Source organism: Pantherophis guttatus, chromosome 1 (genome assembly GCF_059756535.1).
Source record: "Pantherophis guttatus breed Tessera chromosome 1, ASM5975653v1, whole genome shotgun sequence".
NCBI lineage: Eukaryota > Metazoa > Chordata > Lepidosauria > Squamata > Colubridae > Pantherophis > Pantherophis guttatus.
The window spans coordinates 308,050,557-308,582,431 of record NC_142063.1 but is presented as its reverse complement, the minus strand read 5'-3'; the positions used below and the strand labels follow the sequence as shown (position 1 = coordinate 308,582,431).

The 531,875-nt window shown below is 36.7% G+C and overlaps 6 protein-coding genes across 25 annotated transcripts; 2 read left to right on the top strand and 4 right to left on the bottom strand.

Annotated features, from left to right (window-relative positions):
- The first annotated feature begins 2,927 nt into the window (after positions 1-2,927).
- On the top strand, positions 2,928-31,958 carry ARHGEF33 (Rho guanine nucleotide exchange factor 33). Of its 2 annotated transcripts, none has more exons than XM_034427482.2 (15): positions 2,928-3,032; positions 7,108-7,157; positions 13,823-13,987; positions 15,154-15,275; positions 15,916-16,055; positions 18,909-18,953; positions 20,592-20,816; positions 21,190-21,316; positions 23,587-23,719; positions 24,649-24,732; positions 25,544-25,627; positions 26,839-26,987; positions 29,126-29,290; positions 29,698-30,445; positions 31,804-31,958. In XM_034427482.2, exons 1-15 carry the CDS (start codon positions 3,011-3,013, stop codon positions 31,936-31,938), a joined length of 2,394 nt encoding a protein of 797 aa, XP_034283373.1. In that variant the 5' UTR covers positions 2,928-3,010; the 3' UTR covers positions 31,939-31,958. The 2 variants fall into 2 exon arrangements, with proteins under 2 accessions (XP_034283373.1, XP_087744271.1); XM_087888145.1 differs by having other exon boundaries at positions 29,698-30,501.
- A 2,354-nt stretch (positions 31,959-34,312) lies between these two features.
- SOS1 (SOS Ras/Rac guanine nucleotide exchange factor 1) lies at positions 34,313-85,005 on the bottom strand. Its single transcript, XM_034427491.3, has 22 exons — positions 84,149-85,005; positions 79,862-79,987; positions 78,384-78,515; positions 76,358-76,522; positions 74,504-74,713; positions 73,546-73,689; positions 69,279-69,389; positions 69,091-69,189; positions 66,165-66,292; positions 64,846-65,501; positions 57,904-57,985; positions 56,517-56,639; positions 53,746-53,849; positions 49,842-50,064; positions 49,273-49,392; positions 48,147-48,309; positions 47,556-47,673; positions 46,580-46,752; positions 44,962-45,078; positions 43,651-43,915; positions 41,656-41,774; positions 34,313-39,010 (listed from the first exon to the last, which is right to left on the bottom strand). The coding sequence occupies exons 1-22, from the start codon at positions 84,233-84,235 to the stop codon at positions 38,516-38,518; spliced, it is 3,960 nt and encodes a 1,319-aa protein (XP_034283382.1). The 5' UTR covers positions 84,236-85,005; the 3' UTR covers positions 34,313-38,515.
- A 3,430-nt stretch (positions 85,006-88,435) lies between these two features.
- Positions 88,436-149,424, bottom strand: MAP4K3 (mitogen-activated protein kinase kinase kinase kinase 3). Of its 4 annotated transcripts, XM_034427492.3 has the most exons (34): positions 149,067-149,415; positions 139,360-139,417; positions 137,067-137,157; positions 134,840-134,904; positions 132,473-132,528; positions 131,651-131,698; positions 128,750-128,792; positions 128,235-128,307; positions 126,963-127,094; positions 124,920-124,982; positions 124,753-124,834; positions 123,302-123,412; positions 121,543-121,615; positions 120,478-120,536; positions 116,697-116,759; positions 112,455-112,513; positions 111,426-111,464; positions 111,130-111,186; positions 109,628-109,670; positions 108,498-108,660; positions 107,493-107,602; positions 106,052-106,093; positions 104,935-105,019; positions 102,403-102,482; positions 101,006-101,066; positions 100,810-100,927; positions 99,599-99,657; positions 98,620-98,723; positions 97,733-97,904; positions 95,653-95,721; positions 95,472-95,564; positions 94,236-94,306; positions 90,964-91,019; positions 88,436-90,469 (listed from the first exon to the last, which is right to left on the bottom strand). In XM_034427492.3, exons 1-34 carry the CDS (start codon positions 149,172-149,174, stop codon positions 90,382-90,384), a joined length of 2,694 nt encoding a protein of 897 aa, XP_034283383.2. In that variant the 5' UTR covers positions 149,175-149,415; the 3' UTR covers positions 88,436-90,381. The 4 variants fall into 4 exon arrangements, with proteins under 4 accessions (XP_034283383.2, XP_034283385.2, XP_034283384.2 ...); XM_034427494.3 differs by lacking the exon at positions 116,697-116,759 and having other exon boundaries at positions 149,067-149,424; XM_034427493.3 differs by lacking the exon at positions 111,426-111,464.
- Positions 149,425-149,673: 249 nt separating this feature from the next.
- TMEM178A (transmembrane protein 178A) lies at positions 149,674-166,420 on the top strand. 5 transcript variants are annotated; one of them, XM_087883279.1, is made up of 5 exons: positions 149,712-149,812; positions 159,711-159,800; positions 161,601-161,717; positions 162,813-162,950; positions 165,362-166,420. In XM_087883279.1, exons 4-5 carry the CDS (start codon positions 162,845-162,847, stop codon positions 165,601-165,603), a joined length of 348 nt encoding a protein of 115 aa, XP_087739405.1. In that variant the 5' UTR covers positions 149,712-149,812; positions 159,711-159,800; positions 161,601-161,717; positions 162,813-162,844; the 3' UTR covers positions 165,604-166,420. The 5 variants fall into 5 exon arrangements, with proteins under 5 accessions (XP_034283397.1, XP_087739405.1, XP_060548537.1 ...); XM_034427506.3 differs by lacking the exon at positions 159,711-159,800 and having other exon boundaries at positions 149,674-149,812; XM_060692554.2 differs by lacking the exons at positions 149,712-149,812; positions 159,711-159,800 and adding an exon at positions 149,839-149,860.
- Positions 166,421-166,462: 42 nt separating this feature from the next.
- Positions 166,463-183,264, bottom strand: THUMPD2 (THUMP domain 2 tRNA and snRNA guanosine methyltransferase). 7 transcript variants are annotated; one of them, XM_034427500.2, is made up of 11 exons: positions 182,801-183,121; positions 180,377-180,517; positions 180,135-180,267; positions 179,057-179,466; positions 177,688-177,765; positions 176,761-176,813; positions 173,545-173,632; positions 173,047-173,118; positions 171,680-171,794; positions 170,688-170,805; positions 166,463-168,407 (listed from the first exon to the last, which is right to left on the bottom strand). In XM_034427500.2, the coding sequence occupies exons 3-11, from the start codon at positions 180,214-180,216 to the stop codon at positions 168,074-168,076; spliced, it is 1,350 nt and encodes a 449-aa protein (XP_034283391.2). In that variant the 5' UTR covers positions 180,217-180,267; positions 180,377-180,517; positions 182,801-183,121; the 3' UTR covers positions 166,463-168,073. The 7 variants fall into 7 exon arrangements, with proteins under 7 accessions (XP_034283391.2, XP_034283392.2, XP_087739404.1 ...); XM_034427501.2 differs by having other exon boundaries at positions 180,135-180,263; positions 182,801-183,020; XM_087883278.1 differs by having other exon boundaries at positions 182,514-182,997.
- A 14,073-nt stretch (positions 183,265-197,337) lies between these two features.
- On the bottom strand, positions 197,338-484,969 carry SLC8A1 (solute carrier family 8 member A1). 6 transcript variants are annotated; one of them, XM_034427508.3, is made up of 11 exons: positions 484,667-484,969; positions 427,555-429,382; positions 261,421-261,527; positions 257,640-257,660; positions 255,540-255,557; positions 253,642-253,656; positions 251,364-251,432; positions 248,649-248,779; positions 245,204-245,303; positions 229,622-229,897; positions 197,338-220,905 (listed from the first exon to the last, which is right to left on the bottom strand). In XM_034427508.3, exons 2-11 carry the CDS (start codon positions 429,342-429,344, stop codon positions 220,529-220,531), a joined length of 2,904 nt encoding a protein of 967 aa, XP_034283399.1. In that variant the 5' UTR covers positions 429,345-429,382; positions 484,667-484,969; the 3' UTR covers positions 197,338-220,528. The 6 variants fall into 6 exon arrangements, with proteins under 6 accessions (XP_034283399.1, XP_034283398.1, XP_034283401.1 ...); XM_034427507.3 differs by lacking the exon at positions 484,667-484,969 and adding an exon at positions 451,451-452,216; XM_034427510.3 differs by lacking the exons at positions 257,640-257,660; positions 261,421-261,527; positions 484,667-484,969 and adding exons at positions 260,296-260,399; positions 451,451-452,216.
- Positions 484,970-531,875: the final 46,906 nt, after the last annotated feature.

Below are 531,875 nucleotides of genomic sequence, written 5' to 3'. Positions count from 1 at the left end.
ATTTTAATATTACAGGATCACTCAATAAAAATAAACTCTAAATTAAGTGCCCCTTTCATTACCATATGATGTATCTGATGGTCCAATGATGGTAAGGCCTCCTAGCTTTACCATGTTTGCCTAGCCATACAGACTTCCCAAAATAGTATTTTCTAGCTATATTACAGGAAAGCTTTCATTATGTCAAGTCAACATGAACAGGTGATCATCATCATCTTCTTTTAATGACACCATGATCCCTTATTGGGTGGAGCCTGGGCAACTGGAGAAACTAGCAGAGTGTTTTAATGGCTGGATGCCCTTCCTGTTGCCAATGCAGAGTTTTGTTCAGCAGATATATTCTCAGTGTGCCCAGAGAGAGAAATATCTGCCTCTATCTAGGATCGAACTTGCAGCCTCCTGATTGCGAGACGAGAGCACCACCTCTAGGCCACCGCACCACTCCTCAACGTGGACAGGTGATAGAGTCCATTAAATAGACAGAGCCCAAACAGATTGGGAGAAGATTAGTAAATTGAACTGATTTATGGTCATATTTGCTGGATAAAAAATACTGGAGAAGTGCACATTCTGCTTCCTTCTAGCGAGATCCTTTACTTTCCTATTTAAGAATCATTAGCAGCATTGCTTTGAAGTACAATTAATTCATACATTTTTGTTGCTACTAAAAAGTAAAAAAAGAATCAAGTAGAATTTATGATTCAACTAATTTATCTGAACTGGAATCTTGCATTACCATAAAGTTCCATGAGAGATTGTTAGGAATTTTCACAAGAGATTGTGACTGAAAAATACCAAACTTCATTTCTTAATTTTCACACTGCAAGTGCTAATATTTAAAGCTGTGTAGGTTAAAGGTGAATTGTATTATAAAGATTTTGCTTCTTTTTTTTTTTGCAATTTTTATAGAGCTTCCTTGAGACCCATACTTTATTGATTGATTGATTGATTGGTTCAATTTATATGCCGCCCTTTTCCGGAGACTCAGGGTGGCTTACAATGCATTAAGCAATAGCCTTCATACTTTTTGTATATACCTGCTTAGTAGGGCTTTCGCCCCCCCCCAAGCGGTGTTCTTTTTTATACAAAGTCAGCTTATTGCCCCCACAAACCGGGTCCTCATTTTACCTACCTCAAAAGGATGGAAGGCTGAGTCAACCTTGAGCCTGGTGAGATTTGAACTTGCAGTAATTGCAGGCAGCTGGTGTTACTTAACAGTGCTTTAGTCTGCTGCACTACCAAGGCTCTTTCAAGGTTCCTCTAGAGTTAAATAGTGAAAACACTGGTTTAAGAAATGTAGCTGATGTTTTTAACCAGCAGGGAGAATGTGACCTGAGGATTGCATAATTAGAAAGTTTAGATTAGACATGCCTGGATTTTAAATGAATAATTACTGTGTGATAGACCTACTTCAGAAATCATCACCTTTTCCCTTTCATTTGAGACAGTCAATGTTTCAAAATCATAAAGAACCTGATACCGTGAGAGAGAGAAAGAGCACAGCCAAGGGTAAGTTTAAAATTGAATGTATTTCCACTTTTAAATAATTAATAATTAAATATTATAATGAGAATCAAGCTGTTCCTTATGTGACACACACAAACAGCAAGAGATTGTAAGAGATCTGGTCTGATATATTAGGTAAATGTTCAGCATAGTTTTAAAACTGAAATTCTGTATATATTTCATTGACTGGAAATAATTCTATGATCAATTAACAGATCATTGTTGAGCTTTGTTCATTTATCTTTCTTAATGTATGGAAAAGTGCTGGGAACTAGTAATCACAGGCACCTGAAACCTGGAACTACAGGAGTGTTAACCTGCCAACTGATGCTTCTCCTCTGGTCTCCTAAAAATGCTGTTGAGGACTAAAATGGGCAAATAATAAAACATGAAAAAATAGTATCTCCTTTCTTTTAGCATTGATATAACTAGAGATCTAATATCTTTCTATGGCAAAGTATCCTAGCTATGCTTGCTCTGAATGTGGATTGAAGTTCCAATCTTAATGATACCCTTCCATTTGGATTACTGCAATGTGTTACATATAGAGCTGCTATTAAACTCTGGATGTTTGAATACAAAAACAAGAATTTAAACTGGGTTTTTGTACTATGTATGTATTATACAGATATCACCTTCCTTGGCTCTTAATTGCTTCCAGGCTCAGATCAATATATTGCCTTCATTCATCAGATCAAAATATTCATGTCTACCTACCTACTGATATGTACCTATTTTCTCCATAACATGAACCTTTTCTGAGAGATTCTGGAAGTAATGTAATGATAATAGGATTCTTATCCTTGCACTTGCATCTAGAGAATTTAAGTTGTACAGTAAAGAATATAAAGATAAACAGACCCAAGAAACCATGTCCTTCCAGACATCTAGATAGCCTCAGCCTCGTTAGCCTTTCATAAAGCTCTGAAGATCAGGCATTCTTCCAGGTGTTTGGGCTAGGAGGCTAAGCAACCTCTGCTGGTAAAGCCATTTTTATGATTTGGATCTATTGTTTTAATTTTGGGTGTCATGTAGAATGGTGAGATGTTGTTTTAATTGTGTATGCCACCCAGTTACTCTTGTGAGATGAGTATCCATAGAAGTCATGTATATAAATAACTAATCAAACAGGTAGCACAAATATTATACTATGGCCAGTACAGAGTCTTGTTGAGCTATAACTAAAAACAATGAGGATTTAAGAATGGAAGCAGGTTGGTTCTTGGTTTGAAGAGCTTCATTGAGACCAGAAGTGTCTTGGCTTTCTCTTCTCAGTAAAAGTTTTCATAGAAACTTGTTTTAGAGATGAGCCAAATATCATATACTCCACTGGTAATCAATAACTTCATTATATTTTTTCTTCTGCTAAAATTAGGAACTCTATCGTCTAATTTATATGCAAAAGTTCTTTAAAACAATGGGATGGATTTTTCCCCTCAGTAAAATTTCAAAGTGGGAAATATATTGACTGAACTTGAAGCAATATCCAACATATTTAAGAAGCATGGACTCAAATAGAAGAGAAGGTAACTAATATATTTAAACTGTTTAAATTCTTCTTTATTCTTACATAATACTGCATTTAGCAAATTTTAGAAAAACATTCATAAATATAAGACATAGAGGTTAAAAACAATGATGCTTAAGGAATCTGTGATGGAAGATGCTAGAAAAAAAATAATGGCTTTGGCATATGGAAGCAAAATGCTGTGCATGTAGAAGCCAATTGATTCCTGAGCAAAGCTCATTTGAAGAGGTTGCTAACATGAATCCCATAAATTCTGCCCAACATCCAATTGGAGATAAATGTTATTAGAGCTATGCTGTAGCCCTTGTTATTGAGAGGAGAAACAATAAGCCTAAATTGCAAAGTAAAATTGAAGATAGCGATAGAAATTTATATTGCTGTATCAGTTGTCCAAACCTTGGGAGATTGAATAAACAAATAACAATGAATCATGCATTGGCGATCCAATTTCTGTTGCAGTTCTAAGAGTTAAATGAGGACCTGTTCTTCTAGAAATAGGACTTCTGTGTATCTTTATTGGACAGGCTTTTTTCCCCTGTTCCAAGGCCTCTTTAGTAGGTATGGGATGAGGGAGCTAATTAACAGGAGAAACAAGTCATCACATTAATCACAAGCATTGATCCTTGGAAGAGAAGGAACCTTTAAAAGGGTCAACAAGAAACGTACAAAATAGTAAAAGTTATGGGTTGAACGTTATGGTAAAGACACATAAAAAAAGATAAAGGCATGAGTGTTGGAGAGCATGGTAGAGATAGAATCAAAGATAGAATCAAAGATAGAATCAAAGATAGAATCAAAGATAGGCAATTATGTCATTCTACAAATGTAAAATTCAGAATTAAAGCAAAAACATTTCATGATGAATAAGACTAAAGTGTGATATCTGTGAAAAAGGTTAGTATGTATTACATATTTTTACTGCTAACCTATCCCAAGTAATTTTGAATCTGCTTATAGTCTTCATTTTAAGTGAGAGAAAGCTGTCACAGTTCATACTTTTAAAAAATTTATTCTCCAGGTAGTTTCTTATCATTGTGGTAATTCCCCAAACAATCAGAAGAGCTGAAGCAGATTAAGTGCCTTGTGTTTATTAATTTGGCTGGAGTCCTAGATTTCAAAGATGCCATCAAAACCTGGCTTTTTCTACAGGCTTTGAAGATGAAAACGTTGTGAGCATCTTTCTCCTGTAATTTGGAGATTAATGGTTCCCTGGTTTTTATTTTAGTCCTAGGGATATGCTTTGTATTGTACCTATACACGTTTTAGGTTTTGTGTGTTATTTTAATTAAGATATTTTGGAAGATATTTTATATTAGTGGGTGGGTGGATATTATATAAAAACTGTGCCTGCAAATCCCATTTGCGAGTATTGGTTGAAGTGGAAATTAATTTTAGGATCTTTTCAATTAACTGAGGTCCCAATGGGAAGTAAGACACAGGATTTAGATTAAAATGATAACCATCTCTGTATATCTTGATGTGTTTATTTTTTTTGAAGTCAGATGCTTTCTGGGATGCTGCACATATTTAGGATGTTGTAACCATGTATAACTAAATTGGGAGATTGGCACATTAATAAAATGGCTGCCATGGTGGTTATGGCTTTCCTTTCCTATCCTATCCTGTCCCGTCTTGCCCTGCCCTGCCTCCAGATGTTCCTGTTAAACCTTTTAATCTCTCTTTTTTTCTGGTTAGTTGGGCATATTTCTAAAGCAATCCTACTATGACCCTACTATTTTTGAAAAATAATAAGTAATAATAATGTTACAACTTCATTAAATTTATTTATTTAGATTTCTAAAAATAATTCTGAGATCAATGACCAATTGTATTCTTGAATATATATATGTGGTTTATTTTATGATCCCCACAGGAACCATGCATAACCAATACACAGTATAACAAAAGATGTAGATTTTCAAAAGTATAATTCATGCAGACTTTCTCATTCATTGATTTGCTTTCTAATTCATTGTAAAAATGATACTGTGTGTTTGTTTTAAGCAGAGCAGACCAAATGGATAGAAATTCTAGGACAGTAGTGAAGTAAAAAGTAGAAGTGCCTTCTCTGTGGGGGCACCTACTATCTGGAACGAGCTCCCCCCGGAGATACGGAGGATCCCGGATCTGCACACTTTCCGCCGTGCTCTTAAGACCCTCTTATTCCAGCAAGCCGGCCTGGCCTAATTTTTCTTCCCTTTCTTTTAAATCTTTTAAATTTTTAAACTGAAATTTTAATTTGTTTTAAATTATTGGGATTTTAATTGTCGTGGGCTAAATTATTTAATTTGGTTTTAAATTGTTTCTAGCTTTTGTATTTCTGTATTTTATCCTGTGCCTGTTCACCGCCCTGAGTCCTTCGGGAGTAGGGCGGTATACAAATTTAATAAAACAAACAAACAAACAAAACAATTTAACATTTGACCTCTGGTAAATCTGGATTAAACCAGGCAATGAAATATATTTAGATCAGATTCACCACATTAAACAATTATGTTTAGCTGTGGTTTATTAGATAATTTAAAATTGATTAGCTAAAATTGATTAACATTGTCCTTAGCTATAAACTATAGCTTACAAATGTCTCTGGAGATTTTTAGTCATCCAGGTCATGGTTGTTGCAAAAGTGCTCTTTTCAAGAGGCAACTGGACTTTCTGGTTTTTCTTTGAAGACGTTTCGTTCCTCATCCAAGAAGCTTCGCTAATAAGACTAGATGGTGGAATTACCCCTCTAAGAAGCTAAACGTCTTCAAAGAAAAACCAGAAAGTCAGTTGCCTCTTGGAAAAAAAGCACCTATAGTTTACAAACCACATTGGTTAAGTTCACACAATGCTAAGCTACAAATATGTTAACCTATTCCCAGACAGCAAATTGACTTTTTCTAATGATAAACTAAGAGTATCTAAAGTATACTGGAAGATTCTGGAAGATTCTCGTAAGAAGGTGATGGAACAGCAAGAAACTATTTTAGAAGAGCCAAATTAGGCTGAAAGACACACCTCAATCTTTGAGAAGAGAGGTGCTGAAAAGTTTTCAATCCTTGCAGTTTGAGAAATTTGATTTGATTTTCACTAATGAGAGACTAATCCCAATTTTAAGAGACATGCCTTTGAGTTCTTCGTTCAACAATTAAGAGGTTTTTTTTTCCATCTAATCTAGTATACTTCTGATTAACACAACTATAATTCTCATCATTCCAATAGATTGGAGGGGAGTCTGATTGGGAGAAAATAGTCATTTCCAGTTTTATAAGGTTTGTTATGCAGCACAATATTTAGATTTATTTTATATACAGTGTTTCTTGTAACACTATTGCACAAATGTCTAATGACAATTGTGCAATAATTTTTGTCTTCTACATGGATAGAAAAATGGTATTTTTAAATATATATTAAACCAGTAGGCTTGCCAGTCCATATCTTAGCAGGAAGGTTTTGGAAGGTGAAAAATATGGGAAAGGTATTTTAGGAGCATGTTTAGGCATCTGGGAATAAATAATCCCAGAAAGGAATTAGGACTAAATTTAAATTTTGAAAATCTAGTAAATCGTAACTTTTCTGGGGCAATTTCTCGATTATCTTAATATGGAAACATCTCATATGGAATATCATTACTTATAGATATCTGCAAAAAATTGGGTTCATTTAAATATCTAACCTTTAGTAGCAAAAACATGGAATTGTTTTTTTTGCCACAGAGACACTACTTGGTGCTAACCCTACACTATAACTGAGATAAAAAAAAGTAAATTGGAATAAATGAGGGGAAAAAAACGGAGGCCCACAAATGAAATTGTGGAACTTTAAAAAAATAGTTGGTCTTAACATGGGGTAGGACGGGGATGGATGGACAGGTCTTGCACCTCCACTGCCATTTTTTCCCCGTTAACTGGAAAATTAACTGGAATAAATGAGCACTGGAGTCAATTACGTATTCCATTGCATATTCACAGCATAAGGCTTCCATCACAGTACTGGCTACTTCTGCACAGTTGCAGGGATATCCACAGGGTGTTTATATATAGTAAGTCTAATAAGTCAGGTTAATTGACTGAAGTTCTTTATTCCCACAGGAGAAACTGAAAGTGGGCCAGTGATTAACCCTGCAACACAGATTGCCCAGGTAAAAAAAAAAAAAGAGCAAAATGCTTTAAAGAATCCCAGATATATAAAGAATTAGCGAGGCTTTTGAAATCTCAAAGTGTAATTCAAACTAAATTTTAAAAATCAATACAAAACAAACTAATCAGAATTATTTGATATATTAATTATACTAATAAGAAATATTTTTTTATATTTAAAACATTCTGTTTTATGGAGTTTACCTAGACTATAACAACTTTTTAGGGCATGTGTAGATTATATATTTCCCTGCCCTTTTCCTATAATACACTGAAATAGAAAGGGATTCTGATGCACATATGCAAAGCTACCCCATTGGATATCTACCAGACCAAGACAGACCACAAAGTACAGAAATCTCAAGAAATACTAATGTTTAAAATCCATTATTTTCAATTGGATTTAAGGCTATTCACACGATGAGATTTCTGAAGTGGAGACAGTAAAAGGGAAGAGTGGAATAAGAAGAGCCTAAATGCTTGTGAATATACACAAGCCATATCATTCTACAGAGAGTGTCTATCCACCCTGTTCTTGAATACATTTAACGAATAGAACCCAATACCTATATGATGGCCTTAATGCATGTGGTCTCAAAATAATCTTCAGCGCCAAGCATCATATTACAAGGTTGTTGTTGCAGTACTTTGTGCAGGGTGGTTTAAGATACTAGGTGCCAGCGTTCCAGAAAACCCCCAACTCTCAGTAAAGACACGGAAGCAGGCATTTTCCAAAGTTCTCTTTATTCAAATAGGTAAACTAGCACATCTGGGAAATCCCGAATCTGAAAAGCCCAGGCTTTCCTTCAGTATTTATTTATTTATTGGTTCGATTTATATGCTGCCCTTCTCCAGAGACTCAGGGCGGCTTACAATGCATTAAGCAATAGCCTTCATACTTTTGTATATACCTGCTTAGTAGGGCTTTCGCCCCCCCCCAAGCGGTGTTCTTTTTTATACAAAGTCAGCTTATTGTCCCCACAAACCGGGTCCTCATTTTACCTACCTCAAAAGGATGGAAGGCTGAGTCAACCTTGTGCCTGGTGAGATTTGAACTTGCAGTAATTGCAGGCAGCTGGTGTTACTTAACAGCACTTTAGTCTGCTGCGCCAACAAGGCTCTTATTCGTAATTCAAAGCTCCCAAAACCATCCCCTTTCTCCCCAATCAATCACATGTTCCAATCAACGTCCATTCCACCTCGACCTAGCCCCTGACCACTCCTCCTCCAGATGCTGGATCGCCCTGATCTTGACCGATAGGAAGAATGCTATTATGTCTACTAATTCCCCTCTCCTAAATCCCCCCTCCTACTTCCCCCCCCCTACTTTCCCACACATGAGCAGCATTGAAGCTTCCGGCCTAATATGGCTTCCAAAGCTGACACTAGGTTTCTCTGGCACATTTTTGAGGGGCTTGTAATTAAAAAGAAACAGAGGAATCGATGAAGAAACAAGTAGAATGCACAGGGAGAGAGTATTTATTGTAATTCTTTGTTTTTGTGATATATCACAGTAGGCTTGTTCTGGGAAAATGATGGATGACATGTAATACCCAGGTACCTGTACTTATTATTGGATTTCCCCATTAACTATGCGGTCCTGAAGGGAGTTCAGCAAAAATTAGTGAAGTACAGTATATGTTGATTATTCCTTGCATTGGGAATGGTTCCAAATTATTTTCAAGAAAGTTATAAGAAATAAGGGAGAATTTCTCTTTAGGAGGGTGCATTTTTAGCTGAGTTTATGTGGCAGAGAGAAAAGGGTGGGTTTTTGGTTTTTTTTGAGGATTTGCATTGTATTGCATTGCATTTGCATCCCATTGCAGAAAAAGCAATTGATTTTAAATAAGAAATAATTAAAATTGTCATTTTTTTCAAAATTTCAGATTTCCAATTTTTTTTTAAAAAAAAAATGCAGTAAAACCAACCACCACCACCTTTGGCTTATTCACCTACTTGTCTTTTAAGCTGCTATCTAAGGGTCAAAGTCAAACCACTTTAAAACCTAATCAACTTTCTTCCCAAAAGAACGGGATGAGGGAAACCTGCTAAATGTACTGTAGTAGTTTTGAAGTATTAGTGGCTTGTGATGAATGGCAAGCTTCAGTGTATGAGGTAGACTAGAGGATTGCTTTTTGATACAGGAGAACAGTAGATTTCAATTGTTTCATTCTGCTCATGCTTGGTCAATTCTTTTAGCTTCCTGATTGGAGGACTGAAGACACCTGGGGTGTGTGGCAGTTTACACGCATTGTTTTCTACATTAACACAGAGAGTTCTGGATTCTAGAGAAAGGATTGTACTATAGGATGGATGTTTACTAATTTCTGAAGAGTGATTTATTTAAGGTGAGGAACTTTGCTAGAACTTGGAGTCATCAAATCCGTGTGAAGCTGAGATTGCAATAACTAGTAGAAAAACAATAATATTCTAGAGCGAATGCAGCACTTCAATGCAATCCCAAGAAAGGCTGCTTCTTCTAGAATAGAAGCAGTTTCTAGTGTGATTTTTTTTTTATTTATTTTTTTAATTTGATTTATATGCCGCCCTTCTCCGGAGACTCAGGGCGGCTTACAATGTGCTCAGCAATAGCCTTCATCCTTTTGTATATTTATACAAAGTCAGCTTATTGCCCCCACAACTGGGTCCTCAATTTATCTACCTTAGAAAGGATGGAAGGCTGAGTCAACCTTGAGCCTTGGCGAGATTCGAACCTGCAGTAATTGCAGGCAGCTGGTCTTAATAACCAGCTTAATAACAGGGTGCCTTAGACCACTGTACTACCAAGGCTCTTGGTAATTTTAACTGAATAGGTAAAACTGATGTTAACCCTTCCATTTAAGAGCGTTGTGGTGTGGTTAAAAGAGTCAAAATTGAAGCTCCACCACTTTTTAATTTATGTATGTGTCTGTGATGCATGCAACACACCTAAAAAGAGTTCTTGTGATTTTAACAGCCACAGATTTTTTTTCAGCCTCTTGTAGATATCCCAGTTTATCATGTCTCATCCTTTTAATTTATTCACTGTGTTTATAGATTTTATAGGAAATTTTATAAGGAAGAGTCTTTGTGGTATAAATCTGACAAATTGATAATCAAATATGTAAAATCAATTTTTGCATTGATTGTAGCCATACTAATTCTTGGTGCTCAAAATCTAATTGCTAATCTATGTTCTGATATATTAAAACATATAATTCTATATGTATATGTCTGTCAGATAGGTGCACATTTCATTCAGGTAGAAGGAAAGCATCAGGTGGCTCTTATGAAAATTCACAAATGTTGCCTATTCAGTCTTTATTCCCAGTATAGCCACCAGTAGGCTAATAAAAACTGTGAATAAAGGTTATATTGCAATAGATAGTTGTGTCATCCTGTCTGTAATTCAAGACCATCACCTTGTTTTGAATCGACTAGCTTGGACTATGCATTACTTATTGTAGATCTGGCCTGTACAGTTTATTGCCTGTAAATTTAACATAGCTGAACAAGTTTTAACTCCCCAAGGACATGATGAAAGCCAGTTTAATGTGATAGTTAAAGCATCAGGCTAGACACTGGGAGACCATAAATTCTAGTTTCCTTGGGCATGAAACCAGCTGGGTGTCCTTGAACCAGTCACTTTCTCTCAGCCCTAGGAAGGAGGCAATGGCAAACTATTTCTGGAAAACCTGCCAAGAATACTGCAGTGTTCAGGCAGTCTCCAAGGACTGGGCATGATTGAATGGAAGATAAGAAAGGCACATGATAATCTACTACCTGCTTAGACTTTCACACCATTTTTGTCACATGATTAGCAATCCACTATGCATGGCTGATGAGCTGCTATGCTGCCTGGTTTGGTATGAAACTGGCCAGTGTAGTGTAGTAGTTAAGATGTTGGACCAGCAATGGGAAGATCTCAGTTCAGGTCTGTTCTTGGCCACAGAAGTTCACTTGATGGCTTTTTGCCAGTCATGCACTTTTAGTTTAACCTACTTTGCAGGGTTAATATGGGGGAAATATTGGAAGAAGGATTGCTATGTATATTGCCTTAAGTTCCTGAAGGAAAGGTGGAATAGAAATTTAACAAATATGTTTTTTACTGGGAACACCTGAAGAATATAGATACTGATCAGGCAAACAGGTTATCTTGCACAGCATTCTGCTTCCTACATCTGTTCCTAGTATTGCTACTTCCTAAAAGCTGTGGAATAGTTTTTGTTTTTTTTTAAATTTGATTTATATGCTGCCCTTCTCCGGAGACTCAGGGCGGCTTACAATGCGCTAAGCAATAGCCTTCATCCTTTTGTATATTTATACAAAGTCAGCTTATTGCCCCCACAAACTGGGTCCTCATTTAACCTACCTTAGAAAGGATGGAAGGCTGAGTCAACCTTGAGCCTGGCGAGATTCGAACCTGCAGTAATTGCAGGCAGCTGGTCTTAATAACAGAGTGCTTTAGACCACTGTACTAACAAGGCTCTTTGTAGTTTGAAAGATGGTGACAATGCATACTACATCCTAGTATGCATCCTAGCAATCCTAGAGGGCAATAAATCCAGCCCCTTGTATTATTATTTATTACTATTTATTAAATTGTTATGCCATCCAGCTACCCTATAAGATGACTCTTTTCTTCCACATTACTTTCATTTAGAATAGAATAGCATAAAAAGTTATTGTCACTTTAAATGTATACTAATCAGCATGAATTAAAATTAAATTTCATTGCATTCAGATCTCAAAAGATAACCATTATGCATATACCCACCCACACACACATACATTTATGACACAGAGAAACATCACAGTCTAGTTCGAATGTATACATATACATGGTGAAAAAAAATCAATCCTGCGAATTTACAAGACGGATGGCATAAGGAACAAAGATTCTGTTACAGAATCTAGTAGTCCTGCCACATTTGGTACAGTTTGTAATTTGTGGGTTGGAAATTTTTGAGACAAGGTGGAAAATCAGCTTTTCCATCTGGAGAACAAAGAGTGGAAGGCATATATATGCATACTTCCTGAAATAGAAGCATAGCTATGGGAAGCTCAAGGTTGACTTAGCCTTCCATCCTTTCAAAGGTAGGTGAAATGAGGACCCAGATTGTGGGGGCAATAAGTTGACTTTGTATAAATATACAAAAGTATGAAGGCTATTGCTTAATGCATTGTAAGCCGCCCTGAGTCTCTGGAGAAGGGCGGCATATAAATTAAAGCAAAAAAAAAAAGATACCTTTTTTCTGTGATTTGTTAGGAGCTTAACTTTTTTGGTTACAACTGAGGCATCATCATTGAATTGCAGGTGGTGGCAATGAGAGTGGAAAGAGTGTGTTTAGAGGCAGGTCTGGAAATTTCTCCATTTTGATCGGACTTTGCAAACCTCCCTCTCCAGAGTGAAAACTATTTCTAATATATTTAAATGACTGGTCAGTGAGACCAGTGAGACTTCAGTAAGATTAGTACCATTTGTAAGAAATGTCTAATTCTGTGGGAGAGACATGCTGTAGATATTGGATTCACTTCTTGATATGTCAAATAGAAAGGTTGAGAGCAGATAATGAGTAAAATCTTTGTAGAGATTTCATAGAACAGCCTCTGCCTGAAAATTTGTTTTGGTTGCAACATCCATAAACCACAAGGGGCCTGCTAGTGTGCTTGTTGGAGTTAATGAAATTGTAAGCCAATTCTTGCAGAAGAAGAATGGTGGAAATAATTATAGACTTGATCAAGAGTATCAGTCATCAACTCCTGGGTGATAGCTCTCCATCCACATTTCTATAACCTCCAAAGCTACTCCTATTATTAATTAAACTGAACATTAAATGTTGTTATTTGAGGTAGGAAACAAAATCCTAATCCTAAACAAAAAAATCAAAATAAGTTTAAGATAATATTTTTTAAAAAGAGCCTCGGTGGTGCAGCCGACTAAAGTGCTGCTAAGTGCTAGCACTTAGCTGCCAGCTGCCTGCAATTAGTGCAAGTTCGAATCTCACCAGGCTCAAGGTTGACTCAGCCTTTCATCCTTTCGAGGTAGGTAAATTGAGGACCCGGATTGTGGGGCAATATGTCAACTTTGTATAGAACAACACCGCTTTGGGGGGGGGGGGGGGCGAAAACCCTAATAAGCAGGTATATACAAAAAAGTATGCAGGCTATTGCTATAATGCATTGTAAGCCACCCTGAGTCTACAGAGAAGGGCAGTATATAAATTGGACTAATAAATAATAAATAAAAAAATAAAAAAAGAACAAAATAACAGCCATGCCACCTTAACACTTTTTTATGGTAGCCTTCACCCACTCCATGTATTATATCTACGGCCTCCTTTCCTTCTGTCGTGAGTTGAAGACGTGTGGCTCTTTTGTCAACTTAACTGATCCACTATGGGTGTACATTGTTATAATTTTAAACTATTTTAATTGGGTTGTTGATTTTAATTTTATTGTGATTTGTATTGGATATTGTTTTTATAAGCCGCCCTGAGTCCCTCGGGAGAATGGCGGCATATAAATCGCAATAATAAATAAATAAATAAATAAAATCTAGCCCCTAGTCACTAGTCGCACATTAGGGAGGAAATGTCATAATTAAGAGAAGACTGTATGGCTTAAATTATAGAATCCATCTTGTTTTCCAAGTCACTGAGAATTCATGTGGGTTTTGGCTCATCAGTTGCAGGCTCTGGCTTCTGAACTTAAAAGTAGCTTCACGGAAGCAATGCAGGAACTTTCAAGAATTCAACATGGAGAGTATGCTCTTGAGGAGAAAGTTCAAAGGTGCCGGTGTGCAATGGAGGAAAAAGTGGCCGAGATGAAAAATTCTCTAAATGATTTCAAGGTAGGCATGCAAGTATTCTGGGGCACTAGTTTTGGAAGGACAAAAACAGATGGCCTGCTACATGATACAGCATGGCAAAAGTTGAAAAGCTACAGTACAAAAGGACTATTTATTGACAAGAAGATGGCCTGGTGTGCGTTGAACAGGCTCATTCTTTTTCACAGGGTTATTAACAATTAGTGTAGCAAACAATAGTCTAACGTACCTTTGTGTTTAATTATAGCAGTATTCTATGCTACCCATAGGTAAATTAGCCTCTCTCAGCCTTCTTCAATTTGGCACATAACACGAGCCATTTGAAAAAGGGGTGGACAGATTTATTGCAAAGTGGGCTATGTTTTCCTTCTCTTTCTTTCTCCTACAATGCACAGTTCTGAGTTTTCTTAGTTATCTATGACTCAGGCAATCTCTTCCTTTGTTTTTTAAAAGAGTTTTTATCATCTCAATTAGTTGCATCTAGGAAAATGTTTCAATATACAACTTAATATTTGGGCAATTCAAGTTCCCAATGATTGCATAATACTTGCTCCTGATGAGAGAAACTAAATTTTTCCTGTCTCTTTCATAAAAAAAATAAAATCCAAAAATAATAGAGGGGAAAGAGGTGGTACATGGCTGCTTCATTTACTGTATTTTATTTTCTTCTTCTATAATATAACATGCACAAAAGTGAAAGAAGGAAAGGAAATTGACCCACTAATCATAGAGAAAAGAAAGTGGTCTCTGCTCTGTCAACCCTTCAGTTTCCATTGTAAATTCTGCCATCTTCTATCTCACGCTGACTTTGCCTTCCTTTCACAAATGGGACAAATGCAAAGCAAATTAAATATTGGGGATACCCCTATTTTTAAAATCCTGTTAGGATATGCTGGGATAGATGACGTTATCATTTATACCACAAGTAGATGGACTGTGCAACCCAGACCATTATTAAAAATCAATAGTACAGCTTTTCAACACAATTCCAAAATGGGAACTGGGCTGTATAGGTGTTTCTATTGTAGTAAGTAGATCTACTATTGAAATGATGTACATTTATAAATACTTCTTTCTGACTTGATGTAAATAATTACAAATCTGGGTTGCATTTCCTGTAAGAGTGAGTTTAAATGCAAAGCTGCAAACGTTTTCATGTCACCTGTCAAAAGTTACCATTTTTTAAATAGGAGGAGCTTAATGATGCCAAATCTATGATTGAGGAAATTAGCACCAAACAAGAAGAGATGCAGCAAAAAATTGAGCAGCTGCAACAAGAGAAACGGAAGGAATCTCGCAAACTCAAAGTGAAGTAAGTGACCAATATTTTTCAAAGCCCTTTATAATTTCAGAACAGCTTTGGGTTTACAGCTCTTCTTTTCTCTTATGTAATGTATTAGAATCAGACTTTCCAGGAGCTTGGGAGGAGGGGTGGAATATAAGAAAAAGTAAGTATGTAATGTAATATTTACTTGTTTTTATTCCACTGAACCCCAGCTCCTAAAAAGTCTGATTCCAATATATTATATAAGAAAAAAGAAGGGAGGGTCCATCTAGGTGGCTGAAAATAAGGGGTGTAGTTTAATAGGGTGGGTACCATATTGGGGAAGTTATATTTTTTAATTTAGCACATTTATTCAGCTATGGGCCAGAGGGCAAGAGAGCGGCTGAGGGATCATTGTGGCTCCTGGTCCCCTATTAGATACTGTGCTGACATGAAGAAAGCAGTGCAATACCAAGTTAGCCATAATCAATGGTTTTAATTTGCTGATGTCATATGGAGCATTACTATTAATACACTATAGAATACAAGGAGACAAAAGTGTGTGTATTGATGTTGCTACATTTAGAGTTCTACAGTGCCATTGATGTGAGCCCCAAAGCAGCCATTGTATCTTCCCAGAGATATCGCTTGGCTGTCTTGCTTTTTAATATTTTTCTTTCCTCAGAAGGATTCAAAAAGAGGAGCATGGTTCCCAGACTGTGCCTACTCCTCTGCAAGGAAGCCCCTTTCGAGCCCTGAAACTTCCAGAGCCAGTTTTAATTAATGAAGATTTTGTCAAGCTTTTGCACAATGCAACGTATGAGAAAGGTACTGGTTTTATTGGCTTACATATCTTGTTCTATTATGTGTACCAGAGAGCGACTTACAGCGTACGAAAGGGCTTTCCTCCCTTATTTCTGTTTTCCTGTTCCTGAGCCTTTGCTTATCTGGAGGAACTGTGCACTGGGCATGGTAATCCTGAGACAGCAAATTGCCCAGTATTTTTGTTTTTTATTATTGGAGCTTAACCTTTGGGGAAACGAAGGGCCATTTAACGCTTTGCTATGTGTAATAAAGAAAAATATTTTATATCACCGCTGCTTCAAAAAGATGCCTATCTGTCTCTCCTCTTCCATATATGAGCAGTGTATAGTATGAAGTATGGTATGTTGCAATAAAGGAGAATATTTGTAGGACAGAGTTGTAATGTTTGCTTAGGATGCATGTTTCTATATCCATCTGCAAATGACTGTGTTCATGGTTACAATTCTTTTCAGACTCGTTTGCTTCTTTTTGGGAACTCTTTTCCTTAGCAATTTTGGCTAATATTTGCTGGAGGACAGGCTGTTGTCAAACTGATACAGCTGTCCCAGAAACATATTTTAATATGGTACAATGTGTACTTTCCAACACAGGGAGCATTTAATTCAGACTACAGCGGTTCCCTGCATGTGCAGGAGGCTGGTGGGGTGAGGGGGGAAACAAACAATGAAAAATATAGCCTTTTCTGACAGAGACTTTTTGCTGGGTAAATATAACAAAGCAAAAGGCTAGATAGTTAGACTACCGAGGGAGGAGGGAAGAATGAATACTAAGAAATGTACAACTGAGAAATGATTGCTTTAGCTTTGGAGAGTGGATATGGAAGAGGAATTATAATAAATTTGGGAAATTTGATAGGAAACAAGAATAAAGAGACCATAATTAACAAAGGACTCCTCAAAAGAAGAAGAATGTAGTTTCTAGCTCTATGTTGGTGAATACCTGGGTTGAACCAAGATTCACAAAAGAGAGGTAGTGTTGTTAAAAAGGTAATTTCCAAGTGTGCCAAAATATTAAAAAAGAAAATAGTAATAGCTCTTAGCAATAGCACTTAGACTTATATACTGCTTCACAGTGCTTTTCAGCCCTCTCTAAGTGGTTTACAGTCAATATATTTTCCCCAACCATCTGGGTCCTCATTTTACTGCCAGGGAGGACGGAAGGCTAAGTCAACCTTGAGCCAGTGAGAATCAAACTGTTGAACTGCTGGCAATTGACAGTCAGCGAATTTGCCTGCAATCCTGCATTTTAACCACTGCACCACCATGGCTCTCTTTACTGAAAAGGAATAACCAAGCTTATTCCTTTTTAGTAAAAATGGAGAAATTTAAGTACAGTTTAAAGTTCTCTTGCAGGAAATCACTCAACATTGCCAAAATATTAGTTACCATCTATGTATGACGTGGTGGCTCAGTGGCTAAGATGTTGAGCTTGTTGATCAAAAGGTTGGTAGTTCAACGGTTCGAATCCCTAATGCTGCGTAACGGGATGAGCTCCCATTACTTGTCCCAGCTTCTGCCAACCTAGCAGTTCAAAAGCACGTAAAAAATGCAAGTAGAAAAACAGGGACCACCTTTGGTGGGAAGGTAACAGCGTTCCATGCACCTTTGGTGTTTAGTCATGCCGCCACATGACCACGGAGACGTCTTTGGACAGTGCTGGCTCTTCGGCTTTGAAACAGAGAAGAGCACTGCCCCCTAGAGTTGGGAACGACTAGCACCAGGGGTGGGTTCTAAATTTTTTTACTACCAGTTCTGTGGGTGTGGCTTATTTTGTGGGTGTGGCTTGGAGGTCATGTGACTAGGTGGGCGTGGCTAGCTGGTCAGAGTCATTTCTGGAAGGTCCTCGCACTTACGACCCAACTCATTTGTTTGCTTTTAACACTGATCAGCTGTAGGACAGCCCTTTGAAGCCCCGTGGCAAGAGTTTAAACAGTTTTTTTCCCTCTAGTCATCAGCTGGGACTCGGGAGGCAGCAATAGATTGGGGGTGGGACCAAATAAAAGGTAAGAATAACGTGGGGGGTGGGGGGGTGGGAGGGCAGGGGGGGAGAACCGGTTCGGTGACGTCATATCGTCACTGCTACCGGCTCGGCCAAACCGGACCGAACCGGGAGGAACCCACCACTGACTAGCACATATGTGCGAGGGGATCCTTTACCTTTACTTTTTATGTATTGTTACTATTCCCAGGACAGAAGTTATTGATGGTTATTGATGCTTTGAAAAAGCCCTGCATTATTGCATAACAGGACAGTCATGACCTTGTCCCTTATCTCTTTATTAATTAACTTTCTAATTATCTTCCCAAGCAGATTTATACAATATTAACTTTTTCATTAGACAATATCTGAATTGCCCAGCAAAAAGGGTGACAGTAATGTAGCCATGTATCATTCCTTGAAATGAAGGACCATATAAGTGCGTTTAATGGTGTCAATAGCAGCTTGGATACAACCATATGCCATACAAGTCTTTTTATGAAGGAGGGGCCATTCTAGGAAGTAGAATTTTCCATTCATTCAGAATTTCTCAACCTTAGCAACTTTACAATGTGTAGACTTCAACTGTGAGAATTCCCCAGTCAGCACTAAAGTTGAGAAACACTGTACTAGATACATATAGGTATTAATTAATTAATGAATTCTTAATTTGCCACATTATTTCCAAATTGGTCTTTCACACAAGCAATCAGTAATGATAAATATCAAGACTGAAATTCACAGAAACAAATTTTAGAAACCAAAATTTTGGAAAGATTTTTCTCAGTTTTAATCTAAAAATTAAATCTAATTTTTGTATAAAAAGTTTGTTTTATTGATCTTTCCTTGCCTGTAACCTAATCTCTTGTTTTTGCTCAGTCTCTGATTGCATGCCTAGAACACTAGGAGAAAGCAATATGAGAGGTGAGTGGATCTGTCTTTTTTTATAGATAATGTTTTCTGATAAGTATTTTCAAGACACCTGTAAAACACCAACACTGTTAATGAATAATGTTGTATAATTCTGTATGTTCTGCCTATTAAACAAAGGCAGTGAACTTCATAAGATGCAGACCAAGGAATCAGGGTTTAAAAGTTTTCCTGTTGAGATAGAGAAGCAAGTTTTCTTAGCATCTGTAGAACTATTTCCAAAGACCATAATCTAGGTAAGCCCTACCAGTCTATGATGTACTTTGGCTTGTTAATAATTAGTAGGTATTTCTCAGTGGGTTTGCTTATGAAATTATTTTTCTTTAGGAAGCTTCTTAGACTATTGCTGATTCTCCAAGTCTGAGTTTCAGTCATTTGGATTCAAGGGATTTATGATGAATTCTGCTGCCAGATCAGTCATCTACCTACTTTCCTTGAAGACTTCCTTATAAGGAAAAATTACAATTGTTGAAATTTTGCAGTTTAGAGTGAAGAAAAGACAAGATACAAGTATATAAAATATAAAATGTATCTACAGTAATATGTTTTTCTCCATCTCATGGTCTAAAACTTGGGATCATTCATTGAATTTAATGCAGACATATTCAGGACTAAGGGAAGTATATTATGGTATTTCCTTAAACATCACATAGTTAAATTTGGAAATAATTGCCTTCAGATATGGTGATAGCCACTAGTTTAGATATTTTTAAAAGAGAATTGGGCAAATGTATGGGAAAGATGTTGAAACTATGGTTGAGTCTGTCCGTGTGTTGTGAAATTAGGGAGTTTTCATTGTATCTTCTGACTGCTAGTTAGTGTTCATCGATGTACTTTGCTAGTCTCCTGTCAGTCTTACGTAGTGGCTGTTATAGTCTTTACATTGTATGTTGTCATTGACTCTTTTTTCCTCTTCTTGGGCTACTGGGTCTTTTGGTTTACCAAAGATGTTTTGGAAGGCTTTATGTGCTATGTTGATGCCTTGTAATAGTCTGTTAGTTGTTTCTGAGATATTTTGATGTATGGTAGTGTTATCCTTTCCATAGCTTGTATTGGTTGTGATTTACTGGGTTGAGTAGTCAGGCACTTTTTGATAAAGTTGTCTGGCTATCCATTTTTTAGATAATATTGTATAGACAGTCTGTTTCCTTTTTCTGGTGTTCTAGGTTGTTTTAGTGCATTTGTGCTTCTATAAATTCAGGTTTCTTTTAATCTGCATGCAGATTTTTATGTAGATACTAACATTAAAATAATTCTGATAAAAAACAGGAGTTGTTCAAAGATAAAATAGGAAAGTCTGTGTGAAAATCATAAACTGAAGCTTGACTGTAAGTTACAATTGTTCTACATGAACTCCTTTGAGAACTTTTGCAAAAAAACAAGAAATACTATGAAAATGGCACAACTTTCACAAGGCCTTCCAAATGTCATAATAAAAGATCTGTTCAACTTTCTCTTTTCCTGGAGAAATTTAGATAGATTGAGAGATGTGAAATAGGTAAGTATTTAAAGTTCTTGCATCCCAAAGGTTGACATGGCTTCAAGGATTTGCACAATAGAGTAGTTTAGAGTAGTTTAACAGGCCAAATGGCCACTAAAACTATTCCCACTAACACCATGTTCTAATTTTAGGTGTAACCAGTACAAATCTGGACAGAGAAGAGAACTTCACAGTTTCCTCTTCAGGCGATGCTCCATCAAAAGGCCAGACATCGTCAACAATATGGAAACAGGCCAAAGACAGTAAAGAGAGGAATGATGAATATATTTCAAAGAACCTCAGCGATCGGCAGAGGGATGTGGCTCCAAGTAGATATAGCTCAGTAGAGAATTTGATGTGGGACTCTCCTGTTGCAGGTGAGAAAAACAGAAATGGCCAGGAGACCCCCTTATTTATTTATTATTTAATAATAATAATAATAGTTGCCAAGCATCCAAATTTTGATCACATGACCATGGGGATGCTGCAGTGATAGTAAGTGTGAAAAATGGTCCTCAAGCACTTTTTTCAGTGCCGTTGTATGTAACTTTGAGTGGTCACTAAATGAACTGTTGAGGACAACCTGTAATGCAGACCTCGGTATTCTGAAAGAAGTTGCCATGGCAACTGGTTAAGTCTTTGACTTTCCTGTTTGCTAATATTCTCTTATATTGAAAGTTTGTTTAAAAACAAGTGGCATGATAATGTGTCTTAATCTAGCAAACTAAAATTATCTTTGTTCTGTCATAGCTAAAAGGCAAAATATTGCTTTGGATTTATTAGAGTCTGAAAGAAAGTATGTTGTCAGCCTGTCTCATATTCTGAAAGTTAAATCCACATTGCAAGGAACAGAAGTGAAAAGAAATACAAAGGAAAGGTATAGTATTCCTTGTACTTTCTTATATACTATGATTTTCTTTGGGCACCTGAATCAAATTTTCTTTTAAAATATCAGTATTTCATTCTCTCTAGACTTCCCTTCATTGGCCATCTGTCACCTGCCTGTTGGGACCCATCTTTTATTATAGAGATGGGCCCAAATGGCTTTTCAGAGTTCTCTACTACATTTATGAGCAGTAGAATTGGGTGGATGATTTCTCAGTATTTCTTCACAGAAAGGATAAATTATCAACAGTGATAATTTCATGGACAGAATTCCCCTTTGTGGCAACAGCAATACCACAATTTAAAAAGTAATTCCATGAAGAAGAGCTTTCCCCCATGACTGTATTTAATGCTGCTGTTTCCCCACTTTTCTTTAATGAAAACTCAGAACAGCTCTGGGATCTGGATCTTACCATATACCTGCCACTTCCTTATAGAATCTTCAGTTGTACCACTATGAAATGAGTGTTGTCTCTTCTTATCCTGATACAGTCTTGCCAAAAATGCAATCTGATGCACTTCATCAAACATTCCAACTGTAATACAGTCAGATGACACCTAAAGGATCAAACCACATGATACCCTGAGGGTAGAACCTATTGGTCATTCTAGACTAATGTGGGCATTAGTCTTCCTTCTCTAGTTTCTCTACCTTCTAGAGCTCCAGTTTCTCTATCTTCTAATCTAGGCTCTACGTTCTAGGGCAACATTCCCCAACCTTTCTGGGTTGGCCCAGCACGTGTGTGTGTGTGTGTGTGTGTGTGTGTGTGTGTAAGGGAGAGGGAATGGTTTTGTGTGAGAGGCAGGTTTGAATAAGGGGGGCTGCCAGCTCTGACACCCACCACTCACACTAGTGGGGCTTCTAGCACCAGCATCTGCTAATCAGACAAGTGGGGCTGCCAGTGCTGGCGCCTGCTGCTTGCACTAGTGGGGTTGTGCATGCACGTTGGCTCACCACTCACATGGCCCAGTTACGAATAGGCCACGGTCCAGTAGTGGGCCATGGCCCACAGGTTGGAGTCCCCTTTTGTAGGGCTATTCTGTTTTGGAGAACCTGATAGTTCTGCTCCTTCAAACCAGGTTATGTTCCTGTATCTACTAAATCTCTGAGCTGATACTTACTGGACTTTGAGAGAGTGATCAGCCTAAATAGCAACTGACTGATGATGTTGATGGTGGTTGGAGTTGAGAAATGCTTTCAAAATAGTATTAGATCTGTGTTTCAAAGGTCCTGACAAAAAGTGGGAAAGAGAGGGAGGGAGATTTCTGTTATTGGCCAGCTATTACCTCAAAGGGAGCACAGTTATCAGCTACAAAGAGCACCAAACACATGTTTGAAGAAGGTGGAGAATAACAGGAAACAAAGATACTCTCAGCCAATCTGATGATATGAAATGCTGTATAGTAAATCACTACTGAGGAAATGGCCTTAGATTAAAAAAAAAACTTAGATTTTTGGAATGGGGAGAAAGATTAACAACAGATTAGTTTGTTCTTAATCTTTGCCATTTTAATCTTTTATATTTATAATTTTTTATATATGGATTGTTACATTGTAAGCCTCCCAGAGACTGCTCAAACCACGAGAAAGGCAGCATATAAATTTAATAAATAAATAAATAAATAAATAAATAAATAAATAAATAAATAAATAATAAACATGCTCACTTCGTGCAATTGCCTCAGGTTAAATATTCCTTCAACTGCTTAACATTAAAACAAAATCAGCCAAAAATTACCATGGAATATCAGGGTCAGGCATGTTTCATCTTGGTGTTAAAATCTGCATTGCAAATTGTTCCTGGAATATTTTGTGCAGGTAGTTCTCGATTTACGACCAACATTGAGCCATTTCTGTTGCTAAGTGAGACATTTGTGAACTGAATTTTGCTCCATTTTATGACCTTTCTTGCCACAGATTGTTAAATGAATCACTGCAGTTAAATTAATCTGGGTTCCCCATTGACTTTGCTTGTCAGAAGGTCGCAAAAGGCGATAACATGACCCCGGGACACTGCAACCATCATAAATATGAGTTAGTTGTCAAGTGTCTGAATTTTGGTCACATGATCATGGGGACGCTCAATGGTTGCATGTGTGAAAAATGGTCGTAAGTCACTTTTTTCAGAGCCGTTGTAAATTGAGAACTATCTGCACTGTATATGTACTGTTCATATACGATATTATTTTAGCTACGTTATTCTGTATTTTTGCTAGTATATCTGTGAAAAAAACCCTCTTGTTCCTGTTTTCTGGTTGCAGTTTCTTCCCCAATTCTTTGCGCTACTTGGTCCAGCAACATGTAGAGTTACTTCATGCCTTGCAGGAAAGAGTGTTGAGCTGGCCTCAACAAGGAATCCTAGGAGACATATTTCTCAGATTGACCAACGATGAGGTATTTTTGAAGGAAAATAAATAATACCTGTTCAAGGAATTATTGTACTATGAATGACTCAAATCAATGTGTTTGCATAGGTGTATAGATACCTTTTTGGAATCTCTTATTGAAATACACTTGAATATTTCTCAAACTCTGACATATATTTTATATTTCCTAAGAGGGTTAATTAATTTGCATAATGAAACTTGCTTGTATAGTCTTGTAGTGCAGATGTAATTCCTATTTGTAGCAGAAAAGCACACAGGTAGTCCTCAATTTACAACCATTTCTTTACTGACTGAAATTACAACAGCACTGAAAAAAGTGACATGACCATTTTTCACACTTTTTTTTAAAATTTGATTTATATGCCGCCCTTCTCCGGAGACTCAGGGTGGTTTACAATGCGTTAAACCTATGACTGTTGCAGCAACCCCATAGTCACATGATCAAAATTTGGATGCTTGGCAACTGGCATGTATTAATCATGTTTGCAATATCCTTCTGATAAGCAAAGTCAATGGGGAAGGCAGATTAATTTAACAGCTGCAATGATTCACTTAACAACCATGGCAAGAAAGGTGGTAAAAATCAGGCAAAACTCACATCTTGCTTAGCAATGGAAATTTGGGACCCAACTGTGGTTGTAAGTCAAGTCAAATACAAGGACAGAGAGAGAGAGAGAGAGGAGAGAGGAGAGAGGAGAGGGAGAGGGAGAGGGAGAGAGAGAGGGGGCGGGAGAATGCCCCATTTGGCTGGTTTTGAATACTAAATACTTTGATGTGTGGTAGGATATCATATGTGGCATTGCTTCCTGTACCTAAAAATCCAAAGAAACAGAATCCTATCCTTGACCTGTATTTGTAGATTTAAGGATAATTAGGAAATTGGTATCAGGCACATCTCTAAGAATTCTGAGGAACCTTTTTAATTTCTCTTCTCAGAACAGTTTTTTGGATTATTATATTGCTTACTTGAGGGACTTGCCAGAATATATCTCTTTGATCCATGTGGTGATTTTGAAAAAGGTGAGTTTTGGTTTGTTAAATAATTTGTTTCCTGCAATTCTATCATTTGAAGAGAAAACACTGCAATTGTTTCTGATTCAGACCCCTTTCTGCATGAATGATGTGGAAATTTTGCATGAATTGCAGGGAAAGAGCAGTCCTAGAGACACATAGGAACATAGGGGCATGTATCTGCCATTGAAAGAGATCCCACCAAGAGGATGAGCAACATACTGTATGTCCATCAGAGTTTTGCTGGTTTGGGAAAAATAGCTTAAATTTGTGAATGATCTCATTCCTATGGCAATTTTAAGAAAATGGGCTGTGGATGGATCTTTATCATCGCTTTGCAAGGGTTATAACCTTTACATTGCTTTTGTTTGGTTCTAAAATACACTATTAATATATTTTTTGTTTTTCTATTTCCACACTCCTAGTTACAAATTACAGGTTCACAGACATTCAGAACAGTCAGCCTTATCTGAATGAAAGTACAGAATCACATATGTAATGTCCAATATCTAATAAAATCCTTATAGTTTCATTTTTGAATAATGTACAGTTTACGAACTGTCTTTGAAGACTGATCCATGTTAGGAGTACAATGCGGTACTCCTATTTCCAGCTTTAACAGTTCTTTTAAGCATAGAGATTTAGAAATAAGTAAACAGTGATTAATTTGCTAATTGTTACAGATACTAAATCCACATGCTTTCATGCATTAATTTAATAACTGTTGTTTAGAAAAAATATGCATCTATTTCTGCAATTAACAGAACTCATCTCTAATTTGTAAATGATTTACATTTGTTTTATATTCTCTCGTCAACAGATTGAGGAAGAAACCAAGTCTGATCTCTACCTATTTTTCTTCCATATTGTCCAACGCATTCCAGAATATCTTCTTCATTTGCAAGTAAGTTCTAATAACTTTCTTTGACCTTCCTTTAATTAACATGTGAGAAAGCTTTAGCCCTTCCAAATACAGTTGTATTATAGATCCTATCATGGTCAGTAGCTAGAAATAATGGAAGAGTTGTCCCATTATTTGGAGAGTCACAAGTTCCCCATCCCTGTGTTAATGGTTATACATTAGGAAATATCTCAATTCTTCTTAGATAATGTGGATTTTAGGAATACAGGAAGCTACAGTATGTTGTGTTGTCTTGCTACAGTGTTTTGGAAGAGGGTCTGTTTCACCATACAGCTCTCCATTCAGCTTTGGCCCTTTCAGAAGACTGTAGAATGCTGCCTTATATTGAGTCAGAACATGGATTCATCTAGCTTGGGACTGTTTGAAGGCTGCCACCCAACCCCATTCTTGTTGTTCCTAGCATTACAAGGCTTCAGTTGCAAAACTGCTGCTTTTTGATAATAAAGTTCTTGTGGGCTTTTTGTAAAAACAAAACAGCAAATTATACATATTTTGCTCCCTCAACCATACATGTGCAAAACAATATCACTGGACAATCAGTGTCCATTTCTCCTATAACTTCCAGACATTGAAAGAATGGAAATTCTTTAAGAGCCTTGGTGGCGCAGCAGACTAAAGCACTGTTAAGTAACACCAGCTGCCTGCAATTACTGCAAGTTCAAATCTCACCAGGCTCAAGGTTGACTCAGCCTTCCATCCTTTCGAGGTAGGTAAAATGAGGACCCGGATTGTGGGGGCAATAAACTGACTTTGTATAAAAAGAACACCGCTTAGGGCCCCCCCGAAAGCCCTACTAAGGTATATACAAAAGTATGAAGGCTATTGCTTAACGCATTGTAAGCCGCCCTGAGTCTCCAGAGAAGGGCGGCATATAAATCGAACCAATAAATAAATAAATAAACAAACAATAAATTATGACTTCCATCCAGCTCTGATGTACAATATAGCAATTGGCATTATATGCCCAAGGTTTAATTCAAGATATTTTCCCAGGTTATGAAGAGACCCTATAAGAGCTCAAAACTGAAAACCTTTTCCTTCAAAGCAAATGGTTTACTGGTGTGTTACAGTCCAAACTCAGGGAGAAAAAGGGGGCTTTGACCTGGTAATTAATGTAAGGTGAATGTCATGATTTATCTCAATGAACTGAGAAGACGTTGAAATTTAATTCTGATTTCCTCCTTTTGTACTAGAACATCCTGAAGTATACTGAGCAAGAGCACCCAGATTATTATCTTCTTCTTGTCTGTGTTCAGCGCCTGCGAGTATTCATTTCTCATTACAGTCTTCTCTTCCAGTGCAATGAAGATCTGCTAATACAGAAACGAAAGAAACTGAGAAAGTGAGTTTGATGCCGAAGTGTAGCCTTTTTGTCCATTTTTATAAAGCTTTCTTTCCAAGAGCAAAAGATATTTATATAACATTTCTCTTCTCCTTTGAGCTTCTCAAGTAATCTGAGACTGAGTTTGACTGAATGACTGGACCAGGATCATCCTGAGACTTAAGAGTGAATTTTAACCTGATCTTCCCAGCTCCTAATTAATTGCTACAGAATCTGAGAGTAGCAGTACTGTGCTGTGTTGGCTGTGCCCAATAGAGTACACAAAATACTGAGGAAAGCATTAGCACTGCTGTGGGTAATCACAGTTCCCTTTAAAAAGGCAGAAACATATTTCATAACCTGGCTATGTAAAGACATGTGAACTTGGCTATCTCTGTCTTTGTTATTTTCAATCCTTCTCTATGTGCTTGCTCTCAATACATAAGGAGTGGAAGCCCAGGATAATGGGACTAATGAAGACACAGCTCTTCTGTAGTATCAGGCATATGGAGCAGTTTCACTTTCAGTATCATTGCTGTGCCTGCTGCTGCTACCTTCATTTACCTGTCTAGAGGGAACTGGTAGAGGCTCCTCAAATACAGTAAGTCATCAGACTTACCTCAGATATGATGTTAGCTCCAAATGAATTATGTGAGGTTGTGCTGGCTGGCATTGCCTTTCCATGGAGGATTTCTTCCTGTTTCTTTCTGCTCCTGCTTTGAACATTGTCCTATTTAAGAATGGAACACTACCATGAACCGTTGAGTTGGAGTTGCATGCAGTGTGGTGTGGATTGGGTCCTTTTAACCATAACCCTGAAAGTGTTTTTAGTTCTGTCATCCTACAGTCCCAGGCATCGACAGTCTTTGGGAGGGGGCGGTCTGCTTTTCAAGGTCAGGTCTGCAGATTATGCATCCTGGTGATAGAGTGGATCTTTTAGGAACCATGGGGGCACAGTGGTTAGAATGCTGTATCACATGTTAACTCTGCTCACAGACTGGAGTTCGAGCCAACTCAAGGTTGACTCAGCCTTCCATCCTTCTGAAGTCATTAAATGAGGATCCAGATTGTTGGGGGCAATATACTAACATTTGTAAACCGTTCAGAGTGCTATAAAGGACTGTGAAGTGGTATATAAGTCTATGTGCTATTGCTATTTCTCCATGATGGCACCTGACTTGTGGAATTACTTCCTCTTCAATGCCATTATGATCTTTTAAGTTTCTTTGTTGTTACATTTTCCACAGCCATTATTTTTTTTCCTTTTAATTGTTTTATTCCTTTGGAATCTTTGCAAAAAAGAGTAATACTGTAAATTATTTGGAATTATTTTTAATAGGTACAGAAATATATGAAGGAATAATAGAAATTTGATATTGTTCTATTCTAATAAAAGCCTGGTGCATAAATGAAAAATCAGGTGGATCTGCTCACTACTTTGCAAACTGAATCCTTGTTTAGCTTTTTTTCCTCACACAATGTTAAATTCCACTTGGGAGATTCATCATATTGTTTCAGTTATACTTTAATGGCATTTCTTGAAAAAGCAGCATCAGTTCTTGAACTTCTAAAAGAGCTTGTTAGATATCAGACCGAGTTTCATTTCTGTTTGTTTTGCTGTTATAATATAGATACTACTGGTATTTACATAGTTTTGTTAATGAACATGAAGTATTTTAGTGGGAGATTGATATGGGATTTGGGGATATAAAGTAGGTTGTAGATTTCTTAGAAGAATATGGTAATTTGCAGAGAAGGAAGTTCTAAATACATTCATAATTCTTTAAGTGTTTCTTTTGCACCAGGATCTGGATGGTGAAACTTGATATTCTAGTACCAAACATCACTCCTATAAGCCTGTTTCCTCTCTAAGATATATGCAGTATATTTTCCTTAGTTGTTTGGCCTACACAAGGGCTAAAAACTTATTTCTGTTAATGAAAGTAGAAGTTCTAAAAAATTGCTTGTGATCTAGATATTTATCATACTTCTAATCCTTGCATGGGACTTTAGATCAGTGATAATGGTATTCAAGCACTATAGATATGAAATTATCTGTTGCTGAAATCAATGCAAGGCTAGTTCCCCATTAACTAGAAAAGCTGGTGCGGTTGCGTTCTTGTTGAACTCATAGTACTATTACATTTCTGTTTTACTAGATCTTCCTTCATAAAGTTATATAAAGGTCTAGCCACTCAGTGTCCCAGCAGCGGACAAGCAGCATCTCCAACACCAAGTGCAACTTCCTTTCACAATAGTGGAATCCATTCTGAAGAGACAGTACATCTATTCCCATCAACCTCTGTTTCTGGAACAACTGCTATGTGAGTACAAAGATAGCATCAGAAGATACTAATTCAGGAATATACATTATAGCATAATGTATATTCAGCGTCTTTGTTCTTATTCTTGTCTATTCTTATGTTTTGCAAACTTTTTGGTGCAATATATTTCACAAATCTTTCAGATTTTGTTCACATAGATAACTCAAACTAAGATAGTAAAAAGAAATGTACATGATTCTCCAAATCCTTGTGAATTATTCATATTAGAAAATAAATATTAGCAAGTTACTTGAGGGGAAGCACTTAATTTACTTGAATGGCAAGGGACTCCCAAAAAATTGGTAACCCAATCATCCAAAGAGGAGTTTTCATCTCTGTTGGGGGAAAGGGGGAAGGCTGTGTTTGCTTAATCTTGTTTACCTGTATTCTCTTACTACTCCTTTAAGGCATTTGATGTCACACATAAAAAAAGGTCAACAAGAAATGGCAAACATCCCAGGGAAACCATGTGAGTGGGAAGCTGATGGAAGAAAGCATGGCAGACCAGAGAGTGCTTTAATTCCATCTCAATTCAATGAAGAGGACTTGAAGGCTCTGGCGGCTTCTCTGCAGCCTGTCCCAGATAAGGAGTTCAATGCTGCTTCATCGGATATGAAAGAAAACCTGGAGAAGTCTCACAAAGCTACTGTGGAGCTTCTGCAAGACAGCAGAAGCTTTACTCCTGATTTTGAAGATTTTGAATACCAAGGGAATACATATTCCATTCCTGGACTCTATGAGAAAGAGCCTCTGGCTATCCTTCAGACTAGCTCACCAGCCTCTTCTGAATCTAGCATTGACATCTGCTTCTTGCGACCTGTGAACTTCACAAAGGAACCAGAGAAGGCACAGCGCACTTTGCAACCGCTTCCCAAGAGCAGCGATCTAGAGCACATTGGTAGCAGCACCTCCAAGCGTGAGGCTTTTCGGAGCAAGGGCAAACAACTGAGTCAGTCCTTGAAGGAGTTTCCCCGGAGTGGGTCTGAAGGCATCAGCACAAGGCTATATAGCACAAGGAGCAGCAGTGGGAGTCGGCTGTCCAACTTGCAGGAGAGAGGCTTCCAGCCCCATGAGGCCTCTGCCCCCTCCAGGAGCTCCCATTGGAACTACTTTCCTCCACAGCGAGGAGTGGGTGAAAAACAAAGCTTTGTAGAAGTAAGGAGAGCAAAAGGCCAGGGCAAACCCACTTCCCACCAGGGTCTGAGAAACACGTAAGCGGGCTACTGACTCAAAGGCAAAGACGGGAGGGGTCAGGGCTGTATCCCACAGGGATATCATTCAGTTAGTCCCTTTGGCTAGTAGTTGCATGAACCCTGTGTTTGGAGTACTAGTTGAAAGCACTCTCCAGAGTATCTTCCTGCCTCTGTCTAGATCAGAAGCGTCCAACCATAACAACTTTAAGATTTAAGGACTTCAACCCCCAGAACAACCCATCTCCCTCATGCTGGTTGGGGAATTCTAGGAATTGAAGTCCACAAGACTTAAGGTTGGACACCCATTTGCTAGAAGATAATGCTGTTATGTTTCTAATTCCTTGAATAGTATAGACAGTAATGGAGAGAGTACTTCACACAACACCTTATATGTGATAAACTGTGGTTTAGTGATTTAATCTAATAGTTTGCATCTTCATGACAAAGTTAACCATGATTGAATGCACATAGTACAAGATGAGAAAATATGATTGGCTAATTTATATCTCTATGTGTCTTGAATACAGACTGGGACACCATGACAACCCAAAATTAGCATTAATAAGAATTGAGAAAGAATTAAGAAAGAGATGACTACAAATTAGTTGTACTGTTCTATTTTACGTAGGCTCTTCTAAGGATTTGCTGCTTTAAGATTGATCTTAGTCTGCTACAAACATCAGCCATGCCTTGACAAATCATTTGCCTTAGCTTAGATGCTCCTTGCTACTGAGCCAGGTGTTTACTGTGACATTGAGGTGAGCCTTTCTAAATCAGATGATTAGATTATAAAGATGAAAAGTTAATAATAGTAGTAACTATTATTAACTATCAAGGAACTATTAATAATAATAATTCCAGGGTTGTGCATGCTTTAGAATATATATGCAGACAGATACACCTGATTCCTGCCTGCTTTCCTGCTAGAAATGCAGGAAGCAATCTTGTAAGGAGAGGATAAACTTTGCTGCTCTTGATGAAACAGGCTTTTAAGAAGCAATTCCTAGTCTTTCAACTGGATTTGGTTCCTATGACCCTTTTTTAGGAACATTGACAATTGCAGTTGCACTAGTCTATAACGGACTGTTCTTCAGCCCATCTTATCCAAATCCTCAAATATTGGTTTCTTGTGATGTGTAGCAGTCTTCATTGTGCCATGTGGGCTCCTGGGAACTGTGATTTGCCAGCATATATAGAGTAAAAGGTTTCCTACTCTTACTTCATAAGTTTCAAAACAAACATTAAAGGTTTCCTACAGAGGTTTACTTTCTCAATTACTTTTGTTCCATTGAATGAGAATATTTTTTTTTCCTTTTTCAGGATATGCATTTAGAAGATATCCGATTCTCTTGCAGAGATGACAATGAACAAACATCTTTCAGCAGTCATCCACCACGGCAAGAACAAAAAAGAGGCTTCCGCAGTTCCTTTCGCAAACTTTTCAAAAAGAAATGAGTTATTCAAAGAAAAATAAATTTGCCAACATTTATTTACTCCTGTAATGCAGAAGTAAGGGCTACCTAGTATTGCATTAACATTCGTGCTAGTTTATTGGTTCTGAATTGTTAATGCAAAATCTTAGAGAATTGTGGGCTGTCACAACTTTTGGCAACTAAACTTCAGGCAGGATTTACCTTGCATGCTATAGAAGAGCTACAGTGTGTAAAAGTGCATGTTATACAGATTTGGTTCTATATCATCTTTAAATCAATCATTCAAGATGGTTATTCAGTGCTCCTATATGAACTGGTTCCATAGGAAACTTTCTGTGTCTCCAAATATTCATCAGCTCATCAATGGACATCTCCTTCCATTATCCATTTTTAATAGTGTGAAAAATGTAGCATAATTCTTGATTGATCTATCTCTAACAGATCAGTTCGCCTCTTAAGAGTATCTTAAGATACCATTTAACCCAGAATATTGTATAATAGGAATGTTTATAATTTAAGTGATCTAGAAATAAAAAGTATCTAGATCACAAGATTCTAAACCAAATGATTAGTTTTTTCCCCATAAACAGGAAAATGGTGCTAGACATATATATATATATATATATATATATACATTTTAAATTGGTATAGATTATATTTTACTTCAAATTATGTTTTAGGTGATTATTGCTTGCATCTTGCTTCAAATGAAATTGAATTCAACTGAGTATTGTTTGTGTGATTGTCTCATTATTAGTCTTTTATAACTTAAAGACTAATAATGAGACAAAAATCCAAACCACCTAATCATGATTGAATGCTTATACAATGGATAGTGAAAGCTGGAGTAGTTTTAAAAAAGTGGGAAATATGGAAAAAACAGTTCAATATCTTTCTGGAACTAATAACCAATAATATATTCACCAGAAACATTTAATCAGGAAGAAGTAATTTGCTGCTCATCTAGAAAACGGGGGTAACAATCAGGATTATCCTTTCAGAATATAATATTAAAACTCCAAATCATAGATAGAAGTAATTCTCTACAGGAATGAAAATATTTTATTTACTTAATTTATTAAATGTATGTGCTGCCTAGAGACAACATTATTTAATATTTAAATACCAGGATTGTGGTAGTAAGTGCAAAGCAAACAAAAGTACAACAGATTGAATCATTTAACTGCATTTTTACATTGAGTAGTGAGTGGCCTTTAGTTCTGCAGACTTAACATGTTTGCTTTTCATATAATTAAAATCTAGCACAGGGGTGTCAAACTCGCTTTAGGCCACGCCTACCCCCGGTTTAGCAAAGGGGAAAAAACTCACGATACGTTACGTGACAAAAACGTGACACTGTGAGTTTGACACCCCAATGTAGCACATTTTCCTATAGCCAATTTAATTTCACTGCTTGAATTGGATTTGACATCAACAAAAGCTCTCTTCAAATTAAGACCAAATAGGAATGAATGAATGGAAGAATTGGACTATGTATTAGGTCTGGGGCAATAGGCTATATTCAACTACAGAATTCACATCTAATAGATTCTGTATTAGATAGATCAGAGTTCCCTAACCTTTCGGGCTTTACGGACTGGGGGAGGGAGAGGGAATTATTCTGCAGAACTGATGGGCAAGTGTGCATGCGCGCAGCTGCATTTGTCCGAGTAACAGGCATGTGTGCTTGCCCGCTGCACACGCAAGTTAGGATGCGCGTGTGCATGTCCACCCCTCCCATGGCCCGGTTCTGAATAGTTCAAGACCCATTGGGCTGTGGCCTGGGGACCCCTATATAGTTCACCTATATAACGTATGCATTCTCACATGATGCTAAAACAGAGTGATTGTTTGCTTTTGGTTTAGCCAATTGTGATGTGTGAATGTACTAATAAGTTGTAACATTCTATACCCATTCTAATATTATACTCTTTATTAAACAACACTATGAATTGAATAAAAAAATACAGGTAGTCCTTGATTTACAACAGTTCATTTAAAGTTACACCACCATTGAAATAAGTGATTTATGACCATTTTTCACATGACCTTTGCAGCATCCCTGGGGTCATGTGATCAAAATTCAGACATTTGGCAACTGACACATATTTACACCGGTTGCAGTGTTCCAGGGTCATGTGATCACCTTTTGCAACCTCCTGACAAGCCAAGTCAATGAGGAAGTCAAATTCACTTAACAACTGTGTTACTAACTTTACAACTGCAGTGATTCACTTAACAACTGTGGCAAGAAAGGTCATAAAATGGGGCAAAATTAACTTAATAAATGTCTCACTTAGCAATGGAAATCTTGGGCTCAATTGTGGTCATAAGTCGAGGACCACCTGTATGGTAGCTTGAAAATCTAAATGATCATATATAGAGAAATATAGCACTTATGGAATATGTAAGGCCTTTTTATTTAAGAACAGATCTCGAGTGCCAAAAAATAACAGCCACTATTAATTTTTAGTTTAAATGCAATCTGAATACCATTGCAGACATAGCATACAAAGCACCTATAGACATGAAAAGGTACACACAGACTCATAAAATTTGCCAGTTTAGCTATTACCATTTCAAACTTACAGAGCTAAATTGGACTGCCATTGTATTTTAACAATTTAGCAATGCATCCACAGCATTTAAAAAAGGCAATACATTTTCAAATATATTAAGTTATCAGAATTAATCAAAAACAAACCTGTACATAGGGAACAAGAACTGGCCAAATTAAAAATGTAACCTGAAAAATAAGATCCTGTCCAATGAGAGAATCTACTTTTAGAAAGAAAAAACTTTTTAAAAGGCACATTTGGCAGCTACTGAAAGTTGCATACATCTGGCACAAGATTCATTTTTCATTTCAGCTGTCTAGATGATGGAATTTACAAAGATTGTTCAATGTTACAGCACCCAATTCCTTAACTAATTTTGCATTCAAAGACAAAGGGAATGGACTTCAACTTTAAAACCGTACCTATCACTTATTTTAAAAAACACCCTGTGTTTTTGATTTTGAATCATAATCAGCAGTGATCCTACAATTTGCTTTATTTTCAAAAATATGGGAGTGATTATTAGTAATTTGAAAAGCAATTTATAACAATTGTGTGAAAGTTAATTCTTATGACAGGCCAGCATCTGAACTAGATCTTACACTGTGTTGAGAGAAGATCCCTGGAGTCAGTTAATTGAGCTTTCCTCGCTATTAAAAATAAAACTTCAGAAAAAATGTTCCCTAATTAAAATTTTAGAACAAGGATTTCATGCATGTGTTTCTGTCCCCATTAGTGTGGTGTAATTTATGAGGGAACAATGATAGGCTACTTCCCTAAGCCATACTAAATGTAACAGGAACAGCTAACTCACTAACCCCTTTAGCAGAATTCCCACAGGTACCAATTCTATCTTCTCCTATTGATGGCATTTTCAAGGAACTAGCGGGGAAAGTAGGCTACAGAATCCATGTGTGTATGCACTGGATACTGGGTGTTGTGAAGTATTACAGAACAGAAGCTGCTGGATTATAAAAATGAAGTTTTCAATCAAAAACCCAATTCCAGGAAAAGCAGCCTGACTTAAAGATGGCAAAAGTATACAAAAGCAAACAATACCATGCATAAAAATAACACACATTTATAGAACGCTTGATGAAACATGGCAATAGATTACTTAGATTTGCAGGATTTCTTTCTTTTTGTACTGATCATAGTAAAAGATTTCCCTTTTGACAACAAATTTGGTGAAACAGCTTTCTCTGATCAGAAAAGTACTTGCTTATGTACATTTTCCTAACCCTTTAACAATTTCATGGAAAAGATTCTCTTTCTCTCTCACACAATTTTTAAAAAAGCTCTTCTACACTATCAAACCCTCACGACCGCAATTATACACACACACATACAAGGGACAATAAGAGGGGCCTAAGGTAAAAGTGCTGCAAATGGAGCACATTTTACCATTACGGTGATACTACTAAACAATACAATTGGGTTTGAGGGAATTATGATTTTGCATTTTTAAAGTATTGAATTACCTTTATACAGAAATATAAATATCTTCCGTCATTGTGGTAAAGAATCTAAAACCTTCACAATATCAACATCTCTTGTTAAATCAATTCATTTAATATTTCAACAGCTGACCGCGATTAAGCGAAGTAATCTTAAAGGCAGCTGTAATAAAATTTTGCTGGGGGTCTCTTTTCATTTAAGGCAAAGTTAGATTTGCTTATGAAATTACTATTTAAAAATGTTAAATTAGCAAATGTGTACTCTAGTCTCTTCCTGAATTTCAGACTGCTTGATCAGGAAAATTGTTTCTCAGAGTGGCAGGCAGAAGCAGGAAAATTTGCAGCTATCCTCTACTTTGCTCAAGTTCGAGTGAGTAAGTATCATACAATATTTAAAGTTCTTAAGGGATGGCACTGTTACCATTATACAAATGAAAATGGGTTTAACTGGGGCCCTGTTTATGAGTTTTTTCATTATGAATTGGAATTATTTCTGAAATATTTTCAACTGCATCCCCACTCAACCGTTCTTATAGTCTTAATATTACTTTTCCCCAGAATACTCTTTTGATTCTCATATTATGAGCATAAAGTTCAAAAGGATTCTTTTAAGATAAATTTAATTATTTCCTGAAATGCAAAGACCATAGTCTGCAACTGGGAAAATTTATTATAGCAGTAGACTCCCACAATGACACAGACTTTAAACATTATTCCAATGGCATGGAAATAGAGAAAACATTCAACTAAGCATATATACTGCACCATTCACAACTCCTAAGGTAGCAAGAAGATTGAAATCTTCAGTAAATGGCCTATATCACAATCACAGTATGGGGATCAGAAGCTTATAGGTTCATAGGTCTAATGTTTATCCAAAACCAGATATTGTACTGTATTCACATAAATTTCCCGACATAGTAAATGCCAACTTCAAACTTTGAAAAGTTAAGAGATTACAATATTATATGCATGAATCAATTAATCATGCCAACTCACCTGGATTTGTAATTCAATATCTTGGGATTTCTTCTGGGATTATCCTTTGTAAACTAAAACAATGATCTAGAAACAGAGATGTGTGTACCACAGCATGTCTCACCTCCTCAGGGCTAAAAACTGAAATGTATATTTAGCAATGCAATAATTTAATATATGTCAGCCAGACAAAATATCTGTGTCTTTATTTCAATTAAATTAAAAACAATTTGCAATTATATTTATGCAACATTCACTATATACATATGATTTATTTATGCAACTACAAGGCATAAATTGATACTGATTATTCATCTACCTACCACTAGTTAAAACAAGGGGATAACTAGGGATTGGGTGGGAGAGATGGCCAGAGGATCATTTTTTTGCATTTCCATGGCATAATCAGAGGCTGCAGCACTACCTGGAAAGTTGATCATTGGTAAATCTTAATTGAAGACCTAGTCAATGTTTACCCATGTAGATATGGATTTAAGTGACAGTAGTAGTGCCATTTCAAAGTATTTAAGAAATTTAAGCCTGCCCACTTTCAAAGCGACTCTGGGCAGCTTACATTAAAAAATAAGAAACTATAAAAAGATCCCATGTGTCTGGATTAGCACACTCCCTTAAACAGAAAACAACCACAGATTTCCACAAACAAACTACCCCCCGACCTGGGAGAACAGCCATGTTTTTAAAAACTTCCAGATCATCCTCAGGGTGGGAGCTACACAGAACTCTGGGGAATATCATCTAGAGGGTAGGTGCTGTGACAAATAAGGCAGACTTCCTGGGTCCTGAAAGATGGCATTATTTGACTGAAGCAACCCAAAGCACACCAACTGTGCCCAATCTTACAGGTCAGGGAGTCCTGGGAGCAGGCAGTCCCTCAGACAGCTTTTGCTATTCATGTGAGACTTAAATCTCTCGTTTAAAGGTGGCACAAATTAGGCATTCTACTTCCTGCATCTCTCTTTAGTACTGGCCTCAACACATTTATACAGAAGGAAAGTACCTCTTTGGTGAAGCCTAGGTACCCATGTATTTACTAATTATTTTAATAGTTTGTAAACAGGACCGCAGTATAATGTGATGTTTTAGCTGTATCCTAGTTCAATGCTACAAATCAACCTCACAGTCCAGTATGATTTGAAAGCAGGGAATGATACAATTAAATTAAAAAGGCTAACAAATTCCCTGTTTGAGTTTTTTTTTTTAAAAAGTGCATATTATTACTCCAAGAATTTATGTCATGGTGGACAGATTATAGAATTATGCTTCACATCCTTCACTGGACAATACACAAAGCACAGGAAATGCTTATTGGCCCAAAGAGATCTGCAAACCTAATTTCTGGTACATTCAGATGTCCAGTGAGTTTAGAACAGTGCCTTGTATACTTTACTAACAAACAGCATTTTTTTTCCACAATAAAGGGGCCTGGTATTAAGTTTTATTATTTTCCACATTATATATATCAAATGTAGAGTCATTAGTGTTAGGAGCAATACCACGCAGCTCCTTGTTGCCAAAAGACGTGGTGCATCTATTGCCAGCAATAGACGTAGCACCGCAGAAAGCATGCTCTAGCACAAAGGAGAATTCAGGTGGAGTGGGCATTCTCCAGCAAAGGGGGTCCGTCACGATGCATTGATGGATGGGTGGGCTCCCTTTTGTAAGTTTTTGGAGGAAGCTTTGGGATATGTTGAGAAGTGCTTTGCCGTGGAGGAACAGGTGGTCCAGCGACAGAATGGATGTCCATTTCTTGGGGTATCAAAGGAGGTGATGGCAAATGCCTGCGTGCAACATGGGGAGAAGGGGTCTGAGGAGGAGGGGGAGTAAATGGAGAGGGGCTATTGGGAAAGAAAGTGTTGCCAAGTTCACTTTTCCTGCCTAAAGGCGGTGGCTGCAGATGCAAAGGCGAACTAGAGAAAACATCAGGAGTTCGCACAGGTTCTCGTGGTGGCAATACAGGTGGGCTTTCAGGAGCATCTGAGACAGAGGTCCTGTCGGGCACCGAATACCTCGGTGAATAAATTTTTGTTGTTGGCTGCCGAGGGGGAATTGCTGGTGGACTATCCAGATGTACAGAAGAAATCTAAAACAAACAAAAAATGATTCTGTTATAAAGTGATTCAGGGATCTCAGTGTTACATTATTAACCCTTCCAATAAAAGCTAAATTAAACCTTGATACATCTTTCATCCAAAGATGGATGAAACAAATTTATTGTTCAATTTCTGTTTTTCTTTCTTTGGTTAAAATAACATCCTTACGTTACATCCATGTTTATTTTAAACATACCACACCCTGATGATGAAAACTAGGAGTATGCAGAAAATGGGAATATGTTTTGTTTTAAACCAAAAAGCCCTGTACTCTTGATATTCTGCTTGATTCTTTCAGATCATGATTTGTTTCTTCCATTTTCTTCAGCAGTCACTTTGTTTCTAACTGAATCAGAGAATCATAGAGTTAGAAGCATTTATGCCTTCAAATCCAGTTTACAGCTCAGTACAGGTAGTCCTCAAGAAATGACAGATGACTTAACAACCGCTCACAATTATGACCGACACTGCAAAACTTCATACGAACCTGTTTCAAAGTTATGACAATATAGTGTGAGCCATGGTGGTGCAGTGGTTAGAATGCAGTACTACAGACTACTGCTGATTGCCGTTGCCAGCAGTTCAGCAATTTGAGTCTCACCGGCTCAAGGTTGACTCAGCCTTCCATCCTTCTGAGGTGGGTAAAATGAGGACCCAGATTGTTGGGGGCAATATGCTGACTCTATAAACCGCTTAAAGAGGGCTATAAAGCACTGTGAAGCAGTATATAAGTCTAAATGCTATTGCTATAGTACCTCTGAGGTCATTTGCACTTATGGCAGGCCACGAGGATGCTGCAGCTCCCCCTGTCTATCTCCCCCCCCCCCCGTCCTGCCCAGACGGGACCCCTGCAGCACATAGGCCTGCTCCCCATGCCCCTTGGAAGTGACCTCTGCCACCAATTGGGTACTAAAACTAAACTGTCTGCCTCTGCTGTCCATTAATTGCCTGTAGGGGGCAGTCTAGCCTTTAAGTCCTAGCTGGGCTCTACAGGCAATCAAAGGACAGCTAAAGCTTGCAAAAACCCAGCATCCTCAATTTTTTAACAGTAGTTTCTAGTCCAGTTAAATTTTGGAGATGAATATTTAGTTTTAGCACTTAACTGGGGCAGAAGGTAGAAGAGCTACAAGTCTGTCCTTCCCAGTTTTTGCTTTTTATTGAAGAAATGTGGCTGGGGGGGGGGGGAAGGGTGTTTTAAGCAAGGGAGAAATTTTTGGAAGCACATCCTGAAGCTCCTTTTTATGCAAGGACCAGCTTCCCAAAGCTGAATCCAAAATCCAAATCTATCTGCCTTTAGCTTAATTTCATTTTTCTATGGTTTGTACTTTAGAATGACAGAAAATAGGCCCTGAATTTCTGAGTTACACTTTTTAGGAATTTGAAAAGTGCCATTATGGCCTCTTCAATCACATTTTCACAGGGTTCATTCCGTCTATTTTTGTAAGACTTAACCATTTCCTATCCTCTTAATCATTCTTGTTGACTTTGTTGGACTCTTTAATTTCAAATTGTGGTTGCCCATTATTAAGCCAAGTACTTAAGGTGACAAATATTAAGCTAAATGTTTTGAATTCAAAATGACAAATGCACAATATTGTGACTATTACTTCTTAATATTTAGAACAATCTACTTTTACTGATGAACTTGCCTCTTTAGTAATCACATCAAACTACCAAGTCAGGTATCCCCTATTGTTCATTCATATCACACATGCATACGCATACAATTCTGTTATTTATACCCCTTTTCTATAAGTCTTCCTTTTAAAATTCTGTTCATATTTTTAGAATATTAGTTATTCCGCCTTCTGCAAATTTGATAAGCATTCCCTCTATCTTTTCATTCAAAAGTCCATTTGATTTTTCATTACACTTTGATGAAGAATCATACCTGAACATACTCTAAATATAATTTTCATCCTATCTACGTGAGTTTATTGCCCATTCTACCCTTAATTAACCTGCTGTTTGGAAAGTCATGTGCAATCATTCTTGGCCTTCTAGAAACCGTTACAGAGAGAGCTGTTTTGGAGAGCCTACATGGAGTTGTCATTATTGTACATATTTTATAATGGTAGATTTGTACTTTTATTGGTTTTTAGGTTTTCATTATGTTTTTATGTTTTTTAATGATGCAAACACTAAGAATCTTTTTGAAGTCTGGCAATATGTAAACAAAATAAAACAACAAACAAACAAACAAACAAACAAACAAATGGCACAGTTACCTTTGTATCATGCTTGGGGCCCAAATAGGGGAACAGCAGAGTGGAGGTGGTTTATTGAGTAAAAACAGATCCCACTCCCCCCACGCCCTACTCATGTGTCCTTAAATTTTAATGATTGGTTTAAATTTATTTAGGTTTTAATGTATATGTATACATATATTTTGATGACTGCAAACCACTCAGAGTTACTCTATGGTAACATGGGTGGCCAATAAATTTTATAAATAAATAAATAATAAATGCATAGTTTGTGTCAGCTTTTGGTCACTTAGGAATTCACTAAAACAAAAATTCTGACTGGGGTGCACCAAACTTTTGCATGTCATATCACCTTATATCTTTTAAAAATAATTTTAGCTTACTTCTAAAATCTATTATTTCTGCTATTGGAAATAGAGAAAAATTACCTTTGATGGAGAAGATTCGGCAGGGGCAGATTCTGGACGTCTTCGGGGTGGAATAGGAGGAGGAACAGTAATTTCATCAGAATTTTTGGGAAAACTGATGGAGGATACAGAGGCAGACCCTGAGGATATATGAAAATTTTGAATGGCCTATTTTAAACAGAGTAAAATATACCATATTTTTCGTTGTATAAGACGCACTTCCCCCACCCCCAAAAGTGGGTAGAAATGTCTGTGTGACTTATACAGTGAATGTTGCTGAAGCCTCGCCCACCTGCTGGCCCCCACCCTTCGGCCTCTGCCTCTCAGCAATTTGCCTCTTTGCAGCAAATACCAAACAGCCTGGTCAGCTTCAGCACAGCCTGATTTACCACGAGCAGCTGATTGGCGATTGGATCTGCCTCCTGGAATACCGTCTATCAGCTGTTCCAGGCTGCGGGGATCACCACCACCCATTGCTGCTGCTGCCTATTGCTGCCTCCGCGCACCCCATTTTTGGCCTCTGCGCGCTGCATTTTTGGCCGTCTATCCCCACTGCCTGGAATGGGTCGAAAATGGGGCATGCAGAGGCGGAGGGCGGTGATGGGTGGTGGCAATCCCCACAGCCTGGAACAGCTGATAGGTGGTATTCCAGGAGGCAGATTCAATCACCAATCAGCTGCTCATGCTAAATCAGGCTGTGCTGAAGTTGACCGGACTGTTTGCTGCAAAGAGGCAAATTGCTGGGAGACAGAGGCAGATTTTTTTTCTTTTGTTTTCCTCCCAAAAAGCTAGGTGCGTCTTATAGTCAGGAGCGTCTTATATCTGAAAAATCCGGTAGCTTATCTGTTTTCATTTAAGTATTGCATTTCTGTGATATGTTTATTTCATAAGAATCAGACTCTTAAGGCCACTCATTTGTTAGATTAGTGTAACTGCCCATCTCATATATGTGGGGTTCACAACATTTAAAAACATCAATAAAACAGAATAAAAATTAAACTCAACTAACACACAACCATAATAAAAACCACCATTAAAATCTAAGTTAAATTAAACCAAAGAAGGCTGGTAAACTTTGCAGTTTGCTCAAATTAGTGAAGAAAAACTACAGGAGACATCCAAGCGTGGGACATTTAATTGGATAGAAGTCCTCATGAGAACAGGTAAATTACCTGATTTATATACTCCTTTTATTGCTCAATACATCTTGGGAAATTCATTTTGGAAAATAAAATATGAAGGAAACAGTTATCTTTGTTACTTTTTATATCCATCATCATTAGAAAATAGCACTACTTTTCTTGAATATTAAATCTCACTGTAATTTTCTAAATTATGATAAATTATAAAAGCATCAATTCAATCAAATGTCCCAGTAGAGTCTATTCTGTATACCGTATTTTTCAGAGTATAAGACGCACCGGAGTATAAGATGCAGCTTAGTTTTTGGGGAGGAAACAGGAAAAAAAAAATCTGCCTACCAGGTATTCATCTGGCTAGCGTCCTTAGTCTGGTCAGCTTCAGCAGATTAGTTTGCTGGTTTTTATCCCCTGCTTGGGGATAAAAAACAGCTTCTAAGGCACAGCTGAGAGGAAGCAGCAATGAGAAAAGCAGGCAAAGCACGGGGAGATCACTTCACTCGGCTAGCGCCTAGTTAGGGCTGAAAAAAAGCTTCTAAAGAACAGCTGAGAGTCGGAGCAAAGCATGGAGATTGCTTCACTCACTAGTGGCTCGAGAGTCGAGGGAGCAGGCAAAGCTGGGAAGACCGCTTCACTCACTAGCGCCTCGTTAGGGCTGAAAAAAAGCTTCGAAAAAGCTACATTCGGAGTATAAGACGCACTCAAATTTTCAGCCTCTTTTAGGGGGGAAAAAGGTGCATCTTATACTCCGAAAAATATGGTAAATACCATCTCATTTATTCTTATGCTACGTAAGACTTTCACAACACAAATAGAAATGAAAGGAGCCAAAAACATTAAAGTGGGAGAGAGCATCATTGCCTATAGTTGCACCTACTTGAATGAAAAGGTGTAGAGGGGTCAGAATCAAACACACTGCAGACATCTGTAGTGCTGGAAGTGGAGGACGGCAAGGGTGGGGTGAGTGGTGTTCTTGGAGAGTTTGGTGCAGAGGCTGCATTCTCCGATTCACTCTCAGGGACACGACTGTAACTAATCTTTCTGGGCTCTTGTTGCAGAGGTGTTGGGTGCCTCATGGTTCCAGGTCTTGGATTTGATGGACGAATACCCGGAGATTTGAGAGAATAGTTGTATTTTTTAGGCTGAAAGAATCCAAAGCAGATATTATAAAAACATAGTGTTAATCTGAACCTTTTAAAACCATTATCATTTCCAAATATCATATTTGTGTTGTTCTACAAGTAATTGATTATGTGTTATAAAGTTGATGTCAGGTCTGAGTGACAACATTAGTAGATCTGTCCCAAACCTGGCTTTTCAGATCTCCCAATGGCATACATTGATTGAGTTAATCCACCTTGCTGCTGGTCATCTATCTCTCTTTCATTACACCATTCCTAGAATTATCAACTTCTGAAGGAAGTGAAGTCTTTGCATAATGTGTCCCAATGAAATATGATAATTTCAGCCTGATCATGTGCCTCAGGTGAGACTATGGACTGATTGGTTCTATGATCAATTTGTTTTGGTCTTTTCTGGTTGTCAGTGATATTCTCAGAGGTCTTCTCTAACTCCAAAGTTCAGAAGTGTCAATATTATTTCTATCCTACTTTTACAAAGTCCAACTGTACTACAAATAGTCATCGACATACAACAGTCATTTAGTGATTGTTCAAAATTACAATGGCATTAAGAAAAGTGATTTATGACCAGTTTTTACATTTATGGCCATTGCAGCATCCCATGGTCATGTGATCAAAATTCAGATGCTTGCCAACTGACATGTATTTATGATATGTCCTAGAGTCATGTGATCCTCTTTTGTAACCTTTTAACAAGCAAAGTCAATGGGGAAGCTAGATTCACTTAACAACCGTGGCAAGAAAGGTCATAAAATGGGGCAAAATTAACTCACAACTATCTCATTTAGCAACAGAAATTTTGGATTCCATTGTGGTTGTAACTCAAGGACTATCTGTATAGGGAAAACCTCTGCTTACATAAATCTGATCTTTGTAGGTATAGACACGTCATGGAATCTGAATATTGTTTTCAAGATCTTCATTACTATCCTACCAAATGTTAATATGTAACATATTTCTTGACTCCTGGTTTACTGTAAAACTGTTCTTAAAAAAGAAAAGAAAAAGTGATATATAGCAAATAAATAATAAATGATAATACTCACAAATCTTGGAGGGGGCTTCATATTACGTGGCTCTATTTCTAGGGATTTGTTGTAAAGAGAATCTGCAAATTCTTTTTCCATGCTACTTCCCATTGGATTCAAATTTTCAAAAAATCTCTAAAACCAAAACACTCAGGATGATTAGTATAATGTAATATTGTGATTTTAAGGCAAAGGATGCAAATACTTTAACAACAGGGCACAAGCCTACCTTGCTTTTTGTTACTGGATGGATTCATGGAAATGCATTTCCTTCTATCTGCTTCTAAAGCAACACTTATGCAAACTAATCAGACCTGAAGAACCCATTGAAATACCTGAAACAATTCTTCTGATGTTTAATTTGTATTAACAGCTATCAAGGAGGCAGGTCCTCTCACAGAACAGGCCATGAACTGGGTGGAACTGGCTATCATTATACCTCAGAATCATAGTTGGGAAGAGCCACTTAGGTTATTATTTCCAATCATTTGCTCAGTGCACAAATCCAAATTAGGGCATTAGCTGATTCAACTAATTTTATATCATCTATACAATTATAAACCTTACACTCACTGTTTACCTAGACCGTTACTATCAATAAAAAGAACAGAGGTTCCAAGACTGCCCTTAAGAGTACTTCTTCACTCAGTACCTCATTCAAGTTCAATGAGGTAGCAATGATTAGCACTATTTCTGTATGATTTTAGGCAACTGCATTTAAATGTTAAGTATTTATGATTAATGTCACTATGGTTTGACAAATATATTTTTACAACTTTTACAATTTTTGTAAGATTTACACTCTGAAAGAAATTGTGTAAGAGAAGACTTGAGGATCATTTTAAGCAAATATTTTTCCTTCCATACTTGGAAGATGACGTAGTCCTGAGTTACAGAAGAGTTTTTCTCCAACAATTCTTGTGAAAGTAAATTTTCATGCATGCTTGTATATATTTGCAAACATAGCAGTTGCTGGATGCAAAAATCACAGTGTTTTTTCATCCACAGAATGTTTATTTATTTATTAAAAATTTATGTAGCCACCATTTCTTGTGCCTCTTTCCAGAAAGTTAAAGTTACATACGGTAAATCAAAGGTTACTTAATCTGGGTACTGCAAAATATAGCAAAGGAAAAATTCAGTTTGCAGTTCCCTGGGAACCGTAAGATAGCTCCCGAAGGAAAACTTCTTTCAAGACCAAGGAGGACGAGTAGGTAAGTAAAGATTAACCCCAGACAATCAAGCAATAAATAGTACCAAAGGAAGAGAATATATGTAGCTCAGGGTTGAACTGTGAGATCATTGGTGATCTCTGAGCTTTATGGTTTTTCTGCAGACATTTCTTTAGCAAACCAGGTAACTAGCCTAGCATTGATGATGATACCTAGTTTGGTATTGAAATGTCTGCAAGAAAACCACCAAGCTCACAGAGCACCAAGAACTCCACCAAGAATAGTAAATTACACCCTAATCAAGGAATTATCAACTCAGACAAACAAGTAGAAACAACACAATAACCAATGAACTTCCAGGGAGAAAATAATATCCCCACCAAACTATTGTATATAAATAGAAAGCAAACCTCACTCCACAAGCTAACGACCAAGCTCAGAGAACACCAAAACTTCCTACTTACCCTGATGTCAGGTTCTACCTTTAAGCAATATGGCTGATTTTGATACTGTTGTATTTCTCCTGTTATCTCAGCTACTTTCCTCCGTTTGCTAAAGTTAATGAGCTCTCTTCCATGTCTTCTTAGAAATTCAGGATTGCCTTCTTCTGTTTTCAAAATGTTTGTTAAATAAATTCCTATAATAGCAAATATACAAAAATGCACAATGTAGTAAAATGTCTATGGAGATTCTCAGTCATTCAGGTCATGGTTGTCCCAAAGGTGCTTTTTCAAACAGCTTCTAAGAAAAACCAGAAAGTCCAGGAGTCTCTTGAAAAAACACTTCTGGGTGTGACTCACTTAATAATCATCTTTCTTAACAACAGAAATTCTAATCTCAATTGTCATAAGTTGAGAACTACCTATATAAAAAACATCTATGGTATATGGCACTGTGACAATTGCAGCTAAAGAGTTCTTTCTCAAAATATAGAGTAAAATATATTATACTGGGCCAAATAAACAGAACAATCTGGTATATTTTCATCTCGACTACCCTCAAAGTATTTCCAGTTCAGTTACATAGCATAATTATCACACATATGTTTATGGAAATTCTCAATCATCCAGGACATGTTTATCCCAAAGCAGCTTTTCAAAAGAACTGAAGAAGCTTCTTGGATGAGAAGTGAAATGTTTTCAAGGAAAAAACCCAAGAAAGTGCAGTTGCCTTTTTAAAAGCACCTTTGATATCACACACATATTTTAAACAATTTAGAAAACAATTTGCTTTTACACTAAAACTTACAAATACTTGAAAAGTCATACCAATTGTTTTCAATGTATTCAACTATATGCTTTTGATTCTTAGTCTAATTAACAGCAAATTCAGGTAGTATATTTAAACAAAAAACTTTCCCATATACTCATTCTACAATTCATTTTCTTTATCCATTAATGTTTGTGGTTTTATCTTTATCACAAATAAAATCCTACTTACCAAAGAAAGGCACACATGGAGGATTAATGGACCTGAGTTTTGCCAAATATTTCTTATGATGATCTTCACTTAGTTCATGTGCTTCTTCAAATATCTTCTTTTGCCGGCTTGGGATTTGCTGAAGATAAAGAAAGGTGAGGATACTATTTGCCCACAGAAAAATTGCTGACTATACCACTGTAGCTGACTGCCCAGGCTGGCCAAAATGTGTGAACCGTCTACATGACTCATCCCCTTCCTTTACACAATGCTTTCCATATAGAAAAATCTATAAATGTTTAAAGTAACAATAAGATCTGCCTATACTGTTTTATTTTCCTTTATTTTCCAAAAATATTGATGCAGAGCTAAGATTTGATATAAAACATGAAGTAGAGGCTTTTTGTTTGTATACCTGGGATTAAATAAACATTTGGGTTACTCTTTTGTTTTAATCTAGGTTTGAGATAATTTCTTATATACAGAAAAAAGATTTTAAATCATTTTTCTAATGTTCAAACTCAACATATATTTTTAAAAAGTTTCTTTAATGAAAAATATCTGCTACCTCACTTCCAAGTAGTTTTCATTTTAGATCTGCATTTCACTTACTTCAAAGGTGTGATCCAGTCTGTAAATAGGTGCAGAGTTCATAGCACTGACGACTTCAAGAACGCCATTAAAATTGTTTAGCTCTTGAAAAACTTGCAAGATTTCAATTATCCGGCATACTACCATTACTCTTTCTTCTAGATTTTCTGTTTCTACAATGCATCTAGATATTCAGAAAGCATATTTAAATTTCTTTTTGGATTATCAATAATGTAAAAGCATTACTACATTTTTTTTTTCAAGGAAGTGTGGCCTATATTTTCCAAACACCTAATTGAACCTGAATCCCATTTATTTTCGAATTAAAAGAAAACGATCATACACTGCAAATGTAATGTACATTTTAATAGTACAGAGGGATTGGAGGTACCCGGTTTCAAAAGATTCTATCCTGGGTCAATCGATCTGTATACATTTCTCAACTGAAAAGAAAGCATCTAAACTCACTGAGAACAGGTGATGTGTTTGCTAGCTGAAGCAAGAAACCGAATGTAATGATATTCAATGCAATGATGGCTGACTTATACCACTACAAAACTGGTCTAGTACCAATATATAACCTAATATTATCTGTTGCTGTTTGAATACAGACCACAGAAAATATAAATAACAATGTTTTTAAATATAATTACAGATAATCCTTGATTTATTACCACAGTTGAGCCCAAAGTTTTGGTTGCTAAGCGAGACAGTTTTTAAGAGAATTTTGTTCCATTTTATGACCTATCTTGCCACAGTTGTTAAGTGAATCACTGCAACTCCTAAGTTAGTACCGGTAACAGAGTTGTTAAAGTGAATCTGGTTTCCCCAATGACTTTGCTTGTCAGAAGTCTGCAAAAGGTGATTGTATGACCCCGGGACACTGCAGTCGTCATAAACTTGAGTCAATTGCCAAGCATCTGAATTTTGATCATGTGACAATGGGGATGCTGCAAACAATCGTAATTATGAAAAACGGTGATTAAGTCACTTTTTTCAGTGCTGTTGTAACTTTGAATGGTTACTAAATGAACTATTGTAAGTTGAGGACTACCCGTATTTCCTGTTTAGAATTCAATCTCTGCTAAATTACATAATAGGAACCAGGCAAATACTAACACTGGTCAATGAATCAAATTAATCTTACTTTTCAAACCATAAGGTAAGATTAGTGGTATGTCTTATCATTTTGAGCAGGTTAGGAGAATTAATTTCTTTATCTTCCTTTGTCCATACACTTCCAACGAGCTCTGATGGCTGCACAGCCCTGCCAAACATAAAATCAAAATGAGGCAAGATTAGCTGGCTTTTCATCAAAAATATTTCCAATTAAATCAGTAATTTTGAATTAGACTAATCAATGAACTGATCTGTGTTTCTTTTGAACAGCTTCTTGCTCACGGAAAGAAAAGCATTTGGTTTTAATAGTCAGCTTTCTCTATAACTACTAACGATATAATATTATATTATGCAAATTAAAACCATTGTTTTAATTTTATTAAATAAGTCCCAACATATGAAGAGAAATTCTCACTTTTAATTACTGCTGATATTAACTGTTCATTAAAAGTAGGCAAGTATACTTCAGAAAATATAATCCCAATAATTCTGCTAGTAAAAATAAATGGCAGAAAGACTCATGACATTAAAAAAGAACACTTAACAAGTCTATATTTTAACCAAGAATCATACATCTTAAAGGAAAAAAGGCACTACCTGTAAAGTTCTGATTCAAGTAGAGTAAGCTGTCGGGCAATTTCTATTGGATGCAAAGTGAGCAGGTCAAATGTTTCAGTTTGTCCTTGCCTGCTGATATGCCACTCAATTGGAGGTGGTGAGCTTTCAAAAGTGATATTGTGAGTTGGCCCAATGGCTTGTGCTTGCTTTTTCCTATGAATTATCTTCGTGATTGACTCAACCCATTTCTTCATAGCTTTACCTGAGAATGAACACAGGAACTGGTTTATAGCACCGTGGAGCAAGTTCTAAAAATATTAAGTGCTTATTTTACCCACAGGCCCATTGGTAAAAGAATGCAAAAATTTCAGCTAGCCCAGCATTGTAAGTGTCCCAAATTACAACTGCTTTTTGTTGAAAAAAGGAAGCAATAGTTTCCAACCCTCTTTTTTGAAATGTGAAAACATTACATGCAGAAGCATGTAAGAACTGGCCATACAAAGAAAAAAGTTGGTATCCTATTTTATTTTAATAATCTCCGAATTAAATTACAAAAAAAAATCTCCATAACAATAAAAAACGCCATGTCACACAGCAGTTCCAATTGTAATGAGAGAATGAAAGCTTTTTACGCTGTCAGTTTCAAGCTTAAAACATGGAAGTCTCTATAATATGAGATTTAAGATATGCAAGGCTTATAACGACATATAGATGCCGTCAGGTTTTCCTGTGGTGAGTACAGATAATCAACTGTTTTTGGAGGGTAGGTCTTCTATTCACTTCCACTCCTCCATGGCTGTGATCTCCGCTCATATTTTCCTGCTCCAAGTTGAGTGTTTTCCAACTCTTGCCATCTCAAATGTTGCCTGGTTTGCCCTGTTGGTCTTAACTTTTCTGGCAACCCCAAGTACTTGGATTGGCTATTGAGCAGAGTAGCTTTGTACTAAGGTTTGGTACAGCTAATATGGAGAAACAAGAGTCTCAGTAGAAGAGTGATTGTATGATTTGTCAACTTTCCTTTTTTCATTACTGTTTTTCTTTTCTTGCGCTTTCTACATTTCCCATGGATTTCTTTTAAAATATTTTTTAAAAATAATGTTTCCAAGGGGTGGAGGTGGTTGTAAAAAGGGTGTTAGTTAAGCCTTCTATTTCAAATGACTGATGCAGTAAATGATGAAATGGTGCAACGGTAGAAAAGTACAGTAGCAAGCTCAGGGAAGATAGATAGTAATTTTAGAAAGCTGGATTTCATACCAGTGATAGTCTACATGTCAGGCAAGTGATTCTACTATGCTACTGAAACTCCTGTTTCTCAACTATAGCTGCAGCACTTTTTTGAACCAAACTGGAAAGATGTAAAAAAAATTATATTAAGTTGTTTGCTTTGCCTTCATATACGTGTATTTTGATGTTTTAATTTTGTATATATAAATATAATTTTTCCTCTATAATATTTTTTTATTTGTATATATAAACACAGACACATAAAAGAGTATCTATGTCAAGTAATACCTATTCGCAGAAAGGAAAGCAACTGATAATGCTTTTCTAGAATGGAAAGTTGCTAAGGCAGAGCAGCAAGGAAAATGTCAAATGGGAAACTACTAGCTTCATTCAAACAGGCTTTTCATAAACAAGCTTTTAGTTAAACTGGCATCGGAATAAGAAAAGAGCAGCCTAAGATTGGCACATGGATATGTTCCTGGCATGTTCCTACATAAATTAAAATATAATGAATCTTGGATCTTTGTTATTTTATCAGGGAGTTTCCTTTTAAAAACACAATCCTCCTCTCTAGTCAGTCAGTCAGTCAGTGAATCAATAAATCAAATCTAAGTCAATTTCTAGAGGGTTTTTCTGGTTTATTCTAACTATATATGCTTATCTTGAATTATGAAGCGCTGAAGGGTTATTTTTTCTAATTATGACTGATTATCTGGGGTTGGGCTGATATTTTATGTTAAGATTCCATTATCTAAAATAATTTTAGGTTGATTTTTGTCAAATAAAACTGTTTAATGGATGACCAACAAACCAGGCATAGCTTATTAAAAGGCCCATAAAGAAAAAAAGATGGACTATTGGAATAATAATATCAATGTAATGCTATGTCAAACAATGAATACATGCTGACATTTTGCTAGCTTCTTCAGAGCAGAAACTCTTACTCTATTAAATTAACAACATGGCTAGTCAAATATTAGAACATACAGTTGCAAGAAAAAGTATGTGAACCCCTTGGGATTAAGTGGAGTTTTGCATGAATTGGTCATAAAATGTGCTCTGAACTTCATCTAAGTCACAATAATAGAAAAACAGTCTGCTTAAAATAATACTACACAAACATTAGATGTTGCCATGGTTTAATTGAACATAACATGTAAACATTCATAGTGCAGGGAGGAAAAAGTATGTGAGCCCTTAGCCTAATGACTTCTCCAAGAGCTAATTGGAGCCTGGAGTGAGCCAACTTGACTCCAATCAGTGTGATGATATTGTATGTGTTGCTGACAGCTGTCCTGCCCTTTAAAAACACACACCTGTTTTGGGTTTACTGATTTCAAGAAGCACTGTCTGATGTGAACCATGCCTCACAGAAAAGAGCTCTCAGAAGACCTATGATCAAGAATTGTTGACTTGCATGAAGCTGGAAAGGGTTACAAAAGTATCTCCAAAAGCCTTGATGTTCATGTGTCCACGGTAAGACAGACTGTCTACAAATGGAGAAAGTTTAGCACTGTTGCTACTCTCCCTAGGCGTGGTCGTCCTGTAAAAATGACTGCAAGAACACAGCGCAGAATGCTTCCATGAGCTAAAGAAGAATCCTAGAGTGTCAGCTAAAGACCTACAGAAATCTCTGGCACATGCTAACATTTTTGTTGACACATCTACAATAAGGAAAACATTAAACAAGAATGGAGTACATGGGAGGACACCACGGAGGAAGCCATTGCTGTCCAAAAAAAATATTGCAGCACGTTTGAAGTTTGCAAAAGAGCACCTGGATGTTCCACAGCACTACTGGCAAAATATACTGTGGACAGATGAAAACAAAATTGAGTTGTTTGGGAAGAACACACAACACTATGCGTGGAGGAAAAAAGGCACAGCACACCAACATCAAAACCTCATCCCCACTGTAAAACATGGCGGAGAGAGCATCATGGTTTGGGGTTGCTTTGCTGCCTCAGGGCCTGGACAGATTGTTGTCATTGATGGGAAAATGAATTCCAGAGTTTATCAAGACATTTTGCAGGAAAACGTACAACCATCTGTCTGCCAACTGAAGCTCTGCAGAGGATGGGTGATGCAAGAGGACAATGAACCAAAGCATACAAGTAATTCAACAAAAAAAAATGGCTTCAACAGGACAGAATACACCTTCTGGAGTGGCCCAGTCAGAGTCCTGACCTCAACCCGATTGAAATGCTGTGGCATGCCCTTAAGAGAGCAATTCACACCAGACATCCCAATAATATTGCTACACTGAAACAGTTTTGCGAAGAGGAGTGGTCCAAAATTACTCCAGATTGTTGTGCAGGTCTGATCTGCAACTACAGGAAACGTTTGGTTGAGGTTATTGCTGCCAAAGGAGGGTCAACCAGTTATTAAGTCCAAAGGTTCACATACTTTTTCCTTCCTGCACTGTGAATGTTTACATGTTATGTTCAATTAGACCATGGCAACATCTAATGTTTGTGTAGTATTATTTTAAGCAGACTATGTTTTTCTATTGTTGTGACTTAGATGAAGTTCAGAGCACATTTTATGACCAATTCATGCAAACCTCCACGTAATCCCAAGGGGTTCACATACTTTTTCTTGCAACTGTAGTTACTATCCCACATAGCATTAAATGGAATCCATTTGATTAATAAGGAACAGGTATGAAAAGTACACTCAATGAAAATGTAAGTACTAGATATTTGTGGTCATCAATTACCTCTGACTGTGCCAATGAATTCTTCCAATCGTTGCAAAAGATCTACATCTCTCTCAAAATCATAGAAATGATGTTCTACCCAGTGTCGACATACATTTAATACTCTGCAACATAAATGGTTAGATATTTGAGATCAATATTTATTAAACATATTTTAAATAACAATTAGTAGGGCTGCAATTTGAGTGTTTACACTAAGCAACTCATAGATAGGAGCAGCACAGATTTATAAGCACTCTTATTTAACTCTGAGCCTGACTGGGCATTCTTTGAAAAGGATGAGAACAGTGGTCCTTCTAGCATAAGCAATCTCCCATTCAAGTTCTAACATTTGGACTAAAAGGCAAATTTGTGCAACAAGCTGATCACTACCTAAAACTAAGGCTGTCTATTGTGCACAAAAAAAGGTTGAACTCCCACAGAAAAATTCTGTTTCAAGATTGTAATGGAGCCTATATTTCCTAATGAAATGAAATGAAATGCAACTATAACTAAGAAGATTCAATTTCTGGACTTTCATGAAAAGTCTTTCTTTAGAACCACAAAATCATAAACTTAATTTTTGTAAGATTCAACAATATCAATCATATATAAACTGAAAGCAGCAAGGTTAAAGTTTGTGAAGACTATGAAGGATCTGTTATAATGCCCCAAAGTGATTATCTTTTTGCTCATTGCTTTAGCCCCTCATCACAAGGAATCATATACTAATCATAATTTTGCAAAACCAAGAAATATTCTTCTGTTCACAAAAAACATGCATATTATGAAATTATCTGATATCTAGGTTAGTCTGAAAAATCATGGAATGTATATCAGTAAAACAAAGTTACAAGAAACCAGTATGTATGAACAGCACAAATGCAGACGGAGAAATGGCAACTAACTCTTAACAGTATTTTTTGTCAGATGAAGTATTTTGATATGAGTAGGGAAGGATTACCTAGGTTTTAATTCTAAACTTGCAAGAAGTACCGTATTTTTTGGAGTAGAAGATGCACTCCCCCTCCCCTAAAAGAGAGTGAAAATTTGGGGGCATCTTATACACCGAATGTAGCCCTGCCCACCCACCGGCCCCCATCCTTTGGCCTCTGCTTCCCAGCAGTTTACCTCCTTGCAGCAAACAGCCCGTTTCAGCTTCAGCACAGCCTGATTAACACAAGCAGCTGATTGTTGGTTGGATTGGCCTCCTGACCCTCAGCTGTTTCAGGATGCAGGGATTGCCATTGCCTATTGCCGCGCAGACCTCCGCTGTTTGCTGCGGAGGCAGATTTCATTTTCTTGTGCTAATCAGGCTGTGCTGAAAATGAAACTAAAGCAGGCTGTTTGCTGCAAGGAGGAAAATTGCTGGGAGGCAGAGGCAGATTTTTCTTCTTGTTTTCCTCCCCAAAAAAGGTAGGTGCATCTTATAGTCTGGAGCGTCTTATACTCTGAAAAATACGATACTATTTTATGAGAGTTTCTAATCTGTGAAAAAATATTAACTGAAAATATAACTTTTAATATTCTCAGACTGAGTGATCAAGTTTAAGCACTCTTGTATTTAACAGTCCAACAACGGAACAAGTATCTAATTGTTTTGTAAGTGATGCTGCCAATATATTTTTTTCCTAGACTGAATTATTACATACAAATCTTGTAAGATTACTGAGTAAATTGAACTCCTAGAGTGGAAACTAAACTATTAACTCTTTATACATTATGTTATCTGTCTCCTAATCAATATAGATATTTGGTCTATATTAAGTTAAATATGAACTTAAAACTCATCACTGGATACTAAGATTTTAGGTAATATCTGCCCCTCAGAAGCTCCATTTTGGCCGGCAATGTGCAGGACAAATATTTCAGAGCCTCTGCGGTTGTTTGTAAGTGTGAACAACTGCCATGGTGCTGCGAAATTCATATTTGTTTGCACTAGGGGGCGCTTATTGCATAACTTCGAACGTTCACTAAGGGAACACTCGTAACCAGGGGATTACCTATATTGCTGTTTAATATTTGAATTAAGAAAAGACCAAAAAAGACAAAAAAAGGTTTGTCTAGGAAGGAAATTCTAAAATAAACACCTCTGGTGCATGAATGGACACATCAATAATCCTTTGGACCCTAACCAATATTTTAAAGGCGAGAAACAATTAAGATGCAATTTTACACGTTTAATGCACAAAAGGGTGCTCCATTTCAGGCCTTATGGGCATATTTTTGGAAGTTATTTCCTAGAAATGATTTCATCTATTTATGGTGCAAGATGGCCCTCAAATCATTCTCCACTTCAAAACAAAATAAAATAAAATTGTCAAAAGCCTTGACAAAAGCTTCTATGAACTCTCATATTATTGAGTTAGTTTTTTGCACATAAAAAACCCCTGCCAGCTCCTGAATTATTATATGATTTTCACTGTCAACTAAAGACCCTTGAGCTGTCCAGAATAGTTAGGAGTTAGTCTGCATAAAAATGTAGTAAATAATATGCACTATAAGACGTACTTTCCTTCCCCCAAAAATGGGTGGAAATGTCTGTGCATGTTATAGAGCGAATATTGCGGCAGGGGGGAAGGGGGTTGGTGTGGCGGTGGTATTGGCCACCGCCTGTTGCCACTTCCGCCTGTCACAGCTGCTCGCCGCTGGGGAACGCTAGCCATACCGGATGGATGCTGGGAGGCAGAGACAGGCTTTTTTTCCCTTGTTTTCCTCCTCTAAAGCTAATGTGCGTCTTATGGTCTGGTGCATCTTATAGAAAAATATGGTAAATACATTTCAATACTTACCGTAGCTGTACAGGTTGTATATATTCTTTTCTAAATCTTTTTAATTCTGCACTAAGAGGTTGATCTCCATTCTCCATAGCTATACGATCTGCTTCTGTTGGTTCAGGTTCTGGAATTTCAAATCTAATATGGGATGATGAAGAGAAACTTAAATAATTAAGTGTAACATTTATACATTAATTTAGCAAGATGGAAAATACTAATTGCAACAATAAATGCAGGGAAGCATTTTTTTATCATTCAGGAAGTTACAGGGAGTCAGGAAACAGGACGACAACCCAATAGAATTATAATTCTGAGAGTTACCGCAGTGTGAAGTTTCCGCAGATGCAATAATCCCAAGTACCGTGTTTTCCTGAAAACAAGACCTAGCATTTTTCTGCATGCTCGTAATATAAGCCCTACCCCCAAAATAAACCCCAGTTAAGATCATCAGCCAGACGGATGCATTTTAGTATCCTATTTCCCTGAAAATAAGACCTAACCGGAAAATAAGCCCAAATGCGTCTTTTGGAGCAAAAACTAATATAAGGCCCAGTCTTATTTTCAGGGAAACACAAATATGTATTTACCAAAGGAATAGCAATACCAATAGCAATAGCATATAGACAAATATACCACTTCACAGTGCTTTACAGTCCTCTCTAAGCGGTTTACAGCATCAGCATATTGCCCCCAACAATCTGGGTCCTCATTTTACTGACCTTGGAAGGATGGAAGGCTAAGTCAACCTTAAGCCTGGTGAGATTTGAACTGCCAAATTACAGGCAGCTGGCAGTCAGAAGTAGCCTGCAGTACTGCATTCTAACCATTACGCCACCACAGCTCTTGCCAATGGCATTTTAATTGCAAACATAAGTGTTTACATTTGTAAATAAGTGTGATACAAATGTGTATTTTATTGATTATTAAAATTATTTTATTATTTTACTGATTAAGCCCTATATACAAATAGGAAATGTGAAGAATGCTAATGATTTATTTAAAACATGGAGAAATTCAAGTGTACCAAGTCCATTTTTGTTAAAAAAAACACACACCCCATGACTTAGCATAATGTACTAATTGGACAATATAATTTGTCTTATATTGTGATACTGCCTGCAATCTTGCCAATTCTGATCCATACTGTAGACACTGCTGTATGGGATTGTTGATTTATCTTACTTCATTTTTTATTAAATTAATCTGGAATGGAAGTGAGCTTAAGACAAATCATAAACTTTGCTCAAATAATCTTTGATTTACTTGGAGAAATAATTCATTCTGAGGCTATATGTCACATTAAGTTGGGGAAATAACAACCTTCTTCTCAAGAATAAGCACTTTAAAAAATCTCAAGAAGGAAAAAAAGTCATAAGGCAGTATTTCAGAAAGATTCACTCACCTTTCTATCAGGAGACTCAGTAATTCCTGAGGCTTACAAAAAGATCTGTATGTGGTAAGAAATGTTCGAACAAAATTGGGATCTAGAATAGAAAAAGAATGACTTAGGCAGCTTATGAAGGAAGACCTGTGATGATAGCTAAAAGCCTCCGCTATTACAATGTAATGCAGACCATTTAATAGCAACTATGCTTTAATGATGACTGAGGAAACAGGAAAAGGATATTAATTCCTGACAGATTTCAGGAAACAATCCAAGATAAGCAGAAGGATACTCAGTTCAGGACATTCTCACTTAAGGGACTTGTTAAGCCAAACTAATGACAAGTAATGGCATTTTCAGAAGACTGATCTTTCCTTAGATTCCCAGGGAACTCAATACAGGAGGCTGAATGTAAAAGAGTAAAAATAAAAAGCATGCTTAAACAGGAAAGCACACTTCTTGGTGCAAAAGTAGACAACTAGAAGTCCTTCTGATGTATTGAACTCTCATCAAGCCTATCTAACATGTCCAGTATGAGTTGAACTGTAAAGGGGCGCAACTGAAAACAAGCAAGGATTGTCTTTAGCCTTCATCTCAGAAGTGGAGCAACGGTAGAGAACATTTCAGAATAAACAACCCTTTCAGGGAACATTAAACAATCTGTTTCAAGCTGGAGGAAAAAGGTTGAAGGTACTCTACCCATTTCCACTATCTTTGCAATGATTGGCAACCCTTGCAGGACTGAATTTAACTTCACCTATTTTAATATACTACATACCAAGAAATCAACTTACTGTTGCTGCCTTTCTTTGCTTCCCCAACTAGTCTGGAGAGAAAATGATTTGGGGAAAAAAAAAAGAACCCTTCATCTTATAGTTTATGCAGATAACCTGTTTTCATTTAGTTATTTATATTTCTCATCACTTTGGAGAGCATTGGAAGCATTTTTCCTACCCATGAAAGAAAGATGAACCAAATAGATAGAAACAGCGTTTGTCAATTGACTCCAGTCATGAAGAGGAGGACGTCTCTCAGTTCACTGATTAATGGAAAAGGGGCATATTGTTTTCTAGTTCTGCCCACTAATATAAGAATTAATTTCATCTTACTATCTCTTAACACTACTTTATTATGTCTGCATTATAATCAGCCAGTTAGCTTTTACTCTTCAGCATGAGAAGGAAAGGGATGATCAGAAAGAGTCATTCAAAGACCTATTAATGCCCATGGATGGCTAAGAAACATGTGTTAATGCTGCAGTAGAACCAAGAGAAAGATTGGCCATTTGCACATATTACAAATGATAACAAAACCTTACAGTCAATTTAGATGTAAATATTTATGTTTTAAAATCTTAGTTTCAAAGTAGCTACATAGCAAGTGCATTTTTCCTACTGGATAGTGTTGCTACAAGACTTCAAACAGCCATTTATTTGAGTCAAATATACACACAATTAACCAGGATGCCCATCTGTGATAAATGTCTCTTCAACACAGGCATTTTAAAAGCTATAAAAGACCTTCTAAAAATAATAATAATTCCTGAATGCCTTAACAAAGGAAATTGATGCTATGCTGACGCACATGCATTCAATGTACCAAAACTTATAAATAGACTATCACAACCTTATCAAAAAAAAAAACTTGCAAGATTTTTTTTTAAACTGGAAGTATTCACTCATGAAACAGAGGAGCTTATAAAAACAGAGAAGCAGCTTATATTATACATGCCAGAATGTGAAGAAAGTTGAAACAAGTTTCTGAGTATGAATAAAAAAACTCTATTACTGTCTACATAGAGTTCATAAGTCAATTCCCCCTGACCTTTTTGTCCCATTATCCATCAATTTTCATATTTTAATTATAAACAAAAACATGAATGGAAAGAAATTATTTCACATCTGTTCTCCAGGGAACTAAGCTACTGGCTCTCCTCTACCTACCAAATGCTAGATTCAGACCCATTAACATTTAAGAGCAGGATAATGAAGTTCTGGAAATCAAATCCTGTTAACCCAAAATACAACACATATTGCCATCCTTACATGTAACTAGACACTGTGATTAACTGCTTCCTGATTCTGGCTTCTTTGGAAGCTTATAACCATAGTTTTTGCTTGACCATAATGAAGTATTGTGCTAAACAATAGTTTATTTTAATGATAGATTCCTGAAATAGCTACAGTAGCTGGATCACATGTAATCTAAGCATATCCCAAACAGACCATGTTTAATGCAATGTGAGGTGATGTTTTATGGGGTTTTATGTTGTGGATTTTTAAAGTTTGTAATCCATCTAGAGACACCTAGGTGTGAATTTGGCAGCCATATACAATGGATGGATGATGGACGGACAGACAGACAGACAGACAGATAGATAAATAGTGTGGAACCAGTCCTGTCTGATTAGGTAAGGAGCAGAACAGCAGCAAAAGGGTTAGGTACACAAGGAACAGCACGATTCTACAATAATATATGCTTCAGACAGTAGTAAGCACTAGGACATGTATCTTTATAAACATTTGAGTGAAACAAGGGTTGTGATTTCTTAAAAGTAATCCAATTGTTATACTCTATCTGTAGCAGAGAGGTATACTGGAGTTTAGCCAGACTCTCTTTTCAGATTCTTAGTCCAGATTTTAGTAAGTGAAAGGCAATACAGTGAAATTCATAAAGCTATATACGTGAAAGATTGTAATATTAATATTTGTACTATTAATGATTTGGACCAAAACAGTGTTTGTATAATTTCTGTTATCCCAAGCCAGACCAGATGGCCAATGAACAATCAAAAATACTTTTAAAAGGAAGTTCTTCTAGAGAATGGTAATTTCCGGCTCCCACCCATTTGTGTGCAAGTGCTGTTCAAACACAATGACGAAATAAATGTTAAAAAACAAGAAGAAAATGTAGGCCATTTGGGGGAAAACTGCTTTGAAAGACTTTAAAATATAAAATAAAATAAGAGTTTATTTTTCATTAGTGGTAGACCTTTTTGCAATACTTCTTTCCCCCACTCCCATTGTCATTTCAAGGATGAATGTACCATTCTGAGGGTTTCTCAGAACAATACTTATGTCTCCTAGTTGATGGGAAGCAGAAAGTTGTATTTCGGCCTGCAAGTAGTTCCCACATTAGAGGTATGTAGTGTGGGTATGATTAGGATAAAACTGGGCTTTGGTCATTTTTAGGCCATAGGGGCCGAATCAGGGGTGAAATGTAAAATTTGTTACTACCGGTTCTGTGGGCGTGGCTTGGTGGTGGTGGGGTAATGTGACTGGGTGGGCGTGGCCAACTTTTTTTTTTTAAAAAAAAACCTTTTCAAAGCATTTTTTCTAATGCTTTGAAAAGCCTCTGCCGATCAGAGAAACTCAACTGGGATCGTCAGAGAGGCATTTTAAAAAATATCTCTCTGCCGATCAGGAAACTCAGCTGGGATTGTCAGAGACTTTTCAAAGCATTTTTTTTACCACCTCTTCGGCCAAGAAATTGCAGAAAAAATGCTTTGAAAAGCCTCTGACTATCCCAGCTGAGCCGCGCGATCATCAGAGGCTTTTTTTTTTCATTTTTAAAAGCATTTTTTCGTTGGAAGAGATGAAAAAGCATTTTGTAGAAAATATGCTTTTAAAAGTAAAAAAAAAAAAAAGCCTCTGATGATCCTGTGGCTCAGCTGGGCATGGGGGAGGAGGGGGGGCAGGGATTTTTGCTACCGGTTCTCCGAACCACCCGCCGCCATCGCTACCTATCAGAAAACAGAGCAGAATTGTTTCGGAAGACAAGTCGTCATCAGTTTAAATTACAAGAAAGCAGACATCATTTGGACATCAAGAAAAAATTATAAAATATAAGAACTGTTCCACAATAAAACAGACTTGACAGAGGATGTTGTGATTTTTGCTAGGGGTATTTCAACAAAGGCATGTTTGATCATCTGTTGAAGATGCTACAATAGTAGATTCTTACACTGAACAGGAGGTTGGACTAGATGATTTCCAAGGTCCAGTCCAACACTTATATTCTGTGAATGTATGGTGATTATCTGAGAAAAATATAAATTTGAAATAAGAGAGTCTATTTATATGTAGATGTATGCCAATAGAATGAACCGAAACATAAAAACATAATTGGTTTATGATGAACTACTATGATAACTAATGAAAGATACAGGAGTGATAAGTTCTGAATGTGGGACAGATCATTTTTGGCAATCTCCAGAAAATACATGTTTGAATTAAGAAGGCACTCACAGCTCACCCACTTGCTCCAAAATACTTTGTTACATTTGACTGTAGCATTAGAGAAACAAAATTATAAAAAAGGATTGAATTACAAAATGTTTTACATGAATGTGAAATTTAAACTTGATTTCTGAATGTAGCAAGAGTGCAACAGATGATACAAGTAAAGCATACAAATGAATAAATGGAATGCTTAGGTATGCCATTGAGCAAGGAACAAGAGTATATGCATGATGTTCCCTTCATCGCTTATTTAAAGATAATTTTGCAATGAATGCTTTTGGTGATTACAGATGTGATGGCTGGGGAGCTTTTATGCAGGTGATGCTTTGCTGTTAATTTATAGCAAATGTTAGGGTGAATCAGAGGTAAAAAAGAAGAAGAAAGTTTTTGCCCTCCCCGGTCCCCAGGAGCACTCTGCAGGCCTCCCCCTACATGGGGGGTTTGAGAGACCAAAAATGGGCCCGTTTTTCACAAAAATGGGATGTGCAGAGGGTTTGGGAGGCCTGCAGAGTGCTCCTGTAGGCTCTGGAGGGCAAAAATGTGATGCATGGGGGGTTTGGGAGGCCAAAAAATGGGCCCGTTTTTTGCAAAAACGGGGTGCACAGATGGTTTGGGAGGCCACAGAGTGCTCCTGGGGGCTGGGGAGGGCAAAAGCGCCCCTGTTTTTGCGAAAAACGGGCCCGTTTTTGACCTCCAAAACTCCTATGTCACGTTTTTGCGCTTCCCAGCCCCCAGGAGCACTCTGCAGGCCTCCCAAACCCTCTACACATCCCGTTTTTGTGAAAAACGGGCGTGTTTTTCATGAAAACAGGATGTGCGGAGCAGGGTTTCAGGAGGCCAAAAATGGCTGTATTCGGCGTATAAGATGCACCAACATTTCCACCCTCTTTTAGGTGGGGAAAAGTGTGTCTTATACTCCGAAAAGTACGGTAAATATAAAAAAATTTTTTAGGATATGCAAATGTTGGTAAAAAGATACTGGAATGGGCAGTATGTTGTCTCTTGCAAGAAATAAATAGTTATCAAGTGAGAGCTGGGTAAAAGAATGTATGATCACTATGAAAAAAGTATGCTAGATGTTTGGTATTCAGAGACAATGAATGAAAATTAGACCACAAAACAAATACACAACAGAAAAATGAACAGGTTGAAAAGAAAGAGAAGCCCAAAAAAGTTGAAGTGATGGAATTGCAATTGAAGTGCAGAAAAACGAAGAGCTAAAAAGCCAGAGAAAAGCAATGTATAAAGCAGCATACAGACAGATCAGAAACAAAGACAGAAAGGCACAGAGATATATGGTGAAGAATATTATTGTAAACTAATTTTACTATGGTTCCTTTTCCTTTCTTTTTTAATTTCATGTTTTAATTTCTTTGGCTTACTATTTCTTATTCCTTTTTGTATTTGATAGCTTAAATTGCCCCTTCCAATTCTGTATTTCTTTTTCTTTAATGGGAAATACTTTTAGCCTTCAATTTTCAGAATATAAACAAACATGTTAACAGAAGGGCTAACTTAACATGCTATCTACAGTTTGAGGATATCTTTCTTTAAAAATTGGCACTCAATTCTATCAATCAATGTGGCTCTGTTACTGCCAGCCTCCCAGTTCCTTATTTTTATATCTCACTTTATTCATATATAAACATGCCAAAACTCCTGGGAATTTTAAACAGCATTTGGACAGACATGTGCAAAGGGAACATGGTAGAAGAGGCAAAGAGGGGCATAAGGATTTATGGCTAGTGGAGAAAGATAGGAGGTTGCAGCCAGGATTGGAAACATGAGAGGATGACAGGACAAGACAAAAAAATGATTTAGAAAGGAGAATGGCAAGAAAAATGATACTGGAGTTTGTTCTGATGAGAAGGACAGGAGGCAACAACTGTTGAGGCAGAGAGACACAAGTTTCTGGTAAGCAACAGAATTAAGGAAAGGAGCAGAGCAGCTTTGACACAAGCAATTGTGATCTTATGCTCAAAAGTTTTTAGATGATCTGAGTCAAGTGACCCAGGAAATACAGCTTTACTGCAGTCATTTATTGCAGTGTTACAGTATCACCTTTACAAAATTATCTATTTAACATAATGGGTTGTAGCATATTATTTCAAAATCATTTTACTGAAATATAAGATTCCTTTTTTGAAAATATCTTCTTGCTTAAGCTGCACTGCAGGTTGCAGTCTTGAAGACAACAAACATAATGAATCTTTAATGCCTGTTTGTCTCTGATAGTTTTACAAACACATCTTACAACTGAACAAACAGTGGTAGTACTTTATTATTTTTCATTGATACTCAGTGCTTCTTTATATTTTAATGCAAAATTAAATGATCCGTCATCTAAGGCATAGTAACTGAGCAATTTTACTTTGGTAATATGTTCTTAAAATTAAGAAGATGACCAATGAAGCAAACAAACCTATTCAAGGTACAAGGTAAAGCAGAGATTGATTTTTTTTGTACCTGTATCTTTGACACTGCTGGTATTTTTTTATTATTTTTTTTAATGGGATGGCCTCAACCTGTTGTTGCCTTTACTGCTATTGAAGGGATTCTTTTTATGTTTTGACTTGCTATCCCCTTAGAGCTTTTGAACAAATGGCAGACAAATCTAGCAAACAAAATTAAACCAAATCCAACCTTTCTGGTTCTACTGGTATACAGAGATATTTAAAAAATAACTCAGATATTTTAAAGATTTGAAAAGATTCCTTACCTGCATACATGTGGAATGTAAGTCTCTCAATCAGTTTGACAACAGTTCCTGCCTTAATAATTGGGATTCCAGATTTTGGCTGCATGTTTTCTTCAAAAACAATATTTTCTGTAGAATCAGGTTCTGCAAATCTATATAGCTCAGGACTTGGAAATCTCATCTGGTCCTCTTTCTCTTCTTGCAACATTGTTACATCTAACATGCGTTCCAGGGTACTTCTGTACTGTAAAGAGATCAAGGCTGCCATCCAGTTGTTCTTCTCTTCAGCCGATTTAGCAGCAAAAATAACACTGTTCTCATCTTTCAAAATGATTTCAAAAGCATGCTTGTACTCGTTAGTGTTATCTTTATCATTGATCTGTACCTTTCGCATAAGAAATTTCTCTTTCAGACGATATTCTGCATTGCTAGCACCAGGCAGTCTTGGTTGCCCGTGATTTGACTTACAACAAATCATCAGACCATCAAAGAGAAATATATGTCTTTCATGTTTGGCACCCACACGCGTGAGAGTTCCCTCCATAATAAATTCATTGCAGCACTGTCCAATGTCTTTTCCTTCCCAGCCATCAATATTCTTCTGGATCTCGTTCATTTTCTTGATTGCTAGCTGCTTCCCCTTCATTTGTTGACTGTAGAATCGGCATGCGGATTCACTTTGAAAGAGGAGCAAGATATTTATTTATACAGTAACAATACAGTAACATATTGAGCAGAAAAATAACATGTTTGTTGACAACTAATGTGGAAAAGAGTTTAATAGGATCTAGAAGATGATAGAAAAGAAATCAGCAAGTTAGCTTCAACTATATGCAGATAATTTCAGATCTGAAAGTGCTGTCATGCTTAAAAATGTAATTGCAAATCAACAGATTCCAGTCATCAGACTTATTTAAACTGTCAAGTAGTAATTAATACTTTATTAAGAAATAATAAAAATATATGAATATTACTTTCCATTCTTATGTATTACATTCACCACATGCCCTAAACTATTACCAAATGAATTAGTACAAAAACTGTTAAATGTTCTAAATTAATCTGCAAGATATTTTTGTTTGGATAATTGTTAATAAAAACTATTTTTTCTTTCTGCTTACCAGTAGAGTCTCAAGATGCATTTACTAGAAGCATGAAGGCAAACACACATACAACTTTAAAACAATAGCTATCCGGACTTTGATGTCACTTCCTCTGAAAAATCATATTGTTGCAAACTACTTTGTTCGTTGTTTACTAAGAAAGGAAACTGAGAAATCCAGATCGACTGCACAGTGCTCCAGGACTAAAAAGTAGGGAGAATACAGAAGTGCATTTACCTAAGCCTTCTCTTTGCAAGACTTTTGGAGCAAATTCTTTCCATACTACTCTGAAGATTAAGCAGGGCTGTAATTGCTTGCTTCAAGCACTCTTTATCTTCTTCATCTTCACTCTTCTCTTCTAATTGCTATGAACAGGAGAGGAACAATTTATATAAATATAAAATCTTACAGATCAGTTTTTAGCTTTCAGAGGAAAGCATTTCTTTTTGATGTAGTTATGTTTGTAATAATCTAACAAATAATAATGCTATGAAAGGAAAGGGATAATTTATCTACGTAAAATTTCCTGGTGTTTATATGGAAAAATCAATATTCTTCACACAGCACTGCCAGATACAGCCTTGAGAATGGATGAAAAATGAGCACATCTTTCACTACACCAGTTCCTTGTTGGCTCTCTGTCTCAAAAGAATATATAATCAGATCAGGCCCCTTTTAATAGGCCAGTTTGAGGTGGTGGGGTTTACAGGAAGTGAGAAATAACATTGACAAGGGAAAGGAATCGAAGTGGTGGTAGGAAGGTGGGTAGGAAGGAGGAGAAAACAGCATTGAAATCCTCTCAATTCATTTTGCTTTGGATTTTTTTTCAAAATAATAATTATTAAAATTATAATTATATTGATAAAAAATTATACCAACCGAAAAAGAAAAAGGAAAAAGAAAAAATAGAAGTTGCAGAAAGAAAAACAAATAATATAAAAGATAAAAAAGAATCTTTATTCATGACTCAGAAGATTCATAACAAATATAAACAATTTTACTAACTTATCATCTTTTCTTAAAGTACAAGAAATAATCTTTTTCTTCCCATGAAAAGATTATCTGTAAGCAAATTCCTAAAATCTTGAACTTTCAGTCCTGATCACGAAAAGACTATTAAAAATTATCAGAGACAACAACATATGTATCTTAATCTTGATCCAAAAAGTAACTCCATTTTACTTTTAATAATCTTGATCTTTAGTCCTTTCAAATCATGTCCTAGAACTTGATTTATTTTCATTTTTGTCCTTCTCACAAAATTCTTTAAAGGTTTAACTCTTCTGTAAATCCAATATAGGAAAATTATCCAGGTCAGTCTCCTGATTTGTTATTTATATATCCCTTTTCATTATTAAGACATCAGCTAGATTCTGTTATATGTTGATCCTTTTCCACATCATTTTTGCAGATTGTCATTTTTAAATCCACTTTCAGATCGGTCTCAGTTTTTGTCCAGTAAAACATGTTCCTCTTCCATAATATCTTTTATGGAGATAGTCTATCTAAAGAGGCAGACAAGTTTTAAAATTAACTTCTGGATCCATTGCTCAAAAAAATCCGTCAATATGTCTAATGTTGAAATATTTTGTCTCATTTTGTATTAGTAAGTCTAATAAGTGTAAGTCTAGTAAGTGTGATTCTCCTTTAATTGTAATTGTAAGTTCCTTCTAATTCCCTCTAGTATCCAAACCTTCATAGTCCCATACTATTATGTTTTTTTCTTAGAAGAATTCAAAACAAAAACATTTTCCAACAGGATTATTATAATTAATTCCAAATCTTATTGCAATCATCTGGATATAACTTTCCAAAAAGTTTGCTTATTCAGAAGAAGTTCTTAAAAACTTTTGCTGAGACTTGAAGGAAACTCACCAGTGTTTTCAGAATTTGTGATCCAAAGATTCTTAATAGCTAAAAACCAATTCATAAGCAATTTCCAAAAGTGATTAGAAAAGAAAGTATGTAAATTCTGAAGGTGCCAATTATGGTTTGAACAAGGTGGCTATTTGTTGTCTGCCAGAATTCTAAATCCACGGGAGGCAGCTATCTTGGAGTCTCCTTACAAGAAGCAATGGAATACTTGCAGGCGATTTCAAGTCCTCTCCTTGTCCAGAAAGGAATTATGAAGACCATAATTTGCTGGCTCTTCATTCTACTTGCTGGCTCTTCATTCTGCCGATCCTTGGTTCCGCTTTTGCAGAGCGGTCTTTAATGAACCAATTCTTCACTGCAAATTCACTTTATTTTGGATCTTCACAAATCTAGTAGTTTTTTCTGCTAATGCTTATGTGTCTAAAAGGATTACTGCACGTATTATTTTTATTGACTGCAACAGAAGAAATTCAGAGCAGTGGTAATTTGTCTTATGAGGAATTAGAAGGAGAAGTTCTGAGGCAGACAGGAGAATTTTGAAGGCTACACATAGTCTGCCTAGCAGACATCTCCTTAATAAATCATGACGTTTTTAAAAAAACACCTTTGTTTCTGCAATCAACTCTCTAATCAACAGTACAAAGTACTGTACAGCAACACTAACTGGTACCTAAATAAGAAAACTGCAAAAGTACAAAACAACTTTTAAAATAGAGTATAGTTAGATTTATAGTATACTATTTATTTTTCTTACATGTGGATTTTTTAGAGTTTCAACATAGAAAAGAAAGTGTTGTAAAACTGCTAGAGTAAAAGCAGGGAGATTTAGTGCTGAGGATGACTTTGGGGCAGTTATCTTTTCTCAGCACAATCTATTTCTCAGAGTGGATGTTTCTGAGAAAAAAATGGGGAAGGGTCTCATGTATTCCTGGATGAAATGTGGAATGTAAGTCTAAATAAATAAGAAACAAACTCTGAATTTATAACACTGATAAAAGTAACATTTAGCAAATTTTGAAGTCTTTAAGCAACAATAAAAAAAGAGAGTTGTCTTTAAATTTTAGTTAATATGATACAAATCATAATGAGAAACAGCCTGGTTACACATGAAGAGAACACTTAAATTCTTCTTCCTCATTCCCTAGTTTATGAATTCTGCTATTGAACTAGCAGTATCGAGCTCAACATACATATTGAAATTCCTGAAAATGGAGAACTCCTTTAGGAATATACCACTGACGGTTTATTGAAAACTTCATAAATATTAGATGGAATTATATTTTCTTACCTTTAAAAGTTCAAAATAGTGAAGACAATGGTAAACAGGTACTAGAAGTAGCCTAGGTAAAACATACTGAACAGCTTCTTTAAAACCATATCCAATTGACTGGAAATTAAAAAAAAAGTATTTCAGTGTTACAAGTAAGCCTTATGATACCTACAATATCCATTATACAAATGCATTACTTAACATACCTGCAAATAGAAGGCTGCTCCAGGCTTTGATAACTGGCTAAGAAAATGATCATGAAAGCCAGTCCGTAAAATATCTTGAGTGTATGATTCATAAGGATCAAATGCTAGCTCCTAAAGAAAGATTTGAAGAATATTTCAACTATCTCATTGCTTCAAATTATCATGTCAACATACATTCAAACATTCATGAATCTATATATCATTGCTTTAAGTTAATGAAAAGTTATCCCTGTTCTGACAAAGATATATATATAGGTAGGAAGTATTCAATATACTGTATATATTCTTATTTTTACACAGAAAGTTATTGGTGTTTTTGTCTTTCAGTGTTCACAGGTTGTTTAAAGTGTTCATGATTATAATCTTTTAAATTAAAAAATTCTGAAATTACAGTACGTAGACCAATAGTAAACATAAAGCTAAACATTAAAGATTTCAGATATTTACTAGGCATTTTCCAATTCCAACAATAATCAATTAAAGAAATTATATTTAACTAAATTTAGGTGGAGGGTCCAGTAGCACAGCAGAATGTGGGGATTCCCTTGATTTTTCAGACTTTATAGAGAGGGTATAAAAGAAGAAAGAGAATTACTGAATTCTGAAGTGATGACTTCCTCCAAAAAATGTGCATTTGAAGAGGAATGATTCTTATCACGCTTGTGTGTCTAACCTGTAATTTCATTGGAACTAGAACGTTGCAGTTACTCTTGAGTAAACATTGATGTCTGGGCCCTATACGAGTATGTCCATGCATTCTCCTTAGTGACAATATGAATCACTTATGTCATTTCTTGGATTATTTTATTTCACTTCCTGCTAGCAATAGCAATAGTATTTAGACTTATACACCGCTTCACAACCCTTTCTAGGTGGTTTACAGAGTCAGCATATTGCCCCCAACAATCTGGGCCCTCGTTTTACCAACCTCGGAAGGATGGAAGGCTGAGTCAACCTTGAGCATGGTGAGATTCGAACTGCCAAATTGCAGGCAGGCAGCCAGCAGTCAGAAGTAGCCTGTAGTACTGCATTCTAACCACTGCGCCACTGCGGCTCTGCTGTAGTTTTATAGAACTTTTACTGGTAGTCCTCACTTAATGACAATGGGAATTAGTCTTGGATGTTAAATGAAGCGGTCATTAAATGAGATGCCCATGTGACCACTTTGCTCAACAACCACAATCCCAGGACTCTCCGTTGCAACTCTTAAGCAATCTCATGGGTCATTAAGTGAACGGAGTCACTCTCCATGCCTACTGCAGGTTCAGAGGGATTTTGAGCTCTGTGCTTGTCCAAATTTCACAGCCAAGGTCCAGGCATGGATCTTGGAGTCCTTCTATCGCCACCTCTGGAGAGACACAAGCAAGCACAGATCAGCAGGGAGCTGATCCCCAGAGCCCCAGAGAGGAAAGGGAGTCTTCTTGACAGACTGTGGCCACTTGCAACCTTCCCTGCCAGCTTCCCCATAGACTTTCTGGGGAGAATGGCAGAGAACTGCAAAGGGCAACGATGTGATCATGGGGAACTTAGCAACTAGTCGTAAATGTGAACAGATTGCCAGGTACCCAGATCACTATCATGTGATTGCATGGTGGTATTTTGTGACAGTCAGAAGTGCTTCACAGGTTGTCAAGCATTCAAGACCATAGAAACTTTGAACAATCATTAAGTGATTGACCGTTAAAGTGAGGACTACCTGAATTGTTGATGGATTCCCATTAAAATATCAAGCAGATCTTACCTTGCTTAACTTTTTGGGCATCCAGTAAGGTGTGCTTAGTCTGCTAATATAGGACCCAGGATCTTAAACATATTTAACAAAAGTCTCCATTTGACTTAATTCTGGTTATGAAGGATATCCAAGTGTTTATTGAAATAATTTAAGAATGATATACAATTTTTTAAGAAAATAAAATAAAATATTTCCTTTGAAAAATATAACTTGTTTATATGTTTATAGAATAGTCTGCCCAAAGTTAATTTGGGATTAAGTGGCTAAAATAAATTTTAAAAAAGAATATTTGACGTTCCTTGTTCTCTCCTACTTTAGAAGATACTATGATGAGGTGGAGAATTTATGTTTTTAGAAGTTGTTAAGAGGTTCAGTAAAAGAAAATTGCAATGAATTACAATAGTAGGTAGTTAAAACAGCAGAAATTAAAATTAGGATAGAATGAAAAATTACAAAGATCTTTTTCCTGTCGCTGGAATGGTGTATGTGCCAATTAGATCTCTATAGGATCTGGAAATGGGTCTTCTGAGAAAGATGGGTGGTTTCTAAATCTGACAGATAGATAAATACAGGTAGTCCTTGCTTAACAATTATTTGTTCAGCAACTGCTCAAAGTTACGGTGGCACTGAATGAATTGTACTAATGCCTAGTTTCTGAAGTTATGCTAGTTGAAGCATCCCTGTGGTCACATAATCAACATTCGACCACTTGGCAGCTTACCCAAACTAATGACCACAGAGACACTTCAAATCCCCTCACCTGCTTATCTTCTCCCCATTTCTAAAGTAAAGGCCTGGGAATTTCATCCGTCTCACCTAGCTGCCACTTGCCCCTAGGCCCCTCAAGCCCCAGTGCCAAAACCCAGCCACCCTAAGGCCTGCACATGATTTGAAGATCAGCAGGTACAATCTTCTCTTGACTGTTGGAAGGTCTTATAAGTTATCTGAAAACTTTACAAAGCATTGTGAGAATGGTGTGAGTGGCCTTGGGTAGAAGTCCTAGCATAGCCAGCAGGTACCTTGCATAGGGTCAGGTATGACTTGTCAGCACCAGCAATAAGATGGTGAAGGTCAGGTGGGTGTGGTAGGGCCTATGGAGTGCAAGGAAGCGGGGGCAGCTGGGGCCTTCTGCTGTGGTGCCTGAGCCTCGCATGGGGCTTGAGGTGGCACTCAATTGTCGGTTCTGGAGGCTCTGGGGCTGAAGTAGAGGCCCAGTGGTAGTGGTGGTGCTTAACTGAGACTTAACAAGTTATGCTACTGTGCAGAGAAGCCAAAAAGACAGAGATGGGAATGGGAGATAGGTGAGTGGGAGGAGAGAAAGAAGAGGCAGTCCCTTACCTCAGTGAGGCTCAGGCTGAAAAGGATCAAGCCAGGAATGGCTTGGATCAAGATGGGTCTTTGCCTAATGACCAGTGGACATGATAATAACAGCAACAAAGACTGCCAGTATTGCTGTCACTAAGTGATGCAGGTATGTGATATCATGCTTTATAATCACATCGCTTAGTAACAGAAATTCTGGTCCCAATTACCGTCATAACTTGAGGACTAATTGTCCTCAACAAGCCGATCTTCAAGCCAACATAAATATAGCTCCTCTTTAGGATCTATACATTCAAGAGGCCATTCTGGAGAAAGGGGCTTCAACTATGTTCCCTTTCTCTTGAATTCTCCATCAATTTGGACAAAGGCCAGGAAAGGGCTTTAGGTCTAGAAAGCAATGAGATACTAGAAAGCAATGGATACTATTGTATTATTGTACAATATTATTGTATGATTACATTATTCAGTTCCCCTCAGTAGCCTAGTCATGTGTTTGTATTAACTGAAGTTTAGTTATACACCATAGTAAACTAAATAGGATGGCTATTGTAAGACTTAACTGCAGAACTCTAGCTTCGCAAATGACTGAATGACTCAACACCTAACTTCATCAAACTGACGGCTTCAAGAAGTCCAGGAAAAACAAATTATCACACCTCCTCTGTCTTTCATACAACAAAAATTATTCTAGAGGGCAACCAAGATTGAATGTCTAAAACAAACACAAGATCAAAAACAAAATTTAACAAAAGTTGATTATCTGAAAGTAATCAGCCACTGTTTGACTGAAGCATCTTCAGCTTCTGTTAATAGTGTTGGGGAAAAGTTTGATTTGGAGATTCAATTTAAAGGTGATTTTATTAATCTCCAAATCAGGTTAATCATCAAACTAAATCAGCTACCTTCAAATCTATTTAATAGCTTTTGCATGCCAAAGTTTTTTTTTCTCTAAATAGAATCGATGTTTTGTATAAGACTGAAACAGATTCATAAATCCCTGATAACTAACTTTTTTTGTGAAAATACAACCGTAGGCAGCACAATCTGCTAAATACAGTTAAAAAGTATAGCAATGACATACTTCAACCTTGGGGCCAAAAGAAACTGCTGACAACATGGCATTTTAAAAAAATGTATGATATACCCAAGTCAGAAAAACAGGAAAATAGAGCATAGTAGCCCATTCATAAATAGTAGTATAATATTACCTACCTCCGCTAAATCTTCAAAACAGCTTCCTACTAATGGATGGGGACTGCCTTCATCAGTCATTTCTACTGTATCTTCAATATGGCCTAGCAACTTCACACTAAGTTCATGAATGTCTGATACTCGGCTGAATATATTTTCTACATCCTGCAAAACAAATATATTGATATATACAGAAGTAGGAATTGAGATATTTAAATACCAAATTTGTTGATTGTGGGACATCCTACATAGGAAATAATGAAATAGTATTCCACACAATGGGCCTTCATATTCAGTTTTCACTACATCTCATTTCTCAGTACATAGCTAAACAGACACTCTTCCCATCTTAGGCACAAGGCTCTTCAGATTCTCTTCTTTAATTAGATTTGTACTTAAAACTCAGAACAGCAAGAAGAAGCAAAATAGAAAAGTTTTTTTTTATTTGTGGTTAATAATTTAACTTTTTTAAAGCCAAGAATTAATCATATATATATTCTGTTATAACCACCTAATGAAATTTTAGTACTCCTAATTTATAATTGGTATCACATACTTTTAACAATTACAGGTAGCCCTCGACTTATGACCATTTAACAATTGTTCAAAGTTATGCCTGAGCTGAAGAAAGTGACTTATGACAAGTTCTTATACTTAGGACCATCGTAATGTCCCTGCAATCTAGAAGCTTTATCAGACTTTAAGAAGGTTCAACTGGTGACTGTATCTTAGCTATATCTTAGAACAAAGCTGGCATACATATACAATAAGGTATATTACAGATATGTAGCTAGCCAACAGAATTTGGGGCTCAAGTGGCTATATTATACTCTTAAAGCATATATATATATTTAGAGCAAGCATGCACTTGATTTTAAAATGCTATGCTGATTATGTTTTTTCCTAATCTAGCACTCTAATAAAATACTTTTCCTGAATAATGCTAACAATATATAAAAAATAAATTCAAGGTACTTACATGACCTGAAAACAGTTTTGGATTGGTAATAAAAGGTTCTCTGAAAACTTTTATTATGAGATTCAGTTCCCTTATATATTGTCGAACTTCTGCCATGAATGACTTTACAAGATCATAATAGGTTTGTTCTCCTGATGTGGAAGGTTCCTCATCAGATAACGTCAGGGTACTAATATCTTCTACATCTTGATGGAACATATCCATCAACACCTGTTTGAAAAAGAGGAAGATCTTAATACCAGATATCAAAAAAGGCAATATATTGTATTGTACAATTGAATAATAAACTGTCAGTGTGAAAATTAACACAATATATAAGCAAGTACTTGTCTGAGAATTATATTGGCAGAAGGAAAATTTTACAATCAGCAATGATACTTTACTTTAAATAAGCATAACAACTCAAGTGGATATTTCATCACAATCTCATTTGACACTTAAGAAACCTGTTAATTATACAGAATTGGAAGCTTTGATACACCCAAATGTCTTTAATTCTGGAAATATTGTCAGATATAATGAGTTATTAACAGATAAGGGGGAACTGAAAGAGAAATTGGAACAACAGGGAATTGAGATAGATTGGTACATGTACATGCAAATAAGAGCAAGATATGAAAAAGATGCTAAACTATATGGTTTTTATATGGAGAAGACTGAATTGGACAAGATACTCATGGGAACAGAGGAAAACTTAATAAATTTTTTTAATAATTTTTTGTTGTATATTGAATTGGAGGAGGAGCAAGTAAAAGAAATGATGATAGCCTAGGGTAGAAATTTTGGTTATTCAATTGCATTTGAAAAATGGCAACAACTATGGGAAAGGAACTATAAATTAACAATGTCCACAGCATATAAGGAAAATCAATATAAGATGTTTTATAGATGGCATATGCCACCGGAGAAGTTAGCAAAAATGTTTAAAGATAAATCGGCTAAATGCTGGAAATGTCATCAAACATCAGGATCTTATTACCATATGTGATGGACTTGTCCCGAAGCAAAAAATTATTGGTACAAGATCAAAATCTGGCTGGAAGAAATGATACAACAACGTATTGAATTTAAACCAGAGTTGTTCCTACTGGGTATCTTTCCAGAAAAAATTAGTAAGGAAAATGCATATTTGATTATACATGTAATAACAGCTGCAAGAATTGTGTATGCCCAAAATTCAGAGAAAATACCTTTGGAAGAAGAAGTAATAAAAAAATTTTTAGACTGTGCAGAAATGAATAGATTAACTTTGATGATTAAAGATAAGGAGGAATCAGAATATTTTAAAACATGGAACTATTTTTATAGTTGCTTGGAAAAGAGATACAAATGATTGATACTATAATTATGTACAAATGATAATTATAATATTGAATTTAGAAATGAACTGTTAAAACAATTTGGATGAATATGAAGATAGAAGAAACTTTTGGAAGATGGAAAAGAAGCTTAGAAGATAAGACGTCACAGGGAAGGGAGGATTGATGTATTAAATGTTTGTCTGTCTTAAAAAATAAAAATAAAATTATTTAAGAAACCTGTTAATTATACAGAATTGTGCAACAGTCAGAATCTCAAGATTCTGTTAAAGAATTTCATTCAGAAATACTGATCAATACTGACCAATATCATGAACCATCAACTGAGGAATGGAAGGTGCAAAGGAGATGTTCATTATTTCCTCTTTAAGCTGCAGCCTTTTTGAAAAATTGTTGGAGGATCAAGATATTAGCATGAAAGATGGCGCTAAGAGAAACAAATAAGAATCCAATTTCCTACTTCTCAAAATCCCATGTCCATGTCTAAATTAGGCTAGTACCAAGATGACATAGTTATAAATATGACTGTATATACCTTATCAGCACACATTGCCACTTTGATGTCCTGTTTAGTAATTTCATCATGTCTTATATTTCGTACATAGTTTCCAACCAATTTTAAAATATCTGCAGAAATGTATTCCAATACAGCTACAATGTAAACAGATACTTGATGGTCAACTTTATATCCCAGGACTTCCTGAAAGAGACAAACTTATTTTAGTATTTCATTATACCCAGACATACTTAATAAATGTATACATTTAAATATGGAAAATTATTCAACCAAAGCACAAAGAAACATTGACAGGTGCACAAATTTATTCAGCCTCCTGTAGATACTAGAGGAATTATAATGGAAGCACACCATTGGGGGGTCAAAGGAGCAAAGGTTTATTTTTTGTTTCTGAATGTCTGTTTTAAAGTTTTCATAAAATGCCATAATACCAGCCACAATTTTTGGATTTTCCTTCTTTGGTTTCTATACCACTTCACTTATGAAGAATTTGAAGGATTCTAAAGCTTGCACATCTGTTATTTTGCTGACGCTAATAAGAGTATCTATTTATTTGAAACATTTACATGGCTACCCAACTCAGACCATGTGACACAATACTTACCAACTGGGAGTTGTGCTCATCCTGAATCAAGCACCCAGAGACAGATCAGCTCTTAACTAACTTACTACAAAGTCAGGCCCAACCATTTGTCAATGGAGGTAGGGGTGGGGAAATCATTCCAAAGAGCAGGGGCCAGCACTGAGAAGGCACACCTGGGTCCTACAAGCTGATGCCCAGAGTAAACTTGTAGCATATGGGGTGAGCAGATACTCTAGGGAGCAGGCAGTCCCCAATATAACCCTGAATTTGACTGTTCAGTATTGGATGCTGAACTATTTAATCAAATGTTTGGTATTAGTGTTTTATTGGAAGTATAATAACTCAGATGAAACTTTGGTGATGATGGCATATGCATTTTTAGAATTACATTATATTTTTAGTTCAATGCTAAAACCCAGCTTAATTCTTTTTTTATATATAATTCATGCATTTATAATGAAACATGTAACAAATAATTAACATTTCAGAATCCAGAGTGTCTAAATCTTGCATTTAGACTGGCTAAGAATACATATTACTTTTCATCTGTATTGGTTATGAAAATAGGTTTAATTTAAATTGTTTAATATTGCCACCCACTCCAGGAAGATTCTGAGCAGCTTACAAATTCAATAAAAAGAACAGAATAAAACAGTTAAAACAAAACCTATATAATAAGCAACCCAGACTAAGGCAGTTGCAGAAACAATGCTGGCAATATGGGATAAGGCTATTATGGGGAATTGACCAATAGATCACTTCTACATTAACACCATGCCTTGGAACAGAGACAAGGTAATAATTTCACTTCTTTCAGAGAAGTATCACAGAACTGTCAACCAGTATATCAGGTTGCATCATGAAGGCTGCATCATTTCCCCTTCACTGGAAGTATTTAAACAAAGGATAGATAGCCATCTATCCAAAATGTTTTAATAGATCCTCCATGAAACAGATGATTAGACTATATGATCTCTGAGATCACTTCCAATTCTATGATGATATGAAAACTATAATCCACAGCCTTTCTCCAGAGCTACGGCAAGTTTAAGTGTTCCAAGTCTCCAAGTATCATGTGTCACAGACACATATAACAAGGAAGAAATCTTTCTCATAACCTACAGAAGGGTAGGGATAATGCCTGATCTTTGCTTTGCTGAAGCACCTCCGAGTTCTCCACCATCTAATCCTCATCAGAGTAATGGGAGAAGTAGCATATTGACAGTCAAACTTTCTGACTGGCTACTAATGCCAGTTAAAATAAGCAGATATCTAATTACGATCTTTATTAATTAAGAATAAGAGATTGTTTAAAGAAGTTCTAGATGGATTGGAAAATAAATTCTATTTATAAGTTTTAGGAAATTGGCTTCTCTTTCAAAATATTACTGGTTATTTGAAAAAAAAAAAACTAATCTATTGAATTTGTAACATCTTATATATTGTGTTCATATTACTTACCTTTAAGAGTGGATGAATTTTTTCTACTGGAAGAAATAATGGATTTCTTCGCTTCCTCTTTTCAATGGCAGATTGAGCATCAGCTATTGCCCATTTATCAATCGGATGAGGAAAACTTTTTTGGACACGATCCTTGTAACACACAGAGGTAGTACAGTTAAATATATATACAGTAGATAGTTTTTTGCATTACCATGTCCTAAGTAACTAAAGCTACTTTTGGGGTGTGAGGGTTTTTTTTTTTTACTCTGTATTTCATTTCACCTTCAAAGCACAATGTATAACATGTACAGCAAATTATTTAATACAAAAATATAATGGGATAGGCTCAAATAAACTATGTACAATTGATAAGACGTGTAGTGGTGCAATGGTTAGAAAGCAATATTGCAGGCTAACTCTGCTCACAGCCAGGTGTTCAATCCTGACTGGCTCAAGGTTTACTCAGTTTTCCATCCTTCCGAAGTTAGTAAAATGAGGACCGAGATTGTTGGGGGCAATATGCTGACATTTGTAAACCGCTCAGAAAGCACTGTAAAGCACTATGGACCAGTATATTACTCTATTGCTATTGATAGGCATTTAAAACAATTAAGCAAATAACAGTTTTATTTGACATCTTTAAAAAAATAGTTATAATGGCATTAGAAAAATATCCCTTCAGGGGGATATTTGAGAACTGCAATGTCACCAAAGAATGTCTTCATTCTACACTTCTCTTACAAAGAGAAGATCCTCGTCCAATTATTTTAATGCACAGGTAATCTAATGGGGGGAATACTCTTAAGATCTTTAGGATTTAAGATATTTTGAATATAAAGATATGAACCATTAATTAAGAGTCATGCTCAGAGATGATTAGGCAACTGCTAAAATTTTATTTAGAATATGATCCCACATATTCAAATCAGCTAACATTCTAACTGCAAAATTCTGCAGTAGCAAAAATGGCTGGTGGTTAGTATATTCTGCAGTCGCAGATACCGACATACTCTATGGGGTCAAACTCATAGGGTCAAACCCAATTTGCTGCTTCATTACATATTTCCTTACTTACTTATTTTTCCTATTTTTAAACCTCCCATATTCACTCCTTTGTGCCAAAGGAGTTTTCAATGTAGCAGTAGAAACAAACAATACAACATAGCAAAATTATGTCAAAATTCCATAACAATTAAATACATATTTTATACTCAAGCATCCATAAATTAAAAATAAATTATGGGTATTTCTTAATGCAGGTAGGTCTCTTTAGGTCTCTTGTGGCTTATGATCACTATTGAGACCAGAATTATCATTAGAAGTCATAGCAGTCATAAATCAAATCAGACCTGGTTTTATGAACATTTTTATAACAGTTGTTATAATGCAGCCACTTTGAGCTGTCATTAAACAAACAATTTTAAGTTGATGACCACCTCTATATCAACAAGATAATCAATAATGTATAGAATTGGACAATGAACTATAAGTGGTACCTCTACATCTGAGAAACTTCTTGGCTGAGCTTGACACAGCATATTTAGTAACTGCAGAATTAACTCCTCAACATACTGCAAAGCATCTTCTGTAGAAGATAGTTTAGGGTGGACTTGCATCTGGACCTATATTCAACAAATAATTGAACTTATAAGAAAATTCATTACAAAAATATGGACAGATAAGAGCCTGGTGGCCCACAAAAGCATATTAAAAACCTTAGATTCAGACCGTAGACATCAAAAGTATTTAAACTGTAGAAAGGAAAAAGAGGCACAAAGAACGAAAGCAGCATTATGGTTAAGACAAAGAACTGTGCATTGAAAATTACTGATTCAGATTTATGAACCACTCTGAACTCACTGGATGAAATTGAATACAAAGGAAAAAAAGTGTTCAGAGAAGTATAAAAACTTTGACTTGGTCATCTTCAACCAGCAGACAAGGTGATTAACACATTTCCTTTACAGAGTACCATTTCTGATTGCAATTCAAATGACTGAAATTGCATATTAAAAACTGCCAAAAAATCTTATTTCTTGGAATATTGAAGCAACAAGGGAAAAGGAAATTCGTAATTAACAGATATATCTTTTATTATTTTTAAAATATGAAATAAGCTATATATAAAACTTGAAGATATATTATAAAATCTAAGGTTAAACAGTTATGCATTTTATAGTATATTTTAGTTTTTGTTGAGAAAATGGGCAAGAGATAGTGCAACAACCTTTTTAAAGAATGAAATGGTGGAAATCCTAAACTTCACCCTAAGTAATATAGAAATATTGAAAATTCAACAAGTTGACCAACTTTTAACTACCACCGGGCACAAAAATATTATAAAGGATATCAGTAATATGTTAATGTTGAGTGAGATGGGAGGTTTCTAAATTTGATGTATAAAGTAAGCTTAATTTTATTTATCTGCAGAAAACTTGATTATAACATGAAGAAACTGAAGTAATTCTTACTTTAGTGACAAGACTAAGAATATAAACTATTTACCATAGAAACAGCAGTAAATCTGAATATTCATTTATACTTTCCAAACCATATAAACACTACTGCACTAATTTATTTTCCTGTAACTTTTACCTTGATTGAAATATGTATTTTTAAAAATACCACCATATTCACTTACTCAGAAAATGACATTGCTTTCAATTGTCAAGTTTCATAAATATTTAGAGATGTAAAAATCATATGCCTTTAGTTGTAAAGCAGACAACAAAAAGGCTCAACTCATATTAGTACCATTCTTTAGGTGCACCCATTTGAATTAGATACTGATCTGAGAACAATTTCTGATGCAGAATACCCTCCTCTTTATTTTAAAACAAAGGAGATTCAACGGCTATTATTTGATTGTAGAACATGCTAAAGCCAGAATGTGGCTTGTTTGGTTTTGATGCTTATTAAATAGGCCATCATTAATCAACGCAAAGCTTAGTTATCACATTTGAGTAAAAGATCCACTAAGCACTCTGCCCTTAACAGTGGCCAGATATTAAAGAACCTTATAAGCAGGAAATAAAAGTCATGATTACCTGCTTGCTTGCCTCAAATAGCTTCTCGCAGCTTTATTGCCTCGGTATATGAAGTCCTATTTAATTAACATACAATCAGTTTCCCATATGTGTATCTAATGGCTAGGTATCTTGTACATACATACATACATGTCTTATGAGTTGTCAGTATGAGAACTCCAGAAATCCCTAGACTTCACAAATTTCAATCATTTAATGTGTCCTGGAAAAATATTGTGCAATATCAGTCATCACCTGAAAATGTTATTCTTCTCTACAGTGATCCTTTTAAAAGCTATCTAAGAGTGCAGCCCTAAATTTCTGTTGCCTGGTGAACATGAGTAGGATATTGCAGAGATGCTAGTCTGAGTGGAAGATGGAGGCTCCAATAATACAGCATATTTCATTTGCCAAGAATTTGGAAAGATGGAAAGTTCTGTCAGCAATGGCTGGCTGAAGGGTACTTTGGTATTTGGGCAGCTTAGCTGAATTCAAACTGTTGGACTCACCAGTTATGCCAATGTCAGTTAATCTACAACCCTTGCATTCAATGGGAGGATGCTTAAAATACAACAATGCACAGAGCTGAAAAGTTCGAAGTTGTTCTTCACTTACTGCCTAGGTCAGCAACTACCAGCAAAGCTGGGAATAAAGGAGACTTACTTTCCAAACCTATTAGTTCCTTTCTTTCCCCTTCCTTTCATTATTGTCTTCCCTCATGTTTTGTATACATCATTTTTCTATACAGTTCAACAAATATCACCTAGAAAACTAGAATACAACATAGAAATCAACACAAAGATAATTCCAATATTGTATGAGCTTAAAACAGACATAGACCACAGCTTGTGGTTTCATTTCCTCCTCTCTTGCCTACGTTGATCTCTGTTTGGGTCTTTTGTCTAAATTAGATACGAAGGCTTAATTTCTGCAATCCAAAAATATCAATTACACATTTGTTTATGAGTAGGATTTACACTAAGATTTCTAAATAAGCATAGTAATTACATTCAGTGATTTGGCTAGCAAATAAAAGGAGATAACAATATTAGCTAAATGTGAAAAGAGCAAATAGTTTAAATATATATACAAGTATTTGTGTGTGTGTATGTACAGACACACACACATTTTTGAATTACAACTAATTACTATTCCAGAATTAGATTAAAAAGCTATTTCAATAGGGTCAACATTCAATGCAACATTACCATATAGCTACCACTGTGTAAATTTAAGATGTTAGATAATGATTATGAATTCAACATTCAGTCATAGAGGTTTTATTTGGTGACTTGGGATGATCATTATCTCATTTCATCTTATTCTATGTCGTAAGAATAGTATGGGGAAAACATTGGAGGAGGGACTACAGTGTACCCTACACTGTACTCTTTAAGGCAGTAAAGCTAACACATAAACGAAATACAGATCCTATTGATAGTAACACTTCATTTAATTAAACTATAGCTGGCAGTAGTATTCAACTCACACATTTCTAGTAAACAAAGTGAAGTAGGGAAGCAGCTGCAAAACCTTATCATACAACTGGAGCATAAAAGTTTAAGCACAATCATTGATGTAACATAGACATATTTAAATCTCAATTGCTCTGAAATGCTTAATCTTAGATCACTGCTCCAATCAAGAAAATGCAATGCATGCAGCAATATACATATAATATATAGAAAACAGTCATTCTCATAAACAAAATAACAGCAAAAACCTATAACTTTTTCATCTTCACTTAAGCTATATATAAGAAATCTGCAATCAATGCTAATTTTAATTCAGAGTAACTTGGTTTAAAACTAGGCTAGCACATGCTAGTTAAGAGAATTATAATTATAACATGATGCGGGTTTGAAAGAAAAACATGCATATAGAATAGAATAAAATATATGACTAGGCTAAGACACATATATTCACTATACAGCATTATCCATTTAATAGATTTATATAATGCCTTTCATCATAGCATCCAAAACACCAAATAAGATTTCCAGGTGGTCTCCTATCCAAGCACTAAATCCTGAATCATTTATTTTCAGCAAAATTCTTGATTCACGTCCATTCAAATTAAAATAAGAGAATACATAAGAATGGCTTTAGGAAAAGCAAAGCAGAACAGCAGTTTCTTATAAACAGTTGAAGTAGTCTTTCTTCTAATATCTCAAGGCTATTTAACTTTCCCAATACTCTCTCCTCTAATATGCTGAATTACTTGCGCATGTTATTATGATCAATCAGAATTTTTTTGGGAAAATACTCTTTGTCTTCTTTTAGTTCCTTCAATTTTTTCCCCTCCCTTTCCACTATTTGTCTCTCAGCAGATACAAGAGACTAATGGCCAGCAACTGCTGGGGGTTATTTTCAACACAGTGCATGGATTTCTACTGCAGTCTAGCATGCATTTTGCAGAATGTGCACGCTGATTTTTCCAAAGGCAAATTATGCAGGTACTGACATTCGATTATCACAATTCCCTGGTGTATATCCAAGCACAGTAATTAGGGAATAAGGTATATAGGTTCTCCCACGGAAAGTTACCAAATACCTCAACTACTTGCCAACAGTCAACAACCCCAGGCGCTAACTATATAACTGTATATCTAAATCTTCACGCCTTATCTGTCTGTCTGTCTGTCTAACCGATCTCTAATCTGCACGAATTATCTAACCTTCACGGGCTCATCTGCAGCCTTCTTCTCGAGGTATTTGTAAATCCAACGTGCGCTGGAAGGATAAAGCCTCTCTCACCTTTTTTAGGGCGGCCACAAGCAGACCCCGCCACTTGGGTGCATTCTCTTCACTGAAGAACTCGTACTGCAGCGGAGCCGCTTGCATCTTGCCTACCCCGTCCCGCCCCCTAAGGGGTGGCGGGGAAACGACGGGAATCACTGCCGAGGCCGAGCCCGACGTTGCTCCCGGGCTTGGAGTGAAGGTCGCAGGCAGCGACCAGAACCACCGGAGGAGGACAGAGGCAGCGGGAGCCGCCAAAGGCGGCAGCGGCAAAACCCAACGTCGGGGGACGGAGGCGACATCCCTTTCCCGGTCACCCGCCGCCCGGCCTGGCCTTGTCTCACTCAGCGCCGGGACCGGCCTGGGACAAGACACCACCGGACATCCTATCTCTCGTCTTGACAGGTCCGAGACTGAAAAAGGTCCGAGGGGAAACCGTCCACGAGAGGAAAATGACGGTTACTCTGGAGAAGAAGGGGCAGGGTCTCGACTGCAGCTTTGAACTCTCGGGATTCTTCCCTTGCCCTGATGGTTATAACCGCCGACGCATGCGCAGTTAGCGCGAAGGCTGATTGGGCATGCGCACCTCAGGTTCAGTTACTCCTCTCTCTCTCTTTTTTTTCTTCTTCTTCCCGAAGCGTCTTCTTTGGAAGTTGTTCGCTTTGCTTTCCCTTTTCCTCTTCCTCCGAAGTGCGGAAGTGAGACTGTGAGCTAATCATAACCTCTGCTCGGTCTAGGATCGAGAATCGAAAGCCGAATGTTTGAGCGAAGCTGTTTTGAGCTTTGGAAAGGGGGTGGGGAGGCGTGATCTGTCCAAGCGCCGCCTGTGGCTTGGAGGACTCATGACTTCGTCGTCGGTCTCTACTTGAACATTCAAAACAAAACAAAGCGGGATAATACTGGATTCCTTCGTATAATTGGTTTGACAGTAAACGAACGTTGCGGATTCTGTGGAATTACAGGAAGCTTGAAGGCGTGTTTTCCCGTGCAGTTACGAAGATGTGTGGCGTTATGTTGGCGGCACAAGAATAACTTTGATTACTCTTAAGAAAATTAATTCAGATTCTCCAATTTGTGCTGTTAACATTTTCCTTGGGGGGGGGGAACAATTTTCCTTAGCTTTGCAGTTCAGGAATCAAGTTTAAAATATGTCTAATCTTGTTTTCCTAAACTGTCTGGAAACTGCCTGTACCATGAACTGCAATCATGTAAAATAGTTTCCTTGGCTTCCATAACCTAAAATAAAAAATGTACAGAAAGGAAAGTCCGGGATGAGCCTCTGAAGCAGTGTTTCACAACCTTGGAAGCTTGAAGATGGGTGGACTTCAACTCCCAGAATCCAGATTCTGGGAGTTGAAGTCCACCCATCTTCAAGCTTCCAAGGTTGAGAAACTGCTGAAGGATGTCTCATAAAACAGTTTCCCTTCACCTGTTTGAAATTCCAGAAAAATGTCATAAACAAAAGCGCCATGCCCATTCCAGGGCTTACAAATGGGCGACAAAGCTTTCTCCTGTCTTTGTTCCCATGCAAGCAATGTTTGGAGATAACATTGAGTCTTCAAGGGTAGCAACCCCTGATAGCAATAGCACTTAGACTTATATATCGCTTCACAGCCCTTTCTAAGTGGTTTACTAGTGTCAGCCCCCAACAATCTGGGTCCTCATTTTACCGACTTCCTCCATAAATTTCTCATTCCAAGGTAGTTATTCAGAGGTAGATATTCTTCACAATATCTTGTGGCTATTCATGGATTATGTGCTATTTTAAAGTTCCAGTTAGTGTAATTGAATGCCCCCGTTCCTAGTATTTTGAGGAGAAAAAAAATTATGGAGAATGGCAGAACAGCCTTTTTCCAGTGCTCCAGAACAGCTGTTGCCAACTGGTGGTCCATGGACCACTGGTGGTCTGCGAGAAAATTTTGATGGTCCGCAGAAAAATTATTTGCATTTTTTATATTGCACTAAATACTATTTATCTTTTTAAACAAATCAAATTAGTGGTCTGCGGGATTTAAAATTATGAATTTAGTGGTCCCTGAGGTCCGAAAGGTTGGTGACCAGTGGTGGGTTTCACTTATCTTTGCTACCGTTCGCTCGTGCCACTTCTGCACATGCGCAGGTACCTTCGAGACCGTCTTCTGCCACCAATAGCCTCCAACCGACCAGTCCGCTCCCACAGAGGGTCTCCTCAGGGTGCCATCAGCCAAGTTATGTCGGCTGGCGACACCCAGGGGGAGGGCCTTCTCTGTGGGAGCCCCAGCCCTGTGGAATGAACTGCCCCCGGAAATACGTAAGATCTCCTACCTCCGGGTGTTTCGCTGCGCACTGAAGACCCTGTTGTTCCGCCAGGCTGGGCTATCAACATAATAATTTTAAATTGGGGTATTTTAAATTTTTGGGGTTTTAAACCGGCCAAATCTATTTATTTTAATTTTTAATCATTGTTGTGTCTTGTGTTTTTAAATTGGCTGTACACCGCCCTGAGTCCTTCGGGAGAAGGGCGGTATAGAAATAAAATTATTATTATTATTATTATTATTATTATTATTATTATTATTATTATTATTATTATTATTGTGTGCAGATTGTATTTGATGACATCCAGGCAGGTAGGCGGAGCCTCCCACTGCTGCTGCTACAGGTTCATCTGAACCGAGGCAAACCGGTAACAACCCACCACAAGGTGACTCTTGCTCCAGAAGACCTCAGATTAGGAAAATTCTACTCACCCAGTTTAAAGAGATCTTTTAGGAATTCATCATTTTAACTTTCTACCACCCTATGTGGAGTAGCTGTAGACAGCCAGCTTACTGCTTATTTCTAAATTACGACAATGTGAGCAAATTACAGGAAAAGGGGATCACATGACCTTGGGACACAGCAACGGTCATAAATATGAACCAGTTGCCAAGCATCTGAATTTTGGTCATGTGACTTTAGACCACAATTGAACTCAAAATTTAAGCGAGAAATTTTTGCCTCATTTTATGACCTTTCCTGCCACACTTGAGTCACTGCAGTTGATAAGTTAGTTAACGCAGGTGGCCAATGGCCATTAAACAAACGTAAGTCAAGGACTATCTGTAGTTAAGTTATTGTAGATTTTAATTGTGGTTGGAACCAATTTGGTGTAATTATGGCACCAGGCTAGAAACTGGAAGACCATGAATACTAGTCCTGCCTTAGGCACAAAGGCAATGGGTGACCTTGGGCCAATCACTGTCTCTCAGCCCTAGGAAGGAGGCAAAGGCAAACTACTTTTGCAATCTTGCCAAGAAAACTGCAGGGTTGTCCAGGTGTTCAGAAGGACTCAACACTAACTTGAAGGAACCAATAAAAAATGTAGTAATATGTGTAGTTTACTTATATCTACTTTACTGTGCCGTTATGGCTGTTCTGGTATTCTGTAAACTGATATCAGTCTGCTTAGATTTGATAGGAAATAAAAGCTTTCTCAAAGTGCAGCTGGTCAATAATTATTAGCTTGGCTTTTCAATAAGACTTCTCAACAGGTATGTCTTTCTTCAGAATGTTCATTGTAACGATCGCTCATCCCATTACAACACATGTATAAAAGAAGGAGTTTGCATTGTAAAATTTTGACATATTACATCATTTCTCCTTGTCACCTGGTGGATGTCCATGTATACAAGTGTTGCTGTGTGTGGCTCTGTGCTGGAGAACTTTAAAAAAAGTGTTCATTTAAAAAGAAAAGAGTAAGGTTTCAGCTCAAATAGAGGGGAATGTGCTCTGTGGCTGGAAAGTGAACAAGCATGAAAGGTTAGACTAGAATCGGGCCTGTCAAATTGATGGCCTGTGGGCCAAATACGGCCCGCACAGGCCACACTCACCCTGGCTCTGCAAAGGCAAAAAAGTGATATGTCACAATCCATCCCGCAACGCGATCAAGTTTGACACCTGTGGACTAGATGATCTTTATGATCACTTCTATCCCCACAATTCTTTGATCCTTTGAATGAGCGCACACAAGCCTTGGAGCTACTTCCACCACCATCGCTGCAATGGAGCAGAATACAATTAACCAGGGCATGTCATGGGGGGAAAATCAAAAGCCAAAAGATTCTGTAAGAGTAAGAGGATTTCTTTAGACGCTAATAATATTAGACGTACTTATGCCGCAATGGTTACTTTGTATTATGCAGTATAATTTAAAGGAAGTTAATTTATTTATCAGGGTGTCTGAATTTTTTTTTTGGCAATCAAAGCTGATTTCAGTAAAAATATTCTTCCTCAATTAGCAAGTGCTAAATTTCATTGGACAATTACTGCAGATGCTAATCCATATGAACAACAAACATGTTAAAAACTTTATTTTACATTATATACATAAGGAAATATTCATTACCAACAACAATACAGACCATAAATCAGTTTTAATGTACTTTGTTCTTACTTTATATCACAGTATAAAGAACATATACAAAAAAGTATGTATTATCCCTAAAACATGGCATCTACATATCGCACTGAAAAGAATCAGAATAGTTTTGCTCAAAACTAAAATTCCTGTGAATGTGTTATAACCATTTAATTTTGTGAGGTAGTAACTAAATAATTCTGGCTAGGTGTTAAGACATTAAGAGAAAAAAATGTGACAACAGTAGTAAGGCAAAACATTTTTTAAACAAAAGCAAGATTCCTTAAAACAGTTGCCCCACCTAGTATCACTTTTTCTCCAAAACAGGTAGTCAATATATGGTGTCCTTGATGGCAGTGGGTTGGAAGCATCCTTCTTTTCAGAAAAACATATGTGCATGTTGCATGTTATATATTAGTGCCAAGAAGCTGTTATCCTCTACTAATTATTAATATACTCTAGTTTCCCTCACAATTGGCATTTAGAAGTTGTAGCTCAGCATCACAAGGAAGATCATAATTTCACCACTCATGTTGTTAGGGTGCATATGAGTTGCTGGCTTTCCAGCTCCTGAACGGAGGCCAGTCTACATTTGTTCTGAAGTTAGGGTTAGGGTTAGGGTGAGGGTTAGGGTTGGGAAAACCAGTTGCAATAAGCATTTCCTTTTTTAAAGAAATGCTTTCCTCTGTTACTGATTTTTTGTTTGAAAACTTTGTTGCTATGTCTGAGGAAGAGCAAAGATCCTTGAATGCAATTTTAAAACCATTGATTCATATTCCTCGCTATAAGAAAAGCTTCTGTCTACACATGGAATCCAGCAGGAGCCCTATGGCCCTATCATCCTATAAGAATCAGAGAGGAGCTCTGCAGATCCAATAGGGTACAATGGCAATTCATTAGTGATAGTCAATCTCTTCTTAATGAAGGAAAATGTATACGTTGTTTTAATGCAAGTGCTAATGAATATCTGCAAAGTACTGCATACAGTACTAAGGCCTTTTGCACATGGCTATCTGGATCTAACTCCAAATATTTAAACACTTCCACAGTGTGGAGTGCTGTAAATTTTTGCATGATATAGAAGCTAGTAAGACTCATCATAATAAAGCTTATATTATCATTGTACACACTTATAATTACACCAAGGTACCACTATTGGATTTATTCCCATTTCAAAATAGGTATTTTTTTTCTCCAAGCATAGAAAATAATTAAAGAGAATTTTCCTTAAATATAAAAATATAGGTGTTCAATTGGCTGGTTTCACAAAGAGAACTACCTAAATAAGCTAAAATTATAACGCCTAAATTATTTCCACAAATGTACTTTTGTGACTGAATACATTACATATTAACACTTTGTGCAACCAAAACACCAGTGTACTTGCATAGAACTAAAAACAAGATTGTAATAGGATTACCGCCTTGATTACAATGTCTAAAAGATAAGATTTATTTATATTAGTAAATTACATAATAAAATACAATAGTGTTATTTAAATGCACTGTTTATCAATAGCATCCCATTAGTCCTTAAAATAGTACCCAAACACAATTTTCTGTCCTCAGCAAACTTTACATATCTGTACAAGTAAAACATTTTGTTCATTATCTACAGAAAAATCAAGAGAGGCCTCCAGTAATACACTTCAACAAAAAATACTGCATATATGTACAAACATTACATAATAGTGAATCAAGAGTTCTGTAGAATGTGCTAATCATATGCATATCATTCAGGCAAGCATTCTTGTTCTCACTCATACTCATACACTACAATAAATTACAAAATAACTGTGGTTGGGATCCTTTCGCTTTTGTGCAATTGCTGTCAGATGTATTGAAGCAGTAGTGTTTCCTTATCTTGTTGCCTCTCAGTAACTGTTCTCATGACCTGCTAAGATGTACAAGTTGCTATTGGCAGTAGGATTATCTGTTGGTCTACTCTCCAGTACCACAACTCTGGGGGAAAAAAGAACGTCCCAAAAACAATAATTTTGGCAAATATATAAAACCTTTATGAAAGCCCTTAATTGGGTCTTGCTTTCAGATTTGGGCAGAATGGGGCATGTGACACAACATAAGCCAATTGAGAGTCTTTTTCTTGATCTAATCAAGTATGCTTGTTTTCCTTTATCCAATCACACCTTAAATGAGAGAGCAGCTACCAGGGATTGGTCACTTGCCCAGTGAGGTGCCTGAATGGCAATAATACACTGGCCAAGTTCATTCCCTATAAATGATGGAAGGATTTGAGTCTCTAAAGTCCAATACTTAAAGCTGTCCAGAAGAGAAAGACAAGCAAGAAAATTGTACATAGCAGGTCTAGTGATTCCTGCTTCTCCTCAGCAAAAGAATGAGTTTGGCAGCTACTAATGTAATGAGTCCCAAGCCTAATAGATAATTTATTCCAAAACTACTCCTTCCTTATATGTTGTGATTGTGATTGATCATACCTGTCAGATCCAAGGAGTCTAAATATTCTTGTACTGTCAGAAATTTCCTGGGTGATCTATTTGAAAAATCAAATATTTAACAGAGTGAAAGTGCATATAACAAATGCTCAATGAATCAAACTTTGCAAGCATTTTACTTGGCAATATTAAATAAAATTAACTGAAGTCATATCTAAATTGAATAAATACATACATACACATATATACACAATGGCTAACTAGCTAGGGCTACCAAACCTAGCAGCAATTTCTGGATATTTACTAGATAGAAACAAAACAGAATAGAAAACCTAAGTCTTTGTACTTTGGTCTAGGCTACCAAAGTCTCAACATTGGTAGCCTAGATCTAGCAGCCCTACTTTTAAGTATTAGTGCAGTATTTCAGGGGAACTGAAATTAATTCTATAATACACAAACTGCTAACTGACTCAAACTGTACAGTTAAATAAAAAAAATAAAATAAAAATAAAATTTATGGTATATGTTATCATTATTCACCTCTTTTCCATACGGGGTGACTAAGGCTAAGGGAGTACTTTAGGTTATTTATTTATTATTTATTTATTATTTGAACTTGTATGCCGCCCTATCTCCGAAAGGACTCAGGGCGGCTCACAACAATAAAAACAAGCAAAATCAATGTTAAAAATACCCAATAAGATTATAAAAAGACCATTAAAATCCCCTTTAAAACCCCTTCAGTCCAAACCAGCCAGGCGAAATAACCATGTTTTAAGGTCACGGCAGAAAGAGCGAAGGTTAGGGGCCACCCGGAGCTCCAAGGGGAGCTGATTCCACAGGGTAGGTGCGCCCATAGAGAAGGCCCGCTCCCTAGGGGTCGTCAGCCGACATTGTCTGGCCGACGGTACCCAAAGGAGGCCCTCCCTGTGAGAATGCACCGGGTGATGGGGAGCTGTTGCTGACCGCAGATGGTCAACCAAATACCCCGGGCCTAAGCCATATAGGGCTTTATAGATAATTACCAGCACCTTGAATCTCACCCGGAGGGCAACTGGTAGCCAATGCAGGTCCCGCAGGAGAGGTGTAACATGGGAGTGTCGGGTCACTCCCATTACTATCCGCGCAGCCGCATTCTGCACTAGCTGAAGCCTCCGAGTGGTCTTCAGGGGCAGCCCCATGTAGAGAGCATTGCAGTAGTTGATCCGGGAGGTGACGAGCGCATGGGTGACTGTGCATAGGGCATCACAGTCCAGGTAGGGGCGCAACTGGCGCACCAGACGAATCTGGGCAAATGCCCCCCTGGTCATGGTCGTAACATGATCTTCAAAAGTCAACTGTGAATCCAAGAGGACGCCTAAGTTGCATGCCCTATCAACAGGGGGCAACACCTCACCCCCTATAGCCAACAATGGAATATTCCCTTGGAACCGGGATGCCGGTATCCACAGCCATTCTGTCTTGGCGGGGTTGAGCTGAAGCCTGTTCCTCCCCATCCAGAGCCACACCGCTTCCAGGCACCGGGACATCACGTCGAGGGCATCACTGGGCTGATTCGGGGTGGATATAAAGAGTTGGGTATTATCAGCATACTGATGATACCCCACCCCAAAACCACGGATGATCTCCCCCAGCGGCTTCATATAAATGTTGAACAGAAGGGGAGAGAGGACTGACCCCTGAGAGACCCCACACGTAAGGGGCCTCGGGGCCGACCTCTGTCCCCCCACCAACAACGCTTGCGAGCGCCCAGAGAGGTAGGAGGAGAACCACTGTAAAACAGTGCCTCCCACTCCCAACCCCTCAAGGCGCCGCAGCAAGATACCATGGTCGATGGTATCAAAGCTGCCAAGAGATTTAATAGGACCTGGACAGAGGAATGTCTCTTGTCCCGAGCCCTCCAGAGATCATCCACCAGTGCGACCAATGCCATCTCCGTGCTGTACCCGGGCCTGAAACCCGACTGGTACGGGTCCAGATATAATGTTTCATCCAGGGCCAACGGGAGCTGATGTGCCACCACACTCTCAACAACCTTCGCAATAAAGTGAAGGTTGGAGACAGGACGAAAGTTATTCAAAATAGCTGGATCCAAGGCAGGTTTCTTGAGGAGGGGTCTCACCATCGCCTCCTTCAAGGTGGCCGGGAAACTCCCCTCACCCAAGGAAGCCGTAATAACTGCCTGGATCCAGCCACGTGTAACCTCCCGGACCGAATAAACGAGCCAGGAGGGACACGGGTCCAACAAACACGTGGAGGTACTCAGCTTCCCCATGATCCTGTCCACTTCCTCGGGAGTAACAGGATCAAACTCGTCCCACATCACCAGTCCCGCCGTCACCTCCCCGACTGACCCTGCCCAGCTGGAGCCCAGCCCATCCCGAATCCGAGCGATCTTGTCCCGCAGATGCTGACTATACTCCTTGGCCCGCCCCCACATATGGTCATCTCCCACTCCCTGACTTAAAAGGGAGCGGGACACCATAAATAGGGCGGCCGGGCGATTATTTGCAGATGCGATGAGGGCGGAGAAGTAAATACGCTTCATCGCCTCCATCACCACCAGATAAGATCGAGTGAAAGATCTCAACTGTGCTCGGTCAGACTCGGAACACTGGATCTCCAACAGCTCTCCAGGCCTCTCCTCCAACGCTTCATCTCCCGGAGCTCCTCAGTAAACCAAGGGGCCAACCGGGATCTGCGTTGGGTCAGAGGCACGACCCGGTCGAGAGCCCCGGCAGTCGCCTTTTCCCAGGCATCCACTAGAGTCTCGACCAGGGCGTGGGAAAGAGAGACAGGTATAATCCCAAACTCCGTTTGGAACCGCTCAGGGTCCATCAGGCCAGGTGGTTGGTTCCGCCTCCCAGCGGTGGGGAGCAGCATAATGGAAGCCCAGCCTAAGGAGATAGTGATCGGACCATGACAGGGGTTGAATAGCTGGCTCACCCCCACCGAACTCACTTCGCCACTGCTCCGAGATAAAAACTAGATCGGGCGTGTGTCCCCCCCGATGAGTCGGGGCCTGTATTATCTGGGTCAGATCCATGGCTGCCATGGAAGTCATGAACTCCCGGGCCGCTCCCGACGCACGCGCCCCCCCCAGTTATTGAGTGAACTCACAGAAAAACCAATATTTCTACTTAATATCTTGGATTGCTATGTTTCTCAGCCATTTCTATGAGAGGAAATGTATTTACAGCTACCATAGTTTGCAAAATAATCTGAAGTTTCAGCTAATAAGAATACTAAAAATTATTTCATTTTCAGATTATTTTTCAAGAATTAAATATTTTTTTTCATCTCTCAATATTTACCTCATTTGAACGAAAACTCCTGCCTTGCATTCCATGCTTCCAAAAAGCCAAAACGCTATCTTGTAAGCAAACTGGCAGGAAAGAAAACACAAATTAGATTTTTTTGTGACTGGGTTCTAAAAAAACACTTTTCTATTAAACTGTATTAATTCTATACATTATTTAATGAATGAAGGACTGAAGTTTAGGGTGCAAGTTTTCATCTTTTTCTTATATGTGACAAACTTGTTTCCTTCCAGTATTCTGAATCTTCCATGTGATATCCTAAATTGGATGGGCAGAATGCTATAAAGCAAATGCTATTTTGGGATTATATTATCAGAAACACTGAGTCCATGGACAGTAATTATCTTACTACGTTCTACTTTGATCAAGGCCTCACTTGAAATATGTGTCCCTGACGCCAGCATGGAGAACTACCAAGATGGTAGGGGACATGAAACCAAGCTCTCTGAGGAATAGTTAAAGGAACTAATTAATTTTAACTGGCAAAAGAGAAGATTGAGGGGGAGATGCAACAGTAGTTTTCAGATATCTGAGAATAAATTCTCAAAGAGAGAATTTATTTTCTGTCACCCAGGAGGGAAGGACCAGAACCAATGAATGAATTTGAAATTCATTCAAATTACATGGAAATAAGAGTCAGGTAAGATATTAGCAGTAGCAATTAGACTTATATACCACTCCATAGCGCTTCGCAGCACTCTCTGAACAGTGTACAATGTTAGCATATTGCCCTAACATTCTGGATCTTCATTTTACCAATCTTGGAAGGATGGAAGGCTGACTTAACCTTGATCCCATCGGAATTGAACTCCAGACTGTGGACAGAATTAGCCTGCAATACTGCATTCTAACCACTGTAAGGCGTGCAGGACGCCTTAAGGAACATGGAAGGCCTCATATATCTTTTAGTTAACTTGATTTCCAGGGATATTAAAACTTTAGAGAATTATAAAGAGAATTATTATAAAGAATAATCCAATTAAAGTTTATAGTCAAACATTTTTGGTTTTCCGTTGACTACGTTTTGGAAGGATAAGATTGTCCTAATTTTATATCTGTTTTTAACAATATATGACATGACTTGGCTTGTCATTAGAGACATTAAAATTGTGCATACTGAGCATCTTTCTACCTTCAAATTTTCATCTATATAATGCAAATTTTCATTATATAATATAGCGAAGTATTAGAATAGTTAGTTGACTAAATGCTAGGTTCATTTTTACTCACCTATTGATTCGATTTGGAAATCAAAGGTGAGTTCGGAGGACAGTTTTCGACTAGATTTTAATCTGCCTTGCAAATTTACAATTTTTATACAGCCTGAAAAAGTAAAAACATTTATTACTCAGCAACATTTCACAGTGCACCTTATCCAAATATTTATATATGGATCATAGTTGTCACTTACAATCCAAGCAGACTAAAATGGTATCTCTCTCTAGTTGTGTTACATGTACAACAGTTGTCTGTGTAGTATCTATAACAAAAGAACTGAGTTAACATTTTTAATATACATATCAAGAAAAGTATTATGTAATTAAGCTGTATCAACATCCTAATTGTATATATATATCAGTTACAGGACAATTTTTCTTCTTAAAAAACATACTCATGCTACCTGCTGATTAGTTTGTAAATAAGATACATTTTTTAAAAAGGCAATGAGATGCAAGCTATCTTTTAAAATGAAAGAACAGAAAATAGCTTAAGAATATACTTTCCTCCAGCAAGCTAAATAACAGCAGGAGATGGGGTTCCAATTAGGAAGCCCATGCTTTCCCTATGATGGCTAAAATGGAGCATTTTCTATTTCCTATTTTCTTTTGCTGATGGAGCAAGATGGTTCATCCCTCCCACCAAGCATGAAGGAGAAAGCAAGAAGTGATATCCTTAATATGAAGATAATGCTAAACAACAAAGAAGACAGAATTAAAGACAATGAGAGGGGAAGCCTGATAAGTTCCCTTTGACCCTTAAATTATAAATTCTCCATTCCTCTTCTAAGCACCCAATGTCTTCGGCAAAGAACAGATAAGAACAAAGTTTAAGTTTCCTCTCAGGATACAACTCTGATCAGAACCATTTTCTCACAACATTCAGTGGCTGAATCAGCCAAATAGTATTGTCCAGTGATAAGACATTGAGTGAGCCAGATAGAGGTTCAAGCCAAAGAACAGTAATGACTCCAAAATATATGTAGTTTAACTATTAAATCATCTTAGAATGGAAGCAGGGGTGACATGCTCCCGGTTCGGACCGGCTCGGGCGAGTAGGTAGCGATAGCGGCGGGAAGTTCAGAGAACCGGTAGGAAAAATCCCTGCCCCTGCCCCCCATGCCCAGCTGAGGCCCGCGATCATCAGAGCCTTTTTTTCCTTTTAAATGGCTCTGACCAGCCAAGCTCTGACATCCCAGCTGAGTAGCCTGCTAACCAGGCAACTCAGCTTGGATCGCCAGAGCCATGTAAAAGAAAAAAAGTTTCTTTTTTTCTCCCCCCCCTCCCCCAGCCTCCAGCTTGCTTACCTTAGCTGCTGATCGCATGATGATTGCAATCCATGCATCAGCAAGCAACTGAATCTCCCTGCCTGCAATCAAGCTCATCGGTGAGCAGCTCTTTCTGCCTGCCTGCCTAGACTTGTGGACTTCAACTCCCAGCAAAGCTGGCTGAGGAATTCTGGGAGTTGAAGTCCACAAGTCTTAAAGTTGCCAAGGTTGGAGACAACTGTTCTATTGGGTAAGTTTTTTCCCCTTTGGGAGCTTTAAAAAAAATAGTTAATTGGGGTTTTTTTTAGTCATTCTTTTTTTAGACCTGGCCATTTAAAGTTTAGGAAGTTTTAAATTTAGCTGCTTTTATATAAAAATAAAAATAAATAAAAATAAAATAATATTTGTGCAGCTTTCTGAGATTTAGTGTGTTTCTGTAGTGTTTCACTCTAACTACACAAACACACAAAATCTCACAAAGCTGTATGTGGAATTTTGTGGTTTTTTGGGCTTTTTGTGGCTGTGTGAGGTTCCTGCTTGTTGCAGGGGCCATTTTGGGTCTAGCACAGCTGCTTTTACATTGTGGGTGAGCCAGTTGTGTTGTGTTGTGTTGTGTGTGTGTAAAGTATGAAAGTTGTTTTTTTGGGCTTTTTGTGGCTGTGTGAGGTTCCTGCTTGTTGCGGGGCCATTTTGAGTCTAGCACAGCTGCTTTTACATTGTGGGTGAGCCAGTTGTGTTGTGTTGTGTAGGTTAAAAAAGGGCAAAGAAGTGACATTGACTTGGCCACGCCCACCCAGTCACCTTACCACCAAGCCCCGCCCACTAATTAAGCCACGCCCACAGAACCGGTAGCAAAAATTTTTAGACTTCACCCCTGAATGGAAGTATTTTAAACCTGGAATCTGAAAGTACAGAAATAAAAAAAAAAATAAAGCACAGAAATCCAGGAAATAGTATAGAATCCATTACAGTGCAATTTATGGAATTATCATAGGAAATAACAAACCTGTTTCTGTAAACCATGAAGAGGTAGAATTTGGATTGATAGTTTCAAATTTCACTACTTGGTTGAAATCTCTCCCTTTAGTTACACCAACACAAACCAAAGGGAATTCCTGTTCAGGCACTACAAGCATTTCAAACAACCTCAGTGGACATGGTACAGGAAAGTCTATGTGCTAAATCAAGAAATACGTTATTCACAAAGTAATTATCAAAGTAGAATATTATTAAATTATTTCAACAATATATTACAATAAAATAGGCTTTCATTCTGTTAAGTTTTTTTTAGTAAATTCAATTCTCCTTTATGAAATAGATCAATAGCTAACATTCTAAAAATAAAGTCTTAAAGGAGATTGTGGTTTTGCTGTTAAAACAAAATGTCAGTTATGATCCTGTGAGGTATCTGAGGGGTAACTTTGAATTTTTAACTATATTTCAAGTCTATGGACAGTGCAAATGTGGAAGCAGGGTTGAATCCATGCTAAAAAAATCCATGCTTCCTAAATGCTTCCACCTTTTCCCCAACCAGGGAAAAGGTGGAAGAGCAACAGTCTTCCCTACATTGTCCTGTGCCAATGACAATACTGGAAGAATATTTTTCTCTTTTGGACAACATGCTGGAAAAATTTAGTTTTATATCCAAGGTAATTTTTGAACACTCTCCAGAAAATTATCCCTCCACTTTGCTAGCCATCAAATGCCCACCCCCCCAAACCCCCGCCCCCTATATAGCTCCAGGATCTTTATTCAGGCTGAATTGCTGTGAAGATGTTTTAACCTCATCTTTGTTAATAACATAGCTACTGCTTCTACTACTAATAATAATCTCCCCCCCCACTCTTCTCTCTCCTTTATTCTTAGAATTAAGTTGCTTTTAAAAGAACCTACCTTGATTAACATGAATTTCTGCATTGGTTCAACCCATTCTAGTAGAATAATACTAGACTGAAGTGCCCCAGAAAGATATTTGTGTCCTGTATAAGGATTCCTCACTGAAAAAAAAGAGCAGTCTCCTTAGAACAGGACTTCTTAAATCTTTTGCTATCCCTTTACTGTAATCTTAATCTACATAACTCATCTAAAAATCCAAACACCAAAATGAACAGAGATGACCAATGAAACAGTACAATGAAAGTTTGAGGAAGGTGGATTCATTGTAACAGTGTACACTAAAGGGACCTCCACATCTTCTTTGGATCTGTCTTTACCTCTCCAAGGGAGGTAAACTTCAGTTTAGGAAATCCTGCCTTAAAAGTAAAGCATGGACATATAAATTATATATTATGCAACACTAGAGAACCGGGTATCTGCATAAAAAGCTAACATGAAACTGTTGTTTTTCTGTAGCTGTAGCCTTATTAGACATGAAAGTATTATAAAAGGGTCATAAAACTATCACAATTTCTTTTCTATTTCTATTGGGAAAATTATACTTTTGTGGGGAAAAAGTCCTAGGTAGGAATGAATATTTTCCTTCTTTGTCTGCCGAGACACTTACCTGCATGGAACCAACATCTCAAGTTCATGTGTGCTTATTGTAAGATATTCTATATGGAATATATAGAAAAATATAGAGGAAGATATACACATGTGTTATAACAGTGTATGTTAAGGATAGGGAGATAAAGCTCTACTGCACAGGGAAACTTGGAAACAAAAGATCCTATTCCTACAAATTATTACAGCCTCAGAAAATTTTATTTTGCACCCTGTTCTGAAAAATGTTTCTTCACAGCATGGTGCAAGTACATCATCAAATTACAAGAGACATTAAAATAGTTATTAAATGTAAAATCCAAGACAATTATTATACAGGTGTATATTATAAAAAAGACACAGACTGAAATGAAAAGGTATCCTTACTTACCCACACAACATTTTTGACACCATTTGGTATCAGGGATTTTTGTAGACACTGCAAACTTCCTAGAATGCATAAAGAACAATGAAAATTAATATCATATCTTCCTCCAGATATGATCCTACTACCTGAGCCTTGATTTTGCTCCAAATCAATTGCTGGAAATAGAGTTGTAGGAAGGTACAGTTAGTTGTAACCGTGTACTACATAAATAAAGCAGGTTAATTCTAGTCTGTAAAATATTAAACCACCAGCCCCAATATTAAAGACCTAAAGCCCTAATCTTATAGTGCTACAGAAAACTTAAGAAAACTTCAACTGAACTTTATGTGTAGAAAGAATCTAAATGCCATTCCTTATCCTGTAATTGATCTGGCCTCCTTCCTGTGCAATCCTTAATACAGGGGTGTCAAACTCACGTCATCATGGCGTCGTCATGTGACATATTGCGACTCCCCCCCCTTTCCTAACCCGGGCATCTGCATGGCCAGTGTATGATGCATCCAGCCCGTGGGCCACGAGTTTGACAACCCTGCCTTAATAGTTGTGTTTTCCAACTTGGTAGCTGGGGAATTCTGGGAGTTGAAGTTTATATATCTGGAACTTGATGAACTTAGGAAACAAGCCTTAAGAGGACAATGTTCCCTCAACTTTTTTTAAAATTAAAGCCTTTTAAGATATTCCTTTTCAAACTCAGAGTTCCATGTCAATGGAAGACAAATTCTGCTTTTTTTCCTGTTAGAGCACTGGTAGCGCAGTGGTTAGAATGCAGTACTGCAGGTTAACTCACTGCTCACGTCAGGAGTTTGATTCTGAACGGCTCAAGGTTGATTCAGCTTTCTGTCCTTCCAAGATCAGTAAAATGAGGATCCAGATTGTTGGGAGCAATATGCTGACTTTGTAAACCGCTTAAACAGCACTGTGGAGCAGTATATAAGTCTAAGTGCTATTGCTATTATTCCCTAATCCACTTGGTGCCTAAATCATAGTTCAATCCATTCAGGAAATTATCTTAAACTTTGGAACATTTTTAGAGGGTAAGGAAGAGGAAATTCCAACTTTTTTCAGTCTGCTTTCACTGGCTGTTTAAATGAAGTTTTTTAAAAAATACAATAAATTGTTCTCATCTACAAACACTTGTGAGCCATTTTAAGGACTCCATTTAAAAACACCTCCCCCTCCAACAAGATACAATCCAATACAAACAATATATTTACCTGGGAAGTATTCTGTCAGGTAGTTTATGTGCTGGTATAGCCACTGGTAACTTCTGCATTTGCCGTGCATAGTCAAATAATCCTGGCAAATTATGAGAATAAAGCTGAGAAGCTTTACCTATAAATAAAAGGGTAAATAAAATTACTTTACAGTCCAATGTACTAATATTTACATTTTTTTAATGACATGACCTACCAGATATTGACAGCAAGCAATTGTTCATTACATATAGCCATGTGCATCGTCGGGGAAATAGCTGATAAAAGGAAGAGCAATAATTTATATACTTGATATAGTAAGCTGTTATTAGACATCCTGTCTTATGCTTGCTTAGTGCACATATTTTCTTGGTTGTTCATTAAACCTATAATCCACCTTTTAATATACGGTTCCAATAAAAAATAAATGTAAAAAGTGTAAAGTTAAATAGTTGTGGTTGATTCATTACTAGATAGCCTATAGGACCTGCAGGAAAGCCATATGCATAAGGTATAAATCATGTTTCAAATTAAGCACGGCTTGATGTAATTGTACCCTATTTGTTTTTAACATAGCTGAGGGTAGCCAAGACCAAGGAAGTCTTTTCTTCATAACAGTTCATGCCAAGGAGAGTCCCATCAATTTGCACAAGATAAGATCCTCTAGGAAGGAACTGTCAGCTGACATTCATTTGCTATTCAGTAATCATACTCAGTATGATGTAGTTCTTAATTTTGCTGCTACTGGTGGGTCACCCAAAGTGTCTTATGCTTCAACTCACCCATTTAAGGTGGACATAAGGCATTATATTTTACCTTCAATCATACTTGCTGTATCATTGTCCCATGATCTGGATTGAGATGTTATAAAATCAGTGGATATAAAGTCTCTGATCAGACCACAAATTCTGAGTAGGGAGATGGGTGGCATTTTAGCACTTTCTCTTTAAAACAATTCCCTTAACCATTATCCAAAACTGTAGTCTACATTCTGGATACCTGCATTCATATTTCCACATTGTTTTATATTTTCTATTAATTTGAAATGGATATACAGTAATTAAATATAATGAAAGTAAATTTAACAATTAGCGTATACTCAAGTATACTGTTTATTGGTTTTACACTAATAATATTTTGATATAGATAAACTATTGTCTGACGTTTCATTATCTATTTTGGGTAAAATCCAATGCTTTACATAGACATCCATTTTTTTTCCTGGATATTAAAAAATCTATTTTATTTAGATCAATTAATAGGTAGCATGTCATATGATCACATATAGAAATACGGACATTTAATGAGATATAGCTATCTTCATCTAAATAGATAGATAGATAGATAGATAGATAGATAGATAGATAGATAGATAGATAAACTATCTACATATCTGAAAAATCTGAGTAATTTACATTCTTTTAAAAAATGTTTTGGAGTTTAGTGTACTCCATCTAGTGATAATTGTAGCTGTAAAATATCTACCCCCAAACTTAACAATTTTCAGCCTTAAAAATAAAGATCTGATCTCTTGGTATTAACAGAAAAATGTTTTAGGCTGTATTGAGAAAATTATTCACTGCTACATTTGAAAACCAAAATCTGAATACAAACCTGTTCCATTGATGTTTCATGAAGCTCATTAAGATTTAAGGTATAAATACCTTCCTCAGCACCAAATATTAAGTACTGATCTACAAAGAAATGCAAGTACTTAACAAAAGTTTTCATTTTAGCACACAAAAGTCTCTCAAAGCAATACCCATTCATTTAAAATAGCACAGATTAAAATATACTACTTAAACATAGGGCAGATATATGAATGAATTCCTTTTTAAACAAGCGATTCAAAATATCTTGAGTTACATGGCAAGGAATTACAGATTACACCATGCATGGTTGGAAAATCCATGCTGAAACAAAGCAAATTTGGTTAGTGCCTGAAAGCCATTTTCTTTCTTTTTTTTAAAAAAATAATTTTTATTGAGTATTTTACATTTTAAAACCAAACACACAATAGCAAAAGAAATCAAGAGACAAAAACAAAAACACCAGACGTTAAAATACAATACTAACAACAGATATATACAATTTTACAACTTTCTGCATCAACTTTTGTCTTTCACTGATTTGCATTGCTTAATGGAACTGTTATATATAAACCATCATTATTTATTAATTTTTGGATGTACATTATGAGCCAACTATTTGGAAGTCTGAAAGAGCCCTTCCCTCCCCAATGTAAGGGAGATAGATGATTTAAAAATGTGATCAATAAAAATCAAATATTTCTAATTTTTAAATATTAATTGGCAAAGGTCTATATTTTGTCCTAGGTCTATTCAGTTGCAAATTGTATAGAGGTTACAATTTTTTCCCTTAGGTCAATGCTAGCTTGGTATTTCTAAGACTTTATTAGTGGCAAATTTAACATCTTTGTAAACTTTTCATCTCAATGCCACTCAGCATTTAAAGGGAGTATAAGTTTGTAAGGAGAAGCTTTATCTCTGATGGCTCCATCATCAAGTTCTCTCTGCATAAACAAAGAAAGCTCAAGTTTTTTTAGTTAGAAAAAACTTGAACTGCAAGGAATGAATGCTTCATTCCTTATCATATGATAACAACTCCATGGTTGATTTTCCATATCTAAACCAGAATAATTTTCTGTTGAGAACTGATATATGTAAAACAGGATGGACTCCATGGAATCTTCCATCTCTAAGAACATTGGATGCTTAGTATTAAGATTATTTTTCATTTCATGTGAAACATACAGCAATAGGGTAATTTCCCCTATTGTCCAAGAAACGTTTTTGTCTTTAGATTTGGCAATGCTAAACCATACTGTTTCATTATGTGAAATAGCATTCTCATAAGGGATGAAGACTGGTGTGCCAGCCTCATTACAGGTAGCTGACCCTGCAGTCTTCCTTCCTAAGAAGGAAGAATGTATCTACATGTGCAGAAGAACAAGATGACAACACAGCAAAATGGCCTGTACTATTTTCAGACCGTGTGTGTGTGTTTGTGTGTGTAGCAAACTTGTTGCAAGTAAAAAAGAACAAAGAAAGCATACTGTATGAGCTAGGCTAGAACCAATACCTGAAATATAATTTTAATACAATAATAGAATTGGAAGTAACCTTAGAGGTCTTCTAATAGAACCCACTGCTCAAGCAGAAACCTATAGTGGTTAAGGTACCAGCAACAAACCAGAAGACTGTGATTTCTAGTTCCACCTAGGCACAAAACTAGGTAGGTGACCTTTGGCTAATCTCCCCCTTTCTCTCAACTCTAGGGAGAAGCAGTAGCAAATCACTTCTGAAAAACCTTGCAAGAAAACTGCAGAGATTTATCCAGGCAGTTGTTAGGAATCAAAGGCACAAAATATAAAAAAACAAATAAAGGTGATTTGAAGGCATGACTGAATAAATGAATAAATAAGGTTGACCAGAGGGCATGCACACATGCATGCATAAATAAATAAATAAAGGTAACCTCCTCCCCTTGATCTACAGATGACCCTATGGCCTTCAAATTTAGCTATTTTGTTCCATTATCTGTGTAAAACTAGGTCTTATCTGTATAATCAAGATTAAGCAGAATGATGAAAGGCTCACAGAGGATCATTAGTATAGACAATAAAATCTTAAATCATATGAAAAGCCTCAAATAGATATCTAGTGTGATATTAGGTTTAAAGAGAAAACATATAACATGGTAGATGACTTTCATTCTGTAAAAATGTTTAACAGGATTATAGTTATTCCAGGTATCCATACTAGTTCAATAAATCAAATCCACGTTCCATTGGGATTACTTCATAAATTTGCAGATAATTAATAGAACAACCAGAAAAAAGTCACTTGGGTGAGATGGGGGTATAGAAATGTGATGAACGAATGAATAAATAAATAAAATATTGACTGATAAAAACTTTAGCAGAGAATCTTGCTTCAAAAGAGATTACAGAGAACTATCCATCTTTTAGGGGAAATTGCCTGCCTCAGTGTATGAGCATTCAAGTGGCAGCCAGAACTCAAATCCATAATAAAATGCTTTTTATTAAATATTATTTTTTAAATATTATTTCATCCTGGTTCAGGACAAATACATAATTTTAGGAAAATTTGATGAGACTATTACCTCTTGTATCAGGATTTATCCATGAAGTTGCACAGTGAATTTTCAAGGGGCATCCATTGAAAACCTTTGAAAAACAAGCACCCATCTGTGTAAAATAAAACCACACATAATTTAGAGCAATGAATTTACGAGTGGCTCAAGAACTTTCAATTTTCAACTAAAAATGAGCACTTTCAGTGAAGTGAAAGATCTGCATATAACAATATGACGTATCACACAATGATTTTGCTTTAATGTGATTACAAATTGTAGGAGAGCACAGTTAGTCTATGGTGGCAAAATTAAAAGGAGTCTAGAAACCCTTTTTGACTAACACTAACAAATTTTGTCTCACAGGCAACTATCTTCCACTCCATTCTTCCCAGCTCATTCCAATTGATGAGCTACAGAAGATTTAGGTTCTGAGTGTCATTTTATTATTTTAGTAAGTTTTAATAATAGTTGTATGACTATATTTTTTGGATGCCATCTAGAATCACATGGTCTGAGTTGGGCAACCATATAAATGCTTAAATAAATAAATTTTAAATCCTACTTCTTAGGATTGAAATCCTTAGCCACTCCATGCACCTGATGAGGTAAGCCGTACTCAAAAAAGCTTAAACCATTTAATAAAATGTTTTACTCTGAAAAGGTGTTCCTACACTCCTCCTGGTTTGTGATATATAACTGCAGCTACTTAATAAGAAAAAGTTTATTCTGGACCAATAACAGAAATTATGCTCTATTTATTATAGCTACAACTTAAGTTATTATTTCAAAACCAAAAGTATCCTTTTATTTCCTTGGCTGTAGTTAAATCTTTGTATCATTTTTATACCCTTCTTTCTTTTTGATTTAACTTCCTACTTGATTAGCTATGGCAGTCAACATTGTTTTGTTGAAAAACATTGACTGCACCTTTTGTATTTTTAAATTTATTTCAAACACAATACATCTGGATCCCAGATCCTCAGAGATTTACAGCTACTCTGTAAGTATTTGTTGTAACAGGCATAATATTGTTAATGCAGTACATAAATGTAATTTCTAAATAAAAATTGTATTCAACAATGCCGTTGGATAGTATTTCAATTTTATTAAAAGGAGTTTGTCAGGTTCAGAATGGAATACTTACATGTACTTTTGGTGTAGGAGGAAGACCGTTACTAATTGGCTTCTAGGAAAGAAAAGAAACATACATTTAAATACTGGCTTTGAATCTGAGCTAAAATAGCTGGAAAAAAATCCATTGAAATGTGCTCATGGCATCAAAAGGGTACTTTTAAGTATGATGGGGAGACCTAGCTTTCACCTCAAGACTTGCAGAAGGGGCCTATTAATTAGATTTCTATACTTCAGCAAAACAATGAAGGCAATGTTCTTTGGTAGGTTCAAGTTGGAGAAGAACCAGAAACTTAAGACAGCCCAAAAGGGCAGGTTGTTTCATGAATGAAGGTGGATATAAGTGTCCCAGGATAATGTTGCAGGATTCAATCTGGGTCAGTCACCGGGACCTGAGGTTTAGTCTTCCGAGCTTTCGGATTTGTGCTGGAGAGTCCATCCTCAGGGAACTTCTCTCTAGCAGAGTGCGTGCTTTGGGCTATTCTTTGTGTGCTATTTGAACAGGTTGCTTCCCTGTAATTGTGATTCTCAAAGAAGAGAAGCGCATAAGTTTGAAGTAGAAAAAAATTAGGGGATTATTTAGGTTAGGTATGTATTTTTGACTATCTGGTTTAGTACTATCAATACTGATTTAAAAGCTTAGGTTTTCTCTCTGGTTTATTTTAATAAAAAATATCCATTGTACTGGGTTTACACAATAAATGAAAGTAATTAGAGGGAGTTTTGCATCTGTAACCTTTGGGATGAATCATCATTGCATATCTGCAGCTAAACCATGATTAGAAGCATTGCCATTGGATTTAGAGGATAAGTAATTTCTTTGTCTTCCTATTGCAGTCTAAAGTGATCTTGAATATGCAAGAGCAAGATATTCATTATATTCTTGTGTAAACAGGACACTCTACCACTGGTAATTGATTATGAGAATCATGATCTTCCATTCTATGCTGAATAAAGTAAAATACTTTTTGTTTAGAAAAACATGTTCAAGTAAGAGATATTGGTCCCAACACTGCACATAAATTATCGCCGCCCCCCCCCCCCCTTAGTCATTGTCTTATTTTGCAGTTTTTGGAATATGATCTGACTGGTAGCAATTTTGCTTTCATTTTTGAGTAATTTCTTTTTTGCATTCTTACAAAAGGCACTCACAATATATTTTAAGACTGCCAACCTTACAATTCCTTCCACAATTATAGCTCCTGAAAAGCTTATTTCTGGTAGATGGAAAGTACATTTCAGACATTCACTGAGACCTACATTCCAAGTTTGTACAATAACATTAATAATGGATTTATTATTTTGCTTTTCTTTGCAATACAAATGCTTCAATTCACTAGCATAAAAATAGCCCAAAAATACAAGCAAATCATATGATGCCATAACTTAAAGGAATTTGCATTGAGTTTTTCCAACAATCTGAAAGAACAAAGCAGAAACATAGCATTACCTACCAATATTTCCTTTCTTTCTTTCCTAGGATTAGTGTGCCTATTCTCAGTTGGTTCTTGATGAGGAGAACTTTCCTTGTCACCATTTAATTGCACAGAATTAAATCCATTACCTTCAGAGAAATGTTAAAGGCAATTAAAGAATGCATCACAAAAACACTTCAATTCACGTGCATCATTGAAATCTCCAAGGTCTACTGAAAGCATTTTCAGATTTCCAAAAAGCTACGAAGGATTGTTGAGATTAACTCTCATTTACATAATTAAATCCCAATCTCCAAGCTGGAGAATATTTCAGAAGCACTATAAGGCTTATGTCTATGTTGGCCTATGAGCTAAAGGATAAATTTGAAAATAGTGAGACATTCCAAAAAACTGATAAAAATACTCTGTTTCTATTGAAAGCTGATTTTGTTGCCTGCTCTGAACCGTCAAGTAGACTAGGCTTGCAAAACAAATTTGCAAATCTTCTGAAACAAAACTCCTTAAATGGCACACATATCAACTTGGTATACTTGAAATATGAACCCAGGATTGACAATTGTAGTTTATTTGCAGTTTGAGCTACAAAAATGTTATGATGAAAAACAAGAAACTGAGACCGTATACTAATTATTTTTCTTTTTGTTCACTCTAGAATATGCTGGGAGCTGCAAGATTGAAGTATAATACAGAGTTACAAATAAGAAGCATTAAAAAAAGACAAGATAATATATTACAATTAGTGGTGGATTATCAATGGGCAGCCAAAGACTGCCTAATTTTGCAGACAGTATAACAAAATTTAGTACATTCAAAAAGATTACAGTGGACTGAACCAATAATAGAAATTGTACATAAAAAAGTTTGGTGTTTCCTGGTTATTTTATCAGGTGTGGTGTTAGGAGATGTGTCTTTTAGAGAAGGAACAATATAGTAGGACATAAGTTGTAGTTTAGATAACCCCTTGTCCACAGAGGCACAGTCTCAGCTTGTATGGAAGCAATTTTTCTCAATATGATCCATTACCTAAAATGTTTGATTTCTGTGGAGGTAACCGAGGGGGTGGTGGTCTAGGAGGGACTTGAGTGTTTGATTTTGCAGGACTCTCTGTAATAGGACATCTTTTAATAGTTCCTTGATTATCATCCTCAGAAGTATGATTTTCCTGTGGAACGTAGATGGATTTAGGCTAAAAAAAGAATAAATCATTATTCTAAGATGTCTATGCAGTTATTTATCTAGAACATCTATCATACTACTTTCATTTTAAGCTCTTACACCCTTACACTTTAAACCTAAATCTGTAAAGACCAGCTGCACTTACTGGTAATGAAAGAAAGAAACTCAGTACTTTAAAGCACATTTTCTTTATATCTGTAATGAGAACAATAAGTTTTGTTCTTTTACTTGTTAATGATATAATTTAGTACAATTACTGAGTTGATAGAGAGTAAACAATATTTTGTTTTAGCCTTATATCCAATTCTATGTTGAATTCAAATATGACAAATCCTTATAGGAATTTACATCCCTCCTGCCCTCAATGAAGCTATCTTAATTCCTTAAATCAATCAAACTCCCACTCTGGAAATCAAGTAATCTGGGTGAAAAGAAAAGAAAGCATAGAATTTCTTCCTGGTCCAATAATCACAACTTAAAAAAAATCAGCATCATTACAATTGGCTTAGCCAATATATTCAGCTGGCAGAGTCCAGAAGACAAGCCTTTTCTACTGTAGCTCCCACCCTCTGGAATATTGTGTTCCTCAAGGTGAGATCTGCCCCCACCCACCAGGCCTTCCAAAAAGGCCTGAAGACCTGGCTTTTCGATTGGCTTGAAACCCCAATGGGGGCATCCCACTCTTGAGGTGGTTAGTATATTAAGAAGAACCCATCTCCATCTCATTTATGCATTGGTTCCTTTCTTATCTAGTTTCTTTTTTGTAACTTTTAATGTTTTTTTAAATGTTGCAACATTCTAATTATTATTTTTATATAATTCTAATTTTATTTATATAATTATATATTCATAATTATAATTTTATGTTGCTGTTTTATAATGTTGTAAGTCACCCAGAGTCACTCCACAATGAAATGAGTGTCATAAATTTAACAAATAACGAATCACTTCTAATAGGAAGTGAGAATCCTTTTTACCTTTGGTGGCAAAGGAGGTGGCACCTTTGCTTTCATGGTTGAACTGTGAGAAGAAAACGTAAGTATTAATTATAAAAAGTAAGAATTCAGTATTTTAAAATAATCTAAACAGTGCCATGTATTCCAGTGCCATGTTCACTTTATTATAGCCTGCAAATCTCCAAAGATTTGAGAACAACTTAGCATCCATTTGCCTGTGTAGAATTCTATAGACTCATGTATGTTACATATAAATAAAAATAATAATCCCCATCATCCCCATCCACAATTGAAAACACAATGACAATGATAAATAAGGTTCAGAAACAAGGAGAAATGCTTTGAATGGGACAACCCACATGCTACATGCAGCTTTCAAAATCTTCTAAAATCAAAGGGACAAATATGTTATATGCTAACTAAAACTGACCTTTTCAAAATAATGTGCTACATAATTTTGAACATATTATTTAAAAGATTCCTAGTTTCTGATTTCATCTTCTAAAATATATAACATTTTATCTGTCTTAGGTATATACACATACAAGCATATACCTAGAGGGATACTGCCAAACAGGCTCATATCTTTATTCAAGAAAAGCCTGGAATTAGAGCATCAGACAATAAAAAAGCACCTTATTTATTAAGGGTTTGGATTTAAAGTAAACATTTGACTCCTTACATACAGTCGAGGACTCATATTTTGTCTACTTTACTTTTTATTCTCATGAAAATTTGCCCCTTTAAAGTGTGGTTAGAACATTTGGGAACAAAACAATACAAGACACTATCATAATCAGATATATATATAAAATTTAGATTTGTTTTCTGATATCACACTGCTCAAGGCAACATAGTTCACAGCAGTGTCTGATTCACTATTAAACATGAGATCAACTAATAAATAGCTGTAAGATCTTCAAGGTTTTTTAATGTGAATACTTATGCTGATTTTTGACCATAAAACGATGAGAATTAAAATTGTCTATTGAATTGGCATTTCACATTCTGGTAAAACTGTGATGAGGAACATACATACTTTGTACAGTGAGAACAGAAGTAATTATCAGTCAGGGTCTTCTTACAGCTGATCCTATTTTAACACGGTGACAAGCATTCTATATTTGTATCAGAATGGCCTTTGGTGTGAAATATTCATATTTTTCTTCACCATGGCCCCAGGGAATATGCAATCATAACAATTTGGGGGAGATTTATCTAAAGAAAAACTTGTGAAAGTCTTTCACAGCTTGAAGTCTTGAAGGATGGCAGGAATTGTAGCTCAAAACACATTTTGAAGGTGCTAATTTAACCTTTAGTATTGATTTCTAAATCCTGGGAAATCAGCAAAGGGACACCAGGCAGTGCACCTCTTGATTAGCTTTGCCTGCTTTCTAGAATCTTCCAGAAAAAGAAAGCCCCCTGACATAATATTCTACTACAGGGTCTTTTGAAGGGGAAATAATGAAAGTAGTATTTTTCTAAATACTGAACAATAAATGTTTGAAATTAGTGTAACTTACTGTTTGGAATCATCACTGTCCACTTCATCTTCATCTTCTAGATGTGCTACATGTCCCCTAAAGAATTAAACAGATAGCACAGCTAAACAGAATAGTCAATTATCAATGTGTTCTTTGAAATCCTGTTTGTTTGAAAGAATAAATTACAGCTGCAACTCAGACAAGCAAAGGACTTCTACAAGCATTTGACAAGAATATAGCTCATAAGCACTTGACAGAGATAGGAGACACATGCATACCTCTTTGCATAAGAGAAAGGACTTTGCAATCAAGAAGAAAAGAAATTTAACAATTACCGCTGATGTAGTTCTTCTTCAACTGATTTTAGAAGGCTCCTTTAAAAATAGAAGTAAAATTCAAGGACAAGACACATTTAGCGAAGCACATAAAATCAGACATATTTGTAAATGATTTCACATATTAAAGCCATGCAATAAGTTATATCAAGTATTAAAGATAATACATGAAAACTGAATTGCAATCGGAGGCAAATGATTTTTCAGCTAATTACAGATTTCTATTCAAGTGTATGTTGATGAGCTAATTACTGCACCTGATAATCAACTCTATGTAGGACAGGAGGAGACAGCTTATTTTTATATATAGTTATAATAATTATTTAAAAAAAGCAGAGGAAAAGCCATACTCAAATAATATAATGCAATGCCATAAGAAAAAAGTTTGACAATATCTTGGATGATCAAGAAAGAAATTTAGGTGCATTAAAGTACATGTGTAGAAAATAATATGTTACAATGGCTCCTTTTTCTTATTCTGGAAGCAATAAATATTCAATTAAAATAGTTTTACAAGTTGATTAACATATAGTATGCACATATATACAGACAGGTACATTTTATGACACAGATGCATACAAGGAAGCTACATTTCTATGTGGAAAAGGAAAAATTCCTTAGCTACATATATAAGCACAACAAATAGTATTCTAGATGTATTAGACAATAAGACCCATTGGACATGCAAACTGTAGATAATAGTGATTGTAGTTCCAATCACTCTGGAGGATCAAGTTTGGGAGAAAAGCTAATGGTTTTAAAATTCACTTACACATTCACAACTGAATTCAGTTAAATTTCACTGGTATCATTATATAAATGTTACCTTCTTGAAAAAGTAAATCAATTAATATTAACATTATTTTTTAATGACTGATTCTGTTTTTTAAAATTTTATCAATATTCAATTTATTTTGTTTTATATTTGGCATTTTTGTTTTTATAACTAACTTCAGTGTTGGAATAAATAAACAGCATTAAATAAAAAAATAAAGCAGTATATTAACATCATTTATAACGTGTACTCACTTATTTGCACCCAAGAAGTAACTGCCTTGAGGACCATGACCATATTCTAGCTGCAAATCCTATTGAGCGAAAACAATAATTACAAAAAAGAACAATTGGGTCATGTTATCTTGTGGCCTTCCTTTTTTCCGAATTGCAACATGGGCTTTGCTACTATTGTTCTTATATTCAACTCAAATAATTACTGTCAATCCTTTCTACAGGAAAGGGTTGCATTATTATGTGAAATGTTTGCAACAAGAAGATATGTAATTCCAGGATAGCCTGGTGCCCTATTTTGGTTTGATGATTTCTTCTTTCTATTATGATCTTTATAACATATCCCATTATTGCTTAGACCAAAGTTTCTCAATCTCAGATTGAGAAACACCGGTTTAGAGGGATTTCCAATCACTAGAAACAAACATTATAGAAGCACAGAAGTTAAAGCAAGGATTATATGTCATCAAGTTGATTTATAGCAACTACATAGATATTCTTCATGAAGTAACTACTTAAAAATATGAAGATACTATGATCAGCTCACATTGCTCATATCTTTTGTTTTGAATAATTTCATAGAAATAATCAAAACTTTTTCTATAGGAACCATGAATGCCTTTGTCATAGAAAGCAATAGCTTTATCATATGCCTGCATTTTCTTTCTGAAAAATGAACACTGTTGCATGGTATGTACTATCCACCTTGGGAAGCATTCCCAAACAAATGTAAATAATTAGCCATAAGAGAAATAGGATATATGAAATTGTAATATTTAAGTACTATATAATTATATACATTACTAAGTATGGAATTTTTTCTTCTCTTTCTCCTTCCCCTGGCCTAGTATTATCTTATATTTAAACACATGTCTCGGTGGTCCAAAATATAATGGTTTTGGTTTTTTCTTTTTTTTTCTTTTGCAATTTTTGGATGTTATTGGTCATAGACCATAATATACATTGATTGATTGAATGATTATTATTATGCTCAGCCCAAATATAATTTGTGGCATATTCAGGTCCTTTTTTTTAATTTTTATTTTACCAGTTAACAAACATGAGAAATGGTGAGCACTCTCTCTTTCTCTGAAAGCCCATTTTTTTTGTGTAAAAGGAAAAAAGAAAAGAAAAAAAGAACACATCATAGTTTTGGACAACAACATCAAACAATAGATATGTAGGCTATATTAGCAAAATTAGAAGATCAGGACAGAATGCCTCTGTCTTATATACTTGCTCTTTCTTATGTACCAATGGTCTCCAACCTTTCTGGCCTGATGGACCATCTGAAGTGGCAGCGGGGAGGGGGGAAGGGGGTGGTTTCATGTGCATCTGCCCACCACTTTAACAAATGCAGCTGCGTGTGCACACAAACACCACTTGTGCAGGCCGGTTCCGAAAGGGCTGTGGACCGGGGGTTGGGGACCCGTTATATACTATTACTATATGTCCAATCCAGATTGATACCTCACAGACTCCATCAAAATATTCAGACATGGTTTCTCTATTTAGAAAACACCTGCTGGGTAAAGCAGTCCTATCTCACTAAATCAGATTTAATTGATGAATTTTTTGGTCTGTTCTAGCTAAATAAGTCTTAACTACTCTGCAATTTAAAGAAAGCACTTGAACCTTAGATTTATAACATCAAGAATTGGAATAGGCCCATTAAACCACTGGGTTCACTTGCTACCAAGCAACCACTGCTCTTATGCTCAGCCAGAATGAACAGGTTATTGATGTTCTCAAATAATTCTAAGCAATAATTAAGCACTTCATATCTAAGTGAATACTATATTATCTTCTGATAGTTCTGCAAAAATATGTTGCAAATCTCTATATTAAGATATTTACAATAAAAGTTTGCACACACTAAAGAATTTAGGTGTTTTATTTTTTATCATAGAATGTAAGGGTTGGAAAAGACCTTAAAATAGTCCAACTGTTTACTCTTAAACTATAGATGATGAAGACAGCCACAATATAGTTTTAAGCATATTAACTGTTGTATTCTAGCATGTCAGGAATTACTTTGAAGCACTGAATCTCATTGATAGAGAATCAAAAGAATTGTAGAAAGCTGGAATCATTGGAGAACTCTGTTCTAGCACTAGAAGATGAAGTTAGATCAGCATTCTGATCATTACTAGGTTGGACGACTTCAGGAACTGATGGACTATTCAGAGAAATATAACAAGCAACAGAAGAAGAATCAGTAAAGGATCTACCCGAACTATGCCAGAAAATGTGAAACACAGCACTATGGCCAACAGACTGGAAGAGATCAATGTTCCAATAACAAAAGAACCAAACTTTAAAAAGGATATTGTACAATATCCTTAATTTTATATGCTACCAAAATAATGCTTAAGACCATCCAATGCAGATTAGAGCTCTCTCTATATAAAAAAGAATGCCAAATATTCAATCTTAGAAAAGGACGAGGAACAGAAGATATTATTGCTGATGTATGCTGGATAATTTAGAAAACCGAAGAATACCAAGAGGAAGTCACTATGTGGTTCATTGATGAAAGAAAGGCCTTTGACTGTGTTGATCATGTAAAACTGCAGAATTTGCTCAGAAAAATGGCAATCTCAGAATATCTCACTATGATAAAGTTATATACAAGTCAGAAACCCACATTATAGACAGAACATGGCAAAACAGATTGGCAAGGAGTGTGATAAGGCTTTGTACTCTCCCCTTATTTATTCAAAGTATATGCTGAATATATATTAAGGAAGACTGGATTGGAAGAAGATGAGAGCGGTTTTAAAATTGGAGGAAGAAACACCAATAACCTGTCCCAGGTTGGTGACTACTACTATGATGTCTGAAATACCACTGGCAATAATAGTAATAAAAGCTCTAGTAATAAAAGCTAAGCTAAGGAGCATAATGAAAAAATGAGTAAAAGACTACATATAAAAAAGACCTAATTGATGACAATAGGTAGACAACTAACCTTAGAATTGACAATGAAGATATCAAAGTGGTGGATATTTATTTATTTAGCGTATAGCATATCATAAATGGACTAGCAATATAAATATTGCCTTTTAGGATCAACTATCATCAGTAAAGGAAAATTGAGAAATTTTAACACTTGATAGAACAATCATGAAGACTCAAAATGTCATGAGGTCTCTAAATTGACAAAGATCAAAATAATGCAAGCAATGGTATTTCCTGTGATGCTCTATGGAAGCAAAAATTGGACTTGAAAGTAGCTGGAGAGAAAGAGTCATTTGAACTTTGAGAGAAGTTATGTAATTTCTTACACTAACGTTTTTTAAACAGAAATTTATTTTCTGCAAATGTAATGAAGCTGAAATGTTATATACATGTCATGTTCTAGAATTCCTTCTTTTTATCTATTTATTTATTTTGAAATTTATTTATTGCCCATTTTGTGTCTTACAACATAAAAACATTAAAACCATCAATTATAAAATAACACAGTAGATAAATTCATTAATACAAAATGGCAAAGAAGGGAACCGGACACATGGGGAAGGGAGGTGGAATTAGATTTTATTTAGTCAACCACCTCCAATGTGAAGCTCCCCCACTGAGTCCCCAAACCATCTGTCAGAGCCAGGTCTTAAGGCTCTTATGAAACATCAGGAGGGTGGGAGCCAATTTTACCTCAGGGAAGAGGGTATTCCAGAGGGCAGGAGCCATGGCAGAGAAGGCTCTTTTCCTGGATCCCTCCATCTAAAATTCCTTGGCTGACTGGACCTTCTAACCATTTATCACTTAGTTATTTAAATGCTTGTTTTCTTCCATTCAATCATGTCTGATTCTCAGAGACTGCCTAGACAAGTCTCTGCAGTTTTCTTGGCAAGATTTTTTTAGAAATGGTTTAAGACTGCCTCCTTCCTAGGGCTGATAGAAAGTGACTATCCCAAGGTCACGTATCAGGCTTTGTGCCTAAACCAGAACTAAATAGAACTCATGTTCTCCTGGTTTCTAGTCTGACGTTTTAATCATTACATCAAACTGACTCTTATTTAAATGCTAATATATAATAATTTCTTATTATTTCAAATTGCTTTATCTTAATATGTGAGATTATACAGCCCATTATATAAAAAATCAATATTGTTACACATTAAATGTATAATTTTATGGTTGAACTGTTTAATGAATTTGACTACAAATGGTGAAAGCAACATAAGAACTGGACAAAATATTTCATTTTTAAAAAACAACACACACATACACTGACAAAGAAAAAGCAATAGATGAAAATACCAGATTAGATCTTGCAGTGTAGTATATTTCTTCTGAACTGTCCAAAAAATCGTTACTGTCAGGCTGTTTATCAGATAAAACCAGAAACTCAAGTTAATTACTTCTAGACTAAAAGAAATCCAAGTATAAAGGGATGTTTTGCATAATAGTGGACTTACTATTTAGTAGAATTTTTAGAAGTCTACACAAGTAAAAGTTGGGTAAATGTAATCAAAAGTGTAGTTATGGCTTAAAACAAATGTAACAGCAGATGAAAAGGATGTCATTTCATTTTTTATCTCTTCCCTCCCTCTGTTCCTCCTTCCTTCACCCCCCTTCCCCAAATTTAAAAATAGAAGTTCACTGAATAAAGCAGATGTGATCCTCACACTTCATGATCCAAATATGTATGACTTCAAAAAGCTATTGAATGAGAATAAGAAAACTCTTTAAGACCAAGCCTGAAGCCAGAGTTTCTTGGGAGTTTAAAATAAGTAAAATAAAAATATTAAATTGGCAAAAGGCCAACTATTGAATTAATAATCTAGTTGAATTCTATAACTGTAAACATGTGTCCTTTATTGGAAGCTGATTCCATATACTCTACCTTAAGTTAAGTCCTTCCTAAAATAATTTCCATTTAAATTGGAGGGTTATCATAAGTTTGTTGATAACTTGGTAGATTGTTAAAATCTAATCTTCCTTTCAAAAGGACAACGGATCATGTAAAAACCGTATCTAAGGTTTTTTTTGAAGAATTATACCTTTAATTACAGGAGCAGAAAAGAGTGGCTTGTTTTTCCATAAACAGTTTTTTTCCCCTAATACAGAGGGAAACTATCAAGTACTATAAATAGTTATAGAAAGTAAAATAGTTTCTATTTAGGTTCAATACTACTTCTGAGTGTCCCAGGCTACTCTTTAGACGCAGAAATTGTTGAAGATATCCAATCTTATTTATAAGGTTATTGTTATAATTGGGCTGTATACTAACAAGATGCATAGGAGAACTGTTTTATGAGTTCTGATTTAAACATCAACGAAAGTGAGATTGTAGATAACTCAGAATATCTTCCTGCCACTCTCAGAATAACAGCAAAATCTATGTCGAGATTGTGACCATTGTCACACTTACTGAAAGCAAGAAATATATATTGGTTTACATAAATACAGTAAATAGTGAACTTCAGTGTTTGCTTTAACTGACTGTTTTTGGATTGCTCCAAAGATATCAGCTTTCACATTCCTCAAGAGAATAAAAATTAATGGAGATTCCAAATCAGAAAAAACTATTTGAAATTCATTACTTGGAAAATAATAATGAAATACTGAAATGTAAAAATGATGCCAATCTTTGCCAATCAAATGAAGGTTGTAGAAAGGAAAGCAAATTAATTGATAAACTGAGCTAAGAGTTGCTAATACAATAAAGGCTATTGTTTGTATAATATGAAATGTATACTGTATATAGTGATTGTTCAGTAAATTCTTTTGAAATTAGGTAAATTTTGATTTCTTGGTGGATATGAGTACATACCAAGTGTACAATCCTGTTTAAAAACCATCTGTATATCTATATTCATAGCAATAATTATCTGTACAGGAACATTGCATTATAAAATAGGACTCCTGACTGATATTACTTATCAGAGACTAAAACAAAATATTAACAGAAGCAATGTGAGAGATGAAGAGATATATCTAAGGTAGATTACAATTATTTCTCAATGAATTTTAATTTAAAATCAGTAAAGCTGCATGAAATAAAATATCTAGGAAGGATATAAACAAGTCCAGAATGGACAGTACTGGCGGATGAATTCCAACTATTCCCTTCAGTCCTCACTGCCTTTGTCCTGGAGGGATGGGAAAGTCTCTGAACGAGATAAAGTTCTGAACTACGATGAGTTGCACAACAAGAACAGAAAGAACCTTGCATGAATTAAAATTCACTGATATAATAACATGGAGTAAATTGCTTAACTTAACATATGTCAACTGCTATTACTGCTTAAAAATTGTCAGCAAATTAGGAGTTTGTCACTTATTTTACGATATCCTATTATCCTATTTCCCTTTTGGTCATAGTTCAAGGCCTGGGTGTAATCAAATAAGGAGCTTCAAACAAGAATTTTTCCACCATCTTTATTCTCCACTATCTATCCACTATTCATTGGAGAATATGTATCTAAATTCTAAGAATCTCTGGGTGGGAATGGGAAATATTTTGGCTGAAATTCTAAGCAGTCATGCTATTTAAAAGCCAAATGTAATACTGATGAATCTTTGGTTCTGGATGCTCAGCTTTGTCTCTCATTTCTCCCTAAAATTATCTTACTCTGCCGATGCGCAGCTGGCAGCGTTTTGCAATTTAAATGGGAAAGAAAATGTGCTAAGATCTCTCTTTCCACATGCTAGTATTATCCTCCTTGCAATCATGTACCAGAATCTTTGAAAGGCTGCAGGGATGCTTGATCACATATGATGTACACTGTACTAAATCATGTGGACCAACTGGCAGTTTAGGCAATATTCTAGCACTATAAGACTGTGAACAAAAATGCAAAAAAATTAAACTAGATATAACTGTTAAAGAATGTAGATATTGCTAGCTTTATCAGCTCTCTCTGTTTGTATAACATTCTATAAGCAAATGGAATTTTACTAAATTAAATATGATAGCAATTTACTAGCTTTTCTTTTAGTACATAATATATAACAGTATCTATATAATAACCAAAGATCCTGATAATTTGAGGGAAGATGAAGGACTAGATGAATATAGTGCTTCACAAAAAGCTGTTTTAGCAAGCAGGTTTTTCCTATGCCTGTCAGTCTCATTTTAGCAATACATCAAGCTAAAATGTGCTCCAAAGGAAATAAAAAATAAATTGACCCAAGCTAAAATAAGATATATATATCTTCTGATGCAAGAAATTTTTTGTCCTCAGAGATAATTACAAAGGGTAATTTTAAAAGGAATTGATAGATAGATGGATGGATGGATAGTAAGTAGATAGACAGACAAATAGAGATATTGAATATGATGAAATGCTGATTTTAGTTATTGTAGTAACTCCTCCTAGCTGATTGATTCCTTCCTTCCTTTCCTCCCTCCCTCCTGTCACAATAAGAAATGACTCTAGATAGTTTAGAAGATTTAATTTACAATGCAAAACGCTTGTATGCTTTTCCCAGAATTATTTCAATCTTTCTAGAAGTTTGCATTTTCCAATTATTACAGGATGCAGTTGCCATACACCAAATCCCATCCTCCATTCACTCCATTCATTGCTTTCTTACTTCCTATACAAAATAAAGCTTCAACTTTACAGATGGAAAAGGAGAAATATTCAATAATGGAAAAACAAGATACAAGTTAACTCTTCTTTACTAACTCAAAACTCTATAAAGTGAACAGAATATTTATATTGTGTTCTAGTAGTCTTGGTAGATGCTATTAAATAATTTAAGACACAATAATTATGATAATGGTATCTCCTGTTTTTACTGTATTCTATGCCAAAGCAATTGAAAGAAGTGGAGACAAGAATGGGAAAGCTGAGGAAATTGCCCTTCCAAGTGGCAATACTTATAGCCATTGCTGATTAAATTTTAAAATTCTCAGACTATACATAAATTCCTCAGATAATTCCTTAATAATTTTGAGATCTTATACAAATATATCATATAGTGAACAAAGTATGTAGTTCTGAGATCTTTACAGAGTTCTGTAAAGAGATCTTTACAGATTTCATTCACATATTTTAGAGAAGAAATATAATATGGTTGCATTACTTACGAACTCATGATGTGGCTCTGTCTCCTTTCTTAAAGGAGGATCGAATTTTACTTGACCAACTATTAAAAAGAATAAGTGATAAGAAATGGTTATATATTCTCCCATTGATTTTCCAAATTATTGCATTATTATTCTTGGGAGCACTAAGAAACACTGAAGAAAAAAAAAACAAGAACAAAAGCAAATTAGAAGCTATCTTGGCTATAAATAACAACAAAAACAACTCAAAGCTATAAAGATCATTAATGAAGCCTGGTTGAAAAAACTATGAGACTCACATCTTTTCTTCCCCATCAGCATATAAACAAATAAAAGTATCTCCTTAGTTAGCTCTACCACTTGACTGTACAAATTCAATAGGAACTGACTACTGCCTTTTTATCTAAGAAGGTGATTGGTGGAAGGAACCCATGCCCATAACTCATAAGAGGGAAGTAAGGTTTTATATACTTGCTTAGGGAGTAAATCACACAATTCAGCAGTTCGTACTTCAGAATAATAAACATACATTTGATTGTGTTGTAAAGGTACTTCAAATAGATCTTTGAAATACCACCAGCGGTGAAATCCAGCCAGATCTATCTGGCTCGTATGAACCGGTAGCGGTGGCAGTGGGAGGCTCTGCCCACCTGCTCATTTTGACACGCGCGCTCACATTCCTGAACTGGTAGCGAAGGTAAGTGCATTTCACCACTGAATACCACTAAACGATCTGCAGACTAGGTAACAAGCAGCACCTGAGTCTACAGAAGGAATGTAAGTGTGGCAAACCTCTCACAAGGTTTCTTGGACTATAAAGGTGAGTGGGGATATACTTTCAGATTTGGAAGATTCTGTTACTGTAGTATTGGAATAAAGTAAGAACTTGTATTTCTGGGTGTGCTTCTTTTCTGGACTACTTCACAAGGCTAGCACAAGGCTAGTATATTTCAATATTAAACTAATAAACTAATAATTGGGCTAGGATGCCTAATAAAAAAGAAATGGCAAATATCCAATATGAATTAGGTGTGCAGATATGAGTAGTTTATTCAGGTCAGTTTACAATGAGTGACTCTTACTTACAGTTTATTTCAGAGCGTGTTTTTTCTTCTCTCACATTTCTACTTGTTGAGTGAATTCTATGAGGTACAAGAGGCTGGGGAAAATATTGTATTAAATATTCATTAAAAATGAATAAAATATTTCCCACTTTCAAAATCACAGTACAAGATATTTTTGTGATCCACTGAAATTCAAATTTAAAATCAGTTTCAAACAACGACATTTCCTGGGAAGGAAGAAATAATTTTGATTTTTAGATTAAGACAACTGCTCCAAAATTTATGTTAATTCCCAGTGGAAAGTCACACTTGGTTTAAAAATTCTACTACCTTATATAACAAACATTATCTACTGAGATGTATTTGGCAAAGACATAATTCTTGTACCTTTATCCAATTCAAGGAAGGCCTTAGGCAAGACTTTTCAAGGGTAAAAGGGGAAGATGTTATCTTTGGATTTTAAAAGAACTATCCTTTATTAGGAAAGCATCTCTTCCATTGTTGTTTCTAATCTACCATCAGAACTCCCTGGACAAGTTAATTAAATTAACTGCATGAAAAAATGAAAACAAGCAGGTGGGCAGTAAAGGAGGTTCTCTTCCTCTCTCTTCACAACTATTTGTTCATTCTTTTCTAGTTATTGTTCCTTTAAATAAGTTCATTCTAAATTAGTGAAAAATTACAAGTAAATGTTATTTTGGACAGTAAGCTATAGAATCAAAGATAATAAAAGTAATAATTAATATCTCCTTTAATTGACACTTCCCAGATTTGAAAATTGAAGGTACCTAATAAAAGTCAATTTACTTTGGAAACTGCTCCCCGCACACATCTTGCACAAGGGGCAGTGATTTTAACCATTCTAAGAGCCATGCTTCATTGATGCACTCTTGTATTACATTCTGTAATAAGCAGTATTAATTCACCTCAATATATTTATAGCTATCTAAGAGACTGAATTTTTGTTGTTATCCTGTGAAAATTTGTCCTAGGTTATTATTATTATTTTTAAAAAGCTAAAAATAACATAAATTTACACTATGTATATATCGGGAATTTTAGCCAGGATATTTTAAGTCAACACTTGCCAAAAACATGGATAAGAATTATAATTTAAGCATTATCTATACTTTGTCAAACAAAACACAATGTATACATATACAAGATCAAGCAATAGCTTTTAAAATACTGAAAAAGACTATAAACACCGTGGTTGCTATGCTGGATTAGAACAATTCTGGTATTCTGTGCATGTCTGTGTACTTCCACATAGCCTACTAGATCTTTGTGATAAGGACAAAAGACACTATCCTAATTATTAGGTTTGTTTTTGAAGATTTTATTCTTGAATTCAGCATTATAAAACAGATTGAGGAAGCATAGTATTCTTTCAAATAAAATCTTTTTTCCTAACAGAAATTCAGTTTCATTATTAATTCTGCATTTATGAACAGATTCTCGAGTAAAGAAAGATGCATAGCATCAAACAGAAATATGCACATAATTTTAAAATGACCTTCTTTATTATTTTATTATTTTTATTATTTATTATTTATATTTCTTTTATATTGTGTTTTTATTTTCTGTAAACTGCCTTGAGTTGCCGTGAGCGATTATATAATATAAATTTTCCAAATTAAATGAATTTAAAGGTAATTAAATTCTAGGTAATTTAAACTTACCGAAGAAGACTAGCTACTGTATGTTTTAAGTACTTATATCAGATTGGTTATATAGCCAAATGTTTAACTATCAAAGCTGTATTTAAATTATCTTCTTACCTCAGGATCATCATCATCAAAATCATGATAAGTGGAATGATCAGGATTATTCATTTTATCCAATAGTTCAATAGCAAGTGTCCGGCTTAAAGGCTGGGTAATAAAAGGGTGCTTAAAATACAAAATGCAATAGATAAGTATATGAAAGATACTTGCATGGTAATTTGAATGTTGTAATTTTATTTATTAAATTTATATGCTGCCCCTCTCATTGTTGAGTTACTCTGGGTGGCTTACAACATCATAAAAACATTAAAAGCATTAAACAAAATTAATCTTAACCTTTATTATGAATAGACTTCTCAAAACATTATGGATGAATTGTAAATAGCCAACAGAGATATTTCAAAACTTTCCATACTTTGCAAGATAAGCCAGCAATGCTACCCCACTTTTCCATATTTTTAAACTAGGGGGAAGATAAGACTAAGGTACCTGATCATATGGTAGTCCCAGGAAAACTATTAAAATTATTATTGGCAGTGGAGACTTTACAAACAATGTAAGAAAAGGGATGGGCAGCTTAATACTATCCAAGCTGAGGAATGGTTGTAGTGAAACCAAGTTCAAATGATAGCACTGTGATGGCGAACCTATGGTACATGTGCCACAGGTGGCACGCAGAGCCCTCTCTGCGGGGACGCCAGCTGTCACCTCAGCCCAGCTCCACCGCGCATATGCGCGTGCCTCCTGCTGCACAGTTGGTTTTTGGGTCTCTGCCGCGCATGCGTGGGGGGCAGGCTGCAAGCAAGTATGCGCAGGGGGCGGGATGCATGCATGGGGGTGCAGGAGGCTTTCCAGGCCCAAAACAGGGCACCGGGGGGGGCGCTGTTTTGGGTCTGGAAAGCCTGCACCAACCTGGAAGCCAAAACAGGGAGCAGGGGTGCCGTGTGAGGCTCCCTGCACCCCATTTTGGGTCTGGAAAGCCCCCTGCACCAACCTGGAAGCCAAAATGGGGTGCGTGGTGCATGGGTGGGCGATGCACATGCATTCATGGGCAAGAGCACTCGCATTGCATTTGGGGGCTTGGGCACTCATGCGTGTATTTGTGCGTGTGTGCGCATGCTTTGGGCATTCGGCACCAAAAAGGTTAACCATCACTGTGATAGCACATATGGCTCCCTAGCCTACAGATCTTGTTTTTCAATGCCCAACATGCTGGTTAACAACAACTATATCATTGAGGACCAGGCACGTATCATAGAGAGCTGATTTTGGACAAAGGGATTCTGCTGGTATATCACTATTGCACTGCCTAGCAGTATCTGCACTGACCTAAAACCTAACAAGGAAAATCCATCCAACTAACAAGGAAAATAAACACCCCCAACTAACGTGTCTAAATTAGATGATTTTTTCCAGCACTTCCTATTGAAAATTTTTTTCACATGACAAAAGTGGATATACATAATTTTAAAACAGTTTGGAAAGGATAGAAAAGTGATTTATACCTGTAATAGTTTTTCAGCTGTAGGCCTTTTTTTAGGATTCTTTGTAAGTGCCATTTTGATAAAATGATGAAAGCTATTTGACCTGTAAAACAAAATTATAGTTTTCAGAAAGATAGTTAATGTTCACAGTAACTAATACAATGCAACTATATTGCTGCAATATTTACCATTTCATTTTGTCCTTTAGTTTGGGAGGCTGAAAGTTGCTTTTTGACATTAAAAACAGTGCTCTGAAAAAGAAGAAAAGTGGTTACTTCTATAAAATTCCTGTCAGTTGACTTGCATGCAGAGAAGCAACATCGTGTTTGCGCTTTAGCAAGAAAAAGATAATTCTCAATGGACCACTGTATCTTCAGAAGATGGAAAAGAGAAGAAAAAATTATTTCAAGCGAAAACTAAGCCAGCAGTCAGTCAGTCTTTCTTTTAAGAAAGAAATCTGAAAAAGCTTTGATAAATTAGGATAGTTAGGCTTCCTTGAAACTTTATGACTGTGTTTGCATGCAGTATTATTTCTTTTCATTTCATGAAGTTGTAAGATTGCCCCAATCACAATTTGCAACTCTGGATGGAGCATATCATTAAAAATTTAAAAAATCAAATTATAAATAAGTAAATAAATTTTAAAAATCCCATGTAACACTGAACATCTTATAAAGGTCAACATATAGCTGAGGGTAGGTACAGCAAACTTTCACTCTCACAACGGAAGAGATTTATCTACCATCTTGGTCCAACAAATAAGAGAAAACTCTGGCCTTTACAAATCTACAAAAAGCTAGCAGGGTCATTCAAATCTTAGCAGGGAGTTCATTCCAAAGAGCAGCAACAGAATAAGCTCATATCCTAGTTCTTATTAGATGATGCTTCAAAGGAAGGACTTGGAATAAACTCACCTGGACAGTCTTGTGGGATAAGCAGAAATTAATAGGACATAAATGGTCCCACAAATAATCTGGTCTGGTACCAGATTATTATAAATGATTATCAGCATTTGAATTAAGCCCAGAACTTTTGGAGCCAATGCAGTTCGCTGAGTGTTACATAGGCATCTTGACGTGTACCACTTGCTACTAATGCCACTGTAATCTGGACTAGCTGCAGCTTTTGGATGTTCTTTAAAGGACTACCTTATATAGAGTGCACTGTAGAAAGTGAATCAGGGTGACTAAGGCCTGAGAGACCATGTGCAGGCTTTCCCAATATAAAAATATATTTACACGTTTACCCAGCTGCTCTGATAAAACTACTGCCACTCATAGTCTAGTAGTTATTACCTAATCTAGCGTTCCATAACCTTTCTGGGTAGGGGACTTGGTGTGGGTGGGGGGGGGAAAGAGGGGATGGTTTTGTGTGAATGGCACCTGTTGCTCGCAGGAGTGGAATGATGAGCGCCAGCACCCGCTGCTTCTTGTAAGTGGAGTGACCCATGCATGCATGCTCACCTGCCGCTGGCATGGCCCGCTTTCAAATGGGCATGGCCCCCTGATCTAATCCACTATCATGTCTAGTCTAGGCTTTTATGGACTCTAAATATGTAAGCTACTTTTTCAGTCTTCATTTTTCCTTCTGTCTGGGGACCTCAGAAATATTCAATGGTATCATAATATGTACCAGATGACCAAGGCCAAACATTTCAGCCCAATGTAAAGCAATCTCTAAATTGTAGTGTTTTAAAGCCAGGAATTCAAGTGTCTTGTCTCTATGAAAGTTAGTCTATGCATTTCCAGCTTTATTGTACTCCCAAATACCTAATATCATACCATTAATTTTGATGCAGGAAAGATACATACATAATCATTTCTAATTTTTAATAGAATAAAAATAGCCAGAAATTGCACAACTAAAATTTGTGGATTTCATTTTAAATTTTGGCACTTAGGTTAAAAAGCTGGAGGTTGTCCTTAATATATTCCACATTCTGGTATTATCTATTCAAATACTTTATTACAACCAATACAGTTAAAGATAAACTATCTTTTTAAATTGTCTCTTTTTCTTAGCTGTTATATATTAGGTATTTGAATTCATCTTCTGTCTTTTCTGAAACCTGCCATTCATTTGGTGTTTCTTTCTAGCACTCTTTATTTGTACGATCTTGAGCAAAATTTGGTTGTATGAGGAATAAATACAGTCAACAGTAGCACTATTTTCAACCTCTAGAACACACCCTCTAGCCACAGAGTTATTAGAGCTTACTATTACTTACTCACCTCATGGGATGCAAATCAAACATTGGAGGCTGAAGTTCTGCTAGTTCAATAGCAGTAATCCCAACTGCCCAAAGGTCACAAAGTTGATTATATCCACCTTTCCTTTCAACCGCAGCAACCTCAGGGGCCATCCTAAAAAACAGAAAAATAGCTTGCAAAATGCATTCTTATTCCTAGATTTCAAGACATCATTCCATCCAAACTTTTTTCAATCTACTTGTGTGGTAGTTAAAAGAATAATGACTGAGAAAGAGGCTAAGATATATTTCAACCGCTCTTCTATCTCCATGAATCCCAAATCTTGCTGCCAATATTCCTCTCCATCTTAGAAAAAAGCTTTTCCTTTGTTGTATCATTTTTGTTAAAGGTATGAGAATAGACCAGACTAATACTTGATATTGATGTTATGACAACACTTTACAATTACTGTTAATGGTACAAATCTATTTTGCTTTTGAGCAACAAGTTTCCCCTAATATACTGTAGGCTTCCATATAACTGTAGGCATCCATGCAAGGATATTATTACACACAAGTCAGTTAACAACATAGGCAAAAGACGTTCTGAACCTCTATCACACAAATGGAAAATGGACTTGAATTTTAGAATTAGATTCCAGGATATCTATGGAAACCTCTATTTGTATCCAGAATGCTTCTAGTACTTTGACTTGTAAAATGTTTTAAATATTATTGTAATTGTAAACAAAATTTAAAAAGAAGCTGGTCAGTTGCAAAGCAATGCACTAAGTCTCAAGAATTATATTTCTTTCCAATAATGTTCCAGGGCCCTCCTTCATCTCTCTCTATATATAACATAGGCATTCCTAAAAAATAAAATAAAAAAAAATATAGAATGAAAATGAAATGTAAAATAAAAATGTAGTAACTGGCTTTATATATTGGCAAACCTGCCCTCCACCAAAAAAATGATGATAGATAATGAATATCCTGGGCCGGTAGAGATACTGAAGAGGAGTAACCCTCCAAGTTTGTTTCTAGCAAATTGGTGTTTTGCAACTGTTCAATTTTTAATAATGTAGCATTTGTAATTGGCAATCATTTTACTAATTATAAGCCTCGCTTACTCATTTTCTTTAATAGGCTCTCAAAATACTAAATGTTCATTACTGTGTTTCCCCGAAAATAAGACCCTGCCTTACTGCCATGCGCTTAAAAGCCTGATTGGGCTTATTATCAGGGGATGTCTTATTTTAGGGGAAACAGGGTAGTTAAAAAATGGCAGGGGATCCTTGGAATAGAAGTAAATTACCAGTATGGAGTTCCAATGAAAGATTTCCTTTTTGCAATTGTAGCTGTTATTTGTGCTGCTACTCCAAAATCGGCTATAAAAGAATATGGAAGCTAATAAGTACACATATTTATAACAAACAGAATATTTAAAAACTGAAAGTCTTTGTATAGTTAAGATTTTTATTAAAACAATTCTTGAAAACTTTTGTAATGCTCTTTTCATGTTTCTGTTTCAGTATCATTATCTTCCACAAGGTGCAAGTATTTATTAAAGATTGGTTACCCCAGTCTCACATTAGCTCATATTGTAATAACAGAAGTCCCTCTTTCATTAGATCTTATTTACAATAACTATATTAGGTAATTTATTGTCATTTTTAGGTAATTGCATAACTGAAGAAAGAAATCCAATCTGAAAAACACAACTGGGACTCAAAACTGCCACTTGAAATTCTCACAAACAATCTTGACAGGAGTCTTAAGGTATATTAAATGTTAGCTTGCATAAAACTGAACATACATAGAAGTACTTACCCAACTTTACATGGCCATTATCAGTTAAAAGAATATTCGCTCCCTTAGGGAAAAATGGTAAAAGACATCTTTTTAGATTTTTTAAAAATATTTATATTAGTATCAGTACAAACTTATGCTACATGTTATAAACTGTGTAAATCTTCAAAATATCAATGTTAGAAATGATTTTCATTACAATGCTAAACTTATGTAGACAATAGGCAAGACATCTCAAGATAATGCTGTATCAACTAAACTGCCTATCAATATAGCAGACAAACAAGAACAAATATTGAAAAATTTGAAAAATTTCAAATTTGAAAAATTTGAAAAACAGTAATTTGAAAAACAGTAAAATAAATATTTTTTTTATTAACAGAGATATCTTCTACTTCAGAAGATAAAACTGGAACAAAATAGTACACTCATAAAATAGGTGTGAAGCTATGTTCAGACCTAGTGTTGTGGCCCTGCCCTCCGAGCCTATCTCATCGGAGGAAGAAGGCTCCGAACATGAAGAAGAGGAGTCGGCCAGGCCTCCCTCTCCAGGCCCCTCCCCTCTGGCACTGACTCAAGTGCCGGCCGAGGAAGAGGAGATTAGCCAGGTGTCTCCGATGAGAGCGAGGGAGGTGATCTGTCGTTCCTGGATCCACGCCAACGAAGGCGTGATAAACGGTTGCAGCAGTTAAGGAGGCGTGCCAGGGATTATAACTGAGTCACTGGAACACACCCGAGAGACTATATAAGAGAGTGTGGTGGCCATTTAAGACTCTGTGACGGACAAAAACTAACTCTGGCTAGTCACTTGAACAACGCTTAAAGCTGCCGAAAGGTTTCTTGTTTGGAACTGGACTATTTATAAAATGTGTGTATTTCTGTTTATCTGGTGAAGGGATATTAAGTAAAAAGCACTTGGCAATCGGTGCTCGTATTGCTGCCAAGTTTTTGATAAAAAACTGTGCGTGCCAAGTGCTTCCTTTAACCCTCGGCTGGCTGTGTGTGTGTGTGTGTGGAGACGGGGACAGAACACCTAGACAGTGGCAGTAAGAGTGACAAAATATGTGTACTTTTATGCCTTTTATTACGTCTGTGAATTCTCACCCCATGTCTCAGTCCAGGCTGTCCAGATCTTGTTAGGGAAGAACGGATAGATTGATATACTTGCAGTATACTACAAGTTTTCTGCAGATAAAATAACTCATCTTCACTTGAGATTGAATGACATTTGGGAGAGTTACACAAGGGCATTATTTTGATATTGCAGAATCCAAGGAAATGGATAGTCCCCTCAATAATACAAGTTCCACTATCTGAGGAATAGATCCATGCTTCGAGAGGTGATAAATGCTGCTTTGAGGGAGGATGAACGTAACAAAAACCTTGAGTTGGGGGTGCAACTTTTCTTGAACAGCCCCACTCTCAATCCAGCCATATTAAAACATGCTTTACAAAGGCTCCTATCTTCCATTTTGAGGAAAGATTCCGAGGAATCATTTGCAGAGGATCCTAGGTGAAGTAGATTATCTAAATCCCTTTCAGTCAGATTTCAGACCTGAATATGCGATGGAAACAGCATTGGTCATTGTTGATGACCTTTAAGCCTTTGTCCAGTTTCAGCTGGTGTACTAATTGCAGATCTACCTAAACCAGGAAGCCCTGATGATGCTGACTCACAACCTCATTATCATGTAACTCAACTGAGATGTGCTGTATTTAAAGATTAAAAAGTCCCTTCAGGCATATGAAACAACACTAGATATGTAAGCTTATGTAATAACAAAGTCAAAAGCAAAACAGTGTAATCAGGGATGGGATTGAAAAATTTTAGCAACTGGTTCTCTGCACGGTTGCTGGGTGGCCGCGGCCATGGGGGCGTGGCTTCCAGCACCATATTGGGAGGGGAAGTTTGCCCTCCCCAGGCTCCGGAGACTTTCCTCGAGCCTCTGGGAGGGTGAAAATGGTCTCCTTTGGGCTCCGGAAGCCGGAAATGGGCCCGTTTCCGGACTTCTGTTAGGCCCGTTTTTCACCCTACCAGTGCCTCCGCACAGGCCCTGCATTTACCTGGCACCCAAAATGGGCTCCGTGGAAACTCCTGGGAGGGACGGGGTCAGCCAGTTCTTGCAACTACTGGTTCGGCGAATCAGATTAAAATTAACATCCGGTTCATTTGAACCGGTCCGAACCAGCTGAATCCCACCCCTGAATGTAATAGAAAACTCATTCAAGTCAAGAACATTGAACTGTATTAAAGGCAAATTCAATTGAAATCTAAATATTACCTGTGGAAACAATTCATGGGAAGAGTAAGTAGTTTCTGCATGAAATTTATTAGATTGCCTTATTCAAAAGTAAACTGCGAAAAACTAAGGTTAACAAAAACTTAACAAAAACTCTGCCAGGAGGGACAGAACAGAGATCAAAATAGGATAGTGAAATTTCAATTTCAGAATAAAAAGTGTAAAATTGGCAAAAGGTACGACAGAAAAAGTAATCTGGATGTGCTTGTTTGCCTAATATCCCAAACACAGAAAAAAGGAAAAATATTTTCCAAACTGGACCAATTAAAACAGAAAACTGATCAAAACTTGGGAAGGGGGAAAACCTACATTTTGCGTAACTTGTTCCATGCATATCTTCTTGAATATGGATGTTAGAGAACGAAACTTTGTGTTTTTTGCAACATACAAATGCTGTTGGTTTAATTAACAATGTGAAATAACTTTAACTTAGTTGGTTCAAAGGAATCAAAGCTCTATTATAATTATTACACAATCTTTCTTGTTTGTAAAAATATTCCTTCAGATAAGTCATTTTATATTATTGCAATAATAATCTCATGGTCACAGTCTTACTTTATTTTATACAGCTCAGAACTGGGAATTTTATGCACTTTAAAAATGATTTCAACAATAATCCTACCTTTATATCTCTATGCATTTTTCCTTTATTGTGCAGGTAATACAATCCCTGTAATTAAAAGAAAAGGAATAAAGTTCTTAGAGGAAGACAGGTTTTCTGTGAGTGTATGTTCTACATAGTAAAAAAATCAAACTAGATTTTTAAAAATTACATAGGTGTAGTTCTCTTATGTTTGAAATAAATATCACTGCATGACCAATCCATGCTTGAAGAAATGACAGAAGGAAAGAGATAGAGAACTGTTACAAAACAGCTGACTTTCAACTAAAAAATGTAATCCTTCACAAATGGTTAATATATTTTTTTATTACTAAAAGGCAAGCATAAGCAATAAGCACACAGCTTCATTGAAGCCTGTCATCTGAAATATAGTGGTGTCAAAAAGAAGCACTACTGTAATCAATTACTGGTCCCTTCTTCTGATAGAAGAACTATACTTCTTCTGTTCAGGATCCGGGTGCCAAGCATTTCTTCTTTCTTATGAAACCTGCCATATGAGTGAGAAGTCAAACAAAAATCTTTGTAATCATCATAGCCGCTCACTTTGTACCTAAATTTCAAAGGCAAATTCTCTGCACAAGACAGGCTTAGCTCTCTGCAGCTCTGTAAACCAATGCACACAGATACACAAACACATACCTAAGGGCAAGTGCAGAGGCTGCATTTTGTTTTGGTGGTTAAAGCTCAGCTAAGAAGCATTATTTTAGGGAAATGCATATCTTACAATTGTGCAGTTCTATATTCCCCCACCTCCCATTATTCAACAGAAATGTCTGGTATCTTTTTTCTATCCTAAAAGCCAACAGTGTAAAATTTGTTTACCTGCAGTGTCTCTCTGCTTACATAAGCAATCTGTTGTTCTGAAAGTGGTCCAGTCACTAAAAGAGAATCCATCCAAATTAAGTAACATCTACTATATTTTCATTGCTAACTTTGAAAAACTCAAATCTGTTGCTTGCTTTCATGTACATATATCCACTGTTCATATTCTGAACTTGAAATAAACATCACAGAAAACTTTTATATTCGAGTTTTGCCAGAAACCCAAGAAAAATATAGAATAAAAAAATTAATCTGGAACTCATATTGACGCCACAAGGATTAAAACTGCTTCTATTGTGCTATTATAAATTAACCCAAGCCTGCTACAATGTCTGATTAGCAGAGGTAGTTTAACGTTAAAAAATGATATTTGTAAGATAAATCATGTGCAATGTTTGAACTGCCATCTATTTTCTATGTTCTACGCCTGGACTACTGCAATGTACTCTATATGGGGCTATCCTTGAAGAGTATCTGGAAGCTTCAGCTGGTGCAGAAGGCAGCTGAGCGGGGCAGTTCTTGGGACCCCAAAGTGGGCTCATGTTACAATGTTGTTCTGTGAGCTACAATGGCTACCAGTTAGCTTCCAGGCCCATTCAAGGTGCTAACATCCCATCTCCTCCTTGTACACACTTTGCTCCTTCCCACTCCATCCTGGTCAATTTTCTTTTAACTGAATTTTAAATTTAAGATCCCTGTTTATTGTTTTAATGATCTATAGTGCATTTTAATTGAATGTTTGTAAGCTGCCTACAGTAGCTTTGGTGAGGTGGGTGGCACATAAATTTGGTAAATAAATAAGATAAATATTTAGGGCTTTTAATTTTATGATTTGTATTTTTACAAATGGAACCTGCAGAATATTCTGGTATAGTTCTAACTGGCCATTCCCTCCACACAGGGCTTCTATTCTATTTCCTTTTCTTTTCCCTCTCAATACTCTCCCTAATCCCCAACATTTTATGATTTCTTGATCATTGTTATTTCAACGAAATAAACTAACAAACTAGGAAGCCGACTGAGATGGGGCACCACTCAAGCATATGTATACCTTTGCAATGGTAAGCTTTTCTACAATAAACGACTTTGCAGGCATTCTTTAATGCTTGTTTGCTTGTTTTTAGGGCTCTTTCTGAGAGAAGCCAGAATTGGATACAATATTCAGGATATGGTCTGACCAACACAATAGGGAGAAACTATGCCTTGCCTTAATATTGACACTGTATATCTATTTTTGCAATCTAAGGCTTGCATATGCTGCTTTGGCAGTTGCATCACACAGTTGGCTCATGTTCAAATTATGATCCACTATGACTCTCTTTCATGTACTGCTCCCTATTATGGTTTCTCATCCTATATTCATGCCTTTGATTTTTTTCTATCCATATATAATTTTGCATTTGTCCTTGTTGAAATTTATCTTGCTGCTTTTTGTCTAAGGTTTTTAAGTTCTTCATAATCTTAACTAAGAGTTTCTAACCCTGCATCCAAGTGTTTTATAAATATGTTGAACAATATGGGGTCTAGAATAGATCTGTGTTACACACTCAACTCTTCCTCCCAGTTTAATACCTTCAATAAGTATGATTATTCAATTAATGCTAGAGTCAATGCTAGCCCCCTTGTTGATATCTTCTCTACTAGACCTCAGAGCAGACTTTATTGAACACTCTGCTGAAGCCAAACTATGCCAATCTCTTGGTCAACTAAATTGGTTACTTTATCAAAATAATAACAACAAAACAACTGGTTTGGTTTGGCATGATTTAACTTTGTTCCAGGTTGGCTTCTGATAAACAATGCATTCTTCTCTAAATCCTCACAAACTTAATAATCTGGTCCAAATTTTTGATTAACATCAAGCTGATTAGTTTGTAACTATCCAGATCTCTCCTGTTTGAAGAATGGATCACTATTTGCCCTCTTCCAGTTATCTATTCACTTCCAAGATTGCTGAAAGATTACAGAAAGGGGATCTGAGATGATACACACTGTGGTTCTGATTAAAGAGGAAAAAAAGAGGGTGGGACACAAAACAGCTAATTGCTACCTGAAAAGACCCCATATTTGCCTCTCTTACTAGCTAGCCTATTTTACACAATTAGTTTCTAAATTCTCAATTAACAAGAGAATAACAAAATAATATAGTTTTCAAAAGAATAATTATGAAAGAAGGACTTGTATCTCCAGCAATTAAAACTAATGAAGTTTCACATTATTTCACTGTTTAGTTTATTATTTTGTGGTACCCATGGACAAGAGTTAATGTATTTATTTTATGTATGCATTCAATATCAAATTAATGAAAGAACCATTATATTTGAAATACATATTTCCAAAATAACCCTATAACATTTGCCAACTTACCATGGTAAATGTCCTGTAATGAACCACCTCCACAGAACTCCATGCAAATCCACAATTTATCACGTCTAAAAATCAAGATCAGATTAGTTTGCATACTTATAAATACTTCATGCAATCTTAACTATTAAATCTCATGATTTTGCAATACATTTTGAGGAAAACTAAGCCTTGAATATTTGTCAGAGTTTTGACATCAGTATTTATATTTTAAAATAATATAAATTAAATGGAAAATTATATGATACAATATTTTTTACAAAATACAAAAGTTGCTCTCATAGTAATTTTTTAAATATTTTTGAAAAGATGCAAATCATTCCTCAAAAATGTTAATAATCTTTCAAAAAGTTTTGGGCTAACTATTCTAGTCTTTTTTCATTCGAAATGATAAAATAAATACCAAATAATTCTTCTATTTTAGGAAAATGCTTCCAGATCATATACAGAAAAGATGTCTTTTCTACCTCATAATTAAGAAGTTTATATTGAGAGTGGGTAACGTTAAGTATGGAATTAAAATATTAGCAGTATATAAACATATTTTCAAACCTACATTTCTTGAGGTTGATTGTGAGACAACATAGATAAAATGTTTTTTTCAACTGAAGATTTTAAATTAGAAATTTAATAATTGTAACTGATTGGAACTCATGCCACAATCTGAAATAAACCCAAACTAGATTTGGTCTCAGACACCATCATACTCACCGCTTTCTTCCCTCTGACTAGGAAGAAAAAATGGCAGTCTATCTACTGCCAATAATATTTCATTTGTTCAATTTAAAGAAAACATATATGCAGTTGTAGTATGTAACTGGGAAGCTGTTGCACTAAAGAGTTGTGACACCATTAATTATTTAGTAATAAGAAACTCACCATTTTATGTGATAAAACCTACATTTTATATTAAGCAAGACATCTTCCATTTTCATACATACACACACAATATTCTTGTATGTCTAATAGCAGAGGGCATTCAACAGAAAATGTTTTTCCACAAATGTAGTACGAGATCTATCTGGTATCTTTCTGCTTCCCAGGCCAAAGGGCCTTATCAGGAAAAAAAAAACAAAACAACAAAAAAAAAAAAACCAAAACAGCAAACACCGACTATATTTTATTTTAATTTATTTATTAAATTTCTATGCTGCCCATTTCACTGATACAGCAACTCTGGGCCGCTTACAATCAAATGAAAATACTACAGGTTTTTACAGGAATACAACGTGAATATGGAGGAGGACAATAAGATGATTTAATTGAGGAATTTCAGTAATAACTGATTACAGCCAATTCTTGACCTACCACCATTTGATCAGCGACATTCCAAGTTAGGATGCTGCTGAACAAATGGTTGTTATGATTAGTCCTCAAAGTTCTGGCTGCCCTAGGATCCTGCAGTCATGTGCTCATAGTATGGGTGCTGGCAACCCATTCACACATACGACCAGTTGCCAAAGGCCCCATGATGACCAGTTGTAACCACTAGAAAGTCAATGGAGAAGCCAGCAGGAAAGATCACAAGTGGCTGGGGTAAGTCTTCCTTACATGCATACCCTCCCCCAGCCCCTCTCCGCTCATGCTGTCCCTCCCATACCCCCATGCACCCTTCCTAATCTGTGCAGCACCCCCGTGTTCCCATCCCAACCCCACATGACACCTCTCATGCACCTTCTTATTCACTCCCCAGTAGCAGCTACTAACCTGCATGCAGGCTTGGAACATGCAACTTTCCGCTAGCGTCTCCACAAACTTTGGCTGTGGAAAACTGGAAATTACCGCATTTAATGGTTACGGGATTCAGAACAATGGCAACCATGACTGCAGAAATCGCTGTCGCTAAGCAATATGGTCACTCTTTACAAGTGTAAATTCCAGTCCCAATTGCTATCCTAAGTCAAGGACTACAATACAATAAACAATTTAATCTGTGAACAAAAATAGTATGAGGTAATTGGAAAAGGAAAAGACTGTGTTTGCAAAGTTGGGAATAAGAGCTTACTCAGCTATTTTCTGGAACAAACATTAAAATGTCTCATACAGACCCAGGACAAGCAAGAAATCTGAAGTGATGTATTAACTGAAATTAGGCAGTAGACAATATGTACCTCCTAGGGAGTTTAGAATACCACAGATAATTAGAAATCCAGGGTCATACTAGGTCTTATTTTTGCAAACAGTGAACAATTTTTACATTCTTAATTTATGTACATCATAAATATTATACCTGAGATAGCTGCCAAAATAAGCAACAATGTTTGGATGTTTACAATCTTTCATCATAATGATTTCCTGCTGCACAACAGCAAAATCTTCACCTATGAAAAAAGGCATGTTTAGCTTATGCTTATAGAAAGAATGCCTCATTACCAATTACATAAAAAGCACTTCAATTCCTTAAAATTAATAAATCAATTATTTCCCCATTATGTTTAATTACATATGTCACTCCATTTTTGAAGTACATGATATCACACAATAAAAAGTTAACATTAGTAGAAAACAGTAAAAAAGTATGATCACCCGATATGCCAAGTTATCAATATTTCGCTAAGAAAACAGGCTCATCTCTCATCAGGAAAACATAGATTAACTGTTCATATTATTTTGCTAAATATAACAATATTAGGCATTTAAATATAGAGTTACAAATAGGATTTGGTGATTTAAATTTATTAGTTATGTTGCCACTGTTGGAAATGGCTGATCTGTGCTAAATTCTCCCACCACCAAATTTAAAACATAGAATATGGACCTTCAGAACTCTAGGTGTTACTGATAAGAGAATACCATTGGAAACCATTGAATCAACTTCCGGCAACACAAAGAACATATATATTTTATTTTTTGCAATGTTATACAGGAAAACCAGATATACCTAGATATCAAGGATTAATTACTATATATGCCTATTTTGCTATGGATTGGGAAAGTGACATCAAAGCTATCCAAAAGAGATTGTGACGACATTGTTCATCATACATTTAAGGATACAGAACTGGGGGCACGAAGTACGTATTTACACTGGGAGTGAAACAATAGGAACAGAAGCTATGAACCAGTAGCTGTGATAAATATTACAAATGCAATTACTGAAAATTCTTTAAATACTCATTTTTGTCATTTGTAACCAACATTTCTGACTGCATTACAACTTTTTCTGTAAATCAACAAGCAACAATAGTAGTTGTAAATAAAAACCAATGATCTCAATAACATCTAATAATACCTAGTCTGCAGAGTAGTATATACAGTATAACAGTGTAACAAAAGTTGAAGAGATGTGCATAAATTATGCAATCAATAATATACACTTTCTAATTTAGCTCAAAAGTCTACAGCTTCCAGGTATGTTTACCTTGGTAGTGAGAACACTAAAGTAGGCAGTTTTCTCTCTGTTCTATATTGGACTGTTAGTCTCTAGATATTCTGTTAATTTATAAAGGACCTTGAAATACAGTGAAAGCATTATCTACATCTATCTTTGCTTAGGCCATCTTCTGAAATTAATACAGTTACATTGTAGTGCAACTTTATTTCAAGCCTTGCACATAGTACAAAGAGCAAATGCTCTTGGATGTGACTCTGCAATTGCCTGGTTTGACAGCAGATTGTTAAATTATCTTATTACCATTTCTTTTTTTAGTTTTAATTTAAAAAAAACCCAAAACAAAACATTCTAAACTTTTGGATGATTAAAGCAACCAAGTAGCTAGCACCATTTTTTCTCTTCTACTAGTTAATTGGATGCCTATGCAATGTCCTTAGTGCAACATTGCAACATCTTTCTAGTTATGATTGCAGAAATATGCTGTAGTTTAACCACCATGGCTACTAACCACTGATTACCTTAATACTTATTAGTTATTCTAATAAATAGTAAAGCATTCCTGTTCACTTTCTCTACGTCACATAAATTCCACATCATTTTTCATTTCACCTTTCCCCAGCTGCCTTTTAAAAGGTAAATACTTTCAAACATTCTTCCTAGGGCGTGTATCTAGATAAATAGAAAAGTAAATTCTTCAAAGTGTTTCCATTTTTATTTAGATGTAAACCTGCTTTGCTACCAACAGCACTCAAAGTATCTGACAAAACATATTAAAAATAAAAGTAAAATATGTTTGAATCCCAGATTAAATACTGTCAATAACACATGCAAAGAAAAACTGTAGTAATAGGAATACACACACACACATACTAAAATTAACATTTCAATAGTAACTTTTTTCAATATGCAAATTCAGGTGGAATTAACAACTTTAATTCTTTTTAAGGAGGCCCATTTATGCATCTACCTTATTTTGCTTTCCTAAGTGTTACCCTTTCATGATATGGAGGCTAGTTACATATTACTTAAGCAGTCTGATAGTAAGGCAATTTTTGATTATTTAGGAAAATGTACAGCTAAAATTACCTATATTCTACTAGATTATTGTATTATTTAAAAAGAAAGAAAACATAAGATGGTGATTAAAAAAATACAAGAAATTGAAATCTTGAGATTAAAAACTGCTTACCTGGTTCTAATTTTATTACTTTAATTGCAGCCAGTTCACTTGTGTTAACATTCCGAGCCTATTTTTTTAAAAAAAGAAATTGGGTAAATTAAACTGTTTTAGGAGCATTCTAAAAGCACAAATCCAGACACTTACAACTGACCCATTTTCAAAATTCTGATAGGAAGACATTAGAAATAAGTACATCAATTGCTTGGTCATATGCAATTCTATTTAAAAGATAAAAACATCTTCAAACTGAGCTCAACTTGTAGTGATGAGGACTTTGGAGAGAAAGAGAGAGATCCCCAAGCATATGCAATGGGGACTTCCAGAAATAGATGGGCTACAAAATACCAAACCATCATAATTAATTGTGGTATAGTACTGTACATATTATAAAATATAAGAGTCCTTCAGGTAAATCTCATTTTTTTATTTTCTTTGGCAACAAGAAGGAATTTCCTATTTTATCTATATTTTATCTTTATCTATAAAATAGTTTTATGAAATTATGTCCCATTTGCCACCAAATATTTCTGCCTTTGAATAAAACTGCCAACAGCAGAATTAAGGATTCATACAGTACAATTTATTTATTTATTTATTTATTTATTTATTTATTTATTTATTTATTTATTTATTTATTTGATTATATTTCTATACCGCCTTTCTCCTGTAGGACTCAAGGCGGTGTACAGTCAAGAAAAATATAGACACACAAACATCATAAAATTGCTAATTAAAATTATTACTTAGTTTGGTCAATTAAATAAAACCCAGAATTAGATAACATTTAAAAAATCATTCACATGTTCGTATGTTTAGCCCCGCCTGTTGGAACATCAGGGTCTTGAGGGCACGGCGGAAAGCACGGAGATCAGGGATATTCCGTATCTCCGGGGGCAGTTCATTCCAAAGGGTTGGAGCCCCCACAGAGAAGGCCCTCCCCCTGGGAGTCGCCAGTCGACATAATTTGACTGACGGTACCCTGAGTAATCCCTCCCTGTGAGAACGAACTGGTCGGTGGGAGGCTATTGGTGGCAAAAGACGGTCTCGTAGGTACCCAGGTCCTAAGCCATGGGTATTTAATTTAAAAGTCAAAACAGATAGAAAAAGTGCAATTCAATTTTGCCTCAAAAATAATTCTATATTGTAATAGTTTCATGCAATGATATTCTTCTTAACTGCTTTAAGCATGCTGGTGGGAAATTAAGTTATAAGCTTAACAAATATGGTCAAAGAGAACAAATCTTGTTAATTTCATCTATCGCTAGCTGTACTGTTCAACTGGATGATATATAGGCAGTGTAATAACAACACAATTCCATACACACCTACTCAGAATATAGCGGTTTAATAGCATTTACTCCCAGTAAATTTTCATCAATGAAACTTGGGAGAGCATTTGATAAAATAGGTAAGAACTACATACACTTCCCAGAAAGCACAATAATTCTTAATGAAGATTTAATAAAACCCTATGATATACAAAAAGGAATAAGACAGAGATGCCCACTGTTCCGTCTCTTGTTTATTTTAATTCTGGAAATACTGAGGAGACATAAGGCAAAATGAGAAGATTCTGCAAGTAAATATTTTAAAAACGTATAAGTTAAGGGCTTTTGCAGGTGACTTGGTGTTGGTTCTGAAAGATCTTTTAAAGGAAATTGAAATATTATTATGTATTATTTATTTATTTATTTAATAGGCAAATTAAAGGAATTTGATGCCTTAGCAGGTTTTAAGAATAAACAGAAGATGAAGATGTTAACAGAAATATGAAAATAGAAGATCAAACTAGAACCTAGAATGATGTTTTTGTTTCAGATAATACCTGTTCTGACAACTGATACACCATTTAAAGAGTGGCAGAAGGATATATCTAAATTTGGCAGGGGAAAAACATGTTAAATATATGGTGCTACAAGATGCAGAGGAAAGAGGAGGACTGGGTTTACCTGATCTGTAACTATATTTGGCAGCTTGAAGCTTGCTTGGATAGGATGAAAGAGTGAGAAAAAGAAGGCTTTTGAAATTAGAAGGACATGACCTGAGATTGGGTGAAATGGATATTTGTGATATGAGAAAGGTCAACATGGATTTAAAAAAACCATTGTTAGGCATGCCATGTTTTGAATATGGAATAGATACAAACTTAGATTGTGCTCAGAAATACCTCTCTGACTCTCAGCACAAGAAGCATGATATAGACAAGGAATATTAAACAAACACAAAATGCTAATTTCTGCCAAGGTGAATGTAAAATAAAATCAGGAGAAGAACTGATGGCAGAAGAATACTAATCTTAATGGTTTGCTTATTTACAATTATTAGAAATATTTAAAGTACACAAAACTATTTTTGAACATTCTATGACTGAGTTTGAAACAGAATTGTGTACAAATGATGAACATATAGTTGCTGAAATGTATAAACATTTATTGAACATGAAACAGAAGAATAAGTAAAAAGACTGTATGATAAAATAGCTAAATATTCTATTATAATATACAGATGAAACAATACAAAAATGTGTGGCTGAAAAGATTGAAATTTACATTGTTATAACCTTGAAAGAATTTTTATGATATATCATTGGTGTTTGCCACCAGAGAAATTGTATATAGCATTTATAAAAGCAATTCAAATTTATATTGGAAATATGAACACAAAGGGACGTTTTATCATGTTTGGTGCACATGAAAAAGGCTATAAAATTTTGGATCCAAATACATACACGATTCACAGAATCTTAAATATTAATATACAATTGAAACAAAAGAGGGGTTTTTTGGAACTGGACAACAACTGGAAAAAGTTATGGAACTTTGTTTTCATACACGGTAACTGCAGTAAGATTATTGTATGCATCAAGATGGAAAGATTCAGCATTACCCCCACAATGGAGTAATGGTAGGTAAAAATGATGGAATTTCCTGAGATGGCTACTTGACTTTTTTGACCAGAGAAAAGATAATACAGGTAGTCCTTGATTTAGACCACAATTGAGCCCAAAAATTCTGTTGTTAAGTGAGACATTTGTTAAGTGAGTTTTACCCCATTTTATTACCTTTCTTGCCACAGTTGTTAAGTGAATTACTGCAGTTGATTAAGTTAATACCCCGGTCGTTAAGTGAATTTGGCTTCCCCATTGACTTTGCTTGTCTAAAGGTCGCAAAGGTGTTCACATGACCTTGAGACACAACAAGAGTCATAAGTATGAACCAGTTGTCAAGCATCTCAATTTTGATCATGGGAATGCTGCAAAGGTCATAAGTGTGAAAAATGGTCGTATTTTTCAGTGCCGTTGTAACTTTGAACGATCACTAAGTGAACCGTTGTAAATCAAGGATTACCTATGTCTACCTTTAATGCTGACTGGAAACCCCTGTCACTGCGTTTTTGTATTTACCAGCAGAGCTCATTATTTCTGGACTGTCAGACTTTCCGTAGCTTGCCAACTTTTGTTATCAGTAAGCTAATTATGTGTATCCGCATTCCTTTCTTTCCACTTCACACTTTTCTTTCTTCTCTTCCCAAGAAGTCCGACCACAGAGAGGTGGCCGCCATGAACTTTTGCAAAAATGTAACAATTAAATTTTTAGATAGTTAGATGTTATATTTTCTTTACAATAAATATGAGTTTATTAGAAGATGTATTCCGGTTTTATTTTTTCAAAGTATACACAAGGAGAATGCCACGATCCAGGCAATTACCCCAGGAAGGTAACGGGGCTAATTACTTCTGACAACCCCTTACAGACTTTTTGCATGAAACAGAAGTAAATGAACATATGATTTATGGTTTTGATTATTAAACAGAAAATATAGAAAGAAAGCTATGCTGTAATCATAGAGCAGGTGGTAAACTTATAAATGTACTTACAACTATTATAAAGAAAATAAGAAGCTATTTCTTTGTATCATTTTTCTTTCTTTTTTTCCTCTTTCTTGCACTATTTTTTATCTCTTTTTCTGTTCTTTTTATTATTTTATGTTTGTTTGTTTTCATATTAAAAAAATTAATAAGTGTGTGTGAGAGAGAGGGAGGGAGGGAGGGAGAGAGAGAGACAGAGAGACAGAGAGGGAGAGATGTTTATAACCTTCCCTTCTGAGTTAATATTTTTAGACAATTCTGAAGTACTGATATTAGAAACTGATAAGAGGTTGATAAAAGCAGCCAAAATGATAAGAATTAAAACTAAAATAGTAAGTTAATTCAAATAACTTTGAATTAATCTGAATCCTCAAATTTATGGCAAATCAGACAAAAATCTAGTATTTTAAATCCTTATGTTGAAAGAGATCCAAATTTTGGATCTGGCAGAAGGCTATGTGCAGACTTTCTAAATTAAATTAAGGACAGTATCATGCTTTTGGGGTTTTTTTTTTACATGAGATTATTTTTGACACTGTACACCTCCAAATCTTAATCTGCCATCCTTCTAATAAACTATCATCTAAAATTGTTGTGGTTTGTCACCTTGCCGCCAGGCATGAAAAATTGATCTATTTTAATTGTCATATTTCTGACAGTGTTTATTTTGGAAAAAAAAAAGCCATTGGAATAACATATCAACAAAAAAACATCTTCTATAATTTTCTCTAAGTGTAATATTCACAGTAAACTTGCTTAGTTGCAGCATCACATGCAAATATATTGTGAGATAGTAACCATAAATCAAATTGCAGGGCTGAGAATCAGATGCAGTTGAATTTCATTATTTAAGCTAATGCCCTTTGCTTTTAAATATTTAAGCTTTAGAACAGTGGTCCCCAATCTTTCCAGCTTTGTGGACCATGGGGTGGGTGGGGAGGGGATGGTTCTGTGCCAGTGGCAGGCAAGCCAAATGGGCTGCAGCCTGATAGTGAGCCGTGCCCTGGGGGTTGGGGATTGAGGACCCGTGCTTTAGAACAAAGTGGATAATCCTGGACTACATATTTCATCAATTTTTGACTGTGTGCCATTCTAAGAAAGTCTGATGGGGATTGGGGTATAACAATTTTAAAAGGACCACATATTTTTTCACATATTTTAGACAAGAATAAAACCTAGCATTTTACTTTTTTTTTTGTCAAAGGCTTATTTCTTTAAAGGTAACTTGTCAAGGGGCACATATCGTGAGTGAAATTTAAGTAGACTAGAACCATAAAGTTAATAGTTCTCTCTCTTTCTGAAATCTCTCACTCTTTGCCTCCCTCTCTCACTCGATTCCAAGCAGCAGGCTATCAGTAAAGGAATAAATAGCATTTTCAATAGTCTACTGATAACTTACCAAGAGATTTTAAAATCTGGGTAAGGCTGCCCGTCCTTTGCATATATACACAAATATATACACAGTTATAGTTAAGACAAACATGCTGAACAAAATTTAATTCTTCTTAAAATGCATACCTTTCCATCTGAATGCCTGACTGAGGTGTATCCCTGATACCAACTTAAGTCCATTGTGAGACTGTTTATAGTTAATTATTATCAGTTTAATTTATGGAACTACATGTAGTCCTCGGGTATGACCATTCCTTCAACAACTGTTCAAAATTGCAATAGTGCTGAATGAAAGGTAATTACAATTGGTCTTCAAAGTTATAGCCCTTGCAGCACTCCTGAGGTCACGTAATCCAAATCTGACTGCTTGGCAACCAGCCCGCACTTATGACTGGTCACAGTTTCCCTTGGTTACATTCTCCTGCCCTGTGCAAACTGACTCTGATTCAGTTCCCCGCACCTGCCCATCCCCCTCCATCATAGCCCTTTCGGCTGCTATGGACTCTACTGTCTATTCCTGCTGCGGCCCCTTGCTGATCTTTGCCATTTTCTTCCATTGCTGGTCCCTGATCCAAGCATGATCATAGCCTAACAAGTACAATCTGGACTCTGCCACTAAGTGAAAAGGTCATATGATGCTTTGCTTAATGACTGCTTTGCTTAGCGACAGAAATTCCAGTCCCAATTCCGGTCATAACCGGAATACTGTTTCCCCCAAAATAAGATATCCCCTGATAAGAAGTCCAATCGGGCTTTGAGTGCATGGCAATAAGGCCAAGCGCTCATGTCAGGGTTCAAAAAAATATAAGACAGGGTCTTATTTTCAGGGAAACATGGTACCTGTAGATATTATGGATATTTTGTTGTTACAAAGTTTGCTGTGGATGCTTTAGTGTTTATATTGCTGACCCTGGATGTTTTATTGTTTCATGCTGTAATATACTGTAATAATTTTATAGAGTTATGTAGACTATTTTAATTTTTTTTGGTAAGCAGATATGAGGCAAAACAAACTCAGCAACGCAGAAGCACAATAAATATGGAATGAAAAGAATGACTATTCCCAGACATAGACTTTTTTTTTTTTTAAAAAAAACATTTTTCAGAAACCTAGCTTTCTGCTAACGCAAAAGTAACAATAGCAATATACAGGAATAAATTCTCAATCTGAAGTGACCCATCACACAATATATGTTAAAATCATGCTAAAAATGAGAAATGTAAACAATTGTACAGGTTTTTTAAACAGCAACAATTGGTTATACCCTAACTGGAAAATCTTTGGGCACTGTGAATGTCATAGCCCAAACAAAGAAACATTTTGATTGATTTGAAACATTTATAGCAGTTAATTGCCTAATTAACAAATGCTGATTATATTTAGTAGCTAATCATTGATTACAGAAACCAGTAAAACTCTGCTTTCATACCTCTTGCTCCATAGAAGTTTTATATATATATAGTTTTCTCAGGTTACATACACATTATATACATATACATACACACACACAGACACACACACACACACATATTTTCTGAGGTTTTCGCGGGTGTTTGTATGTAGGTCTTTGGTTTTCTCCCGGGTAAAATTGGAAGTGTCTTGGTGACGTTTCGACCAAGTCTCATTCATCATCTTCAGGCTGGTGTTTTTGGCTTCGTGCTTCCAGAAGCCTGAAGATGACGAATGAGACTTCATCGAAATGTTGCCAAGACACTTCCAATTTTACGCGGGAGAAAACCCGAATAACCAAAGACATATATATATGATGCCTAGGCAGAGTTTTTTCTTTTAATGCAGTAACAGTATTGAGTAAAGTGTTTGTATGCAAATATGCATGCAAACCATTACTCATGTGGCTGCATACCAACCCTTTCCTTGCATTTATGACATCTCAGTATAGGATATATGGACATTTTTATAGCAGCATTTTCTATTACTTGCCTCCCTGTGTTGTTTTTAAAAATGGTTGTGGTTTTAATATTAGAAATTATTGAACTGGTCTTTGCTAGTTGCTAAAATTAAGTTTTTCTTTATCACTGGCAAGCATTTTGTGGCACCTGCTGAGCATTAATGTTTTATTAATTAACCATAGATTGTGTTGATTAAAGAAAATATAATCAACTATAGAAACTCTTTTGACTAGCTTCAGTTGCATAATCTTGTTTCTTTTCTGTTACGGCATGTAAAAGAAGACAAATATTAAAATAATCTCAATGTGATTTATTTAAGCATGTACTTCTGATTTATTGCTTTATCTATGCCATATTTTATATGCGCACTTCTGTGACTATTCAACACTTTAAAAATAATTTATTTATAGAAGATGCAAATATTTTTTTCACTAAAGGTTGAAAGTCAAGGGCTTAAATGAAAAACAACAGAAATCAATGAAATTAATAAATCATAGCTAGCTGGAAATTAAGCTAGTAATACTTTACCTAATTTTTTTTAATAGCCTGAAATTTTGTTTTAGGATAATGGAAAGTTAGGTGCAGGAAAATTTAAACAATTGTTTCATATTTACTTTTCTTTCAGCTTTAAAATTATAGAGTTAAAAATCTATTTGCTGGTTTAATAAACCTGAGAAGGCCCAATCTTAAAATCATGGAAATATTTAAAAGTTTAATTAAAAATGACAAGATGCCTCCCAAGTGCTTTACGTTATGTTTTAAATTTGGCCTCAAAACCACCTTAGTAAGCCATTACAATTCTGTAAGTTTACTAATGTTTTTATCCTCTTTAAAAATGCCAAACAAAGACTGCAAATTTCCCTGGTTACTATTTCTGACTCATATTTCAAATTCATGTTTTAGTCTCTTATTTCAAGTCACGGGCTCCATTCATGATTTTTTTTTTCACAGTTGTCTGAGCATCTGTCCTCCTGCCAGACTGTAAGCAAAGATTTAAAACTATATCTGTACATAAAAGCCTAAATACATATATTTAGTAATCTCTCTGTTGCTATTCTTTCTCATAATAGTTTTTTTCATTACTTGGAAAGATCAGGTAAAAATGGTAAGACTAAATAGATGCTCAAAAAGAATGATACAGTAACCACACACCCTAGAGTGTTGTCTCTATAACTTGGATAACAACCATGCTCTAACATTGTTCTATCAAATTGAGATACCGAAGAATGACAGGACTGTTTTCTGTTCAATTGCTTTAACCTTAAAAAAAGAAAAAATCTAGTTCACTTATTTACATGGTGATATAAATAACTCTTAAGGTGTCCCTTCCATTTCTCACTGCGTTGCTGTCTTAAGAGCTGTCCTACTTTGCTAAAGGACTGTAAGAGCATTTTTTTTTATTGGGATTAGGCCTCTTTACAATACTTCTGATGGGAATCCAAAACAGATATCGCTTTCTGGAAATGGGAGTCAAAGTGAAGGGGAACTACAAATAACCTATGATGTCCTGCTTTCGAAAATATATTGACAGTTTCTAGCAGGAAAGAAAATCATTTAGGCACAGCATTTGTTTTGGAACCAAATTATTTCAGGGACTGTCAAAATAATGATCAGGTGATACATTTCTTGTGGGAAAAAAACACAAACTTTATGACATTGATTTTGGAAGAAGAAAGAATGAAAGAAAAATGACTTAGGGTGAAAATTAATACCGTACCATCATAGGTCTCAGGAAGAATCTGAGGGGCACTGATGAAAAGCCAGTGTACATAAGGAAGGCCTGCAAGTTGGTTCACCTGGGGAAGCAGATTAGAGGCCAAGATTCACATTGACTACTTGGCCCTTACAATCTGTGTTTAGCCTCCCACTATCACCTTGCCTGACCTCATCGGCCAGAGGGTACAGGTTGCTTACAGAGTTAATTTAAATTGCCAGGTTAATCATGCGGAAAAGCTTTTAAAGGGCTTTTTTCCCCCTGCTGGTAGTGTCATAATGCCAACTCAGATGGAAGAAATCTGTATGGAAGGCCATGCCCACCCCTGAAAATTAAGTTAGAAGGGAACACCATAGAGCAGGGGTCCTCAAACTTGACAGCTTTAAGACTTGGGGACTTCAACTCCCAGAATTCTCCAGCCAGCATAGCTGGCTGGAGAATTCTGGGAATTGAAGTCCCCAAGTCTTAAAGCTGCCAAGTTTGAAGACCTTTGCCGTAGAGACTGACACCTCAGATTCATTCATAACAGATAAAGAGAGACCGATTTGAAGACCGGAGTCAACCCCATGGTGTAACAGGGCCGGGGAAGAGAAAAGGGTATCACGGGGAAGGGAGAGGAAATGCTGTTGAAATAAGTTGCCCAGGCCAGAAAATTCGCAGGTGGAGGAAGGGTCACCCCAAAGCACCTTTCCCAAGGAAGGAAGGGGGGGGGACGGAGAGAAGAGTCGGCGAGGTTGCCCGACGACGGGGCGGAGGACCTGTGCAGGCTGAAGAGCGAAGGGAGGGAGGAAGGAAGGAAGGAAGGCAGCCCCCTCGCCCTCCATCGCTCACCTTGTAGACATCGCCGTAGGTGCCGCTGCCGATGCGCTGGATGAGCTCGAAGTCTTCCTGGGGGTTCCTGCGGGACAGGTCGCACACCCGCCCCCCGCCGACACTCATGCTGCGCCGCCTCCCGGAGCACGTAGTTGCCCCCTCAGCCCGCTCCGCCGCAGCCCCCGGGAGGACGAGGTGGGGGAAGGGAAGGAAGGAAAGAGGGTGAGCAGGCGGGTAAGGGGAAAGGGGGGGAGGAGGAGGAGGAGGAGGAGGGAGAAGACGACTCGGAGCGATCACCACCGACGCCACCACCCCCTGTTCTGCTCAAGCAACATGGCGGCCGCAGTCACCGCATGCGCATGCGCGCAGGATCTTCAGCTGCCCGGCGGCTGTCTCGCAAGACTTAGGACGCAGCGGGCGGGGGGCAGAGGCGGCGTAAGGGAAAGGTGAGGCTGGTAGGCATCTGGGCATGCTCGAGGGAGGCCGGCCTGGAACACTCTTGAGGCCAAATATTCGGACCCGAGAGCGGGAGCAGCTGGTGCGGTCTCGGTGACTTCTTGCCTTCCAGCGCTCAGCCGACGGTGAATCCGGGACCCCAAGAACCCTTCTTGGCTTAATGGCGAACCGGCGGACCCTTCTCAGTCTTGGCGGGATAGAAGAATGGACAGACCTTTTCAGATCTGATTACTATCAGCTCTTTTCATTTAATTTGTAAAGCTGTGTACTGGCCATGTAGGAAGTTGGATACAATTGTTTACAGTACGGTACGTTGCGCTTTCTGTCGAATTTAGGTTCGTCGGTCTGACTTTCGCGTAAGTGTATATAAAGTCATTTTTGCACCAGGCGCCTTCCGGAGGGACGGGGGTTGCAATTCGGTAGCTAGGCTGACCCTTTGCTGTAGGACGGATGATCACTTGGCACCTTCCCTGAAGCGCTGCCTTGTAATGCGGCGTGCTTGTTTATTAGGCGGGTGCGTGGGAGAGGAAAGGCTCCGATTCTGAAATTGGGCTGCACACACAACTCTTGTTGATGCAGATCTGTCTTCATAGCCTGACCGACAGCAGAAAGCGAATTCATCTTAGGAAGGCATCAAAATCCTATTGCGCAAATTATAATGTTTGAGTAGAGAAGTCAAGACCGCCCTATTTTTGGCACACGGGTCCTAGGTAACCTGTTTTTCCCTTTTTGAATAGTTTGTGATATAATCTGGAGAAGTCCGATGTTTCTATTAACATTTGGATTCTGTTGTAAATCTGAGGCTTAGCTATAAAGAAGGCATAAATAGAAAATGTATTTATTATATCCATATTTTATTTTTCAATAGATAGGGATAGGAATTTTTGTCCTAGGGATCAAAGCACAATGGTAGCCACAATAGTTGGGTACCCTGCTTTTTAGGAAGGCAGGAATTCTGATTCTGGCAGTAAAATGTTGTGAGCAATTTCTGTGTATATAATAGCAATAGCACTTAGATTTATAGACTTTACATAGTGCTTTATAGCCCTCTCTAAGCAGTTTACAGAGTCAGCATATTGCCTCCTACAATCTAGGTCCTCTTTTTACTGACCTCGGAAGGATGGAAGGCTTAGTTAATGTTGAGCCTGGTGAGATTCGAACTGTCAAATTGCAGTCAACTGGCAGTCAGCAGAAGTAGCCTGCAGTACTGCATTCTAACCACTGTGCCCCCATGGCTCATACAAGCTTGTGAAGAGGAATGAAGTCTATTATGGATAAATAATACACATTCTAATTAGTGTTACTTAATTAGTCTTTAGAATGTTTCATGTGGCCCATTTAATTCTGAAAAGAAGAGTACAAAGTTTTTTAAAAATGTATGTATACATAGGGAATATGTTAATATGTTCTATGGTAACTAGTTATCCCAACAATAAATCACAATCCCCAAACCACTCTGGATTCTAGGTGTTGGATATATATATATATATATATATTTGGTATATATCTATATACCAAATATATATATATTTGGTATATACCCAGAGTGTTTGCCACACATAATTATCCCATGCATTATAATTGGAAATACACTGAACATTTTTGGCAAATAAAAGTTACACTATTTATATTCACTGTCAACATCTTCTATTGCTTTTAGATGCTAGTTATGTCTGCAGTCAAATGTTGACACTCTGTTGCACAATTGCAAACGGGAGACCAGTTTTGTTTCTAGAAAAGGGTGCTCTGCCATTGAACAATGGCTCCTCCAGAAGGAAAGCATCTCTCAGTATGTGCTGTGTAACAGGATTAGGCAAGCTAGAACCTATGGACAGAGCTTTTTCAAAGCCAGCTAAGCTTAAAAATTGTGTAAAGCCACTTGAATATGAGTCCGAATTTATCCTAATTGTCCATAAAGATATAAATTTATTCTGTGTAAATGGGGAAGATGGGCTGTCAAAAGGGATTGATTTAAATCAATATTTCAATGACAACGCAGGATGTTCTGGAACTGATTGAACCTGTTGCTTATTTAATCTTTTGTGTGCACTTCTTTCTTTACAAAAAGTTTAAAAGCTGTGCTTTATGTTTTTTGTTTTATACTTTTTTGTTATATGCCAGCGGTCTCCAACCTTTCATGCACAGTTCAACTTGTGCAAGGTGAGCTATGCGTGTGTCCACACGCGCTGGCTTGCTGCTTGCCCAAATCAAGCTGCACGCTTGCACAACAGCCCACGGCTCACGTGGCCCAGTTCCAAATAGGCCACAGCTCAGTAGTGGGCCACAGCTTTTGGGTTGGGGACCTCTGCTATATGCCATCTGAGTCATTTATTCTGAGATGTGGGAGCATATAAAGTTGATAAATTGTATAAACTGGTAAGTGTTTTGTGGATCTTTTTACTGTGAACCCTATATACTGCATTATTTATTTGTTTCATTTATTAGAGTTTTTAAAATCCTACTTTTATTACTTTATAAATAACTCAAGGTGATGAACATACCTAATACTCCCTTTTTCCTCCTATTTTCCCCACAACTACAATCCTGTGAGGTGAGCTGGGCTGAGAAAGAGTGACTGCCCCGCTACCCAGCTGGCTTTCATGCCTAAAATAGGACTAGAGCTCACAGTCTCTTGGTTTCTAGGCCAGCACCTAAACTAATTGTCTCTCTATATTATGTTGTTTGTGTGTGTGGGGTAGGGAGAGATTTGTGATTTATTAGCATGGAAGTTTTATTGCATATTTTTGTTACTGTAAACCAGAAAGAGTCTAGAATGATTCAGTGGCATACAGTGGGGAGGATGTAGGCGTCTATTGAAATTTGGCCAGATTCTAGCCTTAATGAAGGGTTTACATAGCATGGGGTAAGCCAATCAGCCTTAAAAGGGCTACACTATGCTATTTTTAAAATGTATATCATAGATCAAACATCTCATGGCCCTACGTGGTACCTTAATAGTTGGCAGAATATACTTATTAATATTCTGATTCTGAAATAGCATTTGTAAGACTTGGGACCCACAGAGAATGGTCCCTATCTGTTTATTTCAGGTCAGCGACCAGAAAAAATAGGATATAAATATATTTGTTTCACTTTCTGTACCTAGAGAGTGGGGAACATGTTTTGTATTAAAATGTAGATACACTTTTAAGTTCCGCTTCTCTTCAGATTATATGCAATTTTTGCATTTGGATAAATGGATAGATTGGCTGCACCCAAACCCATTGGACTTTGTCAATACTACCCCCCCCCCGCAGTCATGTGAGAGCTGCCAGTAAATACTCTCAATATGGTGCCTACATCTACTGTGCAAGATGTTTCGGTGGATATTTCACACCTAGTGAATTGAAATCCACCCCGTTCACATCTAAGTGATAGAATGTTTTTGGAATTGATCCCTTTCTCCTGCCTACAAAGTACTAATCCTAAAAGCATGAGGCAATGCTAATTAAATAATGAGATCGTTTGACATTTTCACATGCTCTAATATGCTCTATTCTCCCCACAAGGACTCTTGAGATGCATTCCATTTCAGGTTCTTCATTCCTAAATAATGAAAAGGCTGCAATAGAATATGCTTATCCTCATGAAATTCCCTCCTGCGGTCAGTTGGGCTAACTAGAATAAACGAGAACACGCATAGTATTTCCTCGTTAAGACAAAGGGATCCTCGGCCGCGCAGCCTTGCTCAGCCCTCTCCCAGTGGGCCGAGTTGGCTTCGCGCGTTTTCTTGCTCCCGGGCGTCGCTGCCGATCAGTTGACGCTAGGGCGGCCATCTTGCTCCCCCTGGCGTCTCCCCAGCGGTACTGCAAGACTCTTGGGCTGCCTTTTGTGTAGCGCGACCCACCCGTGGAGAGTGAACAATGAACGCGGGACAGGCGCCGCCGTCTAGCCAGTCGATGGCTTGATTATGCGACCGAGTAGAAACTGGAGGCTCCTTCTGGACGCCCTTGCTGTCCCTCGCTGCACCATGCGCGGAAGCCCTGAAATTAGGACGGGCATCCTTTGAAAGACGCTGCGTGCCAGGCGAGGGGCGCCCGGGGGCGAGTCATGGGCGGCGCGCGAGCGCGGGTCCTGAGTTTGTGCCTCAGCCTCTGCTCGTTGGCTTTGCTCGTCACGGCCATTTTCACCGACCACTGGTACGAGACTGACCCCCGGCGCCACCGGGAGAGCTGCGAGGACCGCGCCGGCAGCGCCCACTCCCCCGACCAACGCCGCCGACTCCTGCCGCTGCCGCACCTGCCCCTACGGGATGCCAAGCCACGGGTCCCTCGCGGAGGCAGTGCGGAGGCAGTTCCCCCCACCGGGAACCTGCTGCTGCAGCTAGAGAACTGGAGAACGCTCCTGGGGCTCCGGTGGCTGCAATCTCGGTGCGGCCGGCCGCTCTTCGCCACTTACGCTGGTCTCTGGAGGAAATGCTACTTCTTGGGGGTCGACCAAGATCTGGATAACCTACTGGACAGAGGTGAGGGGGCGACCTCGGGCGGGGTTTGCAGCTTGCATTCTCCTTTTCCTCTGTTACCACCTCAAAGTGCAGGCCCCACCATAATTCCTTCACTATATGGATATATACATGGTGTCACATGATATATGCATATGTCTATTTATATGTATTTTTCTTTTGTATATGCATCTCCTTTTCTTCCCCAAAAGTCTGTCACTCCACACCATAATTATGTGAATTCCATCCTGAAAGCTCCTGTGTCTAGAATGTTACTATAATGCACTTGTCATCTCCAGGTCACAACTCCTGAGAATACACACAAATACGCCTCTTGCCAGCACATCTAGTGCCATCATCATACAAAATCATTAATCATGGCATTGTCTCTTTGTTCTTTCACTTCTTTCCTTTACATTGTTACGGTTGTTGGTTGTCATCATTGTGCTAGTCATTGTCCTCAATAGTCCTCTTCTGCCCTGCAATGCTGCCCATAACTTTCTTGAATACTAGTTGTGCTTTCCACCCTTCTCCTATTTTTCTCACAGTTTTTTGCAAATGTAATACTAGATGGATGGAAGAAAAAAAAAACATCCTGATGACTATGTGGATATAGAAGAGCATTCTCCAATGTGGCATTTATGCTGTACATCACTAGTAGAGTGCATTTTATTAGTGACCAAGGAGCAGGAGAGTGCATATTAATTTCCTAAACGTTATTATGTTATCTGTTAATTTGCAATAATCCTACAAAGTACCCAATGAATCCATAGTCGTCTTCAACCTCTCAGTGACTGAACCCCATATATTAGCCTGTTTCGTTCTATACCTCTTTCTTTCCCATGCATTATGTATCTTCATAATCTGTATAGTATATAGTAACCTTAAATTAACTAAGCAATTATTCAGCATGCCATAGGATCTAGTTTGGGTAGCTACCAATCTGTTTTCAAAACTCCCAAAACAGAGTAATACATAAGACAGCTGTTATAATAGTGAATATTTTCTCTTCAATATGCAAGGACCATCCACTGGTTACCATTTCTTTTATTTCATTGTACATCTTTTAGGCTGTGCTTCAAGAGTATCCTTTCATTCTGAAAATGCTGTGGATCCATTACACCTAATAAAGCAAAGGCAAGATGACCTTCTCTTTTTGATGCATAATGGTCTGTCTTGCAGAGATGACATTTTTGCCTTCAGCTGATAGAAACTACTAATCATATTTCTGAAATAATAGAACACTTCTTCACCTCAGAAACTAGCATTTTGACTTTTTGCTTTTCTGTTTATATTTCCAGGAGGAAAACTCATGTCTTCTATATTTTATATATAAACATTTTACATGAGGCATCCTCCCAAGTCTTCATACTAGCTTCATACCAATGTGTCCAGATAAGTAAATGGACTTTCAAAATAGCAAAAGCAATTTACCGTAAATTATTTTACACTCTAAACCAGTGGTTCTCAACCTTCCTAATGCCGTGACCCTTTAATATAGTTCCTCATGTTGTGGTGACCCCCAACCATAAAATTATTCCTAAAACCATTGAAAATATGTGTTTTCCAATGGTTTTAGGCGACCCCTGTGAAAGGATCATTTGACCCCCAAAGGGGTCGCGACCCACAGGTTGAGAACCATTGCTCTAAACTTTCAATCACTTAATATGGAAAGGATGTTTACTTTATAGCAGATAGCTCAGTTAAAGTGTTCACTCAGAATGCAACTCTTGTTGAACTAAAATATTCCCAATAATCTATAATCCTGAATGGATTATTGGGAAGGGATCAAATAAAGAAAACTTATTTATTCAAAACTCTTGAAAAAGTGTCCATGATTCTGACCATTAATTTCAAGAAGATATTGTATATCTGAAAAAAATCCAGAAGGCATTGGATCATATCTGTTGTCATTCTAGTTGACAAATTGTATAGGAACATTGTGAAGTAGAAAATTATACATAAAGAGGAAAAAGAAGATAAAGATGTGCTAGTCTTCCTTTGCCATACTACAATACTAGATTCTGGGTTTATTCATTAATGCTGAGTGGTGGGAGCCTCAAGTGCTTATGATCATCTTTTAAGGTCCTATATGACTTGAAGCTTGTCTTTCTTTGAAGTCACCTGCTCCAAATAGAATCTCCCTGCCCAGGGCAATCCTGTGAAGAAGGTCTGATGAAAGTCCCCATCCATGTAAAGTAACAAAAGGGGATTCGGAAGTGAACATTTGTTTGTGAGATGTCCCTTCCTATGGACTAGCCTCCCATTAAATGTAAGACTTGTACCCTTTTATTCAAAAAGCTGTTAAAATGTGGCTTTTTAAATGTGTAGTTGGAGACCGAGGTGAAGGAGATATACTTGAGTTGATTGATGTGTATATTTTTGTGATTTTGAATCTGATGGCAGCTTTATTATTGATATCTTCAAAATGCATAACATGTATTGTCTGCCATTAGAGTATGTGATTGAAGTGTACTAAGATAGAAGCTTTTGTAATAAATTAATAAAGAAACTTTTTGCAGCCAATAATGTAGCTGTAGAATTTATATTAGAGATGTAGTGATGGCCACTGGCTTGGACAGTTTTAACGAGAATTACAATGGAGGACAGGGTTATCAGTGGCTCTATATTGTTTCCATCAATCTATCTTCAAGTAGCACTTAGTGAATATAACGAGAGTAATACTGTGCTTATGAGCTTTCTCAAATAGAAGTATCTTTTTAGTCATTGCAAGTGTTGAATACTGGACTAACAGGTCTTTTATGTGCTGCACTCTCTTTAAGGGATGAGCTATTACATGCAATATTATTTTCTTCTATACTTTGGAGAGAAAAACAGTTTCAGAGAAAAGTAATTTGAGATAGTGTTGAATTGGGCAAGGAAAGGATGAAGTACAACCTCAATGACTTCTCTTCATATTGCCCAAGCTAATGGATATTCGTTATTTCCAAATCAGCAATATTTCATGATATTTTATCATCCTTCCTGGGAAGAAATATGGCTCTCTTCCTTATTTGACTTTAGCCTGCTAAATTCTGTCAAACAGATAATTGAAAATTTGAACTGTAGCTTTCTCTGCCATAATTAAGCAACCTAATCACTCACAACATTGAAATGCTTTTTAAGATGTCAGGCTTTAATTTCTGGATTAAATAAAAATGTAGTAGGTATTGCTCTGGAAACTGATGTTCTTTTTCAAAAATATTAAAATTATTTTTTCTTGACCAAATTGTTTAACCAATTAGCAATATTTGTTTTTTTTTCAGATATAAAATATCCTAAATTGAAACTCTATAGTACTTGAACAGATATTTCCTCAGACACTGTTTCAGTAAGGATCATGGTGGCACAGTGATTAGAATGCAGTACTGCAGGCTACTTCTGCTGCCTGTTGGCTGCCTGCAGTTTAGCTGTTCAAATCTCACTAGGCTCAAGGTTGACTCAACCTGTCATCCTTCTGAGGTCGGCAAAATGAGGACCCAGATTGTTGTGGGCAATATGCTGACTCTAAACCGCTTAGAGGGTTGTGAAGCGGTATATAAGTCTAAGTGCTATTGCTATCATAAGAACAAATTCCAGAATGAAGAAATTGCTAGGTAGTATCAGATTTTCATACTAAGTATAGCTATATATGATTCACATGTTTGGACAGCCCATACTTATATTATGCAAGTAACATACAGTTACTTAATTGTGTACAACTTTTATTTGTTTTGCTTTTAATCCTTTTAATGAAAATTGCCTTATCAATGTTTAGCCCAAAAGACAGGTAGAAATAAATGTGTAAAAAAAAATATTACATGGGGGCTTTTAAATTGAAATAACAAAGTAAGAAAATTAAGCTTCAAATAAATTTCATATCTAAAGCCAAGTTTCAAAACTGAATTGGAAACAAAGCATTGTTATATTTCCAGTTGTTAAAAAAAGAGTCATTTATGGCCAGAGTAAGTTGGTTAAGAAGTCAGAAACCAAACAAGTTGAAGCAGTGGTGGAATTAATTTTTTTTACTACTGGTTCTGTGGGCGTGGCTTGGTGGGCGTGGTGTGGCTTGGTGGGTTTGGCAGGGGAAGGATACTGCAAAATCTCCATTCCCACCCCACTCTGGGGCCAGCCAGAGGTGGTATTTGCCGGTTCTCCAAAATACTCAAAATTTCCACTACCGGTTCTCCAGAACCTTTCAGAACCTGCTGAATTTCATCCCTGAGTTGAAGACATAATTGAGGTTCTAGAAGGTAAAGACAAAAGAACAAATGTAGGCAGGATTAACAGCAATAGGGTAACAGGTTGCAGGCACACTACTGTAATAATAGACATTTCCAGTAATTAGCTACTCTGAAACATACCTTACTAAACTGATATTTATCATTCCTGTTAAATTATCTAGACAAGTTCTGGTACTGTCAGATATAAATGTTTACTGCCCACATGCTCTTCCTTGTAAGCAATAGCATTTTGGTGTCTCTCCACATTATGATATTCAAGTTGGGTGGTTCGGTCATTCACCTGGGCTGAATACCTGAGCAGACAGTCACGTAGTTCATGGTGCCCACAGTGGTATCGTCTAACTGGTCTTCTTTTAATAGTCTTCTTTTTACAGGATAGTGTCATAATTACTGAACAACTTTTTAAAAACTAAACAGTGTTGCCACATAACTGCTATAATCCTCTGTGGCCTCTGGAGAATGAATATTGTTTTACAGAAAATCATTTCCGCTATCCCCCCTTTTAAATAGGCCTTGCCATTTTCAGATGCATTATTGTATAGCACAACTTTTTGTATCACAAGCAATAGTTAGAATTTTAGCATTTACATTTAATGAAAGTAGCCCATAAAATATAGGAAATCTCTCCAAAGAACAAAAAAGTTTTTTTAAAAATCACATTATATAATAATACAATATTCATACCTTAAACAATATGATCACAAAGAATTTTATGTGATCAGATTTTTCAGCGGTGGAAGAATTTATTCAATTGTAAATTGTATAAATGTACATTTAAAGCAATATACATTATATAGTTTTTCCATTGAAGTAAAATAATTTATTTAGTTCTTATCCATGCATAATTAATCAAAGTTCTTTGTAGCTTGATAAATCCCAAAATTTCAGAATATAATTCAGCATCACATTCTTACCTTTGAACCATGAAATTTCTTTACCATTTACAACCTGAGGAATATTAGACTAAACTGGTGTCAATGTGCAGCTGCCAGAACGTACAAATAGAAGTCCCCTCTTCCATATTGGACTTCTAGCATAAAGAAGATACAGTCCACTCCTTGCTAAATGTCCTCTGAAGCATCCAGTTTATTTGAAAAATAATCTTTGGTCAACTTAGTCTCATTTTAAAAATATACAATATTAATATAACATTATTTAAGACTCTAACCTATTGATTTGTTAAAAAAGAACATTTCCCATATCCATCGCAATATGGTTCTTAAATTGTAAAGACAAAAATAACAAAATTTATATAAATTTCTTACAAAAAGAAGAATTTCAAAACCATTTTCTAATGGTTTCTAATTAGTTTAGGAATTTCAGACAGAGCTAGTGCATCAGAACTAAATTTTAATTGCATATATTTGTTCTTGAAAATTGGGCTATAAATTGTTTTAATTGTACTGCACAATCAGAAACTGTGAAGTTTGTCACTCAGTTGGGGATATGCTCTCTTGTTAGCAGCAAAACTGTAAGAATAAGTGCTTTCATGATCATAATTGGCAGAATCATTCTATAACTTCTCACTGTTTGTTTCTCTAGGGAGACCTCTTAATATTTATAGTCAGCCAAACCAAAGAACCAAAGGAAATACTCCACCCTACTGCCACAGAAGCTGGGACTTCTCAAATTGTGATTATTTTGTGCATCTTTTATAAAATTTCAGATAGTTTCCCATGCTGTAGTAATGTGTCTTGACAGAAAAAGGTAGCTACCAAACATATTGTATAAATCAGATTATTTCCAGATAAACAGGATTTGCGTTTGAGGCACTATCGACTAATGTTTGCTACTATATATGGCAACTAATGAGCCTAATTCAGCATGTCTATTAATGTATTGTTTTAAACAAATATTTTTATTACATCAGGATATTTAAATGATTATCTCCTTTCACAGGTATCTACTTATCAGCTATAGTCACCTTCAGTAGTCCTTTTTTTTTTGCCAGAAAGGAAACATGGTTAACTATGAAACAAAAGGTTTTTTTTTAAAATGGCACTACTTCTTATGTGAGGGGTGCGATGGCTCTGTGGTTAAAGACACTAAGCATGTCAGCTGGAGAGCTGACAGCCCAGATTCAAGATCAGAGCTCCACGCAATGTGGTGCCCACCTAGCATGCAAATGCAAGTAGATAAGTAGGTATCATGTCTTCAGTCAATTCTTGTTCCCTTGGCTAAGAAACAAAGAGAGCACTGTGCCCTACAGTCAGACATAATTGGCAGGGAAACCTTTACCTTTTTACTTATGTGGACCTCCTTTTTTTCCAGTTGGTTTTAGATAAGTAGCTAAGATATTTTTATTATGGCAAGCCTTTTAGTACTCTTTAAATTGGGTTTTGTCTTTATCTTTTTTCCTTTACTTGAAGATATTCAAGTAAAGGGTGGGGCAAATGCGGAGGGCTGCATGCGCATGCATGGGGTGTGGGGGACATGCGGGGGGCCACAGACTCATGTGGGGGCGTGCACATTGCATTTTGGGGGTTCAGGCGCGCATGCATGCTTTGGGCACTCAGTCCAGAAAAGGTTAGCCATCACTGGTCTATTACCTAATTGCCAGTAGGGATTTTGCTTCAAAGTAATAATAGACTATGTGTGGACACTGCTCTGCCTCCCAGCTGCTATCCCAGGGGATACGTCCCTATGCACTGGGAGTTAGTGATTCAAAATCCCAGTCAAGTGGCCATCTTTGCTTCTCAGCTACTGTTTTTTTAATCTATTTGAGGCAAAAGTAAACACCAAACCTGTGAGGTTTCTATCAATGCTCCAGACCAGTCATTTCTACCCCTTTTTTACATCTTCCTCTCTATAGTGGGTTGGGGGAAAAGTTAAAAAATAAATAAAACAGAGATAGCATTCCTAGAATAGGCCGGTTTATGACTGGACAACCTAGTTTAGTCTGGAAATTACAGGCTAGTATTTAGCACTTTCCAACCCCAATGCTGGCTTACTACTGTAAAATATGTCCCATTAAACCAGTTGCATAAGTTTTATGAATACAATTATAAATTATGATTTGTCTTCTGGGTGTCAATGCTGGCTTATTGGTTTCATTTGCTTACGTACAGAATTTATAACTTGCCCCAGTAAAATTTGTACAGTGTACAAGTTCTAATATGAAAAATATAATAATAAATACCCAAATTCCAAACAATAGCAAAATTAAAAATTAATAACAAAAAAGCAAAGATAAAATCCAAGATAGGCATCACAGTCATTGGTGGGAAAATGCAAGACTATAATTAAAAAGATGATAGTAGTCCCTACCCCTTCATATAAATTCTTTGAAGAAGGCGGTTACTTTATAAACATTTCAATTTCACAATAAGTCTCATTTGGAAGCATCTCATTTACTGGATTTCTCTATGTTAAAAAGTCATCACCCAGAACCTGTTCAGAATTATTCATTAAATATTTTTGTGTTTTCTAAAGGTATTGCTCAGAGATGTACAGCAATCAAGTATCACTTTGCCACACCAATACGACGTTTATGGAACATCCCTATCAATTTAACAAAGATTATCCAGCAGGATGAATGGCACTTGTTACGTAAGTACTTGTGTATTTAGGTTGAATGTGTGTGGTCTTTCTAATATGATGTGCTCCATTGATATAAGGCAGGTTACAAATGTGAAAATAAATATTAGTACACAATGTTACCTGTTCTAAGGTTATTGCATTCAAAGAAAATGTATCGCATCATACCAGCTTTGGAAATGTCATAATATTTTATAAACAATCCACCATCCTGTCAGTTTGTTAAATAAACTTTAACAAATATAGATGTAGCAAAATTTCCTTTTAGAGTAGAGTAGAATAACTTTTTGATAGCAAAAGGCTACCTATTTAATAGTACATTTTTTTTTAGTAACAGGTGCAAAAATGGGTTAGAAGTGGTCATAGAAATGGCCAGTGTTAATTTTTTTTAGAAAGGAGTTTTTAAAACCTTATGAAAAGCTAAATCAGAAGATGTGTCCATCCCTTTTCTCTTATTAAAATTGGCAAGAAATAATAGCTCCATGACCTGGCAATTGTTTATCACTAAAAATTCATATTACATTTAACATGTGGGTAGTCCTCAACTTAACTGATTCCGGGGTTTATTATTTACTACTAATTAATTATTTGGATTAAATTATGATTTTATTGTACTTGTTTCTTAACTTGTGTTCGCCGCCCTGAGTCCTTCGGGAGAATGGCAGCATATAAATACATGTAATAAATAAATAAATAAATAAATAAACTACTATTCATTTAACAACTGTTTGAACTTATGATGGTGCTGAAGAAAGTGACTTATGACTACGGTAGTCCTCATACTGTATTTGTGACTATTGCAGCATCCTGAGGTCTTATGATCACCGTTTGTGACTCAGGAGTTTTCCAGCCAGCAAAGTCAATGGGGGAAACAATAACATTATTTGCTTAATGACTGTGATTTACTTAATGACCATGACAAAAAAAGTTTGCAGTTGGGCACAGCTCACTTAAATGACCATATCATGTAGCAATGGATATTTCTGTTCCCTATTGTCATTGAGTAACCTACCTGTAGTTTATTTCTAGGAATGTGCATGCATAATAGGTTTAATGTAATTTTAATGTGTGCTGATAATTTATCACTTCCTTCACTTATGAGAATAGATCTAAGAAGAATTACAGCAGGTTTTCTTGGGATGGCAGCAGCTGTTCTTCTCTGCGGGTGCATTGTAATTGCAGTTGGTTTCTTTTGGGAGAAAAGCCTCACACAGCATGTTGCTGGTCTTCTTTTCCTCATGTCAGGTACACTTTCTTTTTTGTCTGTTAGTTTTTAAATGTAGTTATTCTATTTTCACTGCTAGAACTGGGAAGAGTAATTTGGGGGGCTTTTTTTACTTCAGATGCCAAAATAATTTGACTACCTACTTGAAAGTGAAAGTGGAAGAGGAATATTTATGGATAGTCCATGAAAGACTATGAAAAGCCATTACAATGGTATATTTATTCTATTTATTTTGTTATTGTCTCCTTTGTGAGGTAGATTCCTTCTCTTGCATTCAATTCTGCAAGAGTTGAGAGAAGGATACTCTTATTTATTTTCAATAATTTGCACTGTACTTAAAAATCCTAAAGGCTGATTTGAGATTACCAGGTCACATAAGGCTGTGTAATGGTTCAGAGCTGACATTAATTTCAGGAGACCAGTAGTACCAGAAAATAACTTCCAGGAATAAAAAATTTCTATGTTCTGCAAAACCTAAGCCAAACAGGCTACTATTACTAGGCTAGACATGTCAGTAAATGTTGATGTATTGAAGTCCAAATGCTGCTTTAAATATTATCAAGAAAGCCTGAATTTAAACTATACCTCAGCAACTTGGAAATGAGACATGAATTATCTACAGATATAAATTATATTAGGATATGCAGAATTGGAATAGTCACAGATCCTTGCCTGCCGAGAACACACAGCAAATCCTCAGGCAAGCAATTTCTACAGATCTTTCTGAATCAAAATACTGTACCTTATATGTACATACCATCAAATCTGTTTTCTTCCCTATTTTCACAAGAATCTGGCAGAGAATTAAGGTAAGCACCTATTAATCAGTCCATTTGCTACTATGCCAAGTTACAAAAGTGTAAATCAGGCTGTAATCTTTCCTCAATATTGCAAGAGCCACATAGTCACACTATACACTATATTGGTCCAAAATGTAGCCGCGCGGGTGATTATGGGCGCAGCTCGTTGCGCCCATGTAACACCTCTCCTATGCGAGCTGCACTGGCTCCCGGGTGCGATTCAAGGTGTTAGTTATCACCTTTAAAGCGCTTCATGGCTTAGGACCTGCCTGGGTACCTACGAGACCGTCTTTTGCCACCAATAGCCTCCCACCGACCAGTTCGTTCTCACAGGGAGGGACTACTCGGTACCGTCAGTCAAATTATGCCGACTGGCGACTCCCAGGGGGAGGGCCTTCTCTGTGAGGGCTCCAACCCTTTGGAATGAACTGCCCCCTGAGATACGAAATATCCCTGATCTCCGTGCTTTCCGCCGTGCACTCAAAACCCTGATGTTCCAACAGGCGGGGCTAAACATATGAACATGTGAATGTTTTTAAAATGTTATCTAATTTTAGGTTCTATTTAATTGGGCCAAATTATGTTATAATAATAATTTTAATTAGCAATTTTATGATGTTTGTTTATCTATATTTTTCTTGACCGTACACTGCCTTGAGTCCTACAGGAGAAAGGCGGTATAGAAATATAATAAATAAATAAATAAATAAATACATAGTACTGTATATAATGTATCAAGCAATCCAGTATCAAATTATCTCTTTTCATAAACTTCCCCTAGCAGCTATTGATTTCTTTGCTGTGCTAGTTTATGACCTTTCACCAGTTGTCTTCTGCGTTCTCAGGGGCTGGTAATCATTGCCTCTAGTTCCAGTCCAGATTTTCAGCAGTAGACCCTGCAGTTATAGACCCTGCTCACTGGCATCCAAAGTATCAGTTTTGAAAAAACATGATTCATCTGATTTGGCTCTCAAACTTACGAATTACATAAGTTAGAGAATTACAGAAATTAGGGGAGGTAGAATACAGAAATATGAAAATAATTTAATAAATAAAATTAAAATTATTAAACTAACTTTAATGAATTCCAACCCCAATATCTATCCAAGATGATGGCAACAAAAGGACCTTAATTTAAAATACATGAAAATAATATATGAAAATATTGATTAAAAATTGGGCACTTAAGAAGCACCAGTTCTTTTTGCAAAGTAGGGAATATTTTGGGATTGAATCCCAGTTCTTGGAATCCTGGGACTGAAACTTCTTTTGGGAGTTATTGAAAAGTTTAATTCTGCTCGTTTGACCTGAATATTCTTTATAAAACTCAGAAATAAAAAATTGGATCATGACTATTTTAAAGTACTAAAATTTTTTATTCAATTTGTTTACCACCTATGTTGTTTCAAAATTATTACAATAGGACATATTTGCTTTATAATACTGTAATTTAAATGTCAATTTTTTCCTGATACAATTCTGATGACAGATACATTGCATGACATTATTATCAATGCCATTCCTGTAAGTGCAAATTCTTATAACACAATTAAAAGTTTATGTGTATCTAGATTATTTGGAAATTCCTATTTCTATACATCTTTTAACTCTGTTATATGTTTCCTTTATAGGCATCTTTTGCACTATTTCTCTCTGTACTTATGCAACAAGTATATCCTTTGACCTAAACCGCCTTCCCAAAATCATCTATGGTCTGCCTGATGATGTTGAACATGGATACAGCTGGTCTATATTCTGTGCATGGTGCAGTTTAGGACTTATAGTAGCAGCAGGATGCCTTTGTACCACTTACCCATTTATTAGCAGGACAAAGATTAGCCATCTAAAATCTACCAGAGACTCTTCTGTATGACTTAGTATGGAGATACTTTTTTTGTTTATAAGGCAACCGGAAGATACATAAGGGAGCTTAATTCAGAATCCAAGCACAAACAAAACCCAAATCCTTTAAATACTGAACATTGACTTAGTAGCCAGGAAACACAAAGCACATCTACATTTCCATGGTGGCTGATAGATCAAATTCAGACAGAAAAACTGTTGTGGAAATGATGGTAATTTAGCACAATATACATGTCACAAATGAAATGGAACTATTTCTACTTGAACAAGAAAACTGTGTTGCTGTTTCAGTTGCTATTTGCTGACCAGTGTCATGAGGTTCAGCTTAATGGCCATATATCTTGAAAATAAATAAAATGACTTTTAAAAAATAACTTGGTATACAAGGTTAAAACAACAAAAGCACTGCCATATTATCCAGTTGGTAAGAATGTTTCCTTATTTTAATTATATTTTATATTATTTTTGTCTTGTTAGGTGATATTTAGTCTTCTCTATTAATTATTTTTAGTAGTTAGTAGAATGATGTTCAAAGATTTCTTGTGTAAGAAATTAATGAATCATTTGTTTTTAGAAGAAACAGAAAGGTGCTAGAGTAGAATGACTTCCAGAAGGGGATAGGCTACTTTATGTAGGAAAATTTATGCCTATAGTTCCCTGAAAGATGTTCATGTTTCATATACAATCCAATGCCATATATAAAAAAGATGAAATTTATAAAATGAATTACAGCATTTGCATTATTGGAAATAATGCATACTATGTGTTCGTTTTTTTGTTTAAAAATAATGGCATATTATCTTCTGTTAATAAAATTCCTGAACAAATGACTTGGATATGGCTCTTCTTATAAACAATACAGCCACAAATTACAAAGGATATTCTTTATTTGGTTACACCCGTTTCAATTTAATAAATGCATTCCTTTAATTTTTTAAGGACAAAACTATGTGAAATAGTCCCTACATTAGCTCTTGCCTACCTTTGCAACATTCCATGGTGCCAATGCAAAAGAAAGAAAAAAGTACCTTTACATAGGTACATACAGATTCATTCTCAGCTATTTCCAGTACCATAAAGCTAAGAGACAAACTTATGGGCATGCCAGCTATTTATTTTTTTGTAACTGTCAATGGCACTGGCCATCCTCAAAATGGACATATACTACCAGCAAAAAACTTTTCTTCATATGCTTGCTCCAAATATACCTGATGTTGCTACTATGACTATGGTAGGTCATGACCATTACAAAAACAATTGGAGTATTCCCTTTAGATTTTTAGAATTTATAGATGAACAGGAGGAATAATATAATCAATTTTCTACATTACCATTCTTACACACACATTGAATTAGGAAATGTAAATGTTTAGTGTTAAAAAGTTCCCTGATTTTGAACCAATTTATGTAGTCCAAATGGTTATACTTTTCATTGGTAAATTAATTTATAGTATTAGAAGCATAACAAAGCTATTGCATCTGAATCAGAACGGCTAAAACAGCTGACAGGCACTTACGTAATTTCTTATCCATCAAGCAGATAATATAATTGCTTGAATTAGACCAAATGTCTTGATTTTATTAGGAATGTTTGCATATTTTCTTTTGGCTTCTTCCTTCTGAATACAAATAAATGTACCTTTTATTGCTAGTTAAATAATGAATTTGTGTAAAAAGAGACCTGTCCCCCAAAATGTTCTTTCTGTGCAAAAATGCATGGTTGCAAAATTAGTCTTCTTGGGTTCTGGTGTTTTTTTTAAAGTTTTGTATTTTCAGAGACTTCCCATACAATTCTAGGAAAAATACTAAAAACACAGTTTGGATTTTCTTGCTACAAAGCACTGATTTCTGAAGCAGGATTCATTATGATTTTCAGGCACAAATCTGCTTATAGTGCAATCTAATAACAGATAATATAAAAAAGACTTCTATTAATTGGGAATCTTCATCTCCCAGATTCATAACACAAGATTATGAAAAGCAATTGCCAATGGTCTGAATAATGCTCAGCAATGGACTAGCATCCAGGAAACCTATTTCAGAAGTTTCTTCTGAATATATTCCCAAAGATCAGTTAGATCCTGCACAATGATTCTCATGAAGGCAGAATACAATACAGTACAACGCACTATGACACACCAAGCATAATCCTTGTCTAATATTGCAAAATGATGATGCGTAAGTGCCAAGAATCGATGCAAGACTGTCATCAACCACTTCAGAGAGTGCATCATGTTGGTTATCTTGAGGAGTGCTTGAGAAATAACATCCCTTAAAGCTATCTCACTATTAATGTCTATTTCCATCAGGACTAGCAACCATGTCTCTTTTACCTCAGACATCTAAATTTAGCCCAGTGCTTTCAGTTACAGATCCTAATATAATCCCTTAGGAACTTTTGCAATGATTGCTATGCAGTTCTCATTGTCAAGTCCATCAACGTGTTTATACATACTTGCCGTTGTTACCTTCTAGATCCTTCAAGTTATCTTCTTGTACTTGCATATGAATGCATTTGTCTTGCCAAGACTAACTTCAAAGGATTCTATGAACACCAGAGAACCAAGATCTGCCTTTTTGTAACTGAGGTGTTCTTCCCTTGTATCTTGAGATGAGGGGGAAACAGTACCACAACTAATACTTTCTTGTTTGATACCTTGTTCAGCTGATATCAAATTACTTTGTCTGCAATCAGTAGAAGATTCTGCCAAGATGGATCTCTCAGTCCGAGAGCAATGGGCAGTATCATTGGAAATACATTTATAAAGTTCTTGATTAAGTAACAGTACAACAGTTCCTCCAAAACAAAGCACCCTGAAAAACAATAGAGAGTAGTTAACTAATATATTCTTGCTTGGTTTAACATTTATTATTTTATAAGAAACTTCCTGAGTATCTAGTAAGTAGTTCACAATCTCTCTACTTTTATCTTTACCTTTCTATATAGTAAGATACAACAAGAGAAAGCATCTCAGTGAACATCTTGGTAAATTGATTTTAATATTGGGCATCATACAAATTCCAGTTTTTTTCCATATATGTCAGTATTTCATTATACTTAATTGCTATATCCATTATTATCCAGCTGAAATAAATGACAATGAGTAAGGTCTTGACTGCCAACTGCAACCCAATACAAGAACCCAAAACAAAATTTTTTGATGGATCTGGGATATTTACATTAGAGATAGTCTTTGCTTACTAACCACATATTCAATAACTGAGGTTACCCATGATGCTAAAAAAAATAACTTTATGGCCAATTTACAACCATTTACAACATGCTCAGCATCCCTCAATATTGTGATTGCTATTGTCAGTACACATCATCCTGTGCCTAACCTATTTTCTTCCCCCTTTCAAAGTAGAGATTGGAGAGGAAGAGATTGCAAGAGAGTAAGCTGTTTGCTCCTCTACATATCGAAAGTAATCTGACTGCATTGATAGTCCAGGTCTGGGAGTTGCAGGCACAGTATGCAGAGAGTTTACAGTACTCGTTCCTCCTTTCCAATCTCTCTGTTCTGTGGGGGAGGGGAAGAATTTCTGTAAGTAACCTCTCTTTTGCCTGACCGTTTGCCTCTGCCCCTTGCAGAGCAGAGATTAGAGAAGAGATTTCAAGGAAGTACTGTAAGCTTTACAGTAAGAATGAGGAAGTACTATACATCTGGAAGCTGTTCTAAACATAACATAATAACATAACATAAACAGAACTTTGACTGTAGTCTTCAGTTCCCTGAATATAGGACATTGTTCTAAACATAAGCTATTCTTAGAACACTGTCCTATACTCAGGGAACTCAAGGCTACAGTCAAAGTTCCTGGGGAAAGTAACAAACCTATTTTAAAAACACCCCTCCCCCATCTGAATTAAAATAACTTTGTCAGGAACATTTCCTTTACTCTACTATAAATTTCTCAGTATGTACCCTATGACTTCTCATTCACTGCCAGCATCAGCAGAGTCCTGTATATTATTTGACCAGACCCTGCCCTTCTGAGCTTGTTAGTAATTACAAGCATATTTTTTTCATCCTATTTGAAACTATTATTTATGATAGATCCTTGGTAGTCTCTGAACTTGGTTGTTTTCTTGCAGATGTTTAACTATAATGAAACAAATTAGGTAATATCACCAGTGCTCCGATCACTGATTAGGAATTAGTGAAACATCTGTAAATAAACCAACCAAACTCAGGGAGCACCAAGGACTCCTCATTTGATTCTGAGCTACAAATATTTTCCCTTATCAGTATTATCACTTATATTAGAAGATAGGTAATTACCATCAAGTAACATTGTTTCTATCTAGTTATGATGTGTATTTGACTACATATCATATACTAAATCTCATTCTAATATTAATTATTGAATTCCAGATAATTTGACTCTCTACATGGGGCTCCCCTTGAAGAGCACTCGGAGACTCCAACTGGTCCAGAATGTGGTCGCGCGGGTGGTTATGGGTGCAACTCGTTGCGCTCACATGACGCCCCTCCTGCGCGAGCTGCACTGGCTCCCAGTGGTCTTCCGGGTGCGATTCAAGGTGCTGGTCACCACCTTTAAAGCGCTCCATGGCATAGGACCCGGGTACCTTCGAGACCAACTTCTGCCACCAATAGCCTCCCACCGGCCAGTTCGCTCCCACAGAGAGGGCCTCCTCAGGGTGCCATCGGCCAAGTTATGCCAGCTGGCGACACCCAGGGGGAGGGCCTTCTCTGTGGGTGCCCCAGCCCTGTGGAATAAACTGCCCCCGGAAATACGTAAGATCTCCGACCTCTGGGTATTTCAAGACCCTGTTGTTCCGCCAGGCCGGGCTATCAACATAACAATTTTAAATTGGGTTTTAAAATTCTGGGGTTTTAAAATTCAGCTAAATTTATTTAATAATTTTAAACTATTTTAACTGATGTTGTTTTGTGTTTTTAATAGGCTGTACACCGCCCTGAGTCCTTCGGGAGAAGGGCGGTATAGAAATAAAATAATAATAATAATAATAATAATAATAATAATAATAATAATAATAATAATAATAATTATTATTATTATTATTATTATTATTATTATTATTATTATTATTATTATTGACTCATATACCTTTCAAGTTCTTGAAAAACTCTCGGAAGAAACTTCATGTCTTCTGTTATTTTGAACTTTTTTCCAAATGGAATGTCTGTCAAAATGACATCAATGCTTTCTGACAGAAAAGGTAATCCTGAAGAGATAAAGTACACTTAAAAGATCTTGAATTAAGACAGCATTATAACTTAACAAATCCCTTTGGAATGAAATGTTTAATTGTTATTCTGTTCTGCATTCCGAAGGAACTAAAAAATCAAATCTATTTGGGCTTCTATTATTCTAGAACTCCCATTTATACATGGGGCAGAGACAGTGTCCTATATGGGACTCAATTTTTGCCAATTCCTCCTTGCATTGAGTTTCATAGGGTCCCCCAAATTTCTACAGGGCTACAGAGGGAATCAACAAACATAGTGTTTCTTCATTTTGCTGCTGAAAGTATCACATAGGCAGAACAATCAGCATTGTTAAAAATTTCCCAGAACAGAATAACAGGAAACATTTCTGGAATCAAACTCTCTTCTTTTCAAATTAACATCTTCACAATTAGCATTAATAGCTGCTAGGCAAAATGGAGACAGACAACAATTCGTATTTGTTTTCAATTCAATTCAACAATTCAATTGCCATGAATCTGGGCAACACCTCACTTCCCATATACCGTATACTATTCCATTACTGTCCCTAGTCAAAGAGCTGTTAACATAAAAAACTTGCTTATCAAAGGCAAATATAGGATGTGTTCATATCTTGATCACCATTTGTATATCATAACTCTCTTTAATTATCTGAAGAAACACCAGTATCAATTTCCAACTTTAATTCCAAAGACACATATATTAAATCAAGTGCACAAAACAATTCTGGGAAAAAGAGAGTTTGTTACTTACATTCTAGTTCTATGAAGACTTTTACAAGCCAATAAAAATAAAGCAATACATTTATCAAATTTTATACATTGTATATTTTTTATGTAATTTACACAAGGTACTCTTGTTAATATTTACCTGTCACAGAAGATTTAAATAGTTCAATTTTATCTATCAGGCTTGCATCTCTAATATTTGAGTAGGCTCCTTGTAACTGTGAATCACTTATATCTGATCCGAAATAATACACATTCTGTAGAGGAAACAAACAATTACATTAAGAACAAATTTTACACATTATTAATTTTATTTACATTCATAAAATACAATGTTTCCTTAAAGGCACTGACAGGCAGGAAATCTAAGCTGGAAAAGACCCAGGAATTTAGTATCTCTGCCTAATATTTCTTCTAGCCATGAAAGCTATATTTCTTGCTTTCTCATGGGCATTTAAAATATATTTCACTCACACCAAAGGCTAAAAAATGTATATAAACCTTGCTGATGTGCCAGTACGCTGTCAGCTGTCCCAGAAACAAGCTTTGTATTGTTTCTGACCAAATAAAATAGAGACTTCTTCCCAAGCAGCTGCTTTTTGCATCTTTGGAGAAAGGAACCCAAGGAGATTTTCACAGCAAAAATAACACAAATCTCCAAAGAAATAGAATCTGATCACACAGGCTGCATGAAATAAAAGCTTTTAACTTTTGTTTGCTTTTCATAGCATCAGTGAAACCAGAGATAAGGAAGACCATAAATTGGAAAGGGTCAGTCATTAATTCATTGTGTTTCTGCCGAAAGATCTCAAAAACTGAGAAAATGATTTATCTGGCTCAAAATGATTATATACTGATTAAAAAATGACACAGATTATGTTATACTTAAGAAAATAATGTTAAGTCAGTTATCCATCCATGTTTATCTGTAAATAATAATACAAACATAAAAGGGAACTGAAATATAAAATATTTTAATTATTCTGGAAGAAAAGCTGATTCTTTTTTGTCTGTTATTTCCAGTAAGCAATTTTTATAGCCTACATGCAGAAGTCTGTTAATTTATGACTGTAATCTTTAGATGTTATTTCAGCCTGTTTTAACTTGTAATACACTTGTTTTTGAACAACAACCACAACCACCAGAAAAAGTCCCTGACTCAAAAAATAAAGATGTGTCTATGTTCTCAGGAGATGTAAGTTCAAATGAAGTTTGAAACTCTTACTTCAAAAATTCTAAATTTGTCTACTGGTAACTGGTAAGCTAATAATTAAGCTAACCTAGAAGTTTTTTAGGAAATTTATGAACAAACAGCAATAGTTGATAAAATACTTGTTTTCTTATAACATAGTTACAGTAGTTATACAAATACTAACTACTGAATGAATGTTAAGCTAAATCCCACAAAATTTCTAAGAACCATTTAGGAGATTGATTTTAATTGTGAGGACCCTAGGACTTGCAATGCAATGTAACAAAAAAGGTATTTCTTAAAAGAAGAGAACTTACAGGCCATTCCGTTGCAGCTTCCAGAAGTATTGTACCTAGACCACACATAGGATCCAATACAAATGCTCCAGCCTGAAAAGAGAGGGAAAAACCAATTTAATATAATCTGTAACTTATAGGTACTGTAACTGCTTCTTGGTTTGAAAAAATATACAGTATATACTATAAATAAAGCAAGCAAAAGTTAGATTTGATAGTTAATACTTTTCTACATCTTCACAGCACATTTGAATATTTATCTTCCTTTTCATACATCTCAATAATCCTGAAAGCAATTTTATAGTAATTATCCCTGTGTACACCATGGAGATTAAAACCAAGAGACAATAGACAACTTAATTTGATTTGAACTGCTCACACATTTTTGCATATTTATTGAGAAATTAAGCCCCAATAAATTTAAGGGAATTGCAAACTATGCAGCTTTCACATACTTTAAATGCTTCAAATGCTGCTATAAAATTCCCATAATAGTTGCTTAGTAATTTTGTTCATTACCTTGATTTCAGCAAGCGATGTCATAGCCCAAGCAATGGTAGATCGCAATCCAGCAGTTTTAATATATGCTCGACTTGCCAAGGGAAGTCTGCAAATAATAGACATACTTAGTTAAATAAAAATAAGAACATTCAATGCATATCTAGAATTCTAACATAATGTGCCAGTAATGACATGCTTCTCTTCAGGATTGTTTCCTTTCATTCATATCATTTTCCCAATATACCACGTTCTATATCTCAAATTTCCAACACAGTCACTTACAGTTATATGAAAACTGAGCACATACAATCTATATTTGCAGTGTTTTGAACACTTATTTGTGGGGGCGGGGCTTTGCCTTTTAAAAAAATTATTTCTGCAAATTGTGATATTCTACTAAGGCTGTTTTTACTTCTATTTTAGCTCCACAAGTACTTTTTGTCATAGTGTGAACTCTGGAAATATGTAGGAATTGTTTCACTGTCCAAATAGTTAGAATTTGATTGACCAAAAAAGATAACAGTGCATACAAATGGGGGAAAAAACCTTATAAACAAATGGATAAAAAAAGCAGGTAAAGTAACCACATATAAGCCAGCAGGCCTCATAATTTCTGTGTGAAATCGTTAAACTACAATTAATTAGTAAATTGAATTATATTCAATTTCATCTTAAAATGAATTTTGCCATAATTTTTTCATTAAAAACCACCAGGCTCTCATTTTGATATGCTAAAAATTAAGATAATAATAATACATACATAGATACATACATACATACATACATATATGCAAAAAATTAAGACCACACACACACACACACACACACACACACACACACACACACACACATCAATTTTCTTACTTCTTCATAGGGTTTATGTGTGTTTTTCTTCTAGCCAGGTTTTCCCTACGTAACCAAGGTTTTTTTGTAGCTCCAGCTCAGTACTGGGCTGGAGCTACAAAAAACCTTGGTTACGTAGGGAAAACCTGGCTAGAAGAAACACACACACACACACACACACACACACACATGTTTTCTGAGGTTTTCGCGGGTGTTTGTATGTAGGTCTTTGGTTATTCGGGTTTTCTCCCGCGTAAAATTGGAGGTTTCTTGGCAACGTTTCAACAAAGTCTCATTCGTCATCTTCAGGCTGGTGTTCTCGGCTTTGTGCTTCTAGGAGCAATGTGTGTGATGGAACAATTTGAAACCCAAGCTCTAGAAAAATCTGATCACAAACCCAAACTCTGGCTCAGATACGTAGATGACACCTTCATAATCTGGCCACATGGGAAAGAAAAACTGGACAACTTCCTCACACACCTCAACAGCCTACACCCCAAAATACAGTTTACCATGGAAACAGAAGTGAACAACCAACTTCCCTTCCTAGATGTCTTAGTCTACAAAAAATCCAATGGCTCCCTAGGACACACCATCTACCAGAAGAAAACACACACACACCGCTATCTGCACGCACTCTCATACCACCACCCAGCACAGTTCAACTCTGTAGCCAAGACACTCATCTCCAGAACAAAACGCTTAGCTGACGAACAACACCTAAAAACCGAACTACACACTCTCACTAATGTACTAACATCCAATGGATGCCAAAGAAATAAGATTACCAACCTAATCCAAAAAGAAACCCCCACTAAAATCCAAGACAGAGAACAAGAAAACGGCAAAGCCCTCCTCCCATACATAAAAGGCACCACAGACAGAATCAGCAAGATCCTCCACAAACACAACATCAAGACAGCATTCTGCACAAACCGAAAAATATCCACCATCCTAAGAAACCCCAAAGACAAAATTGAATTAGAAAATCAAGGAGTATATGAAATCCCATGCACCGCCTGCCCCACCACATACATCGGACAAACCAACAGAAGAATAAGTGCACGCATTGAAGAACACAAGAACTCAGTCAGAAAAGAGGAACCAACTTCTTCCCTGGTCCAACACTTCAAAGCCACAGGACATGATATTGACTTTAAAAAGACCAGAACTATCACCAAAACTGAATACTTTAACAACAGAATAATCAGAGAAGCCATTGAGATAGAAAAACATCCACAGCATGAATAAATGAGATGATACCTCCCGCCTACCAGCCATTTGGAAACCCGCCCTTATTGACAAACGAGTCCCTAACACAAAGAATGACACCAGACCCACACTCACGAGAGCCACACAGGATGTAACCACCACACATCCACACAGAAAGCAGACTCAAACCCACACTGATGATGAGGCACGACCACGGACCAGAAGCCAGACCACAGCTGCATCATTAGCCCCTTTAAACCCCTCCAATCCATACATGAAGCAGACTGACACCCACCATGAAGAGGTAGCACGGCCACGAACACGAAGCCAAACAACAGCAACACAGCTCACCAGCTCAAATCCCCCTGCTACTCAGACTAACCCGAGCACAACCAAGCCCCCACCTAAACAGAACACACATCCATCCAATCAGAGCACAGCCAACCCCCCATCCAATCAGAGCACAGCCAAACCCCCAACCAATCAGAACACACCTCCACCCAATCAGAACACAGCCAAGCTCCCACCCAATCAGTTCACACCCCCACTGGCAGTTAAAAGGAAGAAACAAATGCGATCACACACATTGCTCCTAGAAGCACGAAGCCGAGAACACCAGCCTGAAGATGACGAATGAGACTTTGTTGAAACGTTGCCAAGAAACCTCCAATTTTACGCGGGAGAAAACCCGAATAACCAAAGACCTACATATATACATATACATACATACATACATACATACAAACAAACATACATACATACACACACACACACACACACATATATATAAATAAAACTAAATGTAAGTAGTAAGCATTCACAACTATTATATTACTATGCTATTGTATATATATCACTGCTTTTTTCACATGTTGACAACTGTCCTCACCTCTACCAATCTATATGTTTATATGTCATGTACCCTAGGAAAACATAAATGTACAAATGTTTCTAGTACCATGTTTCAAGTTATTTGTCCTTTTATATGACACAGAATGCTAGTTTTACTATTCTAAACATTTAATTATTGCAATAAAATATTTCTCATCAATTTATTGCAAGGTCAACAATACAAGAACAAAAACCATTCCAATCCATTTTTTTGGAGGAACATGTTTTCTATTAGAAAACTCAGTATTTATAGAGAAGTGAGGAATAATAATTTATAATATCATCTACCTGAAAAGAGGGATACCAATCACAGAATAAATATCATTTAGATGCACAAAGATCTGTAAATGAATGAAAATTTACAATAATTACTTGCAAATAAATAGATAAAGTAACCTTTTCAAGGATGTTTTAATTATTCTAAAAAGCAATCTCATCCTTAAATGCATGCAAGTATTACACCTATATGAAATATAATATAGGAATATTGTATAAGACATAGTACAAAACTGAGATCACTAATTTTACTTTTCCATCAGTGCAAACACAAGTGATAGAGATATCCAAGAAGAAGAGAAAAATCTACAAAACCCCAACTTAATACTGGCCAAATATTTTCATCTAAAGAATGGTAAGTGGCAGAAATGTTCTACTAGTGATAGCTACAAACCATTTGCAAGTTTTGCTGCCCATGTAGCAGAATTCAGGAGAGTGAAAGTAAATTCAATGAATTAAATGATAGATCCTACAGGAAATGTGGAAGCATTGCCTAGATTTTTAAGGTTTGCCACTTTTCAAATTCTATCTATATCTCTTATTTTTAGAACACTGTTTACTTTGTGTCTTTTATCTGTTTTTAGATTTCTGTAATTTTTTCAGATTTCAGTTATTATTAGATTCAAAGGTTTTGGCAGACAACTTGTTCCACTATGACTGTTGTCTTTTAATAAGTTCACAATGAAACAAGACAACAATACCTCAGTCTCTTAAGACAGTTGGGACTCATCCCCACTATAGATAGGTTATTGACTGTTTTCACAGGAACTTATAGATATCAAAATATAAGGAAGCTAAATTCTACAAGTGTAACGTAAGATTTTTATTAACAAAAATACACATGAAAAATAACTTCCAGTCATATTTCAGAGACCATTTGATATCTGAAGAAGGCAAAGCCCAAAACTTCCAACAATTCAATTTAAGTCGGATTATTACCTCTAAATCAGGATTTCTAAGATCTGCTTTCCATCCAAAATTTTTCATAAGAGTTATTCCTATAATTTTCCCCAGTTCCTGAAAAAGCAATCACAAATCAGACATGAGAATTATTTGGGTAGGTGGCATATTATGTAGATTTTTAGAATAGAAAACAGCAAACAAAATGGGCTGAATATTATAGAAGAAATAAAACATATTTTACACCCCTACCTTATGCCTGTTTACTGAAATCGAGCCATCCAAGTTCAATTATGTTTATTTCAGTCTGTCTTATTATGAAATGGCTTTTAAAAAAACTCTAAGAACGTCTAGCAAGTTATTTTTATATTTTATGTATGTGTATGCGCACGCGCGCGCACACACACACACACAGGGTAAGGAAATGACAGTACTGAAATTTAATTTGTCCTCCATCTCCTTTTGACAATTAAGAGGAAGAGTAGTTATAACTGCTTAGCTTGAACAAAATGTCCACATTCATTTCCATCTTCAAGCAGTGCTATTTTTTCTATGTTGATGTCATTCACTAAATATTATTATGGAATCATGCATAAAGAGTAAATTAAATATCCTTTCTGAGAGTTCCAGAATAATCTGGACAGACAGTACAATTATTAAGAAAATTTACTGTTTTGCTAGCCATTTTCAAATGGATGTACAAGTAGTCCTCGTTTACTGGCCTCTTGTTCAGCTACTTTTGAAGTTACCACAGCACTAAAAAGAGAGCTTTAAAACTGGTCCTCAAAGTTGTGGCCTTTGCAGCATCCCCATGGTCATATGATCCTGATTTGGGTGCTTGACAACCATCATACTTTTACAACTGTTGCAGCATTCCATGATAATGATTATCATTTGCATGTTTCACAGTTGGCTTCAAGACAAGTAGTCAATGGGAAAGTCAGCAAGAAGTTACAAGTGACAGTCATGTTTCACTATATGACTGCATCACTTGGTGACAGAGTTGCTGGTCCTAATTGTGGTCGGTAAGATGGGGTTTTTTAATGTTATTTTGAATGTAATAATGTATTTTTCCATGCAATAGAATATGAAGAAAAATTGCTGTAAACTGTATGTACTTTGAATTGGCAGCCATTTCCAGTTGTGCAGTTGAATGTTCTCCTAAACAGAACAGTAGCTGAAAGATTTGCCACAGATATAATTGCAGAGAGGAAATTAACATTGTGAATTAGTATGTTTAAAAAGAATAAAATCTGGAAAATACAACATATCATGGATAAGTTTTAGCCTATAGACCTGTAAGAGATTTATTTAGATTCTTAATACATCAATTTGTTCCCTGCATATTATCCTTCAATTTTCATGAAGCTTAGTAGCTCCTGAGCTTTCAAATGAATATTTTACATACCTGTGCGGTAAATAATTTTGCAAGTATTCCACTACAGCGACATGATACTCTGAAACTAAAATAACTATTGCAAACAATAGTTTTGTCTTGAATAAATTCAGGAGTGTTTTCTAGAAAAAGTCTGCCCTGAGGCAATAAAATGTTTTTACAAACATTCTGTGTATCACATTTTTGCTGATCTTCAATTGGATTTTTAATAGTATCTGTCTCTAATATTATTTGCAATTTTTGCTTTTCATTTTCAATATGGTTTTCTTCTTCCAATTTCTGTTTTTTGGAATCTGGATATTCTTGGCACAAGTTTTGTTGCTTTGCTGACTGATCATAAAGACTTCTCCAGACCGCAGTTGTATGCAGCCAACATCTGGGATTCTCATTTACAAGTTTTTGAACATCCTGGATTATTCTTCCTGAAATAATAGTGAATTATTAGTCCATACATTTTATCATATCATTTAACATCTAAAAACAAAAGACAAGATTTCCTATTAGATTCCATACTTTTAATGCTCCAGTTATGTAACAAGCCAACTTCTTCCTTTGTAGATTTAGTAAATTCACCAGCATGCCTGTATGCTTCCTAATTAAAATAACAACAACAAAAAACTTTTTGGAGCAAAAGTTTTCAAGCCAGTTTAAACTATAATCCAGAGCAAACTGAATGAGAATAAGTCTCCCATGCATTAGAATGCTTAATTCTAAAATGCTAGTGGATGCTAAAGTTGAAAGAAATTGGTATTAATCTGTTCAGAATAGAATGTCTTCATTCTGTTCTTCCAAAACTTCAGATAACTGCTTTTCAAAATCCTCAGAAAGCAACTATTTTCTCAAGATGTGGATTTTGTACTGGAGCTCACAAATCCAAAAGAGTACTATGTTTTCCTTCCAAGGAATCCCAAGAAACGTTTTAATTTCATAACTATCTACTTAGTAAATGAAGCCTAGATATTATTATTTTGCCTGCAAAGCACTGAACAAGCATCATATCTGAGAAGTAGTTGGGAATGAAGCACCTAATAGAAAATTAATGCATTCTTTTAACAAAGAAAGGAACAGAAGAACATAGAAGACGGGTTACCTTTATTCCCATGGAAGGAAAGTGGAGGACATTTCTTTAGCAGCAAAAATAATCTTTCAGCTGACTTTAGTTTCTTCAACATACTTAGCTCAAGATTGGTATTGAAGAAAACTTTTCCGGATACATATTCTACCTTGAAAGAGAATGCATGCCAAGAATAAATAAAATTGGATATATATTTGAGAGTTGATTTTTTTAAAAATAGTATCATCTTTATTAATGGATTAATTCAAGCAACTGACCTTGTTTATAAAATGTACTGGGTACTATGAAAAAAGGCAAAGAGGGATGCTTTCTGTTTGCCTGATTCCATTTATCCTTTGAGAGGGATCTTAGAGTCCTAGTGGACAATCACTTAAATATGAGCCAGCAGTGTGCTGCACCTGCTAAAAAAGCCAATACAGTTCTATGTTGCATTAACAGAGGACTAGAATCAAGATCACATGAAGTGTCAATACCACTTTATAATGCCTTGGTAAGATCACACTTAGAATATTGCATCCAGTTTTGGTCGCCACAATGTAAAAAAGATGTTGAGACTCTAGAAAGAGTGCAGAGAAGAGCAACAAAAATGATTAGGGGAGCTGGAGGCTAAAACATATAAAGAACAGTTGCAGGAATTGGGTTTGTCTAGTCTAGTGAAAAGAAGGACTAGGGGTGACATGAAAGCAGTGTTCCAATATGTCTATAGAGATTCTCAGTCATCCAGGTCATGATTGTCCCAAAGGTGCTTTTTCAAGAGGCAACTGGACTTTCTGATTTTTTTGGAAGACGTTTTGCTTCTCATCCAAGAAGCTTCTTCAGCTCTGTTGAATTATCTGACATTGAGTGCTGGCACAATGCAAAGCAACAGCCTTGCTGTGAGATTAGGGCTCACGTTATGGAACGTTCTGAATGAAGAAATCCCTACAGTTTTTGAAATTCTGTATAATATTCCCTATGCAGTAAAACTGTTGTTACACAGCAAAACTTAGTTCTGAACTTACATGCACAGCAGAACTGAACATTCACAAAGCTCTAAGTCATGCCCTCAGCAAATCACTGAATTTAATAAAAACATTTTATGATCAATCATAAAACTGGCTTATTTTTCAAGCTTTCTGTGATAAATCCCATAATATGGGAAATTAAAAGGTAGATAGTTTTTCCTACTGACAATTATTCTAAAGTCAATGTACGACTTAGACAACAAACCAAGGAATGCTGATCAGTAATGTAGATTTTACACTACAAAGATGAAATCGTCTTTTGAGTCCAGGCAAAAAACACCCAGCATTTATAATTATCATATATATGCACACTGTTACACAGACAAGAGAAAAATCTTCATCCCTGAAAGCAACAATACTTCTCACTGAACTAATCAAAAACTTGCAGTTTACCCACACAAACACCACAGACCACTTTGTTTTATTGTCATTTATTCCAGCAAAATCTCTTGCCCTTTAATAACTGCAATACATCCAGGTATTCCAGGTTGCCTACTATAAAGGAATATCTATGTTCCTTTCCCTGACACCTGCCATTTAATTATTAAAAGCTCAAGAACTCATGATTTTAGAATCTAGATTTTGCACATGTGGACTGGTAATGCAAATGATTATAAACACAGCCTAAATGTCACAAGCAGTTAAAAATAGGATTTCTAGCACCAGACTGAAGTGAGCTGTGGTAAGATGTGACACAAGGTATGGGAGGTGCATACGAGTTCAAACATACATATAGGTAGTCCTCGACTTACAACAGTCCACTTAGTGACAGAAGATACAATAGCACTGAAAAAAGTGATTTGGGACCATTTTTCAGAGTTATGACCATTGCAGCATCCCCATGGTCACGTGATTTACATTCGGATACTTCCCCCCCCTATTTTTTTGCCATTAGGTTTAAGTTTAAGTTTATTTATTTGTCAAGCATATTTAAGATAACAGGTAAAATTTGAATACATGAAAGGAGTAAGTAAAAAGGAATATTAGGACAGGGACGGTAGGCATGCTGGTGCACTTATGCACGCTCCTTATAGACCTCTTAGGAATGGGGTGAGGTCAACAGTAGACAGTTTAAGGTTAAAGTTTTGGGGGTTTGGGGAAGAAACTACAGAGTCAGGTAGTACTTGACAACTGACTCACGTTTATGACGGTTGCAGTGTCCCGGGGATCACATGATCCCCTTTTGTGACCTTCTGACAAGCAAAGTCAGTGGGGAAGCCAGATTCACTGAACCCTGTTACCAATTTAACCACCGCAGTGATACACTTAACAAATGTGGCAAGAAAAATCGTAAAATGGGGCAAAACTCACCTTCTTTAACAGTACTAACGAAATTTTCAGTTAGCAACAGAAATGTTGGGCTCAATTGTGGTCGTAAGTTGAGGATTACCTGTAGTCGTTCAAACGTCGTCGCAGCAGGAGAAACGTATACAGAATCACATGGGGGAGGCCAAAACGGCGCGGTGGGACTTTTGAATAAACATGGCTAACTGTAGGAACTGGTTTTCCGAAGCAGCGAGCGTACAAACGAGCAATTGGCCCAGTCTTTACCTCAACCCAAGACCGCTATCGCTGCCTCTCTCCCCATAAAGGTTTTGCGGCGAGCAAAGCGAGCTTCTAAACCGTTATTTTATCGAACCGAGCCGGGCGCGGCCTAAGGAGACAGGAGCCGCTCACCTGAGTGGCGCCCAAACGAGCCTGCACTTCTTCGATGAGGAAGGGCTCCATCCCGCGTCCCGCCGTGCAAAAATAGCGACTGCAGCGGCGAGCCTCGTTCGGCCTCTCCCGTTTTCCTCCGTCAGCCATTGCGACCTTGTCGCGGGAAACAGCCGGTGTCGAGTCCCCCCCGGACGTCGACGCTGCCTCCGCTTTCCTCTCTGGTCGCGGAGGGGAGGCCGCTGAGAAGTTTGCCTCCTGCAGGCAAGGGCGCTGCTTCCCGAGTCGCCTTGTGCTTTTGGCGCCGGCCCATCCTCCCTTTCCAATGGAGGGCGGCAAACTGCATTTGGGGATCCTGTTCTACCTCTCCGTTTTCGCCGTGCGAAACCTAATTCCTTTTTCAAAAACAAAAAATAAGTCCTCCTCGCTCCAATGGCTTGGCAGCCCCACTTAAAGACGATTTTTTTTTCCGTCAGAAAAAAAATCAGGTGCAGGCTGGTGAAGTAGTGTAGAACAGAATAACAGAGTTGGAAGGGACCTTGGAGGTCTTCTAGTCCAACCCCCTGCTTAGGCAGGAAACCCTATCCAATCTCTTCTTAAAAACTTCCAGTGTTGGAGCATTTACAATTTCTGCAGGCAAGTTGTTCCACTGATTAATTGTTCTAACTGTCAGGAAATTTCTCCTTAGTTCTAGGTTGCTTTTCTCCTTCCATTAGTTTCCGTCCATTGCTTCTTGTCCTGCCCTTAGATCGACTCCCTCTTCTTTGTAGCAGCCCCTGAGATATTGGAAGACTGCTATCGTGTCACCCTAGTCCTTCTTTTCATCAGATGGGACATACCCAATTCCAGCAACCGTTCTTTATATGTTTTAGCCTCCAGGCCCGTAATCATCTTTGTTGCTCTTCCCTGCACTCTTTCTAGCATCTCAACATCTTTTTTACATCGTGAGGACCAAAACTGGATGCAGTATTCCAAGTGTGGCCTTACCAAGTGTGAATTTTAGACTGTCTTTTTGTTTAGCACTAAGGAGAACATTTTTGGGAAAAATCAGAACATTTTGGAAAAATCATTCCACCTCTTATTCAGGTCTGGTGAGAAGTATTTTGCAACCCATATTGTGTCAAGGAAATAAAAATGCAAGATCATGTAGAGCAATGTTTCTCAACCTTGGTAGCTTGAAGATGGGTGGACTTCAACTCCCAGAATTCCCCAGCCAGCAGCGCTGGCTGGGGGATTCTGGGAGTTGAAGTCCACCCATCTTCAAGCTACCAAGGTTGAGAAACACTGATGTAGAGGTACCTCAAAGTTCTGTCTTGGGCCCAGTGCTTTTCAATATCTTCAAAAATGATTTAGATGAGGGGATAGAAGGGGAATCCATTGAAGTTGCTGATGACACTTAGCTGGGGGGAATTGTGAACGCTTTGGAACAGAGTCAAGATTCAGAAGGTTCTTGATAGACTTGAACATTGGACCTTATCCAACAAGATGCAGTTCAGTAGTGAAAAAAATAAGATCGTGCACATAGGCAAGAAAAACCAAATGTATAGGTACAGGATAGATGGTACCTGGCCCAACAGTAGTATGTGAGAAGGATCTAGGAGTCTTAGTGGATCACCACTTAAATATTAGCCAGGAGTATGCTGAGCTGCCAAATATCCAATGTCTTATATAGCATCAAGATCTTACCTAAGAAATGATAGAGTCAAGAATGAATGGAGGTTGAGTGAATATGGGTTGAATATAAAACTGAATTGTCAGTTTGAAAGAAATATTTTGAAATGATTTGGTCATATGGACAGACTGACTGCAGATTGTATTCTAACAGAGAAAGGGGAAGACTAAAAAAATTGTGGTTAGATTGTTCTCCCTGTTAGGAAATGTCTTTAACAGAAATTTCCTAATAGATGGAGTTGAGAACCTCAAAAAGAAATTTAAGGAACAAAAAGAACTTTGAATCTTTGGAGGTGGTAGAAGCAAACATGGTTTGCAAGTATAAAAAGACTTAGAAGGATATAGTGAAAAACTTAGTATAAATTACACTTAGAAGGATTTTTTCTCTCTTCTTGCTTTATGAAGTAATTCCTTTCAATTCCTGTTTCATACTTTTATGTACTTTGCACAAAAGTTGCTTACTTCAAAATGGAATAGTAACATTATATATTGTATGTATGTAGTTTCCAGGTTATTGGCCTTCTTAGTAGAGCATCTCTCTGCCCCAGCTTGTGATACATATTTTTGCAAACATTTCCTGAGTTCCCTATTAAAGTCTTGCAGGCAGCAAGTTTTTATTTACATTGCATTATATCTTAATCAGTCTTGTACTAGATGTTTCTGTGAATATTGATTATTATGATTTTACTTCCTTGGCACACTGATTTATTTGTTTCTAAAAAAGAATTAGTAATCTTCTAAATAAAATAAATAAGAAGAAAACGCTATAGGTAGTCCTTGACTTACGACCACAATTGAGCCCAACATTTCTGTTGGTAAGTGAAAAATTTGTTAGGTGAGTTTTGCCCTATTTTATGACTTTTCTGGCCACATTTGTTAAGTGAATCACTGCAGTGATTAAATTGGTAACATGGTTGTTCAGTGAATCTGGCTTCCCTACTGACTGCTTGTCAGAAGGTTCCAAAAGATGATCACATGATCCCAGGACACTGCAACTGTCATAAATATGAACCAGTTGTCAAGCATTTGAATGTAAATTACGTGACCATGGGGATGCTGAAACTGTCATAAGTGTGAAAAATAGTCATAAGTTACTTTTTTCAGTGCTGTTGTAACTTTGAACAGTCACTAAATGAAGTTGTTGTATGTCCAAGAACTACCTGTACTTGCTTTGTATTGATGCATGGATTTGAGTCTGTATACACTCATCATCATGTATTTCTTTATTTATGTCCTATTTTACACGGACCTATTCATACAAGCCAAGGAATGAAGGCAACGATGGCTATCCTTTTCAAATGAATGAGGAAGCCTTTCCAAGATGGGACACTATGCAGTTATATAGACATACAACTAGCAGTCTAAGAATTGAGATTTGAAAATGAAAAACTAGCATATGCTGTATGTTATAGTTGTATAACCACTAGAGGGTACTATTGCCATTTGATTTTTATGTTCACTGCTGCTGATAATGAGCAAATATGCTCAATAACTCTTTATTGGAATCTTGGCTTCTGTTTAGAATAATCTCACATCATTGGCTAAAAGAATTCGTTTGCAACTAATCTACAAAAATTACCAGATGGAATGAAATTTGTAAAAAAAAGTAACTTCATATCCAGACTGAATTACATAGACTGACTAGATTTTCTTGCCTTTTTTGAATTTACTTCCTGATTAATTATAAAAGTGGAAAGTTAAATTTGAATCTGGCCTTTCTACCTGGTACTTATGGATCAGAGTAAACTATTTAATAGGCATGACTATATATCAAAAAATCTAGTAGGTGATTGTTCTGGTACAACTGACAAATATGAAAAAAAAATTGGGTAGTACTAAGGGGGGAAAAAACTTGAAATTAAGAGTTTTTCACTTCAATGATCTTTTCTGTCATTTTTTCAATTTGAAAGATTGGGATAGTACGTTAAGTTGTCGAGTGGGGTGTATGGGGTGTTTGATAGATTGGGATAGTACACTACTTGTCAAATGTGGGGTATGGGGTGTTCAGGGAGATGTAACACCTCTGGTGGAGGGGCCAGCAACACACTTTACAGGACTATTTGTTCCCCTTTGGTCCCCACCTGGCACTCAGGTTTCACCTGTGACTCCAAGTAGCTGTAATATGTGCAGTGGCCACATCTAGGTAAACTATCTCATCAACAGGCAAAATCAGGTGAGGTTCTTCAATTTTCTGTGAGATACTATATTTATTCATCCAATTGTGTGAATGCTGACCCTAGCAGATTGAGCAGCGAAGACTGATCAATCGTTGGTCAAGCAGGCAGACCCAGAAGGTGTTGTGGAGCACTAAGAGCCTAAAAAGATACTGACATCCTGGTCATCCACTGAAGCAGGAGAGATCTCCAGCCATAATGTTTCTCCAGGCCACTGGCTCAAGATCTCTTCTGCCAAGAGTGGGACTCTCCTTATGCAACGGCTGTTCCCTTTAAAACTCCGTCATGCTCAGGTTTCTGTTGTGCAATTCATCTACAAGTCATCTGCAAATCCTATCAGTTCTAATTTAATTCCTTTGAGTCTTGCGGCTTGAGGAGTGGCAAAACAACAGGTGGAGATGGCCACTGGTAGTTATAATCACAAACCTGCACATGGACGATTCTCAGACCATTGGTTGTTTGTATTGGGGCATCAGAGAGATTCAGCAGCATCCAGGGTAACTGGGCAAACCTGCTCTTGCATGAGGAAGGGGTTAGAGAAAATTGCCTGCTCCACAACAACCAGCTAGTTAACCGCAACTAGCAGATCATCTCCCCCTAGTAGTTGAGAATTTGGAAAAAAAAGCATCAAAACTCATTTGAAAGCAAAGTTTAAAAATGTGCAGACTACAACAACTGTATTTAAACTGAAAACCTGTGTGCATTAAGACTAGTTTGATGAAAACCACAATCCCATTTCAGCAGCCCTCCAGGCAAAGAAAAAGGCCTATACAGAATGGCAGAATGATCTATCATTTGTCCCAAAGAAAGAAGTTTAAACATCTCAATTCAAAGTACAGCTGGAACTGTGAGAAATGCAGGATGAATGGTGGCAAGAGAAGGCTGAGCAAGTGGAATGCTATGCAGACATGGATACTACCAGACAGTTTTAAAGCACCATAAAGTTTATGGTCCTTCTAAATCAGTATGTTCCCCCTTGCTGTCATCTGATGGGGTGAGCCTAATCAAAGACCAGGAAAGACTGAAACACTGCTGGGCTGAACACTTTTCCAACTTACTCAGTAGGCTGTCCACAGTTGATCATGATATCTTATAGCAGATTCTTCAGCTGCCAGCCTTGGATATCCTAAACCTGCCTCCCTCTAATGATGAGATAAAGCGATCTCGCAGATAAACTCAAATAAAGAAAAGGGCAGGATGGCATTCCTGCTGAGATCTAAAAGCACTAACATTTTTCAAGCAATCAAAGAGAACTTAGAAGACATTTGGTTCACAGAAGAGATGGCCGATGTCTTCCATGATGCCTTCATTTTGGCTTTCTTTAAAAATAAAGGAAGCAAATCCAATTGCAGAAACAACAAAGGTATCTCATTGCTGTCCATTGCAGGCAAGAGGTTTGCCCATGTTCTCCTGAACAGACTGATCACTGTTTTGGAATGGAACCTCTCAGAGTGCAGTATGGCTTTTGGCCAGGACAGAGTACAATAGATGTACGGTAATATTTACTATGAGGCAAGTCCAGAAGTGCATCCAGCCAAAGGAGCCTTTTTACTCTGTCTTAACAGTAACAGAGTAACCGAGTTGGAAGGGACCTTGGAGGTCATCTAGTCCAACCCCCTGCTCACACAGGAGACCTGTACTAGGAATTTGAACCGCCGAACTGTCGACCTTTCTTCATTGACCTGACAAAAGCATTTGACATTGCAAACAGGGAGACTCTCTGGATCATTAGAGTTAGGATGAGGGTGAGGAAATTTGTGAAGTTGATTCAACTATTCCATGGAATGACAGGACAGTTCTTTATAATGGTAATACATCAGCTGCATTTGCTACTTCCAATGGGGTAAAGCAGGTCTGTATGCTAGCTCTAATCTGTTCTTTGCTTGCATGTTATCACATGGTTTTCATCAAGCTGCTTATCACTGGTTTTCATTAAACTAGTCTTGATCTGAAGGAAGAAGGGTACTGATTGCACAGCCCTCTCTTTGATCTTTGCCGCTTAAATGCATGGACAAAGGGTCTCCATACAATCATTCAAGAACTCCCTTTTGCTGATGATGGTGTGCGCCACATAGTGATCTACAATTTATGCTGAACAAATTCTCAGAAACTGCTATGCTCATTGGCCTGATTATCAGTCTGAACAAAATTTCTTCTGTTACTATTTCGAAGATAGTGCATTAGAGCAATGTTTCTCAACTTCAGCAATGTTAAGGTGTGTGGACTTCAACTTCCAGAATTTCCCAGCCAGTCTGGGAAAATTTCCAGAATTTCCAGAATTTCCCAGTCTGCATTTCTTTAGAGCTGTTGAAGAAAAGTTCTAAACCATTCCAGGCTGATAAGACTCCTGGATAGCTGCTTCCAAACTCCTTGCCTTCCTTACTTGCTCTTGACAGGTTATTTTCCCTTAAGTGACTCTGCTTTCTGCAAGGTCAGCCTTCTGTGATTCTGTGAGATCTTTGACAATAGGTGTGACAATTTTATCTTTGTACTTTAGAACAGAAAGTGCAAGAAATTCACTCCCGAGGAAGGACAAAAATATAAAGCAATTGCCTGAAAAATACTGAAACCTTTTAAAGCTTTGCCAGTCTCGTTTTGTTTCTCTGTGCACATATCACAGAATAACAGAGGTGGAAGGGACCACGGAGGTCTTCTAGTCCAACCCCCTGCTCAAACAGGAAACCCTATAACATTTCAGATAAACGATTGTCCAATCTCTTCTTAAAACCTTCAAGTGATGGAGCACCCACAACAACATATGTATACACACATATGTTATATAGTTCTCTTCCCACTCTGAATGAGAATCAACAAATATACTGGGCTATAAAATATACCTATAGCCAAGTAGACTTGGACACCAACCAAATATGGCTGTTGCTATTGCTTCCATGCACTTGTGCTTCGTTAGCCTTGTGCCTTGAATGTCGATTGCCTCCATAGCTTACTCATGACTTCCCTTTTGTACTTAGTCTCTTCTATTTAACCTTTCCTAACTTCAGCCCCTGATATCTTGACTAGACTTGGATTACTTTAAATTACATCTCCTGTCCAGATTAGCTCTTCTGTATTTTTAGTCACGAGTAAGTCTTTTTGGAATTAGACCTTTGACGGCATAACTATGCTTTTGCTAGTCCAAAGGAATTCTTAAGGGTAGTAGATACTGTTGGAGGATCAGCAGAGTTATCATTGCTTTTTATTTCCATGTATGTCCCCACTTTCAATAAATGCCAATATTTTGCTGTCAATTTTCGGCAATATTTTTTACAATGAGGCCTTCTAGAGCTAAAAAAGAAAGGATGGAGAGACTGCGTGCCTACTTATGGTTTAAAATATATTAGTTGATATATTTATTTCTATGCACATTTTAACCTAGATCTTGGTTAAAAGGTTTAAAAGACTCAAATCTAAACAGATTTTAATACAGCAGCAGGAGTCTGGAGGTTTCTGCAAGCCTCATCCCATTTCTGTGGCAGAGTGAGAACATGAGGAAACTATCCTTCCTCTGTGCAGAGGAACTATCTGCACAGAGGAAGAGCATGTAAGTCCACTAGCACAGAAGTCAAGCACTCCTAAGCAATTTCTCAGCACTGGGATATGCTCTGTGATTATTCTTTGGCCTTGCTCTGTTGCTGTCAGGACTCTGCCAGTGAATTCTGTTTCCTTGTTTTTTGGGGGGTGGGGATGGTAGTATTCTCCATCCTGAATTAGTTTTCTTGAAGGATTTATTATTATCAGAATTGGTTCAGAAATGTTCCATTTTTGAGTGCACAATGAAGTTTGTAAAAGACAGCTGATCAGGGGACAGTAGCAATTACAGGGCTGCTCCTGTCCACCACTGTGGATAGGGTTATTGTGTTACTGCACTATTGAATGGAGTTGTCATATTATGCATGAGGGCTTACTTTAGCATTATATGCTATATAGCTGGTTACTCAATTAACTTATTTTTTATAATAAGATAACCAAATGGGCCCAAACTCTTAAGACTGAAACATTATCCCAGATTTGTTAAGCTTCACTTATGGCACACATGGCACACACTGCTAAGACTTTACTTGATTTGGTAAGCATGTTCGGAAAATACTGTAAATATGAAAGAGCAGTGTGTGTGTGTGTGTGTGTGTGTGTGTGTGTGTGTGTGTGTGTGAGAGAGAGAGAGAGAGAGAGAGAGAGAGAGAGAGAAGAATATTTTTGTGTGAATACTCGCATGGATGGAGTTTGCCAGCTATATAACTGGAAGCCATACAGTGCTGGTGAATGATCAGTGATGTTTTTGATCTACAACAATGCTGAATGACTTTACTAATTTTATTTGAAGATACATAACTTATTCTGGTCTAAAATCATAATAAAGTTTTGATTTGAGAGTGCTTCTATAATTGTCTGACTAAAATCCTTAGCACAACCCTTTTTAAAATAAGAATTACCTGCATCCAGAATGGATCTATAAAGGGGGAGTTACATTCAGTTAACTATACATATCATTTCTTAAGGAATTTACTTTTCAGTGTAACCGTTTCCATGGTTACAACAAAATGTCACCGTTTTTATCCCACCGAGTCAGTGGAGTGGCAGTCACTAAACTAATGGGGGGAAACTGATGAAGGCATATATTTCGACATCTATGATAAGAGGGTTATTTTGCTGCTGAAACATTTATGCTATGTGTATTGTAGCATGGGGCTGAAGTTAATAACCTTCAGTTTGTATAATAGGACAGTTAATCTGTAATAATACGTGACTATCTGCAGATGAAATGCCCCTCCTCATAATATTCCCCTTTGCTGTGGAGCCCTTCCAAACGATTGTGTATCAATCATTTGGTCAAGTGGTAGCCATAAGTTAGTGGTTTTACTCTGATGGGAAATAGTAGCCATGATTGCCAAGGCAGCTGGAAGTTTACTGAGTATAAGCCTAGTTCATGCTCACTTTTTCTTATGTGCCATTCCCAAACGTAGGAATATTTATGAACCAGCCTCTGCCAGCCTTTGTGGCTGGTACTTCCTATGCTTGGGAAATTCTGACTTCAGAAAGTCCCTAAGGTGAGCTTCCAAGAGGTTGGTAGAAGGTTCTTCAGCTTTTAAGAAGATCTGAAAAAACCTTAAATCCTTGGTTCATTTCTGTGGTCTTGGCACATTTATACTAGAGACCTGGCTGATCTAAATTATGCTCCTCCCACTATTTTCAGTGGAAGAAAAAGAGAAAGAGGGCCAAAGAGATCATGAGAGGCACAAATATTTCTCTTTTTTAATAGCAATTTTATTAAAAAGTACAATGAAAAAAAAAATAGTTAAAACTAAAAATAGAACAGAAAAGAAAAATAGAAAAGGAAGAAAAATAAGTTTATAGTAAAGAAAAAGAGAAGAAAAATATAAAAAAATGATTTCCCCCTTCTTTCATCACAAGTGTGAGCAATTTTAGTGATTTATCACCTCCTCTTAAGTTCAAAGAAATGACTTCTTTTTCCGTATATGTATAAACAAACCCTTAAAGCCTTCTCATTCTGTCTTGATCAGCAAAAGTCCATCAAGGCTTACTAGAGATAATAACATACTTGTTTTAACCTTGATCTAATAAACCAATTGTATATTTCTTCCCTGAACTTTTAATACTCTTGATCTTTAGTCCCTTCAAGAAAAAAACAATTTGAAGTTATGATGATGCTGAAAAACAGTTACTTACATCCTTCAGTTATGATGTGATCAAAATTCAGGCGCTTGGCAATTGACATGTATTTATGACAGTTTCAGTGTCCCAGAGTCACATGATCATGATTTGTGATCTTCCCAGGGAGCTTCCAGCAATAAAAATCAATGGGCAAAGCTGGATTCTCTTAAGGCCACATAGCCTTAAATTTGATAATAAATAATAAATAAAATTGGGCATGACTCACTTAACAATCACATTGCTTACCAACAGAAGTTCTTGTTCCAAATGTAGTCATGAGTTGAAGACTACCTATATTAAGACATCAGCCAGTTTCATTTGTATGTCCAGTGTAGCATCTTTTTCCATATCATTCTTTTACCTGGTCTTTTCAAAATCCACTTTTAGATCAGTCTCAGTCTTATTTGAAAACCTGTTCCTCTTCCATAGCATCTTTTAAACACAGTTTATCTATAAAGGCAGACACTACAGACCAGTGATGGCTAACCTTTTTGCCATCGCATGCCAGGAGCAGGGGGGGTGAGGGGGGTTGTGTGAACGTGTGCCCACACCCATAATTTTATGCGCCCCGCCCCCACGTATGCGTGTGCAACCCCCCCGCTCCCTCCCTGCTCCCGGCATGCAATGGCTCGGTGGGCCCGGTAGGCCTGTTTTTCTCTCTCCCCAGCTCCAGAACCTCTACGAGCTTGGAGAGGGCAAAAACAGCCTTCCACCACCCCCCGGAGGCCCTCCAGAGGCCAGAAACGGCTCATTTGCTGACTTCCAGTCCCACCGGAAGTTGGCAAACGGGGAGTTTCTGGCCTTCGGAGGGCCTCCGGGGGGGGGAGGCTGTTTTTGCCCTCCCCAGGCTCCTAGAAAGGCTCTGGAGGCTGGGGAGAGAGAAAAACAGGCCTTCCCCACCACCCCTCGAGGTCCTCCTGAGGCAGGAAACAGCCTGCTTCCCTACTTCCAGTGGGCCTATAAGGTCTGTAAAACAGCTGGCGTGCCCACTGATATGGCTAGGTGTGCCATCACGGCGATAGACACTATAGAACCAGACATATTAAAATTAACTTCTGGGTCCATTATTCAAAAATATCCTTCAATATGTCCACTGTTCAAATATTTTGACCATTCTGTATTAGTAAGCCAAATTTAAGTCTCATTCTATTGTATTATTTTTAAAAAGAGAATTCAAAACAAAAGCATTTTCCCATGGGAATGATTCTTATAATTAATTTCAAACTCTTATTTCATATTCATCTGGACACTTAACCTGTTTATGACTTTGCAGAATCAAAGTTCTGGAATGTTGGCTGTTTATTTCAAAATAATTGGTTTTAAGCCCTTAAACCTGTATTTAAAACTTCTTTCACTAAGGATCAAAGGAAACTCACCCGGTGCTGTAAAATTTGTCAATCCAGAGGTTCCTAATAGCTGAAACGCAGTTAACAGGCAATTTCCAAAAGAATTAAAAAAAAGGAGGTATGTGAACAAGTGTCCTTTTGAAAGTACTGACCACAGTTTTGGCAAGGTGTTTGTTTCCTTGTCTCCAAAAGCTCTAAACCTATCAGAGACCACTGTCTGGTGACCGCGTCATAAAGAGTAATTGTCTGGAGTATCTGTGAGCAATCTCAAATGTTCTCCTTGTCCGGAGATGAATTACCAAGAATTGATCTACTTGCTATCTCTTAAATTCACCAATCACCATGGTCATCAGCTTCACTTTCAGCTGAACCATCTTCAGTTCACTATTTCTTCCCTGGAAGTTACACACACACATTTCTGTCTTTATTTCCTCCCTATCAGGCTAAGAGCTATCAAGGTCTTTGGCTTCAAAGTCACCATGATATTTCTAGGTTAATGTGTCCTTGTGTTACTTTTTTAACAGATGTCTGTTGAATTTACCACCTAGGAGACAAAATAATGTGCCTTGTCACAAGTGTAATGCAGCAGCTTGCCAAGAAGAGGAAAGGATATGTCAGTGCTGTTCTGTGACAAATAGAAAAAAATGCCTTGGTCCAACTTGGATCATGAACATCTTCAATTAAGAATGCTGAATCTGCATCTGAGTTGGTAGCCATTAACATGTTTTCATGCACTGTAGTTATGATTTAAAAAAACTCAGGGGGAAAGATGGAGGGGTCACATGGAAGCCAGTGTTTACCAGACTATCATGCATATTATTCCCAGGTGAAGCCTATGTTTTTGTCTTTTCTGTCTGGAAGTAAAATAGATGGAGTTATAGTCTGGAAATATTGGCAAGCTTTTCTGATGAATGATGCCAGACTAGAGAATTTTCTATTATCCTTTAATAACTATTATTGTTTAATTCCTTAATAAGCTTATGGTGATAAATGAGAGAAGCTGGATATGAGATGAGATATTGATATGGAACAGAAGCATGTTGACTATAACAGCATGTCAAATATTTTTGTAATTTTGAGCATGTTTTGTGAATGCGGATCAGGCTGACACATTGTGAAGACACAACGTTTCAGGATTTCATTGAATGCACTAGAACCGTGATGGCGAACCTATGGCATGCATGCCAGATGTGGCACGCAGAGCCTTCTCTATGGGCATGCACGCCGTTGCCCCAGCCCAGCTCCAATCATGTTTCTCCATTGCGTTTTACTCAATCAATTCCAACATCTCGTGAAAGAAAAATCTCGCAAAAAGATCTCGCGAAGTTGGAATTGATTGAGTGAACTTTTTCACTCACGCACTTCACAGTGGGGGAGGCGGGGTCCTGTCCTCCTCCTGAAGCCCATTACAACACAGAGTCACAATGTGACCCATGCCGCTCTTTCACCCCTCTCCCTGTCACCCTATCACAGCAGAGGGATGAAAGAGTTGTCGCCCTGTCACGGCGATGGGTGGAGCCTTAGTGCGGGAGCGAAGCGCCCTTGCCTTTGCACGGCAACAGGATTCCACCTTCGTCATGGAATTTGCTGCCAGCAAAGAGGGCTAGGAGAGAATGGCGATGGCTGATCTTGTGGGGTGGGGGCCATCCCCCAAGCCTGGCCTTCCTCCTCCCTCATTGGCGGGGCCAAGAGAAAAGAGGGGGCAGTATGGGAAAGTGCTCCCCTCCCCGGCCGAGTACTGAGCACAAAAGCGCAGCGGCGGTATGTCGCTGGCCCAACATAAGTGCCTCCATTGGCAAGTCAGATGGTGGAGAGGCCTGGCCTAGTTTTTAAAGCAAGACACTCTTTGGTACCTCCAGTTGCGAGCTGCTGCCTTTGAAATGCGCCGCATCTTTGAGGAAGCTGGGCAGCAATGGCTGGAATCATGGGGAGGGGGGGCAGCATAGGCGTCAGGGCTGCTCCCTCCTCCTCAACAAGCCAAGCCTGGAGGAGCGTGGATAGTTGCGGGCCAGCGCCGGAGGGTCAGAAGGCACACTCCCACATTGCCCCAACACGCGTTTCCAGCACGCACTCCTCTGTCCTGAAGTGGGATTGAGTGGGGGGTAGGGGGAAGGGTAGGGGGGCTTCTACCAGGAGAAGCCCGGCTGACTTTACTTTTGGTGTGGGGCGGGGGAAAGACTGAATAAAAATCCAATTTCCCCCAATAAATGGGGAAATAAAGGCCTAGCGGTCCAGAGTCCAAAAAGGGGGGTGGGGTCTGTTCATCGGAGGATTGGAGAGGAAGTCAGTTAAAATCTGGGTGGAAGGCTATTCAGAGACGGATCTTCCTGGTTCTCTTCTTCCCTTCCCCGTAGGTTCCCCCTTCCCGGCTTTCTTCCCTAGCCTCGTTTTAAGGGGAGGGGGAAGCAAGGTGAGACAATACTAGCTAAAAGGCTGCAAGGGGAGGCAGATAGAGAACCCCCTCCATGGTATCAACCAGCTCTTTGCCTCCCCACCTGCTTCAGAGCATTTTCCGTGAGGAAGTGAAGGGCCTTGGTTGGAGGCAACGGGCATAAAACGCAGCAGCTCCAGAGTGCACCATGTTCTCAGACTGGTAGCCCTCCGACCCCCTCTCTCCACTCCCCCAAGTCCAGAGGGGACTCCCCCCTGGGTTTCCTGGTTCACGTTTCTGAATCCTGTTTTTTTTCTGGGTGGGGAGAGGAGAGACACTCACCAAAATGTGTGCTTAAATCTCACGCTGGTGCAAAGTCCTGATTATTAAAGACAGGGATGGGGAAAAGATGCCTTTCCCAAGGACCCAGGGAAAGTGGAATAAAAATAGGTGTGTGTGTGTGTGTGTGTAAATAGCAGCCCACGATAGCTTCAGCCACAAACAACAGCTGCTGCTGTTTTTGCTGAGAGCTTCTAAGCTACACAGCATTCTTTAATAAATACTAACAATAACGAACCATAATATACAGGATTAAAGGGAGGAAGGTGAAATCAGAGGAGGGGAGAAGGAAGGAAGGAGGGAGGGAGGGAGGAAGGAAGGAAGGAAGGAAGGAAAAAAGGAAGGAAGGAAGGAAGGAATAAGAATGTGATTCTTCCAGAGGCTACTGCACTACACTCCCATCATTTCTGAGTTGTGCTGTTAAAAGAAATCCAGTGCCATCATGGAGAAGTCAAGTTGTGAAAGAGTGATTGAAATTCCTCACAAAACCTCATTATTCAGGTTAAATTGCCATGTTGGCACTTTGTGATAAATAAGCGGGTTTTGGGTTGCAGTTTGGGCACTCAGTCCCTAAAAGGTTCGCCATCATTGCACTAGAAGTTTGTCCCTTTCTCTTGTATAAATGTCTGCTTTTGAAACATATAAGAGGAGACAGAATGAATGAAGAATTTACAGATATCTGTATTTTGGTGTTAGGAAAGGTGTTAAGATTAGGAAACAAGTTGAAAACAATGAATTATACAGCTCTGACTGTTTCAAGCAATGAGAAGTTTACACAATACAGATTAACAAGATAAAAGGTGTCCGACAACATACACAAATGGTAGACAACTAGTCTGAAACTTGACATAACACAGCATCAAATACACATGTAATGGGATGAAACAATGTCCAAGCATTTCTGGGTTATGTAGTAGCATACAACTTTTTGTTGGTCTGTTTGTTTTGCAAAAGGCAATTCAAATCACAACATACTTCAGGCAAGCATGCAGGAAAAAGTCATTTATTTTTGCACATTGGTATGACATACCTTGCAACATATTTTATTATAATGTATTAGACAAAGATGATATAAACCATCTAAATAATATACATATTGATTTGTTTCTGTTTAAATCAGCAATTGCATTTACACTGGAATAAAGATTATCAGTTTTGGTAAAAATAAAATTATTTGAATCCACTTGTTAACAAAATGCACAGTGATTATAAACCCATTTTGCCTTTTTCTTTAAGCCAACTTTCCTTTTTTTTCCACTGATCTGTCACACTGCAGTTGGGTTCTGGTGGACACATAGAGATGATTGTACATAGTACTAGGAATTCATCTTCATGTAGTTCCCATGGCTACAAAAATTGCTAACTATTTTAAAATCACATGATATAACAACAAGTGCTATGCAAACATCAGATTCATTTAATGTCCAGCTTCTTGACATATACAGTATTATTATGATAGATTTACTTTTTTTTAAAGACTAACCAGATTGGGCATTTTAAGTCACAAAACACAAACATTAAAACTTAGAAAATACACTTTATACATTATAGTATTTAGTAGTCCCTTAATCCAGTTTAAAATAAAGCACAGTATAATGCTTTGGTGGATTAGGTACTCTAACACCGTTACTACAATGAATTCTTATAAAGTTCCTTTTATTATATTTAAATAAGAAATTATGGCTCTGCTCAGAAATAAAATACCTGAGCCCAAAATGTTGCACATTCCCATTTTCAGAGTTACTTTACTGAAGGAAAAAAAGTCTTAAAAAACAAATGCCACAATGTATTAGAAAATAAAATTAATACTGTGAACAAATTCTCTATGTTCCCCTGACTTTTCACAGCTAATAAGGTATAGTTCAAATTCAACCTGTGATTTTTCCTGCTTTGAAACTGTCCCAAGGGTATTTTTTTTTTCCAAAAGGCAACTGGAGTTTCTTGGGTTGTTTCTTTGAAAATGTTCCGCTTATGAAAGAAGCGAAACGTTTTCAAAGAAAAAAAAAAACCAAGAAAGTCCTGTTGCCTTTTGGAAATAGCACCTGTGGGACAACCATGACCTGGATGATTGAGAATCTCCATCAACATCTACTTTGAAACTGTAATAAAGTAATATATGCATATCTTTGCTTACTGAGTCTTCTAGCTAGTAGTGCCACTCAGTTTATTATCCTTGAGCATTAGCTTATCTTTATCCTCTCCCCAATAATGAAGGGCATTCCAATTTAGTATGAGAGAAACTACTGATCTGCAGATGGAAAAAAGTGGTGCGGAAGAACTTCATGGCTGCCATTAAGAAAAGTTCCAACTATCTAGAGGTTCTCAGTCTAAATAATTACCTCTGAAGTGGGGGCATAATGATCCTTTGCGTCATTCTTAGTCCAGAGTTTCTCTACCGTGGCAACTTGAAGACGCATTGACTTCAACTCACAGAATTCCCCAGCCAGACAGCAAGCCCACACTTCTTAAAGTTGTTGAGGTTGAGAAACTCTGCTCTAGTTTAAATCCTCTTTAACTAGTTGAAATTTTTGTTTTGGTGTAGGTAATATTCTCTTGTGGGTAATCTGCCAGAGTAGGGGGTAAGGAAGAGAGTCAAAGATGAGATAGGATAATCTCTCCCTTTTTTCTCTTTCATCCTGTTTTCTCCTTATTCCCTCTCTTCTTGTTTTCTATATTCTCTCTTATGCTCTTTCTTTCCACCCAGGCCAGAATGTATTTGTCTTGCTAGAACTCTAAACTGATGCTTTTCTGACAATTTCTTAAAATCAGTTGAAAGGCTATAAATTGCTCACCCATGGACTAGGACAGTCCTTAGGAGACAAGCAGCTATTCAGTACCCAGATTTTGACTCCTAGTGAATTCCCAGATTACATTACTGAAATTTCCCAGCACAAATAGATGTGGGGTGTGAGTTTTGAGATGGGGTGCTAGAAAGAGGATCAAAAAAGTTTTTTAAAGCCCTTGCATGGTGTCATGTACTTATTTTGAACTATTAAGCTCCCTTCTATCCTTCCAAAAGAAATAAAAGGGTGGGCCTAATTTTTCATGCAGGACCCAATCCGGAACCTGCATGAAAAATTTTTCATCCCTTCAGTGATGTCATCATATCATTGGACATGGTCTCCATGTACCATGTTTAAATTTCAAGAATGCATAGACAAGCATTTTCTCTGGAAGGTGCAGTTTATTTCATTCTCTTATAGCTTCACTTCAACTTCAAAAGTTGAATGCATTTGCATCAGAAATTAAGTAACTGAAAAATAGGATGACTGTTCTAGCTTTCTAGACATCTTACTGGGAACTGTTAAACCTTTTGTGTAGAGGTTGCTACCTGATCCAATATTATTTATCAGCATTGACCTATCCAAGTAGAGTTCTGGTATTTCTTGATATGATTAGTTTAATTGAACAGAAATATATTTATTTATTATAAATAAGAGCATGCTGAAGTCTAGAGAGCTGGAAGGACATAATGGTTCAGGTGTTGCACCAGGAGAAGGGAGATCTAGCTTCTCCTCCGTCAAGCTAGAAAGCTATCTGAGTTACTTTGGACAATCATTGTCTCCCACCCCTTGGAACGGCCTGTCCATGAAATTGCCAGGAGTCAAGATTGACTCAAAAACATTCAAAATAAAATTGAAGTCTGTATTGAAAACTATTTACTATAAACCATGCTATTACATACATACATACATATATACACATATGTATATATATAATATACAAGTGTCTATATTGTATAATCAAAATGCCGACAGGCCTCTATAAAAATGCTGCCTGCTTGACCATTTAAGATCTTAGTAGATAGCCTTGTGGATTAAGTATTAAACTGAAAAAATAAACTGGCCAGAGTGAAAGAAATCATGTTAGCATGTTTGAGAACCTTGCACATTGTTAGTCATTCCTTTTCAAGTGTTTTAATAGTTAAAAGGAAGGGCATGCCACTTCTTAAATAGAGCAACTGCTAGCCTCTTCAGACATGGGAGCTGCAGCAGCAAAAAATGTAAACTGATTTTGATTGCAGCCAAGGCCCCCAACACCTCAATGTAAGTGTAGCACTTACAGATCTCTACATACCTCTGCATCACTTTTAAGGAAAGGGTATTTGTATTTTGTTTTTATTTCCCCCATGGGGAAAAACAGAACTAGGCTTAATTCCACATAGCATTGGGCTTGGAATGAGCCATTGTGCTTGTTGGTCACTTAATCAGGATTATTAAATAAAAACTGGGTTGCTGAATTGGGTGGATTTTATTATCAATTTTACATTTGCTGCTTAAGGGCTAGAGATGCAATTGTGCAACTTTAGTTTATTTGTTCCTCTTAATTGGTGCAGGCCAAGGCATCTACACACTGAATTGTTATGGTTTCCTTCATCCCTTCTGTCAGTAATGATGACAAAACTTACAATTATTAATCCTTGTTAACCATAGGAAAACCACTTGAGGCCATGAAGCTAAATGCCTGACCTTTGACCTTCCCTCTCCATGAATGTACATCTATGAATGATCCTCATTCTTCAAAATATAAAATAATGCATTTCCAATAAGGTAGCAACTGATAGGAGAGCTGCCATTCTTCCACAATGCCGTTCATAGCCAAAGAGAGAACATGCACATTAGAAAAACTTAAGATACTGATCTTTGGCAGACAATTTTCAATCAAACGTCAGGACTGTTAATATTACAACGAATCGTTCCCAGCTTCACATGGATTATCAACACCATATTTTTCTGAGTCAGCTACATGGATACTTATTTACTTGTATATTATAAGTACACATCACAAATATAAAAATATATGAGCTGTTGACCCATTTTCTTTTGAGAACAGAATTTGCTCAGTGTTTTTGTAATTTGCAGATTAACACTACATACACAGAAATCAATTGTCTTAAACAGTTGGAACACTTGTGATGATTGTAAGAATTGCTTTTAAAATAATCCTTCAGAATTTGCCTGCCTCTGTGGATGCATTCATACAATGGGCATCTGCAAGGCAGTCAAAAAGCAAAGATGATAGCTATGGCTACTCGATTAAAGCCCATTCTCTTTATACAATTTGCATGTAAAAAGAGATGTGACTTTGCCTGGTGTTGGCTGCCATTTTGACCTTTTATGACTTTCCCTGCAGACAGCCCTGCTTCACCCCACTTACTCTTGAGTAGCAGTTTCAGCATAAAAATATTTAAACTCAGTAAGTGTGACTGCACAATAGGGAGCTGCCATTTGCTACCTACTGAATTGGCAGTGTGGACAGCATAAAAGTAGTTTTACAACTGAAGAATTATCTTTTGAGTTAATCACTGCTGTTCAGGAATGACTGAATGTGTCCATAGTTTGGGATTAGCACTGAAAAAGGCAGCATGAGCAAAGTAGTTACAATGGCTTATTGCAGTTATAAATTCTATTTTGAAGCTACAGTAACAGCCTTTTTGATTGACTCTCATGTTTCCAAGATGGTAGCAGGTAATAGGCCTAAGAATCTTTGTCAGGGATAAGGAAAAACTGAAAATTTTGGTTGTCTGCAACTTCTATCTTTGCCAAGAAATCTCTTCTATGAATTGCCACTAGAATATACAGTTCTTTTACACCATTTATGGCCACCGAGAAACGAACTCTTTCCTGAAGAGAAACAAACTCTTTCCTTTCATGAAGTTGGCCAAGCTCTATTGTGATAAAACTGACAAATTGTTGGGTAGTTAACAGTGATTTCCCAGGAAATGTTTTACTTTTAAAATAATTTTCCTTTTCAAGAAGTGAAGTACAAATCTATAGTTTGGGGAAACATGTATGTATGTATGTATACATGTACAAAATACATGTTGTGTATTTTATATATATTGTATCTATATTGTGTATATATCATGTTCAATATATATATTGTTCACAGCAAAGTTACCTCCCATTATTTTCTATTCAGCATACACCAATGATTACATCAAATGTGGAGAACTTTATACATGATTGTACAGTTTATACAGCATGACATTGTTATTTACTAGTACATGAAATATGTGACCTTTTAATCAACATATACTTATAATTGATGTGTGGGAATTTCCCCATTCCTTCTCTGAATAATCTTTACCAACAAATAATATGGCTTTCTTGATAGTATAATTGCATTGTGACTTTGAATTTAAGATAATCACCACCAAAGACATTAGCAAAGTTGAATAACTAGAAAGTGAAAAGAAAGGTAATCATAAAATATACAGGGTTTTCCTATAAAAAAAAAGAGTTGGCCTTCTCCTCCCCTTGCTTTATTTTGCCTTATGGCAACCCATAAGAACATGCTTAAAAGCAAACAGATGTGAAAATATGGTTCTTCCAGCATTTGAGATTTCCACAAATCCTCAGATACTTGGCCTAGTCTTTCTTTTCTGTGGCTGCAGCTTTTCTTTTAATTGGGAAAATATATGAATTGCATGCCCCTTGTTTGTACCAACTGATTATAAGTTTACTGGAACAGTGTAACAGAACGGAGGAACCATATATAAGATGTCTCACAAATACACACACACACACATATGCACAAATAAAAATATTAGCAATGGGTAATGGTTGGTTGATATATTATAGAACTGAGTATATGAAATATTTGATTGCTTTCATTTTTATTTAACTAATTGTGGATAACATTTTATAAGAGCTGTTTTAAATATGCTTTTAAGATGGAATGGAAAGATATGGAAGACAAATAAAGGCATTTTTGTACTTTATACAGAAATGGGAGTTCTTTTACAAATTATTACTTACATTAGATATTTTGTGAGATGTGTGACATTCTGAGTTGGATACCAAAAGCACTTACGAATGTTTCATTGTAGGGATCTTTAGACTAGTTTCCTGATGGAGCCCCAGATTTTACAACAATGGGAATGCCACAAATACTTCATAATGATTTGATGGCTATGTTTAAGAACCAGTGTTCCAGAAGTTGTGCTTACTTTTACTCTGTCTTTACAGAGCAGGGGATAGTGAAGTGACATGGGAGAGGCAGACAGCTTTCATACATCTTCTGTGGCCAGCATCCTCCATTTAGTAACAATAGTCATGCCATGAATTTAGCAGTTAAGTGAAACATTTGGTTGCTTCTTAAATTCATAAAAAGAGGAACAAAATTGCTATTGTGATCAGTTCTCTTACCTGTGGGATTCCCAGAAGTATCTGGTTAATTATTGTAGAGAACAAAATGCTGTCTTTTGATCCAGCAGATTTCTTTTTTACTCTTATGCTCTTTTATAGCAATTGATAGCATTGGTCTAAACCATTGATTGGTACAACAGTATCATATCCTGTTATAAGTTCCTTTGTTGACTTTTTTTTTGCAAAACCAAGACTGCAAGCTAAGACACTTTTCTACAGTGTTAGAATTGCTTCTTCCAAGGTTCACCCAGTAGAATATGCCGTTTTCCAAAACTTTTTAAGTACTTCTATTCCTGAAATTGTTTGATTCATATATAGTTTTGGCTCATTTTTAATGATTACATTATTTATTTATTTATTATTTATTACATTTATTTGCCGCCCATCTCATTTCAAACGACACTGGGTGGGTGGCTTACAGCACATCAACCTTCAAAAAATGCTGTGTTGTAATTTTTATCTTGTATTAGGATATTGCAAAAGCCGCGGGGAGGTGTGTGCGTGTGTGTGTTGTGTGTTGTGTTCTTAAGAATGATATAAATCTTATGCAGTGAAATTAAATGACATTTCCCTTCCACAGATTGGATTTTTTCTAGAAGTATAACAAGACATATTGCAATACCCACCCCTCCACCTTGCAGTCCCCTGAATGCATCAAGTTGTCGGATACATCTATAAATAACATTTTCTGGAACAAAAGATGGGCCAGAATTATCCTCTGCCTTAGAGATACTATTGAAAAAGATTAGAAAGGAAACTTTATTTTAGTTGGGATAGGAAAGTAGAAACTGAGAAGATAAGAATTTTTTTTTTTAGTTTTTAAAAGATTATTATTTGTTCCTTTAGTAATTTAGGTATTCTGAAGGACAACTGGGACAGTGATTCTCAAAGTGCCTGATAACTGTTTTTGACCCCTGAAAAATTGTCCCACTTTTCTCTATGAAAAATGTATAATCTGAAACACTGAGGTACACAACACATTCTGCAAGAACTTTAGGGTGACCTTGCTAGTTGCCTTTGACTTGCCGTTTTATGTTGGTTTGTTGCAGAAAAAAACCATCCTTAATCTTGCCTTGATGCCTTATAATTAACCTTAGTTGTTTGCTAGCATTTGTGATTTGGGAGTGGATAAGCTCTGGGGAAGAACTTGCTGTTCTTGTCTTCTTCTGAACTTACTATTTTTGCTTTGATAGCATCCACCTTCAGAAACAGCTCTGTTTTATCCTTCACATTTAAAATGGGGCTTTAAAGAGGCAAATCAAATTGCCTTTCTCTGCCACACAGAATTAAACTAGCTGTATATTAATTGATTCTAATTCTGGGTTTAATTGTTAGATTCTCACAAAAAAACAAGATCAGAGGAGGCTCATGTTAGAATTTCCTGTTGCCTTTATGTAGGTCTAGAAGCAATAATGGTTGGGGCACTATCAGATGGCATTATTGGCAGCAGAGAAGTTGGTTGGTTTAATGTACCATTTCTCAGAGAACCCTTTCCCCTCTTGATATATTGTCACTCAATTGTCAATCAGATAACAGTGTTGAGTGGGGCGGGAAGTCATGGGCGGGGGGGCAGGGCTGGATAAATGGTGGGGAGAGCAGCATTTATTTCTACCTTATCCTACCTCCCCCACATTTCCAGTACAATTTCCTTTATTACTCTGTGCTTCTCAAGCAGTTTTGCAAAACTGCTTGAGAAGATTAAACTATGTATTAACACATACTGCAGTAACTTAATAAATACATATATTAACCAATTAAAAGGCTTTGTAATGATCATATTGTTACGTGCCCAGAACCTGGCACATTTTATGCCAGTTCATCTACTCTTAGGGATATTCTCAATTGTTATTTTTCTATGTGGCATTTATGTTGAAGTGCTTTTTGAGAATTGTGTACAAGGGCTGAAACACTATGCTTATCCATCTGTGGCTTTAGATGTGCTTTTTCTAGGTGATGCCTTTAGATCTACAGGATTCTGTTGCAATACATCTAGGCATCAGATTGAGGAAGGCTGCTTTGGATGTTTATTTAGCATCAGCATAAATATTCTTTGTATACATTCAAAATATTTTGTGGTTTGCTATGTTAATTAAGTCAAATATTTTTTTTGCCTTTAAAAATCCCCTTTTAAAAGGTCTGGAGGAAGAGATACAAATTTCTTCATCAGTGTTAAAAGAGGTCTAGATTAAAGTCTGATTAATCATTTGCATCTTCATTCTGCATAAGAAATGTTTATTTTATATCAACCAGTTGATTAGACTAACTATATGTTAATTCTATTAAATACTTGTTTTCATTCTTGAATTGTGAACAGACTTTGTTACTAAGAACTGAGGTCTGTATTCTTGGATACAATCATTTGGAAAAACCAGAAAGGCAATTGATAAAATAAAGAAACTAGAGATAATAGTTATAGTTCTCTGAAATAATTCTTTAAATATTTTCTGTAAATACTTGCTTGACCTACTTCTTCCATTTACAGGTAAACCGAGATTAGTGAAGGATTCTCAGAACACGGAAAAGGGCTTTTAAAAAAGTGTTCAAAGAAAGAGAACAGAATCAGCAGATTAAATGCTACTTGTAGACAGCAGTGGTGGGTTTCTACCGGTTTGCCCCGGTTCAGGCAAACTGGTAGTGGTGGCGGCGGGAGGTTCTGCCCACCCACCCGGATATCATCATGGACGCTCTGCGCATGCACAGAAGTGCCGTGTGTGTTCCCAGTTCCGAACCGGTAGCGAAGGTAAGTAGAACCCACTATTGGTAGACGGCAATATGCAATCAGATAAAAACAGAAAAATAACCATATTTTGACTCAGTCTTCATCAATAAAAAGCAATGTTTTTCATCAGCCATTTTGAAGAGGGAAATGAAGCTTGAGACTGATGATAAAATGGTCAGGGAATACTATTTACTTTGAATATGTTAATTTTCCAGGTCAGGTTTTAAAATACCAGCTGATTGATGCTTATTTCTTCAGTTGTTTCTTAGATTGATATCCCATCTTACCTTCAGGAGCTTAAGGGTTAGTTAGTTAGAGAGAGAGAGAGTGAGTGGTCCAAAGCTACCAGTGAACTTCCATAAATGATTATGGCACTGAACCATTTGTAGCCCTGTTCTTACATATTAACCGCACTCATCTGTCCACTATCTTTGCGCAATCCTGACGATTTCAAGTACAAAATGATTGCAAGAGAATAAATTCCCTACTCTCAGGAAGTGAAACAGAATGATCCCATAAACTACGTATCAGCCTGCTTAGGGTGATTCTGCAGCAGATCATAAAATAATTTATCAGAAAAGGTAAGACATTACTCAAGTCAAACTAAATTTCACAGAAATTCAGTGATATTCTTCCAATATGTTTTTTTGACTTTCTAGTCTGGTCTATAGCCCTGGAATTCCTTGGTGGTCAACCAGGGACTGCCACTTGCTAAAACAGTAATAATCTGTGAGCACTTTGATGCAGTAATTAGTAGACTTACCAGATAAAGTTAATCTTTTTTTCTGTCTAACTTTCTTAATAGATGGTGGAAATGCTCTAATACAATATATCTTGATTTTAGTACAGGTAATTGTTTAGCAACTGCTTCATTCAGCATTTACCCATAGTTACAATGGTGATGAAAAAGTAACTTGCAGCCAATCCCGGAATTTACAACCTTTGTAGGTCTGTAAAGCAAAGGAAAACTGAACTAAGATGATAAGCACAGCCATGGTTTTTCTTAGTCAACAACTGAGTTGCTGGTCCCAATTGTGATCACTAAACAAGGACTACCTGTAAAGCATTTGATAAAGAATCTCATGATCTGATCAGAAAGTTAGTTAAATATAGGCTCGATGGCTTGACAGTTACATTGAAATGTAGATGAGTCTAAAACTGTGTTCAGAAATTGTTCATCAGCGATTATTCATTAAACTGGAGAGAAATATTAAATAGGTTTCTACAAGTTTCAGTCTTGGACTCACTATATTTTTATTAATATTTTGGATGAAGAGGTGCAAAATAAAATCTTCAGGTAGCACAATACCGTTGGATAATTAATTTGCAAGAGTGCACAAATAAAATTCAAAAAGATCTTGGTGGGTGAACTTAAAGGTCTTAACAAAAACAAAGAAGCTATTTTATCTGTATAGATTAAAAAATAAAATCCACAGATACAGGATGGGGATAATAGTATTTATGAAAAAAAATGAAGAGAGGTAGGTTGAGGGTGCTTGCTTGTTTAGCTTTGAAAAGAAAAAAGATTCAAGGGAGAAATGATAGAAATGTCACCCTGAAGTAAGACCTGTTGTCTGTCTACCAAAAGGGAAGGGTGGAGAATTATAGATTCAGATTGAATCCTTATACTGTGAATAGTGCAACAAGGAAACAATTTATAGAGGTGGTGGGCTACCCTTTATTGGGTAAAGTTCAAGCACACTTTAGACCACCGTCAGTTACAGATATTTTAATTTGGTTTCCTGCACTGACAAGAGTGTTAGATTTGATGGCTTATTTGATTAAATAGCTCGTCTCAATTCTATGAATCTAATTTAGGAATTCACAATTAAGTACAAGGTAAACGCCTTGGGGAATCCTGTGATTTCTGAATAGATGAAATGATATAAAGAATCATTGAACAAGGACTGAGGGATCTTATTTATAGGACTGCTTATGACTACCAAAAGTTTAAAAACTAAAAATAAAGCAAACATGTGTGCAAATTTAATGAGGAGTCTTTAAATATAGTTATACTTACTAAGCTTTAAATAGTGGCATGTAATTTAACAAAAGACTGGCATTCCATGGTCATTAAACTCATACAAGGCAGGATAATTTTCCCTCTAAAGGGTTGCTCACTTTGCATGCCATGATTTTAAATGAAATTGGAGTTACTTGATCAGAAATATAATGGGGTTCAGCTGCCTTGACCTGTTACATCTACAGTGCATAATTTACTTATTTCAATGCATCTCTCTGCAAAAACAAAACTGATAAAACCTTTTGGAAAAGTCCTACAAATGGATCTGGATTATTTTTAACCTAATTATCCTTGCACTAGACAATATTGTTATTTTTAAATAAACCAGATGACTATTAACAGTACTCCACAATGGTACATCCTGAAAATGAATCCTATCAGTTTGTGATTGGATGTTCTTAAAATTACTTCACTTCTTGAGCTCTATAAAGCAGCCTTTTCCAATTTAAGAGTTTTGCAGATATGTTAAACATCTGCCATGATGACTGTGACTGTAGTGATACAAAACATTTGAAGGAGAACATTTTGGCTGTTTCCCTGGTGTCCATCTGCTATAATGTTCTGAATTTACTTCTGCTATAGAAACCCATTATGAAGTTAGTGATATGCTTCCTCTTTTGTTGAACAATAAGAAATCCATGGGACAATGAAACAGGAGGTTTCCTTCCTTCCTTCCTTCCTTCCTTCCTTCCTTCCTTCCTTCCTGCCTGCCTGCCTTCCTGCCTTCCTTCCTTCTTCTCTCCCTTTCTTCCTTCTTACAAGCACATTAGAAGCAAATAAATATTCTGTTGACAGCCTTTTCCTTTGTCATGGTGCACCCTATTGTCTGGACTCCAAATTTAAACTACTTGAAATTGTTATCCTTTCTTATATATGAAGCAAAATGAGTGCTTCAGAATTGAAGGTCTGTTAATTCTAGGACAACTTTGTCTTCATTGGGTATTGAAGACATAACAGGTGCTCATTTCTGATCATTAAAGAATTTAAAAAGCAAAGATAGTTAGCATCTGACAGTATAGTATCTCCAAACTTCAGGGCTAGTATGTAGGAATTTTCAAAAAAAGGCCCTCAAATCAGCTTTTCCCATAGAAATCTATACACAAAATGCTATAACGTATATAGCAGGGGTCCCCAACCATGGACTGGCACTGGTCTGCAGTATGCCAGCAACTGGGCTGTACAAACAAGCAAAGCCCCATCTGTGGGATGCAGGCAGCATGTGAAACCACACCCCCTGCAGTCCGCAGAAAATTCTCTCTCCACGGAACTGGTCCCTGGTGCCCAAAAGGTTGAGGGTATAGCCTCTAGCATACTATTCTGTAAACTTTAGTTGTCCTAGTGAAGAGAATACTTGACTGTGGAACTTGGTGTCAGCTTTTTGAGAACACCCTGGGACAAATCCTACCATATCAGCTGTTGAAAAGGAACGGAATCTGCCATGCCACAGTGGAAAAACACAAACACCACTCTGTGCTTCAAATCAACCAGCACTACGTAGTCTTATCTTTGTGAAGTTGTTTCTTAAGTGGCCAGTCTATTAAGAAATGACACGTGAAAGTTTTATAAGCCTAGAATGAAGCAAAGATAGCTTTTAAAAAGTATTTTCCATCTATACTCAGACCGACAAATATGGTGACCTAAGAAGAATCCAGGAACAAAGAAAGAACCTGGCTACTTCTGAACATCCTTTTGTCTATCTCTACAAAGGAAGAGATAATCAAGATGGCACTGCCTATTGATTGATCTGATTGATTCTGCTCCTGATAACATCCGTTGTGAGGATGGATCCAAATCTCCTCTCTAAGTTTGCACTTAAATCTTATGTTGATATAACTTATATAAATTCCCAAGAAAAGTCACCAATGAGAACAAAAGCTCAGCATGCTTTTGTTAAGATTTACTCCAAGATCAACCCTTTATACTGGATGTGACAAGGCATAAACGTACCCTATGAATGTGAGAGAAAACAATTCTTCATGGTGCAAAAGACTATCGAGACCAAATATCGATATCAAATATCAAGACAAGTCAAAGAAGAAAAGAATAGTTGCTTGATAGCAAAAAAAGAATAAAATGGTTATTTGTTCTAATCTACCCCTGGACTCATGTTGATATCAAGAACATCAAACAATATACATAGAAAAAAGAAAAGCTACAGAAAACAAAACAAAAAAAAATTCCTATATATCAGGCATTATCCTTCTAGAGGGAATTTACTAAGTGCCATTCATACCTGCATCATCTCAGTAAGGGTCAGTTGATATTAATGCAGTTTAATAGCCAACAACAATAGGGGAGAGGCTAAGGCAAAGAATGCCTGAAAATTGAACAGCACAGAATAAATGGCGGTATCCATTCGAGAGGAAGGAATTTGGGAAGCCTTGGGGAGGACCTGTTTTGGAAGTTATTGAGAAATCTTATTTTTGAGAAAAGGTTTGGTGTAGATGTTCATGAGAATCCAGAACACATGTTCTGTTAACTATGAACGTGGCCTGGAAAAATTGTAAGCATGATTCTTATATTTGATAACTTTTAACTTCATATTGCTTGTTTTTGGATATGGCTTCCAATTAATTAAAACATTAAACTTGTTTTAATCCTCCCCTTTTTTTTTCTACAAAGGATGTCTGTGGTTGCTAGGAGTTGAAAATGACTTGATGGTATATAATAAGGTACATAATAATCACAGTAATCCAGGGACTACTTAAACACCTTTGGAGTACTGGAGCATTATTTCAGTTTTGAATTTCTTTTATCACTGGGTGTTTTCCCAACATAAACCAAAGACTCTCTGTTTGTTAAACCCATTTGATATTGTCCTACCCTTGGGGTCACAAAGAATAATTTTCCATGTTTTGTAATTTTTAACAAACTCTGGCATAACCCTTGTGTAATGTGGAAGACCCTCAGCTTCAATATTAATTCCTTTTAACCAAAATTCCCTTTGACATTGGAATAATATTTAATGTCTCAAATGCCCTGTCTAATTAGCCAATGGTTTTCACTCAATTGTATCCGAGTGTATTGTACAGTCGGAGACATATCTATATCTCCAAAGGGAAAATAATTGTGAGATTAGTTTACATTTATGGTATAGTGTGGATATGCTTTATATGGTTTTCTGCATTGTATAATGGAGTGCTTATAAAGGAAATCTTTCTTTCCTTTTTAAATGGCATGAGGTTTATACCAGATCTGTAGTGATTATACGTGGACAATCAAAATGCAAAAGGACAGTTTCTGTTAAAAAAAATCAATGTGTCTGTTTTAAACCAAAATAAAATTTCTTGTGCTACTTTATGTAACTGTGGCTATAATAACAAAACACTTTAAATCTTTAGTGGAAAGAGAACTTATCAAGTGTGAACAAGTAAACAGGAAAACCTAGAACTCTTTGTTCTCCTGAAATAAACATTTTGTCTTGACTAACAGATCTACACCACACCACACTAACCCCACAAATGTACTGACTTGTTTAGCTAAAAAGGCCGGAGAGCTTTATTCCACGTCCCAGGGAAAAAGCCATTCATTTTCAAAGGGAGAATAACTTTTCTATAATGTTTTAAGATATGTAGGTATCAAATATTTTTTTCTACTGTGTTGCTTTCTTGACTGGGGAAAACAGAGAAAACAGAGCTCCAATACTGTACAGTTTGATTTTTATTTTATTTTTTACAAATTGCTCATGAATGTTAGAAATTCCAAGAATAAGTTAGTTATATGTTTTGTGAAGCAAGATAAATGCTTTATTTGGAAGTCTTCTCCTCAATCTAACATCTTTTTTTTCCCTCCAAAATTGAGCTTTGAGAGAGAAAAAGTTTTTAGGACAGTGGAGGAGATCAGTTGGAAGCAATCAACTGGCAAACTACAGGTTATGTTTAAAATAATACTCTTTTGAACATTTTTCTGAATTTATTTTAAATAAGGCTTCACATCTAAATGCACACATTGCACACATTTCTTTTTTTACTTTATTTTACCCCTTTTAATGCTACATAGCTTGCTTAAAGAAGTGTGTGTGGGGGGAAAGACTGATGACTCATCCAGTGTTTAATTTTCCCATTGTCCACTTATAAATATAATCTATCAAGAAAATTGTAAAGCTGGGGAAGGTTGCAGACTGATGTTTCTTAAAATATCCTGTTGTTTACTTGCTAAAAGAAAATATACTAAAGAGAAGTGTTTTGTACAAGCATTATGGAAGTTAATCTGGGGTAGACAGTCACTGGCAATAATTTAAATAGGAATTATGTAGTTATCCTGGAAAATAGAAGAGTTGGTAGAAAGAATATTCTATAGTACTATTTTGCTTTACACGACTGGGCAAGTGTTTAAATTGTTAGTTAGTAAGTTTGATTTAGATTTCTTGTCTGAGTTTCAGAATTTGTTCTAAATAAGGAAGAGAAGTCTACCCGCTCCATGGGTATAAAGAGGAGTGCAAAGATTTTCACATCATCACTATAGTTCAGGAGTGTCAAATGTTAAGGCCCGCAGGCCGGATCCGGACCACAGGGTGCTTAGATCTGGCCCATGGGGCCGCCCTGGAAACAGCAAAAGACTGGCCTGCAATGCTTCTGCCAGCGAAAACAGACATTGCAGAGGGTTATGGGTGGGTGTTTTCGCTGGCAGAGGGTTGCAGGAGGTCGTCACAGCCGAAAATGGAGCTTGGGAACCCATTTTCGCTGGCAGAATGCTCGGGCCACCACAAGTGACGAGCTGGCCATGCCCCCCAGGCCCCCCCGAGGTCAAATGACCTTGATGTAGCCCTCAATGATATCAAGTTTGACACCCTTGCTATAGTTTCTGCTAGCCTACAGTTGGGAATTTGGTAGTACCTTTTCAGATTAACACATTTTATCAAAAGAATGTTCCCACCAACCAGGCATCTCCTGAGTCAAACTGCCATCTATTTCTAACAAGAGCCATATATTACTGTGATGTCTGCCCCATTTCCCTTTTTCAGAGGGAAGCCCACCACACCGGCTTTCCATGATTGGTGTAAAGGAATTGGATGTGGAGTGCCATATTCCATCCCTCTTAAAAGAGCAAGCAATCCAGTGTTCCCCACAACCCATAATTAAAAGGAACACTGGGATTCTGTTTTTGTATCAAGACTGTATCAGAAATTTCTGAACAGGGTCGTTTTTCTGTTGGCTGCTTTGTATGAATGAAAAAGGTTGGGGGAATGGGCATTTCCTACCTTTAACGCATAAGGAATTTGCTTAACTGTTTCAACTGTTTAACATTCAACACCCTTGAATTCACTTATCCATTAATTATTTTCTTTATGTTTCTGCTGACTGCAGTGCTGTTTATTGACTTGAATTTCCCAATAATGAAGCTGTAAGTCTCTCCTTATTCATATTCAGTGGTTTTCCAAATTATTCTCCAAATGCATCATTACTCTGAAATCCTCTGAAAGAGTTTTCCTGGGCCAGTTTTGAGTGACAATGGATAGGAACCCAATGAAACAAGTGCTTAGTCAGCCCTAATCTTTCATCTATATATCAAAGATTAATATCTGATTCAGATCTTTGTGCTTCTCAAGTTTCCTTTTGTAAAACAGCAACAGCAGTGATTTCATGATGTTATAATTAGCTGTGTTAAGAAAGGGTGATGTGATTCCTGCATTAAGATTTTGAGAGTATTGTTATACTGCCAACTATTTATTAACTTTTTACTGATGAATGTTGTCTAACCTTCTCTTGGCTTTGATTTCAGCTGCGTTGGGGCAGCCTTGTGCAATGAACATCACAAAAAATTGAACAAATGAGGACTGCAAAGCATTTTTCAAATTAAAATGCTTCATGAATGATAAAATATGAGAAACATATTGTTTCCAAATCATTGCTAGCTTTTCTGCTGACACTGAATTAAAAGTTAGTGATTTTTCATGCTGGCACTGATCAAGGATTCTAAAGCAGTGATTGCTTTTTTTCTTTTTGGCAACCAAATCATGACCTTAGAGAGAGCAAGACTAACATGATTTACTGTCCCTTTATGTGATTTTTCTTCTAACTATCTAGCTCAGTGATGTCAAAGGTGACATGCCATGACATTTTGAGTGACACACCAGTATTCACCAACACCTGATGATGTTGTTCAGGATGGCCTAGATTGAGGGACAATGACTGATTATTTATCTTTTGTTGGTATGTGTGTGAGACACAACAGCAGAATCAAGTTAGGCATTTCCCAAATTTTTGAGGAGCTCAAAAGGTTTAGCTGAAGAAAAGATCATAGTGAACCACAGGAATTGCTTGGGACTGCAAGTCTGCCTATCATGGAACTGGACCACTGAATATTCATTCACAGGTGAGGTCTTTTCTACTAGCACATCTGTGCTGAAGATCACAATCTTCTGGACCTTTCCCCACCTCACCCACCCATAACTTTGGATGATGATGCTAAACCTCTGTTCATTTTAACAGGCAAAGATACCTCTAATTCTTTGAGCGGTATTTCTCAACTTTGGCAACTTTAAGATGTGTGGACTTCAACTCCCAGAATTCTCCAGCCAGTTTGCAAAGTTGAGAGCACTGCCGTAGGAAATGCTATTGCTTCTAGTAAAACTTTCTTAGCAGAAGATGTATTAATGGAATAGTTAATGAGATATGAATGTTCTTTCTATGAAAAATCTCTTCTGCATGCTTTGTAAGGGCTATCATACAGATAAATGATAGTACTTTATTAACCTGAGAAATACAATTACTTTATGAGGACAAATATGTCTCTGTGTACCTGCATGAGGGAGAGAAGCAATTATCATAACACATATTCTTTAACAGCAACAAGCAGCTTTCTAGTTCTAGAGCCACAATCTCCATAATTTTATAAATGCTCTTGTACTTTAAGAGACTTACAAAAATTAAGGTTACCAGATGTGAATAGTAAAAACTTGGAAGACCACTAGATGGTAGAAAAGAAATGATATAACATTGGCTGCCACAGTGGTTGTCCAGATTTTTGGAGCCCAATGCGTAACAAAATGATAATCAGTCAAATTTTAATTCCCTCGATTCCACAAATCTGTGCTAGAGAGCATGTTTTAAGGTAAGATTTTCAATGTATTATTTGTATGTACTAGAGCTCTATCTATTTCTAGCTGGGCATTACTAGTTTTGTGCATTAACCAAGGATCTCAAAATGAGATCATTTGAATGGGACTTAGGCTGGCATCATAAATGAAGATGGAATAATGTGCCAGACTAATGATCAATATACAAGCATGTTACTTCCTCAACTTACCTTCTCTGCATTTTTGTTCTTTGATACCTAGCAAATTCAGCTGAGAACATTGTCTTAGTGGCAACCATCTCTCAAGGGCCAATCTTGGTCTGTCAGCCTTGTAAAACCTTATGTATCTTCAGGACATGATCCCCAATCTCAACAGGTTGGTATGAGAATATTACCCAAATATCTGTTCCATTTACTTGATTATTATTTTGGAGCTTTAATCTTTCTGGCTTCTCCCCCTTTTGGTATTCTACAACTGACACAAGACATAATCTTTATTTACCGGAAAGCTTCTCATTTCCTAATTCAGTCTTAGAAAATGAAATGATAGGTAGCTATAGCTAATTCATTTATTTGCTGTGTGCAGATCTACCTGGAGGAAAAGACAAAGGAAATTGTAGTGGCAGACAACACCCTGTTAGCTGTTAAGGTGTTTTATCCCATATGGCAGCCTTTTGTGACAATCCCCACACTTTCAAAATTCAACGTCTTGGCCCGAAATGGCTATCTTTTCTAGCTCTTCCTGTTTTGAATACATGCCTACTTCTGATATTGATATTGGTTACTGATATTGATATTGATCCTTGATATTGGTGATCCTTGATATTGGTTACTAATCGGGCCACATACTGCCTTAGGTCTACTTGAATTAAAAGTTTGACACACTTGCATCCATTATAACTCTAGGAAGAGAGTTTTTTGCCATGCATTTTGGTTTGTTTAATTGAGATTTTAGTATTCAATTGTAGGAGAGTGACCATTGAAGATGAGGAAATATATGAAATGGAATTTTAAATACAGCTTAATGTTCAATACCCGAAACAAATGTGACTATATAAAATGAGTGAGGTTGCCAATTTAAAAAATTGCTTGTTGAAATATTATGATGGGTATAATTATGTGAATTTGGGGGTAAATGCCTTGATATGATTATGTGTTAATGAAAAGGAAGTCAGACTTTAAAACTTTACAACCCAAGCTTTTATATAAAATCATATTTTGAAGGGTGAAAGACTATTATGTGATAATTTTAAATATAAAAATAAAATTATGTATGTTGAATTAATGTGATTTTGTAGTAGTACAATATTTTAAACAGATAAATTGTGAGGAATTTATGCATTGCAAGGAATTAACAAATAATATGGTTGTTTATCTGACTGCGTTTTTTAGATTGAGTTGAACCATCAAATTGGTAAATGCAATTCCCAGATTTTGTAGAATCCATTATATTTCTAGTCTAAGGAAATAATATATCATTTAATAATACAAGAACAACAACAACAACAAAATGAACTAGATGAGATGAATTAATGGAGAAAAGAAATGAGACAGCAGAGAGGGAAAATGCAGCAGTGCTGATCTTTAAATCAAAACTAATTATACATTTTATTATCTGTGTCTCAGTGTACCATTGATCACAATTCGTGTACACACTGTTTCTGTTACTGTGCATTACACACATCAATAAAATGAAAGAAAACAGATGAAATGAAATAATTTTACACAAACACAATAATCATATTATTATTATTATTATTAATAATAATCCCTGAACAACCCAAATGTTATTCCACCCCCCCCCTCTTCCCCAGTCCATAACAGACAAATCAAATGAAATTAAACAGAGAACAAAAAGCCTTTAAAAGTGAAAAAAAAATTACAGGAAAAAAAATTAAAAGAAAAACTCAGAATTCAAGCATTCCACAGATTGTTCAAAATGATTGAAAGCCTAGTCTAACTTCCATCTTTTTAACCAGGTGATGTGAGAACAGATTTTATTTTTTTATTTTTATAGCTAGGTTAAAAGAGGCTACTAAGGATCTGAGATAGCCACAGTTAATGTGTACATTCACTGGTGATGTAGACTAGGCCTTTTAAAGCTTTCTGTGTGCACATATCATGCACAAATGAAACTGCATCTGCACAGGTAGCCTCTGCACTGAAATGAATGGGAAAATGGTAGCCATTGTATTAGAATGGAATCCCTAAACACCCAAGGCATCCAATTCATTACTCTGGTAAAATTACCATTAATTTCAATGAGTCTGGGCTGCATATACAGATAGAAATCTAGTACGAAATTCTACGTACATAAAAAAAAAATCCATCCCTTATTTTGCTTTATTCACTCAGTCATTATATGGTAATACAATTAGTTTCCCCACGGCATGAAATATGTCTCATGTTTTTGCAGTTTTATGGAGTGATCTTTTTCTACAGCATTGATATTCTGGCCTTGCCATTTAATTAATGCACTGAACAGGTCATTTCCAAATCTGTGATTGTATGATTTAAGGATAGTAGGATTTTAAGGATGTGAATTCATACAGCCGCTTCGCTTACCATAACATACTGGATGTGTATGTTACTGTCCATGAGAAAATGGGTCATGGTGATAGAAGAATTGTCATTATCAGTCATGCACCCATGAATAAAGGAGAAATTACAAACTCCCAAAAGAATATCATTCTATATTTGAGAGAAATAGTTGGAAATATGTCTACAGATTTTTTTCAACCGACATCCAACAGCACTGTTAAAGTGACAATGAGAAATATATTTTACATATATATCTTTTTATTTTCCAATTGGAGGTGGATAAACCTGAGACTCTTCAAATATTATTGAATATCACTCCCATGATTCTGAACTACTGGCCATACTGCTGGGAACTGGAGTCCAATAATATCCAAAGGGCCATACTCCATTGATACTTAGAGAACAGCTCCTTAATCATTGTAAGCATGCCTATATTTTTATGATATGGAAACATCAATGGCTAATTATTTGTCAGTTTTCTTTTTCAGAAACAGGCCTATTGTGCGGTTAAGACTGCAATAACAGTGTTTATATGACCATTTTTAAGGTATAAACCCTATATTGCACATGGCTACCCACGTTGCTTCCATGTCACCAGGGAAGCAGCAAAGTCATGCACCCAGTCTGGCACCCATAAATAGAATCAAAGAAACAGAAAGAAACAGAAACAAAGAAAAATGAATTGTTTCAATAAGTTTCATTCTCTCTAATCCCCTTTTAGATTTGCTTGCTTTAGATATTTTAGATGTAGTGGTGAGAGAATTCTGAAAAATGAAAAAAATTAGAAAGACAGCACATGGAGAAATCAATAGACAAACCAGCTACAAAATAAATATCACTGGACTGTTCAGTTGCACTGTCCATGAATGATAGTTCCCAAGAAAAGCTCCTTTTTGGTACATCAATCTACTCTGAACATTGATAAGTACATTGTTGACATGTACTCATCAATGTCTACAACAATACTGATACTTTTTAATTCATGGAGATAAATGCCAATTCACTGCCAGACAATGCAGATAGTGCCACATTTCTTGCTAGGACCCATTGTTGTTCTGAAGGCCAATGGGTGGTAGAACTTTTTAACTCCAGCATGGAAGAATAAATTTGAATTACAGTATTCTGATGGTGGGTTGCCCTTTACAAATGTTCAGCGATTTCCACAGAGCAAGAGCAGGATCAGAGGGAGTAAGCAATGCAAGAGACCAAAGAATTGGCATCTGGAGCACATGCAGCATAAATACTCTGGGTAAAATGGGTGGCTGAAAAAAAGCTCAAGGATGTTCTGGTGATTTAGGGTTCAACACAGCTGTTCATACTTAAAATGAAGAATGAAGTCCCAATTAATTCCAACAGTCTAGTAATAAACAGGCTAAATTCATCCACAACTCAGTGGTAAAGCACATGCTAGCATGTCAACTATCCAACAGTTCAATTCATGGAATCACCAGTTAAAATAGTTAAAGGGCTGGATAAGCTTCTCCCTGAGATCTCAGAGAATCACTCTAAGTGAGAGTCCTGGGCTAGATAGGTCACCGGCTTGACTCAGTATAAACAACTTCCTGAGTCCTGTACTTGACTGGTAAACAGATCCCTTTCTATGTGACGAAACTTGCACAGCTTCTTCCCTTTAAAACCTAAGACTTTCTCCAGTTCTTGGTTATTGCTTCTTAGGAATCTTATATAGAACAACGGAATGAATACCAACCATTTCTGGACTCTCACTCTGTTCATTGAAAAGAAAAGATATGGAAAGAAACACGCTTGCATTTTCAATGGTCGGTCAGCTTCACTATCACTATTCAATGCTATATTACAGATTATGGTTTGCTTCATTCATGCAAAGTATTACAACAAGTACAATGAAAGCATTCCCAATTTGGAGTATGAGAAGGAGCATAGCAGCAAATATTGGTAGATGGAAAGGGCATAGGAGGGAACTGAAATTTATCTGACAAAATATGTCAGAAATACAGGGAAAAATGCTAGGGCTTCGGGCATGAGTCTATAATCCACAGTCTGGAGCAAACGGAGAATTGATTAAATATGGTTTAGGTGGCTATTTTTCTTTTAAGAGAGTGCTGGTCATAAATAGAGTTCTGAAAAAAATGGGAAAGGGTTATCTGTGGTTTAATAACATCTGAACAACCAGGCAGTTAAGGAGGGATCAAAACAAAAATAAAAACAAACAAAACAAAACCTCAAACAAAATTATCCTCCCCATAAACAGCATAGGGTTGGAACCCCCTTGGATTGTGTTGGTCACTCTAGACTCACATGTGTCATTGAGGGTGGTGATTCAGCTTGTTCTTGAGTTAATGAAGAAGGCAACAAAGATATTGGTCAGAAAGTCAAGAACTCCCACTTAAGTCCTTCGCCCAATATGATATAACTTAAGGTTGGTTGTTGGTCTTTCCAAACAACCCCCTTTGACATCCAACTGCTCCTTAGAGAGGGAGGGGAAAGGGAAATACAAAGTAACTCCATCATGACCTTGTAGGCTGAGTTGCAAAGACGGCCCTGCATCCAGGTCTCCATTGCAATGCTGCTGCTCCTGGTGAAGACTCCTGCAGATTTCAAACTCCTACCACAAAGCTACATTCCATCAATAGGTAAGTGAACATGGCAAATGTCTTTTCTCCTCTGTTCAATAATATTAGATCTATATCTATATATCTCTCTTTCTATATATAGATATATATATAGATACTATCTTCAATTGTTTCTTTAGAAGCCCTTTATGTGGCAGTAGGCTTCCAGAGATGAGAAAAATATGTACAAGAGCCAGAGCAGCACAAAGAGGCTTGAGGTCAGAATCTTGGCAGTCCGTGGCCCGCCTAGCTCACCTCCAATCTCTGGTCTTCGCCGGTAGAGGAGCACACCAACACTGATAAAAGCAAATATAGTGAAGAGGGTGACAGAGAAAGCCAGGTTGCCTGGTTGGACTGCAAATGTCTCCCCATTGGCTGCATGGTAGATTGCAGCAATGGACCAGGCTACGCCGATTCCCAGGAAAACATTCACAGCGTTGCTACCAGTGACATTACCTATGGAAGCATCTGCATATTGATCTTGTGTTGCTGCTACTTTGCTGGCAAATGTATCTGCAAAGTGAAAAGAAACAGTATTATTGAACCTTGAGCTGTTGTCCCTACTTCCAAGCTCAGAGTTAGGCAAATGGTTTTCTAGCAATAGCAGGATGGTACATTGACAAATAATCTAGCCAAAAGCAAGATCTGGATAGACTTCGAAGTTGCACTGTCTAGAACTGATGTTCTACCAATCTTAGCCCAGTGGCTTTTTTTCCCTCCCTTCTCCAGATCTTCACCTTAGTAGGTTGGATGCACTCCCCCCTGCAGTTCTGCAGGGGTATTTTAAAGACAGCCTTCTACATCAGGACATATGCCAAATGGCTCTGTAGAATCCCCAAGCTCCTTTTTTGCTCTTTCTACAGGGAATCTCAGATCCTATTCTGAAGAAATAGCTGGCAGATAATATGAATTGTTTGTGGCTTTTTCTGTTTGACCAGGATTTTGATATATCCCTATTGCTCGATTAAGTGCCTCTTTGTTCTCACTCATCCCACTTATTCACTCAACCACAGAATAGAATTAATCTTAGTGATCATCGCTATTATGCTACTTTATTCTATTTCTGTTTAGTTTTTATTTATATAATTTCTAGATATATGGGTTTCAGTGTTTGAAGTACACTGTTTTTTTCTGCCTGTAAGGTAGTATTAAATATCAACTGAAACCACCTAAGCCCAGTGGTTCACACATTAAAGGAATTGAAGTAGTCATAACTAAAAAGGGATCACAAGCTACGTCTGCATTTCAAATCATTTTTGCACCTGCAATCATTGGAGAATGGATACATGGGAGAAGCAGAAGCTGAACCTACAACTTCAGCTTGCATTTTTCTCCTGCCCAGGATCTTCTTTAGAAGCTATGTAGCATTATACATGGATCCACTCTGTCTGATGGTTAAAAATAATCTTTGCAAATTTCTCTTTTCTCTCTCCTCATCCTTCCTTCTCTGGAACGAAAAGTCTTTTCTCCAGTATGAACTGTTCAACTGTCCAGTAACAAACACCATGATTAAGACGATGTAGTTTTTCTTACAACTATTTTTTGAAATATAAATTGGATTATGGTTCCTAGCTCTGGCTCATAATTACATTCCTGATAATGTGATATCATGTCATAATAATATTAAAACAATATGTACTATCTATTTGTACTATTAACACAAACTCTGTAAAAGAAGTTTAGGAGACTGGGATTTAGTCTGGGTTCACACTTATACTTTGTACTTAACTGGTTTTCTGATTTGATGGTCTGATGATGCAAAGCCCCATTGGGTGCTCAGCACAATGGTAAGCCATTATTGGCAGGATCACACTTCCCTAAGCCAAAGCACATTATGCCTTAGTAGAAAGTGTGAATCAGCTCAGAAAGTGGCTTGTGAAAAGCAGAGGTCTATTGAAGTCAGTTCATGATAATGGTAACTTCTGAATCAGGTCTGAGGGCAGATAGTTTGAACAGCTTCGCTATACAGATAGTCCTCGACTTACAACAGTTCATTTAGTAATCGTTCAAAGTTACAACGGCACTGAAGAAAGTGACTTATGACTGCTTTTCAGACTTATGACTGTTGCAGCATCCCCATGGCCATGTGATCAAAATTCAGATGCTTGGCAATTGGTTCATATCTATGATGGTTGCAATATCCTGGGGTCATGTGATCACCTCTTGCAACATAAATTTTGGGCTCAATTGTGGTCATAAGTCAAGGACTACCTGTATCAACTTAAATGTAAGCTAAAGTACTAAATAGAATAGATAGGCATTACTATGAAACCATCGATTTGGCTCCCATTCTACAAAATCAGATTAGAAGGAAACCCAAGTTGCACATTAATTACTTGTCTTTCTTTCTGTATTTCAAAGCATTGTTGGATATCTACCTCTTTCATCCATTACACCCTCCCCCCTGCATTCTTTAATTTTCCTGAAGGAGATGCTAATCTTATGGTCACAAACATTTCACTAGCAAAGGAGAAATTACTGTTATTTAAACTCCATCCCAAGTATGCAACTAGATGTATTTTGTTTAAAAAAAAAAAAACATTCCAAGCTGTTTTAACGGAATGTTTTTGAGTACAGCAGCCTCAGGTCACCTTGTATAAAAAGAGAGAAAAGACAGCTCAGCCTACAAAAGTACTTCTTTAAAATGTCATTCTTGGCAGGAGTTTAGAAACAGTTTTTTCCTATGGTATGTTGGATGTAAAATTGTGAGGTCTCAGCTGAAAGCTAGCTCTTCATCCTCATACAAAGGCAAACCCAAATAGGTAGGGCAAGAATGTTAATTTATATTAAAATTCAAAAGCTGCTTTCAATCATAAAAATAGCACCGTGGACATTTCTATAAGTGCTATTAAAAAAAAAGGCAATTTCTCCAGAGTTCTGCCTCTGCTGCTCCACAGCAACTTAATAATTAGACTGCAGAAGTGATGTCAAAATAAGAAAGTTCATACTAGGTCCTTCTGCAACAGCCAGCAGAGTTCTTGGCAAGCTGTGGGTGGCAAGGTTGCTTGCAAAACACTCTTCATTCACAGGATAGCTTTTATGAAATTTATTGGTTTGCTTATTTATTAATTAGTTCAATTTACATAGAAGCCCGTGTCACAGTCTCATTCTGGACTCTGGGTGGCTAACAATACTAAAAACCATTATAAAAATATCGGAAACAGAAAGGCAACATAATAAAACATGAGCTGGGGTAAAAAAAAACAACCCAGACTCATCAACAAATGGGCACAACCAATATATTTCCAATTGTCCAGACACCTGCCTGCCAGGTGATCATCTGACTAACTGGGAGTTGAACACTGGTTCCTTTATTAGTAAAGGCATGAGGAAACTACCGTATTTTTCGGAATATAAGATGCACCTTTCCCCCCCACAAAAAAGAGGGTGAAAATATGAGTGTGTCTTATACTTCGAATGTAGCCCCGCCCAGCTTCTCAAATGGAGGTTTCAGAGGCTGAAAAAAGCATCAGAAAAGAAGCTTCAGAAAAGAAGCCCCCAAACAGAGCTGTTACTAAAATTCACCTCTGGGTACAGCTGATTGGGGGGTATTCGGGAGGTTGATCCACCTGCCAATCAGCTTTTTTCTTATTTTCCTCCCCAAAAACTAAGGTGTGTCTTATACTCCGGTGCATCTTATACTTCGAAAAATATAGTAGTAAATTGCAGGTAGACCTTGACTTACAACAGTTCATTTAGTGACTGTTGGAAGTTACAGCGGTACTGAAAAAAGTGACTTATGACCATTTTTCACACTTATGACCATTGCAGCATCTCTATGAGCATCACATGATTTACATCTGGATGCTTGACAGCTGGTTCATATTTATGATGGTTGTGCAGCCTTCTGACAAGCAGACAATAGGGAAAGATAGGGATAGAATTGTAAACCCTAGGGTTCCCTGTAAAGAGGGAATTTAATTTTAGTTTCAATTTATTTTTGGCACATAGATCTGATAAGAAGCTATGGCCCAAAAGGACATGCTGTCTTCAATCTGGATCCTTCAGCTGGGTGGATGCTGCCCATGCTTTTTGGAAATTTTAGGAATAACAAGAGCCACATTTCTGGAAATTACCAGATGCAGAAAGGTTGCCTTAGGCCAGTGGTAGGCAAACTTGGCTCTTTCACACCCTGTGGACTTCAACTCCCAGAATTCCTAAGACAGCCAAGCTGTCTTAGGAATTCTGGGAGTTGAAGTCCACAGGGTGTGAAAGAGCCAAGTTTGCCTACCACTGCCTTAGGCAATCAACTTTTGATGAGAACCTTTCAATTTTTGACTGACACTGCATTTTACAAATATTGTTCTGGCATGGTTGTGTGATCAATGGTGTGAGAGGTTTTTCTGGGTCTTGACTATACCTTTTCTCCTTTAAATTTATTCTGATAATTATATTATATTTTTATTTATTCATTAATTAAATTTATATGGCCGCCCATCTCATGGAAAATGATTCTGGAGAGCATATAACCGTCCATTGTTATTTTGATTAAACAATGAACAAATAAATAATTTTGATTGACAATTTGACATGCAGATGAATGGTTCAGTAGAACTATTGAATTGGGACACAGGTGGATTTAACTATAAACTCTAGCTATTGAGGTTAAATATTTAATCTATTTATTTTAAAAATCTGTGTATTCTACCTTTCGTAGGCCTTCCATAATGACAATGCAAAAATTTGGATGATCAATAGATGTTGTAAAGAAATATAGAATACTCTATTACTTTATTGGTTCTTTGAGGTTTGCCACACAAATATGGTAAGTTTGCCCTTATTTAAAAATCTCCTTCTTTATTTCATTTTGACTGAAATTCAGCAGCAACTTTTGGAAGGGTTCTGTTTGCCATACTCAAGACTTGGGTACTGTAAGGATCCTGAGGCCTCTATCAAACCATGAACATAAAGATAAACAGTAACATGATAAACATTATGTTAATAAACATAATTTAACTATCACCACAGTATTCAGTGAGACCAACAGGACTGAACTATGTGCATGAGCTATATTACGTTCCAGTAAGGAATTCCATTTCTTTAAAAGGAAACTTAGTGGCATCTAAGTTGCAAATAGATGTCTCATTTGGAGAATTTAATTACCTCATCTAGCAATGATTTCATTCAAATACTTCTACCCAGTGGTGGGTTCCTCCCGGTTCGGCCTGGTTCTGCCGAGTTGGTAGCGGTGACGATATGTCATCACTGAACCGGTTCTGGCCCCCCGCCCCCCCCAACGTTATTCTTACCTTTTATTTGGCCCCACCCCCAATCTATTGCTGCCTGAGTCCCAGCTGATGGGCTATAAGGAAAAAAACTATTTAAACTCTTGCCATGGGGCTTCAAAGGGCCGCCCTACAGCTGATCAGTGGTAAAAGGCAGTTTGGTGGTAGACTGGTGCCTCCAAAAACAAATGAGTAGACCGGTGCCTGCAAAAATACATGAGTAGACTGGTGCCTGCAAAAATACATGAGTAGACCAATGCCTGTAAAAATAAAGGGGTAGACAGTGCCTGCAAAAATAAATGAGTAGACTGGTACAGCTCTGCAAGCAGTTAAAAGCCTGGTAGACCAGTACCTCTGCTAAATCCTAAAGAATTTGCACATGACCATCAAGCCACGCCCACAAAATAAGCCACACCCACAGAACCGGTAGTAAAAATTTTTAGAACCCACCCCTGCTCCTACCCCTAGCATTCATACTATTGACAAGTTGGTTGTAACTTATGTTGAAACTGCAACCCTATTACACATCTATTCTTTGCTTAAAACTAACATGACTCACAATATAATTCTGTAAATATTACTCAGAAGTAAATTCATGATGCTGGGAATTAGGCAATGAGATTGGTAAGAAGCTGTCCTGTTCAAAAGTTGTTTAATGCAGAGTTAAGTCAATGGGCTGTTCCTCACTAGCTTACTATTAAATTTTCAAATATTGATTTTTGACTTGTGCCTCTAGCTTGTTTTTTTTTTTTTAGCTTCCTCTTTATTCTCAACTTTTCTTTCTTCTGGCCTATGAGCTTGGGTTTGGGTCCTTCACTGCAGAATTCTCACCTTTTTTTTTTTTTTGAATAAAAACTATTTTTACTGATTTATATCCTATAATTGCAGTTTGATGTATAGAGATTTGCAGGTGATAACCAGATCATGAAAAGCTGCTGATTCCTGCATACCAAATAACTGTTGCATAACTGAAAAGATGAATGTGTATCAGCCTTTCTTAGCAGCCTAAAGCAAACCGTTGCCAGTGAATTGGGGAATGTGTACAATCTGATTGGATTGGCAGTTGGATTTTTCTTCCACACTGACAATGTGACTGCTTGGGAATGTTCCCAGGATCACCTGCAAACCAGTGGTGGGTTTTAAATTTTTTTACTACCGGTTCTGTGGGTGTGGCTTGGTGGGCATAGCATGGCTTGATGGACGTGGCAGGAGAAGGATACAGTAATATCTCCATTCCCACTCCACTCCAGGGGAAGGTTATTGCAAAATCCCCATTTCTTCCTGATCAGCTGGGACTCAGGAAGCAGAGAATAGATGGGGGTGGGGCTAGTTAGAGGTGGTATTTACCGGTTCTCCAAACTACTCAAAATTTCCACTATGGTTCTCATTTCCAGAACTGGTCAGAACCTGCTGAAATCCACCTCTGCTGCAAACATACATCCTGTATGGCTGAGTTACTGTCTGTAATGGCATTGAGTTACATAAGATTCAATGGAGGATAACTTAGAGGGTGTTTGAAGGATTGCATAATGCATAATTCTGTCCTCCAATTTGTTGCTGGTACCTCCCGGCATTGGTCATCTGAGGTGATGGCCTCACAATGCTAAATAATAGAATGGCCCTTTAACTGTGACTTCCCACTTGCTTGCTTCCTCTGCTTAGGCCTTGGCTATCTTCCCTGGACATGGACATATCAAGATCCTAATCATTCATTGATGCCATTGAGCAATATAGAAAGCATTTTATTATGCTTTCTGTTGAACATCTTGAAATTGACTTGGGAACAAAAGGATTTTAAAAACCAATAAGTACAGTATTAATACTAAATTTACTTAGTGTCACGATGAGTATTCTTAAAATTCTCATCTTATTTAATACTCCCCAAAAGTAAAACTAAAAGGGAAGCAGTGGCTCAGTGGCTAAAACGCTGAGTTTGTCAATTGAAAGGTCGGCAGTTCAGCTGTTCGAATCTCTAGTGCCGCGTAACGGGGTCAGCTCCTATTACTTGTCCCTGCTTCTGCCAACCTAGCAGTTTGGGAGCACGTAAAAAATGCAAGTTGAAAAATAGGGACCACCTTTGGTGGGAAGGTAACAGCGTTCCATGCATCTTTGGCATTTAGTCATGCCGGCTACATGACCACGGAGACGTCTTCGGACAGCGCTGGCTCTTTGGCTTTGAAACGGAGATGAGCACCGTCCCCTAGAGTCGAGAACGACCAGCACATATGTGCGAGGGGAACCTTTACCTTTACCTTTTAAAAGTAAAACTAGTAAAAGGAAAAATTGCCTAATAAATCCAGGGATGGGAAAGACAAAGTACTGATTACATGAGATTAAAATATGTTCAGAAAGAAATTCTACTAATATAAAAAAAGGAAGAATTGGACACAATCACTGCAATTGTCTTTTGTGTAAGCCTTTTCCCTGTAATCATTCTGGAGAAACTAGGGAAGTTAATTTAAATTATTTAATCCTCTTAATTTTAATTGCTTTGTATTATCCTTTTTATCTTTTTATCACATTGCAAGCCAGCCAGAGATGGCGAAATAGCGAGATGGGCAGCATATAAATTTAATAAATAAATAAATAAATCTTACAACCTCTATTGTACTCAGATTCATTATTCTACTTGGTTTATCTGTTCAGGCCAAAACAGTTGTAACCTTAGAGTTAATATACTAGAAGAAATCTGAAAAGCTTCTACAAATGCCAATATATTCTTAACAGATATGATGCAAATGTGTATGTGACATGTTTATATGGAAAAATGTATAGACAGTATAGGCAAACTTCCCTGACATTCCCATGGTGCAGAAGGCCATTGCTAAATGACAGAACCCAAGCTGTATGTATCAGGAAATTGTGATTATTATTTTCAGATATGTAGATAGTACAGTTTTAATTACATTTTAACCTGTGCAGTTTTAATGTTTTAATTATTTTTACTTGTTTTATGACTTGTTAAGCACCTAGAGTCACCTTGTAGGAGAATGGGTGGCATAAAAATGTCATAATAAATAAAATAAAATAATAAAATAGAATGAATGAATGAATAAATGAATGTTTATATCTTCCCTAGTTTATGTGCAGAGAAATATTATCTATAATTCCACTGCTGGGGACAACCTAAAAATGCATCAGGTAGTCAGATATCCTGTTCTTAGAATCACTATTATTAGTCTTGTCCCAATGAGTTTTCTTCTGCCTTTAAGTCAAATTGGCAATGTCTTGCCTGAATTCTTTTCCTCCTCTACTTCTCTATATACAGTTAAAACATATGTAGCACTAAAAATTTATCTTCCACAGAGTTAAGATCCATAGGAGACAGATTACTATTGTTCTATCAGTTACTAAAGTAACTTTAGAATGATAGAAAAGCAACTATTGCCTTGATGTATCCTTGGGACCATGAAAAGGAAGAAAAATTTAAACCCTCTTTCCATACCTTGTATTGATCCTACTGTGACTGAAATTCATGATGATTGTTTGCTTTCTAAAGCAATTGTTTGCTTTCTAAAGCAAACTGATATTGTACTTCTCTATATTACTTTTAGATAGGAAAAGCTATTTAACATCTTGCTTATTTTGACTCTGTAATTGTCTTTTATGGTTACTTAAAATTTGGCAAGCTTTATGTGAATGTATCACTTCTGAATAAGTAATGTAATAAGAAATAGCATTTTAGATAAAGGTTAGTTCCCAGAGGCCAGATGTAATAAATGGAGTGGCTTTTCAGCCACAGGTGATTCAAAAATATTTTTTTCTGGTTTAAAAAAGGTTAATAGGCAGTAACAGATAGGGAAACATAATCTAGGGCTGCAATGGACAGTCGTTTGTTCTGAAATGATCCATGAGATTCCAGTGAAATTTGTTTGAAGTAACTGCGGCCAATTTCCCGATTGTTCCAGTCTTATCGGGAATCCTCATTTTATAGCGAAGGGAAACAACATGAAAAGTAATAGCAGGCACTTAAATTATTTTTGGTGTCTTTTCTTTTTTCTTACCTGGTACTGAAGTTCCCAATGCAACAAATACGACTGCAGTTACAGAATCCTTCAGGCCGATTGTGCAGCCAAAATGGGATGCCAAATCCCCAATGAAAGCTGTGAGAAGGCCAATCATGAGGATGGACACTACAAAACAAGCCCAACCATTCCAGTAGTCTGTTGGGGGCACAAAGGCAAAAAGGACTTTCCAGAAGACGGTCAGAAAGTGCATCACATAATCAAAGCAGGATGGTAGCTTCTCTTCGCCACATTCATCATCATCATCGTCCTCTCCTGAAAGAGGAAAGAGAGGGAGGGAGGGGAGAGAGGGGGGGGCGAGAGAGAATGGTTCATGAAGGATGGTTCCCAACTATAAGGCTGAGAAAAAGATCACTGAAACCAATGGGAAGCGGGTATAATTGACTTTGATAGGCTAACACCTAACTACATAAGAAATGATTACTGTAAATGTGTAAATAGACTTTATTATTTGTATTCATGGCAGCTTCTAAAACCTGCTCAGAATATGTGACAACTGGGCTATAGGTACCTTACACCCACATGGCACAACCAGCTGTTGATGAGTCCAAATTCACAGGCTCTTGTAACAATTCAAAGGATGAAGTGAAAATGATAAATCACTCTTAAAATGATAAAGTGGTAAATGTGAAGTACACGGAAAAGAAATCAATATTAAACAGCAAATATACCATGAAACCAAATAACTGCATTTTAAAAGATAGTAAAGACACAATCAAACTCATTTTTAAAATGGGCTTTGAATTGTCATAACTTCTACTTTTTATAAATTTACTGATTAACTGAAACACAAGCATAATGATCATATACCATAATTGCCTTTTTGAAAAATGAAATATATAACAGCTTAATAAATGTATCACTTAGAGGGAAAGGCCACTGTATTTTTCATTCCTTGTGAAAGAAGAATAGAAGCATTTTCCACTTCATACATCATTCCATAATTTTCTAAATATATTTGTTATTTTGTTACATTGAGTTCTCTTTTGCATTAAAAAAGTGTCATGGGGAGTTTGTTTCAGTTTTCTGATCAAATTGTTTTCTGTCTCCTATACATTTTGCATTTATAGCAAATTTGTCTTGAATTTTAATTTTTCGTATTAACTGTATCTGTTGTTATAATGAGGGGGTATGGTGGCCTAATGGTTAGGACAGTGGTGGTATTTGGCTGGTTCTATCCAGTTTGGAAGAACTGGTAGCGGCGGCTGTGGGAGGCTCCGCCCACCCGCCCGGACATCATCATGTCCCGTTTTTGATGCTCTGCGCATGCGTGGAGGTGGCACGCGCGATCTCACATTTGCGAACCAGTAGTGAAGGTAAGTGAATACCACCCCTAGGTTAGGATGCTGGGTTGTGGACCAGAAGGCTGGCAGTTCAAGACCCAAGTACCACATGACGGGATGAGCTCCTCCTTTGTCTCTCTTAGCATTGCTTCATTTCTTGTTTTTGGCTGTTTAGTCTAAACTAACTGGTTCCAACAAAGGTGCCATGTGAATAATATTCCTGAATCAGGAATGTATGAGTGGAGTAGGAAAAGGTTTGCCTCTTCTTTAATAACACCAGGGCTATGATTACTATCGCCTGGTTTAAAATAGCAGAATGATTTATTTTTCAGAGCTTAATCCAGGAAAGATATACTGAATATACAAAGCAAGGTGATTCCAAGGCTGTTTCAGTATTAAAATGATCACATCTGCCGCCATCTTTATGTCCCAGATAATTGTAATACATTCAGGAGAACCCCAGTTGAAAGATCAGAAGTATTATTTGGGAATGCTGGTGGGTGAATACCCTTCCAAAGCCTGTTATTTCCTTTGGTAGTTTTCCTCTAGCTGAATATTTTGGGACTAAAGCCTAGACAGTGTTATCTGTTTTGCTTGATCCTGAAAGCTTCTGGAAATATGACTCATCAGAGTAGGTCATATTTTCCTCCACATATTACCATTTCTCAAATCACTGTGAATTATCTACAAGTCTTCTGATTACTTCTCCATTAACAATACAATTATGTAACTAGATGTTTGTTGCAGAACATTTTGATTCTTTTGGTTTGCACCACCTGATGTGCTACTTACTCTTGATGTACACTGTATAATAATCTCATAAAAGGGTTGAACAGAGGAGCCCAAACAGCTGCTGAAGACTGAAGCTTTTAGGTATTCTAGCTGTGAGATTGCTACATTTTCTCAACAAAGACATGATCCTTTTATTGAGAAGCACAAAAGAATGCCAGGGAGTGCTATCTTAAATGCAAGGAAGTTTGAATTATGGAAAGAAACCCAAAACTTGTTTCCTATTAACAAGCATCAGCAAATGGCTTTCTTGACACCATTACAGGGGAAAAAAAACCTTTATCAGCAAGGTTGGAATACACAGAAATATTGTGGATGTCTCACTACTCATTAGAGTATGGATGTAAGAAGAATCCAGAAGCGGTGCAGCAGGACTGGCTGGGAAAATGCCGGGTTCCGACGAGCTCGGCAAAAACCAGCCAGACGAACCGACACCGGGTGGTCTTCGGACCGAAGCTGTCCTGTAGGGACAGTGAAGAGAGGCAGCTCGGTGTCTAAAGAGGGACAGGCAAGTCCCTTGGATAACCCGAGAAACTCTCTTCGAGCCGGTGACAGGGGGCGGCGATCAGAGTGAAACGCCATGAAGCTGGAGCCTCTGGAGCAAGCAATGTGCAGGAGGGAAGATTTGGACAGAGTGCTGGTGTTGGGTGAGTGATTGGCTAACCCACAGACAATAAACAGAAAATTCTAAATATTTTTAATTACTAAACTATTACTAAAATTACCCCGGCGTGGAAATTGTGGCTAAATAGCAGCGGGGGGAGATGGCGGATGGAAAGAGAAAGTGAGAATGACAAGCGCGCCATAGAAGAACCTGAATAAAGAATTAAAACTGATTGCCAAATGGAAATGTAAATCTGGAACTTGGATTCAATTGGGATTGGATTATAAATTGATTGGTGGTATATAAAGGTGAAAGAAGAGGTGAAAACTGGCTGTTTTCTCTTTTATGACTCAATAAACACGGATGTGGATTACAAATAAAATGGCGATTTGTTAATTAGTCGAATGGAACTGTGGATTATAGAGAGACAACTGCAGGAGAAGGAAGAGCATGACATGGAATTGTTTACTTTGAGAAAACCTTTGAAGAAATGAAACCTTGAATTTTTAAAGAGATAACTGGCGAGAACTAAGGAGGATACATTTTGCCTACAAGAGGATAGACTTTGATGATTATAAAAAACAGACCTTAAAATGACTTAAAACTGGAATAATTCAACCCGGAAAGAATAAAATGGAACAGGAACTTAGCAAACTGATAAAGACGATGTGTTTGGAAATAAAGGAAATGATTATAAATGTGCATGGAAAATCGAAATCTGAGGAGGCAAAGGCAGAGCTAGAGGAAAAGGAAATGACTAATGAGGAACAAGAAAGAGAGAGGGACAATGAAGAAGACAAAGACACAGAGACTGACTGACAATGGAAAATTAAACAATTGTAATATTAAGTATGGACAAAAAGAAAAGAAACGAAGGAAAAGAGGGTGGAACAGGAAAAATATAAAAAACTTAAATGATTACACTGAGATTTACAGTGGAAAGATAAGAAAGATGGAAAAGAGATGGAAAATAATAACAAATAAAGGACAAAATAAAAGATTTTATGATTTTAAAATACAAAATAAGCATACTGGGATTAACAATGAAAAGATACAAAAAAGGAAAGAGAAAGGAGAAACAATGGGAAATATAGGGCAGAATAGGAGAGTGCAGAAATTCAAAAATACAAAAGAAAGGAAGAAGAGAAAACAAAAGGCAAAGAAGGAAAAGAGGGTGGAGGAGAAGAAAAAATATTAAAAACAAATGATTACACTGGGATTTACAGTGGAAATATAAGAAAGAGGGAAAAGGGATGGAAAATAATGGGAAATAAAGGGCAAAGATTTCACGATTTTAAGATATAAAATATTAATAATGAAAAGATACGAAAAAGGAAAAGTAGAAACAAAGGGAAAACTGTAATAAATGTCACATGCTCAATAATATTGGAGGTTTATAGAATGATAAGTTTTAATAATATGAATAAACCAGTTGGGGGGAAATGTAATATTTGGAATATCTCAAACTATATATTTGAAACATAATTAAAAAGAGAAAAGAAGACAAATTAAGAATATTTTAAGAACTAATCAGATTGGGTAAAATGAGAAAGGATTAAGATGCGCTTTATAAATATATACTTGAATAAGTGGAAATTTATTGTTAAAATGTTTTGAGAAATATATATAATGATTGAAATTGAATGTAAAACTGAATGAAATTGAAATGATAAAAATGATTTAAATGTTATACTTGCAAGAAGTAAAGCAGAAAAAATCTATTGGTAAAAGTAAAAAAGATAATAGATTAGAAAATTGTTTGAGTAAAGATTTGAAGGAAAAAAGAGAACAAGATGAAATATATCGTTAATAATTAAAAAGATAAGGGATCGGGATTGCCTGAACTCCACAATGGAAAACATTAAATTGAAAATGAATACAGCAATAGAGAGAGATGAAGGAATTGGAAGGGAGGAGAGAGAAGGACTGAAGAGTAGGGAGGAAGGAAGGGAAGGGAAAGTAGAGTAGGAGAGAAGGTAAGACGGGGCAAGAGAGGAGGAGAAGGAGAAGGGAAGGGGAAGTAGAGAAGAGAAGAGGAAGGTGGGGAAAGAAAGTTGGAAGGAGAAAAGGGAGAGGCTAGGTTTGAGGAGAAAGATTGCTGTATAAAAAGATGAAGTGGAAGAAAGGCAGTTCTGAACAAACAAATATAAATATATTAAGAAAAAGAATGAATTGTTTAAGAATAAAAGAGGATAAATGTGTACAAATAGTAAAGTTAGAATTTAGGGATAAATGAAGAAGGTGTTTATGTATGCAAGTATTGAAATACTGAGGTACAGGGTGGATAAAAATCAATGATTTTTTTAAAAAAATAAAAAAAATCAGATTTTTAAAATTTAAATCGGATTTTTTTGATTTAAATCGGATTTTTTTGATTTTTATCGAATTTATTTTAATAAAAAACTTTTGGGGTAAAAATCTATCGTAAGATAGTTTTCTATTTAAGATACATAAATAATTTAGTTTATTCAGCATGAAATGGAGCTTAGTTATGTAGCATGAGGCTGTATATTCTGCAACACTGGGACTATCGGTGAGTCAACAGTGGTCAAAGGAGTAGCAGAGATGACAGTTGCTCTTTAAAAATTATGATTTAAATCAAGTTATTTAAATCAAGCCTTTTTACTAGTGATTTAAATCATGATTTAAATTGTGGTTTAAATCAACTCGATTTAAATCAAATCCACCCTGCTGAGGTATATTCAAAAAAAAAGGAAAGTGGGGAAGGCAATATTGACAAAAATTGTAATTGAATAAAATGTATTTGAATTTAACTAATTGTATAAGATAAGAAACGACCAACACTCTGTTCAAAAAAGAAGAAAAAGAAAAAAAGAAAAAGAAAGATGTGGGTGAAGGTGGGGGAGGAGAAAAGAAAAATACCCAATAAAATTTTTGTTTTTAAAAAAAGGAGTATGGATGTAGGAGAAATTATCCACAGATTCAATAGGGCTCTATCAAAATGGAATCCACCAACAAATACCAATGAAGACAGTTTTCTTGTGTCTGTCATCCCCTGCTGAAATGTCAATCTATGATTTATATGTGGATGCTTAACTCATCACTTGGTCAACATTCTTATTTTTTCTCTTAATATCCACTCCCTAACAAGCTAATTTCAGATCTGGAAATAAGCCTATGGTAGTTTGGGAGAAAGTATTTTGGGAAATAAACAGTAATTGCAAGGAAAGAGATAGATAATATAAAAGAGAACTTGCAATTAAGTATGAGAGTTGCCAGTGTAATGTATAATTTAATTAAGTATAAGTTAAAGACAGTTAGTTTATTGATTTAATAGCAAAAATCTAATAATATTTATTAAACATTTACTAAATACGATATTTACATAACCAATCAACTTGTGCAAGAGAATTATATTATAAAGCATCTTCCCTATCCTGTCCTCCAGAAATTTTAGACTAGAATCCTTAACATCCAGTTAACAGAACTATGAGTTATAAAAATTTCAGCCTAGCATACCTGAGAGGAATCAGGTCAGGGAAGGCCACAAAACCCAGAAAAATATACAAAAACATGGAGTTGAGAAATAGCAGGATTTGATTCAGCAAATGGAGAAATATTGTCAAATACACTATTTCGAGAACTACACATCAAGACATTCCCTTTGAAACTCTCATGAGAAACAGGTGGGAACTGCTGTAGGGCTGGCCATGCCCTGCATGGGCACAGCTGATCTGGATGCAAACTGTAGGTTTAACATGGGCCTATAAATGAACTTATTGTCTTTTCTTGGTGGATGCATGCACAAACCTCAACATAATTTTGCTAGTTCGCTTTTGTTTTCTTCTCAACCCCCAATTTCCTTTTTACTTTTCTGCTAAACTGACAAATTGGTACGAGATCTCGCTGTCTGTATCTTCTTCCACTGAAGCGGGTTGGAAAGAGAAGCATCTAATGGTGCAAGTTCACCACAAAACTCTTCATTGTGGCAACATAAACAGTCTAGGACTTTGCCACTGAGAAACTGAAAAGGCCAAGGATTCTCACTACTCTTACAATCTTTCCTCTAAGCATTGTTGATCCCATTTTCAGAAGATAATTCTGACCTGCCTTGTTCTTATGCAGGAAAACCTGCATATTGCTTAACGCACTGTAAGCCGCCCTGAGTCTCCGGAGAAGGGCGGCATATAAATCAAATTAAAAAAAAAAAAAAAAAAAAACCAAGATACGGTAAGTATTCTGTTCATTTGCTTGATTTAAATGCTTAAACAGAAGTATAACTACTTTGTGATCCTAAGGTTTTCATCCTGTCTGACCGTGGGAACTGCCAATTGTGTATCCCAGTTACAGTTGTATGGATTGGGTTAGAGCCAATTTAAATTCTTGAGTTATTTTGTACTGTCAAATTGATTTAAATTGTCCTAAGATCAGAGAGCACCCTGCAGGTATAACTAGAAAGGGATTATTCAAAATGCTTTAAATAGTTTTAAATCACCAATCACTAAGATTTCATGTATTTTTAAAAAAGAACATTGTGTGAACAAAGCTTTTTGATATTTAATTCTCTCAGAGCACTTTATGGGAAGAGATGCAGAACAATAAAATGTCCATTAGGAGAATCAAACACTGCTTTTATGAGTAATTTAGTGCATTGGTAAATATTAAAAGGCCTTAGTATGATAACTCCCTGGATATTTAGAAATGAAAGTTTGGAATAAATGATTTCGATCTATAATCTAGCTCAGTGTTCTTCAACCACATCAACAAGATCTGCAAATTTTATATGGCCAGCATGTTCTCTAATCCTTGGAGAAATGCTGTGCATTGTAACAAAATGTTTATTGGAGGCCCATTGCTACTACATTATTTGTTGTATTGTTATAAACAGTCTTTTTGGTTAGTACTAAACTTCATTATGTTAACTCTGATTAGTTATTTTATGACTTAGGGTGTTAAACTGTTAAATTGGGCGAGTGAGGAGACAGGTCTGTGTGAACAACAGCTCTTTATTTCACAGTGACAAATCCAGCAACGAACCCAGTTGACAGCTCCCTTTATATAGTTTCTTGGCCAGGTGCTGGCCAATCAACATCGAGGGTTAATTTTCCCTCCAAAAGTGAATACATAACATAAACTATGAGTGAAAATAAGAATCTCACATCAAAAATTAAAAGTTGATCAAACACAGTTGTTGAACTGACTGTCATAGTGCACTCTTGGGGACTAAATATGTATCATTTACTTAGCAAAACTGGTATTATAAAGTATTTGAATACCTCCCTATTTCCTTTTACTTAATTGTTATACTTTTTAAAAACAATATTTAAAAACTCCAGTGTTTTTCTCCTTATAACTGTTTGAGTAATAGCTGCTGATGAAGTTTGTTGTTGATGAATAAAGCAGGAAGACCAAAATGTATTAATAAAAAAAACAGCTTTCTGGCCAGGTAGCAAAATTCTGAGCCTCTTTTAGAGGATTTCATGTGGGTCTCATGGAATAAGACACCTATTCTCTTTTGGATAGAATAACTTTCTTCAATTTACCATCCTTCAGATGCTAGTCCCAGAATCTCCAGCCAGTCTCTATCTTAAGTTATTGTTTTTCTTAGAGCAGAGTGGAAGATTTTATTTGAAAAACTAGGATATGCTGGACTGCCAGCTTTCTATAAGCATTATCCAAATTATTGTAAGCATATTTAACAAAAGAACAGATAAACAGCAAATTAAATCATTGTCTTTCTGACACATATTGCTTGGGGAAAAAAAGAAATACTGTTAGGGCAAAAATTTCAACTATAATTCTGGTACAAAGAAAATGAAATATAGTCATTTCTCCAGGCTCAAGTTAGGGATGAGAAATGGCCCAGTAGCTAACTTCTGTAAAATTAGAAAATCCCATTTCTTTTTCAAAAAAATCTTTTTCACTGAGTCCTAGTGACACATGGCTTAATCTATCACGAGCTATCCACGTGGCTTGGTAACATCTAGCAACAGTGACTAATAAGCACTGTAGTAAGGTAATGGGTTGTATTCTTCAGTTTAGATTGATGAAGGTCAATATTAACATAGGCATCTACTTTAACCTTGCTTTAAATAATGTTTTAAAATATGAACTAGCTATATTGACTTTATATAAGCTAAAAACATGAAATATTTTATTGGGTTAGTTCTAAGGTCTATCAGAGCCAGCATCCTGTTCCCTGGAATAGCCATCAAAATGTCTTTGGGAACCCAAGAGGCAAGTTCTGAAGATGTTTAATAGTACATTGCTGGAACTTGGTAACCAGGAATCAATGACACGTTTCTTCTAAACCTGACTTTGAAATTAGTTTTATAAAAAAATAAAATATAAAATCTAATTACCAGATTATTGTGACTAAAAGGACCAATTATCCATACCTTAATCTAATGGCCAGAATAAATTTGAAATGGAGTGTGACTGGCATCAAAGATGTGGGGAACAAGAAACAGGAAACAGGAGGATGGTTTAAAATCACACCCTTCTCTGCCTGTTTTTCATCCCACCCATGGATAAATAATAAAGGTAGATGTGTAAAAACACAAACACAAATAATAAAAAAGTCCAAATTTCATCATGGTAATGGTTTAAAAAAGGTGTGTTGTTTTACTGGTCTAGCATTCCTGGGCAAAATAGGCACATATCCGGTGACAGGAGGGGAGGGACTGCCACAGCAATAGCAGTCAACTGAAATGGAGGAGGCTGACACACAACGGGCAAAACAAAACAGTATCACTAGTGCCATTGCAAATTGGAAAACACTATTCTGACATATTGTAGGAAAAGTGGGGTAGAGGATGCACCAACCATTGACCTGTAGATGGGTAGAGGAGAACGTTGTGTGTTCCTGCCCTTGAGAAATAGTTAGCAATTATTATTTGCACTGAAGCAACCAGTTAGTTACATCAGTCCTGGGTGTAGCTGCACTCCTGCCTTGCCAACTGCTCTGCTTGAGAGCTCAAAAGGCTGTGAACAAAATGCGTCTTTTGAAGTGCATGTCATTCTTTCTTTGCTTCCAGTTTCTGAAACTTGCTTTGCATTACAGACGTTGTAGATTCTGAACCTTGGCTACCAATGCTGATTAAAGACCTTGTGACTGTCTGTTTTCTGACTTCGGGCCCCTTGTTAATAACCCTGACCCCTCTTTGCACTGTGCTGATTTCATGCAAATGGATGGTGTGCGTTTGTATGCATGCGTATGCTCTGCTTCTTTTTAAGTCAGATGCAAATTTTCACTTTTTCCTTTTTAGAAAGGGATTTGGGGGAGGCAGAGATTGTGCTTCAGAACTGAGTCTGCCTTAAAGGTTCTCTACTGCTGCTCAATCAATAAGGTTACACATAGCATATATTTTAAGCGTTATTGGTGGAAGAATTATCGGGCAGCAATGGTAACACAGCCACACAGTAATATCCATGAAAGGGGTGAATGCTTTCTTCCAACTGCACTATAGCACAGGTAGTCCTTGGTGCTCTTTGAACTTGGTAGTTTTTATGCAGATGCTTCATTACCCAAGCCAGTAATGCAGTGGTGAAATCTAAAATTTGTTACTACCAGTTCTGTGGGCGTGGCTTGGCGGCGGCGGGGGGGGGGTAATGTGATTGGGTGGGCGTGGCCAATTTTTAAAAAACTTTTAAAACCATTTTTTACATGTAAAACCATGTAAAAAAATGCTTTCAAAAAGCTCTGACGATCCCAACTGAGTTGCCTGATCGTCAGAGGGTTTTTAAAAAAACCCGTCAGAGCTTGGATCGTCAGAGCCATTTAAAAAAAAAAAACTTAATTAATTAATTATTTGGATTAAAATGGGATTTTATTGTACTTGTTTCTTAACTTGTGTTCGCCGCCCTGAGTCCTTCGGGAGAATGGCGGCATATAAATACATGTAATAAATAAATAAATAATAAATTTAAAAGAAAAAAACTTTTTTTCTTTTAAATGGCTCTGACGATCCAAGCTGAGTTGCCTGATTGGCAGGCAACTCAGCTGGGATCGTCAGAGCTTGGCTCGTCAGAGGCATTTAAAAGAAAAAAAGGCTCTGATGATCGCGTGGCTCAGCTGGGCATGGGGGGCGGGGGCAGGGATTTTTGCTACCGGTTCTCCGAACTGCCCGTCGCCATCGCTACCTACTCGCCTGAGCCAGTCCAAACCGGGAGCATTTCACCCCTGCAGTAATGTCATCAGTGCTAGTGCTTGCTCTGTTACCTAATTTGGATAATAAAATGTCTGCATAAAAAAAAATGCCAAGCTCAGAGAGCACCAAGGACCCCTGATTTCAACCCTGTACTGCAAATGTTCTCCTTTATCGATGACATGGTTCTTATTGGATACATTTGCATCTTATAGTGAAGTATGAAATAAAGATCAGGCAGACTTTAAAAAAATATTCTACAAGGAACAATGTTGACAGTTTGTTAAATTGTGTTTTCTGCACCAGTAACAATTAGGTTCACTGAAAACATGTGTTTCTATGGGTGCAATTCTTCAGCTTAACAGAAGGAAGCCACCTGTGAATAAACAGAACATTTGATACTGGTAGACGAAGCTTCTAGTTCTGCAGATTTGAATGTTGTGGACTGCATGTTAGGAATGGAAAAGTCTCCTGTGGATATGTTCAGACTACAATAGCATGTAGTGCCTGAGAAATACCTAATACTTAATACAGATGAACAGAAGGACTTAAAAGTATTTTAGGATTATTTAACACTAGACATCCCATTCCCTGTCAGGTCATTGATTTAGAGATATATCCTTATCTAAACAGAGAAACGAAATGACTATGGTGGGCAAAAAACCAAAAAACCCTCCCTCCTCCAATTCCTGCTGGCTTGCCCATTTACTTTACATTGCTTATGGGGGAGGGAGAAAAATCAGTAGGGAAGCCAACAGGAAATTGCAAGTCCAAGGTCAGTAGGCAGCTAAATGCTTGTTGCTGGGTGGGGAAGGGAGCAAGGGATTACAAGAATGGCTGAGAAACTGTCACAGAATGTTCAAAATAGGCATGACATGATTGCAACAGCAGCCTGGTAAGGCTGAAGCAACAGGAGGTTGGCAGCCCTGAAGCAACCACAAATTCCCCAAATTTCGTTCCCTCGGGAGTTTAAGAGTTTAAGAGTTTATTAGATTTCTATACCGCCCTTCTCCCGAAGGACTCAGGGTGGTGTACAGCCATATTAAAACACATAGATTTATAAAATTTAAAACCAATTAAAATTGAAATATAAATATTTGGCCATGAATTAAACATACATTTTAAAAATTCATACTAGGCCAGTCCGGCTTGCTGAAACAGAAGGGTCTTAAGGGCGCGGAGAAAAGTACGCAGGTCGGGGCTAAGACGAAGCTCTAGGGGCAGCTCATTCCAGAGGGCTGGTGCCCCCACAGAGAAGGCTCTCTCCCTGGGTGTCGCCAGTCGGCATTGTTTGGCTGATAGCACCCTGAGGAGTCCCTCTCTGTGGGAGCGTATTGGCTGGTGGGAGGTTGTTGCTGGCAGAAGGCGGTCTCGTATATACCCCGGTCCTAACCAACACCTTGAATCGCACCCGGAAGACCACCAGAAGCCAGTGCAGCTCGCGCAGGAGGGGTGTTATGTGGGTGCACCAAGTCGCACCCATAACCACTCGGCGACCCAGGCCGAGTCCTGGGTCCTGGATTTTGGATACATTCTGTAAGTTAGGTAAATTGAGGTACTTTGGTTCAAATATTGTTCCCCTACGATGTACTATTCTACCTAGTTAAAGATTATGGGAACGAGACTTTAAGTAGTACATAGATTTTTGTTCTTTACTTGACTCAGATCATATAATACATTCTTTCAATTAAACATATAACATGTATCATATAATACATTCTTTCAATTAAACATATAATACTATATGTATCATACAATACATTCTTTCAATTAAACATATAACATGTATCATATAATACATTCTTTCAATTAAACATAGTTAAAATAAATGAACTTGTTTCACTTTCACTCATTTACCAGTTGCAATTTAGGCAAGGGAAAACTACCACAGCCTTAAATGTACAAGGTAGATACTGCTAATAAAATGGGGATTGTTATGTTCTTTTAGATACTTGCCTAGGAAAGATTCTGATACACACTTTGTCTTTGCGCTTGGCTGATTTAGGAATGAACACAGGAAAATGTCAGAAGATAAAATCTGTCATATGGTTTATCACTTTCTTATCTTTATGATTAAGTGAGTCATTCTTTTCTAGCCTGGCACTTCTGAAATGTCAGGAGCCCTGCCAGCAAGAGCAAGGCAAATTACACGTAGGGGATTCTACAACAGAGCATATGTAGTATGGGGAAAAAGACATTTCTCTGTCTGCAAAGGCTGATGGAGGCAGAGTTTTGGATCTTTGGTTCTCAACCTTAGATTCCTAAATGAGGTTTGACATCACTACCAGTCACACTTGGCCACGACCCATGCAAACAAAAGATCATGGAAAAATAGATGGTAATGCAAGTTGGGAAATACTTCCTGAAAGCAATTCATTTTCCAATTTTTGTATAATGAAAAAATTTAAGGGTACTGAATAAGAAAAATCAACTGATTTTTTTTGTTTTAAATTAATCATTTCTTGAGGGACAGAAGTACCTATGGAGCTTGTAATGTTATATGATTTATTACTCCAGTCTGACCTCCTTTTAATTATCTTTTCAATTAGTAGGATAGCAGATAATCATGCTGAGGTGCAAGTAATAAGATTGTTATTTCTGATGCATAGAAGCAACAGCACAATTATCTATCCTTGGAGAAGATATGATGTGTTGGAAACAGTGATTCATGTAGGTGAACTTGCCATGAATATTAACAAAGACAGTGTGCCTTTAGTTTATGAAGCAATGATCAGAAAATCCTGCTCATGGAAGCAGTATATATATATATATATATGTATGTATGTATGTATGTATGTATGTATGTATGTATGTATGTATGTATATATATATATATATATATATATATATATATATATATATATATATATACTGTATATAGTTAAAATATCATTATCAATTCTACAATTTGCCTGAATTATAGTTCTATAATTTTTCTGTATATAGTTGAAGTGAAAGAAATGTAGTCAATGATTCATACTTCATATTAAGCCACAATTCTATTAACTATGGTTTCTATAATAACTAACTGGATTTGCATCGTATCCTAAGCAATATATAGCATTACAGGTCATAAAAAAATGGATAAATATTCTAATCTGAAATCAAACCACATTATGGCAGGGCACAATTATGAATCTAGTCCCTGTGTATTCATGCCAATGATGTCTGTCAGGAAGCTCAAAATCTGTGAGATGGTGGGATCACAAATGAAATGTTACTACATGCAGAGAGTCATGCCTACATACAAAGGATCTTTGATCCGATTCTGTACCAACAATCTTAAAGATGTTGACCCTTCCCAGTGCCCATCTTTTTTATATAAAATAAGATACTCTTGTTCTTATTTTTGTTTCAATTCCTCTATAAGAAAGTAAATCTTGCCTAGAAAAATAAGCCTCATGTTCTTAATTCATATATAGTTTATTGAAGTTGGACTAATATAGTTACTTCAGTCAGATACCTAGATGGCACTTGTTAAATATATTGTATTTCCCATTGAAGTTTTTTTAACAAATCATTTTCTAATATTTAGGCACAGACAGTCTAATTATTCTGGCAAGACTCGATATAGTAGTACAAAAGGAAATGTATTTCAGTGGTATTAAGGGATCTCAAAATAGTTTAGAAAGAAAGCAAATATGGAAATTTATTTGCAAATTGGAAGATAACATCTTACAATGAGTATGTATCCACAATGAGATAATTTTTTATTTGTGAAGTCAGAGAATCAAATCAAATTTGTATGCATTAGATTATATAATACTCCCAGTACATGTACTGGGAGACATGTATGCATGTACAGGCATACACACATGCACATACTTTTAAAAAACATTTTATAATCACAGATATTATGTATTATTTATTCTCTCTTCCTGCCTCCTTTTCTTTTTTTGAAGGAACACAAGATGACCTGCATGAATTTCCCAAGGGCCACTATCCAGATTAAATTCTACTCAATATTAACACAATTGCAGTACTAACTTAGATCTAGAGTAAATTGAATTCAGAGCTACAAAGAACACATGGCTATGTTCTGTTATTGCTTTACTTCCAGCAGCCTTATTGCACCCCATTAAAATAAATAGAAATACACGGCTGCAGTTCTTAACTGCTACACCCCATGTCTCCCCGTAAAAGGGACAACATAATTTAAAAATAGTAAAATTGCATTTACCCAGAACCCTTGAAGATCATAGAGAAGGCAAGGATACACATTTTTGGTCTGGTTTAGTTGGGGAAAGCTAGAGCCATCATAGCACGGAAATGATGTGGACCAGACAGAGTTGTACCAAAGTTGCCTGGGCTGGAAGTTGCCAAGGAGGTGGTCTGGGAGTTTGGGAATTTATTTTATTTTTTTCTATGCTTTTTTTAAACTGTTAAGCCTATTTCACAGCTCACAAAACACAAAGCACAAATTGCTTTGTGCTTAAAACAAAATGAAGCTGCAATACTGATATTTGGAAGCTAGCTTGCCAAACTGCCATGGGCGCCACAGAAAGAGGCTTTAGAGACACAAGCTATCCATCCATGACCTAAAATAAAAGAACTCCTCCATTAGACAGATATATGCAATGCAGACGTAAAGACTAATACACTGAAATTACAATGCTAAAGCTATCTACTTTTTAAGAAAAGGGAGACTGCTTCTTCCTTTGTCATAGCTCCTGAAACAAGTGCAAGCTACTAGTATTGGAGTCAAGTTAACTGGATAACCTCAGGCTAGGAAAATGACTAATTTTAATTTATGGTATTTATAGAAATAGAAACTTACCAGCACTAACAGTGATAGCCTCAATGAACTGCTCTCTCCAGCTGTTTGTTCCAACCACAAGAGCTAGATTTGTCTTCTTAATAAGTTTGTCCACAGTGTTCTGCAGATGGACAGACAAAACATGGAGCACATTGGTAAATGTAAAGGATGCTGGTTAGCGTCAGAGCATGGATATAGCAAAAGGAATAGCACTTAGACTTATATACTGCTTCACAGTGCTTTACAGTCCTCTGTGAGCGGCTTACAGTGTCAGCATATTGTCCCCAACAATCCGGGTCCTCATTTTACCGACTTCGATAAGGATGGCTGGAAGACTGGAAGGCTGAGTCAACCTTGAGCTGGTGAGATTCGAACTGCCAAACTGCTGGCAGTCTGCAGTCGGAAGAATTAGCCTGCAATACTACATTCTAACCACTGTGCCACAACGGCTCTTCAACATCAAGTGAATGAAATTAAACATGCAAAAGTATCTTGCTTTAAAACGGCTTGAAATGTTTGTGCAAAGTATGTCTTAATGGTGCTTTGTAATTAGACCTACAAAAAGATGACTTGCACATTTTTGTAAAGTATGAATCCATCCATATTTGATGCGGTGAAAAGGAAGTCCTACTTTCTTTGGACATTTTAACTGTTGTTATTACAATAGTAAGATTTGGCAAACAAGGCTGCTGCTGCGGTCAAGGCAGAATGATCTATTCATCTTCTCCCAATCTGCTACATTTGCAGGACTGGTTCTTAGGAAAGATTGATTCGTGATGGCTACTATGCAAAGAAAAAGGTAGCCAAGAAAGGCTGAATGATCCATTCCTCCCACAGATTTGCCTGCACAACATTCCATGAATCTGTCATCATGGAGTCCCTGGATGTTTATAATAACTGGACAAAAGATTAGATACAAATTAATGCTACTACAGATAGCGCTCGATTTATGACAATTGGGACCAGAATTTTCACTGCTAATTAAGGTAGTTAAGTGAGCTATGCTCAATTTTAATAAGCTGCCCTGAGTCTTCGGAGAAAGGCTGCATATAAATTGAACTAATAATAAATCAATTTTATGACCCTTTTTTTGCCACAGTTGTTAAGCAGATCACTGCAATTGTTAAGTGAATCACACACTTAACATTATTCACTTCATTAAGTGAATCCAGCTTCCCTCATTGACTTTGCTTGTCAGAAGCTGGCTGGAAAGGTTGCAAATGGCAATCAGATTATCTCTGGGATGCTGCAACCATTGTAAGTATAGGCTGGTTGCCAAATGCCTGGATTTTGATCACCTAATCATGGGAATGCCTGTATATAACACCTTACCTAGTTTATTTTATAAGCTTCTTTTGCGTTGAAACATCTGAAGCTCATTCTGACCAATCTACTATGCATAGGGAGGAAAAGTAATTTTACAGGAAGCCAGAACATTGGTTCACTTATTTATTCTCTGAATTGGTAAAGCCAGTGATTGAACTGGGGATAAAAAAAAGGCAATTTATAAAAATAATCAAAAAGATGTCATGTAGAAACTCCTGACACATTGATGTATCTCTGAAAATATATTAGTACTTCAGAAAGCTGTATTTAACTGACGTATTTGCTTTGCTACAGCTAAACTGGATATCTTCAGCTTTTACTGATCCTCTATACGTTTAATAACCTTGAGATATGCTTATAGAGCAGAGTTGTAAAAACTTTGCTTTCAACCTAATGCACCTCATATTATAAAATTGAATATGAAATATATAATCATGCATAGTTCATTTTCTTTATAAATGATTGATTTGAGCTGGACCATGATTTAAGTTCAGTGAGGTTGCCTGAAGCCATTCAAAATTACTTTCTAAGGGAATTGACAAGAGAATATTTTGGCTAAGCTGCATGAAAATAAATAAATAAAAGAACTAAAAAAAGATTGCCTATGTCAGTGCTTCCTGTGTAATGAAATTCTACCTATTTAATACAGAATGGTATAAAATTTTAATATCCAATTTAAAATTATCTTCAGGGGATGCAAACGAAAGAAAATCAAAGTTAAATTTAAATATATGATAATTGTTAATGATGTAAATAATGCAGACCTTATGTTTTAAATAGTGAATATGGCATTGTGCTTAATGAGCTAGATTAGATATGCATCCATATTCTTTAGCTGAAAAGTTGATTGGGTGAGAAATTAGGTATTATCTCGAACTTAACCACTTTATCCATAGGGTAAAAGGAAGGGATAAAGTACCTATGCTTTATTGTTCATAATTTTTTTACATTTAATGTGTGTGTAATGTTCTTATTTGAAGAAGTAGAAAATGACCAGGCTGAGCCTGAGGGCAGGATCAAACGCATCATCAGTTTGGAGTCTCTACATCCCTGTAAGAGACCTAAGTCCAGCACCCCCCCCGAAGTCCATTTGCCTTGACCGCAAGTAGATCAGATTCTTATGTTGAGATAGCAAGGAACAAATTTGTAATACTTTTGAACCATATCCCGACTCCTGATTTCTTGCACTTAACAGAAATCATTTATACAATCTGTGTGTAATTGTGTGTAATTTTCTGATTTGAACTCATTTCTACAATGAGTGGTAGGATGTTTTCACAATGTCCTTGAAATACCTAAGGAGATTTATTAATATTTTTGGAAATCCCACTAGGAAGAGAAAGAAATGAAAGAGAGAGATAGAAATAAATAAATAAATAGAGAAAGGAATGTGGCTGTGGCTGCACAGTTTATCTTCCTAAGAATATTTGATGGCTTTCAAACAACAACAACAACAACAACAACAACTAGTGATTTGGGATATGAAATCCAGCATGGTCATCTCGTTTGCTGTGTATTATTTATTTTATTTTATTTATTTATAAAATTTGTATACTGTCTAATAATAATAATAATAATAATAATAATAATAATAATAATAATAATAATAATATACCCAAAGGGCTATCCCGCTATTTAGAAATTCTAAATTTACCGGACTTGAACATTTTGACTCTACAAAAAAACCACCTTACTCCGAACAGCTTACATCCTCCAACGATACCTTAACAGTTCCTAGGTCCTTGGTTAGGACTCGAGCTGCTGAGCTATTAACCAGCCTCAAAGGCTGTGAATCTCACTAAAGATTAAATAATAATAACAATAACAATAATAATAATAATAATTATTATTATTATTATTCTTAAAAATATAATTTTTACCCTTTTTTAAAAAACACATGCTGCAATGTAAGAAATAAATACATAATAAATAAAAATATTAGAAAAATTAGCCAAATTATTTCAGTGCTATAATTTGTATGAATCGCACAATTTGCCTTTTCTTAGAACAAAATTCTAATTGCACAGGCACATTTTGGGGGTGCATGTTGAGAATGCTCTACCAAAATATAATCCTAGGTTACTTCAGGACTGATACAGAATTAATAGTAATAATGACATTAGATGTCTACATACTACACCTTGAACTCGTAGGACTCTTCAATAATCACTTCTAGCTTTGTGTGCTCCCCCAGGATGGGGCGCCCCATTTCAGCAATGCGGCGTTCTTCCTCCTCTTTGCTTGTCAGAGGCTGCTTCTCTTCGTTCTCTTCTGGGGATGGAAAAGACAAAAAGAACCAGTTGAGGGATAGTTGAGTCTGTTGCCTTTTCTGCAGCCAGCTTTTGTTTATCCTCCAACATACTCCATTAATGTGGCAAAAGCAAGCAAACAACTGTTACAAGAATACACCATCAGGGCAGCCTCCTGCATTGTAAGGATTGGAGTTTGCTCCTCCTGATAGTTTACCTGGAAGCATCAAGAAATAATATAATGGCTCATAGCTCCTCTGTATGTCAAAAGGAGTGCTTCCTTTCACCCCTTGTGCTTTTGAAGGGAACCACAATTTAGCAGGTGGCTCTTTGAGCTGCTCTTTGCAACTGGGAAATAGAAAAGGGAGTTATCTATGGATTCACAGGTCTATGTGATGCACTACCTAATGTGGTTGTTTTTAAATAGGTCTACTATTAGTTAAGGCTTGTCTAAATATGAAATATATGATTGTAACAGATGCAAAGTGATTTCTATGAGTCAGAATTTTAGACTGCTAAAATAATCAAGCAAAAGCAGATAACATATCCAGAAGAGAAATATAAAGAAATATCTTTGGTAAATATCAGCTCATGTTTTCCAGGTTCACAGAGCCATTTTTTTCCTGTTAGGACTCTCCAACAATTGCCATTTAGCTGCATTACTTGGATGAATACCTCTTAATTACAACTTAGGTTTTATAACTAGGACAAGGCAGAAAGGAGTTAAGAGTTTTTGGCATCTCTTTCTACTGATCATCAAGATTTCTATCCAAATATGGCAAGGAACCTTGTCGCCTCCCAAAAGAACATGTGTTTAGATTTGCACACAAAAAGGACAATCTATAGTATACCTTTCCTTGATTACGTGAAGACAGACTCAGAGGACATCAGGCTCAACACAATATCATCATATTTGAGTTTAATATTCCTGGCGAGGCTAGACACAACATACAGTATACTGTGTTCATGTTAACCTGAACCTTTCTCAGTTGTATCTGAAACTATTACTTTAGGTGTGTAAAGTAAAGCCTATTGATTAAATTTCTGTGCTAGATGGGGAAGTCTCCCATCTTTCTTTTCTTCCCATGGCTTTTCTCTCTCAGAATGTAATCCATGCCTCTTCATATTATTTTTATCATCAAGTGAGCTCTGATATTATAACATATATTGGCTGGAACAAAAGGCCTGGAAAGGAAGGGCTTCATGAAAATGAATTCTGGCTGCTGGATTGGCTCCATTTCTCCCCAACACTGCTATCATGTAGAGATGTTTCATATTTTTGTAACTAGAACCAAAGTATACATTTACATTTTCCACTGATGTCTGGGTGACCTTCTAGGATCTGTTTCAATTTTTAAAGTTTTCTTAAAATTTCTGCAGGTAAAGCTGTCAGTGTTCATGGCCCCAAGGCAATGCCTTCACACTTGATAAAAATATTGAAAGTTCCCTATATGCAGGCATTATGTTTCAGTGAGAGCTAAAATAGCCCAATACAAGCTAAGTGAAAGGTGAGGGGGCTCATTGTTATTCTAACCAACACCTGCCCCAACTCCCAGGCAGTGTGAGAGGGTGAAGCAAACCTTGTCTATGTTTAAACTGGAAAACAAGCTTGTAGTTTCTAGGGAAGCATTTAGAAAAGGACTCCTCAGGGTGCCGTCAGCCAGGCAATGTCGGCTGGCGACCCCCAGGGGGAGGGCCTTCTCTGTGGCAGCACCTACCCTCTGGAACGACCTGCCCCCGGAGATACGTAGGATACCAGATCTCCGTGCTTTTCGCCGTACCCTCAAAACTTTTCTATTTCACCAAGCTGGGCTGGCGTAAACCGGCCCCCCTTAGATATTTTAATTGTAACGGATTTTAGTTGGATGTTTTAAATCTGGGCCAAAATTGGTTTAATTCTTTTAATAATTTTAAATTTTGTATTGGATATTTTTTATTCTTGGCTGTTCACCGCCCTGAGTCTAGCAGGAAAAGGGCGGTATAAAAATTTAATAAAATAAATAAATACATAAATAAATTTTGTCTTCTGAAATGGGTTATAATTAATGGGGAAGATTGAGTATTTTTTTTAGTCAAAGACATAAAAACAAAGACATGAGGACCCAGATTGTGGGGGCAATAAGCTGACTTTGTATAAATATACAAAAGTATGAAGGCTATTGCTTAAAGCATTGTAAGCCACCCTGAGTGTCCGGAGAAGGGTGGCATATAAATTAAAGCCAAAAAAAAAAAAAATCAAATCCCACATACGAGCCACGGTGGGGCAGTGGTAAGGGTGCAGTACTGCAGGCTACTTCAGCTGACTGCCAGCTGACTGCAATTTAGCAGTTCAAATCTTACCAGGCTCAAGGTTGACTCAGCCTTCCATCCTTCCGAGGTGGGTAAAATGAGAACCCAAATTGTTGGGGGCAATATGCTGACTCTGTAAACCACTTAGAGAGGGTTGTAAAGCACTGTAAAGTGGTATATACTGTAAGTCTAAGTGCTAAGTCTAAGTGCTATTTCCTTCCCACCTTAAATACACCTTCCCTGTATCCCACAATAATGCATGTGAGTTATTGGTTTCACATTATCTGTTGGACTGGGAGCCTAACACACTGGAATACCTTGAATGTTGATTACAGTAGAAGGAAGGGGATGGTCTCTAGCATGAACTTTCCTGAAGACAGGCTTGCCTGACAAAATGGCAAAAATAATTAATGTCAATGGGCTGAACTGGATTTCAATAGTGGTTTTAATACTTTGTGGAGTTAGAGTCTGTTAAAAGTGAGAAATCTACAAGATAGTGAACTGTAATTTCTATTTCACTCAGGGTTATGACAAGTATAAATGCTCACTACAGACCTGGAAAATCTGTGAAATAACTCATGCTATGGAACTCAAACTTCCACCTGAGACAACCAGCATGGCTACTCTGGATAATGGTAATTGGAATCGTTTACCATACAGAAGACTGCAAGTTACACATTTTTTTTTGCCTTCTAACATTTTCAGAAACCAAGAATGAGGTACTAGTTTTTTTCTGATTAGTAATCTCCCAATGAGTTCACAACTATAATTGGTTATGAAATCTATGACATGTGAACATGGCACCCTGACATATTCTTTGTATCATAAAGAATCAGAAAACAGTCTTGATTTGATTTTACTTTACTAAATACTTTGTTCTGCAGATGGATAAAACCTGATTCCTGTTTTTACACAGGACTCCTTCACTACGCCCACTCGTGAATGAGTGCTTATATTGCTAAGCCAAAACCTTTTAGGGCTTGGTATGACATGTCAAGAAGCCTTGCTATCTGTTAAGTGTTTCAGCAGTCCTTGTAAAAATGAAGAGGATGTAAAAAGTGTCTTTACTGCCCAACACAGGAGATGTACAGTGATGGGAAAGTAAGGCTCCTTCAATGATATGAATAAAGCTGTTTCTCTGTTAAATTTTATTGATAAGGATCAACAGAAAAAATCCACTTTGCAGTAGTGCTGAGAGTTAAAATTCTAGAAAAGATGGTGACAGAAACTCAAAAAGAAGTCAAATTGGTTTAAAGAGTTGTGGCACGGTTTGAGAGAATATGTGTTCAACCTACATTAGATTTGATATTTCCAAACCAATGTATATGTGCCTTAATATTTCTGATAGTCGTCTCTCCACATAAATTTGTTTTCAATTATCATTTGGTAAAAAGATTTTTCATAATAATATTTATGTGTTTCATATCAATGATTATACAAATGATACAGTATATTTTGGACAAATAATGACTTTTACCGGATATTGCAAACTTTCTCCCCTCTTGGTCTCAAGAGAAGGATTTTAAAGACAAAGCAGATATTTGATTATTTTTTTCCTGCTATATTTGCATATTTTCTCTGCATCACAATTAGTTGCATCAGCAACATTTTTATAGAAAACCTATCATTAATTCAGAGCTCAGCCTAGCTGAGTATGGAGTCTGTGAGCATCCTTACAAATGATTTCTTATAGAACTCAACAGCAATTTATCATTTACCCCAATTAGAATTAAGTGCTTTGTCAATGGCATGTAAGATATAAGATGAATGACAATTTATTCCAGGAACTAGCTGGGCAGCTGATATTGCTATTTCAGTATCTATTCATATTTTTATCCCATCCTTTTTAAAGGTATATCCAGTTTTCTTTTCTCTGCTTCATTTGCATAACAACTTCTAGGAAAAGCAAGGGATTTATTTATTTTTTCCCTGCCTTTATGATTTTTATAAATAACTCAAGGTGGTGGACATACCTAACTCCCTCCTCCTTTTTCCCTACAACAACAACCCTGTGAAGTAGGTTGGGCTGACAGAGAGTGATTAGCCCAAAGTCAGGCTAGGGGTCGCTCAATTTGAGTCTGTATGTGTTTTCTGTCTACTGGAACATAGGAAGTTTCAGATGGTCTATTTCTGTGTCTTGCATTTAAATTCTCCTACAGCTGTGATGAGTACATGTTGCAGCAGAATAGTGGGATTTTTATTTTATTTACTTAAAACATTGGCAAAAGAAATCTGCATGATTAAATGTTTTAACTTTGCATAGATTTTCTAAAAAATAAAATGTAATAAAAAATACCGCTGAAGATAATTTGGTACCAAGCACTTTGAAGAAACCTTAGGAACTTCAGCCACCATATTTTGCTGGTTGTAATATTTGGAGCTTTGTTGTCAACAGATTGGAAGTATCTTAAAACACATCATAATCTAGTTTCTCAAGTTAAGCCTTCAAGTAGTTTTTAGAAAATAATTGTGTTTTTTTAAAAATATAAGCTTATTAGCATGAAACATGTGATGTTAGGTTTGTGAGAATGAACTCATAATCAAAAAGTGCTAGTTACTTAGAATGTGGATATGAAAGAAATCAAGATGTCTTACCATTCAAAGATTTCCCTTAATTATAAAAGCAATGACAAGAACAAGCCAAGATGTTAACAAACATAATGTAGAATGACAACTTCCAATACATCTGTTGGTTGAATCTACATTCACTATAGCTCTAATATGATGGCTGTATATTTCTAATCTATAAAAGCTTTTTTGCTTTCTTCCAGAGTTGCAAAAGGACCTGTGATGTTTCTGAAGCCAGGTATGCAAGATCCACTCCAATCCTACAATCAGTTATATACTCTTCCTTTTGTCCAAAATAAAAGCTCATAATATTTTAAATCTAAGTAGATTGAAATGCAGAATATTATAACATTTTGTCCAAAACACAAAAAGTAATAAGGAGACTGTTTTATGCAACCTCCAAGGAAATGAACACGTCCTCATACATTCTAATAGGATTCTCACAACAGGAGTTCTTGGTGGGCTAGTTCAGCTTTCTTCCTATGTCATAGATAGGTTTGTCTGATGTTACAAAATACATCTTTTAACTTTTTGTGAAGGGTGATAGTAGAGTAGTAGTAGAGTTGATTAACTAGTCTGGGGAGCAACTAGTTTGCACTTGGGCCCCCAAGGAGAACTGCAACAGTTTTGGAAATCTTGCTATATATTAATCTTTGAAAGATCAGAGAATAAACTAGTTTTCTTAATACCAAAACAGAGTTCCAGTTGTTTCTGTTGCTCCCCTCTGGGAGGAGATTTCGAAGTATTTCTAGCAGAACTACCAGATTCTGTAACAGCTTTGTTTCCTATGCCATCCCTCCGGTCAACTCACAAGATTCATTTTTCTCGTCATGTATACATCCGGACTAGACTGTGTTGTTTCTCTGTGTCATATAATATATGTGGGTATATGAATAATTTTGTATTTATTTATTTTGTCATGTTTATGTAGTGTATATTGGAGATGATGACCTTTGGAGAGCTGTATGCAACGAAATTTCATTTTAATGTATGCCGATTAGTGTACATTCAAAGTGACAATAAAGTTATTCTATTCTATTCTATTCTATTCTATTCTATTCTATTCTATTCTATTCTATTCTATTCTATTCTATTCTATTCTATTCTATTCTATTCTATCTGTGTTTTATAAACAGTGGCCAACCAGAAACCCATCCAAAGCCTACAGATAAGGCAATCGGGGCAACAATTCAACTTTGATTGCTAGCCACTTTTTATATTTTATATTTGTTTGATGTATATCTCATTATTCCACAAAGAGTACAAAGTAAAGTACAGGTAGTCTTTGCTTACTGACCATAAGTGAGATCAGCAACTTGTATGCTGAGCTGAAAAATAACTTGACAACAATGGGGCTCATAACCTTACATCCCCTTCAGTTGCTAAGAGAAGCAATGTGGTTGCTAAGTGAAAAATCATGTGACTGGAAATTATGATTTTACTTCCACCTTCTATATTAACTCTGCTTGTTACAAGTGAAAGTGCACACTAGTTGTGAAGCATGTGAATGGTGATCATATGATTGTGGTATGCTGCAATTACAAATACGAGGATAGATCAAAACATTTTTTTAAAGCACTGTCATAACTTCAAATGTCTGCTGCATGAGACAGTCAATAAGTGAGAACTAACTGTTCATGGTATTTCCTCGATTCTTTCCCTTTGCCCCCCAACAATATTGTGAGGTAGTTAAGAGTGACTAGCCCAAAGTCACTCATTGAGCATTGATAGCTGAAAGTAGGCTTAAATTTAATACTCTTTGGTTGAAGCCCAACATTTTGACCATCACAAACCACTAGTTTTGGGGGCCATATAATATACATTGCTAGCGAATAATTGATAGCTAGGTATAATAGTAAAAAAAAGATCAGCTATATAAAACTGGAATTGTATCTTTGAACAGAAAGATAATTGAAAATCCATACCTGTAATTGTGAAGCCACCTAAAGGAACGCCAAAACAGAGAGAAAAAGAAAGGAAATTAATATATTGTTGCATTGTGCATTACTTAGATCATTGAAGCTTTGCTCTTAATATGAACTACATATTTCCTAATAGGAATATGATCAGGGTGTATGTTTATCTGAATGGATTGTCAATTAAAAGATTATCTAAATTTCTCAAATATGAACATCAAATGAAAAATAGGAAATCATACCTTGTCAATCATAATTGGTTGAAATACAAAGTTAAAGGCAACATTAGAAATTAAGAGAATAATCTTCTCTAACTTGTTTTTCTTCAAATGTGTTGAGACTATAATCATCAAATTTGAAACAAAAATACTGTATACTGCATTTGGAAAATGCTTCCTTGGTTGTTTTAAAAAGTTCACGGAGAAGCATTTTATTAGCAGGAAATACATATTCTTTATGCAAAAGATCCCGGACCTAATTCCAAGATCACTCTGATACCCTCCAAATGTGCTAGACATCAGTTCATGTCCCCTGCAGCCAGTGTCCTGTTTGGAGGTGATGCTACAATCCAGTACACCTAGAGGATGTTGGGTGCAGAAGCCTGTCCTGAGATCTCAAAATAAAAAGGATCTCAGCCAGTGGGGATAAAATATAGAATATGTCTAAAAGCCTCCATATGATCAGATGTTAACATTTAATATTATACCATCTGTTACATATTCCAATTTTCCTAAAGCATTATGCCAAACTTTCTTGATTCCTTCACATTCAGTTGTCATAATGTCCATTCAACTGTATGAAGCAGCTCCTTCTGGGATGGCTATGCATGTCTGAGGCCTACTTTTGTTGTTCCCTCTCAAGAGAACAAATACGTGATCTGACTCCAACACAGTAAAAGAACAGGCCTGTGATACATAAACTCAGGAAAATATCCTGACTTTGCCTTTCTCAACTGTACCTGTCCATTTTGTGTTGGACTTAGCTCTTGTAATTGCCAGCCAAAATGGATTTATGGCTATTGGTTTTATATATAACTGAAGGCTGGCAACTTGGAGAAGGCTGGTATAAGAAAGTTGTACATATTGAATGAGCCTAGGTTTCCAAATAAAACCTGGTTTATCCTTTGTCTCAATGTGTTGAAAGTTTATTTATGAAGAAAGCTAGAATTATATGGAAATCTATCCTATGTGAATGTCACAGGGATGGATGAGAGCTGTTTTTGTCAAGTTTCATTTATTTTGGCTGAATATAGGAACACTTCATGATAAAATGTGTGTCCTTTACGAGGTTGTCTAAGAAGACCAAATTGTTTCTGAAAAGTGGAATTTAGAATGTGAAAATACTTGAGGTCCAGTTGTAAATATCCCGAAGAGATCAGAATTTCTCATTTTCATTTACCAAAACAAATAACTGTCTGATCATTTTAAAAAAAGTAATTTTCTTTTGAGCTATTTGTACAGCAGATCCCAAAGACATGCAGAATGACTTTTCCTTGAAAAAAAGTACAGAAATTGTTATTGTTTAAAGTGGCCCTCTAGTGCCATCAAGGATTGCAACATAGCCATGGATAAACAAGGATATCTCGTTAAAAAGCATGGAAGTTGTAGTCCAAAATATTGACACTAAACTGGCGAAAGCAATTTTAAAGGGAATGCTTAAAAAGGAACCTATTATGTCATGCTGCAAACCATAAGACAAATAAAAAGAGATATTTGCTGTTCATTAACGTACCAAAAGAAAGACTGAATACAATGTGAATCTTGACCTGATTAATTTACGGTCTGGTAAAAAGCTTTGGGGTAAAAACTTATGGTCAAATATCATGTAGTATCTTCTATTTTTTTATTAGTTCTTTCCTACCTTGATTTTGGTCAAAGGCACACTGAATCTGAAGGATCATTTTCAAGCCAGTATATATGGAGAATGAATTTAAGCACAAATTGACATTCAACAACTGACATAAATTGTTTTTAATAATCTTTAGTAGGACAGCTTCCTTGAATCTTTTGAGAAAAATAAAGCATGAAATAAATTGAAAAAATAATTTACATAAAATACATTGATTGACTCCCCCATATGGAAAAGAAATGCAAGAAATGCAGGGCTTACCAAGCTCATTCAACAACAGGGCTGTGGAGAAGACACAGAAGGACAAATACAGAAGAAAAAAAATGAGCAATGAAAGGAAAGAAGACATCCACAAAAAAGCCTCAGATCCAGGAGGCCAGAAAACGTAGAGCTGCAAAGCTGCAGGATACCATTACTACAAAGAAAAATAGCATGAGAATAATGGAAAAGACACGTTTCATGGGAATAAGCTGTGAAATTGTGGGAAAATATTAAATGCACTGTAACGTTTTGTGTAACTGACAAATCTTTAATTCAATCAAGGTTCCCAACTTTTAGATCATATTCTTGGATATATGTAAAGACCTTAATTTTGCTTCATTGACAGCTCTGCCAGAGATTGAGGAAATAATATGTCACAATGGATATGTGTGAGCATTTGCCTTTTTTTTTTCTTTTTTTAAAAAAGGGCAACCAAGTCATTCCTATGCCTGGAATTATAACACTCTATATATACCTTGATCCTTTCTTGGCACAAGGGTGCATCTTGCATTAACAAGGGGAAGCCTTTGGTTGTAATGAACAGGGCTAATATATGTGGGTTGAAAAATCCAAATTAAGTAGAATTAGCTAGGCTTCTCTATAGTGATTTGTTGCCATTTAATGGTCTGGATTTTTGAAGCCTAGATCTGGTAGCTTTAGTACAGAAGGTAAAGGCTTCAGCCTAAGGACACAGCTACAGTTGGAGGATTGCACTAGGAATGTAATGAGCTATTTTCTTAATCAAGCACAACTCTGTTTGGCATTGTAATGTGACAGGTAAAGAAGTTTTTCAAAAATAAGGCTGGATTAAATCTTCTAGCCTTCAAGTCTTTCAAATCTCATGCTGCCTTGTGAGTAAGAACGAACTGACTCCTGCTCAAGAGAGCTTGCAGATCTCCTGGAAGCTTTTCAAACTATTCGAGGGAGATCTATTCCATAATTTAAGATGCATTTTGTACAGAGAACCTATTGAATTTTCAGCATCAATGCTTCCATTTAATCTGGAAACTGCAAGCCCAATTCTTTAGGATGTATTATGAATATTACATATAGATAGCTATGTTCCTTAGCCAAAAGAAGATAACTTTTGCTTTTATTCATTTAAAATATGATTTTTAAAAGAAGAAATTGATTTCTTGCAAAATATGAAAGGGATATTTGGGGAGCATTTAGCACATTTTTTTTTGTTCTTAGCATTAAATGTTTGTTCAGCAACCAGTCTCAACATTTTTTAAATCTGCATTTTGCTCATTGCATTTACCTTTAGAGTTTATGCTGCAGAATATTTTTATTTAAAAAAAACTTATGCAAAAAGATCCAGTTACAGTTACATAGGTTTCATTGAATAAACTTCACTTGATGAGAAATCTATGTTGCACATCAATATATAAACTGGGGCATACTTGTGGCATAGTCTTCCTTGTAATACTACAGATAGATTGGACATATCTATTTCATTAGTTTTATCTACCCACAAGTTAAGATATCGGGCAACTCAGTTGGCTTCTGTCAACTTAGCTAAGTGGGCAAAGAGTGAAAATAAATGTATACATCTGTCTTATATACTCACATTAAGTGTGAAGTGTTTACAGGATATCTGCATCAAATGTATAGTGAGTTGCAGTTCTCAAGGAATGGACAATGGGGAAAGAAAATATTTAAAACACAATATCAAATGATATAAGCTAAAGATAAATACATCTGTTGGTACAGCAATCATTACTCTCCTTTCCACCATGGCCTGTTCTGAGAGGACCGTCATGCAACTTCTGTTAAATTACACAGTGTATCTAGGCTCTATATTAATATTTGTTTTGAGCTGGGTTCTATATTTCATCTGTTAACACTGAGCTTCAATGAAAAATTGAGTAAGAATTCATTCACCTCAAGGACAAGGAGAAAATTTGTGGGGGGCTGGCGGGGGAGGGGCGGAAGAGCCTTGAAATCAGTCAAACATATTCAATATGAAACCAGCTGGTTTGATTGATCTGTAAAGTCCTCTGGGAGACTTTGTAATTGAAATGTAGACTAGGAGTGCTTCAGATAAATAAATAAAATCAACACCTTAATAATATTAAATTGTTGTGCAATTTTTAAAATTGCATTGAATTCTCTTTATTTCCAGAATATTAGGAGAAATTTATATTTTTAGGAAAAAACCCTAAATATTTAATGAGGAAATATCCTTGAGAGGAGACTGGAACAGACTTATAGATGTATAGGTGTGCACAAACCTGAAATAAAGGTACAAGTCTACTGAGTATAGCATATGATACAACTATTTCATTATGCATGGATATTATAGTCTATTGTTTGCAAATGAGATATAATTTGGGGGAATAATTAAAAGGATGCTAAAAAATCTGCCCTTTGAGAAACAAAACTGCAGTGGTCATAATATTTGGATTTTATTGCATCCATATCACAGGATGTATTATATAAATAATTTATATGGTATGTTTAAGTGGATCATAATAATTATCAAGAATTATTTTTTTAAAAAAGAGAAAGAGATAGATGCAAAATTAAAACTGCTAAGCTTGACAGAGGTCATGACACATTAAGTGGAAGCTGAGTAAGAAAGTTGTGAGAGGAGGGAGACACACATAGGGAATGGTCCCAGTTTCTTGTAAGGTGCCTGGGTTTACTCTCACACCTTTCATTCTTCTTCGTATCCATATTGGTTCCTCAAGCACAAGGAAGAAACTGCACTCTTTCTCATATTCCTCACGGTCAAGTATTCTAAGGGTAATGTATTTCCTGTGGGAACACAAGACAAAGGCAAAACAAATGGTTGGTGTTACACACACGCACACACATGCTTTAAGTTTGACCCAGCTGTGATGGTGGTTGATGGTGATGATAATGGGGGGAACTCTGACCCACACATCCCTATTTTTATGTATGTAAGAGAGCAGAAAGCCTCGGTTCTGGAAACTTTCTTAGTGATCAATATAGTTAAGTAGATCCTAAAGAATTTAATACTGGAACTGTATTGCTATGGGCATGAAAAGCAAGCGTGGCATTGTTAAATTGCTTTGAAAGACAATGGATTTGCTTTTGACCATTCATTTGCTTCAGACCTATTCACTGTATCTCAATAGCTAATGAACATATTTTATTACAATTATCTTATGAACTTCACATGAGACACACTCTTATTACAATTATCTCATGAACTTCACATGAGACACACTCTTTTTCAGGCAGGCATTTTATGAACAATGAATACGTGGCTATTGTATGCATCAAACCGAGAGGCAGACTTTGCCTGTAGTATATTTGAAGGCATTACAGCACCTGAAAATATAACCTATCTCTCCCATACTCAATGTATGTTTGGCCTTCTTTGAATGAAGACAAAAAGAAGGATCTAACCTTACTTGCCAAAGTTTACTCTGTAGAAGAGCAATTTGAATCTGATCCTTTTGCATAGTTTTCTTTCCACTACATGGCACTGAGTCAAAAGCAGTTTTTGTTCAAATTGTACTTGAAGCAATGTAAAAGGTAGATTAGATAATGATAGTCTTGTATGACAGAGAATATGATAATTTAATTAGATTCCTCTCTGGCTAAAACTATGCCTAAATTTGACAGCTAATGGAATTTAGGATACCCTAATAATGACACTTCTGGTCAGTGACTCAGCTCTCTGCCCTTTTACATAGATAATGGGAATGTGTGTTTTGACAATCTATGAATTGGGATGTGCCAGGCATCCATGAGTGATCAAGACAGGTGCATTCAGGTAGGGCTCAGCCCCATATAGCCGATCCCCCACCTTTCTTTTCACTCATCTCCACCAGACGGGGCTCCCAAATTTCAACGTAGAAGGTCTTGTTTTTCTCATACTCCTCATCATCAATTACTTTGATAGATATCGTTTTGCTGCAACAGAGAAGAATAGAGATTCGAGAATAAGGGAGGAAGAAGAAAATGGGAAGACAGCAAATGTAGAGAAAGGACAAAGCTGTAAGAGGAAAGGAAAAAAAATTAAAGAAATTAAAGGATATTTTACAATGCTGTGAACCTAAGATAAAATGTTTCTATGATAATGTTTACAAAATTGTCTAAGATCACAATTGTCTTTGTGAAGGCTACATTTGCATGAAAAATGTAATCTAGTCTGTGCAAGCATACTGTTTATTCTCATTCTAGGACATGTTGACACAATAAATTGGTCATGTTAGTCAAAAGCCAATTTAACTGACCTGGTTTGGGAATTGTACATTAATGAAAATCTTAGAATGGTATTAGAGATTCTTAATTGTTTTAAGAAGAAAGAATAACTATTATTATTTAATAATAATAATTATTATTAAAATAATCTAATCCTGATGGCCAATGCTAACCTATATTTTCCTAATGATGTTTAAACTATGGGACAAGAACTGTAAATCTGTGCTACTGTATTATCAATAAATAAAATAAATAATCCTGTAATATCTTTATATCACAAATAGTCAAAATGCTATTCTAAAAGCATTTTTGGTAATATGAGATCCTTGCTTTAACCAAAGATGCTTCCAGCAGACATTTACTGCACAAATGTCTCTTCTTACAGAGCATTTTATTAGGAATACATTACTTCTATTATTTTTCTTTTTAGATTAAAATGGGTTATGTTGGAAATAATATTGAACGGTTGGGCTTTGCCTGACAGCTCTACAACCTATTTGCTGGAAGTAAACCAAGTGCATACATGCCTAAAAACGTCCACTTAGAGGTTAGAGTTTGATTTCCATGAGCCTCACGTAAGTGCTCATGAGAGTGTTCACCTGCCCCAAAAGGCTGTGTATCTTTTCTTAGAAGTAAATCTCCCAATTATGAATGAAATTACTCCCAGGTAAATAGACACAGAGTTCTGGTAAACACAGAAATACATGCAAACAGACAGATAGTTGTACCTATGAAGGAAAACCAGAAGAAAACCAGTGTTGAAAAGGGAGCTGAGTTTTACCCTTTATGGTAAAAGACCAAAGGATCTTTTGTGTCTGGAACCATATAGAAGAATGACAGTCTTCAAACGTGACTTCTCAACAACACCAACAGAGCAGTAGAAAAGCAGCAGACCCCTACAGATCCAAAGCTGTCTTACAGGATACCAACCTTTACTAAAAGCCCTATCTGTCCTCCTCCCTCAATACCCATTTGGTCCCATTCCTTTTACTACAGCTTTCCTAATTAGCTTCTTGCAGCTATGAAATATCTTTTGTGTTTATTTTCTCTGAGTTATTTTTTTTATTTTTGTGGGCATATGCAATACTATATCAAATTTATTTGCATCTGCTTTTATTTACTGGTTGAAATGCTATTAGTCTTGGATTCTACATGAGTAAATGTGATTCTTTTAGTCTAAACTAATCAGTTCTGACACTTCACGTTCAAATATTGTACACGAGGATGCAAAGGACACGTTATTATATGCCCCATAACTAAGACTGCTACCACATACAGAATTAATATCTGTTGTTTTTATTTAGCATCCATTTGAAAAGTTTAAGAAACAGAAATGTTTGTATATGGAGCTGCATGTTTTAGCCATTACTACCTTGGATTATAATGTATATCCCTAAGAAAATTATAATATATACAATGAGCAGTGCTGAATAGAAATAATAGTGAATGGCTCTTCAATTTTAATACATTTGCTAAGACTGGGAAAAGTAAAACCCGTAAACACACCACAGATGAAAAGTTACCTTACTTTGTTCCTTCAGAAAACTAGGCTTATTTGCTAGATTTGTACATCATGTTGAAATTGCAAAAGTTTAACATGTTAAGTCATTAAATTTATTCTACAGGAAACCAAAAAAAAAACAACAAACCCCCACACCCTAACAAAAAGCAGTATCATTAATAAGTTAGAAAACCAAATATATTTACAATAAAACAAGAATGGAAAACAAGACATTCATTTCAAAAACATTCAAACACACACACGCACACACACACACACACACACACAGAGAGAGAGAGAGAGAGAGAGAGAGAGAGAGAGAGAGAGAGAGAGAGAGAGAGAGAGAGAGAGAGAGAGAATTTCAATGCTCAAATTCAGTTCCCTCAAATCAATCAGCTTGTCCATTCATCAATTGCTCTGTCACTTACCCAGATCTTAGGGCTCTATATATCGAAGGGTCCCCCTCCCCCCCGTTTGCTAGTCTACTGTAGATCATGCCATGGAGTTATCTTGAAACATTCAGAGTATATTACTAATTTCTTTCAGAGCAACATGGCATGGTATTTCACCATTCCAATTTTAGCTTATGCTATTAACTTCTAAACTGCATACATATGAATATGCTTACATATGTGGGTGAAGCCAGATGAAAGCTTATAAATACATTGTGAAAATGGGATTCATTTCTTTTGATATGAAACAATCCCAGGTAAATTTTGTGATTATCCAAAAACAGTGTGGTAGAGAAGAGGACTGCTGACATATGTAATCTGATTTCAACACAATGATATTTAAAACGTAAGTTTGGACCACCTAAGAAATTTACACTTATCTTCTATTGTTTCTTTCGGGTTCCACCTTCTTACTTGTTCTAGGGAGGGAGGCACTGCACAGTGATGTAACACATATTTTTTATACAGAAAGTCCTATCATAATGTGAAAAGATCTTATCTTGAGATCTTCTAAAAGTATTCATAGACAACATAAATAGCAGTGGGTTATACAAACCAATGGAGTGATTTGGTATAAGGCAGCTTTCTATGTTTGTCTTGTTAAAACTTTAGATTGTGATTGAACAGTCCTTTGAACCAGGAATGCTAGTTTTCAGTTTTGTTTTGCTTTGTTTTCTTTCTTTCTCTTTTTTTTTACAAATACACTTTGCACTGATTTCCATGTTGTGGTAACACACAGCAGTGGAACAGCGTAGTCCAGCCTGAGGGTTGTTGGAAATGATAGATGTTAGTGACCTTGCTTGATAAATTCATCAAACTACAAAAGACATCTGGAAGCTGAAGTAAATAAAAGCTGCTGTTTCTAAACTCCTGAAGTTAGGCTAGGATATGTTTAAGTAGGGGGACCCATAATATTAAGTAAAACAGCACAAAAGAACAGATGGATGATATCACATCTATCCACGAAATCTGGGCATTAAGTATTCTCTATAAAAAGTATCCTCTATAAAAAGATAATGCTTTTCAACAAGCATCCATAGAATTCTGTGTATTCTCAGTCAGACTTTTCACACTTGGAAATGCCAAAGGATGGATGTTTCTTTTCCTGGCAACAGGAAAATGGCAAGAAAGAAAATTTGCAGAAAAACAGTTTTTTTTTCTTTCGTAAACAATGATTAATTTGATTCCTTTTCATCCAGGGAAGATTTCAGTTATCATTAAATCATTAGGGATGCTTGATCTAATTTCTGAACTGGAGGCGGTTTATGGAATGAGAAGTAGAAATAGGGAGGTACATCCTAAAGAGATGACATATGGAACATATGTGGATTATTAAAGACAGATAAGAATCTGTAGGGTGCCTCTCTTACTAATCTCTCTTAATCAGATGTACAGTTTGATATTTGTGTCTCCAGTGGAATTCTTCAAAGGAATACTGAGAGCTAGTCAGAACTGAATGATAAATATTGGTCAGAACTATTGATTCACATTATTTTGCCTAAATCACAAATACTATCCTTTTCTCCAAAGGGATTTTGGCAGGAAGAATTTTAGATGATGCTTGATGACAAATCTATAACTAATGTTTTAATGCTTCTTCTGGTATGTGTTTATGGAAAAGACTGTAGGTCAGTGGTAGATTAGATGCTTGGGAAGTTTTGATGCTTGACAATTCCAAGTCACGTTGGAAAGTCCAGAGAAAAGCTTACTTTTTGCATTGCTGTTTTTTGTTATAATCTGAACAAGCAGTATCCACAGGAGGGGAAGAATAATCAGCAACATTGCAATCTTACAGGTTTTTTAAAAATAGGACAATTCTAACCCTAATCCTGGACTGAAAAAAATATTCCTACTGTGAAAATTTAAAATAAAATTAATAAAAGTTTTTTTAAAATGCTTTTATCAACTCATTATAACTAGCCAGTGAGATACCGTGTTTCCCCCAAAATAAGACCCTGTCTTATATTTTTTTGAACCCTGAAATAAGTGCTTGGCCTTATTGCCATGCGCTCAAAAGCCCGTTTGGGCTTATTATCAGGGGATGTCTTATTTTGGGGAAAACAGGGTAGTATTACAGAAGTATTACAGATCTTGTTTATAAATATTTTATTTTGTAATTTGCTAATTAATTTTATTTTTGACATCGTATTTAGCTGTGCAGGAATTCTACAGTTGGTGCATACTATTATTTTATTTAAAAAACTGAGAAGCATACAACACACACACATCCTGATGTACAATCAAAGATGACATATGTTCTTGACAGAAATGACAAATGCAGCTATATTCAGAGGAATAGAAGTATTGGGGGCAGAACATCCTATTATCCACATAGCTTACAATAAGCACATGTTACTGAATTTTGTTTCCAGGCAACTGCATATTGTTAATTAGGAACAATAAGAGGAAAAACTAAGCTACCATTGTCTCACACTTTTTCCAGACCATAAAATGATGTTTTTATAGGAAAATACAAAATGTGTAATTTTCTTCTTCCATTATCATTATTATGAAGCTACCAATAGTACCTCAGTACAAAATATTTGTGACAGTGGCTTGCCTCAAAAGCCAAGATAATATTTCTCCATAATTTTTCAATGTCATTATTTCAGATGGTCTTGTACAATCTTTCTTAACCCATTGCTTTCTAGAATTGGTGGACTACAATTCTCGTGATATATCAAACAATATAGCCACAGTGGTTGGAAATGATCACACAATATATTTAGAAAGCACTAAATTGAAGAAGTGGGGATTTTGGGGGGGGAGAGATAGAGAGATTCTTGATTCGTTTCTTGTGAAGTAGTTGGATATTCTCTTTTGACTCAAAAGTTCTCGTAGATATATATTTATTTATTTTTTATTTATATGCCGCCCTTCTCCGGAGACTCAGAGCGGCTTACAAGGCGTTAAGCAATATTGATGGTGCTTCAAAAACTCATCTGACTAGAACCAAACAGAACTGTGCTAAACATTATGGGAAATTAGACTTTCCATTTGAGAATTTGTGTAATGGTATAAAGGAGGATTTAGATGCTACTGCTTCATATGGTATACTATTCATATGAAACAGTCCATCATTCAGATATTTTCCTCTATGCCATTGAAAACAGAGCAGATAGTGAGTGAAAGGATTATGGTTCTGTTTTTTCAACCACTATCACCAGGTGAAAGACGTTTTGCTTCTCATCCGAGAACCTTATTCAGCTCTGAAGAAGCTTCTCGGATGAGAAGTGAAACGTTTTCAAAGAAAAATAAGAAAGTCCAGTTGCCTCTTGAAAAAAGCACCTTTGGGACAACCATGACCTGAATGACTGAGAATCTCCATAGTTATCACCAGCTTTGTTCTTCAAATTTAAAAAGGAAAGTCATAACAGATGCTTTATTAGTGAGACTAACATATTAAGCTCTCTATTTTATCCTTAAAAGCCCAGCTGCATTTCCTAAAAGAAGTTAGATGAGAAAGAAATCAAGAACTTTTCTGTGTCAACATTTTGATTCCAATATAGAATTTACAGCTGAGGAAGGCCAAGCTGATTCATTCCTGTTGAGTTTTAACTGAGTGGGAAAAGTTGTTTGTTTCGTCAGGATTTTGATGGCCTTTGGTGAATTTCAATATTGTTTGAGTTTATTTTAAGCAATGGTTTGATTTGCATTTCTTAGAATTCATATCCGTATTCTGTTTAAATTACCATGACAAAGGTTCAAGGAACAGAAAAACAATTTATGAATATTTTAAATACACTTTTACTTCACATTGCTTCTCTATAGAAGAAGCAGTCTGTTGTTCACTTCATGAACAAAATACTTGTTTTTCTACTCTACTATATGATGGTAATGCATATACATCTGACCTAGAATTCAATTCAGTGACCACATTCTTACCACATGCTAGGCCTTAAACATACCTAACCACAAAAAAGAAATTTGTTTGTTTATTTATTTACTCATTCATTCATTCAATTTTATCCATGCAGCCTCCAGCAAATGTGCTAATCTTCTGTTTTCTGAATTCTCATATTGGAATTAGATTTGCTGAGAATGGAAACAAAATAAGATCATCATGCTTCTGACAATTTTTTTCTTGTTTTTTACTCGCAGGATCATAGCTACCTTGTGTTGAGTAGATGAAGATCAATCCTTTTCACTGAGTCCTATAATTTTAAATTAATATCCTATGCATTAAGATATGAATTCACAAAAACATGGAATAGCAAGAACCATGATGAAAGAATCTCATTTTTTGGCTGTCTCTCTATCTATTTTTGATTTATGGATAGACTATATTTTTATTGCTAAACCAAATCACAAAGATTAGCATGCTGGACAAACAAATTGGTAAGTCAATGTAAATTTCCAAAACAGCTATTAAAGGAATTATTTTCTACTCTCTTCCCCCGCCCCCCCAAGTGGAGTATCCTCTCAAGTGGAGTCTGATCAATATAACCAGATGTGGAAGAGACTGTCAGTATATTTATCCAGTGTCTAAATTGTAACAAGCTGTTAGGCATCTGTTAGATCTAATAATTGGAAGCTGAACCAGATGAGATGAAGTGGATATGACAGGAAGCAGTTAATGCTGGAGAGCTTATTTCATTTGTACTTTTTGTTCAAAACAAAAAAACAAGGTGTCTTCTTACTCTACTACTGAGGTTATCATTTCTACATGTACAGAATTATGTACAGAATTATGAGCCTCTATAGGACAATTTAGCAGAAGCATGGCCAATCAGGGTTTACACAGATTATGCCATTAAATTGTAATGTAATTAAACTTTTAAGTAACATGGCAATGGATTCATTGTTTAACACTTGACCTGTACATATCTTCTCAATCTTTATTTCTGCTGCTTTGGTGACATGGAGATGATGTAGTGCTAGCATACAACTTACCCTTACTGCCTCTAGTTCAGAAATATTTGTGACATGGTAGCAGCCCAGTCATATATGTTTAAATGTTTCATCACTAGCTTTCACTGCAATGCTCACATTTTATGAAGGGTTCCTCTTCCCCCATCCCACTTTTTAACAAGTGATAACATCTGATATTCCTGAGGGCAGTTAAGAACTTCGGACTATAGGAGATTATAGCAGGGGTGAAATCTAAAATTTGTTACTACCGGTTCTGTGTGTGTGGCTTGGTGGGTGGGGGGTAATGTGACTGGGTAGGTGTGGCCAACTTTTTTTTTTTTTTACTTTTAAAAGCATTTTTTCTACAACCTTAAGAGGTTGCAGAAAAAAATGCTTTTAGAAGCTTCTGACGATCAGGCAAGTCAGCTGGGATCGCCAGAGGCTTTTAAAGGCATTTTCCTCCCCTACAACCTCTTCGGCTGAAGAGGTTGCAGAAAAAAATGCTTTTAGAAGCCTCTGACGATCCCAGCTGAGCTGCGTGATCATCAGAGGCTTTTTTTCTTTTTACTTTTAAAAGCATTTTTTGGCAGATGAGGTTGTAGAGAAAATGCTTTTAAAAGTAAAAAAAACAGCCTCTGATGATCGTGCGGCTCAGCTGGGCATGGGGGGGGGCAGGGATTTTTGCCATCGGATCAGGTGATCTGGTCCGAACCGGGAGCATTTCATCCCTGGATTATAGGCAGAAGAGACATTTGGTACCTGAACATAAATATGCAATATCCCTCTATGCTTTTTTCCCCACCAGGTTGCTCAAAACACAACACATAGCATAGCTATGTTTTACAAAAATTACAAGGTATCAGGGGGTCTATATGACTGGCTTCTCAGAGATAACACAGATATGGAGCTATATTTCCAATCAAAATGCTCCCACTTGAAAAGGTAAGTACATGCCTATTTTAATTTTAGCTCTACAGATGTTCCCTCCAATGAAATGTTTCAGATAACAGAGATGAAAACTGTTCTGGAAATGCAACTAATTCAGCCTCTAAGGATGATGTGGACAATTTTCATTTATATATTTTCCTGAATAAATAGCATTTATTTCATCACTATTGCAAATGGCATTTTACCTACAGATCTAGTTTACATTCAATTTTACCTAATCTATAATAGCATGGCAATCATTTGACAGAACCCTTATTGCAACATGTAAGGGAAATCCTTACAAAGGGGTTTAAAAAGTACAGGCTATTTATGATATGATAATGTCTACAGATTCTGGCTGGAGAGTAACAGAGCACACCAACAGGGAAAAGGATGATTAAGCAAATGTTTTGCAACTTCCAGAAGTTGAATGTAAATATCACTGGCACCCACTTTATTTCTATCAGTGCCTATTTTTTCATTCACTCATCCTGTACATGTAAAAAAAAAAATCTTTCTCCTTTTAGCCCTTTTTCTACATTTAAGAAACTTGAATGCCTAATGTAAATTTTTATCTCAACTTACTTTTTAGTCAATAAATTTTACTTATGTCCAAAAGGCCCAAAAGCAAATTACAAATATAATCTAAACTTGCATTAGATAAAAGTTTAACAAATAAAATGTTTAATAAATATTACATAATATATTTGAGACTTATATCACTATACTATATATACCACAAAAAGAACGGTCTCCTTTAAAACAGAACTGGGAAACAAAAGACCGAGAATAATTGATTATTCATGCATAATTCATAGAACATATTTGATGAATTGTTTTTGCTACCCAAAAAGGCATTCTATATTCACTCGGGAGGAGTCTTGCATCTGTTGAAACTACACTGGAATCTCTCTCAGGCATGCTTAACTCTCTTTAGTTATAAGAAATTATTTTAAATGTTACCAATTTGCATGAATGAATTTTATAATTTGATTAGAGTTAATTTAAACTAAAAATGGGAATGCTACATGTTACATGGCTGCCATGCTCTAATAAACTCTTTCATACCGCAAAAAAGATTTGAGGGAAAAGGAATAGAGAGGTAATAAAGATAATATACCAACTCCCATTGCCCCACTTTTCTCACAGTCCCTTTCCTCTCATTCCTCCTTTTCCCCGTGAATTTGAGTTTCTATTTGCAACGGTCTTGAGCACTTCAAGGAGTTGAAATAGATTTTTTAATAAGGAAATATTTTTTTTTCTGTCACATATTTCAGGAACCACCCCTCCAATCCCGCAAACTCTTTCAGCACAGAAGGCACCACAAATGAAATAATTCTATACCAACAAACCCTAAATTTTCTGAAGTTGAAATCTAAACTGTGTCTATTGTCTAAGAAAGGACTGCATGTTTTGAGACAACTAATCTGCTCAAATTGCTCAGTAAAGTTCAGTTTAACTGAGTTCAACATGCCCATCAATCAAAATTACTTCCCAGGGTTATTTTTATAAGGGCTCTGATGTTTCCATGTTTCTGCTCTGCCAGGCCAAGAACTCATTACAAAATGACACAATTTACTTTTTTGTTTCCAACGCTATTCAGAGTGAACATTTCCTTTGCCCCATGAAGACCACAACTGGATCAGCAACACTTAAAGAAAATCTCACTTATATGAGGCATTTTTATGAATTCCACCATATTATTTTTGTAATGCAGTGATTAGTACAGGATATTTTTTGTAGTGTGATTGTGTAATCTAAATGATCTGTTTGGCTTAGCTTTGGAAACACGGAATAACTATCAAAGCTTCACAGAGTAGCATAGAGAGAAAGGGAGGGGAAAAGGGTGGTGTATGTTTGCTGGGAAGCTGATCATTAAAATTTGTATAATACTTACAGCTATTGTTTAATACTTATTTGTGTTATGATATGGTTATAAATAGTATTGAAAAAATATTGAACAAAATAAATTGAACAATAAATTGAAATAGATAGCTATATTGATCGGTGATGAGCAATCTATGTTTTCACTGCTGAAATTGGTCTTATTAAAAGGTTACTTGCAAAGGGATAATTTCAAGGTAAAACATGTACATTTTCCATTGCCAGTAACAACTATTTTGGATCTGAAATGTTTGCTCTTTTATCAACCAATGGAACATTTTGTTTATCTGACTATAAAACTGAAAGCAAGATCTCAATTTGGACAAAGAACTTTGTTTTGTATTGTTTGGGTTCACTGAGAACACATGTTTGTGCTTAACTTTATGGTAATCTCCATTGTTTATATACTGTAGTTTCAACTAAAATAATTTTACAATTTTAATTTGTTAACATAAGTCACATAAATGGAGCTACCCTTGCCTATTTTTTTCTCAATATAAAATACTACCTCAACAACAATAGTAAATGCCAGTATATCTGTTTCCTATCATTAGCTATAAAGCACAAGGAGAAAAGGTGCTATGTAAAATTATATACAAGAGAAGAGTCCTATTTACAAAATACATTTAAAACTTGGTGCAAAAAACTGTTTGCAAGTAAAAAAATTGTTTTCTGATGCCACCCACTTTTGAAGTTATTGGATGTGAACCAAAGGCTCGTTGCAGCAGATAGTAAGTGGAAAATGGAATAGTAGCACCATTTCGACACAAAAATGCCTGTGCAGAGTAATTTGGATCTCAGTATATACTTTTGCGTATAAATGAATAGCTGACAGATATCCTGAGCAATAAATAAGGCTGTCAAGATTTAACCCAGAAAGTACAGAATTCAAGATTAAAAGAGAATGGAGCAAAAAGAAAATGCATTTGCTTATTTGGATTTTCTTTACAAGAGATTTTCAAATCTCAGCAAAAGTTTTGAAGTCTTTTTCCAGGAGAAAATACCAGAATAAAAAGAGACATTAATTTTGCTAGGGTAAAAAAAATGACTTTGCTTCCAAAACTGGCTGATACCAGGCTTTTTCATAATCAAACTGTACTTGTTATTATCTGTCAACATAATGTATATGAGACATGATGACAACCTCTTTAATTTCACAACATATAGACAGACTTAACCATAGTTTTAATTGGAAAAATGTGACCATCCTAGACCAAGCCCAAAAATGCTAAGGTGTTTCTAGAAGCCTGGCACTCTGACAAATTAGTCATCAATAGACACGTAGACATTATCAATATCTATAGACAGAGGTGGATTTCAGCAGGTTAGCGAAAATTTTGAGTTGTTCGGAGAACTGGTAGTAAAAATTCTGACTTGCCCCACCCCCATCTATTCTCTGCCTCCCAAGTCCCAACTGATTGGGAGGAAATGGATATTTTACAGTAACCTTCCCCTGGAGTGGGGTGGGAATGGAGATTTTACAGTATCCTTCCCCTGCCATGCCCACCAAGCCACGCCCACCAAGCCATGCCCACAGAACCGATAGTAAAATTTTTTGAAACCCACCACTGTCTATAGACTATACAAAAAAGACAATCAACTAGCCAAAAAAAGGAACACCTACTATCAGCACCCAGATCAGCATAGATTTATTCCAAGATTAACATCAGACCAACAATCAAATAAACAATATCCTAATCAAGAAAGTGCCAAAGAAGCCAACAGCAAACAGCTCAACCAAAGAATCTTTAAGACCACCCCCACCAACAGTGACAGGACAAGACACTAGAATATAAACTGAGAGCAGCAAACCCCACTCCTTACTAGCACTGATGATGTTACCTAGTTTGGGTAATGATAAAACACAATCATTTTTGATCTCAGTACTTCCCAGTCACTTTATCTCAGAATAAGGGAGTCTGCTGTTACCTAATATTTCAATTGGCATACATAAATAATAGCTCCTCACAAATATGACAGTGTAGTGACACTGAAATTGGAGCTACTTGGAACAGCAGAAAATTGCAGCCAAACCTATAGTGGCTTCTGACATTCTAACATTAAGCCCTTGAGACTACCACCTATCTGGTACTAGGCACACCAGCCTGACAATAAGGTCCCTCTTTACAAGATGTCCCTGCAAATAAAAGGCAGTGCTTGTCACTATTTCTCCAAGGACTACCCAGGCTAATAAAGTGGTAGTAGTGTCTGCCCTGTGTTCCACCCTTACCGTCCACTGGCCCCAGGAGAACAAATTTGTTTTGGATTTCCTCCACTTCTACTGAGACAATAAAAACATAGTCCTAATGATAAAATGATCCTTTTTCTTTTTACAAAACATGTTAGAATACAGTTGCAAAGGCTCAGCAGGAATCCTCATTTAAGTATCAAGTCCTTCACAGATCTTTGCTTTGGAACAACTTCTAGCTGTAATCACATCTAGCTGCTCCAATAATGGTGGTGGTTCCCACACTGTCTGAGTAGCCTTATGCAGCCTGATTTACAACAATGATGCTACTTCCATGTCCGCTTGGGATCTATATCTCCAACACCACCACAGCACCTTGTTTCAGCTGAAAGCAAAACTTCTCCAGGACTAATATATTTCCAAGATTGTAAACCTCCATTGGTCAGTTCTTCTATTTCTTCTTCTATGTACCTCCCCAATACTTCATCAACTGCCATCCAATCCAAATAATTGCACTCTAGGGTAGGGGTGTTAAACTGGCGGCCCATCGGCCGGATGCATCATGGCAGGCCATGGCCACCCCACCTCCGTGAAGTGGGAAAACGTTGCAATACATCACATGACGACGTGACGCGGCGAGTTTGACATCCGTGCTCTAGGGTCTGCAAACTCTACAGCTGAGTCCATAAGCATATCAGTTCCACAATTATCTATCCTCCATCATTCTAACAACAGCATTCCAAAACAATAACCCATAACTAACAGCATGATAAACAACCACTGCCAGACATATGTAGCTGTTGTTTAACACCAGTAGCTGATAGGAAATATGGAAAATCTCTATCAAATGACAAATATTAACCCTCCAGAAATGTGATAATGATTATGACCAAACAGAGAAAGAATCACACATATTAGAAGACACTATGAAAATGTATCTGATGGGAGGCAAAACTGATCCTTTTGCCTAAAATTGTCTTCTGGAATACTCCAGCTAGTTACTGTGGAAGTTATAATTCAACCTATCTGAGACAACCTAGATCAGTGATGTCTAAGCTTTTTGCCATTGTGTGCCAAAAGCGGGGGTTGCGTGGGGCGGGGGTTGCATGGGGTGGGGGTCGTGTGGGGCGGGGGTCATGTGCGTGTGTGCCCACACCCATCATTCAATGCACCCCACCCCCCTGCGCATGCACGCGTGACCCCCACGCTTTTGGCATGTGATGGTCCAGTGGGCCCAGTAGGCCTATTTTTTGCCCTCCCCAGGCTGCAGAGGCTTTCTTGGAGCTGGGGAGGGTGAAAATGGCCTTCCCCAACACCCCGCAGAGGCCCTCCGGAGGCCGAAATGACTTGTTTCCTGACTTCTGGTGGGACTGGAAATAGCTGGCTAGCGCGCGTATACGCACTAGAGCTGAGCTAGGACAATGTTCACGTGCCCACAAATATGGCTCCGTGTGCTACCTGTGGCACGCGTGCCATAGGTTTGCCATCACGGACCTAGATTATCAAAGCTGGACTAATGTAAAAAGGCAGGTTATACAGTAGTGGCCAAAATTGCGGAGACCTTTTGGGAAAAGTGTATTTTCTAAAACAAGCTAATAACACCACTTTTTTTGGAGTAGTACCATAAAATTATATATCAATGGAAAGATAATTTAATCAAGAATATAATGCAATAACTTTTAGGAAGGATTTGCTATTAGAATAGCAGTTACAGTATAAAGAAGAAAAGTGAAACACATAGAAAAAACGAGATATACAAAAATTATCACCATAGAAAAAACGAGATATAAAATTATCCTTAGTTAATACTTAGTTGGGTAACCTTTAGCATGAATTACGGCCTTACAACATCTTCCTATGGAGTGAACCAAGTCTTTTAGTTCTGCAGCTGTTATAATGTGAAACCAAGATTGAATGATTGCTTCTATTAACTGGGTTTTATTTCTGGGTTGCGTCTGACAAACAAGTTTCTTTAGTCGGCTCCATAGATTTTCAATTGGGTTAAGGTCTGGGCTATTCCCAGGCCATTCCAGCAGTGGAATATGATTATTTTGAAACTCCAAAAAAAAAAAAAAAAAAAAAAAAGTGGTGTTATTAGCCATCAAACCTCAAAAATACACTTTTCCCAAAAGGTTTGCATAATTTTGATCACTACTGTAGAGTTTGGATGGATCAGTAAAGAAATGGAACTCGCAGACAAGAAAGATATTTTATACATCCTCCTTAATATATTCAGATAGAAGAAATATTCAGATTCACATTTATTTGTTCTTAGTTTGTCTTGCATTTTCTGTCCACTCTCTTGCTGCAGTGGTAATGATCAACCACACCTATAACTAAACTGAAAGGAAAGATGTAGATTGTTAACTTGTAATTATATTCAAATATATTCCAGTGACTTCAAGAAGAAAGGTAAATCTAATCTGCCTTGAATCCTCTTTCACTTCTGCTAACCACAGGAACACATTCTGGTGATTATACTGTGCCAACATGGACATGATTTGTCGATGCTGATGATGATGATGACAATGATTTTACTAGCCTATAAACTTGGGATATCATTTTACCTAACCTTTTCTTCTCAACTAAGTCATAAATAGGTGCAGTTGTGAGTTGATAAATGTGTAATGATCAGCTCTGCTGACTCCATGTCCTGATGCTAGCCATCAAACAACTAATCCAGCATTGCAGTTTAGCTCAGATTGCAATATTTCATAAAATGTAACAATTGGCACCCACAGGTTGAGCTGTTTGAAAAGAGCATGAGGTGAATCACACAAGTGGGTAAGAAATTGCAGGTTTAGAAAATAGGTTTTGGAAGTTGATGTGATGTCATTTTGCTATATATACCATTTTGCATGAACTGCCTAAGAAATCCAATATTTATTATCTTGCCCTCCTTGTTCCTTACTACACATTTCTGTATAATCTGGGATCACTCATATTAGTAATTCGAAAAAAAAATATTTATGAGATGTTATAAGGAAAACAATGTAATCAAAAGTTTAGAAAAAGCCTATGCACCTACGAGAGCAATTGGTATTTGTAGTTTGAAACTGGAAAATAGACAGTGTTCAATGCAATCTGAATAGGCTCCCTTCCTCTTTATTATAGCTCTATGGCCAAGCTTCCTGGTCCTCGTAAATACAAACCTCCAGTGATGATGGCTAACATTTTTTCCTGGCGTGCCTTGACTTTCAAATACTGTCATTTCTGAGGAATATAATCAACTGTGACAATTTATTTTCCACAGCTCATTGGTTCAAAAAGTCTTTCTGGGACATTTAGTTTATTGTACTGTCATAACTGAAAATTATTTGACACTTGCAAATTTGGGAAATGAAGGCATAAAAATATGATGACTGTAGTATTTAATTTGCCAATCAGACAGTTTTTATTCAGCACTAAACCTATATTTTACTACCTTGACTCAACATTAAGTTCAATCTTGAACAGCAACTAGTCCTTCTGAAAATGAATCACTCTGCTGGATGATTACAGTTGCAAAATTCAGTCAAGAAAGAAGCAGATGGGCAGAAGAGAAGTCAGTAATTAATCTTAATTTTCCTTTTCTTGTATAACTCACTGAAAGAAAGGAATGACGAAAATTTGAAGCTGTTTGTCATGTATGAAAATAGGACTGGACTATAAAATGATACCATTTCTGGGCCAAGGCTATTATGTTCAGAAATAAAATAACATGAAGGAAGCCAGCAAGCCGGCAGCGGCGGCTATTTAAACGGCATTTGGAGGCGGCAGCGCCGGCGGCTCTATTCCTGCAGGCAAGGTACCCACAGGGTCTGACGCTGTCATCAAAATAATGAAACCAGAATTATGCCAAAATGATGTAAACTCCACTCTTTTTGCATGTGCATGCAAAGATTCTATTATTATAGCCTATCTCAATAAAATGTTCTTCTAGTCTTCCTATGGAGTTGATTGGTTTGATCTATCTACTGGGGCCGACAGCTGTTTTGCATGCCTGATTAAGCTTTCTCTCCTCTCTTTCTTTTACTCCAGTAAATCGGGGTGACTGCCTGAGTCATTTCTAAATATTATATTGCTTTCCGGGACTTAAATAATATTTCAGCCTTCTCTGCTTATGTAACAGTTCTTGCATATTTTAATCAAGGTCATCTCCCTTATTCTCTAAACTGGGGCCTGCGGGAGCAGAGGCCACTAGAAACAAAATTCCCTGCCAAGAAAGCTACATAAGTACAAGAATTCTTTCAGATATGTTTCTAATTCCATGCATTAAGTTAGCTAAGGGCAATTTAATCTATTTGCAAGATTGACCACTTGGCTAACTCATTAAAAAAAAAAAACAGCTACAAAAACTAAGGTGGTGATAACTCCCCCAGCCACAGGAGGTTGCATTGACATGCCCGTTATTGAAAAGAGGGATAAGAAGGAAAAACACCACTTTCAGGATGGGACTGTTAAGAATAGTTTGAGTGCAGATGGACAATGAGTTAGAAATGGTGGTAGAGACATTTCTCAAAAAGTAAATGAGTTGTCCTCATGCTGGAGTAAAGAGACTATGTTGACCTTTGCTTAAATAATCCAGACACCTTTTGTAATAGCTGAAATGATTTGAAAACATTATTAACATAATATAAAGTGTTTATGTTCTTACTATCCCATGAATTCTGAAAGAAAGATCTAAGATCTCCCCCCCCCAAAAAAACCCTTTCTTGATAATTTAATAACAACCAACAAGTCTTTACTAGTCTTCAAAATCATGGTTATATAGGCTTCAATAAAGGAAACGGGAAAAAATATTCAATGAACCATAAATCTCAAATAAAATAGTAGCAAAAATTAATATATATCTTATATATAGCAGGATCAGGAGTTTTTCTTATTTTCATTGATTTAAAAGTATATAGTTTTCCCTTAAAAAAAAAACCCCACACACAACTAAAACTTGACTGTGTGTAATCTTTGGAAGCGCTACTTATTTAAAAATGACTAATGTCTTCTTCAGTAATCTTTAACAGAATTATAACCTGAAATATAAAAGTGAAAAAGATGATTTATTAATTCTAACATTATATACTTGATTCATGACATTCTTAATTATGTAAATGGTACTATGCTTAAATTCATGTTTCATTGGAAGGCCAATAATTTACCGGGCCTTTCCTTTTGTTCACAGTCTCTTGACTTTATACGTTTTCCATATCAAGGATAAAAAGAAAAAAGATGCTTAATACAGAAATTTAAAAGACACAAAAGCATGATTTAATTGTGAGCTAGGTTGCTTTGCATATATATATATATATATATATATATATATATATATATATATATATATATATATATATATATATATACTTTAAATCTGTTTTCCAAATTTTCTTTTGAGCATTTTTATTCTTTCCACTCTCAGAGGAAACACTCTAATCATACAAGTGGTGGATTGCCCCCGGTTCGCACTGGTTCTATAGAACCAGTACTAAAACTGGCGGGAGGCTCCGCCCACTGACCCCAATGTCATCAAAACGCTTCTGCGTTTGTGCAGAAGCAAGCACGCAAGCAAGCGCACGCAAAGCAAGCATGCGCATGCAGCTCCTCTGCAAACCGGTAGTAAAGGTAAGTAGAACCCACCCCTGAATCATATAGTTGCTAAAACACATCTTGATCAAACACATTTTGATCAATTATTTTAACAGAAAGTCCATTTATTTTTTTAAAAAAAAATCTTATTCTCTCTATTGCATTAAAATGTATCCATTAATAATGAAGTATTTAATAAAATCATCATGTTTAATAAATACGCTAGTATTTAATACATTAATGAGGTTATTGAACATTTAATTGCCAATATTAAAATATCCTTCTGGATCACTTATTTCTTTATTATATAATGTTTTAATTATAAACTACAAATGTGTGTAATGTTAATTGGATTCACTACACTTCTAGCAGATTTTGAATTTCTACTTATAATAAAATCCACCATCTCTCTTCTACATAAAAGTTCTCTCATAATGGTTCTGTGGAGTGGGGGTGGGGAATAGAACCTTCAGTTTTTAAATTGCCCAATCATGATACTGTTCTCAGGAGAAAATGGCATCTAGGGCCATTTTTTTTTCTGGGATATAATTAAAGGTGACAAAATTACATATTGAAAAGGTCAGTATTTCCATACATCAGAAAAAAGTTAATATAATTGAGAGAACCTTTTAATGATCTTATAAAAATAAATCATACATAGAAAATGAAAAGAAAATGAAATAGGGGGGAAATTTCCCAAAAGCAAAATGAAACAACCAGCCAATCAGCCATTCAACAACTTTACAAGGCACTTCTGAATGAGACGTAGTGAAAACGCAAAACAAGAGACCTCATCAAGTCAAAGTGGTCCATTACCCTCTTTAAAAAAATATAAAAAAGAGAAATATTAAATTGTTCTCTGCAGATTCTAGATCAGGGGTCCCCCATCTCCGATCTGTGGACCGGCACAGTGTGCCAGAAACTGGGCCACGCAAACAAGCGAAGCCTCATCCATGGGATGCAGGCAGCATGCGAAACGCCTCTCCACTCTGCAGAAAAACCTCTCTCCACGGAACTGGTTCTTGGTGGCCAAAAGGTTGGTGGCTGCTATTCTAGATCAAAAGACTTCATATCAGAATCCAGGGATAAACATAAAATCACTTGAAAAAATAAATAAAATCTCTTTTTGTTTTGCTGATAAAAGCTTTACTAAGTAACTTTTGAACCATTTGTGGAGCTGCCTGGAAAAATCATTCCATTGTAATAGAATCATTATATTCCATTCCAAGGAACTGGTTGCTGAGATAAACTAAGGATATAATCTTATAATATAAATCTTAAAAAACTCACAATAAAAGGACTGGGTTCCTGTATTGCATATGTATAAAAATCCACAGGGTGAGTTATTTTGATTTCAAGCTTGGCTGCAGTAAAAAAAAAGAAGCATCCAATCTACAAATGTCTTCACTCAGACGTCTAGGAATTAAACTTGCTCAACATTGCAGGAATGGTTAAACATTGTATGAAATGGACTCTGCACATGGATCTCTTTACTGTGAACATCTTTATTTACTTTTAACACAGTTTTAACTTATGTGGCACATTGTTGAAAGTTAAATTGTTGCTTCTTGTGAAACAATCCTCCCTATTTTTTACCTTGCCATTTTCTTTCCTCCAAGTACCAAATCTGCTATGTATAAAAATTTATTTTTGCATCATATTCATTGTACTTTATTATTACACATAATGTCACAAATTATGCAACAGAGCAAAGTATCAAGCAACTCCATGTAAATTTTGTTCTCATTTTCTGTGTCATTTTCTCTTGTGGACTGGGTATAAATTCAGCTAAAGCTTTTTGGTGTTCTTTACTTCACTCAAGAAATTGGTCTCCCATAAAGAAAGAGGCAATGCAATTCTTGCTTTTTCCTGTGTTCTCAACTTTGGATATATTATCACCACAAAATAGAAATTTAAATAAAAAAACCCTTATCAATTAAATAATAAAACTGTCAAGCAGTGAGGATGTGAGGATCTGTTTGTCCCATACCAATGGGAAATTGCTAACCATGATTTATGCATTTCTGCATAAGCCTTCATCTGTGCTTTATTCAACAAACTACATTTAATCAAATCATGGTTTAACATCATACATGAAATTGGTCAATACCTCCAAACTACTCAAATTAGAAAGAAAAGTAGAAGAAATATTGTGCTACTAAAAGAATGAATGAGACAACCTTAGGTCTTCTGATAAGATAGCGAGAACAGAAGCTGAAGAAATAACACAAGGCAAATCATAAGTCAGGGAAAATAGGTCTTCTGAGAAAATAATAAAAAGTGACACCAGAGAAACCCCACTTAATATGAGTGGTTATACATGTAATACAACAAAAATACAATACATTTATATTATTGGAGTCTGAATTCCCATTAATTAACTTGGTTAATTAAGAGTGACATAGAGTTGTAATATTATTTGCTGGGGACTAAATTAGATCTCAATGTTGAGGTACTTCAGGATGTGTGGTTAATAGGATTAGCAAGCAAATGTGTGTGTGTGAGAGAGAGGGAGAGAGAGAGAGAGAGAGAGAGGGAGAGAGGGAGCACAAGCATGCATGTGGTCACAAAGTTTCTATTTTCAGTCTCCAAAGTGACTCTTTAAACCATGCCTGTCAAATTCCCAGCCCATGGGCTGGATGCGTCACGTGCTGGCCACGCCCACATCCGGTTTAACAAAGGGGGAAAAAGTCCCGATACATCACATGACGCTGCCGTGACAGCATGAGTTTGACACCCCTGCTTTAAACAGATATTCTACAAATATTAATGTGGACAACTGAATTTTGCGATGTTTCAGTTTGCTAAGCAAAAAACTGAAGAGGAAAGGTTCCATTCAGACTTTTATTACCTTAGCTTTAGGCCAGCTTTTTGCGAACTTGGCAACTTTAAGATGTGTGGACTGGATGGGGGAATTTTGGGAGTTGAAGTTGACATCTTAAAGCTGCCAAGTTTGAAAAACATTGCTCTAGGCCAATGTACCATAAAGCTCACACAATACCTGAAAGAAAGCAGAGACAGTTAAAGGAGAAGAAATCAATTCTACGAAGAACTGTTTCCTCCCTCCAGGTTTAAAAATACTGCTTAAACACTTAATTAAAAAAGAAGAAAAGTAAACTTTTATTAGATGGAAGGCAAATCCAATCAAGGATATTATCATAAATTTACAAAACTCTCCAGGAAAACAACCAAGTCATATATGTGATAAACTGATCAACAGTTAAAATAAAACTCTAAAGGATTAGGAACTAGGAAACTGGGAAAGAATACGCTACATGTTGCATCATAATGGAACGTTTCTATATCTGAAATACAAACTCTAAGGACATTGAACATACATTTAAATTTTTTATTTTCAAAAATTCAGAACAATCTTCTTACCATGAGTTGTTTATTATTATTATTATTATTATTATTATTATTATTATTATTATTATTATTATTTAATCTTTAGTGAGATTCACAGCCTTTGAGGCTGGTTAATACCTCAGCAGCTCGAGTCCTAACCAAGGACCTAGGAACTGTTAAGGTATCGTCGGAGGATGTAAGCTGTTCCGAGTAAGGTGGTTTTTTGTAGAGTCAAAATGTTCAAGTCCGGTAAATTTAGAATTTCTAAATAGCGGGGTAGCCCTTTGGGTATTGCTCAAAGGGCTCCAATTACAACTGGGACAACACACAATTTCTTTTTCCACAGTCGCTCAACTTCAATTTGCAAGTCCTGGTACTTTGTGATTTTTTCTTGCTGCTTATCTTCAATCCGTGCATCACCAGTTTGCAATGTCAATGAACCATACTTTTTTCTTTTCAACTATTGTTATGTCAGGTGTGTTGTGGACCAAGTGCCTGTCAGTCTGAATCCTAAAGTCCTACAAGATCTTGAGTTTCTCATTCTCTAAAACTTTCTCGACCTGATGTTCCCAGTGGTTTTTGCTGTACTTATTATTATTATTATTATTATTATTATTATTATTATTATTGTTGTTGTTATTGTTATTATTGTTATTATTGTTGTTATTATTGTTATTATTGTTATTGTTATTGTTATTTATTTATTTATTTATTTTTGCTTTTTTTTTGCCTTCTCCGGAGACTCAGGGTGGCTTACAATGCGTTAAGCAATAGCCTTCATACTTTTGTATATTTATACAAAGTCAGCTTATTGCCCCCACAATCTGGGTCCTCATTTTACCTACCTTTGAAAGGATGGAAGGCTGAGTCAACCTTGAGCCTGGTGGGATTTAAACTTGCAGTAATTGCAAGCAGCAGATGTTAATAACAGTGCATTAGTCCACTGTGCTACCAAGGCTCTATTGTTATTGTTGTTGTTGTTGTTTTACATATAAATGAGAGCCTGTAACTGGAAGCAACCTAGAGCCCAAATTGTACCTTACATCCAATTACTTTCCCTGCTGTAATTACCATTTTAATATTCCATTAACTGAAAGGAAAGCAATGTGTGTGTACGTCGTGGGAAGTTTTGTGTCTCTTAAACTGTTTAAAACTATTCATTTGGCAATACATTCTAGTGTCTGACGGAGCAAATCTGCAGTGCTTCATGGTTTGACACTCCACCTCCATTTAACATCCACGTGAAACTGGTGGGTGATGTTATCTGCCAGTTTGGAGTCAGGTATAATCATTATGTGGATGATAATCAATTGTACATCATGACTCCTGGCTGAGTGATGGGGTGGATGAGGTTGTGTGGGCCTGGATGGGGAAGGAATAGGCTCAGGCTTAATCCTGAAGAGACTGAAATGGCTTTGCCTGTTTGAACCTCCTGAATCTGGAGGCAATTTGTTGGTGATTCTCAATGGGCTGCATTTCCCCATTCAAGACTTGTATACAATCTGGAGGTCTTCTTGGACTCAGTTCCTGTACAAAGAGCAGGTGGAAGCCGTGGCCAAGGAAGCTTTTGCACAAGTACCAGTTATGCCCTTTCCTAGACTTGGAGGTCCTTTTAAGAATCATTTATGAAATTTGAAAGTGGTGCTGCATCTTGAATGGGTTTTTCTGTGTGTATGAAGGCACAGACTAGACAGGGTTTTAGCTTAGGTTGCCTACTGCAAATCATTTTGAAGAATATGGATCAGGCATCAATTATGTACACAATAATTATTTCCAAGTTAGATATTTGTAATGCTTTTAAAAGGTAATCCAGGAACCTCAGGTAATGCAATATTCAGCAGCCAGAATGTTCGAGAGGCCTAGGATTTATTACATTAGATTTGATTAATTTTTAGGGTAATTATCTGTCTATATCTTGAATGATTTGAGATTATGTCAAAGATTGCTTGGTTCTGAATCTGAACAGATTAAACAGGGCTTTAAGATCATCTTAATGGTGTCTATGCGTGGCTCTAGTACCAAAGCTGCTTTTTCAAGAGGCCCCTGGATTTTCTGGTTTTTCTTTGAAGACGTTTCGCTTCTCATCCAAGAAGCTTCTTCAGCTCTGACTGGAGGGTTGGGATTTTTCCATTCCCCACCATCCAGTCAGAACTGAAGAAGCTACTTGGATTAGAAGTGAAACGTCTTCAAAGAAAACCAGAAATTTTGCTGCCACATAGTTGTTAAGAGTTAGCAGCGAGATTTGGTAATCATAAGCTTGATTAAACAATAAAGCAAACTATATGTGGCCACTATAGAGAAAGTTTAAATCAATTTTTCTCATTTTTGATATCAAAAGATACTGATTTACTAAACCATGTAGTTCCTTCTATCACACTTTATTGGACCAGGAATCCATATTTAAACTGGGATACTCTTGTTTATGAAATTTAGGGAATAAAACACTATGCAGTAACATTTTCATAAGGGATTTGAATAATGTTTCTTAATATTTGAAGTAGTCTTTTTCTGATTATTCCTTGAAAAAGGTCTGGGAGGCAAGGTAAATTGTGGTTATGCTATTAATAAATTTCAATAATGCATCAATGATATGCATTTTAAAAAATATTTTGGAATTAATAGTTCAGCATAAAAAAATAACATTTTAAAAGATTAATATACCTAAGGCATATGCAATTTATACATCACTCTGCAAAAATGGAAAACAAAGCAAACTGCAGCAAATGTAACAGTTTAACTCAAATAGCCTTGAAATGAGAGCAACCAGATGTACAGGATTAAGTCTCATTACTTTCCTATGCCACAATCTTGAAATTCTAAAATGAAACTAAAACCTGCAGGCTCTAAAAGTGATTGAATGAGAGAATTAAACCAGTTTGCACCTCCCTGACAAGAACTTATGGAACAATTTGAAACCAAGATCTTGCTAACACCCTGTGACAATTTCAGTTTATGATCTTCAACTAGCACAGAACATGCAAGCATAATATCTCTATCCTTCTGGCAGGAATCATCAGGGAAAGAATGACATACTGTACACAGCCATAGTATAGTAGCCCAGCAAAAGACTGAGTTTTTCTAATTAACATATTAATAATGAACTTATTCTTCAATTTGTTGACTAGTTTTCTAGAAGGAGGAAAGATGAACATCAAAGTTTGAAGAATATTAAGAAAAACTTAACAGGAAATGTCTCTCTCATTCCAAATAGATAAATGAGTATGTAGTTTGATCATAAAATCCTAACAAGCTATTGAGAGGGGAAAAAGCAAGAAGGGATGGGAAACAAAATGAAGTATCATGGGAGAGTGTAACTGACTGGATAGGGGTCTATTAGTTTGCTGGTTAGTTATGGCTGGTTTCACTTGACTCCCTTACCGCAATTTCCCAAATCAATGTTAGAAAAAGACTTGAATGACCACAAATCTGCATACATCTGGCAGCTTGAGGCAATAATAGACTTATTCACAAAAGCATTTATTTGTCTTGTTTTTTATGTACAGTATTTAGAGGAGTTCTTTTAGAGATCAATTTTATGTCTAAATCTTTGTCTGTAATTAGTCTTCTCATATGACGTGTTGGGTCTAGGCTAATGTACTTGGGGTGAACCTGACTCCATATTTTTAGCTGAGGTTCTTTGGTGTTTACACATCAAGCCCTGGGAAATGTTATACTTCTCTGCCAATTCTTTAGATAGAGGTCAAATCAGCACTCCACAGCAATTCCATAAGGCTTTAATGTATAAACAGTTCTGGGAGGAAAAAACCCCCAAGGGACATTTATATTCATATCACAAGTTGAAGAAATAGTCTTCTGATATATAATTTGAAAAGAACAATAAAAAACAGTTGAAGGCATTCATTTCCATGCTATGTGAACATAACTAAAGACAGCTCAGAAAATCTCTTGTGAAAACTCTAAGGAATCAGATGAGAGAGACAAAAGTTGGGTATGAGGAAAGGCAAAATTGGCTTTTTAAACACAAAGTTACTGCAATCTGCACAGTCAGAGAAGAGACCCTAACAGTGCCGTACAAAGCCAATAACTAAAGGATCATTAGTATACACCAAAAATTCAGCTTCAAGTCTTCCAGAATTGATTTCTGAGCTCATTTTTCAATTTACTTCATGACTGCTGCTGATGTTATTTATTCAGGAATGTAGCAATAAACAATTGTATATTGCTATTGTGATGGTCTCTATCCTGTTGTGGCAGTTTCTTGTACATCATTTTTAATTTGTCTCTGATTACCAGGTTGAAACCCAAAGATCTGCTTTATTCCTTTAAATCTTTCTATTGATTATAAAGGCATTGCACGTTTATTCAGGGTGGTAATTATAGTTTATTTAATTAAAAATTTCTAACATAGGCATCTTTTAGAAAAGTTGCCTCACTCAGATCTCCCTTTCTATTGCATTAACAGTTGTAGATCTTATGGTAATTTGGGCTACTGAATTCCAAAATGGACAGCGATGGCCTTTCCACTATACAGTAGTGGCCAAAATTGTGGAAACTTTTTGGGAAAAGTGTATTTTCTAAAACAAGCTAATAACACCACTTTTTTTGGAGTAGTACCATAAAATTATATATCAATGGAAAGATAATTTAATAAAAAATGTAATGCAATAACTTTTAGGAAGGATTTGCTATTAGAAAAGCAGTTACAGTATAAAGAAGAAAAGTGAAACACATAGAAAAAACAAGATATACAAAAATTATCACCATAGAAAAAACGAGATATAAAATTATCCTGTCAGTTAATACTTAGTTGGGTAACCTTTAGCATGAATTACGGCCTTACAATGTCTTCCCATGGAGTGAACCAAGTCTTTTAGTTCTGCAGCTGTTATAATGTGAAACCAAGATTGAATGATTGCTTCTATTAACTGGGTTTTATTTCTGGGTTGCTTCTGACTAGCAAGATTCTTTAGTCGGCTCCATAGATTTTCAATTGGGTTAAGGTCTGGGCTATTCCCAGGCCATTCTAGCAGCGGAATATGATTATTTTGAAACTCCCCCCCCCCAAAAAGTGGTGTTATTAGCCATCAAACCTCAAAAAAACACTTTTCCCAAAAGATTTCCACAATTTTGGCCACTACTGTATGTAATGGTTGGGAAAGCTACAATGTACTAGTATTCTATGGACATTAGAACGGGAGAGATATGAAAAAGCAAATCCTTTCTCATGCATAGAAATTTTGTGTGTAATTGTGATACATCATTTTTATTGAATTTGTCTAAGCAAATTCTTGTTTGCTATTTTGAGTATTTCTGCAGCTGCAGTTAAGATGGCAATTATGAGTTTTATTTTACTCTAGTAGAGAAACTAACTCAACAGGCTACAGTTCTCCATAAAGTGTATAATGGCCACTAGGGGGGGATGCAGCCCATATGGTTCTGTGGAATCAGATAGGTATAAACATAAAACTTGAATTTTGAACATCTGAATTCATTGCTTTTTTTGGAGGAGAACCTGAACACTGAACTTTTAACAAATGGAAAGCACTTATGGGAACTATATCAGATCAAGGCTGTCTTTGTTATAAAAACAAATGTTCTAAAAAAAGCAGTCTTGAACTGAAATAACATATAATAATCACACTAAATTACGTTTTAGAACTTTACAATGTATTCATTTTCCTATCTCTTTCTAATCTGGAAATAATCACCTCTCATTTTCTTTCATGCTTGCTTCCTACTCCCTGAAGTTCATTATACAGTTTAAGTCAATCTTTTAATTAATAAATGCTGAATTGTTAATCCATATGTCTGTGCGTGGGTAACTTCAAGGAGCTGAGCTTGACACAGAATTTACAAAGGAACTGATTTCAAGCATTCTGAAGCAGGAGGCATGATTGATGGCATTAGTGTGTGTGTATGTGTATATACACACATATACACATACATATACACAGATGGATGTGTTAAAAATGGAACTGTTATTGAGAAGAAGATACAAACCCGGACTGGGGAGCCAACAATGTGAGATTTAGTCCAGGGCTCTCCAACCTTGGCAACTTTAAGCCTGGCGGACTTCAACTCCTTCTGGGAGTTGAAGTCTGCCAAGCTTAAAGTTGCCAAGGTTGGAGACCCCTGATAGTCTATACTAGTTTTGCAAACATTCTGTGTTTCTTTAGTGTAAAGATCTGTGAATGGGAAAATTTGCTACTTTTGTATTTGCTTTTATTAGAAGATACAATTTTTTGAAGTAGAGTCTACTTCATCAAATGTGTACATAGTGTCATGTCACTGAAATATACAGGTAGTCTGTGATTTACGATCATTCATTAAACAATGGTTTGAAATTACAATGGCGCTGGAAAAAAGTGACTTATGACCTTCTTAATGTTACAACTGTCCTGCCATCACCCTGGTCACATAATCCTGATTCAAGGACTTGGCAACCGGCTTGAATTTACAAAAGTTGTAGTGGTCACATGATTGTGATTTGTGTCCTTTCTAGCTGGTTTCCAACAAGCAAAATCAATGGGGAAACCAGCAGGGAAGGTTGCAAATTGCAGTCATGTGATGTTTCACTTAACAGTTGTGGGGATTCGCTTAATGACCACAGCAAAAATGTTCATTAAAATGATGCCTCTCTTAGTGACCAAGCTGCTTAATAACAAATTTTCCAGTCCCAATTGTGAGAATAAGTCAAGAACTACTTGTACACAGGCTCTGCCCAAGGGTGAAATTCACTTACCTTCGCTACTAGTTCGCAAATGTGAGCGCGCACGCTCACTACACTCACACGCGCCTCCTCCACACACACACAGAGCCTTCTGCACATGTGCAGAGGGTCAAAAATGGGACATGATGATGTCCGGGTGGGTGGGCAGAGCCTCCCACCACCGGTGCTACCGGATTGCGAAATTTCATATGGCTGAATTTCATATGGCCAAATTGAAATTCATATGGCTGAATTTCACCCATATGGCTCTGCCCCATAATTAACGGATGTAGCTTGTCATTGTGTCAACACTGCCTCACAAATCTTACTAAGGATATTGTTATACCATTTTCTAAAACAATGTCAGGACTAACATTATCAGACTTGCAGAATAATGTATTCATCTTTGCATTTATTTCTCAAAGAGATGAATAAAATAGAAATATAAAATGATCAGCGATAGGAACAGAATTAGTATATATGTGTTATTTTTTCCTCTTTATCTTAAGATCATACAGAAAAATTGCCTGTCATTAGTTTTAGCTGAGAGGCAAAATAATAATAATAATAATCCATAAAAATAAAAGCATTCAGTTGCCAGCAACACATAGAAAATTACTGCTGCAGTATTTAGGATCTATCTAGCTTACTAATAATGTTGTGCCTTTATGTTTTAGTGATGCACTGATATTTGGTTTCAGGATAATCAAAGGAAGCCTGTCTTAAGTAGCTTGAGACATTTGATATCACAATCTGGTCCCCTCTAGTGGTTTTGGGGCCATTTCCCGCCCACCTTCTACAGCTACAACTTGGGAGGCAGCTGCTTGATTCAGGCCTTGGATATTTTAAAACATGAAAACGTCTGTATCACAGAAAATGCTTTCAATTCTTTCCTCTTCTCCGTATTCTTATTTGCAGGAATCCACCTATCTTATCAAATGGCCAATGGGGCAGCAGCATATTTGATTCTCTTCTAGAAAGTGCTCACTATATTCTTTCAGAATTTAGAATTTATCATGCAGTATTGTAGGAGATGAATGATTGTGTAGCCATCATACAGAGAGGAAGCATAAGCACCTGGTTTTGACACAGGACATGCAGGAACTGAGAGGTTGGGGCAGATTTTGGAATAACTATTTAAGCTCATTTATTAAACATAGCAAGGCAGCTATTCCATTTGACAATGGATAAAACAGGGCTTTGGATGTTCTTCAGGATGGCATTAATTTGCCTCTCTATAGTGTTCATTAGTACAAACTGATTTGCCTCTTGGTTTAAGCAGGATTCTGTCTCATTTAAGGGGGCTTTAGATGGGAGTTGAGTCCACTCCACCAAGCAGATTAAAGGACTGGAACCCTTGGCCAGATGGCAGATGACTGGAGATTTGGAGTCATCCTGTGGTGACAGATGTGAAAAGCAACTGTACTGCTAAGAGGGTCTTAGAAAAGAGAAAAGGCACTGATATTCTGTGAAAAGAAATCTGCAGGGAAATTATGTGCTGAAAGTCTGAGTGATGGTAATACTGACAACTTCACTGATGGGCTGCTTTTGTGAAGTTGCTTTGAACTTCAGCAAGGCGGTTACCCGAAGTGATAGGAGGGGTCATCACTCAATAGGAAAGCTCATGCTTTGCATGGAAAAGGCCTAGAGATAGAACTACAACTGACTCCCAGCAGGATTTCTTCTGGGGAGTATAAATAATGACCTAGGAAGGCTAGGAATGTGGTATTAACACAAGGCAATTTTTAATCTTATCCATTGCAGGAAATGGTGAGCTTCTCTCCTTCCGTCCAACTAAACAAACTGTTGGGACAAAACATTTGCTTAAGCAACAGGTAGAAAGGATGTTGAGGTCTTTGCCTTGGTAGGCTTACAATCTGCTGACTGAAATCTGTAGAGCCCAATATAGGGAGGCAAAGAAGGAACAAACAATGTTCTTTGGTGTCAGTGTTGTCAAGCATTGCATAATGCACCCTGCATAGTTAACACATTAATTATTATAAGCGCTGTACTTGGTAGTCTTTAATTGGCAATGTTCAGGGCACAAAGCTCCTTATATGAACTGAGGCGATATCCCTTGAGCTACATGCTGGCCCAAAAAAGCCTGATAAAAAGCCATGAAGAGACAAACTGCACTTATTCAACTGCCACCTTGAAGTTACTTGGTACTTCCAAACTATCTGTTCTTACTCTCTTATCCCACAGAAGTTGAAAGGGAATCACTATTTCTTTTATTGCTGCTGGCCTTGAAATACAGGGAACATGCTGAGATCATGTTGACACCAATTGATATCTTCCAACTGACCAACAGGAGGTCAAATAAAACATTATTTCAGTCAGTGCACTGTCCCTGAGAGAGTGGAGTCCTGGAATAAAAAAAAAATCCCTTCCCTCTACTCAACATAAGAAGGGCGAATCTTCATTTTTGGTAAACTGATGTGTATTTGAGTATCTGTTTGATGAAGAACAGGCACTATTAGCACAAAGGAAAGCTTTCTAATGGTGAAGTAATCATTCTTGCTCCATTTCAATGCCCACTGAAAACCTGAAGGTCATTATGGTGAAAAAACTACAACTGGGAGATCCCTGGCATCTTTTTCCTGGAATTTTTCTCCCCCACTTCTAATTTCAATCTGCTAGGCACTGTCAGCATTCACTGGATTATTTCAACCTAGAACTTGAAGGAAGATGAACAAAGTATTTCTCTCAAGATTATATCTTCAATAGTTCCACCTATACCACTCTAATTCCACTGAGAAAATTGTAAAATCAGCATTAAGAGTGTAAAAGCGGCATTTATTCTGAAAAAACCAATATGTTTTTGAAGAGTATTCACTGTAGTAGAGGTATTTCAAGACCATTTACAAGGTTTGGGTGATTAGTTTTTCTTAATTTCATTCTCTAACAAACCAGATTACTGTAGAGATAACAAAAAGAAAGGATTCCTTTGCTGACTTTTAAGGGATACTCTTAAAAGTGAGGCATTACTGCATAGATTAAGCCAGCCATCTCTCCAAATACATTGACATACTGGGTAGATATGATTTGGAGGGCATCAAGGTGGCAAAAGCAGCCGTCTTTTTAAGGAGGGGAATCGTTGAAAGTATTTTGTCCAAGGCTTCTCCATGAATTTTATAAATCAGTACTAATTGAATGCTCCTTTTTGCAATAAACAAACAAACAATTCACTGCTGTCTTTCATGAATGTTACATAAACTTAACAGGAAGAGCATATAAAGGTACAGATCATACAAAGACTCAATAGTCTCTGGTAAGAAATATTCCCTTAACTTGGATGACTGTGTATCCTTTCCCACTCATCTTTACATGTCAATTTATGCACAAGTATGTATAAAAAAATAGCACATATCCTGCCTAAAAAAAAGACATAAAATTTGTACCACTTCCAGCTATTTGCTATTTTGGGATATTTTATGCATTGTCTTTATTCAATATAACGTAAATAATGTAGACTTGGAATTTAAGGATGGCAACAATTTGGTCAGAAACTCAAAGTGACTGGAATAGCAGCTGAAAAATACCAAATGTTTTTCTAACACCTTTTTCCTCTTTCTAAACAGCAACCATTCATTTGAAATTTGCTTGGTCCCCTCCAGATGCTTTGGAACACAGCTCTCATTGAACTAGTTATAGCCTAAAATATGTCCTAAGGCACTAATCTGGAAGAGGTAAGCACAATGAAAAGTCTAATAGATCTTTTTGATGCCAATGATTTTAAGGACCATCAATGCAGCACTGTTATTAGCAAACTATTCTAAGAAAGTTCAGATTTTCCCTTAATTTAATAAAAATGTTAAATTTCACTTGATTCCATTCACACTAATTCAAATTTGACAAAAAGAAAATTATTTCTGGATTTTGGCATGACTTTTGAAGCTGCGAATGAATTACATTAAAAATGAGTATACATTATTATATAAAGAAATTTCTTTTCATATGCATACTCTGCTTATGATAAAATGTAGTTCAGCACATAGTACATTTCCCTGGAAGAGGTACCCACATTACTAAGAGGTATCTGCAATTTTTATAAAGCATGTGACTGCTGCATTGCGGAATAAGCCATCACCCTAGCATGCTGCAAACATTTTTGAAGATATATGCATGCATACATAACAGAAATCAGTATGTACTTTCTGGATAAGATCCACTGACTGAACATATCTAAATCTCTTTAAAAACACAGTGAAGGAACTATACAACTGCCATGGCAATGGCATGTACAATGAGCCTATGTCTCGTTTTTAAATCCATGTAATTACAGATCTCTCATGATGTTAAGCATTTTATTAAAGGGAATGCCAAAGCAGGGATAAGCTGCTATGGTTATACTACAAGTTACCTTGGGCAAACATTTTTTCCAGATGATGGTAACATAAGGCATTTCCTGTGTTAGTAACTAACCTTTCTCTGGGCAGGAATTCTCTAGAACCTTTTCCTCAAGTTGCGTTTATTTCCAGTTTCAAACAGCTGAGTGGTGGGGGACCATCTTCCTATTCATTCTACTGCTAGTTCTCCCCTGCAAATCTCAAGCGTTGCACTAGCATTAAAAAATAAATGTGAGGCTTAGGAATACTCTATATGCTGCATAATCTGTGCCTTTAGAATGTCTATATATGGTCCTGCTATTCAATCTCATTGCACAGAGGATACCGTTAAAAAACATACTCTATCTCCCCTTGTGCTGAACGAAGGAAAGTACATACACTCATCCATTCAATTTGGGATTCCAAGGGAAGTGATGTGCATAATTGTTGCATATAGTTGCATATTTCACATGGTTTTATTGCAGTTTTTTTTTATAATAAAAGAAATAAAATTACATGCTGAAGACAAACGTGTGAAATGTAAATGTTGCACCATCTGTCATAATCTACATAATTAAAGTTGTAAAAACTCATATAACATTGCTGCTTGCCATGAATTTTCTTTGTTTTCTATTTCTCATCACCAAAATGTATGGATAAGGTCCAAATATTCTGAAAGAATGCATCTTTTGATTAAAACAGACGTGGCAACATAACTTGATCCTCTTGGATCAGAACCAAGGATTTTTTTGCAGAAGTTGTCTTGACAACCGCATTACAAGCCAGCTTATTTACAGATGAAATGCAACTCGCCACCTATTCACTGTACACCAAGCTTTTCTACTCAGCGAGTATTCAGTGAAATAACCATCAATTTCCTATCAACTCAATATGGGGCAACCACTTCAGAAATCAATAGACAATTCTGAAACAGGTCTACTGAATTACATTGGGCAATTACTGTCTTCTCAGTGTAAATATAGTCCAATCCATACACAACACAGCCTTACAGGTTTCTCTTTGTGGTAGCTGGAATTCCACCAGAATATACTACCAAAGTTTATCATAAAAACATTGATATTTAGCAGCACAATCATTTTATAATTAATTGTTTTTTCAGCCCATCCCAATCCATGGATCCGGGTTGGTATACAGCAGAGTAATAATAAAACTAATATGGAGAAAAACAAAACAAACAAGAATTGAAATCATCATTAAAAAAGAATCACCTTCCCTACAAAACAATAGACTGAAAACCCAATGGAGGAAAAATTGTTTGGATTGTTTTTGAGAGTGCCAGAAGAGAAGGGAACACAGGCTTCCATATCATTTGTGCATTAACATACGTTAGATTTCATCCAACTATTTTACTGAAACTCCCCCAAAATTCCAAAATGGAAAAAGGATCAAATATTACAACCTTACCACCTTTGCTAGGTCACTGTTACATCCCTTTCATAAGATGCAAAAAGAAAAGTGATTATATGTCTGCATAATGGTAGACTACTTTTGCTCTGGGAATTTCAGACAGTTTAGGAATTTAGAGTTTGGGAATTCTCACATGAATTGATATGACATTCATTTTACTCATGTATTCGTGGAATGAATTGGAACGTACAGTACACTTACTAACCAAATATTCTGAACCAAGTTCTCAGCTCAAAAATATGTGAAATGCACATCCTGATGAATTTAGAAACCTGTTTAGAAATGCTTATTTAGATAGAATAAACATTAGCTCCACTAACTCCAAAGAACTGTTTCACAATGAAAATGCTACAATCGCTGAAAAAACTTGACTTCATCCAAATAGCACAGGAGACAGTCGACAGACCAAAAAATAATATCTAACATACTAGTTAGAATAGAATAGAATAGAACAGAATTTTTTTACTGGCCAAGTGTGATTGGACACACAAGGAATTTGTCTTGGTGCATATGCTCTGAATGTACATAAGAGAAAAGATACATTCATCAAGAATCATAAGGTACAACACTTAATGATAGTCATAGGGTACAAATAAGCAATCAGGAAACAACATCAATATAAATTGTAAGGATCCAAGCAAGAAAGTTACAGTCATACAGTCATAAGTGGAAGGAGTATTATAGTATGTAATACTTTCTATATCAACGCTAACACCATGGAACAATGGATTTATGGACACAGTAAGGCTACTTTTTTGACATTACAGTGTAATGCAATCCTAGAATATTGATTAGCTAAATTGATTTAGCCCTATATTTGTTAAAAGTACAATAAACATTAGAAATAATATTTTATAGGAAGCACTGCTCTACGGAGTGGAGAGTTGGTCTCTGACAGAAAGCCACTTGAAGAGACTAGAAGCATTTGAAATGTGGATTTACAGGTGGCTGTTACATATAAATTGGGTTGACAAAATCAGAAATGAGGTGATAAGCCACCTGGGAAAGCCAAGGAAATCATTAAAACCATAAAAAAAGTGAAAGAAAGAAAAGATTGAAGGCAAACGAGGTCCAGGCAGAAGAAGAACATCATGGCTTCAAAATCTAAGGGACTGGTTTGGACAAAACTCAACAGCACTTTTTCGTGCGGCTATTGATAAAAATAGGATCACCAACATGATTGCCAATGTCCAATGATGGATATGTCACAAGAAGAGTAAGCTATGCATAAGTAATCCTATATAATGATCTTACACAATATTCCTCGAGATGAGGCCTTGGAGATATGATGGACTACAAATCTCAGAATTTCCCATAGTGTGACATTTTTTGTCCCAACACTTCTGAGCATTAAGTTAGGAAGGCTCATCCTATACTGGCTCATGTATGTGCACACTGACATGCTTCAGAAACTTTTACTGAGAAATGGTGAATCATTGATAGATCCTTGGTGATGCATTCATTCTCAACCTATTGAGGCTAAAAGTAAAAATAAGATATTATTAAAATTTATCGGTTATTGTTTTAGAAATGTACATTGTCCATCATTACTGCAGAAATTTTAATGCTAAAAATACACACAATCCTAAATGGATGCTATTCTTATAGTTAGGACATTTTATTCTAGGAAAGAGGCAGGATATTTGTTTTATTCCCTTATTGTCTCAAGATCTATAAACAACATAAAGTTAGCTTCAGCACAGAAAAATGAGTTTTTATACATTCTTTCAGGCATTCTTTCTTTTATACGTTTCTTTCAAACCTGGAGTAAGAAGCTATAGAAACACCATCAACTTTCCTGAATTAGAAAGTATCTTCAGAATAAAACATATAAAAAACAGTAAAATATGGGAGGGGGGGAGAGAAAGGGAGGTGTCCCTAGTGATCTGTGAGCTTGGCTGTTTTTCTTGCAGATGTTTCATTACCTAATATCAGGGGTGAAATCCAGCAGGTTCTGACAGGTTCTGGAGAATCGGTAGCAGAAATTTTGAGCAGTTCGGAGAACTGGTAGTGGAAATTTTGAGTAGTTTGGAGAACTGGCAAATACCACCTCTGGCTGGCCCCAGAGTGTGGTGGGAATGGAGATTTTGCAATATCCTTCCCCCAGGAGGGGAGGGATTGGAGATTTTGCAATATCCTTCCCCTGGAGTGGGGAGGGAATGAAGATTTTACAGTGTCCTTCCCCTGCCACCCCCACCAAGCCACCCCACCCCCACCAAGCCACCCCACCCCCACCAAGCCACGCCCACAGAACCGGTAGTACAAAAACTTGGATTTCACCACTGCCTAAACTAGATAACATCATCAATGCTAGCTGATTTAAAAAAAAAGATAGATAAAGATAGCTGATGATATTACCTAGTTTGAGTAATGAAATGTCTACAAGAAAACAACCAAGATTGGAGAGCACCAAAGACCCCTCATTTCAACCCTGAGCTACAAATCTCTTTTATTAGTAAAATATACCTTACAGGCAACCATCAGTCAACTGAGTTATCATAGGAAGAAGACTATTAAGTAATAGCTATAGGCAGATTAGTCATATATATGATACAAATGGTTCAAATAATATTACCTAATTAAGGAAGTTTATTGCTAAGAATTTAGGCTTGCAAGTAGTCATTATTAGGATGAGTGCACATTGTCAGTTTGGTCAAATCAAGGGTAGGTCTCAAGAGATAACAATCAGGATTTTGGAAAGATTTATTATTTATTTATTTATTTATTTGTTGGTTTGATTTATATGCAGCCCTTCTCCGGAGACTCAGGGCGGCTTACAATGCGTTAAGCAATAGCCTTCATACTTTTGTATATACCTGCTTAGTAGGGCTTTCGCCCCCCCCCAAGCGGTGTTCTTTTTTATACAAAGTCAGCATATTGCCCCCACAATCCGGGTCCTCATCCCAAAGATCCCAAAATTATAGAAAAAGTAATGTTCTAAGAGTGACACATATAGCTAATTTCCACATGGTCACGGAGAACATTGAATAAGAAGAAAGATTAATTGCCTGGTAGATCACAAAGTATTTCACTAGGTGGGATTAATTTAAAAACTGGCTTGGGAATTACAATGCACTACACAAAATGAAATGTGAAGAAAAAGGAAGAGCCTACAAGCAGAGGACTAAGACATGTGTCCAACACTAAAGATAGTCTACTACAATACAAAATACTGCAGAGGACTCTTCCAGAACACCCCTAAAGATTTGAGTAAAATTTTAATGGTGTAAATGGGCTATAATAAATTGTGAGCAACTGCAGCAAAGAGTGGATGTATGATAGCAAAAAGGTTTGGTTAAATTGGAGAATGATAATGAGGATGATGATAATGTATGTTTTTATCTGCTCAATAAAGCAGACAATAAAACTGTCAGCTAATTATGGCCGCACCTATGTGGAATCAGTAAAGCAGGATAGGAACATAAAAAGAATCTTGCTGATTTATTGAAATTAGATTCCAAAACATGGAGATATGCACAATTTGTTTAAGAAACAACACCAAAAGCACAAAAGCCACACTTTGCTATGTAAAATTGTTCAGTGAAAAATTTAAAAGTTAGCATTTCCAACTATAAAACTTTCCTTGATGTTCTGTACTTCAAATATACATGCTGAAAAAGCATTATTTTTTTTGTAGGTATTGCATGGAGTGTGGAATAAAAATACCCAAGTGCCAGATGTTCTTTAAGAGGGAATAGTTTGTGTAAGGAGAACTTTTATTCTGGATTATATTTATGCAGATGGAAATGTAACTTCAGTTTATCTGCAAATATGTTTGATTCAGTGGTGCTCAGCTGGTTACAGATGAATTAAAAAATCAACATTTTCCAATTTTATGGGGCTATTTTTACAATAAATAGTATTAGCAGTTCTTATTTAATTGTTCTAATATAATATAATTTTTAAGTTAAATACAGTTTTCTGTAGGACTATTAAAATGTATTATTATTATTGATTATTGCACAGTCATCCAGATATTCAGACAGGGTTTGACATTTTGATCTAGATGTTTGACTGTGTTACAGATATCGTCACTGGATGTAAACTGTTTTTATTATTTTTAGTATTATTTTATTGCTGTTGTTATTGTTGTTATTGTTATTATCCCATTATACAGGCATCAGATTATTAAAGAAAGAACACTTTATAAGAAGCAACTTGAAATTTCAAATAATTTCATCCATTTCCTCCATCTTTTTAAATAAATGGCATAGCTTGTGTTGGCAGAACTGAATTTACTGGGCTTGTGGGATAAATTTGATATGAAAACTTTCTTCAGGTGGCAGGTGTGTATTGATGGAGTTGGAGGCAAAGAAAGATTGCCCAGTTACAAAATCTCTAGTAAAATAAAATGGTTCTTTACTTGTTTATCAAACCTAACTGAGAGTCGCTTTGGACATTACCTAGAGCAAAGTACCCATATGATGGAGAGCCTTTTTGCACAATCTAAGCCAGAGGCCTTCAAACTTGGCAGCTTTAAGACTTGTGAACTTCAACTCCCAGCATAGCTGGCTGGAGAATTCTGGGACTTGAAGTTCACAAGTCTTAAAGCTGCCAAGTTGGGGACCCCTGATCTAAGCTGTTGAAAACTTACTAAAAGTACATTCAACAATATGCCTCATCCAATATTTTCAAAAGAAGAATATTTGAAAAATGCTGCTTTGTTGTTAATCCTTGTTTGAAAGCTATGTTTTCAAACATATACTTATCTTAAGTAGATGCCTAATATGATTAAAAATGGCCCCTGTATATATCAGTTTTCAGTGTAAAACAGTTTGTAATGTAAAATAATATCTCTGTTTTATTAGACTCCTATTCACATTTTGAACAGAGGAAAATAAATGTAAAGGATTTAATTAATACGTCTGGGTAGGTGCCCAGTTGAGAATTAGTCTAATGTACAGTATGTATGACCTTTGTACATTAGCACTGGAGGTGAATGGTGATTTGTGGATTCAACAAACTATTTGTACATTTTGGCTTTAGTCTTGAGGACCAAACTAAGGCAGCTTGGTCATTTACAGATATACAGATGGAATTTGCCGGTGTTGGTTCTATCAAATCTCTCAATGGCATTAGCATCTCACAACGTGAGATTAGCTGGCAGGAATGAACTTGTTTGTTTTAAAGTGGTTGGAGGTTTCAAGCATTGTGATGGGGGAACTGCATTTAGCCCCTTTATATGAGTAGCTCGCTTAATTAACGTAAAAACTGTGGATACAGGTAGTCATTGATTTACAACCCTTCATTTAGTGACCATTTGAAGTTACTTACAATTTACACTTACAACTGACGGTGTCCTCAAAGTCACAAAATCAAAATTCAGGCACTTGCATGATAGACCTTGTACCTTGTACCTTGTACCATTGCATGATTCACCTTTACCTGCTTACAGACAAAGACTTAAAACCATGAAGCCAACAACTAAATCAGTGAGGACTTAGACTGAGGAAGCAAAGCTAAAGCCACAGGCTTGCCTTGACTGCACAGATGGTGATAGAATGCTGTATAATCAGGCCAGAAACGTATTAACAAGGGAGATCAGAGCAGCAAAAGGAAACTACTCTGAAAAGCTAAAGAATCAGTTCTCAACAAATGAACCTGCAAACATATGCAAAACTCTTAAAAATATCACCGGTTACAGCAAACCTACTTCCCATGCTGAAGGAAATCAACAACTGGCAGATGACCTGAATGTGTTTTACTGTAGGTTTGAGAGGAAACTACTGCCACCCATCTCTACAATCCCCATCTCAGACATACCAACAACAGTCAAGCCTCCTACAACTGACCCCATCCCATTGGGCCCACCACCTCTGGTAATTATAGAAAATGAGGTGCATGGTCTATTTCACAGACAAAAGGCAGGAAAAGCATCCGGCCCAGACAAGATAACTTGCTTAAAAGCTTGTGCCGATCAATTGGCCCCCATCTTCACCCGCATCTTTAATAAATCACTGGAGATGTGCTATGTTCCTTCTTGCTTCAAATGCTCTACTATCATCCCAGTGCCGAAGAAATCCTCCATCAAGGAATTGAATGACTTCAGACCGGTTGCTCTAACATCTGTAGTTATTAAAACCTTTGAATGGCTTGTGCTGGCCTACCTGAAAACCATCACGGATCTGCTGTTAGACCCCTTGCAATTTGCCTACCGAGCAAATAGATTGACAGATGATGCTGTTAATATAAAACTCTGCACTACATTCTACAACATCTTGAATCTCCAAAGACCTATGCAAGGGTCCTCGTTGTAGACTTCAGCTCAGCACTCAATACAATCATTCCAGATATTCTTCTAATTAAACTAAATCAAGTAGCTGTACCTGACCACACTTGTAAATGGATCATAAGCTTCCTAACAGACAGGAAGCAACAGGTGAAGCTAAGCAAAATCACATCAGATACTTCTACAATTAGCACAGGAGCCCCCCGGGGCTATGTGCTCTCTCCACTTCTCTCTATACACCAATGACTGCATCTCAAAAGATCCCTCTGTTAAAGTACTGAAGTTTGCAGATGATACAACAGTGATTGGTCTATTCGAAACAACAATGAATCTGCATACAGACAGGAGGTTGAACAACTAGCCTTGTGGTGCAACCGGAACAATCGTGAACTAAACATACTCAAAACCATAGAAATGGTGGCAGATTTTAGGAGAAGCCCTCCTATACTACCACCTCTTACAATACTAGACAACACAGTATCAACAGTAAAGACCTTCAAGTTTCTAGGTTATATCATTATCTCAAGACTTAAAATGGACACCTAACATAAAAAATGTCATCAAAAAAGCACAACAAAAATGTTCTTTCTGTGCCAGCTCAGAAAGCTCAGACTTCCCAAGGAGCTGCTGATTCAGTTCTACAGAGTAATTATTGAGTCAGACACAGACTTCAATGGATAATTAGAATTGCAGAAACAATTGCTACCAACCTGCCTTCCATTGAGGACCTGTATACTGCACGAATCAAAAAGAGGGCTGTGAAAATATCTACAGACCCCCCACATCCTGGACATAAATTGTTTCAACTTCTACCCTCAAGACGATGCTAAAGGCACTGCACATCAGAACAACTAGACACAAGGACATTTTTTCCCCGAATGCCATCACTCTGCTAAACAACTAATTCCCAAAACACTGTCAAGCTATTTACTAAGACTGTATTACTATTATTCTTCTCATCCTTCCTATTACCTATCTCCTCCCACTTATGACTATAACCATGCTGCTTGTATCTTTATGATTTATATTGATACTACTCTAATGGCAGAAAGCTAAGAGGAACCAAAGAGCCTCTTGATGCTGGTGAAGAAGGAGAGTGCAAAAGTTGGCTTGAAACTCAATATTAAGAAAACTAAGATAATGGCATCTGGCCCTCTCAATTCCTGGCAAATAGATGGGGAAGAAATGGAGGTAGTGACAGATTTTATTTTCCTGGGCTCCAAGATCACTGCAGATGGGGATTGCAGCCAAGAAATTAAAAGATGCTTGCTCCTGGGGAGGAAACCTATGGCAAATCTAGACAGTAGTCTAAAAAGCAGAGATATCACCCTGCCAACAAAAGTGTATATAATCAAGGCTATGGTTTTCCCAGTTGCAATGTATGGCTATGAAAGTTGGACTATAAGAAAGGCTGAGCGCCAAAGAATTGAGGCCTTTGAACTATGGTGCTGGAGAAGACTCCTGCGAGTCCTTTGGACTGCAAGGCGATCAAACCGGTCAGTCCTAGAGGAGATCAACCCTGACTGCTCTTTAGAAGGCCAGATCCTAAAGATGAAACTCAAATATTTTGGCCACCTAGTGAGAAGGAAGGACTCACTAGAGAAGAACCTAATGCTGGGAAAGATTGAGGGCAAAAGAAGAAGGGGACGGCAGACAACGAGGTGGCTGGATGGAGTCACTGAAGCAGTAGGCGTGAGCTTAAATGGACTCCAGAGGATGGTAGAGGACAGGAAGGCCTGGAGGAATGTTGTCCATGGGGTCACGATGGGTTGGACACAACTTCGCAACTAACAACACCAACAATGATTTAATTGCTTAATAGTAACCAATGACTATCACTAAGTGCTGTATCTTATGATTCTTTATGAATATATATTTTTTCTTTTTATGTACACTGAGAGCATATGCACCAAAGACAAATTCCTTGTGCGTCCAATAAAGAATTCTATTCTATTCTATTCTATTCTATTCTATTCTATTCTATTCTATTCTATTCTATTCTATTCTATTCTATTCTATTCACAACTGGCATATATTTATGACAGTTGCAGCGTCCCGAGGTCACATGATCACTGTTTGCAACTTTCTTAGCTGGCTTCAAACAAGAAAAATCAATGGAGGAAAGCCATATACACTTAACAACTTTGTGATTCAGTTAATGATTACAGTGATTCATTTATCTATCAGCAACATAGGAGATCACTTACAATTAAGCATCTGGGCAAAACAAAAATAATAATCCTAAATGTTTCACTTCTTGATCTGTAGAAAACAGTGAATCAGACATTTGGATGTTAAAAAGGAAATTCAAATTTAGCAATCTGCAAGTAGAGAACACAGAAGAAGCTACTCCAAAGAAATAGGATGAGAAAGTATATGTGGTGACTATACACCAGGATGAGAGCCAGTTTGGTGTAATGGTTAAAGCATCAGGCTAGAAACTAGGACTCTGTGAGTTCTAGTCCTATCTTAGGGCACAAAGCCAATTGGATGACCTTTGGGCTGTCTCTCTCTTTCAGGAAGCAGGCAATGGCCAACTACTTCTAAAATATTGCCAAGAAAACTGCAAGCACAAGTCCCGGTAGTAGCCAGGAATCAACACTGACTTGAAGGCAACACCCCCACCTCCCGAAATAATGAAAAGTTTAATTTCCTACCAAATGTTCACTATGAGATTCATATTATTTTTATTTGCACATTTATGTCACATCAAGATCCAGTGAAATCAAGTAAACAAAATGCCAACAGAGAATAAGGCTTTAAAAATTAAAAAAAAACCCAGTCACTGGTCCTTAGCCTAAGGACCTTACACTCTATGTAGCAATCTCCAGATGTACCATTTCTGTGGGTAATTATATTCTCTCCAACTATTTTACTTACAATATCCATGAAGCTGTCTTTCATGAGGGGCAGATGCTACAATCCATTGAGAACACCACCAAGGTTAGAAACAACAACTGAATCCAAAACCTATACTTGGAATTCTACCACTCTATGCTTTGGAATATAACACGCTCTGTATTTTTGTGTGTGTGTGTGTGTGTGTGTGTGTGTGTGTGTATTAAATTAATAAAAGTAATAACATCCTAACAAGTTGGTTTATAAAAAGCCATGAGCTATAAGTAGAAGTTTTCCCCTCAATAGTAGCAAATATTGATAAAGATTCTCACCAGTAAGCATCTTTCTTATTTAAAGTAACTGGAATTCTAACAATTTTCTATAGCCATGTGAAAAATTGTCAATATTTATGCTCCCTATTGCAGATAGATATAGCCAGAGGTATGGTATTGGGTAAAGTGTAGGACAGATGCTATGAATCATTGTGGCCCATCTTTAATTTACTCTTTTGCCATTTTCCCATTTCTTTGCTAATGTTATTTTAGTATTGCTAATTATAGCTTGCTGACTATATGCCTATGATAGTTCCTCTTGTGCAGTATGGTATAGATTTTCAAGTGAAGTGAAAACATTAGAAAACAGATAATTCTAAAAATCCCTGAAAAGAGGTTTTTTTGGTCATAATCTCTAGTTTTATAAATTTATTTTCTGATATGGATAATGCCATCTGTGTTTTTTATTTTGTTGTTGTTCCATTTTAAATTTTAATTTACATTATTAATTTCATGTTTATTACTGTTTACTGTGGAAATTTTAATTAACGTATGTATGTAATTATGTTATTATTGACAAATGCTGGCAGTTCTTGTTGATTATGCAGACAGAAGGAGGAAACATTTTTTCATTCCTTACTTTCAGGATCTTAAGCATACTTATGCTTAATACAGAAATACCTTTCTGGACCGGGACTCCTTGCGCACGATCACTCATGCCCTCGTCACTTCCCGTCTGGACTACTGTAATGCTCTCTACATGGGGCTCCCCTTGAAGAGTACTCGGAGGCTTCAACTGGTCCAGAATACGGCCGCGCGAGTGATTATGGGAGTGACATGGCGCACCGATGTAACATCTCTCCTGCGCAAGCTGCACTGGCTCCCGGTGGTCTTCCGGGTACGATTCAAGATGCTGGTTACCATCTTTAAAGTGCTCCATGGCTTAGGACCTGGGTACTTACGAGATCGCCTTCTGCCACCGATAGCCTCCCACTGGCCAATATGCTCCCACAGAGAGGGACTCCTCAGGGTGCCATCGGTCAAACTATGTTGACTGGTGACCCCCAGGGGGAGAGCCTTCTCTGTGGGGGCAGCTGCCCTCTGGAATGAATTGCCCCCGGAGATACGTATGATCCCTGATCTACGTACCTTTCGCCGTGTCCCCAAGACATTATTGTTTCAACAAGCTGAGCTGGCTTAAACATGATTTTTAATGGTGTTTTAGTTCTTTTTTAATAATATTGGGGCCAAATTATTTAATATGTTTTTAAACTTTATGTTTATGACTTATGTTTTAAACTTATGTTTAATATGTTTCTTAAACTTTAAATTTTATGGATATGTATGCTTTATTGTTGGCTGTATACCGCCCTGAGTCCTTCGGGAGAAGGGTGGTATAAAAAATTTAAATAATAAATAATAATAATAATAAATAATACATTACAGGCAGACCAAATGAAACTTTGGTTCTCAAGCAAAATGGAGAAAGTGCTTTTGATTAGAAATTTGCTGTGTCAGAAATGTACTATCAATTCTTTTCCTTTTAACTTTTCAAGTTAGACAAACAAACAGAAAGTATGCAAGGTAGGAACCTAGGAACCTGTTTTAAAACTTTTTGTGAGACAGAACTCATGGGAAAGTGAAAGTTTTTTTTTTTTTTAAAAAAATCAAAATAAAAATACACATTTTTTTTTCTTCCTAGCATTTTTTCTTAAGTGCACGGTTTGCTTTTTGAGATCAATCAATGGGTGCTGACCCATTGATTGCAACATCCCCCAGCCATCATGCCTAAGGCAGAACTGAAACTCACAAACTCCTGGTTTCTATACTGATGCCTTAACCACTAGACCAAAATGGCTCTTTTTAGTATAACTAAAACAATGTCAATTTATATATTTTAAAATATAAAAATGCATTGTCTGAATCTGGATAACTTAATTATTAAATTACCAATTAAAAAGCTGGGAATGAATGTTGGAAGAACAGACAACTCTTTTATTCCTTCTTCATTCCATTGTATACCAAAGTTTGTCTTTTACTCCTGGTTTATATCTTCTATCTAATTCTGTGAACTCTAACTTATAAACTAGGATAATAAGATGTAATGAGATTTCTGGAAAGGGGGGGAGGAATGTTTGTCCCTGATATCAAATATATCAACTATAGCTTATGAAAGAAAAGAAAGATCATCCAAAGTGTACATTTGTCCAACTTTTGCTACTAAAATTACAATTCTACAATTGGTAATTAATCAATGGATTTATAGCATCTAATGCTAAGAGAGGACATTATCCTAGTTCCAATCTAAAGATTTATCTAACAGCTACAGCACTCAGTCCATACAATTATATGCACTGCTTTAGTTCCTCTGATAGAAGCATATCTTGTGATTGACAGGTACAGTTAATGTATACTGTTGTCCTGTTATTCTGGTCCTAATCCTAAGAATGGAATCTCTCAAGAAAATGTACAGTAAAGCATGGTGAAGAAGGAACAAGGTGATAATTGTTTACCTAGGTATATAATATATATTTGCTATCTTATTATGATATATTATATAGAGGTATTTTAAGACAAACAGTAAATATAACAAACTGCATTACATTCTTATTGAAAATAGCTCCTCCTGCAGGTGTAACTTCAAACAAAAATAGCAGCTGTGAGAAGTGATTATTAGATATTCTGTTTCTCAGTGTACTTTCTATATTTAAAGATTGACCCAAGAGAAAACTCTTGTCTTTAAGAAAGAACTTCCTTTTTCCACAGTGAAGCACTGTAATTACACCATCTTAATTTGTGTTGACTCAAAAATTCTACTTCTAAATATAGATTACGATGAGTTTCTCTTATCAAGGCCATTTTCTTTCTACCAACAACTTTCTGAATATTTCCCAACTTGAGTGGAATTTGTATAATGTACAAATTCTAGTCGTTGTTTAATGACTAGAAATTCATGGCTATGCTAAAATCTAAAATTCATAACCAAAATGATTTTTTCCCCTTCCATTCAATTGTGTGCAATTCTTGGAAGACTGCCTGAACCTTTCTTGGAAGTGGGTTTTGGAAGTGGATTTCATATGACCTGACTAATATAGAAAGGCCTAGAATAGATCCATACAGTTTAATATTCTCCTTTCTATTGGATTATTGCAATTTGCTCTACATGGGCTGCCCTTAAAGAGCAACTGGAAGCTTCAGGTGGTTCAAAATGCTGCATCAAAGAACAATATGTCCACATAGCATTGCTAATATGTAGCTGCATGGGCTCCCAGAGAGCTTATGAGTGTAATTCAAGGAGCTGCTAGTCATCTTTAAAGCCCTACCCAGGGCCAGGTTACTTGCCAGTCCTTCTATCCCTAATGGCTTCTGTAGGTCTGGTAGGTCTGACAAAGTAGACAATGAAACAGTGTCACCTGGTGGGCCCCAAGAAGTATGCCTTCTCTGCTGTGACACCTGTCTCCTAGAACAATTTCCCCCAGAAATATGGACAGCCTGATCCTTTTAGCCTTGAGAAGGCTACAAAGGATTGGTCCTCTCTCCCCTCTCCTCCCATACTGTGGCCAGGATGTTGATGGAGCCCTGATGTATATGTGGTTTGTGGTAACTGAAGACTGGAGGAGCAATTCACCCAGAACCTACAATCAGGCATCAGTGGATAATATCTGCACAGACATGTGTTCGCAGATGGGAGTGCCCATTAATGGCTGCTCCACTCCATTAGAGCTACCAGTTTGTGCAAATCCTAATGGAATGAATGTGTGGCAAGGAAGTAGTCTAGGAGTGCAGTTTAGGGGAGAAGAAGCATCACAGAATAGATGTGGGAGCCCTGGAAAGCAAGTCTTTCAAATAGACTCAGCCTGACTTCATTCACTATAGTCCGGCTGGTAATTTACTCTTACAGTCTTCAAGATTGTGTTTTTACTCTGGATTAATATTAAAAGAGCCATTCTGGTGGTTCTTGCTCCTTTGGTCATTTAGTTGGGACTTGATAGTGTGTGGCCACTTACATCGAAAAGCCTACCAGTGCTGTGCTGCAAACCATCATATGTGTCTATATTTCCTACCATGTACTAATTGTCTGATTACTGCAGTCCAGATACAATAGCCCTAGAAATTACATCTTTTTTGAAGATGTAACTATTTATAGAATTCTTTATTGATTGTTTTAAAAAATGGGGGAAAGTCCAGATGTATGCATTTACTTTTGGGATTAAGAAAAAAAAAAGTAGGAGGATTTTTATTCATCAGATACGATGATAAAAATTTTATTCATCTGAAATGAAAGGCAGGATAGTTCAAAGAAATTAATATAATTGTTGTCATTAATATAATTGTTGAGAATGACAGAAGACAAACTGTATGCCAGCTGTTTAAAGGCTGTTAAAAGAAACATCTTTTCCATGTTACATCTCGCTGTAAAGTTCAGAATCTCATAGTTTTTGTTTTCTTATTAGCATGAGTCACAATTACTGCAGTGAAGTATCACATTAACATTTCAAATAGCAAAAGAGACAAAACCAAGTTGCCCTTCTGCCAGATCTCATTGTGTTTTCTTCATGCATAGGGCAGTTTTGAGAAATAACGACAAGTAAGCTTACACATATCTTGATTTTAGCAAGACATGTGATTAAGTACCCTCATAACGTTCTGTTTAGTGAGTTAATTAATTGTGGCTGGATGGCACAATTTTTAAGTGAATATATAGCTAGCCTGAAAATCATAGTCCAAGGATGTTCCTTTTTGGTTTCTTTTAAAAATAAAGAGAACTGACATGGTAAGAACCACATGGTTCATTCCTCTATTCTTCAGTACTTGTATTAATTTGTAAAAGTGGAAGCAACGGTTATGAAATTGCAGATGATTCAAAATTGGGTAGGGCAGCTAATAGTCTAGAAGACAGAAATAGAATTAGAAAATTATCTTGATAGATTGACTGGTTCGAAAAATGGGTTTTCAAAATGTGCTAAAACTAGATGAATGCTCTTCTTGTACATTGTTAATTCTAAAGCCAAAACAAGATGCCAAACCAAGTAATCAAATTTAATAGTTACTCTGTGTCAAAAATAGATTGCCTACTAGATCAATTGAGCAGGGTAACATACTCATCTATAATAAGTTTGCCTTCTTAGTCTTTATATTTAAACTTTAATCCAAAAGATAGAAGTTTAGACAAAAGATATTTTTTTTGACAGCTCTTACAAAAGAGGCCTGTATCATAAGGGCACTTTAACAAACAGCTTTAATTTTTCTATCTGGAAAATAGAAGCTATCTTTTTCCTTATTTTTACAGAAACATTCTGCTGCCAGAAATCACAATAATGTCTCAGAAGATAATCAGCATTTTAAAAAGGTAATTAATCAGCCAACCTAAGCAACCAACAAGAAATTTTCTTAATTAACAGCAGTGATGAAGCTGCACCATTAGTAGAGGAAAAGAATATTTATAAAGACTTTAGCATCATTATGGAAAAGGAAAATGCATCTAAATTCAGAAATATGGAAGAAAATACAGATAACAACAAATACAAAGAACACATACACTAACAAGCTGAACATACATGTTTAGCATTTGGCTTCTGTGTCAGGATTCTATGATTTATAAAACATCCATGAAATCAAAGGGCTTAATTTGTAGTGGTGCCTTTAAAAATAATTCAGGCAAATTCTTATTGGCATCTTTGCTATTGTTCAAACACTGGGCAAAAGTGTTACTAATAATCCATTATCTGTATTTATTTAAAATAAGCAAAATTGTAAATGAAACATGGATGGTTTTCTTCACAAGTTGAAGAAACTTTGTGGCTAACAGAAAAGGCTACAAATCAGGCAATAAACTGTCTTATCAAACAAAGTGGTATCCACAAAGTATGACATTGCTAAATGGCACACAGGCCACTAACTCAGACATACTAAAAATGAATTAAAATGTGTCAAATCCCACCAGATAACCAAACTTTGAAGATCCATATGTTCTTTGAAAGATACTTTAATTGAAAGAGCATCTTTCACTTTTCTTATTATTGTTCATGATGTATTAATGAGTAGTCTATTTTCTTTGATGACAAACAATGTAGACACCATTTCTCACTGTATTAACTGCAGCTTGAAATAAATAAAATATTTCTTTGTGACACATTTTTATCAAATTAGAAACTAGACTTACATCTTTTGTACTGTTTTCATGAAAACACAATAGGTGTGTCCATTTAGTTACCATTTAGTATACATAAGGGAGATGTTGTCACACAAGATTCTGATCCCAAGAAGCTATGTAAAGTCAGATGTGATTCTTAAATGGGAAACCACCATGATATCCCAAACTCCTGGGCTAGACTGGGAAGTTTATTTATTTATTATGTAATTTGTTTGCCCATCTTGTATTCAATGACTCAGGGTAGCCAAACTTAAGTTTCAGAAAAATACCATATAATAAGACAATGACAAACCACATCCATATTATTGTTAAGAAAATAACAAGGCAATCTAATCTCCAGGCAGAAGTTGAATCTGATACAAAGGAACTTTGAATAAAAGTCTAGAAAATCTGTCAATTTATTGTTTGCACTTTCTTATGCTGTGCGGGATTTGTAATTAATTTAACTCTCTTTTTGTGTACATAGATATTTTTGGAAATCAATAACAACCTGTAGAGTAGAGTAACAACATAGTAGAATAGGCATCTATATTTTATTCATTTTCTTTTCTTTTAGAATGTCAACTGTTACTTTTTATCCTATTTTAAAAGCCAGATGGCTTTCAGCTTTTAGCCTATTATCTCTTTTTAGAATTTGCCACAATATATTCTGATTTTGCTGATTTCCATGTTTTTCCTCTCAGTGCCGATGTCTCATCCTTATAAAAGGCTGTCTCTTGTCAGCTATCCTGTGGTCATGAATTCAGCATAATTTTTCTTTTTGATTGAGCTGACCTAGGTCCTGAGACATCATATCAGATAATACGATGAACTAGTTGAGAGGGTCTCTCTTTTTGATGGCGGCTTTCCAACTATGGAATTTTCTTCCCAATAAGCTGCTACCTACTTTATGGCTTTTCAGTATATTGGAAGGGCCTCTGAATTCCCAATCCAGTGAATAATGCATTACTCTGCCATGGAAAATACTGGTTTTCTAGAAGCTTGTTTGTTGTTTGTTTTAATCAATTTGTATATTGCCTGAGTGTCAACAACTCTGAGAAAAACATAAGATTCAAAAAGTAATAAAATAATAAAAACCAATGGGGCAGTAATAAAAGAAGAAACACTATATAAAGTGATTTAATAAAGTAAACACATACACACACATACAATACCCATTTCTTTGTTGATTATTATAAGACTGTAACACCTTTTGATAAACATGCATTTGGATAGTCTGTAGAAATTCTCAGTCATTCAGGTGATGGTTGTCGCAAAGGTGCTTTTTTTCAGGAGGCAACTGGGCTTCCTTGTTTTTTCTTTTTTGCAGACTACAGGAACCAGAAGCACTACTCAGGTGACTCTGAGGACACAGATAAATCTCCAAGTGCTTTAACGACCCTTTAACGAGGAGAGCCGTTGAAGCACTCTAAATACAAATTCTTCCATTCCCCACCATCCTGTCATAACTGAAGAAGCTTCTTGGATGAGAAATGAAACGTCTTCAAAGAAAAAACAAGAAAATCCAGTTGCCTCCTGAAAAAAAAGCACCTTTGGAAGGGACATGCATTTAGATATTTTATAGTGCTGTGCATTCTTTTATTGATTGCTACTTTTTCTCATGTTGCCTTATTTATACTTTATTGTCAACAATTTAACATTTTAGTTGTATCAAAAAGCAATACAAGGGAAGAAGTGTAAAAACTCATTAAATAACTAAGATTGTGAAAGTGACTGGGAGGTTGATACTGCTTACAAGAAAAGGTTGGATCACTCAGATATCAGAATCAGGAAATGGAAATTAGTGCATCCTAATACCAATACTGAAGGGATAATATGATTTATGAATGGAAATGCCTAAAATAATCTATGTTATTTTTAACCTCTCCATCAAGGACAGCATACTCCTCTTTGTATCCTACACTCACAGCAACTGGCTAAAAGTAAACAAATGAAATTTGTGGTCAATTGAGATTTTGAATTCAGGCTTCTCCAACCTGAACACTTGTAAGAGGCCCATAATTAGCACTATGTAGAATTTGGGGACAATGTCCAGGTTGTGGAAGGCTATTGGTTTCTGACTACAGACAAAGAGGGACTCAACCTTAAAGAAAAATAGACTCTCTTAATTTCTAAGATATTTCTTAGACATGTTATGTTGGCTCTCATTAAAATGTGTTTAGTCAAAGACCGTATTTTTCGGAGTATAAGATGCACTTCCCCCCCCAAAAAAGGGGGTAAAAATTTAGGTGCGTCTTATACACCGGATGTAGCCCTACTCACACACTGGCCCTAACCCTTTGGCCTCTGCCTCCCAGCAATTTACCTCCTTGCAGCAAGCAGCAAGAAGAAACAGCCCATTTCAGCTTCAGCACAGTTGACTATCTGTTGGATCAACCTCCCGACTCTCAGCTGTTTTGCGCGGGCCTCTGCTGCTTGCTGCAAGGAGGTAAATTGCTGGGAGCAGATTTTTTTTTTCTTGTGCTAATCAAGCTATACTGAAAATGAAAATGAAAGTAAAGCAGGCTATTTGCTGTTTGCTGCAACGAGGCAAAATTGCTGGGAGGCAGAGGCAGAGGCAGATTTCTTTTTCTTATTTTCCTCACCAAAAAAGGTAGGTGCATCTTTTAGTCTGGAGCGTCTTATACTCCGAAAAATACAGTATGTTTAGTCATTTCAAAATGGATAAAAAAGAACCATAAACCATACACCTTTTGTCTGCCTCATTAGAAATTTATTATAGCAAGTACATTTATGCATGTCAACATTTACAGTATGAGCTCTCAGCCTTGTTGACTTAACAGGTCTAACTTGTGATGTTTCCCTGACTCCCTCCTTCAAAGGCATATGAGCCCAGAAAGTTAAGCTAGCAACAGATGCTGCAGTCCTGTTCCATGTGTGCATTAGTGTGTGTGTGTGTGTGTGTATGTGTGCATGTGCGCGCACAGCATGAATAATATGCACTGATGCAATTGCCGGGTAGACAATTTAGCAAGCTGCCTTTTATTAGGAATACTGTATAAATCCACTCAGGGAGTGGATTTGAAATCTTGAATGAAAAAAGAAAGTTAGCTCACAGGTTAAGAGATACAACAGTAAAAACGTTTTCTGTGTTTGAAAGTAAAAATGGGATTTCCAGCACACCTGGACTTTATCTGAAACACTATTCAGACCAATTCTCACTGTGGATCATAATGCGGCACAAATTTTCTTTTACTACATCTTAGAGAAAGGAAGAGGAATGAGACTCTCTGTGAGCAGCATGTCTTTCAATGTAGAAGGTTTTCTGACTAGCATGGAGAAAGGACTGTTTTCTTCCTTTCTTTCCAGTGTCTTACTATTGTCCCATCCAGTTGCACCCTAAAACATACCAAACTGTTCTGGCTAAGAGCAGAAAGGCAGGAAACAATAAATACCACCATCAGCATTTATAATTGCAGCCAAAGTCATAGAGGAGTTCCAGATGGCTGCTCCTCAAGACTGAAATTTAGTTTCCATGGACATTTATCATAAATCTGAGTATCTTATTGATGCAGGGGAAAAAGTCTCCTACACATTCTGTCACAGTCTGAAGGTTAAATCACTGGGTTCATTTACACAAATTATTTCTCAAGGCAGTAGTAATTAATACTTTGTTGAGACATTTTCCAGCATTGCTTGAATGGATGAGGGTTACACCTGGATTCTGTGCAATTTCTGGCATGTGTTTATATTGCATCAAGAAATGGAAAAAAATACTAGAAAGTTTCTTGAAACAAAAACATTTGTCTCTCAGATGTATCATGGAATAAACTCCGGGCAAGGAACCAAGATAAGTAATTAGATTGGCTGTATTCCATGTTTAAGAAATTTGTTCTAGGTCAAAAATACTGGTCTTCTCTTTTGGAAAGAAAGTGGCAGCCTCCTAAAATTTGTACCTAATTTAGAGATTAAACTGGAAATACTTATCTTGTTCTGATTTATTTTACCAATTGTGAAACATTGGATGCATTTTTTTGTTCATTAATCTAGTATTTTGGCTTCCATTTAATGATATTTATGATGGTTCTAAGACTGGTGAGCAGCATCCAGGCTAGGCTGTCAGAAGGTATGTTACATGTTTGCATCTCAGCCATATTCTTCTATTAAACTTGTCATTTTATATGAAATCTTATTCTTTAATCCAGAGTCCAGTATCAGCACCCAGATTTTAGAGGAGATGTTGGCCAGTTAGTCAGAATTATTCCCCTGGCCTCCTTAGTTTTATATTTGTCCATTTTTCTCTAATTGAAAATCGAAAAACCTTAAAAATTCCTGATTGAAACCTGAAAGTCATTGTCCTGAAAAATCTATTTTTATAGCATCTTAAATGTGAAACTATTCTTTTCATATTGAGGAAAACGAAATAAAAGCAATAGGACTTCATGCCTTCATTTGTGTTAAGGAATAAATCTAAATGTGCTTTTCTCTTTGATCCTATTAAGACACACACTGAGTTAACCTGATTAAAACCACCAATGTGTTTATCTTAATTAACAATACTTATATAAGAGTTATGAAAGTAGTATTGTATTAGTGTGCATAAGTGTGTGTATGCATATATTTAAGGACTATACTTCTTAGATATTTTAGATTTATAGATAATAACTGGGCACGGTTATATTGTCACAAAATTCAGTGGGTTTGAAACAAACATTGTATGACTTTAATGTTCTGCACTAATTAATCATTTTCTGAAAAGATGAAGATTTGAAAATACTGACATTTGCAAAGTACTCTAAAGCCTGTATCTGGAAGATGAATGTGTGTGAACTAGATCAGGACAAACTATTCAAAGTGTTCAAAATTTCATGCTGTGGGTAGCTGGAAGCACACTCTGTCTATAGTGTGTATTGTAGAGCACTTAGAACACTGTAGAACATTCATTTCTGACTACGCAAGCTTTTTATGTCTCTATATGTACTGTGGCAGTTAAATTATTTATTGGCAAAACTCAAAAACTGCTGCTTATTGAAGCTCAGATAAATCCTCTTAAATAAGGCTGCAGTTTGGGTTTTTTTTAAAAAAAGAAAATGATCACACATCTTATATACATGACTCCAGAGTCACATTTGTGAGTTGGGTGGCTATATAAATTTAACAAACAAACACATACTGCCAGGGTCCCTCTCTAGATGGCAAAGCCAGGTTTTTAACGCCTTGTGAAAGGCAAGCAGTCTTGGGACAAACCTAATCTGAAGGGGGCTTTTTTCTACAGGATGGGTATCACTGCCAAAAAGACCTTAGGTTCCTAGATTTCACCACATGGATCTCTCTACTGGATGTGACCTGGAGCATGCCTCTCCTATAAAATATCTAAGACACTGCTATTAAATTTTTTTGAAAAGGATATTCTAAGTATCTTGGAAGGTCTCAAATGTGGTTCTATGTTGAGAATAGGCATATTTAGAATAGAAACTATGATGTGGATCAACATCTTACATTTCTGCTTAAAATTATGCTTTTTCCAAACCAGCTTCCTTTTAATAATAATAATTTTATTTCTAGTTCTATGACTGCCCCCTCCCCCTTCCCCCCCGTTTGTCCATCAGCCCCTAAAGAAAGACCTCTGGTCTCAATCTTCACAATTGTCTGAATCAGTGTATGTATTTTATTTATTTATTTATTTTTATTTATTTATGTATTTCGTCAAGCATGTATTTTATGACAGATACAAGTGTAAACATAATTATAAATACAGGAAAAGGATACGAATAAAAGAAAACATTAGGACAGGGACGGTAGGCATGCTAGTGTGCTTATGCAAAATTTGAATCTAAAAAATTCAGAATAGAAAATAAAGGACAAACATTGCTTCAGAAAGAAGTTTTTTAAAAGTTTTTAAAAGTTACTTAACATACAACCAACCAACCATTAATCTGGTACAAAGTTTAATAAAAAAGGCTACACTAATCTAAGTTTTTCTGAAGTTGGACTAGACTTGTTTGTTTCACAATAATAGAGAAAATGTTTTTTCTGAAAAGCAAGATTTTAACAGCTTGGTGAAATGTATGTCCCAATCTGGACTACAATTCCCCTCATCCAACACATCTGAATAACACCAGTGAGGGAAGAGTGGTGCTCTGGAATTTCAAGGAATGCTAACACTTTAGGAATACCTATGTACATGAAATGCATTCCTAGAATTGTTGCAAAAGGGAAAATAAGGACAAAAAAGAGACAGCAATTGACTAGGAACAGTCAGTTGCAGCATATGTCAGTCATTTAATAAAGTACAGTGATCCAGCAAACATGAATCTGAGTTGCTGATTAAGAAGAAGAAAAGTGTGTTGTATATAGCAAACAGAACCCGTAATCAAAGAGCTAAAAATAACCCAAAGTGCCAAGGAAGCTTGATGTATCAGAGGATTCATTATGGTTCACTAGAAAGGCATCTTCTCCCTCTTCAAAGGCACAAAAAGTCAATCAGCATCTTTCAATCGACTATTTACAGTAATTATTTACTGCTGATAGGAAGCATGAACAAAAGATCAAAAGAATTTTTGTAGAATGGAAGTTTTTACATCTCATTGGCAAATGTTGATTCAAATGATATGAACAAGCAATCTTTGCTGGGCTTGTAGCGCATGTGTGTTTGTAAAGAAGAGATAAAGATGTGAAGACATCCCCCCCCCTGCTATTATCACTGGAATCTCAAAAAGATCCATAGAAATGGTCTGGACCAAATGTACTAAACAAGCATAAATCTGAAGAACTGAACTGAAGAAGCTTCTTGAATGAGAAGTGAAATGTCTTCAAGGAAAAACGAAGTCCAGTTGCATTTTGAAAAAGCACCTTTGGGACAAGGATAAATCTGACATTCTGTCTATACGGAAGTCCACAGGCCTATTTAAATAACATGTCATCTTGCAAAACACACAGCTTGAGAGATTATGTTTTCTATCTAGCTACAGAAAGACCAACAATATGTGAAATGAGAGTGGGTGTAGCTACCTAAGAAGAAATATTTTAAAAATGGCTAGATATTTTCTCAGATGAAAGACAGAGTATTTACAGTTGCAATCCTACAAAACCATACTGGGAGTCAATCATTTGAATTCAATGGAATATGCTTTTTAATGGAATATGCTTATAGGTAAATTGCTATAGATATTCTGCTCCTGGCATATTAATCTTCATTGGATGAGGAAGGGAACAGATCTGTGGCAATATCATGGTGTGAGGTTTCTTCTAAGGATTAGATACACCACAGCATAGCAGATAACTGTACACAATAGGCTGTTGCTCTGGGTTAGCTCTACTGTTTTAGGCCTTGCAAGTTGATGTAGCCACATAAATACATCTTTAATACCCAGTCCTTAAAATGAGCAAAAGTCTCAAAGTCTATGAAGTGGCATACAGTCTTGGCCTCTCTCTAAAGGTTCTTGAACATGTTGGAATTAGGTGCTGCCTCAGTATAGTTGCTTCTTTCTTTTCTGCTTGCTGCCAAGTTTCAAACCAAGTTCCAAGCATTGCTGTTAAGCAGTATTACTTTTGAACACTCTACTCAGTCCAAGCCAAACTCCAGGCAGGAATTCCACCAGGATATGCTGCTTACCATAGCTTGTGGTCCTGGCAGCTGACTGACAGAGGTCTTGCCTGCCTGTAATAGTTGTAAATTTCCAGATGTTGCCTCCCACTTCCAGTCTGCTTGTTGTTTTGTTATCTCCTCTTCTCTAACACATCCCACACACTCTGATTTAGCATTTGCTTTTGTAAGGTAAGGGTAGAATTGGGTTAGGCTGCTTGTCTATATTGTTCTGGAAAATGCCAGGGTGTAGCTTGATTAACCAGGCAACTTGAAGGCCAGGTTCAAATGCTTATGAGTGAGGAGTGAGTGAACTGATGAATGAGTCCATCTCTCAAGTTTCTGGGGCTGTAAACTTTTAAAGTCCTTTGGGAAAAGACATCAACTGAATTTTAGGAAAGTGGGGGGGGGGGGTTTAGGAAGTATTTCTACCTTGCAGTTGGTTTTCCCAAATGCAGATAGCAGTCCCAACTTCACTTCCTCACACATGGACTACTGTAGACCGATTCCTGATCTAAAATCCTGATCCCCAATCCACTATGGAACAACACACATCGGGTTCTTCTGTGTCTTCGCTCTAAGATATATTTGTCTTAACCTTTTTCTTAATCTGATATTTTATACTCTGTTCACTGAAACCTACAACTTACTTATCTTGAACCTCAGATGGATTGGGACTAAGACCTTGCTGATTAATTTAATTGAAAAGGCCACTATTGGTTTTGACCTCAAATAATTAATGATTTGGTTGAGTATGTGAGGCCAGGAGAACAGAAGAATAGTAAAAAAGGATGGTTTTAGAGAAACAAGTATTATAGGGTTTCAGTAAGAGATGGGTTTCAGCAGGTTCTGACCAGTTCTGGAGAACCGGTAGTGGAAATTTTGAGTAGTTCAGAGAACCGGTAAATACCACCTTTGACTGGCCCCGCCCTCATCTATTCTCTGCCTCCTGAGTCCCAGCTGATCAGGAGGAAATGGGGATTTTGCAGTAACCTTCCCCTGGAGTGGGGTAGGAATGGACATTTTATAGTATCCTTCCCCTGCCACGCCCTCCAAGCCATGCCACGCCCACCAAGCCACACCCAGAGAACTGGTAGTAAAAAAATTTGAAACCCACCACTGGTTTCAGGTAAATTAGGATTTTCAGACAGGTAGTTTTTTTAGAGAGACAACTCTCAGTATGCAATTCATGTAAAGCAGTAGGTTATGGAAACTTACATTTGCATTTACTATAATTTGATTAATAATAGAATGATTATTTAATTAGATCCAAATATTGCATAACCTGGCAAGGGACATTTGTACTGATATTTCACTTCATTCATTTAAAAAAAAAAAGGGGGGGGGGAAGGAAAGTTAAGCATTCTGAAGCTTATTAAAATAATGCCTGGCAATCACATCCCACATCCCACATCCCAACCTTCCTCCCAACTTACATATGATAAAATATGTAATTAGAAACACAAGATAAAAAAGGTCATCATAATTTCTGTGAAATGACATTTCGAGTTCTCTTCTTCACCCACTTTAATATATAGTATTCAGTAACCAAAAAAAATTGCTTAAATCTTGCAAGTGTTACAAATCGTCTCAGTTATTTTTTTCCCCAAAAAATGGGAAAAAGAACTTAATATTAAAATATCAGATTTAGATTGGAATGTGAATTGGAAGAGTAGAATTATGAAGACTTTATTTGTAAGGATTAAAGAGCATAATTATAAGGTTGTTTGGAAATGGTATTTGACTCCATTAAGATTGTCATTGATGGATAACAAAATTAGTAAACAATGTTGGAGATGTGATATGGAATTAGGGACTTATGAACATATGTGGTACAAATGTGATAAAGTTAAAAAGTTTTGGCAACAATTGGAGAAAATGATATTTGAAATGATGGGGAAAGCAATAATATTGAGACCAGAAACTATATTATTGTTGATAATTAAGGAAACAGAACCAACAAAATATGAGAAAGAATTGATTAGAATTATGATTATAATGAGTAGAATTATAATAGCCAGATATTGGAAATTAGATGTGAATTTTAGAATAGAAGAATGGTATTGTGAAATGTGGAAATTAGCTTTAAACGATAAAATGACATGCGATATTAAAATTAGAAATGGTGACTATAAAGAAGATATTTTCTGGAAAATTTGGAAACCATTCGTGGACTATGCGCTGGGAAAATTGGATGCTTCGGTACCTGTACCCTGAGAACGTGGATTTTGGCGATCATGAGGATATATCCGAAGAACCAAATCTTCCTTTCTTATGTATAGCACAGGGTGAAATATTGTATATGTTGTTTGTAATGTTATTTTAATAATAAAATATATAAATTTTCAAAAAACAACAACAACAACAAATCGTCTCAGTTACCAGAATAAAAAATGTACACTGGGGGGAGAGGGGAGAGAGCCAAATGTTACTTACCTAACCATATAGGAACTAAAAAAAGGCTAAATGTTACTTCTACAATTATATAGGAACTAAAAATAGTGTAATCCTGTCACTTTGCATAGGCTTTTTTTTTTAAAAAAAACCACCGCATTTTAGGACATTTCTAAAATTTCCAACTGCTGAGCTGAACAAATGCAAATAGGAGGTAAACATCTTCCATTTGAACATATAGTTGTATATTTTAGGTTATGTAATATTTATCTTCAAGGAGCTCAACTCATACAGATAGCTAGAACATTGTTTTCACTTTAGTTAATTCTGGCTACTTTAGTTAATTCAGGGCACGTTTTATTGGTGCAGGACCTCATTTGCTCTGTTGAATAGCTGGAAGATTGTAGGATACCTTTTGATTATTTGGGGGGTATCTCTGGAAGACTAGGGCCATTTGGGGGGATTTTAAGTGAAGGAAAGACAATGGAATGCTTCTAGGGAGCAGTTTGCTATTTCCTCCCTTATCCTCTCACTGCTGGAAATCATGCTGCTGAAATTGGGTCTAGTTCTCAATGTGTGACAAGAAGAGAGCAGGTGTGTAGCTGCAGAAATGTTCCCACAAAAGGATTCTCTAAATGATTTAAGCAACCAAGAAACAAGTAATACATTGTACAAGAAAATCTTTTAAAGTCAGTGGAACCCAGAGGAAAATCCTTTTGCAACTGCAAATCCTGGAATTAGTCAGATGCTGAGAAACAGCCAAATCTATTCCCAGAACTAATTCTTCCCAGAACTAACCTATGCAGTTCTGTAATTCATATAATAATAGCTGACTAAAGAACAAAATCTCCCATGTTTAGAAGTATGACCTGCAGGCAGTTTAGGCAAAAATCTTTCTGTACACAATGAGTGTTTGATAGATGCCTGGGTTTACTTAGTTAGTTTAGTTTAGTTTATTATATTTGTATACCGCCCTTCTCCCGAGGGACTCAGGGCGGTGAACAGCCATGGTAAAAACAATGTACAACAAAAATTAAAAGCTTATTAAAATAATTCAATCATTCGGCCAAATTTAAAACATCCAACTAAGATCATTTTAAAACCCCTATCAAAACCCAATTTAAAAAAACCTTTATCCTGTCAGTCCAGTTTGCTGGAATAATAGGGTCTTCAGAGCACGACAGAAGGCACGGAGGTCGGGGATCCTTTGTATGTCCGGGGGCAGTTCATTCCATAGGGCCGGGGCCCCCACAGAGAAGGCTCTCCCCCTGGGGTCGCCAGCCTACACTGTTTGGTTGATGGCACCCTGAGGAGGCCCTCTCTGTGGGAGCGTATTGGTCAGTGGGAGGCAATTGGTGGCAGAATGCGGTCCTGTAGATAACCAGGTCCTAAGCCAAACTTGTCATTGAGGAACTAAATACTGTATGTATCTAGCTGTAATCTTTCAAGTTGTAGATGAAAATAAAACTACAGAATCCCTAAACATGAACAGGAAAGGATTTTTAACCTTGCATTGTTCATAATATACTAAAGTTCCACTTTATTTTGTACATAATAGCAATTAATCAAATTATTCTGATGCCCATCAGTAGGAAGCTCAGATGTGTATAGCACCTCCAGGACAATTAGATAAATGAAAGAGAATGTCACAACTCCTGTTTCTTCCAGTGTTTCTGATTTCACTTAAATACATTTACCTTTTGCTATAATTATATTTGAATAGTTAGTCTGGAGAAGCCAGAACAGATATGCTCCTTGATGGTAAATTTGGGTCCATGGAGTCATGCATTCAACTTAGATGAACTCAAAATTCCCTAACTGTAAGTGCTTATCAGAAAACATACAGGATGCAACCAGGTTATACACCACTATAGTGGTAGAAATAATAAATTTTACAGCCATACATAATTATGAGCCAATTGAAATGGATGCCAGTTCTGTACAGAACACCCAAGAGAAATAGACTGTACTGTTTTCATCCATGCCTTAAGACAACATGTTCTTGTATCAAATCTGGCACTTGCACTTCCTCACACACAGTTCCTACAACCAATCCATCTAAATTCCTCCATTTATTATTTCAAGAATTATCTTTATGATAATTCTGATGATGCAGGCAGATGCAGAAGGGCAGCTTTTCAGGGATTTTGATGAAACAAAGTAAACATTTCTCCCTATGTGTTTGTGAATTTGTGTCTGTATGTATGTGTGTTCCAAATTCAAATTCAAACTTTTATTGTCAATGCACAGTATGTGTACAATGATTGGATGAGCCTCCCTTAGTGCAGCCCCCCCCAAACACAAAATACATCTCAATGACTCATAAGTGAAAGAAAACAGCACAAACAGCACAACAGCACAGGCTCAAGGTTGACTCAGCCTTCCATCCTTTCTAAGGTAGGTGAAATGAGGACCCAGTTTGTGGGGGCAATAAGCTGACTTTGTATAAATATACAAAAGGATGAAGGCTATTGCTCAACGCACTGTAAGCCGCCCTGAGTCTCCGGAGAAGGGCGGCATATAAATCAAATTAAAAAAAAAAAAAATATTATGGGCTGTCCCCTGATCTCACTAGATGAAATGGACTCGATGTCTTAGCAGGGTAAGGAAAATCCTTAGGGATGATTCACACCCTGGTCAGCACTTCTTTACCCTCCTACCATCAGGCAGGAGATATAGAAGCATAGCCAGTAGCACAAACAAGCTGAAAAATAGCTTCTATCCGTGGGCTGTCAGACTTCTGAATGCAATATAACACCATAACTACTTAGTATGATAGACTTGCAGGGCCAGCACAATGTGCAATATGTCTACACTGGTGTAATATAATATAATGTAATGTTATGCTCATATATGTATAAAGAATTGTGTGTCTGTTAGTATGACTGTGTGTCTGTTATGCTCATATATGTATAAAGGATTGTGTGTCTGTTAGTATGATCTATTGGGTTAGGACAGTGGTGAAATGTAAAATTTGTTACTACTGGTTCTGTGGGTGTGGCATGGTGGGGGGGTAATATGACTGAGTGGGCGTGACTAACTTTTTTTTTTTTTACTTTTAAAACCATTTTTTTTACAACCTCTTCGGCTGAAGAGGTTGTAAAAAAAATGCTTTAAAAAGCCTCTGACAATCCCAGATGACTTGCCTGATCGGCAGAGGCTTTTTCTTTTTTTTTAAGCCTCTGAAGTTCGCAGCTGACTTGCCTGATCGGCAGAGGCTTTTTCTATTTTTTTAAGCCTCTGACGATCCCAACTGAGTTGTCTGATCGGCAGAGGCTTTTTTTCTTTTAAAAACATTTTTTTCTACAACCTCTTCGGTGGAAGAGGTTGTAGAAAAAATGCTTTTAAAAATTAAAAAAAGCCTCTGATGATTGTGCATTGTTAAAAGGATATCTTTTTTAAAGATTTCCTTTTTGTCCTGCCTTTATATACTGTAACTCAAGGTGGCAAACATACATAATATTCATTCATAATCTGTTAAAAATAGTACTTGGAAATGTAGTGGAAGAACAGGCTAGACATAGTCTATTTGCTACCCTCCTGCCACCTGGAAAGGAATGGATCGATTGACGTTTTGCGGTTGATCAAAGGTAGTGGAATTTACATTATTATAGAGTAGAAAATTCCAGAGAATTTAATCTTCAACATTCATAATATAGATTAAACATGAGGAACATCAGTTTGTGATAGAATAAAATAAATTTTACAAATCAATATTGAGATGATTTTTTTAATGATTTTTTTTTTTTTTGCTATGTCAGGACCTGAGTGTTTAACCACAGGGGATAAGGTTAACTACGCAGAAACAAACATTCTTTTCCCATAAGATTATCTTTTTTGTCTGTAGATCATCATCATAATAATAAATTGCTGCAATAAATAAATCCAAACATTGGTATAGCATCTTCTATACAATGAATACATGCAACTAATTATTAACCTGAAGGCATTAAATAATTTGCTAGATAAGATAACATCTATCCAAAAAAAAGTTTTCCTAAGCCAATCAAAAAGGGTAATAATTCAAGGATAAATGCTGATTGCGCAAACTATTCTACAAGCACAAATCATAATAAAGTAATTAGCATCCCATGTGCTCTATGAAGTCATATAAGATAAATGAGTTCAATTAAGGATAATCTATTTCAGCATACTGATTGGGAATACTGAGTGTTTTCCAGTTTACAAGGGGAAAGAAAGCTATTGCCAATGCTTTATGATCCAACTTACTTCTGCACTAACCCCTGAAGCCTCCAGAGACTTCCACAGCCGATTTGGAGGCCACATAGATTTCCTCTCCACTGTTACAATAGGCAGCCCTGGGAACAGCTTGGAATTCTTACTACAGTTATTACCTTGTGGCAAATTCTTTTTAGATTAATCCTCTCCATTGCCAAGTAATATGCAAAGCTTGCTTGTAGTAAGGTTATATGAAAATACACCCCTAAGAGTTTCTGCTATCTCTTGGCAGAAGATTTTATTCATCACATACCATACTGTCAACATTTCATTGTGCTGGCAACATGTTTCCCAACTTAACTGGGCTAAATTATCACTTACGTAGAACCCTGTGTTACACTGATTTTTTTTTCTTACAGCAATGAAACTAGAGTATTTAATCTCATTCATAGAATATCTTTTATCTATTAATTCCTCACTCCTGTCTACTTCACTAAGTTTTTCTGAATTAACTAATGGACTAAATGGACTAAAAATCGGGGATTTCAAATTCAACTAAGTTTTTCAGAAATGGCTAAGCTCCTTTGTATTTTGTATGGTCTTTCCCACTATTATTAAAAAGTGTACTTGATATATCAAGATAGCGTTTTTCAAAAGAAAAATAACCCTGAATTTAAGACAATTATCTTCCAAAGGAAAATTATATGAAAAAACTAATTTCAGACTTTCAAACTCATCTGCCTTTATTACTACATTCTAAGCAAATATAGGATAAATATAAGGTAACAGTACAGTAGGGTTGGGGTTTGTTTTTTTTTTTTTTAATTTGATTTATATGTCGCCCTTCTCCGAAGACTCAGGGTGGCTTACAATGTGCTCAGCAATGTTGTTGCCACCGGTCTGGATTTTAAAAAAAACAAACAAACTTCCCAAACTAGTCTACAACTCTGAGAATCCCTGAAGGTATCCCAAATAATAACCAAATCCAACCCTGCTTAATTTCCAAACCCAGACAAGTTTGGCCAAGTGCTATATGTCTATTTTAAAAGTAAAAATCTAACAACAATGGAAAGATGACAGAGCTGCACAGTATCTTCTTACTGTCTTACTCTAACATGTAAGTTTTAGGAGCAGGCACTCTTTCTTTCTTTCTATATAATACAAAACTAAGGTACATGTAGTGATATATGGTAATCTCCCTATTCTTGAATGTGGTCTGAAAAAACCTCTTCAATGCTCTCTATATGAAATTATGTATTAAATACCTAAGATAATTCATTCCTTCAATACAGTTTAATGCCAATTGTATTAACCATTGTTTGCCTGTCACTTATCTTTCAAAACTCTTTGTTCCTTATAATTGCTTATGTAGAGGAAAGGAAAGAAGAAAATTTCCAGCAAGAAATTTATCTTTAATTACAGTATTGCACTTTTATATAGAAATTAGCTCAATGTTTAAAGTCTGGTTATATTTAAATAAAACACCTTCTTTCACACAAGCTATACACAAAGGAAATCAAACTAGGCTCTCTTGAATGTCCCAAAAATATCAGATATATGTTTAGTTGGAGTATGGAAGCATCCTTTGCTATGTTCATGTAAAGTCTAAGGACATTTCCCCCCCTCAAATGTCTGCCTGTTCATTTCTGTTTAGTCCTCTATGGACCAATTCAGTATCTACTGAATTTGTCAGTATCTCCTTGTAGTGCTTGAATGGTGCTTAATCCTACCTCAAAATTAGTGTATTATCACTATATTTAACTGTAGAGTGGCGCAGTGATTTGGATTTAAAGGGGAAGAGTTAATTTGGAGTGCATAAGGGCAGGCACATCATCACTTTTGAAACTTTATGAAGTCAAAATTTACTCTATGAAGGAGATGGGCAGTTCCTTCATGAATATGATAGCTAGCTAGCTAAACCACTCTCTAAGATATTGCCAATAGAACGCAATGTGTCCACTCTCATGAGCTGCAAGTCATTTTTTTCTCTTTGAATTTAAATCACTACACAGTCTTGCTGAGTTGTATATACAGTGTTGTGACTCCGACTCCCGAGCCTGTCCTCATGGAGGAAGAGGACTCAGAAGGTGAGGGGGAGGAACTGACAAGGCCTCCCTCTCCAGGACCCTCCTCTCTGGCAATGCCTCAGGTTCCATCCGAAGGCCAGGAGGAACAGCCTGGGATGGGCCAGGAGGAAGGCATTTTGGAGCATCCATTGATAGAGAGTGATAATGATGAATCCTGACTTGATCCCAGGCAGCGTCGGAGGGAGAAGCGTGAGCAGCAAAGGAAGAGGTGTGGGAGGGCCAGGGAGTGAGCTGAGTCACTGAGCCATGCCCCACAAGGGATAAAAGGGGGCGTTATTGCTCGGCAGGCTTTGTGACGGACAAAAGTTTAAACTCTAAAGAGTCACATTGTGAATCCTGCACTTCGGCTCAGATATATTTTGGACTAAATTCTTGTGGATAATTTGTCGCTCTGGAAATGGACTGCAGATAAGGCCTCTCCTGCTTTTTGGGAGTACAAATTGAACTTGGCAGGCGTTTTACAGTTAGCTGCCAGAACTCTCGCCTGCCAGGAATTCTGGTCTGTTTATACAATAAATTATTGGCAGGCATGTTTGATACTGCATTTGTCTGTGTGAGGATGGGGGACAGAACATGCAGTATATTACTTTCTATTCTGTCAAGAGTCTTTGAACATTTTTTAAAGGAAGATATGAGTGAGATAAGGTATTATGTAACTTTATGGGTAAGCTTTTATCAGGGTTTTTCCAGGGTTCATAACTTTTTTAATTGCTTCACAAGAATAACCGTACCATCTTTGGATGTATTCCTGAATTTATTTTTAAAGTTCCAACTTGAAATATTATAACAAAATTGTATAACAATTTCTCTCATTCACTGAGATAGCTCTTGAGGGGGTTTGTTTTTGTATTACCCTTTATTAAAACAGATCAGTTTTTAATATAGTGAATGGACATTGTTTTATTATTCAACTGTAAAATAAAAAGAAATCCATTGAGCTGAACACCAGAGCCTATAGTTAATATGAACATCTCTGCTGTGCAAACATTTCTCCATGCCAAATCAAATTATTTGTGTCCTATCTCTTATTCAGTTAAACATCAAGTTGCAACCAAATAGAAGCTTGTTTGAATGCAGGATTTTTTATATATATCAGAAATGCTTATCTTAACATAGCAAAATACATTATTCTTCCTGTGGTGTAGGGAACAGAACATTATACTGGGCATGAATGAGTAATAATTTATACTTAATACTCCACGTTTTAAATCTGCCCACAATATTTTCTTAAAAGTTTAAAATCTGCCCACATCCCAAAAAAGGATGTGAAATAACACAATTTAAAATCTCTGTTGTTGTTGTTTTTATTGGCTTTCTTGTTGCAGTTATTTTTAAACACAGCTTAGTGTCATGTTCAACCTGGGGATCCTAGCTTTTCCATGGTACATTTCAGCACTCTCTCCTAACTCTTCATCAAGAGACAGAGGCATGAGATGAGAACAAACAGAAACCATTTCCAGAGAGAAATAGCTGTTCCTTGTGCTTTTCCTAAAGTAGGCTCCTCATTTTGTCTGTCATCAGGTTCTTTTCTGTTGTGACAAACTCTTTACTGCTTGCTTAGCTTTGCTTCCTCTTTGCAAAGGAAAAAATAAAAAGGACTACTGCCATTTACCAACACTGACTGCAGGATTTTGTGTACATCAAAGCAAAAAAGCTTACAAGCACAATTTAATGCTTAAACTGGCTATCATGATTATAAGAGTAAAATAAATCTGTCTCTAAGAGAATATTATTGTGTTATTAACCTTTCAAACTTTATAGTGTAGATTCTTAGAACTAACTCCCTTCCTTGCTAGAAATATTGATAATTGCAAGATAGTTATGACCTTACTGAACCAAAATAATTAACACTATAAAATATTTCATTTGGGTTTAATTATGGGTGATTGGTGGTTAAGGTGATAGGTATTTACATGCTATTTCAGAATGATCCATTATTGCAATCTGCAATAAAAACCTCCAGAGAATCCCAGACTGTAATATGCTGAGAAATAAAAAAAGGTCTGGAAAAATGCACTGGCAAACCACTTTCTTACGCCTGCAAGGAAAACTACTTGAATGTATCCATGAGGTTACAAGAAGTCTGACCTGAAACAGACTCAATAGATTTCTTGCAATGCCCACTGGGCTGCAAGAAAGCTTACAGAAAAAAAAATATTTCCTTGGGATAGTAGAAAAGAATGCATTTCCTCTGGGATGGTAGAAAATACTTTCATGGTAGTCAAAGAAAATAAACATTTGGGATATCAACCAAACTTCGGCATAGAATATAGGAGGATGAGATAAATCAGATCTTATAGTTCGTTTACTGCAAAAATTCATCCTAAATTGTCCAACATATCATATTTAAAGCAAAGAATAATTTAATATTATATTCTAATAAGATAAAAAGCTTTCTTATTACGAGTTAAGAGCCATGGTAAACTACCTGTGTAACTATAGTTATACTGGTTGCGAATACTCCTAATTTTCAACCTGTAATTTACAAATCTAGCTGGAATCCTATTAAGACAAACCATTCAGCTTCAGCACAGTTGCTATTAGAGACACATTTTATTCAAAAATTTGCATTCTCTCAAGCAGCATATCCTAGCTGGATCTTATTGTCATGGCAATACCTGAATAAAGCATGCCATCTGAGAAAGCTAATAACAAATTCTCTTTTTAAAATGTATTAAGAATAAACTGGTCTTTTACTTATGTCTTTTCTTAGGAATAGGTGTATGTGCAGGTTGCTAACAGATGATTCCAGAAGGCAGGAAAAGCAAGTAGTAACATCCACCTTAAGAAGTACATACAAAAGTACCCCCACCCCCCAAATAGTCTTTATAATAGACAGTAGAGTTCCTTAAGAATTTGTCCAAGGCCCTTTCTTTATACGGTACTTAATCTGAAAAGATTTTGACATGTAATGTACAAAGTAGTCATTGCTAACAGTCTTGCCATTTTTTTTTTGCTACTTTGAACTAGCAACACAGTCTTTGTGTTGAGAACTAGCTATTCTTTCTGACTTATTCAAACCAAACTAATCATAAAAGACTTTTTAAAAATTAAAAAAAAAACACACCAGAAATTGTGTTTAAAATTCTCTCCTAAAATATTTTAAACTTGTTTCCTTAATAGTAAAAGGAAACTGATACAAGTAGTAAAAGAACTGATACAAGATTTATTTATTTATTTTATTTGTCAAGCATATATAAGATAACAGATAAAAGTATAAACATGATTATGAATATATGAAATGGATACAAATAAAAAGGGACATTAGGACAGGGACGGTAGGCACATTGGTGTGCTTATGCACGCCCCTTAAAGACCTCTTAGGAATGGGGTGAGGTCAACAGTAGACAGTCTAAGGTTAACATTTGGGGGGTTTGGGGAAGAAACCACAGAGTCAGGTAGTGCATTCCAGGCATTGACCAGTCTGTTGCTGAAGTCATATTTTCTGTAATCAAGTTTGGAGTGGTTTACGTTAAGTTTGTATCTATTGTGTGCTCGTGTATTGTTGTGGTTGAAGCTGAAGTAGTCATTGACAGGTAGGACATTGTAGCAGATAATATTATGTACTACGCTTAGGTTAGACCGAAGGCGGTGTAGTTCTAAGTTATCTAAGCCCAAAATTTCAAGTCTGGTGGCATAAGGTATTCTATTGCGAGCAGAGGAGTGGAGGACTCTTCTCATTAAATAGTATAGTATAGTATAGTATAGTATAGTATAGTATAGTATAGTATAGTATAGTATAGTATAATATAATATAATATAATATAATATAATATAATATAATATAATATAATATTTATAAGCATTATAATTCTCTAATGAATTTTTTTAACAAAAACATCTATTATAAACTTTCTCTGTGTGTATGTGTGTGTTGATTTTATCTCTTCACTCCCTGTGTGATGGGAGAGGAATCACCATGCAAATATCATCAAGGATTTGTAAACAAATTTTCTCAAGAATGTAAATACTGTATTGCCTTATGTGCGCACACATGCATGTGTTGAAAATTCTCCACAGCTGTAATTTGCAGACAAACGCCTTTGTTTGAAAAGTTTTCAAGACATTCATATGTAATGCTTACCATGGTTATGAACTTCTGGTTTAGTTAAACTTTTGTTCGGGATTTAATTCAGAAGACAAAGTGGCAAAAAGAAAAGAAAGAATTTTTTTCCATGAAATTTATTACTAGAATTGCCCTAAAATGCACTAGAAAATTAGCAACCAGGATGATATTCCTTTTTTTTTATTAAAAAGTTTTATAAGAAATACAAACAATTTTCTCCCCCCCACCCTTCCCCTTCCCCACATAAATTATACATTTTCTTATACATAAGAAATCCTCCATATATATGTTTCCCTTAAAGAAAGCATTAAAATAAAACATTTTAATTATATTCGGAGTTGCTCTTCTCCTTCTTCCCTCATTCCACAACAAACCTTCTTCTTCTCCTCCTTTCTTTCCCGTCCCTCTCTCCTCTTCCCTCCTACCTCTTCTCCCACCTCATCCTACTTCCTTTCCCTTTCCCCCACTTCTCTCTTCTTTTCCCCCTTCTCGCCTTCACTCCTACTCCTATCCCCTTCCCTTCCCTTCCTCCTCTCCTTTCTTCCATTCCTCTCCCTCCCTCTCCTCTTCCTACCCCCTCCTCCTCTCTCCTTTCTACCTTCTTTGCTGTGAAATATTTTCCTCCTTTAGTATCTGAGCAACTCCTATATTCTAGAATACACTTTCTTCTGCTAGGACATTTCTCTAATCATCACTTCCCCCCCTCCCTTATCCCCCCCTCCCCACCCCACCCCTGACTTCCCAGAGCAAAAACAGGGTATAGCATCTAACAAACATATGCCAAAATAAACTAACAAATTATAAAGTTCAAAGCTCCCACATGTTCTTTAACTCCCTTTGCTCCAATTCAACAACTTCCCTTTTATAAATTCTCAATACCAATTAAATTAAATTCATTCTTCCTACTTATATAGAAAAAAAGAAAAAAAAACCTTTTTCTTAATGCATAATCCGATACTTTAGCAGTCTTACAAACAATAAAAATCATGAATAAATTCCATTTCTATACCAAAAAAAAAAAGTTTTCATCTTAAAATCTTGCACATTTTATCTCATATATCTTTTAAAATAATATAGTCTAATGTTAAGCATTTTAAAAATCTCTTAATACCTTTAAAACACTTATTTACCAAATATAAATTTCAGAATCTATAGGAGGGTATCTTTCAATTTTTCAATTAACCGTCTTAATACCTCTAACTTTTTAAAAGAACAACCCTTAACTATCCAAAACTAATTATCAGTTTACAATAAAATTCTGAGTTTAACATTAATCCTCTTCACTTCAAAGGGTTAGACATCCTAAAAGCTTATACAATTTATCACATATATCTTGTAGAATAATATAACCTTATGTTAAACATTTTAAAAATCTTTTAATACCATTAAAACACATATTTGCCCGTTGCCAATTTCAAAATCCACAGGAGAATATCTTTCTTAATCTTCTGTTCTTCACTTCTTTTTGTATTTTTTCCAATCCTTTTTTTAAATAAATTCTTTCAACAATCCCCCCAGTTTTATTTTGGAAACTTTTAAGATAGTGATTTGAGGTTGATGTTTCTGAAATACTCGCTCTCTTCTTGAAGTCAGATTTTCTAACTTAAAATCCTCATCTCGTCTCTTCTGGTTTGTATGATCATTCAATCCATTTCTTTGTCCATATAGCCAAAATTTGTTGCCATAAAGATTGTCAGCTTGCAATAAAGAAACCATTTGTTGCTTTTCTGTCATTGAAATGGAAATGTCCACCAAAACCTTTGTTTCAGCTGTACCAGCCAATCTCTTAATCCTGTCCATTTCCTGATCTTCCAAAAACAAATTCTTCTGAATAATTTCCTGCTTGTAATTTCCCAAGCTATTTTTTGAAAAAGCCCTTTCGATTGTATTCAGCAGGGCTGAGGTAAAAAAGTCTAAAAGTTCTTGAAAAGCCTGGACAGTCACGGCTTGGGAATTTGCTGATTCACCAGCCCTGTTGTCAGCCATATTTCAGCTACTTTGTATTTATCCAGCTATCAGGACAACAATTCAACTTTTTTCCACACAGTATAAAGACCAGATTTTAGTTAAAATCAGAACCAAATTCTTTTCCTCAATACCAAATTCTTTCCATGGACGCTTCCCCTTTAAAACTTTCTCTTAGGGTGTAATCCAGTAGCTGTAAAGTGTTAACAAGCCTTAATGAGCGCTTCCCCTGGTAGTTTCTTCCTCCCGCCCTCAGGCGCCATTTTCTGCATATTAAAGCGGAGTTAAAGTGTTACTTGCAAATTTCCTTTTGTTTTCTCCTGATTTGCTCCGTCTGCGACCGAAGTAAAGATGTTAAAAATCCCCCCTGTTGATTTTTCTGCAGATTCTGGTCGCAGCTTCTAGCTCCGCTTCAGCGGAGTCGTTTCTGGTCTGGAGTGGCTTGACAGGCTTCAATAGGGAGCCCACACCCTTTGCGCCCCAGGATTTCTCCTAGCGTACTTGGGGGGGCTCTACCCCCGCCTGTCGACTCTTCTCTCTCCCCTTTGCCCGGGGAGAGGGTTCCAAGCCTCCAGACAGCAGTTTTTCGGCTGTTCTGGGACTTTTACGTAACCAGAGAACGGGCGCTCAAAAAAGAGCGTCTTCAAAGCTGCGGAGCCAGGCAGGAAGCCTCCGCAACGAGGATGATATTCCGAACAAGACAGCCCCACAGAAACAGAAAGCAATAGAAGCTGCAAGGCTATATCGTATGTAACTAAGTTAAGGTTGAAACAAACATTTATGACCCCTAATTGTGCATTTATTTGCAAAAGTGATTGGTTGTACATAAGGGACTTTGCGGCCAAGAAGATACGCAACCTTTAAAAGCTTGTTTTGTAAAAGTAAACAAAATACTAACAAATTCCAGTTATTTATAGTGCAGTATAACCCATAAAACAAATTTTTTATGTAGAGGTAATATTATTTCCAGAGCAGTTTCCAGCATGAATTTTCATTGGCATATTTTTGCTATGTAAATTAAGAAAAATATAATGTCTTAAAAGCGCCCTGTGATGGTGCTGGTTAGGGATTATGGGAGCTGTACATCATGACAGTGACTCCTAATGATTGCCTTGCAACCTATTTTTTCAAAGGAAGTAACTTACTAAAAGAAACACATGTTCAGCAACATTACCACACTCTAAAACTAGAAGAGTTGAATGAATATCTCTCCCCACTCCCCGCACAAAAGAAGACTCCCTTTTATACCAGGCATGTCATAGATCTGAAACTAAGTATGGTATGTGCCTACAGATTTTTTTTTCAATCTATCAAACTTATTGTGCTTTACCTAACATTTCTGTTTTGTGGTCGGCTATCCTAAGTATCAGTCACAGTATTTAGAACAAGCTTTCCAGATTCCAAATATGCTCAATAAGCTAAATTGTTGGAGACTTCTATTACAGAAAACAATGCACTTACTGCCCACCTTACAAAAGATATGATATGAAGCTTATTGAGAGTAAGCGTATTACTGATTGTGTAGTGAAAAATTGCAGCTCACTTTTACCCTAAAGAGATGTTGTTTTTATTTCCAGTGTGAAACAAAAGAAAGAAAGCAATAAATCGGTTATTTCCCAAAATCCAAGGTAATGAATCGATTTTCTGTTCTTTTTGTAAAAAAAAACTTTTGCTGCATCTTCTGTTAACATATTATGGATTATGTGATTATTATTACAATAGTTTTTGGTAGTGTGGTGGATCAGTGGTAAAGATGCTGGGCGTGGCGGCTGGAAAGCCGGCAGCCTAGGTTCAAGACCCAAACTCCATGCGATGGGATGAGCTCCCTTTACCTGCCCTAGCTCCTGCCCACCTAGCAGTTCAAAAGCATACAAATTCAAATGGATCAATAGGTACCACTTTGGTGGGAAGGTAACAGCGCTCTGTGATGTCACGCCAGACACATGACCGTGGAAATATTTTCTGACAAAGCTGGCTCAATGGCCTTGAAATGGAGAGGAGCACCGCCCCCTATAGCCAGCAATGACTAGCAGAGTAAAATCCACTGGGACTCCTTTACTTTTTACTTTATTACTATAGTTTACATTATATTATCATTTTCTTAGAACCATGATGAATTACTAATACTACTACTAGGATGGTGCAGTATTTTGAATCTAGTTCCAAAAATTGCTTCAGAGGAGGCATGAATATTTTCTTCCACAACACCTTAAAGTAGCTGTGCCAAAATTGTGCAACAACCACAGAGCACAGCCACATGGATCTGTTTAAAGATGCAACTTTTGTAACAGGTGCTATATCTGTGTTTTCACCCACTCTGAAAAACTGTACCTTTTGGACACTGAATCTGGAGTGCAGATTCAGTGCACTCTGGAGAGGCCTAACTAATACAATGATCGCAACCCATCTCTTTTTATGGCCTAACTGTAGTGTTGCTGGACACTACATGCATATAATTGTACTATGAATAATATAAAGCTACAAATCAGCAAAATATTTTTTTCTTATTCATGAATGCTCTTATTCTGGATTCCAACCAGCTTTGAATAGAAGCCTTTGGAATGTAAATCCAAGGCTCCTTAGAGGAAATGTCCTTAAAGTAATAATACATTTAATAAGAGTGGCTTCAAAAGAAAAATACAGTTTGGAATTTATTACATCTCCTGCTGAGTTTTACAAGAGAGGAATGAAAATTATGAAATATCATTATGTTTGAAAGGGAAATGGTTTCTTCATTTAGACTGTAATTCTATACTCAGATACTTGTCAATGAAGCAATTCTTTTAAAATTGGATTCTTTAGTAGAGGTATACCTCGGAGGTATTGCAGGTTTTGTTCCAGACCATCACAATGAACCAAATATTGCAATAAAAACAATCACACAAATTGTTGGGTTTTACAGGAACATAAAAATTACTCTTACACTATATTGTTGTTTACTAATTATGCAGTAGCATTATGTGAAAACAAAAACAAAGAAGCAACCTTAATGAAAATATAGTGTATTGCTAAAAAAAAAGTGCTAATCACCACCTGAACTTTCAGTGAATCGTCATCTTTTTGTGAAGTTCAATAAAATGAAGAACAATCGTCCTTGACTTCCAACTGACTTCTAACCATTCAAAGTTATGAGGGCACTGAAAAAAGTGACTTATGATTGGTCCTTGCAATTATGACCATTGCAGCATCCCCAGGGTCACATGACCAAAATTTGGTAGCTTGGCAACCAGCCTATAGGTCATGTAGGAAATCTTGAGCTCAATTGTGGTCATAAGTTGAAGACTACCTGTATTTTCTTTTCATCCGCAAGGGGTACTTGCTCAATAATGTTTTTACAGTACAGCACCACAGATTAACATGGCTGTCTTCCTACAATGTCTACAACAGATGATACAATAATAAATACTTTTCCAATTAACAAATTCTACACATCTGATGAAATGAATTGCAGCTTATACTTTTTAATAAAAATGTATTTGTTGGAAAACTGGCCACCAGCTCCTGATTTCATGCATTATCTGTTAGAATCTTTATACTAATTTTTGACACATTATTATGTAAACTAATTTTAGACAGGCTATTCCTCCTCTGGCTATATTTCCTTTCTATTAGGCAACATTCTTCTACACATGCTTCACTCACATGGATGATGAGAACAATATCTTCTACTGCTTTGAGTTGTACAACTGCAGCATTATACCTGTTTCAGTTTATAAGCCAAACAATGATGATGGATGCCTTTTCTTTCCTCATCCAGGATACATTTCCTATTCCATCAGTCAATCTAAGGGTACAGATCGGATTAGTGGGACAAGAAAAGGAGCTACTTGATCTTTCCAAGTGAAAATGGTTGAGGCTGATATAGTGAACTGCAATAGCATGGCTGAACTCCCGTTAATGTAAATCTCTTTCCACAGTCTATTCCTGGCCTATAGCCAGGAGGTCTCTAGGAACTCTAGTTCAGCAACAGTAATAAATATCAATTTTCCTGATTTGCAAATATAGGTTAGCAAATCATATTGTAAATTACAAGTCCAAATATAACTTTCCTTTTCCTTACCTGTTCTTTGAGCCTGGAACTTTAAGCTACAAACTGCAAGGGTTATATCCTGGCCTCCTTTTAGCTGAGAAATCTTTCATACTACAGTTGAAATACAGCTAACAGCACCAGTAGTGGGTTTCAAAATTTTTTACTACAGGTTCTGTGGGTGAGGCATGGTGGGTGTGGCATGGTGTGGTGGGTGTGGCTTGGTAGGCGTGGCAGGGGAAGGATACTCTAAAATCTCCATTCCCATCCCACTCCAGGGGAAAGTTACTGCAAAATCCCCGTTTCTTCCTAATCAGCTGGGACTTGGGAGGCAGAGAATAGATGGGGCGGGGCCAGTCATAATTTTTACTACCGGTTCTCCGAACTACTCAAAATTTCCTCTACCAGTTCTCTAGAACTGGTCAGAACCTGCTGAAACCCACCTCTGAACAGCACCTAATCATAGCTGAGGAGGTTGTATGTTTTGGACAGCTGCCTAGTTGTAAGATGGAAGTTGACTTCCAAGTGGTTTTAAAAAGATAAATATATAAATACATCAGAAAAAGGAGAAGAAACCTACAGATAGTATTCACTACAAAATCAGAATTTGATTCAGCCTAATAGTTCTTTGGTTCATTTGTCCCCCAATTTAAACCGTGGCAAAGAGCACAAATGTGGCAACCAAGCTAACATTACTGGCTCTGCACCCTTGAACATTTTGGTAGTTTCTCCATTGCTACTTCATCAACTGGTATCAGAGATGTTTATTCCTTTTTCTGTCTCTTGTAGATTCCACCCCCCTCCCCAAGGTTATATACTTGTATCATGTATCACTTTGTAATCAGGCTTATTTATTATTCCAACTTTGGCCCTGTATTCTCATTAGACTAACACTGATCCACCAGCACCTTTCAACACTACTTTTCAGAACTAGTAAATGAGTAGATCTTATTAATTTTTCAGCAGTATAATAACAAAGTTAGGGTTGCACATACGTCATTCACTAGCCAAGGTGAATAACCTTTGACTGCCATTCCACATTAAACCCAGCAATTCTGCAGGTCAGGCACACATTTTGCCTTTCAATTGGCTTGTTGCATTTGGTAATATGATAACTTGAGCAGCGCACTGTGATGAGTTAAAACAGCTCAAGCTTTCCAATCAAATCTTGACTCATGGAATTTCAAGATTGTTTTAAATCTGCAAAGATATGGAGGTTTTCTACTGCTCAACAAAAAGCAAGAGAAATCAGCATTTCCCTAGGGGCATATTGTACGCCCAGTCCTCTTACAATTTTATTCTTAGACTAAGCAATCAAAACATAAACTGATTAGAATGCTAATTCAATGAACAATATTAGACAAGTTATAGTATGCAAATCATTACATTGCAGCAGCTATATAAAGGAATTTATCTTCTTCAACTAGCAGATTCAAGACGGCAAAACAAAATTACATGCGTACCTTACCATGTTACTATATCATGTTGCATTGTAAATATTGGAGAACAAGATTAAATAACTTTTTGCTGGTGTCTTTTGCTTGAGGAAAGTGGCAGGTATTCTCAGCATGCATGCAATATTCTTAAGGGTTAAATTGTCAAATATGCTTTTCCACTCTACAGGTTACAATGGGAGAAAAAAAATCATTGAGATGATTTTTATCATTAAGTCTAACGACAATTGTGAGGAGAAAGAATTCTGCTTTTTGCTCTTATCTGTTGTGTTCTGTAATGAAACTTATATCTTGCTTGGAAGAACCTCCCTTTATACAGAGAAGCCATATTAGTGTATTGCAGCAAAAGCAACAGAATCTTGTGGCATTTTAAAGGCTCATAAATTCATTCTGAAATATGCTTTTGAGGAGTACCACCCACTTCCTAAGATATATTTATGTTTGGAAACTATCCAGACACTTTTGTATTACAAGAAAACACTTTTAAAAATCATTGCCCAAGAGACATTATTTTTCTAGTTTAATTTTTCAAAATTGTTATTTTCTTGTTGTTTGAATTATTTTAAGTCTTCTCCATTCTACTGATTAAATCTCACACTGGCCAGTTTGTCCATGATTACAGCCCCTATGCCAATTGCAGGTAAAAAGCCTGTGACATTTGTCTCTGAATACTCAGCCTGACATTATATCTGTCATCAAAAGAATATAATCCTGTGAATAATCCTGAACAGTAAGAACTAAAACTCAGGACTGGTTCACTGAATTTGGGAAGCTTAGTTATAACCAAACTGAATAATTAATATTTTAAGTTAGCATCCTTGACCTTCAGTTCTAATAGTGTTATGGAATGATGAGACCAAACAACATTCCTGGTCAGTCAGAGACAGTTATTGCACAGTTTCAGAATCAGATTTGTATCTGCAATTCTGAACCAAGAAGAGCTCTGATACAACTGCTTTTATACATATCCAAGACAAAGGATTTTGTGAGCACAGATATTTTCCATATATGGTTAATATACATTTGTTATATGATAATTGATACTTTCTAAATTACTAAATTCCTACATTATTTTCTAGTTCAAAAGATTATCTTAGCTAAACAACCTTCCTCAGTTCTGTGATTGCTGATGCGTAGATTCATGGCTGCTTTGGATAATAAATAACTTTTGTTTCATATGGATGTCCTTGCATTCTTGACAACTAGGCCCCTCAGAAGATATATATTACCAAGAGTGGAATTTAGCTGACTTAGTGTAATCTCTAAGCAAGCACATTTCTTTCTTATAATAATGTGAATAAAGAGGGTCCTTCAGTGTTCATATAGCTGACCCTGTACTATTCCTACATCATTCACATTAATAGTAATAACAATAGGTGTAATAAAACAGAGTCGATTGACTATAGATCTGAATCTAGTGGAAGATCTCTAAGTCATTTGTCATTAGATCAGGAAGAATTTCTGTCTTGTAATTTTTTAACAACAGTAGTAACAAAATGAAACATTTTATAGATGACAAAACATTTTATAGATAAGTATACACAGTTAACTTATTGTAATGTACTAGAATTTTCTCAAGGGGATTATAAAATAAAATCAAGAGACAGAACAGAAACATATATGTGTCAGTGGTTTTCTTCTATACAATTACATTAAGGTTTAAAGTGAATAAAAGATTTTATGGTTTTGAACAATGTAAAAATGAGTTTGAAATAGAATTATGTACAAATAATGAAATTGTTATTGCTAAAATGCATAAGCTTTTGTTAAAATATTATACAGAAGATTTTGCCTGCAATATACAAATCAATGGGAAAATATGTGGTTTAAAGGATGGAAATTTACATTATGTTCTAGTTTTAAACAAACATTTTATTTTATAAAATGATGTATCATTGCTTTGTGTATTTATATTGGTATTTGTCACCAGAAAAATTGTCCAGAATGTATAAAGGTATTTCAAAGCTACATTAGAAATATAAACATAAAGAGATGTTTATCATGTATGGTGGATATATTTAAAAAAACCATCTGGATACAAATAAACATACTGTTAGAAGATTTTAAGGCCATGCAAAAAAAAAAGCCATGGAACTTTTATATATTTCAACTGCAGCAAGATTATTGTGTGTATCAAATGTGGAAAAATTTGACACTACCCACTATAAAGGAATGGTTGGTAAAGATGATCAGAGGTGGCTAAACTTACTTCCTTGATTAGAAAAAAGTTATCTTTATGACTGACTGGAAACACCTTATAGATTTTTTGCATGAAACAAACAAAACCCACATACTTATGAGTTGTGGTTTTGATGATTAGAAAAAAAAGATAACAGAAAAAAATGAGCTTCTTTTGTAATCATAGTAAGAGATAACTTTATAATCATACTTATATTTGCTGCACAGGAAATTGGAAGCTTCTTTCTATTTCTTTTTATCTTTTCTTTCTGTACCTTTTTCTTTTTTCTTTTCTGTATTCCTTTATTCTATATTAGTTTATACTAATTTTTATGTTTTCTTTAAAAGTTTTAATAAATTTGTAAAAAAACCCTCCAACAGGAGTAATAAATTGATATTTCTCCCCGAAACATAAAGAAGAATATAAAGAAACTACTGAAATGAAAAAAGGTGTAGTAACCATGGGCATATTTTTTGTTTATAGGTAACAATTTGCTAGTTTACAAATTAATTTCTAGATTAGAGACATCAGCTTGCAGAGAACAGGGAGAACATGTGGTAAAAGTTGACATAGATCGCACTTGTGGCATACTGGCCAATAAGTGAAAAACTAACCAGCTAGGAATGTTGCAGGTAGCATGGGTACCACAAAAATAATTAACCCAGTTGATATATTCTCTATCTTATTCAAAATTGTTATGTGAAAGCCTCAAATGAACAAAAATATCAAGTGCAGTTAGTTAAATGGTGGTTATGAATAAATGTATAAAGAATACTTCTGGTGATGTTAAGAGGTATCCTGTTTGATGACATGAATTTCTTGGTATTTTATGACACAAAATGTTGTGTCATTGGCTAGGACACCATTAGGATTTTCAGCAAATGTTAGATAGATGGTAGATATAGTGAGAAGCATGAATATGAAAAATAATTCAACAAAGAGCACAGAATCTGGGCTTGATTGAAAAATGAAATGAATGCAGGTTATAAATAAATAGTGAAATAATTTAATTGAAATAATTTAAGAAATAGATGAATATTTGTTTCTTTGTACAATAATGACTAAAGATGGGGAAATGGATTGAGAAATGTTCAGATGTGAGGAGCTATAACAATACAAAGACAATGATCACAGGAAAACAGGAAAGGCAGAGCATAGCAAGTCAAGTCAAGTAAAAAACATCTAATGGCTGAAGTTTTGTATTTCCATGGAGCCCAGATTCTATTCCAACCTTGATCAGAGCATTTCACTGTATGACTTTGGGTGAGTCATGCTCTCTCAGCACAACCTACTCTAATAAAAATCCAGGATATAAATTTAAAGATAATTGAATGAATGAATCATACCATCAAAATAAGCTACATAAAATATAGGTAAAATATGTATCATATATGTGCATATGTATATAAACTGATTTTTTAAACCTTACTTTTATTTAACCCCTTCAGTGATTAGCAGGTAGTACAGTACAGGTAGTCCTCGATTTGCAAGCATTTGTTTAGTGACCATTCCAAGTTATAATGGCACTGAGAAAAACTGACTTACAAACGGTCTTCATATTTATGACCATCATAGCATTCCCATGATCAGGGGGAGGGCCTTCTCTGTGGGGGCACCTACCCTCTGGAATCAGTTGCCCCCAGAGATAAGGAGAATCCAAGACCTTAGTGCCTTCCGCCATGCCCTTAAAACCCACTTTTTCCAGCAAGCCAGGCTGGCTTAAGAAGAAATTTTAAATGTTTTAATTGGTTTGTATTTTTAATTTTGGGCCAAATTTATATATATTTTAATTGTTTTTTAATATTTGTATTTTATGTTTTTTAATTCTGGCTGTACACCGCCCTGAGTCCTCAGGGAGAAGGGCGGTATATAAATTTAAAATAAAATAAATAAAAAAATAAAAAATAAAAATAATCAAAATTCATGTGCTTGAAAACCAGCATGTACTTATGACAGTTGCAGCATCCTGGGCTCATGTGATCATCATTTGTGGCTTTCCCAGGCGGTTTGTGACAAGCAAAAGAAATGGGTAACGCTTAACAATCATGTGATTCACTGAGCAACTGCAGTAATTCACTTAACAACCATGGCAAGAATCAATCAATCAGAATAGAGCTGGAAGGGACCTTCGAGGCCTTCTAGTCCAACACCCTGCTAAGCAGGAGACCCAATACCATTTCAGACAAATGACTTTCTAATCTCTTCTTTAAAAACTCCAGTGATGAAGCACCCAGAACTTCTGACAGCAAACTGTTGCACTGGTTAATTGTTCTCACTGTAAGGAAGTTTCTAGCCAAACCCAAATCCTACAACAGTTCTTCCTATGTTTTTGTTTCCAGGCTGTTAATCATCTTAGTTGCTATTCTTTGCACTTTTTCCAAAGTCTCAACCTATTTTTTGTAATGTGGTGACTAAAACTGGATGCAGTATTCCAGGTGTGGCCTCACTAAGGCTTTATAAAGAATTGTATTAGCTTTTTTGGCTGCTGCCACACACTGCTGGCTCATATTTAAGTGATTGTTCACTAGGACTCCAAGGTCCCTCTCACAGCTACTGTTTTTGAGCCTGGTTTCACCTAATCTGTACTTGTACCTTTGGTTTTTCCTGCCTAAGTGTAAAACCTTGCTTTTCTCCATATTAAATTTCATTTTGTTGGATGGGGCCCATTGTTCAAAGACTGTCAGGATCTTTTTGGATCCTGAGCTTGTCTTGTGGGATGTTGGCTATTCCTGCCAGCTTTGTATCATCTGCAAATTTGATGAGTCCCCCTTCTATTCCCTCATCTAAGCCCTTTATGAAGATATTGAAGAGTACTGGGCCTAAGACAGAACCCTGTTGTACCCTACTGCTTACTTCCCTCCATGTAGATGTAGTACCATTAAGGACGACTCATTGAGTACGGTTTGTCAGGCAGTTACAAATCCATCTGGTGGTGATGCTGCCTATCCCACATTTTTCTAGCTTACCAAGAAGTAGTTTGTAGTCTACATTCGCGTAAAAAAAAATTTCAAATCCCTGAATTCAAAATTCAGTTCAAATCCCACCAGGCTCAAGGTTGACTCAGCCTTCCATCCTTCCGAGGTGGGTAAAATGAGGACCCAAATTGCTGGGAGCAATATGCTGACTCTGTAAATCACTTAGATGTAAAGCACTATAAAGCGGTATATAAGTCTAAGTGTTATTGCTACTTTGTCGAATACCTTGAAAGATTGTAAAAGTCACAAAATTGGGCATGCCTCACTTAACAACCATCTTGCTGCGAAATAGAAGTTCCAATCCCAATTGTGGCCATAACTTGGGGACTACCCATACAAAAGTTTTACATTGGCTGGAATTAATAGATTTGGTCCTTCATCATTGTTTGGGCAAAAAAAAAGAAAAAAAGCTTTGTTTTCCAGATCAACCTTATTGCCAAAAATATTTCAGATTATACCATGTTTCCCCAAAAATAAGACCCTATTTTATATTTTTTTGAACCCTGAAATAAGCGCTTGGCCTTATTTTCGAGGAGGTCTTATTATTTTGGGGCATGTGGAGCAAGACGGGGCTCCTCTTGCCACCTTACCTGATTTCCAGCTCTGTCTCCCTAACCCTAACCAGAAGAAATGGCGGGGACCGGCTGCGCATATGTTTAAATATTTTTGGGGAGGGCTTATTTTAGCGCATGCGCTCAAAAGCCTGATTGGGCTCATTATCTGGGGAGGTCTTATTTTCAGGGAAACAGGGTATTTCTATGTTCTGTGTATATTTTGTACAACCTTTGCAATATTTTGGTAAATTAAGCTGTTTAGAAAGACTGTTAATAAAGTAACATAATTACTTTTTATTATATTCCATCTGTGTGCTAGGTATGGAACACAAAAGATTTATGCATATGGCATTCACCACCTTAGCAGGAGGAAATTATTGACTCTACATTTCATTCTATTTCAGCTCCAGTTTGACCCACTTATTATATAATTACATCACTGCACTAAAAAAGTATAAGTCACTGGATCATTTGGAAATGCAATTATTCTCAAACTGCACAAAGGGTAAGTTTGAAGTTTCTGAATAAAACCCAAAAGGTCATGTACATTTAGTTTCCTATGGGAAACCTGGTTAGAAATTTGTAGCAGTCTCCCAGGATGCACACTCAGTAACATATTTTCTGGTCTGCTTTTCTACTGCTTTTCAGTAATCCTAGAAAAAGTATTTTAGAGGGAATGAGCTAAAAATGTATTTTTATACTTCCCTCTTTAACTTGGAAACATAGCTCAGAATCAAGGAGAAATACAGTTGGGAACTGTCTGTCTTTTTTAAAAAGCAGAACTGTTTTTTGAACTGTCTTTACTATTTTGACATTTAGGAAACCGAGAACAAATTAAGATCTTGCAATCCTTTTCCTTGACCACATGCTTTTTTTCTCTCTAGTATTAAAAGTGCACAAATTTGGTTTTCATGACAAATTTAAAATCTCTTTTAAAAAGGGAATGAAATATAGGAGAAAGATTTGCTTTTAATAGGATTGGAAAATGCAGAGAGTCTGCAACAGAAAATAAAATCAGAGGAGCTACTCCATGGCTAGTCAATCACTAGTTTAATTTAAAAGAATAATTTTCTTATGAAAAAAATCAAATTCAAAGCAAATATTTGACATGCAGTTCTTGAAGGAAGCCATTAAGGCTGAATTCCATCACTCATCACTCAACAACTATTATATAGATTTTCCCAGTGATGGAATTCAATTTTTTTTACTACCAGTTCTGTGGGCGTGACATGGTGGGCATGGCAGGGGAAGGATACTGCAAAATCCCCATTCCCACCCCACTCCAGGGGAAGGATACTGCAAAATCCCCATTCCCACCCCACTCTGGGCCAGCCAGAGGTGGTATTTGCTGGTTCTCTGAACTACTCAAAATTTCCGCTACCTGTTCTCCAGAACTTGTCAGAACCTGCTGCATTTCACCCCTGGATCCCCCCCCCACACACATAAAGGCATAATGGACTCAAAGACTTCCAAAATTAAATGGAACTGAAACTGTAACTATGAATCCACATGATTATTCTTCCTACTACCTTTTGGAGTTATTACAAATTGGGCTCCAGTGCCTTTTCCAAGACCATTAAACTTATTTCAGTTTTAAAAAAGATAAAGCCACTGAATGCTATTTCATTCCATCAGAACTACTGAAACACACGTTGACAGGACTCCAATACTAGCAAATCTGTTTATGCAGATAGATTGCTTGTTCCAGATGCCCGTAGACCGGAGTAAAGCCACCAACGTCCTATTTAAAAAAAAAAAAAAACCACAGGGAAGTCTTTTTCTCAAACTACTATTTCCTGTAAAGAAGTTGCATGTCTGACACTCTAATAGGAAACTGGCGGATTGCAAGACAATATTCTTGATGGAGTTTAGGAACAGTAGGACAACTCTATTCCATTACTTCAGCATTTAGCTGAAAAATGTAACCTTGCTTTCATAAATCTGAAGGCAGAAATTGATTTAATTCTGAGAAACCGACTTCGGATGAAATTGACTGCTTTCTCCATTGACTGGAATCTTCTCATTTTAATTAACTGGAGTGGGTGGCTATATTAAATCTAATAAATATTAATAATAATAATCTTTCATGAGAACAATACATTGTGGGTCTGATATGGCTGACAAGGGCATCCTCCACTTTTCTATGTCTTTTCTGAAAATAGTGAAATAGGAATGTATTTTTTAACTTTAATTTCTGTATAAACTTTCCAATGTAAGTCTTGTCAAGATCAGAGTTCCTGTGCAAAATCTCTTGTATGTAGATAACATAGCTATCCTCTTTACATCTCTAGCCTTAGTTCTTCAATGAAAAGAGAATGGCCTTGTCATCAATCATGTTAACACCAAAGTAATTCTCTCTCCAGAAACCCTGTCATATATTGTAATGTCTGGAAAACCGACAGCATTAACATTAATCAAAAAATGTGTGAGAATTTCTTTCTATGCTTTGACACTAGGAGTGAGCAAATAAGCACTGTTTCTATGTGGGTCTACAATGCTATAAGTATTATTTTCTGTTTGGCTACCCACAAAGGCAGTAAACAGATATGGGCAGCCATTACAATATTTAGTGGGAAGGCCTTGAGCTATGTAATTTATGACCGAAGGAATTACAAATATCACAATGTGTCCTCCTTTGAAGTTTCAACCAAAACTCTTTTGGGTTTTTCTATGAGTGCCCTTCTATGTATCTAACTCCTTATTAAGGCTAGAATATGGTCTGGTTTTAATGAAGATCCATATGCAGCGCTCAGGCCTCTCTGATTCTAATTTTACATCAGCATAGATAATTACGAAAAAAAACAGAGTTGAAATTTCCATTTGGTATCTGAGTTTGATTGGATTTGAGAGAATATTGACAGAGGTGAAACAGTAGATCTTGGACCTAGATCTACAGAAATATCTAAACACTAGCCCAATATTTTACAGTCCAGGTTTATTTGGAAAAAACTTTTTCAGCAGCCTCTACCTTGCCAATATGCTTTGTCCAACACACAGGAGAACTTTCTCTTTTTAAAATATGCTGGCTTCAATATTATTTGAAGAGACATTTAATGGTATCCCTCTGTAAGAATGCTTCTGCCCTTCTCCATTGGGCGAAATGGAATGAATTGTTCTTGTTTTGCTTCACTTATCTAATTAAAGACTTAATTAGACTTTATTAACCAATAATAAGAATTCAGAAGACATTTTTCCTTTTAGCTAAAAGGGAAAGGTAAAAGTTCCCCTCGCACATATGTGCTAGTCGTTCCCGACTCTAGAGGGTGTTGCTCATCTCCGTTTCAAAGCCGAAGAGCCAGCACTGTCTGAAGACATCTCCGTGGTCATGTGGCCGGCATGACTAAACGCCAGAGGCGCATGGAATGCTGTTACCTTCCCACCAAAGGTGGTCCCTATTTTTCTACTTGCATTTTTTACGTGCTTTCGAATTGCTAGGTTCGCAGAAGCTGGGACAAGTAACGGGAGCTCACCCCATTATGCTATGCAGGGGTTGCACTTTCTTATTAATTTTATCCTTTTAGCTACTAAAGATTAAATTAATAGGAAAGTGCAATCCCTGCTAGAGTTTGATATGCAATTGTATTATTTTGCTGCATATGAATATTAATGTATAGTTTAAATTTCATTATTTTAAGGTTCAGATTTAAAGCTGAAGAATGACTTGTGCTCATAAATAAATAAATACCTATCTTCCTGCAAAATATTAAGAATCCGAAATTTATATCTGATGGCAAACTATTGAGTCAATCCAATATAAATGTGTACAAAGGCAATCCAAATATTTATTAAAATAAAACATATGTTGAAGTATAACATTTTACAAATATGCATACACATTAATAATAGTGATGCAAGCAGTCATGGCAGGAGGATTTTCCCTGCAAGCAGAAAAAACAGCAGAGACATGCAGGGAATTAAAGCAAGATACTAGAAGAAAATATACAATAAAGGCATTTTTGTATAGAGAAAAGGCAATATAGAAGACAGTCAAAATGGAGGAAAAACAGCAAAAACAAATGAATATAATGCTCTGGGAACAGAATTGCTTGGATTCTCTGAAACAAATAAATCAGCATAGTGTTATTCAGAAAAAAACACACTGTATGGAACATAATATCCATAGAATCCTAGTTTCTTCAGAATGATGAATGAAGTGTTATGCTAATGACTTTGACCATTAGATGCATGAATGTGATATTAAAATGCATGTACAAAAGGCCCAGAGTTTGTGTTTCAATGGCATGAAGATTGTTTCATCCTTACTCCTCATCCCTCATGGCTGCCTCCAAGGTGTAAACATTTGTGCTGATATTTTCTTTGAAATTCTAATTGGAGGATAAGTGTACAATATCTGTAGTATGAGCTGCAAAATTAACAGAAGATGTTTATCAAATTTGCAGTTTGAGGTAATTAATTTGAGGTGAAAACTAATATTTAAGTACATGCAACTATGCTTCACTTGCTTGCTACACAACAGAGAATATTTCAGTTATAAGTCATATTAAAGTCTCAAGAATTTAGGCAGGATACTTTTAAATACTCTAGGCCTGTATGAATCATGGAAAAATTCCTTCAGTGACATAAGTAAATGTCGGAGAACGTGAAAAATATTAAAAATGATAGCAATATTTCAGCCAAGGACACACATGCAGAGCAGCAGTTCTAAAGCTAGGCCAATTTCCCATCCAGCTATCAAAATGCTTTATTTTTTTTCCAAATAAGAGAAATAATGTTACGCAAATAAAAAAAAATGTGTTATAATAATTTTAAAAACTTAGTGCAAACCCTGCAGATATTTGTCAATTACTTTTATACAGAATGACTTTGGCCGATAAGTGAAACATTGCTTGTTCTGAATTCAGAGGTCACTATCATTTCTTTTTAAAATACATACTGTCATGAAAAACTTTAAAATGTTATACCATCTTAACTGAAAGGTTCTCCCTTTATCTTAAAATTCTTTAAAATTTAATCTTTCAGACTAAGGGAAATAATGTTCTCCAAAAACAGTAAAATCACCTATGAATTTACCCATCTTTACAACAATAAAACTGAGAAAGGAGGGCAACAATGTGATGGTTGGCTATGTTTTTTTATTTATTTATTTATTTATATGCCGCCCTTCTCCAGAGACTCAGGGCGGCTTACAATGCATTAAGCAATAGCCTTCATACTTTTGTATATTTATACAAAGTCAGCTTATTGCCCCCACAAACTGGGTCCTCATTTCACCTACCTTAGAAAGGATGGAAGGCTGAGTCAACCTTGAGCCTTGGAGAGATTCGCACCAGCAGTAAATTGCAGGCAGCTGTGTTAATAACAGGGTGCTTAGACCACTGTACTATCAAGGTTTGCATGAGCTCAACTATTCAGAGCAGCTTCCAGAATGCTTTTTATAGGCCGTGTTTAAAAGGCAATTTAAGGAGTTGGAAGGGGAGCTGTCCGGAAACTCAAAACTAATTCTGAATTGCAGCCAGTATTCAGCCATGGCCTTCAATGATCATCACACCATGCAACACAGGTATTTTAGCTACTGAAATATTAAATGCATCAATAATAAATAAACAATTTAACACCTTGTATTTGTTTGAGGAATTATTTCCAGGGACCTATATATTTCTTGTAGCTGTGGTAGTCCTTGCACTTCAGCAAGGAGGAGTGCTATGCTGCACAAACAAAATGATCCAGAGAGGAATCTATGTACAAAGTCAAAATCCAAGTTGCCTTAAAGTTTTGTTTCTATGATACATTTTTCTTCAATACACAAAGGGATCAGAATGAATCAAAATTGACTCTTTTTGTGCATAACTTGCTGCATGTCTGTGGTGCAATGATGCGTTTATTCCACAGTCCCTAAATAATATCTCATATGCTGTGCATTATAATTTTTGCGTATACAAATGTCTCATCAAATAAAAACAGATGCACTTTCTACTGATGGTCTTTTTGAAACATGGAAACTTAGTGAGTTTATTTTCTTTTGTTTTCCATGAAAGCAAACAATGCTTCCATTATGATCAGGAAAAAAAGGTAGCATCGCTGTTTCAGCAGAGGTATCAGTGTACAAAAGAAGCTATTCTAAGTTTCCACTGTAGTTGCAGATCTGAAGAGATACCACCACATGCATCATGGTCATATGATTAAATTCTTATTTAAAGATAAATGCAAATGTTTGGAATCATGTGATAAATAATTTGCTAATTAAGTGCAGGTCACTGTGCAATAGGAGGCCTATTTTATGTACTGTTTGGGGTGATGTAGGCAATCAGATTAATTTCTCACAATTATGGGACAATTCAGGTAGGGTATTTGTGAAAAATTAAATACATGCTATAGAATTGAAGAATACTTTGAAATAAATGCGAACACTATTTTTTTTCCCTTTGAAGGTTTTGGGAAAACTCAACTAAGGAATTTTCCTTAGTTTTGGGACCCTACTAAGAGTAGGTAGAGTTGGAACTCCAAACAGTAGGAGTTTTAAGTTCATTGTTTCTCTATGCTAACTCACATGTTTTCTGTTTCTTGCCTATGGACCAGAAGTGGGTTTCAGCAGGTTCTGACCAGTTCTGGAGAACCGGTAGTGGAAATTTTGAGTAGTTCAGAGAACCGGTAAATACCACCTCTATTCTCTGCTTCCCGAGTCTCAGATGATTGGGAGGAATGGAGATTTTACAGTATCCTTCCCCTGCCATGCCCACCAAGCCACACCCACCAAGTCATGCCACGCCCACCAAGCACGCCCACCGAACCAGTAGTAAAAAATTTTTAATCCCACCACTGATACGGACACACTCATAAACAAATGAAACAGAAGCTGTGATCCAGGGATCAGGAATAGAATAACAGCATCTAGAAAGGTAAATTATAACAAGCATCACATGAACTTTCCTGTTGATTTGTAGGTTCCCCAAACCTACATTAAAGTTTAATGTTAAGAAATACACGTAAAAAAATCCACTGTGCTTGCACTCAATTTCCAGCATTTTTCTCCAGGTTGCTGGAATCATATACCTCCTTTCAAACTTCTCACAATAGTCACTGATGATAAATGCAACTATTAGCTAAAATATGAGTCAGCCTAGGAATTACTAAAAAGAAAATTAAGCCATATAAAGATTAGCAATTTATTTACCAATTAAGGTAGGACATAATAATCTTGTTGAAAAGACAAACTTGCTGTGTTGAGTATTGCTTGACCTTTCACTTATTTACCTGGAACTACTGAATAACAGGTGTATTAAGATTGTTTATTGAATCTAGTGATGGGGGAAAATATTACATCATCTTCACACATGAGTGCAGAATTGATCCCCTGTGGTTTTTAAAGCAAAGGTTATAAATTACTCCATTGCTGGGGTTTCCACCTTTCCCTAGCCTAGTGAGTTTAATCCATAGCTGAAAGAATTGTCTTGACTAGATGAACAAAACGTTTCAGTAAATATTCATCACCAGATGAAAATATATCATTATCACGTACATAAAGTATAACTGCAAACATTGCACCGTTGGATATTTGTTTCCATCTCCTCCTGTTTACAGCCTGCTTTAATATCATCTAAAGAAGCTGCAATGCTCCATAGGGTTAGTACATCCCTTACTCTCTTCCTATGTGGAAAGACGGAGTTTGTAAACTTCAACTTTTGCTTTTATTTAGTTAGATTGTCAGTGATATTAAAAAATGAGCCTAGCTGTGTTTAACATTATTTAATTAGTTTAACTCAAATTATCATACAACTTTAAACATTCTTTACATTAACCATGGTTAAAATAAAAAGTTCTGCAGTTGTACAGTCAAAATCTTACTGAGGCTAAAAATTGCTTAAGCATCTTCACACTAAATGAATGCATGACTTAATGCAACTTTCCTCAACCTTGTGCTCTCCAGATCTGTTTCCACTGTACCTCTCATATTACAGTTGCCAGTGAGACTGACTGTGGATTCCAGATGTTGTGGTCTGCTCTCAACTTGCAATTGCTCCATTAGGAAAGGTTGATATAAAACAGGTGCTCCTAAACCATCCTCAGAAAATCAGTATCCCTGATGTTTACATGCAGTCACAAACATATTCATAAACATAAATAACAAGGGCATTCCACACTTTACTTAACCAGTGATCATATTTCTGCAACATGCTCTGGTTAATAATGTATACAAGGCAAAAACACAAAATACAGTTAGGTTCCACCTTTCTGCTCCTATCATCACTCATTACATGTGACAAAGCCTAAAGAAGAGTAAAAAAGGAAACAGTAAGTAGTGGATATTGAAAGAAAGAAATGAAGTTTCATATGAAGTACACTGAAGAAACTGAAGATGTCTTAGAAGAAATCTCTTTGAACCACAAACATTTTGAAGAAGAGTCACATGAAAAGCAAGTGAGAAAGGATAAGACGGGTGAAAGGATAAGACAGGGGTGAAAAAAGAAAGGATAAGACAGGGATGAAATCCAGCAGGTTCTGACAGGTTCTGCAGAACCTGTAGCAGAAATTTTGAGTAGTTCGGAGAACGGGCAAATACCAATGGGCATATTAGATAGATAGATAGATAGATAGATAGATAGATAGATAGATAGATAGATACCGTATTTTTTGGAGTATAAAACAGCCTTGAAAGAGGCTGAAAATTTGGGTGGGTCTTATACTCTAAATGTAGCTTTTTCGAAGCTTTTTTTCAGCCCTAATGAGGCGCTAGCAAATGAAGCGATCTTTCGCGCTTTGCCTGCTCCCTCCAACTCTCAGCTGTGCTTTAGAAGCTTTTTTTTATCCCCAAACAGGGAATAAAAAGCAAGCATGCACGCTCAAAACCAGCAAACTAATGTGCTGAAGCTGACCAGACTAAGGACACTAGCCAGATAGTGTCTGGTAGGCAGATTTCTCCCCCCCTATTTTCCTCCCCAAAAATAATAATAATAATAATAATAATAATAATAATAATAATAATAATAATAATAATAATAATAATAATAATTTTATTTCTATACCGCCCTTCTCCCGAAGGACTCAGGGCGGTGTACAACCAATTTAAAAACACAAGACAAAACAATGATTAAAAATTAAAATAATTAAATAGATTTGGCCTGGTTTAAAACCCCGAAAATTTAAAATACCCCAATTTAAAATTATGATGTTGATAGCCCAGCCTGGCGGAACAACAGGGTCTTCAGTGCGCAGCAAAACACCCGGAGGTCAGAGATCTTACGTATTTCCGGGGGCAGTTCATTCCACAGGGCTGGGGCTCCCACAGAAAAGGCCCTTCCCCTGGGTGTCGCCAGCCGACATAACTTGGCTGATGGCACCCTGAGGAGACCCTCTCTGTGAAAGCGAACTGGCCGGTGGGAGGCTATTGGTGGCAGAAGTCGGTCTCGAAGGTACCCGGGTCCTAAAACTAACTAAAACTAAAAACTAAGCTGCATGTTATATTCCGAAAAATATGGTAGATAGATAGATAGATAGATAGATAGATAGATAGATAGATTAGATAGATAATAGACAGCTAAATGTAGTATTATAACTGAATGCTTTGGTGAACCTTTTCATGTAAAAATGTTGCATAAGCTTAAATGGATTGATGGCAAAAATATCAGAGAAGGGAGATGCCCTTTTCTACAACTAAGGCATTTGTATAAACAGAGGCCTTTATTTGCCCTAACTGGAAATGCTGGGGATTGACTGAGGGACCTGAGCAAGTGTTCTACTACTCATATCTTTTACATGCCATCATTGTAAAATCAAGTTTCCACTCCCCTATATTCTTCTTTTGATGCTGCTTCCATGGTAGCAAAGTAACACAATGTGATGATTTCATGTTCCACTTTTGTTTTATTAAACATTATTAGGGAGAGAGAATGGCAGGACATAACACAGAGCTTGTTCTTGGCAGAAGCTTTACTTTTGCCATTACATTCCACTCTGGAATGAAACAGGCTCACAGTATAAAACGCTACTTGGTTGGTCACCCTTGATGAGCAAGGATCACCTCCAAATAAATGAGAAGCTGTATAAATATGGTTTCTTTTAGATTTTAAATAATATATACAGATGTATCTGGACCAGCAAGGGCGGATATTTCAGGCTACGCCATCACCAGAAGTGTGGGTTTATGTGAATTCTTGGAACTCAATTTTCATCTCTAATTTTAACTGAATTAAAATTCAGTTTAATTGAAAAAAGAAGTGATTGGAGTATATGGGAGCATCAAGATCATTTATGGAACTTTGTCTGAAATTTGGAACAGACTCCAGTCCAAATATAAGCACTTTTTGTCCTATTGATTTCAATGGGAAGACAATGTTATTTTGCCTGGAAAATAATACAAACAGGCTTCTATTTCCATTTTAGTCTCCCTTTTCATCCTTAAATCTCAAATGTAATCTCAAGGGGCAAAATGCATCTTCCAGAATTTGTATACAAAGATGCAGGACAAATATAAAAGAGTTTGTAGATCGGATTCTTGTGTATAGATATAGAATAAACTTGTAGTACTTTTGAACTCTATCCTGGCTCTAGATTTCTTGTACCTAACATTTTCCTAATAATTGATAATATTGCAGTAGTTACAGGTCCTATTAAGTTTATGTGGGTATTGCCTGGTCAGTTTATGGAACCAATTTCAGTTACTGCAGAAACTGCAGTTACTGCAGAAAGTCTACTCAGAAAGTGGCAAAAAAAATCTTTATGGTGATTAAGCAAACTATTTGGGCTTTAGAGCCTTTTCACTGTGGCTGCTCAAACCAGTAGGAGGATTTAGGGAATACTCAATGCCATTTCATATGAGAAAGCTATGCCAGTTGCCTGGAGGGGAGGCAATTATGTACCTTCTTTTGAAAAGTCTATCCTTGAAACTGAAGGTTCCCCAGTTTAAAATATCCTTTTTCTAGGTAAGATGCTGGAGAGATAGCTATCCTGCTACAGTAGAAGCATATTTAGAAGCCAATTATCTTGATCCATTTTATTTTGGCTTCAGGCTGCTCTTGGTTGCTCTGCTTAGTGATTTCAACTGGAAGAAAGACAAGCGAATTCTGGATTTCTCAGTAGTTTTCAATAATATTAATAATGAGATATTGCTGGAATGGTTCAATGGGTTAGAAATGGGAGGCACTATTTTATGATGATTTGATTTCTAACAGGATCGCTACCACAGAATGGCAGTGATATATTACTGCTTGGTTTGTGCTTGAATTGCAATATCTCAGAGGTTTTTATCTAGGTATTTGGGGATTTACACTATAATATAATTTACACTATAATATAACCGACAAATGGCACCTCAGTCAAGATACGGTATGCAAATCCTTGCCAGTTGCCTGGAGAATGAGGTCAACAAGCTGAAACAGAAGTGTCATAAATGTGTGATTCTCAAGCTTACAAATTAAGAAGATGGCTTGTTGCAGATGAGGTAAGAGTCCCTCCAGAATGAACAAGTCCATAGTTTGGAGGTTCGCCTTCATTTTACTCTGCTATATGCATCATCAGTGCAAGGAGAACAAATTTAGCTGATGTGCCAGTTGCTACCTTACCTGAACCAGTTTAATCTCAGTGATCTAAAACATATGAAGAATGGTTGCAGGATTTGAGTTTGTCTAGTCTAGAGAAAAGAAGGACTAAGGGTGGGATGACATGATGGCAGTATTCCAGTATTTGAGAGGCTGGCACAAAGAAGAAAGGGTCAACTTATTTTCCAACGCACCAGAGGGCAGGACAAGAAACAATGGATGTAAACTAATCAAGGAGAGAAGCAACATGGAATTAAGGAGAAACTTCCTAACAGTGACAACAATTGACCTATGGAATAACTACCCTTCAGAAATTGTGGGTGCTTCATCACTGGAGATTTTTAAGGAGAGACTGGACAGCCACTTGTCTGAAATGGTATAGGGTTTTCTGTTTGAGCAGGAGGCTGGACTAGAAGACCTCCAAGATCCCTTCCAGCTCTATTTGATTTCATCTGTGCCTAATAACCTTTTAACTGAATTACAACAATGCAATTGATACAGGTAGTCCTTGGCTTACAACCATTTGTTGTAACCAGCATTACAACAGCATTGAAAAAAGTGATTTATGACCTTTTTACCACACTTATGAACACTGCAGCATCTCCATGGTCAAGTGATCAAAATTCAGACACCTGGCAGCTGCCATGTATTTATGACAGTTGCAGTGTCCCTGGGTCATGTGATCACCCTTTGTGACCTTCTGACAAGCAAAGTCAACCGAAATGTTGGGCTCAATTGCGGTCATAAATAGTGGACTACCTGTATATGATTATCCTTGAAGGTATTTCAGAAACTAAAACTAGTGAAGAATTAGATCTGCTTGATTTTTAACTTAAGCAGTGAAATTGGACATATAGCAGTGACTATGAAAGGATTGCAATATTTGCTTTTGAACTGTTAATTTAAGGAATTAAATTGATCTGTAAATTAAATGGTTTAGGACAGTGCTCTCCAATCCCCGGGCTATTGGGAACCAGGCAGCAAAAGCGTCAGGCGAGTGTGTGAAGCTTCATTGGAATGTTGGTTGCGCGCATGAAACCATCCCCTCCCCCTTCTGCTGTCACCGCCCTGCTGATCTATGATGCCAGAAGGGTTGGGGACCGCTGATTTAATACTCAAATACTTAAAAGTTTGTTTCCTATCCACTATCACCCAATCCATATATTAATGTTAGCTGAGGAGGTCAGGCTTTTCTAGGCGATGGGGGATGGGGGATTTGGTGGAAGCACAAAAAGTAATACAGAGTTGCCTTTCAGAAAAAAAATATCAGTGCAGCCCCAATACAGATATGAAACATATTCAGGATTGAGATATTTTAAGCTGTTTTTTCCACCATTCTAAAATTTTAGTTAAGTATGCGAGTACTATCATGCTAGACTCAGTATAGTTGTTGGTGCAGCAAAAATACTGCAGGGGTAATGGTGTAAGTCACCATGGGCATAATTTCCAAAGCCTGGTAAGCAGAAAGAAGTAGCAGAGGAATAATATAGAAAATAAACCCTCAGTTGAAGTAATGCAAGGGTGCATAATAATTCTTTGCCGAGAACAAATGAATACATATTCTGATTAAATTAATGGAAAATCCAGTTGTCATGGCCAAGACCTTGCCTTCATTAGCTGCTGACGATAATGAATAGACACAGGAATAGCATCTGGGTAAGCAAATACTTACAATGCTCATTATGATAATATCCATCACTTCACCTACTTAATTGACTGGTTTTTGGCCACAACATCTCTTGCCACAATAAATATCCTAAGCCTTTACACTGCAATAAGGGGTACCATGGGATTTTGCAAACAAAATCATTTTCCATTGCAATTTCCCGGGAGACAGGTCAGATTGTCAGGTTCAGATAAACTGAAATATTTTTTTTAATGGTGATTTATACTGACCCAGGAATTAACCAGATCAAATCAGTGAATAAAAAAATTAAAGCAGAATACTCTAGGAAAGAATGTGCCCAAGACTGAAGAAAACTCTCATGTAAATTGCACAAGAACCCTGATTTCAGTCTGTTTCCTCTGAAATGTATAATCTGAAACAAAAGCTGAGATCACTAATGTAACCCATTACTTACGTTGAAACAAATACATCATGATACCATCCTAATGAGGCTGAAATGAATGACACTTGAAGAGACAATTCTTTCAGCTGCATCCTCTTAACAGTGTAGTATCCTTTCTGGAGAACCTTTCCTGATGCTCATTTCCTTTCCTTTTTTATAATTCTTTAAAAATATGTCAGGAATCTAAGCAATTAAAACCATGTCCTTCTGAATCTCTTTTTAAACATGGAAGTTCTGAAGCACTTATTTCTCTTCCTTCCACAGTAAAGGACTGACTGGTTTTAGAGTAATAGAGCCTTGACCTACATTATATATCAAAACGGCTACCTTTTCTTTTTAGGAACAAGCCTCCAATATTTTCTTGCCGTGAAAGATATATATATATATATATATATATTAGCCCTGGTTCTGTGAAATCTCATTCACAAGTTTCTGGGCTTTTTGTATCTTGCTGACAAACAGCAACTCTGTGCTAATCATTGGGAGACAGCTGACAATGTTGTCTGTTCAACATCCTATATAAGATTTGTGTAAACTTGTGAATCTTGTATTTGTCTTGCCTGGATCTAAGAGACCAATAGTTCACTGTAACTTGCTAGATTTGGTTTAATAAATCACGCATGTGAATTCTTTTCAGCTTTTGGTATTTCTTGGTCAATTATTTATTTGTGACAGTAGTGCTTATAAATAAATAGGTATATTTGATACATATATTCAAGTATTCAAGCACATTCAAGTGTGCATCACGTTAAGTTCAATAAGACTTATATACACATAAATGTATATTATACTTCTCAATTCCATTGCTCAGTATAGAGATGTCATTGTGACATTAATCTTTATATCTATTTGTCCTGTTCTTCTCTTCAATCTTACTCAAAATCATTTTTATTTATTCTTAAAGCGGTTCACCTTTGTGGATACTTTTTATTTAACCCTTTTCATCCATTTCCAAATTTTCTATTTCCATCAAAATTGCTTTACATCTCCTATGCTTCTTTCAGCTTTGACCATTCCTTGGTCTCTTTGACTACATTTTTGTAACTACCCTTTTCCTTAACTCTGTGTGCGTGCATGTGTGTGCACGTGTGCCAGGGACGGGTTTCAAAATCCATCGCTATTGGTTCGCTCGTGGGCGCGCGTGTGCTTGCGTCCAGGCAGGTGGGCAGAGCCTCCCACCGTTGCCGCTACCGGCGAACCAGTAGCAGCCCATCACTGGTGCACCCGCGTGTTATTATTGCTTCAGCAATTATTCTCTTGTACATTTTTTTTACAGCCAGACCCACTTTTACTCTAACATATCATCAAACATATTTTTCAAAACTTTCCTTTAGCAGAACGTCACATATTTCTGTAGTATTCTGTAATGTAATCACCTTACAAAGCATAATTCTGTTTATCCTGCCTGAACATCTAGAGAGAGGATAAGCTGAAGGGGTTGGTATAGAAGTCTTTTTCATCCTATGCTGTCAAATACACTTCTTCTGGAGGTAATTTAGCCCCCTACCCTTTTTTCATATTGGAAGGACTTCAAAATCATTCTTTTTCAATAGGCCTTTGGTGTGATAGAGCAAAGTTGTGGATAATTGTCTGACAGTTCTTCTTGCTTTATTGTATTAGGGAGGTTAATTAGGATTTTGTTGCTGTTGCACACCATTCTGTATCAATTGGGATAAAATATGAACACCTGTAGGTAATATTTTTCTCCCAAGAGCTCCCATACTGTATTTTCTTTCCTTACATCTACTTTCTACACATTCTTCAGGGAGATGATTATTATTTTTTTCATATAGATTTTGTTGCATTTTTCCTCAAGTTATTTTCATTCTTTTCTTCCCCCCCACTCTATGATTCAATATTAAATATCAAAAAAAATGGTCTGTCCCACATTCAGAAGCCCTCGTGGTTCATGTATCTTGTTTTGTTTTTATGACCCTGTAGTCCTTTAATTTGGGGTAGAGTCACGGCGAATGGATGGAGCTGAGCATTTAGGATTCTCTTCCTATGTGATATTTGCAGCACATATTTTTTCTTTGTCCCCTAAAAGAGAAACATCTGCTGCTACCTCAGATTGAACTCTCAACTTTCTGAGTCGGAGGCAAGAGTCTTCACCGTTAGGTCACCACACAGCTTTCTCATATATCTTCTCAATCTTTAATCAAAAATAAATGCATTTAGATTTATTGCTTTTCCTTGTGTATGTATAAACCTATGTAAATAATCTATTCAAGACAGATTTTTTTCTAACCATATTTTAACCAAATATTCACTATTCTTTTATTCCTGGGTATTCAAAAAGGTTTATTACTTTTCTGCCTTCCCTTGTCTCATTCTCACCTATCAATCATTCACATCAGCTAAAACATTATTCCCCGCCCCATATGCATTCATATTGGAATCGTGGTGGTGCAGTGGTTAGAATGCAGTAGTGCAGCCTACTTCTGCTGACTGCTGGCTGCCTGTAATTTGGCAGATCGAATCTCACCAAGCTCAAGGTTGACTCAGCCTTCCATTCTTCCGAGGTGGGTAAAACGAGAACCCAGATTGTTGGCGGCAATATGCTGATTCTGTAAAACCGCTTAGAGTGGACTGTGAAGCACTATGAAGTAGTATATAAGTCTAAGTGCTATTGCTATTACATAGAGTATTGCACAAATTTTCTCAAAATTATTTCTCTTTTTTTCATTAGTATCATTCCCTGGAACATGGCATGCAATTATCACAGGCCTATGAATTTCTATTTTTATATGAATCATTGCAATTTCAATTACTCCAATTCAAGCATTCTGAAATACAGTCCTAGATTTATGATCACAACTGAGTCTGGAATGTGACCATGTGACCAAACTCAATTTTAAGACTTTATTTATTTATTTATTTATTTATTTATTTATTTATTTATTTATTTATTTATTTATTTTTCATATTTCTATGCCGCCCACTATCCGATGACTCTGGGCGGCTTACACCAAAGACAGTATACTAAATAGCATATTTTCCCCAACAATCTGGGTCCTCATTTACCCACCTCGGAAGGATGGAAGGCTGAGTCAACCTTGAGCCGGTGAGATTTGATCCGCTGATCTGCTGAACTAGCAGTCAGCTGAAGTAGCTGCAGTACTGCACTCTAACCACTGTGCCACCTCGGCTCTTTTTTACAATAGTTGTTAAGTGAATTATGTGACTGTTAAGCAAATCTGGCTTCCCCCATTGACTTTGTTTGTTAGAAGCCTCCTGGGAAGGTCACAAATGGCAATCACATGACCCTAGGATGCTGCAACCATCATCAATACATGCCAGTTGCCAAGTGCCTGAATTTTGATCAGGTGACTGTGGGGACCCTGCAACAGTTGTCAGTGTAAGAACTGACTGTAAGTCATTATTTTCAGCACCATCACAACTTTGAATGGTCATTAAATAAATTGATGTAAGTTGGGGACTGCCAGTAAGTAACCCTATAGCTTGTTTTCCCTGCGAAGGGAAATCCATTCCACAAGGTATCTATTTGTTTATGTATCTTCATTTCATTTATAAATTAACCTTTTACCGCATTTTTTTCTAATTTCAGTCACAATTTTCCAAACATCATGGTAGCTTTTACCGTCATGGTAAATTTTTTTACAAAAGATTTTTATTAAGATCAAGAAAATGGAGAGGGGAAGGATGTTAGCAACTGACATTTTTCTCTATTGGCAAAGATACATGAATTTCTGAAAAGATCTAAAAATGTGCCTTTTCTATCTTTGATGCACATGAACCTGACTTTTCCTGACAGAAATTTATGATTTATTGATGAAAAAAGCTCAGCATCTTAAAATTTACTATAATATTTGAAGAAAAAAGTACAAGCTAAAGAGACAAAAAACGTCTCTATATTATTGTATAACTTAAAAGCCATCAAAATTTAAATTATAAATCTATTCAGCTGGCTTACTTAAAATTGGATAGATATGTCTCAGTTCCTATAGTGCAAAACAATTTTCAAGCTTAACTGTTAGCTTAACTGCTACAGCTAGAAAATATCTGGCCAAAAGAATAGGAATTGCCATATCTGTTACATTTGTTGTTGTTAGATGCGAAGTCATGTCTGACCCATCGCGACCCCATGGATAATGTTCCTCCAGGCCTTCCTGTTCTCTACCATCCTCTGGAGTCCATTTAAGCTGATGCCGACTGCTTCAGTGACTCCATCCAGCCACTTCGTTGTCTGCCGTCCCTTTCTTCTTTTGCCCTCAATCTTTCCCAGCATTAGGCTCTTCCTCAGTGAGTCCTTCCTTCTCATTAGGTGGCCAAAGTATTTGAGTTTCATCTTCAGGATATGGCCTTCTAAAGAGCAGTCAGGGTTGATCTCCTCTAGGACTGATTGGTTTGATTGCCTTGCAGTCCAAGAGACTCGCAGGACTCTTCTCTAGCACCATAGTTCAAAGGCCTCAATTCTTTGGCGCTCAGCCTTTCTTATGGTCCAACTTTCACAGCCATACATTGCAACTGGGAAAACCATAGCCTTGACTATATGCACTATACGCAGTGATGTCTCTGCTTTTTAGTATGCTTTAGTTTTCTTAATGTTCCGTTTCAAGCCAACTTTTGCACTCTCGTTCTTCACCCGCATGAAGAAGCTCTTTAGTTCCTCTTCGTGTTCTGCCATTAGAGTGATATCATTTGCATATCTGAGGTTGTTGATATTTCTCCCAGCAATCTTAATTCCAACTTTTGAGTCACCTAGCCCCGCCTTTCTCATTATGTGCTCTGCATATAAGTTAAATAGGTAGGGTGACAGTATACAGCCTTGCCGGACTCCTTTCCCAATTTTGAACCAATAAGTGGTTCCATTTGTCCATTTCTCACGGTTGCTTCTTGACCCGCATATAGGTTTCTCAAGAGACAAATAAGATGGTCTAGTACTCCCATCTCTTTAAGAACTTGCCACAATTTGTTGTGATCCACACAATCAAAGGCTTTAGCATAGTCAATGAAGCAGAAGAAGATGTTTTTCTGGAACTCCCTAGCTTTCTCCATGATCCAGCGTATGTTGGCAATTTGATCTCTAGTTCTCCTGCCTCTTCAAAATCTTGCCTGTACTTCTGGTAGTTCTTGATCCACATACTGCTGGAGCCTAGCTTGTAGGATTTTAAGCATAACTTTATTAGCATGTGAAATGAGTGCAGTGGTGTGATAGTTTGAACATTCTTTGGCATTGCCTTTCTTTGGAATTGGAATGTAAACAGACCTTTTCCAATCCTGTGGCCACTGCTGAGTTTTCCAAATTTGCTGACAAATTGAGTGTAGCACTTTTACTGCATCGTCTTTTAAGATTTTGAATAGCTCAGTTGGAATACTATCATCTCCACTAGCTTTGTTGTTGCTCAGATTCCCTAAGACCCATTTGACTTCACATTCTAGGATGTCTGTCTCGAGGTCAGTGACCACCCCATCGTGGTTATCAGGGACATTAAGCTCATTCTTGTATAGTTCTTCTGTGTAATTTTGCCACCTCTTCTTAATCTCTTCTGCCTCTGTTAGGTCCCAGCCATTTTGGTCCTTTATCTGTTACATAGAACTCCCAAAACTGAAAACATGGAAAAGAATAACAACATCATCTCTGCAATTATACTAGTCTCTGCAAACACTTCAGGGCACTGAAATTTTCCATCTGCATAATTTTTTGGAGCTTTGATGACAATTCACATTAAACTGAGATAACCAAAAGAAAGCAAAATTGTAAGACCACACATATTTGCCCTTGAGACATAATCTTGTCTTAGCTTTTCCAAGCAATGAAATACTAAATGTTAATCATACACACTTGCCCTTTTACTCATATAAATATGTCTGTATTGTTCACACATACAGTTCACCAAGGAATAATTGTGGGTAATTTGATCTGAGATAAAGTAGGGTGGAAATGTGACAGAGTTTTATAGAATTATAAAATCTGCAGAGAGGTTAACAGAAAAGTGGCATTTTCCAGATTTCACAACACAATCATTGAGTAAAACCAATCACAATTAGAGAAGAGTAATCTATGGGTAGAAATCTTTCTGTACAGTTTCAAAATTGAATTAAAAACCTTTTCAAAAATTGAGATATGAAATGAATATACTGAGGTAGAGCTTGAACATTTCTGGTTATTTAATAACATTTGTATAGCCACCTATCTCACATAGTGATTCTGGGCAGCGTACATAAGAAGACAATAAAAATACATTAAAACAATCAATTGAAATAAAAAAAACAGGATAGAAACAAATTTAAAAACCCCAAATGGTGCCAAAACATGCAAAGAATGCATTAATTGTCATTCAACCATCTAGAAGGCTCTGCTCTGCTATGGGATCCCCACACTAGCTAACAGAACCATGTTTAAGAGCCTTCTAGAGAAGGCGATAAGGATTGGGGCTAGACTCACCCTCAGGGGAATGAGGTTCCAAAGGGCAGGAACATGGCAGAAAATCCCCAGGTCCTGCCTGGGGATTGGCTGACAGGACCTGCAATATGCCTCTTCTTCAGATCCATTGATGGATGTAACTGGGGAGAAGAGATCCCTCAAATAGAGGGATCTCTATTTCTCCTATCCAGGAGCCTGGATAGCTCAACAGACAGAGCACTGTAATTTAACACCAGCTGTCTGCAATTAAAGTAAGATTGAATCTTGCCAGGCTCAAGGATGACTCAGCCTTCCATCCTTTCTAAGGTAGGTTAAATGAGGATCCAGTTTGTTGGGGCAATAAGCTGACTTTGTATAAATATACAAAAGTATGAAGGCTATTGCTTAACGCACTGTAAGCCGCCCTGAGTCTCTGGAGAAGACTAATAATAATAATAATATAAATAAATAATATAATATAATATAAAGAATAATATAATGAATAATATAATATATGGGTGCATATATAATATAAAGAATAATATAAATAAAATAAAATAAATGAATAATTAAATATCCTATCCATCTTGTTTCTGGATACTGTGCAAGGGCAGTCCAGTAGTCCATTTGAGAGGTGATTGTGGCATGAATGACTGAGAATATAGCTACCCAATCTATGAAGAGGCCCAAATGGAGCACAACACAAAGCTATGGCCATGACTGTCACCAGCTCTTTGAGCAGGAGTCTAAAGTCCAGAACAACCTTTGACTCTGCACTGGGTCTACTTGGGGCAGTACAATACCATCTTCAGCATTAGAGATGATAAATACCCAGTTACAAAAGGTTCTAAAACCTAAGGCCACTCAGTTTTGTCAGAGTTTAACTGATGCCTGTTGTTTCCCTTCCATACCCTCACAACATTCAGGCACCGAGAGTTCACCAATAGCATGACTTAGTGCACCAGGGGCAGAAATATGCAACTGGGTATCAGCACCTCGCTCCATGGCTTGGAGAAGCTGTACCTGGATTGACATCTGCTGAGCCAAATATTCTTCCTCAAACATTGTGCTTGCTTAATTTCACAGACCACAGGGAGATAAATGTAAAGCTAGGCTCATTCTGAGAGGATGCTGTATTGGAGGAGAAAATAATCATTCTAATTCCAGGGAATTCTTCCCTGTTGTGATGATAATATCCTTGCTATCAGTGCACAATGAATAAAATAGCCCAGAGTATTAAACAAACAATGAAATGGTTGTTTTCACTCTGATTGTTATTGGCTGATTAACAGAGGAATGGAGCAAATATTTTTAAAGGCTCATTCATATAAAAACAAAGAATAGATGAGAAGGCCGGGTGCAACAAGCATTTATGGTAGCTCTAGAGGTCAAGCATCTCAAGAGTGCCAAAAATTCATGCCAATCCTGGGGCCTGATAAATATAGCAGACAAATAGCTCTGGAAAAAATTGCTCACCTGTTAAAAATTTAGAGTTTTTATATTTGGGAAATTAAAATGGACATAGATGGAAGCCAGGCTGAAGAGCAGGTTTCTTTTAGCATCATAGGAGCGTTCATAAATTGTTTTCAATGTTTCAGCAATTAAATTCTCTTAAGAAACATCCTCTTATGAGTCATATATACTTTTTTGAAAGCTTGGAAATCCTCCTGTCTTTATAGATGGACGCTGTTAACATCTCTTAGGAATGGCAGGCTGCCACTGCCACATACCCTGGCTTAGTCTCAAGATGCCACAACTCAACATTAAGTGTTTAGTCAGTAATCAAAGTCTCTTATCTCATTTCCCTATTGATTAGTAAAGAATTATAGATGGCCAGTTTATCAAAACTGGTTAAATCTCCCAAATGTGTGCTTTGTTTCAGAAAAAATATGCAATCATTTTCTTGGAATTTTTCAGTATCTTCAAGGAGTTCTCTTCCAAATGAGCAAAAAAGGAAACATACATATAATTACAGAAGTATTCCAAAGGGGAACAGCATTCAATATTCACATTACTTATTTTCAAACCTGGTTAAAACCCTCACTGTATTCCCTATGATACATTCCCAACCAAGTATGCACAGTTTTAGAGTTAGAACAAATAAGAAATTGTGAAGAAGCAGGTTGTTCTAGCTACTTCTTGCTATTCAGCATTCAAGTTGATTAAATTTATAAAAAGTTAAATATGCTGATTAGAATTAATGATATAATAAATATTAAATAAATAACCTGAGGTCCACTTGAAAACATAAAATGTGGCTTCTAGTTATCTAGTTCTGCATTACCTTTTAATATGTCAAATTATGAAATGAGTTAGGAATAATTGTGTTAATTTGAAGCCTGGTGACGTAGTGGTTAGAATGTAGTACTGCAGACTAACTCTGCCCACAGACAGAAATTCAATCCTGATGGGGCTCGAGGTTAATTCAGCCTTCCATTCTTCCGAGGTCAGTAAAATGAGAACCCAGATTATTGGGGGCAATATGCTGACATTGTAAACGGTCCAGAGAGTGCTATAAAGCATTATAAGTATATAAATCTAAGTGCTATTGCTAGTAATTTATTGGTAGCTCTTTTCACTGTGGCTTGCCCACTTTTTTCCTTGTTTTTCCTCACAGAAGGCCATCTAAAGGACGGTACAGCTTTCTTTTTTTAATCATATTTTTATTAGGTTTCAACGTCATACATTAAAAAAACAAAATAACATAAAAGAGTAAAGGAATGACAAAACAAATTCAAGTGACAAAAATACACTAAACAATATGTATGATAAAAGTGACCTTCAACTTTCATTTAGTACAGAGATATTAACAAGACAACTGCTTTCTCTCCATTTAAAGGGATTAAAGACATAATCTGTAAAATATTTTAAAATACTCATGATCTACATAGGACAGGTACAGCTTTCAGTGTGAAAAATGTACCAATTTTGAACTAGAGCAAGAGTTGTTACTTGGTGTTCATTAAATTTCCTAATTACAAGCTTTCTAGAAATCCCAGAAAACTTCTATCTCTTATTATTCCTATATTATATTTGGATATGGATTAGGGATTTTGCTTTTTTAATGTATTTTATTGTACAGTTGTATAATATATTGGTCTTTAAATTCAGTGGACAAATAATTTAAATAAAAAATAACACATAGTCCACTATTCTGTTCTCAGTGGCAACTAAATGCTTAAGAATGAACACTCACATTATGCACAAGTACACTAACAACTTCCTGCTCATGTTATCTAGCATCCCATATCTACTGGCTATATTACCAGGTTCTGATAGGTCCTGGAGAACCGGTAGCAGAAATTTTGAGTAGTTCAGAGAACCAGTGGCAAAAATTTTGAGTAGTTCAGAGAACCAGCAAATACCACCTCTGGCTGGCCCCATAGTGGGGTGAGAATGGAGATTTTACAATATCCTTCCCCCAGGAGTGGGGAGGGAATGGGGATTTTGCAGTATCCTTGTCCTACCACGCCCACCAAGCCACACCATGCCACTAAGCCACGCCCACAGAACCGGTACTAAAAAAAATTGGATTTTACCATTGCCATTGATAACACATAGCCTTCACAGCCAACAACTACTAACAGCTTTATTCTCCATAAGATAACTCTGTCTGCTTTAGGGTGGTAAGGCTACAAAATTCAGGTCTGAAAAAGCAGCTGCAAGTTAACTTGCACTCAGCCAAGAAAGAATATAGCAGGCCGGACTGGATAAGATAAAATAACAGTATCCAAAATAATGTCTTTCTATATATCCCAGGAGTCAGACCAGTATTTTCCCTATCACTTCTTCAAATGTGAGGCCTCTAACCAAATTCTTTTCCACTCCAGAAGGTCAGTCACACGTCAAGAGCCAAATGACAATACTTATCTGAATTCTGTTTCACTTTTCTATCACCTTGTTTTCCCTCGGTGTAACACTATGCATACCAGTCCAGTTTATGGCAGCTCTTGATTCTGCAAATATTTCTGAATGACACCCAAAACATCTGATAAATGAAGAGGTGTGAACCTCTCACCAATAGTAGGTGTCAGTTTTCTTCTTTTGCTGTTTCCTGCATTATACTTCATTGCCAGTTAATAAGCAGATTATACTCTGAACTGTAGTTGTAATACAGTAGTTGTAATACAAAATTATACTGAGAAGAGATTTTTCTCCTTGCATAGTAACATGTCAAATCATATCTGTAAGATAATTTAACTATTTAAAGTGCAGTGACAACTTCAAATGCATAAAACAATGGGAATGGGTTTTTTTGCATTCTGTGGTTTAGCAACTTAAGAATTGGACACACTGAACAAATCAGAAGAATATTTCAATTTCCAACCTTTCAACCTTCCAGCTTGGTAATCAGAGGCAAAATACAGCAATACTTCAAAAAATATGCATACAAAACCAACTTCTTTTAAATCTACTTTGGAATCCCTAGAGTAATCAGCTGATGTGAAGCAACTTTAAGGAATGGAAAAATCAGTCTGCTATTTCTCATGTGCCTCTTTTTAGTTCATAAAATAGAATATGGGAAAACTCCAAACTGCTCATTCAGCAGAGATAACCATTCTGAGGGTTTACTCCTAAATTAAAAAAAAAAAGAGCATTTTCATTACCATTAAAATGGAAATATTTTCCACTTTGCTTGACATAGTTAAAAGTTCACATTTTAAGTATGATAAGATACACATTTTTACAAGAAACATATCCACAATTTGTTCGCTCTTTTTTTTTCTTTTTCTTTTACAGCTACATAAAAATGACTATCACAGATTGATAACCGTTTTTCCAGACCTCACACAAATAAGAAGCACTGGCTATTTTTGTCAGTATCATTTTTGTTTGCCTTTTTTGTGTATGGATCTCTTTCTGTGCTACTTCACACATGCCCCAAATAAGTTTTTTTCCAAAGCTTTGATTGCCCAATTGCCAGCACTGTGACTGGAAGGGCTTTCTCCTTTTTTACCTCTAACAAAAGAAGTTACAAGACTCAGCATTCTGATTGGAAGAGGAAGAAAAGCAATTATTTGCACATTTTCTAAGAACCATTATTTTTAATTTCAAAAAGGCAACAGATTTTGGGGTGGGGGGAACCACTGTACTTATGTACTTTGTTTCATACTTGGCTATCTCTACTATGTGAGGGGTGATTTCAGATTCTCTTTAGTTTATTATAGTTCTGTCTCTATTGAAGTTGGACGATAAGGGACTGATTGGAAGAATAGGTTTAGAAGTTGGAGAATGTCACGATTATTTTGTTTCATTTTCAAGAGTTTATAGATGGATATTCTAAGTAACGCATATTTTAGAGTTCTAATTCCTCCAGAAAAAAGACTAGAACTACTGGGTAAGAAATACATGGAAGGCATAAACAAAGTATTTTCCATTCTAAATATCACAATATCACCAAGTGATCATTATTTTTAGAAAGCTCGTTTATTTTATTTACCATTTGTAACCAGCAGTTTCAGAATAACAGTATCATAGATTAACTATTACTATATTTGACTGATTAAGCTTGTTCAAAATAAAGATTCAGAATAAAGATTCATCCATACATTCTGCTTGCTGTGGTATGATGCGATTTTAAAGATGTGTGTGTTTGTTATATTGCTTCCATTTCATTCCCAACCTGGTGCTGAGGCCACCAAAAGCTATGTTCAGTTTAGCTAGTGGTGTTTTCCTTCATCATGAAATCTTTTTCACGCAATCAAGGAAGCCTTGAGAATGAGGCTGGGGATGATATAACAGAAACAGCAGTAATATGTGCAGCTCCAGTTGGCCCATCAAGTCTAATGCAGATATGTCCCCTGACTAGACTAGCAAATTCAGGAGACTGTCAGCCAGTTCTTTGGTGTTTATATATTATGTTTTAGGCTATATCAGTGTTGGCAAGATTATAAAATAGGGGAAACACATGAGAAACGCACGCATATACATAATTATGGAATGGGGGTAGAAGGGTCACTGCCTGAAGAAAATCTATTTGTGGAGCAAACTGGTTTCAGACAGAAGAATGGAAAGAAAGCTCCAGAGACACAATCATACCAAAAGCTTTTTGGTTCTGTTTTCTCTTTATTCAAATCAGCTCTTGTGATCATTCAGGCAGATTATTGTATTAATAACTATTTTGTCAATGGGATGTTCAACATAAGTATATTGACATTCTCTGAAGATGCATGCAATAAATAATATAAAGTAAGGGTTAAATCTGTAGTCCTTTCCCACCACACATGTAGGACAGTGACAGATATCATTTTCCTGCTGGTAGGTGGATGGAAAAAGAGCAGGGAACCACCAATCACTACTCTGAAATTACTCTGTTTTAAATTACTTGAATACAGTAACACTGAATGGCCTTGTGGCTGAGGATGGTAAAGCTAGGCTGTGGGGGCAGCACACTTTGTGACAATATTCTTCCTTTCTGATACAAGGACCAAAGGAAAACACCTTGATGCAGCTGTGATGAAAAACCAAGACTCAGTGTGATCTGGAAATCCTTGTTCCCAAGAACTAATTCAATTGTTTAACTAAGTATGGTTAGATGGCACTTTGTCATCTGTTATCATTTGTTTTCTATTTATTCCTTTTCAATGTTCATTTACTTATTGTTTAGGCACATGCTGAAGTTATATTTGGGAATAAAACTCTTATGGGCTGTACACCTCAAACTAAGCCTTAGCTAAGTCCATAACACTGGTCTGATATTTGTACAATTATAAGGTACAATGATTGCACTGCAACTTCTGAGCCTAGACTAGGTCAAAGGCAAACATAAACTTTCTCCTGCAAAAAGGTTGTGTTGGGGTTTTTGGAAGGAGAAGAAATTTTGAATGAAATGAGATATACACATTCATGTGTGTAGCTTAAAGGTATGTCAGTTATTATCTTGATAAATACAATTATCTCCCCAGTGGCCTGAATTTGTCTGAGTTTGCTTCATCTTCATTAAATCCCAAGAAGACATATCATGAAACTACTCCCCTCCAAGATTTAAGAGAAATTGACAGACAGGGAACAATAGAGTGATGGAGAAGTGTGGGGGGGAAAATCCACATTGTCCTCTGCAAGCATTTTGTATTTTTACTCCAGAGATATGAATCATATGGCTCAGCTACCCCTTGGGCAATATTAAAAATGTTTTAAAACCTCCAATATTGATTAACATATGAGAGAACAGGGCAAACTGGTTTCTCTATCCGTAATTATACTTGGCCCCAGTCCAGAACAATGTGTTTATACACTCTCAGTCTTTTAAATATGTTGGTGAATAGTGCCTCAGGTATACGTATTTAGATACCACATTTGCATCTAATTTTAGCAGAATTAAATGCACTGTTGTTTTTGGCTTTGAAATTTTACGTGCTATATTGAGATTTGGCAGAGAAATGGATGCTATATTTCCTCCACTTATTAATAATATTAATATTAAGGAAAATGAACAAGTCAGGAAGCCTTTATCCTACCTTAGTGTTTCATGGGAACTTAGCTATCTAATAGCAATCACATTCTAAGTATTCTCAACAATGCTGTTTGTAAGAACCATTAGAACTATTATCCATAACTTCCAAGTAACTTTGCTCAAAATCTAGATCCAATTGAAGAATTGCATTTTTGTAGAATATCTTGTTAGTCAAATGTACTAATATTCTTTGTATAAAAGATTGCAAAAATGTCATTGGCTCTTACTGAAGGCAATACTGTGGGCAGCATCTAATGTTTAGCCTTGAGATAAGACAAGCGAGGAGGGGGTGGGGGCAATACCTGTGAGCATGCCAGACAGAAGATCAGAATCTGTTTTCTCTCATTCCACAGTGCAGAGTAATAGATTTAAGTTACAGGAAGGCAGATTTCTGACTAATTCCTAATTGTAAGATCAGATCAATAATGGACCCAATTTCCTAGAGAGGTAGTAGATTTCTCCACACTGAACTTTCCTAGAGAGGTGGTAGATTCCCCCATGTTCAAGCAAAGGCTACGCAGCCATTAATCTGAATGGTCCCTTCTAACAGGGATACTATGATTCTAAAAAGACACACTTGAAAATAATGGTACAGACCTATACAGCTCCACAGTCATGTTTTTCCATTTTAAAAATGTTATGTTTTCTAAAATATAATATTTTAATGAAAATCTTAGCCGGCCATAAATAATTATATCACCAGTAACATTTTTTAAAATAAATAAATAAAGCAGCTACTTGGAAGTTCTTCCAGGTCTACAATCTTGATTTACTTCCTTTTTTCCTATGATAGTTCTCACCGATATCCAAAATTATAAAGAAGTGATGTGCCCTGATTTTCAAACTGTATTAGGGTGTTATGTTTTTAGCAATACATAATACTAGGATTATACATATTCTGAACATGTTTAGGAATTGCTCTGAAGCTTTCCCAACTGCAAGCATAGCATAGCACAGCACTTTGTTTTTGTTCAGCCTGATTTTTTTCCCCCTGGCTTCTGATTCTGAGGTCTAGTTCTTTGATTTTTCCTCAGCAATACTTTATTGCATACCTTCCCTAATTAAAAGAAGAACTTTGAACTGAGTACAAATGTGATATCTGATTAGCACTCCTCAGCAATTTAATGGAAACAGAGCAATACATGGCTTATGCTGGAATGGAGTAAATGCAAGTGTGAGCTAAATGGAAAAAAATATATTTTAATTGTCTGGAAAAGTTCTGAATGGCCTTGTAGATGTTTTTATTACATAATATGTAACTGTGAGTTTATGTTTTATAACTATGATGTTATCTTTTCACATGATGGAAAGCTAACAAACCAATTCAGTTGAACTCTTTGGACACTAAAGATATGATACAATACCAATGCCAGACTGATTCTTTTTTTCCATTGTGGATGAATGGTTAATGTATCTGTGAATGACTAGATTTAAAATTGATAAACTCAGCCATTCTTTCACTGTTGATTAACGTATGTCTACATTTAAGAACAAAACCTCAGAAATTATTATAATCGCTATTTACAAAGATCTCAGATGTGGTAGTGGGAGTAACTGTGGCAGCAATGGGGAAAACTGAAGAAGACAAGAGATCAGAGTTTTTTCCTCCATTCCAGAATCATGAAAATCTCAAGTGTTAACCCTTTTTGTGTATTATTGATACTGGATGATTTAGCACTCTAGCTTGGCTGAGGATGACAGTACGCATGGAGGGTAACTATTTAGGAAAGCTATTAAAAAGGATCCATGATGAATGGCTCTGTTTGCCATGCCATCTGTTCAGAAGGAAAGAACCATTTGAGGTTTTCTTCTGAAGGTACATGGGACATATGGAAGCAGGCAAGAAGAGAGGATAGGACATGTATTGCGCTGCCAGCACAAAAGCTATCAGTAATGCAGAACAGGTGCTGCTTTTATAATTCACTTTTCCTCCAGCAAATAACAGGACTAGAATAAGGGAAAGAAGACCTTCACTCTTTTATAATAATTATTATAACTCCCTGTTATATAAGTGAACTGCTTATTATTTATTTGGGATCCTACTCTTCCTGAAATACTAATTCATTAGGAATGAGAAAAAAATAAAAATTATCTACTGCATACTTTTTCTTAATTTCCATCCATTTTATTGATTAGCCCTTCCATTAGTGTTTCTGCAACCACATCTTCAGTGATTTTGAAAAATGGAATCACTATTTCATTTATCCCTTTTTTTATTCTCCAACTTAATTAACTAAAAGCATATTTGTGTCTCCTTCAGAAAGCCAAGTAATCCTATGAAATTTCATTATCTGAAGATTGAAGTGACAGTAGCTTTTCCTAAATTTGGAAAAAATGCACAAAAGATTGAGCTAAAATTGGCTGTTTACTACCAGCGGAATCATTGGTAGAATATTTTAAATACTTAATGCTAAAGAGGAAGAATAGAAGGCAATATTGGCTGCTTGTCCCTGTTTGTGGTCTTGTTGAATAACAGTATGCTATATTGGAATAGATGGGTTACTCTTATTTACTTGTGTTTATATTCTTATTTGGGAGGTACCAATTGGAGAAAGACTGCTAAATGGTGAACTGACATAATTCTATTTTTAGTTAATTTTGTGTTTTTTTTCCATAGATTTTTTAAAATTACTCTGAGATAAAACATTCCTTCTCCAAAATCATTTTTGTATGCATAAAGACTGTATATGAAAGGCATTATGAGAATTATCTTTATTTTAAAAAAATGAATTCTAACATTTGTTAGGTGAGTTTTGACACATTTTACTACCTTTATTGCCACAATTATAAATGAATCACTGCAGTTCTTAAGTTAGTAACATAGTTATTAAGTGAATTTGTTTCCCCACTGACTGCTTGTCACAAGTTGCAAAAGGGGATCACATGACCCGGGACATTGCCACCATCATTTATTTATTTATTTGTTTTAATTTGTATACCGCCCTTCTCCAGCAGGACTCAGGGCGGTGAACAGCCAAAATAAAAACAGAACATACAAAATTTAAAAACAGTTTAAAAAATAATTAAATATTTTTGGCCACAATTTAAAACAACCCAATTAAAATCAATTCAATTTAACCGAAACGGTGGGATCAAGCCAGCCTGGCTAGATGAAATAAATAAGTTTTCAGGGCCCGACGAAAAGTCCGGAGGTCTGGTATTGTGCGTATCTCTGGGGGGAGGTTATTCCAGAGGGCGGGCGCCACCACAGAGATGGCTCTTCCCCTGGGGGTCGCTATCATAAATATGAACCAGTTGCCAAGCCTCCAAATTTTGATCATGTGACCATGGGGATGTGTTGTGGCCTGTCAGCAGCCTGTACAGCTAGTAGCTGATTCCGACAGTGAGGAGGCTGGTGTGGTGCTGCGCCAGCAGCCTGTGCAGCTGGCACTCGAGTCAGACAATGAGGAGGCCGGAGAAGATATGGTGCCAGAGGCGGGGATTCAGCCAGGGCCTTCAGAACCTCCAGAAGCTCCCTTAAGTGAAGAGGATGAAGATGAGGAGCCTCTTCTCAATGCACGGGCGCGCAGAGCTGCCAAAAGGCAGGAGTGGCTCCTCAGGAGGAGGTCTCCTCGAGAGTAAGGCTTGGGGCTAATTGGCCACTCCCTTAGCCTATTTAAGGAGGAACGCCGAATGAAGCAATTTGCAGAGAACAGCTTCATTCACATACCTTCGTGTCTTGTCTTGCTTATCTTATCAGCTTCTTGCAAATTGTTTCTGGGCATTCTGCCAACCACAGTAAGCTTTCAGTATTATTCTTTGAATTCTTGGCGGCTCTTAATGCAGTTAATTAACAGCTGTTGTTGTAAAAAACTGGTTTATTTAGTAAACTAAGGTTTGAATGGACTTTGTGTGTGCTGCGTTCTTTGGGGTCCGTAGCTGGGGCAGAACAGGATGCTACAACGGTCATAAATATGAAAACTGGTCATAAGTCACTTTTTTCATGCTGTTGTAACTTCGAATAGTCAGTAAACGAATGGTTGTAAGTTGAGGACTACCTGTACTACCATTTAGCAATAGCAATAGCATTTAGGCATAAAATAGCATTATATACCACCCCTTAGCACCTTACAGGACTCTCTGGGTGGTTTACAATGTAGAAACATTATTTGCATATTGCCCCCAACAATCTGGGTTTTCATGTACTGACCTCAGAAGGATGGATGGCTGAGTCAACCTTGAATCCTGTCAGTATCGAACTCCAGGCTGTAGGCAGAGTTTGCCTATAATAGTACTGCACTTTATCCACTGTGCCACCAAGAATCTGAAATATACTGAAGTAATTTTAGTATTTTATACTAAAATAATTTTAGTATTTTATACTAAAATAATTTTAGTATTTTCTAAAGATTATTTATTTTTGGTTTTTTTTTTAACATTTAACATTTGAACTATGGAAAATTCTGGGTGAATATAAAATTGGAGGTGTTATGGAGATTCCGGTATAGTTTTATTGGGTAGAAACATAAACTTGCATGTCATTTTGTATGTAGATGATATGTCATTAGATGAGAAGTTGAATGATTTGAAGTGAACGTTACATTGTATAACAACTTGGGAGGAGGGAGTCCCAACCTTCTTCACAAGGCTCACCTGGGGAATGAGATTTAGAGAGACGCTGTTGGGAGGGGCTGTTACCGACACCTGGGTGCTTTGCTTGCCTTGCCCTGTTTGCCTTGCCCTGCTTGCCTGGCCTGGCTATGTGCGAGTTCGCAGCGACACAGTTCTGCTCCGAGTTGTGCTGCAGTCCCAGCGAATTCTTCCTGTGATGAGGACTCCTTGGAACCAAATTCCCTGAACTGTGACTGATCTCAGAACTGTGATACTCCTCTGGACTAATAGCAGGCAGGAACTATTGAAGGTGCATGTTTAGAGCTTGGCTCCTGGACTTGCAGTGAACTGTGGGACTTTGTGGGGAAAGTTGGAGCAATAAAGGGGAATTAAGCCTTCGTTCTGGCTGTGTTGCTTCAGTGCCCAGCCCCGGATCATCACATCTTAGCACAATGGTTATAGAAGATATGGAAAAAGATGAAGAAATTTTAAAACTTAACTTTAAAAGGTAATGGGTTGTATGTAGTCTGCTGGGAAGAAGGAATAAACCGAAAATAATTACAGGTAGTCCTGAATTTACAACCATTCATCTAGTGACTGTTTGATGTTATAATGACACTGAAAAAAAGTGATTGATGATCATTCTAGGACTATATTGTCAAAATCAGGAAAATTAATGATGCAACTATGGTTGAAGAAAACATCCAGTCATTAAATTAATTGAGGTTTTCTGATTTACAATGAAAAATACAGGATATGGTTTGTTGATTGCCAAACATAAAAATCTGTGTTGAACATATGATGGAACATATGTCCATGTTCTCACTGAAAATGCCAATTTGGTACTAACGTAATCCAATTCCATAATTTCTACTGAAATACATCTTGAAAAAATATATACAAAGCAGACTGGAATATGCCATAATTTCTAGGGGGGAAAAAAGAATAGAGAAAGGATACATCCACTGTACCCCCTAAAATCTTTCTGAAATTATATAGCTAGTAAATTGGCTACATTGAAACAATAAAATCTTTATATCACAAAAATAATAATATAAAAATGATAAAAAAATATGACAGAACCATGAAGCTACACACTCTTTTTGATACTACTTAACAGTGTATGAAGTTGAAGAATCATGAACATTTATTTCTTCATCAAATTAAGAAAGTTGGAATCCTTCACCTTTTATTGTATTTGTTCAGATAGCATCCAAGCTGAAATATTCATTCTTATGGCAATTAGGAAACAAGAATACATAAGCAAAAGGAATTCAAAGGAAATTAAATTAAAATTAAGATGGAATGTATCAAACTGTGATATAGTGTTACATAACATATGGATTAGATTACAGAAATTGTAATTCAATAGTTCTGAATGGGTTCAGGTTGTTTGCATTTTGTGCCTTGATAGTTAACATTTCTTCCTTAGTAAACAATATACATTTGATTTTAAAATGATTCTTTTGCACACACTTTGTCCCATTTTAACATATTTACAAATAATATTAAGCACTAAAAAGCCCACTGATTTTGCAAGTCTATTCAGGTTTAGGAATTAGTTTCCTTATGCTCAATGGTAGCTGCTGCTTAAATTAATTTATAACGGATATTTCTGCTGCCTAAATAAAATGTGTAAAGAAAGATGAGTTATCAAGAGTCAGATTTTTTATTTCGCCAACTGCAGTATTCAGAAAAAAAGATTAAATAAGAGTTTTCTTGCAAATGTTTGGAGTTAAAAATGTAAGCCCCAACTCAGCATCAAAATACCAGCTCTGCTTTTAAATACTTTCCTAGTAAAGTTTCTTATATAGAATAGAATAGAATAACAGAATTGGAAGGGACCTTGGAGGTCTTCTAGTCCAACTCCCTGCCCAGGCAGGAAACCCTAGACAAATGATTATCCAACACCTTCTTAAAAATTTCCAGTGTTGGGACATTCACAACTTCTGCAGGCAAGTAGTTCCACTTATTAATTGTTCTAACTATCAGGAAATTTCTCCTTAGTTCTAAATTGTTTTTCTCCTTGATTAGTTTTCACCCATTGCTTCTTGTTCTACCCTCAGATGCTTTGAAGAATAGTTTGACTCCTTCTTCTTTGTGGCAACCCCTGAGATATTGGAACACTGTTATCATGTCTCCCCTAGTCCTTCTCTTCATCAAACTAGACATACCCAGTTCCTGCAACCGTTCTTCATATGTTTTAGCCTCCAGTCCCCTAATCATCTTTGTTGCTTTTCTCTGCACTCTTTCGAGAGACTCAACATCTTTTTTACATCTTGGCGACCAAAACTGGATGCAATATTTCAAGTGTGGCCTTACCAAGGCATTATAAAGTGGTATTAACACTTCACATGATCTTGATTCTATTCCTCTGTTTATGTAGCCCAGATATGAACAGCTGAATGAAAGGGAAGTTGATTCACATCAAGGAAAGATTCAGAATTCACGTACAGAACTCACCTTTGGTTCTTCAATTAGCACCATTCACTGGAACATAAGATGTAACTATCACCAATCTATGGGTTATTCCTTTCTATTCTAGACCAAGCGAAGTCCAAAAACACTAGGGAATTTCTAGAAGCCTGGAACTTTGACAAATTTGCCATCAATAGATACATAGACTATCTATAGACTATGCAAAAGAGAAAACGAACAAGCCAAAAAGGAGGAATCAAAAATTCTAAGCATCTCTTCACCAGTAATCATCACCCTGATCAGCATAGATTAATTTCAAGGTTAACTTCAGACCAATCATGAAGTAAACAATACCCCAATCAAGAAACTGCCAAAAAAGCCAACAGTAAACAGCCCAACCAAAGAACCTCTAAGATCACCCCACCAACACTGACCGGGAAAGACATTAGAATATAAACAGAGCAAAGCCCAATCCGTACTAACACTGATGATGTTACCTAGTTTGGGTAATGAAAAGTCTGCAAGAAAACAACCAAGTTCAGAGAGCACTAAGGACCACTCACTTATAACATTTTTCAAAGTGATCGATTTCGAGAAAACCCAAACCATGCTAAAAAGCTTGTTTGCCTTTCAGGAAATGGAAAGGCACCCTAACAGTCCTTTTGATTCGGGTACCTTTGCTTTTGTCTCTCCAGTGATGGTCAGTGAGTTTAATGTAAACTTTGAAATTGCTACATCTCTTTCTCTTCCATATTTCATTGATCCGTTTTTTGATTTTTTGAAATCCATTACTAATTACAATTGCGAATTATGACTTTGCAGTATCTTGTTTCTCTTCAGGCTATTTCTTTCAATTTTGGACATGATTGGTCCATTTGGAATATTCTCTGGGTAACCATTCCACATTATTTTCATTCACATATACCACTTTTAATAGCCTGCTAGCATCTTGCTGAGGAATTTTTTTTAATGGATCATTCTGTAAATTTATTATCAATCGAATGAATGGCTAAAGGGCTTTAATATAATGAATCCAAACTTCTTATAGTTCACAAATGCTTCAAATTATAGACTATGTTAGCCATGGTCTATATTTATTCCATTTTTATTTCATTCCACGTCATTGGAGGGACGCAGGGTTCGAATCTCGCCAAGGCTCAAGGTTGACTCAGCCTTCCATCCTTTCTAAGGTAGGTAAATTGAGGACCCAATTGTGGGGGCAATAAGCTGACTTTGTATAAATATACAAAAGGATGAAGGCTATTGCTGAGCACATTGTAAGCCACCCTGAGTCTTCGGAGAAGGGCGGCATATAAATCAAATTTAAAAAAAAATTATTATTGTTTAATTTAATTTTTTTCTTCCATTCAATTATTTCCGATTCTCAGGGATTGCAATCCTTTCAGTTTTCTTGATAAAGTTTTTCCTGGGTTTTAGCCTCATGTCTTAACCACTACACCAAACTGATTCTCTTTATTTCATTCCTCTCTTAATTTCTTTGTAATTATAAGAGACAAACTCTGCATACAAATCTGCCTCTGACTTCACAGATTTATAGTTATTCTGAGAGGATAGGGTAAATATGTGATCCTTTGTGCTTTTATGATGCATTTCTGATGCAACTTGAAGATACTTCTCGTGGATTATTAAGGTTCTTCAACTCTGACACGGCATGTTTATCTGTTGCCTTAGCAGCAGTCCCAAAGCAAAGCAACAGAGGAGTACAAGATGGATTATGAAGGTTTTCAACAATCCAGGCACCATTATATTCAAAGAAGATAAGAGAGTACGGTTTCAGATTCATCTTTGTTTAGCTACAATCTTATTTTCAAATTTTATATGCAATTCATGCTTTTTCCTAACTTAGCCATCATTTATGAAGTAGTTAATTTAGCAGCCTCTTTATCTATATTCATCTATTTCAGGGTAAAATCTGCGCAAATCCTTTCAAAAGGATTGAAGTAATTTGGTTACCAGATAAAAGAAATATTAATATGAATGGTTCTTTGTCCAGAACCTCCTGTATACAAAACAAAAAATAGCTATATATGTAAAGCACCATATTGGCTAAATATAGTTGAAGAATAGCTGTGAAGAGATATGTTTAAAAATATCAGGGTTTTTTTGAGCAGATCTTCAAGCCCATGTTGCATTTATAACATTTACATGGTGGCACTATACGTAAGATTTAAACTTTCCTTATCCTCTCTTGAAAAGTATTCTTACTGCTTGTTTCAATATCACCCTAGCTCTCAGAAATCTTGAAAGGGAGAGGTGGAAGAGGGAAGGAAGGGGGGGGATGGGGGAGGGGCCAGCGTGGCTTTGGTCCGGTCTACCCAATGCAAAGAGGAAACATGCCAGCAGTTTGGAGAGCGGCGTCAAGCTGGCCACATCCATCCAGTTGGCCATGTCCAGTGAGTGGTGTCAACCTGGCCACACTACCCAATTGGCCATGCCCACCCAGTTGGCTATGCCCATCCCAGTCCCCCAAAATCAGAGCCGAGGTGGCGCAGTGGTTAGAGTGCTGTACTGCAGCTACTTCAGCTGACTGCTAGTTCAGCAGATCAGCAGATCAAATCTCACCAGCTCAAGGTTGACTCAGCCTTCCATCCTTCCGAGGTGGGTAAAATGAGGACCCAGATTGTTGGGGGCAATATGCCATTTAGTATACTGTCGATTGTTGTAAGCCGCCGAGAGTCCTTGGAGAGTGGGCGGCATAGAAATATGATTAATAAAATAAAAATAAATAAAATAAATCAACCACAGCCCTGATGCGGCCCTCAATGAAATGGAGTTTGAAATGGAGCTCTACATGTTTCAAAGGAAATGAATGAACCCCAGGATATATTCCACACAGTTTATATGGAGTTCTTGAATACTGCTTTGTCCGTTATGTCCTGGACTGTTCCACACAACTCCTCTTCATCTACATCTTCTAGAGGTTATAAAGGTTAAAAAAAAAAACCATTTGGATAAAGCATTTTGCTGTTTTGGCTTTCTTATTTAAAAATCTAATTTACCCCTCCCCCAAATCTCAGAGATCTGTAATCATTGGTCTATTCCTATAATGACAATTTGTCAAAGAGCATAATATTGAGGTGGAATATATCTACAACCAGTCAGTCATCTTCAGCTCATACATAAAATTCACTGGTATTAAGAGCTTGGAACCTTTGTGAAAGATCCAAATTCAGATCTTTGCATAATACTCACTAGTATGGCTCTTCAGTGTTTTAGATCTGAAAGCAATATTGTCCCTTGGAGTATGTGGAAATGAAAATATATACCTATCTGCAGCGCCTTTAAAAAGAAAGATACATCACAGTCCTTTGAATTACGTTTTATGTTATGATTTCACTGAGAGGATATGTTGCTTTCTAAACCAGCTCCAACTGCAAATGATTCAAGAACTTACAGTGTAATTAAAACATATCTTAATTAGAAAAGAGAGTGCAAACTCATACATAGCTTATTTGCATTGCAGAAGAGGATTACCAGCAACTCATGCTTGCCAGGAGCACTCATACTGTAAAGACCTTTCATAAAAATGTGAGTTATTTATATCAAAGACACCGGTTTCTATTCATTTACAAGAAAAATTGATTAGAATTGCAGAGTCCTGCTGAACTAGTTTCTAGAGCTATTTCATCACTCAAAAAAATTATTAAATCACTGACACACCATTAGTGCCTAGTAATCCATGCTAAGATTATTTCCTAAACTAGGTTGCACTGCACCTATCATTACTTTCTGTTTTTGTTAAGAGGCTTTTTTCATCAAGAACAATGGAAACATTGAAACATTATATACAAGATGTTTACAAAGAATATTTGATGGAAGCAATATATATGTATACTTGTACTTTGGGGAAAGATCATCCACTGGGAAATTATTGGGAGATTTGCTGTATTCGTATCAACTAGAAGATGGATTTTCTTCCCAGAATAAAAGCCTATGGATTATATGTCTGTGGGTGGAGGTATCTTCTTATATTCTTACAGATAAATATGGTAAGTCATACAGTTGGTTCATGCAGTTCAGCACTGAATATTAAACAAGTCTTCCAAGAAATATTTATCAGCCATGGTTACAGATGCAGTAATGGAACCTGGGACATTTTTAATGTACAAGATGTGAACTGCTGGTGAACTGGAAGCTCTTTCCTTGAAAGGGGAAGTGTGACTACTGTCATGACCCAAAATAAGTGAGCTATTCCAAAGTAGCAGAAAGACTGCTAACTTTTGTAATACATTGCCCAAATGTTTTGGCACATCTTTCTAAGTTAATAAGTCAAGCTCATTCTGACAGGTAATCACAAACTGAAAGGTTAAGTGATTAAGCTCAAAAGGACTGGAATACACCAACATTGTGTAAAACAGAAAGAAAAATGACTAAGCATTCTCTTATAGTCCAGGCAGTATGTTATAATAAAGGATTACAGAAACATCCATAACTATAAGGCATTTATAATGCAATCCTCTGTAAAATTAAATTGAGCAAAATAAGGACGTCTTAGTTTCCATGCCAAGTTTATTTTGGGAGCATATGTTCCAGTTAAGCTAGCTGCAGGATGTTTTGCATCATGGGTAAATTCCACCTCCCTCAAATATATTTTAATTTTTTCTTTACTTGTTGAGACTTTTGCAAATACACATCAACCATTTCTGTTTTACCTAAGAGGGGCTAGTTTAACTCTCCTTCAAACAGCAACAGCAGTACCAGAGGTAACGGCTTTCCGTCATTATATATGACAAACAACAAAAGCTGAAAAGTATCACACATAAACAACAGTCTAGAAACAGACCCAAAGAGGCAGAATTAACAGCTGGAAAGTGTTACAGCCTTGGTGCTTCATTCACATCTAAGAGACCCTGGAAAACATTCTGAACAGCTATGCTAGAATCCAGCTTCTATAACATTTTAACAAAAAGCTACATAAAAACTCTTAGCAATTCTCTGTAACTTTTTAGACATTATAATTCCAAGAGTCCATTTTCTATCAGTGATGTTTCAGTAATTTCAAAGAATCTTATTCTTCTCATTAACAGAAACAATAAAATGATTCATTCAAAAATATATAAATCACTATAATTTGAGTAAAATATAAAGTAACACATCTCTAAATGCATTAGACTATGCCAAATTCAGATGCAGGATTACGCAAGCATACAATCTGTAAAGACTCACAGGATGAATCATGAGTTTTTAAATATTTTTTTCTGTTTCTGGCAATTATAGTTGGCTGTAGTCAGCCAGATGTTCAGACTGGATTGGCATTTGTATCAACCTATTAGAGTCCTTCCCAAGGACCTGAGATAGGAAGATGTTGATGTTTAATGATGTTTAGAGGATGTAAACTGCCTTTGCAAATGATTGATAGTTAATTTGTCAGTGCCAATGGTGTTCAAGTGATGCTCCAGTTGTTTTGAGATTGCACCCAAGGCATCTATTACTATTGGGACTATCTTTGCTTTCTTTTGCCGTAGTCATTCTATTTCTATTTGCCAGTCTTTGTATTTTATTTTCTTCTCCAGTTTTTTGTTTTCTATTCTGCTGTCTCCAGGTACTGCCACATCCACTATTCAGTTATGTCTTTCTTACCAACAATTGCTATGTCTGGCATGTTATGTGGCAGGTGCTTGTCTGTTTGAATTGTAAATGTGAATTAGCTTTAATAGTTTTTGTATTACTTTCTCTATTTATGGTCCCACCAGTTCTTGCTTGCAGGCAAATGGTATTTCTTGCAGATCTTCCAATGCACCATTGTTGCCACTTTGTCATGCCGTTGTTTGCGCTTATCATTATTATTATTATTCACACTGCACTGCTCAGTAAAGCTAAATATGCAGAGGACTTTTCCAACTTGGATATATAAAATCTAAGATTTCAATGCACAGGCTACTACATTCAGTGGACTAAGCACGTGCTTAGGGCACCAGGCCCAAAGGGGGCACCACAAAGTTGAAAAAGAAAAAAAAAAACCAATGAAGATTTGTACAGTATGTACAAAGGAGGGAGGCATCAAGATTTGTCAGTGTTTAGGGCACCAGTGAGCCTTAATCCGCTACTGACTACATTCCATATCTATTCCTAACAATTTCAGTCACCAGATTAAATCCTGTTTATATGCAGTATGTTAGCAGAAATTATATTGTATTTTATTTCTTTGAAGACAAATAGTGCATTGCAATGTTAGGTAACATCTTGCCTGAATAGGATCTTAAGCCAACCTTTCCAAATATGGGGGCTTCCAGATGGTTTGTAGCAGCGTTACTCAATCCTAACAATATTAAGTTGTATGGATTTCAACTCTCATAACAGCCAGCAAGCTGGTTGGGGAATTCTGGGAGTTGAAGTCTACACTTGTTAAAGTTGCTAAAGTTTCTAAATGTTGGCTTGAAGTATAATTTCCTGAATTGCCCACCAATAGTGCCACTGGTCAAGCTGTCTGGGAATAATGAGAGTTATTGTTCCAACACATCTAGAAAGCATTAAGTTGGGGAAAGCTATTTAAAGCAACTTTAACTTTAAAACCTGATGGCAAAGGCTTCACCAATTAAAAGAAAAAAACAATCTAGAGCTAGGCAATGCTTTAATTCATTCATTTTGTTTCAACATTGATGTCTGTAACATTTTCCCATTTTGTTTTGTTCTGAGGTAAGAATCATCACGTCCTGTGCTAAGCACATTGAGCTACAAGCATACTCCACAGTTCTTGGTCTGCAGCTACAGTTTCTGTATCCTTCCATTTAAGACTGATATTTTCCAGATCTTCCTGAAATGTTTGGCGCCAGGTTTTCTTTGGTCTTCCTCTTTTTCTCTGACCATCTGGTGGTATCTAATTAATTGCAGTCTTTGCTGGACGTTGCTCACTCATGCAGATCATGTGTCCAGCAAAGTGCATTTTTTGTTCTATCACTATCTCAGATAGTTTTCAGGAATTATACTTCTTTGTAGAATTTTCTGAACTATCCTTGAATGTAGCTTCCTCAACTTTTTATTCAACTATCTTAGCAGCATCATGGATACATACGGGGGAACAGAAGCGGATGATGTAAGATGTCAGAATAGCCTAATTAAATATTAAAGCTGGGGATTTAAACATTTTTCATACTTCATTTCTATGATGCAGATTTCTGAGATTGTTGAAAAAGCTACAATTAATAAATCACAAAACACACATTTAAAATGTAATGAATAAATTTCAAGCTCTGGGAAATAATATTATTACACATTTTAATACCATTAATATATTTTAAATAATGTTCACTTTGCATTAATGTCAGTACTTCAATTAATTTCATTTTTACAATATTGTCATAATGTGATGAGGCTTTTTATTTTAAAATATTAATAGCAGTGCAAAGAATAGCAATAGTAATAGCACTTAGACTTATATACTGCTCTATAGTGCTTTACAGCCCTCTCTAAGCGGTTTACAGAATCAGCATTGTACCAACCTCGGAAGGATGGAAGGCTAAGACAACCTTGAGCCCCATCAGGATCGAACCCCAGATTGTGGACAGAGTTAGCCTGCAATACTGCATTCTAACTACTGTGCCACCATGCTTCCTTCTCCATCTCATATGGCTTGTTTCAAATCAAAATCAAACACTGAGAACTTGTGAAAAACTATATGTCTTTCTGGCCTGTTAGAATGCAAATGACATCATGCCAGAACAGTGCTGGCCAGAAATTAAGGGAGTTACAGTTCAACACTTCTGGAAGGCATCACCTTAGAGAAGGTTGATGCATGGACATCAATTCCATGAATTCCTCAGCCAACATGCTGGCTGGGAAGTTCTGGAAACTGAAGTCTATGGATCTTAAAATGGCAAAGGCTGAAAAACAGTGGTATAAACATTCCCATTTGGTTATTTATTTATTTATTTATTTATTTATTTATTTATTTATTTATTTATTTGTTCGATTTATATGCCGCCCTTCTCCGGAGACTCAGGGCGGCTTACAATGTGTTAAGCAATAGCCTTCATACTTTTGTATATAGCTGTTTAGTAGGGCTTTTGGCCCCCCCTAAGCGGCGTTCTTTTTTATACAAAGTCAGCTTATTGCCCCCACAATCCGGGTCCTTATTTTACCTACCTCGAAAGGATGGAAGGCTGAGTCAACCTTGAGCCTGGTGAGATTTGAACTTGCAGTAATTGCAGGCAGCTGGTGCTACTTAACAGCACTTTAGTCTGCTGCACCACCAAGGCTCTTTTTGCTACTTTGATAGCCACAAAAAATAAAGCAGACCCACTGTCTTCTAGCTTCAACAAGAAATTGATGGGAAATAGTTGCACAACTTTTGTAAGACGGCTGTGGAGGAATTCTTTGTCAGAATATAAAATATAGAACTGCCATATTGAAATAATTTTCTTTCAGTATTAAGGGGGAAATGAGAAGTAAAATTGAATTCAGTTTCTCAAAGTCAGGAAGTATCTTAAATTCAGTATCATGGTAATTAGACAAAGCATCTAAGAGCATCAGAACCGGTCTGATGGTTGTTACCATTAATGATGCATACATAAATGTATACATATCAATATTTCATAGTTTTAGTGAGATCTTGTCATATTTTACTTAAGTAAAAAGTAAATTTAAACTGGGCCTACATGTATCAGAACTTCCTCCAGCTAACTCAGAAATATCTCAACAGCAGGGAGGCTGGTGGGCATTGTACATATATATGTACAATGTTGACATACTTAGAAAAGGGCAAGGCTTTGAACTGTATAGTTATGCCTGTGATTTTGGCTTTTTTGTCCCCAATGTGAACACCTCTGTGATTTGTAACATTTCTCTGTGATTACTAGTGGTATGAATCTACACTATATAGCACTATAATATAAAATATCTTCACAGGTGTGAAATGAAGAGTTCTCAGCTCTGTGCCTGCCCAGAGTTAATCACTGGCCACTTGAGATAGGAAGAACTAAAATGAGATTTCTGTCTGGTTTGGAGCTTTGCCTCAACAATAAGCTTCTTGGCTCTCAGGTGGTCACCTCTGTGACCAGTGGGCCTCCTCTTTGCTCTTTCCTAGTTCACTTATGATAATTATCTATAACTCAGTCCTGAGGCGCTTCTCTTCAAAAAGTGCTCACCAAAAGCAAAATTACAAACTGTTATTTCTTACTGTCACTCCATTTGCCCAATGGCAATTCCCTAAGGAAACATCTCATGATTCACACAGATAATTTGAGAGGCAAGAAGTCCTCTTCTCCCTACAGTAGTTACTACAGTGCTGCTGATACACCAGAGCAAGCACACTGTCAAAATTATTGCAATTTAATGTGTATGTATATTTATGATGAATAAAATGCCATGCAACTGTTCCATCTTTTCCTCCTTTAGTCTTTTTTTTCCTGGTAAATAAAAAGACTGAAAAAATACAGAAGAATAGGACAAGACAACAAAAGGAGCACACAATTAAGGAATGTATGTTCCCATCTTAAATCCTATAAGATCTCATTGAAGAGCCTTAGAAAATATGAAGCTAAAAGAAAAAAAACAAAGCTAAAATAATAAAAAAATAGGCTTTATTTTTAAAATCACATTCTCATTTTTAACTTTCTACAACTATGCAGTCATTTTCAGAGAGAAGATAAATAATCTGAATTTTAAAACTGGGAATCTGAAAATAATGTATGCAACAACCAATACAATATGTGAGCTATGCATATCTATATTTAGTTGACATGGACTTGCAAGATGCAATCAGTCTGAACTACCTTAATGCAGCAGAGGCTCTGATTTAATCTATGTCTCATCTCAGAATTCCAAGACTTGACCCCTCTGCAACACTGCCAACAAATCAGGGTTAAACAAAACAGCTGTCAAGTTTTAGCAGAAATAATAATACTCTTTCACATTATGCAGCAGTTATGCTTCATGCCCCATGCTTTATGACTGCTATTTAGTCTGTGGGAATTGTTCTAGCACTCCGAAATAACTGCACACTTAATGCCAACTGAATATATACATACATTTGTTTTCAAAGACCTGACTTTGTCTTTGCTTCCAGTATATTCAGTATGACGTTTTTTCCTTTTTGGTATCAGTTCTTTGAACCTTTAAAAAAAGGAAGTACAGTTTTTCCACACGTTGGTTTTAAAAAATACCAGTGCTGCACTCCAATAACTAAACCTCACCTCATTTTATTTATATTTAATTAAAACTAAATGAACAATTGATGATAATGTTTAAAGATCTCCTTTGGCCCCACCAGAGATTTTTTTTTGGGGGGGGGGCAGATAATTCTGGAACCCTAACTGAGGCACCCCTTCTTTACAAGGATGAAGAATGTCTATTTCAAGAGAATAAACAAGTTCACGGAAGATGAAAAATATTCCATGTATGGAATATTCCATGAGCATTCTCACATCAGGGGGCTCTATTTTGAGTTAGAGATTCTTGAACCCCCAGAGAGTTAAGTACTGACAAACATTTTTCTTTCTAGAGACCTGCCAGAAAAAAAGGGCTTTCATATTATTTCAGCTTTGCAATCAATTCTTTCAAAAAAGACAATATGTTCATAAGTAATAGGCACATAAGTAAGATCACACCTTCATATGATATGTATACACTTATCATGTGTTTCCCTTCCAGGGTAAGCAATGATATGTAAACCACTGAAATAAAGTAAAAATAGTATGCCAAAGAAGTTAGAAGCATGAGATAAGAAAAAGAAACATATCTAGTTAATTCAGAATTACTATTATTGCGACTCACCCACAAAATCCTACATATCTTAGCAGACATCAGATATGACTTGATGCCTTTAAGTATTATTGAAACATTGTTGATTCTGTTGCATTTATCAGGTTTTTTGTGTGTGTTATAATTCTGTGCTTTCAGAATTCAAATAAGAAGCTTTGAATGTCTTTAAGCCTATCACATCTCAGGTGTAAAAATCTGGATAACCACAGCAAAAAAAATATAGAAATCCTACTTCTTTGTTCCCATACCATGATTATTCAGATTTTTGTAATCTAGATATGTTAGGCCTAAGTCTTAGATAGGAAAAGGGGAGTGTAATGGTTGAATGGTTACCTAAGAATCTCATCAATCTCCGTGATGTTTAGGAATACAGCACATGATAATTTATTATCTAACACGAAATTAACTAACTATGAAATCAAACTTCTGTAAGAATATAGTTTGTTTAAAAAAAATAGAATGATAACAATAGCTAGGAAAGATGCTGGAGATACTTGTGACATACAAGGAAGTTGAAATATTTTCTGGATGATTCCATTTCACAAAAGTATTAAGTTTCTACCTCCTGCATACTGTTTATGCAAACTAATTTCTTCATAAATTAAAAACAAAACTGACAACTGTCAGTCTAGAATATGATTTTATTTCTTGACTTCTTCCAGTTTAGTTACAAATATTTCTCTTGCCTCTTTTTCCTTGGCAAAAAACAACACCAACCATTCCCTTATAGGAACTGCTGTGATAATTGATCTGCAATGCAAAAAGTTAGATTGGGAAGAACTTCTAAAACACATGTGAACAGTTACTACAACAAATTTCTCCATATCATCAATTTTTTGATAGCAGTCCATTCAACACAATTATTCAACACCAACCTATAATTCTACAATTTAGACATAAATATTTTTTCCCATATCGCTTTAGTGAGCAACTGGAAAACTGCCCTAGTAAATAATTATTAACAGTTGCAGGCATTGGGTCTGAGATTTCAGCTTCCTTCTTATCTCTCCATATTAAGATACCACTCCAAACTAATTTTTAAATAAAACAGAAAAGGGAGTTACCATGTTTATAAAACACTCTTGTCCACATTCAGACAGGGGGATAAAATCCTAAAATCCTAAAATGACTTGTGCCATTTTAGGCTCCAAGCATAGGAAGAAAGGAATGGAAATGGTATCTTGAAGCAATACAATGAATGTTAACAGTCCAGACTGTAGTTGATGAAAAAGAATAAAAATACATTTTATTATGTCAAAAATAAAAGTAAAAAAGAAAACTAATCTAGCAAACACAGATTGAGCTGTTACCTTTATCCCCAAATCTTCATTTTTTTTTCTTTTTAGATACGGTATTTCTTTGAAAAGTAAAAATAAAATTGCACTGTTATTTTTTTCTGTATAGCCTAAAACAGTCTGATACAACTTAATTTCCTGTCCTCTGCATATTTAGGCCAGATTGAGAGCCAATAGATTTGATTGCAGAAATATTTGTTTGCTATGCAACAACTCAAAATTTGGCAACCTGTGTTGAATACAAATCTCCTCCAAGCAACCAGACAGGGAACCTTTAGGAAAAAACATTTCATCTTAGACTAGAAATCTGTAACAAAAAAAATAGAAAGTAATCTGATATCAAATGAACTATTGGATTATCTATCTTAGCTTTCCTGGTGCCTCGGGAAAGATCTTTTTTACAACTTCTATTTTTAACTGGATTTCCTGCCTGTGTTATACTACTAAAATATAATTCATTTCTCCAAACTCCTTAACAGATGGTCTGTCCTATCTGAATGGCTAATTTTTGCATCTTTACTTGCATTTTAATAACATTTCCCAAATTGGATCTTTTAGGATTAGTTACTAAAGGAATATTCATGATTTGCTTTGAGCTCTGTGAAGCAATGATTCAGGTAAGCCATTACCAGACTATGTATCATTTGTCCATCACATGTAAAGAAGAGTACTTAAATATGACCATGTGCATGTAAACCAGGGATGTTTTTATGGAACAATCACTGATATTTCTGGGAGAAAAGACTATCAAAAATGTGAAATACAAAAATGTAGTCATGTTATCTGATTTCTTTCCAGCAAGGCTGTCAGCTAATTAAACATAGGGGTTTTATGATATGTTTACATCAATGAACATATAAGTAGCAGTGATATATCTTAAGAATGAAAGGTGCTTTCTTGGGGGTTTAGATGACGTAAATGTGTGTCACAGCAGACACCATCTTGGAAGCGGCATCCTAAGTGAGACAAAAGGAGAAATTCCTCTTCTAAGATGGCCCCTGCCATCCACAGGGAAAGCTGACATAGAGGAAGGTTAAAGGGGAATTGGTTGGAAGAAATCACATCTGCAAGTCTGCAGGAAAGACCTAAGAATTATGCATGCAAATCTACTGACAGGGAGCAACCAAATTGAGCTGCTGAATGTTAAGTGTCCTGTCTTGTCCTCTCCAGTCTTCTTCAAGATGAAGAATACTTGATAATACACAAGGTGTGCCAAAAGCCAATCACCACAGACCAGTTCAATAGGTTTTATTATTTTTTTCGGAGAAGGTGTGACTGTACTTCAGAATGGTTAAAGGTCATGCATCAAATGAGTAAAATCTGTTTAGAATGAAATGGCCACCAAGTAAAACATTTAATGTAATTGATATAATCGATTGTCCAGAAGGCCTGAATTGTATAATGGGCCCTGATTTTTGATAGACACTATATATACTTTCTGACATTTAGTAACTGATATAAGAAGTATATTAATTAGGAAAAGACAAGGTGCATGTGTAACATTTAATAAAAATAAAAGCAGCAGGCACACAAAATGGGGAATCTCTATCCACACAGTAATAATTATGCCAGCTGTAGATCTTTGCATATTCACACAAACCAATAGGAAGTGCAAAATGCTTCATTCCAAACCATTCTAGTGTGAAAACCTGTAATACACATCCATTTTCAAGTGTGAAATGGATTGTTTCAAGTACACTGGAAATATTTTGAGAGTGGAATAAAACTTTTCCCAGTTCAAAACACTTTTGAAATGTACAAAACAACCTGTTTCACATTCAAGCCAGCAGTTTCACAATAGAAAATGGCTTTTGCAAAATTTCTCAAGGCACATGCTGAAAATTTCAAATAGTTTAAAATGAAATATTTTGCTTTTGTGAATGCAGTAAATTTTTTTTCCTTATTTCCTATTTTGTTTTCCTTATTTCCTATTTTGTTTTCCTTATTTCACATCAAGTTACTTTCCTAAAAAGAATAGAATAGAATAGAATTCTTTATTGGCCAAGTGTGATTGGACACACAAGGAATTTGTCTTGGTGCATACGCTCTCAGTGTACATAAAAGAAAAGATATATTCATCAAGAATCATAAGGCACAAAACTTAATGATAATCATAGGGAACAAATAAGCAATCAAATCATATTAGGAAACAGTCAATATAAATCATAAGGATACCAGCAACAAGGTTATAGTCATAAGTGGGAGGAGATGGGTGATAGGAACGATGACAAGATTAATAGTAATGCAGACTTAATAACTAGTTTGACAGTGTTGAGGGGATTATTTGTTTAGCAGAGTGATGGCATTCGGGAAAAAAATGTTCTTGTGTCTAGTTGTTCTGGTGTGCATTGCTCTTAGTGTCGTTTTGAGGGTAGGAGTTGAAACAGTTTATGTCCAGGATGCAAGGGGTCTATAAATATTTTCACAGCCCTCTTTTTGACTCGTGCAGTATACACAAGTATATAATAATAATAATAATAATAATAATAATAATAATAATAATAATAATAATTTGGAGCCCTCGAAGCAATACCCAAAGGGCTACCCCGCTATTTAGAAATTCTAAATTTGCCGGACTTGAACATTTTGACTCTACAAAAAACCACCTTACTCGGAACAGCTTACATCCTCCGACGATACCTTAACAGTTCCTAGGTCCTTGGTTAGGACTCGAGCTGCTGAGCTATTAACCAGCCTCAAAGGCTGTGAATCTCACTAAAGATTAACCAATAAATAATAATTTTATTTCTATACCGCCCTTCTCCCGAAGGACTCAGGGCGGTGTACAGCCTATTTAAAAACACAGACAAAACAACAATGTAAAATTTAAAATAATTAAATAAATTGGCTCAGATTTAAAACCCCAAAATTTAAATACCCCAATTTAAAACTATTGTGTTGATAGTCCGGCCTGGCAGAACAACAGGGTCTTCAGTGCGCAGCGAAACACCCGGAGGTCGGAGATCTTACGAATTTCCAGGGGCAGTTCGTTCCACAGGGCTGGGGCTCCCACAGAGAATATAGTAAATATACTATATTCTCCCACAGAGAATATAGTAAAGTAAGAGTAAAGTAGTATGTCATGATAGTAACAACCAGGAAATAAAGAACAGCTATGCAGAAACTGAACAGGCAGGCAGTTAGCAAAAGGTAATGGCTTCATTAAGTACCTCATCTGTTATTAATGGAGCAGAGACAAAGTAGCTGACAACAACAACAGAAGTTCATAAAAAATCCTGTTTAATTCAATTTTTGTGACAGCTTGACATGGCCAACCAGTATACTGCTTGTTCACATCTACCCTGCAATCACCACTAAATAGCAATAACTCTGTTTTGTTATGAAAAAAGTGCAACCAGAGCACTTGAGGTAAACTGTGAAAGAAGGGCAGATACAAATTCATAAATAGGGGAGTCTAGATTATAAACAGAGCCCGTGTTCTGCAATATGTCAGCCTTTGGCTGCTTCATTTCTCTGGAGTACATGATGAATGGATCATTCAGGTGCTCGTAACTCCAAAGAAAGTCCACACATTTGATTTAATGTAGTTAAGGCTTAAAAATCAGTTCAGCCATATGTACTGAACAGAAAGATTATGGATATATCCAACCATCCCTCATGTACCTAATATATTTTAAATGGATGTATTTAGATTCATTTCTCCCATATTCTAGAATTAAGAAATGAGGAGAGGTACTCTTTTTTGAATCAATCGTGGTTTGTTTTTTATTTCTTCAATGGCAATTGCATTTTTATAAGGACTGGAAATATTCAATTTTTCAGAGTTTCTTTAAGAGATCAGCAAGATTTTTGATGCCCTTTTGTTTTTCATGCTAGAAGTGAAAAGCAGAGTCAAACACTGGTAAAATATTGGGTTACTTAGCTCACATTCTGAAAACTAGGTTTGGGAATTTTAACATTTGTATTCTCTTCACTCCTACAGACCCACAATCTGAAATGTTGATATTTAAGGGCCAGAAAAATAAAATCTCTGAGACCTGTTGAGCCTCCTGTGGATTTTATATCATAAATAAATGGATAGTTCAATTTATTAATGTAGGGAAACATGAGAATAGAATTCACCCTTACTCCCAATCCTCATTATTTCAGTAATGCTTGGGGTAGTATTTTTTCGTCTTTATTAATTAACAAGTAATTTTCTTCTGGATTCATAGGATCATACAAAGTCTGACAGCACATGTAGAAAACAGTCTTTAATCTGTTTAATTAATATAGAATATTTGCTCACCTGCTATTTCCATATTCATAGGCAGTAATTAGATTGTCAGTTCCTTATTTATGTAAACATTCATTGACAAAGTAAGAAACACCCACCATTGAACGCTGTTATATATCCTTCCCCAATCACATGTCCTTAATATAAACTGACCTTCCATAATTCCCAACAACCTATCTACATCTAGTTGCTGAAGGCTTGTATGTAGACATAGAAGCAGATTACCTAGATTTATGAAATGTGTAGTCTGTCCTAAAGCAGGAAGCTCATAAACTTGGACCCTATTTCCATTCAATGATAAATAAATTATACCCCAAATTTAATGATTTTTTAAAAAAAATAAGCTTCCTTAATCCAATTAGCATTCTACTCTTTCACAAACCCCCAGACATGTAAGTTCATGATACCAGGGCAATTAAGCCAATGCTAGTCACTGGAGGCATGTTATCTCTGCAACATTAAGCAATGTGTCAAAATAATTCAGACATATTGGATTTATATTATCAATTATGATGAAATATTATGTATATAAGTCTATTATTTGGGTATATAAAATGGATGGAGATCATAAGTGCCCTCAAAGCTAGTTTCAAAGTTATTCATTTCTGGTAGCCAAAAGAGGCTAAAAAGCTTCAGACGAAACTTTTGACTATGTCTACTGAAATGTGAATTCTATGTGAACAATAAAAATAGACATTTTATATAAAAACGAAACAGAAAAAAAATAGGACAAAGCAATATACATTCATATCTTTGAACATCCAACACAATGATGGATTGTTACAGTAACATGTTCTTGCTTCTCTTCCTTGGCTTTTTTTTCAAACTTGAAAAGTCCAGTTCAAGCAGGATATCCCTTTGTTTCTGTAACTTGTGCAACATTCGCTATTACCATTTCCTGGTTCTCAAGTGCTCACTAGTCTTCCTAACACATTCTTGCTAATGGAAATTCAAATGGGAGGGGGAGCAAAAAGCCAGCAACTTTCCCTTCTCTAGTTAGAATAACAGTACAGTCAGTCTCCTGCTGATCCATAATATTTAGCCATCCAAACTTTGATCCTGCTATAAATAAAAACTGTTGAGGATTAAGGAGAAATGCTGTTTAAAGACCATTTTGAGATTGCAACCTCATTTTTGAGCACATTTTAATCAGGCATTTCCTCTGGCTCTGCTCAGCTCAGTCAGCAATTTAAACAGACTTCTGCTCATTACAGAATGGGAAGAAAGATATCTGTTCCAAATTGATGCTGCTGTTAAGCAGGGATCTGAATAATACTAGTCTGACTTTCTTGTGCTACATGTGTCAGTAACTGCAGATTCACAGACTGAATGGACCCCAACACCCAGCCCTAATATATTTACATGCAGATGGAAAGGAATTGTTGTACCTACAGGCGCTGTGTCAAATTTTTCTGCAACTCTGCTCATCAATTGGCAGCACTCTCCCACCAGTCCCTTTGTTTCAGATCACACAGAGATTGGTTACTGAGTATGGGCATTTGCAGATTCTCAGTAGGAAGATTATGAGATAAAAGAGACTTATCTACATCTTTAAAAAAAAGCAATCCTGTTTGATCTGCCTTTGATCTTTAATTTTAATGTTTTATTTTGTTCAGCATATATTTATGTAGCCACTTTATGTAGTTAGTCCAAACTAGGATGGAAAATTAACATCTGGAAAGCAGCTACCAGAAGTTTACTCTATGGACGTCTGCAGTGTAAGATATATTTGAAGCATCTGATATTCAACCCATATGTAATACAGGATACAGATGAAAATGCACAGCCCTAACTGCTTTGGGGAGTTACAAAAGCTTTCATCTCTACTTCCACATTTGGACAGAGGATGCTCTCAACTTTGTTATGTTGGAAGAATAAAATGAGAGACACTGACTCATAGTAGTATGGGCTTGTCATCTAGTGCTCCATTTTAGTTTAATAAGTAATACAAAGTTACAAAGAGCAGTACAGTTTAAAGATGTGAATAGACTTTTGAAGTATATAACAGACTTTGAATTTTCGTAATGCCTTCTTTGCCTTTCAAAAGCCAAAGAACTGCTCCTGTTATCAGATTAATATGGCATATAAGTGGGGTGCTATTTTCACTTCACATTTCAAAACAAAACCCCAAGCAAGTTTTATGTACAGTATATGTACATTGTCCTGCTTTCACATCACACAAGAAGTATGCTTACTCTGAATTAGAATGCTTTCCCACTTGAATAACTGGGGAAATTAGACTATTATTTTTCTTATGCAATATTCATAACAGTGCTTTTTGCCTAATCAAAAGAAGATTTGTCCAGTTCTAGCTGATCCAGAGGAAAGATTTTATCATTAGGAAAGAAAGGGCTTTTTCTTTTGCAGAGGAGATTGTTTTGAACATGTTATCTGATTTCATTATGACCAAAAGTTTTTAAAGACTTTCATTTATAGGTTACACATCTGAAACAATGGACTTAATTGTAGTGCTGTCCTATATACTTCAGCAAACTGATGTTCCTGCTATATCTTGTATCAGCAAATAGCAAACTGTGCTTTAGGCAATGCACATTCTCTCAGCTTCAATCTTCCCCAATTTGTAATATATGGAATAATAATGCTGATTATGGTTAAGGATTATAACTAGATAATGCATGTGAAGTGTCTAATAATACAGTAATCATCATAATAAAGACAAAAGGATATTCCCTATGTCTTGTGATAAACTATTAATTACGTAGTACTACTAAATAAAAAACTCAATGTAATGGCAACATTTTTATTACTTTTAAGCTTTAACCAAAAAACTATTAGAGATGAAGGAAACAAACAAACCAAGTTTTTGTTTATTCAATACTCAATAAGAATGTTTTCAAACCATTGTTATCCTTCAACTTTCTCCTTGTGCTTTGCCTAAAAGGTCTAGCATTTAGTATTCAGTTTTTGATAAATTTTATTGGCTAGCCACTGAAACAAGCCTAATAAGTCTGTAGAATTGCTACATCACACTTATCCACATATGTATGCAGGCATACATACAAAAAAACAAACAAAGAGAGAAGTAATTTAAAATGGCCAAAATAAACAGATCAGTTATGGTTTAGGTCTAATTACTTCTTCATTTCTAAAGCAAAAGAATCATGCCAATATTATACATTTTAATAACAGGAAACTCTTAAAATTTGTGTATAACCTTTCCAAATTGAAGAAAAGATAAAAGAAGAATATATTAAAAATACAAATATTTATTTGAATCCTAATTATTAGCCAAATCAAAACTTGCTGATATTGAACATTCTTGCCTAAAGACAATCGCTGATGTCCTAGATGTTGCTGAAGTACAATCCCTTCAACTATAGGAATTATAGGCAGTTATTAGGCGTGCTTGAAGTTGTAATTCACCAACAGTTATAATTCAAGGTTATCTACATATCCTTGAGTTTCATTAAGGGAAAAGATGCCTTTGTAAAAGCATTGTGTCAATCCTGTATTTCCAGATTTGTATAAATGCGGTTAATGAATTTTCACTGATTGTTACACACACAGTAACTATACTTTTAACAAATTACACACACTGAGTTTAGCAATTACTTTGCCAAACAATAACATAAACCTAACTTTGTCTGTGTTGGCATCTGTGAAAGTTATAAAGAATAAAATTCAAGAGACTATATTTTTATATAATTCACATTCTGCCTTTTTTGTAATTTAATCCTGAATATTTCCAAGAATCTTAATGAACTACACAGTCTTACACAGAACTTCCATGAGATCCCTGGTCATGTTTTCCTCAAATATGCTTATCCAGTCATGTTTAATAGTAGGTCCTTTACCCACATAGGGGACCAGCATTAATCTAAAACCATGGGATAGGGAAAATCATAGGGAAATGCCCCATTTCCCTATGATTTTATGGAGTTTCCATGAAGCTTGACTCTTGCTTCAGAAGAAACACTGAAAAGACTGTTTTGCAGTCTTGCTTCTGGAGATGCTTCTTATTAGTGGAAACCCTTTTCTGGAATTTTCCTCCTACCAATTATCAAGATGCCATTTGCCACCATCTCCTATCCTTCACAGATGCACCAAAGGATGTTGTTGCCTTATCCCACTGCAGTGACTGATCAGAATACACTGCAAATCTTCATACTTTTAAAATCCTATTTGCTGCCATTTATTTTCCTTCTGTGTTGTGGTATTATTTTCCCTTCATTCCTTTATTTCTTATAGCATTCTTATCCAATCATGCACTATGCAGGTCTGTCAAACTGGTGCCTTTCATGTAATGGCCATGCCCACCCCAGCTCCGTAAAGGCAAAAAAACGTTGCAGTACATAATGATTTGTCATGTGATGCAATCGAGTTTGACACCAGTGATATCGTGAATGTAATTCTGTTGTAACAATACAATGCAGATTGACTTAGCCTATGTTCTGATATTACAATGGACAAAAGCCAAATGTGAAGAATGCAATACTTCAAAGAGTAATCACAAGACTGATACTAATCAATTATGAATCATACTGAAATGAGATGATAATGTACTGTAAGGTAATCTCAGGAAGCAAAGGCCTATTGGAGCAGACATATTTTTTGGTCATCCACATATTTTGGTCAACCCTATACATTATCTTCCTTCATTACATATCATACCTTCAGTTAACCCTGTGGCTGAATGTTCTCCTAAACCAAAGCTGCTTGTTTTAAAGTGTAAAAAAGAATTTAAAAAATGAAATCTTCACTATTTTAGCTAACGAGTAAAGAAATCCTTTACCAGAAATCCTACAAAAATCCTTCACTCCCAAATAGCCTTTTTTATATGTCTTCCCAGTAATTCCTTGGAAGATCAACTACTACACACCTTGTTTTCTTTATTTTCCACACTGCCACAGAAAAATAAGAGGCATCTTTTGGCGACGACAAAGCTGTTTGGGAAAAAAAATCATCTCTAAGACTCAACCTTCTAAAATAATAGTTCTCAGTTAACATCTTAAATCCTGTTGGCACAGCTAAAGTGACAAGAGTTTAGTAGCTGTTACAAACAGTGCATTATAACACAATTTCTGCTGTACCTGATGGATTGTGTGCAGCACACAATGCTTCAGAAATCCTTTATCTGCTCTATCCCGTCAATGAATAAAATATTACAATATTGCAGTCTGATAGAAAAGTGGACATTCATCATCTTTTGATTAAAACTTTTTCCTCATTTCTCATCTATTGGATTTTGTGACATAAACAGGAACATTAATGCTGAGAAATGTCCAGAACTGCTTTTCATAGATTTTTCCTCTAAGAGATACTTTGTTTATCAGGCTTTTTTTTTTTTTTTTTTTGCTAGTCTCTATAAGTGTTAAAGCAAAAGTCATTTGCAAGTCATGGGAATCCTGCACTTAAAAAAAAAGGGAGGGGGCAGTTGTCCATGGATTTATTGTAATGCCATGTGTCTCCATTGCAGGCTTCCCCAATCTTCTGTCTGCAGATATGTTAGGATTATAATGCCCAAATTTCTAAATGGAAACTCTTATGATAGGATTTGTCCAATCAGAGTTGGGCAAAACCATCAGTCACAATCCAAAATAAGACTTTTCAATTCATATAACTTTTATATTTCAAATGTATTTAATGCATTTTATTTCAAATTTTATTCCATTTCCCAAAGAACTATGCAGTTCCTATTAGCGTTTTAAGCTACTGGTAAATTAAGACACTATCAGCCAAGCATACAGCTTTTATAGATTTAACATAGAGGTAATCCTTGATTTACGACCACAACTGGCATCAGAATTTCTGTTGCTAAACAAGGTGGTTGTTAAGTGAATCATGCCTGATTTTATAATCTTTTTTTGCAATGGTTGTTAAGTGAATAACTGGTTTCCCCATTGACTTTGCTTGTTAGAAGCCAACTGGAAAAGTTGCAAATGGAGATTTCATAACCCCAGGATGCTGCAACCTCATACATACATGCTGGTTGCCAAATGCCTGCATTCTGATCATGTGACTGTAGAGATACTACAATAATCTCTACTACTGTAGAGATACTACAATAATGGAAGAGCCTGATAGTACAGTGTACAGTGGACTAAAGCACTGTTATTAACATCTCCTGCTTGCAGTTACTGCAAGTTCAAATCTCACCAGGCTCAAGGTTGACTCAGCCTTCCATCCTTTCAAAGGTAGGTAAAATGAGGACCCAGATTGTGGGGGCAATAAACTGGATTTGTATAAATATACAAAAGTATGAAGGCTATTGCTTAACGCATTGTAAGCCGCCCCGAGTCTCCAGAGAAGGGCGGCATATAAATTAAAGCAATAAATAAATAAATAAATAATCGTGAGATGACCAGTTGTAAGTCGCTTTTTCAGTGCTTCTGTAACTTCAAACAGTAACTAAACAAATGATTGTAAAATTACCTGAAGTGTAAGACCAGTGGTCTTCCAGTGGTCTTCCAGGTGCGATTCAAGGTGTTGGTTACCACCTTTAAAGCGCTCCATGGCTTAATAACAATTATAACAATCAACATAAATCTAAACCCAGAGCCAGTTTAAATATAACATTCAGTAATGGAAGTTAAGACCTTATGGTCCCACAAACATGACAAAAATAGATAAAATAACAGGCAGGAAATAAATAAAAGAATGAAGAGGGGCAAAAGAGAATATTCCCTATTACAGGGAATAGTTCTGCAAATGCAGCTGAATGAATTATTGGCAGTTATCTGGCAAGTGGTGATTGCATTTTTTAAAAAATGGTCTACATTAACAATGTCATGCATTTTACTTCTACTAAAGATAAAACATATCCATGATGATGCCATATTTATTCCCCAATACTCTCCCCCTATAAAAATTGTGTTCATACTAGGTGTATTTGTATGTATGTATGTATGTATGTATGTATGTGCATTTAGGCTCACAGCAATACATGTTCAGTCCTTGTTAGCTAACCTGTCTCTAAAACAGTATAAAACCACATTATATTTGTTCTTCTTCTTCCATGCATCAATTACACTTTAGTTTTGCAAAACAAAAAAAGAAGAATCTGGTGTGGGGGTGCAAGTTAGTGATAAAAGGAAAGAGAATATTGGCTTTGTTACATTTACCTTTACTATTAAAGTTAACATTCTTTCATGTGCAAAAAATGCTATCTTCTTCACTGTCAACCAGATAAAATTAAAGCTAAAATGTCAAGCTCATTTTCAAGAAGTTTAAATGACATTTCCAATTATGTTTAAATAAACTGTTATTTTCATGTATAACCATCAATTGGTAGATGTTTGTGTTTGCAAATTAGATTATGTCATTACATACAAGTACATCAGTATAAATATTACCTAGTGTTGCTTTCCGCACTTTATGCTTAGCAAAAAAATGTTACAACACACCTTCTGGAAAGTTTTTCTTTTTAAAAAGAACTATTTTAAGCTTCTTGAAAGACTTTTTTCCCTCAAATTTAGATAGTATTTCACGATGCTGTTAATAAAAACTTAGGGAATTTCCTTATCTGGAGTTTCTTTGCTCTTCTTCCATTTATTGAAGTAATTAGATTTGTCTTCCTGATCAAGTGCAATAAGTTCTCTACGTAGTTTTGATATCTTTTGAGTCTCCAGAGTTCATTAGCACCTTTTCAATCATAGTAAATGCTCTCCTGAAGCTCGCAGTTCCTCAAGGGTTTGAAATATGTTTTAATTGTATATAATTAAATACAGCTTGCCTTACATAGGCTAAAACCTCTTTGTAATGTTTCCAGCTCCAAGTGCTCCCCCTCTTTAATTAACTGTCCTAAATCTTCCTGCAGTCCTGTTTTCGCCCTAGGGATCATGACTTCCTGGAGGAAAAATTGAACTGTATCTAATTATTGCTAAAGAAGGGCTATACTAGTTTACCCATTTGCTTTGTACCAAATATAAGTTAACAGAAAAGATCCAGGGACCCCTTATGCAAAGCTAAGTGTTGAAACAATGACATGCACTGAGGAAAGGACACGTTCAAATGATACCTGCTGAAATATAGATAGCCCAGCAAAGAGAGACAGGTATTTTTGCAATTGAAAAATTACTGTACATTGCATTAATGTACAGTAATGTACAGTAATGTTCTAGTTAGTTATATAGGGCAGCAAATAATAGCAAAGGTCAAAATATCTGACCTAAGATTACTTCTTCAGGATATCTCATCACTGGAGAGCAAGGTGAGCACACATTTTGATCAATTCCATTTGTGTAGATTTGTACTTAAATAAATCTTATACTGCATCTTCTTAAATTATCTGAATAAAAATACATGAGTTCAACAACCAACTGGAAAACTAGCTGATGGCATTTGTAAATTGTTCCTAAATTATACATTCTCTATAAAGGATTCCTTTCCTCCTTCTTATATTGTACATTTTATAAATGGCTGAACTGGCAGGCAGAGTTGTTGCTCTCCCATATATCATTAGAAAGAAAATAGGATAGTATCTAATTATAGATAAAAGAGAAAAGTAGTTTGCTATCGAGACTAAAAAAAGAAAAAAAATGATGAAAGGGAGGATTGCAGGACCTGAGTGGGCTGTGCATGATACCTAGCATGGGCTGTAAGTCAGGAAAAGCATGAAGAATAGCGTTCTAGAATTCTTTCCAGTTATTTAAACATCTGTTTAATATTTTCTTCTAAGAAGAAAGCAATATGCTGTATCTATCTATGCATGTGTGTTTCTGGTCTCCCCTCATATTGCATCTGTATGATTTTGTGTATGTGCACTGGGAAGTGAATAGTTTTAGTATGAAACTCAACCAATTTTCAAAGCCACGGCCCAATTGTGTCTCCCAAAAGGGTTCTTTGGGGATTTTGGATTTATTATTCTCCACAGACCCCAGCAAATCCAACCTATTCTCATACTTAATCTTTTTCTGTCAATTTTTCCTGCCATATTATTTGATTGTAACAACTGGGTTTTTTAAAAAGGACCTAATCCTACTGATGGGAGATTAAAAACAGTTCCAGGCTCCTTCACATACTTCTTTCCAACATTTTGTTGGATGGGAAACAATAAAAAGATAGAGAAAGTATGTAGAACTTGGCTTCTAGAATTCTTTCCAACCCATCAATAGTAGCTCATATCTATATCAAATGATTGGGAGGGGAGGGGCTTAGAATAGAATATTTGTCACCCATTCTGAGCATTTGCTATGCTTTTCCCATAGATACGCGCTGGGGAATTTTTTCTTGATGTTTTTCTCCACAATTCTGGCCAATTGTAGCTCATTTTTTGCTTGATCTTTTTTGTTTGTTGCCTCCTCCCCCAAAGATCAAATTTGGTGCTACTCAGCTTATCCTGCTGACAGAAAGAATTCAGATTCTGTTTACATAATTTCTTTCCAACTTTGTATTGCATTGGAAAGAATAAAAAGGTTTCCTATATGTGTGTGTGTTTATGTGCACGCACACACCAATTGCACTTCTGTGTTTGTTTTCATATAATAATTTAACCTTTTAATTTAACTTCTAAGAAAAAAACTGAAATTCACTGTTTTCAAGACATTTTTTAAATTTCTTTTTTCTTTTTTTGCTTAAGAAGTTACTGCTGATTATCCAAAGAAACCTATTAAAACCACCGGACATAATTATCCAATAATAGCTGAATACACAATAAGACAGTGTTTACAATTGTCACCTGAGAGTAAAATGGGATCATGGCCAATATAAACCAATAATAGTTCTCTTGCGGACCAAAAAAAAAAATAATCCTGGTCAACAGTTTACAACAGCTTGCCTTTTATAAGTTCTTCATCCCTTTCTATTTTTTTTCCTTAATGTCCTCAATGATGGAATTTCCACTGCTTCTCTAGGGGAAGTTATTTCTCTCTGAGATTCTTCATTGCCAATAACATTCCCTAATAACATAACACTCAAGCTGTTCCTTGTAACATTCTCTGAAGCACTCCAAATCATTCCTATTCATTGTCTAGAAGCATGTGTTGTACTTTATGCTGATCTTTTAGTATCCAAAAGCAGATTTCAGAACTCTATTGATTGCAATTTTGCTATTGTCTTCATTTATACTAACTTCTCTTTTCAATAATAAGAGAAGAGATAGCAAAGAAGGAAAGGTAGAAGTAAGCAAAATTGACTAAACATTTAAATTTCTGCAAAATTCCAAACAGTGAAGATACTTGACATTAGGGAAAATGCAAAATACATTGGACAGTCGTTTACTTATGATTACAATTGGGATCAGAACTTCGGTTGCTAAGTGAGTCAGTTGTTAAGTAAGTCATGACATGGTCGTTAAGCGAATTCCAAGTCCCTCGTTGATTTTGCTTGTCAGAAGCTGGCTAGGAAGGTTGCAAATGATGATCACATGACCCCAGGACACTGAAATCATAAACTTGGTCGCCAAGCAACCATGTTTTGATCACATGACCACAGGGATACTGCAATAGCCGTAAGTGCAAGGACTGATTGTAAGTCACTTTTTTTAGTGCCTTTGTAAACTCAATCACTAAATGAATAGTCATAAATTGAGGATTACTATACTTATTTGTATTACCATTTACACATATGAAATAACTTTTAAATTCATTACCACCCATCCATTTATGTCACCTAATGGAATAATTTTTCCCTGGATCACATTCCTTTAGAATGTTGCACAATTTTCCCCAAACTCATCTCTTCTTCCGTTATCACCATCCTGCTATCTCCAGTAAGACCAGAAGGATAAAAAATGGAAGTTACTTTTATTTTAGATTATGTGGGCTGAGGTTAAATGCCCAGATTAACTTCCAATTGTTTTAGGAGATTTTAATAAAGCAAACTTAAGGAAAGAGCTACCAAAATATTTTCAGCATGTCAGTTGTCTTACTAGAGACAGGAATACTTTAGACCACTGCTACACAACATTAAAATATGCTTATCGATCTTTAACATGAGCAGCTATGGGTCACTCTGATCATTGTATGATTCACCTTGTACCTGCTTATAGACAAAGACTTAAAACCATGAAGCCAACAATTAAATCAGTGAGGACTTGGACTGAGGAGGCAAAGCTAAAGCTATAGGCTTGCCTTGACTACACTGATTGGAATGCAGACTGTGAGACATCTATGGATGAACTCACAGATACTGTAACATCATATGTCAGTTTTTGTGAAGACCTATGTGTGCCGATCAGAAACTTGCAAACATACAGTAACAATAAACCTTGGTCCACAGCTAAACTTAAGCAGGTACATCGTACCAAAGAGGAAGCCTACAGAAAAGGTGATAGAATGCTACACAATCAGGCCAAAAATGTATTAACAAGAGAGATCAGAGCAGCAAAAAGAAGCTACTCTGAAAAGCTAAAGAATCAGTTCTCAACAAATGAACCAGCAAAACTCTTAAAAATATCAGGAAATCAACAACTGGCAGATGACCTGAATGTGTTTTACTGTAGGTTTGAGAGAAAACTACTGCCACCCATCTCCACAATCCCCATCTCAGGCATAACAACAACAGCTAAACCTCCTACAACCTACCCCATCCCATTGGCCTCACCACACCTGGTGATTGCAGAGAATGAGGTGCAAGGTCTATTTCACAGACCAAAGCCAGGAAAAGCATCAGGCCCAGACAAGATAATTCCTTCTTGCTTAAAAGTTTGTGCCAGCCAATTGGCCCCCATCTTCACCTGCATCTTTAATAAATCACTAGAGATGTGCTATGTTCCTTCTTGCTTCAAATGTTCTATTATCATCCCAGTGCCAAAGAAATCCTCCATTAAGGAACTGAATGACTTCAGACCAGTTGCTCTAACATCTGTAGTTATGAAAACCTTTGAATGGCTAGTGCTGGCCCACCTGAAAACCATCATTAGACCCCTTGCAATTTGCCTACTGAGCAAATAAATCAACAGATGATGCTGTTAATATGACTCTGCACTACATCCTACAACATCAAGAACTATGCAAGGGTCCTCGTTGTAGACTTCAGCTCAGCATTCAATACCATCATTCCAGATATTCTTCTAATTAAACTAAATCAAGTAGCTGTACCTGACCACACTTGTAAATGGATCATAAGCTTCCTAATAGACAGGAAGCAGCAGGTGAAGCTAGGCAAAATCACATCAGAAACCTGTACAATTAGCACAGGAGCCCCCCGGGACTGTGTGCTCTCCCCACTTCTCTTCTCTCTATACACCAATGACTGCATCTCAAAAGATCCCTCTGTTAAAGTATTGAAGTTTGCAGATGATACAACAGTGATTGGTCTCATTCGAGACAACGACGAATCTGCATACAGACAGGAGGTTGAACAACTAGCCTTGTGGTGCCACTGGAACAATCTTGAACTAAACAGACTTAAAACCATAGAAATGGTGGTAGATTTTAGAAAAAACCCTCCTATATTACCACCTCTTACAATAATAGACAACACAGTATCAACAGTAGAGACCTTCAAGTTTCTAGGTTCTATCATATCTCAAGACTTAAAATGGACACCTAACATCAAAAACGTCATCAAAAAAGCACAACAAAGAATGTTCTTTCCGCGCCAACTAGAAAGCTCAAACTACCCAAGGAGCTGCTGATTCAGTTCTACAGAGGAATTATTGAGTCTCTCAGCTGCACCTCTATAACTGTCTGGTTTGGCTCTACAACCAAACAAGATAGAAACAGACTTCAACGGATAATTAGAACTGTAAGAAAAACAATTGCTTCCAACATGCCTTTCATTGAGGATGTGTATACTGCACAAGTCAAAAAGAGGGCTGTGAAAAAAATCTACAGACCCCTCACATCCTGGACATAAATTGTTTCAATTTCTACCCTCAAAACGACGCTATAAGGCACTGCACACCAGAACAACTAGACACAAGGACAATTTTTTTCCTGAATGCCATCACTCTGCTAAACAACTAATTCCCAAAACAGACAAATTATTACTAAGACTATATTACTATTATTCTTCTCATCCTTCCTATTATCTATCTCCTCCCACTTATGACTATAACCATGTTGCTTGTATCTTTACAATTTATATTGTTTTATTTGTTTCCTAGTACGATTTGATTGCTTATTAGTAACCTATGACTATCACTAAGTGTTGTATCTTATGATTCTTGATGAATGTACTTTTCTTCATGTACACTGAGCGCATATGCACCAAAGACAAATTCCTTGTGTGTCCAATCACATTTGGCCAATAAAAAATTCTATTCTGTCTATCTATTGTTAAATCGAACACTCTGGAAAATGAAAGTAAAAAGTCTGATAACAAGCAATTCCACAATGATCTCAGATTTTTGAATTATAATTTTATCTACACACACACAAAGACATCCAGAAGAATATTTGACTAAAGAAAGAATATTAATTTATCACAGATTATTTTTCCTTCTTTATCTGTCAAACATGAGACATGAATTATTATCTAATTAGATTAGTAAATTATAAATGGAATTTAAGCATAAACCACTTGATGCGCGCACACACACACACTCTACTAGTGACTACTACATGGACTCATACACATTATTTTCTTCACAGAAATATGGAAGTGATTGGTCATTACTTTCCTCAGATGTTTTTCCAATCTCTCAAGTGAGTCTATAACTCTTTTCTCCCAAAATCTAATAAAGTTCAGACTCTGCTTAGCTTTTCAGAATGCCAAGCGAAGCAGCCAAGGTTTGCTAGGTGCTGCCATCTGTTCAAATAACCTCTTTCTTGCGTCTTGATACATATTTTCACATGTCTGAACACACAACATGCTACTATTTTGATTATATGAACGCTATTCTCAAACATGTTGATCTACCTTTATAAACTTTTTATACTATTTTAGCCTTTATCATCTGCAGTGGACTTTTTTTTTTTTTTTTTTTTTTTTTTTTAGTAAAGAGAGAGGTACACTCTTAATTCAATCAATAAATATTGTGCATATACGTTTGCCAGAGACATATGTCCTAAGGAAACTTTGGTTCTTCAGAATAAATGCGTAGTAAATTAATAGTTTAGCTAAAACAGAGTAATATGAAATTTTGAATATTATTAGCTCAATTTCTTTTCTCATTCAGATTCTGTAACAGAGTTATACATAGTATTTATATCTCTGGCCTTTATATTTCATAAAACATCCTCACTGGTATGTAGATTGCCATAATGATGTTAATACATGACTTGGCTCTCTCAATTGTTATACAACTACTGTTCAAGCTTTCTTACTCAAGTACAGAACAAGCAATACGAAACTGCAACAGGCCATTTATATATAATAAAACATTTCTCAAGGACAAATGTCAGGTCAACCCCCTAATGGAAATGTGACCCAATCAGCCACTGTAGGCAATACTTAACTATATTAGGTAATAATCTGGTAGGAGAAGGGGGGGGGATGTTATTATGAGAAAACACTTAAGTATATACATTCTGATTCATTTATAATTTGATGGCAATTTTACTAGCTATATTTTACAAGCTTTGTGTAATGTGGCAATTATATCTATAATAATTTTTCACTGTGGTAATATAATATAGTTTCATTTATCATAAATATACAACAATGAAAATTGATAAGGTTGCACTTGAAAATTCCTCATTTTGAATATTCTTTGAAGAAAGAACTTCTGGAATTTTTATTCTATGTATCTTTAAGAAGGATCCATCAGAATCAGGAAAGTGGGCACCATAAAGTGAGCCACTATAATCAAATGCATAAACATATGCCGGCCTTAGTACCGTGTTTCCCCCGAAAATAAGACTCTGTCTTATATTTTTTTTGAACCCCGAAATAAGCGCTTGGCCTTATTTTTGGGGAAGTCTTATTATTTTGGGGCGCATGGAGCGAGATGGGGCTCCTCTTGCCGTCTTACCTGATTTCCAGCTCTGCGTTTAAATATTTTTGGGGAGGCTTATTTTGGGGGGGGGCTTATTTTAGCGCATGCACTCAAAAGCCCGATTGGGCTTATTATCAGGGGATGTCTTATTTTGGGGGAAACAGGGTATTTATACATGCTCTCCCGTTTATGATGTGTCTTCTTTGAATGTTATTTATACAAATATGATGACTCTCATATTTTTATCATGCCTCTTTGGTAGACAACTCTTCTTCGACAAGATTGCCTCTTGTACGAGTAATCTGATTGGAGTTGGGGTGGAATTAAGACTCAGCATGGAAGGGGACTCCTGGCACTGACGTCAACAGGTTAGGGACGAGGGAATGGGTCTCCGCTCTCGAAGTCCCTAATATCCTCGATTTGAGCACCGATTTAGGCGCTATCAACCTTGGAGAGGTCGATAGAAGAAGGGGGAATTTCCGAGGACCTTGGAGAGGACAGCAATCCCTCCGAAGGTTCAGGAAAACCCCCTTAACTCTGATCGAGGAAGAATTAGCTATTTAGGCTGGCCTGAAACACTGACAGCTGTTTAGAGGGAAGCGAAAATCTTAAAAAGGAAGCATCAGTGGAAACAGAAAGAGTGAACAAAGGAAGAATCAAAAAGGTACACTTACAATTTCAAATTGCTGAAAGAAAGCGGGAGGAAGAAGTCTCTAAGTAAGAGATAAGAAAGAGAGGCGGCAATTGAAAAATGGAGCGGAGGGGGAATCCATTTTGACAGTGACAGTGTATAATTGGACAGCCAGCGAAATTGGAAGAAATCCAGGGGAAAGCTGGTCATTGGAACATTGGGACGACACTTAGAATTTTGCAGTAAGACCCTGTGAGGAGTGAAAGTTTCAGGAGTTTGGAGAATACTTGATGGGAGACTATTATACTCAGAGAAGAAAAGACGGGGAAGCCCTGCCAATTTGAAGCAGAGAGAACGCGGCGAGTATTGGACTTATAATACTTTTTCTTCTTGGACTGCCCTGGTTTTGGCTTTCTCGATAATATTTAAACACTTGGATAATTGGATAACAAGATAATTGGACAATTGGACTAAGATATTCAGATAGGCGGACGTGTTACAATTTCAGCGGACACTCAATGTGTATTGGACATAACAAGGAAAGACGGAGCGATCACGAAGTGTATTGGATTTGCAACATTGCCTTTCTCTTTTTCTCTTATTCCCTTTTTTCTTTTTGAAGAATTTTTTTCCCCTTTTTCTCTTTTTGAAGATTTAAACTTTGAACTTTGGAATATCTGGATAATATTTAGACACTTGGAAACACTGATATCTCAGGAGGAAGTTGCTTTGGATTTTAGCCAGATACTCAACGTAAAGAACTTCGGGACACAGGACATTTAAAAAGAAGGAGGAGAACGTGACGAATGTTGGATTTATAGTACCTTTTTCTTAATTCCCTTTTTCTTTTGAATGACTGGATTTTGGAATATTTGAAAGATACTTAACTACTTGGATAATTAGAGAATAGGACTGGACTAGTGGACACTTAATTTAAATTGGAAAACAGAGAAGAATAAAAGAGGAGAGTGGCTTAAAAGAAGAAAATTCAAAAGAGTTAAGAACTTGTAACTAAAATTGTTTATCACTACTGATCAAGAAGTAACATATATATACATATTGTTCTGAAAAATTTATTCTTATATATGATTGCATAGTCTAACCTTATAGCCATTAAGTGAAATATTGGTCTGTTAGTCTGTATTTATATATTTAGATTTAAAGATTCATATTATAGGACATTATATTTAGTAGATCTACATAAATTATATTTATATATTTATATTAGATACTTTAGAAATTAATAGTAATTGAGATTTGTTTAATAGTATAAGAGATTTAATAATTATTTAATTATTTAACATTAAGGATAAGTAACTGATGAATTGCTAGAATACTATACTTTTCCCTCAATCCCTCCTTTTTAACCTTCCTTATTACTGTCTCATAATATTGAAGAGTATAGAAAAAATATTGAAAGGTGAAAGATAATTCTGGGTGTAAAATTAAGAAATAGATTTATAAATATTGACTAGTATATGAAATTCTGGGAATTTCTATTAAAATTAATAGACAAAAAACCAAAGTTCTGACTAAAAACTTAACTAAGATTCAAGAGACAAAATTGGAAGAAGTATTAGGAATACAAATTGCAAAGAAAGTAAAATACTTGGGAATTTGGCTCACTACAAAAGCAACGACGATTAGAGAGGATAACTATATCAAATTGATGAAACAAATTAAAAAAGATTTAGAAATATGGAATAAATTACAACTGTCACTTTTGGGTAGAATGGCATCAGTAAAAATAAACATATTACCAAGACTACTTTATCTCTTCCAAGTGATACCAATTGGCCCAGGAAAAGATTTTTTCAAGAACCTCAATAAGGTATAATGAAATACATATGGCAAGGAAAGAAGGCCAGAATTAAAATAAAATGTTTACAGGATACCCGGGAAAAGGGAGGACTTGGTCTACCGGATTGGGAGCTATATTATAAAGCAGCGTCCCTAAACTGGATTAGAGAATGGATTGACCTAAAAAACAAGAGAACGCTATATCTAGAGGGATTCCATTTGAATAGAGGCTGGCATGCTTTTTTGTGGGAAGGCACAGACAAGAAACATGAGTACTTTCAGTGACACATTGTAAGAGGTTCACTATATAAAACGTGGCAAGAAATCAGAAAGCAACATTACACCAAAATCCCGCGGTGGCTATCGACTATGGAAGCCTTAATCTACCCAAATACCTAGAAATAGAAAACATGAGGAGTTGCCAAGAATTACTGAATAGTGAAGGCAACTTATATACGAGACAAGAATTGGAAAATCGGGGTATAGTTATTGAATGGTGGCCTTACTTTCAAATAGAGTCAAGATACATAGCAGACCGGACACAATATGGATTTCAAACTGAACCAAACGAATTGGACAAGATATTAAAAAGTACAGATGAGAAAATGATAACTAAAATTTACAGATACTTAATAAAATATAAATTAGAGGAGGAAACGGTGAAAGAAAATATGATAACCTGGGCAAGAAATATAGGACACAACATAGAATTGGACAAATGGGACAAATTATGGACAGAGAACTATAAACTGACAATGTCAATACCGTATAAAGAAAACCTTTACAAGATGTTCTACAGATGGCACCTCTCACTGGCACGCTTGCCTAAAATGTTTCCAAATTTGTCTCCAATGTGTTGGAAATGCAAGTCACAAAAAGGGTCATATTATCACCTCTGGTGGTCTTGTAGAAGGGCGCAACATTACTGGCAAGAAATCAAGACAATGATTGAAGAAATAACCAAACAGAAGATCGAAATGAAACCGGAGTTCTTATTTGGAATGATCACACCACAATATACTAAAGAGATAAAATATCTTATTATTCATATTTTGACAGCGGCATGTATAGCATACACTCAAAACTGGAAATCCGAACAATTACCAACAGAAGAAAAAATAATTGCGAAAATAACAGAATGTGCAGAAATGGACAGACTTACAAAGGAATTACAAGAGAAAGACGATACCGATTACTATTTAGTCTGGCAAAGATGGTACTCCTGGGTAGAGGGAAAGATAGGACTAATAAAATAATGCTTTTTAAACAGTTAGAAGGATTTCTAGAAAGTTATATAAATGTAATTTATATTTTCATACAGAACAAAATCTAAAAATAGAGTATAAACTTAAGACTTAGATATGCATAAAGGTGTAAATAAGTAAATATAAATATGTACAGTGAAAAACAGGTGAAATAGAAAACAACCACTGATGCAACAGCTTCCAGAAGTCAGTCCGTGGACTGAGTTAGTGTTGGTTTGTTTTTGTTTTTTTGTTCTTTTTCCTCTTTTGTGTTGTCTTAATGTATTCCTGTCTGTATGTATTTTTGTTACATGTTTTTGTTTAACTTATAAAACCTTAATTAAAAAAAAAAAAGACTCAGCATGGAAGAAATTATCTCCCAGAGTCTCCCAATCCCAATCCTATCCCAAATCCAAATAAAATATTTAAAAATCAGCCAAAGTTGCTCTGTTGGGGGTCAATTTCAAATTTTATTGGAAGGTGGGATGTTAAAATTGAGTATGGGAAGTATATTGCTTAATGCATTGTAAGGTGCCCTGAGTCTCCGGAAAAGGGCGACATATAAATCGAACCAGTAAGTAAGTAAGTAAGTAAGTAAGTAAGTAAGTAAGTAAGTAAATAAATAAATAAATAAATAAATAAATAAATAAATATTACCCCTTGGAAGTCTCCCATACTTATTTCTATTTTTTTTAAAAAAAGAGACAAGAAACAGGCTAAAAATGCAGCAATGATCTTTCTTGCACTGTTGTCACATTACTAACAGCTTTCTCCATCCTCCAGAAATTTTGGAGTCAGAATCTTGTCCCACAGTGCTTCCACAACTGTGCTCTAACCCCATTTTATAAGATTAACACTATTGGACAAAAGAAGCTGTGCCTGCCAAGGTTCTTCTGTGGTACAATGATCAGAGAATATAGTTTTACACTTGATTTAAAAAATTATCCTTAACTTCTCAATGTATCCCACAGAGCTTGGCAAATGATGGATCCTAGCTAGAGTAAGACCGCCAAAGTTGCTACATTGCAATAACATCTGTCAGTTTTTCTGCCCTTAACTTACTATATTTCCCTGAAAGGAAAACATAGAATGTGGATTGTTGCTAGGTATGAAAGCTTGTTGAAAGAAGTAAAAATGTACTATGCAAGAGCATAAGAGCATACTTCTGCCCACTTTGTTATATGAAGAGAGAGTTATTATGTGTGTCAGGAGAAACATAAAAGTGAGTTGAGTGCAGTCAGGATGGAGTACTTAAAACAAAAAATAGGGCAAAGAATGAACAGGGCAAAACAAATGGACATATTGACAGACATATACACATACTCATACAGAGAAAGGCTGCAGAAATCTTGCTCAGCAGCACTATATACTGTATTTACTCTGTAGTGAGTCTCACTGAAGACAGTGGCTCTTTTACTCAGCAGGTTAAGTATGCTTAGGCATATTAAACTAGTCCTATTCAGTCAGCTACCTGGATATCTTCATGTCATCTTCCCATGTGTAGACTGGAATGTAGACCTTTTTATTGTTTCAATTATTTATTTTCATCACTTGTACATCTTTGTCATTAACTCACTTTCATCAACATCTTTATTAGAGTGATCACAGCAACAAGAGATTACAGCTGTGTGCAAACCAGCCTGCTACTTTTGCATATCCCGAAACAACTTGGCACACGTCTGCTGCAATGCAACAGTTTCATGATTAATGACTGCCCTGTTTAGCTACCATTCAAAGCTACGTTGACACTGAAAAAGTAATTTTATGATCAGTCCTCATATTTACAGCTTCCCCACCGTTATGTGATTGAGATATGAGTAATTACAACTAGTGGGCATTTACAACTGTCACAGCATCCTGTGGCCGCATGTTTACCATTTGCGTGCTTGGCAGCCAGCTTCCAAAAAGCAGATTCAATGGAGATGCCAGCAGTAAAATTGCAAACAATCGTCATGTGATATGTCACCTAATGGCTCAGTGTTGTTTAGTGACAGATTAGCCAGGCCCCGTTTTGGTCATTAAGTAAGAACTACAGGTATGTACATATTATTCCATGTATGTGGCTATCCAATTCAAAATGACGTTGGAATTCAATTCAAATCTGGAACTAGATGAAAACCTCAAAAAAACAAAAAACAAACAAAAACCTGCAAACCAAGTATAATTAAGTCCATAAAAGTCCTTAAAATATTTCTCAGGGCTAATTTACTGCCTTGGTCCACTGTCTATGAGAAAAACTAGGTAAGACAGGCTAGCTAGATGCCTTTCAAGGGAGTCAAGGGTATCCAGATTTGTGGGGGTGTGCCCACTGCTACAGGACAGGGGCCACAACACAGAAGGTACGCAATAGCCACAAGGTCCCTGCCTTATGTCCTGAAGGGCTTAAAATATGACAACCAACACCCTGAATTGCAAATGGAAGCCTGCTGGAAACAATTGCAGCTTGTGGAGTAGCTGTATAACATGGCTATACCAAAGCACAATTATAACTACCTGTGCTACCACATTCTGGACTTGTTGTGGCTCCCAAGTGGTCAACTACCCCATGTAGAAAGCATTGAAGCAATCCAAATGGGACGAGACAACTGGTCACAGTTGCCTCAAAATTGTATACCAGTTCTTCCTGGGCAAATGCCAGAATTAAAGATAGAAGATCTATGGTACTGGGAGATCCCCAAAGCCACAATCACTGTGTTACTAGGGTTCAGTCTGTTCCTTCCCACCCAGACCCTGACGGCCTCTGGAAACTGAGAAAGAACTTTGGCAGCATCACTTGGTCAGCCACAAGTGTGTTCAATGTTATCTCAGGACTATATAGGTACTATATAGGTACCTATATAGGTACCAGTGGTGGTATTTAGCTGGTTTTATCCAGTTCCGGAGAACCGGTAGCGGTGGCTGTGAGAGGCTCCGCCCACCCACCCAGACATCATCATGTCCCGTTTTTGATGCTCTGCCGCATGCATTTGCGAACCAGTAGCAAATGTAAGTGAATACTACCCCTGCTCACATCCTATATGTACTTACTTGGTAGACGTAGTGTTAAGGATGTCCCAAATGTGCCTTGCTAAAAGGCAACTAGATTTTCTTTTTTTTTTTTCCTTGAAACATTTCAGTTCTCATCCAAAAAGCTTCTTCAGTTCCAAGAAGAGGCTTCTTGGGTAAGAAGTGAAACATTTTTGAGAAAGAAAAAAAACCAAGGAAGTCCAGTTGCCTTTTGGAAAAGCATCTTTGGGACAACCATGACCTAGATGATTTGAGAATCTCCATAGACATAATACTAAGGAGAAACAATGACTCAGTTCAGATATTAAACCAATGGCACAGAGTAAGTCACTTCTGCGTGCTATGTCAGCACTGTCAAGAGAGCAAGTATAATTAATATAGTCAGACAGCCATCAGCACTGATTTTGCTACCTAATCAGCACCTGGAGCGGGGTTTCAACTACGCAGAAGATATGCATGCACTACTTCTACAGTAGTGTTATGAAATGAGTGATAAACTGCCAGTTGAAACAACAGTTTAGAGTGGCAGAAGAACAATATGGAGATGACAAATTTGGTGTTTAAATTTTAGGGGCACGGTAGGAGCTTAGATCATTATTGTCCCCTCTGCTTCTGGATTTTGGCTCCTCTACAAAATCCATTGCTTACAGCCAAGCTCTGCAGTATCCATCAGAGCCACATAGAGTTTCAATTTGACCCTTCCTACAGAATTGCTTCCTGTATATAAAACCAAAAATAGAAATAAATTCCATTTGATTCACATCCCTCCAGGCTTTCTGTAATGACTCTGTTATCAGTTCCAGAGTGAATAAAATAGAGCTGCAGCTGTCAAAAGCAGTATTTTTATTTTAAAAAGTGAATCTTAATTTATTTTAGGACAACATGGGATCCTCTAAGTAGAAGTCACAACCAAGCTTATCTCGAGCCATCTGATTTTAGTTCTGAGTGGCACTTTTTCTTCCTTGTGAAAATTAATCTTTCTTTTAAAAAGCTTACAAACAAAAATCCTGTCTTGTGCAAGGAAAGTAGAAATCCTGAAAAGTGCTTTGAAGATTTTATTACAATACTAATTTTTTAAAAAATGGTACATATTACTGTAGATTTAGAAGATTTAATGGTTTTAAAAAGAAGAATAATGAAATGAGTAATGGATAAAGACAAATTTCAATTAGCAAGTCTGAAACCTATTTTTAAGCTATTTTAGGTTCTGTGAGTTAATCTGAAAAAAGTAAAAAGAAAAATATTCATGAAGAAGATTCATGAAGGGGAAGCCAGTTTGGTGTGATAGTTAAGGTGCTGGTTTAGAAACCAAAAGGCTATGAGTTTAACCCTTCCTTGGGCATGAAGACTCAGCTGGGTAACTTTGGACTAGTCATTCTCTCTCAACCCAATCCACTTCACAGGATTGTTGTAGGGAAAATAGGAAAAAAGAGTTCATTGCTGTTGAGTTGTATATGAAAAAAGGCAAGATTAAAAAATCATTCCTAATTCAAGCAACCTGAATGGGATAGAAAGAGACAGACAGACAATTTTCTTGTATTATTTTCAATTAGTAATATTTTGATGATATATAAATCTATTTACATTAAAACAATGACAAGTGTAAAAAGCAGGTGATCTCCTAAAATCTGGACTTTTCCTTTTAAGAAACAATGTGAATGTGCAATTTTTAATATGTTGTCTAAATGATGTCTCTCAGTTGAGTATTCTAAATACTTGGCTGCTGATGTAGTCTTTATCATTGGCTGCTATCTGTTTGTTTAATGCGTGCAAGGATGTTTATAACTATAAATGATTTCAATTATTACCCAGTAACGCCATCATATAAATGTTTTAAAATTAAAATTCTGCCCTCTAATTTAAAAAGTGAGAAAAACAAGTGACAATCAAATGTCAGCATACCATTTTAATTTTAATTATTACATTAAACTGAATTGTTATAGGTTGAAATATTAAGACTAAATGCCTATACATACCTCCCGAATCATCTAACATTATCGTGTTTCCTGAAAATATGACATGTCCTGAAAATAAGGCAGAGGGCATAAATATACGCCCTCTCCCGAAAATAAGCCCTAGTGAAGGGGTGGGCGTGGCCAGCACAGGAGGCAGCCCTTCCCTTCCCCAGTCACCTTAGGGCTTCTCAGCCCCTTAAAATCAGATCAGCTGAGCCGTTTCGGCAGCCATTCACAAAACAGCTGATTTGCGGGAGCTGCTCAGGCCGCCTCCTCCAGCAAGCACAGCCGCTTTTGCAGCCAATTGTGGCTGCAAAAGAAGTCAGAGGCCAAGTGATGCACCCCACATGCCTCACACCCTCCTTACCTAAAGGTGACAGCCACAGCAGGCAATTCTGTCCACGGAACAGCTGCCTCATGGGTGCTGCTCAGGCTGGCACCTCCAGCAAGCACCATCGATTGCGGCCACTTCTGCAGCAGGAAGCCAAGCAATGCGCCCCATGTGCCTCGCACCAGTCTTCTGAAAGACACTGTAGCAGCAGCTATCTACATAGGTCAGGACGAAATAAGGGTTAAAAAATTGTGGATAGCTGCTGCTACAGTACACTTCAGAAGGCCGGTGCAAGGTGCGAGTCTCCTGCTGCAGAACTGGCTGTACTCGTGGAGCACTTTTGGGAGAGAAAGCAAAGGGGAAGCAACTGCTTAAAAAACTCCCACCCCACTCCCGCCTCTCTGCCGGGCGACTCCCGGCAGCCCGAGATGCCCAAAGCCTACGCCCGCCTGGCTTCCTTTTCCACAGTACCCAGCTCTTTATCAAGGGGGGTGGCAGATGGGATGGGGGAGAAGCGAGATGTGTGGAGTGAGACAGAGCTTGCTTCTTTTGCCATCTATTCTCCCCCTCTCACCGGGCATGGCAGGGCTTCCTGCCCCTGTCCAAATTGGATGCAATTTGGGGTTGTCAGGTGGGGAGGGGTGGGGCTGGGGAGACGTGAGATGTGTTTTACCTGCCTTGCAGCTCTGTCGCATGTCTCGCCATTGTCTGCAGGCAAACACATAGTAGGGTTAAAAAAAAAAACTTCTCGTGAGTTCGATAAGTTTGAACTCACGAGAAATTTTTTTAACCCTACAATGTGTTTGTCTGCAGACAACGGCGAGACACATGATGGAGCTGCAAAATAGGTAAGACGTGTGTCTCGTATCTCTCCGACCCCACCCCTCCCCACCCCCAAATTGTATCCAATATGGGCAGGGGCAGGAAGCCCTACCATGCCCAGTGAGGGGGGGGGTAAGAAGAGATGACAAGAGGAGCTCCGTCACATTCCATGCGTCTTGGTTCTCCCCTGCCCAACTGTCACCCCCCCTCAACAGAGACGATGGGGAAGGGAAGCAGCCAGGCCATTGCAAGCACCATTGGGGTGCGTGGAGCTGTCTTACCTGCCTTGCAGCTCCGTCACGTCTCACTGTTGTGTGCAGGCAAACACATTGTAGGGTAAAAAAGAACTGCCCACAAGTTCGAGAAGTTTGATTGAACTTGTGAGAAGTTTTTTTTAACCCTACCAAGTGTTTGCCTGCAGACAACAGTGAGACATGCGACGGAGCTGCAAGGCAGGTAAGATGTGTGTCTCGCATCTCCCTGGAACCGGCAAGGGGGGGGGAGAAGAGACGGCAAGAGGAGCGAGCCCCGTCACACTCCATGCACCTTGCTTCTCCTCCACCCCACAAGCCACCCCAATAAAGAGCCAGGTACAGTGGAAAAGGGAGACGGGCGGGTGCAGGCTTTGAGAAGAAAGGAGAGGCAGGAGTGGGGTGGGAGTTTGTTGGCGAGGAGGATGGATGGTTGGATGGGAGGCAGGCGAGTGCCGAGAACGTCGGGGAGATTCCCACTTTTGGTTGCCCCAGTGAACAGCTGACGAGCAGCTGTGTTGCACTGCCACAGCAGCACAACACAGCAGCAGCCATGAGGTGGTCATGCTTGCTGCCTCCTCCACCCCCAAAATAATAAAAAAAACCTGATAATAAGGCCAAGCCCTTATTTTGGGGTTCACAAAAATATAAGAGAGGTCTTATTTTCGGGGAAATACGGTAGGACTTAGTTCTTCGATGACTTGGATAATCTTGCTCAGGTTTACACTGCATAGCAGTTTCTGAACCATTAAGGAATGGATATCTGGGGTGGGATTAGTGTGGTATTAATAAGAATAAGCATTTGGAAGAACATGGAATTTAAGAAAAAAACATACTTTTTCCTTAGTTAATTGTAACACAGAAAACCTTATGTTTCATGCTACCAACAAAATATCATTACAGGTAGTCCTTGGCTTACAACCATAATTGAATCTGGAATTACGGTCATAAGTCATGCAGTCATTAAGCAAGTCATCATGAGGCTGCCCCGATTTTATAACTTTTTTGTGGCAACCGTTAAACAAGTCACCATGGTCATTAAGCAAACATTGTGGTTGTTAAGTGAACACATTGTCTACAAATTGTAAATAAATGATTTCTGACAAAAAATAATAAAAAATCATGATGATCATGTGATCCTGTATTTACAGGATGGGTTTCTGGTTGCTGAATGTCCAAAATGTGATCACATGAAGACAGAACTTTGAATCCAGGTTGCTTGGGGGTCTGTAGTAACTTCAAGTGGTTGTTAAGACACAATTGTAAGTTGAGGACTGTTTTTTTTTTATAAAGCAAGCCATCTTATTATGGGTGTCCATGGAGGGAAGGTGGTGAAATAGTTGAAACAGCAGCTACAACCACACAATAAAAGAGATGAGGCTTTGATTGTATGGCAACTGTTGCCATCTCAACCATTTCAGTATGATTACTGATGCCAGTACTAATAGATCTAGCAAGTTTTTTTTTAATTTTACTCTTTTTTCTGTGTGGAGATTTTGCAGCAGCAGAGGGTTCTTATTTATTTTATTTTCATAATCCAAAAAAATAATACCCATTATAATGTGGTCAAAAAAGACAAAGTCAAAAAACATATATTAAGCTAAAAGAGTAAGTTGGGCTACATGGCCTTATGTTTATATGGACATATTCCCCTAGCTGTTTCAATTTGTAATTCTTTACAGGATGAATCAATATAGCTTAAATCAATAGCTAGCAATCTGATTTACACATGACTAATTTTAAATCAGAACTAATGTGTACAATTATACTATTTAAAATATACTATAGATGTGAAGGATTTCAGGAATTTTTACTCAGTTGAGATAAAATTTGCTCCAGTTTTTCAGCTGTTCATATTCTCCCCTCTCACACACAATCTTTTGGATTATGACAATAAAATAAATAAAAACCCTCTGCTGCTGCAAAATCTCCACACAGAAAATAGAGTAAAATTTAAAAACTTGCTAGATTTAGTACTATGTGTATGTTGTGTGGGTGGGTGGGTAGGTGTCTGAAAAGAGAATGAACTATATTTTTAATGAATGATAGAAAATGGATAGTAACAAGCCACAAATTGATATAGGACAGATATTCCATACTATGCAGTGAAAATGTATGACTTAATTAACTTCATTAATATGACTTCATGAAGTATGACTTCATTTGTAAGTTTTGAAATCGGCACTACAGAAAGTAACATCTTTATTTAAAATTGCAAATATATATACTATACAATATTCTTGTTCTCTACAATGCATTTTTTTTTCTTTTACTTTTCTTACTTTTGGAATATATCAGTGGCTACCTGATTCAATATTCTTTCCCTTAAATTATACTGAAGAATCCATTTAATTCAAAACTTCATTTCCAGAAAGCCTGGCTTGACAGAATAGGGGACTTGGCTGCAGTGGCCAAATTAGATGCAGTGACCAAATTAGATCGAGACAGATCTCTAACTGAAGATTCTGCAGGCGGCCCTTAACAGCCTAACCCTAACCCAGAGCCCCTTCAAAGTTGATCCATTTTTTAATATACTAGAAAATAAAAGTCTGATACAAAAGGGGATAATCTTATTCCATGTAACAAATTAATTTAATCAAACATAAATGAAATGAAATGAAATCTAAACATAATCAAATTTAGTTTTCTCCTTGGCTTCATGTATTTGTTCCCCCCTGGCCCATTTCGGTTAGCATGCCTGACAGGCTACTGAAAAGCCAATTACAGTTCTTAGCCATATAAGGACAAAAAAGAAAAGACAGGTTGAATAACTAAAATCTTTTCACTGAACATTGTAAATAATAATTTAATATGTCCGAATGATAAATGTTACTTTTCATTGTTTTGAATGAAGTTGCGAAGTTGACAGTATGATAACACAAGAAGCTGTAAAGCATGACATATTGTATACTTGTCTGTGTTATATCAAGAACGGCACCTAAATTCTAGATCTTACATGCATATACACAATGAAGTTGTGGAGCCTGGCAGGGAAATGGCAAAATTCTATGAAATAATTCTCCCCAGCATATCTCCTGGAAGTTTCTTCAGGATTTCAAAGATGAGTTAAACTTTTTGCAAATAATTTTATTTAGTTTCAAAAGATATATAATATAAATATTATAACTCAAATGGGAAAATACCATAATCCTGTTGTGTGTGGTTGATCACTATTTCTGCCATATAATATAAAGGTAATCAGTAATTTTCTTCTTCAACAGCTATACTCTTAAAAATAGTTAAAACGTTACAGCTGCAATTTTGATGCAGTAATAGTGGCCTATAACATAAACTAGCACACAGTGTATGCCTTTAGAGCATTATTTAAAAGCAGTACACAAATAACTGTATATCATTATTGCTACCTCCATCATTCAGGAGTGATATGGATATAGTGCTTTGGATCCAGGGTAGCTTTTCTATAAGCAGGAGGGCTCCATCAAACCACAGAGGGACTGAAAATACAAGGAAAGTTTTTATTTAAAAGGGAAGGTCAGGGTTATTGTTAAATATTTTTTCTTCCATCTTTGACGTCCCTCTAATGCTATTTTGAAAGATTCTCTTGCTTATGGAAGCAGACAGTGGATAGGAAATGGAATTGATGAAATCTGTTTTCCACCTTTATTAATGGTCCTATCCTTCCATGAGATTAGATTTCCTTCTTCCATTTGGAGCAGTATTAGCATTTAAGATTCAAACATATTACTCTTTCTCATGTCAAATTCTTGATGAGCAATTTCAGAAGTGTACAAAGCTGATTGATTGGAATATTGAAACTTCTCACATTCAGGTGAAAAATTTAAAAATGAAAGAAGAAAACAAGTTACCACAATTACTGAATCCTGGTGCATAATTTTAAGTTTTATTATGTGTGTTCCTTAACCACTAAAAGGGAGCATATGTCCATATTTGGAATTGGCAAAACAGCAGATATTAGAAGACTGGTCCATTCAAAAACTTTAGTGTGTGGAAGATTTTAAGTAATGTGAATATTAATATTAATATTTAAGCATAGGGTTCCTGAGGACAGCTAGACTTTTAAGTATAACACCATTAATTAGCAAGCACGTGGCATAGTTTCAACTCTGTGTTAATAGTTAAGCTTCAAGAGAAATTTCATCAGATAGAACCAGCTGAAGGTTATTGTTTTGTGATTGACAGGTAAAGCAAGGTATATATTTTTGTCTTTGGGCTTTGTAACCAATCATGATTTTAGACATTTGTAGCTCCTTGCTGCTTGATATGTACACTCTGTTTCCTTACCCACAGAATATTACTGAATGTATCAGAAAATAAATTACATATTTTTCTCCAACATAAACAATGACTTTAAGTTTACCCTGAACTTGTTTGATATGCTGTGAGAAAAAAATAAACAGAAAACATATCATAATGGATGGGAATCATCCATAGACAGAATGAGGCAACCTTTTTATATAATTGGATTCCGGTGAAATGAATGTAAGAGACTGAGAGAAACCATATTCATAAGAGCTGGGCCCCATACATTCTATGGATGTAAGTCTAAGAATTTTAGACTTAAAGCTCACCCAGCATGCAGCTCTGTCCTTTTTAAACCCCCTTCCTTTTTATAAGAATTCTATTCACTGACCTATCTGAGAAATCATTTGTTGTTCAGATGCTTATCATGTACAATTGGTTTCTTATTACAAGAAAAATCATAACAACAATAAGATTACTGCTATATTGTATAAAAACAACTATGTTAAAATGTGGAGTCAGTTAAAATTGGATTTGCAGATGGGAAAAAACTACTGATGGGAAAAATTTTTGTTGTTAAAATGACTATTTTACCCAGAATGCTATTTCTCTTTTAGACTATAGACAAGAGCAACTAAGATAATCAAAGGCCTGGAGACAAAACCATATGAAGAACGGCTGCAGATTTGGGGTCTGGCTAGTCTAGAGAAAAGAAGAATTAGGGGTGACATGATAGCAGTATTTCAGTATTTGAGGGGCTGCCACAAAGAAGAGGGGGTCAAATTTTTCTCCAAAGCACCAGAGGGCAGGACAAAACATAATGGTTGGAAACCGATCAAAGAGAGAAACAACCTGGAATTAAGGAGGAACTTCCTAACAGTGAACAGCTTGCCCTCAGAAATTGTGGGCGCTCCATCACTGGAGGTTTTTAAGAAGAGACTGGACAGTCACTTATCTGAGATTGTATAGGTTCTCCTGCTTGAGCAGGGAGCTGGATTAGAAGACCTCCAAGGTCCTGTGCTGTGCTGTGCTGTGTTAATTTTGATTAAAGGCCTCTCCTTTAAACTATGGCAGAAGGATAGATTTAAATTTACCTGAAAAAAAAAATGAAGAATTAAATATAAACTTCTACAAAATGCGAAAGTGGAGGTCTTGGTTTGCCTGATCTTAGACTGTATTATGTTGCATGTTGTTTGGTATGGTTGAAAGACTGGATGACTCTGAGAATTGAAGGCTGTTAAATCTTGAAGGTTTTGATCTGACATTTGTGTGGCTTGCTTATTTATGATATAATAAGATAAAGTTTAACACAGATTTTAAGAATCATTTTATTACGCAGTTGATGGTTGTATCTGGGTGAAGTATAAAAGAAGACCTTCCGCTAAGATATCATGTGGATTTCACCACATGAAGTACTACTATACAGGAAAGAGATGTTAATTGAATCCAAATGGATTACATATCATGACCTATTGTTATTGGAAGAAGAAGAACCTAAAGTAAAAACTAGGGAACAACTAGTAAGTGGTGGCTTTAACTGTGATAGGTTTAATCATAGAATATTTGAAAGGTTTAAACTTGATTAAAAAGTTTTGTTTTTGCAGCTGACAAATCTGAATTTGAATGGAATTTAAACTCGGGAATAACCACTTGATTTCTAAAGTTTATAAAATACTACTTAGGATGAACTTGGAAGATGAATATGTTAAGGATTGTATGATAAAATGGGTAAAAAGCCTAGGTTATAATATAACGTTAGATCAATAGGAAAATACGTGGATTAAGGTTTAAAGTTTACTTTGAATTACAGTTTGAAAGAACAGTTTTAATAAGATAATATATATATTAATGGTATTTGACTCCAGACAGATTGGCAAGAATGTATAATGGAATTTCCAATAAATGTTGAAAATGTAATCAAACTCCAGTGGTGGTCTTGTAAACATGCTAAATCAAGCGCAAATATTAATGAAAGCTTTCTTTTATGTATTATTGATATACAGACAAAAAAATAATTTGGAACTTCATTTTTCTATATGATGATAGCTGTAAGAACTGTATATGCCAAATATTGGAAAGAAAAAGGAATACCAACAGTGCAAAAATCTCTTAAAATGCCTCATTATTTTGGATATAATTTTCTTTCCTATTTTCCCATTCAGCTACTACAAGCACAGTGATACCTTTAATGAATGTAATCTACATTCTTTTATAGCCAGCAGCAAATCTTTCATAAAGTTATGGAAAGTATTACTATTAGTCTCATTTCCTCTGTATCTTTTTCTTTTCAAAAAGACTGGCGGACATTTTTTCATTTACATCTAATAAAAGGTCATGCATCTTTAATAAAAAATGAAGCAGAGATTCACTAAGTCAGCTGACAAGTCCCAAGATCAAAGGTTGGTGCTTACAAAGGTGCTCTGCCTTTCTAACACTCCTCAGTGATGATACACGGACTGCATTTTATATGCACTCTATTTAATCAGCAGAAACATCTATTTTAATTTGTTTATAATGTAAATTTTACATCCTGGTATTGTTGGTTTTCCTTTGTATTTTATAGAATACAAAGGATTGTTTCTCTTTTTATTTCTTTCCACACAATTCAAGGTTAAGAATACAGGAAGGGTAATGTTTTAAAATATTACATAATTTCCTATTGCAACTGCCCTTATACATATTTCACTGACACATTATGCATTCAGAAAGAAAATCAAAGGCTTAGTTTATTGCTGTGTGGTGTGTGTATGTATTTGTGTGTGTATGTGTGTGTGTATGTGTGTTTTTATGAATGTATATACATACACATACACATACAGATACACATACACATACATATATATATATATACATGGGAAAGGGAGAGGGAGAGGTCCTATTCACTCACGGCTTAATATGGCTCAGTTGCATAGAATTATACAAAACGTCCTTGGATTCAGCACATATGTTTCATGTGTTAAGACTAGGTGTTGCGATTGTGAGCTGCCCGTGTTAGGCTTCAAGCAAGCAGAATCAATTTAAATAGTCCAGCCATTTTGTTGAAGTGAGTTTTGGGATGAGGATATATAAAACTATATAAAACTATATATCCTTCCCTCTGCTCAAAGAAATGGCTATAGGACTTCAGCCCTTTTTATTCTAACAACATTATCTGTTATCAGACATACTGTAAGATAGTTTGGGCTGGCCCACAGTTACCCAGTAAGTTTCATGATCAATGGAGACTTGATTTTGGCTGTCATTGCCTGAGCAAATACTTAAACTACACATTAGCATTTTTTTCTTTAGGAAGTATCAGCTGAAAAAAAGATGTGTGTATTTGTGTGTATGGATTCCCTACATACATGGGAAAAAAAGTGAGAGAAGAAAAGTTTCCTAGCAGCCAGGAAATGCTTATCAGCAATGCTTCCTTTTTAACTGCTTTCATATTTGTAAACTGTCAAACTTGGCTGCCTCGCCTAATTGGACCTTCCCCCACATGGTAACATTCACTTCAAAGTGCAAACTATAAATGTTTCATAATGTCACAAAGGCTAATGACAACTCTCTCTGAACTTGCAACCTATCTGTATTTATTAGTCATAGTCTTTTGTTTTTGTTTTGTAAATCCTAAACTAGTTCTGAATATAAGGCCTTCTTGACTATGAGATGAGTCTGTGGTATGTGATATGTCTGTGATATGTCTGTGCTTACAAAAGGAAACTACAATTTTCCGTACTGCTTTTTATTATTCTCAGTTAATAATGACTGGAATTTCTGAAAGGGTGATGAGGTCATGGAGTAGTTTCAATGCAAGACACGCTTTTGATTATATTCACATTCAGAATTCACTCTTTTTGATAGCACTCACTCTTTCACATACATACTATTTCATGACACACATAAAATCTTCAGGACAGTCCAACAGCATTTTGAGCTATATTTTAAAGTAATGTCACTCTACAAGCGTCTTCAGCTTTTGATACAGCATTAATTATGAAATGCTCTAAATAGAATATTTTATCAGATAGACAAGCAAACAAACACTTATAAACCCCCAAAGGTTAAGCACTACTTACACAATCTCATCATTCTGAAATTCAAGCTCTCCACAGGTGTCCTCGAAGTCCTCTCCGCCTCCCTTGGCTGTGCCTTCAATTGTTTTGTATGGCACAATAACATTTCCTCGAGCTCCAGATGTCCGTAGCACTTTCACTTCCATGGTCCCCACACTCTCACTTATATGAGTGACTGGTTCCTCAAAAGTAAATATGCCAGCATGATCATCGTCAAAGATTGTAACCGTGGCTGTAGCAGGTGACCCCAGGCATGCCACAGTTGCAACATGGTTGCCCTCTAGAACACCTTCTTCAGATCGTTCTGACACTTTCACATTATTGAGGTGAACAAGGAAATTCTCATCTTCCTCAAATATGTCATCATCAATTATACCAACTCTTATTTCTTTTTGTGTCTCACCTGGCTTGAATACCACTGTCCCTTCAGTGAACTCGTAATCAGACCCTGCATTGGCTGTACCATCTTCTGTTCTGAAATCAACCAAGACTGTTTTGGTCAAATCACCACCTCTACGGGCAATTGTTAGAGCTACTGTGCCACAGTTCTCAAGGCACTGGTAGGTGCTCTGCTCAAAATAGATCTTACTGACAGGGTCATTGTCTGCCACTTCACAGTTGACTTCATGCATGCTGACTGCTTTTCGTGCTTGGTCAGCTGCATGTCGCTTCAATATGTTGCCAGCTCCAGTCATTAACCGAGTAGCCTGAATGCGATAAAAGGCGCGACTCTTTTGTTGCTGACTCAGAACTTGATAATTAGCTAGTTCTATTAGCTGTTCAATCTCTTTGTCTGGATGCTTCTGTTTCAATTCCTTCAGGATTCTAGCCATTTCTCTCCTTGCTTCTTCATCATCTTGATCTTTCTCATCCACCTCTAGGACCAGAGTGCCATCCAAGAAACTTTCAACATGGGAATTAACTATCTTTCCATCCATTTCAATATCAGCCTTAGATTGCGGCCCTTCACCCTCATGTTCAATTATCATGCCTCTCTGCTTTCCAGCTCTGTACTTCTTGTAGACATACTTGTAGAATAAAAGCCTTCGATCAGCAACCCATGCAAACACGACACAGATAGGAAAAAAGAAGAAAGTGAGTAAACTTTCCCAGACTTCTACTACTCCAGGTGATATAACTGACAAAATTAAATACAGCCAAGTATAGGCAAAAATGCTCCAAGCTGCAGTGACAAAAAACACACGAAGATGCTTAATCTTCCTGATTTCTCCATCAGGAACAACATAAACACAAATGGCTATAATGACAAACATATTAAAGGCAGCACTTCCTACAATAGTGCTTGGTCCAAGGTCTCCTGCCTTGAAGCCATGGCCACACACTTCAATGACAGATAGGAGGATCTCAGGTGCAGAAGAGCCCAAAGCCATCAATGTTAAGTTCGATACAGTTTCATTCCAAACTCTTACTGTTGTCTTGCTGGTCTCACCGTTGGGTTTCTTGATTGTTATCTCTCTCTCTTGGGAAGTAATAACTTCTATGGATGACATGAAACGATCTGCTATAATAGACACTCCTAGAAACATGTAGACCATGGCCACAAAGTATACAGTAGCTCTTGCTATTTTATCACCAAATGAAGGATCTTGAGGTTCCCAAATTGGCAAAATTACACCTTTCTTACAGAAATAGGTACCAGAACATTCTTCTGAATGATTGGTTTCTTCAGGTTGATGTTCTGTATGTACTTTGTCCACATGGCATATCAAAAATGCAACAATTAAAAGGAGAAGACCACCAGGCAAGGCAGTTGAATTCCTTAATCCCATCATGATTGTTCTGTCAGACCAATTTTCAAAGGTTTTCTAACCTGCAAAATACAAAAATGTGAAATATATTACCAACATTCAACTGAAGAAAGCTAGAGCTTTTTTCTTTCTATAAGGTTCACCGTTTTACATAATCTTTTACCTTCTAGGAAAAAAAATCCTGAATTTACAAAACTGAAGTCCATAAAGTAATTTTCAATTGCTGAATTATATTTTTAAATCTATAGATCTACTCTCAAATAATAGTTTTCTATTCAACTTGTATTCAGATTAAAGTCATTGAAACAATGGTATAGGTTAATGGTATAGGCATAATGGTGAAGACACAACTATATCATTGCTGAAATTGTATTTTCTGTTTTATAAATAAATAAAATACAATGCCATATTCAGTAACGTGTATCATACAGAATAGTTACGTATAGTGTTTCTAAGATGTGTGGACTTCAACGCCCAGCGTGGCTGGCTGGGGAATTTTGGGAGTTGAAGTCCATACATTTTAAAGTTGCTAAGGTTGAGAAACACTAGTCCAGCTAGATGTGACAAAGCTTGAACTGTTTTCCATACTGTCTAGATACGTATGGAAATCCCCAGAGCAAGCCCAAACTTTCTTTCTACAATCATTCTCAGAATTATTTATTTCTATTCTGTGCATTATATCTTTTATCTACTAACTGATCCATAACAAGTATTTCTCTTTTATATCAAGACCATTAGTGTTTGCTTAGGAATATTTAGGAAAAAATAATTATTTTTTTTTGAAAAGTCTAAGTAAACAGTATTTTATTTTTAATAATATTTTCCCAGATTTCATCAATCTGAGACTTGAAATCATTCTTACGTAAAACTTACAAATGCATAAACTTCCATGGTTAAAGCATTAACATTGGAAACAGGATCAAACCACTAGACATACTTGGGGTTCAAATCAGCAGCCCAGTCCCATAGTCCTTTTATCGAAACAATATGCCTTCTTACAATTCAGACATGAAAGGGAATAAACTGATTTATTTATTTAGGATATTTATAACCTGTCTTGAGCTTTCTCAGGAAAAGTAGCAAAGAAATACAAAAGCTAAAAATAGAAGGTAAAAAATCCTAGATAAAAATAAAATTCCATGGAAATGTAAAGACACATCTCAAGGCAAAAATTAAAACATATTTTAAGAGTTCTGATTTCAGAGACCTCACTGAAGCTTTCAAGTAAGCTTCTTGGGGAATAGCAGGGGATCGCATCAATTCCCAGCATTGTTGAGCCAAGGACTCACTAGGACCTTTTTTAAAAAAATAAAATAAAAAAGTAAAGTAAAGTAAAGTAAAGTAAAAAAGTAAAAGTAAAAGTAAAAGTAAAAGTAAAGTAAAACAAAACAAGACTATGGACACATTGTCACATCCTCCTATTACAAATACCTCTAGTCCCTACTCTAGGTAGTGCTCTTTACCAGATCCAACTCTGAAAGAAGCACTTGTCAAGGCAGGTATTCAATCGCCTTTCTATTGCAATGTATTTGTACTTCCACTTGTTAACTTGTTATAGATTGCTCACAACAAAGAGAGACAGACTCTCATTAATAAAACTGGAAGCAGAAGTAAACACACCTCCCTGGCTGCAGCATCCACAGATTCTTTTGTTGGAATGTCCAAAGCACTTTCACACTATTGATGCTTGTTTTTATCTAATTTGTAAATACTATTTTGTATTTTTAAATGGTTTATACAATATTTTATATATTTTATAAAATGTTTACAAACATTTATAAAGGTTTGCTTTTTATAGTAGGCTTTAATTAACTTTACACTGCAGAGGCCTTTTTGATGCATAGCATAAAATTAGAATAAATAAATAAACAAGTATGACGTTACATGTTTCTTATATACTGTAATTAATCTACTGAGGTAGTTATAAAGAACGATCATGTCAGTAAGGTCTATTTTGAGCATCAATAATGATAATGAATACAGCATGAAATCACAGTGATAAAATAGCAATTAGAACACTAACATTCTAATCCATTAAAATGACTTTTAAAAGACCTGAAAATAAAAATAAAAAAGGCCTTTGTCTAATATTTCAAAAAGAGTAATACAACACTAGTGTTCGCAAACAAGGCACCACAATCAAAAGATTTTCTCTCTGCTTGAAATGAAGCTATGGGTATCCTAATTCATAAACATGGGAGAAAATATTGCTTCACATAATGTTATTTATTATTATTTATTTTATTGTTTAGACCTCTGTGCCTCCCATCTGTTCTAGAAGCAACTAAGATTAATTTTGTGTAAGACATTTAAATAAACTGTTGGTTCCTGGAGAAAAATGGTAGAAAAATCTAACTATTACTACTGCTGCTGCTGCTGCTGTTAGTACTACTACTGCTAATTATAATTATAGTGGAATTTTTGAATTACTGTAGACTGAGAAGTTCAGATGGCAAGTGCAATGGAGATTAGTATTGAATAATTTTAGTCAGCAGTTTAACTGCCAGGCTTTGAAGAAGCTGATTCAGGATCATTTCCTAAAACAGTCCCAAATATAATAATACATTACAATAGTCAATACGGAAATTTAAGAATATGAACAATTGTTATAAAACTCTATTTTGTTAGAGGCACACTTGGTATATCAGCTTAAGCCGATAAAAGGCGCTCCAAGCTCCTGAGGCAATATCTGTTCCTTAAGTGAAGCACAACTACTTTTGGAACAGGATAAACATTACTTACGTGGATAGGCAAACCACTCACAAAAAGGATTATTTCCATCTTCTTTGGATTGAATCTCAGTTGATAAGCTCTCATTACCCTGCCCAGGTACTGATTCAGAACTTCTACTGTCTCATCTACATTAGATGAAATGGAAAACTAAAGCTGGGTGTCACCTGCATATTTGGTGACACTCCACCCCTGTCCTTGATAACCTCCTACATAGGTTTCATGTAGATGTTAAAAATAATGCAGTCTTAAACATAATCACAGGCCTAAGGATAGTCACAATGCAAATCAGTAATCCTTCAGCACCCTCTTCTCTAACTGGCCATTCAAGCAAAAGCAGAACTAGAAAGGTTCTGTCCTAAATGGTTTTTCTGTCCCAAAAGAAACCATGGTCAACAGTATGGACAGAGATGTCTAAGACACTGAATCAGGTTATACGCCTCTTGTCCCTTTCCCAGGGTAGGTCATCCAACATGAAAACCAAGCAAGGCAGTTTCTGTTACAAATTAGGCCTAAAACCAGAGTAAACAGAATCTATGACTTCTGTTTCATTGAAGTGTACTCAGTGTACACTCAGTGCTGATCAGCAAGCAATTGCCCAGGGACCTTGCTCATCCTAGAAAACAGCTCTGGGAGTCACAAACCAAGTACCTCTGGAGGCAACCTTAGTCTTAATATAACATTTTAAATATTACTCTCTACTGAGTACACAGTTTCTTTGCAACGAAAGTAAAAACGGCGAGATAGGCTGCAAATATATTTAACAAATAATAAAATACAGCGGAGTTTAAAAGTTTATGAATCATTTTGAACTTACCATGTTTCTGCATAAACAACATAAATTGTGATCTCTCCCACATGAATAAACAAGTATGTTTTCAATTCATTTGTTTAATTGGGTTCTCTTTAGTTAAGAGGACTTGTGTGGAAAAGCGATCACATTTAGATCATATTTGGTAAAAATATGATTAGATCATATTTAGGTAAAAATATTGAAAATTCAAAAGTACTCACAAACTTTTAAGCACTACTGTATAATAAAGGAATTGGTTTTACCTTTCTGGAAATTCTGTGAAAGTAAATATCTACGTAGTTCTGCACTTATTTTTAATGTGCTTGATAGCTCTTCTTGTTCATACTGCAGGCAGCATTAGCAAAATTTGCTGACCAAAAAGAAGTTGCTTACTTCCTTTGCTTGGTGAGAGCAGGAGGTGTTAATAGATGCCATCTGTGGCATCACTTAACTATTATTTATGCAAATTGTGGCATTAAAAGTGGCTTGGGAATGGCACTTTCCTGACAGGCTCAAAATACACAGACGACTGAGGAAGCTAATTTTTGCTGACAAAAAGGGCTCTTCCCAACTAAAGTTAAAGTAAAGTTAAAGTTACAAAGTTAACTTAGGCTCAGGGGACAATGAATAGATTCACAAAACAGAACTACAGAAGGGGCAAAGTAAGAGGTGTCCATGGATGCTATCTTTGGCATTTCATTAGTTACACAAATTGTAGTGTGAAATCTGATTTTTAAAAAGCTGGCTGTTGGGAACTTGAGATTGCAATTGAGCAGCAAGCTTTTGCTTTATGCTTAACAAAGAGGGCAATCTAACTTACAGCACTTAATTAACACAGCTCATGGGGCAGCCCATACAAGAAAAATATACAAAAGTAAAACTGTAGCAAAGGGTCAGACCCAAGGAGTTACTGTGGGTGGGACTACAGCAGGGGTGAAATCCATCAGGTTCTGACAGGTTCTGGAGAACCGGTAGCGGAAATTTTGAGCAGTTCGGAGAACTGGCAAATACCACCTCTGGCTGAGCCCAAAGTGGGGTGGGAATGGAGATTTTGCAATATCCTTCCCCCAGGAGTGGGGAGGGAATGGGGATTTTGTAGTATCCTTCCCTTGCGACGCCCACTAAGCCACACCCACAGAACCGGTAGTAAAAAAAACAGATGGCAATAAGCCAGTCCATTAAATCCAGAGTTTAATATAAAATATCAATACATGTTTATATGGGGGTGGGGGTGTTAAATTATAGCATTCACTGCCATCTTAAAACTTCTTCCTCAGCAATTTCTATTTGGATGAAGCTCTGAAATCAAAACTATATCCTAAATTTACTGGGAGGGAAACTGGGAAAATATAAGGAGCCTACTTTCTTTTGCTAATGATAAATCTCCAGCATTCTACTTTATATTAAATTAGCAAGACACAAGTTGGGTTCCTCTGCTTTATGTATTTTACTTATGTTTAAAGTATACCCATCTCCCTCATACAGCAACTGTTACTATAAAGGCTTTATGTATCCAAATTGTTTGATTGTTTGAATGCTGCCCATCTCGCCAGAAGTGACTCTTAATTGTTGTATACTGTCCTTGTTATGACATTCATTCAACACATCAAACATTACATAATCCTTTACTTCTGAATTCTCACATTTTCTGTGCTACAGGAAAGCATAGCGGCTAGAGTTTATTAAAAATATGTTGCAGAAGACTACATATGACTATGATTATAGTCATATGATCATAGACCCATAGGTTTAGAAAGGATCTTCAAGCTTCTCTAGTCCAGTGATGGCTAACCTTTTCTGGACTGAGTGCCCAAAGCAAGCAAGCACCCGAACCTCCAAAATGCAATAAGTGTGTGGCTCCCACGCATGTGCCCACTCCCTGAACATGTGCATGCATCCCGCATGGACCCCGTCCCCCCGTGCATGTGTGGCAGAGACCCAAAGACCAGCTGGCCAGCGGGAGGCGTGCACGTATGCACAGCAAAGCTGAACTGGGGCACTGGCTTGCGTGTCCACAAAAAGGGCACTGCGTGCCACTTCTGGCACGCGTGCCATATGTTTACCATCACGGCTCTAGCCGAACCCAATGCCTTTTGCAGGAATTCTCATACCGTCCTGGACAAATGGCTGTCCAATCTTTTCTTGAAAACCTCCATCATCCTTAACTTCAGGAAGCAGGCTATTCCCTTGTTTAACAGCTCTCACAATCAGGAAATTTCTCCTTAGTTTAGCCTTCATATAACTGTTACTTTGCCAAACCATAGTCATAGTACTCTATGTTCACATTTCTACTATCACTGTCTCATTACAAATGCCACTTCTTCAATACTTTTGAATAATTATGGAGCACATTGGATGGCAGTGAAAATCTCTGCCGCTATAAAATACAAGGGAATATCACTAGGTTTTAAATGGAAGACAGAGTCCAAATATAATAATTGAAATACTGATTTGAGATCCCTGTGTTACAGAACACAAAGATAATACCTTGATTCATACTGTCCCTTTATTATGGATTGTAAGAGCCTAGCACTTAATCAATTTCATGCCTATTCAGTACCAACTGAAGGATATATAGCACCACTAGGCCACATTGACTAATTTTATGGGTTTTTGACAAAGCTTCCAGTGATCACCAGAACAAATTACTATAACTATATTTCTCCTTAGCCTCTACCTATAATCTGTAAGACCAGATGCTCCATCTCTTTTCTGACTCTACTGTCTTGCCCTTTATCACCTGAGATCCTTCAGTAACGGTCTTAAGTTTTGCTAACAAACTGCTTTTGCTGCCATTTTCTCTGCTACAGGAATATTAAATAGCAAAAAATTGTTTGTGTAAGACTTTATTTTTTACTTTTTTCTTACAATTTTCCCAAAGGAAAATTTTAAAAAGTAAAGTAAAACTGAAAGTATAAATTAACAAGGTGTCAAGTTTCCGAAAGATGGCTTTTTAAGTACAGGTAGTCCTCGAGTTACAACCACAATTGAGCTTAAAATTTCTCTTGCTAAATGAAACATTTGTTAAGTGAGTTTTGCCTCATTTTACAATTTTTCTTGCCACAGTTGTTAAGTGAATCACTGCAGTTCAATCTGTCTTCTCCATTATCTTTGCTAGTCAGAAGGTCACAAAAGCTGATCACATGACCCTGGAACACTGCAACTATCATAAATATGAGTCAATTGTCAAGCATCCAAATTTTGATCACCTGACCATGGGGATGATGCAATGGTCGTAAGTGTGAAAAACAGTCATAAATTCCTTTTTTCAGTGCCATTGTAACTTTCAACAGCCACTAAATGAACTGTTGTAAATCAAGGACTACCTGTACATTAACAATACAGTAGTAAGGCTCACAGACAGACTGTAATTAGACTGAGTATAAGAAAACTTCCTATGATGTGAATAATAATTCAGACTTATTATGTCTAACAGTCCAATTCTATACTAGGGAAATTAATGTGATGTCATCTGGCCAAGCCAATCTTTCTAAAATTCATGCTATCGAAATTCAGATACCATGTCAGAAAAATAAAATGGAAGGTGACCACTGTTTTGAAAACTATGAAAATCATGTCTGGAGTAGCAACTATTTTCTCATCTAGAGTGAGATTCCACGTTTTAATTTTGTAGTTAAAAAGAACTGGAAGGAATCCCCCCCCCACAATCTATCCTAGGAAGCTATTTTATATGCAAGTATATATGCTTTGGGCTACATTTCATTTCAGTAACTGAACTAATATGATAGCAGCAACATAATAACAGATCTCCGGTTATTTTTATAAGCTTGGGTGTTCAGTTGCATCATATATAATGAATCAGCTCTAACTGTTAACACTGTGTGTCTGTGAGGGATTCTGAGTGAGTGGTGGAAAAAGAGAGACAAAAAAAGAAAAAGAAAAGAAAAAGAAAAAAAGAAAGAGAAAACAATTTAACACAGAATATTATTTAAACAAATTACCTTCAGTGATAATACATTTGACCATCATGTACAATTGACTTTGACTATAACACTGGTTTTTTTTTTTTTAAATGATTAATCTGATACACTTGCTTAGACACAGATTTGGTATGTCCCCAAATTATGCAAAAATTCTGAAGAAGCAAAGCTGGTGTAAATGTGAAATCCCTGCAGCAAGAATGGAAAGAAAAAGGGTTAGGGTTAGGGTTAAGGAATTATTGCACTGAGGGTCAGTGTGTAAGGTGATATAAACAGTGCAATTTAGACCAACTCCAGAGCCTTTAAAAGACTTGACCTATGGCCAAAATTGCTGTACCAAAATTGATGAATAAATCACCCCACTGTTTGCTTGAAGATTCATTTACATTCTAGAACTTTCTGAATCAAATTTTAACTGACCAGAAATTATGAAGATTGCACCTTCTTAGCTGTCTTTTTGTTATACCATGTGACAGGTTGGAGGAAGAAAAGATATTAATGTAGTGTGAACTCTGAATCTGAATCTGAATATGTTGTACCCCTGATATTTAATGCAAAAAAAATGCTTCTTGAGTACATCTGATCAATCTAACAGATCTGTTATATTTGAAATACTCCTCATAACTGGGCCAAGGGGTGGGGGAAGCAGGAGGAAAACTCAGGGCTGTATGCAAGATACTAATGGCCTCCTGTGAAATCTATGCTGTGGAAAGAGCCATGGCTCAATGACTCAGCACATGCTTTGCATGCAGATGGTTCCTGATTCATATACCAGATGAAACAGTAACTTCAGATTGCTTCTGTATTAAAGCTGTCTTTGCAGTTACGATTTTTACGTACTAACATATGTAAAAATGTTAGCCAAGTATGAAATGAAAAGCCAAATACCTGAATTTCCAGCCTGCTAATTTTTACATCTAATCTCTAGTTTCTGGAATGCCTGGAGAGCCATATAACTGCAATTCATGCTAAAGCTGTATTCAAACAGTGTAATAACCTATGATTTACCATGACAAGAATGAGTCAAGGCAATTCTCTGGCTCATGTGCACCCCTCTTCTCCTTTGGCATGGCTGCAAGGAGATCAGTAGCTATCTCGTCTAATTTAAATTAAACTTTTTTTTTTTTTTTTGCTGTCTTTTGAGTCAGTGTTGATTCCTGGCTGAACAAATCCCTGCAGTTTTCCCAACAAGATTGCAGAAGTGATTTGCCATTGCCTGCTTCCTAGACCTGAAAGTAACTGGCTCAAGATCACACAGCTAGTTTTGTGCCTAAGGCAGAACTAGAACTGAAGAGTTTCCTGGTTTCTAGCCTAATGCCTTAACCACTGCACCAATGGCTCTTGATATTAACTATGGTTAACTATTATATTTGATCTCTAAATCATGATTAAACTGAATTATGTTTTCTGAATCATCTAGTTATATGGTCCATCATCTGAAATTGACTTATTTAAAGTATTCTACACTCAAGACTAACGACAATTTGTCAGATTTAGACGACAAAACAAGCTACAGTTCATGAAGTCTTTTTTTAAACACATGCAAATGTTGAAAATCAAACTTCTTCAAATTAAAGATGGACAATACTAAACTAATATATATATATATATATATATATATATATATATATATATATATATATATATATATATATATATATATTAAACAATATATCCATAACATTAAAATAGATAAAATATCAAAGGCTTTGGACACAATTTACAGACTTCTGAAAGACAACAGGAGACTGCTGCTACCTGAAGAGTTTATAAGCAGAAGTTCCATTATTTGGGGCACTGTCTTGTTATTCTGATAAGGTAGAAAAGTTGAAACTGGTCTTACTACATGTGAAACAATATAAATTGCAAACAGGGAAGGAATCAACATCTTAGGCAGTGCTAAAAAATTCTAAGCAGTTAGTCAATAGCTGCATACAAATTTGGCTTGAGTACCTAAGAATTTTGACCTACTTCCCATTCTTCTGCAGGACTGATGCACACTGATTTTTTTCTAGCTTTTTCTTTATGTATATGGATTAATCTTGACAATCCAAGAAAAGTGTGTGTATGCATTGCCATGGGAGATTGTAGACCTGGGTTGGGCCAGGATGAAGCTCTAGTAACTATATAGATTCTATGTCTGGTCCCCAGTGAAATGTTTTTTTATATGTTATGGTTTTCTGCCATGCTTCTTTTACAGTATTTGGTGTTTTAAACTCTTATTAGTTGCCCCAAGTCACCTAGCAAGTGGGCAAGGACATAAATTGAATAACCTAATGAATAAGTAAATAAATGCTGAACTTGGCTTAAAACTAAAATACAAATGTTCATTTTTAAGGATGTTGAATTATAAATCAATATTCCTTCCATTTATTCAGAGATACTCAACTTCCAGAAAATTGGGGCATTTATTAAGCAGTAGAAGGCATAGTCATTCTCTCACTGGGTTGACAAACTGTGGTGGAATAGAAAATATTGAATGGCTAAATTGTAACTTAGGTCAAAAGCACTTTTGGAACAAAATAGTAAATCACTAGGCTGTATGCATTTGTTCACCAGGCCAGTAACAGTTCTTGGTCAGAAACTGAGTGCCAAAATACGAGAATGTATGCTATGATTCCTGGAAGATGTTCAAGGTGAATCCGCAAGAAAAATAAACTTCATAGATGGGAATCTGACATCCAAAACATTTATTTAAATGTAACAAGTGTCTGCATTTAGAGAAAAATAAAATTCAATGCAACATAAGATTCTCACAAAAAACCCAATTTCATACAAAAACACTTCTATTGTGTGACTCATAAACAGCAATACCTTCAGGCCTTCCCCTTCTTTTTAACAAACATAATATAGCTCTTTAATGTAAAAAGTATTGATATTAATTTTATATGCTATAGAAAATGAATGAATGAAAAAATAAATACATATTTTATTTATCTTCATCATATCTGCCACATTCTTCAGTGGGTTGTTGTACGCTACTTTGGAAATGTCAAGATCAGAACAAAATACAACAAAATACAGAAATCAATCCAAAAAGCAGTACAATAGCACATTAAATAATAAAATGCCTTATCAATAAAATAAAACTTAAAAGTGTTTAAAAGTCTGACTTGTTTTTTAAGCATGTGTCTGGCTCTGGAAGAATAACAAGGCAGGTAACAGACAAGCTTCTCTCAGGAGGCCATTTCCCAGGTGATTGTACACAGGTGTATTTCAGTTGCAGTTGCAAGATTTGGAAAAAGAATATTTACTTAAAGATTTTTGCACTGATTCACATATAGAAATAGATAAAAATTATAATACAGACTTTTCAAAAATGTCTATTTAAAACATGCTTGAACTAAACACACTAGAGATATCAAACTGTTGGCTCTTGTATAATGTCAGGGCTTTAATTCACATATTTATAGGAATATGGAACTATATTGGAGCTGTATTCAGAACACAGTGAGATTACCCATTCACTCATGTTTCGTGTTCTATTAAGAAATCAGCAGCATGGGGTTTCCCCATTAAAATGCTTCGGCTAATTCTAATGATATCACAGTTTCTCTAGCAGCATTATCACAACACTAGGCCATACAATTATATTTATTTTTACACCTCTGTTATATTCCTTCCACACAGACTTCTTCAAGGTAGCATACTTTAGTTGCAGAGAGAACACATATTTCATGCACTCAAAATAATTTTAAAAATTGTTCAGTAGAATAATTGTTTTCTATTTTAAATATGCCTCAAATGTACTGGAGTCACAACGGTTAACTAAATAAATTGAAGATGCCCTACACTGGCCAACCTGGGATGGCAACGATGACTCTGTTTTGACTATCACTGAGTCAAAAGCCAAAACTGGGCACATCCTCAATTTAGTTTTTTGCCATGAAATAGTATTTGTAATATCCTGTACATGGGATAAGTTAGTTACTCTGTCATGATGGTCAGATTATCCAATGGTGATAGTCTGGCCATTTTTCTTTCACTCCACCATTTTCTTCCTGAAGGATTCAGTAATCCAGTAAGTTGGTCTGCCCCTGGGGATTTATGGAATCTAATGGGATGTTGAATGCTTTAGAAGAATTTCCAGAATACCTGCATATTGTTTGGCACCATGAAGCCTGATAGCATGTGTCATTCTTTGCTGCTCTGGACAATACAACATGCAAACAGAGGCTATGGTACAAATGGTAAAAGATTCATCATGGAACATCTGTGACTGTGCACAATCCTGTCTACTGTGTGGAAGGCTTAATTTGTGGCCTCCACTGCATATTCAAGGAGCTGTCTTTTGCATGAAGGGAAGACAGAGTTTATAAAAAAACATTATTGGAGGCCTTAAGTATTTGTTGTGACAGATTTGCAAGGCAGCTTGAGGACAGAATCCTTTTCATCTTGACTTTAAATGCTGCTTTTGTTACAGAACACACTGAGATCTAATGCACCATCAGATCTAATTCTGGATGGAATGGAAACATTTTTAGATTTTGAGAGTGTGGACAAGATGTTTATACTTGTCCAGTTTGTCTGATCTATACCTCTGTCCATCTTGCCTTATTTAAATTAGTCAACTGAGCAAAGTGGATCTAAGGATTACTAAATACATCTTTAGATAATTAATAGTGCCATTAGACTCAAAGGGATACAATCATGCACTCCTGGTTGCTTAATAAGTAACTTTATATGAGAGGGAGAGGGTGGGAGGAAGAGGATCTATTGATCCTGCTTCATTTTTAGCAGCCACTGATATCATTAACCAAAAAATTTTCCTAGGCTATCTCTGGACCTGAAGGTGCTGAATTATAATAGTTCCATCTCTACTAGGAAAAATAGCCTCAGAGAGTAGTATGAGAACTTTCTCTGCATTCTAGCAAATATTTTATCCCCAGTGCAATTGTAGGAGGCAGTCATCAGGAGTTTCTTGAGTAGCTATCATCAATACACAGATGACACCCAGTTCTACTCAGTTCTACTTCTCAGAAGAAAGCTGTATGTGTTTGAAAGCAATAGCTAGAACACAGTGACGAGGTGAGCAAGGTAATAATAGGAGGCTTAATCTCGGTAAGAACGTGTGGGTAGTGTTTCTGAAATGGAAATTGCCTGTTCTGAATCAGTATTCCTGCATCTTTCAGAAAAAAAACAACAGACATTTAATTTGGAGGTTCTCATATTTATTATTATTCAGGTGACTTCTGTGACCAAGAATATCAACTGCCAGCTTCACTTGTTATACAGACTTCCTTGGACTGGAATAATCTAGCTATAGCTGGTTATACACTGGTAAATCCATATTGCACAATTATAATTTGCCTTCCCTTTAATCTGGAAGTAACTACTGATAGAGTTTGTGATGACGACACTGTTGAGTAGGGCATCTGACTGTGCATGTTCTGCTAAACTGAATTAGCTGCAACTACTTTTAGTGATATGGACCGGATATGAACTTTTTATGTATATACTAAGTGTGAGATTTCTGGAAAGCTCTCCTGATCGTTAAAGTATTACCTACTGCACATGCTTCCTTTTATGAATATTAAGTGAATGGTTGTTTAGTTTTCCTTTTCCTCAGAATTTTTTAGTTGTTATGTTTTTATGTTGTTTTAACAGTTTCTTTCGGTATTTTTTAAAATGATGTACTATAAAGAGCTTCAAGATGAAAAGCAGTAGCATATGAAAATACATCCAGCAAGTAAATAAATAAATAAAGATCAGTCAAATGCTTCAGGAGGCTATCATAGTTGATTATCTTAAAAATGGTGTTGAAGAATTAACAGAGGCAATCTATCCATGTCTTGATGATCATCTATGAAAGTAATCAAAACAAGCTGTTTCTGGTGCAAAATGAGTTAGAATCCAGATTATAACAGATTCAGTCTAAGCCTAAGGACTTCACCCCAAGAAAATAATTGATTAAAGGCTATAGTTGAGATAATGCTGCTGTAATAATGCAATTTGACAACTTTTACAGAAGATATACCTAGACTGGAAGATTTTAGCATTGCTAACTTTTAACTTTCCACGGAAAAAGCATTATTCTTCCACTCACCCTACTGCCAATAACTCCTCAATTGATAAGATAACTGTTCTTCTTTTAGCAAGTTGTAAAACTGCTAACATTTGCAATCTTCTATATGAATTTGGTAATACCAAAATTAAGCAGACTTATTTAAAAATAACCACCAAGCTTTTTCCAAAAATGGACAAAAGCCCAGAGCATTCTGAACATAATTTCAGTGTAAAACATCTGTGGACAATCTTTTTCTTTCCTCTATTGAATATTTTATGTTAGAACTATTACCAACCCATGACAGGCCTTTCTTTCTTTATCCAGTAACCGTTCAAAATAAAATCAACAAGCAAAATGTAAACATAGTTACCTAAATATGCCTCACTATGGATATAACATGCAAAATGAAAAGTTTAGACTATCATCTGTACTGGAATCGCAGCCAAATTGACCAGGCTCAGGACTTGATTTCCATAATTAATTTTTATTGTTGTTACTGTTACTGTTGTGTATTTGAAATTAACATTCCATCAGCACTGCAGCACACTATACAAGAAAACAAACCCAAATAAGGTCATGTGTGCCTCCAGAATTAAGTTAACTAAATTTAATACTATTCATCAAGTTCCATAAATTTGCAGACTTTTTCTTGCTAAAAATTCATTTGTAAAATATGCTTTTAATTGTTATGAAAAATGATGTTTAATACTGGTAATGTTTCTATTTGTTGGACTATTATGAATTGCACTGCAATTAAATTAGAAGAAGTACATTTTATATTCATAGAACACTGATTATTGCTTTAAAAAAAGGTTAACACCATGCTATTTTACTGAAGATTATTCCAAGACAGAATGTGTTCTAACAAACAAAACACTGTTATGAAAGAATGAAAAAACATATATCAATATTCAAATTCCTATTACCTTATTGAGCATAATTTTAGTTGGATAGCAGCAGAAGTAGAAAAAAGCAGCACAAAGAATCAGGAACAATCTTTGAATTCTGGAAATTTTATTCAGGCATCAGCCTGGTTCTTGAATAATCTTTTTCAGCTTTATGGCTAAAAGCTTGCTTACGGTTTTGAACTGTGATTGAAAGGAAACTGAATTTTGTACCAAAAATTTGTACCGTGTTTGTTTGTTTTTAGAAATAAAAATTAGAGGGTCCCATTTCTTCATTCCAAGATTTATTTATTTATTTTATTTATTACTTTTATTTCTATACCGCCCTTCTTCCGAAGGACTCAGGATGGTGTACAGCCTGATTAAAAGCACAAGGACAGACAAAATTTAAAAATTGTTAAAATTATTAAATAATTGGCCCAATTTTAAAACTCCCAAATTTAAAATCCCATATTTAAAACCAATTAAAATCTTTATATTGATAGCCCAGCCTGGTGGAACAACAAGGTTTTGAGGGCACAGCGAAATACATGGAGATCGGAGATCTTACGCATTTCAGGGGGCAGTTCATTCCAAAGGGCAGGGGCTCCCACAGAGAAGGCCCTCCCCCTGGGTGTCGCCAGTCGACATAATTTGGCCGATAGCACCCTGAGGAGACCCTCTCTGTGGGAGCGAACTGGCCGGTGGGAGGCTACTGGTGGCAGAAGACGGTCTCAAAGGTACTCAGGTCCAATGCCATGGAGCGCTTTAAAGGTGGTAACCAACACCTTGAATCGCACCCGGAAGACCACTGGGAGCCAGTGCAGCTCGCACAGGAGGGGTATCACGTGGGCACAACGAGTTGCGCCCATAACCACCCGCGTGGCCGCATTCTGGACCAGTTGGAGCCTCCAGGTGCTTTTCAAGGGGAGCCCCATGTAGAGAGCATTGCAGTAGTCCAGTCGGGAGGTGACAAGGGCGTGAGTGATTGTGCGCAAGGCATCGCGATCCAGAAAGGGCTGCAACTGGTGAATCAGGTGAACCTGATAAAAAGCCCCCCTGGCCACGGCCGTCATATGTTCTTCTAAAGACAGCTGTGCGTCCAGGAGGACGCCCAGATTGCGAACCCTCTCTGTGGGGGGTAAAGACTCATCCCCAATAGTCAGCGATGGCACCAGCTGACTATATCGCAACACATAAGGACTGGTTGGTGCTACTTTATATTTTTTTCAGCATGACAGATGTAATTGCACTTGGAACTTCTGCTAGCCTCATTTCTCATTTTTCCTCATCCATATGACAGAGCAGCATAAGTTTCATTTAACATACCTGTTCTAATTCTAAAGAATTATGTCAGTTATAAGGTAAGCCAAGTTACTTTACAAATTTATAATGCCAAGAAAAGCAATGATACTACCATAACCTCTCTACTTCATAGCATCTACAGTATCTGTTCCACTAATATAATGGCACACAATTAAGCCATAATATAGATTGTTTGATTTTGGCTTATCATGCTGTGTTAACCTTGCCATTATGGATCCTATCACAGAGTTTATGGATTAATAGGTTATATGAATCAGGTGGTTATGATTTATTAACTTAATGTCCTTAAATAAACTGTGGTTTGGCACAATACACAAACTCAACAAATAATGGCTGCATTTTCAAGTGCATGCTAATAGTTGAATCAGTATGAAGTAGCCAGTGTCTATTATTGTACCATATTAGTAAAGGTACTACTTTCATGAAGAAGTCTTTCATGTAACCTGAACGTGAACCCAGAAAGCACAAATCTGGAAATGAAAATTCAACTGAAGAAGGCCATGACCCATCCTTGTCAGATGGACCAACTAAGTTAGACAAAGCTAATTCAGTCGCTTTGCATTGAGGCTGAAGAAAGCCATATTCTATACAAAGAACATTATCTATACAGGTAGTCCTTGACCTAGGACCACAATTCCCAAGTGTCATAAGTGTGAAAAATGGTCATAAGTCACTTTGTTGAGTGCCGTTGTAACTTTTAATGGTCACTAAATGAACTGTTGTAAATTGAGGACTACCTGTATATTTGTATTTTTATTAATGTTAATAAACTTTTAACTGTCATCATTCAACTATATCTTCTTGTTATACTGTTTTTATTGTACATCATTTTATACATATTTTACAGGGGTGGGTTCTACTTACCTTTACTACAGTTCGCAACGGGGCCGCACGCACGTGCTTGCTTCACTAGCACATTCTTCTGTGCATGCGCAGAAGCTTCTGCGCATGCCCAGAAGAGTTCTGATGGCATCGGTGTCGGTGGGCGGAGCCTCCCTTCGGTTTTACTACCGGTTCAATAGAAACAGTCCGAACCGGGGGCAACCCACCACTGGCATTTTATTGTATACACAGTCTCCTTAGGAGAAAAAGGCATATATAAAATAAATAAACTGCCAATCCTAAAGTGGAACAGCATAAAGTAAAACTTGTGATGGGTCTGTTAGTAACTTCTCACTAGCACCTGTCATTTTCTTTACCCAGAAGCTCCTATGGGTAGTGCTTTGTGACTGAGGTTACTACCCAAGTTACATCATCATCTAATGAAACTTTCCAAATCTGAAGTGGAATCCTGGAGTCGCAGCCCATAAATTCCTGAAGTTAGCACACTAGGGAAAACATATTCCAGGCCAATGTTTCTCAACCTCAGAAACTTTAGGACGATTTAAGAATTCTGGGAATTGATGTCCACAAGTTTTAAAGTTGCTGAGGTTGAGAAAACACCATTTTAAACAGCCAGCTGCTGGCCTGAGCAATGGGTACTGCCTATAAATTTTATAAATAAAAAAATAAATAATTTTATTTCTATACCGCCCTTCTCCCGAAGGACTCAGGGCGGTGTACAGCCTATTAAAAACACAAAGACAAACATCAGTTAAAAATAATTAAAATTATTACATAATTCGGCTGAAATTTAAAACCCCAATAATTTAAAACCCAATTTAAAAATCATTAAATTGATAGCCCGGCTTGGCGGAACAGCAGGGTCTTGAGGACACAGTGAAATACACGGAGGTCGGAGATCTTGCGCATTTCCGGGGGCAGTTCATTCCACAGGGCAGGGGCTCCCACAGAGAAGGCCCTCCCCCTGGGTGTCGCCAGCCGACATAACTTGGCAGATGGCACCCTGAGGAGACCCTCTCTGTGGGAGCGAACTGGCCGGTGGGAGGCTGTTTGTGGCAGAAGTCGGTCTTGAAGGTACCTGGGTCCTATGCCATGGAGCACTTTAAAGGTGGTGACCAACACCTTGAATCGCACCCAGAAGACCATTGGGAGCCAGTGCAGCTCGCGCAGGAGGGTGTCACGTGGGCACAACGGGTTGCGCCCATAACCACTCGTGCGGCCGCATTCTGGACCAGCTGGAGCCTCCGAGTGCTCTTCAAGGGGAGCCCCATGTAGAGACTATTACAATAGTCCAGCCGGGAGTGACCGTGCGCAAGGCATCCCGGTCCAGAAAGGGCTGCAACTGGCGAATCAGGCGAACCTGATAAAAAGCCCCCCTGGTCACGGCCGTCATATGCTCTTCTAAAGACAGCTGTGCGTCCAGGAGGACGCCAAGATTGCGAGCCCTCTCTGTGGGGGGCAAAGATTCACCCCCAATAGTCAGCGATGGCACCAGCTGACTATATCGGGAGCCAGCAGCCACAGCCACTCGGTCTTGGAAGGGTTGAGTCTGAGCCTATTTCTCCCCATCCAGACCCGCACGGCCTCCAGGCAGCGAGACATCACATCAAGGGCATCGTTGGGGTGGTCTGGGGTGGAGATGTACAGCTGAGTGTCATCAGCATACTGATGGATTCTCACCTCAAAACCACGGATGATCTCACCCAGAGATATATTCTACAAGTGGAGGTGGAATATACCCATATATTCCACCTCCACTTGTAGTCATTCCATCCCTGAATATATTTGAAATAGGACATGTGAAACATTGCAGATACTCATAGTACAGCATATAATTGCTCAGTAGCAGCACTACTGCAGCTCAAGAAATAATTGTCACTACCAAAGTTGCCTTCTCAAGTTATTTTAGGGCAAATAAGAGTTCTGTCAAAGGCCACATAAAAGCAAAAGTCATAATATCCCCCTTTTTTCCCCAAAGCAGCATGTATCTACCAGCTTACCAGCTATTGGGCAACAATGGCAGTGGGTGGATTATGTTTCCTGTTTATGATCTTCCCTAAATAGAATAAGCCAAAATATTCTTACAAACTGAATTAAATGTTTAGATGTCCAGAGCAGGATATTTCAAATATTAATGTTTCATCTTTCTGGAAATATAACAGAAATTCATACCTCTGAATCTTTCTAGCTTTGTATTTAAGGCAGCTGATTGACCGTAATCAGAACTGATTCTGTGTTTCATGACACAGAAAGATACAATAAAGTAGTAGCAACCTGGGAACTTCTTTATAGGATGCCAACATGACACTTTTTATCTTGCCCCCAAATGAGGAGAGCTATGCAATCACACAGAAAAGTGTGGGAGGTCTGGCAACATCAATTGCTAGGTAATCAGTTATGGTATAAGAAACTCTTGTTTTCAGAATATGTTTGACAAACGCAAAATTGGCATAGATTACAGATAGATCAAGCAGATGGAAAGTGGGAGGAAAATATCAGCCATCTACCTAGCTGATTAAAGAAGAAAAAACAGACATAAAGAGATTGATTGTGTATGCATGAATATATTTCTATCTATAAAGTTGTAATAAAGAAAGTAGCAACTTTGAAAGTATCTATGGAGTTGTTACTTCTTTTTAATAGCTTGTTTCTTGTCCCTTATCAATTTTCAGAAGTTTGTCAGTCTTCTATCACCACCTACAGCCACTTCAGATGGTTGAAGTGTCTCACAGAGCCGAGGTTAAAAAAAATCAAGCTGGCTCTTATTGCAGAATAAAACTAAAATTATTTATAAGATGCTGCCACCTATCCATCATTTTCCTTGACAATAACAGAACCCAAATAATACCAATCTCATATTGCTTAGAAAGAGAACTCAAGGCTGCATGTGATTCTAATTATTTATTTTATGTAAGGAAATTTTTAACTTAATACCTAAAAGGGGGAAAAGACACACAGAGAGACAGCTACTGTAGTGAGTTTAACAACAGGGGAAAATGTCCGTTGTGCTAATTGAAGCAAAATTAACTAGATTTAAACAATAGTTTGCTTTTACTTGTGAGGCTGAGTAACTGTTATGGAAAAATGAAGAAAAATGAAGTAAGCAATGGAAACATAATATTATTTAGTTAATACTCGACTACAGCAAAAACTGACATTTTGCATTTTCTTTCGATTTTTGTATTTCTTCTTCTCATTTCCTGCATTATATAGCTAATTATATAGCAAACATTTCTTTTCAAAATTGGACTTATTCTACTTAAAACTCTGCGGTTTGGATACAGTTAGTTTTCTTGACCCAATTCATGCATGCATGCATGCATACAACTGGCATGGCAATTGCTAGTTATTTGCTTAAAGAAGTACCAACACTTTGGATGATTTCATTTTAAGCATCTTAGTACAAACAGACCTACACCTTTATATACTATAACAGACACACACCTTTATATAGGAGAAAAGCGCTATGCACATTGCATGAGCTTCAGTACGATTGAGGCAGGGCTGAAAACCACCTTCAAGGGTCAGTCATGGATACTATAATTTGGTGAAAGCACAGTGATGCTAAAGCATTTGGCTCTGTTGCAGATCTGCATGTATATAAGTCTACCTTTGTAGAGTCAGTGCCGATTTAATGCTTCACCATGAAGTCAGACCATGACTGCCAAAAGGCACCAGTGGAGATTCTTTTCCTGAGAGGTTGGAAGAATGTGAAATACTTTCCCTCTATAACCTGGCCCTTCTCCTACAATCCTTCTGATAGATCTGGGAGAAACGCTGCATTCACATCATCCAGTCGCCCACCTATGCTCCCCCCCCTCAGCCCCTCAGTAGTTTCACAATGCAGCAGTGCCATTCAACTACTCTTTCGTTTTGAGATGTTGGATGACGGAGGAGGAGCACAGAAAGGGGGATTCCTTTCAGTGGGTGTGTTCTGCAGACATCCTGGAAAGGGCAACCTGGATCCATGCTTGATCACTGTTTTTTCACAGCAGTGCTTTTTAGGGTTGATTTTTTCCCCCTTAAATCAATCCATCCTTCCCTTTGTCTTTTTCAGCCAGATAATACATGAGGATTATTGTTCCTTCTTTGCTGCTCCCCTTCTTCCCCAGAAGCACACCCATAGCCTCCCTTTGCAGATCCCATGCTTTTCCTCCCCTTTCTGCAGACAATCATATCAAATCAGCTGTTAAGCATAGGAAAAAGATGATTCTTTAGAGTCTGCATAAAGACTGCATTTTAAAAAAAGCCCTCTTTGAAATATTATCTGCATAGGCAGACCCATAAGCTGACCCTCCAGATAGCAAAATCTGCACTACCATTTCTAATTTGTTGCAGTGTGTGTGTGTGTGTGTGTGTGTGTGTGTGTGTGTGTGTGTGTGGTGTGGTGTGCATGCATGCATTTTTTCTAAGGAGTTTCTTATTAACATTATGCCACTATCATTATCCTTCAAAACACACACATGCAAGCACACACACACACACACACACACACATACACTTGCTACTTTCCCTCCTTTCCATGATAGAGGGAAATACAAATTTCTGCTCCAAACCATTCATCAGCTTTGCTGCAGCACTGTCACAGAGAAAACATGCCCAAAGAAGCTGCCGAAAGAATCCTAGACTGAACATGGTCCCCTCTTCCAAATGACACACATGGAATTACCACAGCCAGCTGGATTTATTTTACCTTTCTGCAGCAACAGGTCCCTAGGATGCAAGTGAGAATCCCAGAAGCAGCACAAAATCCCCTGAAAGTTCCTACCCTGGACAGCTACACAGGTAGTAAAGAGAGAGGAGGAAAGGGGAGGGAAGATGGGAGGGGAAGTGGGTGTGTTTACAAAGAGATGTGTGCAAAGGAAAAAAGGGGGGCAGACTTGAAAAGGAACCAGTGGACCTTCTAGACAGGGTCAATCTGACACTTAGCATCTCTACCTCCTGCCTACCTAGCTTCAATTTTCCATCCTGGTTTTGCCTTTCTTATTTGGGAACTTCCACCAAAGGCTATCTCTCACCCTCAATATTGGAGTAGCTTATCATAACACCCTGCAATTTCACACACACCATATCCTCTAAATATTATTACATATTATTACATCCTTGGGTCTTTTAGGTCAAGTGCTTCTTTTTCAATTTCCCCTCCTAGAGGTCTTGACTACTATGCCCATCAGCCGTGGCGAGCAAGCACAAAGCCTGCCGGCTGTGGGCGATGGGCTTCGCAGTGAAAGCACCTCTTGCACACGCATAAAAGCACACACACACACACACACACACACACAGCTGCAATGGGTGGGCTCTCGGCAGCACGGAAGGGGGGAGAGGACTGCTGTGTGATGGCTGCCCAGCCAGCCAGGCTAGCAATCGTTAGCCGCCCAGGGAACGTTTCCATTCATTCCGACCAGACGCGTCCGCTTTTTTCGCTCCAGACTGGCTGGGTTGCAACGTGTCCGGTTTACTCCCCGAGACAGAGAGACCGACCGAAGAAGGGCCATCCAGCTGACGGATGCCCCCGCCGGGTTCCTGTTAGCGACCAAGCAGCGCTGCGGGCCGGACACAAAAGGCTCTCCCCGCGCTCTCATCCTCCCGCCGTTCTCCCTACCTACCTGCAGACCGAGCCGCTCGCAGCAACCCGGGTGACTTGATTCCGGGCGCCAGTCGAGCGCTCCTCCTGGCCGCCTTCTACCTCGTTCGCTCCTTCTTCCTCCCGCCGGGCCAGACACCGCGGATGCCGGCGATCACAGAGAGCTCTCCGCCGCCACCGAGACCATATCTGGAAAGCGCCAAGCGCTGGCGCCCCATGCAGCGCGGCGACAAGAGCAAGAAGCGCCCCCCTTGGAAGGAAGGAGTCGCAGGCGGGGGCAGACGCGCGCTTAAAGGAGGCGCGGCGGCGGCATTCCCCTCAGAGCGCCGCAGGACTCGCCCGCTCCTTCCTCCTTCCTAGCGCCTCCGGAGGCGGCGCGTCCCTTGCCTCCTTCCCGACGCCAGCTCTCTCTAACCGGGGCGTCCCTGCTCCCTCCTGTTGCCCTGGCCTGCAGACGGGACAGGCGCGGGCGGAGGAGCTTCGCCCGCCTTTTCCACGTGTCTACAAATTGAGGCGAAGTCTAACCAGCGAGTTTTTCGCGCTCAGAGAAAGGGATTGAAGGAGCTCGGCTCGGCTTTCTCTGACCACCCTGACCGGCGGTGCTTTCTTTCTTTCTTTCTTTCTTTTTTCCTTTCCTTTTATTTTTTCTTAACGGGGAGTGGGTGGCTGGGTGGGCGGGTCTCCTGTCGGTGCTGCAGAGAATATTTCCTGCCGCTACTATAGCGCAAGGAGCAGCCGCTTGTTTGCCAGAAGCTTTGAAATACAAGGCGGCGGAAAGCCACCACCCCCTCCGCCGTCAGCATGCGAGGCCCTCCTACCCACTCCTCAGAATGGCCACAGACGTTGCACGCGCACGCGTTCCTCTTTACTGCAGAGTTTTCGCAGTTCGCCTAAAGAACTCTTTAGTTGCACCGCGTGAATGAGAGGCAGCTTTGAACCGAGCCTATATATCTATTTCGGAGTCGCCCATGGCTTTGTAAAGTAGCCCGGGCGTCTCTTATTCACCTGTAGTGTAGTAGATCACCTGTATAGTGGACCCGTTCTACCTGCAGTACGTTATTGATCCTTGTGCGCCGTAATGGCTGTACGGTCGATGTATTTAGATTATACAAGTCAGCGTTTCAGCTTGCATACACCGCACAGACACGTGTTGCATAAGCATTGCTTGAAGGTGGTCAGCAGTATGGGAGGAAAAAAAATCTCATGTGCAAAGGTTATAGGAATTGAGCATGCTGACTGGAGAGAGAAAAAAAAGGGGGAACTTGAAGGTTTGTCACTAATAAAAAAGGGTCAAAGACTATCACTGTGCCCTTTGGGAACAGCTTTGTAAGTACAAGCAACAGATTTTGGTTAAACATTAAAATAATTCAATAATAAGAATTTGCCAGTGAAAAAATTATCTAAAGGAAAAATAAGCTTCAGACCCTATTTTGCAGTTTCTAAGTGGACCCTAAGCATGCTTTTTTCTTTCATTCTATGGTTTTAAACCACAACCTCAAAAAAGGAAGACTGACCCCCATCCCTGGTGATGTCAATACTTCTTAGCCTTCCCCTGTAGCCCTGGGAAACTTTTTTTTTTAAATAAATGCATAGAAATTGGTAGATTTGCGTTCTCAGACATTGCATTGAAACACTTGGACAACAACAACAACAAAAATACCACTACAAGATGTTTGGATGAAAGTTCCCGGAGAAAATGAGATTTTGAATGAAAAGATGCTGAAGATCTTATGGCCTTGTCTTTCAAGTTTCAACTATTTTTTTTTAAGATGGGTTTTCAGCACTGACTACAACTTAGAACAAATATCAATAGGCTAAATATCACAGCAAATCACATACTCTTATTTTGACAAATCCTACTCTTGATATTGACAAATATTCCATTTCATTCCAAATAATGCATGAGAAAATAAAGGATAATATATTCCCTTTAACTTTTTAAGAAATAGTCATTAAAATGGTTTACAATCTATGGTTTTGAGAAGTTAAAGAAACACTAAGTTGGCTTGCAAAACATGTTCTTGTATTGGAATCCTCTACATTACATTTTATGAAAATAAATGAGCACTCCAAATATACATGTACCAAAATTCCTTGTTCTGGCCATTATATCTTAAGAGATGTCTTCATCTGTATGGATTACCTTGGTATATACTCCAGTGTAATATCACTGGCAGAACATGTTTACTTGAGCTACATTCTTATTTCATCCTGCCCATGACAGAATCAGCCATTTGTCTAGTAGCTGACCACATAGGAGGTGATGGGAACTGTAATCAAACATATCTAGAGGGCACCAACCTAGGAAGACTCTTCCAGAGGTAATAAACCAAGATTGGACAAAAGAGTATCTCATCTTGGAAGGATACCAAATGCTTAAATGCTGTTCATATTAAATAACTATTGGTTGTTTTTTTCTTTTTAAATATAATATTAGTCAAGGAAAATTTAGAAATGTGTCTTGGTCTTATTTGAGGTATTATAAATTTTTATATCCTGTCGTTCTAGTGCAATGTTCTTCGAACTTGGCAACGTTTAAGATGTGTGAACTTCTAGGAGTTGAAGTCTCCAAGTTGCCAAGTTTGAAAAACACTTTTTTTGTGTGTGCACACCAATCAGGGCTGCTTATGTTGATTGAACTAAGTTCAACATTTCATTTAAAAGATAGAGAAGTGGTGATCCCTAAAAGAATCTAGATTTTTTTAAATGGCTTTAAATGTCATCATCAATACTTTGAATTCTGCCTGGAAACATTGTCTTATTTGGGACAAATGTCATTTTCCTGAGATTCTGCAAAGGTAGCCCATAGGTCAAATGTGCTGTAATTACAATAGTCCAATTTATTTACAGCAAAGGCATGTACTACCATAGTTGATGCCTGGCTCATTACAGACAAATGGCATTGGCAAATAGTTTTAAAGTGGATGAAGATTCCTAGTTGCAGCTGCTAGTTAACCATCTAAGAGCAAACCTGAACCATAATTATCTCCAGACAAGAAGTTCTATAGAATGAGTACTACTTCTACCAGAACTGGATGAAATCCCATGTTCAAATCCTGACCTGGGTACCTCTCTCTTATCTAAATTAAGTTTCAGATTGTCAGCCTCATCTGGCCATTACTGCCATTAGACTTTAATTCAGAATATCAGCAGCATCCTAGGTAATAGCTGGTAGTATATGAAAACTAGAATAGAAGATGCATATCACCCACATATTATTAGGGCACAGTGACTTCCAAATCTTCTGTTAATTTTTGTCTGAGTTTTCACATAGCTGTTAAATAATGTAGAGACAAGACTGAACCCCGAGAAACATCATATGCCCATGTTTGCGGGGGGGGGGGGCTGACCATGTCCCTCAACATTACTTTCTAAAATTAATTTCCACTGAAGAAATTAAATCTTGTAAGATGGTACTTACTGTATTTACAGAAGACTATACATCAGGAGACATGGGCCAATCTGAGAACTTAGCAGGAACATCAGGTCATTCTTATAGAAAAACAAGTGCAATTATACGACTCTACTTAATTTCTCCTCCTGCCCTGGGGAATGGAAAAACCTGCTGGTTCACCAAGGACTTCCTGTCTCTGTGACAGCAACAATCTTAAGCAGTGAGAATCAAGGTGTGTGTGGCAAAGAATGCTAGATAGATGGCTTGTTGGCTTGACCCAGCAGTGCTCTTTTTAATACATTAGAATTGTTGTTTATTTAGATTTTTTTTAAAAAAACTTGCTAATTGATACTTTTCTCCAAGTACACAACTAAAATTGAAACAATAACCTAGCAACATTTGAGGTAAGAGGAAGTGGTTACTTTAAATTATCCTAGCATAACTTAAATGTGTTTGCATGTGTGAATGGATTTTTGTAGGGTAAAACTGTCTTCTATCAGAGGTGTGAATGGCTGGTCTGAGTATGTAAATAATAGGAATAGAGAGTTCAGGCTAGCTGGGATAGAATGTAAAAAGGAATGAAAGTCTTAGTTCAAACAGAGCCAATGTTTGCTTGAATGTCCAATCTTGCATACTAAATAAGAATACCAACTTTAAATGGATAAAGATTTCCAATAGGAGAATCACATATCCTTTTTATTTCTGAATTATATAAAAAGTTAGCTTCCACAAAAGAAAAGAGCTTTGTCCATGAAATCACTTCAAGTCAAACTTGTCTCAATGGCATCTAATTGACTAATGAACTCTAATTCATCTGCTCTAAGCAAAGTTGTAAGAGGGCAATGGAGAAGTGAAGAGGTTAAACATGAAGTTGGTAGAGGGTGTGGAGAATAAAAGGAGAATAGCAAAGAATGCTAAATTTTGGAGAAGAAAGTACAGAGGGGAAAAGAAAAGGATAACATCACAGCAAAACAAAATTCACTGTGCCCAAAAAGAGTGAAAAAAACCTATTATTGACTGAAATGAAACGGGCTGCTATGTTTTTATAATGAATAGTCCATTATTTTTCTGCCCTTTCTGCAAACACCTAGGGCTCCAATTTGGCCAGTTCCAGAGGGTGTGAAAGTTCAGAGCCATATGCCAGTATTTGCTTTTCCTGATTTTTAAACACCAGAAACCACAGAGAAGAGGAGGCAGTTCAAATTTCACTTGCTTCCCGACATGGGTGCAAGTTACTCCCAGCAAGGGAGGACCAGACTCAAGCAGGGTAGATGAGAGAAGAAACACAGAACATCATCATTATTGTTATTACAGTGAAAGGTTGCAGTGTAAGCTAGAGTTCATTGTGCTGGGTAGGGTGCAAGCATGGAATCTGACAGAAAATAAGAACAACAGCTATAGGCTGCAAAACCAAACATACTTACCTGAAAGAAAATTGCTGTGCAGTGGATGAGGTACAATTTGCAAGGAAATATTCTTGCACTGTGAATTTAAAAGGTTCTGGGATGGATTTATGCACCCTATAAAAAATGCAAATTGCCTCCCTGTAACTGGCTAACCATGTTTTTGGCATTTGTCCAGCTCTGGCCTTCTCTTATTTGCTTGATTATAGCTCTGACTCTTTGGTTCAGTGTTTTCCTCTTAGGGCAACATCAGGAATTCATGCACCATATTTTTGGAATATCATTATCTCTCTTACTTTTAGTCACCCATATCCTCAGGATGAGACAGCTGTTATCCCCTTAGTTTCTCAGTTATACAAACGTATGTAGAAATTAATAACTGTTTTTGGAAGGGTTTCTAAGTGGTTCATTTTTTTCCTTTTAAGAATTGCTTTTCTGGCACCCCTGTATTATTTTACTAATTCATCTGTCAATTAAAGCATGTATCCCAAGTCTATCATCACTTTCTTCTACAGTATTCTCCAAATTTTGTACAGTTTCCTATAAAAGTGGGTTTCATGCTAGATTATATCTGCCATATATTCAGTTTTTCCAAATAATGCCCTTTAGATGTATTGGAGCAATTTCATACATCCCTAAAAATAATATTGCTATCAAATACTAATAGATCTGGAAGGCATGAACATGAAAAACATGGGGCAGATAGCATCTAGAGTACACAGAGTGTTGTGATGAATATCTGTACAGTTATCAGTGAACTACTTCAGGAAGGCAAAACTTGTAATCTATGTCTGTGAGGTATGCCTATTGTCAAATCGTTCTCCATTTCACCACGCAACATCAGATAATATTATTTTAGAAGTAAAAATAATCTTGATGAAAGGAATGGAGACACTGAAAAGGAAATTTCATGCTACATGACCTATATTGAAAGTATTCTTTGTAAAAATAAAGATTGAGAAAGAGGACCCCACAATTCACAGTACCCCCTGCTAAATACATTTAATCCAGTTTTCTTCACCCTATATTTTTCCCCTAAGGATACTACTATTCCAGAAAATCTATTTTTTTTCCACAGTAAACCCATGAAGAATGTTGTTACGCTGAGGGAGAAAGAAAGAGAGTGAGAAATTGACAGATTAAAGGTCATCCAATGATTGAAACATTGCTTACCACACTGGATGTTTGCTTTATTTCTGACTTGTCGTTCTCTAATTTGTGCTTGTTTTGTCCCTTTAAACTATTGTCTGCGAATAAACCCTCCAGTTCCACTTTCAAATGATTTTCCACAAGCTTCATCAGTACTAATCTTACTCAGTAAGATTTAATAGCCCATCAACCAGGCTAGTCAAGCTTCATTCTGATTGTATGTGTATGTGTGGTGGTGGTGGGGGTTCACTCTTCTGCTTTGTTTATAGTGTGGGTGGGTCCAGAACAACGCTGGATGGGAAATTTGGCAGCTGCTTCATAATTTCCTAGCTGTAAGTTATTACCAGGTTGCCATGCCCACAAGAAGGAAAACTGCTTAAACAAGGGCAACCCTTTCTGTTCCAGGAAAACAACCGTGATGACCCACACATAAATGGGATGTTACAATTTAATGTTTTCTAAGAGTATCTTTTCTGGTTTTATAGCAAACTATACAACTTGTGCCTCATTGGTTATCATTTCAGAAAAAAATACTTACCTAAACTGAGAAACAAAATGGCTAAGGGCAGGTAAAAAAGGAATGGAAGTAGGAGTGACTTCCGCCACCTTGTGGTTTCCCCATTTTGTTTCCTTGAGGGAATCTGGTAGAGAACACTGGAAATTTCCCCTTCTCTCCCCTCCCCTCCCGCTGGGTGGGGGAGGGAGCAAGAGATTGCAAGATTGACTGGAAAACTCACAGAACGTTAAAAAATGAAGATTGTGTGAGTGCAGCAGTAGCCCAGTAAAAGCCATTAGTCTGGAGCAGCCAAAACCTCCCCAAATTTCTCACTTATAACTGTCCAGGTCATCAAATATGCTCCTTATGACATTAAGAATAGAACAATGGTAATCAATGGGCACAGATTGAAAAAGTTTGTCTACCGCCAGTTTAGAGTGAAATTTAACATAACAGTAAGCATGGAATGTGGAACTTAATTTACTCCTTTCTCCCTGGGTTACTTTATGCAGAAAAAACAACTTATATGAAAGTGGTGTTTGGTGTGGGAGAGAAGCTCCCATTGACGTACTGTATGTATATGATGCATGCCTTGGTAAATTAATGATAGATTACTATAATGTACTATACATATAGCTACCTTTGGAAATGGTACAAATGCTGGAATTGGTTCAGAACCTAGCTGTTTGATTGATAAGCAATGTACCTAAACCTGATAATGTATCTTGTCAGTGTGCCATAAGATAAAAAACTTGAAAACCTCTGCCTTATAGGCTATTGTGCCCAATGTGAAAGGGTTGATATTAGCATGGAAAACATTGAGCAGCATAAGACCCAATACACCACTTACCCCAAACCACCCAACCCTTGTTCTACAATCAACTGAGAGGACTTGTCAGGGATCCCACTAATAAATCTGGCTCACAGTCCAGTTGCCATGGTCTGAAATGGCAGATAAAAAAAAAGGAAATTAATTGCTATCCTTCAAATGTGTGGGTGTAATTTCTTTTTAAAAACATTTTAGTTTTTTCTTTGAGTTTGTTTGTTTGTTTGTTTGTTTAATTTAGATAAATGTTTGTTTCTGTTAGATAAAGGCAATACAGTGGAAGACCAAAGAGAAGGCAAGTAAATATTCTAAATGTTCTATTTAATAGAACAAGGACTTTTTGTAGAACTATAAAGACAAATACAGCATTTGCAATAGTGGTGAATATTTGTAGTTTGGGTGTAGGATGAGGGTGAAGGTTCATTCTCCAAGCTTATGGGTTGGTTTCTGAATGTTTCATTACCAGGCTAGGTAATGTCTTCAGCACTGTGGGACAAACATCACGTCAATTAAAAACCAGGATCCACGAACACTGGCTGGCAGTGAAATGCCACGATCCCAAATCCTTAATCTCTTCCCACAATGACACCAAACAGCACAATTGGAGCATCACAAAAATCATCGACTACGCTATCATTCACCACACTCATGAGTTCATCAAAGCCTGGTACTCCAGAAGCAATTCCATCAACAGACCTACAACAAGCCTTTGAACCCCTCAGAATCTAAATCAACTGCACAGCCAACCAGAGACAGCACCGACCCTTAACCAACCCACGCAACTCCCCCCCAGCAGTTCACCTCCCAATGTCCCTGACCCGATGTAACTTCCCTATCACAGGATCCATCACAAGACTTTCACTTGACACACCCATACCTGAAGCCCTTATAAACAGAAGAACACTGTCACTGACATCGCCTGAACTCTTCTGAAGATGTTACCTAGCCTGGTAATGAAATCTTTGGAAACCAATCCACAAGCTCGGAGAATGAACCTTCACCCTCACAAATGCAGCATTATTTGGTCCCAGATAGTAAGAGGAGAGATAAGAGAAAAAAAGAAAAATATGGCCTTTTTTATTAACCCTAACCCTATCTCCTAAATTTATCTCCTTGCCTGCTACCCCTGAGCTCAAACTGCCCTACACTGCAGAAGCTGAGACCTGGGTGTATAGTTCTTACAATATGGAAACACATTCCTATGTATTATTGCAGGCACAGGAATCTGCGGCTAGACACAATAATACCAAAATATGCATTGTGTCACTGGGTATTAGTGCTGTTTTGGCATAAGAGGTAGAGTTTGCACCACAAGATTGCAATGTACAAGCACTTACCTCCTGTTTATTCCCTCACCTCACCCTCCACCTATGACTGCAAGTGCGACTCCTGCTCAGTTCTCAATGAGCTTCATAACTCATTTGCTACTTTGAATGGATCTCCTGTTTCCTCACTGCATAGTTTGCTGGCTATAGGTTTGGCAGCTAGAATGAAGAAGCTGAAGGTTGGTAATTGTATATTATTCCTGAGTGGCGATCACTGTTGTAATTGTTAAACCATTAGTCTGGGGAGACTCAGGTTCAAGCACCTTTGTCACTTGTGAAATGATTGGTCAGTAACATTCTGGCCAATGTATGCATGGGGTTGTTTGGAGCATAAAATGAGAAGGACACTGAACCCTCTTCCAGCTATAAAATGACATTCTTTCTCAAAACACTCAGAAAGTTTTCCATATTTATCCAATCATTGTGTCGAGGACAAGCTTCATATTGCCTTGCTGGTGGATGGATGGTATCAGCCCTTTGAAATTATGATTGGTCATACAGTTAGCTAGATGTTTAGTTTGGGTTTGGAATTTTTTGTCCACCTATCAAATTCTTCCCAAAGAGCTGAAATAGGTAGATGTTGCTTGATTGTGTTAAGCATATCATCGCAGTATTATTATATTTAAATTTATTGGCCACCCGACTCCAGTGGACATTGGTTGGTGTAGAAAACAGAAAAACATTAAAGACTAACACTAAAGACTAATATAATGTAATAAACAGCAAAAACAACAAAACAGAAGGCATTAAACAAATAATAAACATCAACCCCAGGCCTGGGACCAATGCCAGGTTTTAAAATCTTTCCAGAAACCTATGAGAGAAGGTGTGGTCCTTATCTCTGGGGGGATGTTGTTGCAGAGGATGGTGGCTGCTGCAAAGAAGTTTCTGATATCCCACAAGATGGCAGTGTTTAAGGGGGGGAACTGGACTGGACCCACTCTGCTGGAGCATGCGGGGGATGGAGGTCAGAAACAGTTGGAGATAGGTCAGGTTTAGAAACAGACGCTATATACATTACCGGAACTCTGCTTTATTGTTATAGGATAAAATAACATAATTTTGAAAGTATTTTTCTTTCCTTCTTATGCAACACAGTCAAGATGGGGGAATCTTGAGATTCTTCCTTGTTCCTTCTTGTGTTTCTGGGCTAAGTGTATGTTTTCCAAACAGCTGCTGCCTATCTTTTCCAGAACTATGTCTCTACTCTGTATAGGTGATGCTAGAAGACAATGTCTTTGGGTTCGGGGCTGTAGTGTTTGCAAAGAACTGGTGATACCTTTGCACTGGTAGACTACAAATAGTTTCCATTTTGTTTCTCTTTGGACTAAGAAGGATTACTGCTACCCTTTGATCAAACTCATCCATATAACTGTGTATACATTGTTTTGCATTTTTATGGTTCCAATTAAAGAATTTTTTCTTAAATATGTGACCTGTTATTTTAAGTAAGCTCATAGAACCTACCCAGACAAAGGAAATATCTAATCACTGCATCTACTTGAGGCATTCTAGTATCAGGACCACAAGCATAGGTTTGAGTGTGGATGCCCAAAGCAGTGGCCCAATTACATAATATAAGAAGCTGGGCCAATGCTATGGATCCTTATGGAATGAAATTATGATCTGATAATGACAAAATGCATACATAATATTTTATTAAATTATCAGATTGCAAGTTCTAGAGACTCCACAAATTCATTTCGTAAAGTATCCACCAAATTCGGCAGTGTTGAGACTGAAGCCTGGAGGCAGAACTGATTGCTAAAGTTGAGCTTAATTAGAAAATAAAGATGTCTGAAAATTAGATACTTCTTTGCATAAATTTAAAAGATTATGTAAGGGAAGTTGCAATACTGTATTTTGAGCCAAGTAATTTTTCCAGTCTTCCCACCACCACCACCAAGACCTGCAAAAAAATTTCTTCTACTAATCCATTACTTTCCTCTGGGTCAGGCTGTCATACCTCTGATTAATAATAAAGTATTCATTAGCTTATAAATGGTATTCTTTGTATTATCTCATCATAACACATCCTTGGTTGTTTTTCTATTTTCCCTCACTCTAACTTGATGAGTTGTTAGTAAAAAGGAAGGATGAGCTAAAATAACCAATAGCAATGCTTTGCTTTTATTATTGCATTTAATTACTACTCCCATGATATTGTTGCTTTTAAACCACACTAATGTTTTCTTCAGCCCAGCCTGAAAAGCTGGATCTTCCTCTTGGTTTCTCCAAGAGGAAAGGTGACTTTTGATCAGCTGGGCCAGGCAACCTAATTTCAAAAGCTCTTTGTTCACATTGACTGGATTTGCAAATTGCTCTAAGCAGCTAGCCCTGTTAAGGTACTATTATATGAGAATGCTCAACCATTGAGTATTCCAGGGAGACCATTTCCATCCTTCTCTAATATAATTTTACCATCCTGATTCTTGCAAGTAGTATGCAGTCAGCCCAAGTGTCTTCAGGAGAAAGGTCCAAATATTAGAACAGTATTCTAGAGACAGCAGAATAGAGTAGAGTAATCTGGAGAAGATAACAAAATACAAAGGCCTGCAAATAGAAATAAAACGACTTGGCAATAGTAATATTAATAGGCCCCTTGGGTGCAATTCCAAAACAATTGGGGCACCATTTAAACACAAACAAATTCACCATTAGTCAATTGCAAAAGGCAGCTTTACTCGGAACAGCTTACATGCTGCGATCATACCTCAAATACCATCAAATATCTGCATCTGCCTATCCCTAGGAAGAACTTGATAAGTAGATAAAAATGCCAAATTCAGTCTGAATTGTGTGATGAACCACAATAATGTGATTGTGGCCACCATCTTGAATTTTTGATCTTCCTGTAGATGCTCCTGTCCTCAATACTCATAGTCACTAAACGTTAGAAGTTTTGAGGATTTGTATGTTTTTAAAAATAACTCCATAAAAGGTTATTGAACAGTCTTTCTTTATTAAATCTCCTTTCCCCAGGTTAAATAACATTAGTGAGTCGGAAATATAAGTTATGTTTTTCAGAGGCATACGAGCAAGAATAGTTACATTAAAAAACACATTTGAAAAACTCATTAGAAGATTGTATTAGGGAGATTTACACAACAAAGAATTACATAAGGGAAATTTGCATTAAAAGGAAGTTTCCTGGGGAGTTGATATTAACAACTATATTCATTAGGAGAAGTTGCACACTAAAGCTCCATATTAGGGAAATTTGTGAACATTTAAAAAGAAATATTTTAACATTCAATGTGTTTTATTAAAATTATGCTATATTTGGCCAATGAAAGTTTTTGTACTGTGTTTACTTTTTGCAGTTATTTTAATGAATGTACAAACGTTCCTAGATTTTTAAAAAAATTTAGTACAGGATTATCCTGATATCCATTACTTATGTGCATACAATTCATTTTCATTCACTTCCATTTCAGGAACAGAACATCCAGAGACCTTCAGAATGTTCCATTTGTTCTCCTCATCACACCAGTCTGGCTGTTTCAGGAATGATCCTGCACTTTTTCTAGAAGTTAATCCTCAGAACTGGAAGTAATTCATCATGTTCTGGACAGATTGGGGATTGATCCTGTCTGGAATACCACCAAACCAGGGTGAAATCTACTTACCTTCGCTACCGGTTCGGGAACAGGAGCACGCTATGCATGCGTGTGCTTCTTCTGTGCACGCACGTGCCTCTTCTGCACATGGGCAGAACCTTCTGCACATGCACAGAGGGTCAAAAATGATGTCCTGGTGGGTGGGTGGAGCCTCCCCCCGCCAGCGCTACCGCTTCGCGTGAGCCTGATAGATCTGGCCAGATTTCACCGATGCACCACACCATATTTACTTTAGAGGATTAAGTTCTGGAGAACAAGTGAATCACTTTAGATCCAGATCAGCATGGGCCAGAAGAGAAACATTCCATTATGTTATCTGGAATATTCTGCTGAAGAATGATAAGTTTTCCTCATACTAATGTATATTATTCTATTACATCTTCCATTTATCTATTTTATGTGAAAAAAAATCTGTTCATTACTCATGTTTGCGAGTACATTGATTTTCAGTGTAGAAGAAATTGTTCTAATCAGATTGTGGATCAGGCTACATTTATCCTTTAGATTTCATAATGAATTTTAAAATGTAGTTCTTGGCTCCAAAAATTAAAAAAAAAGACTAAAATAAACATAGTATTTATTTATTTACTACATTCATCCCAAAGAAGTCCAGAGTAGCATAGAAAATAAACTACCATCCAAAATAATTTAATAAAAGCCTTCAACAATAGACTCATGATGACTGAAATAGTAATAATATATTTGAAATAAATAAATAAATAGTTCTTCTATAAAAGGAGTAAAAGAAACTCCTGTAAAATGAAACAAGACAGCATTGGAGCCAACAATACTTTTCTTGGGAACAATTCCATATTTATTTATTTCTCGTAAGTGCTTCTTTTCATATTTATGTATATGCCCAGCCCTACAAACCTCTAGAGTGAAAACTGAAGTAAACTGAAGGGACCCAAGCAGCAACTCCCTCCAACTGATCTTAGCACATGAATTATATAGTAATGGGGAAAGGTATCTATCAAAAAATAAACCACTCCTGATTATATAGGTTAATATTAACAATCTGGTTAGGTCTGATAGCTCATAGGTAGTCCTTTATAGTATAATATAATCCTATTTGTATAATATAATCCCATTTAGTTTCCTGAGTTTGGTATAGCTGCATCTACCAGTTTGTTTTCAAGAATATACCTGTCAACTCTCCAACTAGTGAACCCAAAATAAGGAAACACTCTCAGGAGATTTGAATTCCCAAAAGTAAAACTTTATTAGATACACCATATTGATACTGAAGAAATAAAACCAGCTCTGGTTTTCCCTAGTTAAACAGTGGCTTCCTCTTCTCCCCACCCCTGGGTGATCACATTGTTCAATTATGAGGCATCATTTTGTTATGGGAACAGTCCATCACTTTCTCTAGCACCTGCAGAGGTGACCTTGATGGTTGCCAGACTCCACAATCTCCGCATACATTCTCAGCATTCCATTTCCCCCTTCCCTCTCCCAGTTCATTGGCAACTTGAAAAGCATTAAGGTTTGAAAGAAGCAAAGTGGTTCAATCTTGACAATACCCGTGTAGAGCACATTGCAGCAATCTAATTCTGAGGTGATTAGGAAATAGATCATTGAAGGTTGAGTCAGTCAAGCTAGATTTATGATGACATGGGACTGAGGAGAGACCTAAAGCTTTGAGTGATGTATAAGGGATGCTACCTCAGGTAAAATGGTCCACCTTTCCTAATCCCAAGGCCTGAGACCCCTCTATCCATAGCACCTCATCTTATCAGAATTCAGTTCCAATCTTCATCAAATTTAGAATTGCCTTCAGGCATTGGCAGACACCTGCACAACTTCTGATTCAGGTGAGGAACACTGATCTCACTGTGTTTCCCTTCTCTGGATATTACCCAAGAAGCTGGGGATACAGATCAGGGGTGGGTTGTACTTACCTTTATTACCGGTTCGCAACGGGGCTTGCTTCACTTGCACGCTCGTGCTTCTGCACATGCACAGAAAATTCTGCACATGCACAGAAGCTTTTTGATGATGTCCGGGTCGGTGGGTGGAGCCTCCCACCGGTTTTACTACTGGTTCTTGCGAACCGGTCCAAACCGGGGGCAACCCACCACTGGTATAGATACTGAATACCAAAGGGAAAGAACAGAACATATTTTGATCCTGTAATACAGAGGTCCCCAAACTTGGCAGCTTTAAGACTTGAGGACTTCAACTCCCAGAATTTTCCATAGCTGGCTGGAGAATTCTGGGAGTTGAAGTCCACAAGTCTTAAAACTGCCAAGTTTGGGGACCTCTGCTATAATACAAGACTGTGAAGTTAAAAAGATTCTTCCAGGGGCACTCTCTAGTTGTAATGTATTATACTTAAGATTGAAATCACTGTAGCGTTAATATAAAATACATTAGAAAACCATACCTTAAGAGAAAATATGTGACGTGCATTTTGTGAGAATATGTGTACAATTTGTACAATATGTGTACAAATGTGTACTTATGTGATATTCAAATATAAATATATTTTAATTTCCATATTTTTTAAAGAAAATGGGATATTAATGAAGAAATTATGTGGAACATAATTAAGAAACAATACCGTAAGGATGAAACTGACATGAACTCAAAGTAGATTGATCTTTGATTGATTCATTCTTTTAGTTTTATCAGCTCACTGGGAAAATTTTCTTCCCCACAGCCAGCCATTTTGGATGCATCCTGTTTTCCTTTTGCTGGTTCATCACCTACTCATGGAACTTAATTGCAAATGTTATGTCTTCAGCAGTAGACATAAAATTGGTTACCCAGAACTGAGTAGATATTTTCAGTTTTGAGAAGGATATTCATATATTATGCATTGCAAAAGCTATGCTTTTGGTAATCAAAGAATTTGAAAAGGAAAATAGTCAAACACAAAGCTAACAACTACTGAAATCTATTGACGTTAGCATAATTTGAATACACACACAAATGCACATATACAGTGTTTCTGTGTATATGTAGGTGCGCATGCAGCCTCACACACACACAGAGAGGGAAAGAGATAGAGAAAGGAAGTAATTTATAAGTATCTTAAAGTAAAGCATGGTAGTGCTAGTGCTAGTGGTCCAGTGTTGACCATATTGCATAGGCATCATGTGCTGGGGTGGGGGGGGCGGATATGGGAAGAAGGAAAAGTAAATATTATAGAGGAAGGCCTGGCTAGTGCTTGATATAAGGCACGCACTATGCTGCAGAATGCTGGAGGTAGAAAGGTCGAAGACAAAATCTAGAAAAAATGAAAATAATAAAGACCTTCAAGAAATTAAGCAAATGTGGGGGGGGGGGGGAAGGTAATATGGTGCTAATAATGCTTGATCCACTTGGTGCCATACCAAAAATGTAGTAAAGTACTCAGACAACAGGAATGAACAACATATCCATTTGTCAATTACCAAAACTTTGCATTACTTGGAACAACACATATATTACCAGGATATCTCTAAGTGATCTAGATCCTTGGGAAGGATCTGATATTTAAAGGACCAGATCTAGTCAGATTTATCTGTAACAACAAAACAACAATAATAGCAATACTGTATTTTTAAAAGATTTTTAAGCCTTATGTGTGTCCCATGATACTGAAATTTCAGGCACTTTTTTTTTTTACTTTAAAATTAGAAATCAAGACAATGTTCTCTTCCCTCCATTCTAGAATGTAATTGATTTAAAAAATAATATAGAGGTATTCCTTCCTTACCAACCAAAATTGAGACTAGCAACTCAGTCAATAAGTGATATGGTCATAAAGTGAAACATCACATGACCACACTGATTTATGGCATCAATTTGGGCTGCAATCATCTGCAGTCATTAAAGGCAGTGTCACATGACTGTAACTTGCGACTTCATGCCAGCTTCCCCATTGACTTTGCGTGTTGGAAGCTGGCTGTGGCAATCATGTGACTATGGGATGCTGCCACTATTGTAAATGTATGCTGGTTGCCAAATTCCCAAATCGCAATCTTGTGACTGTGGAAACATTACAACAGTTACAACTTTGAGGACTGATCATAAATGTCCTTTTGCAGCCCAGTCATAAACAAATGGTCTACCTATGAAGACTACCTATACTCAACCGTATCCACCAAGCTATTGACTGATAGCACTATTCCTTCCAGTGGAGACAGCATATTTACATGTATACAAAGAAATGCACTTCTGGACCTCTTTCCTCCATTAAAAGAGCCCTTATAGATAAAATGCATGTATTGGAGAGCAGAGTTTTTAATGTATTGGAAATATGACTTAGCAAAATTGATGCACTACTAGATGAATAATGGGCTTACTGAATGATGGTTTTATATGTTCACTTAGGAATAGGGATTAAAAGAATTCTGTGACAGATCCTGTTAGATAGGTTCAAGGTAGGATGAATGGTAATATGATGAAAGCCAGGCTTGTATTTCGCCTTCTGGGGAGGTGAGGGGCACAGGGATTGCATTTATTTGCTAATGCAGTTAGAATTCTGATTGCTGTTTCTTCTCTCTTTAATTTACAACACTGCTGGACATTTTGTGGACCTGCATCTTCCTTAATGACTATATGACCACCCAACTTGATGATGAGTGATTTGAGTAATTTTTGTAAATTATTAGGCTAGCCGAATGCTACAACTTTGGCAAGATGCCCAAATGTTACTAACAATGAGTAGCTTTCTCTGAATGATCAGCAGTAGTATAAGTTACTAGGTGGAAATCCTACCAGTAGGATACTTGCTTTGTATTGACCAACTCATCATTTTATGAAGAATTTTCCACAATAAGATGGGTGCTGAGGTGAAGAAGTTATAACTGATTACAACAGAAAAGCTACAACAGCACAACAGAAAAGCTACAACAGAAAAAACATAAAAACAGCACCATATAAAAATAAAGGAAGAAAGAAAGCACAAACAACCAGGATGGCATTAAGTAGAAACTTAAGAGAATGCCTTCTGAAATAATTCAGTTTTTGAAATAATTCACATTTTCTGAAAAGTCAGCAAAGGGATGAGGGTGGTCAGCCTGATATCTTCCAGGAGTTTGTTCCAAAACATAAAAAGTGTGCTTTCTAGCTTCACAATGCTAAACCTCTAAAAATGTGGGATTAGAAGTACAGTATTTCTCCCTGGATATTCTGAGAAGTTGAACCAACAGTAATTGGTGCAGAAAACATTAAAATGATAATAAAAACATGCTCAAAATAAGTAAGGACAAACAGCAACCATGATGATTAATCAACTAATAGTAAAACCAAATAATGGGGCTCTTAACACATTATGAGCCCCAGGCCCAGGTACCCAGCCAAGTTTTTAAAGCTTTCCAAAAGGACAACAGGGTTGAGGCCATTCTGATCTCCAAGGGGAGAATATTACATAAGGCAGGGCCTACAGCAGAAAAAGACTATCTTCTAATTCCTCCAGTTGCTACTCTTTGGCTGATGGGATTTGCAGATTATTATTAAAGGAGAAAAACACTTAAATATACTAATATACAGTAGAATGGAGCAAAATATTTTAACATTGGATATACTGAAGGATATTTTTGAATAATGGACTCAGAATTTTGAGATGGCCTGCCTTTCTAGATAGACTATGTTTAAAAGACGGTGTAGAAATGGAACAAGTTTAACTGGACAAGACTGAGATTAATCTGAAAGTGCATTTAAAAATGACAATCTACAAAAATGAAATGGAAAAAAAAATGCTACACTGCACATATAAATGAAACCAGCTGATCTCTTGAATTAAAAGGGATACAAATAACAAATCAAAAGAGTGACCTGGATAACCTCAAACTCTCATTAAAATTTATGAGAAGGGTCAAAGAAAATAAAAATATACAGAATACAGAATACAGAATAACAGAGTTGGAAAATCAAGTTTTAGGGCGTTATTTGAAGGGACTAAAAATTAAGATTGTTAAAAATACAGGGAAGTAATATAAAGCTGATTTATCTGCTCAATCTTAAAATAGGTACATTGTTATTTCTGATAACCCTTATTGGACTTTTGCTGATCAGGACTGAATGATGAGGCTTTAACGATTTGTTTATAGATATGGGAAGAAGAGATCATTTGTTGTATTTAAAGACAAGGTGTTATGTTTATATTTGTGATGAAGGGCAAAGTTTATATATTTATAAACTTTATACATTTTTTTACTATATTCTTATTCTTATTCTTACTTTTTCTATTTTTCTTTGTGTTTTTCTGTTCTGCACTTTTTCTTTTTATTCTTTTTAAATTTGTATTAATTTCTATCTTTTTAACTGTAAATTTTAATAAATAGTTATTTAAAAATATCATCCCCTTTCTTTTCTTTTGAGACCAAAAAATGGGTTGCAGGTCAATCACTTAAGCCTTTCTGGACTTCTTCAGGAGCATTAGTAAAATTAGCTTGTACCAGCTTGTAATGACTCATATCCGATTATCTCTTTCCTAAGGAAAAATGCAGGACACAGTTAAGAATGTATGAGAATTGTATCTTCAAAATTTCTACTTTCACACTCTGTATTTCCTCTAAATTAGGTACAGAGAATTAGTAAATGTAACTGACAGTCACTTTCAGCTGGAGTAACTGATAAGCCTTTTAAACAGAATGAGTGAAGTGCCTGAATTAAAAAAAATATTAGGGAAAAGAGATATTTTACTGATTACTTCTCTTCTTGGTATCACTCATATTTCAAACTATCTTACAAGACTCTAGACCTGATTTTCAGAAATGTGGGGGAATATATATATCTTACATCTCTTTACAAGGGACTCTTATAAGAAAAGCTAGTCTATCTATGATGGAACCCAAAATATTTGGTGATGGAAGATAACTTTATACAACTAATTTTTCTTTTCATTTCCTTCACTTTTTTCTTCCTGTGGTCCTTGATACCTCGTGCCCCTGACTCCCACCACCAAGCACCATTGCACAGCATACCATACCTGAGCAATCTGAAATTCACCACATGGAACTCTAGCAACCTAGAATCATGCCAAAGCCCTTTTATAATGACTCAGGATTCTTTTGTCCAATTTGGGATGATTATTCCTCCCACAGGAGTTCAGGGAAACTCATCATTGTCTTTCAAGAGGGCACCTTGAATCACAGGAACTTATTTTGGGTATTGAAGGAGGATATAAGACTGTATTAATGGGGAGGGAAACAGCAAAAACATGTGCAAACTGCCCTCCGCTCATGCACTTATTAGATCCACTTTGCAGGATTTAGCTCTTTTTACATTTTAAAAAATGTTGCTCAATCTCTCCAGTTCTTTGTCGGAAGCTTTTCAGCAAATTCAGATGATCTATTTATAACTGAAATATTTTATTTTCAATAAGGGGGAGAATATACCTAACAATAGCAACACCTAAACACATTCTAGTACCATACCAATACTATTAAAACAAATGTAGGAACAGATGAGCTTTGGGCTCCCTGAGGTCCACTAATAAGAGCTGGTGCAAATTAATGGTCAGCACAGTGAAGTTGATTACTCCTCCCAAAACTATCTCACAATGGACAAAAACCTATCAAAGGCACCATAGTAATATTAATATTTGACAAATGAAGAACATCGAGTCTAGGAGATAGGCAATTAGCATAAGGCCAGTCATGGTAGACACTCTCTGTTATAAAACATTTAATTATACTTGTTAGCCTTCTGATATCCAGAGTTAGTAACCTTCACTGGCATGCCCTAAATCAATCCAAAGATTAAAAAGTTGCAGCTACAGCTACTGACATTCTACCCTTTGCAGCAAAGTAGAAAAGTCAAACCCAGTCTTGCCTGAAAAATCTCTGCTCTGTACCAGTAGTAGCATCATCAGAGTGTCAGTAACCAAAGTGGCATCTCCGTTTTCTTCCCTAGCTCTTCACCATCATGCTTCAAAAAACATAACCAGATCTCAACTAATATTCTTCCTTTTCTAGATCAAGACAATGCTGTTCTTTCTCCATTGTCAAGGTTAAGTAACATACAGTGGATATGATGGGGTTATCAAAGTTGTAGAACACCTTTGCTTCATTCATGGCTTGGTGCATTGTGATATGTGTGCACCAAATAGGAAAAAACAGGAATAGCAACCTGTCCTCTTGAGCCCAGCAGAAAAGCAATTTGTGATCCTAGTTCTTTAGTATATGAAACCCAAAACAGGAACACAGAAAAATAGAAAAACTCACGTATTATAAAACAGATGTATGAGAAAATGTGCAACTGGGAAGGTAAAATCTAAGTTTACTTTTCTTATAGGAAGCAGATTTTATTTTGCAAAGGACTTGAGTACAGCATGTGGGTTTTACTTGAAAATGATTAGAGTTGGTATTGGCAGAAGTAACAAATGGGATTGTTCTGGAAATCAAAGGAAAGGAAATCTCACCAGGTATCTTGGAATAAGACTGGCTCTATACTTGAAATGTAGTATTATCTTGTTTGTAAATATGTTCAAGGAGAAATGTTGAGTATGTCCAGTAACTATGTAGCATAGGAGCCATCTTGCATTTCAGAATTATATTCAATTTATACTTCAGTTAAACAAAGCTTTGACTGATTATTGAGGGACTAAATTATAAATTAATGAGGCTGATAGCTGGAAAAGATATACCGGTAACTCAGATTTTTTCCATGATCGATTTCAAAACATAATACATAACATTTCCAAGTGGTCTTCTATCCAGGTAATGGACAAACCCGTTTAATTTTATAGTCAATCAAATTATTGGAATTGTTTTGTTTTTAGCACACTACTGTAATACAGAATACAAAAGAAACATCAAACTCCTTGCCTTTTATCAATGAACTTTTGTTTAGGAAGCAATTTTGCTTTAAGTTTCCATGTTTTATGTAGTGTTCTCTAAAATCTTTGGGATGGGGATGATGGAGAATGTTTATTGTAAATTAATATCAATTATTCAATTAAAAGACAGATGGCTATCACATTTTGATAATTTTTAGCTAAATTCAACTATATTTGTTTTACCTGACCGCTTGAATATCAAGGCCTGAAGATGTGGCTATAGTATAAGAAAAAGGGGCTGTGCAGACAAGACCCTCCTTCTTGAAAATAATTCAGTGAGAGCATCTGAGGAGAAGGTTGAGATAGAAAAATTAACGGGGATTAATAGAATTATTATTAATAGAACAACAAAGTAATGGCTTTAGGACTTCGTCCAAATCAGAGTTCGGTGTATATTATGACAGAAAAAAAATCAATAGACATTTAAACATTCATTTCCTAGAAAGACCAGAATGGTATAAAGTGATGTCATTGTTGATTAACTGTCTCAGACATTCTTCTTAAGACCATGGAGCATTCTCAATAAGGCAAAGTAACATCACATGGAAGGAATCTTAATGAATGCAAGATATGAACTAGGCGTAAATGAAATATCTATTCAATTAGGAAACCTATTTATTATTATTAGTTTGATTTTATATGCTGCCCTTCTCCGGAGACTCAGGGCGACTTAGAATGCATTAAGCAATAGCCTTCATACATTTGTATATACCTGCTTAGTAGGGCTTTCGGCCCCCCCTAAGCGGTCTTCTTTTTTTATACAAAGTCAGTTTATTGCCCCCACAATCCGGGTCCTCATTTTACCTACCTCGAAAGGATGGAAGGCTGAGTCAACCTTGAGCCTGGTGAGATTTGAACTTGCAGTAATTGCAGGCATCTGGCAATTAAGTGCTACTTTAACAGCACTTAGTCCACTGTGCCACCAGGCTCCCTATGACCATGCTATGAGTATTGATGAAAAGTAGAGATGGGAGTCTTGATTACTAGGGGTTGCTATATGCTTATGCTATAATTGGAAGGGATTTTGGAGATCATATAATGTCTTTAATTCAAATTGAATAAACACTCACACTGAATTACTGTTGGCCTCTGATTCAGATTGCAGCAGTATGTGCAGTTCTGGGTGTTCCATGGTTCTCCTGAATTACAATGCTGCTGTGTGAGTCACACTAGCTTTCAGTTTCTTTCTTGGTGCAATTCAAGGTTTTAAGCCATAAATGGCATGAGACCAGATTATTGCCGGGACCATCTCTCTCTGAAAATATCTGCTCATTTCATCAGGTCTGATAGGGTGAGCAACCTCCAAATTCCTTCCATTCAGTGCTGCATCTTAAGGGGTTTAGGAAGTTCACCTTCCCTGTGACAGCCTCTGCCCTGGGGAACACCCTTCCTCCTGAGATATAAGAAGTCCCAGCCTCCTAGCGCTGAGATAGAGTGAGCCTGGGGGCTAGTACAATTCAATGGGCATATATTGAGAAGCATTGCCTTGAGGTGGCAGGAGTTTCCCTTTTGGTTTTTATGGTTTCATTGTTGTTCTGTGAGCTACTAAGGCTTATGGTACATAAGATAAGTGGTTTTATAAGTTTTTATATAAAAAAATATATTTTTGGCACCATAAACAAGAAAAGAATAGAAAAGCAGATCAATACAGGTTTATAAGGAAAAACAGTAGTTGGAAACTGTAAATCATAGAAATTGAGAATGTGGAATAAACTCCTATAATATTCAGGGCCAGCCCTCCTAGAATCTCTGTTAAAGCTAGCCATGTTGCTTCTTATGCTGCTTGTTCCCACTTATGTTCTTTCAATATTTGTAAGTAAGCCTAATATTATAGAAGTGCCATAAATCTCCAATGCCCTTCAAAGGAAGCAAAATATTGGTAACGTTGTCCTTAACAGATCTCATCACTCAAAAAATGTGGGAAGCATGTAACAACATATGCATACAGGAAATGACACATGTGTTCATCAGACCATTTTCCACAGTGCTGAACCCCCAAACCCTTATCTTTGCAACAGCTATTATCTTACAATTCATAAAAACAGGGAGGATGTGTATTAAGTTGGGAAGGAATTAAACATAGCTTTTTCAGAACAGTTTAAATAACATTTATAAAGCTTCTTGCCTTACCATCCACCCACTCGGTGTTGGGTAATTGCTTGCTGTGATAAGAGAAAATGATTTGTGATAACTGCTCCTTGATGTTAGTTTCATCAGGCACCAACTGATGCTTGTTATTCTCTTAGCTACGTACTGTTTGCCTTAGTGAGAAATACATGTAATGTGATGTTCTTTAGCTATTGAATGAGCTGAAAAGCAGTTCAGGGTTTATTTACAGTAAAAGGCATTTTCACATTAAAAAGCAATTCTGAGTTTCTTTCTTTGTTTTTGGAGCCATGGGGATATCTTGTTAATGTCAACTAGAAAATCAAGGAGAACCATTTTAAAATCAAATTAAACATGCATTTCATTTGAGCAAAACTTTTAAAAAGTTCGAGGGTAGTTGTGGGAACTGAAATCCATTCTATTTATTCATGACACAATATTAAACTAAAGACTCATATGTGCTTAAAGTAAGTGAAAATAGTGCACCAGTGGTGTGCATTCAACAACCTCAAGCACAGTAAAAACAAAAGGCACAGAGTTGAGGGGATTTTGCTCACATGAGGTCAGAAAAACTTGAGTTTTCTTTCTCCTTGGCATTCTCACAGCTGTATTTTCTGCAATTAGTTATATACTCTTTTTTGGGGGGGGGGGGATTAAAAATAAAACCATCCAGTCATAGTTTTTTCTTAAAAGCTATACAAAAGTGGCTTGCCATTGCTTTTTTGAGAATAGATTTTGATTTTCCAGATTAGCTTATTGGTGTGTATACTTTTGAGTCAGTATTGAGTCCTAGCAATTGCCTGGACTAATCCCTGCAGTTTTCTTGGCAAGATTTCAGAAGTAGTTTACCATTGCCTGCTTCCTAGGGTTGAGAGAGAGTTAACTGGTGACAGAGAGTTAACCAGTCATCCAGCTGGCCTTGGGCCTAATTAGATTAGAATTCATAGTTTCCATGTTTCTAGCCTGATGCTTTAACCACTATACCAAGCTGGTTTTCTTAGTTAACACAGTGTTTCGCAATCTTGGCAACTTTAAGGAATGTGGTCTTCAACTCCCAGAATTGAAGTCCACACAATTTAAAGTTGCTAAGGTTGAGAAACGCTGATAGTTTATAGCTCTGGATTTCTCCTTGCTTAACTTCCAAGTATTTCTTTCCAACAAAGTCTGTCAGAAGTTGTCAACAGCTGAGATTTAAACATTTTAGGCATACTTGTAAAGCCTATTATGTGTGAAATAACCATGGAGTTCAGTACTCATCCCAAGATTAAATGAGGTTTGCAGATGAATGTGTGTAGGTATTTAATCATACATGCGGGCTGTCCAGGACAATTACAGGTTTGGCAAAGTCATTCCACCAGAAAAACCTGTTCCAGAAAATTCCAGGATATTTTTTCACAGAAATGCCAGATAGAGATAGGAGTAACAGGGCTGCTTCAAATTGCCAGATTATGGAAGATCAAGGGAAAAACTTTCTCCCAATCTTTTTTCTTCACCAGAAGGAATGTACCTTATACTTTCTAGCTGGAGGAAAATCTGCAGCAGGGTGTGAGATTTCTCTGATACCCTATAGGAAGACTGATCAAAGTTCCTCTAGTGATGCCTTAGCTATAATTTGGTAACAATTTATATCAACTTTCTTTCTCCTGCTCAGCCTTTTTCACTGTTGGAGCCTGTGAACAAAACAGGAATGGCAACATTGGCTGCTGCACTCTCCACTTCAGTCTTGCTTTGTTTGGGGCTGAATTTCCTCCACTGTTGAGGATGTGACTCATTTTCTCCCTTTAAAGCCTGAGGAAGTTTCAGGGGTGTAACACTGTTTCTCAAGAAAAGGGGGCTGCGAGACCCAAGTTTGAACCTTGATGTTCCAGATTGCATATTTAGGTACAGTTAAGCAGAGACATATACAAACTTATTTCTTTCTAAGATTTCTTCCCTCTTCTGACAAGAACTCACTGCTCTTTCTAGCTGGGAATTGAACTGATTGGGAAGTGCTTTGGAAGTGAAGGTCACCATAAATTCATTCTATATTCTAGAGAAGGAAGGAAGGAAGGAAGGAAGGAAGGAAGGAAGGAAGGAAGGAAGGAAGGAAGGAAGGAAGGAAGGAAGGAGAGAGGGAGGGAGGGAAAAAGGAGTGACCATTTTTGTAAAATGTAAAGGTTTGCATAAATCTATAACAACTTTTAGCCCTATGGGATCAGACTGAAAACTATTAAGAGTTTATCACTTTATATCTACAGTGGCTCATCAGATGCTTCTGAAAACCAACATGACCTAAAGAAGCTCACAAACATAGCTGTACTAGCCATATTTCTCAGCACCTGTGATTCAGAACACATTGCTTTTTTTAGCTAGGAAGTAATATTTAAGTGTAATCATGACTGACTACTAGCAATAGCATAATTTTACTCCAAAGCACAATAATACTGAAAAAAATAATAATTTGCTTCTCGTGTTCTCTGGCCTACATGCACATACATGTGCTTGCTCACAGATATACAAATACACATCCAAGATTTCTATCCACTTCAATATAAGATACTGTAAATTAAAAATTGCAATTGTTAAATATATTAAGAAACAGATAACTAACCTTACTTTCAAAGCTTTTTACTATATCTTAGGAAAGCTAACAAAATGAAGAATTTGTTCTACCAAGGGCCTGTCTGAAAATATTACCCAGCAGGATGCAAAACAGAAAGCAAAACATCAGACACAGTGCTATATACGAGGGGTCACCAACCTTTCAGACTTCAGGGACCACTAAATTCATAATTTTAAATCTCGCAAACCACTAATATGATTTTTTAAAAAAGATAAATAGTATTTAGCAATAGCAATATTAAAAATGCAAATAATTTTTCTGTGGACCACCAAAATTTTCTCGCGGACCACCAGTTGGTGACTGCTGCTATATACAATGCATTTATTCTGAAATGCCAAGTATATCCTTTAAATATGCATTTACTCACTGCAGAACTCAACCTTGTTCACATGCTGTTCTTTTTGGAATGCTGGCTGGCAAGCAGGCCTTAATTAAGGAGTTTAAGATTTCTCTTTTACAGCTCTGCTCCACTTTAACAGAAGTGGACAACTTGTCAAATGTAGGAGGCAGCAGAGGGCGAGGAAGTAGGAAGTGTTACAGAGCAATTTCTGATTTCTATCAACAATCTTATCAAACATCAGTCAGAAGTGTTAATAACATTTGAAGAATGGTGTATATCGTAATGGTGCATCTCTATTTAATGGAAAAAAATTTCATCAACATAATATTGATCTTTTAAACAATTGACAGTTTTTCTTGAAGGTCTCAACATAGTTTGGGAAGACAATCTGGGTTCTGAATTTGATAAATCTCATTCTCATTAGAATTGTTTGTAAATTTTTATTTCAACAAGTCAATTAATTGATAATAAGACAATGGAAAGCAACTGTGAGATAACGGTTAAAGTATTGAACTTAGAGATATTGAAATATATGCCTCCTTTTTAAATTAGCTGGATGACTTTGGGGCAGTCATTCTCTCAGTCTTGCACAGCTGTTGGCATAGCCAATAAATAGATAAAAGGATTATTAATAATAATGTTTTTTCCCAGTAGATTGCTCTTATTTATATGATTACAGAGATTTTGGATGTAAATATCTAATCTGGATATTTAAAATGTTTTTATTTCTGCTGAAGATGACACATTTATAACTCCCTTTGGATTTTATTGTTCTTTATTCTGGAATACTTTTGAGCTCTTTTAATATTAACTTTTAGTTTCTGTTCTTCCTGTTGCAAAAATAACATTAGAAGAAAATGAAATAATATTAACAAGCTGTCAAACAAACAGAATTTCCTCCTCCAAATACTACCATATATTATTTAGGAATGGGAAAATATCATTCTCAAATATACCATACAATCCTTCCAAAGCTGTACATTCTTTAAAAGAAGGAAATCATTTTACACTTTCTTTTTTGAATTTATAATGTACTGATGTAATTAAAGGGAGAAAAGTATATCAGATCTAAAAGAGCAGTGAGTTCTTGTCAGACCTACCTGTCAGCTGGCAAAAATTATCTTTAAGTGGCCTGTGGCATAGCAAATTCATAAAGAGCAGTGTCCTCTTGTGATCTATGGCAGGCTGTCCTTGGCCCAAAACATATATTTTTAAAAGGGAGACCAAAATGCAGGTTGCATCACATTGGCATGATCCCAGAGAGAAATACAATTGACTCAATACATCACAAAGGGATAATGCTGGATTCTAGTGTATAGCCACATCATAGATGAATCAGGAACTCATTGTCACATTCACCTTGCATTCTCACCTTGATTTAAGGCTTGTCATGAACTTGCACTGGTTCCTTTGAACAGCCCTGTAAATTTTGAAAGCATCTGGCACTTGTTTAAAATTTTGTATGATATTTGTCAGGTTGGTTTGCCTTCTTTTTGTTGGTTTGTCTTCTTTTAGGAGGGGTCACAAGCCAATGGCATGATAAGACTGTGTGGCTAATGGCTACACAGTAAGATATGCAAAGTCTTTTAATAAACAATGGCAGCTGTTGCTAAGCCTTATCAGAGTTGTTGGAAGAAATCAAGCAGGGCTTTTGAGCACATTCAAGATAAATTGTAAACTACATCAGGTGTGTAATACATGAAATACAAAATTAAATATCCTAAGCACTTAAAGATATATAATCAATCCACTTTTCCTTTTACTAAAAAACAGGGAATTTATGTATATATTGGAATGGGACAAGCAGACTTAAACAACTGAGCCACATTTATACTTAAGGACTACTGTGGAACCTGAAATGTCCCGTTATAGGCACAGTTAACTATGGAGAGAAGATTACTGTAATCTAAAAACACCTGGAATCTACAGACTCATTTAAAGTTTCAATAGAGTGTTTGTAGGAAGGCAGGTTCCAGAAAGTGTATATATTTAAGATAAGATAATCATTTTATGAAGTCACCTTTTCCTGAAAGCTAGAATATTCTTCCAAGATATCTAGGGGGAAAAACGGATGTGTGGGGAAATTGAAGAAATATTTGACCTAACATTACTTGAAAGAGAGGAACGTGGTGGTTCAGTGGCTAAGACACTGAGCTTGTTGATCGAAAGGTTGGCAGCAGTGGTGGGTTGCACTGGTTCTATAGAACCAGTAGTAAAACCAGCGGGAGGCTCCGCCCACTGAACCCAATGTCATCAAAATGCTTCTGCGCGTGCAGAGCAAGCGCATGAGCAGCCCCGTTGCGAATCGGTAGTAAAGATAGGTAGAACCCACCCCTGGTTGGCAGTTCAACAGTTCAAATCCCTAATGCCGCATAATGGGGTGAGCTCCCGTTACTTGTCCTAGCTTCTGCCAACCTAGCAGTTTGAAAGCACGTAAAAAATGCAAGTAGAAAAATAGGGACCACCTTTGTTGGGACGGTAACAGCGTTCCGTACGCCTTTGGCGTTTAGTCATGCTGGCCACATGACCATGGAGACGTCTTCGGACAGCGCTGGCTCTTTGGCTTTGAAACAGAGATGAGCACCGCCCCCTAGAGTTGGGAACAATTAGCACATATGTGCGAGGGGAACCTTTACCTTTTACTTGAAAGAGTGGCTGTTAAATACAATGAAAATGTTTCATCCAGTTTTTGAAATCTTGCAAGTATATTATACCTTTCAGAAAGCTCTCTTTTCTTTGACAAACATACTAGTTATATAACAACATAATTAAAAGGTTTCACATTTTTATGCTTCATTCATTATGGAAAGGTCTTCAAATGTGTTGATTGCATCAAACTGTGAAAAGAGCTCAGAAAATGGGAATCCTGGAATACCTCATCATCTCCATGATAAAGTTCTATGTAGGTCAGCAGTCACAATACAGACAGAACATGGTGAAGTAGACTGGTTCCAAGTTGGCAAAGGACTGAGACAAGATTGTATTTTTTCCCTTATTTATCCAACATATTTGATGAATATATGTTAAGGGAGCAGGATTGGAAGAAGATTAAAATAGTCTGATGATACTGCCCTGATAGCTGAAAATACAAAGGACCTGCAAGCCCTAGTAATAAAAGTCAAGTAGAACAATAAAAAAACAGGAGTACAATTAAATATAAAGATTACTAAACTAATAACAGGTCAAACAGGTCAGCCTTAGAATTTACAATGAAGATAACGAAGTGGGTAATAACTGCTGCCTTTTAGGATTAACCATCAACAGTAAAGGAGCAAGCAGTCAAGAAATATACTTCAAGGTAGCCCTGGGTGGAACAACCATGAAGGCCTTGAAAAACATGTTCAAGTGTTGTGATGTGATTATACCTACAAAGATCAGAATTGTGCAAGCAATCGAAATGAAAGTTGGACTTTGGAGAGGCAAGATAGGAAGAGTATTGGTGCTTTTGAACTTTGATGTTGGAAAAGACTTCTGATAACACCATGAACAGCCAAGTAAGCAAAGTGAGGAAAAAAAAGGATCATTAAAAAAATCCAGAATTCTCACTTGAGACAAACATAACCATGCTCAAATTATTTCAGACACATTATGTAAAGATCCAGCTTCTTAAAGAAGGCTGGAAAAGGTGGAAGGAAAAAGAAGAGAATGACCGCCAGCAAGGTGGCTAGACTCAGGTACAGTAACCATGAGGGCACCATTGAAATTGCTGAAGGACCAGGTTAGAGTTATATCATCATGAAGAAAGTTTATATGGTTGCTAAGACTTGCTAACAGCTTGAGGGCACATAATCAATCATTTTTTTCTGATCTAACAAAGTTGTTAATGGGACAATTTCATTGTTTGCAATGTTTAGAAATATTGCCACCTTTTGGACATTTTCATTAGAGTTTAATCTATTGGCCTCATAAATAAGTCATCTACTGTATACAATTTTTAAACTCATCAGTAGAATTCAGACATGACTGAATTGCTGCATGTTTTTCCTTACTTCGTCTTTCAAAAAGTGCTACCTTTTCAATTTAAAAAAAGGTGCAAAATTTCCATAAGTCCTTTGATCAACATCTTGCCTTTTCGAGCATGGTACTGTAAAGACAGCCATTTTTTAATAAATATTTTTTTATATATAGCCAAACTTTAACCATCATTTCTGCTATAAATTTGGAATAGCAGAGAGACATTTAGATAAACTTGAGATAGGTGAATGTCTCTGGAGATCATCAGTCTTCCAGGTCATAATTGTCTCAAAGGTGCTTTTTCAAAAGGCAACTGGATTTTTCCTTAAGGAAGAAACAATCCAGCTGCCTTTTGCAAAAGCACCTTTGAGATAGTTGGGTACATTACTTCTAATTAGGGAAGACAGCAAACAAAAACCACTGAGACCTAAAACAAGCCAGATGCTCTTCTCACTGTTGCTTTCCATTGTGTTGAAGCCAAAGCTTCCAAAATGTTCAACTACCATAGCTAATGGCTACTCTGACTGGGGAATTCCAGGGGTGTTGTAAAAAAAAAAAATCTGGATGGTGGCAGATTAGGGCCAATAAATGCACAGAAAATTTAGGGAGTATAGGGCTCTTTCAGAAAAGATTAAAAAGAGGGGCTATCCACATTACTTTTTTTTAATAGCATTATCTAATCGTTGTTGAGCCAATTCAAAGTTCCTTTGCATTATGAGGATAGCTGCAGAACAGTATAAGTTGTTAATGTGGATAATTGAAAATCATATATCAAGACCATTCCTATAAGGATCAATAGTTATTCTTAGGGCATTTTTACTCTATATCCAAATGTTCTTATTTATGAAATTAATAGTATCAGTTCAAAATAATGGAATTACAATTCTTATTTTTTGCTTAAATTTAAGTTTGTGAATTTTTCTGTATCTAAATGTACTAGATTCAATACTATTTTATGAGGTCATTTAGAAAAAATATTTTAAATTTATCTACCAGAGCCTCAGAAATACTTCTTGGCTCTAATCTGAATGTGTTAACATTAAGGAAAATATGTCATGCAAAGTCATTCTAAGTAATTATAGGAAAATACATTTTAAAATATGCAAATAATATATATATTTAAAATTAAAGTTATTTTGTTCCATGAACTGATTCCAATGTACTGAATCAAGAGGCAATGTAATTCTCTTTCAGGATTACATTGCTTCCTCATGTGTGTAAATACAGCATTAGCACACATTAACACAAGCACACTATGAGATACATCCAGAATATGAGATAATTCTCTCTATGACACATAGATGTCTAATTTGGGGACATTTGATCTCTGAGTAAAATGCTGAAATCTCCCCCACCAGGGACAGAAACAGGACAATATTGAAAAATTTCCATAAATCAGAGAATGTTCCCCTTTTGTCATCTTAAATAGGGCAATTATATGGCAACTTTTTCAGGGTTTCTGGAAAGCTTTGGAGGCTTATGTGGATCTTGGTTTCCAGGCTATACACTTTATAGTACACCATGAGTGGTGCTTATATGTAGCCTAATGCAAATTTTCCAGCTTTAATTTGGAGAAGTCATAATCTTATGCATTTAAATCTTAGTTAATCCAGATCTTCAGATTAGAAATGAACTATCTCCCAGGGAAGCTAGTAAGTTGAATATGATGGACAAAAATGCATTCAGAAATGCATTCATGTGTGTATCCTAAACTATCTAGCAAATTTAGGATGCAGACATTCTAAATATTAATTTCTCAGTTCTGAAATCATAACCTTAAAGAGACTTTCCTGGAAGTCAATGAAGGAAACAGACTATGCTGAATAAATGTGGTTAAAATTCATCTATTAGGTAATACCTTACATTAACTTTCAATTTTCTTTGATCTATGCATTTCATAGACATAAAACTATAATGAGATTTATTAGTGTTGATTATGTGATGTATTATCTGATGTTAACTATTAAAATGTGTGCATCTTATTAAGAAGGAAGATCATAAGCTTTGTAAAATATATTTTCCTTTGAATAATTATACTTTAAATATTGGCAGGGTAAAGTATGAATTTTAGGACATAGAAAATGTAAATATTTGAGTTATTGGAGCTAGACAGGCATAATTTTAGAATCTCTGCTGAAATCAGTGATGATTAATGTAAGACTAATTGTTATAAATACAGGGACTCACAGTATGATTAAATCTGAATTCAATGAAATTTGCCCAACAAAGAATTTAAAAATGGAAACAGAACCTTGGGGAGCATATCAGGGCCAATACCTTATTTCTGAAGAAAGAATAAAGAGGAAACTTCCCGTTTATCACAGCTCTGACTGCCTCCTAGTACCTTAGAACTAATTAAATGAGAACAGCTTTTCTAATTTCCATCAGTGTTTCATGTGCCCATATCTAAAGGCATGAAGAGTTAGAACTGCCTAACTTAACATTTCTGAAAATTAAAAGATGACTTTCAAGTTCATATTCTCTCTGTCTCTCCCTCTCTCCCTCCCTCACTCCCTTCCCCTCTCTCACACACACATACACACTTTAATATACATAAAGTTTTAAAAAACAGGTTTTCTGTGAAATAATGATAATCTAATACTAGGAATGATATTCTTTCTTAGTATTAAGACAGAAACTTTTTAAAAATTATTATATTGTTACATAGAATATAAAATATAGCATGTCATAGAGAAATATCCCTACAGAGGTACTGTCACTCCTGAGATCTTCACAACACTATAATGCTCCCGAGAGCAGTCTGACAGTGTTTCGAAATAGGATGTAATGCTCTGATATGCATCAGAAAGGCCTCATCTGCCAAAAGACACATGGTTGCTGATGAAAATGAAAAGTGCACCCTACAACTCTTCCTCAACATACTCAGCGTTCAACTAGATAGACGTTTAAAATGAAAGCAAAGAAGCTTTTACAAGATTCTTGCATTTGTGTTTACATATAAAAAGGCAACACAACAGTAGGCTTTTGCCTTATTCCCAATATAATGAATCAGAAATAGCCAATTCAGAAATTTCAACAGAGACTGACCCCCTCCCTCCCCAAAGTTTCTCTGCCTCTCGGGAAGGCATCAGCTCCTGCTATTCCTTTACCGTCTCAGCCAAATTCTGTCTTGTATGAAGCATCTGAAAGCCTCAAGTGTAAATGCTGCTTCTATGAGTACCGTCTGACTAAAACCAAGACATTTACAGAAAGCATCATAAATGAGTTTTTTTTTCTCCTCACTTACCACTGTCAAGACTCAGTTGTTCTGCGTAGGTTCAATAGAACAAAAGCCTCATATGTTCACTTCTCTAAATTTACCAGAAAGAAAAGAGTTTGCATGCTTGTCCTTTAAGTGTCTTGAAACATGGTTTGCATAGCTGGATAGCGGCTTATCTCTGCTTTTCTGCTTTTGCTTCCATACATGGATCTGTTCCCAACAGTAACTCTAAGCTGTTGAAAAGAAGCTATCTGGCAGCTTTCAGCTTCATCCAACACGTAAATGATTTTAAAAAAGAAGAAAAGGCTCCACGCTTTCTCTGGCCACTTATACACCCTTTGGTCTATGCCACAAAGCCTCTTTCTCTTTTCTTTTCTTTTCTTTTTTTTTCAAATAAGCTGGAAAGCAATATATTTCTTTTCATGGCTTGCTGAAAACAAATCCTTTGAGATTAGTTTATGCAACTATGAAAAATTGATGCTTGGTCTTACAGGGAACATAAAATGGTTTTGACCTCTTGTGTATCTCTCAGTTGTTTGGCTGCTTCTTTTCAAAATATTTGTACAGCAATCATCAAGACCCACTAAATATATGTGGAAAAGACAGATTTGTAACCACCACCACCCCTCTATAAAATTCCCAGCAGTTTATTTCTAAGAATACCTTTCTACTCTCTTTAGAGGTCAAGGGTTTGTTTGTGAAGTCATCTGGAAGGGTTTCAAGGCAATATTCATCTGGTCTGTGAATGATGAAAGGTTAAGAGTCACATTTTTGTCGAGAGGGAAAGAAGTACAACGGAGAAGTGTGGCAGCTCCCACACTTCCCCAAGAAGACATCTCCCAAATTAGTAACAAAATGGCTTATTAAATACTAGTGCTATTACTACAGGGCTTGTATTACCATGTGTTCGAAGTCCTCCCTTTGTGGTTCCCCTAACCCTGATATTAAAGTTATGTTATGATGCAAACACCAAAAAGAAAAATGTAATACAAGAAGGAAAAGGGAAAGTCAATGGACAACATGAAAAAAGGGAATAGAATTCTGAGGTAATTGGAGCCAACTGCAATGTAGTACTTAACACATATATGAAGACAAAGACAGGAATCTGCATATATCAAAAAGGTTTTGGTAGCATTTTTCTGACTAAAAAAAACCCTTGAAAGTTTTTTTTTTAAGAGAAAAGATGCTATCAATCTTCTGATTTTTAGTAGCAAAGACTAAGGAGGGTCTCCTTCTACAGTATTGTACTTGTTAATTAATGAATCTAAATTATTTATTTAATTTTTCCCACCTTAATTTTTTTTTTATAAATAACTCAAGATGGTGAACATATCTAATGCTTCTTCCTCCTCCTATTTTTCCCCATAACAATCCTGTGAGATGGGTTGGACTGAGAGAGAGTAACTGGCCCAAAGTCACCTTGTTGACTTTCATGCCTAAGGCGGGACTACAACTCACAGTGTCCAGTTTCTAGATCAGTGCCTCAACCACTTTTTGTATCAAATTGTGTGTGTGTGTGTATGCACTTGTGTGTGTATATGTGTGTTGTTGTTAGTTGTGAAGTCGTGTCCGACCCATCGCGACCCAATGGACAACTTTCCTTCAGGCCTTCCTGTCTTCTACCATCCCCTGGAGACCATTTAAGCTCACACTGACCGCTTCAGTGACTCAATCCAGCCACCTCATTCTCTGCCGTCCCCTGTGTATGAGTGTATAATACACAATACACAATCTCTGTGTATCAGATTAGTACTATAGCCAATATTTCTCAGACAAGTTTAGGCTTTAGCCTCTGAGTATACGATTTTCTTGGGAATGTAAGAATTACTACAGTGTCTAAGAGTTCACCCCTGACCTCTTTAGACCTCTTTCCCAGTTTAAGCATGGTGTCTATGGGAAAGGTCCCTAGTTTAGTAGTACTGCTAAAGCTTGATTCAATTCCTGATTCAGGATCAGACATAATAATGGAAGAAAAAAGAAAGGGTGCATGAATGTGTCGGGGGTGGGGGGATTTAAAAAAATAGCTGCTAAGGGGAAATAGTTTTTTGCCTCTTCATCTGTTTTCCTGAAGGCAAACTGGGGGATTTTTTTTTTTTTAATCAAAATACAGAGCAGAGTAGGATTAGACTCCAAATCACAAGAGTTGTGTTTTTTATCACGCTATTTTTTGCCCATACTTCACAAAAGAGAACTTGATGAGGATCACAGAAAAGGAAAAGCATGACTGAGTTGTAAGATACACCAGAATATGTTTCAGTAATGTATCAGTTTCAGAGAAAGGAAAAGAAATATTTGCTCACACAGTTCAGGCCAAAACATGCTTGAAAATTTAAAAATTGGCAGGCAACAACCAGAAATGCACTTTTCTCTAATATTCTGATACAACACAGAAAGAGAAATGAGATACTAGATACTAGATCCCTAGATATTCCTTTATTACTTACTGTTGGTTTGCATGATACTTCATAGCATTGCTAGTATATCCCTTTTCCCCACCAATGGAACAATTTAGAATAAGTTCAGAAGTGTACATATCTACCATTTTCCTCTTGAGATAATGTGTTCAGGCCCATCTGGAGCCCAGAGGTTTTCTTGAAATGAAGATGGTTTGTGATATTAATGCTTCACTACCCTGCATACAGCTGGCTAATTTAGAAGAATTTAATTAAGCTTTAAAATGAAAAAGAAATGAGAAGAGACTGAGAACACATACAACATGGGAGGTGTGAGAAGACACATGACGCTGATGAGCAATGAATTTAGGATCAGAGACTAAATAGTCCAAGGATTTGACTCAATATATGATAGCTTTTGTGAACATAGATTTTTATACACTCTTATAACAGCTTGTGGTTTCCTCAACACAGACATTATAGCAATAGAATTTAGATTTATATACCACTCCAGTGCTTTATAGCACTTTCTAAGTGGTTTACAAAGGTCAGCATATTGCTCCCAGCAATCTGGATCCTCATTTTACTGACCTTGGAAGGATGGAAGGCTGAATGTCAGCCCTGAAGCCATTTTCTCCTGGCATCTTCAGGGCTGCCACAGCAGAGGCTGGTCTAGCTGTGGGAATGGGAGGGGGGAGGTAGAGATAGCAAAGGGATTGTAACCAAAATAAAATTCTTTCCTCTGAGGACCAAGGACGTTCCCACCAGGAGCAAGAAAGTGGGATGTGAGGCTGGATGAACTTTGGACTGTGACCTGATTGGACCATGTGATGGACTGCATGGCCAAGGGGAGGAAAAATGTACTTTTAACTAAGGGGAAACCCGAGGGGGCTTTAGAGTGTAGTTTCCCCAGATGTGCCAATATGACCTGCCTAATAAATCCTAACTTTGAGGAGCAGGCCAGTCTTGGAGTTTTGATTTCTCTATAAGGAAAATCTATTTTCCCCTCCATCTGTGGATTATCTCCCTGCATTCTCAATGCAACTCCACTTGAGCTTCGTGTGCTTCATTGGAAAACACAAAACACAAAAAACATTCAAGTGGAGAGTGGAGATGAAAGAACATATGGGAAGCATGAAGTAGCTCAGCCTTTCTCACCCATATGCATGTAGTTTAACCTTCCGGGCCACAATTTTACAAGCTGTTATCAGTCTTACATTTATTACTTTGTAAGCAAAGGTGTATCTTTATAGAGTGACGTACAAATGGAAAAACAGACTTGCATTTTATTTTATGGGGTGGGTGTGGTTATGGAACACTGGGCACCAAACTATATTTTCCTCTCACATATTGATCTTATCTCTCTCTGTATCCTTAGCTTAACAAAAAAAATTGACTAGCTCAATTAAGGACTTTTTGTAATAGAGTTTGTCAGTTTGCCACTCTGATGAGTATGGCAAATCCTGAAGGCTTTTAAAGTCTTTTTTTAACTTTTTTTTTTTTAACAGAGAGGAAAATAATTTCTGCTTTAGTGTAGAAGCAAGAGGGTAGACTGTTACCAACTGAGTTTTGGCTCTTGATTTTCTGTGAGGGTAGCAAATTCACCAAATCAAGGTACCCATTCCATTAGAATTCTGATAACCATAGATCAGAAGAGCCCTATTTTATTTTCATTGTGAAATCAAATAGATTGGGAAATAAGAAGGCTGGGGGGATTTTTTGGGGGGCAGAGGAAAGGTGCCCTAAATTATCATACTTTTTGTGATAACAATCCTTCCTTTCAAAACATGCTTAGAGCTAGGGAGAAATGAAGCTTTTGTTTCAAATAGGATGAATAGGGTGGACATGAGGCAGGTATCATAGAGGCCAGTCCTCCCTTTAAAGAAATGTCCAATCCATATTTGATTGAAAACAACTTAAATATGAGGAAGGTCAGGTCTGGAATTTTTTTCCCTATCAATCCTTACCATTTTGACAACATGAGACAAGCTGAGCATAGTTTTTTCACTCTGGTGGAGCTGTGTTGCATGTTTACTTCAATTATTTTTCCTGCATATTCAGATATCTATTTTGATGCAAAAAAAAAAAAAAATCCACATAAGCAAAACTGTCTCCTCTTTTTTAAAATTATATTTTAAATGATAACCCTAAGGAGTTGTGACAAGGAAGAAAATATTCAAAATGATTAAAGTATAAAACATAATATTAATATTGTCATTCAGAGCAGTTTGTCAAAATTTATCCAAGGCAAATCTTAACACTGCAATAATTTATGCTGAGCACTGAATATGCTTATTTAGAGAGAACACGATGATGGCTGAATGCCACACTACAATAATATGTAATAAACTAGATGAATATGAGTGATTCAAGCCAGTATTTGGCAAATATGAACATTCTGTAGATCATATTCTTTTATAAAGTGGCTTAAGTGTCATCCCATCCTTAGAATAATTAACACAGTTAAAATTTCCCCATCACTCTTAAACGTGCGATGGAAAATGGAAAATCTCTAGCTACATTACATGAGTCATAAGGGTGTTCAAACAAGGTTGTCTTTTATGAAAAAATATACTTAAAGTGATCTGAATGTTTATCCCTATCAATGAAAAAAAGAACATTACAACTTCATATTTAAAAAATGAAATGAAATGAAAAAGAATTGTGGTGGCCAGTGGTTAGAATGCGGTATTGCAGATTAATTCTGTGTTCCACTGCCAGGAGTTGGTTCAGCCTTCCATCATTCTGAGGTCAATAAATGAGGACCCAGATGGTTGCAATGGTTGCAATATGCTGACTCTGTGAACTGTTTAGAGAGTGTCGTAAAGCACTGTGAAGCGGTATATAAGTCTAAGTGCTATTGCAATTGCAAAAAGGATCACAATAATTAGGATAAACCCTGACTTTGCTATAACCAAGCACATACAAAGGACAGAGGGAACCACTTTTCATAAGTATTTAGAATTAATTTGTATACATTTGTGTAATTTGTAATATATAAAAGGAACTCATGTTTTCAGAAATATCTGAAACTTTTTGGAATGGTAATGTGAGGAGTGAGGAATTATGATTCATACTGATTTCAAATATTTGACTGGGATTGGGAAATGTTAAAAGTTATTTATTTCATAAAACTGTATGTTTTCCAATGTATCATTGTTTATAATTTGACAGAATTAGATTAGTAATGGATGACAGGGACAGCATCATATTAGTAGGCCCTATGCGAATATCCTACTGTCAAAAATATGAATAAATGGCATTATAAATCTATGTTGTATATACTACAGATAGCATAGACTACATATGTAAAAATTCAGGTTAAACTGTACTTCCTAGGAGGCCCTCAATTTTATTTCCACTCAAAAGACTGTACAAAAATATTTTCTTTTTCCAGGCTAACACATGAAAAGAAAAGCAGCTGGATTTTGCATTTTCATCAAATGAAATGCAGTAAAGCACCCAACTGGCCTTTCATTAGGTTGACACTAATGCTTGTTGATCTTTTCACTTTGAACTCAGCCAAGGTATTTTTTAGATGAGGATTCATAGAGAGGAATCTGAAGCAGACAAACAAGGCAAGGCATTCTTGAAACAAAATTAGGAACTTGGGGTTTTGTGTGTGTGTGTGTGTGTTTCAAAAACTCTAAATGAATCTAAATTGGTAGATTCATTGGTGGCCTTCTGAATCAGAAAGGACAAAAGTAAGCATGTGGAAAAAAACAAACATAATTATTTATTATGTTTACTTCAGTGTGCATAAACAATTTAGAAAAGTATAGTTCTCTCAACACTATGTTCACATTTCCTGCGTACTCTTAGAATAATGGCAATGTTCACTTCATGCATTACTCTTTTTATCTCAGCAAGTATCCAATTATGCTGACCACAAACATTGGTTTGGGTTGGGTTTGATCATAATAAAACAGAGACACACCAAAGGATTGGAATGTTAATTCCTCTGATTTTCATTGAAACATAAAACTTTGTCAAACAGATTTCTCCCTGCAGGGAGACTCTAACATGTCCTAAATACTTTTGCTTTTTTTTAAAAAAAAGGAAAAGAAAAAGAGGCTTAATCTGTTTTTGGCACTACACATTGCCTAGATGTGATTGAAGAAAATCCAAATCCCCTTTCTTTTAGTAAATATTTGTCATTAAAAACCCCATCTAGGTACATATGTGACACTGAGTGACTTCTCTTGGACCGCTTCCTTATAATCTGTGGATAATCCAGGATGTGAATCAATTTGAATGAGGACAGATGCTGTAGCTTTCATATTTTCCAAGGCTGCTATGTAGAATAGATACACGTGTGAACAACATACATATTTAAATTAATTAATAATTTAAAATATAAAAATTGGCAACGTATGGGTTACAGGTTCACCATGAACTACTGGTAGGCAACACCCTTCTCTTCTCAAGAAAAAAAAAAACCCCAGCTCAAAGGAGAGATCAACTTGATTCTGCTCATCAGTTGGGAAAAATCAGTTGGGAAAAACCAATAATGGTGATTTTCCTTTTCTAGTTTCATTTTTTCCTGTTAAATGCTTGCTGCTGCTGCTGCTGTGTTGTTGTTTTTTTTACCACTGATACTATTGATACTGCCAATAATAATGCATTGTTCCTGCTGGTAATCTAGCAATGGAGTCTGAATGGGCAGTGATGCCATGTTGTGATGATGAGCTCAGTTTAACTGCAGCCACTATGAAAATAGTTAATTCCATGCCAGAAATTACTAATGAAGGAACCACAGGGAAAACAGCCATTACTGCAATGTCGTGGTAGAGGCCACACAGATACACTTTGTTTGTGTTATCCCTATACCTTTCCATTCCCACATAAAAATAATAATAGAATTTTAGAGTTGGAAGACCCCACAAAGATCATCAAGAGTCCTATGCTCTGCAATGTGCAGGAAAACCAATTAAGTCATCTTAAAGAGTTGGCTGTCAGGATTCTTCTTATAAATCACCAAGAGAGAATCCATTCAACTGTGAAGTTATTGGTGGTCTCTTAGCTTGCTTATTTGCTTATCAATGTTTATATACAGTAGCTTGCTCTGGCGCTGTTGGTGGGTGTGTGGTTTTCTCCTTGGTAGTTCCTTGATTAGGGTATTGTTTTCTGTTTAGTTGTTTGTCTGGTGTTAATCCATACTTATCTTGGCTGCTGGTAAAGAGGTGTTCCGGTCTTTTTGTTTCCTTTTTTAATGTGCCTTTTGAATAGTATGTAAATGTTATTTATTTCTATGTGTCTGCTGATGACTGATTTGCATGAGTGCCAAGCTTCTAAGAATTCCCTATCATTGAAAATGTTAACTACATGAAAGGCCATTTAATCATACTTGATGGACATGTAAAAAAACCTCTAAAAATAGGATTCAAATACATATTTTGATATGAGACTTAAAAGATTAATATTAACCAGAAAACAGAACTTTTCTTTTTATGATTAATTGATAAACGGCTAAAAAAAAGCCATGGGAGATTTTTGATGTAAATCGCAGTGAGATTTTTGTATGCATAGAGATGGAAAAATCAACACTACCCTTTATGGCTGGTGAAACTAACAGATCTTGCTGAGATGAATAAACTAAACTAAACTTTCTGTTTAAACTAAACTTTTCTCTTTAGAGAAAAGACACTATCTACGTTTATTCATTATTTATTTACATTTGCACACAAAAATAATAAATGAACTTGTAAGTTATGACTTTAATGATTAGACAAGTTAGATTATAGAAAGCAAAGTATTATGATGTAACTGAAGAATATTGTTGCATACAAACAAATAAATCTTTCCCTATTTTCCATTAAATAATTATCATAATAATTACAATTTATTAGGGCCTCCAATAATCAAAACCTTTCTTGCCACAGTTGTTAAGAGAATTACTGCATTTGTTAAGTTAGTGAGACAGTTGTTTGAGGGCTACCTGTAATCTCCAGCAACTCTTGAATCAATCATACAATGATGTATGAAGGTTAGGATAAAAATTTTATACTTAATTTACCAATTACATTTCTTCCAACTGCTTTGCATCCCTTCCTTACATTAGTCACAAGGAGGATGCCACCTAAATATGAAATAGAAAGTGTGGCAAAACCTTTCCTGAATTAGAATTATCTTCAATTAATAGTTCTTAAAATAATATTTATATCTAGTGCCCCAAAGTTTGCTATGGAAAGATTAGAACTGTTAAAATTGACAGGCAGCATCCACCAGAAAACAAAACCAAAATTCATCAAACCACCTACAGCATGCACTGAAAGATCACTCTTGCTGCTTGTCTGTTATAAAATACCATAAGGACAAGACAATTGATAATAGAAAAGTGGTAAGTGTTCTTCACTATGTCTTAATATTGTAGCTGGGCTTCGAGATAAGTGATTGCAATAAAGTAAGACATCTGGAACAGTGGTGGGTTTCAAATTTTTTTACTACTGGTTCTGTGGGTGTGGCTTGGTGGGAGTGGCATGGCTTGATGGGCGTGGCTTGGTGGGCATGGCAGGGGAAGGATACTGTAAAATCATCATTCCCTCCCCAATCCAGGGGAAGGTTACTGCAAAATCCCCATTTCTTCCCAATCAGCTGGGACTTGGGAGGCAGAGAATAGATGGGGGCAGGGCCAGTCAGAATTTTTACTACCCGTTTTCTGAACTACTCAAAATTTCTGCTACTGGTTCTCCAGAACTGGTTAGAACCTACTGAAACCCACCTCTGATCTGGAATCTTGGGAAGACCCTTTATAATTAAGGAGACTGACATTGAATGGGATGGTTTAACAAATTGGGGAGAAAGACCTAGCTTCATGATACACTACTTTGTTTCCATGAAAAATATTTTGAACCCAATCCTGATATTTCCAGTGGAGCTCGGGACAAGCTCTAAAATGATAGAAAGCCATTGCTTTTATTGGTGGGCAACCCTGAGACAAATGGAGCAATGGTCTATAGAAGGCAGTTTTCTCCATTCCACTTCTTGGCTTCAGTTTTCTTTTTTCTGGTCTATATTATAGGTAGTCCTCACCTTACAACAGTTTGTTTAGTGACCTTCGAAGTTACAACAGAATTGAAAAAAGTGACTTATGATTGTTTGTCACACTTATGACCATTGCAGCACCCCCACGGTCATGTGATAAAAATTCAGATGCTTGGCAACTGATTCATATTTATGGCCACTGTAGTGTTCTGGGGTTATGTGATCACCTTTTGTGACCTTCTGACAAGCAAAGGCAATGGGGAAGCCAAATTGACTTAACACCCATGTTACTAAGTTATCAACTGCAGTGATTCACTTAAGAAGTGTGGCAAGAAAAGTCATAAAATGGGGCAAAACTCACTTAACAAATGTTTCAATTAACAACATAAATTTTGGGCTCAGTTGTGGTCATACGTCGAGGACTACGTTTACATGAAAAAAAATAAGATGAATAATAAATAGAAAAGGAAACATGTCTACTTCTCTCATACGCAATGCATATTAAATTCCATTAATATTCATAATTAAAACCTCAGGAGGAGGGAGACCAGGTAGAAAGTGAGTTTATGGCCACAAAGTTCTAAATTCTATTTTACAGTGAAAGGGATACGTGGAGATCTGGACTTTCATAGTTAATTGGTAGTTCTCCCATAGTTGGGAGAACTACAACTCCCAACATTCTCACTACTAGGCCTGCTGTGGGGGGCTATTTAGAAGTATAGTTCAATGACAGTTAGTAAGTCATTGGGTGCTCGTAGCAGAATAGGTTTGACATTTGGAGAGGAATTCTACAAATTTACAGGAGGGGCAGCCCTTACAAATAAGGCTTAGCTTCTGATGATACAGTACTTGGCATGAGACCTTTTACATGCAAATTCTGAGTTCTTTTACTGAGCATCAATGTGGGCTACTACACTGGAATGACTTCATTTAAGCTCATCATTACCCAGAATCAGTTGATTTTTCTCCTTAAGTTATTGTTAGCAACTGTAAGATCAATAGAACTAAGTAACTGTTTGTTACTGTCACCTGAAAGATGTCACCTTTTGTGAGGATTTGAGAGCACTAAATCAATTTTCTGGGCTTTTAAAAAAAATGCTGACAGTTTTCTCATTTTGCCACAATACTGGGGGAAGAAAGGGAAGTTGAATTATTTTGTGGAGTAGCTGGTAGTGAAGGGTATCTGGCCACCTTCCAAGACATACTTAGCCAGATTGATATGTAACAGCTCACTGTTGAAGTCATTATTAATGTCATCAAAAATTCTGTCATGCCACGTATATAAATATTTTAAACTAGTCCTTGACATCTGTGTCAGCTGAGATGCAGGGCTCACTGTCTTACAGTTTGGTTTTTAGAGGCAGCATACATTAAAAAAAAGCAAATAAATACATAGTTGTAACAATAAAAGGAGCTTTCTCAAAATGATGCTTAACAGGATGTGATTTTTGTTATCTTCTGGAAAACCTTAGCATTTCTTTTCTCCCTTCTTAAGAGGGTATATTTAACTTTGCCAAGGATAAGCGTTAGATTTTGACAATTCTATAATCAAGGAATCAAGTTTCCTAAGCACAAAAAATTATGAATTGACTTCTCCCAATCCGGTATATGGAAATATTGGACATTTCTCTGAATCTATTGGATAGTCTGCTTGCAGGGAAATTGGTAGGATCTGGGCCATTTGTGATCGTCTTCTCTTCTCCTCTTTATATATATTTGTAATCAATAAAGAAGAGGTAACACTACTATAGATAATTTGAATCTTCCTTAAAATGAAAAAAATGAATGATGTGTTTTTAAATATATGAGTGATCATTTATTTATTGTTACTTTATTTACTTGTAAAATGTACATCCTGTTTTTATTTTTTTAATAAAACAATTAGTTGGCAATACAGAAATATATCATCCTCACCAACACTACCGATGTTTAATTTTTTTAAAAAAATGAACTGGTTATCATCAATGGAACAATGGATACTACTTGGTATAAATTATATTGTCATGATAGATTAGCATGCAAAATAAGCAAAATGCAAAACAAACAAAACCCCACCATGAAATAAGCCTTGGGATGGATTGAATAAAATGAACTATTCATCTCTGTTCCCAACTGACCTACAACAGGACATATAAATAATTGCTTAATAATACAGACTACCTTATGGTATTATTAAAATTGTTCTAGATGAGATGCTGTGAGATGCTTATTTATTTATTTTATAGTATGAATTGATTAGTCTGAAACTATATTACTGCAGGCAGTAGAACTCATTGCAGATATAAGTCAGTACCAAATGCTAATACAAATTAAAAAGGTTCATCTAAGCAAACAAGCACAGTAATAATTATGACGTTTCTTTCATTCACATGAATTTTAGAACAGGATACCAGTACTACATTGCAAAGAGGTTTATATTCAGCTGAGTGCGGATGGAGAGTGAATTTGGTGTTATGTCTAATTGTCTATCATTTTTCTTCTAGTTAAATCCTCTTCAATGGAATGCCCTCCAGATATGTTGGTCTTCATCTCCCGTAAATTTGCAAATTGAAGTCCCACCCATCAGGTGGGGAATTCTGCCTGTGGATTGATGCATTGTTTGTATCTTTGACAGGTGCACAAACCGAATCCCCAAAACTATTGCATCCTTGACAAAACTGACAAATTATATTTAATATCTTAGAAGGGGGAAATTATACATGACTAGAATACCTATGTTTCATTTTAATTTCAAACAATTATTTATTTCTAATTAAATATATGTGTAAATTAAAATTGAAAAAGTGTTTGCCATCTATTTCTGAGACTGAATAAAAACACATTGCATGTAAATAACACAAACCAACATTCTTAAATATGGGAGGGAACAGGCAGAAAGAAGGCATCCAATACAATATCTTATATTGTTTCTTTAATGCTGTTTGTATTTTCTTTTCTGGATTAGCTTAATATAATATATTTTTTTAAAAGGAAGAAGGCACTAAAAAATAGACTTACGTAACCATATTAAAGTTAGTGGGAAAATAAAGACTTAAAACCTTCAAAGGATAATCAAGATAAGAAAAACATACAGGGAGCCTATATTTTTCACACATTAAATATTAAATATATAATGGAACAAGCTAAGGGCAAGCATCCAGGTTGAGACATTAAAGATACAGCATTCTGCTTTCTTCCAATGATATGCTGCTTTGAGTATTTTGCACCAAATGCAAACCCTTAACAGAGAGGGAAAATGTTCTGCCTTCTGGGGTAGCATGAGAATAACATTTCTGAGTAAATATTTTTTTGGGGTGAGAGGATCTTTTCCTGACCTATTGCAGAATTTCAGCCTGGATGATAACCAGCAAAAATACCAGTACTTTTCACTGACAAATCATGTATATATTTTTTAATTGTTTCAACTAGTGCTGTAGCTTCTTTCAATACTCATTAAGGCCAATATTTATCAGGAGAAAATTTCTGAGAATAACCCCCCTCCCCTCAGTAATGTTTTCTGAGGGACTTTTCTCATGTTACCATTCTGTGGCTTAAAGCTGTTCCATAATATGAAGAGTTAACTGGAAACCAACTACATTCTGGATGAGATGCCTCTATTCAAAACAGTTAGTTAGTAGTACATAATGTTTACATGATAAACCTGGATCTAATCTGAGAGGTTTTGGATTTCAAAATTGGCAAAAGGAGCAAAACTTCATATGGGTATATGAGTTTGGGGATCGAATAACTAATTTAGGTGATTCACTTCTAAGATAGATAGATTATAATGAGATAGAAATAGATAAATGCAACTATTAATATTATATAATATTCATAGTTTTAAAAAATGAATGGCCATCTTTGGTAATTTATTCCTTAAAGCACAGTGATTTCAAGTTGTGGTGCTGAGTATTATAAATCAGTGGCCCGAAACTTTTGGGCGCCAGGACCCGGTTCTGTGGAGAGCAGTTTTTCTGTGCAGAATGGAGGGGATGTAGTTTTGCATGCTGCCGGCATCCCATTGATTTATTATCAGATCAGTTTTGCACGATGTTAACCAATCTTCAATTTCATATCCTTGTAGTGTGTTGTTAAACTGCTTCACAGTGAGTGGGTGTAGACCGGTAAAATGTTTCAACCAAAAACCATGCAATTCATCTTTACCCACTGTGGATCAATTCTTGAACTTCCTTGTCCTTTTCTCCATCATTTCCACTGCGGTTACAAGTTCTTTCATTTTAGTTTCTTTTTTATTCTTATTCATCTCCTTTAGCAGGTTACGTTCTTGTTTACTGCTCAGCAATGGTACATTGTCCTATGGCTGTGTCCAATATTACACTTTTTTTTTCTTTGTCAGTCAGTCAGGTATTAATTGGTTCATGTGTCTCCATTGATGGATGGGTAGAAATGTATCTGATTCAATTGATATTGGAGATTCATCCTATAGTGTACAATTCAAGCTTCTACTGATCTTGGTTAAAGTTGTTTTTTGCTATTTGATTATTTCTAATTTTCTATTTGATTATTTGATTATTTCTAATTTTCTATTGATTATTTCTAATTTGCTTCCTTAATTTTCTAAGTGATCAGATATGTTTTGATCTTCTTCAGTTTCTTTTCTTTTATCTGTTCTAGCTTGCTTGCATCTGATCTTAACATGCTGATCTTATTTTCCAACTTGATTTCCATTTTGGTGATACATTGTTTGGTTTTTATTTTCTAGTTTATTGATTTTCCATTCAAGATCTTCAGTTATAAATGCAGATGTTCTGTACCTTATTTCGTTGGTTTCTTGCAGTGAGCTGATGCATATATTTGATAGTGCATTATAGGCATATTTTAATACTTGTACTAGCTGTTTCTTTGGAACAAGCTTCAACGTGGGAAATCTTACTCTGTTTCTTTTCTTATTCTGTTGCTGTTCTAGATGCTCAGTTCTTTGTTTCAAATCATCTTGCTTTTTAATCAGAAGGCTTTGTTCTTTCTGAGGAGAAAGCAGAGGGGAAGGTGTCTGATTTGGGAATGAAAATCATTCAATAGCTATACTGGATTCCTCTAGTGCTAACTTCTGCTTCTACAGTTTGAGCTGCTTCCAGCAAGCCCTGAGTAGACTTCTTATGGATTCTCATGAATTGGAATCCTTATGAATTGGTATCTTGGATTCTGCATCCTATCCAATTATCCCATAACTTTAAGAAATGGTCCTTAGTCTCCCTTGCTGATCATGAAGATGATGAAAAGCATTCTGCGACCCACTCCTTTCTTTTCCAATACTCCAAGAAAACACACCAATTCTCAAACTAGTGGATGCAAAAATACTATCAAACTTGAATTGGGTGGAGTTTCTAGAAATATTTTAATGGATTGGTTCAAAACTTCTTTATAGTTGTGCTGCTCTTATGTTGCTCTCCATGGTCCTGAAATCCATTCCAAGTCTTAGGTTGATATCAGCAATCCTAGCCATGGTACTGAATCAGCTGTTCTCTGATTCTGCTCCAGCTTGTTGCCTCACTTTCTATTCAATCCACCACTAAGTATGGATTAATATTTGATCATCTATGGTATGGATCTTGCTCCATGAAAGTCTCTGCATTGTAAAGAAGCCTCTAAATGTAATTCATAGGGATTCTTTGTGATTGGGGTCACTCAATTTCATATGCATCTGGAACTTCTGAAGGCTGTTGGTTGCTCACTGGGGAGGTTATAATTGTAAGCAGCCATACATGCAACAAATTCTTCAGATGACTGGGCTCATTCTATGGTGAGGAAATGTGAAGTTAGTTTGGCTGAGCAAGATTTGTTGAACATGAAACATTTTTTTTTTGGCACAAACCTGAAGGCACATAAAGCTGAATAATATATGCACATGAAAATCTAATATATTGAAATGTAAAAATAATTCTAGAACTCAGTTGAATATCATAGAAGTCCAGATAGTTTTCCTCCAGAACAAACTAAATAAAATCTCATATTTTAGATCACTCCCAATAATTAATACATTTTCAATGATAATTAATTTGCAAAAAGTATGAAAAGTATGAAAAAATTATCCGTGTGCACATATAGAAAGAGCAGGCAGTATAGTTTCTCAAATTTTTTCCACTTTAGCCCAGTAAGAAATAGGAAATTTTGCATAAAACTGAATATGAAACACTTGAAAAATAATTCTGCAATAGTTTAAATGGGAATTAGAGGGTCAGCTCAAATTAATGTCCCAGTCCCCATTCAGCTTGTATTCTACAATTGTTTTCCCTTGTCTTTATACATTATATTCCCTGTAAAATATAGTGATGCCTGATTCCATTGGGAAAGTGTTGTAATTGGTCTAGGAATAGTGAGGATTGGAGAGAGAAACTGCAGAAGAAAAGATAAAGAGGCAAGAAAAAAGATAGGAAGGAAGGTATTTTTAATTGAGGAAACATAACAAGACTGAATTTTAGAAGAAAGGATTATCTACCATTCTCCTCTTCTGTTTGTGAATATGAGTTCCTCCTCCTTGGCTTGCCCTGCAGCTAAAATGCCCCATTAACTGTTTGTTGAGGTCATGAATACACAACACAAATTTAACTAGCTTCCTGACTCACTGTAATGACAGCCTCCACTTGTCTTTTGTATTCTGTATCAGCAGTATTTTCTGACTTCTGACAGCACAAGCAAGCTGGGCAGTCTGTCTGTAAAGCTTCCTTTCACTTTATGCAGTGCAGTGTGTCCAATTGGCTGACAGTGGCAATGATTAAATTTTTGGGGTTTTAAACTGGCCAAATCTATTTAATTAGTTTAATTTTTAATCATTGTTGTGTCTTGTGTTTTTAAATTGGCTGTACACCGCCCTGAGTCCTTCGGGAGAAGGGCGGTATAGAAATAAAATTATTATTATTATTATTATTATTATTATTATTATTATTATTATTATTATTATTATTGTTGTTGTTGTTGTTGTTGTTGTTGTTGTTGTTGTTGTTGTTATCACGAGCCTTTCACCCTGATGATTGGTAGCTGTCCTCAATGGCTATTTTGTCTTGGGTTGTAGGGCTTTCTGCTTTTTCAGAAATAACTTTCCCACATGTCTGACCACACTTCACATTGAAAGGCATGTCTAACATTTTGTGAGGAATCTTTATATATCTAAAAACGCTGGTATTTGGGCACAAGTGAGAAACTGAAATATTGCTGAAGAATTTCAGCTCCTGTAAGTTGGTAAGGTGCTGGATACTCTCATCTACTTGTCTCTGCCTGTTGTCATTCAGGGAAGTATTCCACATAAATGAAATGGGGCAGTGCCATTTTGTCTAATGCCTGTTCATGTTCTCCATGAGATATTTGTAAGTATTTTGGCTATTTGCTGGCAGCATTCTCTTGTAAGTGTTATTAATTTGGAGTTTTTGGAAGTTGCAAGGAAATTGATATATGTTCTGATAAAACTGTTTACAGTTCTGTAAGAGTGGTCAGTGGGCTGGAAGATGGCTGGGAGCTTTACTTCACCACTTTCCTCCATCCCACCAACCTGTTAGCTGGGCTTTTGAGGGGATGGAGTTGTTGTTGTTGTTATTGTTGTTTTATAAAAGACTGGTAGACAAGTTTACACACTTCCTGATACTTGGGCTTTCAGAAGACTTGGGTAACATGAATGATCAAAATGGCTAAAGACACTAATTCCAAAGCCCATTCTACCACACTTTAGGGAAATAATTTGTGTATTTGTTCTTGTTAGCATCTGACACTGGGTGTGAAGGGAAACAAACCTGGGTAATCTTACCTGGGTAGTGGGAGGAAGAGAGAGAGAAGAGGAAATTATCTTCTCTACCCTTACCCACTTGTAATGGCAAATGAAGAGGCAAAAGGAGTTCAGCTCATTTGATGCCAGTTTTTTGATGCCATAGAATGGTCATTACATGGGATGCAAAACTGACAGAAGACTCAGAGGTCTTCTACTGCCAATAATTGGCATCAAAGGAGATGTTCTCCACCCTACATCTCTCTTCCCCTCTGCTTTTTCTGTGGTAGTAGCAATAGCAATAGTACTTAGACTTATATACCGCTTCACAGTGTTTTAAAGAGTCAGCATATTGCCCCCAACAACTGGTTCCTCATTTTACTGACCTCGGAAGGATGGAAGGCTGAGTCAACCTTGAGACTGGTGAGATTTGAAGTGCCAATTGGCAGTCAGCAGAAGTAGCTTACAGTACTGCATTCTAACCACTGCGCCACCATGGCACAGAATAGAATAGTACCTCTATTCTACTTCTACTTCTACTTCATTTTCATAGTTTTCATTTTCAAGACAGAATGGGAATTGGAAGCAAAGACAGCACATTTTAAAGCTGGCGTATTTTAACCTGACTCCTACATTGTATAATAGCACTTTTGTGCTGCCATTCAGAAGAGCCCCATATGCAATCCGTTGGATTAGCACTATGTGATAGTATAGTTAGTACTTCCTTTGAAACAGCAGTTCAGCAATGGTACAGCAGTTCTAATACTTCCTTCCTAAATGTCAGTTTGCTGTTGCACTGATTTATCAATTACACTTGTTTCACCTTTAAGGGACTTTACCTGTTGAGGCCCAAAGCAAAATATGATTTTATTAGATTTATTCCTGGCGATGGCCTGATGATGGGTAAATCATGACAGTTTATACAAAACATTTTAAGTAACTTCTAAAAGTAATGGCTATTGTGACTAAACAGTAATTTATTGTTTTCACAACCCAATCCACATCCCTCATTAGTACAATTACAGATAGTAAGTAAGTAAGTAAGCTTTTTATTGAGGTCAGAGACCAGATTAAAATACACATAGAAGGGAAGTATATTTTACAAATATAGATAGATCATGTGACAGTACACTATCTACTGCCTCAGATACAATCTGTACTGTCAATACTAGTGATCCTCTGCCGTAGGGGTTGGCCGTCTCTTCCCCTGTTTTTTTTTCAGCCACGACTGCAGCAAAATTTTTTGCCACCTTTGGAGTTATATTGGGGTCTGCGTCCTGGAGTAGGAAATAAAGGCTGAACAGATCAGGTGAACCAGGGAATCTCTGAGAAATAGGAGAAATGAATCTTGATCTTATGTCTCGGTAGTGGGGACATATGAATCTAATGTGGAACAGAGATTCCAGGGATTGGCCGTCACATGTACAATAGATGAATTTTACTCCCCCCAAGAGCGTACTGTCAGGACATTCGAGGGGATCACATTAAATCGTGCCTTCATAAATGCAAGCCTATGTTTGATAGAGTGTAACGCAGAGAGGTAAGGCGGAGGGTGAGGCGAGGGAACAATACCAAGGGAAAACGGTGAGCATGTTCCCAATCCGTTTGCCAGATTTAATTGTCTATCAATGTCGTCCAGCCATTGAAAAATCAACAATTTGGCAGCATCAGGGCCTAAAATAAAAGCTTCAGTGGGGGAAATCCCGATCTTCAGAAGTTTTGTATGGATATTATGGGCCCAGGGACTATGAAAAGGGTCCCGCCATAGGCATTGGCCTAGGTAATAGCCTGGGAGTCTAGTCCACAATTACAGATGAAACAACCAATAGAAAAAGGAAGGCTGTTAGCATTTGACTTTCTGGCCATGCCGTGGTATATGCATTTCCCCCTTAATTGGCAGATCATTCCGTTTCTTAAACTATATTGCCATAATGCTTCTTACTGCTCTTTTCTCTCCTGGGTGAGGTTAGGACAAATATTTGTTCATGTGCTCTTTTATTTTTTTTTCCAGGCCATCAGGATTCCACATTGAAATGAGGCTGTTAAAAAGTTATTATCACATCTAAATCCATTTGACGCAGTAACTTTGCTGTGTATTGATTTGCATATACAACTCGAGCAAACGTCTGCTAAAGGGGAAAAGCTGGAAACAGCTATTGTTGAACAAATAAATCAGTATCCTTTAAAGTACAAAACCAAAATGAGGATCAAGAATGCCTTAAAAAAAGAGAGGAAATGTTGATATTTGGTTCTTAATTTCCAATTTTTTTTTCTACGGAACTATTTCTGATTCTTTCTGATCGAAAAATGCCCTCCCCCAAAGAAACTACAACCTTTTTTGAAATTAAAACTTCTCTTAGACTCATGGCTGTTGCTGGAAAAGCAGGTGGAAGCCAGGGATAAGAAGGCCTTTGCACATCTTTGGGTTATGTGTCAGTTGCACCCATTCATGAACTGGGAAGCTTTAAACATTAAAAAACATTGAGCTTTGAACAAGAGTGACTTCCCATTTGGACTTCCCTTGTGATTTCCCATTTGGACTTCCCTTGTGACTTCCCATTTGGACTATTCAGAGTTTCAGCTGGTACACAATGCAGCTATACAGGTTGTAAATTCATGTCAGTTATTTGCATGTGTAACACAATTGCTCTGCTGGCTGCAGGGATTGCCAGTGTGTTTTTGGGTGCAATTCAAATTTGGATGGGGAGGAACAGGCTTCGGCTCAACCCTGCCAAGACCGAGTGGCTATGGGTACCGGCATCTTGGTCCGATAGAGAGGTTCCATCTTTGGTTATAGGGGGTGAAGTTTTACCCCCTGTAGACAGGGCACGCAACTTGGGTGCCCTCCTGGATTCACGGTTGAGCTTAGAAGATCATATAACAACCGTGACCAGGAGGGCATTTGCTCAGGTTCGCTTGGTGCACCAGTTGCGCCCCTATCTGGACCGAGATGCCCTACGCACAGTTACTCATGCGCTAGTCATCTCCCGTATTGACTACTGCAATGCTCTCTACCTGGGGCTGCCCTTGAAGACCACTCAGAGGCTTCAGCTGGTACAGAATGCGGCCGCACGGGTTGTGATGGGAGGCTCCCGATACTCCCATATTACACCTCTCCTGCACAATCTGCATTGGTTGCCAGTTGCCCTCCAGATGAGATTCAAGGTGCTGGTGATTATCTATAAAGCCCTTCATGGCTTAGGCCCAGGATATTTTTTGGACCATCTGCAACCAGCAACAGCTCCCCATCGCCCGGTGCGTTCTCACAGGGAGGGCCTACTCAGGGTGCTGTTGGCTAGACAATGTCGGCTGGTGATCCCCAGAAGTAGAGCTTTCTCTATGGAGGCTCCCACCCTTTGGAATCAACTCCCCCTGGGCCTCAGGTTGGCCCCTGACCTTCGCACCTTCCGCCGCGAATTAAAAACATGGCTGTTCAAATTGCCCAGCCTGGACTGAGGGGGTTTGGATTGTTTTAATATGTTTAATATGTGTTTAATATGTATTTTAACATGTTTTATCTGGTTTGATTTTAATTGTTGTGAGCCTCCCTGAGTCCTATGGAGATAGGACAGCATACAAATCAAATAAATAATAATAATAAAATAATAATAATTCAACGTGCTGATCATCACCTTTAAAGCCCTTCGTGGCTTGGGACTGGTTTACCTGAGGAACTGTCTTTTTGCAATCATTTCTAACCATCCAATCTAATCCAATAGGATGGGCATAAAGGAATGTAGGCTTTGTGGAACCAGGAGATATGCCATAATACCTGCCCTCTGGAACATTCTCCCTCCTGAGATTAGGATGGCCCCAATGATATTGGCCTTTCAGAAGGTGAAGACTTGCCTATGTGCCTGGGCCTGGGGTCCCAAGTATGTGAAGGGCCACATTTCCTGGATTATAATATCTCTTGACTGCTATTTGTATTTATTTTTATATTATGTATTAAGTTTTTTATATTATGTTTTAGGTATGTTGATGGTTGACTGTTGCCTAGGTCTGAGATGGGCAGCTGTACAAAATGAATAATATACTAGACTAGACTAGACTAGAGTAGAGTAGAGTAGAGTAGAGTAGAGTAGAGTAGAGTAGACTAGACTAGACTAGACTAGACTAGAGTAGACTAGACTAGACTAGACTAGACTAGACTACATTTAAAACAAAAGTCATGCAGATTGAAGAGTTTAATCAGTGCACCCAAAACTAAATAAATTGCTGCCAATCTAATCAATTTGACTGTTAAAACAGAAAAAGCCCTATTGATCTAGCCTTTTTTGTTTTGTTTTGGAAAGACATAAAAAGAGCTTTCATGGCAGTTTTCAACTATAGATGGTTCTGGCTTGAGAAGTAATGTTTTGTATATCCTGGCCTCACACTATTTAGAACTTTTCAAATAAGAAAATGACATCTTGTTAAAAATAGATTTCACATTAAGATCAATGAAGTGCATTTTCATGGCTACATTAATCTTCAGCTCCGGGCTTTGAAAGTTGTTAGGGCAAAATACGCCTGGCAAACTCCATCATCCAAAAAGTTGTGCTGATTTCTTTCATGGGTGGTTCTATGAAAGACTGAATGTGTTTGTTGAAATGTGCAATCCGTCAGAAGTAGAACTGGCACACAGTAATTGCAGGGACATTAGTAACAGCCTTGATAACAACACCCGTGCAATGGGTCTCTTGGTTTTCTTTATTAGTGAGTTTGTTTTTACTTCAGATGTGGATCTTGTGCTTGTTGCTGCTCCTATATTTTATGCTGCTTTAATTATTGTCAGCCATCCAGAGTCATGAATTTGGGATGGACAGCCATATCAACTGAGATAATTATAATAAAAAACATGGGGAATAACAAAATGTGATTCAGGACAGTCATCATGCAAAAGATGCATCAATGCAGCATAGTACCGGTCTATGATTTCTGAAGCAAATAAGTTTGTTGGGTCATTGGCATCATGGCATACATGATGTAATTTGCCCACTTTGCTGCCTGCAGATGCCTGTGAGTAGTGTCTAAATAGCCAGAGGTTCTCACAAGCTGAAGACAGTCTGAAAATCCAGGAGCAAGAGAAACAATGAATAATAAGAAGAACAGAACTACAATGGTTGAATCCAACATCTGATTAAGTTTAATGAATTACAGTACAGTTCTATTTACTGATACCACTCTTCATTTCCTCTTGAGCTAATTTCAACAACTTCAAATTATTCAATTCATTTCTTCCCTTTCCCTCTGAATTGGATTTGTAGACTTGATTTTGACAAATCAATGTGTACCTTTGCTCTTAGGTATAAGGGTTGTTTCAGCTCCCACCCCCTGTGGTCAGCTGGAATGTTCTTGTTCTTCAATTGTTCTCAGGTCAGAGAGCAATGCCTTTTCTGTTGAAGCTCCTACTCAGATTTAAAAAAAGGGAATCAATCTGATATGTAACTTGACTCCATTATCCGTTTACATGTTTTGCTCTTGTCACCAATTCTACCCTTATAAAGTGTATTGGAACTTACACACTAGCAAGGAAGTAAAGGATTATAGGGCCAAAAGGTTCTGAATATAATATGGGACTTCTTTTAATAGCAATAGCACTTAGACTTATATACCGCTTCATAGTGCTTTACAGCCCTCTCTAAGCAGTTTACAGAGTCAGCATATTGCCCCAAATAATCTGGGTCCTCATTTTGCTGACCTTGGAAGGATGGGAGGCTGAGTCAATCTTGAGCCAGTGAGACTCAAACTGCCAAACTGCAGGCAGCCGGTAGTCAGCAGAAGTAGCCTGCAGTGCTGCATTCTAACCACTGCGCCACCTCGGCTCTTGCATGAATGCATGAACATTGGCTGATGCTCAGTGACACTGTAAACTGTTACATTTTGTTTTAGGTTTCTGTGATTATATTTTCCTGGAATCTTTATTTATTTATTTTATTTATTTATTAGTTCAATTTATATGCCGCCCTCCTCTGAAGACTCAGGGCGGCTTACAATGCACTTATAGCAATATCCTTCATTCTTTTGTATATACCTGCTTATTAGGGCTTTTGGCCCCCCATAAGCGGTGTTTCTACAAAGTCAGATTATTGCCCCCACAATCCAGGTCCTCAATTTACCTACCTCAGAAGGATGGAAGGCTGAGTCAACCTTGAGCCTGGTGAGATTTGAACTCGCACTAATTGCAGGCAGCTGGAAACTAAATGCTACATAACAGCATATAACAGCATATACCACCAAGGCTCTCATAACAATCTGCCAGGTTGTTATGCCGTACTTCTTCTGAAATGGATGTGTTCAGCTTGGGACCAGGATAGTTAAATGATTTCCTCTTCATCATTCACTCTAGACTTACATCTCACCTTTCCTTCAAGAGCTCATGGTAGCTTACATAGCAATCTCTTTTTCTCCCACAACAGTAAAATAGGGATAAAAGAAAGTGTCAGGCAAACTGGCCCCAGATCTGTCAAAAAGCCTCCACAGCAATGTTTACTTCAACTTGGGTCTCCCTGGTTTTAATCTAACATCTAAATTATTGTTTGTTCACAAATACTTTTTAAGACCTGGTATATGTTCCTTTGTCGGGTACACAACAAACCAAAAACATAAATCACTACAATATATCATTTTAAAAATATTTATATGTAAGACAAAAGACAACATTAAACTTACTATATACTTTTTGGAACTTAAAATAGAAGAAAAATATTTTAAACTATTTATTTTTCTTTAATACTGAAATGAGACCAGAAAGAAAAACCAAGAAAACTCTTTGTATAAAATACCTTGGAGTTACTAAAAGAGGAAATGTTTAAGTGAACCAAAAGGCCTGGACTTTTCAAAGGAGACTTCACTGATTTAAACTCATCTTCAAAATGATATCGTTGATTGGTTTTCTTTTGTTATTTTAGTTATTTTTAATTTGTTTTACATTCTTGTAAGACACAATAGACTTGGAACATCTCTAAGAGGTTTCTATAAATACAAATGTTTCTTATTAACAGTGTTACTCTTAGAAATGTTTTCAATACATGAAGAGAAATAGTTAAATTACAAAAGGAAAGTCTTTTACAAAATATATTCATTTTACTTCTGCTCACCAGCTAAAACTTTTGATTATAGGAGACCGGCAAATGTACTTGGAGAAAGAACAGCTCTTCTAACATTAATGAGTTTTCTTAGTTTATAAAAATATTCTTTTGTGGACTTGCTACATATAACTGAACAAAATAAGATTGGGGAATGAATGTATTTTTTTTTATTGTCAAAGGGGAAATATCCTTGGTAAATGTTTTGAAAAAATGAGGGGTGGAGAAGAAAAAATATAATTGCTAAGGATCAAATCAATGGTAAATATTGAATGTCCTGATTTCTGAAATGCATTCTGCTTCTTACAATAAAATACTTTTTATTGGCATTTGAAGTATTATTCCCTTGATGGCTTTTTTTTTTTTTAGTTTTCAGTGTCTGTCTTCTTTTTTCTTTCTCTTATATGTCCCACAATGAAATAATATTTGGTTCTTGAGAATGCATTTCTAATTTTGGAGGCAAGTCTGTTAATAAAATGTTTGTTCAGATTGTAATATTTTTAATATGATAGATTTAATAAGGTTTACATAGATATGGTGATAGATATATAAAATGGATTTGATGAAAACTAATCAACTGAAACTTGGTCCAGATAGAATGGAGATGCTACTGGTAGTGAATAATTGAAGCTGATTAGCAATGGGTGGACAATAATTAAAGAACAAGTTTGTTATTGTGGTTAAGATACCACATTGAAACCAGGAGACCATATTTCTAAACCTGTTATAGGTATGAAGCAGTAGTGGGTTTCAATTTCAGCCGCTACTGGTTCCCTCGTGGGCATGCGTGGTCTCACGCTCCCCCTTCTACGCATGCGCAGAAGCCTCTGTGCATGCGCAGAGACATCCGGGTAGGTGGGTGGAACCCAGGGGTGGGTTCTAAATTTTTTTACTACTGGTTCTATGGGCATGGCTTATTTTGTGGGCTTGGCTTGATGGTCATGTGACAATTATTTAGGATTTAGCAGAGGTACTGGTCTACCATGATCTACCCATTTATTTTTGCAGGCACTGATCTCATGTATTTTTGCCGGCACTGGTCTACTCATTTGTTTTCTTTTAACACTGATCAGCTGTAGGGCAGCCCTTTGAAGCCCCGCGGCAAAAGTTTAAACTGTTTTTTTCCCTCTAGCCATCAGCTGGGACTCAGGAGGCAGCAATAGATTGGGGGTGGGACCAAATAAAAGGTAAAAATAACACGGGGGTGGGGGGATGGGGGGCGGGGGGCAGAACCAGTTCGGTGATGTCATATTGTCACCGCTACCAGCTCGGTGGAACCAGGCTGAACCGGGAGGAACCCACCACTGGTGGAGCCTCATGCCGCCGCTGCTACTGGTCACCTGATCCAGGGCGAACCAGTAGCAACCCACCACTGGTATGAAGCCACCTAGTTGACCTTGGTTTGATTGCTGTACATCTTGGGAAGCAGGCAATAACAAACCACTTCTGAAATCTTTCCAAGAATACTGCAGGGATTTGTCCCGAGAATTAACACTGACTTGAAAGCACACACATCCAAAAAAAAAACAACCTTTGACCAATTTTTAATATTTTAATTGTAATTCTAGTATTTTAAAAAAGCTATCACAATGAGACACTGCATTATAGTATATAGTACAGGAATACGTAAGTCATAAGAAGCTTCAGTTTCTTTTATTTAACTTGGTTTATGGATATTAAATCTATAATGGATGTTGCAATACGATTCTAACTGTAATCTACAGAAACACTCCTCAAGTATGCAAGCAAATAGAGCAGTGATGGCGAACATTTTTGGCACCGAGTGCCAAACCGGTATGCACGTGCACGCTCTGGAGTGCCAGAAACCCGAAGGCTAGCTGCCTGGTGCATGCATGCCTGTTTTTTGGGCGTTTTTGGCCATTTTCAGGCTGTTTTTTGGGCCGTTTTCAGACCGTTTTTCAGGTTGTTTTCAGGCCATTTTCCGGTGTTCCAGTGCCCACAAAGTTCAGCTGGCCACTCTGGCACCTGTGAAGAAAATGCCCTGTTTTGGGGCTGTTTTGAGGGCTGTTTTCAGGCCGTTTTCAGGTGCTCTGGCATCCATGAAGACCACCTAGTCAGAGCACCAGAAACCAGAAAAGCAGCTGACGATGGCGCATGTGCCTACAGAGTGCCATAGGTTTGCCATCACAGAAATAGAGTATCACATTGCAAAAAAGCCAGTATGTGTCAGGGTTCCAACAGAATCAAAACTCCGAAGCAGGAATATTCCTCAAAGTATAAATTTATTATGGGATGTCATATTGGCATATCTGGAGAAAACCTGATTCTGAAAGCCCCGTGTTTTCCCCACCCAAATTAAAGTCAAAGTTCTTTCCCCCCAATCCACATGTCCATCACATGGTCCAATCCAGTTACTGTCCCAACTCCAGTTAGTCTCCATCCATGCCTCCCCAACACCTGGCGACCTGGTTCCCAGGGGAAATAATTTTATTATGGTTTCAAAACCCTCATTATCTCTACCTCCCCCCATCCTGTTCCCACAGCTCGCCCAGCCACTACTGTGGCAGCCCTGGAGACGCCAAGGGAAAATGGCTCCAGGACTGGCAGTATGCATGGAACCATCTGAAGCTGAATTAGCTGAATCTGTGACTTAAATTGAACTCAAAATAGCTTTCTAATACTTATGAAGTTTTGGTCACATTCAGACTTTAATATCTAAGAATGTCTGATGATGAAAAATAAGTTTGGTGCAAATTAAGTTTAATTTTATCAGATTTTATAGCCTATTAACATCTTCAAAATGTTATTGTAGCTTCTAACAATTCCTGTTCCAGCCAGTCATAATTATGGATGCTTGCGTAAACCCATTCTTCTTCTAAAAAGGAAGAGGGGGCTTAAAATACAAACCTTACTTGGTTTGACATCCTTCTGTAAAAGATTAACTGGAATTTAGCATTTCAATCCATTTGCAGAGCAAATTAGATCATGACAGTTAAATCTTACTTCGACTTTCCAGAGGCTGGACTATCCAACTTCTCCACACTCTGCAATGGATATTTTATATGGTGGGGTTTTTTTCCCCCATGGTGGGGATAGGTATGCTTATTACATTGGCTATTTATGGGCAGTAATTGGCATTTGTGTGTCTACGTGTGTGTTTGTGTGTATGTGAGAGAGGTAACTGTTAAGAAAAGTAATGACATACCTTCATAAATGGGATAGATAGAAAACAGTTTAATGAAAATGACATCAATGGATATGTCCTTCCCTAGAATAAGAATATTTCATTCTTTGTTCGCTCTTCATACAGTATTGGAGGAAATGAGAATAAGTTACTGAATTCATGACTGGCTTGAATTTTTACCTGAAACACATGCAAATTCTCACTGAACAAGCATTTTCTTGTTGCTGAAGATAGCAGTTTCCAAATAATCTGCTGGAAAACATTAGAACATTGTTTTCAAGGGAGTAGTTTGGGCCCTCTTTCTGAATACAAATATTCATTAGATGGGTAGTATTGAAATGTGACAAGAAAGAAAGAAAGGTTTTCTTAAAGAGGGGTGATTTTACTTGATCTCTTTGGTTCACTTTTATTTTTATTCTTATCTGACCTTAGAGAAAAAAAATTGCTTCAGCTTCCACTACTAACAACAGCAGCAACAACAGAAATCAAGTCAATTTTCCTACCCTTCAGATTACTTTTGCAGACATGCTTGATACAGAAATTTTATGGACTCAGAAGACTGTGGACCACCAAAACATTCTTTATTTGCTAGAGATGTGCCTTTTATCCTACCCTTGAAAATAAAACCATTGGCATAAATATCATCAGGGCAGTGAATCCCGCTCCCTTGTGGCCTATAGGTACATTAGGCTGACAAAATCCCACGTCCTTCCCACGTTGGTGGGTTTACCAGCAACAGGCAACATTAATAGTAATTCCTGTGATCTTCTGCAGCAAGTGCCTGGGAGGCAGCTTGCCTGCTATTTTACTTTTCTTACTGACTACCAAGTGATGCCATATTATGAAAAAAAAATTAGGATGGTGGATAGCGTGCAGATAAAATCGAGATGGGTGGTACATTTCTACATGAGCACAAGTTTGCACATCAATATAATCTATTCATAACACTGGAGTCAGTTCAAGTAAATGGATGACTGAATTGATGTGCCCTTTTGCTTTCTATGGAACCTGCTCTTTTACTTTTAGGATCTGTTTAACACTTAATACTGCTTAACATCAATTAGTGAAGAGCACGGAAAAAAGATGTTTTCTTCTTTGGTAAGCCTGATAATATTTATGCCTTGAGGCTGAATAAAAATCTAAGATGAATGCAAGACATGTCATCACAATTTATTATAGCAAGGGAATAAACTATAGCCCAGCTAATAAATATTTTTAAATAAATGGAATAATAAATCCAGTCATGTACAATCTAATCTGTTATTCCGTCTATATATTCAGCTGCCTCTCTTATTTTTGCTATGGTCCATCAGGTAGCAAAGACATCCAAAATAAATTTCTTTAAAAATAGCTTTTTGATTTTTGATTTATATGCTAGATCTACCATGTGAGTTGGAGAATTAATAAGAAATATTTGAATGTTTTACATTTTACATTAAACTTGGGGGGAAATGTTTGCAATGAATGATAATCAAGGATATGCAATGGCAGTTTATAATTCCTGAACGAACCTTTTTGAATTAACTTTATGCTGAGGCTGAAAATGAATAATCCAAAGCTATTTACCAAAGTCAGTTAGCTCAGTTGTACAAAATAAGTCAGATACACTAAAGCCAGAATTCAAGCTTTTATGATTAAGCTTTTAAACCCCTTAATCTCAGTCAGATTTAGGCAAGCCTGAATTTTATTTATGGCAATGTAGAGCTGTCAGTGGTTATGATGTATGATGTAGAAAAATCAAATCCTTTAAAGTTGGAAATTGGGGTCACCAGATGAACCAGATTGGCAGTAAATTCTGTATAGCAACTACTTATTCAGACAATACATAATTATGATTGCTGACTCAGCTGCAAGAATGGTGTGGTGTGCATTTGATCAAATCTATAAAATTTATGTATGTATGCATGTGTTCTCAACAGATGAGCCATGCTTTTCAGTTCTTATAACAAAATTTAAGCCTTAGAGCAACAGTACGCTTTATGTTATCTTTTCCATTTTTTTATAATAATTGTATTAAATATTACAATTGAACAGAAAAATAGTAATAGAAACTAGAAAAAATAAGAATAAAAAGAAAAAAATAGAATGTGCAGAAAAGTAAAGAGAAAAGAATAGAAAAAATGGAAAAGGGATAAAAATAATATATATATTTATTTATTTATTATTATTTATTATTTAAATTTGTATACCGCCCTTCTCCTTTCGGACTCAGGGCAGTGAACAGCCAAAATAAAAACATTTGTACACAAAAGTTAAAATAATTATTAAAACTAATTAAATGAAATTTGGCCCATAATTTAAAACATATCAATTAAAATCAGTATAAAACGTTAAAACCAACATGGAATCAGGCCAGCCTGGCTAGCTGAAAAAAGTAAGTTTTTAGGGCCCGACGAAAAGTCTGGAGGTCTGGGATCACTCGTATCTCTGGGGGTAGATCGTTCCAGAGGGTAGATGCCACCACAGAGAAGGCTCTCCCCCTGGGGGTCACCAGCCGACATTGTCTGGCTGACGGCACCCTGAGGAGGCCCTCTCTGTGGGAGCGAACCGGCCGGTGGGAGGCAATTGGTGACAGAAGGCGGTCCCGTAAGTACCCCAGCCCTAAGCCATGGAGCGCTTTAAAGATGGTCACCAACACCTTGAAGCGCACCCGGAAGTCCACCGGAAGCCAATGCAGCTCGCGCAGGAGAGGTGTCACGTGTCACGTATTATATATAAATAAAGAAGTAACTCATCCCTTCATCATAACAAGTATAAACAATTTTAGTAATGTATCATCTTATCTTAAAATACAACAAATGCTCTCTTCTTCCCATTTGTTGTTTTGGTTGTTGTTAGTTGCGAAGTTGTGTCCGACCCATCGCGATCCCATGGACAATCTTCCTCCAGGCCTTCCTGTCCTCTACCATCCTCTGGAGTCCATTTAAGCTCATGCCTACTGTTTCAGTGACTCCATCCAGCCATCCCGTTGTCTGCTGTCCCCTTCTTCTTTTGCCCTCAATCTTTCCCAGCATTAGGCTCTTCTCCAGTGAGTCCTTCCTTCTCACTAGGTGGCCAAAGTATTTGAGTTTCATCTTCAGGATCTGGCCTTCTAAAGAGCAGTCAGGCTTGATCTCCTCTAGGACTGACCGGTTTGATTGCTTTGCAGTCCAAGGGACTCGCAGGAGTCTTCTCCAGCACCATAGTTCAAAGGCCTTGATTCTTTGGCGCTCAGCCTTTCTTATGGTCCAACTTTCACAGCCATACATTGCCACTGGGAAAACCATAGCCTTGACTCTACGCACTTTTGTTGGCAGGGTTATGTCTCTGCTTTTTAGTATGCTGTCTAGATTTGCCATAGCTTTCCTCCCCAGGAGCAAGCATCTTTTAATTTCTTGGGTGCTTCTTCCCATACCCCATCTCTTAACTATAAACAAAATCTTAAAACTTCAGCATTCATTTCTGGCCAGCAAAAGTCCATTAAGGTTTACCAGATAGAGCTATCTACAGGAAGTCCCTGAGTAATGAACAAGACTTGTTCCTAACTACATCTTTAACTTAGATTTGCATGTAAGTGAGAACTTGCTTTTATAAATTATTGCCTATTCCTAAAAATGGTGGCCAGCATTGCCTTTTCTTAAGCTGATGAATCACCAAAGCCACACAAAAGGCTGCACATTAAAACATACTGATTCAGTGGTTCCTGAAAGCACTGTGTGGCTTCAGTGCTGTGTCAGTTTAAGGAAGGAGAATGCCATTCATCCATTTTTACTAATAGGCAGTCTGTTTGTGTGTAGAGATTGTTCTTAAATTGGAAGTTCTTAACCTACATCTGCCTGTTATTTGCTATCTTGAGCAAATAAACCAACTTTATATTCCTTCACTGTACTTTTAACAAGGTAGGCTTTTAATCACTGAGCCATGCTGGCGCAGCAGTTAGAATGCAGTACTGCAGGCCACTTCTGCTGACTGCCAGCTGCCTGCAATTTGGCAGTTTAAATCTCACCAGACTCAAGGTTGACTCAGTCTTCCATCCTTCTGAGGTCTGTAAAATGAGAACCCAGATTGTTGGGTTATGCTGACTCTGTAAACTGCTTAGAGAGGGCTGTAAAGCACTGTAAAGCAGTATATAAGTCTAAGTGCTATTGCTATTAATCCCTTCAAATAACATCCTAAAATTTCTTTTTCTTCTTTTTCTTCTTAGGAAATCATTCAAAACTTTAACAGATCACTTTAGTAAATCCAGTGTAGAAAAAGTATCCGCATCACTCTTCTGTCTGGAAGTTAAGTCATGGCAACTGAACATTTTTCGTTTTTGGTTTGAAATGTTTTGCTGCTTATCTGATGAAGTTACTTGGATAAGCAGCAAAATATTTTAAAAAGAAAAAGAAAAGAAGTCCAGTTACCATGACTCAACTTCCAAACAACTCTACCAGGATCATTGAGAACCTTCATTGACATCACTCTTCTGGTTTATTATTTGTATGTCACTTTTAAATATAAAACAACAATCAATTTCATTTATATATAGCAATAGTATTTAGACTTATATATCACTTCACAGTGCTTTACAGCCCTCTCTAAGTGGTTTACAGAGTCAGCATATTGCCCCCAACAATTTGGGTCCACATTTTACCCTTTTTGGAAGGCTGGAAGGCTGAGTCAACCTTGAGCCTGGTGAGATTCGATCTGCCAAATTGCAGCTAGCAGTCAGCTGAAGTAGCCTGCAATACTGCATTCTAACCACTGTGCCACCGCAGCTTTTATATCTTCTTTTCCTATATCATTCTTGTAGTTTATAATTTTAAAATCTACATTCAAATCAATTTTAGTCTTGTCTGGTAGAGCTTCTATAATATCATTTACATATCATCTATCCATGATAAAATTATTAAAATAAATTTCTTGCGTTGTGCAATGACTGCAATAAAGTTATCTACTCTATCTAAAATTAACTTCTGAATCCATTGTTCACAAATATCCTTCAAAAAGGTTAAAAGTATTTTGCTCCATTCTGTATTAGTGAATTAAATATTCTTCTCCTTTGATTGTAATCTTTAATTTTGTCTATATTTTTCCTCTTTTTTTTCCTGAAGAATCCAAACAACAGAAATTCCCCATGGGAAGGATTCTTATATTTAATTTCAAAGTCTTATTTCAAATCCATTCGGTCACTTGGTCCATTTTTAATTCCAAAATTAATACTTTAAACACTCCTTTTCTGTTTATTCTAAATAAATTGCACTAAGTCCTTAAATTTGCAATTAAAACTTCCTCAACTAAGATAAAATAAAGATAAAAACTTATTGTTCCAAAGGTACTTAATATTTGAAAAATAGCAAAAAAGTAATTCCAAAGTGATAAAGAAATGAGGCTTGGTTGAGCTTTAAGCGTAAAAGTCAGAGGTGGGTTTCAGCAGGTTCTGACCAGTTCTGGAGAACCGGTAGTGGAAATTTTGAGTAGTTCGGAGAACCGATAAATACCACCTCTGACTGGCCCCACCCCCATCTATTCTCTGCCTCCTGATTCCCAGCTGATCAGGGATTTTGCAGTAACCTTCCCCTGGAGTGGGGAGGGAATGGAGATTTTACAGTATCCTTCCCCTGCCACACCCACTAAGCCACACCCACCAAGCCATGCCATGCCCACCAAGCCAAGCCCACAGAACTGGTAGAAAAAAATTTGAATCCCATCACTGGTAAAAGTCATGTCATGGCTGCGAATTTAGATGTAATCTTCCTCCCAGGCACTTGACTCATAAGTTGATTGCAAAAAACTTTCTGTCTGTAGTCCAGTGATGGCTAACCTTTTCCAGACCAAGTGCCAGAAGCACATGTACCCAAAACCCCAAATGCAATGCAAGCACACCCCTGCGTGTGCGCCCCACTCTCTGCACATGCATGCACCCCCTGCATGCTCCCCACCCCCCACGCGTGCACATGCCCTCCTGCATGGCCCCGCCCCCCCTGGGCATGTGCACATGTTCCCCTGCACATGCTCCGCTCCCTGCGCATGCTCAGCAAAGACCCAAAGACCAGCTAGCCAGCACGGCTGAACTGGGGCGATGGCTTGCGTGCCCACAAAGAGGGTGCTGTGTGTCACCTCTGGCATGTGTGCCATAGATTCACCATCACAGCTGTAGTCTATTCATGAGAAGCATCTATACAGAATACCTAGGAAATTCTTACAATCTCTCCTTTCTCTGCAAACATTTTATTGGCCATCATCCAATTTTTGACCACCTATCTCTGCCATAAATGTCATTCCCACTCTTTTAGTGACATTTAGTTTGCCATGTCACCATCAAAAGCCCATTTTTTGCATTGCCATAATATAAGCTATATTTAGTAATATAACACTAAGCAAGTCTTGGATTACAAGACATGTATTTACTGCAGAATATAGTAGGACTGATTAATATGCAGTGTGAAGCAAAAATGCTGATGATAAAACAGGGTCCTTCTTGGCCCAAAAACATATCTGACTAAGAAGAAGTTGGACTAGCAGAGACAAAGCCAAATCTAAACATGTAAATTCAATGGTTGGGTAGGAGTATGGCATTTAATGCTGAATAGCAAGGTGGGAGTATACTTAAAGTGACTGAACTCCTTGGAAACAGAGTGTAGTATTGGATATAGTATTGAATATATGGGATTGGTTAAAGTTAGCACCTCCAGTGTACATGATTTATATTCAAAAGGCTCCAAGTTTATATTTTATATCATGAGCACAATAAAATAGGTCCTGCTCTTCATGGATCCATTAAAAAAATAGAAATATGTGGAACCTGCATGTTTAGAAAACTAACTTGGTTGGGATCTCATGCTTCCTTAGGGGTGAAGGGCTGCTCAATTGCAGATTTGAAGGTTTCTACTCAATAGATGGACCAAAATGCAATTTAAAATTTAAACTTCCCTTGTAAATACCAGAACCTGAAATTACCACAATCAAAACAGCAAGTCCATTTGTGTTATATACTAGAATGGGATTAATTGCAGAGATATGGTTAACAGAAAAATTAGCTCACATTGTCATACAGTAAAAATGCAAATTCAATTCTTCCTGGCCCTAGAGCCCTTAATATTATACTGGATCTCCAGTTTTTGGTTCTATATGATCTTAATTATAGACATCACAAACTATCAGGAATATTCCTACTCAAAATGGAGATATAATAATCATTGTCCCCTGCATTATTCACTAGAACATAGCATTTTATTACCTGTAAGTTATAACACAACTTAAGAGAACAGCCTCGTGAGAAGAAATACATTCCTTTCCTTGGGCAAACTCAGGACCTATTTACAAAAGTCTATTCCATTCCATTTTTGCTAATGAAAACATTCCATTAATTTGCTAGTTTGCGGTTTTCAAAGTACAGACATTGTGCCAGCAAAAAAGGGAAGTTCCACAAGTGAAACCATCAATATTTTGTACTCTAGAAGATTTGTGAACACTGCTAATACTGTTTAGAAAGAAAAGAAAGATTTTGTAACAGCAGGCACATTCTTTCCCTCAGCACATTGCCATCAGCCAAAGTCCCTCGAGTATCCTGATAATTGCCTGAAGGTGAGGTGGAAGAGAGGACAAATCAAAAGCTTTAAGACGATGCTGGAGGATCAAGCCTGCCAGTCAGCAGACATCCTATTCTGTAAAGGCTCAGATAAGTTGTCCCTCTTGTCACAGCAGCTTCAATGCTCCATTCCTAGGCCTCGAGGCTTTCCTTTTGTCCTAGTTCTCATTGGAAATGCATAGCTTTTTCTTTCTCTGCCTGCAGCTAGCTTCTACCATGTGTAACTGAATGAAACTGTATATACAGAATCATCAAATATAAGGGTTGGATGGCACCTTGGATGTCATCTAGTTCAATTCCCTTGTCCAATGCAGGAATCCAATACTACAGTCTCCCTGACAGATGGTCATCCTGCCTATTTAAACACTTTCAGCAAAGGAAACCCCATCATCTTTCAAGACAGCCTGTTCTACTTTGAATAACTCTTTACCATTACAATTCTCTCCCCCACCACCCCCAGATAAGTTATCTTACCACTAAAACTAGATGATAGGGATGAGGTCTCCAATTCACCTTTATTGATTTGCTAATTTTCATCTTTGTATGATTGGGCTTTCATTGAACTGTAGTCTGAAGCAGTGGTGGGTTTCAAAAATTTTTACTACTGGTTCTCTGGGTGTGACTTGGTGGGTGTGGCATGGCTTGGTGGGCGTGACAGGGAAAGGTTACTGTAAAAGCCCCATTTCCTCCCAATCAGCTGGGACTCGGGAGGCAGAGAATAGATGGGGATGGGGCCGGTCAGAGGTGGCATTTACTGGTTCTCTGAACTACTCAAAATTTCCATTACCAGTTCTCCAGAACTGGTCAGAACCTGCTGAAACCCACCTCTGGTCTGAAGGCATATATGAATGACTCCTGCATAACAACAACATAGGAGAGCCTGCTAGATCAGGCCAGAGGACCTATCTTATCTGCCTCCATGGAGGACAAGCCAATGTCTAACCATCATCCCATTCAGATTCCACAGCATTTGGTTCTTGGAGGCAGGTAGCTTCTGAACTGAAGATAGACTACCATTGTCAAGATTAGTGGCAGACCTTAGTGATAGGAAATAATGAACAAAAGATAGTGGAAACCCTTATCTTCTCTATCAGTTCAGTCTGAACCATAAAGGAACCTTTTAAGGATCCAGCAAAATTAAAACAGCTGATTCCAATTTATTTGCTGTGATAGCCATACTATAAATCACTGGGCGAATACTGTCAGATGCTTGTGTATTTTTTATAAGTCCAGCTTGAGATGAATGAATTATAGATGGTATTGCTTTCTGTAGTCTTCTGGCTAGTGTTGCTGTTAATATTTTAGCATCCACATTAAACAAAGATATTGGTCTATCTATAACTTACACATCTTGTGGAATCTTTCACAGTCTTTAATATTACTGTCATATTGGTGCTGATGAAATCTTTTGATAATACCATAGATAGCTAAGAAAACAAACAAATGGACCAAAGAAGGAATCAAGCTTGTATTTATGTACTTGAAATAGGCATGAATTGTCACAGTATTGTCCCCCAATTCATTACTTGTTCTACTGATAAGATCTGTCTTGCTCCTTCAGTCTACCAATAACTCTGGCATTCCCATTTTTTGATACATGAAAATCCAACTCCTCCAACATCATTAAAATGTAGCTTTTCATACCCACACATGTATGTATAAAAGCATACGGGCCATTGGCAGCCTTGCTAATCTTTCAGCAATAACTGGAAGTTTAAAAACACTTTCTGAGAAAATCAAAGACTTTTATTTCTTCGCAGTTGGATGTCAACACCTTGTCAGTTACCTCCTCCTGGATGCAATTACAATGAGTATTAATTATTTTGAACTTCTGGCAATGGGCTGCCTGATGAGAAGGATGCCAAGACTTCTTAAATGTAAAAGTAATTGTCATATTCCAAAATTTATTATCAGTGCCTTGCCATTTAATTTGTCACCACTATAACTTTCTCTATTTTCCCACATTGGAAAATTCTAGTAGCTTTAGTTCTGGTTCTCAAAAAAAAAGTTCGTCAATACATGATGAAACAAAGGCATTTGTTTTTCAGATGGCTGGTCACAAACTCTGATTAGGATTGAGAAGAAGTAATTGCCCAAGCTCCCCTAACTAGCTTCCATGCCTTACCTATGGAAGAGACAAACCTGTCTTTCCCACTCCTTGTCTGGCACCTTAACCTATACATCAAGCTATGTCTCTTTTATGGGCTACATCATGTCACGGAATTTTGCAAATGAAATTTTATCTTTTTCCATCTAATGGTAAACTTGGTAAAGATCATGCATTATGTACTAATTATTGACTTATTGCATTGATGTAGATATCAAAGAAGCCAAGTCACTCTCCTTTGTTATGAAGCGTGTGTTTGTGCAGGTTTTTCCTGTTAAAAAAAAAAAAGGAGGTTGATGCAGATATTAAAAATGTAACAGCCAATAGAGCTCAACAAGCAATCTCATCAGTGGTTAAGAATTACTAGGTGGACTTTATCAGAACTAGATATGGATCAAATAGTATTCAGCAGGTAGCAGATTTTGACTGAATAAAGAAGACAAAGCTGCAATCCTATTGCTGGATGCTGTGTTTGATAACATTTACAGACAATATATATATATATATATATACATTACCTTAGCTAAATATGGATTTTCTAAAGCATGTATAAAGCAGATCCATCCATGAATAGTATACATGTTCCTTATTTGAGCTCTCAAATGGGGGGGGAGGGGGGAGGAGAGAATTGTCCTATATCATAACCTCCTTCTGAAGTTTCCATGACTCCACCTCCCCAGGGGATGTGTTTTTCACTCTACCTTCCTGTGCTTTTACCATTACTGACCATTTTTCCTCCTACGTTTTCACTTTATAAAGGTACTAGACAACACTATAAGCCCTCGACTTACAACAGTTCATTTAGTGACCATTCAAAGTTACAATGGCACTGAAAACAATGACTTATGACCATTTTTCACACTTATGACTGTTGCAGCATCCCCATGGTTCCATGATCAAAATTCGGACGCTTGGCAACTGATTCATATTTATGACGGTTGTCCCAGGGTCATGTGATTGATCCCCTCTTGTGACCTTCTGACAAGTAAAGTCAATGGGGAAGCCAGATTCATTTAACAACAGTGTTCCTAACTTAACAACTGTAGTGATTCATTTAACAACTGTGGCAAGAGAAGTTGTAAAATGGGGCAAAATTCACTTAACAAATGTTTCACTTAGTAACAGAAATTTTAGGCTCAATTGCAGTTGTACGTTGAGGACTACCTGTATACTTTCCACTTTGCTCTTTATTTAAAATTCTGCACCTGTGCTCTTAGATAATATCTGTTACAATAAGATTATAGCATCTATAGATTTTTGTATATTCAATAAAGCATAAATTGTATCATATTCTCAACCTAGACTAGGAAGCACAGCAGGCTGAACCAATTCTTCTATATTGTAAGGTTGTATTAATAGAATCTTACAAGTCCAAATCTGCATTTCTATACCTGTCCCCTTTACAGCCCAAGAAACTAGGGAGGGTTGTTTCTGAGCCTCTTGTCTCACCCACATTAGCTGCAGGCAAAGTTGCCTGTTATGCAGTGGCGGGATTCAGCCAGTTCGCACCACTTTGGGAGAACCAGTTGTTAACTTTCTGAGCAGTTTGGCAAACTGGTTGTTGGAAGAAATAATTAGGGCAGAGAACTGGTTGTTAAATTACTTGAATCCCACCACTGCTGTTATGTGACCATTTCCTTGACCGGAACTCCTCCTACATATAATACAAGGCCATTGTATTACCTATCATAACATATACTGATGATATTTTATTTATCTTTGACTATCATGCCTTGATACTGACTTTGATTAATGTGATTAACATTTTTAATCAAATTGTGATATATTTTGGTCAAAGTCAAATTTAAAATCTATAGGTAAAAACTTTCTTATTCACACATTAAGCAATCACCATTTTTGTAAGCTGTCAATCATGAAATAGTACCTTCTGAAAATAGAATAAATATTCTTCAAATGAATGCAATTCACAGGATATACAGTATTTGTATGGAATTCCTAGGTATATATTCAGGAACATATTCGTAAAAATTCAATTTCTATTCTTCAGCTCCAAAGATATATTTGATGCAATTGGCTAAAACAATTCTAGTATGGTGAATAATTTTATTTTGTATGTAGTTATATTGAAAAGCTGTAGAATGTGATCCAATAAAATATGTCATTAATTAGACATGTTTTTTTTTAAAAGCTAACCTTTTAGGCTAGGTCTATAAAATATGAACTAACTATTTTAGCTTCAGAATTAACTCATTTACAGCATCCACATTTTTCCCCTTCTTTCCAAGAACATTCTTTTGTTATCCTTGTCAAGCATGTTCTTAATGTCCTTGGTTTCACAGGAAAATCATTTGAATTTATGCTGCATCAAACAGAAATAATGGGCGCCACAAATTTTCCTCTCACTGTGAGAATTCTGAACAGGAACTGAGTGTTTTCTTCTTTGAGACATTTGTCTGTTATGCAAGTGCTACCAGAGAATGTTAACAATGAAGACAGATTCTTCAAACATGCAACATGGAAGTGAATTTAAGAGTTATCCCTGCATTATGCAAGTAGAGTTCACTATTTTGCTATCACCATTTTAACACTTCCACATCAAAGCTCTACTATTATTTTGAAGCTCAAAGTAATAATAAAAAGATCAGAAAATAAAACTCCTTGGTTTGAAGATGTTTTGATCCATGACACAAATAGGAAGAAGTATTACCACAACAATCTGGTGATTTGTCAGCAATAGATAATGTTTAATGCAAGGAAGTAAAATGTCTTTTTTACCTGGTTTTCTTTTAAAAAAAGTTCTATCTTGTGAAACAATACAGAGTTGTCTAATTTTCTCACAACAATGAAGTTTGCTAAAGGTTCAGCATGTCCTATAAATTTTGTAAACTGAGATATGGATTTCTTCTAAACTAAAGCAAAGCCAATGTCCACTGGGCTTTTACTTCCTCCCCACCATTCTCTCTTTTCTCTAATTTTCAAGACCCATTCAGAAGAGAGCAAAAGAGCTAAGGGAGACTGCTCTATGTCCTTACTTTGCGGTCTCATAAAAGGCAGATATCGCAAGAAGGTAATTCCTGAGATAGATTGACTGGTTTTGTAGAGTCCTGGGTGGTCTCTGAGCTTGCATTTGCACTTTGTGCTCTCTGAACAGCACCGATGATGTTACTTAGTTTGGTAATGAAATGTCAGCAAGAAAATAACCAAGTTCAAAGAGCACCAAGGACCCCACAATTCAATCTTCAGCTACAAATATTCTCTTCTATTGATTAAGTGGCTTTGTATAATAAACAAAATTAGGTATATGATGGGATTAGATAATTGGTAATGCATTTTGCTTGAATTCAGCCTTGTCTCAGCATGTTGTATCAACAAGGCTATTGTGTTAAGGCAAATAATGCATGTTATATGAACATAATTATATTCCATTAACTGGATTTAGAGTTTAATATGCCGCATGGACCTGGCCATTCTGTTCAAACCCAATTCTGTATTTAGTGGGCCGATACGTTGAATAATATTAATATATGTTTACCACTTTTCCTGTCCTATCAACTTTGTTTTTTCAAGTTTGAGATCCTATCTAATGCCTTAAGCATTTCAGAATGGAAGTTATATATGCACAGATCTCCCTCCATACCCAATTATTTGGTTAATCTTATAATCTTCATGGTTCTGACTCATGGTTTTTCCACCCCGATGATTCCCTGGGGTGCTAGGCATTGGGCCAGAGCATGATTAGTCCTCTGGTGTGATGCACTTTAGGGTTTTTTGTTTGTTTGTTTGATAACATGTTTACTGTTTTAAACTAATGTTTGCCCAGAGTTATATTTGTGAGCCAGGGAGCAACATAAATTGAATCAATCAATCAACCAATTCATCAATCAATCAATCAATCAATCAATTCTCACTTTTTGCAGTCAGGAATATTAAAGAGCACTTCACATGAACAGTGAACCATAGAAGGTTGTGGGGTCGTAATGTTCAAACCCAAACATTATTTAATTATGTTCTTCTGCTAGGGAACAGTTAGTTTTCTTAAAATAGGTTGCAGCCAAGCAGAAACCCTGCTGGGTAATTAAAGAAATGCCATGGTTTGTAGCTTTTTTTTTCCACATGAAGGACACAAATTACAGAAACATTTTTTTCTGAGCATGCTTGAAATGAATGTCCATTTTAAAAGCACAAGTGATCCTTTTGTGCCTTGATCTGATAAAAAGAGGTTTTTCCTCATTCCTTGAAATATAATCTTTTACCCCATCGTGTTTATGCTGGAAAATTGCCCAGATAAGGCAATGGTTAGAGGAAAATTGTTTCCAACCCTAAAGCCACAGGACTGTACCTTGTTACAATTAGTTTCCTTCTCAATAGTTTTAGTTAAGAAGGCAAAAAGAAAAAAAAAAGTGACCAGGCCTATCGTTCCTGAATTTTGTAATATCTGAGTAGTTGTAAGACATCTAAAAGATTTCATCCAGTGGACAATAACCTGTGCTTCTTGAATCACAAGAGGCCACAATTTGATCTGAAACACTTTCTATAAGTGGTTGGTCTAAACATTCCCAGGCAATTTTAACATCATAGAAAGACAAAATAGTAGGTTTGGAGGGGATCTTGGAAGTCCTCTAGTCCAAACCCTTGTCCAGTGCATGAATCCTCAAACCATCTTAGCAAAAAGTTGTTCACACTTTCTTTGAAAGCTTCCACTGACGGTATTCCCAAGATTCCAGGAGGCAGACGGTTACAATGATTAACAGCTCTCATACTCAGGAAATTGTTCATTATTTTGAGTCAGGATCTCTCTCTATAACCTTTAAGAAAATGTGTGGCAGCCATTATAAAAATGTCAGCCAACTCAGGGACTCAGAAAGGGATGAGGAAGAAACTCAAGAGTGCCCTGACTTGAGTATCTTAATTATAAAGAGTAAGGATACTTGTATAGTGGTGATCAAATTGGATATGATATTTTAGGCACAGTCTGACTGCATATGTCTCTCTGTGTAGACATAGATCCATGGGTGTGGTTTTTCAACCAACTATAGATCCAACTGGTAGTTAGATATCCATCTTACTTTGTTCCATTTTATCAAAGAACCTATGAACTATGAATGCCTTACTGAACTCTTGGTCTAATATTTCCACACATTCCATTGATCAGCCCCACTTGGAAGACCAGACCTGGAAATCATTTCTACAGGAAGATTAAAATTGGCTATAATAACCAAATCTTGCAAATCTAGTGCAGTATCATTCCCATTTTTTATACCTATGTGAATCAGAGAGGCATCTGCCTGCTTCTGAATATAATCTTGTTTCTTGGGTCTTAAAAAATGTTTCAGCTCCCTTTGTCTAGGTCAGTGATGGCTAACCTTTTTGCCATCACGTGCCAAAAGTGGGAGGAGCGCAGGGGGGTTGCGTGCGTGTGTGCCCACACCCATAATTCAACGCACCCTGCCCCCCGTGCATGTGTGTGTGACCCCCCGTGCTCCCCCCGCTATTGGCACACGATGGCATGGTGGGACTGGAAGGCCTGTTTTTTTGCCCTCCCCAGGCTCCAGAGCCTTTCTAGGAGCCTGGGGAGGGCAAAAATGGCCTTCCCCAACCCCCAGAGTCCAAAAACAGCCCATTTCCCAACGTCCGGTGGGCCCAGAAGGCTGGAAAATCAGGTGGCCGGCACATGCATGCGCGCTGGAGCTGAGCTAGGGCAACGGCTCGCGTGCCCGAAGATATGGTTTCATGTGCCACCTGTGACACGCGTGCCATAGGTTCACCATCACGGGTCTAGTTAATGATATTTCCATATTCCCAAGGTTATCATCCTTGCTCTCTCTATCCACTAATATACTGATTTTCTTTAAAAAAAAATAACAAGATTAGTCTCCCATGACATATTTTTAGCAAAGCCATGCAGCTTCTATTAATCACTTGTTTCTTTCTAAATGGAAACTAATCAAGGAGAGAAGCAACCTAGAACTAAGGAGAAATTTCCTGACAGTTAGAACAATTAACCAGTGGAACAACTTGCCTCCAGAAGTTGTGAATGCTCCAACACTGGAAGTTTTTAAGAAAAGATTGGACAACCATTTGTCTGAAGTGGTGTAGGGTTTCCTGCCTAAGCAGGGGGTTGGATTTGAAGACCTCCAAGGTCCCTTCCAACTGTTCTGTTCTGTTCTGTTCTGTTCTGTTCTGTTCTATTCTATTCTATTCTATTCTATTCTATTCTATTCTATTCTATTCTATTCTATTCTATTCTACCTTATTTATAGACCCAAAGCTTAATTATCTTTTCTAGGATTTTTCTAGTGATTGGTGTCAAGCTTGGTTTGTATTTTCTTGAGTCCACTTCTTTTCCTTTTCAAAAAATTGCAACAATGTTGGCTCTTCTTCAATCTTCTGGTACTTAAGAACTTTACAAAATTACAGTTAAGTGGTTATGAGGTTATACCTGCCACCCTGGGATGTTTCATTTGGCTCTGGTAACTTGAATTCATACAAAGCAGCTAGGTGTTCTCTCATTACTGCCTTGCACATTTTGACCTCAATTTCTCTTGTGTCCCATATGGTGCACTTTTTGACAGGTTTGCCAAAGGACAGATGCAAAATAGGAATTAAATAGGTTAGACTTTTTCCTCTTGTCTTTTTCCATCTTGCCATTTTCTCCAATCAGTTAGAGTGAGTGCTTCCTAGATTTTCCTCTTGTCCTCTATGATTAGACATTAAAACAATAAAATGGCTGCTATGTAGGGATGTTTATCCAGTCACTCAGTGCTTCCCATACACATTTTCTAACCCTAACCCTAACGGCAGGCAGTATTCCAGCTGCCTACTCGCTCTCCAGACAACACCTGCCAATCCCAATTTATTTTTGAATTTTGTGGTGGGACAAGTGAATATTCTATCAAGCAAGGTACTGGATTGCAGATATGTTTCGTTTTTATGTTGTAAGAACTGGTAGACTCTAATTTTCCACACATCATTATAAATCAGAGGTGTGGAACAATGTCCCCTTTATGGCTTGTGGACTTCAACTCCCAGAATTCCTGAGCCAGCATTGGAGGCTTCTGGGAGTTGAAGTCTACAAGTCATTAAGGGGCTATTATTCCCCACCTCTGATTATAAATGCTGAGAATCCAAAATCTGCATGAGATGTTGGCACCGAACTATCTGACAATATTTGATAGTGAGCCTGCAGACGATCCCAACCTGACAAATTCTGACAATTCATGTATTATTTTGAGCAACTGAGCACAAAAACACAGAATATGATAGTTACGCTTGCTGATCCGATATGCAATTACCCCTTAATTCTTTAATGTCATTCAGCAAGAGGGGTTTGAATAGGAGCTGTGAATTCCTGTTCAGTTCTCCTTGAGATATCCTTGCTCAGCATGAGATGAGCTAAGAATAATACACATACAGATAGGAAGAAATACATAGCGTGTGCAGCCCTGACCTCCTATACATATTCACCCTTGTATGTTTGAAGAAATGCATGTAGAGGCCTTTTGCTTCCCTGTTTAATTGGCTTGCTTGTGTAATTGTGCTGCAGCTTGGGCTCAGATATAGTTAATCCATAAACATGTTCTTGAGGATAAGCAGCCAGATTTCTTCCTTGGCATGGAAATGATAGTAACAACAGGAAAAAAACACACTATACTCATTTTGCTTTGGAAGAAGATGAAGTCATCTCTTCCCACTTCTTTTGGATGCCATAGGATAGTAGACCAGCTGTCTCTTTGGCAAGAACCGGGTGAAAAATAACAAGGAAAGGGACTGGTTCTTTCTTCCTTGATCAGAGATGCTTTGAAACTTTAATTTTTATGTGCATCGAATGACAGAGAAATAAAGGGCAGATGAAGCATCAACCCCTTTAATGTGTCCTATATGCCAAATATAAAAGGTCTTGCTCTTTTATATCCAACTCTTCTCTTTCTCCTGCCTTCCATGCATAATGGAGCACAGCTAAAAGAAAATGAGCTCTCATCTTCTTTTCCTCATTCTTTCCTTGCAGACTTTTTGAACAAGTTCATGTGACATCCTTGAATTGGGCCATGGAGGACTTAATCATGTCTTAGAGGTGACTAAGTGTTGTATGCAAATTTCACAATTGTCCCTGAAATTAAACATGGTTGAGATAGATTTAGCCCCAGATATATCTGGTTTAGGGTTAAATTAACCGCTCATTGGTCAATTAACTATCTCTAAGCTGTATAATAAGCAATTAAAACTATTTGTAGAGGAATAACCATTTCTTTTGGCATTAATAATCAAAATAAAATCCTAGAGAGGCTCCACAAATTTGTGAATTGTCTAGCCCAGGGCTGTCAAACTTGCAGCCTGTGGGTTGGCTGCATCACGTGCTGGCCACTCCCATGCCCAGTTTAGCAAAGGGGGAAAAAGTCCTGATACGTCATGTGATGCTGCTGTGACAACGTGAATTTGACACCCCTGGTCTAGCCATCCTGGGGCTGTGGTTGTTTCCATCTCCATAGATACACAAAATGATTTTAAAAAAGGACAGAAACATGTGGTGGGTATAATACTTTTCACAAAAGTGGTTGATTGCCAGCTGGGATAGTTGGGCTATTAGTTTCATGTCAATAGAGCCTTTCTTAAGTTGCAGAAATATTAGAGTCCTTGTGTTCAATACAATGGAAAATATGTCAGTTTTTGTCCAGATTCCAAACTTATCTCTGTTATTTCATTTATCCAAAACTTTAACAAAGGTTCAACATGTTTCCTGTTCCTATAGAAGAACAGACATTAACATCCTGTCATATATGCAGGATGCCTACAGTACATACATATAGAAAGTGAGGGAAAGGGAAAGAAAAGACCAGCTTTTCTATTTTATCAATCTAGATTTGCCAATTCCATCTGAATCCAATCCAAGCTCTAAAGAAGTCTTCCTTCCCAAGACATATGGACGTATATAACATTTTATGTGTCTCTGTGTATTCCCCATCAAAAGTAACACTCCAAAAAAGGGCAGGACAAGGATCAAACGAGCAAATTAATAAATGCTGGCTAAGATTAATTGTTTGTAAAATAAAGTATATTTTCTCATTATGAAAATAATGAATACTCATCTGCAAATGTCAGCTATTTTCTCTCTCATACGCGAACCACTGTCCTAGGTAGAAGTAGTTGTGTTTCCTCATCCTGACTTCAAACAGAAAGAGCAAAAATTAATCAGGAAATAGGGCAGGAGCACTGGGATGGAGAGAAGGATCTGAATAGGAAAGAAGCAAGGAGAAAGAACTTTTGCTGAGGTATTACCGAAAGTTTAAACTCCAGCAGGCATGCAACCCCTCCCAAGCTACAGCTAATCTTCAAAGGCAGCCATGCTTTGCTAACAGCAGGTTCATCACCCTTTGCCTCTCGCACCCCTTTGTTTGCTTTAAAATAGAGTCTTCTATTCTTCTCAGTGTAAGCATGGGAGATGTTTTCCTCTAACCCACGGAAGGTTATTTCAGGGAAAGCACTTTCTTGCAGAACATGTAGAACCATAGACTATTTCTGGGGGCTAGGTTTGTACTGCTGGGGAGTTTATTACAGGGTCAACCAGATGTGAATTAACATTGCTGGGCTATCTCAATCCCTTAGCTCAGTGGTGGGATTCAAGTAATTTAACAACCGGTTCTCTGCCCTAATGGTTTCTTCCAACAACCAGTTTGCCAAACTGCTCAGAAAGTTAACAACCGGTTCTCCCGAAGTGGTGCGAACTGGCTGAATCCCACCACTGCCTTAGCTGAAATAAAATAGTAAGAGGAATTAGGCATTTACGAACTGTATCTTGCCCAAGTATGTCAACAAATATGGTTTTTTTCTCTTTCTCTACTCTTTCTCATTCCCTTCCCCTATAGCTGAAGAAGGGAGGGTTTCAACTAAAAATAAATGTAGGTTATAGTCATGGGAATGATACAAACAACAGTAATTACAACAAAACTATTCTGATTGACTGAAAACTCACTTTCAATCTTTGGGAGAAGGTGACAATTGCAATTGTATATTACAGCTGTTCAGTGATCTGGTTTCAAAGCACAACTACAATTTGTAATGTAATGAGTTCGCCAGTATCTATATGGCAGTGGTGAAATCCAAATTTTTTTACTACTGGTTCCGTGGGCATGGCTTGGTGGGCGTGGCTTGGTGGAAGAGTACTGCAAAAGGGGAAGGATACTACAAAATCTCCCTTCCCACCCCACTCCAGGGGAAGGATACTGCAAAATCTCCCTTTCCATCCCACTCCAGGGAAAGGATACTGCAAAATCTCCATTCCCATCCCACTCCAGGGGAAGGATACTGCAAAATCCCCATTTCCTCCCCACTCTGGG

Coding starts and splice junctions, on each gene's coding strand:
- ARHGEF33 (XM_034427482.2), top strand. CDS start 3,011: ATGGACTCAAATAGAAGAGAAG. Junction 7,158..13,822: donor CTGCAACACAGATTGCCCAG/GTAAAAAAAAAA, acceptor TTGGCTCATCAG/TTGCAGGCTCTGGCTTCTGA. Junction 23,720..24,648: donor TCAGATTGACCAACGATGAG/GTATTTTTGAAG, acceptor TTCTCTTCTCAG/AACAGTTTTTTGGATTATTA.
- SOS1 (XM_034427491.3), bottom strand. CDS start 84,235: ATGCAAGCGGCTCCGCTGCAGTACGAGTTCTTCAGTGAAGAGAATGCA. Junction 66,293..69,090: donor ACTATTTTGAACTTTTAAAG/GTAAGAAAATAT, acceptor TCCTGTTCATAG/CAATTAGAAGAGAAGAGTGA. Junction 46,753..47,555: donor TCCATGTGTGCCTTTCTTTG/GTAAGTAGGATT, acceptor TTGCTATTATAG/GAATTTATTTAACAAACATT.
- MAP4K3 (XM_034427492.3), bottom strand. CDS start 149,174: ATGAGTGTCGGCGGGGGGCGGGTGTGCGACCTGTCCCGCAGGAACCCC. Junction 139,418..149,066: donor CCTACGGCGATGTCTACAAG/GTGAGCGATGGA, acceptor TTAAAAAAATAG/GCTCGGAATGTTAACACAAG. Junction 105,020..106,051: donor CTCCTACACCAAAAGTACAT/GTAAGTATTCCA, acceptor TATTTTACACAG/ATGGGTGCTTGTTTTTCAAA.
- TMEM178A (XM_034427505.3), top strand. CDS start 153,555: ATGGGCGGCGCGCGAGCGCGGGTCCTGAGTTTGTGCCTCAGCCTCTGC. Junction 153,970..161,600: donor GGATAACCTACTGGACAGAG/GTGAGGGGGCGA, acceptor TGTTTTCTAAAG/GTATTGCTCAGAGATGTACA. Junction 162,951..165,361: donor TCTTCTTTTCCTCATGTCAG/GTACACTTTCTT, acceptor TTTCCTTTATAG/GCATCTTTTGCACTATTTCT.
- THUMPD2 (XM_034427497.2), bottom strand. CDS start 182,929: ATGGCTGACGGAGGAAAACGGGAGAGGCCGAACGAGGCTCGCCGCTGC. Junction 180,268..182,800: donor CTCGTTTGGGCGCCACTCAG/GTGAGCGGCTCC, acceptor TTCTCTTTCAAG/GTAGAATATGTATCCGGAAA. Junction 177,766..179,056: donor CAAAATTATTTACCGCACAG/GTATGTAAAATA, acceptor TTGCTTTTTCAG/GAACTGGGGAAAATTATAGG.
- SLC8A1 (XM_034427508.3), bottom strand. CDS start 429,344: ATGATGGGATTAAGGAATTCAACTGCCTTGCCTGGTGGTCTTCTCCTT. Junction 257,661..261,420: donor GGAGATGAGTGAAAAGAAAG/GTGGGGGATCGG, acceptor TCTTCTCCACAG/CCCTGTTGTTGAATGAGCTT. Junction 229,898..245,203: donor GGCTATCACTGTTAGTGCTG/GTAAGTTTCTAT, acceptor TTCCTCTTTCAG/GAGAGGACGATGATGATGAT.